A 486,460-nucleotide genomic window follows, 5' to 3' on the forward strand; every position below is an offset into this window, starting at 1 on the left:
TAAATACAACAATTTAGAGGAAATGGACGGGTTCCTGGAAAGACATAACAACCAACTTTGACTCAAGAAGACATAGACAACCTCAACAAACCAATCACAAGTAAAGAAATAGAATCAGTCATTCAAAAGCTTCCTAAAAAGAAAAGTCCAGGACCAGACGGCTTCACATGTGAATTCTATCAAACATTCCAGAAAGAATTAGTACCAACTCTCCTCAAACTCTTCAAAAAAATCGAAGCAGAGGGAAAACTACCTAATTCATTCTATGAAGCCAACATTACCCTCATACCAAAACCAGGCAAAGATATTACAAGAACAGAAAACTACAGGCCGATCTCTCTAATGAATATAGATGCAAAAATCCTCAATAAAATTCTAGCAAATCATATCCAACAACACATTAAAAGAATTATTCATCATGACCGAGTAGGATTCATCCCAGGTATGCAAGGATGGTTCAACATAAGAAAATCAATTAATGTAATACATCATATCAACAAATCAAAGCAGAAAAATCACATGATCATCTCAATTGATGCAGAGAAGGCATTTGACAAGATTCAACATCCTTTCCTGTTGAAAACACTTCAAAGGATAGGAATACAAGGGAACTTCCTTAAATGATAGAGGGAATATATGAAAAACCCACAGCTAATATCATCCTTAATGGGGAAAAATTGAAAACTTTCCCCCTAAGATCAGGAACAAGACAAGGATGTCCACTATCACCACTATTATTCAACATTGTGTTGGAGGTTCTAGCCAGAGCAATTAGACAAGAAAAAGAAATACAAGGCATCAAAATTGGAAAGGAAGAAGTAAAACTATCACTGTTTGCAGACGATATGATACTATACGTCGAAAACCCGGAAAAATCCACAACAAAACTACTAGAGCTAATAAATGAGTACAGCAAAGTAGCAGGTTACAAGATCAACATTCAAAAATCTGTAGCATTTCTATACATTAGCAATGAACAAGCGGAGGGGGAAATCAAGAAACGAATCCCATTTACAATTGCAACTAAAAGAATAAAATACCTAGGAATAAATTTAACCAAAGAGACAAAAAACCTATATAAAGAAAACTACAAAAAACTGCTAAAAGAAATCACAGAAGACCTAAACAGATGGAAGGGCATACCGTGTTCATGGATTGGAAGACTAAATATAGTTAAGATGTCAATCCTACCTAAATTGATTTACAGATTCAATGCAATACCAATCAAAATCCCAACAACTTATTTTTCAGAAATAGAAAAACCAATAATCAAATTTATCTGGAAGGGCAGGGTGCCCCGAATTGCTAAAAACATCTTGAGGAAAAAAAACGAAGCTGGAGGTCTCATGCTGCCTGACTTTAAGGCATATTATGAAGCCACAGTGGTCAAAACAGCATGATATTGGCATAAAGATAGATATATCGACCAATGGAATCGAATAGAGTGCTCAGATATAGACCCTCTCATCTATGGACATTTGATCTTTGATAAGGCAGTCAAGCCAACTCACCTGGGACAGAACAGTCTCTTCAATAAATGGTGCCTAGAGAACTGGATATCCATATGCAAAAGAATGAAAGAGGACCCATATCTCACACCCTACACAAAAGTTAACTCAAAATGGATCAAAGATCTAAACATTAGGTCTAAGACCATAAAACAGTTAGAGGAAAATGTAGGGAGATATCTTATGAATCTTACAATTGGAGGCGGTTTTATGGACCTTAAACCTAAAGCAAGAGCACTGAAGAAGGAAATAAATAAATGGGAGCTCCTCAAAATTAAACACTTTTGTGCATCAAAGAACTTCATCAAGAAAGTAGAAAGACAGCCTACACAAAGGGAATCAATATTTGGAAAAGACATATCAGATAAAGGTCTAGTATCCAGAATTTATAATGAGATTGTTCAACTCAACAACAAAAAGACAGCCAACCCAATTACAAAATGGGAAAAAGACTTGAATAGACACCTCTCAGAGGAAGAAATACAAATGGCCAAAAGACACATAAAGAGATGCTCAATGTCCCTGGCCATTAGAGAAATGCAAATCAAAACCACAATGAGATATCATCTCACACCCACCAGAATGGCCATTATCAACAAAACAGAAAATGACAAGTGCTGGAGAGGATGCGGTGAAAGAGGCACACTTATCCACTGTTGGTGGGAATGTCAAATGGTGCAACCACTGTGGAAGGCAGTTTGGCGGTTCCTCAAAAAGCTGAAAATAGAATTGCCATACGACCCAGCAATACCATTGCTGGGAATCTACTCAAAGGAATTAAGTGCAAAAACTCAAACGGACATTTGCACACCAATGTTTATAGCAGCGTTATTTACAATTGCAAAGAGATGGAAACAGCCAAAATGTCCATCAACAGACGAGTGGCTAAACAAACTTTGGTATATACATATGATGGAATGTTATGCTGCTTTAAGGCAGGATAAACTTATGAAGCATGTAATAACATGGATGGACCTAGAGAACATTATGTTGAATGAGTCTAGCTAAAAACTAAAAGACAAATACTGTATCATCCCAATGATGTGAATCGACACTCGAGAATAAACTTGGAATATGTCTTTGGTAACAGAGTTCAGCAGGAGTTAGAAACAGGGTAAGATAATGGGTAATTGGAGCTGATGGGATACAGACTGTACAATAGGACTAGATACAAAAACTCAAAAATGGACAGCACAATAATACCTAATTGTAAAGTAATCATGTTAAAACACTGAATGAAGCTGCATCCGAGCTATAGGTTTTTGTTTTGTTTTGTTTTGTTCTTAGTATTATTACTTTTATTTTTTTTCTCTATATTAACATTCTATATCTTTTTCGGTTATATTGCTAGTTCTTCTAAACCGATGCAAATGTACTAAGAAACGATGATCATGCATCTATGTGATGATGTTAAGAATTACTGATTGCATATGTAGAATGGTATGATTTCTAAAAAAAAAAAAATGGACAGCACAATACTACCTAATTGTAACGTAATTATGTTAAAACACTGAATCAAGCTGCATCTGAGCTATAGTTTTTTTTCTTATATATTTTTGTATTTTTTATTTTTATTTTTATTTTTTCTCTATATTATCATTTTATTTCTTTTTCTGTTGTCTTGCTATTTCTTTCTCTAAATCGATGCATATGTACTAAAAAATGATGATCATACATCTATGTGATGATATTAAGAATTACTGATTGCATATGTAGAATGGAATGATTTCTAAATGTTGTGTTAGTTAATTTCTTTTTAAATAATAAAAAAACATTTTAAAATTTGTTCATTTAGTCACTGTCATTATACACTCTAGGCATTCCTAGATTACAGTAGCCTTGATTTTTTTTAATTTCAAAACTTTTTGTATTAAAAAAAAATACAAGAAGCACAAACATTCCCAACACATACACTCAGCAATTCACAATATTGTCACATAGTTGCATATTCATCATAATGATCACTTCCCACCCATTTGCATCAGTTCAGAAAAAGACATAAAAAGTCAACAGAAAAATAAAACAAAAACAGAAAAAAAATTTTTACATACCATACCCCTTACCCCTTGCTTTCATTGATCACTAGCATTTCAAACTAAATTTAACATTTGTTCCCCCTATTTATTTTTATTCCATATATTTTACTCATCTGTTGACAAGGTAGATAAAAGGAGCATCAGACACAAGGTTTTCACAATCACACAGTCACACCGTGAAAGCTGTATCATTATACTATCATCATTAAGAAACATGGTTACTGGGACACAGCTCTACATTTTCAGGCAGTTACCTCCAGCCTCTCCATTACATCTTGAAAAACAAGATGATATCTACTTGATGCATAAGACTTAGGCTTAATTTTAAGTAGGCCTGACCTATCCCCTGTGGGGTTAAGTTTCATATGAACAAACCCCAAGACTGGGGGCTCAGCCTATAGCTTTGGTTGTCCACACTGCTTGTGAGAATATCAAGAATTCAACTTGGGGAAGTTGAGTTTTTCCCCGTTCTCACCATTCCCTGAAGGGGACTTTGCAAATACTCTTCCACTCACTGATCAAATCACTCTGAGATTCATCAGGGCATCGCCTGGACAAACCAACAAAATCTCATGCCCTATACAAAGTTCCATGTACTTAAGGTGTTCAATCAACTATCTACATAAGTTATATTAGGAGATGCACTAGTCAAAGTATAGATTTGTACCAAATAAACATTTTTTGCTTTAGTCTCACACATTAGTTGAAATTTTAAAATATTAAATACCATCTATTTTCAGCACACTGCAGTAATGACATTCTTTTGTTCTTCCTCATGCAAAAACATTTTTTAAATTTGTACATCTAGTCACTATCATTATACACTCTAGGCATTCCTAGATTACACCATCTCAATCTTTATCGTCTACCTTTCTTTGTGATTTCATTTATGCCCCAGCCCTCCTCCCTCTATCATTTTCATATGCAGCTTCATTCAGCGTTTTAACATAATTGTATTACAGTTAGGTAATATTGTGCTGTCCATTTCTGAGTTTTTATATTCAGTCCCGCTGCACAATCTGGACCTCTTCGGCTCTAATTACCCAATATCTTACCCTATTTCTATCTCCTGATGGTCTCTGTTACCAATGAAATTATCCAAGTTTATTCACTAATGCCAGTTCATATCAGTGAGACCATACAGTATTTGTCCTTTTGTTTCTGGCTAATCACACTCAGCATAATGTCCTTAAGGTCCATTCATGTTGCTACATATTTCATAACTTTATTCTGTCTTACAGCTGCGTAATATTCCATCTTATGTAAATGTCACAGTTTGTTTAGCCAACTGTCTGTTCATGGACATTTTGGCTGTTTCCATCTCTTGGTAATTGTTAATAACGCTGCTATAAACATTGGTGTGTAAATGTCCATTTGTGTCCTTAGCCTCATGTCCTTTGAGTAGAGGCAGCATATAGATGGGTCCTGTTTTTTAATCCCTTCTGCCAGACTATGTTTTTTGATTGGACAGTTTAATCCATTAACAGTCAGTGTTATTACTGCATGGGTAGTACTTTCTTCTACTATTTTGCCTTCTGGATTTTATATTTATATCTAATTTTCCTTCTTTTTACTTCTACTCAGTCTTCCTTTCTACACTCTTCTCCACACCTCTCTCTTCTGTCTTCGTATCTGTTCTAGTTTGCTAGTTGCCGGAATGCAACACACCAGAGACGGATTGGCTTTTAATAAAAGGGGATTTATTTTGTTGGTTCTTCAGAGGAAAGGCAGCTAACTTTCCACTGAGGTTCTTTCTTACATGGAAGGCACAGGATGGTCTCTGCTGGTCTTCTCTCCAGACCCCTGAGTTCCAACAACTTTCCCCGGGGTGACTTCTTTCTGCATCTCCAAAGGCCTGGGCTGAGCTGCAAGTGCTGAGATGAGGAATGCCGAGCTGCTTAGCAGTGCTACCTTGCGGTCTCTCATTTAAGCACCAGCCAATTAAGTCAAACGTCACTCATTACAGCAGACACGCCTCCTAGCCAACTGCAGATGTAATCAGCAACAGATGAGGTTCACGTACCATTGGCTTATGTCCGCAGCAACAAGACTAGGTATGCTCACCTGGCCAAGTTGACAACTGAATCTAACTAACACATATCCACCCCTTGTCAACTTGGCAACTTCAAGCATCACCTTACACAGATGTAAAAAAATTCTCTTGCTGTGGACCTGTGAATCTCAAAACAAGTCTGGTGCCAATAAGCAAAGGAGGATATTCACAGGATACAGATTTTCATTTCCATAGGGAGAAATTGGAAGAAACACAGATGTAAAACCTGCAGGGCAAGCGCCGTGGGATTTCAAAGTCTGAAAGTCATTCATCCTTCAGCTATAGAAAGTGGCAGTCCCACCCCTTCCAAGGGCCTATGCAGTGGCTGGCCTCTTTCCAAATCAACCTTGGGGAACATCAAGGAGACCACCTCTGGGCTCCACTCTCTCCAGGCATCAGGGCCACCCCTGGGCTCTCTGCCATTTCTGGGGCACACGCTTAACCCCTCCACATGGTGGCAACCAGGCTCTCCCAGTCCCCCAAGGAGCGTGCTATGCCTTTTCCAAGGCCCGAGGCTGCACAACTCTTCCAGTGCAATGAGAGGGGAGACTCATCCTCGCCCTTCAGTTTACCCTGAAGGTAATGTCCCCACTTATTGCAGCAGACACGCCTCCTAGACGACTGCAGATTTAATTAGCAACGGATGAGGTTCACGTACCATTGGCTTATGTCCACAGCAACAAGACTCTCCACGTACAGGGGTGGGGCCACTCTCCTGGCCGAGGTTTCTTGGCTTCAGACCTGAGTTCCCATGGTTTTACTCTGCAAACTCCAATTTTTCCCTTTTGTGTCCTCCTTTGCCAAGATTGGCAGTGGTTGCATTTACACCAACAGTCTCTTCAAGCCCTTCAGGACTTCTCCATCATTCTCTCCATGGTTCCTCCCAAATCTTCCCTTCAGTCATCCAAAAACTGTTCCAACATATCTGGTATTTGCAAACCGCAGCAGCACCCACTCTCCGGTACCAAATCTGTTCTAGTTTGCTAGCTGCCGGAATGCAACACACCAGAGACGGATTGGCTTCTATAAAAGGGGATTTATTTTTTTGGTTCTTCAGAGGAAAGGCAGCTAACTTTCCACTGAGGTTCTTTCTTACATGGAAGGCACAGGATGGTCTCTGCTGGTCTTCTCTCCAGGCCCCTGGGTTCCAATAACTTTCCCCGGGGTGACTTCTTTCTGCATCTCCAAAGGCCTGGGCTGAGCTGCAAGTGCTGAGATGAGGAATGCCGAGCTGCTTAGCAGTGCTACCTTGCGGTCTCTCATTTAAGCACCAGCCAATTAAGTCAAACGTCACTCATTGCAGCAAACACGCCTCCTAGTCGACTGCAGATGTAATTAGCAACAGATGAGGTTCACGTACCACTGGCTTATGTCCACAGCAACAAGACTAGGTATGCTCACCTGGCCAAGTTGACAACTGAATCTAACTAACACAGTATCTGTCTCTAGTGTTCCCTTTAGTATTTCTTGCAGAGCTGGTCTCTTGGTAACAAATTTTCTCAGTGATTTTTTGTCTGAAAATGTTTTAATTTCTCCCTCATTTTTGAAGGACAATTTTGCTGGATATAGAATTCTTGGTTGGCAGTTTTTTCTTTTAATAATTTAAATATAGTATCCCACTGTCTTCTCGCCTCCATGGTTTCTGCTGAGATCTGCGCATAGTCTTATTGGGCTTCCCTTGTATGTGATGGATTGCTTTTCTCTTGCTGCTTTCAAGATCCTCTCTCTTTGACCTCTGACATTCTGATTATTAAATGTCTTGGAGTATGTCTATTTGGATCTATTCTCTTTGGGGTACACTGCACTTCTTGGATCTGTAATTTTAAGTCTTTCATAAGAGTTGGGAAATTTTCAGTGATAATTTCCTCCATTAGTTTTTCCCCTCCTTTTCCATTCTCTTCTCCTTCTGGGACACCCACAACACATATATTCATGTGCTTCATATTGTCTTTCAATTCCCTGAGTCCCTGCTCATATTTTTCCTTTCTTTTCCCTATAGTTTGTTTCTTGTTGGATTTCAGATGTTCTGTCCTCCGGTTCAGAAATCCTATGTTCTGTCTCTTGAAATCTACCATTGTAGGTTTCCATTGTTTTTTTCATCTCCTACTGTGTCTTTCATTCCCATAAGTTCTGTGACTTGTTTTTTCAGACTTTCAGTTTCTTCTTTTTATTCTTTCCTTGCCTTCTTTATATCCTCCCTCAATCCACTGATTTGGTTTTTGATGAGGTTTTCCATGTCTGTTCGTACATTCTGAATTGTTTTAGCTCCTGTATGTCATTTGAATTGTTGGTTTGTTCCTTTGACTGGGCCATATCTTCAATTTTCCTCATGTGATTTCTTATTTTTTGCTGGTGTCTAGGCATTTAATTACTTTAATTAGTTTATTCTGAAGGTTGCTTTCACTTCTTTTATCTAGGGTTTTCTTGCTGGATGAATTTGTTGTCTATCTGTTCTTTGACATTCTGTTCAGCTTTATCTGAACCTTTAGCTTAGGTTTTGCTTAACAGAGGAGAATTTTTCAGTTCTTGTTTTCTTGTTTCTTGCCCTGCTTGTGTGGTGGTACCTTTCCCCACCCCACACTTAGGAGGGTCTGCTTAGATATTATAGACCCCAGCCAGATTTTCCCAGATCAAACTGGCCTCCTATCAGGAGGAAAGAGTCACCTGCGTCGGTTTTCCCTGAGCATGGGACCCAGCAGGTTGAAAGACTTTCCTGTGAAGTCTCTGGACTCTGTTTTTCTTATCCTGCCCAGTATGTGGCGCTTGTCTGACTGCAGGTCCCACCAGCATAAGATGATGCGGTACCTTTAACTTTGGCTGGGGGTTTGTTGGAGACAGAGGAGAGGTTGTAGGCTGGTTTTAATGGCTTCAAATTACCAAGCACTGGTGTCTGAATTCCTTGATGGAGGGTTCCACCTGGGTGGGCCTTCACCCCTCCCCTGGGGAAGGCACAAGCTCCAGATAAGCCCCCAAAAGAGCTCACTTCTGCCTATGCCTGGGGCAGTTGCGGCCTGAAAAGTCCTGCTGCTGTATCCAGAGGCAGTCAAGCCTTTGTAGATACACAGCCACAAAAACCTGTTTCCTTCTTTTTTTTCCCCCTTTCTCTGTCAGTCCTGCCCCCTTGGTGCCGGGGCAAAAATGAGCAACCTCCACTTTGATTGGGTTCACCTAAGCTGGGGGCCTATTTTCAGTAGTCAGAATTTGTTAATTAGTTCCACAATTGGCATTTGATTGTGCCCAGTCACTGCTGCTGGTAAAGTCCTTTCCTTTCCCCTCTGGGAAGCGGCCTGTGGGGGAGGGGCGCTGGCCACCACAGCTTTGGGAACTCACGGTTTTGGGGGGTGCTCGCAGCTGGTCCAGCTGGTCCAGACTGGGGTACGCTGTGTGTCCCATCACTATCGTGGCTCTGGGAGCTGTTCTGTACTGTTTCTGGTCATTTAGTAGTTGTTCTGGAGGATGAACTAAAATGTGCACGTTGTTAAGCCGCCATCTTGACCCGTAAGCTGTAGCTTTGATTTTTAAGATGACTGTGTAACCATATAGCTTTTACAATGTGACTGTGTGATTGTGAAAACCTTGTATCTGATGCTCCCTTTATCAGGGTGTGGACAAAATGAGGGCAAAAAAAGAAAAAAATAGGAGAGGGATAAGGGGTATAAAAAAAGGTAAACTGAAATACTAGTGGTCAGTGAGAGGGAGGGACAAGGGATATGGGATGCATGATTTTTCCTTTTTATTTCTTTTTCTGGAGAGAATGCAAATGTTCTACAAGTGATCATGGTGATGAATACACAACGATGTGATATTTTCAGCCATTGATTGTATACTTTATGGACTGTATGTGTGTGAAGGCATCTTAAAACAAAAACAAAAACCTGTGTCCCGCCATTTTTCTGAATTTATTAGTTCAAGTAGCTTTGTCTTAGATTTCTCAGGATTTCCCAAGTATAGGACCATGCCATCTGCAAATAAGGTCTTACTACTTCCTTTACACTTTGGATGCCTTTTATTTCTTTTTCTTGCCTGATTGCTCTAGCTGGAACTTCTAGCACAATGTTGAATAATAGTGGTGACAGTGGGCATCCTTGTCTCATTCCTGATCATTATTTGCTACAATATATAAAACAAAGCACATTTTACTAGATTGTTTTTCAGTTGCAGCTGTCCACTGGCATCCCAAATAAGAAATTTCCACGGACAAAAGCTGCAATTAAATTCACTTAGTGATTAGGTTAGGCTTAGTCTTTCCCTTTTTTCTTTTATTCCGCCCCCCCACCATGTAGATGCACCATATTATTAAAAATATTAAGTAACTGGGATTAATGCTTCAGATCAAGACATCATTTGAGTAATTTCAAGTGATGTACAGTTCTTCATATAAAAAAGATGTTTTGTGGTCAAAATCACTTCAAAAAGTAATTATATTCAAATAATCCAACATAATGCTTCACCAATTACAGAACCATGATTTTGACACATGGCAATTTATAAGTTAGGCAAATGTGAAGTGCTAAAAGATGTGAACAGCTGTTCTGTTTAAGTTTTAGAGTGCTGCAAAATTCAGGAAATGACTTCCTTTTATTCAGTTAAAATAACCAGCCCATGGTACAGCATTAATCACAAACTTTTAGAAGGATAAATCCAAGGAAGGTAATATCTTTACAAGTTATAAAACTTTGGCAAATCAATGTAAGACTCTTGATACAATAAAATCATGTTTTTTTGGAGTCATATATTACCCTAGTGATAATTTTCATTACCAAAATATCACTTAAGCATCAAATCTAAACAGTGTGGTATTTGATGGTGGATTTATATCCTTGGGTCTAAGATGAGTCTTTTATCAGGAGAATATAGAGCATGTTTTTAAATCCATTCTGCCAATCAGTATCTTTTATTTAATTGGCAAGTTTAGTCCCTTAATGTTCAAAATTATTACTGTAAAGGCAGTTCTTGAATCTACCATCTTATCCTTTAGTTTTTATTTCTAAGATCTGTATATTTCCCCCCTCTTTTTATCCTTTAAATTACCGTTACTGATACCCTTCAATTCTGTGTCTTCCTCCAGACCTCCCTTTAGTATTTCTTATAGGGTACGTCTCTGGTTAACAAATTCTGTTTGTTGTTTGTCTGTGGAAATTTTAATCTCTCCTTTACCACCTCTCCCACCCCCCATGGATGCCATATTTCATTGAAGATACACACAAACTACAAGAGTTAAAGTACACATTAAGTTGTGGAAGGAGAAAACTTTCCTTCTTTTAGAGAAGGGGAACAGGAAATTTGAGCAGAGGGTTTTAATTTTAATGACTTTCGGGAAAAGGGCCTGCCTTGAGGAAGTGAGGTACAAAGACGTGCATATTTAAAAGAAGAGAATTTCAGACTGAGGAACAACAAGCACAAAACCTCTGAGGAAATAAAAGGAGAGGAATATGGTTAGAGTAGAGAAAGTGAGTGGGGGAGGCATTAAAAAAAGAGGTCAGAGCCGTCGGTCTAGTCATGGAAGGTTTCACATGGAAGTGGGCAGAGCAGACTGTATTTGAATGTTTTATCTGGGTCCTGGAGCATCAATTACCTCTAAGTTCTTCGAGGTCTAAGGAGTTATCAGAAGTAGAGACAGTCATAGGGTCACTTGGGTCTCCAAAGTCTGAAGTAATAGTTCTTTACAATGCCAAGATCTGGCAGTTACCACCTCGATTGAGTGGTTGAAAGTAGTATCACTACCTGGCATGACACAGCACCTGATGTGATTGGAGAGGGACACCTTGGAGATCCTCTGAGTACGTCATCTTTTACTCTTGGTCTGTTCTGTTCAGATACAGTGACAAACAGATCCAGTAACCTCTCATTTTTGAAAGATAACTTTGCTGGATAAAGAACTCTTGGCTGGAAGTCTTTCTCTTTCAGAATCTTTAATGTATCATAATACTGCTTTCTCACCCCCACAGTGCCTGTTGAATAGTCTGAATTTAGTGTTTTATGGCTTCCTTTTATGTGGAGAATTGCTTTTCTCTTGCTGCTTTCAGGACTTTCTGCTTCTCTTCAGCATTTGAGAATTTGATTAGTGTGTCTCTTGGAGTGGGTCTATTTGGTTTTATTCTATTTGGGGCTTGTTGGGCTTCTTTGACTTGCATATTTGTCTTTTATAAGGGTTGGGAAGTTTTTCCCCATTATCTCCTCAAATAATCTTCCTAACCTTTTACCATTGTCTTCTTCTTCTGGGACACTGATAATTCTTTTACTTGTGTGCTTCAGGTTGTCCATCATTTCTCTGAGATCCAATCTCAATTTTTCCACGTTTTTCTTTTATTTTGTCATTGTTCTTTTATGTGTTCAAATTCAGTTGTCCTGTCCTTTAGTTTGCTTATTCCTTATTAAAAAAAATTTTTTTTTTATATCTTTGAAGCAGTTCTTGCAACAACTTATCTATATTTCTAGTGTTAATCAGTGGGACACATTGGCCTATACAATCCCTTTCAATCTTTTTTTTAATCCATGAAAACTGTATTTACATTAGAAAATATGTACAAAATGAAAGAAAACAGCAAATATCATCCATAATCTCATTTTTTTGTAGAGAACTGTGTAGCATTAAATTCACACCTTTCTGATATTTTTCCAAAATTGGGTCATGGTGCATGAGTAGTGTTGCAACTAGCTTTTTCTTTTCTTTTTTTTCTTGCATGGGCAGGCACTGGGAATTGTACCTGGGTCTCTGGCATGGCAGGTGAGAATTCTGCCTGCTGAGCCACCTGCTCTGCAACTAGCTTTCTTTTTTTTTTTTTTAAATTAATAAATTTATTTATTAAGCATAACAACATACAAACACAAACATTCTTATCATATGATCATTCCATTCTTGATATATAATCAATAACTCATAATATCTTGTTTCTTCAAAACTGCTGTTTTGTCTCTAGCATATTTTTAATTTAGTCTACAGTATCTTTTATCTGAGATTTTCTATTTTTCTTATTCCTTCAAATCTTCGTTACACTGTTCTAGTGTCTTCCTTTATGTCATTAGCCAACCCACTGAATTTATTTAGATTTGTATGAACGTCTTTGATTAGTTGTTTCCATTTCTGTGCCCCATCTGGTGTTTTAATTTGGTCATTTTGCTGGGCTATATCTGCCTCTATCTTCAGAAAATCTGATTTGTGATTTTCTGTTGGCTTTGAGGCATCTGCTTATTTTGATAAGGTTATTTTTAAAGTTGATTTCCCTTGCTTGTCTGAGATTTTGTATTTGCTTGGGTTTGTGTTGAAGGTCTCCTTTTGGTCTGGGTTTGTCAGTAGTTCCCTACCAAACCAAGGCCTGGACCTCATGGAGGAAATGCAACCCTACTTGAAGATCTGTTGAAATCTAAGCAGGCAGTTTACCAGACTGTACTTTCTGTATCTTCCCAGCAGATGGTGCTCTTGGGCCACTTATTCTACTCAGGCCCACCTCTCCCCTACTGTGGCAGCTGGCTGAGCAGGATGGAGACCTGGTGCAATTCCAGCTAAGGCTGCTGGTCTTGGTGTACACTGAAAGCCACCGACCTCAGGGCTGGGGGGTGGGCAATGTGCACCTCAGTGGAGAATCTGCTTGTGGGCCTAATGGTTCTGGTAGTCACCAGGTTCCTGCATAGAATGACTCTGCGCTGTGGGACTGAGTATTTCAACTGCTTCTGCCCTCACCCAACTTGAAAATGTCTTGCGGTACAGTGCAGCTCGGTTTACTTCCTCAGCCATGGCTCTCTGCCAGTGAATGCCTGAAGGCTCTGGGTCTCCGGGCAGATAGGGAAGTAGTAGTGGGACCAAATGAGTCTCTTTTGCTGGCCAACTGTTAGGCTCCAGTCTGCATCTACCCCTCCTCCCAAAGGAGGGTCTCTAGTCTCTGCCAAAATCCAGGTGTCCACAGTGGCCTGTCTCAGGGGTTGGGGGAAAGCACTGTATACTGGCAAGGTCTCTGTTCTCAGGTAAACCAAGTTTGCTGGCTTCCAGGTTTCCCAAGGGTGCTTCTGGCTGCAGAGCTGAGGGACGATCTCTCAAGCCAGTTCCAGAGGCTGGCAGGAGTGCCCTGTTTTTTTGGAACCTGCTCCTTCTTGCACACCTTTGCTTGCCCCAGGTGGAGGCACAACTGAGCACACTTACCCCATTCTCTGCATCTCAATTCCTCAGTTTTTTCATTCAGGATCTCCCTATATAGTGTAGGAGACCACTGGTCACTTGCATCCTGGAACTGCTGTGCTGATCATTTTTCTGTCTCTTCTCTAGTTGTTCAATGGAGCAGGGGTGAATTCAGTCTATCCTATTCTGCCATATTCCTGGAAGTCTTCCAACATTTATTCTTTTTTTAAAAATTTTTTATTAATTAAAAAAAATTTCAAGAAAGAAACACAAACATTCCCAACACATACACTCAGCAATTCACAATATCACCACATAGTTGCATATTCATCATTATGATAATTTCCCATAACATTTCCAACATTTATTCTTGATTAAAAAGAAAACTCTTCTAAAAAAAGAGTTGGAAATTTTTTTTTCTTAGAGTGTTGTCATGAAAAACAAATGAGCCAGGTCTTCAGTGCTTAACTGGAAGTCTGCTTCAGAATCGCCCCTGATCTTCAACTCTTTTCCTGCTTTGCTCCTTTCATCTGGGGCTAAGCAGTAACTCTTGAGTCCCAAGTCTGCAAGTAGGAACCTTGAAGCACACGTGAAGGAGCATGGGAGCAGTAAACAGGAATATCACAGAGAATATAATGGGAAAGGTAGCCTGGAAAATAACGAGGTGATCCTAGCATACCCAGAGCATGTTTCGAAGTTGCTGCATACATCGTCTTTTGGGGAAAGAGAGAGAAGGCAGATGCTACAAGGTAGGGAGGGATAACTTCTGTACCTGGATGTCACTGCTTAGATGATTTGGTGCATGGGGCTCTGTTTTCCCCCTGCAGTCGACTTTTTTTTTTTGGCAGGCACAGGGAATTGAACTTGGGTCTCTGGCATGGCAGGCGAGACTTTGGCCACTGAGCCACCATCGCACAGCCCACCCTGCAGTCAACTTTTTAAAAAGCACAGAAATGTGTCTGGAAGGAAGCACAAGAAACTGTCAACACTGTAGCTTTTCAGGAGGGGAACTGGGAGGTAGGGGATAGGATGGAAGAGAAACTTGCTTTTATGCCCTTTCGTATGTCTTAAATTTTGAACTGAGCAGATCATTACTCATTTATAAGCAAAAAATTAGTAAAATATAAAAGAAAATAAAACGCATATCTATAAAAGAAAGGACCTATGCACTACAAGAAGATTCACTGGAAAATACCCTCAGAGGTTAAGAGCAGTTATGTGGGTTGTGAACAATGGTGGGGCTTCTTTTCCCACCTAGAGGAAAGCTGGCCCTATGCCTAGGGAAACCAAAAACCAGTCTTGCAGATCAGGAGCAGGTGACTATCTGTGCTCAGAAGCTAATTGGAGGTATGAACAAAACATACCTGTCTTAAAATATCTCCCCATGTTGTCTGAAATTCCAGTCATTTGAGTCATTCCTTTGCCTGAAGAACAGCTTCTCTAAAGTCCTTCTGAAAACACCGGGGTGGTAGTGGGTGGTTTATCATATGAACTGAAATAGTTTGAGGGTGACACACTATAAGGAAGTTTTGATTGTGGGAAATATGTTTCTTGCTTTTGAGTTTTTTTCTGGATTTCCCTTAAAAACATATGCAGCCTTTCATTCATAGCACTTATTTTACTCATGATCTTGAAAATACAGAATATATATGTAACAGATTAAAAAACATTCATAATTTCACCAGGAGAGTTTCCTTCTAGTTCTCCCACTTACTATTAAAAACTACATATGTGTGTGTGTGTATATGTATGTTTTAGTTTGCTAGCTGCCAGAATGCAATATACCAGAAATGGTATATTAAAAAGAGGAATTTAATAAATTGCAAATTAACAGGTTTTAGGCCATGGAAATGTCCCAATTAAAGCAAGTCTGTAGAAATGTCCAATCTAAGGCATCCAGGGAAAGAAATCTTGATTCAATTAGGCCAATGAAGTAAAGGGTCTCTCTCAAGTGGAAAAGCACATGGTGAACACGGTCAGCGTTTCTCTCTCAGCTGGAAAGGCACATGGTGAACACAGCGTCATCTGCTTGCTTCCTCTCAAGATCCCTGGGAGGCGTTTCCCTTCATTTCAAAGTCACTGTCTCGTGGACTCTCTGCTTCGTGGTTCTGCGGCGTTCTGTGTTATGGCTTTCTTATGGCTCTGTCATTCTTCTCTGCTCCCTCTGAATCTCCCTTTTATAGGATTCCAGTAAAGTAATCAAGACCCACCTAGACACGTCTCCACCGAATCCAGCTTAACAACTCTTGATTGAACCGTATCTCCAGGGAGATGATCTAATTAAAGTTTCAAACATACAGTACTGAATAGGGATTAGAAGAAACGGCTGCCTTTACAGCAGGGGATTAGGATTTAAACATGGCTTTTCTAGGGTACATACACCCTTTCAAACCAACACAACATATATATATATATAAATGAAAAGATAAAATTGATATTTTATCTACCATTCTGTGTGCTTCTTAAAAAGCAGTTTGTTATATCCACATACAATCCATCTGAAGTATACAATCAATGGCTTTTAGAATAATCAGTTGTGCATTTATCACCACAACCAATTTTAGAACATTTTCTTTACTCCAAAAATGTGTGCTACCTTTTCACCTAAGATTATGAGCATTTTCTTGTCAGCAAATATCTTTGAAAATATGATTTGTAATGGCTACCTAATATTCCATTATATGAATGCACGTATTTATTTAACCAATCCTATATTGTAAGGCACTTCGATTGTTTCCAAATTTTTGCTAGGTTCAATTATGTTGTCATGAATTTGCCTTTCGTGTCTAGAAAATCCAGTTCAAATGGGCTTAAACCAAATAGGAATTACTGGAGAAAAAAGTTGAGAGCAAGGGCAATCTTCAGGCAAGTTTCCCTCAGGGTTCCTGCTCCAATTCCCAACAGTTCTCTAAATTTTACTTCTCTGCAGGTCCTAGGGCAATAAGCTTTCACATTCACATCCATGGGGTAAGGTGGAGAGAGGGCTCAGGTCCTTTGCTGTACTTTGACTAGGTCAATTTATGAAAGGGTAGTTATAGGTGGAAGGAAAACTGGGTTCTGATAGCTTTGGGCCTAGGCTTCCTAGGCACCCTGAACAGCTAAAATGTCAGGGTGTGGGTATGGGTGTGGGGTGGGATTTAGGCCTATCCCTTCTGGTTGTTGCACAATGGAGAACTGGAGAAGGGAATCTATGCTGAATAAGAGTGTCCTCTGCAGTTTACTGAAAACGCAGATCCTCAGGCCTCACCCCAGAATACTGAATCACAATCTGCTTTTTAACAAGAGCCCCAGGAGACTGTTTGCACATTAAAGTTCAAAAGTCTTGTTCTACAGTATCTTGATTATTCCTTGAAAACAGATCCTTGAAAGAATGTTTGGACCAAAGGGCACGGATATTTAAAAAATTCTTGATACATATAGTCACATTTTACATTCTCACCCTGGGATCCAGGTGTATGGGGCCTAAAACTTATACAATTTGGGGAGTCCCTCTTTAAGAAAAATACAAAATTTGTACATACAAAAGTGAATTTTCACAATGAAAAAAGGGAGACACAGACAAATCCTCAAATAACAAATACACAAAAATACTAGGTTGAAACATGAAACCACAATATTTGTAGGTAAAAAAATGGTCACATATGGTCAAAAAGCAGTTTCATGTGTTCAACCTATATTTTCTGTCTATTTGTGGCTGAATATTCTTTTTTGTGTGTGCAACTACTACTACAATTTTAGAATATTTCCATTACCCCAAAAAGAAGCCCAACCCCTTAGCCATTACCCCCCAATTCCTCCCTTTCTCCTCCCCACTTCAGCCCTAGGGAACCATTAATTTACTTTCTGTCTCCACAGATTTGCCTATTCTGGACATTTCATATAATGGAATCTTACTATGGCCTTTTGTGTCTGGCTTCATTAACTTAGCATAATGTTTTCAAGTTTCACCCTGGGGTTGTATAAGTACTTCATTTCTTTTTACTGCTGTGTAATATTCCAGTTATGAAAATACCATTTTGTTTAGCCACTCATCAGACAGTCAGGCTGTTCCTACTTTTTACCTGTTAAGAATAAGGCTGCTATGAACATTTGTGTACAAGACTTAGTGTGAATGTATGTTTTCATTTCTTTTGGGTAGAGATACCTAGGAGTGGTATTGCTATACCATATGGTGGTAACTCTATTTAACATTTTAAGGAACTACCAGACTATTTTCCTAAGTGACCACACCATTCAAAATTCTCAGCCATGAATGAGGGCTCCACGTTCTCCACAACCTCATCAATACTTGTTTTTATGTCTTTTTGATTATAGCCATCCCAGTGAGTGTGAAGGGCTACATTTTCTTTGATTGCCTTTTCAAACGATTTTGCAACATCATTTTCTGTAGAGAGAATGAGAAGAAAATGTCATCTTTAGTGCTTGATATACATTTTAAATTATTGAGCTGTGGAAAGTTTCCTATTGCTACCTCTGTAACCTCCTTGCAGATGCTTGTTTAGGTTTTGCTTGTTGATCTCACTAGGCATGGCCTCCATGGCAGCTCAGCGAGCCAGGCAGGTTTTGTTTGCTCTGGCCCTTGACCTGCCAGTCCTCATGGGACTCACTGGTCACGCAGCCTGGGTCACAGGGGAACAGTGCCTTGCTCTAACCTTAGGGTCAGTGATGGGATCTGGATGCTGGATGAAGGCCACCAAGGACATGCTGTCATTGAAGAAGAGTAACACAGTGCAAGGATCACTTCCTTTAAGGCTTAGAAGGGGGTTCCCCAGGCCAGAGCAATGCTCCATGACATCTGTAAAGGGGGCCCACACAAATGAGGAGTCCTAAAGCTTATACTACACAAGTTTCATAGAAAATCAGCCTGTGATTTTCACCCAGACTTGTGATAAAATCCATTTACTTGTACCTCTCCCAACTCTGACAACTGTCATAAAAACAAAAACAAACAAACAAAAAGATAAATATCTTAGACAATCTGAGAGATGCTGGAATCTCACTGTTATTATTTTGCATTTATTTGATGAGCTTGAATATTTTGAATATTTGAATATTTTGAATATTTGATGAGCTTGAATATTTTCCCAGTTGCATTTGAGTTTTTGTTTATTTTCTATCTAGTACCTGGCACATAGAAAATAAAAAAATCTTGATGAAATATTTTCCCCCATTTTCCTGTTGGGTATTAAGCTCAAGGTTAACAGCTGTCCACCAACATCTGTTCTCTTTTTCCATAATCACATGGCAGGTTCCTTTGTGGTTAGGTGGGTCCTTGTGTCTAAAGTTCTTTCTTATAGCAGCCAAAACACTGTGAGCCACTTACGAGTTTAAGCCTTAAGACAGGAGGCGAACTTCTTCCTTTCTAAAATTTATCTGCAATTCAGCATTGACCATGGAGATGGTGGAGAAACCAGATGGAAGGAATTTGTACAGATGGAAGGACTGTGTAGAACAGAGGGTTTATGGCCCAACCAGTGGACATGTGCAATCAGTTCTTGGGATGAGCAGCCTAGTTCCATAAAGATAAAGCATGGGGGACGAATCTGGGGTGATCAGGTTCAATGACACCAGCCATTGAGATTACCCATTTCATTTTTCTTGCTTTCACCAAACAATGCTTTGATGACTTACCACATTTGCTTACGTTGCCTTCAGAGAATGAGCATGCACCAATCTATCAGATACTCTCGACCTTCTGGCAGAGTAGTCCCTAGGTGTTTAAGTTAATCAATATATCATCTAGTTTTTTTTTTCTTTCATCTAGGTTTTTAAACATGAAAAAGACAGAATAAAATAAAATCAACAAACTATAGTGAACTGGTTTAGACTAGAACACACTTATGGAGAAGAACACTTTACTTACCCAGAACTCAGTCACAGGAACCCAACAGACGGCAGGAAGGAAGGTGAAGAATGAACTGAAGTTCAATTATTTTGTTCTTAAGAGTCCCCACAATTCTTCAAAGCTCTTTTCATTGGTTGGTGAAGTGGTTTCCAAGCCCTCAAGAATTTACAAAACTACAAGAGTGGAACGGCTGCCTTTTCCAAATCTATTGCAACATTTTTCAAATCTACTGGGCTGAGAGCAAACCCCAAAATGTTGAAGATGAGCTGCAGGGACAATCCAGTGGCTTGTCTCATCCCCTTCCCCACAGCATTCCCTTGGGCATTCCTAGGCAAGTGGTGAAGGTGCAAAGCACAGAGGTTCCTGGAGTCTTCCCAGGCCCTTTCACTTGGGAAATGGAAAAACAGCCCCTTCCTGCTCTTTGCTGATAGTTAGGAATAGCTATGGGGTGGGCCTCTGATTCAGGTAAGGGTTTGTGTGCTGGTGGTGATATAGAGGATGTTCTGAGTTATACCTGGGCAGTTCTTCCAGTGAGCTGCTCACTGGAGGGCATCAACTATGCTGGGAGAGCTTAGAAAATTCCCCATCATCATCTGCCCCTGCTTCCCTCTTTTCTTTAGAAACTACTACAGGCCAATCCCCAGTTGAAGTCAGACCTAGAAAGGCCACCCCAGCCCTAGGGGCCAGCCAAGTATTTATTCTTGAGCTTGAGGACAAAAAAAAAATACCAAGGGGTTAGAGAGTTGAGGTATCCTGCCCACCCCCACCCCCACCCAGCTGGTAGGTATTCACAGAAGCATATTTTCCCTGCATTTTTGGAAAGAAAGGATGAGCAAGGGTTTTCCTAGGAGGAAGGGAACATGAGCTGGGGAGATTCTCACTGAGAAATGCTTGTTTCTCTCACTCAAGGTACAAGGAATGATAAACCAGGTGGCCTGTGAAAACTGAAAGATTTGTTAATCTTTGTAACTCACCACACCAAGCACTTTTTTACTTGGTATCCCTATTAGGAGGAGAGCAAAACACCCCTTAGTATAAAGAAACAAGGCACTCATGTTTTGGCAGCAGCCAGAAGAGAACCAGTACAGTATATCCCCACAGCAGCCTGCAATAAGGGAGGGTAACTGAAGTAAGATGGGTGGTGGCAGCTTTAAAGAGGAAAGGGAAGCTAGCTAAGTCCCAGAACCTGCAGGAAGAGGACAGGGGCCTGATGATAAAGGGGGCACCCAGTTTCCTTAAGATCTCTTAACAATCAGAAAGTGGGCCTCAGGCATGTTATTCACCTTCTCCCCCTTTCCTTCCATCTTTACTTACACAAAGCCCTGCACTGGCATTTCCATTGCCCTGTCTTGGAGGTGTGCACTTCACACTTTCTGGGTGGCAAACAGGTGGGCTATTCCCACAACGGCTGAAATAGCCCCAACCTCCTGCCATCCCATAAGTCCTCTGGAACCTCCTCCCAGCTGGGGTTTCACCTGCAGGCAGATACCTGTCTGTTAGTTTGTAAGCTGCTGGAATGTGATATACCAGAATTGGTATATATGAACAGCTTTTATAAAGGGGAATTTAATACATTACAACTTTACAGTTCTAAGCCTATAAAATTGTTTAAACTAAGGCATCCAGAGAAAGATACCTTAATTCAAGGAAGGCCGATGGGTCAGGAACACCTCTATCAGCTGGGTAATCATGTGGTTGGCATCTGCTGGTCCCCTGCTCCTGGGCTCCATTGCTTTCAGCATCTGTTCCTGTGGAGTTCCTTACTTTGCTTCTTCAGGGCTGGCTTTCGTTTCTTGGCTTCCCTTGGCTCTCTCCAGGTTCTGGCTTGCTTAACATCTCATGGCAACATGTACTGGGCTCCAAGAATCTCCAAACATCCGTGTCTCTGTTCTCCCAGAACAGAGTTGGCACGTGTCAGCTCTGGGCTCTTTCGGCTCTGAGACTTCTGCTGTTACTGACTCTCTCCAAAAAGTTTACTCTTTTAAAGGATTCCAGTAAACTAATCAAGACCCATTTGGAATGGAGAAGTCACATCTCCATCTAATCAAAGGTCACACCCACAATTGGGTACGTCACATCTCTGTGGAGATAATCTAATAAAAAGATTCCAACTTACAATATTGAATCAGGATTAAAAGAAATGGCTGCTTGCACAAGACTGGATCAGGTTTAAAACATGGTCCTTCTGAGGTACGTAATACTTTCAAACTGGCACACTGTCTTAGCATTATTTGCTACCATATAGCAAGTGCACGGGCACATAGTTTCAAGACAGCTGGAGGCCCTGCTCTCTCTGTAATAGAACCTGTCCTTTTCATGTCTAAGTAGTTTGAAAGTACATTATGAAGATAACTGAATTAGGCTGTCTCCAAAATTGCAGGGTATCACCACTTGCTAGCAGCCTCAGAGAAGCATGGGAGAGTAGCCAGATTTCTCCCTGCCCCTGAAAAGGGCTTAGAATTTAGCTGAGAAAGCTGACTCTGAAGGGGTCTGGTAGTCATGACAAGGGATGCTACCCAAGAAAAGAGCAAGTCCCGGTAGCATAAGAGACGCTCCAGTGAATCCGAACAATCAAAGACAGGTTAAATTTCAGTGGAGGCCACACAGGACAGAGGGACAGCAGATCAGAGAGCTCCCATACCTAACATGCCTAACAGAGGTGTTAGCCAGGGAGGAGGACAGCAATGGAGAAAATAATGAACTGAAAGTTTTAAAATGAAACAAATTGAGAGAACACATATGGGACTGAGTTTCCTGGAAATGTCAGAATTTCATTCTCTGTCATCAGGTGAATTAAGTTGAATAAAAGAAAAAAATCTAGCCTTATTTCTTGCACAGGGCTTCCTGCCCAGGTTGGGGGTATACAAAGGTAAGAGTTCATTCTGACAGCTAAGGCATGGTTATTCCAGGTGAGGTCCAAGGACTAGCAGCAAGACCTTCACCTGGGAATCTGTTAGAAATTCAGTCTCAGGCTTCACCTTTTGAAACAGATTTTGCATTTTAATGAGATCCTGAGGTGATTCATACACATATTAAAGTTTGGGAAGCACTGCCTAAAGGGATGATTCAGAAGGTTTAAAACTTTTTCTTTTGTAGCAGTTAAATTTTCACACAAAATTGTTTTGTCTCTGGTGAAAGCAGAACTGCTCAGTTCAATCGGGGGTGGGGTGGGCTACACCCCTTTGCTTATCTCTCACAACAGCCGCTGAAGCACAGCTGAGGCTCTCTAAACCCCACAAAACAGGGAAAACCCCACCTCATCACTTAATATATAAAGGAACTATTTTTAGTGGCCAGGTGGTCTAGTATAATGGACATAGGGGGTGAGGATGTATGGACTGTATTTGAAAGTCATCAGCAAGTGAGGTTCTAATGGCATAATATACCTGTAGTCATCCAAGCAAGGATGGGCAAAACATCCCCAGCCCATTGCCCCTCCTACACAGTTCAGCCCTTCAGGACTAGACAAACCCCAGCAAGTTTAGAGGTGTTTCAACAAACCCTTAGGTAGGCAAACTGGGAGAGTAACCCCAGTGCAGATCCGAGACTTCCAAGGGTGCACATAAAGACCTACAACCTTAAAATCTATACTTACCCAGGGTTCCCTGGGTGTATAGGGACACACCTGGCTGTGTGTCAAGGTGACAAGGTGACCCTGGCTGAAGAGACTATCCTCACTGATCCAGTCCACAACTGCACTACAGGTCTGAAATTTTAGGTTTCTGGGGACTCTTTTAGCCAGGTGGGGGCTCCAGCTTTTCTTCTGTGTTAAGGAGCTTGCTCCTAAGGTCACAGGTAAGATCTGGGTGCTGTTACATGTGGGAAATAGGCAAGTTTTCTGAGAGGGGAAACAGGACATGAGCCATAATGTGGGGACTGTACTGAAGTTGTTAATGAGCTTGGAGCCTTCACTTTTTTGGGGAGGAGATGAAACTGAGTCTCCTGGCAGGCGAGAATTCTACCACTGAACTACACTTGCAACCCCTGGAGCCTTCACTTTTAAGATTCAGTTCCCATCCCTCTACCTTTTGGTCAGGACTTCAAGACTGTACACATTCCTCAATGTGAAATGTCAGCTGGGCTTTGTCAGGGATTGGATTTAAATGGATGAAAGGGAAATGTGCTAGCATGTTTAAGGACAGAGAAGAACGGAGGGCTGTGATCTAAAACTTAAATCATTTTCAGAAGAGGGCACTGCCTATCCACATCTCGGCTATGCTGTGTGATGGTCTTAGCATTGTCAGGTCCCCAGAGAAGCCACTAGATGCCTTGCTGAGATAAAAACTGGAGAGGTCCTGTCCATGTGGATTCTGCTGACCAGCAGCAACAGTGGTAATGACAACAGGGTATGGTTAAATGGGAATCTGGCTTGTACTGTGTGAGGCCTTGGTCAAGAAAAACAAGCATTGGCATATCTGATAGTGCTACTCTGAGATCAACAAAATGAAGAAAACGCCAATCCTTGTGACTGTGTCTGGGAGCTAGTACACTCTGACTAATGGGGTGCAGGGCAAGTCAAGGCCTAGGGGGTCACAGCCAGCACAGTAAGGAACAGCATGTGCTCTGATCAAAGGAGACACAAGAGCACATCAGTATTTTAGTTCAAGCAGAGACACACTGACTGCCATCCAGGATGGAACTAGTGCTTTCTTCCCAACTGATCAGAGAGCTAAGCTTTCAAAGCCTGAATGTCTCTGGAATCCTTCACCGTTTTCTTTCACGATTCTTGTAAGTACAGCTAACTTTGATAACAGTAAGACCCTGTCACAGTTCACTAGGATTTCACTTGGTCTAACTGATCTACAACTGCGCACAGGGCCTGCAAAGTGGCTAGTTTCTGGGATTTATATAAGCATATGTGCACACACATCACAGTTTTAGAGATTAGGACCATAAACTTCTTATTAACTGGAGAGTTTATACATTGCACACTGCCAGGATAATTTCTTACTTGCACTTTCTGGAGAAAGAAACCATCAATATTAAGATCACCACTCTGTAATTTTGCTTGATTGTGGATTAGGCCAAGGTGCCCACACCTAATTCCTGGAGTCCAAACCCAAGTCACAAAGATCCAATACTCTGAGGCCTTAGCCACAGCCTGCCAGGCACTTCATCAAGCTTCCTTTCTAATAGCTGGAGGCAAACTCCTAAATCCAATCAGGATCATTACTGAGAAACACCCATAGCCCATTCCCTGTCCCACTAGGCACTTGTCCTCTCCTATCACAAGAACAATGTTGGGGCTCCGCCTCCCCTTTATCCTGCTACATTCCCTTGTGAACCTTATTTTGCCCCAACAGGAAGCAGCTGCAAAGACCACAAACGCTCCAATTTACATAAAATTATCTCACTCCATTTTATTTAAGATTTTTTTCTCCAGTTAGTAAAAGAAAGATGTGTCTCTCTTTATACATATATACAAGTTCAGTTATAAAAATAGACAGCACATTCAAAGAGAAAAAAGGCTTGGCATTTTTCTGATTCCCTCTAAATAGCATCTGTACACAGGAGTCTGGGTTTGGGCAGGGGAATCTTACTGATTTAAATTAAACGATTCCCCTACAAACCCTACTCCAAGAAAATGTTTTAAAAATCATTCTATCTAAACTCAATTCCGCGATTTTCAGGTGTGCAAATTAGAGGCTGGCCCGCCCGGAAGCACCTACTCCATCGGGGACATCAGGCTGGGGGCAGGCAGAAACACCTCCCATGCAAAAACCATCCCTTTGCCTCTCCTAGAGGGCAGCAAGCTCAGGCTGGTGGGGCAGAGGCTGGGAGGGTCAGTGCTGAACTTGCCCTATCTCCATCTTCTCCACCTCACTCCTGCGGTCCCTTCCTTCCTCAGTGCAATACAGACAGTGCATACAGCCAAGCAGGGGGCTGAAGGGCAAGGGCTGGGGGGAGACTGTGCATTCAAGAAGGGCAAAGAGGAGCCTGCAAGAGGGGCTGTGAGGATGTCCTACTGAGATGGCTCCTGGTCTCTTTACTGGCTTCTGGATGTCCCCTGGGTGAGGACTGCTGCTACTGTTGCTGGTGGGACCTGAAGGTTCTCTGGTATGAACCATGCAGGACAGGGGAGAAAACGCTGGGAAATCATCTGCCTTTGGGTATGCTTCCTCTAGCATTCTATTATCCTTACATGCTACCACCTCACACTCACTGCTCTTTTCAATGATGATGCTCTGGCAAATGGGGTTTGGAGACCTGGGAAGATCCCCAGAGACAGGGGATGCCAGGTACACGATTTCCTCCCATCTTAGCCCTACAGGAAATCACAACCTCAAAAGATGTTTCCACCATAGAAGGCTCTTCACAGCACTTGCAGAGCCTTTGCAAAGGACACGCCAGAGTCAAAAGAGTGGAATGGGGATGGAGACAGTGTGCCTGAGCATCTAAAGAGGGTCTGTATCAGGCCCATTCCCAGTAAGAGGTTAAGACTTGGTTATAAAGTTCATTTGAGATATGGTGGGGCTGACTCCTCTCCCCAGGCCATCTTCCTTTAGACAACACCAGGGCACTTCTTTTGAGACACAGATGATAAAAGTGCTCACACCAACCACCTGTCCTTCCCTTGCTGCAACTGGTCATCTCCACCCTCTGACTTGGGATGTTAAGATGCTGCACTAGGCAAGCCATCCAAACACCACTTGCTGGCAAGGACTCTAGCCCTTGGTTTGGTTGAAGGAAGTGGGAGGGCCCAGGTGGTTACCGTCCTCCAGAAGGGTTGGTGCCTTTCCCCTGTTTTCGGACCAGGGAGTCTGTGGTTAAGCTGCTGGTCATATGGAGGCCCTTGGGAGTCCCGGGAACATTATTTCCTTTGCTCAAAGGGGAGCTCAAGGGAGAAGAGGCGCTTGAGGGTCCAAAGTCAGCAAGGCCAGCAGGCCGAACAAGGGATGTCTGTAGAGGACTGCTGGCGGAGATTCCTGTGGGCATGGGGAAAGAGACAAGAGTGTAAGCACCAGTTCTGTCTGAGCTGCTATGCAGCCTGTGGCCTTAGTTATTAGAGTGTGGAATGGAGAAGTGGTTTGGGATCACCTTCTTGCTGCTCCTTGTCAGTGCTACAAAGCCCTTCCAGGCACATACACTTGCTCTTCCTGTCTATTATCTTTTCAGTGAGAGGAATGGGTTTTTATGAGAACAACTGCATCCACCAAGCCCTAGCCACACTACCTCATCACATGGAATAAGATGTCATCTTGGAGCTCGAGGACCAAGAAGCTGGCACACAATCCATGGAAACCAAGGCTGTAACTTATAAGGCACTAAAGCATTTTACTTTCTACCAGTTGTGATTAGTTGCTTACTTCCACATTTCAGAAGATATTCAGAAAATATTCTCTATCCCCAATCAGTCTAGCCAGATAATACTCTCTAGCTTTTGCCTATATTAGTACAGTCCTTGTGTTGGACTTGACTGCCCTTGCTCTTCAAGTCCTGCTACTTCAAAGATCAAGTTTGATACCTGCCCTTTGGTAATGGCTCCCTGAGCAAAAGTTAACTCTCCTTTTCCCTAGTATGACCCAAACCCTTTTATATCTGTAACATGTTATCTAACATGATTCTTCATTTGTTTCTTGTGTACTGATTTTACTTCCCTAAAAAGAATTCTAAGTGCTTGGTAGGCTGACAGTCTCTATTCATCCACAGTGGAACTGTGGGAAATGTCTGAATCGCTCCTTTCTCATGTCGTCCATTCCAGTTAAAAAGCACTGTTCATTCCTCTTGCAACACTACCATTCTTTGCCTTTTTTACTCTCCTGCCCCCTCAGTACGGTTTTCATCAAAGATACTGATGATGATCCTGTTCTGCTATCCATGGGGGAGATCCTGCCATGGTAGACTTGACTACTGGTATGATTTTTGTTTTCCAAGGATGTGACAAGTTGTAAAAAGGTTAAGAAACACTATGCTAGGCTATTATACTTCATATCTGCTGAGTGAACAAATAAATGAATGGTGGGAATTCTGTAAGTGAAAGGGGAGATGAACTAACATTTGCTGAGCACTTACTGTGGGACAAGCATTTTCCATTAAAAAATGCATTTACTTCCTACAACAATCTCATGAACTATCAAGACCATGTTTAGAATGGGGAGAGAGGTTTGTAAAAGGGTGCTCTGACACCACTCTCAGAAATCCTGGATTCTACTGCTACAGTAATCTTTCACTTGTCATGTTCCCTTCTCTAATTTTTTTGTGATCCCCTGTCCTAAAGCCAAGGATTTTAGTTAGAGTAAAAGCTCCCTCCTGGGCGGGCCATGGTGGCTCAGCAGGCAAAATTCTTGCCTGCCATGCCGGACTCCTGGGTTCGATTCCTGGTGCCTGCCCATGTAAAAAAAAAGTTCTCTTCTGTCAGATCTCACCATATCTTTCCAAACTTGACTCTCACTGCTCCTTTTTGGCATAACCTCACTAACCTGCTTGGTGAGTCTCAACATGCTTTGGCCATTTCCAACTCTTTGTTGCCATCCTAAATCCTTCCTCAGCCTTCTCCTTCTTTCTGAATCATAGCCTGGTAGCCGTCTCATCCTCAGGTCCAGTGGTTCCTCCTTCTTTTGACCTACAACCACAATTAAGGTCTTTCCCTCTCTTTTCACTTATCTGCCTATTGCCTTGTATTGCTGCTAAACATATTCTATGAACAGCTACTACTTCCTACTTCTGTAATACTCTCAAAGGCAGGGTCCATGTGTTACACTCCTACACACACAAAAGGAGAAATGCTAACTATGTTAATGTGGATGACTAAAACGTGGGTCTCAGAGAAAAATCTATGAAGAAAAGAATCAGTTCTCAAAGCAGGGAAAATTCTAAATGTTTAAAGTATAGTTCAGAAACTGGACTCTTTCTTACCTCTTCCAATTCAAAGACAGCACTGTGCAAAGTCACAAAGGCAAGGAAAGAGTTAAGACTGTTCAATGTGATGAAGGAGAACCACAATTTGGCCTCTGGGAAGTAGGTTCCTAGCCCGGGGAGTCCTGGGGGTAGCTAACCCACTCTACCTGGCAGAACACTCAATAGTCTCCATATTGTCCCTGGCCAGAAAGGGCCCTGTACCACCCTGGGCCTCCACACCTTTAGACACGTTGTACCCGTATGCAGCATAGGCAGCTGCTGAGGCTGCTGCAGCCCCTGCTTTGGCTCCTGCCATTGCGGCAGCGCTGCCTGCTGTTGACTTCCGGCTGCGGCCTTTCCCTGCTCCTTTGGCTGTGCTTCCTGAACCTTTGGGGCGCCCTCGGCTTCGGGCTGAGTGACCACGTCCTGCAGCTGGCATTTCCTGAATGGAAATTCCTGTGGGAACAAATAGGCAAAGAGAAAAAATGATTCTCTTCAAATGTTACCATCATCTTGTCCTGATAGAAAAAGCTGGCTTTAGGGTGTTTGTTTCAGGACTATGACGGAAGCCTCTGCCTTCATTTAATAGCTGGGCCACTGAGTCACACAGAGTTAATAAGAACTCTAAAAAAACAAAAAAAATAGCTTACCTCTTCAAACTGCTTTTCATTCTACAGAGGGTTCCATTACTCCTGAATTTCTTTTTTATGTTGGATCATTACTAAATGAATCCCAGGGACTTCACCAGCAACCAGTGTGTTACTGGTATTGTTGAGTCAATTTTTACTCCAAAGTTTTAAACCTAGAGCTCCCAAGGATACAGGAGCAACACAGACCCCACATAATAAAGTGAAGAAAGGCCCAGAAAAGTTAACTTTAATCAAAAACTGGCAAAAGTAAGGGTGAAATTTGAAAGACAGACATGACTAGAAAATAAGTTTGTAATTTTTAATAAAATTCTTATTTTACTTTCCCTAAACTCTGTCTCCTTTTCACTTGACAGGGCTATTGAAAAAAATGACCCCTTAAGTTCTTTTTGTTCCTTCTATTCCACTCTTCTTTGAAGAAGATAATGCCATTATCCTAGAAGAAATTAGGACTTTATCTATCACCAAATCAATGCTTTTCTCAAGGTAGCAGGCCAGTCACATACTGTGTGAGACAGCAGCACCACTTACCGTTCACTGTGTCTGAGACCGACCCTGTTATGGAAGCAGGAGAGTTGGTGGCTCGGGACTGAGGGGCTGAGGAGGCTGGGTCATCCACAATGACCAGCATATCACTGCTGCTCTCATCAGGGGGAATGGAGCCAGTGTGCAGCTCACTGCTGATGGAAATCTAAAGGAGGAAGAATCTGAGATCACCACCAGCTCAGAGTGCCCATAGCAGCTTTAGGGGACTGCTGCCCAAGGTCCCTGCACCTGGGTGAGAACATGTTCCACAGGCCTTGCCACCAATTTCCTCTCCCGCCTGGCTTCACTGCTGAGGATTTGATTCAACAGAACAAGCAGTGACCAGAGAAGCCAGACTGACCTCATTTACTTTTCTCCTTGTGTGTCCCATGAACAACCCCCTTCTATAAGGTAGGAGGGTTCCAGGAGAAGGAAAAACTACCACACTGTGCCTCTGCTCCAAGGCCAGGACAAAGTTTCCACTGCTGCAAAGAAGTATCTAAAAGGAGCCTCACCTCACTGAAAGGGCTGGGCATGGCAGAGTCCACACTAATAAAGGAGTCGTCCCCATCAGCAGAGAGGTTGGAGTTATCAGCCGAGGGAACAAATGGGATTACCAGGTTCACACCCTCCTTTCTCCTTTTCCCATCCAACTCATCTTCTTTCTTCTTCTAGAAACATACAAATCGGGAAATATAAAAAAGCATAAGGATAGGCTTGAAGAGAAGAGTGGGTTTAGGGAAGAAAACAATGACAGAACCTTTATTCTTTACTTTGTAAACTTGTGTATTTCATTTTTCTACTGTGGTTTTAACTTGCACTTCCCTAATGGCTAATAACATTGAACATGTTTTCATATGCTTACTGGCCATCTGTATGTCTTCTCTGGAGAAATGTCAGTTCAAGTCCTTTGCCTATTTTTAAATTGGGTTGTCTTTTTGAATGTTGAGTTGGAGGAGTTCTTTATATATTCAGATATTAAATCCTTATCAGATATATGGTTTCCAAATATTTTCTCCCATTCTATAGGTTGCCTTTTCACTTTCTTGATAATGTCCTTTGATGCACAGAAGTTTTTTATTTTGATGAGGTCCAACTGTTTTTGTTTTTGTTTTTGGTATAAAGTCTAAGAATCTGTTGCCCAATATAAGGTCCTGAAGGAGTTCTGCCTTCTTTTAAAATATGTATAAGGAGAACAAAGGATTTCACCATAACTAAGGACTAAGGATTTTTTTTGGTTATTATTTTCTCAATTTACATGTAAACTCTTAAGGCTTGAATGATTGAGCTATATTAAACAGTTCTAGAAGGAAGTTCAGTAAGGTTCTATCACAAATCACAGAATTATGCTGAATCACACTTATCCACTGCAATAATTACATTTGGGTCTATACTCATGTTAGGGCTAATATGTATGTCTTTGTGCAGTTTATATCATCACTGTATTTAGCTGAAATTTCTAGACTTAGAGCAGGAATGACATCTAATAAACATTATAATATCCTATATGAAAAAGCCCTACAATATTGTAAACCCTTCATTATTCTATAAGAAAAAATCTCCTTCTTTTCTTCTCTGATACTGTTAAAACTATTTTTATTCTAAGTAGAGTAAGTGATTAGATAAAAGCTATTTGAAGGTGGAGTGAAGAAAGAGAACCTGGGGAAATGGGTAGAGATGGCAGTTCAGGCTAAGAAGGACTTGATTCTTTATTCCTAGGATTTCTCAGCTTTGTAAATTCAGTGAGTACCAGGGACATCCTTCAGGCTAGAAATGGTTCTGCTTAGCAGCAGGTCAAATCAAGGGTGGGGATTTGACAACAGGAAGCTCTGGAAAGTCTACTGGAAGATGATATAACATAGACAGGATCTTAGGCTGCTGGGCCAAAGGGACGTGAGGCCCTAATACAGGCCTAGATAAGGGAATAAGCTGACCTCCACTAAAAAGCAGAACAAGTTTTAACGTGTGGTCAGATAACATGCTTCAGGTGAACCAAACAGGCCAGGGAACTGGGTGATGGACAAGGGTAGGATTTGAGGGACCAGAGCTAATGGAGATGTCTGAAGTTTAAGTAGCTATCTTCTAGGGTCCAACCAAGGCTGGTGGAGATGATAAAGGCAGGACAACTGAAAAGTAAGTCAAACCCTGCAGAAAAATTGGAAAACTCTTCTAGTAGGTAGTACAATGGTACCAAACCAATAGCTCTTGGGCATAAGTCTGGGAACCTAGTATGAACGAATGGGTGGACTTCCCAAACAAGAAAAAGTCCTGAAGGCCCTGCTTCCAATTTAAATGTCAATAAAGACCAGGGATGATAATTACTGCTACAATATTTTAGAAGAAATGGCAAAATAAGGAGAAATGTAGGAAGGCTACTTCCTACTTTGCAGCTAGTCTGGTGGGCTCAAGCAGGACAAATCAGAAGGGAAATGAAAGACAGCTAACCCCCCTGGCATATATTGGAGAAAAAGAGATGAAAAGACTGGCCAAAAGTTTATTTTTCCAATGGCAGATGATCCTGAATTGTATTAGATTGGCTCTAATGAACTTTTAGGTCCTTTAAAAGATTCTGTGAAGTCTAATAATATAAAAGTAACACCCATCGTACCCATATTCATTTAGCTTTTACACTTTGTGGCAAGAACAGGTCTACCGGGGATACTTTTATCCTTATCAAACATCAGTCAGCACAGTCAGTGCTAATCACACATAGCTGGAGCTGGACCTCAACCAGTAACCAAGTGATGACAAGCTCTGCACTCCTCAGTCTTGACTGTAAGCCCTCCATCCCCCAGACCCTGTCTGTCACCCAAGAGGTACCTTCTCTGCGTATTTTTCCCGCTTGCGCTTGCGCTCTTTCACTCGATTGGTTTCTTCCTGTTGCCGTTTCTCTTCCTGCCGCAGTCTCACTACCAAGAAAATTTTAAAAGCTCATCTGAAATTAAGGTGGCCTTATCCTCTGATGTTTATGTTCCAAGGTACTACTTCTATCTGTTTCAGGCAGATAACTGATGGTTTTCTAACTTGGGGAAAGAACAGTGTCTTAGATTCTCTTTTTCAGCATAAACTATGACTCGGTTGAATTATTATGGGTGTTTCCTTGCCTTATCTTTTTTTTCCCAACCTTTTAATACCTCAGCACTGCACAGACCAAATGTGGTTGCACAGCTCTGAAAAGCTTTTGGAAGGTGGTGACAACAATAAAAACTATGAACTTATTTTCTAATGTGATACTGTGGAAAGTCCTCAGAACGTTCAAAAAATTAGACAGAAATACATAGGAGAAGGGTTTGTATGTTACAGCGGTGCTACTTCATCTTTTCTACAGACACGTTTCTATGGGCAGAACACAGTAAATGTAAAACTGCTGGGAGTCTAAGGATAGATATAGCCTTCCTGCTGCAAGCTAAACATTTATGAAAAGTTATATTTATTAAAAAAAACATGCAAATTTTGCCTTCTATTCCACAACACATCGTTGTTTGGGTTTAATATAAATTATTGTTAAAATGTTTCCCCCCAGTAATCCTTGGGATATAGCAAATACCCCTGCCTTTTTCAGATGTGTGGGGCTAAAGAAATATCTTTTACAAGGGAGAAGAAAGCATTGAGAGGGTAAGAATACGTACATTTCTTCTCCAACTCTTCATCATCTAGAAGAAGACTAACCACCTCTTTGGGTTTCAAGGTATCTGGTTTGAAGTTTCCACCTGAAATTACCATCCGCTGGATCTACACCAAAGCAAAACAAAATGTCACTTGACCTCCAAGGACCTATTCCCTTATGGTAAATATCCAGAAAGAAATGTACAATCTTTTCAGGTAAGGCCTCTGGCTTCTCCATTTCTTTCTTATTTGTGTGACTGGCACATTCAACAGAAAAGGACAATGAAAACTTCTGTAGAACTGCTAACAGCTAGAAGATCCAACGATAATGAATCAGGATGGAAACAAACAAAAAATAATCATTTTTTTGGAAATCAGCAAATTTGGCATACAATTCAGAGGCAGATCAAGTTGAGAAGACTAAGATGAGAGCTCAAATGTCATTCTCTTTCCACTTAATAAGTCAAACATGAGGGCCATTTCAAAGTTGTCAAAATTGCCACAAAACAACAGCCAAATCTAGGCTGTGGGTCATTCTGGTGGAAAGGAATAAAGAATGGCCAGGACATTTGAGACTACTATTGTACAGGATTCTATTTCAATTTTTATTCAGAAGAAATTCAAGCTCCTTCATGACCAATGCATGGCAAAAGAGCCTTAAACAGCCTTGTCAATATGGTTTGCGACTTTCTATTTTCTCCATAGTATAGAATCCCTTTGCCTTGTGTTTACCTCACTCTTTTCCTTGGCTCTTTGTAAAATGCGTTCTTCAATGGTACCTTTGCAGATGAGCCTGTACACGGTAACCTGCTTTGTCTGTCCCAAGCGGTGGGCCCTGTCCATTGCCTGTTGGTCCACAGTGGGGTTCCAGTCGCTGTCATAGAAAATCACCTGCACAGACAGCATGAAAATACAGCAAAGAATGAGGAACTCCCAAGGCAGGATCAGGAATCTTGGAAGCAGTCAGTTCACTCTGTTCATAATAGCTTGATGCCAGATTTCTTTCTATGATCTTAAGATGGATAAGATATCTACTCATAAGACATTCCTTTACTTGCCCTGGGCAAAAGAAAGTGTTCATTTAAAAAGGAGTGGCAGGGCGGGTCACGGTGGCTCAGCAGGCAGAGTTCTTGCCTGCCGGAGACCCAGGTTCGATTCCTGGTGCCTGTACATACCAATAAAAAAAAGAGAATGGCAGTAATATTAACAGTTAATGTTATGAACTATAATATGAACTGTGTATTTACTATTTGCCAGGCATCATCCTAAGTGCTTCATATGTAGTAACTCATTTAAACCTCATAACCACCATTTAGGTACTAAGATGTTTCCCATTTAACAGATGAGGAAACCGAGGCACAGAAGAATTAGAGAATTTATCCCAGATCACACAGCCTAAGTAAAAAGTGGTGGGCCAGGGAAGTAAGAAGAGGTGAAAGTCTTCTCCTTCACACAGGGCTTTCTGAGCTAAGTGATAGGTATGGCTTTTACTTGGCATTCTCGGAGAAATACTCCCATCATCAGGGTCATTTCCTCTCCCTTGAATTCCACAAAGCAAAGTTTACAAGGTTCCGTGGAAGCTACTTCCGGTTTGCTGAACAATAAACAAATAACAACAGCAACAACAAAAGGTAAACACCTCCTGCCCCCAAATGACCCTAAAACCAACAGACTCCGGGGTCCTCAAGGTTGCTAACCATCCTACAGTGAACCTACTGAAAGAAGCCCAGTTTAAAATGATCTTCATCTCTCATGCATTCTCTTCTGTAGTTAATCAAATCTCCCAAACCATCTAGAGCTTCTTCAGAAATAAGTTGTTTTTTTCTACCATCCCACTGTCAGTATCTTGCCCTCAGCCCTGCGTCTCACCCCTCATCCAGACACTATGTCAGACACCTATGTCTGGATCCTTAATGTTCTGTTACCCCAGCAAGCATCCTAAATTTCAGTCTCAATCTGTTTCTTCTTCAGTTACCCATGTGTACCACTGCAAACTAACCTTCCCTATGATAGACCATTTCATCTCTTTCTAGTTATGCTATAACATACCAAGTCAAATTTCCCTAAATAATTGGGCCCCACTTTAGTGAGCCAACTTCATTTCCTATTCTTTTTTAACACAAATACATCCCCTTTTTGTTAGGCAGGTCTCTTTAGTGTTCCTCACTTAACCCACATTTGTTTACACCTCTTTTTGCTCAAGCTGTTTCTCTGTCCTGGAATTCCTCAGCTTTTTTCTCTACTGATTCTTTAATGTTTGTATCAAGCCTCACCACTTTCAGGAAAGCCTCCTTGATTTCTCTTGCCTATATTGATTTCTCCCTTTCCTGAATTCCTATTAGAAATAATAAAAACCATGGTTAAAATTTGTTAAGCATTTGTCTGACACTAGTATGTATACATATCTTGCTGAATTCTTACACATAAAAAAACCTATTTCTTTCATCTTACAAACAAAAGAGAATGGTTTAAGAGATCAAAGTGAGTGCATGGGTTGGGGTTTGACCTAATGGCCTCTCTTCCACAAACTGCACTATTAATAATACCTTGCATTGCCTACCTTGGTCCAAGTTTCAACTTAATTACTGATCATTTTCTGTGGGTATCCAATTATTTCATGTGTATTATTTTTTAAATCCTCCCATTTAGTCTTATTTGAGGACAGATAATCTCCATCAGTGCAAAGTAAAATTTGGCAAATACCTCTTGACTGGAACTAGAATCTCTAAGGGGACTGATCAAAACTAGACAGAGCCTAAAATTGTAAACTGAAGATTTAATCTGTCTTTAAATTATTTCTTTATGATGGTTTTCCTATTGCTTAGTACCCCAGGGTACTCTGTTTCCCATTTAAAAACAGGCAATCCTTTCAGCCATTCTCTGCAGAATTCAGGTTTTGGGTGAAGATGGACATAAGACATAAACATTTTCAAATGCTCTTGCCTCTAATAAGAACAACCACTAGCTTTTTCTAATGGTGTTCCTTTTATCTGGCCTTTAGACAAGGTATAATCCCTGAATTTTTAACATGGGTTCGAATCATTGGAGAGAGAGTTGTAAATGCCTTCAAAACAACAACAACAACAACAAAACAAACAAGAAAGCTTGTTATTACTCCACAGTATCCACAGACCTAAGATTTGAAGTACACATTGATTGCTACATGTAGAGAAATTTAGCAAACCTGACTAAGAACATTTTTGGAGTTTTAACAGGACATGGAAAATTCTAGCAAAAAATTGTTTAAACTTTCAGGGAAAACAAAGGAAGGGAGGACAAAGTTAACTTAAGGAAGGAGACCTCCAGTTGGACTAGGAGGAACATTATTTGTCCAACATACCTAATACATACATATGTGGAAATTGGTTGATCTCATACCCAAAGACAGTACCTCAAGCTGTCCAAGCCTCAGGCAATGTTTCAGCATTAATTCATAATGGGGAGTCCTATAGTATGAATCATTTCATAGTTGTTTCCGTAACATTTACATTTTTTCATGGATGTCTCAGTGGCAACCCTGACTCAACCTGGGTTTTTTTAAGCTCATAAACAGTAAAAAGATTAAAACCTAAGGAGACAGGTTTGCAATTCTAATTTCAAAACAATAACAACAAAATGCAAAACAAATTTAGTAGCTACTTATTCTTTCATGGATTAAAAGAGGTAAGGAATTGGGGAGGAAAAGAAGATCAAATAGTATTCCATTTAGAATACATTTATCCAGGGAAAAAGAATATGAACTAATGTAAGTTAACAGATTAAAACCCAGATTCAAGAGTAAGAGAACTAAAAATCATGCTGGGTGTACATTTGCTATCTAATATGATGACAAAATGAGCACTGAGTCAGCCCTAACATGAACAGGGAAAGGCGCTGGGGAAGATAGTGCCTGTCACAGTGGGACAGAGATGATGCCTTTTTCAGTAATCTCATTTATGGAGCTCTGAAAGACATTCCAGAGACAGACAAATAACAATTAAAAGACTAGAACAAATGGCTTAACTGGGAAAGATTAAAGCAAGTCAATCCACAAGGCGTGGCCCAGCAATGAGTAAGGGGAAACGTATGAAGTTGTAAACACCAAGTTGGGAGGTATGGGAAAGGGGAGTGAGAGTTGAGATGGGGTGGAGAAGCCTGGCTATATAGGTCAATGACAGAGAGTTTCAGGGGACGAGGGAATGAGATGGAAAACAGGAAAATTTAGAAAGGAACAACCGGAAAAATTTGGACCAATACTTGGAAGGGGAGCTGTTTTCACCCCTAGAGAATAGGTGGAAGTTCAGTCCCTTGGGAGGGCTAAAAGCAGTCCCATGCTCTCTTTTGGGATATAGGATCACTCTTATTGCTAACTAAGGGACAAAAAGCTCTTCATTCTTTCTCTACATGTAAGTATTTAAAACAGGTCTAACAGAAACAAAAACAAATTGTACAGTTTACCTCAACCTTGCTAAACAAATTCAAATATAAAGCCATCCCTACTTCAGGAAGAATACACAAAGAAAAACACGGATAGGTAAGGGGTCATTAGTTTCCCTTAATCACATGCTGAAATCCTATCTTCCCTAACAGAGTGGGCCAGACAGCCTCCCAGTTTATGAATATATGCTTATATATGCAAATACCAACAAACTGTATTTTCATTAAGTCTATTCTGACATTTTTGGCTGACAAACTCTTCCTTGTCCATAAATGATTCAGGGGATCTCCCAAAGTTAAATAAATCTCAGGGCAAAGGAAAAATGCAAAGCTAGCAGTTAAGTCTATTGTTTTTCTAACACATACACAGAGCATAACATGAGTTCACATAAAGCATAATCTAGGAACACATTCTTTTCTTGCTGTCTAATTATTCTGGGGAATATACAAGGAACTCATAATTTACATGTAAATCTCCCAGCCCTTCCCTGCCAAATTAAATGTAAAATATTTTAGAATTCAGAACTTAGAATATTTATGGCATCTCTCTAGTTTCCAGGATGAAAAGGGAATTCCTAATTCTTTCTACTCTTCCAACTATCAGTTAGGCACTCTCTTTGGTTCTGAGTGGCTGCAGGAGTCCTTACCCCACAAATCAAACTGCAAACACTGGAAGCCTGATGCAGTTCTGCCCCTCATTCCCTGAATCTTAATTTTTTTTTTTTAATTTTAGCTACTTTTTTTTTAAATCTTGATTTTAAAAATTTATTTATTTATTTATTTATTTTACATGGGCAGGCACCAGGAATCGAACCCGGGTCCTCGGACTTGGCAGGCAAGCATTCTTACCTGCTGAGCCACCGTGGCCCGCCCTAAATCTTAATTTTTATGACCATGAATTGAAGTACTAGGAAGTATTGCTCAAGAAATAATAGTCCAAACCTGAGACAGGCAGGCTAAGAAGGGAAATGCATTTTAATCAAATGAATTTATGCTAAACATTGACAAGTAATTTCATCTAGCCTCCTGGCCTTAAATATTATTTATACCTGATGATTCCAAAATACATCTTTGGCCTCAGTCTTTTTTCTGCACTCTAGACTCTACTTGGGTGACTTTAGCTACTTAATGTCTGACAGGAATCTTGAACGTAACATACGGCAAACCAAACTCTTAGTCCGCCTCAAACATACTCCTCCCCCATCTTCCCTTCAGCAGTAATTGGCATCTCCATCATTCCAAATCTTTCCCGTTTCTTAGGTGAAACACCTGGGAGTCCTCCCTTGATGCCTCCTGCAGGCCCCAAATATCCAACTTAGCAGCAAACCCTGTCTGCTACCTTCAAAATACACATAGATTCCAATTATTTCCCACCACCTCCCCTGCTTCAAATCCACTATCATCTGTCTAACTCCTAATTGGTCTTCCTGTTTCTGCTTTTTTCCCCTAGTTTTTCCTCCCACAGAAGACAAAGGGACACATTTAAAATCATATAATACAGTACCCCTGGTCATTCTTTAACTCCTTATTTGCTATACTTTTCTTCATAGCATTCATGTTATTCATTAGTTTTTTGTTTTGTTTAACTCTATCTCCCTCATGTAGGACATAATTTCTAGTAACTCTTAGGAGAAGAAATGGAACTTCATTTTGTTGCACACTGAATTCCTAGTGCCTAAAACAGTGCCTAGCCCTTGGTGGATAACTCAGTAAACATTTGATGAATGAATGAATAAACTTTCCCAGGGAATAGAAATACCGATATGGGGCACCTCCTTCCATTTAAGAGGTGAAAGTCTAGTGTAAAGTAATTAATTATAATACAAAGTGATTAACTTGAGTAGAGGGAGGAATCAGAGAAGGAAGGTTATACCTCAACAGGCTTTGAAGAACAAATAGGAAGAGTGGAAGAGGAGGCTCATAGGAGGGTGTTCTATGGTGAAGGAAAGGTTCATGAGACACTATGATAATGGCATGTGTGTTCAGAGAACTATAAATTACTGGAACATAAATTCTGAAAGGGGAAAAAGGAAATGGTTTGGCAATTAGGGCCCAGTATGCCCTGTAAAAGAGCTTATGCTTATCTTGTAGGTGATGGAGAATACCTTTAGAATTTTAAGTAAGGGAGTAACATCTTTAATAAAGAAGGACACACAAACTAACAGTATAGTAGCATAGCAGTTAATGGATTTGGATTAACAGATATGGGGGCTGGGGTTAACTGGAGCCCAAAAGATCAGCTAGCAGAAAGTGATGATTCTTGTACTTGTATTGAGAATATGTCTAAATTGGGACTATATTAAATGCTCAAACAATAGAGAAAGAAGAGCAACAAGGAGAAAGCCAAGTTTATACTGATCTGGTACCAACTGAGTCACTATATTAGAGAACCCACAAGAATTCCACCTATAACCGACAGCCTTTCCATAAAATTACAGGGGGAAATGTTGTGCATGTTAAATACAGTCTATACCCACCTATGCCTCTAGAGGTCCTCAGGTCCTGGAGCCCTATCAGCCCTGGTTAACTGGCTAAAGAGTTTAAGATGCCGAGGAAGGTACAGCTGAGTTCTATAGCTGACATTCTACCTACTGATAGAGAATCTGTTTTTCATTCCTGAAGACAGGAAGTTCTACTGTACAGGAATTCAAACGGAGAAAGTGTAGATAAAGCCCAGAAGTGGAAACTGGAAAGCACGGGATCTATTCCCAGCTCTGTTGCCGTGAATCTACTCAAGCCTCTCTACCCCTGTACCACATTTTTCCATGCCCTTCTGACTTTGCATCCTCACACTTCTGGGGGTTTTGATGCTTTGTACTTCAGACAGGCGTTACAACAGTTACATAAAGCAACATGCCTTTTATAAAACAATTTCCCACTTTTGCATTTTTAAGTCTAAAGGTTAATGAAAGTATTAAATATATATATTTTTATTTGTTCCCCCATTATTCATTTTTATTCCATATGTTCTACTCATCTGTTGACAAGGTAGATAAAAGGAGCATCAGACACAAGGTTTTCACAATCACAGTCACATTGTGAAAGCTGTATCATTATTCAATCATTCTCAAGAAACATGGCTACTGGAACACAGCTCTACATTTTCAGGCAGTTCCCTCCAGCCTCTTCATTACATCTTTTTTTTAAAACTTTTTTTATTAATTAAAAAAATTAACAAACAAAACATTAAGAGATCATTCCATTCTACATATACAATCGGTAATTCTTAATATCATCGCATAGTTGCATATTCATCAATTCTTAGAACATTTGCATCAATTTAGAAAAAGAAATAAAAAGACAACAGAAAAAGAAATAAAACGATAACAGAGAAAAAAAAGATTATACATACCATACCCCTTACCCCTCGCTTTCATTTACCACTAGCATTTCAAACTAAATTTATTTTAACATTTGTTCCCCCTATTATTTATTTTTATTCCATATGTTCTACTCTTCTGCTGATATAGTAGCTAAAAGGAGCATCAGACACAAGGTTTTCACATTCGCAGAGTCTCATTGTGAAAGCTATATCATTGTTCAATCATCATCAAGAAACATGGCTACTGGAACACAGCTCTACATTTTCAGGCAGTTCCCTCCAGCCTCTCCACTACATCTTGAACAACAAGGTGATATCTACTTAATGCATAAGAATAACCTCCAGGATAACCTCTCAACTCTGTTTGGAATCTCTCAGCCATTGACACTTAGTCTCATTTCACTCTTCCCCCTTTGGTCGAGAAGATTCTCTCAATCCCTTGATGTTAATTCTCAGCTCATTCTAGGTTTTTTTCTCAGTCCCTTGATGCTGAGTCTCAGCCCATTCCAGGATCTCTGTCCCACGTTGCCAGGAAGGTCCACACCCCTGGGAGTCATGTCCCACGCAGAGAGGGGAAGGGTGGTGAGACTGCTCGTTGTGTTGGCTGGAGAGAGAGGCCACATCTGAGCAACAAAAGAGGCTCTCTTGGGGGTGACTCTTAGGCCTAAATTTAAGTAGACTTGACCTATACTTTGTGGGTTTAAGTTTCATGTGAACAAACCCCAAGCCTGGGGGCTCAGCCTATAGGGTTGGTTGTCCACACTGCTTGTGAGAATATCAAGAATTCAACTTGGGGAAGTTGAATTTCTCCCCACTCTCACCATTCCCCGAAGGGGGCTTGCAAATACTTTTCCATTCACTAATCAAATCACTCTGGGATTCATCGGGGCATCACTCTGGACAAACCAACAAAATCTCATATGCTACCTGAGATTCCAAGTACTTATGACATTCACTCAAACTACCTACATGAGTTATATTAGGAAATGCTCTAGTCAAAATATAAATTTTGTAACAAATAAACATTTTTTGCTTTAGTCTCACACATAAGGTGACATTTTAAAGTATTAATTATCATCTATTTTCAACACCCTGCAATAATGACATTCCTTTGTTCTTCCTCAGGCAAAAACATTTCTTAAATTTGTACATTGTACATTTCACTATTATTATACACTCTAGGCATTCCTAGATTATATCATCTTGATCTTTACCATCTATCTTTCTTTCTGATTTCATTTATGTCCCCAGTCCTCCTCCCTCTATCATTCTCACATGCAGGTTCATTCAGTGTTTTAACATAATTACATTACTGTTAGGTAGTATTGTGCTGTCCATATCTGAGATTTTATATTCAGTCCTGTTGCACAATCTGTATTCCTTCAGCTCCAGTCACCCAATATCTCACACTATTTCTATCTCCTGATGGTCTCTGTTACCAAGGAAATATTCTAAGTTTATTCACTAACGTCAGTTCATGTCAGTGAGACCATACAGTATTTGTCCTTTTGTTTCTGGCTAATCACACTCAGCATAATGTCCTTAAGGTACATTCATGTTGTTACATATTTCATAACTTTATTCTGTCTTACAGCTGCATAATATTCCATCTTATGTAAATGTCACAGTTTGTTTAGTCAACTGTCTGTTGATGGACATTTTGGCTGTTTCCATCACTTGGTAATTGTTAATAATGCTGCTATAAACATGTAAATGTCCATTTGTGTCCTTGGCCTCGTGACCTTTGAGTAGAGACAGCATATACATGGGTCCTGTTTTTTAAACCATTCTGCCAGACTATGTCTTTTGATCGGAGAGTTTAGTCCATTAACATTCAGTGTTATTACTGTATGGGTAGTACTTTCTTCTACTATTTTGCCTTTGGATTTTATATGTCATATCTAATTTTTCTTCCTTTTACCTTTACTCATAGTCTTCCTTTTTACACTCTTCTCCATACCTCTCTCTTCTGTCTTCGTATCTGTCTCTAGTGTTCCCTTTAGTATTTCTTGCAGAACTGGTCTCTTGGTCACAAATTCTCTCAGTGATATTTTGTCTGAAAATGTTTTCATTTCTCCCTCATTTTTGAAGGACAATTTTGCTGGATATAGAATCCTTGGTTGGCAGTTTTTCTCTTTTAATAATTTAAATATATTATCCCACTGTCTTCTCGCCTCCATGGTTTCTGCTGAGAGATCTGCGCATAGTCTTATTGGGGTTCCCTTGTATGTGATGGATTGCTTTTCTCTTGCTGCTTTCAAGATCCTCTCTTTCTCTTTGACCTCTGACATTCTGATTATTAAATGTCTTGGAGTATGTCTATTTGGATCTGTTCTCTTTGGGGTACACTGCACTTCTTGGATCTGTAATTTTAAGTCTTTCATAAGAGTTGGGAAATTTTCAGTGATAATTTCCTCCATTAGTTTTTCCCCTCCTTTTCCATTCTCTTCTCCTTCTGGGACACCTACAACACGTATATTCATGCGCTTCATATTGTTTTTCAATTCCCTGAGTCCCTGCTCATATTTCTCCATTTTTTTTCCCTATAGTTTCTGTTTCTTGTTGGATTTCAGATGTTCTGTCCTCTGGTTCATTAATCCTATGTTCTGCTTCTCGAAATCTACCATTGTAGGTTTCCACTGTTTTTTTCATCTCTTCTACTGTGTCTTTCATTCCCATAAGTTCTGTGATTTGTTTTTTCAGACTTTCAGTTTCTTCTTTTTGTTCTTTCCTTGCCTTTTTTATATCCTCCCTCAATTCAATGATTTCGTTTTTGATGAGGTTTTCCATGTCTGTTCGTATATTCTGAATTAGTTGTTTCAGCTCCTGTATGTCATTTGAATTGTTGGTTTGTTCCTTTGACTGGGCCATATCTTCAATTTTCCTCATGTGATTTGTTATTTTTTGCTGGCGTCTAGGCATTTAATTACCTTAATTAGTTTATTCTGGAGATTGCGTTCACTTCTTTTATCTAGGGTTTTCTTGCTGGATGAATTTGTTGTCTATCTGTTCTTTGACCTTCTGTTCAGCTTTATCTGAACCTTTAGCTTAGGTTTTGCTTAACAGAGGAGAATTTTTCAGTTCTTGTTTTCTTATTTCTTGTCCTGCTTGTGTGGTGGTACCTTTCCCCACCCCACACTTAGGAGGGTCTGCTTAGATATTATAGACCCCAGCCAGATTTTCCCAGACCAAACTGGCCTCCTATCAGGAGGAAAGAGTCACCTGCGTCGGTTTTCCCTGAGCATGGGACCCAGCAGGTTGAAAGACTTTCCTGTGAAGTCTCTGGACTCTGTTTTTCTTATCCTGCCCAGTATGTGGCGCTTGTCTGACTGCAGGTCCCACCAGCATAAGATGATGCGGTACCTTTAACTTTGGCTGGGGGTTTGTTGGAGACAGAGGAGAGGTTGTAGGCTGGTTTTAATGGCTTCAAATTACCAAGCACTGGTGTCTGAATTCCTTGATGGAGGGTTCCACCTGGGTGGGCCTTCACCCCTCCCCTGGGGAAGGCACAAGCTCCAGATAAGCCCCCAAAAGAGCTCACTTCTGCCTATGCCTGGGGCAGTTGCGGCCTGAAAAGTCCTGCTGCTGTATCCAGAGGCAGTCAAGCCTTTGTAGATACACAGCCACAAAAACCTGTTTCCTTCTTTTTTTTCCCCCTTTCTCTGTCAGTCCTGCCCCCTTGGTGCCGGGGCAAAAATGAGCAACCTCCACTTTGATTGGGTTCACCTAAGCGGGGGCCTATTTTCAGTAGTCAGAATTTGTTAATTAGTTCCACAATTGGCATTTGATTGTGCCCAGTCACTGCTGCTGGTAAAGTCCTTTCCTTTCCCCTCTGGGAAGCGGCCTGTGGGGGAGGGGCGCTGGCCACCACAGCTTTGGGAACTCACGGTTTTGGGGGGTGCTCGCAGCTGGTCCAGCTGGTCCAGACTGGGGTACGCTGTGTGTCCCATCACTACCGTGGCTCTGGGAGCTATTCTGTACTGTTTCTGGTCATTTAGTAGTTGTTCTGGAGGACGAACTAAAACGCGCACGTTGTTAAGCTGCCATCTTGACCCGGAAGCTCTCTTCATTACATCTTGAGTAACAAGGTGATATCTACTTAATGCATAAGAATAACCTCCAGGATAACCTCTCGACTCTGGAATCTCTCAGCCATTGACACTTGGTCTCATTTCACTCTTCCCCCTTTTGGTCGAGAAGTTTTTCTCAATCCCTCAATGCTGAGTCTCAGCTCATTCTAGGGTTTTTCTCAGTCCTTTGATGCTGAGTCTCAGCTCATTCTAGGATTTCTGTCCCACGTTGCCAGGAAGGTCCACACCCCTGGGAGTCATGTCTCATGTAGACGGGGGAGGGTGGTGAGTTTGCCTGTTGTGTTGACTGGAGAGAGAGGCCACATCTGAGCAACAAAAGAGGTTCTCTTGTGGGTGACTCTTAGGTCTAGTTTTAAGTAGGCTTGACCTATCCTTTGTGGGGTTAAGTTTTGTATGAACAAACCCCAAGACTGGAGGCTCAGCCTATAGCTTTGGCTGTCCACACTGCTTGTGAGAATATCAAGAATTTAACTTGAGGAAGTTAAATTTCTCCCTGTTCTCACCATTCCCCGAAGGGGACCTTTGCAAATACTTTCCCACTCACTGATCAAATCACTCTGGGATTCATCGCAGCATCACTCTGGACAAACCAACAAAATTTCACGTCCTACCCAAGGTTCCAAGTACTTATGGTGTTCAATCAAGCTATCCACATAAGTTATATTAGGAAATGCACTAGTCAAAATATAAATTTTGTACCAAATAAACATTTTTGTTTTAGTCTAACACATAAGTTGAAATTTTAAACTATTAATTACCATCTAAGTATTAAATATATTTTAATCATAGGAATAATTCTGGGGTTCAAAAGAGATGTTCTTTTCTTCTCCCTTTCAGAGGCTGAAATATTTCCCTGAGGAGACAGGATAACGAAAGGATAGATAATCTGTCAGAACGTCTTTTTTATTTTTATTTTTTAATTACCAATTTCATTGCTTTCCTACCACCTTTTGAAGTTAATGGTACAAAAATACGAGTTTTCCTATAACAGAATACTGCATAAGAGTAATGAAGCAATTCTTTTTTATCTGTTCAGTTATTACTCCTAAAACAAATCTGGTTGGGTTGACTGATTTTTTTTTTTTTTTTTTAGTTTGTTCACTGATGTACCTCAAGTGTCTAGAACAGTGCGCAGCACGTAGTAGGAATTCATTAAAAACTTGTGAAATGAACAGTATAAAACTTGTTCACAAAGAATGAAGGGAAAAGTCCAAAAGGATAGTTAAAATGCTCCAGCTAGTCAAAAGTGCAACCTAGTGTTTTAACATAACAGAAGGCAAAGAAATAAAAAGCCTGTGACACAAAGCAAAGAGCAATACAAACCAAAAGACATATACATATCCAGTGCATTATTGTGCTCTCATTACTTACCGTGTCTGCAGCAGTGAGATTGATACCCAGTCCTCCAGCTCGTGTGCTTAACAGGAACACAAAGATGTCATTCCTGGAGAAGAGGAAAGGACATGCTAAGAGAAAAAACTGAAAAGGAAAAATGGTACATGGCAAAAGAGAAAGATCTCTGAATACAGAACAAAGTCTTAGGGCAAGAAGGAATTTTGGTGACTATCTAGGCCTAATAGCTTCTTTGATATGCTAAACAAAAGGTGCTCCATTGTTAAATCCAATGATGATAGTATGACAGTCTTCTTCCAGTACACAGATAAACTTTTGCTAGTCCACTAGTATCTGACTCATAGGTAGTACAATAATAAACATGTAACAAATATTAACAGAAAAATGTTACCATGGAAGTAGAGACTGCTCCCTCTGTATGTGACTGTCAATATTTTTAGTAGTCAAACTATTCCTAGTTTATACAAAGGGGCCAAATGCACCAATATTTCATGGTGTTTCTCTCAAGAACCATGACTTCAACAGTGTAAGAACTAATGAAAAAAGTGCTTTATTTATTTATTTATTTTTTGGGGGTGGGGGAGTACATGGGCCAGGAATCGAACCAGGGTCTCCTGCATGGCAGGTAGGCATTCTACCATTGAAACACCTGTGTACCCTCTAAAGCACTCATTTTAAGATAAAGTGAGTCCCAGAAAAATGACCTCAGAGGAGTAAGACCCATGCCATGTTGTTAATGTATGAAACTGAATTTAGGATTAACCCACAAAGACAGGTTGGAATAGAAGTACTTTTTGACGGATGCCAATGGACCCTTACATAGAAAGGATTAGACATAGTTTTTCCAGTTTCTTTTTATATCCAAAAACCTTTGAAAGAAACCTAGAATTACAAATAAACCAGAAGGTACCAATTACACTCACTCAGGCAACAAATATTTACTGAATACCTTCTAGGAACAAGGTCCATGCTAGATTGACAAAGTAGGCTTTTGACTATATAATATTTATCTATGTACATACATATAAATAGGGACTCAGTTTTAAACTAGTTATTGCAGATATATATATATATATATATATATATATATATATATATATATATGTTCCTGCCACCCTGGATTATCTTTCAGAATATTTCTAAGAGGAGAGGACTGCACTATACTGGTGAACAAACTATGGAGTCCTCTAAATCAAGCTAATCCCTTCCTTCATGACAACTGTGAGGAAATCAACTAAGTAATTTAAATCAGTGTTATTTGTAAATCAGTTTGGTGGATCTGGAGCATTAAAATATAAATTTAGAAAAATAAAACAAATTATAAGATATCATAATGCATCACAGGTCATAAAGGTAAGCACTGTTTTGTGCTTATCTTTATTTTAGATATTGCATATAGGTAATAGGCCAAAATGTAAAATGAGTTTCATAAGATTTGAAATTAGAATAAGCAAATTCAGAGTCAGAATCTAGAATACAGGTTTACAAGGGATAGGTTGGGGATAGGGAATAGAAAGTTAAGGCTTAAAATGTGCAGGGTTTCTATTTGGAATGACAGAAATGTTTTGGTAATGGATGGTGGTGATGGTAGAACAACACTGTAAATGCAATTAACAGCACTTACCTATAAATCTGAATATGATTAAAAGGGGAAATGTTAGATTATATATATGGTAATAGAATAAAAAAAATCCATGGAACTATATAACACAAAAAGCAAACCCTAATAGTTAATAGTATACTTATGAAAATGTGCTATCATCAACTGTAACAAATGTTCCACACCAATGCAAGGTGTTAATAATAGGGTGGTATATAGGAATCCTATATTTTATGTATGATTGTTCTGTAAACCCACAACTTCCTTTATAAAGAAAAAAAAGAACAAAATTGTACTTTAACCAAGAAATTTATTTTGCTTATCCACATATTAAATTAATTTATCCTAATTCGAATGTTCTTTTCTTTTTTAAGAAACATAGCTCAATATTTCCAATATGAATGGAATTACCAAGACATTCAGGGTTCAAATTAAGCTGCTTAGTTTTCCTTCTGAGCGCAATTTTGATTTAATCTTATATCACTCTATAGAAATAAAAGTTTTTAAAAAAAGACTAGTGAGTTCCCTTAATAACTTGGAAGGTTAAACCTAAACTGCTCATTTTTAGAATCAATTATTAAAAAATAAAAAACTTTTAATAACACTGTGCTGGTTTGAAAGGAGGTATGCCCCCTAGAAAAGCCATGTTTTAATCAAAATCCCATTTCATAAAGGTAGAATAATCCGTATTCAATACTGTTATGTTTGAAACTGTAATCAGATCATCTCCCTGGATGATGTGATTCAGTCAACAGTGGTTGTTAAACTGGATTAGATGACGACACGTCTCCACTCATATGGGTGGGTCCTGATTGGTTTACCGGAGTCCTATAAAAGAGGATACATTTTGGAGGATGGGAGATTCAGAGAGAGCAGAGAATGCTACAGCACCCCGAAGCAGAGAGTCCACCAGCCAGCGACCTTTGCAGATGAAGAAGGAAAATGCCTCCCAGGGAGCTTCATGAAACTAGAAGCCAGGAGAGAAAGCTAGCAGATGATACTGTGCTTGCCACGTGCACTTCCAGCTGAGAGAGAAGCCCTGACTGTGTTCACCATGTGCCCTTCCACTTGAGAGAGAAACCCTGAACTGCATTGGCCTTCTTGAACCAAGGTATCTTTCCATGGATGCCTTAGATTGGACATTTCTATACACTTGTTTTAATTGGACATTTTCTCAGCCTTAGAACTGTAAACTAGCAACTCATTAAATTCCCTCTTTTAAAAGCCATTCTGTTTCTGGTATATCGTATTCTGGCAGCTAGCAAACTAGAACAAACACTTACCTTGAAACTGGGAGACAGCATCCGAAAATTGGACGGGTGAAAGAATGGGAAAGAGAGAAAATGCTTTAGAGATGCAAGAACTCTGAGAAAGATCCAATTCAGGAGGATGCCTATGCATTGACAGGACAGCATGGTACAATATGAAACGATGTTGTAGGGGAAAGAGCAGAAGAGTGAGAAAGAAGAAGATGGCAGAGAAGGGGAGGCAGGTGAGGCAAGTTTCACCCAGACTCTACTACTGACAGAAAGCTACAGTACTGACAGCCTAAGATGTTGACAATTTGAATAAAATCATTCCTGTAATTTCTACAGTGTAACCACATCCTAGCAAACAGTATCTGCTAAGAAATGGGACTCCATAAAACATCAGCATGCTCTCCCTTGATGCAATTCTTCCTTGGTAAAGTCACTTGATTGCTGAAGGTCTGCTTCCTGGACTTTAAAATGAGGATGTTGTGAATATTACCAAAGTGACTAAGTTGATGACACATCAAATGTGAATCTCAGTGAAAGAATTATTTTGAAATAAGCATCCTGGTTAATCACTAAGTTGGGTATGTCCCTGTAGAAATCTGTCTACTATTTGCATTCAATTAAATATAACTTTCCAAGAGGCAGGCATGGATAACAGAGCATGTCTGGAAGCCTTCTTTAAGTCATGATTCCAAAAGCTTTGTACTCACAGGAAAATTCTACTAGTTTATCCTTGAATTTTATCATGAAGTTTAGTATTTCATAATTTTACTTATTATATGATATTGCCCTTCATGATTAAACCATACAAAGCAAACCAAAAGCTGAAAGGCATTTCTTAGTTTTCACATGCATTTTTTCATAGACATGAAGTAAATGGAAGTTTGGTATCCAACAGAAAAAGATTTAATCACAATAAAGCATTAAATAAAAACTGACTGAGTTTTTCAGGACTGAACTAGTCTCTATAGATGGAGTTACCCAATGGCTAGGACTTTTTAGGTAATTCCTGAGGAAGCTCAGAGCCTGAGAACTGGAGGCTGGGGGTAGATGACAGGAAGGTAGCTGGGAAGTACAATATAAGAAAGGGTAGAGGCAGAAAAATGGGTCGTTTCCATAGTCTAGATAGCCAGAGTGCAGGTAAATCTTCAGATGTGGTAATCTCTTAAAAATAGGAGATTATGCAGGAAAAACAGGAGTGAAAGGAATCTAGGTAAGAAGAAATCAGTGGAAAAATTTAGATAGACAATGGTAGAAAATGCTTCTTTTGGAATATTAACTATGTGTTTAGAATATATAGTTTAAAACACCCTTTTGACGGTGATCTTCATCTTCTCCGAGGGAGATAGTATATGGTAAGTTTGGTTGCATTCTTGCAAATTAATTCCTGATAATTTTATCATACTGCAATGGAAAGTAAGTATTACAACAATCTTAGGTTGCTATGATGAAGGAAATTACTGCCTATTCTGGACCACACTGCTAGATTATTTATAAATAAAAACATCCAAATAAAATTGCTGAGAAGTTCCTTCCTACCTAATCTAGCACTGATAACATAAATTAGTGTTTTTGGGGCTCTGGCTAAAGAGGAGAAAACAGAATTTCAGAAGGCCACATGGTCATTCAGGTGCCCTCTAGGGGGCTGAAAAGGAATCTCAACTCAGGGACTCTGCTGGAATAGGTCTTAGAAACAAGGCTTCCTTCCCAGTGGCGTGTGAAGAGGACTGTGAAATTATGCAGCAAAGACATGCCTTGGTCTTAGTTTTCTTTAGTTAATGACCCATCAATATCTCTTTGTACCCAAATGCCCCTACAGTGCGAGACAGGTTGACTGAAGTCTTGGTGAATGACTGAAAAAGAACCAAAATGAGTTCTACAACACTCTTACGAAAGAAAAATCCACACGGCAGTCACTTTTCCTCATGTTTCAAAGGGTCACCCTGAGTGTTTAGGTGATGATGTGGTGGGATGGGAGATCCACTTGGTAAATATGAAAGATGAGGAAGAGAAGCAAAGACCAATGCACCACGGAGCACAGACCTTGTGAATGGCTTCTAGGATCACATACTGTCATATGTTCTGACTGCTGCCCAGCCAGGACATCCTGGCTGGTCTTTAGTCTCAGTCAGACTCTTTCCTGGAAGGAGCACTCACAAATAAATCCTGTATGAAGGGAATGTAAATGGCTTTTTATAGGAGTTTTGTTTACTCTGGCTGACCTTTTGAGCTGTAGGTCTTTCTAGTTAAAACTACAACTTTTCTTTTGATGTCTTTTCATTAATATTAAAAATATTTGGTAAACATGTTTTCCTGTTTTCAAAAACACCTGTTTTTTTTTCTCTATATTGGGCTACAGCAGCCACTCAAATTTGTAGGTTGGGAACTTCCTCCTCATCTGGAGGGGAAGTCTTCGGCTAGAATAGGCACAATTCAAATTCTATACAAAGAGAAGTGGGAGTGCCTAGTCAAAATCCCACTCTAAGCCTCTAGCTCTTAAAGTAGGCAGAGACCAGAAGGAGACTTTGTCTCTTTTTTATTTTGCCTAATATTAGACATAAGGCATTAAAATGATGGTTACTCAAATACTGATTCAATAAACTCACTGTTCTCTGAGCGGTTCTGATCTATAGGGTTTGAAAGCTCAAGTTATATTTCCAAGAAATAAGATATTTATTAAGTAGACCTAGTATAATTTTATGTTGAAAATACTCTTCTTTCAGAGCCAATTTCAAAATTATGTGCACAACTGGGATTGCTCAGATAATCCTGCTTCACATATGAAATAAGAGATTTTAGAGGAAGCAAATTGGATACATGTGTTGATTTTCCACTAAAAGGTCACTGTAAAATATACTGAGCTCTGTTTTTTATAGCCTAGTTTTCTGGGACAACAGCAAATGTACTAGGGAAAATAAACACAAACAGTAGTAGATGAAATACCTATTACTTAATGGTTTTTTTTCTAACATAAAACTCATGTTATCTTCATACCAATGTGACCATATCACAGATGTGCTGTCAGGACTGGAGAAAATACGGGCATCCTGGGTAAAACATACTCTGGAGATCTTGTAGTTTTGTCAAGTGGAACTCTTAGGAAGGCAGGGATGGAGTAGGAAAGGACATGGTAAAATATACCTCACTGGTTTCATAATCAAGAAAAGATGAAGATCGCCTTGTAAACTTTTTTTTTGCCAAAGCAATGTGGTGGTGTTAGGAGGCAAAGCTATACTCGTACATGTCTTAAATTATCAATTTAAGAATCTGCTTAATCTTCTGGTGAGAAGAGAGGTCAGGTTATCTACACAGCCGCTGCAAGTCTGGATGTAGGAAATTAGGGTCTTATTTTTCTCAAAAAGGTAATAAAATGAAATAGGTCCAAAGCAGATCTTCTCTATTGTCAGTCAAACAGTCACCTGGAACTCTAATATATTTTTAACTAGGAGTTTTTGGCTTAAGTGTTAAGTTTTTGGCACTGTTAAGTCAAAGAATAAGAATATATCTCCTTACGTGTCTACCATTTTATGTAAAGGATAGTACAATACCAAAAATCTCAATCAGAGGGCATTCTATGTTGAACTATTATTCTATATCTGAGCTAAACCAGACTTTAAACTGAAATAAAAAAAAAATAAAAAGGAGAAATAACAGCCACAACACCAAGAATCCCATATCCCACCCACATATGCCCCTCTTATTGACATTTACCTCTGGTATATTGCCTTTGTTAAATTTACTAGAAGAATATTAAATGTTATGGTAGCTACAGACTCTATTTTACATTGCATTGATTGTATTTTTTCATATACAGTTTCAGTCTATCTTTTTTCCTTCTGTGTCATACATGCTCCTAGCCTTCCTCTTTCGACCATACTCACACTCATCTGTGTTCAGTGTACTTACAATATTGTGCTACCATCAGATAGTACTGTGCTATCCATTTCTGGATCTTTACAAACAATCCTGCTGAACGTTTTGTACTCCTTCAGCATCAAATGCCCTATCTCTACCCTCTTTTCTGAGAACCTATGTTCTCAACTTTAACTCTCAAAGTTCGCTCATTAATGTTAGTTCATATTAGTGAGACCGTAGAGTATTTACCCATTTCTTTCTGGCTAATTTCACTCAACATAATGTCCTTAAGGTTCACCCACATTGTTGCATGCATTGTGACTTTATTCTGTCTTACCATTGTATAATAATATTTCATCCTATGTATATACCACAATTTATTTACCTCCTCCTCTGCTGATGGATAATTGGGTTGTTTCATCTCTTGGCAACTAAAAACACTGCTAAAAACATCGGTGTGTTTTTCATGTCCCTGCCTTCAGTTTCTCTGATTATATACCTAGTAATGCGATTGACATTCTATATTTAGCTTTCTGAAGAACGGCCAAACTGCCTTCCAGAGTAGTTGCACCATTCTACATTCCCACCAACAGTGGGATAAGTGTGAGTCTTTCGCCACATCCTTTCCAGCACTTGAAATTTTCTAATTTTTTTTTTTATTAATGGCCATTCTAGTAGCTGTGAGATAGCTCATTGTGGTTTTGATTTGCATTTCCCTAATAGTCAGTGAAGTTGAGCATCTTTTCATGTTTTTGAGACATTTGTATTTCCTCTTAATTAAAGCATCTGTCCATGTCTTTTCTCCATTTTTCAGTTGGGTTATTTGTCTTTTGTTGTTGAGTTGTAGGACAGATAAGTAAAAAAAAAAAAAAATTGGGACAAAAAAGAAATAATAAGAGGTATGGGATGTTTTAGGCATTCTTTTTTTTTGAGTAATGAAAATGTTAAAAATTGATTGTGGTGATGAATGCACAACTATATGATGATACTGTGAACCACTGATTGTACACTTTGGATGATTATATGGTATGTGAATATTTCTCAATAAAATTGCATTAAAAATTGAAATTAAAGAAATTAAAAAACTGTAACCTAAATATAAACAGCTATGTGCTTAATCTTCTTCCCAAGAATTTAAAGTTTAAATATTAATGGACGACATAAAGGCCAGAAATTCAAAACTGTTCTGATTTACAGAACATTTAGAGTAGTTCTGAAGGATCTACTCTATCCTTCAGCTCTCCAGGCCTAAAAAAGAAAAGACCTGTCACTAGCAGAAGAGAAGTAATCAGATTCTGCCTATTTTAATGAGAAATTGCAATTAGGATAATTATGGTTCTGTAAACTATCAGTACATCTAGCAGGCAGTATTTGAAATTTCACAGGCTCATTATCAGGTGGGAGAAGTACTGTAACTGAGAGCTGCCAGCTGAATAGACTGTATACTACTGCAAGGTGTCACACTGTAATGTGCTTCTGCAATGCTAGAAGGAAAGCAGAGTAAGGGGAAGGTATTTTTCTTTAAATTTATACAAAATGAAACAGATAAGCAAAAAGAAAATCAACTATAGGTGACACCTAGAAACAATCACTGTTAACATTTAGGAATCTAGTTTTAGGGACTTTTTTCTACATATATATTATCCACATAAGGAGAATCTTAGCTCCTACTCAGAAATCCTTTCCTTCATTGCCAGAGAATTAGGCACTGGTTTGGTACAAAAGTATATTTCAAACACAGATTATCAGAAATTTGCCTTTTCTCATAGACACACAGATCTGAATCACTGTAAGCAGCTTTAGATGCCTCTTAAAATGGCAGATATTATAGATTGCTTAACAATCTGAGATATGTTATCACACGTCTTTTACATTCACCATCTTGAGCACTAGAGGAAAAACAAAATGAGAACTTTCAGAATTCTCACTAAGGTTACCTGTTCTGAAAATCAGCAACCATGTCCCGCCTCTCTGAGATCTTGGATGAGCCATCAAGTCTCATGTAGGTATGCTTCCTATAAACCATATATTCCTGCCAATGAGAGTAAAAATATATAAGTCTGAATACAAATTACTGTATTCTAATTCTCATAAGCACCTACCCACCTTTTCCTTCATCTACATTGGGGCAAATTATTAAATCCGGAGTGAAGGGAAAGTGATCTCAAAACTACAGGAGTTTAATTTGTAAATAAGTCTGCTGCCAGTGTGTGAAAATCAAGGGTACCATAAAAATCCCAACCACCTCAATTTTAACCTGAAAACTAAATCCAAGCCCTGTGGATTTCTGGAGATTTCAGGAGAAAATAAAACTAAACAAAATTTCCAAACCAAAATGGCTTTTTAGTCACCAGCTAGATGTTTTTCACAGCTATGGAAATATCTAGTTTTCTTCCAGTAGATTAACATTTACCCTAATGTGTTTCATCCCAGCAAATCCTTGCTGACTAATGTCCCTGAATTTACAGCCTAAGTTTCCTTCTCCCATCAGGGCATGCATCACTGTTAAGGGAGGCCTAAGCACCAGAGAGTAAATCAGAAGAAAAGGTAACTTTCCATTGCAGAGAATGTTTTTGACATTATTGCATTGCAAGAGGAACTGCAACCTTTAAGAACAGGAGAAGAGACTTTAAGAGATATAATGGAAGAGGAACTCTCTGCATTTTCAGAAGTTGTAATTCTTCTCACAGATGATGTCCAATTGAGCATTGATCTTCTCTTTCTTATACCTCTGTTTACACAAAGTTCAAATGTAGAGGAACTATTATGAAAAGCTTAGCATAGCCCCTACTTAAAAGAAACCCCATGAAATAATTATTTTGGTCCTAAAATAACTTTTCCTATTGAAAAAGACATCATTTATACATTTGGGAAATGTTAGTTTTCTGTGGTCAATACCCTTTCTGTGGTGAATATTTCTTTTATTGCAATACTGTCATTTGCAGTTATTATTCCTAACTGGGCATTGCTGCAATTTGTTATGGCTGGTGCTGATGTGGCAGGTTATTCTTTAGAGCAAGTGGGTTCCAAGAATTTGGTACCTGAGGCTAATCTGGCTAATAAAGTAGACAACCTCAGTGAGGCACACAACTTTGTTGTGTTTATGTTTATGTCTTTGTCCCTATTTCTTTCTACTCAAAGTTATTCCTTAAGGGCTTTGATAATGAAAGAGGTAAGAAAATATTACCTCAATCAAAGTGAACTTCAAGTTCATGTTTTGTGGTATAGCACTCTATTGGGATTGGATTAATGGCTTAAGAGAAGGCATGTTTTGAAGAAGGAATTCAGGAAAGAAAGTGGAAAATGATAACGTGATGATCATCTTTAAGGCCTAGCTATACACGCACAGCTAATACAATCAGGGAATGTTGCCACCCAGAACCAGAACAACAAAATAACTAGACTATACTATAATGGTTTACAGAGATAAAGCTCACAGATCTGTATTCTTGCAAAAAAGATGGGCTTTCTGCACAGGCACTTGCTTGCCCTTTATTTTAAACATTAAAAAGAAAATTCTGCAATATAATGTACAAAAAAGCAATAAATTTCAAAATACACTGTAACAAGTAATTATAAAACAGTTTTCAGAGCTTGGTATGAATACAATTTCACAATTTTAGGTTTTTCTTTCTTGCTGTTCCAATACACTGGAGACTAAAAGAAATATCACTATAATGATTTAGCAGTCATACTCGTTTGTTAAATCCTATCTCCTCTGTTATACTCCTCCTTCGATCCTTCTCCCAATCTTTAGGGGTATTTGGGATGGGCCCATTCTAACTTTTTCATGTTGGAAAGGGGTGTCCATAATATGGGAGAGGGGGAGGGAACTAGTTGATGTTCCTGGAGAGGCTGGCCCCTCTGGCTTTCAGGACTTATCTAGCCTAGGAACCATCTGGAGACTGTAGGTTTCTGGAAAGTAATCTTAGTGCATGAAACATTTTTTAGAATCTTAGATAGAGCCCTAGGTGTTCATTAGGGTTGACGGGAATGGTTTTGGTTGGGGTTTGGCAAACTGTGGTAATTAGCATTATCTAGCTGAAGCTTGCCTAAGAGTAGTCTCCAGAATAGCCTTCAACTTTATTTGAACTCTCTTAGCCACTGATACCTTATTTTGTTATGTTTCTTTCTCTTTTTTGGTGAGGAAGGCATTGTGATTCCACAGTGCCAGGGAAGGCTCATTCTGGGGAGTCATGTCCCATGTTGCCAGGGAGACTTTCACCCCTGGATGTCATGTCCCACATAGAGGGGAGGATAATGATTTTCCTTGCAGAGTTGGGTTTAGAAGAGAAAAGCCACATCTGAGCAACAGAACAGGTTTTCTAGCAGTAACTCTTAGGCATAACTACTGAAATACTTAGCTTCTCTGCTAGAGAAATAAGCTTGTAAGAATAAGCCTCAAAATCAAGGGCTTAGCCTAATAATTTAGAAGTCTCCAATGTTTGAGAAGTATCAGAGGTTTCCCCTGTGGTAAAGTTTAATAGTCTCACATTTTTTCTCCAGTCTCTCAAGGAATTTTGCCAATACTTTTAAATTATCTGCCCAACATACTCTGTATCCAGGTATTACATTAAGCTACACAGAATTACAAGCCCTCATTCCTATTCTGGGCTCCATGTGTTCGGGTTGTTTTAATGAGATATACAGACAGGTTGAATTAGATTATGTGCTACAAAAAGTTTAGGTTTTGGACAAAATAAATTTATCTTCCTTTGGTTTCATACAGGGTCTCATACAGTAGGTGAAGTTCTGAAATACTATGTCATCCTTACCCTTGTATTCTGATTTACCTTAGTCCTGACCAGATCAGCTTTGTTCTTACCTCTAATTGAAGACTGATCTCTTTTTCAGTTTCTTTAAACTCTCTTGCTTTTTACACCCAAACTTCTAACCCTGTGAGAGCAGTGATGACTGAATCTTCTTGTAAACCTTGCTGTTCACATCATTTATATATCAAAGTCAGAACAAGCTAGGTATATTAATCCCGGCTGCAATCAAATCAACTCTGATTACAAAGAACCTATTAACCTATTAGTGAGGCAACAGAAGAAAATCTTTCCCATTTACTCTTTCTCCAAGCCTTAGCTCTCCCACCCAGGGAAGGAGTGGGATTTCAGAAGGCTTGGATAAGTTTAGATTCTATTTCAGTAAATAGCTTCAAAACAATATGTAGAATCAGCAGAATGGAAGAACCAGATAAAAGCTGAATAGAGGAATGTCTATATGCTCAGACCACATAAAAACACTTATAAAATAAAGACTGAGCTAAAGACAAAATTCAACATTTCTTTCATTCACAAATTCTGGTTATACTAAAGGTATTCTAGACATCTTGCTAACATTCCAAATTGTTTAGAAAAGTTACTTAATAATCAAACGCCATTTTGAAAAGAACCCCTACTTTCTTCCACAGTTAAAGAAATTGTGCCAACTTCCATTCTTAGTCAGCTTTTCCTATGACCCTAAAAACAATGATTTAGCATACAATTCAATTATGTTTTGTTAAAGTAAAAGAAAAAGTCTAACAAATGATTTGATTTTATCCCTAGCACTTTTGAAATTTTATTAAAAAAATTTAACTCTACACTTTCATCTCTATGCCAAAAGGTTTTCTAAGATCTACCTTAAAAGCCTTGCCTAAGTGTTTTTCCCAATGCCAGAGCTGAGACCTGGGTGATCAGAAACTATCTGCTGAGTTTTATAGTTATGTATCTTTTACAGACGGTACAACCATTCCCATTTATACTTTAATTCTTTATAATTTACTCTTGTGTTTGAAGAGTGCTGATGGATGATTACTTTTGACATTACTATGGTCTGTCATAATTGTGCCATATTTAGCATTCTTGTGCATAATGAGACAGAAAGACCAATACCCAGTCTCACATGGCAGCTGTAGAAATTAAGGGGGTCTATTACACAAAAAAGTCCATTTTTGGTATTTAGAAAAAGTTCAGAAGAGGATCCATTAATATGATTAAATTTCCTTGTAAAGCAAGCAGGATTCCTTTTGCTTCACTTGAAACAGGAAACAGAAAAGAAACCAAATGTAGACCTTCTTCCTCTCCTAGAGGTCAGAAAATCTATTATCCTATTTGAGCAAATATGAACATAAGTACTGTCAAGTAGACTCTTGTGGGCCTATTAAATACTAACCACAATAAAGTAAGCTCTAATACTGCTTAAACTAATAAAACAAAAACTACAACTTTTAAAATTTAGGAAGTCTTGAGACCTACACAATTTTAGTAGATATCATTTTAACTTACTGAAGAAACCAAAGGAGTTATGGACAAGATATACTCTTAGCATCTGAGTAGGGATTTCCAAGCAGGATTAAAAACACCCATGCCTGGACCCACCCCAGGAATTCTGATTTTGTATTCTGGGCTGGTTTTTTTTTTTGAACACGTCATTTTATTTATTCACAAGAATGTGGATTTTTGTGATCACTGTAAATGTTACAGCTTAAAATTTCATTTACAAAGTGATTGATTATTCAATTTATTTTCCTATACTGATTTTATAAGTGAACAATCTAGCTAAAACCATCTTATTAATTTGAATAATTTTTCGGTAGATCCTTTTGAATTTTCTATGTATAAAATCACATCATTTATTAACAATAATGAGAGTTCTGTCTCTATTGTGTCAATCTTTATGCCTTTTGTTTTTGTTTTTATTGGCTTATGAGATAGACTAGCTGGGTGGGCTGGTTTATTTTTAAAAAAGCTCCAAAGATGATTCTACTAGATACTTTATATCTGTAGTTGGTATAACCACTATGAAGGAAAGGAAAGGCAGGGTCTCCTTGGAACCTTGCTATTCATTATAGCCCTTAGATGAGTATCACTGTCAATGCTTGGGAGTTTGTTAGAAATACAGAATTAAGGACCATACCCCACACCTAGTGAATCAGAATTCGCAATTTAACACCATGTGTGATTTGTAAGCACATGTAAGTTTGAGAAACAGCACCATAGAACATATCCTTACAATATTTTTAAGGTACTGGAATACTTTCTTCAAGCAAAAATCTTATGTGGAACACTTCTAATAAATAAAAGAAATAAAAGCATTACAATACTGGTTGTGGGGCCAGAGCCCCACCTAATTAATCTCTACCTACACCCCGTATCTTCTACCTTATCCCATCAGTTTGAAAACCACTGTCTTAGAATACAAGTTGAGAAGACAGATAAGGTCTAGACCATATTCAAAAGTTTTGCCTTTTAAGCAATGCCATGCAAACAGAAATGTTTGCATAGTCTGAAATAGTTTCAGCAAATGCCCTCTCACTCTTTTAAAGTATACTAAATAAAACAAATGTAGCTACACCCAATGGTGTAATGCAAAGGGATTAGCTCAAGTTGAAGTTAAAGTGATGATGATGGCTAGCATTTATTGAACATTTACTAAGTGACAGTCACTGTTCTGCATATTTTTACCTGGTTTATCTTACCTAATTCTCACGAGAGCCTTTAAGGTAGGTGCTATTATCACCCCTATTTTCTAGATGTTAAGAAGTAAGTTCCCTAAAGTGACATATGAAGCAGATTGTAGAACTAGGGAAAACTCAAGGAAGTTGGTTCCAGAGCCCTTGGCCCTCTACTGCTTCCCAGATGCAAGAGAAGCTCACCAACTACTGGGGGATAGGAAACTCATTAATTTATTTTAAGGTTCTTAAAATATGCTACCCATAATCTCCATCTATCATCTTCATAAAGGATAACTAGATACTTAAAAAATTAAAGGCAAAAGATTATATATCTGCACCATCAAACTTCCATTCTAAGACTTCTTTTCTATTTCAAAGCAGACTTTTTTTTTTTTTTTAACATGGGCAGGTATCAGGAATCGAACCAGGGTCTCAGGCATGGCAGGTGAGAACTCTGCCTGCTGTGCCACCATGGTCCACCCTCAAAGCAGTCTTTTTTTTTTTAAAAAACTTTTTTTTTATTAATTAAAAAAAATTAACAAACAAAACATTTAGATATCATTCCATTCTACATATACAATCAGTAATTCTTAATATCATCACATAGTTGCATATTCATCATTTCTTAGTACATTTGCATCAATTTAGAAAAAAGAAATAAAAAGACAACATAAAAAGAAATAAAATGATAATAGAGAAAAAAAAGACTATACATACCATACCCCTTACTCCTCGCTTTCATTTACCACTAGCATTTCAAACTAAATTTATTTTAACATTTGTTCTCCCTATTATTTATTTTTATTCCATATGTTCTACTCTTCTGTTGATATAGTAGCTAAAAGGAGCATCAAACATAAGGTTTTCACATTCACAGAGTCTCATTGTGAAAGCTATATCATTGTTCAATCATCATTAAGAAACATGGCTACTGGAACTCAGCACTACATTTTCAGGCAATTCCCTCCATCCTCTCCACTACATCTTGAACAACAAGGTGATATCTATTTAATGCGTAAGAATAACCTCCAGGATAACCTCTCGACTCTGCAATCTCTCAGCCATTGACACTTTGTCTCATTTTACTCTTCCCCCTTTTGGTCGAGAAGTTTCTCTCAATCCCTTGATGTTAATTCTCAGCTCATTTAGGGTTTTTCTCAGTCCCTTGATGCTGAGTCTCAGCTCATTCCAGGATCTCTGTTCCATGTTGCCAGGAAGGTCCACACCCCTGGGAGTCATGTCCCATGCAGAGAGGGGGAGGGTGGTGAGACTGCTCGTCGTGTTGGCTGGAGAGAGGGGCCACATCTGAGCAACAAAAGAGGCTCTCTTGGGGGTGACTCTTAGGCCTAAATTTAAGTAGACTTGACCTATCCTTTGTGGGTTTAAGTTTCATGTGAACAAACCCCAAGCCTGGGGGCTCAGCCTATTGCTCAAAGCAGCCTTTTGATGTTCATTTTGACTTGATTTTATTTTGTTAAAACAATAAGGAGCAAGGACTCAGTACAATCCACACACCTGCAGACCTGATGTCATTTTATATTTTGGAAATGCCCCTTTCCATCTTTGGGGCATATCACTAGCAAAAAGTTAGGTTCTTCTCTATGTCTATTGTAATTGCTCTGTAGTCCTAGCAAATTGCACTCAAGAGTGAACTATGGCATCCATTTATCCCTTATCTAATACAAAACCTGTGGAGTAAGACACTAATCACAATACATCCACAGGCCAACCATTATCTGCCTTCAATCACTTGTGTAATTTCCTTTCCTCCAATACCCTCATATGCTCCAGTCACACCGGACTACTCCCCCCAAATTCTGGTACCTTCCCAACTCTGTGACTTTTTTACATCTGGCTTCTTTAGCCTGAAATCACCTTCTTTCTGATGGTTAAAATTCTATCTAAGTCTAATTCTGATGTCATTGTCTGTGCAAAGCCTTCCTCAAGTGACTCATTTAGAAATAAAGTTTTTTCTTCTTCCAATTCTGAACTCTGTTTATCATTTATTTTTTATTCTTGTTACTAATATCAGAGTTCATTTGACAGTTATTTGTGATTGTATATGTCTCCTTACCTACCCATTCTATAGTCAAACAGCATGCTTAACTGATATTTGCATCTGCTGAGCACAATGTCTTGCTCATAGTTGGTATGAAAAAAAAAAGAGTTGGATTTAAAGAGAAAATAGCATGAATGTAAGCTAAAAAACTTCCTTCTACCAATCTAAGACTTAATGTAAACCCCAGTTAACAGTGAATGAAAATTTGCTTCTCATTCCTTGGGACAGTTTTAGGATGCCCAACTTCCCAGTAAGTTTAGAATCATAGCTCCCAAAGGTAATTTGGAGTTCTAAGAGAAGCCAGCTTATAGATGATAGAATGTCTGTTCAAGATGAAGCCTTCCCCATGAGGTACTGTACTTGGATGGCCAACTGGGCAAGTTACACAACTCAGTGTCTAAAACGTCATCATTAACTATGGATTCTCTGAATTTCATTTAGCATTACACTATTTTTGTATACTGGTGTGATTTAAGATTTTTCTGGGTTTCAATACTCAACATTCACAACACATACAACACTAGACAGCTGAACCTTTCCAAACACCTTTGTATTGCATAGAAAATAGAGTGGCTTATTTTCTATTTGCAAAGTACAGACTCAGTTGCTTGATGCTACAGGAATGAATCCCCAAAGACCCAGAGACAATGAAAGCCATCTGTAGTGAGTTAAAAGCTCTATGTGACTACTAGAATACCAGGGGTGAAGGGGGTGGGGTCCCAACTGAGGAAATAACTTTGGGTAAGGGTAAAAATAGTGATGATATGAAACATTTTATCTGATATTCATCTGGCTAACACTATACCAACTGCACAGGGACGATGCCTATTTCTACAGTACCCCTAAAAGTCAAGACCCTATAGTTGATTCTGTAAATATAAGATAAACCCATAACATGACATTTAGTGATATACCTTATCCTCCCCTCTTTATAATGCTTGACTTCTGCCTGTGGCACACTAAAACTTCCTGGCTCTGGAAATAAGGCAGTTTTTCTTTATCCCCTATCTATAAGCACTATTCAGATAGCATGTGAAATTTTGAATACAGAAATTTTTTTGGAAGAAGATGTGATATATAAACAAGAAATTTAAATTAAAGTCAGATTCTTATTTACCCAAGAGAAGAAGGAGGCTATTAATCACTTAAGAAAATACTGAACAATTAAACTGCCCACAACTAGTGTTTCTCACAGAATGGAAACCTGGCTCATACAGAAATATGTGATTTTTTACTGTTTTCTAGTTCTTCTGAGTCCCCCCAAAGAGACAAACAAACAGAAAGCTGGGACTAATGTACAGAACAAAGAAAACAAAAAGGCTGCTGGATAAAAGAGCGATGTTGACATGCTCGAAAGCTACACAACAGAACTTAATGGCCCCGTGAGAGCTTTTAACTCCTGTTTTATTGGAAATTTTCTTTTCCTGACATACAGGGTACAAGATGTCAAAGGAAAATGAGAATCCTGGAGGAAAAACAACAACAACAACAACTCACAAAAACTCTGAGAATCAAGAAGCAAGGCAAAGGTCAAAGCATCTTTTAAAAGAAAAGATCAAGTGTACGTAACAGAAAGCATTTCTATAGAAGGGCCTTTCTATAACTGAGTTCATGCACCAGGACATGTTTTATAGTTGAAACATGGCTCTAATGAATGTTTACAATAAATGTTTCCTTTATGAAAATGACTAGAAAACTCACAGTACTTTTTGAAAGGTAAAGAAATAGAGATCTATATAATCCTGCACTATTCGAAGATTCACAATGGTTACATTTTTAATAAATATACCAGACATTTACTTAACATTGTGGGCACTGTAATTTTAAGCCCACAAAATAGATTTGGAGGACTAACATCCCGGAATACACAATGTGGTTCATTTGACTGACTACTACTAAAACAAACAAAAAAAGAGTGAGTTTTTAGGAAATTTAATGTTGCAGGAGAAATGGATAATATAGGACTAAGGAAACTAGATAACATTTCATTTCCCCCTCCCCTCAGTAATACATACAAACAGTTGCAAATCTTTTTGGCTTCAGTATCCTAGATGCCTTTTATACAGATGGCTAAGGAATGTCTATGGTTATGAAATACAGGTTTTGGATTTGTTTTTCCCTAATTAAGAATTCCCCATAGAGAGCAGAATCTATATTCAGATGCTTGTCTTATTTGAAAAGACTACCCATTAGATCTACCTCCCGAAATTAACTGCTAGATTAGTCAGATGGGAATTGACCCCAGTGGGTAGGATTTTCAGCATTTATCCTGAACAAAACTCCTTATCATACTTCGAATTACTTATTTTAGTAATATTTAATGAGTACCTAGAGATATATAATACATAGAACAAGGGACTTTAAAAAGTGATCTACATTGCCCTTTACCTGCCAGCACTAGCTTAATGTTTGGTTACTCACAGTTCCCCGTTACTTCCCTTTAATCAACTTTTAGGACTCTATAATATACTGATATGGTTTTGGAAAAACAGGATCATCATCTCCCCTACAAAATATTTAACATATTGCTTTTCCTGTCATTCTCAGCAGCTGCTGAGAAGTGAGAAGTGAGAAGATCACTGCTTCATCTCTGGTGTCTGACTGTTCAGGACAAAGCAAGTGCACTTTTATCTAAAAAGAGGCTCCAATGCAGGAATGTTACTTTTCTTATTTTGGCTGTTGGCATCATTCAGTTTGAACAAAACATTAGAAACGCAAGCGGTCCTTTTATTTTGAATTGTTGCTCTTAGGGCCTTTAATGTAGCCAGGATTTACATCAAACACGATGAATTAATCACCTTCCTTACTGTGCCTTATTGTCACATAAACATTTTTTCATCATTTAGAAATAGGTGACCTACTCATAACACAAACCAGATAGTTTGGCCTGTGAACAGCACCCAAAGGCCTAAACACTGCATGAAACCTAAGACTTCCTGATAAAACTGACCTCAAATAGCATTTGTTATGTCTCTTGCTAAGAGAAGTTGCCAGAGATAATTAAAAGGTGTCTGCCACTGAATTCAGACAATTCATTACAAAATTCAGCAAGCTGGCCTGTGGCTTGTAAAGAGCCTAAAACTGCTTCCTTATTGCTGTCAAAGCCTCATTCATTCTGCTCCAATGTGATCCCTATATCTTTATTCTTACATAGGGATGATTATGATCTAATTTTATTTATTACAAATCATTCTCTATTAGCAAGGTTGGAATATGAAGCCTTAAAAATATAAAACTTATGGATAACATGAGACTATTTATACATTCTTGAAATCTAGGTGCTAGGTGCTTTAGCCTCTTGACCAATGGCTTTCCAACTTTGTTGAACTACAGACTTTTACTCGGGTGGTTACTGATAATTTGTCCTCATTTTCACTCTCCTGTTTCTATGTTCATGACCTCCTCTTTTACAAATAATAAGCCACTTCTCAGATAACAAGAAAGTGGAGAGGGCTTCAATAAAGTAATTAAAGAAACAAAAGCTTCTTTGCACAACAAGACACAGCTGTATCTTTCACCACTAACCCAGAGGTTGTCAATCTTGGCTGCACTTAGAACCTCCTCTGGAGTTTTTAAACATCCTGATATTCAGATCTCATTTTCGATTAATCACATAGGAATCTCTGGGGATAGGACCAGGCATCAGTATTTTAAAAAAATTCTCTGAGTGATTGCAATATGTGATCACATTAAGAACTACTACACTAACTCAGATTGACTAGCTCTCCAGTTTTCACACAGAAAACCAATTCTAAATCTTGTTTTCCACAAAGAATTTCAGAGGAATTTCCAAGAAGATTCCTAGGCTCTGACCTACTTTAAAATTAGGAACTTCTTTCCCAGTAAAGGAAGAGAGTAAGAGGGTATTCTATTTCACTGGTATAGACAGAAGTCCTTTGCATATTCCAGTATCTTCCAGCAGCTGCTTCAGCTCCCTTTATAAACTATAAAATCACATACAGGGGTTTTGGGGTTCTCATTAAACAGGACTGACATTAGTTGTAGACATCTGATGCCTATTAAGTGTCAAGCTGTCCTAGGTTCCCAAGGTCTTTCTCTCCTACCTCCAGCAGGTCTATCATCCTGGTCATCTGGGAGTAGATAAGGACCCTATGTCCTTGGGACTTGAGCCGAGTCAGCAGGACATCAAGGGCATACAGCTTTCCACTGTCAGTGATGAGGCTCTCCTTGCCTGGGGAGAAGATAAAGGGGGTGGGTGGGGGAGAGAAGCATATTTAATGCAAGCAGCAAAATCACTGACTATAAAGTTGTATGCAGCCAACTTTGTATGCTACAACCAGTATGCTTGTCACCTACCACGAGAGCACGAAAGTGCTCTAGAGCAAAGTACTATTAAACCATAACTCCAGTATGCTCTGGGAAGAAATATCCTGAAAGAGGGAAGGTTCCCTCCCAACTGACAGCTCCTAATCAGGCATCTGCTGCTAAGGCATTTCAAAGCCTCCCTGTACTCTACATCCTTACCCAGGGAATAATACCAGGTATATGTTGCTATTTCACTCTAAGGGTGACATCAATATCATATATGCTGTAAATTACCTGAGAAATCTATTTATTCTGGTTTTGTGATTAAATAGTTTTCCTCTTGAAAGCAAGAGAATGTACAGAAACAAGGACTGTAATTGCCTGCCATTGGAGACATTGAAAACACCAAAAAATGCAACTGAACATACCCACCTCCATTCTTTTTTTTTTTAAACGAAAACACCTTCTCCTGGATGATTTCAAATTGACTGGTAAATGCCTATTCCAAGGAATCCATAAGGGCTTCTTTGGTTTTTCAAAAATAATGACTTTGGGTCTCTGAAATGAAGCTGCTTTCATTCACTAACCTGTGCCTTCTCCTTTCTCTTTCCATTTTTTTTTTTTCAAAGTATTTCAGCCAGAGATCTTTAAAGAACACTTACACACAGATTTTCATCTCCTCTCCATTCACTATCATTCAACTCCCATCATACTTCAGGAAGTAGAGTTTCCTGTTTGCAGACTGGGTTCATAAACACATCTTGAACAATTGCTGCCATTAAGAGGGGAAGAGATGAGGCTTAAGGGGCAGGGGGACTTTCAAGTATGTGTGGAAGTGGTGGTGGGACACAAAAAGGGATAGAGAGAGGATACAGATAACAACTAAAAGTAAAAAAGAAAATCATTAAGAAGGATACACTATCATCTTTAGTTTCTGTGTTTGAACTCATGGCTTTTGTTGAGAGCAATTCAAGAGTTCTCAATGGTCATTTCTCTGGTCTCACCACTATTTGCCAAGTGCACAATTATTATATAAACTGAACTAGAACGGATGTGCTGACAACACCATCACAAATCATCAGCCACTATGTTTTTGCTACAAAGCCATAGGTCTTGGATGTTTACTCCCTTGCAGCCTGATTTTTCCCACCTTAGGAATGCTGCCAGGCCACATCTCTCCCTTTACAACCCCCTCCTCCCTGATGCTGTGGCACACACCTTTGTTCAGCCTCTTTGTTTGGTCCTGTTTAGATTACTGAAATGCTCTTCTTTTTGTGGGTCTTGTTACCAACACAATCAAATGACTGCAGCTGGGACGGATAGACTGCTAAGCCCTCTGTCTGGCACCAGACTAGGGAGGCTGAATAAATACCAAGTCTGATCAGGCAGCAACAATTTCATAAAAGCTTCAAAGTTTTCTTCCTGTCACAATTCCCTTTTCCTTCAATTGGATTTCCTGGGGTTCTCCAATTTTGATAGCTCCAAAGAGCTTTCAACCAAGTTTAGACAATGAGTTTCTTACTTTTTAAATTAAAAGGACAGGAAAGTGAAAAAACAAACAAACAAACAAAAATACCCATATAATTTTTAGCCATTGAGTGAGAGTGAGCAAGCTAAGTTCATCAGATATCTGCAGCCTGTTTATCTTTCCTCTCGATTCAGACATAACTCCTTCAGCACAAATATTTAAGCATAAACAAACCTGTCTTGTGTGTGTGTGAATTTTGAGAAGCTTCAATTCATCTTACAATCATGATTCAATGGTTTTCATACCCTCTGGCCTCCCATATCCATTGTGCATCTAACCAGAATGAACATATGCTCAGGGTTAGGAAAATGTACAGATAAAGATAACTTATAAGGACTGAACTCTGATGTGTCTGAGGGAAACAAGAAGTGATAGCTGGTGCTGAATAATTATCATGTAGATGGTGAATGTACATGGACTTGACTTCCTTGGACTGCCCTTAGCCTAAAATTCCTGAAGGAAAGGCCTAAGGAGAAAGAGACTTCAGCAATAGTCTTAAAACACTTAAGCAAATAGATTTCTCTATACATGCTGTTGTCTTCTGGGCCTGGTATTTATTATCCAATTTTTTAAGACCTACCAAAGTTGCACTGGACAAGAGCACTACCTTGTGTTAAGCAGGGCACAGAACCAGGAAAAGCACAATTTCCTAGAGATCAGGCTGATTCTGCCATGTCAAACATGTGCCAAGCCCCTTTCTTAAAACCAAAGCTCAAAAAATGCTGAAATCAACAAACTTATCCCACTATGAGAAATAATCCATACAATATTATGGTATTTTTTACTTAGATACATCTTCTGACTGACCACAATGTAATATCCTGTTTAGAAACAAACAAAATAAAGTAGTCCAAAGCAGTAAAATTAGGATAACAGATTAAATAATATCTCCCTTTTCCAAGTTATTCAGGGAGGGGGATGGAGCTTTGAAGGGATTGTATACTATTTTCCTGGTGAAATCAATGTTAGATATTGCTTTTGGAAAAGTTCTATTAGCCATACACAGGATGGTGATGCCAGAAAGGGAGCTAATTAGAAATCATTAAAGAACTAAAGATGATTGACCTGATTAAAAGCAGTTGTAGGCGGGCCATGGTGGCTCAGCAGGCAGAGTTCTTGCCTGCCATGCCAGAGACCCAGGTTCGATTCCCGGTGCCTGCCCATGCAAAAAAAAAAAAAAAAAAAAATTAAAGCAGTCTCTTTCAAGGTGTTAAACGCAAAAGATTTTGGACAGTCTTTCCAGGAATATAATGGAAGCAACCCTTCCCAGGGAAACAGAAAATGTAAAAGTACAGAGCAAAGAGGGATAAACTAAGGGTTCCAGACCCCCACCTCATCTGAGCCAGTCTACAGAGCACAATGGGGTGAGTGAGGAGCTGGTTGGTTCTCACAGTAAACAGCCAGCGAGGCTGTAGCTTTTTATCGATGCTAAAAGAACTCAGACGCTTCCTGCTATTTAAACAAAGTCCATTTTTCTTTCAAAGAACAGGAAAAGCCACAAGAGATTCCCACAGCGCTAGCAATAAGCCAGCTAATCCTGTACTGGGAAATGAGGAGCAAAAATGAAGAAGTGAGAAAGAAGAAATAAGGTGCTATACTCGCTTCTTTCACTTCCTGTCTGGGCTTCTGTGGTTTCCATACCTGCTGGATTCTACCCTTATATTCCCACTAGAATTCAGGTCTGCTTTACACTTGGGTTTTCCCTTATTTTCAAACAAAACCTACTGCTTTTCTTGCGTTCTGGGTCAGCTTATGAGACCATATACAATATCGTTCTCACCTACCCAAAAAGGTATTTCCCAGTTCAAAATACTTCTACGGATATTAACAGGCTGACCCAAAGTTCCTCGACATTTCATAAAATTAACAATAAATGGAAAAATCAGGCCTTAAATACTGAGACATAGCAGAATCTCCCTTCTGAATGCTTAATGGAGCTCTTATTTACTTCTATCATGTGCCAATAAGATGAATATAATCTAGGTATCAGAGTTTGGACAACCAAAGCTAACAGTATAGTCCTAAGCTACGGGTCTTCAGTTTGTCAGCAATTGTAAGCAAAGAACATGAGCCTATCAACCATCTTTGTAAAGTCTCCTTAAAAAGTAGTCTCACCAAAAAAAAAAAAAAAAAGTAGTCTCACTAAAGCAAAGAGGAAAACCTAATTTTCTTTCAATCCTCGACCTTGACCCTAAAAGGTCTGGGAATCCGTTAGCATTCTGGCACAAAACATTGTTTTTCTTCTTGTTATCATTCAGATCTCTAGTGCTTCGTGCAGGACACTGTTTACGTTACTTAAACTAGGCTTTCTGTAGAATGACGCCACTCTCATTTATTGCACTGGCTATGAGACAAGACAACCATAACTTACTCAACCAGCTGAACCTTTCCTAAAAAGTTTACTTCTGGCCCTTGCATCGTGAGCTCAATAATGCCATCCTGACCAAAAGGGAGAAAAGAAGTGTAACAAATAAGGTATTAGTGGTTGAGAGAAGTCAAACAGAGTCTAGAGGCTACTCTGGAAGTCACTCTTAGGCAAGCTGCAATTAGTCATTGCTACCTATCACAGCTTGCCAACCCCCAACCAAAACCATTCCTACCAATGCTAAAGAACACCTAGGGGGGCGGGCCACGGTGGCTCAGCAGGCAAGAATGCTCGCCTGCCATGCCAGAGGACCCGGGTTCGATTCCTGGTGCCTGCCCATGTTAAAAAAAAAAAAAAGACACCTAGGGTGTTATATAAGATTCTACAATGCTTCCATGTACTAGGGTAACCTTCCAAAAACCTACAACCACCAGATGGGTGCCTGGATCAGATAAGTCCTGAAATGCAGAGGCCAGTCTCTCCAGAACATCAACTAGTTCCATGTCCCTATCCCATAATATCCACAGCCCCTTCCAACATGAAAAAGTTAGAATGGGCATAACCCAAATACTCCTAAAGAGTGGGAGAAAGATCAAAGGTGATGATGGAGTTATACAGAGAAGGTAGGGTTTAACAAATGAGTATGACTGCTGAATCATTATATTGATATTTCTTTAATCGCCAGTGTCTTAAAGCAGCTAGAAGTAAAAACCTAAAATTGCAGAATTGTAACCTATACCAAATTCAGAAATCTGTTCTATAACTAATTGTTGCTACGTGCTTTGAAATTAAAAAAAAAAAAAAAAAAAAAAGGCAATGCAGCAGTTTAGGAAATATTTTCATGTGCTAGATTAAAAAAAAGGAAACAAAATTGTGTGCATATTTTAATTTTATTTACATTAACATAGATCAAAAAAATAATTAAAAATTAAAGACATTAATCGTATTTATTAATTCTATTCAAGTTGTTGGCTTATAATTGATTTCTTCCTGTCTCCCAAATATTCTGTTACTACGTTAAATTTTTCAACAAGTTTTTAAAAATGCAAAAGAAAAAAATGGCATTCCTTTCTCAGCTGTAGGCTTTTCAAACAGTGTTTAAGCACAAATTTGGAACATACTTCTCTCTCTACCAAGTCACAAGTTACTTAAACATTCTTACCTATATGATACCAAGTGAGGAAAAAAAGGGAAGGACCAAAAGAGGAAATATACGCTGTAAGAACTTTGAATTCTAAATATCTGAAACCACTACATGAATATTTCATTGGTTCGCCCCTTGACAAAGCTGGGAACATATTCCAAGAAGATGGAGGACTTACCTGGAATCCTGATGAAAGACCAGCCATTTTGAGGTCTGATGCTCCACAGTCCTCCAGGTGGCTCTGGGAAGAAATGGGACCGTCGATTTAGCCAGTCTGCAGCCAATTCAGGGGTTCCATTCAACAAACACTGTTTGGCTGCCAGACTCCCTCCTTCCTTAAGCACTCGCCGCTCATATTCTGCACTTCGGTCATTGCAATAAGAATCCAACGGCACTGCGGTGACCTGCAGTGAAAGGAAGGTACACACACTCTTTCACATTTTTACATACATTAAGACTTTTGGGAAACTCATTCTGAAATCAGATTAGTATGGCTAATACTTGGGTCAGTGGTTTTAACTACACTGTCTGACAGTGAGCTTCCCCCAGGTTGTAAGTTAACCTCCTATAACATGAACTGACAAAAAACCAAAGCGAAGATCCAAAGAGAGCAGGAGTTTGCAGATAAACTAGGAAGTCAGGTTAGGAATAATTCTACCTATCGACCCTTCTGTCATCTATCCTCAACATTAGATATTGCTTTTGGAAAAGTTCTATTAGCCACAACAGGATGGTGATGAAGAAAGGAAGCTAATTAGAAATCATTATAGAACCAAACACAATTGGCCTGATGCTATTAAAGCTATTTTTAATGCTTTTATGGCAAAGCTCCCAAGTTGTCAACACTTTTTTCTCCTATTCCTTGCCCAGACTGATGAGTGACAAATCTAATGGTAAGAAAAGGAAGATAAGAGAACCTTCGTTTAAGGTCATAAACTTGGGGGTTGTGGTGGTAAGGACAAGGGAGCAATTGCCAGATAGCAGCAGATTGATTTCCTGGCCAGGGCAAAGACTGAATAAATTCTTATCTTGCCACAAGAACGCTAACAACACTCAAACATTGCCCGTTCCTACCCAGTGGAGTAGAATGTTTCTAAATTCTGCCAATTTAGAAACATAGGCTTTATTCTTCTTCAGCTATCTAGGTTTATCTCTACTCTAATAAGGAGCTGTGTATTTAGATGGCTGTGAATCATCTGATAAGATGACAAGGCTACCTTTTGTTACAATTTGGAGGCTGTGATTATCTGGCAAGCCCAGGTTGATAAAAAGGCTAAAAAGCCCATTATAAGCAGTAAATTGCTTAGAAGAACCTTGGAGCAAGACCAAGAGATGGGGAGAAAGTGGGTACAAGGAGTAAGGCCAGAAGTATGGGAGAGATCAGAACGAGAAACACTGCTGTACAATTCCTAGCCAGGTACTTCTATTATTTCTCAGAAGTTAGGCATATAGGAAAATCCTTACTGCCTGCTATTAATTTTTCTATTTTTATGCTGATCAATGTTTAGGGCAAGGGTTCTCAAGTTTCTGTTTGCACTAGAACCTCTTTTGGAGTTGGTAAAAAAAATGTAGATTTAGATACAGAAGGTGTGAGGAGCCAACAGATCTAGGTTTTAATAAGCACGCTGGGACCTTAAGCCACACCTTCAGAAATATTGCCTTAGGGTGTATAAACAGTCAGCTGTCTATGGAGACTCTGAGACTGCAGGCGCTTCTCAGGAACAGAGGATACCAAGACCAGAGAAACAGCATCATTTCAGCAATATCCAGAGAATAAACTCTGGTTGCAGGTGAAGTTAAATTGGATTTGCTAGGGAGTAGTGCCATCTGTGGCCCAGATGCAAAACTACAGAAGGTCATAGCAAACAGGGCCTATGGAGCTCTACAAACCAGCCAGGTATACCATAATCAGTCTACTCAGATAGTACTAGATTTCAGTAACTCATATCATCTTTATACCATCCAAAAGGAGTGTGCGCTATTGCTTCCAAGGTACTCATTTTCCCCACTGAAACTTGAGCATAGGCAAAAAAAAGAATGACATACAAAAGAGGTGGATAAAAATTGGGTCTCTTCCTGTTATGATTTGACCTGGCAATAACCCAGCAGATCTTAGGACAGAGCAGACACCTCATATCTGTGATGTGATTCCCCAAATCTCACAATCAGCAGCTATACATCCATAAAACTATTTTAAGAAATAGTGGTCTAGACTACAGAAGTATGGCTAGTTCTATATCTCAAATAGCATGTATGCTTTGATGAGACCCATACTAACCAATTTCACACTCAAAGATAACTGCTCTGATGTCTTATTTTCCTGGGTGAGAAAAGCAAAACTGGTATTGAAATTTTTCATACACATAAAGATTATGGACCCATACTTCTAAGATCAAAAAGTCAAAAAGCTAGAAATATAGCATGAGAAGTTAGGGGAGAACAGAAACACACAAAATGTTTTTCTTGCCTGTGATTCATTTCTAGGCACTCCTTGGTTTAAAAACAAAACAATTCTTTCCAGCTTTAAACTTTCACCTATTTTTCAATTTTCATTTTCCTGATATCCTTTCAAGTCCAGGGTTGAATACTGAGGGGTTTGCAAGGCTCAGTTCTTAGTGAAATATTTTTTAATGTTTTGATAAGCGTCTTTGGCCAAGAGCCATGGATCAAGATATATACAGAATCATAGAATGTCATGTAGTAAAGTACGTAAGCAGTGAACTCATGAGGCCCTAAAGGGGGCAAAAAGTCCATTTTACTTAGAATAAATCCTGTTTTCCAAGCCAACTCTGTCTTGGACTCTCCACCCACTCTGCTAACCACAAGTGGCCTTGCTTGGTGCTCAGAAGCAGGGGGAGATGAAGCATGACATACCATTATTCCCTCCCCACAAATGGAAATACATATTCCTTTTAGTACCTACCACATGAGCTAACCCGTTTTTTGCTTCATTAACCTTCTGCCTTATAGTACCTTAATGTGTTGGCCTCCTAAAGCATTTAGCGCGTCCTTCCTGACAACATGTGTATTCCTGCTCTAGCTCTAGGAAGCGTAACTGCTCCTAGCATTTCAGTTTTTTTTTTGCAAGATGAATTCCAAGGATCTTAGTTTACTAATCCTTCAGAGTTATTTCCTCAGCTAATGAGAAAACAGACCCTAAATTCCTTCCTTAGTCGTACAATTCTTCCTGAATTGACCTTAAGTTTTCATAACACGTGCCGGGGAAATCAATTTGTTTTTAAATTCAAGGCCAGGGTTGAGGCTTCAAAGGAAATCAGTTTTTTTTCTCTCTCACAGATGGGTTAGAAAATAAAATAATTAAGGCATTTCATGAAATGCTGCCTTATTCATATGACAGCCTGATCTGGAAGGTGAGAGCCTATGTATGTGTATTTGAAATATTCACAAACGTTAAAAACTTCCTCCTATCCTAATAACCATGGTGTAATAAACCTAATTTCCAGGTTTAGCAAATGCTCTGGGAAGAAACTCTACTAAAATCAATATGGGGGGCGGGGCTGAGACGAAAAGGAGCCCGTCAGACTCTTGCTCCTTTGTCTGCCATCCTACATTTGTGGCTATTAAAGTCTTTCTCAAACTACAATTCATTGTTCTTTAGGCAAATAGCACCAGTCATAATAATTTAGACTTATGGTTTCTCTGGAAACAATACTGATGCAGTATATTTGGGGTATATGCATAGTAAGTACGTTGGGAGAATAGGATTGCTCTTGAGAGTAGGTAGTTAGAGATTTTGGGAGGTTCACAATCTCTACATACAAAATCCAAATACTCTGGATACCCAATATAAACTAAACAAAGTTGACAGTGGAAAGAGGATCAATTTCATGCAGCATAGTATTAGCAGAAAGAATTCTAGGTAGATAGGTGTCAATGGGACTCAGTACCATCATGTCATTTCTATTCATCATCTCTTTTTGGATCCTCTGACACACTGTCCTTTGATCAACCTAATAAAGTGAGGATGCAAACTGATACACAATGATAGAAGATTATCACTAAGGAAGATTCAGAAAGTTCCTCCTACTTTGAAGAGAATTGTGAAAACAGCAGACTTGCTGGGATGAGTTGAGGAAACAAGAGAAAAACACAAAAGGGTAAGTAAAGGCTGAAGTAAAGTTGTCCCTGAGAACAAAAGGAAACTAACAAGGTGGGAAAACAGAATCTCCTGCTTTGTTTTAACAACAGTCTGGAGGTTATTCTGCCCCTCTCCCTTCATTCATTTCTTTGTGACACAAAAAAAGAGCTTTTGTTTGACTCTGACCAATGAGGACAGGGTAGAAAATGTAAACAAAATAAACAACCCCAGTGTGCCAAGGAGAGCTTTTGCAGAGATGACCTTGGCATTCACAGGAGTGCCCTGTTTCAATAAACAGAGTACTAGGAAAGATCAGATAGCTGGTCAAAATGGAAATCACAATATAAAGTTCTCTCAAATATGATTAAGATTGCTGAATGGTGAAAAAGATGCAACAGTCACTGTTCAGATGGAACACGCTTGGGAACTACAGTCTAGGCATGGCTACACAGGAAAACAAGAAAATGCCAGACTGAAAAGTTTCTTGATGCTGGAGTGTCATGTTTCCTTTTGTTATTTGGAGGCTGTACTGAGGCGATAAGGCCAGATCAAATCCCCCACCCCATCTGGCCCCCTCCTATGAGAAACCCTCAAAAACCTCAATGCAGGTGACAAACGGCTCCCTCTCCTTTTCAAACATTCAACTGCCCCTGACCCTGTTGTTGGGTGATAATCTATCTGACATATGGCTTATTTCCATTATAGTTCAGAGCCCCTGACTGAGAAAAACTACACAGGAGAGATGTGGTCAGGGAAGAAGCCCCTTTATCTACCACACAAGTATGCCTGAATCAAAAGGGCTGCCTTGGGAAGGCCAGAACAGTGAATGCTCTCCCTTTTTAAATGAGGATTTAAATGGTTCTTAAGTTCCAAATAACTTAAAAGAGCTCTGTTAAAGAAACAGATTCCTTGAAAATTGGTTAATTTCTTCAAATCACATCTATTTTGTCTCTTCCTTCATATGACACTTACTCGTGGACTGGCCACACACAAAAAAGATGGCAGCTCAGTGAGTAGGCAGCAACGAAGCGAGGAGGTAGCTGATCTCCGCTGATGGATAACCTGGTCTGAGTAGCCACTCACTGCTTTACAGTGGCTGCTGAAAACAAGAGACTGAAAACAAATTTTCATGTTAGTGCCACTGAAAATTATATTTGATGTAAACAAGTAACCACTAATTAGAACAAGTATATAATACAGCCAAGGATTATGATAATTTCAAATATGGTTTACCTATGCACTCGAAAACAAATGCCATTTCTATCTTACCCTTTTCTGGAAGAGATACTCTCAATTATAAAAACTCACAATAAAACCTTCATTAGACAAAATAGTGTGTGTACATGTATGTGTATGTGAGAAAATTAAGTTTATTTATATTATACTGCAGATGCAAACTCATATCTTAAGTTAAAAAAAACAATGACCAATAATATTTCCTTCTAAAGGTGTCTTTAAGGCAGACCTGTTTAGCATCACATGTGTATGCTAATATAGTAGAATACAGTTCTAGCAAGGTTATTAGTTGTTTTATTTATTTGGTCACATCAATACAAGTGATCAGAAACAAGAACCAATACCTCTTTAGTTCTTCTACCTGAAGACCACGTTAAAAATACATATTTTTCATTTCTATTTCTGTATCAAAACTATTTTTCAGCAGATTTCACAGATTATATTAAGTTTCAGTTTACAGCTATTAATATAAAAGATTTTAAGAATTTCTTAGTGGGATTACAGTGTTCTTTGTCAGAGATGCAAACACTCCTACTTCAGTACATTAAGTACTTTCCCTCTATTTATTCTGTTTCCTTTTCAAGTGTTTCCTAATTTACCTTTGGATCTTCATTTTCTTATTCTTTCACTCATTTAACTGGTTTCTCAGATAAGGCAGATTATCTCCATAAATAATATGTGGTTGAAGATGATACATAGGGTAGTCTAATTCATGCATTGTTATAAGGTCAGGTTAATAAACCATAAGCAATACCAATCTCTTAAAGATTTCTTTAAGAGAAAGTATTAGTACATATTCTTAGTACATATTCTTCTCCTCTACTCACATGAACCTTTTCTTTTTCCTTTTTTTTTAAATTAGAGACATTGTGGTTTATGAAACAATCATGAAAAAATGCTGGATTCCCAAACACAACCCCACCACAAAAACCCTGCATTGGTGTGGAACATTTGTGATAATTTATGATAGCACATTTTTATAACTGCACTATTAATTAAAGCCCATGATTTAACTTAGGATTCACTGTTTATATAGTGTAGCTCCACGAAAAATATTTTTTTCTGTGACCATATATACAAACATTTCCCCTTTTAATGATATTCAGATATATATTTCAGTCCTGTTACCTGCATTCACAATGTCAAGCAACTATCGCTACCATCCAGTACCAAAACATTTCCATCATTCAAAACAGGAACCATGAACATTTTAGGCCTTAATTTCCCATTCTCTATCCACCTCAGCTCTCCTGCACCCCCCATCCCCTGGTAACGTATACTCTAGATTTTGACCCTATGAGTTTATTCTAACTGCTTCAAAAAGGTGAGAACATACAAAACTTATCCTTTTGCGTCTGGCTTATTTTACTCAATGTGATATCTTCAAGGTTCATCCACGTTGTCTCATATATCAGATACTCTTTTTTTCTTAAACAGTTATTTATTAACATACCATATAATCCATCCAAAGTATACAATCAATAGCTCATCAATCAAGTGTACCATCAGTAGTCATGCATTTACTACCACAAGCAATTCTCATTGCTAAAACAAACAAATAAAAAAATCCCCAGAACCCTTATATCCTTCTATTCTTGATGCTTAGCCTGTTTTGGTTTATTAAACGCTGCCGGAATGCAATATATTAGAAATGGGTTGGCTTTTATAATAGGAATTTACTAAGTTGAAAGTTTATAGTTCTAAGGCTACAAAAATGTCCAAACAAAGGCATCCAGGGGAAGGTACCTTAACTCAAGAAAGGCCGGTGACAGAGGACCCGGGTTCGGTTCCCGGTACCTGCCCATGTAAAAAAAAAAGAAAGGCCGTTGAGCCTGGAACACCTCCGTCAGGTGGGAAGGCACATGGCTGGTATCTGCTGGAGTCTTTGGTGTTTTGTTTCAAACAGCTTTTCCAAGGGCATTTTCTTTTTTCATCTCCAAAGGTCTCTGGCTGTGTGAGCTCTAATGCTTTTTCCAAAATGGTCCCCTCTTAAAGGATTCCAGTAAGCATCCCCACCTTGAATGGGTGGAGACACATCTCCAGGGAAACCACATAATCAAAAGGTCCCACCCACAAATTGGGTAGGTCACTTCTCCATGAAAACAACTTAATCAAAACATCCCACCCAGCAATACTGAATCAGGGATAAAGGACATGGCTTTTCTGGGGTACACAAAAATTTCAAAGCAGCACAGTACCTGTGTTAAAACTGATGAAAGAATAATACAATGTTACTGTTAACTATAGTTTTTAGTTTGCATTAATTGTATTTTTCCCATATATCACCCTATTAACACCTTGTAACAGTGACGTACATTTGTTCTAGCCCATTCAAGAACTTTCTTATATTTGAACAATTAACTACATTAATTGTCTACCACAGGTTATGCTATGTTATACAGTCCCAGGATTTATCGTCTAGCTTTCTGTCTAGTGGCATACACAACCCTAGACTTCTGCTTTCAACCACATTCACATTCAGCACTGTTAATTACACTTACAGTATTACTCCACCATCACCTCCATCAATTTATGAACACTTACAATCAATCTTATTAAACAATCTATACACCTCAAGCATCATCTGCCCATTCTCTACCCTCTTTCTATATTCTGGTCACCTATATTCTAGATTTTAGCTTCAGCGTTTGTTCATTAAAGGTTAGTTCATATTAGTGAAATCATACAATACCTGCCCTTTTGTGCCTGGATTATTTCCCAAGACATGATGTCTTCAAGGTTCATCCATGTCTTTGCATGCATCAGGACTTCAACCCTTTTTTTAAACAGCTGAATAATATTCTATTTTACATATATACCACATTTTCTTTATCCATTCATTGGCTCATAGACACTAGAGTTGCTTTTATCTTTTGGCAACTGAATAATGCCGCTATGATCATCAGTGTGCAGATATCTGACTGGGTCCGTGCTTTCAACTCTTCTGGGTATGTATTTAGTAGTGGAATTGCCACATCATATGGTAGTGCTATATGTAGATTTCTGAGGAACTGCCAAACTGTGTTTCACAGTGGCTGCACCACTTTACTTTGCCACCATCAATGACGAGTGTCAGTATTTATCTATATCCTCTCCAATACCTGTAGTTTTCTATCTTTCATTTAATACCAGCCATTCTAGTGGGTGTGAAATGACATCTCATTGTGGTTTTGATTTGCATTTCCCTAATCATTAGTGGTGTTGAACATCTTTTCATGTCCTTTTTAGCCATTTACATTTCCTCTTTGAAGAAATGTCTACTCAAGTCTTTTGCCCATTTTTAAATTGGGTTGCTTTTGTTTTAATTGTTGAGCTGTAGGATTTTATTTTATATTTTGGATATTAAACCTGTATCAGATATGTGGTTTCCAAGTATTTTCTCCCATTGTGTAGGTTGGTGTTTTGCTTTCATGATAAAGTTCTTTCTTTGACACACAAAACTTTTTGATTTTGATGAGGTCCCATTTATATACTTTTTCTTTTGATGCTTGTGCTTTGGGTATACAGTCTAAGAAACCATTGGCTAACACAAGGCCCTGAAGATGCTTTCCTATGCTTTCTTCTAGGAGTTTGATAGTTTTAGCTCTTATATTAAAGTGATGCATTTTGAGTTGATTTTTGCATTTGGTTGAGGTAAGAGTCCTTTTTTTTGGAAATAGAGAACCAGTTTTCCCAGTGCCATTGGTTGAAAAACCTATTCTTTCCCAATTGAGCAGTTTCCGCCATCTTGTCAAAAAATCAGTTGGCCATAAATCTGAGGGTTGATTTCTAAGCTCCCCATTCTATCCCATGTCTGTTCTTCTGCCATTATCATGCTGTTTTGATTACTGTGGATTTGTAATAATTTAAGATTGGGGCGTGTGAGTTCTACAGTTTTCTTCTTTTTTATCAAGATGATTTTAGGTATTTGGGGCCCCTTACCCTCTACATCAATTTGATGATTGGATTTTCCATTTCTGTAAAGAAGGCTGTTGGAATTTTGATTGGGATTGCACCAAACCTATAAACTGCTTTGGGCAGTATTAACATTTTAATGATATTTGGTATTCCAATCCATGAACATGGGTGCTTCTAATTATTTAGGTCTTCTTTAATTTCTTTTAACAATGATTGTAATTTTCTGTATACAAGCCCTTTATATTCTTCATCAGATTTATTCCTAGATATTTGATTATTTTTAGTTGCTATTGTGAATGGAATTTTTTTCACTGATTTCCTCTTCTGATTGTTCATCGCTTGTTTATAAAAACATTACTAGTTCTTGGGTGTTGATCGTGTACTCTGCCACTCTGCTGAACACATTAGTTCTAGGAGCTTTGGTTGTGGATTTTTCAGGATTTTCTGTATTTGGGATCATATCTTCAAACAGGGAAAGTTACACTTCTTCCTTTTCAATTTCGATTCCTTTTATTTTTATTGCCAACTGCTCTGGCTAGAACTTTCAGAACAATGTTGGGTAACAATGGTGACCATAGGAATCCTTGTCCTGTTCCTGATCTGAGGGAAACCTTTCAGCCTTTCACCATTAAGCAGGATGTTAGCTGTGGGATTTTCATATATACCTTTTATCATGTTGAGGATGTTTCCTGCCATTCCTAGTGTTCTAAGTGTTTTGATCAAGAAAGAGTACCATACTTTGTCAAATGTTTTTCAAATTGAGATGATCGTGTGGTTTTCCCCTTCATTCTATTAATGTGGTATATTATATTAACTGATTTTCTTATGTTGAACCAACCTTGCATACCAGGGATAAATACCACTTGATTGGGTGTATATATATATTTTAATTTATCATTTTTTCTTAAAATTTATAAACTAAATGCATTCACCACCACAATCTATATGAGACTATTTCCATTTCTTCCACCAAGAGAGGAGAAAAGAAAAATAGAAGAAAAAGGAGAGACAATATAATGTGAATCCCATACCCATTATGATTACCCAGTTCAATTAAACCCACTAATCTTCTTAACGTTCTGTTGAATACAGTTTGTTATTTTTTGTTGTCGTTGAGGATTTTTGCATCTGTATTCATGAGATATTGGTCTGTACTTTTGGTCTGTAGTTTTCTTTTCTTGGGGTACCTTTATCTGGCTTTGGTATGAGAGGGAATGAGTTAGGGAGTGTTCCCTCTCTTCAATTTTTGGAAAGAGTTGGAGCAGAACTGGAGTTGTCTTCTTGGAATGTTTGGTAGAATTTCCCTGCAAAGCATGTGGTCCTGGGCTTTTCTTTTTTGAGACATTTTTGATGACTAATTCAATCTCTTTACTAGTAGGTGGTTTGTTGAGATCTTCTATTTCTTCTTGAGTCATTGTAGGTAGCTTGTGTGTTTCTAAGAATGTGTCCATTTCATCTATATTACCTAATTCACTGCCATACAAAGTTGTTCACAGTATCCTCCTATAGTTATTTTTATTTCTGCAGGCTTGGTAGAAAAGTACCCCTTTTCATTTGTGAGTTTTGCTATTTGTATCCCCTCTCTCTTTCTCTCTTTTTTTTTTTCAGTCACTCTAGATAGAGCTTTGTCAATTTTATTGATCTTTCCAAAGAACCAATTTTTGGTTTTGTGGATTCTATAATTTAAAAAAATTTCATTTATCTTTGCTCTAATTTTTGTTATTTCCATCATTCTGCTCACTTTGGGTTTAGTTTGCTCTTTTTCTCGTTTTCCCAATTTTGATGATAGGTCTCTGATTTGATGTCATTCTTCCTTTTTAACGTAAGCATTTAGAGTTACAAATTTTCCCCTCAGCATTACCTTTACTGCATCCCATAACATTCAGTATGTTGTATTTCCTTTTCATTCACTTCAAGATATTTCCTAATTTCATTTCTGATTCCTTCCTTAACCCACTGGTTGTTTAAGAGTAGGTTGTTTAATTTCCACATATTTGTGAGTTTTCCACTTCTCCTCTGTTACTGAGTTCTAGTTTCATTCTGTTGTGGTAAGAAAACACACGTTGTATGGTTTCAATATTTTTTAATTTATTGAGAATTGTTTGGGGAGTCAACATATGGTTTATCCTGTAGACCAACCCACGTGCACTCAAGAAGAAAGTGAATTCTGTTTTCATTGAGTACAATGTTCTATATGTCTGTTATGTCTAACTGATTAAGTGCATCATTTAAGTCATATACTTTTTTTTTTATTAATTAACGGAAAAAAAGAAATTAACTCAACATTTAGAAATCATACCATTCTACATATGCAATCAGTAATTCTTAACATCATCATATAGATGCATGATCATCGTTTCTTAGTACATTTGCATCGGTTTAGAAGAACTAGCAACACAACAGAAAAAGATATAGAATGTTAATATAGAGAAAAGAAATAAAAGTAATAATAATAGTAAAAACAAACAAACAAACAAACAAACAAACCTATAGCTCAGATGCAGCTTCATTCAATGTTTTAACATGATTACTTTACAATTAGGTATTATTGTGCTGTCCATTTTTGAGTTTTTGTACCTAGTCCTGTTGCACAGTCTGTATCCCTTCAGCTCCAATTACCCATTATCTTACCCTGTTTCTAACTCCTGCTGGACTCTGTTACCAATGACATATTCCAAGTTTATTCTCGAATGTCCGTTCACATCAGTGGGACCATACAGTATTTGTCCTTTAGTTTTTGGCTGGACTCACTCAGCATAATGTTCTCTAGGTCCATCCATGTTATTACATGCTTCATAAGTTTATCCTGTCTTAAAGCTGCATAATATTCCATCGTATGTATATACCACAGTTTGTTTAGCCATTCTTCTGTTGATGGACATTTTGGCTGTTTCCATCTCTTTGCAATTGTAAATAACGCTGCTACAAACATTGGTGTGTGCTGGATACTTTTAAACCAGGCCCCTCTTCAACCACACCTTACCTAGCAACCGATAGCGTCATCCTATCTTCCAATCACAGCGCCTTCTTTACTGGCCACCTTTTCTCAACCCTCTACCCGGCTACTAAACACCTCACGCACTTACCTCTCTCTCCCATTGGCTCTAACCACCCCCATCCTTCACATCTCTTCCGTCCAAAGCCATATTTAGACATAACATCTCCATCCACCAATCAGCTAAGCCCACGGCTACCCTTTCCTGAAATCATCACCCTCTCCACCGCTTCTATATAAGCAAATGTACTTCCCTTAATAAAGGTCCTTGTGCGCAGTTCTGTTAACTCCACTTGGTCCCGCGGTTTGATTTCCGTCCCGCGCGCGCGCGTCCTGCCCTGTCGAGCCCCCGGAGGCGTAGGCCAACGCTTCCCCTGACCGCTGGCCGCAGAAGACCCCCTATCGAGGAAGGCTTAGCAAACCTCCCTCCCCGCAGGTGTGCAAATGTCTGTTTGTGTCTTTGCCCTTAAGTCCTTTGAGTAGATACCCAGCAATGGTATTGCTGGGTCGTATGGCAATTCTATTTTCAGCTTTTTGAGGAACCGCCAAACTGCCTTCCACAGTGGTTGCACCATTTGACATTCCCACCAACAGTGGATAAGTGTGCCTCTTTTTCCGCATCCTCTCCAGCACTTGTCATTTTCTGTTTTGTTGATAATGGCCATTCTGGTGGGTGTGAGATGATATCTCATTGTGGTTTTGATTTGCATTTCTCTAATGGCCAGGGACATTGAGCATCTCTTCATGTGCCTTTTGGCCATTTGTATTTCCTCTTCTGAGAGGTGTCTGTTCAAGTCTTTTTCCCATTTTGTAATTGGGTTGGCTGTCTTTTTGTTGTTGAGTTGAACAATCTCTTTATAAATTCTGGATACTAGACCTTTATCTGATATGTCATTTCCAAATATTATCTCCCATTGTGTAAGCTGTCTTTCTACTTTCTTGATGAAGTTCTTTGATGCACAAAAGTGTTTAATTTTGAGGAGCTCCCATTTATTTATTTCCTTCTTCAGTGCTCTTGCTTTAGGTTTAAGGTCCATAAAACTGCCTCCAATTGTAAGTTTCATAAGATATCTCCCTACATTTTCCTCTAACTGTTTGATGGTGTTAGACCTAATGTTTAGATCTTTGATCCATTTTGAGTTAACTTTTGTATAAGGTGTGAGACATGGGTCTTCTTTCATTCTTTTGCATATGGATATCCAGTTCTCTAGGCACCATTTATTGAAGAGACTGTTCTGTCCCAGGTGAGTTGGCTTGACTGCCTTATCAAAGATCAAATGTCCATAGATGAGAGGGTCTATATCTGAGCACTCTATTCGACTCCACTGGTCGATATATCTATCTTTATGCCAATACCATGCTGTTTTGACCACTGTGGCTTCATAATATGCCTTAAAGTCAGGCAGTGCGAGACTTCCAGCTTCGTTTTTTTTCCTCAAGGTACTTTTAGCAATTCGGGGCACCCTGCCCCTCCAGATAAATTTGCTTATTGGTTTTTCTATTTCTGAAAAATAAGTTGTTGGGATTTTGATTGGTATTGCATTGAATCTGTAGATCAATTTAGGTAGGATTGACATCTTAACTATATTTAGTCTTCCAATCTATGAACACGGTATGCCCTTCCATCTGTTTAGGTCTTCTGTGATTTCTTTTAGCAGTTTTTTGTAGTTTTCTTTATATAGGTTTTTTTGTCTCTTTGGTTAAATTTATTCCTAGGTATTTTATTCTTTTAGTTGCAATTGTAAATGGGATTCGTTTCTTGATTTCCCCCTCAGCTTGTTCATTACTAGTGTATAGAAATGCTACAGATTTTTGAATGTTGATCTTGTAACCTGCTACTTCGCTGTACTCATTTATTAGCTCTAGTAGTTTTGTTGTGGATTTTTCCGGGTTTTCGACATATAGTATCATATCGTCTGCAAACAGTGATAGTTTTACTTCTTCCTTTCCAATTTTGATGCCTTGTATTTCTTTTTCTTGTCTAATTGCTCTGGCTAGAACCTCCAACACAATGTTGAATAACAGTGGTGATAATGGACATCCTTGTCTTGTTCCTGATCTTAGGGGGAAAGTTTTCAATTTTTCCCCATTGAGGATGATATTAGCTGTGGGTTTTTCATATATTCCCTCTATCATTTTAAGGAAGTTCCCTTGTATTCCTATCTTTTGAAGTGTTTTCAACAGGAAAGGATGTTGAATCTTGTCAAATGCCTTCTCTGCATCAATTGAGATGATCATGTGATTTTTCTGCTTTGATTTGTTGATATGGTGTATTACATTAATTGATTTTCTTATGTTGAACCATCCTTGCATACCTGGGATGAATCCTACTTGGTCATGATGTATAATTCTTTTAATGTGTTGTTGGATACGATTTGCTAGAATTTTATTGAGGATTTTTGCATCTATATTCATTACAGAGATTGGTCTGTAGTTTTCTTTTTTTGTAGTATCTTTGCCTGGTTTTGGTATGAGGGTGATGTTGGCTTCATAGAATGAATTAGGCCGTTTTCCTTCCACTTCGATTTTTTTGAAGAGTTTGAGGAGAGTTGGTACTAATTCTTTCTGGAATGTTTGATAGAATTCAGATGTGATGCCGTCTGGTCCTGGACTTTTCTTTTTAGGAAGCTTTTGAATGACTAATTCAATTTCTTTACTTGTGATTGGTTTGTTCAGGTCTTCTATTTCTTCTTGAGTCAAAGCTGGTTGTTCTTGTCTTTCCAGGAACCCGTCCATTTCATCTAAATTGTTGTATTTATTAGCGTAAAGTTGTTCATAGTATCCTGTTATTACCTCCTTTATTTCTGTGAGGTCAGTAGTTATGTCTCCTCTTCCATTTCTGATCTTATTTATTTGCATCCTCTCTCTTCTTCTTTTTGTCAATCTTGCTAAGGGCCCATCAATCTTATTGATTTTCTCATAGAACCAACTTCTGGTCTTACTGATTTTCTCTATTGTTTTCAATATCATTTATTTCTGCTCTAATCTTTGTTATTTCTTTCCTTTTGCTTGCTTTGGGATTAGTTTGCTGTTCTTTCTCCAGTTCTTCCAAGTGGACAGTTAATTCCTGCATTTTTGCCTTTTCTTCTTTTCTGATATAAGCATTTAGGGCAATAAATTTCCCTCTTAGCACTGCCTTTGCTGCATCCCATAAGTTTTGATATGTTGTGTTTTCATTTTCATTCGCCTCGAGGTATTTGCTAATTTCTCTTGCAATTTCTTCTTTGACCCACTCGTTGTTTAAGAGTGTGTTGTTGAGCCTCCATGTATTTGTGAATTTTCTGGCACTCTGCCTATTATTGATTTCCAACTTCATTCCTTTATGATCCGAGAAAGTGTTGTGCATGATTTCAATCTTTTTAAATTTGTTAAGACTTGCTTTGTGACCCAGCATATGGTCTATCTTTGAGAATGATCCATGAGCACTTGAGAAAAAGGTGTATCCTGCTGTTGTGGGATTTAATGTCCTATAAATGTCTGTTAAGTCGAGCTCATTTATAGTAATATTCAGATTCTCTATTTCTTTATTGATCCCCTGTCTAGATGTTCTGTCCATTGATGAGAGTGGGGAATTGAAGTCTCCAACTATTATGATATTTGTGTCTATTTCCCTTTTCAGTGTTTGCAGTGTATCCCTCACGTATTTTGGGGCATTCTGGTTCGGTGCGTAAATATTTATGATTGTTATGTCTTCTTGTTTAATTGTTCCTTTTATTAGTATATAGTGTCCTTCTTTGTCTCTTTTAACTGTTTTACATTTGAAGTCTAATTTGTTCGATATTAGTATAGCCACTCATGCTCTTTTCTGGTTGTTATTTGCATGAAATATCTTTTCCCAACCTTTCACTTTCAACCTATGTTTATCTTTGGGTCTAAGATGTGTTTCCTGTAGACAGCATATCGAAGGATCCTGTTTTTTAAATCATTCTGCCAGTCTATGTCTTTTGATTGGGGAATTCAGTCCATTAACATTTAGTGTTATTACTGTTTGGATAATATTTTCCTCTACCATTTTGCCTTTTGTATTATATATATCATATCTGATTTTCCTTCTTTCTACACTCTTCTCCATACCTCTCTCTTCTGTCTTTTCGGTTCTGACTCTAGTGCTCCCTTTAGTATTTCTTGCAGAGCTGGTCTCTTGGTCACAAATTCTCTCAGTGACTTTTTGTCTGAGAATGTTTTAATTTCTCCCTCATTTTTGAAGGATAATTTTGCTGGATATAGGAGTCTTGGTTGGCAGTTTTTCTCTTTTAGTAATTTAAATATATCATCCCACTGTCTTCTAGCTTCCATGGTTTCTGCTGAGAAATCTACACATAGTCTTATTGGGTTTCCCTTGTATGTGATGGATTGTTTTTCTCTTGCTGCTTTCAAGATCTTTCTCTTTGACCTCTGACATTCTAACTAGTAAGTGTCTTGGAGAACGCCTATTTGGGTCTATTCTCTTTGGGGTGCGCTGCACTTCTTGGATCTGTAATTTTAGGTCTTTCATAGGAGTTGGGAAATTTTCAGTGATAATTTCTTCCATTAGTTTTTCTCCTCCTTTTCCCTTCTCTTCTCCTTCTGGGACACCCACAACACGTATATTTGTGCGGTTCACATTGTCCTTGAGTTCCCTGATACGCTGTTCAAATTTTTCCATTCTTTTCCAGATAGTTTCTGTCATATACTTTTTTATTCATCTCCTAACTTGATGTTCTATCCATTATTGAGAGTGGTGCGTTAAAGTCTCCTACTATTAATATAGAACCATCAATTTCTCCCTTCGAATCTGTCAGTATTTGCTTCATAGATTTTGGTGGCTCTGATATTAGATGCATATATATTTATATTAGTCAAATCTTCCTGTTGATTTGTTAGATCTTCCTTTCTTGGAATATGATTCTCATTTTTGTCCCTTGTAACTCTTCTTGAAAAAGTTTATGCGGTTTTAGTATAACCATCTCAGTTCTCTTTTGGTTACTACTTGCACGATGCCTTTACGGTTTCTTGCAGAAGGTTCCCGGGTCATGGAGAGAGTTGGGAAAACGCTGGGTCACGCTTTTTTATTCATTCTGCCACTCTCTCTGCCTATTGACTGGAGGGTTTAATCCATATTTACTTTTAAAGTAATTACTGATAATATAGGACATTCTTCTGCCATTTTGCTATTTAGCCTTTTAAGTCTTATATACCTATTTTTGTCCTTTACTTCTGTTAATGCCTACTTCTATACTTATTTGCTTTTTTGTGTTGCACCATATTAAGTGCCTTCTTACTCCTATGAGAATATAGTTTTTATTTACTGTGGTTACTATGGGGTTTAAAAATTTAACAATTTAACATCTTAAATACATAATAATTACATTTGCTTTGGTACCAGCTTCAATAGCATGCATGCAAACTTTTCCTATACCCCTCAGTGCATCCCCCACTTTTTTGTACTTATTACCACTTATATCTTTGCATACTGTATGTCCAAAAATATAGATCTGTCAGTAGTTTTCAAAATTTTATTTTATTATACTCTCTTTTTTAAAATTTTCTTTTTAATCATTACTTTTTATGCACTTGCATTTTAGCAGCTGTAGGAAGTAAGAAGTGGCATTACACACCAAACAATACAGTACAATAGTACCGGCATGTATATTGACCCAAATGCTTACTTTGCTGGAAGTCTTTATTTCTTTATACCAGTTTGAAACACTGTCTAATGTCTTTCCCTTCAGTCTAAAGAATTCCCTTTAGCACTGCTCATACGGTAGGTCTAATGATGATTAGCCCTCTCCACTTATGCTTATCTGAGAATGTTTTAATCTCTCCCTCATTTTTTTAAACTTTTTTATTGTATAATATAACATATAAACAAAACAAAGAAATAAAAAATCAATAGTTTTCACAGCACTCCTCAACAAGATATTACTGGACAGATCCCAGAGTTTGTCATGGGCTACCACACATTCCTCTCAGATTTTTCCTTCTAGCTGCTCCAAAATATAGGAGGCTAGAAGGCTTAAATATTTTTTTATCACTACAATCGACTTTTTTCTTTCTTTTTTGTGAAAAATAACATATACAAAAAAGCAATACATTTCAAAGCACATCACCAAAATTAGCTGAAGAACACATTTCAGAGTTTGGCATAGGTTACAATTTCACAATTTTAGACTTTTACTTCTAGCTCCTCTAAGATACTGGAGACTAAAAGAGATATTAATTAAATGATTCAGTAATCATATTCATTTGTTAAAACCTATCTTCTCTGTATAACTTCACCATCACCTTTGATCTTTCTATCCCTCACTTTAAGGGTGTTTGGGCTATGGTCATTCTAATTTTTTCATGTTGGAAGGGTCTGTCACTAATATGGGGTAGAGAGATGGAACTGTCTGGTGTTCTGGAGAGGCTGTGACTTCAGGACTTAGCTGGTCCAGGGACCCTTCTGGAGTTTGTAGGTTTCTGGAAAGTTACACTAGTATGTGGAACACCTGTGGACTTTTGCATATTGCCCTAGGTGTTCTTGAAGATCGGTTGGAATGGTCTTAGTTGAGTATCTCTCATTTTTGAAAGACAGTCTCACCAGATATAAAATTCTTGGCTGGCAGTTGTCTTCCTTCAGCACTTTAAGTATTTAAATGCAGTGTGCCTCTTGCCTCCATGGTTTCTGATGAGAAATAGGCATGCAATCTAATCAGTACTCCTCTGTACGTACAACTTTGCTTTTCTCTTGCAACTTTCAGAACTCTCTCCTTGTTGTTTGCATTTGATAGTGTATACTTTTATTCATGCTTATCATGTTAGTGTACTCTGAGCTTCTTGGATGTGCATATTCATATATTTTGCTAAGTTTGGAAAGATCTCAGTCACTATTTTCTTTACCTATTCCTTCTGCCCCTTTATCCTTTCTTTCTGGGTCTCCAATAATGCATATATTGGTGTGCTTGGTGGTGTCCCATAGTCGTGTTAGGCAATTTTTGCTTTTAATATATATTGTTTTCTGCTCCTCAACCTTGTTGAGTGCCTTGTCTTCAAGTTCACTAATTCTTTCTTCTGCCAGCTCCAAACTTCTCTTGAAATCTGTATTAGTTAGGGTTCTCTAGAAAAACAGAATCAACAGGAAATATTCATAAATACAAAATTTATAAAAGCGTTTCACGTGACTGTAGTAATGCAGAGTCCAAAATTCGCAGGGCAGGGTGTAAAGCCGATGATTCCAATGGAGGGTCTGGACGAACTCCACAGGAGAGGCTCACCAGCCGAGACAGGAAGGGCCCGTCTCTTCTGAATCCTCCTTAAAAGGCTTCCAGTGATCAGATTAAGCATTACTCATTGCACAAGACATTTCCCTTTGGCTGATTACAAATGTAATCAGCTGTGGATGTAGCTGACAAGATCATGATTTAATTTTATGAAATGTCCTCATAGTAACAGACAGGCCAGCACTTGCCCAACCAGACAAACAGGTACTACCACTTGGCCAAGTTGACACATGAACTTAACCATGGCAAAACCCTCCTGGGCATATTTCATTGTAGTTATTGTGGTCTTCAACTCCAATAATTTCTATTTGGTTCCATTTTAAAATTTCTCTTTACTTAGATTCTCATATTGTTCATTCATCGTTTCCCTGATATCCCTTAGTTCTTTCTCTGTACTTTCCTTCATTTTTAAGATCTTTTTTTTTTCAAAGATTTTGTTTGGTGTGCCCACATTCTCACCTCTCCATTGTTGTTTTCTGTATTTTTATCTTCTTCCTTTGGATAAGCCATCATTTCCTGTTTGTTTCGTACTCTCTTGTTACATACTATAACTGTTTTAAAATGTTAATTGTGAGATTTACTCTCTGGGATGTCTCTTTCTTGGTTTTGTAACCATCTGGTGATAAAACAAGAGATTTTTTTTGAGCTTCAGCTCTCCTGTGAGGGAAGTCTGCCCAAGGCAAATGAAGTGTGCAGGCTTTTCCTTGTCTTTCTGGGCCGCTGTCTTGTCCTGGGCCTTGGCTTGTTAGTTGTTCTAGAGTTTCCCTGTTTACAGAACTTTGGTTTTCTCCTCTATTTCCCAGGAGACAGACCTCCTCCTGGGTATATGAAACTGACAGGCCTTTGTCCCAGACTGTTTTGTTCCTATAATGTTTTTTTATACACCTTCCGTTGTCTCAGCTGTTTTTGCTTAGAGGGCAAATTCTGGGAGAAGGATTACTCTGGACAGGGTTTTCCCCAAGTCAGTCTTTCCCAGCTGAATAAAGGCCAGAGACCCAAGAAGGGGACGCACACCGTTTCCAAAGTGCCCTGGGGTAGGGATCCAGAAGGCTCCAAAAGCTTGTGAGTTGGCTTCAGGTTCATAGTCTGAGAGAAGACATCACAAATGGCCTACCAGAACATATAGCATTATTTGCTAGAACTAATTAGCATCTTCTAAATAATGGTCAGGAACAAAATGAAAGGCTTTAATAGTTTTCTAGTACAGTTGGGTTTTGTTTTATAGTACAGAAGTCTTTATAATTCTTTATTACAATGCTGGGTCCATGTAACGTTGAAATGTTTCGCCATTTTCTGTAGTCTCTAACATTACTCAGAAGATTATTTTAACCTTCTGATAGAGTTTTTCAGCAACATTTGTGTTCTCACCTTTACGCTGGCTAGCATCTGCACTGAAGTTCATCTGCACTTTACATGGTTATGTCTATTATCATCTGAATGCTTAGTGTAAGGATCATAATGAAGACTATTAGGCCAAGCCTAATATCAATCTCACTGCTGATTCACAGATGAAGGTTAAAAAAACATAAAAAAATTTTTTTTTGTTTTCTTGAAAACATTTTTGTTTTCTTGAAATTCTATCTCTGATGTCAGTGACAGCAATTTCCTGCCCCATCTGGGGGATATGGAGAGATGAACTAGAGAAATAGTGCAGGGTTACAAGCTAGGACATCCCCTGAAACTCGGACCATTCCTGGGCAGATGGCTGAAGCAGCAGCAGTAATTGATCTAAAGAATTTTGGGAATTCTTCACTAACTTCTAAATAACAGTACTTAAATGATGTCTTTATCAGGAATATCTTCATGTCATTCTCATTCAGGGTATCCTGAAATGGCAAAATTCAGCAGAAGCCTGTTTTTTATTTTATCCCAAGAGAATAAGGTAAAAGATGCGAGAATGACCATTTCCTTCAATCAGTAATTCTACCTAATGATTCTATTCCCAGAGAAGCCATTTCCAAACTAGAACAAATTCATTTGTCTTATATGAGCTACACTAAAATGGTGCCATCATTGGAAGTCATTAAATCAAGGTGATTTGTAGTTTTCTGATTCTGGATTGAAAAAAAAAAACCCACCAGTTCAAATGCTCAAAATATTGCCTTTGCTTTAGCGAAATCCTGATTACCCCCAGAATATTTTGTTCAAAATGTACTTTTCTAGATTATTACCTCTTAACATTGGTTCCATCAAATATTCCTTAGTACAGGTAGTCTTGGGTATGACACTATCAAATTATTACCTTACATAATGATATGAACTGCTAATGTTGCTAGATACAGAAAAATTTAATGGTTGACACAGAAGAAAACAAAACAAAGGACATCTTAAACACCACTGTGTACGATGCTTTGGAGGTGGGTGGTGGTGGTAGGGATAAAACAGAATGTCACCCTATGGATGATGTGACTTGGTTATAATGTAGTCACAGCTTTTGCTACTCTGCTGTCCCTTTCTCATGCTGCTGAGCATCTTATTACCCTGTAGATATTGGCAATTGTGTGCATCTTTCTGTCAGTAGCACTACATGCACACAGTAGTAAAGTCAGCCTGTTGTAAAGAGTCTTTGGCACATGCAAAGATGAAAAGTGAAAATAAGTAGGCCAGGAAGATACGTTCTACAGCTGTACACTCTTTGCCACAGCAAAGCATACAAAACCCAAATACTTTCTCCTTTGATTTACTCATTTAACAAGGGTCATGCTTTCCTGACCAGGTCTTATTTAAAACAAAAAAGAGTATTTATGTTAACGCTACGTGTTTGTTACTTAGAAATTAATTTTCTGCAACTGTTCTTAAAGAACATATCAAATTTAGATAAAGAAAAAAGGTCTCATTTAAAATTTTACTGAGTAGTGGGTTATAGATCATGAATTCCATTTATAAAGCTATTTTAAATGACTAAATAAAAAGGGGTAAAATAAAATACAGAAAACCCAGAGTACAATGGCTTCCCAGATGTTTCCATAAGAGACACTGGCAGCCCTGACGATATCAGGAAATGATGATGGATAAAGATATTGCGGCTGAAAATTAACATTTAGCAGAAGAGTTTTTAAAAACTTCCTGTGCGCAAGATTCTTCAATAGCCAAAGTTCTCCAAGTATTTAATAAAGAAAGGTGTTTAAAACTTAAACACACATCACTTTTCACAAAGACAATTCTTTATGTTTAGATCCTTTTGTATATTTTAAATTGCAAAAATTTCTACAAGTTACTTGGCTCACTAGAGCAGTAAAGCATATAAAGCTCTCAACACTTTATATACTATGCCTGAAAAAACCCATTACTATGACAACTGTTTCACTGAGATGAAGAGACGGAATCAATACCAGTACTTTATTTCTGTCAAACATCATTTTGAGTATGATATTTCATTGGATATAGTTTTAAAAAGACCTCTGCCCCTGAAAAGATGACTAAATGACATATTTCATACAGGTTCTTGTTTTTGTCTTTATTATTTCTAGCAAAAAAAATTGTCTTTATTATTCCTAGCAAAAACAATATATGAGACATGTATCTCATATGTCTGAGACATGCATTCTCCTTAACCTTGGCAAAATAGTATAAGAAATGAGTTCTGGCCAGAGCATCATTGAGGTAGAGGGGTGACATAGTATGAATTTTTGAAAACTTTGAGCGAAATACATAACACTTTCTGAAATTTTCACAGCAGAGCAGAATGGGGCACAATGAAAATTAAGGGGAACATAGGAATCATCCTGACTTTTGTCTATAGGTATTATAAAGGAAGGACATACAAGAAAAGTATTCACACCAAGTAAGAGGTTTTAAAGGACCCTAAACTTTGACCCAAATACCCATAAGTGTCAACTGATCTGTGCTCTAAGCCTAATTTTTAGTCAATTCCTTGATGTACCATACCAAAAGCAATAATATGAGAATGGTACTTCTTTGAACTCTGTAACACAGAACTCACACTTAATATTCACCGCAAGTTGAGGGATTTTACAGATACAAGGAATGAAAAAAACCAAACTTCTTGCAGTGCAGATTTGTTCACATCCATGGAGTGGGGGCCAGGGAGGACAAAGAAAGGAGAGGATTAGGCTAGAACGCTCAATATAGCTCAGGTAGCATGTGACCTGAGATTGTTCACCAGGAACAAGAAGACAACATGTAACTAAGTCAACACTGCTAATCTGTCTTCTCAGAGAAGAACAAAGACTGCACCTTGATCTGATGACTGGAAGCTATATTTATGAGAAAGGCTGATGGAACAATACCAACTACTTTTTATAAAATGTAGAACATTATATAAATGTACAAACATATAGAATGAAGGATTTTCTGTGACAAAGCTGAATATGGAAAAATTAATTCAACGCTTATGTAGTTAGCTCCAAAGGAATTTGACTGTTGGGATTTTAGAAGAGAAAGAATCCTGAAACTCTTTTTTTCAGTTTTAGCATTTCCCTTTGTCTTCTTCTTTCACGTCTGTGTGCCTAAGAAAATAACCCCAAACTTTAGCTTTAAGTCTGATCTGGAGACTAAAAGTAACTTAGAGCAACTAGAAATAAAAACCTAAAATTGTGACATTATATATATAAAAAAAAAAAACAAACACATGAAATCTGGTTCAATTCACATATTCTATCATCCAAACCTTGAAACACAACGGGTGTTCACTTTGCATATTAATTAAAGCTACTCTACTTCCTAGTACCACAAAAGAAAGCAAAACAAAGAGCTGGAGAAATCTTGTCTTTTCTGTATTATGTTTATGAATAATCAAAATAACAATCAGAATTACACTGGCAAACCAAATGAAGATGCAAGATACAAAATAGAACAGAGATTCCAATGAAAAAATCTTGCTCACAAGGAGTTAGGGTTTGTTAGCAATGAATCACTCTTGAAGATGAAAGCCAGATTACACTATACTTAACGGCTTCCTCAGCAGATTATTGCTGAGTCTAATAAAACAGTGAGCAGACGAAGATGATTCTGAGAGCAGGGAAAGATTTCAAAATCCCTTCCAGTTTAAGAATGTCTATGGTGCCACAGTCAGAATCCATCTACTGCACAGGTCAAAATTTCAGATCAGGAAATATCCAAACCTTTAAAATGAAGTAGCTAATATAATGGTATCAGCCTGGCAATAAGGGACTGTGGTGGTTTTAAGGGAGGTTCATAAGTTCTTTGATACTTCTCCCTTCAAAAGGTGGAAACTAATTCCCCTCCCCTTGACTGTGGGTTTGATGTAGGGACTCCCAACCTAGGTCAAATGCATTGTAGATTCCTCCTTGCTTTTTCTCTTGAATCACTCCCTCTAGGGGAGGCCAGCTGCCACACCATAAGGACACTCAAGCAGCACCAGACAGGTTCACATAGTAAGGAACAAAGGCTTCCTGCCAACGGCCAGAGTGAACTTGCTAGGCATCTAAGTGAGCCATTTTGGAAGCCTTTAGATATCTGCAACCCTAGGGCAACTTCAAGAGATTTTCTGAGCCAGACCGCTAGCTAAGCTGTTCTGTAGTTTCTGATCAATCTAACTGAATAGATTACTTTTCATTGCTTTAAGTTTCTAGGTTTTGGGATAATTTGTTATATGGTAGTATATAAATATTACTGGGGTCAACATTCAGTTGGCCCCTTCTGCAATTACTCTCGAGGTTTGTATACATTTGCATTCTTTGGTTTTCTTTTTTTTTTTTAATTTTTTTATTAATCAAAAAAAAGAAAAGAAATTAACACAACATTTAGAAATCATTCCATTCTACAAATGCACTCAGTAATTCTTAGTATCATCACATAGATGTATGATCATCATTTCTTAGTACATTTGCATCGATTTAGGAAAAGAACTAGCAAAACAGCAGAAAAAGATATAGAATGTTAATATAGAGAAGAGAATTAAAATAATAATACTAATTATATATATATATATATATATAAAAGGAAAAAGAAAAAAAACAAAAACAAAAGATACAAACACACAAACAAAAAACCATATTTCAGGTGCAGCTTCATTCAGTGTTCCAACCTAGTTACATTACACTTAGGTATTATTGTGCTGTCCATTTTTGAGTTTTGTATCTAGTCCTGTTGCACAGTCTGTATCCCTTCAGCTCCAATTACCCATTATCTTACCCTGTTTCTAACTCCTGCTGGTCTCTGTTACCAATGATATATTCCAAGCTGATTCTCGAATGTCGGTTCACATCAGTGGGACCTTACAGTATTTGTCCTTTAGTTTTGGGCTAGACTCACTCAGCATAATGTTCTCTAGGTCCATCCATGTTATTACATGCTTCATAAGTTTAGTCTGTCTTAAAGCTGCATAATATTCCATCGTAGGTATACGCCACAGTTTGTTTAGCCACTCGTCTGTTGATGAACATTTTGGCTGTTTCCATCTCTTTGCAATTGTAGATAATGCTGCTATAAACACTGGTGTGCAAATGTCCGTCTGTGTCTTTGCCCTTAAGTCCCTTGAGTAGATACCTAGCAGTGGTATTGCTGGGTCGTAATCCATTCTGCCATTCTATGTCTTTTGATTGGGAAATTCAGTCCATTAACTTTTAGTATTATTACTGTTTGGATAATATTTTCCTCTACCATTTTGGCTTTTGTATTATATATATCATATCTGATTTTCCTTCTTTCTACACTTTACTCCATACCTCTCTCTTCTGTCTTTTCGTATCTGACTCTAGTGCTCCCTTTAGTATTTCTTGCAGAGCTGGTCTCTTGGTCACAAATTCTCTCAGTGACTTTTTGTCTATAAATGTTTTAATTTCTCCTTCATTTTTGAAGGACAATTTTGCTGGATATAGGAGTCTTGGTTGGCACTTTTTCTCTTTTAGTAATTTAAATATATCATCCCACTGTCTTCTAGCTTCCATGGTTTCTGCTGAGAAATCTACACATAGTCTTATTGGGTTTCCCTTGTATGTGACAGATTGTTTTTCTCTTGCTGCTTTCAAGATCCTCTCTTTCTCTTTGACCTCTGACATTCTAACTAGTAAGTGTCTTGGAGAATGCCTGTTTGGGTCTATTCTCTTTGGGGTGCGCTGCACTTCTTGGATCTGCAAATTTAGGTCTTTCATAAGAGTTGGGAAATTTTCAGTGATAATTTCTTCCATTAGTTTTTCTCCTCCTTTTCCCTTCTCTTCTCCTTCTGGGACACCCACAACACGTATATTTGTGCGCTTCATATTGTCATTCAGTTCCCTGATCCCCTGCTCAAGTTTTTCCATTCTTTTCCCTATAGTTTCTGTTTCTTTTTGGAATTCAGATGTTCCATCCTCCAGTTCACTAATTGTAGCTTCTGTCTCTTTAGATCTACCATTGTAGGTATCCATTGTTTTTTCCATTTTTTCTTCTTTGTCCTTCACTCCCATAAGTTCTGTGATTTGTTTTTTCAGATTTTCTATTTCTTCTTTTTGTTCAGCCCATGTCTTCTTCATGTCCTCCCTCAATTTATTGATTTGGTTTTTGAAGAGTTTTTCCATTTCTGTTCGTATATTCAGCATTAGTTGTCTCAGCTCCTGTATCTCATTTGAACTATTGGTTTGTTCCTTTGACTGGGCCATATCTTCAATTTTCCGAGCGTCATCCATTATTTTCTGCTGGTGTCTGGGCATTTGATCAGATTTCCCTGGGTGTGGGACCCAGCTGGTTGAAAGCTTTTTCTGTGAAATCTCTGGGCTCTGTTTTTCTTTTCCTGCCCAGTAGGTGGCGCTTGTGGCGCTCGTCTGTCTGCACGGCAGTCGGCCCGGGAAACCACGCGTGGAGGCGGGGGTTGCTGGCCACCGCGGCTTGGGAGAGTGCCGGTCCTAATTGCCCAGCTGGCCCGAAATGCCAAGCGTGACGGGAGGGTCCCGCTATCCAACGTTCCCAGTCAGACCGGGGAGCCACGTGCGTGGAGGGGACCCCAGTTGCCAGCCGCCCCGGCCGGGAAAACGCGCGCCCCTCGGGTATCTCACCGCAGCAGATTCTCCCTGCCTGTTCAGCTGTTTCAGAATGGGGTACGCTGTCTTTTTGGTCTCTGTCGTGACTCCGGGAGCTGTTTCGTATTGTTTCTGTTTCTTTAGTTGCTTTTCTGGAGGAGGAACTAAGACCCGCGCGTCTTACTAAGCCGCCATCTTCTCCGGAAGTCTCTTTGGTTTTCTTTACTCCCCAATGCCTCCGGTTCTTAGCTCAAAAGCAGATAAAAAATAACCTGTGTCTAATAAGACCAATGATTGATCAAACAAGTTAACTATTCTACCCACATTTCCTAATTTCCTGGGTGTTTCCAAAGAAAAATTGAGAACTCTTCACAGAATTCTATTTTAAATATTGAGTAACCCTATACTTGTTACACTTCATTATTATCCACTCTCTACCCCTCCTAACCAGAATCTTTTCCCCCATAAATTGCTGCAACTTGGCTTGAGAATTTTACTTGAGAGAAGCCTGAATGAAGAAGAAAGGGAATAACCTCTTCAGAAAACAAGAGGTCCTTCCCTGGGTTCTCCCATCTATTACTTTTCCTCTACTCAACTGAGTATTCTTTACTGTCCAGGTCCATGGTCTCCAAAATAAGGAAATTAATATATTAATTTATTAATAATTATATATATAATTTTAAACAAAAAGATATTGAGGAAACGGATTAAGAATAGAGGCACATAAAAAAATTGGGGGACCACTGATCTACATAGATCGCTGAAAAAGAGATGAGATTTTAAAAAGGTTTATATGCTGATTCTAAAATTTATGTGAAAATGTAAAGGGCTAACAAAACCAAGGCAAAATAGAAGAAAACAAAGTAAAGGATTTGTGTACTACCAGATTCCGAAATAATAATATAAATAAAATAAAAATATAAAGCTATGGATATTAAGATACAGTGGTACTGGCAAAAGGATAAATCAATGGAACAGAACAGAGTCCAAAAACAAATTCACATACACAGTTCACCTGTCTAATGACAAAAGTGATGCTGCAGTAAAGTGAGGATGGTCTTTTCAATAAATGGAGTGTGTGAAATGGGCATGTAAAAACAAAACAACGCCCAGAATCCTTCCCAGTTCTCCACCCTCTCTCTCTCTCTCTCCCCTTCTTTCCCAACCCGATTCCCACCCCCACCCCCACAATTCCTTAGAAGTCTGAATGTGAATAGTAAATCAAGAAAACTTTTGAAGAAAAACATGGGGGCTATTTTCATGATTTTAGTGTAGGAAAGATTTCTTCAACAGCACACAAAAAGTAATAACTATTCCTCAAAAGAAAGCATTAGAAAAAGCAAGCTACAGGGTTAAACATGTGCAAAACATAACCAATTTCTGGAATATATAAACACATACAATTCAAATGAGAAAAATAGCCCATAGAAACATAAGCAAAAGATGTGAATAAGCATTTCATAAAAGAGGTTATCCAAATGGCCAATAAGCATAAGAAAAGGTATTCATTATAATTACTCATGATATTGAGTAACTTAAAACCACAGTGAGACAACACTATATAAAGGACTAAAAAGAAGAGACACACAATAATCCACATTCTGGCAAGATATAGAGCAACTGAAATTTTCATAAACTGTTAATGAGAGTGAGAATTGGTATAACTACCTTAGAAAACTATCTGGGAGTATCTATTAAAGATGAACACATGCATATACTATGATCCAGCAATTTTACCCCTAGATATATACCCAACAAAATGAATATGAATGCTTACTAAAAGGAATGTACAGTAATGCCTGTAGTAGCACCATTTCTGATAACAAATACTGGAAACCACCCAAATATCTGCCTCTTGGTGGGGAAGGCCAATAGAAAGAAATATTGGATACAAAAGGTCTTGGGGAGAACAGCTCTGGTAAATTTTTGTGAAAAGTCACTTTATGTACATTCTTCATACCTTTTTGAATGTATGTTAATATCTCTATGATAACTAAGGATAACAACAATAAAAAAACTGACAATGTTAATATATGATACCTATTACTTCTGTCCCTCTATTTGGTCTGTCATCTACTAGAGAAAGAAAGCAAATGGATATAAGAAAATCATTTTTTCAGAATTCCGTCAGTCACTTCTTCAAATTATGATTTCAGATGGTTACTAATTAATTTCTTTAGATACTTTAAACAAAAACCTCTCTAATACTTAGAGTACTGGTTATCTTTTCCAAGTTTTCTTCCTACCCCTTCCAAGTCTTAAAGATGGACTCTACATTTATATGTAGGTCTTTTTCTAATCTTTCAAGACTTTTTGCTGTCCTTCATGAGTTTCTAATTCACCATAAAATAGCAAATATCCTTCAAGTAATCTTTTCAGAACATTTGCCTAAAATAGTAAGAATAGTCATCTCTGTTTTCTGTGAAAATAAAAACTGTTTTTCTCTGATTCCATAGTATTAGGATTGCTATTTAAGCAAAGGGACTTCCTCTAGGATTTGTAAATTGTATTAATAATGCCAGAAATACTTCGTAGACCCTAATAACAGGGAACAAGTCATTCCAGGAATGAAATGCCATAAATTACAAAGTACAGGCATGATGAATTTATCCCAAACAAAACATACTGAAAAAGAACCCAAGATGCTATATTTAAAATTAGTTGAAGAATTCAAACACTATAACGGTTAATTATTACATTTAAGTGTCAGAACGACTGTCTATATTTGATGGGTTGTCTTTATTTAAAAAAGGCAATTTTTGTCAACTATATATATATTTTTGTTCTCCAATTCATTTATTCCCACTTTAATCTCTGTTATTTCTCTTCTATTTGCTTTGGGGTTAGCTTGCTATTCTTTCTCTATTCCTCTAGGTGAAAAACAGTTAAGTCCTTGATTTTTGCTCTTTCTTCTTTTTTAATATAGGCATTTTGAGCAATAAATTTCCCTCTCAGCACTACCTTTGCTGCATCCCATAAGTTCTAACATGTTGTATTCTCATTTTCATTCATCTCCAGATAGTCATATTGATTTCCCTTGCAATTTTGTCTTTGACCCTCTGATTGTCTAAGAATGTGTTATTTAATCTCCATTTATCTGTGAAAGTTCTGGTTCTTTGGTGGTTCTTGATTTTCAGCTTCATTCCATTGTGGTCAGATAAAGTGCTTTTAATGATTTCAATCTTATTATATTTATTAAAACCTGTTTTATGCCCCAATATATGAGCTATCCTGGAGAACGTTACATGAACACTACAGAAGAATGTAGTGTTATTCTACATACATTAGAATAATAACAAATTATACCTGGTGTTTTGGGATGCAACAATCTCTATATGTCTGTTAGATCTAATTCATTTATCACATTGTTTAGGTTCTCTATTTCCTTACTGATTTTCTGTCTGCTTGTTCCATCTATTGAAGTCTCCCACTATTATTGTTGAAATATCTATTGTTCTTTTCAGTTTAGCCAATATTTGCCTTAAGTTCTTTGGAGCTACTTGATTGGGTGCATAAACATTTATGACACTTCTTGGTGAATTGTCCCTTTTAATAATACGTAGTGTCCCTCATGATGTCTTTGCATGTAAGTCTATTTTGTCTGATATTAGTATAGCTACTTCTTTCTTCGGTTACAGCTTGCATATGTGTCTTTTTCCACCCTTTCACTTTCAATCTATTTGCATCCTTGGGTCTAAGATGCATCTCTTGTAAACAAGATATAGATGGGTCGTATATTTAAACTCATTCTGCCAATCTGTATCTTTTAATTTGTGAGTTTAGTCATTAACATACAAAGTTATTACTGAAAAGTCTTGAATCTACCATCTTATCCTTCAGTTTTTATTTGTTAGATCTACGTATATTTTTTCCTTTCTCTCTTTTCACCCTTTAAATTACCCCGATAAATACTCTTCAATTCAGTGCCTTCCTCCAGACCTCTCTCCTGTCTTTTTTTTTCCAAACCCACAGAACTCCCTTTAGCATTTCTCTGTCTCTGAAAATTTTAATCTCTCCCTCACTTTTGAGGACAACTTGACTGGATAAAGAATTCTTGGCTAGAAATTTTTCTCTTCTAGAATCTTAAATATATTATACCACTGCCTTCTCGCCACTATGGTGCCTGTTGTATAGTCCCAACTTAGTCTTATATGCTTCTCTTCTATGTTGTGAATCACTTTTCTCTAGCTGCTTTCAGGATTTTCTGCTCCTCTTCCGCATTTGACAGTCTGGTTAAGTATGTGTCTCAGATTGGGTCTATTTGGATTTATTCTATTTGGAGTTTGTTGGGCCTCTTTGATTAGCATAATTATGTCCTTTATAAGGGTTAGAAAGTTTTCCCTAATTATCTCCTCAAATATCACCCTATCCCTTTACTATTCTCTTATCTTTCCTTCTGGGACACCAATAATTCTTATACTTATGTACTTCATGCTGTTCATCATTTCTGTGAGATCCAATTCAAATTTTTCCATCTTTTTTTTGCAATGTTCTTTTGCACGTTCAAATTCAGGTGTCCTGTCCTGTAGTTCACTTATTCTTTCTTCTGTGTCTTGAAATCCATTGCTGTGTACCTGTAGCCTATTTTTAATGTGTTTTACAGTATTTTTCATTTCCATAAGATCTGCTATTTCTCTATTTATTCTTTTTAATTCTTTTTTTATGCTCTTCTACTGTCTTCTTGATATCCTTTTATGTCTTTAGTCAACCCACTGAGCTTATTTAGGTTTGTATCAACATCTTTAATTAGTTTTACCAAATTCTGCATCTTCTCCAGTGTTTTGATCTGGTCATTTGGCTGGGCCATTATTTTCTTGCATCTTTATATCCTTGTGACTTTCTGCTGATTTTCTGCTGACTTCAAGACATTTGATTAACTTCATAATGTTATTTTGAAAAGTTGATCTCCCTTACTCATTTAAGGTTTAGTATATGCTTGGGTTTGCACTGAAGGTTTCCTTTTGCATTTGGTTTGTCAGTAATTTCCCGTCAAACCACATGTAGGAGGTGCAGCTCTAATTTAAGATCAGTGAAAAGGTAGGCAGAAAGGCAGTTTGCCAGACTGCACTTTCCACATCTTCCCAGCAGATGGTGTTCTTGGGCCACCACTTCCCCTCAGGCCCAACTTTTCCACTAAGACAGCAAGGTGGGCCAGGACCCAACCAGGTGCAAATCCAGTCAAGGTTGCAGGTCTTGGTGCATGCTGAAAGCCATCAACTCCAGGGTTGGGGGTTGCGCCATGTGATCTTAAGCAGAGAATCTACTTGATGGGTCTGGTGGGTGCCAGGCTCCTGCTTGGAATGACCTTGGGCTGTGGGATTGAGTATTTCAACTACCTCTGCCCACAGCCAGCCCAGGAGTGCCTGGCAGTGTGGTGCAGCTCACTACCTTATCCCTGCCCCTCTGCCCATGCATACCATGAATGTTCCGGGCCTCCATGGAGGAAAGACAGAAGCAGCGGGACCCTGGGAGCCTCTTTCTTACTAGCTAATTATCAGATCAGATCACCACTATGTTGTCCCTCCTTCCTAGGGGAGGGACCCCAGTTTCAGACAAAACAGACACCCACAGCAGCCTGCTTCAGGGGTGGGGAGTAGGTACTGTGTTCAGCAAGATGTCTGTGTGTAAGTATACTGTGTGCTGGCTTCTGGGATCCCCATGGGAGCTCCCAGTTGTGGAGTAAGAGGGAAGATCTCTCAAGGTGGTATGGAGATGGGAGTGCTAGAGCACATGGCTCCTCTGGCACCCACTCAGGTTTGCGCATTGCTGTCCGCCCCAGCTGTGGTCACAACTGGGTAGACTCACCCTATCCTCTCAATGATAATTTCACCGTATTTTTATCCAGGACCTCCTTATATAATGTAGAAGTCCCTCTCTAGTCACTTGTACCCTAGAACCACTATCTTGGTCATTTTTCTGTCACTTCTCTAGTTGTTCCATAGAGCAGGGATGAAACTTAGACTATCCTATTCTGCCATCTTCTATGAGCTAGTCTCTGTTCATCAAATCATGGTAACTGGGAGCTGTGCCTAATAGTTCAGCTTCTCTTCTTTATAAGAGCTGTTTTAGGTACTGGCAAGTCCAAACTCCACAGTGGAGGCCTCAAGCTGGGAAAGTCAATGAAGGTTTCGATGAATTCCCCAACCATATATTATTTTAAAGCTGCAAAGTTGTTGGATTAGAGTATGCTATGAAATTTGGAATCTGGTTTTGACATGTGGAGATTTGCTAACATTTTAAGTATCCTGAGTTTAAACCTTTGCTTTATACTCTTAATTGATGAACTTTGGAAATCTGTTCTGAAATTTCCTTCTACACTCTTATATAAAACAGACAACGCCTAGGTTGTCTAAAGAAAAAAATCTTAAAGTCCAGAGAAAACAATGTAAGAAACAACACGTAGGGTGACAGCTATATTCTAAGAAAGCTATTCTTGGTTGGTAGTGGGTAGTTCTGATTTTTTCAATCCTACTTATCTTTATTTATGCTATCTTTAAAAATCAGGGATATAACAAGCATGTACCAGAAAATATTAGGCAGAAATGGACGTTAGTCATTAACAACATATCAAGGCACCCTGCAATGGACACATGGATGGTTCTCTGATCAGCTTCTGGACTTCCCTTTCATATTCAGAAAGTGAGATTCTTTTTGAAATCCTCAAAGGACAGTTTTTTTCTTTTCTTATTATTGAGCCTATCTCCAGGGTCCAAAAAGTACATGGACCATCAGAAAAGCTTGAGAAACCAACCAGGAAAATACAAGAGAAGGAAGTCATATGGACTAACCAGTGTATAGGGAGCAAATATCACATTCAGCCAAAGAATGTCCTGAATTTAATAACAGTTAACTAGAAAACTAACAACCCATTAAATTTACCAGAGGATACAAGGAAAAAAAGAAGACACTGTCCAAGTTTCTAAACTTTTAATCTAGTTGAAGGGCTATACCGTACAGACTAATTATCACTCCTCTTCTCAAAACTCTCCAGAGTTACCTAGCTCATTGAGAATGAAAGCCAAACCCTTAAACAATAAGCTCCAAGGCCCCACCTGTTCTGGACTTATATCTATGGCCTCATTTCCTTGCACTCTTTCCCACACCTACTCTGTACTGGCCAATAATTTATGAAAAAAGTGTTCAACATAATTATTTTTCATGGACATGCAATATATAACAATGAGATCTTACTAGCAATTCATAAAAATTGCTAAAATTAAAAGGACTGACAATTTCAGGCATTGGAGAGGATGTAGAACAACTACAAATCTCACACATTATTGGAGGTAGTGTAAATCTGTAAAACTACATTGGAAAAATGTTTGGCAGCAGCTGCTACATCAAAATATAAACCTACTTGATAATCAAGTAAAATATTTCAGGATACAGACCCCAAAGAAATTAGTGCTTATATACACCAAAAGACATGTACAAGAATGTATAAAGCAGTTTCATTCAAAACAGCTCCAAACTGGAAACAACCATAAATGTCCACCAACTATAGAAGAGATAAATGGTTTATTCAGATAGTGAAATATTACATAGCAATAAAAAAGAATAAAATAGGCTATATGCAACATGGATGAATCTCTAAGACATAATACTGAGTAAAAGAAGCCAGACACAAAAGAATACATATTGGATAATTCCATTTACATGAAGTTCAAAAACAGATAAAAATAATCTATGATTACAGAAGTCAAGTGATTATCTCTATTTGTTTTGAAGTAGAGTGGGAAGGGGCCTGAAGGAAACTTCTGGGGTGCTGGAAATATCCCCTACCTTGGTCTAGATGACTATTACACAGGTGTATTCGTAGGTATAAATTCACAGAGCTGTACACTGAAGATCTGCGTACTTCACTATATATAAAGGATAACTCAATACACTGCACCCACTCCTCTGAGACCTTTTTGGCACCATCAGGTCATCATTTACTGTATTATTACATTTATAGATTCAAAGAAAAGGGAGAATTTATGCTAAATTAATTGCTTACCTTTAACAAAGGGCAGCTGCAAAGGTTGGGAAAGGAGAGTGGAAAATTAACCCCAAGAAGGAAATCCTTGTTTCTCAGATATCTCTGCTGGCTCTCCCCTTCTGGCTCTCCCCAGGAGCGTAGCTGATGGAGCCTGTAGGAGGCTTTCAGAGACAGGAAAAGAGCTAACCATCTGAAACAAACCACATCAGACATGCTTATTCAGTGCTCCATGGAGGTTTGAGGGTCGTTCATAGCAGCAAGGAACCTTCCAAGGGTTGTATCTCATTAATATATCTCTTTTGTGAATACTGAACATTTTGCAAACAGCTGATTCTTTCCTACTTTCAGATAAAGTCATATCATCATTTCATTCTGCAAATTCTATCTTGGCATGACTTTGTTTGCTACTATGAAAACTAAAATCCTCCGTAAAGCTCCACTCAGTATTATAAAATACTCAACTCTATCCAAAAACTCTATCATAAAAACATCCTCATATTAGGGAAAGAGCCTTTGCTAGAAGTTAATAGTTATATCAATACAACAATATGAAGTAATAAATATAGACAAGTTAAGGTCATTATGCCACAGAATAAGACTGTAGGATTAAGTTGCCCAGAACAACACTTAAGACAGGTTGTACCAAAATCACCACTAACTGATTGAAGTACCGGCCACCAATTGCCCTGCAGTTGCCAATGAAACAAAAGACATTAATTAGGAACTAGAGGACTCATGGTAACATATGGGAGAGGAACCCAAAATGTTTTTCTCTAAGGTTTATCACGATGCATCATAAAATTATTAAACGATCAAAACGAAATTTACTAATCTCTTATAAATAACAAATTTTGTTCTTAACAATAGAATAAGAGGCTCTCTAAAGCAATATACCATAATATTAAGTATTTAATTTCACAGTATTCAACAGTCATCCCTGTTTATTTCCAACTACTCTCTCATTAAACATGAGAAAACTTCTCACCTAGCCAAAAGTCCCTGAAGCATGAGGTTTGCCATTTCTGCTGGAGATACATCAATAAATCGAAGGAAAGAGAAACAGCTTTCTTCATTAACACCTACAACATCAAAGGACAAAGTTAATCCCAATAGCAAACCAAGCGATTACATTCAAAGCATGTTGAACTACTGTATTTTGACTCAGAAATCCAAAGACTTATTTATATTCTTAAGATTCCAACTTGATGGAAGTTAGGGTCATATATTTGTACTGCAATGACGTGATACAGAATATATGGGACACAGTGAAGCTGCTTCTTCAATTACCTTCAGGATTTCTGATTTCTTGGCTAACTGCCTTCTCTTTTTTTCACACCAGGACAAAGAAAAGGAAAGAAGAGAGGGGCAGAGGTGAAAGATCTTTGACCTTGACCTCAATGCTCAAAATTGAGTAGCTTCTTCTTCTTAGGCTAAGGAGGGAACTAAGTCCTTAGTTAAAATAAGAGTCCTTCAGTGACTTTGTCAAGTTTCCAGGGTAAGAAATACTTAAGAAGTTGCAGGTGTAAAATAAAGATGTGGAAGGTTAATGCAATTATTTTCTATTGATCCCCCTGCCCTTCCCCCCACCCCCCATTATAGTCCCAAACTGTAGCGCCTATAGATGAAGATGACTAACTTGTTTCAATCTTATTAAGACTTTATAAAGGCCTTGCACACTGGCATAACTAGTATAGTTCCAAGTCAGTCACTCAAAAACAAAGGTATGGTAAATCCTTCACCTATTTTCTTCCCTAAATATCAAGACACTTACCTTTTCTGCGGAAGAGAGACTGCTGGATATGGTCTGGTGCAAATGGAGAAAGAAGAACTCTTAACCACCTGCAAAGTAAACAAAGTAAACCAAAACCCAAATATATAAATATAAGGAAGTTAACTAGGCTGAAGTTTCCAAATCAAAGAGAATCTTTTAGATGTGAAACTGTTTCTACTTTTGTTGTCATATTACCAAACTAAAATTATGGCATAAATGTCAGAACGTCATAAGTACTTAATAAAGGTCTAAGGACATAATTTCAGCTCTGTTAAGTTACCATATGTGATATTAAACAAAAAACCATACAGCTCTGGCCCATTTCCCTGTTCATCTAGTTAAGTATCAGCCTGGTGCTATCACAGACAAAAACTTTAAAAATAAACCCAACAGACTTAGAGATACATAGAAGTTAGAGATGGGTGAATGGTTAGCTAATGAGGTTGAACTTAAATGTAAGGGAATAGACAGAAGTGAAGGCAGTTCTCTAGTGGGTCTATAAGTAATATCATCCTTCAATAAGTAATATTGAAGGTAAACATGATTGAAAGGGGTTGTATAGACCTACATGTCCCACTGCTTAACACTAGAAATAAAAGTAAGTTCTTGCAAGAACTACTTCAAAGGTATAATTTGTGTACAAAGAGTGTTTTAAATCCAGGATAAAGGGGGAAAACTGCTATTGCATGCTATAGGCTATGTCTGACAGGAAAACATTAGCAGTGACACAGCAACAGCAGGGTTAAATAATGGGAGGAGGGACAAGAGTTAAGGGGAGGTTTAAATTTCCTATTTGGTGAGTGTGTATTTACTAGTCATCTTTCTCTTGGGAACAATGAAATTCTCTAAAATTGAGAGTGTTGACAGACTGTTGACTTTGGACATTATACATGGTACCTAATGAATGAAGGTGGCTGAAGGATGGACTGACTGAGAATTAGATTGGTGAACAACAGTGTATACATATAATTAAATATTGTGCTACAAAAAGGAACAAAGTCGTAAGGCTTGCAACCATGTAAATGAACCTGTGAGACGTCTGGTGAGGCAAAAAAAGCAAAAACAAAAGAATAAGTATTGTATGGTTTCCTTTAGAAAATGCTTATAAGAAAATAGGGGCCTAGACTGTAAGCTCTTACAGCAGACCCATTTAGTCCGGTGTGGTAGTCATTATTTCTGGATTCTGAAAGTCTCTTTTATATATGTATAACCTGGTATAATAGAGATGAGAACGAAGCTGATCAGGTCGGGATTAAGTAATTTGGAATACAGGGGTAAGGAAGACATCTATATTTCAGAACTGCACCTACTCTTTGAGACCAAAGGAATAAAGGTTTATTTTGTCTGGAACCTAAATTTTTTTTAGCACATAATCTAACTCAACCTGGGTGGATAGTTCATTTGAACAACTGAAACACAGGGAGCGCAGAATAAGAATGAGGGCCTTTAATCCTGTATACCTTACTGTAATGCCAGATACATCCTAGAATACATTAAGCAGATAATCAAAAAGTATTGGCAAAGTCCCTTGAGGGATGGGAAAAAAACATATGGAACTACTAAACTTTACCACTGGGAAAATCCCTTATAGTGTGTCAAACATTAGGGACACCCACATTAAAAGGCCATACCCTTGATCTTGAGGCTTACTCTTATGAAGCTTATGCTTGTAGTAAAGAAGATTAGCCTACCTATAGGTATGTCTAAGGGTTACTTCTAGGGGACTTCTTTTGTTGCTCAGATGTGGCCTCACTCTCTCTAAGCCCAATGCTGCAAGTAAAATCACTGCCTCCCTCGACTACATGGGACATGACATCCAGAGGTGGAAGTCTCCCTGGTGGCGTAACCAGGGATGAGTCTGGCCCTCGTACCATGGTATCAACAACTCCATCCTGACCAAAACAGGGAAAAGGAGTATAACTAATAAACTTTAAATTGCTGAGAGAGTTCAAATAGTATGGAGAGGATACGCTGGAGGTCACTATTTCTCAAGCTTCAGTTAGACATTGCTACCTACCAAAACTTGTCAAACCCCAACCAGGACCTTTTCAGCCAATCTAAAAAACACCTAGGGCAATATGTAAGATTCTACAAAATTTCCATGCACTAGGGTAACTTTCCAGAAACCTACAACCTCCAGATGGGTCCTTGGACAAGTCCTGAAACCTAGAGGGGCCAGCCTCTCCAAAACATCAGCCAGGGAAAAAAAAAATCAGCTAGTTTCATCTCTCTACCCATATTACTGACAGCCCCTTACAACATAAAAAAAGTGAGAATGGCCATAGACCAAATACCCCTAAAGAATGGGATAGAAAGATCAAAGGTAATGGTGGAGTTATACAGAGAAGGTAGGGTTTAACAAACAAATATGACTGCTGAATCCTTCAATTGATATTTCTTTTAGTCTCCAGTATCTTAGAGCAGGTAGAAGTAGAAACCTAAAATTGTGGAATTGTAACCTGAAATCTGTTCTACAACTAACTGCTGTGCTATGCTTTGAAATTTATTGCTTTTTTGAATATATTTTTCACCAAAAAAGAAAAAAAAATTGATTGTGATAGTAAATTATTTATTCCTTCTAGCCTCCTATGTTCTGGAGTAGCTGAAAAATCTGGGATGATAGTACTGTGCCCATGGCAAACTTTGGGTTCTCTCCTGTAACCACTTGTTGAAGAGTGCTTTGAGAACTATTGCTTTTTTCTTTCTTTGCTTTATATATATGTTATATTATACAATTAAAAAGTTTAAAAAAAACCCACTTTGTCAAAAAAGGTGAAGAGGCAGCCAACTCAAAGGAAGAAAATACTTGAAAATCACACATTGGAACACAGTCTAATTAAAAAATAGTCTGATTAAAAGTAAAAAAATTAAAAAATAGTCTAATAAATAGACACAAGGAGAGTGCCAAGATGGCGGCTTAGCAAGGTGTGGGATTTAGTTTTGTCCTCCAGAGCAGCTACTAAATAGCCAGGAACAGTACAGAACAACTGTTGGGGCCATGTCAGTGACCAGACAAACAGCGTATACCAGTATGGACCACCTGGACTGGCTGTGAGCCCACCCAAAACCATGAGTTCCTCAAGCCGTGGCAACCAGTGCCCCTCCCACACAGGCTGCTTCCCAGAGGGGAAGGGACTTTACAAGCTGAGCACAACTAAGCTCCAATCGTGGAATTAATTCACAAATTCTAACTACTCAAAATAGGCCCCCAGCTCAGCTGAACCTCTAGTCAAAGTGGAGGTTGCTGATTTTTGCCCTGGCGCAAAGGGGGCAGGGCTGACAGAAAAAGAAAAAAGAAAAAAAGAAACAGTGTTTTCTTTTGATTGGATAGCACATAATACTTGAAAAGGCCTGGGCCCTGAAGAAAGGAGGGGGCACATAGGACCTGAAGACACACAAAGCAACATATCAACTTAAGCTCTTGATTGGCAAACCCGAGGAATGGGGGGGCCCTGTTCTGCAAAGGATTTTTCTCTTTCTTTTTTGTGGCTGTGTTTCTATGGCTTGACTGCCTTTGGATACAGCTGCAAGGCTTCTCAGGCTCCAACTGCCCCAGTCACAGGCAGAATTAAGCTTGTCTGAGAGCTTGTCTGAAGCCTGTGTCTTCCCCAGGAGAGGGGTGGTACCCAGGCTCAGGTGAATTTCCTCCCTCAAGGAATTCAGACACTAGGGTCTGGAAAAGTTAAATGATTAGAGCCAGCCTACAACCTCTCCTCTGTCTCAAACATGCTGCCAGCAGGGAGAGTCTGCTGAGCTTAAAGGTACCATATCACCTTAGGCTGGTAGGATCCGCAGGCAGAAAAGCACCACAGACTGGGCAGGATAGGAAAAACGCAGAGTCCAGAGGCTTCACAGGAAAGTCTTTCAATCTGCTGGGTCTCACCCTCAGGGAAAACTGATGCAGGTGACTCCTCCTGAGAGGAGGCCAGTTTGATCTAGGAAAATCTGGCTGGCGTCTATAACTAAGTAGACCCTTCTAAGTGGAGGGGAAAAGGCACTATACACGCAGGGCAAGAAACAAGAAAACAAGAACTGAAAAATTCTGATCTGTTAAACAAAACCTAAGCTACTGATCCAGAATAAGCTGAACTGAATGCCAAAGAACAGACAGACAAAAAAGTCAACCAGCAAGAAAATCCTAGGTAAAAGAAGTAAAAACAATCTCCAGAATAAATTAATTAAGGTAAATGCCTAGATGCCAGCAAAAAATAACTAATCACACTAGGAAAACCGAAGATATGGCCCAGTCAAAGGAACAAACCAACAATTCAAATGAGATACAGGAGTTGAAATAATTAATTCAGAATGTTCAAACAGACATGGAAAACCTCATCAAAATAAAATCAATGAATTGAGGGAGGATACAAAGAAAGCAAAGAATGAACAAAAAGAAAAACCTGAAAGTCTGAAAAACCAAATCACAGAACTTATGGGAATGAAAGGCACAGCAGAAGAGATGAAAAAAACAATGGAAACCTACAATGTCAGATTTCAAGAAGCAGAAGAGAAGATTAGTGAACTAGAGGACAGATCATCTGAAATCTGACAAAGCAAAAGAAAATATAGGGAAAAATATGAGCAAGGACGTAGGAAACTGACAACATGAAACGCATGAATATACGTGTTGGGGTTGTCCCAGGAGAAGAGAAGGGAAAAGGAGGAAAAAAACTAATGGAAGAAATTATCACTGAAAATTTCCAAACTTTTATGAAATACTTAAAAGTACAGATCCAAGAAATGCAGCATACATCAAACAGAACAGATCCAAACAGACATACTCCAAGACACTATTCAGAATGTCAGATGTCAAAGAGAAAGAGAGGCATTGAGAAGATGGTGGCTTAGTAAGAGGCGCGGATCTTGGTTTCTTCTCCAGGACAGCTACTAGGGGAGTAGAAACGATACAGAACAGCGCCCAAAGCCACAACAGAGATAAAAAAGACAGCGTACCCCATCCTGGAACAGCTGGCTGGCTGAGAGAAGCCGCTCGGGTGAGATCGCCGAGGCGCGCGGGCTTCACCGGGCGGGGCAGCAAGCGGCCGGACTAACTCCCTTCCCCCTTCCCGGGCCGGCTGGGAGAATTGGAGAGGCGGTCCCCTGAAACCACGGCGGCTGGTGCCCACACCATGCGCGGCCCCCCGGACCAACTGAGAGAATTGGATCGGAAATCCCCAGGCCACGGAGAACGGTGACGGGCGGGGGAGGCACCTTCCAAACCCGTGACTCCCTGGGAACATGCACTCTCCCGGGCGGGCCGCTGCCGCTGGCGCCCTCCCGCCACGCTTGACGCCCGGGCCGACTAGGAAATTCGGACGGGCGCTTTCCCGGGCTACGGCGGCCAGCAACCCTCCCTGCGTTCGGACCCCGGGCCGGCTAGAACTCTTCCAAGTCGCTTCGGCTAGCGAACCTCCCGGACGGCGAGAGTTTTCCAAAGTTAAAGGTCCCACAGCACCTTTTACTGGTGGGACCCGCAGTCAAACGTGTGCCACGAGCGCCACCTACTGGGCAGGATAAGAAAAACAGAACCCAGAGATTTCACAGAAAAATCTTCCAAACTTTTGGATCCAATACCCAGGGAAATCTGTCTAAATGCGCAGACGCCAACAGAAGATAACGGATCACGCTCAAATAATTGAAAATATGGCACAGTCAAAGGAACAAACCAATAGTTCAAATGAGATACAGGAGCTGAGACAACTAGTGCTGAATATACGAACAGAAATGGAAAACCTCTTCAAAAACGAAATCGATAAATTGAGGGAGGACATGAAGAAGACATGGGCTGAACATAAAGAAGAAATAGAAAAACTGAAAAAACAAATCACAGAACTTATGGAAGTGAAGGACAAAGCAGAAAAGATAGAAAAAACAATGGATACCTACAATGATAGATTCAAAGAGACAGAATATAGAATTAGTGATTTAGAGGATGGAACATCTGAATTCCAAAAACAAACAGAAACTATCGGGAAAAGAATGGAAAAATTTGAGCAGGGTATCAGGGAACTCAAGGACAATATGAACCGCACAAATATACGTGTTGTGGGTGTCCCAGAAAGAGAAGAGAAGGGAAAAGGAGGAGAAAAACTAATGGAAGAAATTTTCACTGAAAATTTCCCAACTCTTATGAAAGACCTAAAATTACAGATCCAAGAAGTGCAGCGCACCCCAAAGAGTTAGACCCAAATAGGCGTTCTCCAAGACACTTACTAGTTAGAATGTCAGAGGTGAAAGAGAAAGAGAGGATCTTGAAAGCAGCAAGAGAAAAACAATCCATCACATACAAGGGAAACCCAATAAGACTATGTGTAGATTTCTCAGCAGAAACCATGGAGGCTAGAAGACAGTGGGATGATATATTTAAATTACTAAAAGAGAAAAACTGCCAACCAAGACTCCTATATCCAGCAAAATTGTCCTTCAAAAATGAGGGAGAAATTAAAACATTCTCAGACAAAAAGTCACTGAGAGAATTTGTGACTAAGAGACCAGCTCTGCAAGAAATACTAAAGGGAGCACTAGAGTCAGAACCGAAAAGACAGAAGAGAGAGGTATGGAGAAGAGTGTAGAAAGAAGGAAAGTCAGATATGATATATATAATACAAAAGGCAAAATGGTAGAGGAAAATATTATCCAAACAGTAATAACACTAAAAGTTAATGGACTGAATTTCCCAATCAAAAGACACAGACTGGCAGAATGGATTAAAAAACAGGATCCTTCTATATGCTGTCTACAGGAAACACATCTTAGACCCAAAGATAAACATAGGTTGAAAGTGAAAGGTTGGGAAAAGATATTTCATGCAAATAACAACCAGAAAATAGCAGGAGTGGCTATACTAATATCGAACAAATTAGACTTCAAATGTAAAACAGTTAAAAGAGACAAAGAAGGACACTATATACTAATAAAAGGAACAATTAAACAAGAAGACATAACAATCATAAATATTTACGCACCGAACCAGAATGCCCCAAAATACGTGAGGGATACACTGCAAACACTGAAAAGGGAAATAGACACAAATATCATAATAGTTGGAGACTTCAATTCCCCACTCTCATCAATGGACAGAACATCTAGACAGAGGATCAATAAAGAAATAGAGAATCTGATTATTACTATAAATGAGCTCGACTTAACACACATTTATAGGACATTACATCCCACAACAGCAGGATACACCTTTTTCTCAAGTGCTCATGGATCATTCTCAAAGATAGACCATATGCTGGGTCACAAAGCAAGTCTTAACAAATTTAAAAAGATTGAAATCATACACAACACTTTCTCGGATCATAAAGGAATGAAGTTGGAAATCAATAATAGGCAGAATGCCAGAAAATTCACAAATACGTGGAGGCTCAACAACACACTCTTAAACAACGAGTGGGTCAAAGAAGAAATTGCAAGAAAAATTAGTAAATACCTCGAGGCAAATGAAAATGAAAACACAACATATCAAAACTTATGGGATGCAGCAAAGGCAGTGCTAAGAGGGAAATTTATTGCCCTAAATGCCTATATCAGAAAAGAAGAAAAGGCAAAAATGCAGGAATTAACTGTTCACTTGGAAGAACTGGAGAAAGAACAGCAAACGAATCCCAAAGCAAGCAAAAGGAAAGAAATAACAAAGATCAGAGCAGAAATAAATGAAATTGAAAACATGAAAACAATAGAGAAAATCATAAGACCAGAAGTTGGTTCTATAGGAAAATCAATAAGATTGATGGGCCCTTAGCAAGACTGACAAAAAGAAGAAGAGAGAGGATGCAAATAAATAAGATCAGAAATGGAAGAGGAGACATAACTACTGACCTCACAGAAATAAAGGAGGTAATAACAGGATACTATGAACAACTTTACGCTAATAAATACAACAATTTAGATGAAATGGACGGGTTCCTGGAAAGACATGAACAACCAACTTTGACTCAAGAAGACATAGATGGCCTCAACAAACCAATCACAAGTAAAGAAATTGAATTAGTCATTCAAAAGCTTCCTAAAAAGAAAAGTCCAGGACCAGATGGCTTCATATGTGAATTCTACCAAACGTTCCAGAAAGAATTAGTACCAATTCTCCTCAAACTCTTCAAAAAAATCGAAGCGGAGGGAAAACTACCTAATTCATTCTATGAAGCCAACATCACCCTCATACCAAAACCAGGCAAAGATATTACAAAAAAAAGAAAACTACAGACCAATCTCTCTAATGAATATAGATGCAAAAATCCTCAATAAAATTCTAGCAAATCGTATCCAACAACACATTAAAAGAATTATACATCATGACCAAGTAGGATTCATCCCAGGTATGCAAGGGTGGTTCAACATAAGAAAATCAATTAATGTAATACACCATATCAACAAATCAAAGCAGAAAACTCACATGATCATCTCAATTGATGCAGAGAAGGCATTTGACAAGATTCAACATCCTTTCCTGTTGAAAACACTTCAAAAGATAGGAATACAAGGGAACTTCCTTAAAATGATAGAGGGAATATATGAAAAACCCACAGCTAATATCATCCTCAATGGGGAAAAATTGAAAACTTTCCCCCTAAGATCAGGAACAAGACAAGGATGTACATTATCACCACTATTATTCAACATTGTGTTGGAGGTTCTAGCCAGAGCAATTAGACAAGAAAAAGAAATACAAGGCATCAAAATTGGAAAGGAAGAAGTAAAACTATCACTGTTTGCAGATGATATGATACTATACGTCGAAAACCCAGAAAAATCCACAACAAAACTACTAGAGCTAATAAATGAGTACAGCAAAGTAGCAGGTTACAAGATCAACATTCAAAAATGTGTAGCATTTCTATACACTAGAAATGAACAAGCGGGGGGGGGGGAATCAAGAAACGAATCCCATTTACAATTGCAGCTAAAAGAATAAAATACCTAGGAATAAATTTAACCAAAGAGACAAAAAACCTATATAAAGAAAACTACAAAAAACTGCTAAAAGAAATCACAGAAGACCTAAACAGATGGAAGGGCATACCGTGTTCATGGATTGGAAGACTAAATATAGTTAAGATGTCAATCCTACCTAAATTGATTTACAGATTCAATGCAATACCAATCAAAATCCCAACAACTTATTTTTCAGAAACAGAAAAACCAATAAGCAAATTTATCTGGAAGGGCAGGGTGCCCCGAATTGCTAAAAACATCTTGAGGAAAAAAAACGAAGCTGGAGGTCTAGCGATGCCGGACTTTAAGGCATATTATGAAGCCACAGTGGTCAAAACAGCATGGTATTGGCATAAAGATAGATATATCGACCAATGGAATCGAATAGAGTGCTCAGATATAGACCCTCTCATCTATGGACATTTGATCTTTGATAAGGCAGTCAAGCCAACTCACCTGGGACAGAACAGTCTCTTCAATAAATGGTGCCTAGAGAACTGGATATCCATATGCAAAAGAATGAAAGAAGACCCATCTCTCACACCCTATACAATAGTTAACTCAAAATGGATCAAAGATCTAAACATTAGGTCTAAGACCATAAAAGAGTTAGAGGAAAATGTTGGGAGATATCTTATGGATCTTACAACTGGAGGTGGTTTTATGGACCTTAAACCTAAAGCAAGAACACTGAAGAATGAAATAAATGGGAGCTCCTAAAAATTAAACACTTTTGTGCATCAAAGAACTTCATCAAGAAAGTAGAAAGACAGCCTACACAATGGGAGACAATATTTGGAAATGATATATCAGATAAAGGTCTAGTATCCAGAATTTATAAAGAGATTGTTCATCTCAACAACAAAAAGACAGCCAACCCAATTACAAAATGGGAAAAAGACTTGAACAGACACCTATCAGAAGAGGAAATACAAATGGCCAAAAGGCACATGAAGAGATGCTCAATGTCCCTGGCCATTAGAGAAATGCAAATCAAAACCACAATGAGATATCATCTCACACCCACCAGAATGGCCATTATCAACAAAACAGAAAATGACAAGTGCTGGAGAGGATGCGGAGAAAGAGGCACACTTATCCACTGTTGGTGGGAATGTCAAATGGTGCAACCACTGTGGAAGGCAGTTTGGCCGTTCCTCAAAAAGCTGACTATAGAATTGCCATACAACCCAGCAATACCATTGCTGGGAATCTACTCAAAGGACTTAAGGGCAAAGACACAAACGGACATTTGCACACCAATGTTTATAGCAGCGTTATTTACAATTGCAAAGAGATGGAAACAGCCGAAATCTCCATCAACAGAAGAGTGGCTAAACAAACTGTGGTATATACATACGATGGAATACTATGCAGCTTTAAGACAGGATAAACTTATGAAGCATGTAATAACATGGATGGACCTAGAGAACATTATGCTGAGTGAGTCTAGCTAAAAACTAAAGGACAAATACTGTATGGTCCCACTGATGTGAACAGACATTCGAGAATAAATTTGGAATATGTCCTTGATAACAGAGTCCAGCAGGAGGTAGAAACAGGGTAAGATAATGGACAATTGGAGTTGAAGGGATACAGACTGTGCAACAGGATTAGATACAAAAACTCAAAAATGGACAGCACAATAATACCTAATTGTAAAGTAATCTTGTTAAAACACTGAATGAAGCTGCATCTGAGCTATTGGTTTTTGTTTTGTTTTGTTTTGACTTTACTATTATTACTTTTATTTTTGTCTCTATATTAACATTCTATATCTTTTTCGGTTATGTTGCTAGTTCTTCTAAACCGATGCAAATGTACTAAGAAACGATGATCATGCATCTATGTGATGATGTTAAGAATTACTGATTGCATATGTAGAATGGTATGATTTGTAAATGTTGGGTTAATTTCTTTTTTTCCATTAATTAAAAAAAAAAAAAGAGAAGGGGTAATTGGAGCTGAAGGGATACAGACTGTACAACGGGACTGGATATAAAAACTCAGAAATGGACAGCACAATACTACCCAATTGTAATGCAATTATGTTAAAACACTGAATGAAGCTGCATGTGAGGTATAGGGTTTTTTTTTTTCTTTCTATTAATGTTTTAATTCTTATTCTGTTGTCTTTTTATTTGTTTTTCTAAATCGATGCAAATGTACTAAGAAGTGATGAATATGCAACTATGTGATGTTATTAAGAATTACTGATTGTACATGTAGAATGGAATGATTTCTAATTGTTTTGTTAATTCTTTTTTTAATTAATAAAAAAAAGTATAAAAAAAAAAAAGAGAAAGAGAGAATCTTGAAGGCAGCAAGAGAAAAACAATCCATCACATAAAAAGGAAGCCCATTAAGACTATACGGCGAGAAGACAGTGGGATGATATATCTAAGATACTAAACGAGAAAAACTACCAACGAAGAATTCTATAGCCAGCAAAACTGTCCTTCAAAAATGAGAAATTAAAACCTTTGCAGATAAAAATTCACTGAGAGAATCTGTGACCAAGAGACCAACTCTGCAAGAAATACTAAAGGGAGCATTAGAGACAGATATGAAAATACAGGAGAGAGAGGTGTGGAGAAGAGTGTAGAAATGAAGACTATCAGTAAGGGTAAAAAGAAAAATTAGATATGCCATATAAAATCCAAAAGGCAAAATCACAGAAGAAAGTACTACTGTACAGTAATAACACTAAATGTTAATGGATTAAACTCCCCAGTCAAAAGACACAGATTGGCAGAATGGATTAAAAAACAGGACCCATCTATGCACTGGCTACTTGAAACACATCTTAGGTCCAAGGATAAACATAGGTTGAAAGTGAAAGGTTGGGAAAAGGTATTTCATACAAATAGCAATCAGAAAAGAGCAGGAATACCTATACTAATATTTAATAAACTAGACTTCAAATGTAAAACAGTTAAAAGAGACAAAGAAGGACACTATGTATCAATGAAAGGAACAATTCAACAAGAAGACATTACAATCATAAATATTTATGCACCGTGCCAGAATGCTCCAAAATACATGAGGCAAACACTGAAAACAGAAACAGACACATCTACCATAATAGGTAGAGACTTCAATTCACCACGCTCATCAATGGACAGAACATTTAGGCAGAGGATCAATAAAGAAACTGAAAATTTGAATAATACAATAAATGAGCTAGACTTAAGAGACATTTATAGAACATTACACCCCACAACAGCAGGATACACCTTTTTCTCAAGTGCTCATGGATCATTCTCCAGGATAGACAATATGCTGGGTCACATAGCAAGTTTCAATACATTTAAAGAGATTGAAATCTTACAAAACACTTTCTCAGATCATAAAGGAATGAAGTTGGAAATCAAAAATAGGCAGAGTGCCAGAAAATTCACAAATATATTGAGGCTCAACAACACACTCTTAAACAACAGAGGGTCAAGGAAGAAATTACAAGAGACATCAGTAAATATCTTGAGGCAAATGAAAATGAAAACACACCATATCAAAATTTATGGAATGCAGCAAAGGCAGTGCTAAGAGGGAAATTTATTGTCCTAAATGCCTATATCAAAAAAGAAGAAAGAGCAAAAATTGAGGAATTAACTGTCAACTTGGAAGAACTCGAGAAAGAACAGCAAACTAACCCCAAACCAAGCAAAAGGAAAGAAATAATGAAGATTAGAGTACAAATAAATGAAAGTAAGAAAATGAAAACAACTGAGAAAACTGACAAAACCAGAAGTTGGTTCTATGAGAAAATCATTGATGGACCTTTAGAGAGGTTGACAAAAAAGAGAGAGGATGCAAATAAATAAAATCAGAAAAGGAAGAGGAGACATAACCAATGACTTCACAGAAATAAAGGAAGTAATGAGAGAATACTATGAACAACTTTATGCTAACAAACTCAACAATGTAGATAAAATGAACAACTTCCTAGAAAAGCATGAATAACCAACATTGACTGGAGAAGAAATAGATGACCTCAACAAACCAATCACAAGTAAAGAAACTGAGTAAGTCAGTAAGAAGCTCCCCCAAAAGAAAAGTCCAGGACCAGATAGCTTCACAGAATTCTTCCAAACATTCAAGAAAGAATTAGCAATTAAAAAATTGAAGAGGAGAGAAAGCTACCTAACTCATTCTACAAAGCCAATATCACCCTGTTACCAAAGCCAGACAAAGATAGTACAAAAAAAAGAGAAAACTACAGACCAATCCCTCTAATGAATATAGATGCAAAAATCCTCAACAAAATTCTAGCAAATTGAATCAAGCAGCATATTAAAAGAATTATATACCATGACCAAGTAGGATTCATCCCAGGTATGCAAGGATGGTTCAACATAAGAACCTATCAATTAATGTAATACACCATATCAACAAATCAAAGGAGAAAAACCACATGATCATCTCGACGGATGTAGAGAAGGCATTTGACAAAATTCAACATCCTTTCTTGTTGAAAACACTTCAAAGGATAGGAATAGAAGGGAACTTCCTCAACATGATAAAGGGAATACATGAAAAATCCACAGCTAACATCATTCTCAATGGCAAAAACTGAAAACTTTCCCCCTAAGATCAGGAACAAGACAAGGATGTCCACTATCACCATTGTTATTCAACACTGTGTTGGAAGTTATAGCCAGAACAATTAGAGGAGAAAAAGAAATACAGGTCAATAAAATTGGAAAGGAAGAAGTAAAACTCTCACTGTTCGCAGATGATATGGTACTATATGTCAAAAACCCTGAAAAATCCACAGTAAAACTACTAGAGCTAATAACGAGTACAGCAAAGTGTCATGTTACAACATCAACACTCAAAAATCTGTAGTGTTTCTATACACTAGTAATGAACAATCTGAGGGGGAAATCAAGAAAAAATTCCACGGCTCTGGCATCAGCTCCTCAGCATTGGACAAAAAAAAAAAAAAAAAAAAAAAGAAAAAATTCCATTTACAATTGCAACCAAAAGAATAAAATCTTTAGGAATAAACTTAACCAAAGAGATAAAAGACCTATACAAAGTAAACTATAAGAAATTGTTAAAAGAAATCACAGAAGACCTAACTAAATGGAAGGGGATACTGTATTCATGGATTGGAAGACTAAATATAGTTAAGATGTCAATTCTACCTAAATTGACTTACAGACTCAATGCAATACCAATTAAAATCCCCAAAACTTACTTTTCAGAAATAGAAAAACCAATAACCAAATGTATCTGGAAGGCAGGGTGCCCCAAATAGCTAAAATCATCCTGAGAAAGAAAAATGAAGTTGGAGGTCTCATGCTACCTGACTTTAAGGCGTATTACAAAGCAGCAGTGGTGAAAACAGCATGGTACTGGCATAAAGACAGATACACTGACCAATGGAATCAAATAGAGTGTTCAGATATAGACCCTCTTGTCTATGGACAACTGATCTTTTTAAGGCAGTCAAGTCAAGTCACCTGGGACAGAACAGTCTTCTTCAGTAAATGGTGCCTACACTACACGGGACATGACTCCCAGGGGTGTGGACCTTCCTGGCAACATGGGACAGAAATCCTAGAATGAGCTGGAACTCAGCATCAAGGGACTGAGAAAATCTTCTTGACCAAAAGGGGGAGGAGCAAAATGAGACAAAATAAAGTGTCAGTGGCTGAGAGGTTCCAAACAGAGTCGAGAGGTTATCCTGGAGGTTATTCTTATGCATTAAATAGATATCACCTTGTTAGCCAAGTTATAAAGGAGAGGCTGGAGGGAACTGCTGGAAAATGCAGAGCTGGAGCTGTGCTCTGGTGGCCATGTTTCTTGAAGATAACTGTATGATGATATGGCTGTCGTAGTGTGACTGTGTAGTTGTGAGAGCCTTGTGTCTGATGCTCCTTTTGTCTACCTTATCAATGGACAAGTAAAACGTATGGATTAAAAATAAACAGAGGGAACAAATGTTAAAATAAATTTAGTAGACTGACATGCTGGTGATGGGTGAAGGGGAGGGGTAAGGGGTATGGTATGTATGAATTTTTTTCTGTCTTCTTTTTGCTGCTTTTTCTGAATTGATGCAGATGTTCTAGAAAATGATCATGATGATGAATATACAACTACGTGATGGTAGTGTGAGTTATTGATTATATAAAAAGAACCGTATGATAAGAATGTGTTTGTATGTGGTTATGTATAAAAATAAAAAATAAATTAAAAAAGAAAGGGAGGGGTAAGCGGTATTGTATGTATGAATTTTTTCTTTTGTCTTTTTATTTCTTTTTCTGAAAGCAAATGTTCTAAGAAATGATCATGATGATGAATATGCAACTATGTGATGATATTGTGAATTACTGATTATATATGTAGAACGGAATGATCATATGTTAAGAATGTTTGTGTTTCTTTGTTATTGTATTTTTAAAAACATTTAAATTATAAAAAAAATAAAAATAAAAGTAAATGGTGCCTAGAGAACTGGATATCCACATGCAAAAGAATGAAAGAGGATCCATGTCTCACATCCTATACAAAAATTAACTCAAAATGGATCAAAGACTTAAACATTAGATCTAAGACCACAGAACTGTTAGAAGAAAATGCAGGGAAATATTTTATAAATCTAATAACAGGAGGCGGTTTCATAGATCTTACACTGACAGCACAAGCATCAAAGAAAGAAATAAATAATGGGAACTCCTCAAAATTAAACCCTTTTGTGCATCAAAGAACTTCATCAAGAAAGTAAAAAGACAGCCTACACAATGGGAGACAGTATTTGGAAACAACATATCAGATAAAGGTCTGGTATCCAGAATATATAAAGAGATTGTTCAATTCAACAACAAAAAAGACAGACAACCTAATTACAAAATAGGCAAAAGACTTGATCAGTCACTTCTCAGAAGAGGAAATACAGATGGCTAAAAGGCACATAAAAAGAAGCTCAACTTCCCTGGCTATTAGGGAAATGCAAATCAAATTCACAATGAGATATAATCTCACACCCACCAGAATGGCCATTATCAATAAAACCGAAAACAACAAGTGTTAGAGAAGATGTGGAGAAAGAGGCACACTTATCCATGGTTGGTGGGAATGTAAAATGGTACAACCGCTGTGGAAGGCAGTTTGGCGGGTCCTCAGGAAGTATAGAACTGCCATATGACCTGGCAATACCATTGCTAGATATCTACTCAGAGACATTTGCACACCAATGTTTATAGCAGAATTATTTACAATTGTAGAGAGATGGAAACAGCCAAAATGTCCATCAACAGACGACTGGCTAAACAAGCTATGGTATATACATATGATGGAATATTATGCAGCTGTAAGACAATTAAGTTTTGAAGTATATAACAACATGGATGGACCTTAAGGACATTATGCTGAGTGAGATTAGCCAAAAACAAAAGGACAAATACTGTATGGTCTCACTGATATGAACTGACATTAGTGAATGAACTTGGAGAATTTCAACTGGTAACAGAGATCAACAGGAGACAGAAATAGGGTAAGATATTGGGTAATTGGAGCTGAAGGGATACAGATTGTGCAGCAGGACTGAACATAAAAACTCAGAAATGGACAGCACAATACTACCTAATTGTAATACAATTATGTTAGAACACTGAATGAAGCTGAATGTGCGAATGATAGAGGGAGGAGGACTGGGGGCACAAACGAAATCAGGAAGAAGATAGATGAAAAAGACTGAGAGGGTATAATCTAGGGATGCCTAGAGTGCATAATGATAGTGATTAATGTACAAATTTAAAAATGTTTTTGTATAAGGAAGAAGAAAGGAATGTCAATACTGCAGGGTGTTGAAAATAGATGGTGATAAATATCTTAAAATTTTAACTTATGTGTGAGACTAAAGCAAAAAATGTTTATTTGGTACAAAATTTATATTTTGACTAGTGCAGTTCCTAATATGACTTATGTAGACAGCTTAACTGAACACCATAAGTATGTGGAACCTTGAATAGGGCATAAAACTTTGTAGGTTTGTCCAGGGTGATAAATCCCAGAGTGATTTGAACAGTGAATAAAACAGTATTTGCAAAGTCCCCTTGGGGGAATGGTAAGAAAGGGGGAAAATCCAACTTCCCCAAGTGGAAAATTCTTGATATTCTCACAAGCAGTGGGGTGAACCAAAGCAATAGCCTGAGCCCCCAATCCTGGGGTGTGTTCATATGAAACTTAACCCCACAAAGGATAGGCTAAGCCTACTTAAAATTAGGCCAAAGAGTCACCCCCAAGAGAACCTCTTTTGTTGCTCAGATGTGGCCTCTCCCAGCTAACACAACAAGCAAACTCACATACTCTCCCTCTCTATGTGGGACATGATTCCCAGGGCTGTGAACCTCCCTGGCAACATGGGACAGAAATCCTAGAATGAGCTGGAACTCAGCATCAAGGGATTGAGAAAACCTTCTTGACCAAAAGGGGGAAGAGCAAAATGAGACAAAATAAAGTGTCCATGGTTGAGAGATTTCAAACAGAGACAAAAGTTATCCTGGAGGTTATTCTTACGCATTAAATAGATATCACCTTGTTAGTTAAGATGTAATGGGGAGGCTGAAGGGAACTGCCTGAAAACGTAGAGCTGTGTTCCAGTAGCCATGTTTCTTGAAGATGATTGTATAATGATACAGGTTTTGCAATGTGAGTGTGACAACCTTCTGTCTGATGCTTCTTTTATCTATCTACCTTATCGACAGATGAGTAAAACATATGAAAAAAAATAATGGGGATCAAATGTTAAAATAAATTTAGTAGATTGAAATGCTAGTGATCAATGAAAGGGAGGGGGGTAAAGGGCTATGGTATGTACGAATTTTTTTCTGTTTTCTTTTTATTTCTTTTTCTGAATTGATGCAAATGTTCTAAGAAATGATCATGATGATGAATATACAACTATGTGATGATATTGTGAATTACTGAACATATATGTAGAACGGAATGATCATATGTTAAGAATGTTTGCATTTGTTGTTATCTTTAAAAAAATTAAAAATAAATAAATAAAAAATAAACTCAAGAAACGTATCTCAAATTTTAGTTTCTTTAGGCTAATAAGGACTATTATTTTGATGATACTATTTATATTGTTCCTCTACAGAAACAGCTTTCTAAATCCATGGCTCTCAAACGTGGGTTTGCAGAAAAATCTTCTAGTAATTTCTTACAAAATCTAGAACTCATCCTAACTCAAAGCTTCAGAACGGGCTCACAAATCATTTTTTCTGAATGGAAGTAGTCTCTAACATACTACGTTTTTTTTTTTTTTTTTACATGGGCAGGCACCGGGAATCGAACCCGGGTCCTCGGGCTTGGCAGGCAAGCATTCTTACCTGCTGAGCCACCGTGGCCTGCCCAACATACTACCTTTTAACATATTTTACTTTTACTGCTGACTCTGAAAAGACTATGGAGTATGCTACTTCAATTCTCCAAGAGTCTCAGAAGGTAAAAGTGATGAATTTGTCATCCAATTAGTTCTCCCATAAGTGCTAGTCCAAGCAAAAAATAAGCCACAAATGTCCTATACTCATGTACACACATTCAAATCCTTGATTATGCACTACAAACCAATTTCAGTGCTAGAGAAAAGACATCGGCTGCTCTCTCTTGGTGCAAGTACATACTTGAATACAGGTGTACATTTCTGATTTGGAAAGGCAAGAAAAGAAGATGGCAAATGGAAGTGCATCGAGCCTTTAAGGTTATCTAGTTAAGTCCTTGATCAAATTCCTACCACAAGATGCCTCATAAATAGTTGTTCACTCTTCAAATACATCATTTCTGGGGAACTAAAAAGCTCTCAACTAAATTTATGTACTAAGCCAGAAACCCCCAAACTACAAACACAATTTTAAGAGTAAACAAATATTTTTTTTTTGTTTTTTTTTAAAAACATGGGCAGGCACCAGGAATCGAACCCAGGTCTCTGGCATGGCAGGTGAGAATTCTGCCACTGAGTCACTGCTGCCCACCCAAGAGTAAACAGATATTAATATTTGCTTACCTGTCTCGTGAATGGTTGAAGACCCTGATCTGTCCATGACGGTATATAAACTTTGAAATCTGATATGGCTTTAGGGAAACATGAAATGGAGACCAAGTTTCTTGCCGTTCAAATAACTCTGGGTGATTACATACCTAAGAGGAAGAGAAATGGTAAGACAACATTGTCATGTGCAGATACCACTTTAAGCAATGACCGAGGACTCCAAATTATGAATGTTTACTTCTACGAATATATACATTTCCATTTTCATATTCTTTTAGCAGGATTGTTTTAAATAGTCCAATTACCATCACAATAAAAATGATATCCTTTATTTAGCATCAAGGCCTTTTTCTTGAAGTGGATTAATTAAGACAACTCCAAGGCAGTTGACCTAAACTCTTTTACCTTCCTAAACTGCATGACCAGATTCATGAGGCTGCTGGTGGTATTCTGTGCTTGCTGGGTAGAGCCCATAGAAGACTGCAATAGGTCCTCAATGGAAATTTTGTTCTTCAATGCCTGGTACAGCAGCTTCTGTCGACTAGTCAGTTGGCAGTACATTAGAATCTCAATCTAAAAAACCGTTAAGAACATTTATATTTAGAAAAATAGTTTGTGAGAAAATTCAGTATCAGTTTAAAATTGAAAACACATGCAAACTAGATTAGCATTGAGAAAACAACATACTTATGTGAACTCAATTTCTTTATCAACTTGTAATATGGACGATCATCCAAAAAAATGATCTTTCCTTGACCCTCTTATCACTCTACATGCTTTCCCTGGGCAACTTGCATCGTCAATAACACCAACTACTACTCATCTAAATGACTTGACAAAATTGACAGTATACCTCAGAGGACCTGTAGCAACTGCAAATGCAACACAGAAGCAAAAAAATTTTCTGTGCAATTCACTATATTTTAACAGCATTACCCCACACTCAGTTGCCCAAAGAAAAACTTTACCCAGCTCTGGTTTTTCTCTTCCTCACACCACATGTTCCAACCTTTCCTACATTTCTCAACTCAATATGGAGATTTACCTCTAACTACCATTTCTGTTCATTCCCACCTCCTTAATACAGGCACTCATCCTATTCTTGGCTTTTCCTGTCTATAGTCTCTCCTGGTTCTAATATACTTAGCACATAAATCTATAAAGTAATTCAACTACTGAAAAATCTTCAATGTACATTATCACCTGCAGTAAACTATTAAAACTTCTCCTGTAGGCATAGAAGACCTTCAATAATCTAATGCACCTTACTATCCCAGTCTCATTATCACTATCAATATGCTCTTCTATACATCTTAGCCATAACAGTGCGTATGCTGTTTGCCAAACATGTTACATACTTAAATGTTGCTCTATTATTGCTCATGCTACTCTCATTACCTAGCAACCCTTCCAACCATGTTAGTCTAGTGAATGCAAATTCATCAACCAGGATGTAGCTCATAGGCTTTGATGCCTTCCCTAAACAAATGCTCTCTCTAACAGAACTACTTCCTTTTCTATGTTTCCATTATATTTCACATAGATAATCATTACATCCTTTTCATACATTATTACAGTTGCTGGTTTGAAACTGTTATGTACCCCAGAAAAGCCATTTCCTTTGAATCCTAAATTAATCTTGTGGGGCAGTCATGTTCTTTTAATCCTGATCCAATTTTGTAGGGTGAGATCTTTTGATTAGGTTGTTTCCATGGTGATGTGACACCCCCAATTGTTTGTGTGACCTTTGGATTAGCTGAAGATGTGACTCTGCCCATTCAAGGTGGGTCTTAATTAGGTTACTGGAGTCTCACGGAGAAAGAAACCATTCAGAACTGACAGCGACACAAACATTTGGAGATCAAGACAGAAAAATCATGGGTGCTAAGCAAGAACTCATGGAACTCGTCAGAATCTGTAAAGAAGAAATCTCCTGCCCCAGGAGATGCTAACCTAAGAGATGAAATCCAGAGTTCTGCCTGTGGGCAGCTAAGTGAGGGCCCACAGACAATCTGAGAGGAAACCAATGGAATCAGAAGCTGGAAGCAATGGAACTGGGAACAAAGACCAGCAGACACAAGCCACATGCCTTCTCATGTGATAGACATCAGCCTTTCTTTAGAGCAAGGTATCTTGCTCTGGATACTTTAGTTTAGACATTTTTAAGCCCTTAGAACTGTAAACCTGTAACTTTATAAATCCCCCTTATAAAAGCCAAAAAAAAAAAAAATGCCCAAATGGAATCTGAAGGCTGTATTCTTTGTATACCAATGCCTAGCAGCTCAAGAAGCGTCCAATAAATGTTATTATTTTATAGTAGAGATTAGAAATACTAAATGCTTCAAGAACTTAAACTATGCTCAGTGGTTAAGAACCAAATGTCTTCTGACCACTTCCTTATTCACCACTAAATAACAGAAATTATAACTCTGCTACTGTTTTTAAAGAAATTTCTGATGATATAAAAGCCTCAATGATCCATTATTTTTACAGAGTTTTTCTTCTATCATGTAAACCTGTGTGACACTGGTACTATGGTTCTTACTTAAAAACCAGCCAGTTTCACACAATTAAAAAAAGGAATACAACAGAGAGTACTCTCTTTGAAGAAGATGTTTCATAATTTTCCAAAGAGTCACCAATTTCAAAGAAGATCCAGGCTTCTGGGAGTGATACAGGAGATCACACGGTATTATCATGAATCTGGGAAGATCTTTACCAGGTAAAATCTGTGGAAGATGGTGAAATCCCAAAGGACTGGGAAGTGGGAGAAAAAGAAGGACAATGGGAGAAGGAGTAACAGGATGCAATAAAAAACTTCAGAAACGTGGTAAGGGTCCCCAAAAATGATTACAACCTAAAGAACATTTAAATGTCTAAATCTAAGTCTCAGTTTGCAAAAATACAGGAGACAGAGGGACATATTAGACAACACCACAATGATGTAATCATTAAAATTCAATATGTGGAAAACTCTACCAAACAACAATTCAGTTTAACAAAGAATTACAAGGAAAAAAAAAAGGAGGGATTAAAAGATATTTAAAAGAGATATCATCCAAATGCTATGATGTGTGGACCCTGCTTATATACATGCTTGTATACTGATTTCTACAAAATCTTTAAAAAAAAGAGAGAGAAGCAGAGAGAAGGAAAGAGAGAAAGGGGCAGAAAGAGAGAAATACTCACAAAGACAAATGGGAATATCTGAGCATCAACTGGTTAGGTGATGATATAATGGAATCAATGAGATTTTTTAGTAGTAGTGATAATAGTTTGTGGTTTTTTTTTTAAAGACCAAATCTTTTAGAGAACATATGAAAATATTTAAAAATGAAATAACAAGACATCTGGGATTTGCTTCAGGATAATACAGAAGGATAAAGATGGCCTTCAGTTGATTATTGTTGAAGTTGAATGTTGGGTACAAGGGGATTCATTATCTATTATTCTCTTTACTTTTACAATATTTCAAATATTCCATACGGAAAATTATAAAATACTAAGAAAAAATATTATTTGTTTTGACTGTATGACTCATTTATATGACCTATTTATATTTAAAGGTCTCTCTCAATCAAACTAGCTTCCCTTCAAATAAACATATTCAGGGTTTTCATTTGTTCCTGTTTTTTCTCCTGATACTCTAAGTTGGTGCCTATTAAGATTTAAACTCATGAGGTCTTCTTTCCATACCTTGTCAGACAATTCATTTTCCACATCTTTCTTGATTCTCCTCAGCATAAATGGCTTCAGGATCATGTGTAAGCGAGACAGTTGATCTGAAATGCCAGGAGGTCCCCCCACAAATAATACATCTTATCATATTGATTTAACACAATCAACTAAAAAACAAACACCATGCTCATCTCTCACTAAACCTTTCAAATGCCTTTGGCTCAATGATTCTCTGAAAGAAGATTGCGATTTAATTTTTATTCCCAAGTAGGAAACCAAGGAATTCGAATTTTCTATATTGCCTAGGTAAAAGCCAAAAATTCTCTTTCAAAGAACAGATGTCAACAAATAAACAACTTGCAGCGTAAGAAATTGTTTAGGGATTTTTCTAATAGTAAGCAGATGTCACTTCATGTCTATGTAATGAACACCTCAAAGTCCTCATAAAATCAGGCAGATATTATTCAAAAAGGTCAAAAGTATAGATAAGGGGGCAGGCCATGGTGGCACAGCAGGCAGAGTTCTTGCCTGCCATGCCAGAGACCCAGGTTCAATTCCCGGTTCCTGCCCATGCAAAAAAAAAAAGTATAGATAAGGTTAAAAATGTTCACAATAGAAATAAATCCTAATATATATGAAAATAATAACAATGAGCTTTATAACATTTTCTGTTTTTTATCCCAGAAGAAAAGCACTGACCCATTCCACAAAGAATATTATTCTGATATGAATTTCAGGAACTACATGGAAAATGGGGACTCTGTAAGCCAAAATGTAGTGCTCTAGTAATTCTGCCTGTTCTGCCTTAATTAAATAATCAAGGCTACACTAGCATCACCTAAATCAGTATTTTTTTTTATTCTTTTACAACTTATACAAATCACATAATTATTTTATGAAAAGAAACTTTTTTCATTCCATGTATACTCAGAGAAAAATTCTTCAGACAGGATAATATACCATTATTTGGCTGCCTATGCTGAAAGGTAGGAAAAAAGTATGAAAGTTCGTAACAGTACTCACTCTCATCAATGGCAGATTTGTTTTCAGCATGGCTCTCAATGTCCTTGGAAAACCATTCATTAAATTCCTCATGTGAATCAAACAAAGTTGGCATAATGAAATGTAGCAGAGCCCAGAGCTGGAAACAAAAGAAAAATGGAACAGCTGTATGGCTACAAAAAGGCAGTGTGTGAGGATATATGAGGGTGTGAAGAGAGTGAGAGAAAGCACAGGTGTAAGTGTCTGTGCCTAGGTGCATGTTTATGTATGAGTGAGAGAGTGAATGAGTGCGTGGCATGTACCTCATCAACCAAGCTTAATTTTATTAAGCGCTACTTAGAAAAACACAGTTACTTTTCAATTAATTTCAAACTAAAAGTTTCCAAAGTCCTGCTCAGAATTTGCAGTGGGACAGTTTTAAAGATCATATTTTTTAAAAGTCCATTTCACAACTGAACTCAATCTGAGGTTACCTAATTTGCTACTAATAAATCTAGATCAGGGGTTGGCAACTTTCAGCCTATGAGGCCAAGTTTGGTCTACCACTTGCTTTTGTAAAAAAAAGTATTTTTGGAACACAGCTATGTTTATTCATTTACAAAGAGTTTATGGCTGTTTTCATATTATAAAGGCAAAGTTGAATAATTGAGACAATGATCATACAGCACACAAAGCCTAAAATATCTACTATCTGGGGTTCTTTATAGAAAAAAGTTTGCCGACTACTATTTAAGATGACCAATTACCTTTCCTAAAGAAAGAAAGCTGTTCTTAATGTTAAGAAATATTACCATTAGATGCTAGCATAAAAACATCTCTGAATTAGATGACTAGCCTTTCCTAATGTGTTTCCTATTTATTACATAAATTGAAAGGCTAACATGAAAACAGAACTGATGCCTAAAAGACCACTTAGGGCAAGCTTGGTTCAAAGCCTTCCTTTTATGTGGGTACTATAATTTGTACAGAGCGATAGCACTCCAGTTGGGCTTGGGTAAAGAATTCCAAGCTTTGCTGAAACTACTCTGTTTAATGTAGTCCTAAAACCCTGGGGCCTTGATTAGTGCCTACCTCTGCCATGGTGTTCTGAATGGGGGTTCCAGTTAGCAAAAGCCGATTCCGACACTGGAATTGCAAGAGGATCTTCCAACGAACACTGTGCAATAAAATGAATTATAAATTTCAAGTTAGCAGCAAATCTTTCTTTAATTAGCCAACTGAAACCCAGTATTTCTAAAAATGCTTTCCAAATAAATGACAATGATTCAGAATCAATTCATGAAGCACACAAAAATAAATCATTACTTATCCTGGCCATAAGGATGTCTTCCTTCAAAAGAGTACAATATGGAGTAATGGACTGCAAAGGAGGAAAGTTTCATGGAAAATGCTATCTTCTTGGTTAACATACACTTCTAAGAAATTCCTATGAACTAACCAAGTGCTAATAAAAATGCATCAAACCTGGGTTTTGTTTGTTTTTATAGCCAAATACTAATTTACAACTCAGTCTGTGACTCTACAGGTAAGACAGACTATTTTAAAAATATTTTATTAAAAAAATATAATCTCTAAGAAAAGGACTGAAGGTCTAATAACTACCCAAGGAATGGGACAACTCACATAAAATAGACAGAATCGTCAATCCACATAATTTAACATTCTACTTCCTACTTAGACCTCTGTCTAAGAAATAATCCCTCAAAGAAAGAACAGAGACCCCTTACTCTACAGCAATTTTCCTAGAAGGAAAAAAGAGCTGTCAAAATGTCATAATTACTGAGTACAGGAAGGCAGAAGCTGAGAAAATACTTGTATTCTAAGCATTAATATTTATGTCACTTGAAAAACACAAAAGGGAATTTTTGCCTATTGCTGAGGTACATAGCTCATGTAGAGACCATATCATGCTATGTTCTGAAACTGCCCTGATTTTTTTTTCACGTGTTCACAGCACCTTTATTTGCAACAGCCAAACATGAAAAACAACACAAATGTCCATCAACAGGTAAATGGATAGACAAGCTGCCACATACTCCTACCATGGTATGCTACTCAGCAATAAAATGCATAAGCTACCCATGTAACAACAACATGAATCAATCTGGTAAATGTTATGCTCATTGAAAACAGACAGTAAAGAGCACATATTTCATTTATATGAAACTCTAGAAAAGGTGATTCTGTAGTGAGAGAAAGCAAATCAGTGATTGCTTGGGGTTGGGGGAGGGAAGGAAATTAACTGGGAAGGGGCTCCAGGGGGCTTTTGGAGATGACGAATAATGAAACTGCCCTGATCTTAATGCACGTAAATTAATATATTTTGGGGGTAGGGGAAGGGGGATTCTTTTTTGGCCCCAGTCCATGGAATTTGGTTACTACTACTCTTTTTACCTGGAACTACTCTTGAGCGCCTGGGCCTCATCCAGTACCATGTACTGCCACTTTACCCGCTGGAAATACTTCACATCCTGCACCACCAGCTGGTAGCTGGTAATAACCACATGGAAGGGGGCATCCTGAGTGTAGAGGGTCTTCTGTAAATAAATGAGAGGAAGGGTGAAAAGAGACAACTGAAAATTATAATAAGGTAAAGAGATATGGGCTAAGGATCAAGAAATTTAAGATAGCTCTGTTTTCAAAGTAGTCACCTCAATCACAAACTATGTTAAAAATCAGTCTTTAGCTTATAAAGAAAAAAGTTCTTACTTAATCCTGGACTTCATGATCAGTGTCTAGAAATATATACTACATTAGAAGTTACTCAAATCAATTGGAGAAATGATTACATGTGTATATATTGTATACATATAGATACACATAAATGCAAACTTACCTGACTCCAGAACCTCCTGATGACTTTCCTATCATGAGGATTTCCCCAATATGGTAGCACCTGGGGAAAAAGTCCATATATATATTATTTTCTACCCAAAATCCTAAAAGTATCATCACAAACATGCTATTCAGATTTATTTATAAGAAGCTAATAAATGAATACAGAGGTTCCTCTTCTGTCAGTGGTAGACTAGATAGTCTGGCAATCCTCCTGCTGACCAGATTAAAACACATATGCACACCCCAACTATGTGAAGACATCTGAGCACTACTGAGTCAATGAAGAATTCTGCAGCAAAATCCAGGAAATAAAGGAATCCCAAAAAGGTAAGCCTGGAATTTGGTTTACTTTTTCCCATGAAACCATTTGTCTGTTCCAAAAGTTCTAACTGAGAGACTAAAAAATTGAGCAGGATTTTTTTTTTTAGAGATTTAAGGTCTTCAGAATAAAAACTGTACTTCAAAGAGAAGGGACTCTAGTAATCACCCATCCCCTGGCTTTAAATTGGCACTCAAGTAGTAGTAAAGGTAAAAAGCATTGACTTGCCTTTACAGGTACTTAACAACAACTTCAAATAATGTCAATTCCTGATCAGATTAGGGGATTTTGGGTTATTAGTTCCCCAGAGGGGGAAAAAATTACTAGTGACAGGCAAACAATATAACTTCTCTCTGGAACAAGAAAAGAGCATCCAGAGCTAACAAGTATATATTTAAGGCTGTACTTATACAACATCTTGAATGTAACAAAAACAACTAGACAGATGGCAAGACTGCACCACATGACTGAAAACCAACAGGAAGAACAGATTATAGAAACAAACCCACAGAGGATCCAGATAATGGAAAGATCAGAAACAGACTGGAAAAAAACAAACAAATTCTAATTTGTTAAGGGATTAAAAGAGAAGATTGAGAATTCCACTGGTGTACTAGAAACTATAAAAAGAATCAAAGGGGAATTTTAGAAACTAAAAATGTAATAATTAAAATTCAGAATTCAATAGATAGGTTTAATGACAGATTATTTGCAGCTGAAGAGAAAATTAATGAAGCAGATAACAGGTTGTAAAAAAATATCCAGACTACAGCATGGAGAAAAAAAGAATGAAAAATTTAGAAAAGCATTTAAAAGATACAAGAGATATGGTTAAAAAAAAAAAAGGCTAACATGTAGAGTTTAAAAGAAATGGAAAGAATGGAGGAGAAGCAATATTTGAAGAGCTAAAAGCTGAGACTTTTCAAAACCTACAAGACATTAAACTTTTTAAACAGACTCAAAAAGCAGCAATGATAAAGAGGAAGAAAATCACATCTAGGTACATCATAGGAAACTGCCGAAAACCAAACAGAAAATCTTAAAAGCCGTCAGAAAAAAGGCCTATCATTTTCTGTGTGGTTTTAATATATCCACATTTTTTTTCTTTAATACTACCCAGTTCAAGAGATGGACCTAATTCCCCTTCCCTCAACTGTGGGCTGGAATTTGGCAATGTGTTCAAACAAATAGAATAAAGTAGAATTAAAGTAACTTTAGAAACAGGGTTGTAAAAGGCACTAATATTCCTCCTCACATGCTGTCTCCTGGTTTGCCAACTGCCATGCTATAGGGACACTCAAGCAGGCTGTGGAGAGGTCCACAATCAAAGCTTCCTATCAACATCCACATGAATGAGCCATCTTGGAAGCAGATACTCCACCCTAGTCAAGCCTTCAGATGACTGCAGTCTCTGCCAGCATCCTGACTGCAACCTTAGAAGAGACTATGAACTAGAACCAGCCAACTAAGCCACTCCCTAACACCCAACCCACAGAAACTGTGACATAATGTTTGCTAGTTTTAGTCACTAAATTTTGGAGTAATGTGTCACGCAGCAATAGATCACTAATATACCTAACCAGGAAGGCAACAAGAGTGACATCTGATTAAAAGAAAAATAAAAAGGCCATGTTTATGGCCAAACATGGTAGAGAACATATTCAACAAACTGCCTTAGAATATTACCTTCAAAGTACTGAAAGAATAACCAAACCTAGAATTCTATACTCAGAAAAAATATCCTTTTAAAACGAAAGTGAGATAAAGACATTTCCTAACAAACAAAAATCTAGAAAATCCATTACTAATATAACCATATTAAAGGAAATACAAACAGCTGTTCTCTGGGCAAAGGGAAACCAATCTCAAGATGGAAGCCCAATTATGCAAGAAGGAATGAAGATCAAATGTCTTACGGAGTTTCAAATATTAAAAAATACAACAAAAAAAGAAGCATGTAAGTGTAGAGGAGGAATATTTAGTTAAAGCATACTAAGGTCCTTGTATTTTCTGGAAAGCAGTAACTGTGTTAATTCATATTACTTTTTAAAAACATAACATTGAAATCTCCAGGGTATTAAAGAATAATAAAAAAGATATAAACCTAACATGCTAAGGACAGGGGATAGAGTAATAAAACATAATCAATGCAAGGGTCAGCAATCTTTTTCTGTAAATGGCCAGATAGTAAATACATTAGGCTTTGCAAGCCATATGATCTCTGTCACCTCACAAATCAAGTTTGCATACAACTTTCCTGTTGTATGTGAATGCAGACATAAATAGGTAAACAAAAAAGTGTGAATGTGTTCCAATACATGTGAACTTGAATTTTATATTATGTGTCTTTTGATTTTTTTATCATTTAAAAATGTAAAAACAGTAGACTGCACAAAAACAAATGGTGGCAGGTGGGCCACAGTGGCTCAGCAGGCAGAATTCTTGCCTGCCATGCCAGAGACCTGGGTTCAATTCCTGGTGCCTGCCCATGCAAAAAAAAAAACAAAGAAAGAAACAAAGTAAAAGAAAAAGAAACGGTGGGTGGAATTGGTCTGAGGGTCAAAATTTGGCCAGTTTACCAATCCCTAAACTAGTGCATCAAAAGGAAGGATAGGGCGGGCCACAGTGGCTCAGCAGGTAGAGTTCTTGCCTGCTGTGCTGGAGACCCAGGTTTGATTCCCAGTGCCTGCCCATGCAAAAAAAAAAGGAAGTATAACACATAAATGAAAGCTCAGTTTCAGGTAGTCAAAGTAAAGGTGCTAATGACCTAAGTTGTACCACACTGCCATCTATTGGCTAGTGGAGGAACTACTGAACACTTAGGTGGCTTTGTGGAAATTTTTAACTGCTACATTTTTCAATTTCCTAATTGTTCAACATGTACTGAACATGAAATGAGAAAAAAAACCACTCACTCAACAACACACATACACACCACACAAAAAAGATGCTAATTCTCTATATTTATGGCCAAACATGGTAGAGAACACATTCAACAAACTGCCTTAGAAATATTCTCCTCAGCTGAAAATATGCTATGCACCTAATGTGCCCTGAAGATAGTTTGCAAACCTCCAAGCCATCCATAATGGTTGAGCCACAGCCATAAAGGAGGGATATCCCAGACATATTCCTATTTCTTATAAAACATAAGGGAAGAAAATATTTGCCTCCTATCTCCATCCTACCTTGTGCCCTTTAAAATACATGGAACCACAAATGTTAGGGAGACTCAAAATTATAAAGATAACATGTGTTACTATTTGACACGTAATCCCCATAAGTTCTCCTTACCATGCAACTTCATTATCACTCTCTCTCTTTAGGGATGGAACACAGATTTAACTTATTTCCCCTTTTTACTTGCAAACAATTTAATAAACCCCACACACTCTTTCCTACCTACAAGTTTCCATAACTAAACCACGGTTCAAATCTTGTCTATATCTTACCCAACTCGATGCAACATATTTCTTGCTGGGCACTTTCTACCTCACTTCTTTTCCTCCAAATAAAAAGTTAAATCAACTTTTACATTATCTAACTTAAATATTATAACCTGGATTGAGACTAAAGATCTGGCTTTGGAGAATCAAGAGAATGGACTATTAATGACTATGTTTGGGACATGGGGGAGGACAATGCCATAACTTAGATGATATTTGATCTGATTACATGATTTGCCAAAACCTATGTTAAACCAGCAAGGTAGATATTTTCTATTAGAGTAGTTTGACCAGGAGCAACAATTCAAGTGGCCCAATGAAGCAAATCTCTCAAATTAAACTTTGGAATTCCTACTTCTAACATATAAAGATGCAATATGTTCTCTTCTCCTCCCATCAATAATTTTTGTAGGGAATGTATGCAAGGTATTTTGAAAACAGCATAAGCAATGAAAATTATGAGCAGTGAATAAATGAGTAAGGCAGAAAAAGAAGAGTCGAAGTTTATTTTAAAGAACAGAATTTTTTGTTGGATTTATTGTACCTTAAATTTAGGAACAAATCTAGTAAACTCCTGGTGCCAATTGTTGAGTGTAGAAGCAGGTGATATTATTAAGAAAGGTCCCCAAATGTTTTCTCTCTGCAACAGAAAAATTGGGTCAGCCAACTACAGGAAAATTTTAATTCAAAATTTTAATTAGTAACAAGAATGTTTAAGATAGGAAACATATCTTAACAAAGGAAATGGTGCCTATCTCCCAAATCTGCAATCCAATAACCATATAAATGTTAATGATAATAACTCAGGCAAGGAAGTTACACACACCTTGAGGTAAAATACTAAGCAATTACTCCTTTCCCTGACCATTAATAGGTCTTAATTTCTATCACTGACAAGGAACTTTTGATATACTGTACGTGTTGTGTTCCCCTATACTAGATTATCTTAAAAATTTTACTATCATTTAATTGGTATTGAGCGTCTGCTCTTTTCAAAGCGCTCTTATATATATTTTCCTATTTAATTCTCACAAAATTACTACAAGAGTGATATTCCTCCCTTTTTACAGTAGAGGAAACTAAAGCTGAGAGAGTTAAAGAGAAGAAGTGAAGTGACTGGTCAATGGTTACTGCTAGTAAGAGTAGAGCAGTGAACACAGGTCTTCTGATCTAACTACAGTGCCCTTGCTACTACACTGTTGGTTCTCAAAGTGGGAGGAGAGGTTGTTCAAACAACACAGGTTCAAAAAAATGTCCTAGCCTTGTTAAAACCAAAGCACTGTACACTGTTCACGTTTGTATCAATACAGCAGGTCTTGAGGGCAAGAATCAAGTCCTATTGTCTTGGTACAGAGCCTAGCACAGTGATTTATAAGTGACTGACCTTGAATAAATAATTTGTTGAATGACTGAATAATAAAATAAGTATATATCAATGAATAAAGAGAGGAGTTGGAGAATATGTATCCACTCACCTCAGCCAGATGGGCTAGGAGGGCAATACTCTGTACTGTTTTACCAAGGCCCATTTCATCAGCAAGAATGCCATTAATACCCTGGGAAAAAATACAAAAATTAACACCATCTGCATTCCACTGCACAGTGTTCCACCCACAGCCAAAACGAACCAACCAAGATGACAAACTAGCTCAAATGAAAGTGACTAATGATACAGTAGCATAATTACTCATTGCTATACTGATTCCTTTACCAACTCCATAGCTACAACTGTGAGCTGTGACATATGGACCAAAAAGGCCAAGGCCAGTTCTTCAGCTAATCTAACCAAGTCATGAAAGGAAACGATTAAAAGTTTACCAAGACAAACTACATACATGATATAAATATTCTCCAATAAAATCTCCAGATTAGAAATTCAGAGACAAACTTTCTGCTTCTTGTCAAAGGACAAAGTTTTTTTTAAAGGACTGAAATCTAAAATATCTTGCATTCATTTTACAATTACATTGCGCCAATGACTTCAGGAAAACAAGCAAAAAAAAGAGTATAACATAGTTCTGAAATTCACCTGTTCATAGAGATTTGCCAACCAATTCATGCCTTTCAACTGATAGCCTTTCAGTTTGCCATTAAATATTGTAGGCTGTGGTATATCCTCACCAGCCCGGATAGATGGATTTGCCAGGCTGTAACTCTCCCCAAACCCAGTGCCAGACTTGTTTGCTGCCCGTAGGGCAGCTGCTCGGCTTTCTTTTGCATCTTCATCAAATGACCTTGTCTGGAAAAGTGAAAAAAATATTAGGAGAAAAGTGTAAGAGGAAAAAAATTTTAAATGCAAATAAAATTCCTACTCTCTGCTGAGAAAAATAATTGGAACAAAATTTCTGATAATATGATCTGATATTGTTACATAATGATATATGTTATATAAGAAACAATACATTAAAGTGTATTACTAATACAGTTCAAGTAATATAATTGTTAAGAACATATTTTGATGAGTATACATTAAGCCATATTTGAACATTCAATAAAGTATTTGTAAAACAACAATAAGTTTGTTTCACTGGCTGGGGTTGTTGGGAAGGGTTGTATTTGTCTCTATCTCTGACCTGAGCCCTGTCAAAGATATACAGTTTCATAAACTTCTATGCAATTTATTAAACTGTGTTTCCTCTACTTAATTCCACCTAACTGAAAAGTTTCTTTTCAACTGCATTAAACATCATTGTATCATGAATATCAGAGTGCAAGTATTATTACTAAAATGAGAAAAGGCAATAACTTAGCAGTTTTCTCAAGACATGATATGGCTTTCATAATAAGCAAGTGTTAATCAATCATGACAGAGTTCATACTGTATTATGCATGATTTTACTCAGGAGAACAAAAAACTAGGTAAACTGTCCTAGCTTCAATCAACATACTCCTAAAGTTTAGATATGTGAATGAATGCTTGCTCTCCACATTTCCTCAAGTATTCCATATCCTGTAAAGTAAATAAAGACACAACCTCCATCCTTAACCTACACTCACACACTTGTAAATACACTGATCAATGCTTTTAACTGAAGATGTGATTACAACTAAAGGAAAATCACCTGAGTGAAAGGTTGTGGCATGCTTTATGGGCCAATTACACTTTACTTTTCCTTCTTTAAGACTTACCCGAGCTTGGTGAATATGGTAAGCATTTTCAGCATTCTTCAGGGCCTGGGCCTTGAAATGGTTACTATCTGAAAAGGAAAACCTATGGATTATAACACCTCATCAACTGATCTTCAGAGAAGCAATTCACACTGACATGTGGATTCCTGATTCTCCTATTCTACTTAAACCTAGGCTTACTGTGAGTAGGGGAGGAGAAAGGCTCAAATTCTTTGGGTGAGGTAAGGAGCAGGCAGTCCAATGGAAGCATAGGGCTGCCATGGTCTCCAGTAATCAAAATCAGCTCACAAAAACTACCACAGGACTGAGCCCTACTGTATCCCAAGACCTGGGTCTCTTCCGTAGAGCAATGCCAACAGCCAGGAAAGGCGAGATAATGAGGATTCAAAGTTTTGATATATTTATCCTGGTGTAACTATTACAGCAGATGAAATACAGATGTATATTATTCCCAAGATACTCTGAAGCATTCCTAATTTTTTTTTAACTGCACACTTTAAAATTTGTCGAGATATATTCACATACCCCATTCAGTTTTTTTTTTTTGGCTGCATGGTCTAGAAATCGAATTTGGGTCTCCTGCATGGAAGGCGGACATTCTACCACTGAACCACCTGTGCACCCCTCTCCAAATTCTTTCTTTTTTCTTTTTTTGCATGAGCAGGCACCAGGAATTGAACCCGGTCTCCAGCATGGCAGGTGAGAATTCTGCCACTGAGCCACCATCACTGAGCCACCATCATACCACATCCCCTGCCCTATTAATTTTTATTCCTAATTCAACGTGCTCTTGCTGATACAGTCTGTGAAACTCTCCTCAAATATCACTCCAATTCTTCCCTTCCTTTGTGGCCACAAAAAAATACCAAAACTTTCTCATTCTTGCATCCCAAAACTCTTGTCATATGAGAGATGATTTTCTCTGCTGAGAAATATTCACTTAATTTTTCCAATTAATACCTTCTGTTTCTACTAGCAAATCAAAACATACAAAATATTCCCAAACTTGCAAGATCATACTCTTTCTCTTTTCAAATTTTCTAATAAATTTATTTTATATGCTTACTTTATATAAACACACACTTTCTCTATTCCAATACAGTAAGTCTCTCTTTTCTGATGAGTATTACTTATCGCTAGAGATCGAACTTTAAGAGTTAATAATATAGATAGCATTAGATATGAAAAAATGGAGGGTACCCATTTCCTCTAACTCCTGATTCAGGACTCACCATAATCCTCTTGGGTGATGTTAACTACCACCCCTCCACCAATATCAATTTGTCTTTGGGTAGAACTGTCTTCCAGTTTCCTTAGAATTTCCTCCTGGATCCCATCATGACCCATGTCTCTTTTACGACTCATGAAATGGGCATACAACTCTGTCTGGGTGATTAAGAAGTTCAGTTTTCGCTGTTGCCTCTTGGCCTAAAGGGGCAAAAAGTTAAAAGTGAAAAACAGTCAAATTATGAATTATATCCAAGACGTAGTTAACAGAATTTAACAAGCCTATCAATTGTTTGCATACCATCCATTCCTTTAAAAATTCCTTACCTCTAGAAAGGTAAAAATAACTGCCCAACTGTTTTTTTAAAACATTTTTTTATTGTGTAAAATAACATATATGCAAAAAAAAGCAATACATTTCAAAGAATATTGCAATAAGTAGTTATAAAACAGATTTCAGAGTTTGGTATGGGTTATAGTTTCACAATTTTAGGTTTTTCCTTCTAGCTGCTCCAAGATACTGGAGACTAAAAGAAATATCAATATAATGACTCGGCAGTCATACTCATTTATTAAATGCTATCTTCTCTGTTATAACTCCTCCTTCTTCTTTGATCCTTCTCCCAATCTTTAGGGGTATTTGGGCTGGGCCCATTCTAACTTTTTCATGTTGGGATAGGGGAATGGAACTTGATATTGGTGTTCTTGAAGAGGCTGTCCCCCCTGGGTTTCAGGACTTATCTGGCCTAGGAGCCATCTGGAGGTTGTAGGTTTATGTAGGATTATGGAAATAATCTTAGTGTGAAACTTTTCTAGAATCTCAGATCCCTGGTGTTCTTTAGTGTTAATAGGAATAGTTTTGGCAAACTGTAGTAATTAGCAACATCTAGCTGAAGCTTGCCTAAGAGTAGCCTCCTGAATAGCCTCTCAACTCTATCTGAACTCTTTTAGCCACTGATACCTTATTATATTTCTTTTCCCCATTTTGGTCAGTAAGGCATTGTCAACTCCATGGTGCTAGGGCTCAGGCTCATTCCTGGGAGTTATGTCCCATGTTGCCAGGGAGACTTTTACCCCTGGACGTCATGTCCCACATAAGATGGGGGCAGATGGTATTGATTTTCCTTGCTGAGTTGGGCTTAGAGAGAGAGAGGTCACATCTGGCTGCTCAGTTATTTTGTTATTATCTAAGTCAGTGGTACCGAAATAAGGTATATCCTTCATTTGAGTCTAATCACAGCCTATGTTTTATTCTCTTTTGCAATATAAAATCTTTTTTCCATTAGACTTCTGTATAAAATGCTTTTTTCTTTGCTACATAAGTTTTCTGTAAGGGCACTGAGACATCAACTAAATTCAAACACTGTTGTAAAATGAAAATGTGTCAAAAACTCTTCTTTATCTAGCTAACGTCGAAATTTGTGACTGACTAGGTGCTATAAATTATTCTGAAAGTCAAAGCAGGAGGAATCTTAGAATTAGAGGACAATCAAAAGAAGAAAACACTACCAATAAACAGCTTACAGCTCATTGTATAATTATAGCTATAAAATATGAATATAGATCAAATATACCTATACAAACTTTTTTAAATGTGGGAAAATTAAATTCAAAGTGACTCTGAAATAGTGAAGTAAGGAAAATAATCATTGGACCAATAAATAAAATCATCCTTTAAGATAAACAATAAAATGAGTAAACAAATAATTCAAAAGACTGAATTATACGAAATACAGCACATACTATAAATACCAGTTTAAAGAGTCATTATTTTGGATAATTATTTTATAATAAAATTCATTTGAAGAATATTTGATTTACTCTTCATCCACTTCCGAAAAGAAAGGGAAAAAAAAAGGAACACAGTAAAAAAGGACAAAAGTCCCAAATTGTACTTTAAAAAACAGTGTACTACAAAGCCATGAGAGCTGCAAGAACCACGAGAACCATGAGAGCCCACGCAGCCCGAGACCTTCGGAGATGAAGAAGGAAATGCCCCTGGGGGAGGTTTTTGAAACAAGAAGCCTGCAGAGAAAGCTAACAGACGTTGCCATGTTTGCCACATGTCTTTCCAGTTGAGAAAGAAACCCTGAACTTCATCGGCCTTCTTGAACCAAGAGACTTGTTCCACCATGTTCCAATGCCAGAGAAGCTCTGAAATACAGAGATACTGGAATCTTCAAGAATAACAACTGGTTTCATCATTTCATCCCTTTGTTCCTTAACAACAACACCCCTTTCTAGCCTTGAAGGAGTTAAAGAGTCGTGGCCCAGATATTCCTCAAGACTGAGAGAGAATTATCAAATGACAGAGAGGAATTGTAACTGAGAAATCAGGATGTAAGGGATGATTTTGATTACTGAATCATTACATAAATAGTCCTTTTTGCTTTCTGGCATATTGGAGTAGACAGAGGGAAACACCTGAAATCTCTGAATTATAATCCAGCTGCCCTGATCTCTAATAATGATTGTACAGCCCTTATCTTCTGCCTCTGTGACCAACTTTCATTTGTACCCAGTTATCCAGTTTTTCAACGTTAGAGTCTTGTAATTGTTAAAGACAGCCCCTAATGTTTATTAGTGAAGGGTTTTGGGTCAGCCTAGAACTAACCCACCCCAAATCTGAAGTTATCTTGATGACTGAGACTGGATCTAACCAAAGTGGGCCCACCTGACATGTGCAGTAACTTAGACTTAAACTACAAGTCACTTATACCTCATTCTGCCATTTGCTTTCATATATCCTGTGACTAAGCATGTAATCAATCTGTGCATGCTCAAAAATCAGATCACCTCTAATTACATCATCAGCTAGCCCACTTTTCTACCCCCATCCTCCCATTTCTAGCACCTACTTTGCTGTTTTAACTTGCAACCAGTACTGTTGCTAAATTTGATAACAGCTGATTTAGGATGCCTATATTGTTGAGGGAAGCAAGAGAAGATTTAGACAGCATGTGTTATTGAGGGAAGCAAGAGAAAAGGATAAGAGGATAAAACCATTGTGTTGTCTTTGGTACATCACTTGTAATGAATGGATGGGCCACTATGCTCATTATTTGAAATCTTGGCCATCTTTTCTCTAATAAAACTACCTGAATTACCATAGTTCCGGGAGACAGATTTGGGGTCACTAGGCCATCTGCTCTCCTACTATGCACCTAGTAATAAAATCTTTCTCTCTTTGAAAAAAAAAACAGCGTGCTAGATGAAATTATCTTCTCTATATACAGTTTTATAGCACTTGAACCAGATTCAGATTAGAAGAAAATTTAGTTTGACAGGAAAATGAGGGTTTATTTTTTTGGTGGATGTTCATGTTCCAAAACTAAACTACTATCAAGAAAACCTTTCTAAACTAAAACAATTAAATGAAAGAATAGAAGCTCCTTTCACCTTAAAGAAGTAACTACCACATGTTTAAATGAACCAAGTAAACTAAGGGAACAACAAAGATCCATCAAAACAGTTTTATTTCAAAAGTTCAGAGAGTCATATAAATTAACATAACCACAAAGGCAAACCCCATTAGTTAGCCATCAACATCTCATAAATCGAGATAACAAGCGAGGCTGCTTACAAACCTTCAAAATTGTAGCTAATTCTCAAAAGTCTCTCAACTCAGTGAGTAAGTATTCCCAACAGCATCAAACATTTACTATCTCAATAATACATTTATCTTGCAAATAAAAATGCAGGTTACCCAGAGGACTTAAGTGAACTGGGCAAAAATATCCTCCAAGGCATGATAAAAGAAGGGAAAATCAAGAGATCAAAAGAGGTCCAAAGCTCCACTATGACAGGAGTACTACCTATATCTGAAAGAAAACCCCTTTCAATTTTGATTCCCTTCTTTCTCCAAACCTCAGCTTTCCATCCATTCATTACAAGTGATGTACCAAAGACAACACAATGATTTTATCCTCTTATCCTCTTCTCTTGCTTCCCTCAATAACACATGCTGTCTAAATCTTCTCTTGCTTCCCTCAACAATATAGGCATCCTAAATCAGCTGTTATCAAATTTAGCAACAGTACTGGTTGCAAGTTAAAACAGCAAAGCAGGTGCTAGAAATGGAGGATGGGGGTAGAAAAGTGGGCTAGCTGACTGCTACTGTTCCTATTCAGCCCTAAATTTGGCACCCTGCCCTGATCTTCCAATAAACTCAAACTGTAGCCAGCACCCGGAACAAGGCCAAGATAAGCTGCTTTCTTTTTCTTCCTTTTTTCTCCCTTTAGGGACGTACAGAGAAATAAGGCTGCACAGAATAGGGGAAGTCAGCACACAAGAAGAGAGAAGGCTAAAGGAAAGATCTTACCAAAAGCACAAAAACAGAAATGGCTTACTGGACAACAGCCAATATTCTCAAAAAAAAGTATCCCTTACAAAAATCTTCAGATGGTTTCACTGGTTAGACTCAAAAATTTATCAACTGTAAAGTAGTCTCTTGATGTTTGCATCAACTGGGGTTTTCAAAAATTTATGCTTTTGCCCTACCTCCCGCATTTCCTCATCCAACTTCCGCTGTTCCAAAGCTTCCTTCTCCGCACGCTTGCGGTGCTCTTTCTCCACCTTCTCATACTTCTTCCAGTACAGAAGCATTTCCTTGGTGAGGCGGCGGGCACGAGGCAAGGTCTCCTTACAGTTCTTCTGGGCCTGTAAGGCAGCTCGACGTACCTCTTTCATGCACTGGTGGGCAAGCTGTAGAAGACAACAATGTTATCACAGCAGAGAAGGGTCCAATTAGGCGCCAGTTCTCCATGTGCTTCACTACAACAGTCCTCATTTTATTCCGTGCAAAAAAGTCCTATTGCCATGTCCTGCCCTCCCACCTCTGACTGATGCCACTGTATACTACTGTGACCCAGTCCCAAATACTCTGAACCAGTATCAGGGATGAGAAATCCCTAGACATACTGCCATAGATGATAAAAAAGGCTGAACTATATAATGACTAAGAAGAAACTGAGATGTGCTGGGAAGTTTGTTACATATGACAAAAATAATACCAGCCACTGCTTATTATATGCTATGTACCATTTCAAACTTGACATATAATAAACTAATTTATTGTTTACAAAAACACAGTAAGTTGGTATTATCATCACCCACATTTAAAAGAGGAGGGAAACTGGGATGTTGAGTGACTAACCCAAGGGAGCACAATTAGTAATGTTATCTCATCTGATCCTCACAACTCTCAAAGGAAACTGTATCACTTCTCCTGAAGGGAAGGCATTAATATCACCACATATTATATGAAAAGACTAAAAAGTTCAGGTAGATTTAGTGATCTTCCCAAGGAATGAAAGTGGGCTATGCCCTTATCCAAAAAGATTCAAATACCAGATGTCTAAAGAAGTATTTTATTTATGAAATAGACTGAGAAAATTTAGAAACACTAACAGGTACCCTTAGATTCATTACCAATAGGAACAACGGACAAGAGGAGTGAGAATGGATCCAAAGAACAAGAACATATTCCAGCAAAAGATAAAATAGAAAACATAAAACCACAATTTTACCTTTCGGCTATTGGTGAGAAAGAGGTTACGAGCTGAAGCCTTCTGCTTGTTGGCCTAAAATTTTTTAAAATAACATTTCATTTAGGATTCATTTTTTAAATATAATTATTAACATTGTCATTTATTCAATCACTAGAGGGCTAGAAAATAAAATGTCAAGTCAAGAATTTTCAAGATACATTGCTTCTAAAGGCCATTCTGACATACTGTCTTAGCACTACATATAAGGCTACTAAACATTAAGAATAAGTTAGTGCTGTGGCTGTCTTAAATGGAGTCTTGTGTATACTTCTGCAAAGAATTTAAATTATATACAAGGCTTGATATGGCCTAAGAAAACGTAACCATAAACCTAAACCCTAGCACTACCTTGATTCAAACATGCTGCTTTCCAAGGTCAATCTGCAAAAAAAGCTGAGCATGGCAACCAAAAACAGGAATCCTTAGGAGGAAGATGTGGCCTAGCTTTCCAGTTTGTGATTCTAGTCCCATCTCCAGTCACGGCAAATCTACTACCACTATTACTTAATTCCTGCCAGCAGTTAAGTCTCATCTCCAACCAAAAATCCCAAGGCAGACCTAATACAGGATGATTCAGCAGCTCCAAACCAGTCTTTAGTTTACTGTATCTTCCACCCAAGTTAAAAAAAAAAAAAGCAAAAAAAACCACCTCAATAAAAGTAACCTGACTTCCTGTGATGGTTTCTTTGACCTGAGAGAATATACAGAAGAAGCAGAGCTGTGTGCATCTCTAGCTGCTCCAGAGCCCTTGCCACTGATTCTGAAAAATGGATTAAAAGTGACACAGGGAAGGCCTGAAAGCCATTTTAAATATTATACACCAGTTCAGAGTGTCTGTTTAAGGGACTTTTAAGCTTTTTTTCAAAAACTTCATGTCACAAATTCTTCAGTAACTATTGCCACCTTAACTCTAAGAATCTCAAATGTTTCAATTGAAAAGTCATTCTTTATCATGGGAAGGCATCTTAACCTGCTACTATGCAGGTTTGCCCCTAACTTTCTCATCAAGATGATCATATATAAAAGAATTCTCCACAAATATTTATTCATTACTATTGAATAAAGAGTAAATTTACAATGGAGAAGCACCATGTTATCCATCATCAACACTGGACAGATAGATCATGCGTCTCCTGGTGTCATTTACCAAGAAGGAAACATCAGTCCTGTGGGAATCCTGTCTAAAATTCATAACCTAGAATCTAAACATGGGAGAACATCAGAGGTACACAAATTGAGAGATTCTACAAAATAACAGGCCAAAATCTGTTTCAGATTTAAGAGATATAACAACTAAAGGCCTAGAATGGATCTTGGATTGAATTGGGGAGAAAAAAGAAAATAAAGAGCTCAACTAGATCAACTGATAAAAATTGAATATAGACTATGGATCAGATAATAGCATTGTGTCAATGTTCTTAAAATTTGGGTAACTATACTGTTATTATATGTAAAGAATGTCCTTCTTAGGAAATACACACTGAAGTATTAGGAGTAAGATTACCATGATATCTCAAATCTTAAAATGACTAAGGAAAAAGAATGTGCAAACAAAACAAATGAGGCAAAATGTAATCAATTGATAAATACAAGTAAAGTAGCAGTTCTTTGCATTATTCCATATTTTTAAAAATATTCCATTTTCAACTAATTGTAGACTTACAGAAAAGTTGCAAAAATAGTAGCGTTCCAAATGCTAAAAATTTTATATAGCCACAGTACAATTATTAAGAAAAGAAATTACTATTGGTATAATATTAACTAAAACTATAGGTCTTATTCAAACATCAACAATTTTTCCACTAATATCGTTGTATTGTACTAGGATCTTATCCAGGATTCCACACTGCATTTAGCTGTTTTTCTCCTTAGTCCTGTCTAGACTAACATCTTAGTCTTTTCTTAACCATCCTTGACACTTTTGAAAACTACTTTCAGTGACTTTGTAGAACGTCCCTCAATTTGGATTTTTTTCCTAATGTTTTTCTCATAATTGGAATGAGGGTATACATTCTTGGCAAGAATACCACAGAAATTATGTTCTTTTCAGCATATCATACTAAGGAGTTCATGATGTTGAAATTTGAATTACTAGCGATGTTTAATTGCATAACTTGGTTAAGATGGTTTTGGCCAGTTTTTACTACTACAGTGCTAAGATGAGTCTTGGGATGGGTATTTTGAGTCTTGCCACCTACATTACTCTTGCCATCTACATTAGCATCTGTCAATGGATCTAGTCTGTAATAATCATTACTGTGGAGTATGCCTAAGGATGATTATTTCTTTGTTTCCTTCTACATTTCTTAATTGGACTTTTACTCTGAGGAAGAGCTGTTACTTCTATCTCATATATTTTTTGTTGTCATTGTTGTTAATTTTTTTAATTTAAGAACACAAACAATACATTTAGAACCACCAACAATGGATATCTTAATTAGCTTAAATAAAGTAACCACACAGTCATTGTAAAGCCTGTGTTTACACAGTAGGTTTCATAAATCAATTTAAAATATGGCAACAAGGGAAAAAAATCTACATACGCAGATAGCAAAGTTCTTAAATTCCAAGTGTTGAATACTAACTTAGATACCATTTGATCAGTTGTCAAAGCCATGAACCTTCTCAAAATATCAAGTAGAAAGCTCTTACAAATATCTGCATTGCTACAGTAATAACCTAGTAACTAAATATTTTCCTGATTTCAGGAAAATATGAAGATACAAATATTTTTACAATTAACATATTGAAATCTTAACCACCTAAAATGGATAGCTAAGTTAGCTTATCCATAGGCATATAAAAAAAAAAATCTAAGTAATCATTGTAAAAACAGTTTAAAATTAAAGGAAGGAAAAAAAACTATAAAACACAGATATCAGAGTTATTCGAATTCTAAAACTTAAACAGTATCTTAAACACCATTTGATTAACTATCGAAACTGTGTGTGTTCTCAAAACATCAAGTAAAAGGTATTACAAATATCAACTTTGCTATAGTAGTGAGCTATGTTACTAGATATTTTCAAATTTTTTACTTCAGGAATTTATTTTGTCTAATATTACTATAACAGCCTATGTTTTTTTTTTTTTTTTTTACCATTTTTTAGTTGTAAAATATGACACACATATAAAAAGAAAAGAAATAAAAAAAAGCAATAACTTTCAAAGCATACTTCAACAAACAGCCACAGAACAGTTCCCAGAATTTGTCATGGGCCACTGTTCTAGTTTTCTAGCTGCCGGAATGCAATACACCAGAGAAGGATTGGATTTCGATAAAAGGGGATTTATTTCATTAGCTCTTCTGAGGAAAGGCAGCTACTTTCAACTGAGGTTCTTTCTTACGTGGGAAGGCACAGGGTAATCTCTGCTGGCCTTCTCTCCAGGCCTCTGGGTTCCAACAATTTTCCCGGGGGTGATTCCTTTCTGTATCTTCAAAGGCCTGGGCTGAGCTGCAAGTGCTCAAATGATGCATGTTGAGCTGCTTGGACTGTGCTTACGTTAAGCTCTCTCATTTAAGCACCAGCCAATTAAATCAAACATCATTCATTGCAGCAGGCACGCCTCCTAGCCAACTGCAGATGTGATCAGCAACAGATGAGGTTCACACGCCATTGGCTCATGTCCACAGCAATAGATCTAGACACCTTCACCTGGCCAAGTTGACACCTAAACCTAACTACCACAGCCACCATGCCCTCAATTTAGATTTTTCCTTCCAGTTGCTACAAAACACTGGTAGCTTTATCAGAGTCATAATAATGGAATCATACATTATTATGTCTGACTTATTTCACTCAGTATTATGTCCTCAAGGTTCATCCATATTGTCATGTTTCAGGACATCATTTTGTCTAAATGCAGCATAATATTTCATTGTATGTATATACCACATTTTGTTTATTCAGTCGTCTGCTGATGGGCACCTGGATTGTTTGCATCTCTTGGCAATTGTGAATAATGCCACTATGAACATAGATGTGCAGGTAACTGTTCGGGTCACTGCCCTCAACTCTTCTGGGTATATACCGAGTACCGGTATTGCTGGGTCATAGGGCAACTTGATATTCAGTTTTCTGAGGAATTGTCAAACTGATTTCCATAGCAGCTGAACCATTTTACATTTCCACCAAGAGTGAATAAGTGCCCCAATTTCTCTGCATCCTCTTCAACATTTATAGTTTCCTGTTTAATAGCAGCCATTCTCATAGGTGTGAGGTGATAGCTCATCGTCTTAATTCGCATTTCCCTTACAGTCAATGAAGATAAGCAGTTCTTCATGTACTTTTTAACCATCTGTATTTGCTCTTCAGAAAAGTGCCTATTCATTTCCTCTGCCCATTTTATAATTTAGTTGGTTGTTCTTTTGCTGGTAAGCTGTATAAATTCTTTATGTACACAGGCTATCAAGCCTTTATCCAATACGTGGTTTCCGTCTATTTTCTCCCATTGAGTTGGCTGCCCTTCACCTTTTTAACAATGCCTTTGGGGCACAGAAGCTCTTGATCTTGAGTTCCCTGTCATGGTCAAGTTCATGTGTCAACTTGGCCAGGTGGTGGTACCCTTTTGTTTGGTTGGGCAAGTGCTAGCTTGTCTGTTGTTATGATGAGGACATTTCATAGAATTAAATCATGAACATGTTGGCTGCATTCGCAGCTGATTCCATTTGTAACCAGCCAAGGGGAGTGTCTCCCACAATAAGTGACATTTAATCTAATCAATGGAAGGTTTTTAAGGAGGATTCAGAAGAGACAGTCTTTCTTCCTGTTTTGGACTGCGAACCTCTCCTGTGGAGTTTGTCCAGACCCCATCCGAGTCGTGAGCTTCACAGACTGCCCTACGGATTTTGGACTTTACGTTCCCATGGTTACATGAGACACTTTCATAAATTTTATATTTACGGATATTTCCTGTTGATTCTGTTTCTATAGAGAACCCTAATACATTCCCATTTGTCTATGTTTTCTTTCACAGCTTGTGTTTTAGGTGTAAAATTTAAGAAGATCTATTACTAGATCTTGAAGATGTTTCCCTACATTTGTTTCAAGAAGTTTTATGGTATTGGCTCTTACATTTAGGTCTCTGATCCATTTTGAATTAATTTTTGTATAGGGTATAAGGTAGGGATCTTCTTTCATTCTTTTGGCTATTGAAATCCAGTTCTCCCAAGCCCATTTATTGAAAAGACTATTCTAACCCAATTTAGTGGATTTGGGGGCCATATCGAAGATCATAATAAATTTGGTGGTCAATCCCTGCACTCTGGATTCTATTCCACTGGTCAGTCCTTCTGTGTTTGTGGCAGTACCATGCTAGTTTGACCAGTGGCTTTACAACAAGCTTTAAAGTCAGGAAGTAATAGACCTCTCAGCTCACTCTAGATATGTAATTCTTCTGGTTGCTATTCTGAACGGATTTTTTCCCTTAGTTGTCACCCCAGATAAGTCATTGCCTGTGTATAGAAACATTACTGATTTTTGTACATTAATCTTATGTGCTACCACTTTGCTGAATTTATTACCTCAAGTAGTTTTACTGTATTTTCTCAGGATTTTCTAAGTATAGGATCATATCATCTGCAAATAATGAAAATTTTACTTCTTTCCTTCTTATCTGGATGCCTTTTATTTCTTTCTCCTTTCTAATCGCTCCAGCTAGTACTTTTAATACAATATTGAATAATAATGGTGACAATACAATGGGCATCCTTGTTTCATCCCTGATTTCAAGGGAATGCTTTCAATTTCTCACCATTAAGTATGAGGCTGACTTGTTTTTTGCTTTGTTTATTTTTTTGGCTTGGGCAGGCACCAGGAATCGAACACGGATCTCCAGCATGGCAGGCAAGAACTCTGCCTGCTGAGCCACTGTGGCCTGCGCTAAGAGTTTTTCATCTATGCGCCCTTTATGATGTTCGGGAAGTTTCCTTCGATGCCTAACTTTTGAAGTATTTTGATCAGGAAAGGATTCTGGATGTTGTTGAATGGTTTTTCAGCATTAATTGATATGATCATGTGATTTTTTTCCCCTTTCAATTTGTTAATGTATTATGTTGACAAATTTTCTTATGTTGACCCACCCTTGCATTTCTGGTATGAATCCCACTTGATCATGATGTGTAATTCTTCTAATGTGACGCTAGATACAGTTCGCTAGTACTTTGTTAAGGATTTTCACATCTATGTTCATTAGGGAGATAGGTCTGTTGTTTTCTTTTCTTGTATCATCTTTATCCGATTTTAATATTAGAGTGATGTTAGCTTCATAAAATGAGTTAGGTAGACTTCATGTATTTATTTATTCAATTATTTATTTATAAAGAATGGACTCATGAATATTTCTTTTATTCTATGGGTTAAAACCCATTATTATCATTTTATTGCTTAAATTGTTCCAGCTTTGGCCAGAAGGAGTGACTTCAGATTGGCTTCTGTGTTCTTGTGACAAGTCCACTATCTTTTCTCCAGCACTTTCTTACTTTCTGGTACCACAAGATGTTCCCAGTATACCCTCTATTTGCCCTGCCCAGTCATTTCGTGGAATCAAGCACTTCTCAAAGGAACCTTCCAGTTCCTTTTATTTTAGGATAAAAGGTGCTTAGAAATCAAGATCTGGGTGCTAGATATCCTCATTGCTATTGGGATATCACTGCTTCTAGGCCATGTCAGCCAACAGAGCTAGAAAATATATAAACATAACTAATCCAGGCATACATCCTCATCTATATTTCTGCACCTATGTAACTGTTTAGATATTAAGAACCATGTGCTTATACCAAGAGCTCTGATTATAATCCAACTCTACAGGCTTCATATTAGCTCTCCCATTTTCCTTACTTGTAACTTCTTTCTTTAATAGTAAGAAACTCTCCTCTCATTATCTATAATATATTTACTTATTCATTCAATCCTAGTGTACACATAGTTTCAAAACTGCTAACCTATTCCCCTGTGAGAAACATTTTTACTATATCATACACAGCATTTATGCTCAGTTCTTTTGGTCCTTGGCCTTACAATATCCAGTCAAGATACTGTTTTCCTTGGTTACTTAGGTCAGTTCTGTTCTTCCCCAGTGGGCTGAATACTGCCCCCTACAAAAGATATGTGCAAGTCCTAAACTCCAGCACCTGTGACTGCAACCTTTATTTTGAATTAGGATCTTCGCAGATTTAATTAGTTAAGATGAAGTCAAACTAGATTAGGATGGAATGTGGATACAGACATGCAAAGGAGATCTAATTTTATCTTTTTCCAAATTATCCTGGCACCATCTATTAACAAGTCCACTAGTCTATTCATGTACCAGTATCATATTGTTTTAATTGTAGATGTCTTAGAGCATGTTTTAATGTTGGGTGGGGCTTTTTCAGCATTTTCTTAGTTATTCTTGCATATGAAGTTTTTCTATATGAACTTCAGTATCAGCTTTTCTAATTCTAGAAAAGTGTATGTTGGTATTTCTATTAGGATTGCACTGAATTTGCAATGAGGCATTTAACTAAATAAAAGGCAAACTGGTGAGTACAAGTAAAGGGTATACAGACATTCCTTGAAACTTTGAAGTTTGAAATTATATTAAAATAAAATATTAGTAAAAACAAACTAAAATAATATTGAGAAATCACATACCATGTAATCATCGAAATTGTAAAACATTTTTGAAGGCCGTGCTATTGCAGGACTAATAAGATAGTTAAAAAACAAAACAAAACAAGACAAAAACAACTAAAAGAAAAAAGAATGCTTATACATGTTTTTTTTTAATCATCCATACTTTCTTTCAGTATCTGTAATTATTCAGCAATAATCAAATGTTTATAAATTCTCTAGAAAACTCTTTTTTAAAACAGTTAACTGGAGAGTATTAATCTTAATTCCAACAGATTAATTTCTATCTGTTAAAGTATCTAGTTCTCCCAGCTCCTCCTTAGATGGTGGGAAGGGAAACATTCTCCCTATCCACTCTAATGGAGAAAATCACTCACCTTTGGTAGTTCCTTTTTCACGATGCTGAGCCATACTTTCCTGCGACGAGCATTAAGCTGCTCGATGGATAAGTGCTTCTTCTTCGTGCCAGGGGGAGGTGCATCATGTGAGAATTTGGCAAAGACTTTGGTCTGGTGATGGAGGCGACGAGGGGATTCTTCAGAAGAAAGTTCTTCATCCCTTCGCCTTTTTTTCTTTACTTTTTTTAACTTGGCTGCAAAAGAAACAGTCTCTCAGAATGCTGCATTTTTTCACCTTTCACAAGACAACCTCATCAGTTTAGGAAAATTCAAAGTTCTTTCCTCATTTCATCTGAAACTGGCAATGTTTATCCCTTTATCTATTCAGGCCCATGAATATTCCAAGAGGGAGATCTCACTACCTTGGAAAACAACACTGGATACTCCCTCCCTCTGTTTACATGAAAGAGAAATACAGAACAAAACCTGAGAACTGAATTTTTTTTTTAAGCCAACATCAGGAAAGAGGTTTACAAAGTATCATGGGTTTAAGTAATGTCACAAGGAAGGACACTTATTTCTACTTGGTAGCAATGTAAGGTGGTTAAAGAGATTAACAGAGAAGGAAAAAAACATACTAACTTGTACGACCTAAAACTTGTGAACAAAAAACTAATTGGGGGGAGGGTGTGGAGGATAGGAAAACAGAGATAAAAAAGGAGAAAGAAGGGAAGAAGGATAAAAAGACCTTTTTTCAGCAGAGTTCAGAGCTTTAGGGAAATAAAATTGGCCTAGTTTAGATTGTTTAGAGTTTTCTCTTTCTAACTACTTCTAGATTACCAGTTACTTTGAGTTAAATAAAAGAGAAGGACTTTTCCTCATAAACATACACCAAATAGTACAGAGGATTAGAAGGAGGTGATCTATTCTCAATCACCTCAGACAGCAACACTTGTAATTTATCCCAAACTCTTCAAGTTTCCTTCATAATTCCCTATGTATAATCAACTTCCTTTCTTTCTTCCATGACGTCTTCAGAGTTGTACAAGAAGAAAAAAAGAACTAGCTGGTAAAATCTTTGGCTATGCAACCATTGTTATGGTTCTAATTCTAGAAAAGACCACAAACCATACTAAATAAGGTTGATACTTCAGATAACAAAGCAACTCCCCACAATATGGATTATGTTCAAAGTGCAAAAGCACATGTTGGCTACAAAAGTCCTGCAACAAAGCATGAATAAAAGTGGAAGACAGGTCAAATGCTCACCTTTAAGCTTCTTTTCCTCCTTGAATTTCTTTTTTTTCGGTCCAAGCAGGTGCCGCTGCTGCTCATAGAAAGGGTCATATGTGGACAGCAAACCTGCACTGTAGTATTGGTACTGCTGCAACTGAAGCAGGCAAAGGCAGTGATGCTTAGCCCTCACCAATGTTTTACAAAACAGCCATCAGGCAACATTTACCTTACTAGAAAAAGTTAAGCCAGAGAAAGTCCAAGCTCCTAAATACAGTATTCTCCCCACAACTAAACAAATAAGGATTTAGTACCAAAGTCAAATATCTCCTTTGCTTCCAAACAAAAAAGATTCAGCTGCTATACATACACGGTCAGCTGAAAAAGTTTAAGAAAAAATTTAAGAAAGGAATGTCCTTTATACTTATGAATTTCCACCAAAATGTTTACTTACTTATACAATTTATTGCAGAAAGGTCTCCTTTTGGAAATTAATCAACTAAAAAATAAACCACATTTCTATTACTTCAGATTTACTAAGGTTCCTATTGCCTGCTATTCTTTCAGTCAAATATTCGGTTAGAATGGTCACAGCCATCCCAGTTCTTCAATCCTTCAAGTTTTTTCTCTCTCTATCTCCTGCTAAGAGATTCTGCTAATACCATGAACAATGCCTAGGTTGCTAGAATTCTAAAAAAATGACTAACACATTTTTTTCCTTCTAGGAAATAGCAAATCCTTCCAAAAATTTCAGTTGACCCCCAAATCTCCCATTAATTTTGTCTCACTTATTACCAATAAATAAATGTGAATATAAATTGAGGTAATCCACTGTTGAATCTCTTTCCTGGACTATAATCAAATAAGCTGTTCAAGGACTGAAACTAGAACAAAGGAGTCATAGGGGGTACCTATTACATGGTCTTCTATCTAGGTCAAAATGAGCACTCATTGAGCTATATATTTAAGAATTTACAGACTTTCCTATATGTATGCTTTACTACATTAAAAAAATGAGCAAATATTTCAAGCACCAAGTGTCTTAGCACTAGACTTTAAGGTACAGCTCTTTAAGTCTGAATCAAAACAGTCCAGTAACTTTTTATCACTTCTACAGGTTTAAAAGCTTTAGTGTACACTGCAGAGCTTTTTGAACTAACTTTGGACCTTAACTAACTGCTGGAAAATTTTTAGTTCTTCAAATATGCCTCTGCTCAATATGTACAATGTACCACACTTCTAACAAAAATCAGAAAACTTCGGTAACAGCATTCAAACAGGTGTTACTTACAACAAAAATCATTCTAATATTAGTGCGTGAAGAAAGGGAATTTTCTCAAGACAGGAACACCTCCAAAGAGCAATTATATTTTAAAAACAATCACTGAACTACAAAATGGTACAGCTGCTTTGAAGAAGTCTTAGAGTTCTTCAAATAATTAGACACAGAGTTACCATATGGCCTGGTTATTCTACTCCTAGGTATATATATACTCAAGAAAAATGCAAATATACATCCACACAAAAATTTGTATGCAAATGTTGATGGCAGCATTATTCACAATAGCTGGAAAAGTAGAAACAACCTGAGTGTCTATCAACTAATGGATAAATTCAATGTGGTAAATCCATACGACAGAATATTACTCAGCAACAAAAAGAAATAAAACACATATATGCTATAACATAGGTGAGTCTTGAAAATATGTGCTAACTAAAAGAAGCCAGACTACAAAGGACCACATTATAGGATTCCAATGTCCAAAATGAGCAAATTTATAGAGACAGAATGTGGAATAGTGGTTGCCTAGGGCTGAGGGGATGGATGGAAAGGATGGGGATGGAGAGAATGGGAGGTGTACAGCTGAAAGGTACGGAGTTTATTTTTGGGGTGAAGAAAATGTAATGGAATCAGAAGACAGTTGCACTACTTATAAATATACTAAAAAAAACAATGAATTCTACACTTTTAAAAGGTTAAACTTTTTTGGTATGTGAATTAGATCTCAATAAAGCAATTACTAAAATTGCCACCAACACCACCTAAATATAGTGTCAAAAATGATGTATTTTAAATATATCTAAACCAGAGAGTGAATACCCAGCATGAAGGTCTGAGATTTCTTCTGACACTCTCACCTCCTTGTCTTTACTGTACTTATTCTGGTGAAGCTTCTTATATTTGTGCAGTCGCAACATGTTGTGAAGTTCTTCTCTGCTGAGATTGAGTTCTTCTTCTTCATCATCATTGTCTTCACTCTGAGAATCAGCCTCACTGGACTCATCACTTAGTAGAATGCTCTGAAAGAGGGAGGAAAAAGAACTGTAACTTCTGCCAGAAAAATAAATCCTGTTATAATCCAAGTATTTTTTTTCAGACCCTAAAACAACGACAAAAACAACTGAGAGTCAATCATTCCAATTTGTTATACTACTCTGTACCCAATCAACTGAGAAGCAAAATGATACCAACTAAACATAGTGAGCACAAATTATAGAACACTAAAAGGCAATGCTGTAAACAGCAACAAGTTTAGAATGCAGTAAGTACTTACACTAGACATAAGATACTTTAATTAAATGTCAAATTCCAAGGCAAAAAACACAACAACAAAAATCTATATAGTAAAACAACAGATAGAAAGCAAACACTGATGGTTAAAAATGTAGAAACAACCCAAATGTCTATCAACTGATGATTGGATAAACAAAATGTGGTATATCCATACAAAGAAATATTATTCAACTGTAAAAAAGAATGAAGTACAGAAAGATGCTACAACATGAATGAAACGTGACAACACTACACTAAGCAAAAGAAGCCAGAATACAAAGGGCCACATATTGTTTGAGTCTATTTATATGAAATGTACAGAATAGGCAAATCCACAGAGACAAAGCAGATTAGTGAAGCCAGGAGCTGGGGAAAAGAGAGACTGAGGAATGACTGTTAATGGATACAGGTCTTCTTTTTGGAATAATGAAAATTTTTTAGAATTAGGTAGTGGTGATGGTGGCATAACTTTGAGAATATACCAAACCACTGAATTGGACATTTTTAAGGGTGAATTTTATGGCATGTGAATTATATCTCAATATTTGTAGGGGAAAAAAAAGGCTAAGCATAAATCTCCATTCTGAGCAGCCCCAAAACTCACTGATATGAGGCAAATCAGACCTTTTACACATAAGCCTGTTTCAGGGTCTAGTGATAATGATCAAAGAGTACTTTGAGCTCTTTTCAGGAAAAGTATGAGACAGAGAAACTATTAGATTCAATAGAAGAAATGCTATCTTTAATTCAGTTTGCCCAATGGTAGTAACCTTGTAAGAGTATAGATGAGACTATACCATTCTTCTACTTGTAAACTCTCCAATCGCCTATCACTGTAATTAGAGTAAAATCCAAATTCCTTAATAAGGCTTACATGATCAGGCTCTCTAGCCTCCTCTTCTATCATTCCCTTCATTTACTGTGCTCTAACCATTCTAGCCTTTTTTGGCTCCCAAACATACAGAGCTTGCTTCCTTTCTCAGGACTTTTGCAGTTGGTTCCTAATCTTCAAACAACTCTCTCTCATCATTCAAAAATAAGTTGAAATGTTATCTTTTTAAAGAAGCCATTTGTATTTATTTGTTTACAGGTTTGCTGTTTGCTTCCTCTATCAGAATGTAAGATCCAAAGGGCGGGAATCTTGTCTATCTGTACACTGTTGTATCTCCACTACCTACAGTATCTGGCACATGACATATACTAAGTCGACAGTTGAATAAATGAACTATTCATGAACTGACAACAAGTAGACTAATATCCCTGATTACAATAAAAGACAGTGAAAGCAAAGATCTTATCTGATATTTTTGAGTATCCCCTACCCTACCCCAGTGCTTTCTACTCAATAAATGTCTGCGAAAATGACTCAGCTGAATCTTCCAGATTTTCTTCTTGTAACCTCGTTATAAAAAAAAAGGTCAGGATAGACTCACATCTAGAAAAGACTCACATCTGCAAGAATAAGTTGATAACTCCCTTCTGTTTAATTTTAGTAGGTTATTTCTATTATAAACATCTTCCTTATCTTACCTTTAGCCACTTTCTGCTTTTCTTCAACTTAGAGAAATTATATAAACTCCCTTTGTCAGATTTTGATTCTGTGTAAAGAAACATAAAAAAATAAAAAATAAAAGAGTGAAAAGATAATTGCCCCAAGAAAACCAACAGTCCAAAGAGGGATGTCATACCACACTGACCTGACTGAAGAACTCCATTCAGTGAGTATGTGCTCAACATTCCCGAGTTACTTGTTCCAGAAGTTTCACCAAGCAATGAATTTGGAGGTTCTTCCTTAACTTGTATTAAGGGATCCCCAGACTGAGACAATAAAGGATTACTGTCATCCAGTCCATCTTCACTGTCATCACTATAAATTGAAGAATGACAAGTCTACAATCACAGCTGAACCAGGAAAATATTATGATATAAGTTTAGCATTATTCTCATCCAGTCCATCTTCACTGTTTTCACTATAGATTGAAGAATGACAAGTCCACAATCACAGCTGACTCAGAAAAAGACTACAATTTAAGCTTAGCATTACGGTCATCCAGTCCATCCTCACTGTCATCACTGTAAATTGAAGAATGACAAGTCAACAATCACAGCTGACCCAGAAAAATATTACGATTTAAGTTTAGCAGAACTGGACACTAAAGAAGAAACTGATTCTCTGAATAAGTTGACTGAACTTTATTTGAAAAGAACAAAAAAGAAAACATTAAATACCATAAGTCATAAAATAATTTAACTCAAAAATTGATAGGAATAATGAGAATGCTTCAGAAACGTGCCAAAACATTATTTTGGGAAGAATTATAAGATGGGAGTTGCATACCTAGAAATATTCCTGTTGAAGATAGCTGACGTTTGTCGCAGGAAATGGTCCAGTCGGAGGGCCCTCTCCAGGTACTGAAGATAGAGGGGCTTTGCCAGCTCAGTGCAGCCGCCATCGTCCCCGGCACCCAACTCCGAGGCCATAGAACAAATCTGTCTTCATGCACAAAGGCTTCCGACTGCACAGCTGCAGGATTAGAGATAAGTAGAGAAAGATGAAATACTACTCATCCTCCCTTTCTCTTTCTCACTTGCTCTCATGAGGAGAAATCAGATCTTTCAGAACATAAGACACTGAGAAGATAGCAGGCTGTAGAAAGATCATGATAAAGTTCCCATCAGACACTGCTTAGTAGTATAAAGGCAGGAGTTAGAAGGATGGGAAAAATTTCAAAGAATGGAAACAGTCATGTTGCACTGAAAATTCATATCATGCTTTCTGTAAAATAGTATCTTACAATTTATACCCAGTTCCCCTTCCCCTGTAATGAATGATTACTCACAACCACGAATAAATGAACATACAAATCTATGACACAAGCTCACTGTTTTACAGTTCACAAAGGAAAGTACTATAGGAGAACTTGTGCTCACCTTCAAGTTCCCTTCTTCATTTTGTATTTACATTTGTACATGTGTGAGGTACTCTATTTACAAGGAATAGATATATTGGCAGACTATTTTACCATCCTTATGTCATGATGAATAAGATTAAGAAATGATTTAGAAAAGTAGAGCAAACAAAATAAAAACGAGGATGAGAAATAAGTACAGCCTGAGCATTCATTCTGCCAATTTATTTTGTTAAAGACATGTTACAATCAGAATGTCTTCAATAGAGTCGATACAATAACTTTCCCTCCAACTATCTTTCATATAACACCTTCTGCCTTATACCTGGTTATCCTGAAAGACTTAAGCAGCTAAGCCCGGATTAAATAATAAGATAACATAGGTAGAGCAATTAGCCCATTGTCTGACATAGTCAATAAATGATGATTATTTTTTTAAACTTTTCTTTTTTATCGTATAGTATAACATACATACAAAGCAAAGAAACAAAAAAGCAATAGTTTTTAAAGCACTCTTCAACAAGTAGTTACAGGACAGATCTCAGAGCCTGCCATGGACTACCATATGATCCTCTCATATTTTTCTTTCTAGCTACTGCAGACTAGAGAGCTTAAATATTTTTTTATCATCACAATAAAATTTTTTCCTTCTTTTCTTGTAAAAAATAACATATATACAAAAAAGCTATAAATTTCAAAGCACAGTACCACAATTAGTTGTAGAACATATTTCAGACTTTGACATGAGCTACAATTTCACAATTTTAGGGTTTTACTTCTAGCGTTCTAAGTTACTAGGGACTAAAAGGGATAACAATTTAATGATTCAGTATTCACATTCATTTGTTAAATCCTATCTTCTCTGTATAACTCCGCAATCACCTTTGATCTCTCTATCTCTCTCTTTAAGGGTGTTTGGGCCATGGCAATTCTAAACTTTTTATACAGGAAGAGTTTGTCACTATCTAATGTTCTGGAGAGGCTGGGCTAGGTTTCAGGACTTATCTGGACCAGGGATGGTGATTATTTTTTAAAAGGTCACAATCTAACAAAGTAATAAACTTTAAAAAGCTTTAAGGAGAAACCATATCTTTATTCTGAACCATTTTTATCTTCTTCCATTAAAGTTTCCCAATAATTCAATTCATCTCAGAAATCACCTTTGTAGAATATCACTATTGATGGCTGAAATTCATTCTCGTATACCTTTAAAACTAAATAGAGGTGTTACAAGCATGAACTGTATAACTTCACAAGAGGTATTATGGTATTAATTTTTCAAAGTATCCAATCATTTTTTATCACATAGTTGAATATTCATCATCATGATTTCTTAGAACATCTGCATCAATTCAGAAAAAGAAAACAAAAAAAAAACTCAACGCACACCCCTCTTACCCCTTACCCCTCTCTTTCATTGACCACTAGCATTACAATCTACTAAATTTATTTTAACATTTTTCCCCCTATTATTTATTTATTTTTAATCCTTATGGTTTACTCATCTGTCCATAAGGCAGATAAAAGAAGCATAAGACACAAGGTTTTCACAATCACACAGTCACACTGCGAAAACTGTATCATTATACAATCATCTTCAAGAAACATGGCTACTGGAACACAGCTCTACATTTTTAGGCAGTTCCCTCCAGCCTCTCCACTACATCTCGACTAACAAGGTGATGTCTATCTAATGCATAAGAATAACCTCCAGGATAACCTCTGGACTCTGGAATCTCTCAGCCATTGACACTTTCTTTTGTCTCATTTCACTCTTCCCCTTTTTGGTCGAGAAGATTTTCTCAATCCCCTGATGCTGAATCTCAGCTCATTCTAGGAGTTTTCTCAATCCCTTGATGCTAAGTCTCAGCTCATTCCAGGATTTCTGTCCCATGTTGCCAGGAAGGTCCACACTCCTGGGAGTCATGTCCCACGTAGACAGGGGGGAGGGTGGTGAGTTTGCTTGTTGTGTTGTTAGCCTATCCTTTGTGGGGTTAAGTTTCATATGAACAAACCCCAGGATTGGAGGCTCAGTCTATTGCTTTGGTTCTCCCCACTGCTTGTGAGAATAACAAGAATTCTCCACTTGGGGAAGTTGAATTATCCCCCTTTCTCATTTTTACCCCAAGGAGACTTTGCAAATACTTTTTTATTCACTGTTCAAATCACTCTGGGATTTATCATGGCATCACTCTGGACAAACCTACAAAATCTCATGCCCTATTCAAGGTTCCATGTACTCATGGTGTTCAATTAAGCTGTCCACATAAGTTATATTAGGAACTGCACTAGTCAAAATATAAATTTTGTACCAAATAAACATTTTTTGCTTTAGTCTCACACATAAGTTAAAGTTTTAAAATATTAATTACCATTTATTTTCAACACCCTACATTATTAACATTCCCTTGTTCTTCCTCATGCAAAACATTTTTAAATTTGTACATTTAGTCACAATCATTATACACTCTAGGCATTCCTAGATTATACCATCTCAGTCTTCATTGTATATCTTTCCTTCTGATTTCATTTGTGCCCTCAGGCCTCCTCCCTCTATCATTCTCACATTCAGCTTCATTCAGTGTTCTAACATAATTGTATTACAGTTAGGGTGTATCGTGCTATCCATTTCTGAATTTTTACAATGAGTCCCTGTTCTAGTTTGCTAGCTGCCAGAATGCAATGTACCAAAAAGGGCTTTTAAAAGGTGAATTTAATAAGTTGCTAGTTTACAGTTCTAAGGCCGAGAAAATGTCTACAGAAATGTAGGGAAAGACACCTTGATTCAAGAACCGATGAAGTTCAGGGTCTCTCTCTAAAGTGAGAAGGCACATGGTGAACACAGAGTTTCTCTCTCAGCTGGAAGGGCACATGGTGAACATGGTGTCATCTGCTAGCTTTCTCTCCTGGCTTCCAGTTTCATGAAGATCCCTGGGAGGCACTTTCCTACTTCATCTCTAAAGGTCACTGGCTTGTGGACTCTCGGCTTCGTGGTGCTGCAGCACTCTCTGCTCTCTCTGAATCTTCTTCATACTCCAAAATGTTTCCTCTTTTATAGGATTTCAGAAACCAATCAAGACCCACCCAAATGGGTGGAGACATGTCATCACCTAATCCATCTTAACAACCACTCTTGATTTGGTTACATCTCCAGGAGATGATCTAATTACATACAGTATTAAATAGGGATTATTCTGCCTTTATGAAATGGGATTTTGATTAAAGCATGGCTTTTCTAGGGGACATACATCCTTTCAAACCAGCACAATCCCAATGCACAATCTGTATCCCTTCAGTTCCAATTACCCAATATCTACCTTTTTTCTATTTCCTGAGTATCCAATTATTTTTGAATCACCTTTTAAGATCGGTGACCCCTCCATTCAGCCAAAATGCTCTGGTTAATTTGAAAGCTTAAAAGCTCCTACTCTAATAAATTATACTTTCATCTCCTACACTTGCCTTTTATTCTCTACAGAAAACTACAGAACCACAGTAACCTAATCTGCCAGTTGTCCAAATTCAGCAGAGCATTTGACATTTCTCAATAACCCTTGCATTTTACCCTCTCATCAATTCTTTGACATGCTCTCTAAAAAACAGAAGACTTCAAATATTTTCTTACCCAAAATCCTCAGCTTATTCCCCTTTACTCTGGGAAGGTTTAAGCAGCAAATCTTTCTCCATCGTCTTCCATTCCACCTGAATTCACTGGTTTTCTCCCTTATTCTTTACTATTTGAGTCAACAATACAATTTAAGTTACAACTTCTTTAACTCTTCAGTCAAGGTGATTCTGTATACTAGTGCAACAATATGATTACTTCATTTTGTCATCTAATGTGGGTCACATTGATGCATTCACATTCTAAAATATATATTATGTCATTATAAATTACTTTGTTTCTCCAATATATTTAGGGACTTTTTATTTAAAAAACAACTGTATATAGTATCTATACATTTCATTTCAGAATAGAAAAGAGAATATTAAAAATATTAGCAATAAAAAGGGAGAGTTGGGTCTGATAAGGCTGAAAACTACTTTTTCTCTGGTAAACCACAGTTTATCAGAATGGATGAAAGGAAATTGATACCAATTCTTACTTCTGGATACTCTCTCCATATCTCTGAAAACTTTTTAGACTATTCCTTCTTTACTTTCCAATTCAAAACTCCTTCTCTAATTTAAATGTGGGAGTACACTAAAGTTCTGCCATGCATCCTCACCTCTTACAAAATCCCATCTGCTACCAGGACATCAATTAACACTGCTATATGACTGACTCACTGGTTCCCACTTTTCAACGGATACAATTCACATTTCCAATTGAGGAGTCCACCCTTCTTGTATCAAAAGTAGAGGAACCATTAACATGAGTCGTCAGAGTAATTCTCCACTGATTGGCCTGTTCCACACTCTTAGCTCTGGCTCATTAATCCTAGTTATTCTGGAATTGGACTTTGATCATAGTTTGGGCTCCCCTGACTACAACTTGATGTCCATGGTAAAGTGTCTGTTTCCAAATCATTTACATGTATATCAGACTTCCTGACCCGTGTTAATGTATGATCTGGGCTGACTGCTTTGTACCATCTAGTTACCACTGTTCCTTTCTGGATGCTGCCCTGCCGATGACCTATGAACAATGCCTCTTTAAGATTTAGTCTTACCAAACTAAGGCAAAACCCTGTAAAGGCATTTTTAGATTATTCTCAGCTAAGACTATTCTCTTTCTTCTCTCAATTTCTAAAAACTGTCACAGAAATCATGGCACTTAGATATATCCTATTTACTTTATCCATGTACGCCTTATCTCCCTCACTAAAAACTACTTAAGGAAGGAGTCCATATCTCATGAATCTACCGGGTCCGGATATTTTACCAATGACTACAATTCATTTTCTTATGTTTGGTTTTAAACATGAGAACTAGAAAGCTAGTTCTAATGTTACATGCTACATAAAGACATTCTATACTCAATGCCCAGAGGCCTCTACCTCTGGGCATTCTGTGTTTAGGATGGGTAAACACAGAACTGGGGACAAAAGTGTAAATAAAACAAACCAAAAGATACAAAAGTCAGGTATATCATAAACATGAACAGAATGGGTTCAATCAGTGATTATCTACCCTTGCTGAACAAGGACAGCAGAATGTATGGATTATTTTTCAAGAAGTCTTCCATAAAACAGTTTCTCAGCCAAGTTAAGTCAAATATCGACTAGCTGAAGTCAAGGTTTTATTTCCAGGCAAGAAACTATAGTACACTTGCATCAATTGCCAATTCTTACCTGAGGATAGGATTCACATACTCTCATGAAAATGAAGAGCCTAACAAAGATATCTACCTGGAGAAAAAGCTATCCTATCTTCGGATGGAGGTGAGCAAACAAGACTGTTCAAATGGCAATCTCATGTAACAAATAGTTTTTAGTTGGGTTTGGGTTTTTACTTTTTTAAACAAGGAGAGATGGTTCTCTTAACAGCAACAAATAGTACAGAATATATAATGACCAGTAGGTAAAGTACTATAATTATAATGATGGCCTTTAAGTATATATCGTATAATCTACACATTCAGGATTTTCCAAACTTAACTCTTTATTTTCACTTCTGATTTCTTTTTACAGATGATGCTCTAAATGGATTTCATACTAATCATTTAGAAACACACTTCCTAAAGTTTGCTTCTCTGAATGCTAGCTCTGTATGATATTAATAAATGCCCATTAATATTAAAAATATTAATTAAATCACCAAAGTTTGGCCTAAGATAGAGAAAACCTTCTCAACCAAAAGGGGGAAGAGTGAAATGAGACAAAGTGTCAATGGCTGAGAGATTCCAAACACAGTTGAGAGGTTACTCTTATGCATTAAGTAGATACCACCTTGTTATCCAAGATGTAATGGAGAGGCTGGAGGGAACTGCCTGAAAATGTAGAGCTGTGTTCCAGTAGCCATGTTTCTATATTTTTTTATTAATTAAAAAAAATTAACAACAAACAAAAATATTAATATATCATTCCATTCTACATATACAATCAACAATTCTCAACATCATCACATAGTTGCATATTCATCATTTCTTAGAACATTTGCATGAAAGAAAAAAAAAAGATTATACATATCATACCCCTTACCCCTCGCTTTCATTTACCACTAGCATTTCAAACTAAATCTATTTTAACATTTGTTCCCCCTATTATTTATTTTTATTCCATATGTTCTACTTGTCTGTTGATTTGGTAGATAAAAGGAGCATCAGACACAAGGTTTTCACAATCACAGAGTCACATTGTGAAAGCTATATCATTGTTCAATCATCATCAAGAAACATGGCTACTGGAACACAGATCTACATTTTCAGGCAGTTTCCTCCAGCCTCTACACTACATCTTGAACAATAAGGTGATACCTACTTAATGCGTAAGAATAACCTCCAGGATAACCTCTCGACTCTGTTTGGAATCTCTCAGTCATTGACACTTTGTCTCATTTCACTCTTCCCCCTTTTGGTCGAGAAGGTTCTCTCAATCCCTTGATGTTAATTCTCAGCTCATTCTAGGGTTTTTCTCAATCCCTTGATGCTGAGTCTCAGCTCATTCCAGGATCTCTGTCCCACATTGCTAGGAAGGTCAACACCCCTGGGAGTCATGTCCCACGCAGAGAGGGGGAGGGCGGTGAGACTGCTCGTCATGTTGGCTGGAGAGAGAGGCCACATCTGAGCAACTAAAGAGGCTCTCTTGGGGGTGACTCTTAGGCCTAGATTTTAAGTAGACTCGACTTATCGTCTGTGGGGTTAAGTTTCATATGAACAAACCCCAAGACTGGGGGCTCAGCCTATAGCTTTGGTTGTCCACACTGCTTGTGAGAATATCAAGAATTCAACTTGGGGAAGCTGAATTTCTCCCTGTTCTCACCATTCCCCGAAGGGGGCTTTGCAAATACTTTTCCACTCACTGATGAAATCACTCTGGGATTCTTCGGGGCATCACTCTGGACAAACCAACAAAATCTCATGTCCTACTTGAGATTCCAAGTACTTATGATAGCCATGTTTCTTGATGAGGATTGTATAACGATAAAGCTTTCACAATGTGATTGGTTGATTGTGAAAACCTTGTGTCTGATGCTCCTTTTATCTACCTTGTCAACAGACGAGTAGAACATATGGAATAAAAATAAATAATAGGGGGAACAAATATTAAAATAAACTTAGTTTGAAATGCTAGTGATCAGTGAAAGGGAGGGGTAAGGGGTATGGTATGTATACATTTTTTTTCTGTTTTTGTTTTATTTCTTTTTCTAAATAGATGCAAATGCTCCAAGAAATGATTATGATGATGAATATGCAATTATGTGATAATATTGTGAATTACTGATTATATATGTAGAATGGAATGATCAAAATAGGAATGTTTGCATTTGCTTTGTGTTTTTTGGTATTAAAAATAAAAATTCTGCAAAGTTTAGCCTAAGAGTTTGTAGCGTTTTTGATATGCTAATGTACTCCTAGTCTCTGTCAATATCTCAGAGAAGAATAGTTTGGTAACAAATGATTTAAAGTCATTACTAAAGAGTTAAGAGTTTAATTTAAGAACTAACTCCTAATTTAGCAAGACTGATACAAAAAAGACTGAATAAACCTTTCTTGGGAAGAACTATAGCTTTAAAGCATTTAAGAAACTAAAGACAGTCTGTGGCAGTTTATGACTTAGACAAATGCCAAACATTAAAAGAACAGAATATCTGAGTTTCCCAAACTCTGTAGTCCACATTCATCATGATGGTTACACTGGTAACTAAGGAGAGCTAAGGCAAAGATAGCAGGAACAGGGTCAAATAAATGAACCCCATATACATACATATATATATATATATATATATATATATAGATATATTTTTTTTTTTTGGCAGGGGTGCATGGTGTGGTAATCGAACCCAGGTCTCCCACATATAAGGCGAGCATTCTATCACTGAATCACCCATACACTCCCCATAATATTTTAATAGATAAAGATAAGACTATAAAGGAGTACCAAGTTATTTTCACCTGAACACTGGAATAACACTTAATTCACCAAGCTATTTAGTTGAATTTAAATGCAGTGTAGAAAATGACATTTCCTTTAAGAAACTCTGTTTCACAGAGTGTGGTAAGGTTTGAACATAAATAACTACAATAAAAAGTTCACATGGGAAGTGACAAGAGATGTATAGATAAAGTGCCATAGGAGTTCAGGAAAAAATGATTACTTGGGTGTTAAATGTATTAAATGTTATACACGGAAATTATGACTCCTACTGACTGCACGTATTATCAAGGCCAAATAAATGAACTTCATAACTGATGCAGGTAAGATATGAACACTGGAGTAACATTAACACTCACCAGAGTAAGTTCAGGAGATGGTAGATCCTTCTATGTATCTATATCCAAAACATGAAAAGGAAACATCTGATCATTTTGATCATATTAAAGTTACTTTCAACTCCCTATAAAGAAAGCTCAGGCTCAGATGGCTCCACTAATGAATTCTACCAAGTGTCTAATGGAATTAATATCAATCTTTCACAAACTCTTCCAAAACTCACAATAGGAAAAAACATTTACCAACTCATTCCACAAAGTCAGTATTAACTTTTCCAAAACCAGGCAAAGATACAACAAGAAACCTAAAGGCCAATATTTCTTAAAATATAGGTACAGAAATTCTCAACAAAATATTAGCAAACCAAATCCAGCAACATATAAAAAGAATTATGCATGATCAAGAGGGTTTTATTCCAGGAGGGCGGGCCGCGGTGGCTCAGCGGGCAAGAGTGCTTGCCTGCCGTGCCGGAGGACCCCGGTTCGATTCCCGGCCCCAGCCCATGTAAAAAACAAACAAACAAACAAAATATAATAAAACAAGAAAATGTTTAAAAATGTTTCCCTTTCTTCCTCCCTTCCTTCCTTCTCTGTCTTTCCTTCCTTTCCTCCCTCTCTCTTAAAAAAAAAAAAAAAAAAAAAAAAGAGGGTTTTATTCCAGGAATGTAAAGGTTTAACAGCAAAAATCAGTCAAAGTAAGGCAACTCAAAAGGAGCTAGGCATAAGGTATGAAGAATAAAGAAAAGGTTAGCAGAGATAAAACAAATACTACGATTAACTCAATTGTGCTTTGAGAAATTTTTCTTATGCCTTAATTCAAAAAGGCAAGTGTGACAGAAATTATGTAGTCCCTTATATTGGCAGAGGAGCTCAATATGGTTTAACTTTGTATAGAAGTTAGGACCAACTATTGTAATATGAATTATTTCAGTTCACTATTTGAACTGAAGGAAGGGAGAAAATATGCGATTTTTATCTTTTTAAAAAAATGTGAAAGAGTCAATTTTAGAAATTTCATGGTAGTGAGATGTTTGGTATTTTTTTACATGTACAAACAGAAGACTAATAATCTACATTTATAACTAAATCATTGAAACAGAAAAATAATCCCATTGACTATTTCTCCTTATAATTTTTATCTTCCTTCTTGCCTTTTAGCCCTTCAGATTTGGCTTTAGGAACCAAAGTGATTCATTCTTGCTCCAACTTGAGTCTTATGCCGCCACCTTAGGTTACCCTATTTTTTTCCTACATTTTGCAAATAAGTTTCTGTATATGTTCTAATTTTAGGTATAGGTTTTTTTAAAAAATTTTTTATTCATTAGAAAAAAATTACAAGAAAGAAATGCAAACATCCTTAATATATGCTCATTCCATTCTACATATATAATCAGTAATTCACAGCATCATCACATAGTTGCATATTCATCATCATGATCATTTCTTAGAACATTTGCATCAATTCAGAAAAGAAATAAAAAGACAACAGAAAAATAAAACAAAAACAGAAAAAGAAAAAAAAATTTTACATACCATACCTCTTACACCTCCCTTTCATTGATTACTAGCATTTAAAACCAAATTTATTTTAACATTTGTTCCCCCTACTATTTACTTTTAATCTATATGTTCTATTCGTCTGTTGACATGGTAGATAAAAGGAGCATCAGACACAAGGTTTTCACAATCACACAGTCACGTTGTGAAAGCTGTATCATTATACAATCATCTTCAAGAACTATGGCTACTGGACAAAGCTCTACATTTTCAAGCAGTTCCCTCCAGCCTCTTCATTACATCTTGGATAACAAGGTGATAACCACTTAAAGCGTAAGAATAACCTCCAGGATAACCTCTCGACTCTATTTGGAATCTCTCAGCCATTGACACTTTGTCTCATTTCACTCTTCCCCCTTTTGGTCGAGAAGGTTTCTCAGTCCCCTGATGCTGGGTCTCAGCTCACTCTAGAGTTTTTCTCAATCCCTTGATGCTGAGTCTCAGATCATTCTAGGATTTCTGTCCCACATTGCCAGGAAGGTCCACACCCCTGGGAGTCATGTCCCACGTAGACAGGGGGAGAGTGGTGAGTTTCCTCTTGTATTGGCTGGAGAGAGAGGCCACATCTGAGCAATAAAAGAGGTTCTCTTGGGGGTGACTCTTAGGCCTAATTTTAAGTAGATTCGACTTATCCTTTGTGGGGTTAAGTTTCATGTGAACAAACCCCAAGACTGGGGGCTTAGCCTATAACTTTGGTTGTCCACACTGCTTGTGAGAATATCAAGAATTCAACTTGGAGGCAGGCCACGGTGGCTCAGCAGGTAAGAATGCTTACCTGCCAAGCCCGAGGACCTGGGTTCGATTCCCGGTGCCTGCCCATGTAAAAAAAAAAAAAAAAAAAGAATTCAACTTGGGGAGGTTGAATTTTTCCCCATTCTCACCATTCCCCAAAGGGGACTTTGCAAATACTCTTCCACTCACTGATCAAAACACTCTGGGATTCATCGGGCATCACTCTGGACAAACCAACAAAATCTCAAGTCCTATCCAAGGTTCCATGTACTTATGTTGTTCAACCAACTATCTACATAAGTTATATTAGGAGATGCACTAGTCAAAATATAAATTTTGTACCAAATAAACATTTTTTTGCTTTAGTCTCACACATAAGTTGAAATTTTAAAATATTAATTACCATCTATTTTCAGCACCCAGCAGTAATGACATTCCTTTGTTCTTCCTCATGCAAAAACATTTTAAAATTTGTACATTTAGTCATTATCATTATACACTCCAGGCATTCCTAGATTATATCATTGCAATGTTTATTGTCTTTCTTTGTGATTTCATTTATGCTCCCAGCCCTCCTCCCTGTATCGTTCTCACATTCAGCTTCATTCAGTGTTTTAATATAACTGTATTACAATTAGGTAGTGTTGCGCTGTCCATTTCTGAGTTTTTATATTCACTCCTGTTGCACAATCTGTATCCCGTCAGCTCAAATTACCCAATATCTTACCCTATTTCTATGTCCTGATGGTCTCTGTTACCAACGAAATATTCCAAGTTTATTCACTAATGTCAGTTCATATCAGTGAGACCATACAGTATTTGTCTTTTTGTTTTTGGCCAATCACACTTAGCATAATGTCCTTAAGGTCCATCCATGTTGTTACATACTTCATAACTTTATTCTGTCTTAAAGCTGCATATTATTCCATTGTATGTATATGCCACAGTTTGTTTAGCCACCCGTTCACTGATGGACATTTTGGCTGTTTCCATCTCTTCGTAATTGTAAATAATGCTGCTATAAACATTGGTGTGCAAATGTCCGTTTGTGTCCTTGTTCTCATGTCCTTTGAGTGGAGACAGCTTATAAATGGGTCTTGTTTTTTAATCCATTCTGCCAGTCTATGTCTTTTGATTGGGGAGTTTAATTCATTAACATTCAGTGTTATTATTGCATGGGTAGTACTTTCTTCTACTATTTTGCCTTTGGATTTTATAGGTCATATCTAATTTTCCTTCTTTTTACCTTTACTCATAGTCTTCCCTTCTACACTCTTCTCCACACCTCTCTCTTCTGTCTTTTCATATCTGTCTCTAGTGCTCCGTTTAGTACTTCTTGCAGAGCTTGTCTCTTGGTCATAAATTCTCTCAGTGATTTTTTTGTCTGAAAATGTTTTCATTTCTCCCTCATTTTTTTTTTAATTTTTTTATTAATCCAAAAAAAAGAAAAGAAATTAACACAACATTTAGAAATCATTCCATTCTACAAATGCACTCAGTAATTCTTAGTATCATCACATAGATGTATGATCATCATTTCTTAGTACATTTGCATCGATTTAGGAAAAGAACTAGCAAAACAGCAGAAAAAGATACAGAATGTTAATATAGAGAAGAGAATTAAAATAATAATACTACTTATATATATATATATATATAAAAAGGAAAAAGAAAAAAAACAAAAACAAAAGATACAAACACACAAACAAACAAACAAAAAACCCTATTTCAGGTGCAGCTTCATTCAGTGTTCCAACCTAGTTACATTACACTTAGGTATTATTGTGCTGTCCATTTTTGAGTTTTTGTATCTAGTCCTGTTGCACAGTCTGTATCCCTTCAGCTCCAATTACCCATTATCTTACCCTGTTTCTAACTCCTGCTGGTCTCTGTTACCAATGATATATTCCAAGCTGATTCTCGAATGTCGGTTCACATCAGTGGGACCTTACAGTATTTGTCCTTTAGTTTTGGGCTAGACTCACTCAGCATAATGTTCTCTAGGTCCATCCATGTTATTACATGCTTCATAAGTTTAGTCTGTCTTAAAGCTGCATAATATTCCATTGTAGGTATACGCCACAGTTTGTTTAGCCACTCGTCTGTTGATGGACATTTTGGCTGTTTCCATCTCTTTGCAATTGTAGATAATGCTGCTATAAACACTGGTGTGCAAATGTCCATCTGTGTCTTTGCCCTTAAGTCCCTTGAGTAGATACCTAGCAGTGGTATTGCTGGGTCGTAATCCATTCTGCCATTCTATGTCTTTTGATTGGGAAATTCAGTCCATTAACTTTTAGTATTATTACTGTTTGGATAATATTTTCCTCTACCATTTTGGCTTTTGTATTATATATATCATATCTGATTTTCCTTCTTTCTACACTTTACTCCATACCTCTCTCTTCTGTCTTTTCGTATCTGACTCTAGTGCTCCCTTTAGTATTTCTTGCAGAGCTGGTCTCTTGGTCACAAATTCTCTCAGTGACTTTTTGTCTATAAATGTTTTAATTTCTCCTTCATTTTTGAAGGACAATTTTGCTGGATATAGGAGTCTTGGTTGGCACTTTTTCTCTTTTAGTAATTTAAATATATCATCCCACTGTCTTCTAGCTTCCATGGTTTCTGCTGAGAAATCTACACATAGTCTTATTGGGTTTCCCTTGTATGTGACAGATTGTTTTTCTCTTGCTGCTTTCAAGATCCTCTCTTTCTCTTTGACCTCTGACATTCTAACTAGTAAGTGTCTTGGAGAACGCCTATTTGGGTCTATTCTCTTTGGGGTGCGCTGCACTTCTTGGATCTGCAAATTTAGGTCTTTCATAAGAGTTGGGAAATTTTCAGTGATAATTTCTTCCATTAGTTTTTCTCCTCCTTTTCCCTTCTCTTCTCCTTCTGGGACACCCACAACACGTATATTTGTGCGCTTCATATTGTCATTCAGTTCCCTGATCCCCTGCTCAAGTTTTTCCATTCTTTTCCCTATAGTTTCTGTTTCTTTTTGGAATTCAGATGTTCCATCCTCCAGTTCACTAATTGTAGCTTCTGTCTCTTTAGATCTACCATTGTAGGTATCCATTGTTTTTTCCATTTTTTCTTCTTTGTCCTTCACTCCCATAAGTTCTGTGATTTGTTTTTTCAGATTTTCTATTTCCTCTTTTTGTTCAGCCCATGTCTTCTTCATTTCCTCCCTCAATTTATTGATTTGGTTTTTGAAGAGTTTTTCCATTTCTGCTCGTATATTCAGCATTAGTTGTCTCAGCTCCTGTATCTCATTTGAACTATTGGTTTGTTCCTTTGACTGGGCCATATCTTCAATTTTCCGAGCGTCATCCATTATTTTCTGCTGGTGTCTGGGCATTTGATCAGATTTCCCTCGGTGTGGGACCCAGCTGGTTGAAAGCTTTTTCTGTGAAATCTCTGGGCTCTGTTTTTCTTTTCCTGCCCAGTAGGTGGCGCTCATGGCGCTCGTCTGTCTGCACGGCAGTCGGCCCGGGAAACCGCGCGTGGAGGCGGGGGTCGCTGGCCGCCGCGGCTTGGGAGAGTGCCGGTCCTAATTGCCCAGCTGGCCCGAAACGCCAAGCGTGACGGGAGGGCCCCGCTATCCAACGTTCCCAGTCAGACCGGGGAGCCACGTGCGTGGAGGGGACCCCAGTCGCCAGCCGCCCCGGCCGGGAAAACGTGCACCCCTCGGGTATCTCACCGCAGCAGATTCTCCCTGCCCATTCAGCTGTTCCAGAATGGGGTACGCTGTCTTTTTGGTCTCTGTCGTGACTCCGGGAGCTGTTTCGTATTGTTTCTGTTTCTTTAGTTGCTTTTCTGGAGGAGGAACTAAGACCCGCGCGTCTTACTAAGCCGCCATCTTCTCCGGAAGTCTCTCCCTCATTTTTGAAGGACAATTTTGCTGGATACAGAATTCTTGGTTGGCAGTTTTTCTCTTTTAATAATTTAAATATATCATCCCACTGTCTTCTCGCCTCCATGTTTCTGGTGAGAGAGCTACGTATACTCTTATTGGGCTTCCCTTGTATGTGATGGATTGCTTTTTTCTTGCTGCTTTCAAGATTCTCTCTTTCTCTTTGACCTCTGACATTCTGATTAGCAAATGCCTTGGAGTATGTCTATTTGGATCTATTCTCTTTGGGGTACCCTGCACTTCTTGGATCTGTAATTTTAAGTCTCTAATAGGAGTTGGGAAATTTTCAGTGATAATTTTCTCCCTTAATTTTTCTCCTCCTTTTCCCTTTTCTTCTCCTTCTGGGACACCCACAACACGTATATTCATGCGCTTCATATTGTCTTTCAGTTCTCTGAGTCCCTGCTCATATTTTTCCATTTTTTACCGTATATTTTCTTTTTCTTGCCGGATTTCAGATGTTCCATCCTCCAGTTCAGAAATCCTATGTTCTGTCTCTCGAAATCTACCATTGTAGGTTTCCACTGTTTTTTTCATCTCTTCTACTGTGTCTTTCATTCCCATAAGATTTGTTTTTTCAGACTTTCAATTTCTTCTTTTTGTTCATTCCTTGCCTTCTTTATATCCTCTCTCAATTCACTGATTTGGTTTTTCATGAGGTTTTCCATGTCTGTTCATATACTCTGAATTAAATGTTTCAGCTTCTTTATCTCACTTGAATTGTTGGTTTGTTCCTTTGACTGGGCCATATCTTCAATTTTCCTAGTGTGATTTGTTATTTTTTGCTGGTGTCTAGGCATTTAATTACCTTAATAAGTTTATTCAGGAGGTTGCTTTCACTTCTTTTACCTAGGGTTTTCTTGCTGGATGAATCTGTAGTCTATCTGTTCTTTGACATTCAATTCAGCTTTATCTGTACTTCTAGCTTAAGTTTTGTTTAACAGAGGAGAATTTTTCAGTTCTTGTTTCTTGCCCTGCTTGTATGGTGCCTTTTTCTCCCACACTTAGGAGCGTCTACTTAGGTATTATAGACCACCGCCGGATTTTCCCAGACCAAACTGGCCTCCTATCAGGAGGAAAGAGTCACCTGCGTCGGTTTTCCCTGAGGGTGAGACCCAGCAGGTTGAAAGACGACTTTCCTGTGAAGTCTCTGGACTCTGTTTTTCTTATCCTGCCCAGTATATGGTGCTTGTCTGCCTACAGGTCCCACCAGCAAAAGATGATGCGGTACCTTTAACTTTGGCTGGGGGCATGGTGGAGACAGAGGAGAGGTTGTAGGCTGGTTTTAATGGCTTCAAATTACCAAGCCCTGGTGTCTGAATTCCTTGAGAGAGGGATTCCACCTAAGTGGGGCTTCACCCTCCCCTGGGGAAGGCATAGGCTTCGACAAGCCCTCAAGCAAGCTTGTTTCTGCCTATGCTTGGGACAGTTGCAGCCTGAGGAGCCCTGCCACTGTATCCAAAGGCAGTCAAGCCTTTGTAGAAACACAGCCACAAAAACCTCTGTTTCCTTCTTTTTTTTTCCTTTTTCCGTCAGCCCTGACTTCTGGCCGTGGGGTAAAAATGAGCAACTTCCACTTTGACCATTTCACTTGAGCTGGGGGCCTATTTTTAGTAGTCAGAATTAGTTAATTAATCCCACAATTGGTGTTTGGTTGGGCTCAGTCCCTGCTGCTGGTAAAGTCTCTTTCCTTTCCCCTCTGGGAAGCAGCCTGTGGGGAAGGGGCGCCGGCTCCTGTGGCTCGGGGAATTCACGGTTCTGGGGGGGCTCGTAGCCGGTCCAGCTGGTCCAGATTGGGGTACGCTGTGTGTCCAGTCACTGACGTGGTCCCAGGAGCTGCTCTGTACTGTGTCTGGTTATTTAGTAGTTGTTCTGGAGGACGAAGAAGAGGTCCGAGCTCTCTAGCAATCTGCGAGCAACTTGAGGGCAAAAAGGCCCGAATCGGTTCCAGTTTTGTGCTCCCTGGCACCCAGGGCATCGTAGGCATCAATAAATGGACAAGTACAATTGTACGAGTACACTCAATTCTTCCACCAAATACCGGAGAGTCTGCCTGATTAGGGTGATTTCCAGTGCCCTGTAGAAGGCAGTGGAGTGCTGAAGAGCATGGTGCTTGGCCAGCCAGGGTCAACGAGCGAGAAGGGGCAGAGAGCTGAGGGCACAGAGTCCGGGTTGAGATCCACGGCCAGGCCGGGCCACTCCTTTTTTTTTTTTAATTAACCCTCCTTCTTCTCACCCAGAGGTAGATAATACAATAATTACTGAATTTTTGGAATTAAAAAATTAATTTTTCTTCTCCCCTCCTCCCCACAGGGAGTAAAATGTTTGGGAGTAGTGGAGACATAGTGAGAGAAATCAACTTGATGAACTCAAAAATAATTCAATGAGATTATATTCGTAAAGAGACAGAAATGTCAATTACATAAAGAAGCAATTTGTGAACAGTAAAACACAGAGATGTGCATACATTACCTTGCTCCTAACTGATTACCAACATCTTTCTGGCTACAAGAACTTAAATGAAAGTACTTATGTTAATGCATTCATGGATCATTTAATTTTTTTTCAAATAATGAGATAACATTTATGTAAAACACTGGAGAAAGGAAGATACAAAAAGTGAAATGTGTCTGATAATAGCAATACTTCTTTTATTTTAAAGATTATAAGAAAAAAAGGTCTGCAATCCTACAGTATTAATTATTAAAGTGTCCTCTCCTGTTCTTCTCTGCTCTATTCTTCTTGCTTTTGTTTTGAGAGGATATTGTCCCTTCTGACATGTCAAGAGCCATAAAAAGAGAAAAGTCTGTGGTTTGCTCCCATTATCCCCTCCTAATTTACTTCACATGTACCTGCCATCTGGCAATAGTACAAATCATGAGTAAAGATAATTTTGATGGTTGGGGTATAATTAAAGAACTAACAGGGCTTTATTTCCAATTTTTCCCATAATATCTGTATTACGATAAAGGTAAGCTTAGATAATGGTTGTTTCTATAAATAACATAAGGAAGTTTTCACAAAAATGAAGCAAATAATGAAACATATAATTACAGCATTTAGTCTTCATTTTCAATTTGAGTCTTGACTTCATTTTTCTCTGGATTATATTGGCCTTCCACAGCTATTACTAAATTACTCTGTAGAAACAAACTGCTTAATTTCTGATGGAATGTTACAACGCCTCTTGTGTTTCAGATTTGAATAGTCTTTGTAAACAGTTGTTTGGACGGAATACAATACAAAAAATGCTACCAATGAAGTAGAAAACACACTAGACTGTGAGCACCTGGCCACTCAAGAAGACAGTTCCATATATAAAGACCACACTCATTGAATATATTGCCAATGTCCCATTTTTATGCCTGTGACTCGACAAAGGGCACTTCATTCTGTAGAAGCAGTTTGGCTTTGAATTTGCAACTTTCTTTTTTTTTTTTTCAAGTGATGATAGCACATTTTTTTTTATTAATTAAAAAATAAATGAACTAACACAACATTTAGAAATCATTCCATTCTACATATGCAATCAGTAATTCTTCATATCATCACATAGATGTATGATCATCATTTCTTAGTACATTTGCATCAATTTAGGAAAAGAACTAGCAAAACAACAGAAAAAGATATAGAATGATAATATAGAGAAAAAAAACAATAAAAATAAAAATAGAAAAAATATATAAAAAAGAAAAAAAGGGAAAAAAAACCCCAAAAAACCCAAACAAACAAACAAACAACAAAAAAAACTATAGCTCAGATGCAGCTTCATTCAGTGTTTTAACATAATTACATAACAATTAGGTAGTACTGTGCTGTCCATTTTTGAGTTTTTGTATCTAGTCCTGTTGCACAGTCTGTATCCCTTCAGCTCCAATTACCCATTATCTTACCCTGTTTCTAACTCCTGATGGTCTCTGTTACCAATGACATATTCCAAGTTTATTCTCGAATGTCGGTTCACATCACTGGGACCATACAATATCTGTCCTTTAGTTTTTGGCTAGACTCACTCAGCATAATGTTCTCTAGGTCCATCCATGTTATTACATGCTTCATAAGTTTATCCTGTCTTAAAGCTGCATAATATTCCATCGTATGTATATACCACAGTTTGTTTAGGCACTCGTCTGTTGATGGACATTTTGGCTGTTTCCATCTCTTTGCAATTGTAAATAACGCTGCTATAAACATTGGTGTGCAAATGTCTGTTTGTGTCTTTGCCCTTAAGTCCTTTGAGTAGATGCCTAGCAATGGTATTGCTGGGTCGTATGGCAATTCTATACTCAGTTTTTTAGGAATCGCCAAACTACCTTTCACAGTGGTTGCACCATTTGACATTCCCACCAACAGTGGATAAGTGTGCCTCTTTCTCCACATCCTTTCCAGCACTTGTCATTTTCTGTTTTGTTGATAATGGCCATTCTGGTGAGTGTGAGATGATATCTCATTGTGGTTTTGATTTGCATTTCTCTAATGGCCAGGGACATTGAGCATCTCTTCATGTGCCTTTTGGCCATTTGTATTTCCTCTTCTGAGAGGTGTCTGTTCAAGTCTTTTTCCCATTTTGTAATTGGGTTGGTTGTCTTTTTGTTGCTGAGTTGGACAATCTCTTTTTAAATTCTGGATACTAGACCTTTATCTGATATGTCGTATCCAAATATTGTCTCCCATTGTGTAGGCTGTCTTTCTGCTTTCTTGATGAAGTTCTTTGATGCACAAAAGTGTTTAATTTTGAGGAGCTCCCATTTATTTATTTCTTTCTTCAGTGCTCTTGCTTTAGGTTTAAGGTCCATAAAATCGCCTCCAATTGTAAGTTTCATAAGATATCTCCCTACATTTTCCTCTAACTGTTTTATGGTCTTAGACCTAATGTTTAGATCTTTGATCCATTTTGAGTTAACTTTTGTATAGGGTGTGAGATACAGGTCTTCTTTCATTCTTTTGCATATGGATATCCAGTTCTCTAGGCACCATTTATTGAAGAGACTGTTCTGTCCCAGGTGAGTTGGCTTGACTGCCTTATCAAAGATCAAATGTCCACAGATGAGAGGGTCTATATCTGAGCACTCTATTCGATTCCATTGGTCGATATATCTATCTTTATGCCAATACCATGCTGTTTTGACCACTGTGGCTTCATAATATGCCTTAAAGTCCGGCATCGCTAGACCTCCAGCTTCGTTTTTTTTCCTCAAGATGTTTTTAGCAATTCGGGGCACCCTGCCCTTCCAGATAAATTTGCTTATTGGTTTTTCTATTTCTGAAAAATAAGTTGTTGGGATTTTGATTGGTATTGCATTGAATCTGTAAATCAATTTAGGTAGGATTGACATCTTAACTGTATTTAGTCTTCCAATCCATGAACACGGTATTCCCTTCCATCTATTTAGGACTTCTGTGATTTCTTTAAACAGTTTTTTGTAGTTTTCTTTGTATAGGTTTTTTGTCTCTTTAGTTAAATTTATTCCTAGGTATTTTATTCTTTTAGTTGCAAATGTAAACGGAATTTGTTTCTTGATTTCCCGCTCAGCTTGTTCCTTGCTAGTGTATAGAAATGCTACAGATTTTTGAATGTTGATCTTGTGACCTGCTACTTTGCTGTACTCATTTATTAGCTCTAGTAGTTTTGCTGCGGAGTTTTCAGGGTTTTCGACGTATAGTATCATGTCATCTGCAAACAGTGATAGTTTTACTTCTTCCTTTCCAATTTTGATGCCTTGTATTTCTTTTTCTTGTCTAATTGCTCTGGCTAGAACCTCCAACACAATGTTGAATAATAGTGGTGATAATGGACATCCTTGTCTTGTTCCTGATCTTAAGGGGAAAGTTTTCAATTTTTCCCCATTGAGGATGATATTAGCTGTGGGTTTTTCATATATTCCCTCTATCATTTTAAGGAAGTTCCCTTGTATTCCTATCTTTTGAAGTGTTTTCAACAGGAAAGGATGTTGAATCTTGTCAAATGCCTTCTCTGCATCAATTGAGATGATCATGTGAGTTTTCTGCTTTGATTTATTGATATGGTGTATTACATTAATTGATTTTCTTATGTTGAACCATCCTTGCATACCTGGGATGAATCCTACTTGGTCATGATGTATAATTTTTTTAATGTGTTGTTGGATACGATTTGCTAGAATTTTATTGAGGATTTTTGTATCTATATTCATTAGAGAGATTGGTCTGTAGTTTTCTTTTTTTGTAATATCTTTGCCTGGTTTTGGTATGAGGGTGATGTTGGCTTCATAGAATGAATTAGGTTTGTTGAGGTCATCTATTTCTTCTTGAGTCAAAGTTGGTTGTTCATGCCTTTCCAGGAACCTGTCCATTTCATCTAAATTGTTGTATTTATTAGCGTAAAGTTGTTCATAGTATCCTCTTATTACGTCCTTTATTTCTGTGAGGTCAGTGGTTATGTCTCCTCTTCCATTTCTGATCTTATTTATTTGCGTCCTCTCTCTTCTTCTTTTTGTCAATATTGCTAAGGGCCCATCAATCTTATTGATTTTCTCATAGAAGCAACTTCTGGTCTTATTGATTTTCTCTATTGTTTTCATGTTCTCAATTTCATTTATTTCTGCTCTAATCTTGGTTATTTCTTTCCTTTTGCTTGCTTTGGGGTTAGTTTGCTGTTCTTTCTCCAGTTCTTCCAAGTGGACAGTTAATTTCTGGATTTTTGCCTTTTCTTCTTTTCTGATATAGGCATTTAGGGCAATAAATTTCCCTCTCAGCACTGCCTTTGCTGCGTCCCATAGGTTTTGATATGTTGTGTTTTCGTTTTCATTCGCCTCGAGGTATTTACTAATTTCTCTTGCAATTTCTTCCTTGACCCACTGGTTGTTTAACAGTGTGTTGTTGAGCCTCCACGTGTTTGTGAATTTTCTGGCACTCCGCCTATTATTCATTTCCAACTTCATTCCTTTATGATCCGAGAAAGTGTTGTGCATGATTTCAACCTTTTTGAATTTGTTAAGGCTTGCTTTGTGACCCAGCATATGGTCTATCTTTGAGAATGATCCATGAGCACTTGAGAAAAAGGTATATCCTGCTGTTGTGGGATGTAATGTCCTATAAATGTCTGTTAAATCTAGCTCATTTATTGTAATATTCAGATTCTCTATTTCTTTATTGATCCTCTGTCTAGATGTTCAGTCCATTGATGAGAGTGGTGAATTGAAGTCTCCAACTATTATGGTATATGTGTCTATTTCCCTTTTCAGTGTTTGCAGTGTATTCCTCACGTATTTTGGTGCATTCTGGTTCGGTGCATAAATATTTATGATTGTTATGTCTTCTTGTTTAATTGTTCCTTTTATTAGTAGATAGTGTCCTTCTTTATCTCTGTTAACTGTTTTACATTTGAAGTCTAATTTGTTGGATATTAGTATAGCTACTCCTGCTCTTTTCTGGTTGTTATTTGCATGAAATATCTTTTCCCAACCTTTCACTTTCAACCTATGTTTATCTTTGGGTCTAAGATGTGTTTCCTGTAGACAGCATATAGAAGGATCCTGTTTTTTAATCCACTCTGCCAGTCTATGTCTTTTGATTGGGGAATTCAGTCCATTGACATTTAGTGTTATTACTTTTGGATAATATTTTCCTCTACCATTTTGCCTTTTGTATTATATATATCATATCTGATTTCCCTTCTTTCTACACTCTTCTCCATACCTCTCTCTTCTGTCTTTTCGTATCTGACTCTAGGGCTCCCTTTAGTGTTTCTTGCAGAGCTGGTCTCTTGGTCACAAATTCTTTCAGTGACTTTTTGTCTGAGAATGTTTTAATTTCTCCCTCATTTTTGAAGGATAATTTTGCTGGATATAGAAGTCTTGGTTGGCAGTTTTTCTCTTTTAGTAATTTAAATACATCATCCCACTGTCTTCTAGCTTCCATGGTTTCTGCTGAGAAATCTACACATAGTCTTATTGGGTTTCCCTTGTATGTGATGGATTGTTTTTCTCTTGCTGCTTTCAAGATCCTCTCTTTCTCTTTGACCTCTGACATTCTAACTAGTAAGTGTCTTGGAGAACGCCTATTTGGGTCTATTCTCTTTGGGGTGCGCTGCACTTCTTGGATTTGTAATTTTAGGTCTTTCATAAGAGTTGGGAAATTTTCAGTGATAATTTCTTCCATTAGTTTTCCTCCTCCTTTTCCCTTCTCTTCTCCTTCTGGGACACCCACAACACATATATTTGTGCGCTTCATATTATCATTCAGTTCCCTGATCCCCTGCTCAAATTTTTCCATTCTTTTCCCTATAGTTTCTGTTTCTTTTTGGAATTCAGATGTTCCTTGCTCCAGTTCACTAATTCTAGCCTCTGTCTCTTTAAATCTACCATTGTAGGTATCCATTGTTTTTTCCATCTTTTCTACTTTGTCCTTCAATCCCGTAAGTTCTGTGATTTGTTTTTTCAGACTTTCTATTTCTTCTTTTTGTTCAGCCCATGTCTTCTTCATGTCGTCCCTCAATTTATTGATTTGGTTTTTGAAGAGGTTTTCCATTTCTGTTCGTATATTCAGAATTAGTTGTCTCAGCTCCTGTATCTCATTTGAACTATTGGTTTGTTCCTTTGACTGAGTCATATCTTCAATTTTCCTGGCATGATCTGTTATTTTTTGCTGGCGTCTGCACATTTAATCAGATTTCCCTGGGTGTGGGACCCAGCAGGTTGAAAGATTTTCCTGTGAAATCTATGGGCTCTGTTTTTCTTATCCTGCCCAGTATGTGGTGCTCGTCTGTCTGCAGGTCCCACCAGTAAAAGATGCTGTGGTTCCTTTAACTTAGGAAGACTCTCGCTGTGGGGGAGGGTCGTCAGCCACAGTGGCTTGGGGGAGTGCCGCTTCAAATCTCCCAGCCGGCCCAGGAATCCGCGCATGGGGTGGGGGAGCCGGCCGGGGCGGCTTGAGGGGACCGCCTGTCCAAATCTCCCAGCCGGCCCAAGAATCCGCGCGTGGGGGGGGGCGCCGGCCAGGGCGGCTTGAGGGGACCGCCAGTAGTCCAAATCTCCCACGCCGGCCCGGGAAGGAGGGAGGGAGGGTCTCCGGCTGCCCGACGCCACGGCCCGGGGAAGTGCGCGCCCCTCGGGAATCTCACCGCAGCAGATTCTCCCCGCCGGTTCAGCTGTTCCAGAATGGTGTACGCTGTCATTTTGGTCTCTGTCATGGCTCCGGGAGCTGTTCTGTACCGTTTCTCTTTCTTTAGTAGCTGTTCTGGAGGAGGAACTAAGACCCGCGTGTCTTACTAAGCCGCCATCGTCTCTGGAAGTCTTTTTTTTTTTTTTTTTTTGATGGTTACCTTGCACATTCATTGCTGGCAATGGACTATGACTTTAGAACCTGACTCCTAGGTTAAGGGAGGTACAATGTGGTTTCTTTTTTACTTATATGGACAAACTAACCTATAGTAGAAATATACTTTAATTCTGAAATGTGTCATTTTTAAACAAAATAGTCTTAAAAGGAATATAGAACTGTGATCTATTAGTTTTAAATTAAAATGTTCTGTTCTTGTTAAAAATAACAATTACATGATATTCAAGATTCATGTTTTTAAATAATTGCCTTTTGACTTCACCTTTTGTCATTACCTTAGAATGGAAATTCTCATTTAAATCTAAAAGCTACCTTACTAGTCTTTTGTGTTATTAGGACAACATTACTAGAGTACTTATTTATCATATTTCAGATTCTCTGGTAGTCTTATTTTTATTTTAGCCATTCTATTGTGTACGTGTGGAATTTTCTTGTGGCTTTTATTTGTAAGTCCCTAAAGACTGATGAAGTAGAAAACCTCTTCATGTATTTATCAGTCCCCTGTACAACTTCCTTCGGGAAATATCTGTTCAAGTTTGTTCCCATCAAAAAAAAAAAAAGGTATTTCTTTTTATTACTGAGTGGGAAGAAATTTTTTATATAAACTGGATATAAGTCCTTTGTCAGATATATTTATTACTAATACATGTACATGGATTGGAAAATTCATCATTATTAAGATATCAATTCTTCCCTAACTCATCTATAGATTCAACACAATCCCAATCAAAATCCCAGCAGAATCTCAATCAAACTCCAAGGAGGGGTTTAGAAGAAACTGAAAAGCTGATTCTAACATTTATATGGAAATGCAAAGGACCTACAAGAACCAAAACAAGTCTGAAAAAGACAAACAAAATTGGAAAGTTTCACCTCTTTACTAAGACTCACTAAAAATTAGTTATCAAGATGGTATGGCATTGGCACAAGATAGACAAAGAGACCAATAGAACAGAATAGAGTTCAGAAAGAGATTCAAATTTACATGTTCAACTAATCCATGACAAAGTCACCAAAACATTCCAACAGGGAAGGGAAAGTTCAACAAATGGTGCTGAAACAACTGAAAATTCAGATGAGAGATAAAAAAAGAACCTTAGACTTCTGGGAAAATGGCAGAGTAGGATAGGCTGGATTCACCCCTGCTCCACAGAACTAGATGGTGGGTGGGAGTAAAAAACGACTGAGACTGCAGTCCCACGGTGGAAGAGTGATCAAAGAACGTCTCCTATATTTTATAGGAAAGATAGGTGGGGATACTAGGATAGGATGAGCACAGTGGGTCTGATCAGCCACGATCCCCACTAGGGGCAGATGGCAGCACGCAGGGAAGTGTGGATCCAAGGGAAATGGCTATCCCTCTATGCCAACCTGCCCCAGCTGATGTCTTGGGAAATTTTTCCACACAGCTCTGCCGCTGGCAGTACCCGTTGGGAGACAGGAGGCGTGCCTAGCCATCCATTGCAAAAGCTGCACCCCTGGGTGCAAGGAGTAGTCATCCGGTCAGGTACCACAAACATATGTCCCACGAACAGTGGGTCTGCTAGGTGCCAGGCGCTGCAATCAGCTGCTCCTCTAGGTGCTGCAACTGGCTCAGCTGCCCCATGCACTGCAGCCAGCTGCTGTAGTAGGGCAGGGGCGAGCCTGAGTGGAGGAGGTACCTCAGCATCATTACCTGCTGGTGACAAGGGGTAAGTTCGCAGTCATGCAAAAAAAAAAAAGTATTTTTTGTTAAATATTTCATTTTATTAATATATACTTTATATATTTATGTTTTTAATTTATTTTTTATTATTTTTATTTTTTCACCCTTCTGTGGGGCACCAGTCTGAGTTTATTCCCTATATATCGTGGGGTGGCACCATCTGACTTCAGGGCCTACTATTGCTGAGGTGTGGGTGTTTTTTTTAAAATATATTTTACATTTATATATACATTTTTTTGAGGGGTACATGTGCTGGGAGTCAAGCCTGGCTCTCCTACATGGTGGGTGCACATTATGCCACTCAACTACTCGTGCAACTCTGCCTAGCTTTTAATAGACCTTCATATAGAATTGCAACCTCTGCATGAGATTCAGGTCTTGGTTTCGTGGGAAATTACTAACAAACCAAGTAGGAAAATGGACTGTATTAGTTAGGATTCTTTAGAGAAATAGAATCAACAGGAAATATTTGTAAATGTAAAATTTATAAAAGTGTCTCATGTAACCACAGGAACATCGAGCCCAAAATCTGTAGGGCAGGCTGTGAAGCTGATGATTTTGATGGGGGGTCTGGATGAATTCCACAGGAGAGGCTTACCGGCCGAAGCAGGAAGAGAGCCTGTCTCTTCTGAATCCTACTTAAAGGCTTTCAGTGATTAGATTAAGCATTACTCATTGCAGAGGACAGTCCCCTTGCTAATTGCAAATGGAATCAGCTGTGGATGCAGCCAACGTGATCATGATTTAATTCTATGAAATGTCCTCATACAACAGACAGGTCAGCACTAGACAGACCAGATAAACAGGTACCACCACTTGGCTAAGTTGACACATAAACCTGTCCATGGCATGGATCTTCAATGCAAAACCAAGTAAATACAAGACTTTAGATGAGCAAAGGAAAGGAACTTAAAAATAACCTTATTAAGATAATCAAATGCCCCGAAAATAATAGAAAGGCACAAGGCAAGTGAAGAACCAGGCAGAAATGGCCAAGACAAACAACCAAATCAAAACAAAGAGGGAACACAGAATCCAGAACTACTCAAGGATATTTATAAAGAAATAAAGGATATGAGGAAGACACCAGAAGAGCATAAAAAAGAATTTGAAAAAATAAATAGAAAAATGGCAGATCTCAGAGATGAAAGATACAGACCAAATTAGAACTATATTAGAAACATATGATAGCAGATTTGAAGAAGCAGAAGAAAGAATAAGTGAGCTAGAAGACAGAAAAATTGGAAATACAGTGTACAAAATAACAAATGGCAAGAAAGATGGAAAAAACTGAAGTGGATCTTAGGGAAATGACGGACAACAAAAGGTGTACAAATATAGAATCACTGGTATGGCAGAAAGAGAAAAGTAAAGTGTTGGGGAGATTAGCTGATAACCTACCAACCCTTAAAAAAGACATAAATATACAAATCAAAGAGTCCCAACAAATTCAAAATAGAATAAATCCAAATAGTCCTACTCGAAGACACGTACTAATTAAACTGTCATATGCTGAAAAGTGGCAGATAGTCCTGAAAGCAGCACGAGAAAAGTGATCTGCAGCATACAAGGGAAAACACCTAATACTGAATTCAGACTACTCAAAAGGCCTCACGGAGGCGTAAATACAGTGATATGATGTATTTAAGATCCTGAATGAGAAAGGCTTCTAGCAAAGAATTATTTATCCAGCCAAGGTATTCTTCAAAAATGAGGAAGAGATTAAAATCTGAAAAGATGAAAAAAGACTTCCGGGTCAAGATGGTGGCTTAACAACATGCGCATTTTAGTTCATCCTCCAGAACAACTACTAAATAACAAGAAATGGTACAGAACAGCTCCTGGAGCCACGATAGTAACCACACACACAGAGTACCCCAATCTGGATCAGCTGGACCGGCTGCGAGCACCCCACAGAACGGCCAGTTCCCACAGCTATGGCGGCTAGCGCCCCTCCCCCACAGGCCGCTTCCCAGAGGGGAAAGGAAAGGACTTTACCAGCAGCAGGGACTGGGCACAATCAAATGCCAATTGTGGAACTAATTAACAAATTCTGACTACTAAAAATAGGCCCCCAGCTTAGGTGAACCTGATTAAAGCAGAGGTTGCTCATTTTTGCCATGGTGCCAAGGGGGCAGGACTGACAGAAAAAGGGGGGAAAAAAAAAGAAGGAAACAGAGGTTTTTGTGGCTGTGTATCTACAAAGGCTTGATTGCCTCTGGATACAGCAGCAGGACTTTTCAGGCCGCAACTGCCCCAGGCATAGGCAGAAGTGAGCTCTTTTGGGGGCTTATCTGGAGCTTGTGCCTTCCCCAGGGGAGGGGTGAAGCCCCACCCAGGTGGAATCCCTCCATCAAGGAATTCAGAAACCAGTGCTTGGTAATTTGAAGCCATTAAAACCAGTCTACAACCTCTCCTCTGTCTCCACCATGCCCCCAGCCAAAGTTAAAGGTACCGCATCATCTTATGATGGTGGGACCTGCAGTCAGACAAGCGCCACATACTGGGCAGGATAAGAAAAACAGAGTCCAGAGACTTCACAGGAAAGTCTTTCAACCTGATGGATCTCACCCTCAGGGAAAACTGATGCAGGTGACACTTTCCTTCTGATAGGAGGCCAGTCTGGTCTGGGAAAATCTGGCTGGGGTCTATAATATCTAAGTAGACTCTCCTAAGTGTGTGTGAGGGAAAGGCACCACATAAGCAGGAAACAAGAAAACAAGAACTGAAAAATTCTCTGTTAAACAAAACTTCAGCTAAAGGTTCAGATAAAGCTGAACAGAATGTCAACGAACAGACAGGCAACAAATTCATCCAGCAAGAAAACCCTGGATAAAGAAGTGAAAGCAACCTCCAGAATAAACTAATTAAGGTAATTAAATGCCTAGACACCAGCAAAAAATAAGAAATCACACTAGGAAAATTGAAGATATGGCCCAGTCAAAGGAACAAACCAACAATTCAAATGACATACAGGAGCTGAAACAATTAATTCAGAATGTACGAACAGACATAGAAAACCTCATCAAAAACAAAATCAATGAAGTGAGGGAGGATATAAAGAAGGCAAGGAAAGAACAAAAAGAAGAAACTGAAAGTCTGAAAAAACAAATCACAGAACTTATGGGAATGAAAGACAGAGTAGAAGAGATGAAAAAAACAATGGAAACCCACAATGGTAGATTTCGAGAGACAAAACATAGTATTTCTGAACTGGAGGACAGAACATCTGAAATCTGACAAGAAACAAAAACTATAGGAAAAAAAAAAAGGAAAAATATGAGCAGAGACTCAGGGAATTGAAAGACAATATGAAGCGCATGAATATACATGTTGTGGGTGTCCCAGAAGGAGAAGAGAAGGGAAAGGAGGAGAAAAACTATGGAAGAAATTATCACTGAAAATTTCCCAACTCTTATGAAAGACTTAAAATTACAGATCCAAGAAGCGCAGGGTACCTCAAAGAGAATAGATTCAAATAGACGTACCCCAAGACATTTGCTAATCAGAATGTCAGAGGTCAAAGAGAAAGAGAGGATCTTGAAAGCAGCAAGAGAAGAGCAATCCATCACATACAAGGGAAGCTCAATAAGACTATGCGCAGATCTCTCAGCAGAAACCATGGAGGCAAGAAGACAGTGGGATAATATATTTAAATTATTAAAAGAGAAAAACTGGGTGGGCCACGGTGGCTCAGTAGGTAAGAGTGCTTGCCTACCATGCCCGAGGACCCGGGTTCGATTCCTCGTGCCTGCCCATGTAAAAAAATTTTAAAAATTAAAAAAAAAAAAAGAGAAAAACTGCCACCAAGGATTCTATATTCAGCAAAACTGTCCTTCAAAAATGAGGGAGCAATTAAAACATTTTCAGACAAAAAAAATACTGAATTTGTGACCAAGAGACCAGCTCTGCAAGAAATACTAAACGGAACACTAGAGACAGATACGAAGACAGAAGAGAGAGGTGTGGAGAAGAGTGTAGAAAGGAAGACTATGAGTAAAGGTAAAAAGAAGGAAAATTAGATATGACATATAAAATCTAGAAGGAAAAATAGTAGAAGAAAGTACTACCCATGCAGTAATAACACTGAATGTTAATGGATTAAACTCTCCAATTGAAAGACATAACCTGGCAGAATGGATTAAAAAACAGGACCCATCCATATGCTCTCTACTCAAAGGACACGAGGCCAAGGACACAAATGGACATTTGCACACCAATGTTTATAGCAGCATTATTAACAATTACCAAGAGATGGAAACAGCCAAATTGTCCATCAACAGACAGTTGGCTAAACAAACTGTGACATTTACATAAGATGGAATATTATGCAGCTGTAAGAAAGAATAAAGTTATGCAGTATGTAACAACATGAATGGACCTTAAGGACATTATGCTGAGTGTGATTAGCCAGAAACAAAAGGACAAATACTGTAGGGTCTCACTGATATGAACTGACATTAGTGAATAAACCTGGAATATTTCCTTGGTAACAGAGACTATCAGGAGATAGAAATAGGGTAAGATATTGGGTAACTGGAGCTGAAGGGATACAGGTTGTGCTACAGGACTGAATATAAAAACTCAGAAATGGACAGCACAACACTACCTAACTGTAATACAATTATGTTAAAACACTGAATGAAGATGCATATGAGAATGATAGAGGGAGGAGGGCTGGGGCATAAATGAAATCACAAAGAAAGATAGATGATAAAGATTGATATGGTGTAATCTAGGAATGCCTAGAGTGTATAATGATAGTGACTAGATGTACAAATTTAAAAAATGTTTTTGCATGAGGAAGAACAAAAGAATGTCATTACTGCAGTGTGCTGAAAATAGATGGTACTTAATATTTTAAAATTTCAACTAATGTGTGAGACTAAAGCAAAAAATTTTTATTTGGTAAAAATCTATACTTTGACTAGTGCATCTCCTAATATAAATTATGTAGATAGTTAATTGAACACCTTAAGTACATGGAACTTTGTATAGGACATGAGATTTTGTTGGTTTGTCCAGAGTGATGCTTGATGAATCCCAGAGTGATTTGATCAGTGAGTGGAAAAGTATTTGCAAAGCCCCCTTCAGAGAATGGTGAGAACAGGGGAAAATTCAACCTCCCCAAGTTGAATTCTTGATATTCTCACAAGCAGTGTGGACAACCAAAGCTATAAGCTGAGCCCCCAGTCTTGGGGTTTGTTCATATGAAACTTAACCCCACAGGGGATAGGTCAAGCATACTTAAAATTAAGCCTAAGAGTCACCCACAAGAGAACCTCTTTTGTTGCTCAGATGTGGCCTCTCTCTCCAGCCAACACAGCAAGCAGACTCACTACCCTCCCCCTGTCTACGTGGGACATGACTCCCAGGGGTGTGGATCTTCCTGGCAACATGGGACAGAAATTCCAGAATGAGCTGAGATTCAGCATCAAGGGATTGAGAAAACCTTCTCGACCAAAAGGGGGAAGAGGGAAATGAGACAAAGTGTCAATGGCTGAGAGATTCCAAACAGAGTCGAGAGGTTATCCTGGAGGTTATTCTTATGCATCAAGTAGATATCATCTTGTTATTCAAGATGTAATGGAGAGGCTGGAGGGAACTGCCTGAAAATGTAGAGCTGTGTTCCAGTAGCCATGTTTCTTGAATATGATTGTATAATGATATAGCTTTCACGATGTGACTGTGTGACTGTGAAAACCCTGTGTCTGATGCTCCTTTTATCTACCTTGTAAACAGATGAGAGGAACATATGGAATAAAAATAAATAATAGAGGGAACAAATGTTAAAATAGATTTAGTTTGAAATGCTAGTGATCAATGAAAGGGATCAGTAAGGGGTATGGCCTGTAAAATTTTTTTTTTTCTGTTGTCTTTTTATTTCTTTTACTGAATTGATGGTAATGTTCTGGGAAATAATCATGATGATGAATATGCAACTATGTGATGATATTGTGAATTGCTGAGTGTATGTGTAGGGAATGTTTGTTTCTTGTAATTTTTTTTAATTAATAAAAAATTTAAAAATAAATTTAAATAAATAAATAAATAATAGGGGAACAAATGTTAAAATAAATTTATTAGATTAAAATGCTGGTGAGCAATGAAAGGGAGGGGTAAGGAGTATGGTATGTATGAATTTTTTTTCTGTTTTCTTCTGATTTCTTTTTCTGAATTGATGCAACTACTCTACGAAATGATCATTCTAATGAATATGCAATTATGTGATAAAAAAGAAATGTTCATATTGTATGTTGATTGGTTTTATTAATACAATCTTTTTTAAAAACTGGTGTAAAAAAAAAAAGATGAACGAAGATTAAGAGAACTAGTCAACAGGAGACCTCCTCTACAAGATAAAGAGAGTCCTGTCAGCTAAAAAAGAAAAAAAAAAGACAGGAGAGGTAGGTCTGGAAAGGGCAAAGAATTGAACAGATAAAGTAAATGAAAAAGAGATCAAGGCTCAACTGGAGTTTAAAACAAAGCCAATCTGGCTGGATCTAAAGTAAATCAGAATACAGGTTGAAAGATGATAGTGTATATGTACACTAGACCTTCACATACTATATGAGACCAAAGGCAGGAATGTCTATTATGTTTAAAACCTAAATTTTCAGTAACACATAATCTAAATCATCCTGTCTGGATAGCTCATTTAAATAACCCAAACTCCTGGAGTCCAGAACGGGAAAGAGGCCTTATAATTCTATATAGCTTAATTTAATATCAGGATACATGTCAGATTATTGCAGGCTGATAATTAAAAAGTACTGGTAAAGTTTCCCATTAAACTTTCCCACCTGGGAAACCCCAGATACTCTTTCAACCTTTGCGAACTCCCAAGAAAATAGGCTAAGCTCTTGATTTTGAGATGCTCAGATGTGGCATCCCTCTCTCTAAGCCCAGCTCTGTGATTCTCAGGAAAATCATTACCCTCCCCACTATGTAGGAAAATGTCATTCACGGGTGAAAATCTACCTGACAACATGGAGCATCACTTCTAGAGATGAGTCTGGCCCTGGCACCACTTGGATCAGCAACACTTTCTGGACCAAGAGGGTAAAAAGAAGTGTAACAAAATAAGACATCAGTGGCAAGAGAGCTCAAATAGAGTGAGGAGACTATTCTAGAGGCTGCTCTTATGCAAGCTTCAGTTAGTTAGTTCTAATTGCCATGATCTGCTAAACCCTAATCAACATCACTTCTGTTCACTCTTAAGAACAACTAGAGCTCCACCTCTGCAAGTGAAATTACTGCCCTCCCCCCTCCGTGGGACATGATATCCAGGGGTGAAAGTCTCATACCCAGGGATGAATCCAGACCTGGCACCCTGGGATCAACAACTTCATCCTGACCAAAAGGGGGAAAAAAGTATGATTAATGAAGTATCAGTGGAAGAGAGAGTTCAAATAGAGTCAAGAGGCTACACTGGAGGTTGTTCTTATGCAAGCTTCAGGTAGACTGTTCTAGTTTGCTAGCTGCAGGAATGCAATATACCAGAAACGGAATGGCTTTTAAAATGGGGAATTTAATGAGTTTCTAATTTACAGTTCTAAGGCCAAGAAAATGTCCTAATTAAAACAAGTCTATATAAATGTCCATTCAAAGGCATCCAAGGAAAGATACCTTGGTTCAAGAAGGCCGATGAAGTTCAGGGTTTCTCTCTCAAGTGAGAAGGCACATGGCGAACACAGTCAGGGCTTCTCTCTCGGCTGGAAGGGCACATGGCGAATACGGCATCACCTGCTAGTTTTCTCTCCTGGCTTCCGGTTTCATGAAGCTCCCCGGGAGGCGTTTTCCTTCTTCATCTCCAAAGGTTGCTGGCTGGTGGAACTCTCTGCTTTGTGGTGCTGCAGCATTCTCTGCTCTCTCTGAGTCTCTCATTCTCCAAAATATTTCCTCGTTTATAGGACTCCAATAAACCAATCAAGACCAACCCAAATGGGCGGAGACATGTCGTCCCTTAATCCAGTTTAACAACCATTCTTGACTAAATCACATCATCCAGGGAGATGATCTCATTATGGTTTCAAACATACAGTATTGAATAGAGATTATTCTACCTTTATGAAATGGGATTTATATTAAAACATGGCTTTTCTTAGGGGGGCATGCTTCCTTTCAAACCAGCACACAGACTTTGCTACCTATCATAACCTGCCAACCCCTAACCAGGACCATTCCAGCCAATTCTAAAGAACACCTAGGGCAATATATAAGATTCCACAAGGATTCCAGGCACTAGGGTAACTTTCCAGAAACCTACAACCTCCAGATGGGTCCCTGGTCCAGATAACTCCTGAAACCTAGCCCAGCCTCTCCAGAACATCAGATAGTTTCATCTCCCTACCCCATATTAGTGACAGAACCTTCCAATATGAAAAATTTAGAATTCATAGCCCAAACAATCCCAAAGAGAGGTATGGAAAGATCAAAGGTAGTGGTGGAATTATACATAGAAGATAGGACATAACAAATGAATATGAATGCTGAATCATTAAATTGATCTCTTTTAAAAAGTCTCCAGTATTTTAGAACAGCTAGAAGTAAAAACCTAAAATTGTGAAATTTCAATCCATGTCAAAGTCTGAGATGTTTTACAACTAATTGTGGTGCTGTGCTTTGAAATGTAAAGTTTTGTATATATGTTACTGTTCACAAAAAAAGAATGAAAAAAAAGTTGATTGTGATGATAAAAAAGTATTTAAGCCCTCTAGCCTTCTATATTCTGGAACAGCTAGAAGGGAAAATATGAGAGGATCATATGATAGCCCATGACAAATTCTGGGATGTATCCTGTAACCACTTTTTGAACAGTGCTCTAAAAACTATTGGTTTTTTATTTCTTTGCTTTGTATATATGTTCTACTATACAATAAAAAAAGTTAAAAAAAAAAAAAAAGTAAATTGCATTAGGGACAACCAAATCAATAGGCCAAGCCTTTGATCTTGAGGCTTACTCTGTGAAGATTACGTATGTAGCAGAGAAGATTAGCCTACCTTTAGGTATGCCTAAGAGTCATCTCCAAAGGACCTCTTTGGTTGCTCAGATGTGGCCTCACTCTCTCTAAACCCAACTGTTCAAGTGAAATCATTGCCCTTCCCTCACATGGGACGTGACATCCAGGGGTGAAAGTATCCCTGGTGGGATGGGAGATGATTTCAGGGATGAGTCTGGCCCCGGCACCATGGGATCAACAATGTCATCCTGACCAAAAGTGGGAAAAGAAGTGTAACAAATAAGGTATCAGTGGCTGAGAGTTCAAATAGAATCAAGAGCCTACTTTGGAGGTCACTCTTACACAGCTTCAGTTAGACACTGCTACCTATCACAGCTTGCCACATTCCAACCAAATCCATTCCTAAAGAACACCTAAATCCATTTCTAAAGAACACCTAGGGCATTATATATGATTCCACAAAGGTTCCATACACTAGGGTAACATTCCAGAAGCCTACAACCTCCAGACGGGTCCGTGGACCAGAGAGATGCTAAAATGCAGAGGGGCCAGCCTCTCCAGAACATCAACTAGTTTCATTCCCCTATCCCATATTATCAACAGCCCCTTCCAACATGAAAAAGATTAGAAGAGGCATAGGCCAATACCCCTAAAGAGTAGGAGAAAGATCAGAAGTGATGGTGGAGTTACACAAAGAAGGTAGGATTTAACAAATGAGTATGTCAGCTGAATCATTATATTGATATTTCTTTTAGGTTTCAGTGTCCTGGAGCAACTAGAAGGAAAAACCTGAAATTGTGGAACTACACCCCATTCCAAACTTTGAAATTTGTTTCTTAATTAATTGTTACAATGTACTTTGAAGTTTATTGCTTTTTCGTATATATATTATATTTCACAATAAAAAATATTAAAGAAAATCATTAACCATTTTTTGCTTGGTTTTTACTCTTTATCAATTTACAAGGGTATTAGAAAACCAGTTTGTAGAAGGTACTGCAAATAGTATGCAATAAAGCTAAGTGCCCCCCTTCACAACTCTACACGAAATAAAGGCATGAATTTCCTCTAGAACAAACGCCACAACATTACAGGGCTTCTCATGAAAGTCTGATGGGTTCCAAGACCCACCAGAATTACTCCAGAAGATCCTGATATACTTTCTCTTACCTATCAAAGATTACAATACACTTTGTAGACAGGGCCCTGAAACTTTTTGTGCTCCTCCAGAATCAGTCTAAGGTAGATAATAAGGCTCCAATGACATATTCTGCGGTGTTTAACCAGTACCCCTGACTGGTAAAATAAGCAACAGCATCCTCTCTACCTCCCCAATATTTTAGAGAAAGTCAACAACTTACTGCAAAAATAAAATGGGGAAACTAAATAATCCCCATTTCTCTTAGTCGGAAGAATAAAAATTATTGGATCTCTATCACTTTTATTCTTCTTTACTCTAGTTCTTTCAGCACTTCCTTATTATCTGTTGCTTAATAAGTAAGGAATCATACAGTACCAGTAGTTGGAAGTCATCTTCATACCAAAATATATTTCTTTGTTCATAATGTAAATGTTTGTATTAATGCATATAGTATAATAAAACTGCTTTTCTTTAGTTTCCTTTCTAAAATATACGAATTAAATTAGGCAATTAAAATGGATTAAGTTAACAAAGCATTAAAAATATGGAAAAATAATCCAAAATACCAAGAGAATAATTTTGTACAGTATAAATACTGGGAAAAAAAACTTAAATTCTCATGCTAAACATTTTTCCTCATAATCAATAAAATCTGCATCACTCCATTTAGTTGAAATAAAAGCTACCAGTGATAGTTCTTTAATTTTTTAACTCTAAACTATCAAAATATTTTTTAGCAATTCTGCAAAAACTATTTGGGGGAAAAAGTTGTTCATAAATATTTTAGAAAGAGATAACAGTAATCAGATTTGATAGGGCATGTTTCCTGTCTACCACAATTATACAATTAAAAAAGATAAAGTCAATGGCTCAGCAGAAAAACATTTGTTTTCAGTAAAATTTTTATAGTTAATCTTAACAATAAAAACAGCTTCCAAAGTCAGTCCCAGCTCAAAGTAAAAACTAGTGATGGTATGATGGAAGGAGGGACAGGGCAGAGGACTAAACAAGAAATAAGAGCCTACAGAGTGAGGGGGTTTACTGGGCTAGGTGCTTTAGTAACACTAGCTCATTTATTCTCACAACAATCCAATTTTTATTCCCCTATTAGACAAGTTAGATAAATTGCCCAAGCCAAAATTAGAATTCAGGCTTATTATAGGTGACTCCAGCCCCAATTCTTCATCACCACACTCTGCTATGGCATAACAAAAATAAAGGCACCTCATGACTAAGGTGACCATACATTCCAGTTGGTTTGCACAGGACAGTATCTTTTTATGTATGTCGTCGCAGCACAATTACTAACAGTACTCTCCCTCTACTTTCAAAAGCAACAAATTATTGGGTCATACAATCCATGGCAAAGAGGAGGTAAATAAATCACGAATACTCAATATTCCAGTTAAATCCCAACTTGCCATTCAGATAATTAAATATTTACTTGGTGGCTACTACGTGACAGATGCTGAACTAAACATGAGGATAAAAAGTACCAATCTAAGGAGCAGAGGTGGGCAGAGCCCCCTCTATATGGAGGCCAGATACAATCTGCTCAACAAAAGGGTTTGCTATATGAGCATGGAAATAGTCTAACAAAAACAAACTTAGCATTTAGTGAAAGCACAAAATTCCAAGGAAGTGGCAAAGGGAAAATATTTTAGCCTACCTCACAGGTACACTGTGAGAAATAAGAAAGTGCTTATCCACATTTTTCCTTCCTTACTTTTCTTTCTTAATGAAATCTGAATTTTATTCTTCAAAGTGAAATATGTTACCAAGGACAAAAAAAAAAAAATCAATTTTGCTTTCTTCTAGGAAAGAATCATTTCCACTTCCTAGAAGAAAATCTTCACCGAGATAGGGAAGAAAAATATCTTTGCAGGATAATAAAAGAAATAGCCTTACTAGCATAACTGCCCCAAGGGGGTTCTGTAGTACAGACCACAGATAGAACATTTAGTAAAAAATGATTAATCCCTGTTTATGAAGCGCTTAGGGTCTAAATATTGCAATCAGACTGTGCCAGAGGTCCCTAGGACTCGACTGTATTTCGTAGTTCTTCTGGTGAAAAGCACCCAACCTGAATTAATAAAAAGTAATCCAATCAAAAGTTTGAAAACACAGCTAAACCGCCCTCTCACTGAAGAACCAGTGATTTCAACAACTTTCACAGTTAGATCGATGAAAACACCTCTTTCAGGGAATGAAGTAGCTGAGAAAGATGTTTTTGAAGAACAGACAAATTAAAGGACTGAGTTCTAAGCCCCAGAAAACCGTGAGCAATTGAATTCATTCCTCATCAAAAGGAAGGTAACATTAACTTATTTGATAGTCACTTGTGAAAAACAGGGATTCTGCACAAAGTGCTGGGAAAATCTGATTATCAGTCTCCGTACAGTTAGCCCTCCATTATTATGACAGTGATACTGAAAGACACTGAGAATATAAAGAGACATCCTAAAACAGGTGATATTCCAAAATTCACTTTTTTTTTCGCATAGGCAGGCACGGGGAATCAATCCCGGATTTCTGGCATGGCAGGTGAGAATTCTGCCATTGAGCCACCACCGTACTGCCCCAAAATTCACTTTTAAACATAGTTTTCTTAACTAATCTCCTTCCTTATTTTCTGGCATTATAAAATAGTCCAGGTACACCTTATATATTTCCTACCCCAATCCTGGAACCAGTCATATTTCCAAGGAGCCCTGGTTCCTTTTTGTCATGGTTAGGGACAGGTGTCAACTTGGCTAAGTTGTGGTACCTGTTTATCTGATTGGGCAAGCGCTGACCTGTCTGTTGCAATGAGGACATTTCATAGGATTTGGTCATGAGCACGTCAGCTACATCCACAGCTGATTCCATTTGTAATCAGCCAAAGGGGAGTGTCTTCTGCAATTAGTGATGCTAAATGTAATCATGGGAAGCCTTTTAAGGAGGACTCAGAGGAGACAGGTTCCATTCCTGCTTTGGCTCACAGGTGAGCCTCTCCTGTGGATTTTAACTCTGCGTTCCTACGGTCACGTGAGATACTTTCATAAATTTTATATTTGCAAGTGTTCCCTGTTGATTCTGTTTCTCTAGAGAACCCTAACTAATACATCTTGGTACCAGGAGTGGTTCTTAAGGAACAGAATCTTAAAAATGGGTTTTTATGCATGGTTTTCTACTCTGACTGGACTCAGAGACACTAAGGACTCTGATTCCCGTAATCAGAATGACACTCCCAATCCATGGAGTGAGTTGGCAAAGTAGATAGTCAAAATATCATCATTCGATTCTCCTAATGCTTCGCTTGTATGAAGCCAGACTCTGGGGGATAATGTTTTTGACACCTTTACAGGGTTTTGTAGAAATAAGAGTTATAGAGATGTTGGTTGGTTGTTGTTAGATACACTGTCTACATTAAAGGGTGAAAGGGATGGGCTTAAGGCTTCAAACAAGAAGCTTAAGCACCGTCTGAAAGATGTAGATGTTTCTATGAGTATCCTGAAGGAAAATCTTATTTCCTGGAGCCGTAGACTTGAGATCTCTGAAAATCAGACTCAGAATCTTATTGTTAGAGTAGCAACTTTACAACGTAAACTGAAATCTCAGTCTTGCATGGTGTCTGCCGTTAAAGTGAGGGCATTGATTGGAAAGGAGTGGGACCCTGAAAAATGGGATGGTGACATATGGATTGATAATGATGTTGGGGGTGAGGTTGAAACCCTAGGTAGTGCTAAGTCTTCTCTAGATAACCCTGTTAATAGTTTGCCCTGTGGACATAGTCGCCCCACCTCCAGCCTGCCTTGAGGAATTGGCCACCCAACCTCCTCCTGAAGGGATTAGCCCTAGAGTTATTAATCCTGTTTCACCAGATGAAACTGCAAATGAAGGCCCTGAAGCAAATGGCTTGGAAGATATTTCTAATTCTTTTCATGACCCACCCCCACCACCCCTCATTTCTTCTAGACCTATAATTAGACTAAAGTCCCAACAGGCCCCTAAAGGTGAGGTACAAAGTATCACACATGAGGAGGTACGTTATACTCCAAAAGAACTGTGGGAGTTTTCCAATTTATATAGACAGAAATCAGGGGAATATGTGTGGCAATGGATTTTAAGAGTGTGGGATAATGGTGGGAGGAATATAAGGCTGGATCAGGCTGAATTTATTGATATGGGCCCACATCTGCTGCAGATAACTACTCTCCTTTTGAGAAATAGCTTTTGGCTTGCTACTGGGCCTTAGTAGAGACTGAACGCTTAACCATGGGCCACCAAGTTACCATGAGACCTGAGTTGCCTATCATGAGTTGGGTGTTGTCTGAACTACCAAGCCATGAAGTTGGGCGTGCACAGCAGTACTCTATTGTAAAATGGAAATGGTATATACGAGATAGAGCCAGAGCAGGTCCTGAAGGCACAAGTAAGTTACATGAAGAAGCATTCAATGTTATAGCTCGAGCAGTTAGAAAAGGTGTTAACAGCTTGTTTGGGTGGTTGGTTGAAACATGGATCAAAAGGTGGCCAACATTACCTGAGGTTGAAATGCCAGAACTGCCCTGGTATAATGTAGATGAGGGGATCCAGAGGCTTAGAGAGATTGGAATGTTAGAGTGGATTTATCATGCAAAGCCTGCTCTTACACCCCAGGAATGTCCAGAGGATGCACCTTTTATCAGAACAGTGAGAAATAAGTTGGTGAGACTAGCACCATCATCCCTCAAGAACTCTGTGGTTGCACTTCTCTGTAGGTCAGATATTACTGTAGGAACTGCTGTCACTGAGCTGGAATCCTTGAACACAATGGGGATGACAGGATCCCGAGTTGGCAGAAGCCAGGTGGCAGCACTTAATCACCAAAGACAGGGTAGACGTGGCTATTATAATAGACAACAAACTCAAAGGAGGCATCAAAATTATATGACACGCAGAGATTTGTGGCATTGGCCAGTAAATCATGGGGTGCCTAGAAATACAATAGAAGGGCAGTCTACTAAATTCTTGTTGGAGCTGTATAAACAAAAGAGTTCTAGGTCAAGGGAACAGAAGTCTAACCTGAATTACGAAAACACAGAGTCACGGCCCCTTAATCAATTTCCAGACTTGAAACAGTTTACAGACCCTGAGCCCCTTGAATGAAGAGGAGGCCAGGTCCCTATGGGGGAGAAACCTGTTAAACTGCCACAAATTTATACTGTTAATCTTCCTCTAAGTCTTCCCCAAGGAGACCGACGGCCTTTTACCAGGGTAACTGTGCATTGGGGAAAAGGAAATGATCAGATATTTCAGGGATTATTAGACACTGGTTCATAAGTGACATTAATTCCAGGGGACCCAAAATGTCACTCTAGACCACCAGTCAGAGTGGGGGCTTATGGAGGCCAGATGATCAATGGAGTTTTAGCTCAGGTCCATCTCACAGTGGGTCCAGTGGACCCCCAGACCCATACTGTAGTTATTTCCCCAGTTCCGGAATGTATAATTGACAAAAACATACTGAGCAACTGGCAGAATACCCACATCGGTTCTCTAACTCGTGCAATGAGGGCTATTATGGTGGGAAAGGCCAAGTGGAAGCCACTAGAACTGCCCCTACCAAGCAAAATAGTAAATCAGAGGCAATATCGTATTCCTGGAGGGATTGCAGAGATGACTGCCACTCTTAAGGACTTGAAAGATGCAGGGGTGGTGATTCCCACCACATCCCCGTTCAACTCTCCTATTTGGCCTGTGCAGAAAACAGATGGGTCTTGGAGAATGACAGTGGATTATCGTAAACTTAACCAGGTGGTAACTCCAATTGCAGCTACTGTTCCAGATGTAGTATCATTGCTTGAGCAAATCAATACATCCCCTGGTACCTGGTATGCAGCTATTGATCTGGCAAATGCTTTTTTCTCAATAGCTATTAGTAAGGACCACCAGAAACAGTTTGCTTTCAACTGGCAAGGTCAGCAATATACTTTCACTGTCCTACCTCAGGGGTATATCAACTCTCCAGCCCTATGTCATAATCTTGTTCGCAGAGACCTTGATCGTTTCTGCCTCCCACAAGACATCACACTGGTCCATTATATCGATGATATCATGTTGATTGGACCTAGTGAGCAAGAAGTAGCAACTACTCTAGATTTACTGGTAAGGCATTTGCGTGTCAGAGGATGGGAGATAAATCCAACAAAAATACAGGGGCCTTCCACCTCAGTAAAATTTCTAGGTGTCCAGTGGTGTGGGGCATGTCGAGATATCCCTTCTAAGGTGAAGGATAAGTTGCTGCATCTGGCCCCTCCCACAACCAAAAAAGAGGCACAACGCCTAGGTGGTCTGTTTGGATTTTAGCGACAACATATTCCTCATTTGGGTGTGCTACTCCGGCCCATTTATCGAGTGACTAGAAAAGCTGCTAATTTTGAGTGGGGACCTGAACAACAGGAGGCTCTGCGACAGGTCCAGGCTGCTGCACAAGCTGCTCTGCCACTTGGGCCGTATGATCCAGCAGATCCAATGGTGCTGGAAGTGTCAGTGGCAAATAGAGATGCTGTCTGGAGCCTTTGGCAGGCCCCTATAGGAGAATCACAACGCAGACCCTTAGGATTTTGGAGCAAAGCCTTACCATCTGCTGCAGATAACTACTCTCCTTTTGAGAAATAGCTTTTGGCTTGCTACTGGGCCTTAGTAGAGACTGAACGCTTAACCATGGGCCACCAAGTTACCATGAGACCTGAGTTGCCTATCATGAGTTGGGTGTTGTCTGACCCACCAAGCCATGAAGCTGGGCGTGCACAGCAGCACTCTATTGTAAAATGGAAATGGTATATACGAGATAGAGCCAGAGCAGGTCCTGAAGGCACAAGTAAGTTACATGAAGAAGTGGCACAAATGCCCATGGTTTCCACTCCTGCTGCCACATTACCTTCTCTTTCCCAGACCAGAGCTATGGCCTCTTGGGGAGTTCCTTACAGTGAATTGACTGAGGAAGAGAAAACTTGGGCCTGGTTTACAGATGGTTCAGCACGATATGCAGGTACCACCTGAAAGTGGACAGCTGCAGCATTACAACCCCTTTCTGGGGTGTCCTTGAAGGACAGTGGTGAGGGGAAATCCTCCCAGTGGGCAAAACTTCGAGCAGTGCACCTGGTTGTTCATTTTGCTTGGAAGGAAAACTGGCCAGAGGTGCGTTTGTATACTGACTCATGGGCTGTTGCTAATGGTTTGGCTGGATGGTCAGGGACTTGAAAAGACCATAATTGGAAAATTGGTGACAAAGAGGTCTGGGGAAGAAGTATGTGGATAGACCTTTCTGAGTGGGCTAAAAACATGAAGATATTTGTGTCCCATGTGAATGCACACCAGAGGGTGACTTCAGCAGAGGAAGATTTTAATAATCAAGTGGATAAGATGACCCGTTCTGTGGATACCAGTCAGCCTCTTTCCCCAGCAACTCCTGTGATTGCCCAATGGGCTCATGAACAAAGTGGTCATGGTGGTAGGGATGGAGGTTATGCATGGGCTCAGCAACATGGACTTCCACTCACCAAGGCTGACCTGGCTACAGCCATTGCTGAGTGCTCAATCTGCCAGCAGCAGAGACCCACACTCAGCCCCCAATATGGCACCATTCCCCGAGGTGACCAGCCAGCTACATGGTGGCAGGTTGATTACATTGGACCACTCCGTTCATGGAAGGGGCAGCGATTTGTTGTAACTGGAATAGACACATACTCTGGATATGGGTTTGCTTTCCCTGCATGCAATGCTTCTGCCAAAACTACCATCCGTGGGCTTACAGAATGCCTTATCTATCGTCATGGTATTCCACATAGAATTGCTTCAGATCAAGGAACACACTTCACAGCAAATGAAGTGCGGGAATGGGCACATGCTCATGGAATTCTCTGGTCTTACCATGTTCCCCATCATCCAGAAGCAGCTGGATTGATAGAACGGTGGAATGGCCTTTTGAAAACTCAATTACAGTGCCAACTAGGTGGCAAAAACTTGAAAGGCTAGGGTAGTGTTCTCCAGGAAGCTGTGTATGCTCTGAATCAGTGTCCGCTGTATGTTGCTATTTCTCCCATAGCCAGGATCCATGGGTCCAGGAACCAAGGGGTGGAAACGGTTGTGGTGCCACTCACTATTACCCCTAGTGATCCACTAGGAAAATTTCTGCTTCCTGTCCCTGCTACCCTGAGTTCTGCTGGTCTACAGGTTTTAGTTCCAAAACGGGGTGTGCTTCCTCCAGGAGAAACAACAGTGATACCACTGAACTGGAAGTGAAGATTGCCACCTGGTCACTTTGGGCTACTTATGCCTCTGGATCAACACACCAAGAAGGGGATTACATTATTGTCTGGGGTAATTGACCCTGACTATCAGAAGGAAGTAGGACTGCAACTACATAATGGAGGTAAAGAAGAGTTTTCTTGGAATATAGGAGATCCCCTGGGGCGTCTATTAGTACTACCATGCCCTGTGATTAAAATCAATGGAAAATTGCAACAACACAATCCAGGCAGGACTACTAATCGCTGTGAAACTTCAGGAATGAAGGTTTGGGTCACCCCACCAGGCAAAGAACCACGGCCAGCTGAAGTGCTTGCTGAGGGGAAAGGGAACATAGAATGGGTAGTGGAAGAAGGCAGTGATAAATATGAACTTCGACCACGTGATCAGTTACAGAAATGAGGACTGTAATACTGTTTTGTTCATGTTATACTATTTAAGTTGTAAGATATCAAGTTTAAGAACGAATGTTGCCCAAGGATTTGCACCCTATTCTGGAGAGATTTAATGTGTTTCCAGTTACATGCAGGACAGTTGAGGATTGTCAGGTAAAAGAAAAAAAATGTGTGCTTATTTGTTTTCATTTGGAAATTAAGTATGGTCGAAGGTGATATATATATATATAGGTGCCAAGTTGACAAGGGATGGACTGTCATGGTTAGGGACAGGTGTCAACTTGGCCAAGTTGTGATACCCGTTTATCTGATTGGGCAAGTGCTGGCCTGTCTGTTGCAATGAGGACATTTCATAGGATTAGGTCATGATCACGTCAGCTACATCCACAGCTGATTCCATTTGTAATCAGCCAAAGGGGAGTGTCTTCTGCAATTAGTGATGCTAAATGTAATCATGGGAAGCCTTTGAAGGAGGACTCAGAGGAGACAGGTTCCATTCCTGCTTTGGCTGGTGAGCCTCTCCTGTGGAGTTCATCCAGGCCATCCATCGGAGTCATCAGTTTCGCAGCCAGCCCTGTGGATTTTGGACTCTGCGTTCCTACGGTCACGTGAGATACTTTCATAAATTTTATATTTGCAAGTGTTCCCTGTTGATTCTGTTTCTCTAGAGAACCCTAACTAATACACTTTTATTGGAGAATGGTATTAGAAACCAAGATCTGGGCTCCTAGTGTTATTTCTTTTAACGCTCTCACCTGACAAAGTACAGAAATATATGCATGTATACTAACCCAAGTATTGCTACACATCTATAACTATTTCTACATGTAATCCTGTGTCTATATTAAGCTAAACATCAGTTTGTACTGATGTCTCCAACTCTAATTCATTACCACATGGATTATTCTAGTGTTTCCTCTTTGCGTATCTGTGAATTCCCACGCCAACAGTGAGAATCCTCAAACCATCCACCCTCTACTTAACCTTTCAATTCCAGTAAATGTATATAGCAGTATCAGAATTTTTCACCCATGGCACCATAGGAAACAATTTTTCAACTAAAGTACAATGCTTAGCACAGTGTCTTTTGCCTTTAGTCTTAGAGATTCCACTCACTTCCAAAGTTACTCAGGTCAGTGCTCCCCCCCGCCCAGCCTTTCCAAATAAGACTGTTTTATCCGTTATACAATTAAATTATCTTGTCACAATCTGCTTTCCTTCCTGGTATTCCCCAAACTCCTAAAAATTTTTTTAATTTGCATATATGAAGGTTCATTCTTGCTACAAGGTTCTATGAGTTTTGACAAATGCATAATGTCATGTATTCACCATTATAATATCACACAGAATAGTTTTAACAAGCAATACTTTAACTGAATTAAATGGTACTACCACCTCTATGGAAGAAGCATGGTAGGGTATAAAGAGACCCTGAGGTCAAGAGTTGTGAGTTAAAGTGACTGACAAGCCATAGATAGAACGTCAGGACTATCAGTTACCCTCTCAGGGTCTCAACTGTCTCACTGGAAAATGAGGGGATCCAACTGGATGCTGTGCTTGTATATCCCAGAAAACCCATGTCCTTTAATTCTCCTTCAATATTGTTGGGTGGAAGCATTCGATTGTTTTCATGGAGATGTGACCCACCCAACTGTGGGGGGTAACTTTTGATTAAATGATTTCCATGGAGATATGTCTCTATCCATTCAAGATAGGACTGCTTACTGGAGCCCTTTAAAAGGGAAAAGGGTTTAGAGCCTAGGTAGCCAGAGACCTTTGGAGATGAAAAAGAAAAACGCCCCCAAGGCAGCTTCATGAAACAAGAAGCCAGGAGAGAAAGCTAGCAGACAATGCCAGGTTCTCCATGTGCCTTTCCAGTTGAGAGAGAAACCCTGAATATCATCAGCCTTCAACCAAGGTTTCTTTCCCTGGATGACTTCAATTGGACATTTCTATAGCCTTGCCTTAATCTGCACATTTTCACAGCCTTAGAACTATAAACTTGTAACTTAATAAATTCCTCTTTTTAAAAGCCACTCTGCTTGTAGTATATTGCATTCTGGCAACTTTCAGGTTATAACAGACAATAATACATAGCATGTATTAAAAGCACTTCACACAGGTTATCGCATGTATTTCTAAAGCTCTATATAAAGTAGGTATTATTTTCATTATCTAAAAGATAAAATTAAGCCTTAATTAATTTTTAATTCCTCAAGTCAGGGAACTTGCACAGAAACATCTAGCCAAAGAATGGCAGAGCCATGACTTTAAAGGAGGCCAAACCTAGCCCACTGCCTATTTCTGTAAAGAAGCTAAGCATGACATTTACCTTTTTAAATGGTTGAGAAAAAGTAATAAAAATATTTCATAACACATGAAAGTTATATAAAATTAAAATTTCAGTGTCTACAAATAAATTCTTATTAAAACACAGCCCCATTCATTCATTTGCATATTGACTATGGTTGCTTTTGCTCGAGTGGCATAGTTGCAAAGGTAAAACAGACAAGGTGTGGTCTGCAAAGTCTAAAATGTTTGCTAGCTGATTCTTTACAGAAAACGTCTCCTGACCCCAGCATAGAACCTGGTCAGGCAGCTATTAATATTCAAAGAATGATTTCAAACTATTCTAACATTAGAATGAAATCCTATGCAGAAATATTTTAGAGTCTGAAAGTTTAATGTTGCAAAATACCACCTCTCTTTGTTAAACAGGAAGATATTTCTATTAGCATTTTCTGGTATTCATGATATATAAATATAAAAGTTAATGCAACACAGTTCCTGGAAGATAGCAGAATAGGACAGGTCAAGTTCAACTTTGCTCCAAGGAATGGCTCAAGAGAAGGGATGAGAAAGTGACTGGGTCAGAGATTCTAGGATGTAAGTAACCTGGGAGGGTCTTCTACACCAAATAGAGAAGCCCTGGCTGCAGAAGCTGAAGAATTGAGAAGCAGAGAACCAGAGACCATCAGCTAATGCAACCAGCCTAATGCGCCCCTTTGGAAACAGAAGACTGGAGCCTTCAGGAGTGCATGGATGGGGAGTGGGGACTAGGAAGTAAACCAAGCCATGTTCTGTGAACACGCTACCCTCACCTAAGCTGTCGCTATCTCTCAACTTCCCCTACACCCCACACATATGAACATGGCACCCTCCCCTCCCACTAGGTTCCAAGCACCCCACCCCCTACCCTGCCCACCGCATGTCCCCGTCCCACCCCCTACCCGCGCATCCACACCCCATGCACACGCATGCCTGCCCCAATCCAACCCACCTCATCCGCGTAAGCACACCCTGCCCCGCACCCTCCACAAGAGACCCCGCCTCTCCTAGCCTCCTGCAGGTGGTCCCCCACACACTGGCCACAAATACCCACCTTTATAGCCCCAACACACAAGACCCCAGCCCGTGCAGTCATGCAACCCCCCCACCCCCAACCTTCCGCACCTATACATCAGTATATACATCCTCCCAATCAGCGCATGTGCACATCCCTGCCGCATCCCCCAGCTCTGGGCAAGCATGGACCTGAGCATCTAGGCTATACCCGCCCCCAGCCCACGCAGGCGAAACCCTAGACTGCTGTCCCTGAGCTCTGTGTACACACACGCCAGGAATCTGCCCCACAGCCCCGTGCATGCACACAGCCACATCCTCCCCACCAGCACCCACACATCTGTACACCAACCTCTTGACCCCTGCACCCAGCCCCCTACCCCACACACGTGTGCACCCATGCCACAACTCCCAGCACAATCGCCCTGCTCCCAGACAGGTGTTTCCATGCTCATCTGTGCTACACAGCCCCCGCCCTGCACATCGTGGACTCCTGCCCCAACCCCACCCGCTCCAAGGCCCCACTCACCTGACATATACCTCTGACCCACATTCCATAACCCTCACCATCTGTGCCCTCCCCTACACACTTGCACATTCACATCTGGGGTCCCCCGAACCCAGCCTCCTGCGCAAGGATGCATCCGTGCCCTGCCCTCCCTGTGCTCTGACCTCTGTGCCACCTACTCCACACCCTAAAACCCATGACCCCCACGCTCCACGTGCCCACCCACATCCTGCCTGCGAACCAGCCACTGTGCATCTGCCTCCAGCTACACCTTACCTCTGTGTCCCCTATGCTGCACCCTGATCCTGTACTCCAAGGCCTGCCTTGAACTACACCTGTCCCCACAGGTCCGCGCCACCTCACCTCCACAACCCCATGCCCTACACCCCAGGCTCACAGGCACCAGCACAGCATGCCTGACCCATGCCTATACCTGCACTGCAACCTGTCACCGCACTGTTGTGCCCTGAATCCTGCTCCACATCCATCCTACAAATACAAAGCTTTAGACTACTGAAGGAAATCAAATTCCAAAATAACCTTATAAAGACATTTACCTGGTTTGACGGTAACAGAAGATCACTAAGCATTTCAAGATGTAGACAGATATAGCCGAGCCTAATTTTGAAAATAAAACCCCAGAGAAGACACAGATGTTGGAACAACTAATCAAAGATGTTCATATAATCCTACTATATAAAATCAGTGAGATGGCTAATTACATAAAGGAGATCAAGAAGACACTAGAAGAGCATAAAGAGGAATTTGAAAGAATAAACAGAAAAATAGTAGATACCACAGAGATTAAAGATGCAGCAGACCAAATGAAAAATATACCAGACACACACAACAGCAGCTCTGAAGAGGAAGAAGAAAGAATAAGCAATCTAGAGGACAGAGCAACTGATTTTGAATACACAAAAGAGCAAATGGAAAAAGACAGAAAAATTTGAATTGGATCTCAGAGAAATGATGAATAAAACAAAGCACACAAATATAAGAATCATGGGTATCCCAGAAGAAGAGAACAGTAACGGGCTTGGAAGATTAGCTAAGGATATAATGGGGGAAAACTTCTCAAACCTTATCAAGGATATAAATATGCAAATCAAAGAAACCCAAGGAACTTTAAATAGAATGAATGCAAACAGGTCTTCCCCAAGACACATACTAATCAGTTTGTCAAAAGTTGAAGAAAGGAGAAAATCCTGAAAGTGGCAAGAGAAAAACAACCTACTACATACCAGGGAAACCACATAAGACTGAATTTGGACTATTCAACTGGCAATATGGAAGAGAGAAAGCAGTGGTATATATATTTAAGATCCTAAGAGAAGGAAGACTTTCAGGCAAGAATTCTGTACCCAGCCAAACTGTCCTTCAAAACTGAAGGAGAAATTAAAGTTTGTTTTTTTTTTGAGAAATTAAAGTTTTAACAGAAAAAACAAATGCCGAAAGAAAGTGTCAACAAAAGATTGTCTCTACAAGAAATATAAAGCGAGCTCTGCCAGCCCAAAAAAAAAAAAAAAAAAAAAAAAAAGATAGGCGAGGGAGGTCTGGAGGAGGGCATAGAATCAAGGGGTACCAGTAAGGGTAACGTAAAGGATAAAAAATAGAAAGATGGAAGAGAATATATAGCTGACAAATAAAATCCAAAGGATAAGATAGTGGGTTCAAAAAACGCCTTTACAGTATATAATTTTGAATGTTAATGGACTAGATTTACCAATTAAAATATAGAGATTGGCACAACAGATTAAGAAATATAATCCAGTAATATGATGCTTACAAGAGACTCATCTAAGACACAAGGATACAAACAGACTGAAAGTGGAAGGATCAAAAAAGACATTCCATCCAAACTGTAACAAAAAGAAATCAGGAACAGCTATACTAATACCAGACAAAATAGACCTTAAATGTAAGGACATCATAAGAGACAAACAAGGACACTATATTATTAATAAAAGGGACAATTCACCAAAAGAAATAACAATGATAAATGCCTATGCTCCCAATCAAGGAGTGTTAAAGAACATGAGACAAACACTGGCAAAACTGAAGAAAGTGATACGCATTTCAACAATACCAGTAGGAGAGTTCAATACACCACTCTCCTCTATAGACAGAACAACCAGACTGATGATCAGCAAGGAAATAGAGAACTTAAACAATTTGATAAATGAATCAGACCTAACTTAAAACACCCAGGATATACATTCTTCTGTAGTGCTCAACGAACATTCTCCAGGATAGATCATATGCTGGGACACAAAACAGAACTTTATAAATTAAAAAACACTGAAGTTATTCAAAGCACTTTCTTTAATTACAATGGAATGAAGCTGGAAATCAACCACCACCAAAGAATTAAAACTTTAAAACAAAGATATGGTGATTAAATAACCCACTCTGGAACAACCAGTGGGTCAACAAAGAAACTGTTAGAGAAGTCGGTAACTATCTGGAGACAAATGAAAACGAGAATACAACATATCAGAACTTACAGGATGCAGCAAAGGCTGTGCTGAGAGGGAAATTTATTACCTTAAATGCAAATATTAAAAAAGAAGAAAAAACAAAAATTAAAAAAATAAAAAACAAAAATCAAGGACTTAACTGCCAATCTGAAAGAACTGCCAATCTGAGAAAAACAGCAAACTAATCCCAAAGAAAATAGAAAAATAGAAATAACAAAGATTAAAGCAGAGTTAAATGACTGGGAGAACAAAAGAACAATGGAAAGAATCAATAAAACCAAAAGTTGGTTCTTCAAGAAAATCAATAAAATCGATGGACCACGAGCAAGGCTCACAAAGAAGAAAAGAGAGAGGATGCAAATAAACAAAATCAGAAATGAGAGGAGGAGCGTTACCACAGACCCTGAAGAAATAAAAAAGTCGTAAGAGGATACTTTGAACAACCATACACCAACAAACTAGACAATCTAGATGAAATAGACAAATTCCTGGAAACACATGAACAGGATACACTGACTCAAGAAGAAATAGAAGATTTCAACAAATCATTCATAAGCAAAGAGATTCTATCGGTCATCAAAAATCACCCTACCAAAAAAAGCCCAGGGCCAGGTGGCTTCACGGGGGACTTCTTTTTGTTGTGTTTTGTTTTTTTTAGCTTAAACAATGAAAATTTATTGGCTCACAGTTTTAAGGCTGGAAGAAGTCCAAACTCAAAGGTCAATAAGGCAATGCTCTCTCCTCCCAAAATGTGGCATACTGGTGCTGGCTGTCAGCAACTCCTGGCTTCTTGGCTTTTCTATCACATGACAATGGTTATGGTGGCGTATTCTCCTTTCTGTTCCAGTTCTGTTGATTTCCAGCTTCTGGCTGCTCCCCATGGCTTCTCTTCTTCACAGGGGAATTTTATCAAACATTACAAAAATAACTAACACCAATTCTGCTCAAATGTTTCCAAAAAACTGAGGAAAATGGAACACTACCTAACTCATTTTATGAAGATAACATCACTTTCATACCCAAACTGTGCAAAGATGCTATAAGAAAGAAAAACTACAGGCCAAATCATCTAATGAACACAGATGCCTAAATTCTCAACAAAATACTAGCAAACCGACACATTAAAAGAATTATAAACCACAGCCAAGTGAGGTTTATACCAAGAATGCAAGGACGGTTCAACACAAGAAAATCAATTAATGTAATAGAGTACATTAACAAAACAAAAGCGAAAAATCATACAATCACTTTGATTGATGCTGAAAAAGCATTTAACAATATTCAACATCCTTTTCTGATAAAAACATTTCAAACAGTAAGAATCAAAGGTAAATTCCTCAATATGATAAACGGCATATATGAAAAACCCATAGCCAGCATCATACTCAATGGAGAGAAACTGAAAGCTTTCCCGCTGAGATCAGGAATGAGACAAGGATACCCTCTATCATCGCTATCATTCAACATTGTACTAGAAGTTCTAGCTAGAGCAAGGGAAAGAGAAATAATAGGCATCCAAATTGGAAAGGCAGAAGTAAAACTTTCATTATCTGCAGATAACATGATCCTATACTTGGAAAATCCTGAGAAATCTACAACAAAGTTACCTGAGCTAATTAGCAAGTTCAGCAAAGTGGTGGGATATAAAATTAATGTACAAAAATCATTAATGTGGACTTCCAGAGAAGATGGTGGCTTAGTAAGACGCGCGGGTCTTAGTTCCTTCTCCAGAACAGCTACTACAGAAGTAGAAGCAATACAGAACAGCTCCCGGAGCCATGACAGAGACCAAGAAGACAGCGTACCCCATTATGGAACGGCTGACTGGCTGGGAGAACCCGCTCCGGTGAGATTGCCGAGGGGTGTGGGCTTCCCTGGGCCGGGGTGACAGGCGGCCGGAGTCCCTCCCTCCCTCCTTCCCGGGCCGGCTGGGAGAATTGGACAGGTGGTCCCCTCAAGCCACGGTGGCTGGCGCCACCGCCCCCACGCACGGCCCCCCGGACCAGCTGGGAGAATTGGATCAGAGATCCCCAAGCCACGGAGAATGGCGACCGGGGTGCCTTCCAAACACGTGGCTTCCCAGTCTGGCTGGGAATGGTGGATAGACACTCCCCCAAGCCGCGGCAGCTGGCGCCTCCCGCCACGCTTGGCGCCCCAGGCCGGCTGGGAAATTTGGACAGGCGCTCGGAGGCCGGCGACCCTCCCCGCGCGCGGATCCTCGGGCCGGCTGGGAGATTCGGATTGGCACTCCCCCAAGCCACTTCGGCTGGCGACCCCCCCCCCCCCCCCGCTACAGCGAGAGTTTTCCAAAGTTAAAGGAGCCACAGCATCTTTTACTGGTGGGACCTGCAGACAGATGAGTGCCACAAGCGCCACCTACTGGGCAGGATAAGAAAAACAGAGCCCAGATATTTCACAGAAAAAACTTTCAACCTGTGGGGTCTTACACCCAGGGAAATCTGATTAAATGCCCAGACGCCAGCAGAAGATAACGGATCACGCTCAGAAAATTGAAAATATGGCCCAGTCAAAGGAACAAACCAATAGCTCAAATGAGATACAGGAGCTGAGACAACTAATTCTGAATATACGAACAGAAATGGAAAACCTCTTAAAAAATCAAATCGATAAATTGAGAGAGGACATGAAGAAGACATGGGCTGAACAAAAAGAAGAAATAGAAAAACTGAAAAAACAAATCACAGAACTTATGGGAGTGAAGGACAAAGTAGAAAAGCTGGAAAAAACAATGGATACCTACAATGGTAGATTTAAAGAGACAGAAGCTAGAATTAGTGAATTGGAGGATGGAACAAATGAATTTCAAAAAGAAACAGAAACTATAGGGAAAAGAATGGAAAAACTTGAGCAGGGGATCAGGGAACTGAATGACAATATGAAGCGCACAAATATATGTGTTGTGGGTGTCCCAGAAGGAGAAGAGAAGGGAAAAGGAGGAGAAAAACTAATGGAAGAAATTATCACTGAAAATTTCCCAACTCCTATGAAAGACCTAAAATTACAGATCCAAGAAGTGCAGCGCACCCCAAAGAGAATAGACCCAAATAGGCGTTCTCCAAGACACTTACTAGTTAGAATGTCAGAGGTCAAAGAGAAAGAGAGGATCTTGAAAGCAGCAAGAGAAAAACAATCCATCACATACAAGGGAAACCCAATAAGACTATGTGTAGATTTCTCAGCAGAAACCATGGAAGCTAGAAGACAGTGGGATGATGTATTTAAATTACTAAAAGAGAAAAACTGCCAACCAAGACTTCTATATCCAGCAAAATTATCCTTCAAAAATGAGGGAGAAATTAAAACATTCTCAGACAAAAAGTCACTGAAAGAATTTGTGACCAAGAGACCAGCTCTGCAAGAAACACAAAAGGGAGCACTAGAGTCAGATACGAGAAGACAGAAGAGAGAGGTATGGAGAAGAGTGTAGAAAGAAGGGAAATCAGATATGATATATATAATACAAAAGGCAAAATGGTAGAGGAAAATATTATCCAAACAGTAATAACACTAAATGTCAATGGACTGAATTCCCCAATCAAAAGACATAGACTGGCAGAGTGGATTAAAAAACAGGATCCTTCTATATGCTGTCTACAGGAAACACATCTTAGACCCAAAGATAAACATAGGTTGAAAGTGAAAGGTTGGGAAAAGATATTTCATGCAAATAACAACCAGAAAAGAGCAGGAGTAGCTATACTAATATCCAACAAATTAGACTTCAAATGTAAAACAGTTAACAGAGATAAAGAAGGACACTATCTACTAATAAAAGGAACAATTAAACAAGAAGACATAACAATCATAAATATTTATGCACCGAACCAGAATGCACCAAAATACGTGAGGAATACACTGCAAACACTGAAAAGGGAAATAGACACATATACCATAATAGTTGGAGACTTCAATTCCCCACTTTCATCAATGGACTGAACATCTAGACAGAGGATCAATAAAGAAATAGAGAATCTGAATATTACAATAAATGAGCTAGATTTAACAGACATTTATAGGACATTACATCCCACAACAGCAGGATATACCTTTTTCTCAAGTGCTCATGGATCATTCTCAAAGATAGACCATATGCTGAGTCACAAAGCAAGTCTTAACAAATTCAAAAAGATTGAAATCATGCACAACACTTTCTTGGATCATAAAGGAATGAAGTTGGAAATGAATAATAGGCAGAGTGCCAGAAAATTCACAAACACGTGGAGGCTCAACAACACACTGTTAAACAACCAGTGGGTCAAGGAAGAAATTGCAAGAGAAATTAGTAAATACCTCGAGGCGAATGAAAACGAAAACACAACATATCAAAACCTATGGGACGCAGCAAAGGCAGTGCTGAGAGGGAAATTTATTGCCCTAAATGCCTATATCAGAAAAGAAGAAAAGGCAAAAATCCAGAAATTAACTGTCCACTTGGAAGAACTGGAGAAAGAACAGCAAACTAACCCCAAAGCAAGCAAAAGGAAAGAAATAACCAAGATTAGAGCAGAAATAAATGAAATTGAGAACATGAAAACAATAGAGAAAATCAATAAGACCAGAAGTTGGTTCTATGAGAAAATCAATAAGATTGATGGGCCCTTAGCAATATTGACAAAAACAAGAAGAGAGAGGACGCAAATAAATAAGATCAGAAATGGAAGAGGAGACATAACCACTGACCTCACAGAAATAAAGGAGGTAATAAGAGGATACTATGAACAACTTTACGCTAATAAATACAACAATTTAGATGAAATGGACGGGTTCCTGGAAAGGCATGAACAACCAACTTTGACTCAAGAAGAAATAGATAACTTCAACAAACCAATCACAAGTAAAGAAATTGAATCAGTCATTCAAAAGCTTCCCAAAAAGAAAAGTCCAGGACCAGACGGCTTCACATGTGAATTCTACCAAACATTCCAGAAAGAATTAGTACCAACTCTCCTCAAACTCTTCAAAAAAATCGAAGTGGAGGGAAAGCTACCTAATTCATTCTATGAAGCCAACATCACCCTCATACCAAAACCAGGCAAAGGTACTACAAAAAAAGAAAACTACAGACCAATCTCTCTAATGAATATAGATGCAAAAATCCTCAATAAATTCTAGCAAATCGTATCCAACAACACATTAAAAGAATTATACATCATGACCAAGTAGGATTCATCCCAGGTATACAAGGATGGTTCAACATAAGAAAATCAATTAATGTAATACACCATATCAACAAATCAAAGCAGAAAAATCACATGATCATCTCAATTGATGCAGAGAAGGCATTTGACAAGATTCAACATCCTTTCCTGTTGAAAACACTTCAAAAGATAGGAATACAAGGGAACTTCCTTAAAATGATAGAGGGAATATATGAAAAACCCACAGCTAATATCATCCTCAGTGGGGAAAAATTGAAAACTTTCCTCCTAAGATCAGGAACAAGACAAGGATGTCCATTATCACCACTATTATTCAACATCGTGTTGGAGGTTCTAGCCAGAGCAATTAGACAAGAAAAAGAAATACAAGGCATCAAAATTGGAAAGGAAGAAGCAAAACTATCACTGTTTGCAGATGATATGATACTATACGTCGAAAACCCAGAATAATCCACAGCAAAACTACTAGAGCTAATAAATGAGTACAGCAAAGTAGCAGGTCACAAGATCAACATTCAAAAATCTGTAGCATTTCTATACACTAGCAAGGAACAAGCTGAGGGGGAAATCAAGAAACAAATTCCGTTTACAATTGCAACTAAAAGAATAAAATACCTAGGAATAAATTTAACTAAAGAGACAAAAAACCTATGCAAAGAAAACTACAAAAAACTGTTAAAAGAAATCACAGAAGACCTAAATAGATGGAAGGGCATACCGTGTTCATGGATTGGAAGACTAAATACAGTTAAGATGTCAATCCTACCTAAATTGATTTACAGATTCAATGCAATACCAATCAAAATCCCAACAACTTATTTTTCAGAAATAGAAAAACCAATAAGCAAATTTCTCTGGAAGGGCAGGGTGCCCCGAATTGCTAAAAACATCTTGAGGAAAAAAAACGAAGCTGGAGGTCTCACGCTTCCAGACTTTAAGGCATATTATGAAGCCACAGTGGTCAAAACAGCACGATATTGGCATAAAGATAGATATATCGACCAATGGAATCGAATAGAGTGCTCAGATATAGACCCTCTCATCTATGGACATTTGATCTTTGATAAGGCAGTCAAGCCAACTCACCTGGGACAGAACAGTCTCTTCAATAAATGGTGCCTAGAGTACTGGATATCCATATGCAAAAGAATGAAAGAAGACCCGTATCTCACACCCTATACAAAAATTAACTCAAAATGGATCAAAGATCTAAACATTAGGTCTAAGACCATAAAACAGTTAGAGGAAAATGTAGGGAGATATCTTATGAAACTTACAATTGGAGGCGATTTTATGGACCTTAAACCTAAAGCAAGAGCACTGAAGAAAGAAATAAATAAATGGGAGCTCCTCAAAATTAAACACTTTTGTGCATCAAAGAACTTCATCAAGAAAGCAGAAAGACAGCCTACACAATGGGAGACAATATTTGGATACGACATATCAGATAAAGGTCTAGTATCCAGAATTTATAAAGAGATTGTCCAACTCAACAACGAAAAGACAACCAACCCAATTACAAAATGGGAAAAAGACTTGAACAGACACCTCTCAGAAGAGGAAATACAAATGGCCAAAAGGCACATGAAGAGATGCTCAATGTCCCTGGCCATTAGAGAAACGCAAATCAAAACCACAATGAGATATCATCTCACACCCACCAGAATGGCCATTATCAACAAAACAGAAAATGACAAGTGCTGGAGAGGATGCGGAGAAAGAGGCACACTTATCCACTGTTGGTGGGAATGTCAAATGGTGCAACCACTGTGGAAGGCAGTTTGGCGGTTCCTCAAAAAGCTGAATATAGAATTGCCATACGACCCAGCAATACCATTGCTAGGTACCTACTCAAAGGACTTAAGGGCAAAGACACAAACGGACATTTGCACACCAATGTTTATAGCAGCATTATTTACAATTGCAAAGAGATGGAAACAGCCAAAATGTCCATCAACAGACGAGTGGCTAAACAAACTGTGGTATATACATATGATGGAATATTATGCAGTTTTAAGACAGGATAAACTTATGAAGCATGTAACAACATGGATGGACCTAGAGAACATTATGCTGAGTGAGTCTAGCCAAAAACTAAAGGACAAATACTGTATGGTCCCACTGATGTGAACCGACATTCGAGAATAAACTTGGAATATGTCATTGGTAACAGAGACCAACAGGACTTAGAAACAGGGTAAGATAATGGGTAATTGGAGCTGAAGGGATACAGACTGTGCAACAGGACTAGATACAAAAACTCAAAAATGGAGAGCACAATAATACCTAATTGTAAAGTAATCATGTTAAAACACTGAATGAAGCTGCACCTGAGCTACAGGTTTTTTGTTTGTCTGTTTGTTTGTTTGTGTCTTTTTTTTTACTATTATTATTATTTTTATTTTTTTCTCTATATTAACATTCTATATCTTTTTCTGTTGTTTTGCTAGTTCTTTTCCTAAATCGATGCAAATGTACTAAGAAATGATGATCATGCATCTATGTGATGTTAAGAATTACTGACTGCATATGTAGAATGGAATGATTTCTAAATGCGTTAATTTCTTTTTTCTTTAATTAATAAAAAAATCATTAATGTTTGTATATAAGCAATGACATAACTGAGGACTCAGTTAAGGAAAAAATTCCATTCAAAACAGCAACTAAAAGAATCAAGTATCTAGGAATGAACTTAACCAGGGACGTAAAGGAGTTGTACACAGAAAACTATATAACATGCTAAAACAAATCAAAGACAATCTAAATAGGTGGAAAGACATTCCCTGCTCATGGATAGGAAGGTTATAGTTAAGATGTCAATAGATATATACTGTTAATACATATTAAGTTAATATATATTATAGTTAAGATGTCAATCTACCCAAATTGATTTACAGATTCAATGCAGTACCAATCAAAATTCTAACAACCTAACTTTGAAGACTTGGAAAAGCTAGTTACCAAGTTCATCTGGAAGGGAATATATAAAAGCACCTTAAAAAAGAAGAACGAAGTGGGAAAACGAACACTTCTTGGTTTTAAAACTTATTATAAAGCCACAGTGGTCAAAATAGCATGGTATACTGGCACAAAGACAGAAGTATTGACCAATGCAACTGAATTGAGAGTGCAGAAATAGACTACCAAATCTACGGTCAAGTGATCTTTAACAAGGCACCCAAATCCACTGAACTGGGAGAAAATAATATTTTCAATAAATGGGCATGGTAGAACTGAAAATCAATAGTCAAAATAATGAAAGAGAACCCTTACCTTATACCCTATACAAGTGGATCAAATATTTAAATTTAAGAACCAGTACCTAAAAGTCCTTAGAAGAAAATGTAGGGAAAAAGCTTCAACACCTAGTAATAGGAGGTAGCTTCCTAAACTTTATACCCAAAGCACAAGCAACAAAAGAAAAAAGTAGATAAATGGGAACTCCTTAAAATTTAATGCTTTTGGACCTCACAAAACTTTGTCAAAAAGGTGAGGAGGCAGCCAACTCAATGGGAGAACATATTTGGAAATCACACATTGGATAAAGGATTGATATCCTGTACACATAAAGAAATCATACAACTCAACAACAAAAGAACAAACAAGCTAATTTTATTTTATTTTATTTTTATTTATTTATTTATTTATTTTAAACATGTGCAGGCACCAGGCATCAAATCCAGGTCTCCGGCATGGCAGGGGAGAACTCTTTCTGCTGAGCCACTGTGGCCTACCCAAACAACCTAATTTTAAATGGACTAAAGATATGAACAGGCATATGGTTAAAAAGCACATGAAGAGATGTTCATTTTCATTAGCTACAAGGGGAATGCAGATTAAGACTACAATGAAATACCACCTCACACCTATATGAATGGCTGCTATTAAACAAACAGGAAACTATAAATGTTGGAGAGGATGCAGAGAAAACTGAGATACTTATGTATTGCTGGTGGAAATGTATAATGCTACAGCTGCTATGGAAGACAGTTTGGCAGTTCCTTAGGAAACTAAATATAGAGTTGTCCTATGACCCAGAAATAGTACTACGTGTACTACATGGTATATACCCAGAAGAGCTGAAAGCAGTGATGCAAACAGACATTTGCACACTGATGTTCATAGCAGCATTATTTATAATTGCCAAAAGATGGAAACAATCCAAATGCCCATCAACAAGTGGATTAACAAAATGTGATACATACACACAATGGAATATTATGCAGCAGTAAGAAAAATGACGTGCTAAAGCACATAACAAGATGGATGAGCCTTAAGGACAAAATGCTGAATAAAATAAGCCAGACACAAAAGGATAGATACTGTACGACTCCACCCTTAACCACGGTAAAGGTAAAAATCAAAGGCTTATAATACAGAATATAGGGGACATAGAGGCACATAGAAGCTAAAGATGGTTGAACAGTTAGCTAATGAGGTTGAACTCCAATGTAAGGGAATAGATAGAAGTGAAACTGGTTCACTAGTGGGTCTATAAGTAATATTACCATATTGAAGGTGAACATGATTGAAAGGGCTTGTATAGACCATGTGTCCCACCAACTAACCTTTTAAATATAAACAAGTTCTTCTATGAACTAGTTCAAAAGTATGAATCTTGTACAAAAAATGTATAAGTTTGCAGTGTATGGGGAAAATTGCTATCGCATCCTATGTTGGTTTGAAAGGATTACATACCCCAGAAAAGTCATGTTTAATCCTGATCTAATCTTGCAGAGGCAACCTTTTCTTTTAATCCCTATTCAACAATGTGGGTTGGGCTCTTTTGATTAGATTATATCCATGGAAATGTGACATGTCCAACTGTGGGTATTAACTTTTTTTATCAGATAGAGCTGTGACCCCACCCATTCTTGGTGGGTCTTGATTAGTTTACTGGAATCCTTTAAAAGAGGAAGCATTTTATAAAAACTTCAGAGCCAAAGGAGAGCCAAGAGAACTATTACAGTCAGGCAGCCAGAGGACCTTGGAGATGAAGAAGGAAAACGCCCCTGGGGGACCGTCATAAAACAAAAAGCCAGGAGAGAAAGCAGACATCGCCATGTCTGCCATGTGCCCTTACAGTTCAGAGAGAAATCCTGAACGTCATTGGCCTTCTTGAACCAAGGTATCCTTCTCTGGATGTCTTAGGTTGGACATTTCTATAGTCTTGCTTTAATTTGGACATCTCCATAGCTTTAGAACTGTAAACTTGCAACTTATTAATGCACCATTTCTGGTGTAATGCATTCCAACAGCTAGCAAACTAGAACAGATTTTGGTGTCAAAAGTGGATTTCTGCTGCAGTTGGCAAATACCAAACATGTTGGAACAACTTTTTAAATGGTAAAGGGAAGATTTTGGAGAAGTTGTGAGGAGTTTAACAGAGAAGGTCTACAGTGCTCTGAAGTGACTGTTGGCAGAAATGTGGACTCCAAAGATACCTGTGATGAGGCTCTAGACAGAAATGAAGCATATTTTATTGCAAACAGGAAGGCAGGCGATCCTTGTTTTAAAATGGCAGATCATCTGGCAAAACTGACGTGTGGCTTTGGCTGGAAGGCAGATTTTCAAAGCCATGAAGTTGGATATTTAGCACAAGAGATTTCCAAATTAAATGTGGAAAGTGCAGCCTGGTTTCTCCTTGCAGCTTATAGTGAAGTGTGAAGGGAAAGAGATAAGCTGAGAACTGAACTTTTGTGTATAAAGGAAACAGAAATTGATGGCCTTGAAAATTCTGGGCTTCCAGGAAGGGAGACTCCACAGAATAGAGCCCCATGTGAGGATTTAACCAAATGTGGAACCAGTTGGTCATTTCAGAAAAATCCAGGATAGAAAATGGAGTTACCCAGGAAGGATTTGTGGAAACTCCTGTTGTCTGATATGCGTGATCCTTGCTTACTAAGTTGAAAGCCAACAAGAGTGCTGTGGGACATGTATAAACAGAACTGCTACGAGTCTCGACTCAGGGGGCTCAGAAAAGAGAAAAAATGAAGGTAAAATGTCTCCAGAGGCAGAACCATGGAGGCTGGGGTCTGAAATCAAGAAGCCTCAAGCCAGGAGAGTGGACCCACCCGAGCACATGGAGAGGGTAAGTTTGCCCTAAAGGTAGAGGATGGGCCTTCCACCTCATTGCAGTGGAAGAGCTGTGCTGCCTCAAGCCATGGAGAGGTTGGAACACATTTCTTTGGGATTGGGGAGAGCCTGGTTGCTACTACAAGGGGGGGTGAGCATGTGCCCAAGAGATGGCAGAGAGCCTGGGTGCAGCCCCAATACTGGAGAGGGAAGAGCCAAGAAAAAGGTGGTCTCCCCAATGTCCCCCAAGGTTACATTCGGAGAGATGCAGCCCTTGGAAAGGGTAGGACTGTGGCTTTCTAAAGCCCCAAAGATAAATGACTCTCAGACTCTGAAATCTAATGGAGTTTGCCCTGCAAGTTTCGAAACTGCTTGGGTCCCTTGACCCCTGTGTTCATTCCAATTTCTCCCCATGGCAATGGGAATACATATCCTACAACTGTCCCTTCTTTTTATGTTGGCAGCAAATAACTTGTTCTGAGTTTTACAGGTCCAGATCCAGGGGAGAATTTTGCCTTAGAACAAACCATGCCTGTAACTGACTTTGATGAGACTTTGTACTGGTTTGCTACTGAAATGGATTAAGGATTTCGGATATTGTGATGGAATGAAGGTATTTTGTATATGGAAAAAAACATGTCTTTTTTTAGGGCCCAGAAGGTGGAATGTGTTGGTTTGAAAGGATTATGTACCCTAGAAAAACCATGTTTTAATCTTGTCCCAATCTTGTTGGAGCAACCTTTTCTTTTAATCCTTATTCAGTAATGAAGGTTGAGATATTTTGATATTCCAACACGTCCAATTGTGGGTATTAATTTTTTGATTAGATGAAGATGTGACTCCACCCATTCCAGGTGGGTCTTGATTAGTTTACCGGAATACTTTAAAAGTGGAAGCATTTTATAAAAACTTCAGAGCCATGAGAACTACCAAAGCCCACATAGCCAGAGATCTTTGGAGATGAAGAAGGAAAGTGCCCCTGGGGGAGCAAGCTTCTTGAAACAAGAAGCCAGGAGAGAAAGCTAGCAGATGTTGCCATGTTCACCACATGCTTTTACAGTTGAGAGAAAAAACCTGAAAGTCATCAGCCTTCTTGAACCAAGGTATCCTTCCCTGGATGCCTTAGATTGGACATTTCTATAGTCTTGCTTTAATTTGAACATTTTCACAGCTTTCAAACTGTAAACTTGCAACTTATTAAATTTCCCTTTTTAAAAGCCATTCCATTTCTGGTATAATGCATTCTGGAAGTTAGCAAACTAGAACACATGCTATGGGATGTATTTAACAGGAAAACATCAACAGTTCCACAGTAACACTAGGGGTCAATAATGAAGGGAAGGATAAGAGTTAATGGGCGGTTTGGTTTCTCTAAAAAATAGTTATAAACAGGGGCCTAAATGGTAAGCTCTTATAATAGTCATATTTAGCCCGAGTGGTTATTATCACTTCTGGACTGTGAGGGGCTGTTTTATATATGTATAATCTCGTATTTAGAGTTAAGAATGAAGTTGATCAAATCGGGATTACAGTAATTCAAAATACAGGGGCAAGGAAGACATTGTCTGTATTTTATAACCTCATCTACTCTTTGAGACCAAAGTAGGAAAGATTTATTTTGTCCAGAACCTACATTTTCCGTGACACATAATCTAATTCAACCTGTCTGGACAGGTCATTTATATACTCCAAACACAGGGAAGCCCAGAGAAGGAATGAGAGTCTTTAATCCTGCATAGCTTAAGTCAATGCCTGGATATATCTCAGATTTTATTAAGCAGATAATCAAAAAGTATTGGCAAATTCCCTTGAGGGGAGAAAAAATTAATAACTATTAAACTTTACTATCAGGGAAACCCCTGATACTGTGTCAAACATTAGGGACATCCAAATCAATAGGCCAAGCCCTCAATCTTGAGGCTTGCTCTTGTGAAGCTTATGTAATGGAGAAACTTGGCTTAGTTATAGGTATGCCTGAGAGTTACTTCCAGAGAACCTCTTTTATTGCTCAGTTGTGGCCTCACTCTCTCTAAATCCAACTCTGCAAGTGAAATCTTTGCCCTCCCCACTAAGTGGGACATGACATCCAGGTGTGAATGTTTCCCTAGCAGCGTGGGAGATGACTTCCAGGGATGAGTCTGCCCTGGCCCAGTGGGATCAACAATGCCATCCTGACCAAAAGGGGGAAAAGAAGTGTACAAATAAGGTATCAATGGCTAAGAGAGTTTAAATAAAGTCAAGAGGCTACTGTGGCGGTCACTCTTATGTACGCTTCATTTGGACATTGCTACCTACTATAACTTGCCAACCCCCAACCAAAACCATTTCTGACAATCCTAAAGAACATCTAGGGTGTTATATAAGATTCCATGCACTAGCGTAACTTTCCAGAAACCTACAACCTCCAGATGAGTCCCTGGAACAAATTAGTCCTGAAATGCACAGGGGCCAGCATCTCCAGAACATCAACTAGTTCCATTCCCCATCCCATTTTATTGACAGCCACTTCTAACCTGAGAAAGTTAGAATGGACAGAGGCCAAACACCCCTAAAGAGTGGAAAAAAGATTAAAGGTGATGTTGGAGTTATATAAAGAAGGTTAACAAACAAGGACTCCTGAATCATTATACTGATATTTCTTTTAGTCTACAGTATCTTACAGCAGCAAAAGTAAAACTGTAAAACTGTGGAACTGTAACCCATACCAAACTCTGAAATTTGTTCTACAACTAATTGTTGTGATATGCTTTGAAATTTTTTGCTTTTTTGTATATATGTTATTTTCCACAAAAAAGAAAAAGAAATATTTCTTTTAGCCACCAGTGTTTTGGAGCAGCTAGAAGGAAAAATTTGAAATAGTGAAATGGTAACCCATAACAAACTCTAAAATCTGTAACTACTCATTGAAGTAACTTTGAAAATCACTGCTCTTTTTTTCTTTGTATATATATGTAACAATTAAAAAACATTTAAAAAACCTAATGCATCACAACTATTTCCTTTATAGATAAATTTTCCCTTGCTTTATCTAAAAATAGATTTGAGATTTCCCTATTCATAATAAAAAGGTTCTGATCTCAAAACTAGACATCAAAATAAATTGGTACTAAAAATAATAAAAAATAAAATGGTACTTATAATTGTTATGGCACTATGTGGGAGGTATTATTCTGGGCATTTGTAGTACTCACTCATTCTCACCATCATGCTCTATGAAGCAGGAACTATTATTATCTTCATTTAACAGATGAGGAAAATGAAGCTTATACAGCTATCCAGAGGCCATACAGTTAGTAAGAGGGAGAGCCAAAATTTGAGCACATATCATCTGGCTCTAGGATCTGGAGGGATTCTGCTCTACTACACTGCTCACTGCCTGCTTCTAAAGGCAGATTACGGTCTTTAAACAAATAACAAGAATTAGTCTCAATCCACTTTTTAAAAACAAACAAAACCTAAGTGCTGTTCATATCAGCACCTCAAGAGAAACATTTAGGTTTATATTTCTCTATAGTATTTAGAGTTTGCATTATTTTATGCTTACCTTTGCAAAGCCCCTCTATACTCTCCACACATACAGATACAAATGGGTTAATTCATCCCACCAAGTCTATCACAGTCCCTCGAACATGGCAGATACTCAACAAACAGTTGCTGAGGATTAAAAAGCATCCAACAGGTATTCAATAAATATTTACTGAGTGAATGAATGAGTGAAATAAAGAGCTTCATAAACCATCAGGTCCCAGGATTATTAAATGGTTTGTTGACTTGAAATGAATTAAGGTCTGATCACAAAAGTCACTGGTTTAGTAATCCTTAAATTGTGTCTGGTCTATTCTTGGGCTTCAACCACCTTCTGGACCAACACATTTCATAAACAAACCACTCATTATTCAAGATATGTCAAGCAATATTCATCTTTCAAGCTAGTTCTAATTTCCGAGGATTATCATTCATGCTTTTCCTAATGCAATACAATTTGATCATAGTCCATCCCAAACTTCATCATTTCATTCAGGAGAGAAATTTCTTTTCTATTTTCATGAGCACCTTACCATTGCCTTCAACACTTTAACTGCCATTTTCTGGAAACTTCCCTCTTGCTTAATCTGTTCTTTCTTGAGGTGCAATAGTTGAAACCCAATCAACAGTCTGAGAGTAGATATACTGCAGTTTTACAAAAATAATGTAGTCCATTTAAAAATTTTATTTCTCATAACCCTCCTGGTAATGACTAACATTTTATTGGCCTTTCTGGCAATCTATTTAGGCAACAAACTGATCACTTGGCCTAGCATCTCACTTTTTTTTTTTTTACCATACTGATACGCACTTGTCATTTTTTATTCATGCACATAGATATGAAAAATTTACCCTCAGCTTATCCTACTTAGCTAACTTCCTACTCAGAAAAGCTATCAGAGGCAAACCTGGAGGCGACTTTATTTGCTCCTTTACAAGAACTAACTTTAGTCCCAGTACCAGCCCCAAAAGGTGTACTTTTTCCTCTTTCAAAATCAAAGCTAAACATATTTCATAGGCTTTGGTATGTTTATTTCTTCATGTGCTGTTTTATAGTTAATATGTCATTTAATCTCAGATGTGTAAATTATCCCATTCTACAGAAAAAAAAAAAACTAAAAAAAGTTTAGTAACTTACGCAGTAAATGATACTGCTGAGATTCAAGCCCAAGACTTTTCAAGTCCAAAACGAGTGTCTTTCCACTATACTACCAGGTTTCTCCTTAGCTGAACTACTACTTGTTCTTCCTATAAGAAGTCAGGTCCCTGTTTGAGTCAATACTACTACTTCTTGTTTGCCCATATGATATAAGTAGCCATGTCCCCACCCCGGGGACAGGGGTTCTTAAACTAGGGTCCATGAACTTGGATGGAAAAAAATTTTATATCTTTATTTAGTAACCTGTAACTGAATTTAGTATTTCCTTCAATTCTGAAGACAGGCAATAACCTACAGTAGTATTAGCGGGACCACTACAAGTTTTTATTTAACTCAGTAATAAAAAGCAAATATGTATTTTAAATATAATTGTACTTTATAGATTTAAAAGTCATTTTTGGTGAAGAGGTTCATAAGCTTCACTAGATTGCCAAAGGAGTCCAGGACACACACACACAAATGTTAACAGCTCTGCTCTAGAGATCAACATATAGACTACAATTCTTGCAGTACACCCACATCACACAGTTTATGGATTTTCCTCTGGTTCTGTAGAAACATAGGTACAATTTAGTCCCTGTGATTAATTTATATCTAATTTGTCAATTACATTTTCTTTTATTATTGATCTCCTAGTTCTGATCTAACACAAAAGGAAAATTCCCTTACGAACTTCTCATCAAAGACACAAGTATTTTCTTTGCTACCAGCTTTTCAACCCCCAAGTAAACCTATTGTATCCTAATCAGCAAGTGAATCTAATGTTTCTATAACTGAATTTTGGACTTAATGTAGATAAATAATCTTACTGATAACTTTAGATTCCTTTGCAAAATATGTTTCAGGATATTTTGAGGAATGCAAAAGGGCTGCAGAAAGAGAATCCTATCACTTACTGGGTATGTGACTTCACTGGGTTTCAATTTTTTCATTCATAAAATGGGGATATCTACCACAAAGGGCTTTGTGAGGATTAAAAGAACATAAAAGTACCTAACATACTGACTGGCTCATAGAAGTGCTTAACAAAATCAGAGCTATGCCTTTTTCATTCTCTTCCAACATACTACAGTCTATCACATAAAATTCTTATAGTTGAGATTCAATTTTAAAACTTTTACCTCTTCTACTTACTGTATTACACAAAGTTTCCTATTAACCCTGTCCTATAGAAAGTTACCTATTAACCCTATTCCATTCTGAGCACTCTAAAATCCACTGCATCTCAGCATTTATGTCTTCTGTGAATTTCTGTGTTGATATGTTAAGTCCGCAAGCAGATTTTTATCTTCTTGTGTGCAGAAAAGGTACTTATTATTCCTCTCCTAACCCCATGTCTACAAAAGGAACTGGCAGACAAAACATGTTATGATCCCTTCCCTTGGTAATACTATCACAAACTTTCATTTAGTGAAATTATAAAACATTAATTTATGGTCTGTTGCTTAGCCTTAATCACATTCCCACTTTGTTCTAGTCAAAATGTTTCTATTAATCACATTTTTTTCTAATCACATTCATGGTCTTTACAGTCCTTTCCTAACAAAAGACAGAATTTTTTTTTTAAGTTATTGGATTCTTCTGAAACAAAACATAGCGGAAAATAATACACTAAAATAAAGGGATTTAATCCTTTAAAAAACACAATTCATTTTAGAATCAAGTAAGTATGCAACCTTTACCATATCATAATCTCAAATTGCTATGTTATAGGAAGAAGCTCTAAAATTACAAATATAAAACACAACTGGAATGGAATATTATTCAGTAATAAAAGGGAAAGCAGTACTAATACATGTTACAACATGGATGAACGTTGAAATTATCATGTTAAAGGAAAACAAATCCAGTCACAAAAGAACACATGTTGTATAGTTTTGTTTATGTAAAATGTCAAGAACGAGTAGAATTCAGAAAGACAGAAAGATTAGTGGTTGCCAGGTGTTAGGAGGGAATGCTCGTGAGTGATAACGAATACTGAGCTTCTTTATGGGGTGATGAAAATGTTTGGGGATTAGATGATGGTAGATGCCAATATACTAAGAAGAACCACTGAATTGTGCACTGGAAAGAGACGGATTTTATGATATGTGAACTATATCTCAATAAATTTGTTTTGTTGTTTTTAAAGTCACCACCTTTATGCTACAATAATAATTTCCTTGGGAAAGGATATACTGACAGTCACTCATTGGAAAACTAAGCTGTTTACCGGTGATGTCAGTGATGTCAACCTCCAACTTCCCTCTATCACTCCTACCTACAAGTTTCTGAACACAGACTAGCGACAGTGTGTGAATCGATGAGGAACATGGGGCACAGCTGGCTGTTAACCAGAATAGTGAGTGCCTTCTTAGGATCTATCACTCCTAAACTGTAGGGGGCTTCCACTCTTGGTGATTACGGAAGTAGCGGTTTTCATCAGCAAGCGCAAGAAGGAATGTCAAAATAGGATGACACTTGCCTAAACGCCCTGTAAAAGCCCCCAAACACCAGGAGGGGTGTCACCCGCACACTCTTAAGACTGTGCACATGTCAGCTTGCCCCGACCCAACAGTATCACCAATGAGCAGCGTGCCCCATTCACCAAGATCCCAACTTGCTCCCGATAAACTGGCACTTAACACACTATAAAGTCTTTGGATCTCACTTATTTAAAATGACAGGCATAACCCTCACCCGGTTTCTACTGGCGCCCAACCAGCCCCCGCCCTGCCCCAATCCACCCCCAAAGCCATACACGTGTTAGCTCGACACCGCCTCACCGGGTCCCACGTGCACCTGGTCTAACACACTACCCACGTGTGGGCGCCCCACGTTCCTCGAGTAGCTGAGATCACCGCGTGACCCCTGGCTCTCTAGAGGTATGAGAGAGGAAGGACGAGGCCCAGGTCTTTTGAGGTCCCAACCCTGCGGGGAGTGTCCACACCCATCCTCTCTACTAACCCCAACAAATCCAAGGGCCGGGGGCGACGGCCCCTTTAAGACGCGGCCCAGCCGTCGCCGGCAGAGAGGGGCGCAACCGGGGCTACACAAGCCCCCCCTACGTTCGCCCGCCCACTTCTAGTCACCTCACCTCGGGCTGCCGGGCCCCGCCGCCGCAGCGGCGGCGGAGGGGGGTGCGGGGTGCGGGCGGGGTCCGGAGGGGGGGGTCGCCCCGCCGATGGTGGAGCCGCGGCTCGCTCGCTGAGGCCGTGGGACGGTGACTGCGTTGGACGTAGACGCTCCTAGCTCGCTCCCTTGGCGGCTCCTGGGACCCCAAGATGGCGGCGGCGCTGAGGCGGCTGCGGGCGCTGGGCCGGCGGCGGCGGCGGCCACTTTCACTCACTGAGAGGAGCGGAGCAGGGACACGGGGAGCCATGGCGGGGGGGAGGAGAGGCGCCATAGCCAGGCCAGAACAATCGAGCCGCTACTCGGCTGGCTAACCCCCGCCCCGCCCACGCTCACCCCCTGCCGCCAGCCCGTGGCCGCCCGCAATGCCCTGGCTGTCCGCCTCGTGCAGCCCGCACCCCGCCGCTGCCGCCTGATGCCCCGCGCGGACGGGGGTTCTGGGGGAGACCCTGATCCATACTATCTGAGTGCAGATTGGTCGAGGCTGGGATTGGCGAAGATTGCCGAAAGGCTGCGGGGAGGAGGAGGAGGATGTCATCACTGGAGTGAGCAAGCAGATCTCGCGGTAGCAGATCTCGCGTAATTTCTCCAGTCCAGCAACCGCCAAAGAAAGGTTACTTTTCCCGGAAGTAACGTCAATCGAAACGGCCCGTAATGCTGGGAGTATTCGTTCCCAGAAGCAGGAGGTGGAAGGGTGCTTTTGATTCGTTTATTTGGGGCTGCCAAGCACAGATAAAACTATTTAAAGGGAAGGATAGGCTAGGAGCTGATATTCCCTAGTTCTGCTTCCTTTGTTGGTCGTAGGTTGATTGGCAGGTGCCTGGTGTTTAAGCAGTAGTTTGGAGATTTACTTTAGGCTCAGGGACCAAACCGTGATGCTCTGGCATCGTTAGGCAAGATTCCTGTGAGATGGCTTTAGGACTCAAGGATTTGAGAACATACTAATCAGTTATTTAAAATGTCACCCTGTTGTCACACACACCCAGTGAGTCTTTCTAAAAAGGGTTTTTTTTTTCAGTTATTTTTACTGAGATATTTTCATGCATCATACAGTCCATCTGAAGTACACAATCAGTGGCTCACAGTATCAACATCACATAGTTGTGTATTCATCACCATGATCATTTTTAGAACATTTGCATCACACCAGAAAAAGAAAGAGGAAAAAAGAAAATCCCCATACATCCCATACCCATTACCCCTCCCTCCCACTTTATCCAATTTTTTTATCCATTATCTGCCCACCCCACCTCCCATTATTCCTTTATTTTTTGTCCTTATTTTTTTTTTTTAACTCATCTGTCCATACCCTGGATAAAGGGAGCATCAGATACAAGGGTTTTACAATCCCAGGTCACACTGTTAATCTAAAAAGTTATACAATCGTCTTCAAGAATCAAGGCTACTGGGATACAGTTCAACAGTTTCAGGTATTTCTTTCTAACTATTCTAATATACTAAAAATCAAGAAGGGGCATCTATACAATGCATAAGAATAACCTCCAGAATAAACTCTCAACTCAATTTGAAATCTCTTAGCCACTGAAACTTTGTCTTCTTTCTCTCTTCCTCGTTTTGGTCAAGAAGGCTTTCTCAATCTTATGATGTCCTGTCAGGACTCATACCTGGGAGTTATGTCCCATATTGCCAAGGAGATTTACACCCCTGGAAGTCATGTCTCACATAGGTGTGAGGGCGGTGAGTTCACCTACCCAGCTGGTCTAGAGAGAGAGAGAGAGACCACATCTGAACAACAAAAGAGATTCTCTGGGGGTGACTCTTAAGCATAATTATAAGTAGGCTTAGCTTCTCCTCTGCAGGAATAAGTTTCATAGGGGCGAGCCCCACGATTAAATTGGTTGTCCCCAATGTTTGCGAGAATATCATGAATTCCCCAGAAGGAGAAGTTTAGTATTTCCTCCTTTCTCCCCAGACCCTCAAGTGGACTTTGCAGATACCTTCAGTAGTAAATGAAAGTAACTGAACAACCAGGATCTGTGGTGAGAAGTAACCTAGTGTAGAGGTTGGTTGTATATATGGACTGAAACTTCCCCAAAGTTAACTATTCTGTTATTTTCTGCTTTAATCCATTTCAGTCTGATCCTTACCTCTTAAGCAGAACAACATTTGCTAAGGTCATCAAGTAGCTTTCCTGTGCTAAATGCATTGGACTTTTTAAAAATTTTAAGGGCAAAAGTGCTACCTTTTTTGTAAGAATGAAACAGATATAAAAAGATAAACAGGTATTGTGCAAAAGAAATTCAAGAAGGTAAACCAGCAACTGAAGTGATCAATTTCCTATAGAGAGCCATGGGGGAAAATGTGGGGAAAAAAGGAAGGAATGGGAATAGTATAGCCGGGATGAATAGAGGAGTCACTTGGGCTTTATTTACACATTGTCCACAATAATTCAATATGCAATAGCTGATTTTATTATGGTAATGTTTAAAAGACATTAGCAAATAAAACATACAGTATATTATGCAATTATAATTTTGAAGAAACTGATCCAGTCAACTTTAGGAAATATGTTTTAGATAAATAAACAGAAACAATAACAACAATAACAATAAGGATATGTGTGCGTGTGGTGGTGGTGGTGGTGGTGGCAGAAGCCCAAAATGGAATTAAATATTAACAAATTAACTGTATGAGTAACAGACACACTGCAGGAAGTAGGGAAGAAAAGAACTAAGCTAAGGAAACTGAGGAAAGCAGTATCGTTAGTAGTTAATGTATGGCTGAAGGCCAAAAGAACTATATATAAATGGTGTGATCAACATAGTAAAAGTGGGTTAGCAATTTTGAAACTGTGTTAGTAGGACTGAAAAAATAAGTAAATAGATTATAGATAATGTGTTAAGTTTCTTATTGTTGAAGAAAGAAGTTTTAAGGAAGGAACAGGACAAGCTAAAATGAAATGTGTTGATGGATTGAAATTTGAGGTATCAGAATATGCTCATCATTTTTAATATGTGTACAGTAGATAGATACGGAAATAAGGTTGTATGCTTATACATAGATTAATATGCATACAAATATATCCTAGTTCTTTCCTCTGACAGTATTTGGAAGCAGTGAGGACACCTAGTGTCCAGATCTTGATTTCTAAACACCATTTTCCAATAAAAGGAACCAAGAGAACCTTGGAGAACTAATTGATTCAGGGTGGGACAGGGAAAATACAAGATGAATCTGAAACATCTTGTGGTTTCAGAAAGAAAGGAAGTGCTTAAAAAAAAAAAAAGAACATTGAGCTAACCTGGAAGAGCTCCTAGTGAAGATGCCTGGTAGACCCTAGCTTAACCAACAGATCAAAATTAGTCTCCAGTAGGATTCAGGAAATGTTCCAGACTAACGCAGACTAAAGAGATTGAATACTGAATAAAATAGGTGATCCATGATTTTTGTTTACCATAAAGAATATTATTGAGACAGTTGGCAAAATTTGAGTAAGATCTATAGATTAAATAATAGTAGTCTATGTTAATAATTTCCTGAATTTGGTCATTGTGCTTATGTAAGAAACACACAGAAGTATTTTGGGGCTAAGAAAATATTTAAATATATGAAAAATAGAGATAACAAGACAAGTGGCAAAATATTAACATTTGGGGAATCCAGGTGAAAAGTATATGGGAACTTTGCTAAAAGTTGCTATTAAATTTTTCACTAAGTCCAAAGTTCTGTTAAAATAAAAGTTATAGAGGTATCCTACTATATGCAATCTTTTGGGACTTACCTTTTTCACTTAATATTGGTAAGAGTCCTCACAACTGTTAGATAGCTCTGGAATTTTTTGTTTGTTTTAACTTTTTAAATTGTATACTATAATATATATACAAAACAAAGCAAGAAAAAAGCAATAGTTTTCAAAGCGCTCTTTAACAAGTAGTTATAGGACAGATCCCCAAGTTTGTCATGGGGTGTGATACCATCATCTCAGCTTTTTTCTTCTAGTTGCTCCAGAACATTGGAGATAGCATTGGAATTTGTACCTTTTTTTAAACAACTTTATTGAGATATAATTAACATACCATAAAATCCACCCATTTAAAGTATATAATTCAGTGGTTTTTACTATCTTCATAGACTGGTACAATCTTTCCCTACCTCATAGTCTAAAAAATATCCACCATTATTTTCTACTACTATTTTTTTTCACATTTTTGCCTTTAATCCTACTGGAATTAGGTTTTTTATATAGTGAAAGCTAAGTATCCAGTTTCATGCTTTTCCATATGGATACCGTATTTTCAAAATCTATTATCAAGCAGTCAGTCCTTTCTTTCCTACCACTCTGACATGCTACTTTAGTGTTTCCTAAAGTTCTTTACATGTGGTCTATTTCAGGACTCCATTGGTCAGTTTGTCCCACCCCCACCTTCTCATGCCAATACCAATTGTCTTAATTACTATAATTTCAAAATACGTTCTGAAACCTGGCAGGCAAGTCCCCCTCTTTGCCCTTCTTCAGAACTGTTCTGGCTATTTGTGGTCCTTTACTCTTACATTTAAATGTTAATATAGGAATAATAATAAAGGAATTTAAATGAAAAATATGGTTGGTATTTTGATTGTTTTTAATGTATAGGTTAATTTGGGGGAAAATAAACATTTTCATGATATTAAATCTTGTTCGTGATCATGGTATCTCCACATTTATTAGTTTTAGTTAGATCTTTTTACTACCTCTTTTTTTTCGCATGGGCAGGCACTGGGAATCAAACCTGGGTCTCTGGCATGGCAGGCAAGAATTCTGCCCTAAGCCACCATTACACCACCCTTTTTTACTTTTTTTTTTTTTTACTACCTCTTAATGAAATTTTTAACTTTTTTTTATTGTGAAATATATATACAAAAAAGCAATAAATTTCCAAGTACATTTTAACAAGTGGTTATCAGGCAGATTTTAAAGTTTGGCATGTGTTACAGTTTCACAATTTTTTGTTTTTTCTTCTAGCTGCACCAAGACACTGGAGACCACCATACCTCTTAATAACATTTTTTTTTCTAAACATGGGCTGACACTAGGAATCGAACCCGGGTCCCTGGCATAGCAGGCAAGAATTCTGCCACTGAGCCACCGTCGCACCACCCCCTCTTAATAACATTTTATAGTTTTTTCTGTAGAAATATTGGATCACGTTTGTAGACTAATTCCTCATTATTTGCTATTCTCAGATATTTTATATATTATAAATCTTTACATATAAGAGTTGTCTTCTCTTTCTATTGTTCTTGTTTCTTGTGCACCAACTTGAGTCTCATAGAAATATAACTCATATTTTGAGTCATAAGGTATGCATATCTTCAACTGAAAGTGCCTTATGAACAATGAAAACAACAACCTACTAATGAAAGTTATTAGTGAGCACTCAAATATTTAACAAAGGAAGTATCCCAATTGAAATGATGAAATGAATTTTATTACATGGTAGTTGTGGCAGCCGGAGTCATACTGAAGGAGAAGCATGTTCAGAATAAAGAATGGAATGTCCTGACAGTTTCAGAATGGTAGTCAGCAGGAGACTCAAGTCCTTTGAGAACAAAAGGGAGGCAATTGTCGGGGGATCTCTGAGGTAAAGAATTAGATTAGAGACACTTGTTACTAAGCATTTATTTTCTTGCTAGAAAGGCAACTTGGCAGGTTAACAAAAGTAGCAAGTAACATTAAGTTTAGATAGTATCTTCCATATCAAATTTCTCAACACAACATCTACAGGTAAGACATGCAGATTTGACTGATTGCTAGAAGAGATAAACAGAAAACACTTCACAAACATCTTGTACTAATGTTACATATTTATGTTTATATTTATCATGTCATATAATAACTGAAGATGATGGCATTAACATTTCCACTATACACGTGAGAAAACGGAAACTCAGAGATTAAGCCCAAGATCATAAATCAGTCATTGATAAAGCCAATACTTGACTCATGATCTCTGGATGCAAATTCTACATTGTTTCCACTGTATTCCAATGCATGAAAGAAAATCAGAACATCCTGGTGAAGAGCTCTGAAGGACTGTACAAGGATTTTTAACTCCTTTAGGCATGCTGGATTTTCTTCTTTCTTTTGTCATTGTCAATTTTAAACTTTTAACTTTTTTTTTTTTTTTTTTTTTTTTTTTTTTTAAAGGAAAGACAGAGAGAAGGAAGGAAGGATAGAAGGAAGGAAGGAAGGAAGAAAGGGAAACATCTTTAAACATTTTCTTGTTTTTTATTGTATTCTGTTTCTCCGTTTTTTTGTTACATGGGCTGGGGCCGGGAATCGAACCGAGGTCCTCCGGCATAGCAGGCAAGCACTTTGCCCGCTGAGCCACCGCGGCCCGCCCAATTTTAAACTTTTAACTTTTTAAAAAACTTTTCAAAAAACTTTTCTATTCTATAACATATATACAAAGCCAAGAAAGAAAAAGCAATAATTTTCAAAGCACACTTCAACAAGTAGTTACAGAAAAGATCCCAAAATTTGCCATGGGCTACTCTTCCATCATCTCAGATTTTTCCTTCAACCTGCTCCAGAACACTGAAAGCTAAAGGAACTTTTTTTTTTTTGTTTATCATCACAGCTTTTTTTTTTTTCCGTTTTGTGAAAAATAACATATATACAAAAAAGCAATAAATTTCAAAGCACATCACAACAATTAGTTGTAGGACAGATTTCAGAGTTTGGCATGGGTTACAATTCCACAATTTTAGGTTTTTACTTCTAGCTGCTCTAAGATACTTGAAACTAAAAGAAATATCAATATAATGATTCAGCAATCATACTCATTTGTTAAACCTTATCTTCTCTGTACAACTCCACCATCACCTTTGATGTTTCTCCCACTCTTTAGGGGTATTGGGGCCATGCCCATACTAATTTTTTTATGTTGGAAGGGGCTGTCAATAATATGGGATGGGGGTGGAACTAGTTGATGTTCTGGAGAGGCTGGCTCCTCTGCATTGCAGGACATACCTGGTCCAGGGACCCATCTGGAGGTTGTTTGTTTCTAGAAAGTTATCCTAGTGCATGAAACCTTTGCAGAATCTTATATAATGTCCTTGGTATTCTTTAGAATTGGCGGGAATGGTTTTGGTTGCAGTTTGGCAAGCTGTAATAGATAGCAATGTCTAACTGAAGCTTGCTTAAGAATGACCTCCAGAGTAGCCTCTCAACTCCATTTGCACTCTCTCAGCCACTGATACCCCTTTTGTTGTTACACTTCTTTTCCCCCTTTTCGTCAAGATGGCATTGTTGATCCCACAGTGCCAGAGCCATGTTCATTCCCAGGAGTCATTTCTCACACTGTCAGAGAGACTTTCACCCCTGGATGTCATTTCCCATGTAGGGGGAGGGCAATGATTCCATTTGCAGAGTTGGGTTTAGAGCGAGAGAGGTCACATCTGAGCAACAAAAGAGTTCCTCTGGAAGCAACTCTTAGGCATACCTATAGGTAGGCTAAGCTTCTCTGCTACGTACATAAGCTTCACAAGAGCAAACTTCAAGATCAAGGGCTTGACCTATTGGGCTTGCTGGATTTTCAAGAAAGTAGGTAGAGCAATCAAAGTACAAAGAAATTAGATATATTTAGTGATAATGACACCAGACCGTTTAATTTTGTGCTACAGTCAGAGCCTGTCAAGGAGGGAGATATAATAAAAATTAATTTATTTGAGTGTGTAAAATCTAACATGCTGAAATTATTATAATTTGACATGTTTTCCTTCTTTTCTCCATTTTACAGGGTCATTCTACAATAGAGAAGATGTGAAAGAAGCATTAGACTGATATGAAGATAGACATAAATATTTATTAAAAGAATAATTTTGAGTATTGCTGGTCCTAGTTTGCAAGCTGCCAGAATGCAATGTACCAGAAGCAGAATGGTTTTTATAAGGGGAAATTTATGAAGTTGCAAATTTACAGCTCTAAGGCTGTGAAAATGTTCAAATTAAAGCAAGTCTATAAAAATTTCCAAATTAAGGCACCAACAAGAGGCTTCTTCACTCAAGAAAGGCTGATGGCACACTTATCTACTGTTGGTGGGAATGTAAAATGGTACAACCACTATTGAAGGCAGTTTGGCGGTTCCTCAGGAAGCTAAGTATAGAATTTCCATATGATCCAGCAAAACCGTTGCTAGGTATCTGTTCAGGGAGCATGAGGGCAAGGACACAAATGGACATTTGCACACCAATGTTTGTAGCAGCATTATTTACAATTTGCCAAGAGATGAATACAGCCCAAATGTCCATCAAAGATGAGTGGCTAAACAAGCTGTGGTATATACATACAATGGAATATTACATAGCTGTAAGACAGAATAAAGTCCTGAAGCATGTAATAATGTAGATGGACCTCGAGGACATTATGCTCAGTGAAATTAGCCAGAAACAAAAAGACAAATACTGTATGGTCTCACTGAAATTAACTAACATTAATAAGGGAACTTGGAGAATTTCAATTAAGAACACAGGTTATCAGGAGATAGAAATAGGGTAGAGATTGTGTAATTGGTGCTAAAGGGATATAGATTGTACCCCAGGACTGATTGTAAAAATTCAGAAATGAATAGCACAAATACTACCTGATTGTAGCACAATAATGTAAGTACAGTGAATGAAGCTGAATGTGAGAATGATAGAGGAAGAAGGGCTGGGGGCACATATGAAACTGAAGGAAAGATAGATGACGAAGACTGAGATGGTATAATTTAGGAATACCTAGAGTGTACGATGATAGAGACTAAATGTACAAATTTTAAAATGTTTTTTTCATGAGGAAGAACAAAGGAATGTCAGTATTGCAGGGTGTTGAAAATAGATGGTCACTCATTTTAAAACTTCAATTTCTTCATGAGACTAAAGCAAGAAATTTTTATTTGGTGCAAAATTTACATCTTGACTATTGTAGTTCCTAATATAACTTATATGGACAGTTTAACTGAACACCATAAGTACGTGTAACCTTGAATAGGGAATGAGATTTTGTTGGTTTGTCTGGGTTAGTGTGATGCACTGATAAATCCCAGAGTGATTTGAATAGTGAATAAAGAAGTATTTGCAAAGTCCCCTTGGGGGAATGGGGAAAAGGGGGGGAAAAATTCAACTTCCCCATTTGGAGAATTCCTGATATTCTCCAAGCAGTGGGGACAACCCAATCAAAAGGCCAAGCCCTCAGTATTGGGGTTTGCCCCTGTGAAATCTATCCCTGCAAAGGGTAGGGTAAGCCTAAGAGTCACCCCCAGAGAATCTCTTTTTGTTGCTCAGATGTGGTCTTTTTCTCAGCTGTCACAGCAAGTGAAATCATTGTCCTCCCCACTCTGTAGGACATGACTCCCAGAAGTGTCAACCTCCCTGGCAACGTAAGACAGAAATCCTAGAATGAGCTGAGATTCAGCATCAAGGGATTGAGAAAACCTTTTCGACCAAAAGTGGGAAGAGAGAAATGAGACAAAGTATCAGTGGCTGAGAGATTTCAAACAGAGTCAAGAGGTTATCCTGGAGGTTATTCTTAGGCATTATACAGATATCCCCTTTTTAGTTTATGGTGTATTAGAGTGGCTAGAGGGAAATACCTGAAGCTGTAGAGCTGTGTGCCAGTAGCCATGTTTCTTGAAGGTGACTGTAAAATGATATGGCACTTAAAATGTGATGGTGTGATCGTGAAAACCTTGTGTCTTATGCTCCTTTTATCCAGGGTATGGACAGATGAGTAAAAAATATGGATAAGAAATAAATAATAGGGGAAACAAAGGTTAAAATAAAGTAGGTTGAAATACTAGTGGTCAACGAGGGAAAGGTAAGGGGTATGACATGTATGAGTTTTTCTTTTTTCTTTCTTTTGCTGGAAAGATGCAAATGTTAAAAAAAATGATCATGGTGTGAATACACAACTATGTGGTGATGATATTGTGAGCCACTGATTGTAAACACCATGTATACAATATTTGTATGTCAAGAATCTTTGTATGTTTGTTATTTACAAAAAAAATATCAAAAAAAGAAAAAAGAAAGGCCAATGAATTTCAGGGTTTCTCTCTCAACTGGAAAGGTACACGGTGGACATGACGACTTTTGCTAGCTTTCTCTCCAGGCTTCTTGTTTCATGAAGCTCCCCCGGGGATGTTTTCCTTCTTCATTTCCAAAGGTCTCTGGCTGCATGGGCTCATGTGGTTCTCATGGCTCTCAAGCTTTTTCCAAAATGTTTCCTCTTTTAAAGGATTCTGGAAAATTAATCAAGACCAACCTGGAATGGGTGGAGTCACATCTCCATCTATCAAAGGCTAATACCCACAACTAGGCGAGTCATCTCTGAGGAGATAATCCAATCAAGTTTCCAACCTGCAGTAGGGATTAAAAGAAATGGTTGCCTCCACAAGATGGATCAGGATTAAAACATGGCTTTACTAGAGTACATAATTTTTCAAACTGGCACATTGCTTAGGAAGAATAAAGAAAAATTCTTAGAGGTAAGACCAACAGATAGTTCTGATGCTGATAATATCTTGCACATGGTTGGAACTTATATATGTCTTATAAGGTAGCTACTGTTGCTACTTTGAAATGAAAAGAATTTGAAAAAAATATATGGGGTAGGGGAGTGGAATATTAGATATAAAGAGAAAACACAATGTGTAATGGTGCAGAGCCTTGGAAAAACAGTGTGATGGTTCTTCAAAAAGTTAAAGATAGGGTTGCTATTTGATCCAGCAATTCCACTTCTAGGTATATACCCAAGAGAAATGAAAACATAAGTATATTCCAAAATTTGTACACAAATGTTTATACCAGCAGTGTTCATAATTGCCAAAAGGTGGAAATTATCCAAATATCTATCAACTGATGAACAGGTAACAAAATGGGGTATGTCCATATAATGGAATATTATTCAGTCATAAAAAGGAATAAACTACTGATAACACTACAACATGGATGGCCCTAGAAAGTATTACGCTAAGTGAAAGAAACCAGTCCTACAAAAAAGACCATGATCTTCATATCATATGATTCCAGGTATATGAAATGTCCAGAAGAGGGAAATCTTATAAAGATAGAAAGTAGACTGGTGCTTTTTTAGGAAGGCAAGTAACAGGGAAAGCAAACCCCCCCTTCCAAGAGGACTGAACCTACGTATCTCTTGAAAGATTTGCTTGTTCCATTAAAGGCTGTGAGACATTCAGGCAGTTTTTAAGCATCTTATCACAGTCAAGTCTCAAAAGCCCTCTATAAGGCCCTTCCTTCACCCAGAGTGAGAGCAGAGCAGGCCCTGCCTCTCCTCAGGGAGACACTTTGTTCCTTTCAGTCAGCAATACACTTTCCATGGTACCCTTTGCCCTACCAGACTCCCTCTCCGGGATTGTAAAAACACGTCGGAACAGAGTTCACAGAGGGTGTGGCCATGAGCCAGGAGAAGGTGTTGTGTATGGTCCATCTATCTCCTGGGGTCTGCAGGTTCTCTGCTTCTTTTCTTCTGGACTCAACTCATATGTCTGAGGGAAAGTTAGTGAAAGGGAGTCAGTTTCAGTCCGTGAGAACCAGGTTTGCAGTATGAGGCCCAGGAAGACGCTGAACTCATGCTGGTAATGGACTATCCAGCAGACCAAGAGGTCGCTTCACCCTTGTTTCACACCTTGTTTTAGAACTTTACTCTCAAAATCTCAGATTTGTACTGATAGCTGAAGGCTGTTGAGTTAGAGCACAGCTAAACTAAATGTAAATATATTCAGGAAGAAATCCAGAAGCTGGTTGGAAACCATTATGATGAGAAACGTGTATCTGTATTTACACTGGAGTAGCTTTACGTGCGTCCAAGGAGCATCTGGTCCACGACTGGACGAACCGGAACAGTACGTCCTGAGATTGGAGAGGAGAATTCAGATATCCAAAAAGATACCTCAAAACATGGGAACCCAAAGTCTGTAAAAGCAAGCCAAATGGAAAAATAAAACCATAAACGTACTAGAAGAAAGCAAATGTTAATTTGTATAATATTGGAGAGAAGAGACCCTTTTAAGCTTGCCATGAAATCCAGAAGTCATAAAGGAAAAGGTTGATAAATATGATAACATAAACAATTAATATAACTCTAATGTAAAAATCACCATAAATCAAATTAAAAAGCTAAAATTTCTTTAATGTACAGAAATTATTCTTATACCAAATTAAAAATTAAAAGCCTAATAGGAAAAAGTGAAAAGGACAGAAAACATAATTCATTCATTTGTTCAATATGTATTTATTGAATACTTCATGTATACCAGGCATGCTTCTAAGTAAAGGAAATACAGCTTTGCAAACAGCAGTATCAACAATAAGGAAAAATAAATAAATATCAAAGATTAATAAACAATAAAGTTTCATTTATGAAAAAATAAATATAAATTGTTTAAAAATTGAAACACTATTTTCACTTACAATATTGGCAAAGATTAAGCTTAGAATAGGCAAGGCTGAGGGGAGATAGGCACCAATATATACTAATGAAGAATTCCTTTTCAGGGGACTTTCACTTATTTCTTTACGAACATCTGACTTAAGGATAAAAAAGCAAGTAAAGGGCGGTGCGACAGTGGCTCAGCAGGCAGAGTTCTCGCCTGCCATGCCGGAGACCCAGGTTTGATTCCTGGTGCCTGTTCATGAAAAAAAAACCAAGTAGATAAAAACACAAGGCTGAACTATATGCCATCTACTTTAAAGACTTATATAGGTTAAAAATAAAGGGTTGGAGAAAGATATACTATGCTAATACTAATCAAAAGAAAACTGGAGAATAGACAAATTCACCATTATAGTTGGAGCCTTCAGTCTCCCTCTCTAGTAACTGATAGGTCCAGCAGGCAGAAAGTCACTAATGATGAAGTAGAACTGAGCAGCACCATCAACCAACTAAATCTAATTGACATTTATAGAATACTTCATCTAACAACAGCAGAAGACACATCCTTCTAAGCTTACATGGACCATTGACCAAAACAGATCACATCCTAGGCCATAAAACGTACTTCAACAAATTTAAAAGAATAGAAATCACATAAAGTATGCTCTCGCATCACAATGGAATTAAACTATAAATCAGTCACAGGAAGACAATGAAAAAATCCAAAAATAATTGGAGATTAAAGAATACTCTCACTAAATAACACATGGACCAAAGAAGAAATACCAAGAAAAAGATTTTAAAATATGTTGTACGAAATAAAAATGAAACTGCGACATCAAAACTAGTGACTGATAGCAAAAGCAGTGCTCACAAAGAAATTTATAACACCAAATGCATATTTTAGAAATAAAGATCTAAAATCACTAAGCTTGCATGTTAGGAAACTTAAAAAAAGAAGAGCAAATTAAATTCAAAGTAGGCAAAAGAAAGGAAATAATAAAAATCGGGAAGAAATCAATGAAATTGAAAACTGGAAAACAATACAGAAAAACAATGAAACCAAAGTGGGTACTCTGAAAAGATCAATAAAATTGATAAACTTCTAGTCAGACTGAACAATATAAAAAAGAAGATACAAACTACTAATACTAAAAATGAAAGCGAGGGTGGGCCATGGTGGCTCAGCAGGCAGAACTCTTGCCTGCCATGCCAGAGACCCAGGTTCGATTTCCAGTGCCTACCCATGTGAAAAAAAAAAAGAGGGACTATCACTAGAGGTCCCGTGGCATTAAAAATTCAAAAAAGGAATATTATGAACAACTCTTTGTCCACAATTCACTAACTTTGAAGAAATGGACCGATATCTTGAAAGATGCAATCTACAAAAACCTGTAAAATAAGAAATAGATAATTTGAATAGATCTATGTCTATTAAAGAAGTCGACTCAATAATTAATAACCAGGAGATCAACACTCAAAAAAACCCAATCATGTGTCTATACACCAGGGACAATATGAAGAGTAAAACAATAAAATTCCATTTACAGTAGCAACTAAAATAATAAAATATCTAGGAATAAATTTAACCAAGGATATAAAAGACTTGTACAGGACAACTACAAATCATTGCTGAAAGAAATTAAAGGAAACATAAATAATTGGAAATATATCCCTGTGTTCATAGATTGTGCATTAGTCAGGGTTCTCTAGAGAAACGAAACCAAGAGGAAATATCTGTAAATATGAGATTTATAAGTGTCACACAACCATGGGGATGCATGAACCCAAAATCCGTAGGGCAGACTGCAAAGCTGGTAACACTGATGAATGGTCTCAACAAACTCCACAAGAGAGGTTCACTGGTAGAATAAAAAAGTGAAAATTCTCTCTTCTCTCTTAAAATTCTCCAACTTGGGAGAGCTCAAATAGTGGTGAGAGACTACTCTGGAGGTCACACCTATGCATGCTTCAGTTAGACGTTGCTACCAATCATGACTTGTCAAACCCCAACCAAAACTAGTCCTGCCAATCCTAAAGAACACCTAGGGCAATATATAAGATTCTACGACACTGCCATGCATTAGGGTAACTTTCCAGAAACCGGCAACCTCCAGATGGGTCCCTGCCCCAGATAAGTCCTGAAATACAGAAGGGGCATCCTCTCAAGAACATCAGCTAGTTCCATCCCCCTATCCCATTTTATCAACGGCCCATTCCAACATGAAAGTTAGAATGGGCATAGCCCAAATACCCCATAAGATTGGGAAAAAGATCAAAGGTGATAGTGGAGTTATACAGAGAGTGTACGATTTAACAAATAAGTATGACTGCTGAATCATTATATTGATATTTCTTTTATTCTCCAGTACCTTAGAGCAGCTAGAAGTAAAAACCAAAAATTGTGGAATTGTAACCCATACCAAACTCTGAAATCTACTCTACAACTAATTGTTGTGATGTGCTTTGAATTTTATTGCTTTTTTGTGTATATGTTATTTTGCACAAAAAGAAAAAAAGTCAACTGTGATAAATGCACTGCTATTTGATGACATTGTGAATCATTGTTTGAAAACTTTGTGAATGTGAATCTATAATATATATTAATAAAAATAAATAATATAAAAAAGAAAAATCTTCAATTGATTGGATCAAATCCAACTGATTGAATTACCTCATTTGTGGGAGACACACCCTTAGTTGACAGCACATATAATCAGCCACAGCTGCAATCAACTGTCTGATGATTTAATAAACCAGCCTTCTGGTTTATCAACCAGCCACTAAATATCCTTGCAGTGACAGGCCAGTGCTTGCCTGACCATCACCTGGCCAAGCTGACACCAGAACCTAACCATCATAGATTGTAAGACTTAATATCTTACATTTTTGCCTGCAGTGATTTATAGATTCAATGCAATTGCAATCAAAATTCCAAAAGCCTCTTCACAGAACTAGAAAAGCCAATCATCAAATTCATATAGAAGGGCAAAGGGCCCTAATAATCAAACCATCTTGAAAAAGAAAACAGAGTTGGAGGACTCACATTACTGATTTCAAAATCCTACCAAGCAAAAGATGATGTTATCCATATATTAGAACTTCAACTTCTGTGTGAGGCCAAAGGAAGAGATGTTTATTTGGTGCAAAATTTATATTTTGGGTTGTGCGTTACCTAATTTAAGTTGTATGGCCAATTTAGTTGAACACCATTTGTACATGGAATCTGGAATAGGGCATGAGATTTTGTTGGTTTGTCCAGGTTAGTGTGATGCCCCGATATATTCCAGAGTAATTTGGGCAGTGAATAAAGAAGTATTTGCAATGTCTCCTTGGGGGACTGGGGAGAAAGGAGGGAATATTCAACTTCCCCATTTGGAGAATTTCTGATATTCTTGCAAGTAGTGGGGACAAATCTATAGACCAAGACTTCAATCTTGGGGTTCGACCCTATGAAACTTATTCCTGCAAAGGATAGGCTAAGTCTACTTAAAATTAGGCTTAAGAGGGTGGTGTGATGATGGCTCAGTGGCAGAATTCTTACCTGCCATGCCGGAGACCCGGGGTCAATTCCCACTGCCTGCCCATGTTAAAAAAAAAAATTAGGCCTAAGAGTCACCCCCAGAGAATCTCTTTTGTTGCTCAGTTGTGGCCTCTCTCTGTAAGCCAATTGGGCAGGTGAACTCACTGCCCTCCACCACATCCGTATGTGGGAAATGACTCCCAGGGATGTAAATCTCCTGGCAATGTGGGACAGAACTCCTGGGATAAGCTGGGACCCAGCATCATGGGATTGGGGAAGCCCTCTTGAACAAAAGGGGGAAGAGAGAAATGAGACAAAATAAAGTTTCAGTGGCTGAGAGATTTCTAACAGAGTTGAAAGGTTATCCTAGAGGTTATTCTTATGTATTTTGTAGATATCTGTTTTTGGTTTAAGCTGTATTGGAGTGGCTGGAGGGAAGTACCTGAAACTGTTCAGCTGTGTTCCAGTATCCTTGATTCTTGAAGATGATTGTATAAAGATAAAACTTTTACAATGTGATTGTGTGATTGTGAAAACCTTGTGTCTGATGCTCCTTTTAATCAGAGTATGGGCAGATGAGTTTAAAAATACGGATAAAAAATAAATATATAATAGGAGGGATAAGTTGTAAAATAAATTGGGTAGATGGTAGTGGTAAATGAGAGAGAGGGGTATGGAGTATGGGATGTATGAATTTTTTATTTTTATTTCTTTTTCTGGAGTGTTGCAAATGTTCTAAAAAATGGTCATAGTAATGAATGTACAACTATTTGATGACATTATGAGCCATTCATTGATTGTACGCTGTGCACGGAATATATCTGTGTGAAGATTTGTTAATAAAGACATTTTAAAAACCTACCAAGCTATACTAATCAAAGTAGTGTGGAATTGGTGCAAGGAGAGATGTATGGACCAATGGAATAGAATTGAGAGTTCAGAAATAAACACACACATCTATGGCCAGCTGATTTTTGAAGAGGGTTCCAAGTCCACTCAATGGGAAAAGAATAATCTTTTCAACAGTGCTGGGAAAACCAGATATCTACATGCAGAAGAATGAAAGTGGATCCATATCTCACACCATATGCAAAAATCAACTCAAATGGATCAACAGCCTAAATATAAGAGCTAAATTATAAAAGTCTTGGAAGAAAAACTAGCAAAATATCTCCAGGACCTTATATTAGGCAATAGATTCTGAGACTTTACATCCAACTGCATGTAACAAAAGGAAAGATAAATTGATTTCATCAAGATTGCAAACTTTTGTGCATAAAAGGATATTGTCAAGAAAGTGAGAGACAATCTGCGGAATTGGAGAAAATATTTGGAAGCCATATATCTACAATATATAAAGAACTCTTAAAACTCAACAACAGAAAAAAATTTTAAGTGAGAAAAGGACCTTTAGCTTCCTGGCTGGTAAAACAAATACCATACGGTGTGTTAGCTTAAACAATGGGAATTTATTTGCTCACAGTTTTGAGGCTAAGAGAAGTCCAAAACTGAGGAATCAGCAAAGCAATCCCTTTCTTCCAGAAGAATGTGGCATTCTGGGGCTGGCTGCCAACAATCATTAGCTTTTTTGTCACATGGCAGTGTACATGGCAGCAGTGTCTTCTCCTTTCTCTTCTGGTTTCCTTTGAGTTTCAGCTTCTTTCTTCCTATAGTGTTTTTCTGTATCCAATTTCCTTTGCCTATAAAGACTTCAGCCATATTGGATAAAGTCTCACTACATTCACTTTGGACACACTTTAATATCATCTTCAAAGTCCCTATTTACAAAAGGGGTCACATCCACAAAACCCAGGAATTGATATCTGAGCATGCCTTTTGTTGGGGACATGATAAAATCCCCAACAGACTTCAATAGATATTTTGCAAAAGAAGATATACAAATGGTCAATAGGCTCATAAAAAGATTTTCTTTTCTTTTTTTATTAATTAAAATTTTTTTAAATACCAAAAAACACCAAACATATGCAAACATTCGTAGCTTTTGATCATTCCATTCTACATATATAATCAGTAATTCACAATATCATCATATGGTTGCATATTCATCATCATGATAATTTCTTGGAACATTTGCATCTATTAAGAAAAAGAGATAAAAAGAAAACAGAAAAAAATTCATACATACCATACCCCCACCCCTCCCCCTCACCGATCACTAGCATTTCACTCTAGATTTATTCTAACATTTGTTCCCCCTATTATTCATTTTATTCCATATGTTTTACTTGTCTGTTGATAAGGTAGATAAAAGGAACAACAGGCACAAGGTTTTCACAATCACACAGTCACATTGTGAAAGCTATATCATTATACAATCATCTTCAAGAAACATGGCTACTGGAACACAGCTCCACAGTTTCAGGCAGTTCCCTCTAGCCTCTCCATTACATCCTGACTAACAAGGTGATATCTATTTAATGGATAAGAATAACCTCCAGGATAACCTCTCAACTCTGTTTGGAATCTCTTAGCCATTGACACTTTATTTTGTCTCATTTCACTCTTCCCCCTTTTGGTCAGGAAGGTTTTCTCAATCCCTTGATGCTGAGTCTCAGCTCATTCTAGGGTTTTACTCAATCCCTTGATGCTGAGTTTCAGCTCATTCCAGGATTTCTGTCCCACATTGCCAGAAGGTCTACACCCCTGGGAGTCATGTCCCACGTAGACAGGGGGAGGGTGGTGAGTTTGCTTGTTGTGTTGGCTGGAGAGAGAGGCCACAACTGAGCATTGCTTTGCTGATTCCTCAGTTTTGGACTTCTCTTAGCCTCAAAACTGTGAGCAAATAAATTCCCATTGTTTAAGCTAACACACCGTATGGTATTTGTCTTACCAGCCAGGAAGCTAAAGGTCCTTTTCTCACTTAAAATTTTTTTCTGTTGTTGAGTTTTAAGAGTTCTTTATATATTGTAGATATATGGCTTCCAAATATTTTCTCCAGTTCTGCAGATGGTCTCTCACTTTCTTGACAATATCCTTTTATGCACAAAAGTTTGCAATCTTGATGAAATCAATTTATCTTTCCTTTTGTTACATGCAGTTGGATGTAAAGTCTCAGAATCTATTGCCTAATATAAGGTCCTGGAGATATATAAAAAACAAAAGAGGTTTTTTTGGGGGTGAATCTTTGGCCTAATTTTAAGTAGGCTTGAACTATCCTTTGTGGGGTTACTGTCATGAGTACAAACCTCAAGATTGGGGGCTTAGCCTATAGCTTTGATTGTCCACACTGCTTGTGAGAATATCAAGAATTCAACTTGGGGAAGTTGAATTTTCCCCCTTTCTCATCATTCCTTGAAGGGGACTTTGCAAATACTTTTTTATTCACTGTTCAAATCACTCTGGGGTTTATCACGGCATCACTCTGGACAAACCAACAAAATCTCATGCCCTACTCAAGGTTCCGAGTACTTATGGTGTTCAATTAAGCTGTCTACATAAGTTACATTACGAAATGCACTAGTCAAAATATAAATTTTGTACTAGGTAAACATTTTTTGCTTTCATTTTTAACATCAATAGGCACTAGGGTAATGCAAATCAAAACCACAATGAGAAGCACCTCACATAGACCAAATTTTCTCTTACGTAGACCAAATAATTTAATTCTATAATTAAGCAATAAATAGAATGGCTACTATTTAAAAATAATAATAACATGAAAAACAGGTGTTGGCAAGGATGCAGAGAAACAGGAAACTTTATATATTGTTGGTGGGAATGTAAAATGATGCAGCTGTTGTGGAAAACAGTTTGACAGTTCCTCAAAAATTTAAACATGGAATTACCATGTGACCTGGCAATCACACTTCTAGATACATACCCCAGAGAAGTGAAAGCAGGGACTCAGACACCAGTGTTCATAGCAGCATTAACATTTACAGAAGTATTATTCAATAGCTAAAAAATGGAAGCAATACAAATGTCCATGAATGGATGAACAAAATATGATATATGTATAGACAGATAGATAGATAGATATAGATATAGATAGACATACAATGGAATACTCAGCCATATAAAGGGATGAAGATCTGATACATACTGCAACATGGATGAATCATGAAGACATCATGATGAGTGAAATCAGGAAGACACAAAAGGACAAGTATTGTCTGATTTCACTTACATGAAATAACTAGAATATGCAGATTCATAAAGAAAGAAAATAGATGATAAGTTACCAGGGATGAGAGTTGAGGGGAATGGGAAGTTAATGTGTAATGGGTGCATAGTTTTGTTTGGAGTGATGGACACGTTTTGATAACAGATGGTAGTGTTGGTAGCACAACATTGTGAATATAATTAAAGCCATTGCATTGTTTGCTTGCAAAGTGTTACAATGGGAAATTTTATGTTGTACATGTTACCACAATAATTTTAAAAATAAAATGTTCCAAAGCAGATAACAGCAGGCCCAAATTGTTTCATTGGTGAATTCTACCAAATATTTATAGAAGAAATTATAACTATTTTCTACATTCTCTTCCAGGAAATAGAAGCAGAGAGAGCCCTTTTAACTCATTTTATGAGGCCAGCATTACCCTAATAACCAAAATCGGACAGAGATATTACAAGGATGAAAAATTACAGATGGATAATATCTCTTATGAACATAAATCCAAACATCTTGAACAATATATGAGCAAATCAAATCCAATAATGCATAAAAATAATTATACACCATGATCAAGTGGGATTGGTCTAAGTACGCAAGGCTAGTTCAACATTGAGAAACAATGTAATCTATCACGCAGGCTAAAGAAAAATTATTAAGATTGTGTTAGTTTTATAGGCTGCTCAAGCAAATACCATGAAATTGTATTTAAATAATGGGAATTCATCTGTTCACAGTTTTGAGGCCAAGAATATGTCCAAATCCAGGCATCATCTAGGCAATGCATTCTCCCCAAAGACTCTGATGTCCTAGGGCTGGCTGCCGATGATCCTTGGTTCCTCTGTCACATGGCAAAGCTTATGGTGGCATTTCCTGGACTTTTCTCTTCTGGGTTCCATTTCAGTTTCTTGCTTCCTGTGATTTTCTTTCTGTGTCTGAATTTCATTCTCTTTTAAAGGACTCCAGTGATAGGATTAAGATCCATCCTGATTGAGGTGGGACACAACTTAACTGAAGTAACCTCATCAAAAAGGTCCTACTTGGGATGGGTTTATACCCACAAGAATGGATTACATTTAAAAACATGTTTTTCCTGGGAACGAGAGGCACCCAGAAGCATCCGGCCAGGCCCACCCTCCACCTGCACCCATGCCTGCCGCTGGCTCTGAGGCATGGTGTGCCCCTGCCATTGCAGAAGCAGCCTGCAGTCTCCGGAACCCACAGGAGGTGCTTGGCACGCAAGCTTCTTGAGGAGCCCTAGTACCGGCAGACGGAGCACATCTTTCAATGCGGCTCCAGAAAGGAGGACCGCACCGGCACCAGCACCCACACCCAGTCCACGCTGGGCCTGCCCTTAGAGCCTGAGAAATGAATTTCCTCTGCTGACCACCAGCCATGTATTCTGGGTGTTTTGGAGGAGTAGCTGTGGCTTGTCAAGGGATCCACAAAGGCTAAAGACCTCCCTTCCAAGAGAGTGAAAATCTGGGACAGCAATGGATCCCACAACTTTCTGGGCAGGCTGGAATTCTCCATCAGAGAAGGAGACCTGGACCCAGTTTATGGCTTTCAGTGGAGGCATTTTGGGGCAGAATCCAAAGATATGAATTCAGATTATTCAGGCCAAGGAGTAGACCAGCTGCAAAAGGTGATAGACACAATCAAAACCAACCCTAAGAATAAAGAATCATCATGTGTACTTGGAATCCAAAAAGATCATCCTCTGCTGGCACTGCCACCATGCCATACCCTCTGCCAGTTCTACACAGCCAATGGGAAGCTCTTGTGCCAGCTGTTCCAGCAGTAGGGACACGAAGCTTGGGAATGCCTTTCATCAGTCCAGCATTGCTCTGCTCACCTACATGATTGCACACATCACAGGCCTGAAGCCAGGGACTTTGTACATACTTTGGAAATGCACATATTTACCTGCATCACATTGAGGCTCTGAAAATTCATCTCCAGCAAGAACCAAGACCTTTCCCCAAGGTCAGCATTCTTCAAAAAGTTGAACCAACTGACAACTTCAAAGCTGAAGACATTCAGATTGAAGGATACAATCCTCATCCGACTATTAAAATGGAAGTGGCTGCCTAAAGTTCTTTTAATGGAATTGCTTCAAAGGTATTGTCAGTCTTTAGGGGTTGGATGGCAGGTGAATTCTTTTTGCTATAAATGAAAAAGGAATTAGGTCAGAAATCTGTTGGTTATTTATTAGTTGTTATTCACTTTAAAATGCCTTCCTATTAAGGATGTTGCTACCGGTAAATATATTTGCTTAATTATAGAATTAAATTATTTGGTCTATGTAAGAGAAAAAAGAACATGTTTTTCTGGGGCACATACAGCTGTAAACCACCACAATGTTCATATCTGTAGATGCAGAAAAAATATTTGATAAAATCCAATATCCATTCATGATTTTTTTTAAAAAGAAAAACTTTCAGCAAACTAGGAGTAAAAGAAAACTTCCTCAACTTAATAAATAACATATATAAAAAACCTAAAGACAACATCATACTTAAAGGTGACAAACTAGATACTTTCTCCCCTAAGATCAGCCATAAGACAAGGATTTCCCTTCTCACACAGCTATTCAACATTGGACTGGAAGCATTCAGTAACACAATAAGACAAGAAAAGGAAATAAAAGCAATACAGATTGGGAATGAAGAGATAAAACTGACTTTGTTTATAATAAGTGATATGACTGCCTATGTAGAAAACCATAAAAAATCAACCAAAAGAAAACTCTTGGAAATGATTACAGCAAAGTTCCAAGATAGAAAGTTAATATACAAAATCAGTTGCTTTCAAAAGAAAAAATAGCTAAATGGGAACTTCTCAAAATCAAATGCTTCTGTACCTCAAAGGACTTTGTCAAAAAGGTGAAGAGGCAGCCAACTCAATGGGAGAAAATATTTGGAAAACATACATCAGACAAAAGTTTGGCATCCTGCATACATAAAGAAATCATACAACTCAACAACAAAAAAACAAACAACCCAATTATAAAATAGGCTAATGATATGAATAGGCATTTTTCTGAAGAGCAAACAAAGATGGCTAAAAAGCCATCTCATTTTCATGCTCATTTTCATTAGCTATAAGGTAAATGCAGATCAAGACTACAATGAGATACCACCTCACACCTATAAGAATGGCTGCTGTTAAATAAACAGGAAATTACAAATGTTGGAGAGGATGTGGAGAAATTGGGACACTCATACACTATTGGTGGGAATGTACAAGGGAGCAGTCACTATGGAAGACTGGCAGTTTCTTAGGAAACTAAATATTGAGTTGCCATATGACCTAGTTATAGTACTACCCAGAAGAGCTGAAAGCAGTGACACAAACAGATGTTTGCACACCAACGTTCATAGCAGCATTATTCACAATTGCCAAAAGATGGAAACAATCCAAGCGCCCATTAAAAGACGAGTGGCTTAAGAAAGTGTGGTATATACATGCAATGGAATATTGTGCAGCAGTAAGATGAAATGATGTCCTGAAGCACATAACAAGATGGATGAGCCTTGAGAACATAATGCTGAGTGAAATAAGCCAGACACAAGAGGATAGATACTGTGTAATTCTACTTTTATGACCATAGTAAAAGTAAAATTTTAGGCTTATAATACAGAATATGCAGGGCTTAGAGATACACAGAATCTAGAGATGGGTGAACAGTTAGCTAATGAGGTTGAACTCAAATGTAAGGGAATAGATAGAAGTGAAGGCAGTTCACTAGCAGGTCTATAAGTAATATTACCATGATTGAAAGTGAGTTTATAGACCTATGTGTCCCATTGATTAATACTACAAACATGAATAAATTCTTGCATGAACTATTTCAAAGGTATGATTCTTGTACCAAGAGTGTTTAAGTTCAGGGTATAGGTGGAAAACTGCTATTGCATTCCATGGACTATGTTTAACAGGAAAACATCAGCACCACAACAACAGCAGGGGTAAATAACGGGAGAAGGGACAAGAGTTAAAGGGTAGTTTAGATTTCCTATTTGGTGAGGGTGTGTTTATTGGTATCTTTCTCTTGGGAACAATGAAATCCTCTAAAATTGAGAGTGTTGTTGGACTAGAATTTGGACATTATACAATGATGCCCAATGAATGTAGGTAGCTGAAGGATGTACTAACTGAGAAGTAGATTGGTGAATGATGGTATATACATAGATTGAATACTGTGCTGCTACAAAAAGGAATGAAGTTTTGAAGCATACAACATTGTGAATGAATCTGTAGGACATGTGGCAAGGCAAAATGAGCCAGAAACAGAACTGCAATTATTATATGGTCTCCTTTATAAAGTGCTTATAAAAAAACAGGGGCCAAAAGTGGTCAAGATGGGGGCTTAACAATGTGTGCATTTTAGTTCATCCTCCAGAACAATTACTAAATAACCAGAAACAGTACAGAACAGCTCCTGGGGCCACATCAGTGACCAGACACACAGCGTACCCCAGTCTGGACCAGCTGGACCGGCTGCGAGCCTCCACAGAACCCAGGGAGAGTCCACCAAAGTTAAAGGTACCACATCATCTTACTCTGATGGGACCTGCAGGCAGACAAGTGCCACATACTGGGCAGGATAAGAAAAACAGAGTCCAGAGACTTCACAGGAAAGTCTTTCAACCTGCTGGGTCTCACCCTCAGGGAAAACCGATGCAGGTGATGCTTTCCTCCTGATAGGAGGCCAGTTTGGTCTGGGAAAATCCGGCTGGGGTCTATAATATCTAAGTAGACCCTCCTAAGGGTGGGGGAGGGGGGAAAGGTACCATACAAGCAGGGCAAGAAACAAGAACTGAAAAATTCTCTTCTGTTAAACAAAAATTAAGCTAGAGGTCCAGATAAAGCTAAACTGAATGTCAAAGAACAGATAGACAACAAATTCATCCAGTAAGAAAACCCTAGGTAAAAGAAGTGAGAGCAATCTCCAGAATAAACTAATTAAGGTAATTAAATGCCTAGACACCAGCAAAAAATAACAAATCACACTAGGAAAATTGAAGATATGGCCCAGTCAAAGGGACAAACCAACAATTCAAGTGAGATATAGGAGCTGAAACAATTAATTCAGAATATACGAACAGACATGGAAAACCTCATCAAAAACCAAATCAATGAATTGAGGGAGGATATAAAGAAGGCAAGGAATGAACAAAAAGAAGAAACTGAAAGTCTGAAAAAACAAATCACAGAACTTATGGGAATGAAAGGCAAGGTAGAAGAGATAAAAAAACAATGGAAACCTACAGTGGTAGATTTCAAGAGACAGAGGATAGGATTAGTGAACTGGAGGATGGAACATCTGAAATCCGGCAAGAAAAAGAAAATATAAGAAAAAGAAATGGAAAAATATGAGCAGGGACTCAGGTAATTGAATGACAATATGAAGCACACGAATATATGTGTTGTGGGTGTCCCAGAAGGAGAAGAGAGGGGAAAAGGAGGAGAAAAACTAATGGAGGAAATTATCACTGAAAATTTCCCAACTCTTATGAAAGACTTAAAATTACAGATCCAAGAAGTGCAGTGTACCCCAAAGAGAATAGCTCCAAATAGACATACTCCAAGACATTTACTAATCAGAATGTCAGCGGTCAAAGAGAAAGAGAAAATCTTGAAAGCAGCAAGAGAAAAGCAAACCATCACGGACAAGGGAAGCCCAATAAGACTATGCACAGATCTCTCAGGAGAAACCATGGAGGCGAGAAGACAGTGGGATGATATATTTAAATTATTAAAAGAGAAAAACTGCCAACCAAGAATTCTATATCCAGCAAAATTGTCCTTCAAAAATGAGGGAGAAATTAAAACATTTTCAGACAAAAAATCACTGAGAGAATTTGTGACCAAGAGACCAACTCTGCAAGAAATACTATAGGGAGCACTAGAGACAGATGCGAAGACAGAAGAGAGAGGTGTGGAGAAGAGTGTAGAAAGGAAGCCTATGAGTAAAGGTAAAAAGAAGGAAAGTTAGATATGACCTATAAAATCCAGAAGGCAAAATAGTAGAAGAAAGTACTACCCATGCAGTAATAACACTGAATGTTAATGGTTAAACTCTCCAATCAAAAGACATAGTCTGGCAGAATGGATTAAAAAACAGGACCCATCTATATGCCATCTCTACTCAAAGGACATGAGGGCAAGGACAAAAACGGACATTTACACACCAATGTTTATAGCAGCATTATTTACAATTACCAAGAGATGGAAACAGCCAAAATGTCCACCAACAGACGGTTGGCTAAACAAACTGTGGCATATACATACGATGGAATATTATGCAGCTGTAAGACAGAACAAAGTTATGAAGTATGTAACAACATGAATGAACCTTAAGGGCATTATACTGAGTGTGATTAGCCAGAAACAAAAGGACAAATACTGTAGGGTCTCACTGATATGAACTGACATTAGTGAATAAACTTGGAATATTTCCTTGGTAACAGAGACCATCAGGAGATAGAAATAGGGTAAGATATTGGGTAATTGGAGCTGAAGGGATGCAGGTTGTGCAACAGGACTGAATATAAAAACTCAGAAATGGACAGCACAATATTACCTAACTGTAATACAATTATGTTAAAACACTGAATGAAGCTGCATATGAGAATGATAGAGGGAGGAGGGCTGGGGCATAAATGAAATCACAAAGAAAGATGATAAAGATTGAGATGGTATAATCTAGGAATGCCTAGAGTGTATAATAATAATGACTAAATATACAAATTTTAAAAATGTTTTTGCATGAGGAAGAACAAAAGAATGTCATTAATGCAGTGTGCTGAAAATAGATGGTACTTAATATTTTAAAATTTCAACTTATATGTGAGACTAAAGCAAAAAATATTTATTTGGTACAAGTTTATACTTTGACTAGTGCATCTCCTAATATAACTTATGTAGATAGTTGGTTGACCACCTTAAGTACATGGTACTTTGTATAGCACATGAGATTTTGTTGGTTTGTCCAGGTGATGCCCTGATGAATCCCAGAGTCATTTGATCAGTGAGTGGAAAAGTATTTGCGAAGTCCCCTTCGGGGAATGGTGAGAACGGGGGAAAACTCAACTTCCCCAAGTTGAATTCTTGATATTCTCACAAGCAGTGTGGGCAACCAAAGTTATAGGCTGAGCCCCCAGTCTTGGGGTTTGTTCATATGAAACTTAGCCCCACAGGGGATAGGTCAAGTCTACTTAAAATTAGGCCTGGCTGCCCGGACGCGGAGCAAGAGGCTGAGAGAGTCGAGACGCTACCCGCTTCCATCCATCGTGCACACCCTGCCGAAGCCGCCGCCGCTATGGATGATGGGGAAGATCTGGTGTACCAGGCGAAGCTGGCGGAGCAGGCTGAGCGATACGATGAAATGGTGGAATCTATGAAGAAAGTAGCAGGGATGGATGTGGAGTTGACAGTTGAAGAAAGAAACCTCCTATCTGTTGCATATAAAAATGTGATTGGAGCCAGAAGAGCCTCCTGGAGAATAATCAGCAGCATTGAACAGAAAGAAGAAAACAAGGGAGGAGAAGACAAACTAAAAATGATTCGGGAATATCAGCAAATGGTTGAGACTGAACTAAAGTTAATCTGTTGTGACATACTGGATGTACTGGACAAACATCTCATTCCAGCAGCTAACACTGGCGAGTCCAAGGTTTTCTATTATAAAATGAAAGGGGACTACCACAGGTATCTGGCTGAATTTGCCACAGGAAATGACAGGAAGGAGGCTGCGGAGAACAGCCTAGTGGCTTATAAAGTTGCTAGTGATATTGCAATGACAGAACTTCCACCAACGCATCCAATTCGCTCAGGTCTTGCTCTCAATTTTTCTGTATTCCACTATGAAATTCTTAATTCCCCTGACCGTGCCTGCAGGTTGGCAAAAGCAGCTTTTGATGATGCAATTGCAGAACTGGATACCCTAAGTGAAGAAAGCTATAAGGACTCTACACTTATCATGCAGTTGTTACGTGATAATCTGACACTATGGACTTCAGACATGCAGGGTGATGGTGAAGAGCAGAATAAAGAAGCGCTGCAGGATGTGGAAGATGAAAATCAGTGAGACATAAAAGCCAACAAGAGAAACCATCTCTGACCACCCCACTCCTCCCCATTCCCACCCCTTGGAAATTCCCCATTGTCACTGAGAACCACCAAATCTGACTTTTACATTTGGTCTCAGAATTTAGGTTCCTGCCCTGGTTTTTGTTTTTGTTTTTATTTTTATTTTAGGTTTTTTTGTTTGTTTTTGTTTTTGTTTTTTTTTAAAAAAAAAGTTTTCAAAAGTTCTTAAAGGCAAGAGTGAATTTCTGTGGATTTTACTGGTCCCAGCTATTAGGTTCTTTAAGACACTAGCAGGACTACATAGAGGCTTTTTCAGCATTACTGTATTGTCTGTGTGGCAGATGTGGCAAGATCACCATTAGAAATGGAAATTACATTAGAAAGCCATTAGATTTCTAGGCGATGTGAGCATCTAAGAGAGATTAATCACACTGTAGAGACATATGTGGTGGTTACAGTTTTCCTTTTTCTAAATGTTTAAATCAAATTTTATACCAATGTTTGAAGTTAATTGGGTCTTAGTTTGATGGGCTAAAGGTTGTTTGGGAAACTTATAATGGTTTTGCTGTAAAAAGTGTTTCAAACTCTGCTGAAATGTTGCTGAAAAGTATGGTGCTGGTAACAGTTCAACAATCCGTGGTTACTCATTCTTGCCTACTTTTACTCACCCTCTGAAGCAGGTTAGCATTGAAGGTGGTATGGAAAAGCCTGCATGCGTGTTCAGTTCTTTGTTTCTTCTCCTTCCCTGTCTCCCTCCCCCTCCCTTGCCCCCTCCTTCGCTCGCTCAACCTCTTTTGTTCAGTATGTGTAACTTGAAGCTAATTTGTACTACTGGATATCTGACTGGAGCCACAGATACAGAATCTGTATTGTTCTTACTGAAACACAGCATGGAATTAACATTAAACTTAAATAAAACAAACCTAAATTTAAAATGCCAAAAAAAAAAAAAAATTAGGCCTAAGAGTCACCCCCAAGAGAACCTCTTTTATTGCTCAGATGTGGCCTCTCTCTCCAGCCAACACAGCAAGCAAACTCACCACCCTCCCCCTGTCTACGTGGGACATTACTCCCAGGGGTGTGGATCTTCCTGGCAACCTGCGACAGAAATCCCAGAATGAGCTGAGATTCAGCATCAAGGAATTGAGAAGAGTGAAATGAGACAAAGTGTCAATGGCTGAGAGATTCCAAACAGAGTCGAGAGGTTATCCTGGAGGTTATTCTTACGCATTAAGTAGATATCACCTTGTTATTCAGGATGTAATGGAGAGGCTGGAGGGATCTGCCTGAAAATGTAGAGCTGTGTTCCAGTAGCCATATTTCTTGATGATGATTGTATGATATAGCTTTCACAATGTGACTGTGTGATTGTGAAAACCTTGTGTCTGATGCTCCTTTTATCTACTTCGTCAACAGATGAGGAGAACATATGGAATAAAAATAAATAATGGGGGGAAATATTAAAATAAATTTAGTTTGAAATGCTAGTGATCAATGAAAGGGAGGGGTAAGGGGAATGGTATGCAAATTTTTTTGTTTTTGTTTTATTTTTCTGTTTTCTTTTTATTTCTTTTACTGAATTGATGCAAATGTTCTGAAAAATGATCATGATGATGAATATACAACTATGTGATGATATTGTGAATTGCTGAGTGTATGTGTTGGGAATATTTGTGTTTCTGTCTTGTAAATTTTTTAATTAATAAAAAAAAACAGGGGCCTAGATTGTGAGCTCTCATTGCAGTCACATTTAGTCCACAGTGGTAATAATTATTTCTGGACTTTGAGAGTCTCTTTTATATATGTAAAACCTGGTATTTAGAGGCAAGAATGAAGCCAATCAGGGGCTTAAGGTAATTCAGAACACAGGGGTAAGGAAGACATTGTCCATATTTTAGAACCTCACCTACTCTTTGAGACCAAAGAAAGAAAGGTTTATTTTGTCTGGAAACTAAATTTTCTGTAGCACATACTCTATTTCAACCTGTTTGTATAGCTTATTTAAACAATCAAAACACAGGGAGTCCAGAATAAGCAGGAAGTCCTTTAATTCTTCATAGCTTAATGTAATACCCAGATTGATCCTAGAATATGTTAAGCAGATAATAAAAAAGTATTGGCAAAGTCCCTTGAGGGTTGGGAAAAAAATATATGGACCTATTAAACTTTACCACAGGAAAACCCCTGATACTGTGTCAAACATTAGAGATACCCAAATCGATAGGTCAACTCTTCGATCTTGAAGCTTGCTGTTGTGAAGCTTATATATGTAGTGGAGAAGCTTAGCCTACTTGCAGGTATGCCTAAAAGTTACTTCTGGAGGACCTCTTTTGTTGCTCAGATGTGGCCTCACTTTCTCTAAGCCCAACTCTGCAAACAAAATCATTGGCCTCCCCACTATGTGGAACATGACATCCAGGAGTGAAAGCCTCCCTGGCGATGTGAGAGATTACCCCCAGGGATGAGTCCAGCCCTGGCACAATGGGATCAACAATGCCATCCTGCCCAAAAGAGGAAAAAGAAGTGTAACAAATAAGGTATCAGTGGCCAAGGGAGTTCATATAGAGTCGAAAGGCATCTCTGGAGGTCACTCTTATTCCAGTTTCAGTTAGACACTGCTATATTGTAACATACCAAATCCCAACCAAAACAATTCCAGCCAATCCTAAAGCACACCTAGGGCAATATATAAGATTCAACAAAGTTTCCATGCACTAGGGTAACTTTCCAAATACCTACAACCTCCAGATGGGTCCTTGGACAAGATAAGTCCTGAAACTTAGAGGGGCCAGCCTTTCCAGAGCATCAACTAGATCTATCTCCTTATCCCATATTGATCTATATGAGGAAAACTACAAAACTCTGATGAAAGAAATCAAAGAAAAGCTAAATAATTTTAGATATTCCATATTCAAGGATAGGATGACTCAATTTACTTAAAATATAAGTTATTCCCAACTTCATATATAGATTCAAAGCAATCTCAATCAAAATCCAGCAAGTTATTTTGTGAATATCAACAAATTGCTGTGAAATTTATAAGTAAAGGCAAAAGACTAGAATAGCCAATATAATACTGAAAAACAAAGTTGGATGATTGAACTATGTGATTTGAAGAATTTTTATAGAACTATAGTAATCAGGACAGTATTGTATTGGTGAAAGAATAAATAAATGGAACAGAATAGAGCCTAAAAAAATATTCTCACAAATATAGTCAACCGATATTTGACAATGGGGAAAAGGACAGCCCTTGAACAAATGGTGCTGGAACAACTGGACATCCACATGCACAAAAATGAATCTAAATATGGATCTTACATCTTTCATGAAAATCAACTCCAAATGGGTTATAGACCTAAATGTAAAACACAAAACTATATAACTTCTAGAAAATAACACAGGAAACCTAGAAAATCTAAGTGGCTGTTCTAGTTTGCTAGCCGCCTGAATGCAACACACCAGAGATAGATTGGCTGTTAATAAAAGGGGATTTATTTCGTTAGTTCTTCAGAGGAAAAGCAGCTAACTTTCAACTGAGGTTCTTTTTTACATGGGAAGGCACAGGGTGGTCTCTGCTGGCCTTTTCTCTAGGCCTCTGCGTTCCAGGGTGATTTCTTTCTGCATCTCCAAAGGCCTGGGCTGAGCTGTGACTGCTGAGATGAGGTATGCTGAGCTGCTTGGGCTGTGCTACGTTCAGCTCTCTCATTTAAGCACCAGCCAATTAATTCAAACATCATTCATTCAGCAGGCACGCCTCTTAGCTGACTGCAGATGTAATCAGGAACAGATGAAGTTCACATGCCATCGACTCCTGTCCACAGCAGTTTAACTAGGCATCTTCACCTGGCCAAGTTGACAAGTGAATCTAACTACCACAGTGGCATTGGGTTTGGTGATGATTTCTTGGCTACAACTATAAAAACATGACCCATAAAGGACTCCCTTAAAATTAAAAACTGCTCTGCAGAGGACACTGTGAAGAGAATGAAAAGAGAAGGCACAGATTGGATAAAATATTTGCAAAATATAACTCTTAAGAATATAACTCTTGGGCGGGCCACGGTGGCTCCGGGTTCGATTCCCGGTGCCTGCCCATGCCAAAAAAAAAAAAAGAATATAACTCTTAAAATTCAACTATAATACGAATGCCATATACCGGAAATGGAATGGCTTTAAAAATGGGAATTTATTAAGTTGCAAATTTACAATTCTAAGGCCATGAGAATGTCCAAACTAAAAGCAAGCCTATAAAAATGTCCAAATTAAGGCATTCTGGTAAAGATACCTTGGTTCAAGACAGCAAAGGATGTTTGGGATTTCTCTCTCAGCTGGAAAGGCACATAGTGACATCTACTAGCTTTATCTCCAGGCTTCTTAATGGTTTCCCCAGGGCTCTGTCTGTTCTGTTGGTTCTGTCAGTTCTGTTGGCTCTAAAGCTTTTTCCAAAAGAGCCCTTTCCCTCATAAAGGGCTTCAGTAAGCAGCTGCACCTTGAATGGGTGGAGACACATCTCCATGAAAAACATCTAATCAAAAGTTACCACCCACAATGGGTGGGTCATATCTCCATGTAAATAAAAAAAAGCTTCCATCCAGCAATATTTAAGGATGATTAAGGAACATGGCTTTTCTTTTGTTTTTTTAAAAAAATTTTTATTGTAAACCTTAATAAACAAACATTCTTGACATACACGGTGTACAATCAGTAGCTAACAATATCATTACATAGTTGTGTATTCATTACCATGATCATTTTTTTTTGAAATTTGCATCTCTCCAGCAAAAGTCATAGAAAAGAAAAAAGAAAAATTCATACATTCCATACCGCTTACCCCTCCTTCTCATTGATCACTAGTATTTCAATCTACTCAATTTATTTTAATCTTTGTTCCCCCTATTATTTATTTTCTAGCCATATTTTTACTCATCTGTCCACACTATAGATAAAAGGAGCATCAGATACAAGGTTTTCACAATCACACCATCACATTGTAAACGTTATATCATTATACAATCATCTTCAAGAGACATGGCTACTGGAACACAGCTCTACAGTTTCAGGTACTTCCCTCTAGCCACTCTAGTACACAATAAACTAAAAAGGGGGTATCTATATGATGCATAAGAATAACCTCCAGGATAACTTCTCAAAACAAGTTTGAGAACACTGAATTTTTTCAGGCAGCTATCTTGGGAAGCTAGATTTCTCCATTGGGAGACTGTGCCCAAAAATCTGAACAGGAAAAGATGGGTGAGATGGATGAGAACCTCTCTGAGCAATAAAAATTTCAACCATAAATTCATGATCATAGTACCCAAGATTGTAAGCTCTTTTCACATATTTTACAAAAACATTCCACATCAGGTGGGTTCGTAAACACGGTAATCCATGACAGCAACAAGTGACAAATAACTAATTGGATATAAAATACACACATTCACAACAGCCTAAAATTGTGATAAGTATTCAACAGGTAGTTTAAATTAAAAAGAAAAAGGAGAAACAAAATCACAAAAATAAAAACTGAGTCTTCCGGAGATATACTTTTGTTTGTTTAAAATCTCTCCACATTTTATTAAACTAAATACAGTATGACTTCCAAATAGTCTTTGGGTGTTGGCTGGTTCATTCTCAGGGACAGCACCAATGATTTATTTCATTCAGGTCTTGGTTACCATGCATCAGAAACTTCAATGAGCTTGGCAGAGCTGACGAAGAAACTTCCTGCCAGAGAAAGAAATTTCTTCGTTATTTAAAATTTCTTAGCCTTTTCTTTCCCTCTGAAAGGGATTCTGCACAGTAATCTGTCTACTCAAGCTCAGTGTCAGAAATCTCCCGACTCTGTTCTCCAATCCAGCTTCTACTTAACTGGAACTCAGATTTCTCTCTCCTAAAGTACTGATGCCCATAAACCTATTGAAGAGATAATAGTGATTCTGCAGAGACTAGGATATGCACTGAGTCTTTAACCACTTTCTCTCAGCTTCTTTCCAATGATCTTCTGTCCACTTTCTCTTGACCTGCTTCTTCTCATGTTTTTCCCACATTGTCAGCATGGGTCTGGATTTGATAGCTTTCTGCATATCTGCTGATATTGACAGCAATTTGTATTTGTTCAGGCTAGCCCAGAGAAAGAAACGACACTGAGTTCAGACTACTCAATTAACACCCTGGAGGCAAGAAGGCAATGGTATGATATATTCAAGATCTTGAAAGAGAAAGACTTCCAGCCAAGAATTCTGTACCCAGCTAAATTGTCCTTCAAAATTGAGGGAGAGATTAAAGTTTTCACAAACAAAGAAGTCCTGAAATAATTTGTCAATAAGAGACCAGTCCTACAAGAAATACTAAAGGGAGTTCTGCCAGCTGAAAAACAAAAAGACAGGAGAGGGAGGTATGAAGGAAGGCATATAATAAAAGCGTACCAGTAAGGGTAATTTAAAGAATACGAAGAGAAAGAGGGAAAAGAATATATAGAACTGACAAATAAAATTAAAAATAAAATGATGGAATCAAGAAATGCATTTTCAGTAATAACTTTGAATGTTAATGGACTAAACTTACCAATTAAAAGATACAGATTGGCAGAATGGATTAAGAAACATAATCCAGCTATATGCTGCTTACAAGAGACTCGTCTTAAGATACAAGGATACAAATAGATTGAAAGTGAAAGGATGGAAAAAGATTTTCCAATCAAGTTGTAACCAAAAGAAAGCAGGAGTAGCTATGCTAATATCAGACAAAATAGACTTTAAATGTAAAAACATCATAAGAGATAAAGAAGGACACTGTCATGGTCAGGTTCATGTGTCAACTTGGCCAAGTGGTGGTCCCTGTTTGTCTGGTTGGGCAAGTGCTCCCTGTCTGTTGCAATGAGGACATTTCATAGAATTAAATTATGATCACGTCTGCTGCATCCACAGCTGATTCCATTTGCAATCAGCCATGGGGAGTGTCTTCTGCAATGAGTGATGCTCAATCTAATCACTGGAAGCCTTTTAAGGAGGATTCAGAAGAGATAGGCTCTCTTCCTGCTTTGGCTGGCAAGCCTCTCCTGTGGAGTTTGTCCAGACACTCCATCAGAATCATTGGCTTCACAGCCTGCCCTGCCGATTTTGGACTCTGCATTCCCGTGGTCACGTGAGACACTTTTATAAATTTTCTATTTGCAAGTGTTCCCTGTTGATTCTATTTCTCTAGAGAACCCTAACTAATACAGACACTATACACTAATTAAAGGGTCAATTCATCAAGAAGATATATGCTCCTAATCAAGGAGCTCTGAAGTACATGAGACAGACATTGGCAGAACTGAGGGGAGCGATAGATGTTTCAACAAAAATAGTAGGAGACTTGAACACACCACTCTCCCCTATAGATAGAACAACCAGACAGAAGATCTACAGGGAAATAGAAAAATTAAATAACTTTATAAATGAATTAGACTTAAAAGACATATATAGGTCATTGCACCCCAAAGCACAAGGATATACATTCTTCTCTACTGCTAAAGGAACATTCTCCAGGATAGATCAAATGCTGGGGCACAAAACAGGTCTTTATAAATTTTAAAACATTGAAATTATTCAAAGCACTTTCTCTGATCACAATGGGATGAAGCTGGATCTCAATAACCACCAAAGAATGAGAACATTCACAAATACATGGAGATTAAATAACACATTCTTAAACAACCAGTAGGTCAAAGAAGAAATTGCTAGAGAAATCAGTAGCTATCTGGAGATGTATAAAAATGAGAATACAACTTACCAGAACTTATGGGATGTGGCAAAGGCTGTGCTGAGTGGGAAATTTATTACGCTAAACGCCTATATTAAAAAACAAGAAAGAGCAAAAATCGAGGACTTAACAGCACACCTGGAGGAACTTGAGAAAGAACAGCAAACTAACCCAAAAGCAAATAGAAGGAGAGAAATAACAAAGATTAAAGCAGATAAACGAATGGGAGAACAATAGGAAGAATCAATAAAATGAAAAGTTGGTTCTTTGAGAAAAATCAATAAAATTGACTGACAAAGAAAAAAGAGAGGATGCAAATAAACAAAATCAGAAATGAGAAGGGGTGTATTACCACAGACCCTGAAGAAATAAAAGAAATCATAAGAGGATACTATGAACAACTATACACCAATAAACTAGACAACTAAGATAAAATGGACAAATTCCTGGAAACACACAAACAAACTACACTGACTCAGGAAGAAATAGAAGATCTCAACAAACCAATCACAAGTAAAGAGATTCAATCACCCCTCAAAAATCTTCCTACAAAGAAAAGCCCAGGGCCAGATAGCTTCCTAGGGGAATTTTATCAAACATTCCATAAAGAATTAACATCAATCCTGCTCAAACATTTCCAAAAAATTGAGGAAAAAGGAACTCTACCTAACTCATGTTATGAAGCTAATATCACTTTCATACCAAAACTGGGTAAAGATTTACAGACCAATATCCCTAATGAACATAGATGCAAAATTCTCAATAAAATATTAGCAAATTGAATCTAATAGCACATTAAAGGAATTATACACCATGACCAAGTGAGGTTTATACCAGGAATGCAAGAATGGTTCAACATAAGAAAATCTATTAATGTAATATAGCACATTAACAAATCGAAAGGGAAAAATCACATGATCATCTTGATTGATGTTGAAAAAGCATTTGACAGAATTCAGCATGCTTTTCTAATAAAAACACTGCAAAAGATAGGAATAAAAGGGAATATATGAAAAACCAATAGCTAGCATCATCCTCAATGGAGACTGGTTGAAAGCGTTCCCCCTAAGATCAGGTAAAAGACAAGGATGCTGTGCTGGTTTGAAAGGATATATGCCCCCTAAGAAAAGCCATGTTTTAATATAAATCCCATTTCATAAGGGTAGAATAATCTCTATTCAATACTGTATGTTTGAAACTGTAATGAGATCATCTCCCTGGTTGATGTGATTTAGTCAAGAATGGTTGTTAAACTGGATTAGGGGATGACATGTCTCCACCCATTTGAGTGGGTCTTGATTAGTTTCTGAAGTCTTAGAGGAAATATTTTGGAGAATGAGAGATTCAGAGAGAGCAGAGAATGCTGCAGCACCACGAAGCAGAGAGTCCATTGGAGATGAAGAAGGAAAAAGCCTCCCGGGGAGCTTCATGAAACCAGAAGCCAGGAGAGGAAGCTAGCAGATGACGCTGTATTCACCATACGCCCTTCCAGCTGAGAGAGAAGCCCTGACTGTGTTCGCCATGTGCCTTCTCACTTGAGAGAGAAACCCTGAACTTCATCGGCCTTTTTGAACCAAGGTATCTTTCCCTGGATGCCTTTGATTGCACATTTCTATAGCCTTTGTTTTAATTGGGACATTTTCTCGGCCTTAGAACTGTAAACTAGCAACTTATTAAATTCCCCTTTTAAAAAGCCACTCCATTTCTGGTATATTGCATTCCAGCACCTAGCAAACTGGAACAGATGCCCACTGTCACCACTATTATTCAACATTGTGCTAGAAGTTCTAGCTAGAGCAATCAGGCAGGACAAAGAAATAAAAGGCATCCAAACTGGAAAGAAAGAAGTAAAACTCTCATTATTTGCAGATAATATGATACTATACTTGGAAGATCCTGAGAAATCTACTGCAAAGTTACTTGAGCTAATAAATAAATTCAGCAAGGTGGCGGGATATACAATTAATGTGCAAAAATCAGTAACATTTCTATACACAAGCAAGGCCCTAGCTGAGGAGTCAGTTAAGGAAAACATTCCATTCAAAATAGCAACTAAATCAAATACTTAGGAATGAACTTAACTTTACAGGACTTGTACACAGAAAACTACATAACATTGCTAAAAGAAATCAAAGGAGATCTAAATAGGTGGAAAGACAGTCCCTGCTTATGGACAGGAAGGCTAATATAGTTTAGATGTTAATTCTCCCCAAATTGATGTACAGATTCGACACAGTACCAATCAAAATTCCAACAATCTACTTTGAAGATTTGCAAACGCTAACTACCAAATTCATCTGGATGGGAAAGAGACCCCGAATAGCTCAAGGCATTCTAAAAAACAAGAATGAAGTGAGAGGATTAACACTCACTTTAAAACCTGTTATAAAGCCACAATGGTCAAAACAGCATGGTACTGGCACAAAGATAGAAGCACTGACCAATGGAGTCAAATCAAGAGTGCAGAAATAGACCACCAAATCTATGGTCAATTGATTTTTGACAAGGGCCCCAAATCCTCTGAACTGGAACAAAATAGTCTTTTCAATAATTGGGCAAAGAAGAACTGGATATCAATAGCCAAGAGAATGAAAGAGGACCCCTATCTTACACCCTATACAAAAGTTAATTCAAAATGGATCAAACACCTAAATATAAGAACTAGCACCATAAAGCTTCTAGAAGAAAATGTAGGAGAAACATCTTCAAGACCTAGTAATAGGAGGTAACTTCCTAAACTTTATACCCAAAGCCCAAGAAACAGAAGAAAAAAATAGATAAATGGGAACTCCTCAAAATCAAATGCTTCTGTACCTCAAAGGACTTCGTCAAAAAGGTGAAGAGGAAGCCAACTCAATGGTAGAAAATATTTGGAAATCACATACCAGGCAAAGGTTTGATTTCTTGTATATACAAAGAAATCATACAACTCAACAACAAAAGAACAAACAACTCAATTATAAAATGGGCTAAAGATTTGAATAGGCATTTTTCTGAAGAGCAAATACAGACGGCTAAAAAGCACATGAAGAGATGCTCATTTTCATTAGCTATAAGGGAAATGCAGATCAAGACTACAAGGAGATACCACCTCACACTTCTAAGAATTGCTGCTATTAAACAAACAGGAAACTATAAATGCTGGAGATGATGTGGAGAAACTGGGATACTTATGCACTGCTGGTGGGAATGTATAATGGTGCAGCCACTATGGAAGATTGTTTGGCGGTTCCTTAGGAAACTAAATATCGAGTTGCCCTATGACTCAGCAAAAGCACTACTTGGTATATACCCAGAAGAGCTGAAAGCAATGATGCAAACAGACATTTGCACACCACTGTTCATAGCAGCATTATTCACAATCGCCAAAAGATGGAAACAAACGAAATGCCCATCAAAAGATGAGTGGCTTAACAAAATGTGGTATATACACACGATGAATTATTATGCAGCAGTAAGACAAAATCTCCTGAAGCATGTGACAGATGGATGAGCCTTGAGGACATAATGCTGAGTGAAGTTGGCAAACACAAAAGGATAAATACCATATGATTCCACTTTTATGATCGGCATAAATGTATAATCAGAGGCTTATAATACAGAATATAGGGGATTTAGAGATACATAGACGCTAGAGATGGGTGAACCATTAGCTAATGAGGTTGAACTCCAATGTAAGGGAATAGATAAATGTGAAGGCAGTTCTCTAGTGAGTCCACAAGTAATATTACCATATTAAGATGAACAAGATTGAAAGGGGTTTTATAGACCTATGTGTCCTACTGATTAAAACTAGAAATACGAATTAGTTCTCAGAAGAATTACTTCAAAGATATGATTCTTGAATAAAGAGTGTTTAAGTCCAGGGTGTGGAGGGGAAAACTGCTATTGCATGCTATGAGCTGTGTCCATCACAGCTCATCAGCATTACCACAGCAACAGCAGAGGTAAATAATGGGGGGAGGGACAAGAGTTAAGAGGAGGTTTAGGTTTCCTATTTGGCAAGGGTGTGTTTATTGTTTTTTTTTCTCTTGGGAACAATGAAATTATCTAAAATTGAGAATGCTGATGGACTGTGGACTTTGGGCCCTCTACATGATTCCTGTTGAATGCAGGTGGCTGAAGGATGCCCTGATGGAGAAGTAGATTGGCGAACAATGGTGTATACTTATGAACGAAGGTTGTGCCGCTACAAAAAGGAACAAAGTCGTGAGGCATGCAACGATGTGAATGAATGCGTGGGACATTTGGGGAGACAAAATAAGCCAGAAACAAAAGAACAAGAATGATATGGTCACCTTTAGAAAATGCTTATAAGAAAACAGGGGCCTAGATTGTAAGCTTTTAGAGCAGACACATTAAGTCCAGAGTGGTGATTATTATTTCTGGATTTTGAGAGGCTGTTATATATATATACCTGTTTGGCTTCGTTCTTATCTCTAAGTATCAGGCTACTTGCCCGATACTTAGAGATAAGAATGAAGCCAAACAGGTTGGGGTTAACATAATTCAGAAATAGGGGTAAGGAAGACAGTGTCTATATTTTAGAACAACACATACTCTTTGAGACCAATGGAAGAAAGATTTATTTGGTCTGGAACTGAAATTTTCGGTTATAATCTAATTCATAACCTAATTCAACCTATCTGTGTAGCTCATTTGAACAATTGAAACACAGGAAGCACAAAATAAGAAGAGGTCCTTTAATCCTGTATAGATTATTGTAATGCCTGGATACATCCTAGAGTATATTAAGCAGATCATCCAAAAGTATTGTCAATAAATGTACAAATTAAAAAAATGTTTTTGTATGAGAAATAACAAAGGAATATCATTACTGCAGGGTGCTGAAAATAGATGGTAATTAATATTTTAAAATCTCAACTTATGTGTGAGACTAAAGCAAAAAATGTTTCTTTGGTACAAAATTTATATTTTGACTAGTGCATTTCCTAATGTAACTTATGTAGACAGCCTAATTGAATACCATAAGTACATGGAAACTTGAGTAGGACGTGAGCTTTTGTTGGTTTGTCCAGAATGATGCCCTGATAAATCCCAGAGTGATTTAGACAGTGAATAAAAAAGTATTTGCAAAGTTCCCTTTGGGAAATGGTGAGAATGGGGGAAAATTCAACTTCCCCAAGTTGAATTTTTGATATTCTCACAAGCAGTGTGGACAACCAAAGCTACAGGCTGAGCCCCCAGTCTTGGGGTTTGTTCATATGAAACTTAACCCCACAAAGGATAGGTCAATCCTACTTAAAATTAGGCCTAAGAGTCACCTCCAAGAGAACCTCTTGTTGCTCAGATGTGGTGTCTCTCTCCAGCCAACACAACAAGCAAACTCACTGCCCTCCCCCTGTCTATGTGGGACATGACTCCCAGAGGTTTGGACCTGCCTGGCAACATGGGACAGAAATCCTGGAATGAGCTGAGACTCAGCATCAAGGGATTGAGAAAACCTTCTCAACCAAAAGGGGGAAGAGTGAAATGGGACAAAGTGTCAATGGCTGAGAGATTCCAAACAGAGTCGAGAGGTTATCCTGGAGGTTATTCTTACGCATTAAGTAGATATCACCTTGTTACTCAGGATGTAATGGAGAGGCTGGAGGAAACTGCCTGAAAATGTAGAGCTGTGTTCCAGTAGCCATGTTTCTTGAAGATGATTGTATAATGATATAGCTTTCACAATGTGACTGTGTGGTTATGAAAACCTTGTGTCTGATGCTCCTTTTATCTACCTTGTCAACAGACGAGTAGAACATATGGAATAAAAATAAATAATAGGGGGAACAAGTGTTAAAATAAATTTAGTTTGAAATGCTAGTGATCAATGAAAGGGAGGGGTAAGGGGTATGGTATGTATACTTTTTTTTTCTGTTTTTGGTTTATTTCTTTTTCTGAATAGATACAAATGTTCCAAGAAATGATCGTGATGATGAATATGCAACTATGTGATGATATTGTGAATTACTGATTATATATGTAGAACAGAATGATCAAAATAGGATTGTTTGTGTTTGTTTGTTTTTTGGTATTTAACAAAATAAAATTAAAAAAAAAAAAGTATAGTCAAAGTCCCCAGAAGGATGGGAGTAAAATATGGAACTATTAAACCTTACCATCAGGTATTGTGTCAAACTTTAGGGACACCCAAATCAATAGGCCATGACCTTGATCAGGAGGCTTACTCCTGTGAAGTTTATGTAGGTAGCGGAGAAGCTTAGGCTACTTATAGGCCTGCGTAAGAGTTACTTCTGAGGACCTCTCTTGTGGCTCAGATGTGGCCTCAATCTCTCTAAGCCCAACTCTGCAAGTGAAATCATTGCCCTCCCCCCTATATGGGACATGACATCCAGGGGTGAAAGTCTCCCTGGTGACATGGGCGATGACTCCAAGAGATGAATCCAGACCTGGCACCGTGGAATCAACAATTCCATCCTGACCAAAAGGGAGAAAATAAGTATAATTAATAAAGTTTCAGTGGCAGAGAGAATTCAAATAAGAGTCGAAAGGCTACTCTGGACGTTGCTCTGATGCAAGCTTCAATTAGACCTTGCTACCTATCATAACCTGCGAACCCCCAACCAGGACCATTCCAGCCAATCCTAAAGAACCCTAGGGCAATACATAAGATTCCACAAGGATTCCATGCACTAGAGTAACTTTCCAGAAACCTACAACCTCCAGATGGGTCCCTGGTCCATACACATCCTGAATCCTAGACCAGCCTCACCAGAATATCAGATAGTTCCAACTCCTTACCCCATATTAGTGACAGACCCTTCCAATATGAAAAATTTAGAATTGCCATAGCTCAAACACCCCTAAAGAGAGGGATGGAAAGATCAAAGGTGATGGTGGAGTTATACAGAGAAGATAGGATTTAACAAATGAATATGAATGCCGAATCATTAAATTGATATCTCTTTTAGTCTCCAGTATTTTAGAGCAGCTTGAAGAAAATTTTTTAAAACGTGAAATTGTAACCCATGTCAAAGTCTGAAATATGTTCTACAACTAATTGTGGTACTGTGCTTTGAAATTTATAGCTTTTTTGTATATATGTTATTTTTCACAAGAAAAGAAGAAAAAAGTCGATTGTGATGTTAAAAAAATGTTTAAGCCCCTCTAGCCCCGCCCGTATATTCTGGAGCAGCTAGAAGGAAAAATGTGAGATGGTATAATAGTCCAAGACAAACTCTGGGATCTGTCCTATAACTACTTGTTGAAGAGTACTTTGAAAACAACTGCTTTTTTATTTCATTGCTTTGCATATACGTTATACTATACAATGAAAAAGTTAAAAGAAAAAGAAAAGAACTCATACGTCCTATACCTCTTACCCCTCCCTCACATTGACTGCCAGTATTTCAATCAACTCAATACTTATGCTTTGTCTCCCCCTATTGTTTATTTATTTTTGAATTTTTTTTTTTTACTCATCTGTCCATACCCTCTGGATTAAAGGAGCATCAGACACAAGGTTTTCACAATCATACCATCACATTGTAAAAGCTATATGGTTATACAATCATCTTCAAGAATCAAGGCTACTAGAACACAGTTCATTTCAGGTACTTCCCTATAGCTACTCTAATACATTATAAACTTAAAAAGGATATCTATATAACGCTTAAGAATAATCTTCAGGATAACCTCTAGAGTCTGAAATCTCTCAGCCACTGAAACTTTATCTAATTTCTTTTTCCCTTTTTTGGTCAAGAAGGCTTTCTCACTCCCATGAGGCCACGCTCCAGCTCATCCCTGGGAGTCAGGTCCCACATTGCCAGGGAGATTTACACTCCTGGGAGTCATATCCTACACAGTAGGGAGGACAATGAGTTCACCTGCCAACTTGGTTTAGAGAGAGAGGCCACATCTGAGCCACAAAAAAGGTTTCTGTGGATGACTCTGGCATAATTATTAGTAGGCTTAGCTTCTCCTTTGCAGGAATAAGCTTCATAGGGGCGAGCCCCAAGTTTGAGGGCTAGCCTAATGAACTGGTCGTCGCTACTACTTGCAAAAAGATCATGAATTACCCAGATGGGGAAGTTGAATATTTCCTCCTTTCTCCCCAGTCCCCCAATTACTGCCCCGATTACTGCCCCAATTACCTGTATAAACCAACAAGATTTGTCCTGTTCCATGTCATTATGCTGGTCAAGTAAACAGATCATACAAGTTAAATTAGATAATGTGCTAGCCAAAATATAAATTTTGCATCAAATAAACATCTCTCACTTTGGTCTAACACAGTAGTTGAAGTTTGAAAATATGGGCCATATCATCCTTTACCCAGTATTCAGACTTACCTTAGCTCTGTCCAGATCAGCTTCATTCATATCTCTAGGTGAAGTCTGATCACTTTTGCAGCTTTTTAAACAGTTGCTGAATGGGGTAATTCTAACTTTCATATCTTCAGTGCTCTAACTCGGAGCCTCAGGTGTCACATAAATAGCCAAAGTTTCAGGGAACCACCAAGTTATATACAGATACAGAATTTAGAAATATCAGTTACAGCTCCTAAATATGTGTGACTGCTGTCAGAGCTTAAATCTAGAAACTTTTACAATAGGCCCCAACCTGATAACCCATGCTCTCGACTACAACTCTCTGAATTTGTATATTATAGTTAGTCCACATGAATGAGGCATGATAATATTTGTCTTTTTGTTTCTGACATTTCATTCAACTTACTGTACTTAAAGTTCATTCACCTAGTTGCATGCCTCACAACTTCATTCCTTCTTGCAGTCGCTCAGTAGTCTGTTGTATGTATACACCAAGTTCCCCCTTCCATTCCCCAATTGTTATACCCTTAGGCCACCTCCATCCAATGTGAATCACTAATACTGAAAGGCATATCTTTTAACTGCTTTTCCAATTCCTCAAGAGATGTTTGTTAATGATATCCTTAAAAGGTTGTGTGCTGGCTATCAATTTAGTATTCAAGAGTTTGGGGAAGACACATGTTTTCATCTCCTTAAACTTACTGAAGTCTGCAGGTGGTCTTCAGCAGCATTGGTGAACTGTATACATGCCATCTGTGGAGACCCAGGGCCCAGGCTCCTCCTCCATATTGAGAGTAAGTTGCTGCACATAGCCACCTACGTGATGAGGACAGAAGTTAAAGGTCAACAGACCTCCGCAGGGTGGAAAGAATATACAGAAATGGTATTCTAGTTTGCCAGCTGCTGGAATGCAATATACCAGAAACAGACTAGCTTTTAAAAAGGGGAATTTAATAAGTTCCAAGTTTACAGCTCTAAGGCCAAGAAAATGTCCCAATGAAAGCAAGTCTATAGAAATGTCCGATCTAAGGCACCTAAGGAAAGATACTTTGATTCAAGAAGGCTGATGAAGTTCAGGGTTTCTGTCTCAAGCGGAAAGGCACATGGTGAACATGGCATCTGATAGCTTCCTCTCCAGGCCTCTTGCTTCATGAAGCTCCCCGGGAGGTATTTTCCTTCTTCATCTCCAAAGGTCGCTGGCTGGTGGACTCTGTGGTTCTCTCGTCCTTCTGTCCTGGTTCTGCAGCTCTCCCCTCATTCTCAAAAGGCACTCTCTCCAAAATGTCTCCTCTTTTATAGGATTCCAGTAAATTAATCAAGACCCATGAAGTATGGGTGGAGAAACATCTCCATTTAATCAAGTTTAATACCCACAATTGATTGAGTCACATCTCTGTGGGGATAACCTAATCAAGTTTCCAACCTATAGTACTGAATAGGGATTAGAAGTAATCATTGCTCCCACAAAACTGATTAGGATTAAAACACAGCTTTTCTAGGGTACATAAATCCTTTCAAAATGGCACAGATGATATCATAAACCACTTATCTTATAAAGCATTAAATTCCTCTCCCCTGATCATTTTTGATAACAAATCTCCAAACTCTTGTGTGATGAGACCCTGGTGACACTGTTTTCATATCCTGTGGAATGTCTTTGTCCTAAACATTTATAAACTGCCATTTGCACTCCTTCCTTTGTTGTGTCCTACTTCCAGTTTTTCCAGACAGCTGCCACTGGAGACCCTTTCCTGTTTGCAAGTCCTAAAAAAACTCATGTCCGACTCTATATGTACTCTGTTCTTTGGTCTTGGGGTTGTGCCAACCTGAGCCCTTTGAGATCTGGGTTGCAACCACATCCCATATTGTGTGCAATAAAAAGTTTTCCTGACTTAACAATGGTATGAATGACTCTAGAAAATCCCAAAGCAACATTCAGATCCTCCTTTTCAGTAGCAAATTTCTGCCACTCTTGTCTTTTGTGTTTTGTCTGCTTTGTTGGTAACTATACACTGCCCTTTCTTTTCAGTTTCTAAATCCTTAACATAAATACCTTTGGGATACTTCCAGCTCCAGGTCTGATAAGTTAACTTTCTTTGGAATCAAGCTTCCTATGGTCATCAATCTGACAAATTCCAGTCTGGGGCACTTGGTATTTATGTGTTCTACCATGGCTACATTTACTGAGAGTGGAACATCATGTTTACCTTCCTCTCCACTTGTATTAATTTGCATGACCTTTAACTTTTCTGGAGAACATTTTTTCTGCCATGAACTGTTTATGTTTTCTGCCAATTTCACAGAATCCACTGTTTCCAGCATGAAAAGATTGGGGATAGCCATCAATTTGTTGACATTTTATTTCTGTAGATGGCCAATGATGTGCCATTTGATTTCAGGGCAGGAAAACAGAAGTTTAGGATTTTAGGCTTTTTCTAGCAGTACCTGAACATAGTTCTCCCAAAAAGTGCACCAACCATGGTCATAAAGCTGGATCACCACGTCTGCAGGTTTGGGTTTGCTAACTGCTACTAGCCAAGGCTGAGTGGCTGGGAGATTTGGCAGCCACTGTGCCAAGGTCTGATGCAAGCATTCATTCATGCCCTGTCTGGGAGCTCGATGCCCAACTCGGCCAACCTGCTGCTGGCTTTCCACATCCCCCCAGGGAAGACGTCTCACTCTTCTTAAAACTGAAAATGCAACTTTAACAACGGTCCTATGATTTTCTGCATAAAATACAAAGTAGAACAAATTGTGGAGATTACCATGCAGTCTTGTAATATTATTTTAATTTCTGAGCAAAGCTACCCTGAAAAGAACAAATATAAAGAGACAATCTCCTCACCATCAGGGTGTAACTCCAGCTTCCTGACCCTAGGTCAGACTGATCATTATTATGATCAGTTACTTCAGATCATGGGAATCAACTCTGAGGGTTGGCATTTTTCCAGCCACCCTCTAGCAGGGAAATCTTAGAAAAACAGTTAAAGGGATACATTAACTTGGCAAGTGCTGAATCAAGAAAACACAGCTTCAGAAGCCATAGAAGAAGCTTTTGGCACTCTTGCTGGCCCATACTCCACCTCTGGCACAACTTGGGGTGGAGCCAGCTCACTCTCTCATTGTGAATCCCTACCCCTGTTCCAGATGGAGTGGAGTGGCCCCTGGGTTCCTATTGAGAAGCGCATGTTAGTTAGTGCAACTATCAGATGGAAGTCTCAGAGACTGAGGCATGGAAGTTATCACAGACTCACCCTCGCAGAGTTTGTCCTGAGGGCAGAGAAGCAGCCTGCAGAGAGCTGGGACAGCATGAGAAGCAATTAAGTTGAAGCAGCCTGGGCAAAGGACTACTGCATTAAGTTACTCAAGAGCACATATAGGAGGGGGAGACAGTCTATTTCAAAGGGAGTAGAGGGGCCATTCACTCTAAAACCTGTACATTGTAAACGGGGGATTTCTAAGGCCTCTAGCAAGAACAAGCCCAGGGAAAGAAGCAGGCTCCATGGCTCCATGCAGGCTCATGTAAAACAGAGAGGGTCCTACATTTCACATGTGTGTCAGGGATCTTGATAGAAGGGCCAAGCTTTGAAGGAGATTACCAGCTTAAGCAGGACCAATTTGCAAAAACAGTGAAAGGTGTTTTTAATTTTAGATTGTTTGTTCTGATTAGCTTCTGTCATTCAATAAAACCTAAGGGACAGATACAAACATAAGGGACAGATAACTCAAGGACTAAATTCCCTAGTTTATACTTTAAAATATTAAAATGTAAGTGTGCAACAAAAGTATACAAGGGAAGCAAAGAAACATAAAAAGGAACAAGATTAAAATTCAGAACTGATCAACAAAAAGAATGAGACTTTGGATATTTTAAAAAGATCCTCAATATGCTCAAAGTGCTAAAGGGAAACACAGAGAAAGAAATAAAGGATATAATGAAAATGATGAATAAGCAATATGGGAATCTCATTGAAAATTCTCAATAGGAAACAAACAAAAATACTGGACTTGAAGAACACAGTAATTGAAATGAAAAATTCTGTAGATGGTTTCAATAGCAGATTAGAGGTGGTAGAAGAAAGAATCAGTGATCTTGAAAACAGGACAATGGAAATGAGTCAGGCTAAGGAATAGACAGAAAAAATCATATGACAGATCTGTGTGACACTATTCTTACTGGACAAAGGCCATGGATTCTTTTGCCCAACATGCTCAATAACCAATTCCTGAGACACCAGGGTTTCAAAGAGAGAAAGAGTTTATTACTAGGCTTGTAGTCTAGCAGCCCAAAATCTATTTCTTTTCTCTTTACTAGAGAAAAGATGGGTAGGATTTAGGATAATATGTACAGAAGCCTCAGATGATCTAATTAGAGGCAATCTAATTATGGAGCATGCACAGATTGAGTACATGTTTAGTCACAGAATGTGTGTAGAATGAGGTATAGGTGACTTGTAGGTTAAAGTCTAAGTTCCTGCATATGTCAGATGGGCCTTTTTTTGGTTAGATCAAGTCTTAGCTACCAAAATTGCTTTGGATGTGGGGTGGGTTAGTTCTGGGGTGACTCAAGACCTTTCATTAATAAAAGTTAGGGGTTGTTTTTAATGAAAAAAGACTCTAAAGTTCAAAAACTAGATAACTGGGTACAAATAAAGGTTGGTCATACTGTTTTTAAAATCACAGGGGCAGAAAATAAGAGCTATACTATCATTATTAGAGATCAAGACAGCTGGATTACAATTCAGAGATTTGGAGACTTTCCTTTCATCTACTTCAATATGCCAGAAAGCAAAAAGGGATATCTATGTAATGATTCAGTAATCAAAATCATCCCTTAAATCCTGATTTCTTGGTTACACTGTCAAGTGTACTAATATACACATTATGGGAGCCCTAGAGGGAGAAGAAAGAGAGAACTGGGCAGAAGGAATACTAAAAGATATAATGACAGAACATTTCCAAAATTTAATAAAAGACATGTGTATGCACATTCAAGAATCCCAACAAACCCCAAACAGGATAAACTTGAAGGGAAACATGCCTTGACACAAAATAACCAAATATTCAGATGCCAAGGACAAGGACAGAGTTCTGAAAGTTGCAAGAGAAAGCAGCCAGTTATGCATAAGGAAATTCCAATAAGATTAAGGGATGATTTCTCATCAGAAACCATCAAGACAAAAAGGCATTGGTACAAAATAGTTAGAGTGCTGAAAGAAAACAATTGACAACTAAGAAATTTATATCTGGGCAGAATGTCTTTCAAAAACGAGGGAGATATAATGTTGACACCCTTTTTCAACATGAAGAAGCTAGAATGGTCATTATCCATATATCACTGAATATTGAATGAATGATCAAATGAGGGAGAGAGTTGTAACAGAGAAGTTAGGTTTTAACAAATAATTATGACCACTGAATCATTATACAGATATTTCTTTTTAGTTTCTAGTGTATTAGACAGCCAGAAGGAAATACCTGAAATTGGGATCTGTAACCCATGCTATTTTTGAAATTTGCTCTATAATTGTTTGTTAAACTGTACTTTGAAGTTTATCACTTTTCTATAAATATTGTTTATTTCACAAAAAAAATGTTTTTAAAAATGAGGGAGCAATTAAGACATTTCCAAGGAAACAAAAGCTCAGGAAATTTATTACCACTAAACCTGCTCTATAAGTGTGTTGGTTTGAAACTGTTATGTATCCCAGAAAAACCATGTTCTTTTAATTTAATTTTGTGGGGGCAGACTTATTGTGGGTGGAACATTTTGACTAAGTTGTTTCCATGGAGATGTGGCCCACCCAATTTAAGGTGGGTCCTAATCCACTTACTGGAGTCCTCTATGAAGAGAATAAAAAAGCAGAAAACATAGAGAGAGCTCAGAGCAAATACAGAGAGCAGAGAGATTACAGATACTTGGAGAAAGAAAATGCCCCAGCAGAAGCCAGGAAGACCCACAGGAGCTGAGAGAGCCATTTGAAATCAACCCAGGAGAGAAGGGCCACCAGATGTTGCCATATGCCTTCCCATAAGACAGAGGAAACCAGACACCATCATCCTTTCTTCAGTAAAGGTATCCTCTTGTTGCTTGTTGATGCTTTATTTGGACATCTCCATGGCCTTAGAATCGTAACTTGTAATTTAATAAATCCCCTTTGCAAAAGCCAGTCCATTTCAGCTGCTTTAGCAAACTGAAACAATAATCAATGTTAAAGGAGTTATTCAGACTGAAAAGAAAGGACACTAAACAGTGGATCAAAGTGGAATAAAGAAATAAAACAATATGGTGAGAATATGGATAATTACGAATGTCGGTACTATTGTATTTTTTATTGTATAACTCACTTCTTACTTCTAACAAGTGCTAAAATGCAAATGAATAAAATATAATGATTAATTTGTGGTTTTGGACACACTATGCAGAAATGATATCATTTGTAAAAAGCACAAAAAAGAGGTAGGGGAAGTAAGGGGCATAGGAAGATGTGTATGTGTATATTACTAAATATAAGTTTGTATAATAATAAAACATGATTGTTATAGATTTAGGATCTTAAATTTTAGTGCTTTAGTGGCCACAAAGAAATTATATGAAAAAAACTCTTGAACCAAGTAAGGTACTCAATATGTACAATATAAAAAAACAAATGAATATCAAATAAACATGAAAATAGGCATTATTTTCATGATGCTATATTATGATATATATATATGATATATCTATATGTATGTACGTATGATATATATATATGATACATTATGATGCTAGCTAGGAGTTTTTCATATATGCCCTTCATCATGTTGAGGAAGTTTCCTTCTATTCCTAGTGTTCTAAGTGTTTTGATCAATAAGCGGTGCTGAATTTTGTCAAATGCCATTTCTGCATCAGTTGAGTTGATCATGTGATTTTTTTCCTTCATTGTGTTACTGTGGTATACTACATTAATTGATTTTCTTATGTTGAATCATCCTTGCATACAGGGATAAATCCCACTTGACAATGGTGTATAATTCTTGTAATGTGCTGTTGGGTTCAGCTTGCTAGTATTTTGTTGATGATTTTTTCACATTCATATTCATAAGAGAAATTTGTCTAATTTTCTTTTCTTGTGGTATCATTATCTGGCTTTACTATGAGGGTGATGTTGGCCTCATAGAATGAATTAGGGAGTATTCAATTGTCTTCAATTTTTTGGAAGAGTTTGAACAGTATTGGCATTATTTTCTTTATGAAGTCATCTGTTCTTGGCTTTTCTTCATTGGGGGATTTTTAATTACTGGTTTAATTTCTTTATAGTAATTGATTTGTTGAAATCTTTTCTTTTGGAGTCATTGTAGGAAGTGTGTGCGTCTCTAGGAATTTGTCCATTTCATATAAGTCATCTCATTGGATGATGTACAATTGTTCAGATATATATAGTCCTTTCTACTTCAGTGGGGTTAGTAGTAGTGTCCCCTTTTTCATTTCTAATTTTAATTATTTGTGTCCTCTCTCCTCTCTCTTTTTTCTTCTTCAGTCTAACTAAATCCTTGTCAAATTTGTTGATTTTTTCAAGAATGAACTTGTGGTTTTGTTGATTGTTTTTTTAATTCTCTATTTATCATTGTGCTAATCTTTTAAATTTCCTTCCTTTGGCTCACTTTAGGGTTAAACTGTTTTCCTTTTTCTAGCTCTTCCAGTTTTGAAGTTAGGTCTCTGATTTGAAATCTTCCTTCTTTTTTAAAATCAACATTTAAAGCTATCGATTTCCCTCTCGGAGCACTGAGAGCTGCACTTCATTTATTTGCTATGTTGTGTTTCCACTTTCATTCACCACATGCTATTTCTTAATTTCCTTTGTGATTTCCTCCTTAACCCTTTGAGTGTTTAAGATGGCATTGTTTAATTTCCACACAGTTGTGACTTTTCCATTTCTAGCTTCAATATGTTGTGGCTGAAGAAGATACATTTTATGATTTCAATGTTTTCGAGTTTATTGAATCTTGTTTCATGACCTAAGATATGATCTATCTCAGAGAAAACACATGTGCACTTGAGAAGAATGTACATTCTGCTGTTGGGTGAAGTATTCTATACATGTCTGTTAGGTCTGATAGGCCTAACTGATTAGAGTATTGATCAAGTTTTCTATTCCCTTATTAATCTCCATCTAGATATTCTATCCATTATTGAAAATGGTGTAGTAAAGTCTCCCGCAATTAATGTAGAACTGTTTATTTCTCCCTTCAAATCTATCAGTATCTGCTTCATATATATTTTGGATCTGCTGTTAGGTGCATATATATTTATAATTGTCACATCTTCTTTTTGAATTGACCCTTTAATAACTAAATAATGACTGTTTTTAGCCATTGTAACAGTTTTTGACGTAAGATCTACTTTATCTGCTATTTGTATAGCTACCCCAGCTCAATTTTGGCTACTCCTTACATGGCCTGTTTTTTTCCATCCTTTCAATTTCAGCCTACTTATGTTTTTGAATTTAAGGTGAGTCTCTTGTAAACAGCATATAGTTGAGTCACACATTTTAATCCATTCTGCCAATCCTTGCCTTTTTACTTCAGAGTTTAATCCACCTACATTTAAATTCACTATTGATACTTCAGGACTTTCTTCTGCTATTTCGTTACTTAATTTTTTACATCATACCCTTTTGTCCCTTAATTCTTCCATTAACGTCTATTTTCTATTTGATTTTCGTTTTATATCACTTTAAGTCCCTTTTCATTTCTTTCTGGATATATTTTCCATAAATTTTCCTCGTGGTTGCCATGGGATTAAATTTTAACATCTTAAATATATGATAATCATATTTAATTTTATATCAACTTGACTTCAATAGCATACACATACACTGTTCTTATACCCCTCTGTCCCCCAGCTTTTTTTGTAGCTTCTTTTGTACTTTTTACCACTTAAATCTTTGTGCATTGTATGTCCAAAACCAAGATTTATCATTATTTTTATGCATTTGCATTTTAATACCTATAGGAAGCAAGAATTACATATCAAAAATACAACAGTACTGACGTTTATATTTATCCAAATGATTACCTTACCAGAAGTCTTTATTTCTTTATGCCTGCTAAAACTACCTTCTAGTGCCCTTTACTTTCAGTCTGAAGAACTCCTTTTGACAGTGCTTGTAAGGCAGATCTAGTGGTGACGGACTCCCTCAGCTTTTGTTTACTTGGGAATATCTTTCAGCACTTTTATGGCTACCTTGTCTCCATAGTCTCTGATGAGAAATTGGCAATATAATTGGGATTGCCTTGTGCATAACATGTTGCTTTTCTTTTACAGCTTTCAGAATTCTCTTCTTGTCTTTTGCATTCAACAGTTTGATCAGTATGTGATTGGGCATATCTTTCTCTTCAAATTTATCCTAGGCCCTCTGGGCTTTTTGGATGTGCATATTCACATCTTTTGCTATGTTTGGAAAGTTTCTGTCTTTATTTCTCTGAATATTCCTTCTGCCTATTTCTCACTTTCTTCTCCTTCTGGGACTCTCACAATGTGTATACTGATATGTTTTGTGGTGTCCCAAAGGTCTTGCAATATATTTTTGCTTTTTATCATTCTTTTTTCTCCTAAACCTGATTGATTTCAGTTGTCTTATCTTTGAGTTTGCTGATTCTTTCTTCTGTCAGCTCCAAATGCTCTTGAAACTCTCCTGGCAGTTTTAAGTTACTGTGGTTGCCAACTCCAGTAGTTCTATTTGCTTCTTTTAAAAAATTTCGATCTCTTTACTAAGATTCTCATTAATTGTTTTCCTGATATTTTTTAGTTGTTTCTTTGCATTTTCTTTCATCTCCTTAGGCATTATTGATGATCATTTTTTAAACATCTCTGTCTGGTATGATCACAGTCTAGTCTTCTTCATTGATGTTTTCTGGATTTTTCTCCTCTTTCTTTGGGTGGGCATCATTTCCTTTTCCTTTGTCTTGTTACCTTTTGTTGCACGCTGTACATTTTGATATTTTAAAATGTTAACTCTGAGATTTATTCCCCGAAATGTCTGTTTCTTGAGTTTGTAGCCAGCTGGTGACATGACAGAGATTTTCTTGAATGACAGGAGCTACCAAAACCAAGCAATCCTATGCCCAAAATACCTTTCACCATCTTTGCAAATTGACTTTGTGTAGGCTGATGCCATCCAACAGAGTTCAGCCCTACTATCAGGTAGATCAGCCCAAGGCAAATGCAAAATGCAGGATCCTTCCTGTCTTTTCTGAGCCTGTGTCTTGTCCTGGACTAGTGGGAAATGTGAGAGTAGTTCAGTGGTAGAATTCTTGCCTGCCATGTGGGAGACCTGGGTTTGAGTCCTGGCCCATGTACTTCCCAAAACAAACAAAGAAACCAACAAAAACAGATAAACAAACAAAAAATTCAACAAATGGTGCTGCAGTAACAGGATACTCACATGTAAAAAGAATGAAATGTGACCCCACCATACAGCATACAAAAATAAAATTATGCTGTGGCACTGTCTTGTACCTCCTGGAGAGGCAGGAGGGGCAACCTTCTAGATGGACTCTTCCTGGGAAGCTCTGCAAATTTGCAGCAGCTGGACTATGTTCCTCATTAATATCTGTTTGTCATATCATTTCACTGTGGTCGCAGGGACTCACTTCTGGAATTTTATCTAGAAAAAGCATCTGGATCCCAATATTTCACTGGCTTTGAGACAACTGGAAGAACCTGCTATTGAGTCTAGTGGGCCTGTAGGCAAGATGTCTCTGTCCTCAGAGATGTACCTCCAGGCTTTCAACTGTGATGATGTCCTCAAGGATCCCACACCCATGACTCCTCCATCAAACAATGGCAGAATCCCCTGGAAGCCAATGATTCCAGAACACAAGTATCAGCACTTTGCAGGGGAGGGAGGAGAGGCCAGTGTATCCTCCTCTGCTGTGACTCCATCACTGACCACTGGCAGTTTGGACAAGGTTCCAGTGGTGAAGGTTAAAGCTACCCATGTCATGTGAATTCTCTGATCACAAACTAGATCCAGGAGCGCACTCAGCATTTTGAGCAACAGGCAGGGCAGAGAGATGCTGGCTACACACCCCACAAGGGCCTTGCCACAGAGGACACCAAGTGCATTCAAATGGCAGAAGCACTCCACAAATTAAAGCTATAGAGTGGAGACATAAAATAAGACAAGCAGTGTGGACAACCAAAGCCATAGGCTGAGACCCCAGTCTTGGGGTTTGTTCATATGAAACTTAACACAAAGGATAGGTCAAGTCTACTTAAAATTTAGGCCTAAGAGTCACCCCCAAGAGAGCCTCTTTTGTTGCTCAGATGTGGCCTCTCTCTCCAGCCAACACAACAAGCAATCTCACCACCCTCCTCCTGTCTACATGGGACATGACTCCCAGGGGTGTGGATCTTCCTGGCAACGTGGGACAGAAATCCTAGAATGACCTGAGACTCAGCATCAAGTGATTGAGAAAAACCCTAGAATGAGCTGAGACTCAGCATCAAGGGATTGAGAAAACCTTCTCAACCAAAAGGGGGAAGAGTGAAATGAGACAAAGTGTCAATGGCTGAGAGATTCCACATCAGAGTCGAGTGGTTATCCTGGAGGTTATTCTTACACATTGAGTGGATATCACCTTGTTTTTCAAGATGTAATGGAGAGGCTGGAGGGAACTGCCTGAAAATGTAGAGCTGTGTTCCAGTAGCCATGTTTCTTGAAGATGATTGAATAATGATATAGCTGTGTGTGACTGTGTGATTATGAAAGCCTTGTGTCTGAGGCTCCTTTTATCTACCTTGTCAACAGATGAGTGGAACATATGGAGTAGGGATAAATAATAGGGGGAACAAATGTTAAAATAAATTTGGTTTGAAATGCTAGTAATCAGTGAAAGCGAGGAGTAAGGGGTATGTAGGTATAATCTTTTTTTTCTGTTTTCATTTTATTTCTTTTTCTATTGTCTTTTTATTTCTTTTTCTGGATGGATGCAAATGTTCTAAGAAATGATGAATATGCAACTAAGTGATGATATTGTGAATTACTGATTATATATATTAATGTTTTATTTGGTTTGTTAAATTTTTTAAAATTAATAAATAAATTAAAAAATACAATAAAATAAGAAAAGCAGTTATATCAACCCAGTCTACTCCCCTCACTCTTCTCCTAAGCAGAAACCCAGAGGTTGGTTCACTTCTGGTTCTTCCACAGCTTTACCTGGCACACATTTTCACATTATGGATTCCAGAAGTGGGGATGAGGGCAGAAACTCATGAGAAAAATGGAAGATTTTTGGACCATCCTTCCAGAAGTCTGATCAGGAGGTTTTCCCACCTAGGCTTATAGAGGAGCTAAGAAGCCTTCTCCAAAGGAAGTGATCCAAGTCCAGGCCACCCTCATGGCTTAGGGCCCAGCAGTCTTCAAGTCACCAAAGATGGACATGCCAGTGATGGAAGGAAAGAAACCATCAGCACAAACCCATAATCTCAAACACTGTGACTTGAATGTGCTCACAGCCACTGGGTTCTAGAGTTTCTATTCCAAGGACTCTGGATAGAGGGTGTCTTGCTCCCCACTCCCCTTTTTCACCTCAGCTCTGACATAGGAAAGGTATATATTTAAAACCCTTTAAAACTGAGATTAGAGCTGGAGACATAATTGACTTTTTTTTTTAATACAAAAAAACACCAAATAAACTCAAACATTCCTATTTTGATCATTCCGTTCTACATATATAATCAGTAATTCACAATATCATCACATAGTTGCATATGCATCATCATGATCATTTCTTAAAACATTTGCACAATTCAGAAAAAGAAACAAAAACAGAACAGAAAAAGAAATAAAATGAAAACAGAAAAAAATTATACATACCATACCCCTTACCTTTCCCTTTCATTGATCACTAGCATTTCAAACTAAATTTATTTTAATATTTGTTCCCCCTATTATTTATTTTTATTCCATATATTCTATTCATGTTGACAAGGTAGATAAAATGAGCATCAGACACAAGTTTTCACAATCACACAGTCACATTGTGAAAGCTATATCATCATACAATCATCATCAAGAAACATGGCTACTGGAGCACAGCTCTACGTTTTAACATTTACTCCCCCTATTATTTATTTTTATTCCATATGTTCCTCTCATCTGTTTACAAGGTAGATAAAAGGAGCATCAGACACAGGGTTTTCACAGTCACACAGTCACATCGTGAAAGCTATATCATTATACAATCATATTCAAGAAACATGGCTACTGGAACACAGCTCTACATTTTCAGGCAGTTCCCTCCAGCCTCTCCATTACATCCTGAATAACAAGGTGATATCTACTTAATGCATAAGAATAACCTCCAGGATAACCTCTCGACTCTGGAATCTCTCAGCCACTGACAGTTCATCTCATTTCACTCTTCCCCTTTTTGGTCAAGAAAGTTTTCTCATTCCCTTGATGCTGAGACTCAGCTCATTCTAGGGTTTTTCTCAACCTCTTGATGCTGAGTCTCAGGTCATTCTAGGATTTCTGTCCCATGTTGCCAGGAAGGTCCACACCCCTGGGAGTCATGTCCCACGTAGACAGGGGGAGGGTGGTGAGTTTGCTTGTTGTGTTGGCTGGAGAGAGAGGCCACATCTAAGCAGCAAAAGCGATTCTCTTGGAGGTGACTCTTAGGCCTAATTTTAAGTAGGCTTGATCTATCCTTTGTGGGGTTAAGTTTCATATGAACAAACCCCAAGACTGGGGGCTCAGCCTATAGCTTTGGTTGTCCACACTGCTTGTGAGAATATCAAGAATTCAACTTGGGGAGGTTGAATTTTTCTCATCATTCCCAGAAGGGGACTTTGCAAACACTTTTCTACTCACTGATCAGATCACTCTGGGATTCATCAGGCATCACTCTGGACAAACCAACAAAATCTCATGTCCTACCCAAGGTTCCATGTACTTATGGTGTTCAACCAAGCTATCTACATAAGTTATATTAGGAAATGCACTAGTCAAAATATAAATTTTGTACCAAATAAACATTTTTTGCTTTAGTCTCACACATAAGTTGGAATTTTAAAATAATAATTGACTTTTGAAAAATATTAGTGTGAGGCTTGTCTGTACTGTGCGGAAGAAGTCACTTTGTACAGCTTTAGTTTGAAGTTAGACTGATTAATCTCAGCAGTGATGTATAGGGGTCCTCATTACCTATTTTTGTATCACTTACCCTTGACAAGAACTTTAATTATTGTTTACTAGATAAATAAGATCTGTGATGTTCCAAAACCCAGGTTTCTTGATTCCTTCAACACTAGCAACAGGAGCACTGATAAATCATGGAATAGTGATGTTCACTGACAATCATTTAAATAACTCTGGCTTTCCTGATTCAGTCTGGTACTGTGCTCTGGCCTTGGTGCTGAGGGGGACCTAAGATCAGTTGGAGATCTTGGTATAGATAAAAGCCAAATCGGGCAGGAACCCTTCTTCCTATTGTTGAAACTGGACTCTCTGCCTTTTTTTAGAGAGCTAATGAATCCTTGTGTCCTGCAGCTAGTGCTTCCCCATGTAATACCTTTTGGGCTGGGGCGGTTGGAGGGATATTTCTCTTTCATGCGTCATACAGAGAACACTAGTTCTTGCGTATCCTGTCCTGCACTTTAAAGTGAGATTAATGTAACTCCAATTTGGTTGAAAACTTCCTAAAGGAAAAAATTCAGTGTACTGAATGGATATTTAAGCTTTTTTAAAGTCAAGAAGATGGTAACTACAGTTAGAGTCGTCTTGAGGCTTGTATGAAATTATTGTCATCCTATTTTGATTTTCTTATTCAGCCCAGGACTTGAAATCATTTTTTCTGGGGCATGGAGGAAGTTAAGGTTTTTCTATCCAAAAGAATTTTCCCCCCAAATGAGTCTTATACCTTTATATACATATATATCTTATTGAAGAGAGGAAAGAGGGAAACTGCCTTTTTATTATTCCCACTATCACATGTTCAGTCATTGTCTTGAGCCCTGTCTCAAATACCTGCTGTTTTATGTGTTGGATATTATCTTGTCTACATAAGGAGTTGACCTTTCCATAGAGAGATACTGGAGTCTAGGATGATCAGAAGAATTAATTTATTTGCATCTTCTGTAATGCTTGTTTTGACAACAAAAATTCTTATTACCTGTTCTAGTTTGCTAGCTGCTGGAATGTAATATACCAAAAATGGAATGGCTTTTAAAAAGGGGAATTTAGTAAGTTGCTAGTTTACAGTTCTAAGTCCAAGAAAATATCTCAATTAAAACAAGTCTATAGAAATGCCCAATCAAAGGTATCCAGGAACAGATACATTGGTTCAAGAAGACCGATGAAGTTCAGGGTTTCTCTCTCAGGTGAAAAGGCACATGGTGAACACAGTCACAGTTTCTCTCTTGGCTGGAAGAGCACATGGTGAGCATGGCGTGATCTGCTAGTTTTCTCTCCTCGCTTTCTATTTCATGAAGCTCCCCGAGAGGTGTTTTCCTTCTTCATCTCCAAAGCGCTGGCTGATGGACACTCTGCTTCGTGGTGCTGCAGCATTCTCTGCTCTGTCTGAATCTCCTGGCTTTCTCTGTTGTCATTCCCTTTTATAGGATTCCAGTAAACTAATCAAGACCCACCCAAATGGGTGGAGACACATTTCCCCCAATCCACCTTAACAACCACTCTTGATTGGGTTACATCTCCAGGGAGATGATCTAATTACAGATTCAAACATACAGTATTGAATAGTGATTACTCTGCCTTATGAAATGGGATTTAGATTAAAACATGGCTTTTCTAGGGTCCACATATCCTTTCAAACTAGCACACTACCTTCTCAAATGTAAAATAAAACATAATAATAATAATAATAATCCCTTAAAATCAGATTCTTTTTTTTTTTGCATGGGTAGGCACCAGGAATCGAACCTGGGTCTCCAGTATGGCAGGTGAGAATTCTGTAAAACTGATTTTTAAAATGGAATTACAAAGTCATAGAGTTTGGACATCTTTATATAACTTACTATTTGTTACTAAATTAATCTATATATTAGGCTGTCCCATTTTACTCCCTCTTTGACCCTCATTCTTCTTCTTAATTGAGATATAACTCACATATCATAAAACTTGCCTTTTGAAAGTATACAATTCAGTGGTTTATAGTATATTTAAAAAGTTGTGCAATCGTAACTGCTATCTAATTCTGGAATATTTTTATCACCCATAAAAGAAATCCATACCCATAGTCACTCTCTATTTTCCCCCTCCCCTAGCCTTTGGCAACCAGTGGTTGATTTTCTGTCTTATGGATTTGCCTATTTAGGATATTTCATATAAATGGAATCATACTATATGTGTTTTAATGTGACTGGCTTCTTTCACTTAGCATGATCTTTTAAAAGTTCATTCATATTGTAATATATATCAGTATCTCATTATCTCATTTCTTTTTTTTCCCCCTATATAAGAGAAGCTTGGGTTATCCATACATAAAACACAGGATTCCCATATACCACCTTATTGTTAACAACTTGCCTGGGTGTGGAACATCTGTTACAACTGATGAGAGCATATTTGCACAATATTACAAATATGTATATATTATGTAAATATGTATATATTAACTATAGTCCATGGTTTAACTTATGGCTCACTGTTTGTATAGTGTAGTTCCATGGATTTTAAAAAATTATTCTGTTATATATACAATCTAACATTTCCCCTTTTAATCATATTCAGATACGTATATATTTCAGTGCTGTTAACTGTACTTACAATGTTGCACTCCCATCACCACCTGCCATTACCAAAACATTACCACTATTCCAGATAGGAACTCTGTACATTTTAAGCCTTACCTTCCCACTTCCTATCCTTACTCCATACCCTGGTAATTTATATGCTGAATTCTGACTCTATGAGTTTGCTTATTCTATTTCAAATCAGTGAGACCATACAATTTTGTCCTTTCATGTCTGTTTTATTTCATTCAACTTGATATCTTCAAGGTTCACCCATGTTGTCACACATATCAGGACTTCATTCCTTTATATTCCCAAATAATATTTCATTTTATGTATACACCACATTTTGTTTATCCATTAATTAGTTGATGGACACTTGGGTTGCTCCCATCTTTTGCAATTATGAACAATGCTGCTATGAATACTGGTGTGCAAATATCTGTTTGAGTCCCTGCTTTCAATTCTTTTGGGTATATACCTAGTAGTGGGATTCCCAGGTCATATGGTATTTCTATAGTTAGCTTTCTGAGGAAATGCCAAACTGTTTTCCACAGTGAGTGCACCATTTTACATTGCACTCACTGAATGAGTGTTTGTATTACTCCACATCCTCTCCAACACTGGTTATTTTCTGCTATTTTAATAGCTGCCATTCTAATAGGTGTGAAATGGTATCTCACTATAGTTTTGATTTGCATTTCCCTGATGGCAAATGATGTCGAATATCTTTTCATGTGCTTTCTGGCCACTTGTATATCTTCTTTGGAGATATGTCTATTCAAGGCTTTTCCCCATTTTTATTGTTTGTCTTTTTGTTAGTAATTTGGAGGATTTCCATACATATTCTGGATATTAAACCTTTATCAGGAAAGTTTTATTTCTTTGTTTCCAATTTAGATGGCTTTTATTTCTTTTTCTTGCCTAATTGCTCTGGCAGGAACATCCAGTACAATGTTAAATGACAGTAGTGACAGTGAGCATCCTTGTGTTGTTCCTCTTCTTAGACAGAAAGCTTTCAGTCCTTCACCATTAAGTAGGATGTTAGCTCTGGGGTGTTCCTATATGCCCTTTATCATGTTGAGGAAGTTTCCCTCTATTTCTAATGTTCTAAGTATTTTGATCAAAGATAGGGATTGGATTTTGTTAAATACCTTTTCTCATTAATTGAGATATTATTTTTTTTTCATTGTGCTAATGTGGTGTATTATATTAATTGATTTTCTTATGTTGAATCACCCTTGCATACCAGTATAAATCTCACTCGATCTTGATGTACAGTTCTTGTAACGTGCTGTTGGATTCAGCTTGCTAGTATTTTGTTGAGGATTTTTTTGCATTCATATTCATAGGAGAAATTAGTCTGCAATTTTATTTTCTTGTGGTAACATTATCTTCTGCCATTTTGCTATTTAGCCTTTGTATTTTTTATACTATTTTGCCCCTCAAGTCTTCCATTAATGCCTATTTTTATGTTTGTTTGATTTTTGTGTGTGTTGTACCATATTGAAGGCCTTCTCTTTTTCTATCTGGATATATTTTTCATCTATTTTTCTTGTGGTTACCATGGGGTTAAAATTTAACATCTTAACATTAATTTAATTTAACATTAAATCTTAACATCTTATATATTAATCATATTGTTAACTTCCAAAGCATACACATATACTTTTCTGATACCCCTATGTCTCCCTACCTTTTTTTGTATTTGTTATAATTTATATCTGCATATGCATGTATGTCCAAAATCATAGATTTATTATTACTTTTTATCCATTTGTATTTTAGCACCAATAAGAAGTAAGAAATGGAGTTACACACCAAACAATACATCGCAATAACACTGACATTTATAATTATCCAAATGGTTACTATGATGGTTAGGTTCTGGTGTCAACTTGGCCAGGTGATAGTGCCCAGTTGTCTGGTCAGGCAAGCACTGGCCTGACCATTTCTGCAAGGATATTTCGTGGCTGGTTGATCATCAGTCAGTTGATTGCATCTGTGACTGATTACATCTGCGACCAACTAAGGTGTGCCTCCCACAATGAAATAATCCAATCATTTGAGGTTTTTTAAAGAAGAAGAGAGACTTCTTCACTGCTTCTTCAGCCAGTGAGCCTCTCCTGTGGAGTTCATCCAGACTTTTATCAGAGTCGCCAGTTTCACTGCCTGCCTTATGAATTTTGGACTCTTCCATTCCATGGTTGCATGAGACACCTTTATAAATCTCATATCTACAGATCTCTCCTGTTGGTTTTGTTTCTCTAGAGAACCCTGACTAACACAGTTACCTTACTGGAGATCTTTATTTCATTATGCCACTTTGATCCACTGTCCAGTGTCCTTTATTTTCAGTCTGAAGAACTTTCTTTAGCATTGCTTGTAGGCCAGATCTATTGGTGATGAACTCTCTCAGCATTTGTTTATCTGGGAATGTCTTAATTTCTCCCCCATTTCAGTCCTTTATTTTCAGTCTGAAGAACTTTCTTTAACATTGCTTGTAGGCCAGATCTATTGGTGATGAACTCTCTCAGCATTTGTTTATCTGGGAATGTCTTAATTTCTCCCCCATTTTTAAAAGAGAGTCTTGCCAGATATAAAATTTTTGGTTGGCAGTTGTTTTCTTTCAGTACTTTAAGTATATCAACACAATCTTGAATAACAACGGTGATAGTGGACATCCTTGTCTTGTTCCTGATCTTAGGGGGAAAGTTTTCAATGTTTCCCATTGAGGATGATGTTAGCTGTGGGTTTTTCATATATTTCCTTTATCATGTTAAGGAAGTTCCCTTCTATTCCTATCCTTTGAAGTGTTTTAAACAAGAAAGGATGTTCCTAGATACTGTACAGTGTTCTTCTGGCCCCTGGAATTTAAACATAGTTGTTTCAGACAGTTCCTACATATTTAATGGTTGTCTGGTAGAAGGACTGAGTCCTGAAACTCCCTATTCTTCCATCTTCCCACAATCCCCACCCCCTCATTCTTTTTTATGGTTGAATGACATTCTATTGTGTAGTGTGTTAGTTTCCTGAGCTGCTCAAGCAAATACCATGAAATGTATTGGGTTAAATGATGAGATTTATTTGTTCATGGTTTTGAGGCTAAAAGGGAGGTTATCTTCAAGGTGATACTTTCATCCTGAAGACTGGTATTCTGGGGCTGGTTGCTGGTGAACCTTCATCCCTGGCTCTTCTGTCTCATGGCAAGACACATGGCAATCTCTCCAGGCTTCTCCACCCTCTTGCCAGTCTGCTGAATTTCAGCTTGTGACTGCTCCTTCCGGCTTTCTCTTTCTCTCTCTGAATTTCATTTTGCTTATAAAGGTCTCCAGTAATAGGATTAAAATCCATCAAAAGGTCCTACTTACAATGGTTCACACCTACAAGAAGGTATTAAGTTTAAGAACATGTTTTTCTCGGGTACATACAGCTTCAAACCATCACATGAGGATGTACCACATTTTGTATATCCACTCACCTACTGGATGAACATTTGGGTGGTTTCTGCTTGTAAGCTATTATGAATAATGTAGCTATGCCATTCATGTACATATGAATTCCATTTTCTCGGATGCATACTTACAAATGGAATTGCTGGGTTATATGGTGATTAAATGTTTAACTTACTGAGGAATTGTGAAGCTATTTTTCTAAAGTGGCCACACCATTTCAAGTTTTCTAAAGCGGCCACACCATTTGAAATTCCCATTGATCCTCATTCTTAAGTGTAGTCACCAATCCATGGGTAGAGATAAGAATCAGCAGAAGCTGATATTCACTTTTCCTTTATTCAACAAACATTTACGGAGCACTTTCTATGTGAAACACATTGCCGTAAACTGGAGTTATAAAGACAAATAAGAAATAGCCCTTACCTCCAAAGAGCAAAGGCAGAAATCTTAATCATGACGCATAATGAAATAAGAGCTATAATATTGGTATAATCAAAGGAGCACAGAAAACAGAGCAATTTATTCAGTCTATAAGATAATATTTGAGCTGCATCATGCAGGATAAGAAGGAATTTGCCAAACATAAATGGGAGAGTGGCATTCTTGGACGAGGGAACAATATATGCAGTGGTAGAATTAAATCATGGGTTATCCTTAGGGAAAGAAGAAAAGTTAAGGAAGATACAATATGTGTTGATCAAAGGTAATGGAAGGAAATGAGATAGGAAAATAAGGTAAGGATAGCCTTAAAACATTCTTAATTACTCTGCTAAGAACTGTACTTTATTTTAAGGTAGCAGGAAGCTATTGCAGATTTTTAAGCAGAGGAACACCATGATGAGATTTGTACTTAAGAACTGGAATCCCAGCTGCAGTAAAGTGTAGTCAGAGAAGAATGTTACTGTGATAACACTGGAAAAAAAATAAGCTGGAACTAAGAATAATGCAAATGGAAGAGATAGTTTATGAAAAAGAACTGAAAAAAACAGGAGAAGAAAATATGTAACAGGAAGAGAGATCTAGGCTCTGTTTGAGCATGAGGTTAATTTCATATATAATAAGAATTACTCCTTCTTGTGATCTGGCTCCCAATATTATAGATCTGATATATATCTTTACACAGTATATTTATTTTGTTAACGTATATACTGTCAAAAAAATATGCCTGGTCTCAGCCTAACAGTTTTTAAATCTCACAGGTAATATACTCTCTATTATTCTTGAATTTGGTGGTTAATTAGTATAAATGGAAGCTTTTAAAAATCAGATTCCTAGGTTCCATGTCCTGGATTAGGATCTATGGAAATGTCCAGTAATCGGTATTTTAGAAAGCTCTATCGGTGATTCCAAAGTAAGTAGCCTATGGACTGTTCTAACCAATAATAGTAGCCAGTGACACAAATACCAAAATGTAAAATACTTTTGTTAACTTACCATCCTTTGAAAACCTGGTCTAAAATGATGGCTTTCATATAAGGATAAATGTTTTATTAAAAAAAATAGAGGTAGGCCATGGTGACTCAGCAGGCAGAGTTCTCGCCTGCCATGACAGAGACCCGGGTTTGATTCCAGTGCCTGCTCATGCGAAAAAAAAAAAAAAAAAAGAGTTGAGAGGCTACTCTGGAGGTCACTCTTAGGCTTGCCATTGCTACCTATCACAGCTTGCCAAACCCCAATCAAAACCATTTCTTTCAATCTTATAAAACACCTAGAGCTTTACTTCTTTCTTTCCAATTTTAACGCCTTGTATTTCTTTTCTTGTCTAATTGCTCTGGTTAGAACTTCCAACACAATGTTGAATAACAATGGTGATAGTGGACATCCTTGTCTTGTTCCAGGAAAGTTTTCAATGTTTCCCATTGAGGATGATGTTAGCTGTGGGTTTTTCATGTATTTCCTTTATCATGTTAAGGAAGTTCCCTTCTATTGCTATCCTTTGAAGTGTTTTCAACAAGAAAGGATGTTGAATTCTGTCAAATGCCTTTTCTGAATCAATCGAGATGATCACGTAGTTTTTCTGCTTTGATTTGTTGATATGGTGTATTACATTAATTGATTTTCTTATGTTGAACTATCCTTGCATACCTGGGATGAATCCTACTTTGTCATGTGTATAATTGTTTTAAAATGGTGCTGGATTTGATTTGCAAGAATTTTGTTGAGCTTTGGTATGATGGTGATGTTGGCTTCACAGAATGAATTAGGTAGCCTTCCCTCCTCTTCAATTTTTTTGCAGAGTTTGAGCAGGATTGGTACTAATTCTTTTGTGAATGTTTGATAGAATTTACATGTGAAGCCATCTGGTCCTGGACTTTTATTTTTGAGGAGCTTCTTAATGACTAATTCAATTCTTTACTTGTGATTGGTTTGTTGAGGTCATCTATTTCTTCTTGAGTCAATGCTGGTTGTTCATGCCTTTCTAGGAAGTTGTCCATTTCATCTACATTGTTGTATTTATTAGCATAAAGTTGTCCATAGTACCCTCTGCATGAGCATTGAAGAAAGAAAGAAATGAGAACTCCTCAGAATTAAACACTTTTGTGCATCAAAGAACTTTGTCAAGAAAGTAAAGAAAGACACATAATGGGAGTCAATATTTGGAAACAATATATCAGATAAGGGTCTAGTCTCCAGAATATATAAAGAGATTGTTCAACTCAACAACAAAAAAGACAAACAACCCAATTAGAAAATGGGCAAAAGACATGAACAGACACTTCTCAGAAGAGGAAACACAAATGGCCAAAAGGCACATGAAAAGATGCTCAACTTCCTTGGCTATTAGGGAAATGCATATTATCTATAGCCCTTTCTAACATGAAAAAGTTAGAATAGGCATAGGCCAAATACCCCTATGGAGCAGAAAAAAAATCAAAGGTGATGGTGGAGTTGTACAGAGAAGGTAGGGTTTAACAAATGAGTATGATCGCAGAGCCATTGCACTGATATTTCTTTTAGACTCCAGTATCTTTTTTTTTTTTTTCCTTTTTTTGCATGGGCAGGCACCGGGAATCAAACCCAGGTCTCCAGCATGGCAGGCAAGAGCTCTGGCTGCTGAGCCACCATGGCCCACCCCAGACTCCAGTATCTTAAAGCAGCTAGAGGTGAAAACCTAAAATTGTCAAATTGTAACCCATATCAAACTCTGAAATCTGTTCTACAGCTAATTGTCATGACATGCTTTGAAATTTATTGCTTTTTTGTATGTTATTTTTCGCAAAAGAGAAACAAAAAGTCAATTGTGATGATAAAAAAAAATATTTATTCCTTCAAGCCTCCAATGTTCTGCAACAGTTAGAAGGAAAAATTTGAGGTGATGGTATGGTAGCCCATGACAAACTCCGGTATCTGTCCTGTAACTAACTACTTGTTGAAGAGTGCTTGAAAATTATTGCTTTTTTCTTTCTTTGTTTTGTATATATGTTATATTATACAACAAATTAAAAAAAAATTGTTAGCCGTGCTAAGGTTCCCATTTAGAAGCCTCCCAGAGATCCCTAGGAAACATCCTGCCTTTTCCTCCCAACAAATGTAACATGGTCACTATCAAGGGTAACAATTATAAAACTTAATGTACACTTGGATTACTTGAAGAACTTGTTAAAAGGCAAATTCTGATTTACTAGGTCTGGAATAGTACCTGATATTTTGCATATTTAACAAGCTCCTAGGTAATGCTCCTGCTCCTGGTCCATGGATCGCTCTGTGAGTAACAAGGCTCATGAGCAGTGCTGTCTAGTAGAACTTTCTGTGATGTACTGTCCAGTGTGGTAGCTACCAGCCATGATACCAGACAAAAGCAGTGGGTTCTCTGCCTGATGCACACAACAGTCAGTCTATGACACCAGGGTTTCCAAGAAAGAAGGAATTTAATGCTAGGCATAAGGCAGGAGATCAGATGGCTTATTGGCCCTCAAATCTAAGGAGTTCCAAGGTTTTTATGGATTCAAACAAGGGGGAGATGGAGTTGTTAACATTTCAATAGTAAGTACAAGCAAGGCTGAGACTACACTAGAATAACCATTACAATTGTAACTGTAAATAGGGCTGAGACTAGGTTAAAATAAACATTGCAATATTAACTGTAAACAGGGCTGAGAATAGGCTATAATAACCGTTATAATAGTAAGTATACACAAGGCTGAAACCAGGTTAGACTGACCATTATAATAGTAAGTATAAGCAAGGGTGAGACTAGTTGAGTTTCAGTAATTTTAGGTACTAAAACTTCTACCTACTCTACCGTATAGAAAGAAAAATATCTATATAATGATTCAATAATCATAATCATTAGTTAATTCTTGATTTCTTGGCTAGAGCCACATATAGCTACTGAGTCTTCGAAATGTGGCTATTGCTACATAGGAATTAATTTTTATAATGTTAATGAATTTAAATATAAATAGCCACATGTAGCTGTGGCTACCATACTAGACAGCCCAACACTAGAACATCTTTAGGTCCTCCAGCCTATTTTATGACTTGAATAACTTTTCTGAGATGTCTTAATTCTTAATTAATTAAATTTATTCTTTTCCCATTTCTAGATTTCTAATCATTCCCTAATGGCCTTATGGAAAGGCTATAGGTAGAGATGTTAAATAGAGTATCTTACAGAGTGGCAAATTAGGCTGTGATTCCTCAGTCCAGCTTTCCTTCCACCATCAATTTTATATCAAAGAAACTGAGAGAAATAATAAAGCCAAAAGTCAGTTCTTTAAAAAGACAAAAACTTTGACAAACTTCAGACAACACTGATCAAGAACAAAGAGATAAGGCATCAGTAACCAATATTGGGAATTTAAAACGGGACAACATTAGAGATACTGCAAAATTAAAAAGATAATAAGATACATAAATAACAATATGCCAATATGGGGGTCCAGGGTCCAGGATTCCCCCTTCGTATTGAGAATATCCCCCTCTATATTGAAAGCAGGTCATTGCAGGTAGCCACCTACATGACCAGGATAGACATTAAATGTCAACAGACCTCCTCAGGGAGGAACAAATGTACAAATGGTGTCATTAACAAGGCACTGAAACACTTGCCCCTTGATCACTGTTGATAACAAACCTCCAAATCCCTGTGTTAACAGACCCTGCTAAAACTCTGTTCTCACAACCTTGTCCTAAACTATTATAAGCCCTTGCACTCCTCCTCCTTTATGGAGCACTAACTCATCTTCCATGGCTGGTTGCCACCATGGATGATCTTATCCTGTCCAAAAGTCCTAAAAATTTACGCCAGGCATATTCTTTGGTCTTAGAAATGAGGTGAGTTGTAACAGCCATTAAGTTTGAAAATATGTTGTTAGAAAGATATAATTTATCAGAACTTACTCCAAAAGAAATAATAAACTTCCAGAATACTAAAATTATTAAAGAAACTTAATTAGTAATAAAAAATCTTTTCACAAATAAAACCTCAAGGCCAAGTTGACTTTACCAGCAAGTTCTAGCAAACATTCAAATAATAATTCCATCATAAACTTTCAGGTCACAGAACTTTCCAATACATTTTATGAAGTTACTATAACCTTTTTCACAAAACATAACGAGAAGAGAAAGAAAAATCATAGGTCACTCTCACAATAAGCATAGAGTAGTAAACAGAATCAGGTAATATTAAATGTGATACTGGACAAAAGTGGCGAGTTCTCTGCCCAATGTGCTCAGATGACCAATTCCTGAAACACTGGGGTTTCAAAGAGAGAATGAATTTATTGCTAGGTGCAAAGCAGGAGATTAGATGGCCTATTGGCCACAAAATCTGTTTCCCCAATCTTCAGTAATTTTGATAATTTTATAATATCAAAAGATGGGCAGGTATTAGGATAACGAGCACAATGGCTATGATAGGTTCAGGTGTCAACTTAGTCAGGTGATGGTGCCCAGTTGTTCTGTTGCTGTGGTGTTAAATCATAGCATGTGAAATTCATAAATGGGTGATTAAATCTGTGGTTGGCTAGGGGAAGTGCCTTCTGCAATGAGTGACTTTTAATTTAATCAGCTGGAAATTGAAGAGGAGAAATCGGAAGAAAGAGAAGCAGCTCAGTTCAGCACAGCAAAGCTCAGCTCAGCTCAGTGCTCAGAGCTGACATAAGCCCAGATGTTTGGAGATGCAGATAGGAAACACATTGGGGAAAACCACTTGAACCCAGAAGCCAGAAGAGCAGGCCAGCAGACATCACTGTGTGTCTTCTCATGTGACAGAACTCAGATGAAAGCCAGCTGCCTTTCTTCTGAGGAACTTAAATTTGTAACTAAGTAAATGTCCTTGATAAAAGCCAATCCATTCTTGGTGTATTACATTCTGGCAGCCTTAGCAAACTAAAACAGGTTTTGGTGCCGGGAGTGGGGTGCTGCTGCATTTGCAAATACCAAACATGTTAGAACAGCTTTTTAAATGAATAAGGGGAGGATTCCGGAAGAATTGTGAGAAGTTTGATAAAGAAAGCCAAGATTGCTTTGAAGAGACTGGTGGTAAAAAGATGCATTCTAAAGATACTTCTGTTGAAGCTTTAGAAATGAGGAATGTGTCATTGGAAATTGGAAGGAAGGTGACCCTTGTTTTAAGGTGGTAAAGAATTTGGCAAAATTGAATCTTTATGCTGAAGGAAGGGAGAATTTGAATGTAATGATCTGGGATACCTGATTGAGGAGATTTCCAAATAAATATTAAAATACAACCTGGTTTCTCCTTGCAGCTTATAATAAAATGTGACAGGAAATGGATAAGATGAGAACTGAAATTTTGGGTACAAAGAAATCAGAAATTGATGAACTGGAAAATTCTGGGCTCACTAAACTCTGGGTGAGACCCCAGAGAATACTGCCCCATGTGAGGATTTAACCAAACAAGGAACCAGTCAATCATTATAGGACAAGCCAGAATTGGAGATAGAGTTATCCAGAAAGGATTTGTATAAAGTCCTATTGTCTGATGGCTTTAGTCCCTGTATGCTGAATGCCAAGTCAACAATTTTTATTTTGTGAGACCTGTATAAATGAAACAACTGCCAATCTGGACTAAATGGGACAGAAAAGGGATAGATTAAAGGAAAAATTAACCTCAGAGACAGAACTACAGCAGGTAAGGTCTGAAGCCAAGAAACTATGGGCCAGAAGACCAGATCCACCCATGTATGTGGAGGGAGTGAGTTTGCCCAGAGGCAGAGGGTAGAAGAATTTTGGTGGCCCCAGGTCTTGGAGAGGGTAGAGCACATTCCCTGGGAATGGGGGAAGCCTGGCTGCCACCCTATTGTTCTGACAGGGCTGAGTGTGTGCTCCATAACAGAGAATCTAGGTGCCATCCAGATGCTTGAGGAGGGGCCAAGAAAAAAGTGTTCTCCACAATACCTCCAAAATTTGCAACCCTCATCCCAGTGTTTGAAGAGATCAGGACCACTGAATGGGCTCTTGGAAAGGGTGGGACTGATGCTTTCTAAAGCTCTAAGTGTGAATGACTCTCAGACTTTGAAATTTAATGGAATTTGCCCTGCAGGTTTTTGGAATTATTTAGGTTTGGTGACCCATTTTTTAAAACATTTTTATTGTGAAATATAGCACATATACAAAAAAGAAAAGAAAAGAAAAAGCAATAATTTTCAAAGTACACTCCAGCAAGCAGCTACAGAAGAGATTTCATAGTTTGGTATGTGTTACAGTAGCTGGTTTGAAACTGTTATGTACCCCAGAACAGCCATGTTCTTTTTCCTAATCCAATCTTGGGGAGAGGACCTATTGCTTAAGGTGGGACCTTGTGAATAAGTTGTTTCCATGAAGATGTGACCCACCCAATTGTCAGTGGGACCTTTGATTAGGTTGTTTTCATGGAGAAGTATCTCCACCCATTCAAGGTGGGTCTTAATCTGCTTACTGAAGTCTTTTAAGAGGGAACAATTTTGGAAAAAGCTGAGAACTGACACCGACAGAGACATGTGGATATGGATATGCAGAAAGAAAATTCCCTTCAGGAAACTTTGAAACCAGAAGCCAAAGGACCAGCAGACACCAGCCACTTGCTTTCCCAACTGACAGAGGTGTTCTTAGGTGTTTTCCCTGCATGAAGTAGATCACTTTCCTCATGCTGTCTTCAGGGCTTTCTGCTTCTCTTCAACAGTCTGATTAGTATGTGTCTTGGAGTAGGCTTATTTGGGTTTATTCTATTTGGCATTCATTGGGCCTTTTTGATTTGCATATTTATGTCTTTTATATGGTTTGGGAAGTTTTGTCTGATATCTTCAACTTACCTTCCCAGCCCTTCACTCGTCTTCTTCTTCCAGGACACCAATGATTTTATATTTGAGTGCCTTTTGTTTTGTTGTCCATCATTTCCCTGAGGTCCTATACCATTTTTCCATCTGTCTTGCCATTCGTTCTTTTGTGGACTCTAGTTCAATTGTTCTGTCTCTTAGCTCACTTATTTTTCCTTCTGCTTCTTTGAAAGCTATCATGTGTCTCTAGCATATTTCTAATTTTGTCTACAGTATCTTTCATCTCTGTGAGATCTGCTATTTTTCTATTTCATTTTTCAAATTCTTTACAGTCTTCTAGTGTCTTCTTGATATCCTTTATTTTTTTAAATAAATATCCTTGAATATTTGTTTCATATTCTGTGACCCTGCTGGTGTTTTGATTTGGTCATTTAACTGGTCCATTTCTGCCTGGATCTTCACATGCTTCGTGATTTTCTGTTGTATCTGGGGCAGTTTGATTATCTTAATAAGGTTATTTTGCAAGTTGGTTTCCTTCACCCATCTAAAATTTTGTATTTCCCTGGGTTTGCATTGAAGGTCCCCCTTTGCACTTGGTTTGTCAGTAATTCCCCACCTAATCAATGCCCAGATCTCATATAGGGGTGCAGTTCTACTTGAGGGCCTATTAAAAGCTTGGCAGAGGGTGCATGGATGGTTCAGTGGTAGAATGCTCATCTTTCATGCAGGAGACCCAGGTTCAATTCCTGGACCATGCAGGACCCCCCTGAAAAAAAAATGCTTGGCAGAGGTGCAAGGGTAGTTAAATGGCAGATGCCAGCTTCCACATGACCAGGGCTTGACTCCTGGCTCATATATACACGCACGCAAACACACAGAAAAACACATCAGCAATAGTAGTACCTGAAGTCAGAAGCAGTCACCCCAAGATTACTGGGAATGAACTCAAACTGGTGCACACAGAAGAGAAAGAGAGAAAAAAAGAAATAAAGATAAAAATTAAAAACTAGGCAGGTAGGGAGTTTGCTAGCCTGCACTTGTTGCTTCTTCCCAGCTAATGGTGATCTTGAGCTACCTCCTCACCTCAGGCCCACTCTTTCCCAACCAAAGCAGCTGGCTGTGTAAGACAGCGTGTGTAACGGGGAGCAGCTAATCACAACTGCCATTCACAGAGCCTGACAGTATGGCTATTTGCAGTGCGTGACAAAGCAACCAATCCCAACACCCAGTGGGCGTGGCTTTTCGTGGAGAGTGTCTAGGCATGCCTCTGTGCTCCCCCAGTGGTGCTGGCTGTGGAGCCACGTGGGAGGTCTCCCCAGCTAGCTGCTTAGGGCAGGTTGGATTGGAGGGACAGTCCATTACCTTGGATCTGTATTTCCTCACATGCCGCTGCCACCGCAGGTGGTGGCATGACTGAATAGACTCACCCTGCTCTCCCCATCCTGATCCCTACTTCTCTCTACTAGGACCTCCCCACAAAATGCTGAAGATCCTCTTCAATCACTCACCCCTCAGGACTGCAGTCCCAGTCATTTTTCCTCTTCTCTCTCTTTTTACCCCACAGAGCAGGGGTGAAATCAGCCTACCCTACTCCACCATCCTCCCCAGTCTTGCCTGTTTCCCTTCCAGTTTCTCCCTATGGCAATGGATTTTTTATCCTATGGCTGTTCCTTGTTTGTATATTAGAAGCATGATTTGCTCTAAACTCACAGGTCCACAGCCACAGGAGAATTTTGCTTTAAGATTGACTATGTCCAAGGGATTGAGAAAACCTTCTTGACCAAAAGGGGGAAGAGAGGAAAGAGACAAAATAAAGTGTCAGTGGCTGAGAGATTTTAAACAGAGTCAAGAGGTTATCTATATAATTCTTACACATTATATGGATATCTGCTTTTTAGTTTATGGTGTATTAGAGTGGCTAGAGGGAAATACCTGAAACTGTAGAGCTGTATTCCAGTAGCCATGTTTCTTAAAGATGATTGTATAATAATATAGCTTTTATAATGTGACTGTGTGATTGTGAAAACCTTGTGTCTGATGCTCCTTTTATCTACGGTATGGACAGATGAGTAAAAATAAGGATAAGAAATAAAAAATAGGGGTAACAAAGGTTAAAATAAATTGAGTAGATTGAAATACAAGTGGTCAGTGAAAGGGAGGGGCAAGGGGTATGGCATGCATGAGGATTTTTGCTGGAGAGATGCAAATGTTCAAAAAAAATTATCATGGTGATGAATTCATGACTATGTGATGATACTGTGAGCCACTGATTGTAACCATGTCAAGAATGTTTGTATATAAAGAGTGTATGTTTATTCTTTGTTTACAATAAAAATAAAAAAAGATTGAACATGCCTGTAACTGACTTTCATGAGATTTTGTACTATTTTTAAGTTGGTATGTATTTGTATTGTAACTGAAGTGATTTAAGGCTTTTGTGATATTGTGATAAAATGAATGTATTTTGTATATGGAAAGAATTAGTGCATTGTATGCAGGACAAATGAGATTGTTAGGCAAAAAATATGTCTGCTATATTGTTTTCTATAAGTAAGGTTTAAGATGATTTGTATAGTTCAGAGTTGACAAGGGGTGAACACTGTGATAGGTAGGTTCAGGTATCAACTGGGCCAGATGATGGTGCCCTGTTTTATTGTTGCTGTGGACTTAAATCAAAGTATGTGAATTTCATCCATGGCTGATTACATCTGCAGTCATCTAAGGGGAGTGCCTTCCACAATAAATGACATTTAATTTAATTAGCCACAGGCTTAAAAGGAGAACTCAGAAGAGAGAGAAGCAGTGCAGCGCAGCCCAGCTCAGCTCAGCTCAGCTCAGTGCTTAGAGCTAACATAGACCCAACATTTGGAGATGCCAAGAGGAAACACCCTGGGGAAATCCATTTGAAACCAGAAGCTGGTAGAGAAGGCCAGCAGATGTCACTGTGTGCCTTCCCACTTGACAGAGGAACTTGGATGAATCCCAGCTTCTGTTTCTCCCAGGAACTGTAAATTTTTAACTAAATAAATTCCTCATAAAAGCCAATCCATATCTGGTGTATTGCATTTCGGCAGCTTTAGCAAACTAAAACAATGGCTCTGGATGATGTAATTAGAGATGATCTAATTATTGAACATGAGCAGACTGATAACATGCCTAGTCACAGAACATATGCAAGAAAATGGTGGCCTGAATATGATGATGGGCATGATTTTAGGTAGGTCACGTATAGGTTAAAGTCTAAACTACTTCACATGTCAGCTGGGCCCATTTTGGTTAGATCCAGTTTCAGTTAAGAGGGCATCTTTGGAATCGGGGTGGGTTACTTCTGGATTAACCTAAGGCCCATCACTAATAAACATTAGGGGCTGTCTTTAGTGATCATAAGACTCTAAAGTAAACAAATAAGCAAAAAAGAAAAACAACCAGATAAAATGGTAAAATGAAAATCAGTCCAAAGCTTTTACGATTACAAAGGCAGAAGATAAAGGCTATGAGATCATTATCGGAGATTAAGGCAGCTGGATTCTGGTTCAGATATTTCAGGTATTTCCTCTGTCTACTCTAATATAGGGGAAAGTAAAAAAGGAATATCTATATAATGATTCAGTAATCATAATCATCCTTTAAATCCTAACTTCTCGGTTAGGGTTTAGTTTGGGGATCCAAGGTTGGTTTCTCAAAATTTAAATGTTAACTTAAGCCTCAATACAATAAAGAAGAAAAATCATCATACCAAGAGATGAAGAAGTATTTGATAAAATTAAATATCCTTTAATGATTAAAAAAACTCTTAGCATACTAGGAAGAAAAGGACTATCTAATAGGAGAAATGTCAAATAAAGAAGCAAAAAACTATAGGAAACAGCATATTTAATGGTGAAAAACTGAACACTTTCCTTTTGCAATCAGGAACAAGACAAAAATGTCCACTACCTCTACTTTTTTTCCACATAATATTGGAGGGCTTAGTCAGCAAGTACACAAGAAAAAAAAGCAATAGTTGTATAGCTAAAAAAGGAAAAATGTGTCATATTAGTCATAAATTGTATTATTGTATATTCAGAAAATACTATTGAATCTACCAACTAATTATTAAAATTACTAGTTTGACAAAGCTGGATATAAAATTAATACATAAAAATTGATGCTCAAAGGTGGAAGCAACCCAGGTGACTATAAATGGATGACTGCATAAACAAAATGTAGCATATATATACAATGGAATATTATTCAGTTGCTAAAATGAATGAAGTTCTGATATATGTGACAACATGGATGAACCTTGAGGACATCAGGCTGAGAAAAATAAGCCAGACATAAAAGGACATATATACGATCTCACTTATACGAAATAACTAGAATATACAAATTCATAGAGACAGAAATTAGAATACAGTTTACTAGGAGCAGGGGTAGGGATGTGGAATGGGTAATTATTGCATGAATTGCACACAGTGTTTAGGTTGATGGAAAAGTTAAGTAATGGATGGTGGCGAAGGTAGTACAACATAATGAATGTAATTAATTCCACTGAATTGTATATTGTTCATGATTAAAATGGGAAATTTTATGTTGTAAAAGTGCTACCTGAATAAAATTTTTAAAAACCATAAATCACTTGGATTTATTTATACCAGCAACAAACGAAATGTGACAAAATATGCTATTAAAAATAACATCAAACTGAATGCCACGTGGTTTCCTAGATTAGATCCTGGAACAGAAAAAGGATATTAGTGGGAAAACTGGTGAAATCCAAATAAAGTCTGTATTTTAATTAATATTAATTTACCAATATTAATTTCTTAGCTTTGTTAGATGCACCAAGATTTTGTAAAATGTTGATGTTAGGGAAACTTGAGTAAGAACTATGCAGACAACTGTACCAATTTTATAGCTTTTCTGTAATTCAAAAATTCATTCAAAATAAAAAGTTAAAAAATATATATAAAATAGCATGATTTTATGTTAGTAAAAGTTCAAAAGCAGGCAAAACTACTTTGTTGGGGAATTCATAATAGATGGTAACACTATAAAGAAAAGCCAGGACATGATTGCCATAAAAGTCAGAGTAATGGTTATCTCTGGGAGTGGAAGGAGGAAGGGAGTTGTATGGAAAAATGATACAAGGTGAGATTCTAATATCCTGGCAATGTTCTATTCCTTTTTTTTTTTTACATGGGCAGGCACGGGGAATCGAACCCGGGTCCTCTGGCATGGCAGGCAAGCATTCTTGCCTGCTGAACCACCGTGGCCCATGTTCTATTTCTTGAACTGGGTGTTCACTTTATATTTTTTATTTAAACGGTACCTTTTTAGTTTTTTAAACTTTTATGTAAATTTCACAATTAAAAATTTTTTTAAAAATTCCCTGTTATTGCTCATTTGTTCCTCTAAGTCTTCCTGGAAAGTTCTGTTACCACACTCACCTGGAAATTACTACAAATTAGTTTCGTAATTGAGATTTCGTAAGATGCTAGATCAAAATGCTTTACTGATAGCCCAGTCTAGAATATCTACAACTTTTCTGCTCTTGTTCCTGGAATTCTTAATCCAAAAACTCCCCAGAAAACCACTTACGCCGATCTGGCAAGGTCCACTATTTATAATCCATTACTGCAGTTCATTAGTCAGAATTCCTTCATTCTCTAGAGGCTTCCACATTTTTTTTTCTTTTTAAATATCTATTCCATTATTTTATTAAATGTTGAGATCATAGTTGCATGATGGTGATTTCCAGAAACATTTTTTGAAATTCATGCTTTGTTTCCTCATTCTTTCCTAATTCCTACTGCTCAGCACCTGCTGTGTATATGAAGCTATACGAAAAGAAAAATGACACACTGTTGAGATTTCAGAAAAATAACAATAAATGGAATACTGAACTTAGGTCATGTAATGAGAAGCACTACTGTTGAACGATGCTTTGATATCTTTCTTTCTATGTAAAACATTAGCAGTGTATCATATATTACTAATGGTCACATTTCATCATGAATGGGCATATTATTTTTCTCTTTCTGAAAGGAGTTTTCAATATGCATTCAACTTTTCGGTCATCTGCCTGATTTTAATTTCCTAATTCCTCCTTGGTTGCGTTTCTTCTAATCCTCTGTCTAGGATATCAATCAAAAGACCACATCCTTTCCTACACTTAAAATAACTCACTAATATACTTTTCCCCCAAATATCAATATTGTAAGTTGTTCTCACCAAATTCAAACTGCACCAACTGCACCTTTGAAAACAGGGTTTCTCTTATATCTTCACAGATAATACAACATAAATACATACAATATAATTTCTTCTCTCTGGGAGAAACCAAAGATATTGTGGTAAGCACTATATGTGCCTACTTATGACATATATCTCCTTCAGAAATTATGTGGCATACTCCCGTATAAGTCAGGATCTAACCAGGAAAAAGGAATAAACTCTACTTGAAACAGAGGAAATTTAATGCAGGAAATTAATTACACAGGTCATGGAGGACATGAGAAACCAACAATGTATGATGAAGCAGTTCAGGGATTATCAACAGCAGGAAGACTCCACTATCCCTAAACTGGAAGAACAAAGAGAAGAAGGGGTGTTTCTGGGGCTCAGCATGCAGGATCACCCTGCAGAAGCTGAAGCCATTACAGTCCTGGTTGGCTGATAACAGAGCCATGGAGGAGATGAAGCGAGGGCAGATACTATCCAGGGCAGAGAGAAGAAAGGAGAAAGACATTACTTCTCTCTCCCTCTAATCTCTTGCCAGTGCTTTCAATTAGCCAAACACAGCTAAAGCAGAAGAAAGAGGGGAAGGGCAAGAAATGGAGAGAATAGGGAGAAAAGAAGATTCATTCAGAGGAGTTACAAAACTTGCACCTAAATAATCAAAGGGTTATAACCTGGGGAAGAACAATTAAGCAGACCATCTTTTAAAAAAAGGGACATTATGCCTTGTGAAGTGATCTTGGGATCTATAATTATGTAAATATTGTTGAAACATTAAAAATAGAATGTTTTTGTACACATTCTATATGATGTCATTAAAAGCCATAGAAAAATATCAATGGTAGAAGCTAGATAATGACTATGTGGGTGTTCTCTGTAAAGCTTTTTTTTTTTTCCTTTGCTGTATGTTTGAAATCTTCCTTAATAAAATGTTAGGGAAAAAAGGCTACTGAACAGAAAAACAAAAAGTATTGGCAAAGTCCCTTGAGGGATGGGAGAAAAATTATGGAACTATTAAACTTTACCACCAGGGAAACCTCAGATATTGTGTCAAACATTAGGGACACCCAAATCAACAGGCCAAGACCTTGATCTTGAGGCTTGCTCTTGTGAAGCTTATGTATGTAGTGCAGAAGCTTAGCCTACCTATAGGTATGCCAAAGAGACACCTCCAGACCTCTTTCGTTGCTCAGATGTGGCTTCTCTCTCTCTAAGCCCAACTCTGCAAGTGAAACCATTGTCCTCCCCGCTATGTGGGATATGAAAACCAGGTATGAAAGACTCCCTGGAGGCATGGGAGATGACTCTCAGGGATGTCCCTGGCTCTGGTACTATGGGATCAACAATGCCATCCTGACCAAAAGGGGGAAAAGAAGTGTAACAAATAAGGTATCAGTGTCTGAGAGAGTTCAAATAGAGTCGAGAGGCTACACTGGAGATCACGTTTATACATGCTTCAGTTAGACACTGCTACCTATCATAACTTGCCAACCCCCAATCAAAACCGTTCCTGTTAATTCTAAAGAATACCTAGGGCATTATAATAAGATTCTACAAAGGTTCCATGCACTAGCATAACCTTCCAGAAACCTACAACCTCCAGATTGGTCCCTGGACTAGATAAGACCTGAAATGCAGAGAGGCTATCCTTTCCAGAACTAGTTCCTTCCTCCTATCCCATAATATTGACAGCCCCTTCCAACATGAAAAAGTTAGAATGGGCATAGCCCAAATACCCCTAAAGAGTAGGAGAAAGATCAAAGGCGATAGTGGAGTTATACAAAGAAGGTTGGGTATAACAAATGAGTAGGAGCGCTGAATCATTATATTGATATTTCTTTTAGTCTCCAGTACCTTACAGTAACTAGAAATAAAAACCTAAAATTGTGGAATTGCAACCCATACCAAATTCTGAAATCTGTTCTACAACTAATAGTTGTTATGTACTTTGAAATTTATTGCTTTTTTTGGGGGGGGGGCTGGGGCTGTGAGGCTGCCAGCATTCTGGGGGCTCACGGTCCAAGAGCACTCAGTGTAGACAGTGCCTCTTCCTCTCTGCCACCCATGACACAGCTGGGACACAGCAGCCACAGCTGCAATGCCTGCAGGGGCAGGGAATTTATTGCTTTTATGTATAAATGTTATTTAAAGAGAAGGAGGAGCATAACAGAGAAGATAGAATTTAATAAATGAGTATGAATCATTATATTGATATTTCTGTTGGGATCCAATGTCTTGGAGCAACCAGAAGAAAAAAATGAAAAATCGTATAACTGTAACCCATACAAAACTTTAAAATCTGACTATAACTGTTAAAATGTACTTGGAAACTGATTGCTTTTTTGTATATATATTTCAGAATTAAAAAAAAAAAAGCATTTAAAAAAAGGCTACTGAAGGCAGCAAGATGTGAGATCCATGAAGTGGGCTCATCTGTTCCCAGGTGTGTTAACTGGTCATTACTGGGTAACAATTTATCCCAAAACTTACAGTTTAAAGCAAAAAAAAAAAAAAATTACCTCACAGTTTTAGGGTCAGGGATCAAAGAGCAGTTTAGTTGTGTGGTTCTGGTTCAGGGTCTCTCATGAAGTTTCAATCAAGCTGTTAGCTGGGGTGGCAGTCATCTGAAAGCTTGACTGGGGAGTATCCACTTTTAAACTCACTGATTTGGTTGCTGGCAGAACACAGTCCCTCACAGACTTGTGGTTCATGTTCTCAGTTCTTTGCCAGGTGACCTCAGTATTCTCACGACATGGCAGGTGATTTCCCCCAGAGCAAGTGATCCAAGAGCGAGAGCACACCCAAGAAACAAGACAGTAAAAAAACTTTCAGTAAAAATAGAAATACGTGCTAAGATTCTGGGGAGATGGCAGTAGTGGTGGGGGTGGCAAAGATCTTTTTAGATCTTTCCAAATCCCCATGTAAAACAGAATAACTAGATAGCAAACTCAAAACTCCTGTACAATATGTATGACAAAACTAGGTGACAAAGTGTCCCATAAACTTGAACTTATAAGCAGGTGGAGACAAAACTACCCAGAACTAGATATCCACGCAGGGGGGAAGAAAAATGGAAGGGGTAGCAATGGGAAATCAGACAGACCTAACAAAAAACCCAAAATAGTAAACAGATATTTGCTAAAAGATGCGAAGGGTCAATTTGAGAACAACGGTTGAAACTGAGAAGGTTTTTAATGATTGCATTAGAAGGGTCCACAGCTTCTTTACACAGCTTCGAAGAGCCAAATTTTTATGAACTCTGGAAAATGACCAACCATGACTGCCTTCCAGAATAGGGTTCCAGAATGAGGATAAACTTCTTGGAATGAAATAAAAATTCAGGGGTGTGCAATGGTGGCACAGTGGCAGAGTTCTTGCATGCCACACCGGAGACCTGGGTTCAATTCCCGGTGCCTGCCCATGTCAAAAAAAAAAAATTTCAGTAGGGCAGGAGCAACAATGAAGTTGGAAAGAGATGCTTCAGATAAAAGTGAGGGAAGGAAACAGAATCAGGAAATCTTAGGAAGCAAATGCCATAGTTTTTTGTTTTTGTTTTTAATTTATTTATTAATTAAAAAATAAAGAAACAACATACATAATCAGTAATTCACAATATCATCACTTAGTTGCATATTCATAATTTCTTAGAACATTTGTATTAATTCAGAAAAAGAAATAAAATGAACACAGGAAAGAAAAAAAAAAAAGATTATACCTACGATACCCCTTACCCCTCACTTGCATTGATCACTAGCATTTCAAACTAAATTTATTTTAGCATTTGTTCCCCCTATTATTTATTTTTATTCCATATGTTCTATTCGTCTGTTGACAAGGTAGATAAAAGGAGCATCAGACACAAGGTTTTCACAATCACACAGTCACACTGTGACAGCTGTATCATTATTCAATCATCCTCAAGAAACATGGCTACTGGAACACAGCTCTACATTTTCAGGCAGTTCCCTCCAGCCTCTCCATTACATCTTGAATAACAAGATGATATCTACTTGATGCATAAGAATAACCTCCAGGATAACCTCTCGACTCTGTTTGGAATCTCTCAGCCATTGACACTTTGTCTCATTTCCCTCTTCCCCCTTTTGGTCGAGAAGGTTTTCTCAATCCCTTGATGCTGAGTCTCCGCTCATTCCAAGATCTCTGTCCCACGTTGCCAGGAAGGTCCACATCCCTGGGAGTCATGTCCCAAGTAGAGAGGGGTAGGGTAGTGAGACTATTCGCTGTGTTGAAACTGCCATAGTTTTAACACTACACAAAATCAACAAAACAGGGAGCCGTTTGAAGTTAGAAAATTAATTGAACGTGCCTCTTTCCAAAATTTTTAAGAAAATTAATTTTACATAAATATGAGCAAGGGAAAAGTGCACAGATCAAATCCCGTACATATTTACTATAAGAAAAAAGATTTAGGAGCAGAAAAACATCTAAATGAAAGCATGCCTGAGTGACATGTCAAAAAACAAGATCAACACTCCAAAAAGCATTAAGAAAATTATACAAGATATGAAAGAACATAAATCAGAATTAGAAATATTCAGAAGTGTTGTGACAGAATCCACTAAGGAATTAGAAATACAATAGAAAAAAATCATTTTAGAAATAAGGACTAAACTAGAAGGAACACAAAGGAAAAAAACACAAGAAATGATGTATTAAAAGAAAATGAATTGGAGGAACATTTTTCAAAAAAAAGGAAATGAAAAAAATAAAAAGATTCAAAGAGACAAATATTGAAGACAGGCAAAGAATTTCAAAAACGTAGTTTATAAGAGTCCCAAAGAAAAGAAACAAAGCAAGGGAAGAGAACAAATATTAAAAATAAATTTCACAATATCCTTCCTTAAATTTAAATACAAACTACCTATTTTGAGGCCCTGATCAAGATAGCAGGGTGAGAAACTTCAGGGCTCCATCCCCCGACAGATGCTTTAAAAAAAACCAAGAACTGGTAGAAACAAAGCTTTCACAAAGCTCCAGAAAACAGGAGTGCAGTAATAGGAAGAGTGTGGAATCAAGATAATGGTCATTTAAAAGTCGTGAGATCTTGGGGACCCTAGCTGGTCCCTCCCACATTTCCGTTACTGATTCCAAACACAGCTGTCCTGCTCTCCCAGTATGGATCCCTGGTCCCTATTCGAGAGAGAGCAGAGTAACCCTTGTGCACATCCAGGGAGCATGTCTGTCTAACCCAATCTGTCTGGTAGTAGTCTGAGGACTCACTGTCTCAGAACTGCATACGGAAGGCAGTTCACAGCATTCTCCTGCAGAACACCCTGGGAGAGTAGTTAACTGATCACCTTGGGATTGCTGGCAATAGGTCATATAGTGCAGTGCCCAGGAACTTGAGGAAACTGTCTCCTAGGGAAGAAAGCCATTTGTATCTGAGTGTAAATAGAGGAATTCCTAGGGCCAAACACATGCCCAAATCCAGAAGCATGCCCAGAAAGGATCAGGGAAACCCCTACACTTTGGCCTGGAGCTATTCTCTAAAATCACTGCATACATAAGCCCTGAAGGAGAACACTTGCATAGATCAATCTATAAAGACAGGGAAAGGTGTTCTCCTCTTCCTCCTCCTCCTCCTCCTCCTCCTCCTTTTTTGTTAGCTCCTGCCATTCAAGAGAAGCTCTGCCATAATACTAGCTTGATACAAGCTTAAGGAACATACACTTCAGACTCCAAATGCATGCAATAATACATTAAAATAACAAAATGTCCAGGTTTCAGACCAAAAGGAGAGATGTTTATTTGGTGCAAGATTTATATTTTGGTTTTCTCATTACTTAATTTAACTTGTATGGTCAGTTTAGTTGAACACCATAAGTACATGGAATCTTGAATAGGGCATAAGATCTTGTTGGTTTGCCCTGATTAGTGTGATGCCCTGATATATCCCAGAGTAATTTGGGCAGTGAATAAAAAAGTATTTGTGCGGGCCACAGTGGCTCAGCAGGCAGAGTTTTGGCCTGCCATGCTGGAGATCGGGGTTTGATTCCCAGTGCCTGTCCAGGCAAAGAAAGAAAAAAAAGAACATAGTTTTTTTAAAAAATAAAAAAAAAGTACTTGGAAAGTCCCCTTGTGGGACTGGCAAGAAATGTTCAACTCCCCCATTTGGAGAATTCCTGATACTCTCACAAGCAGTGGGGACAACCTATTCAATAGGCTGAGCCTTGGATCTTGGGGTTTGCCTCTATGAAACTTATTTCTGCCAAGGAGAAGCTGTGCCTACGTAAAATTATAACTAAGAGTCACCCCCCGAGAATTTATTTTGTTGCTCAGATGCAGCCACTCTCTCTAAGCCAATTCAGCACGTGAACTTACTGCCCTCCCCGCTATGTGGTACATGACTCCTAGGGGTGTAAATCTCACTGGCAACATGAGAGAGAACTCCTGGGAAGAGCCAGGATCAGGCATCATGGGAACGAGAAAGCCTTCTTGACCAAAAAGGGGAAGAGAGAAATAAGATAAAATAAAATTTCAGTGGCTGAGAGATTTCAAACCAAGTCAAGAAGTTATCCTGGAGGTTATTCTTATGCATTATATAGATAGCCCTCTTTAGTTTATGGTGTATTGGAGTGGCTGAAGGGAAGTACCTGAAACTGGTGAGCTGTGTTCTAGTAGCCTTGATTCTTTTATATTTTATTTTTTTATTGACAAAACTTAACATACAAATATACAAACATTCTTAACATACAAACATTCCATACATGGCATACAATCAATGGGTTACAATATCATCACATAGTTGTGCATTCATCACCATGATCATTTTTTAGAACATTTGCATCTCACCAGAAAAAGAAATAGAAAAGAAAAAACTCATACATACCATACCCCTTACCCCTCTCTCTCTTTGATGGTAGTATTTCCATCTACTCAATTTATTTGAACCTTTGTCCCCCCTATTATTTGTTTATTTTTTTATCCATATTTTTTAGTCATCTGTCTATACCCTGGATAAAAAGGACCATCAGACACACTGTAAAAGCTATGTCATTATACAATCATCTTCAAAAAACAAGAGTAGATATGAGTATTTATAACTACTTTTTACTTCCTACCAGATTTAAAAGGCAAATGCACAAAATTCATGATAAATCAATGGTTTTAGACTCATAATGTATAAATATGTACTTTGTGAAAAGAACTATATCAAGGCAGGGGAAGGAGGGGCGTAAGACCATACTTTACTGTATGTTATTGAAGTTAAATTGGTGTCAAAACAAACAAGATTGTTATAGATTTAGGATGTTAAAATAAACACCAGGGTAACATCAAAGAAAATATCAGAGAATATGCAAACTCATAGAGATAGCAGTAGAGTACAGGCTACCAGTGGTCGGAAAGAGGGGCAATGGGAAGTTAATGCAAAATGCGCATAGGCATTCTGTTTGGGGTGAGGGAATGTTTTTGTCATGGATAGTGGTGAGGGCACTGCCACATTGTGAATGTGTTTAATCCCACTGAATGGTATGCTTGGGAGGGGTTGGGATGAGAAGATTTATGTTGTATATGTTTCCACATTTAAAAGAAAAAAGAAAGAATAAGCAGCAAAAGAGAAATGACAAATGCAATAATGATACCAAATGGAATCTAAGAATGGAGAAGAAAAGGCTCAAAAGGACATTACTGGGAAATAAAAAAAAATTGGAATGTAGAATGCAAGCTTTATATCAATGTTAAATTTCTTGGACTTGATACCTGCACTTTAGGTGATTACGTAAGTGAATGTTCTTGTTCCCAGGAAATGTACATGGAAGTATTATGTGTTCAAGGGTATGATGTGTGCAACCTTTTCTCAAAAGTTCAAAAGATAGATAGCTATATGACTGACATATATAGAAATGTTGCAAAATGTTAAAATTGGTGGATCTGAGCATCTGCAGGGTGGTGGTGGCATGTTGGAAATCTCTGTATGGGGTTTGTACATTCTTGCAAATGTCCTGAAAGTTTGAAATTATTTCAAAATAAAAATATTTTTTTAAAAACTACGAATTGAAAGAGTATACTGTGTAATCTGAAAACAGTGATCCAGAATGACCAATACTAAAACATAATCTAATAAAAGTTTTTTTGCCTTTAAAGAAAACTTAAAAAATCCTTTGGGCATCTAGGTAAGAAGACTATACAGCTTATAAATTTAGGGGAAAAATTGATTATATCTGACTTTTACAGCAACATTTTGTGCCAAAAAAAATGGAAATTTTTAAGATACTCAGGGAGAGAATACATGTATCAAGGATTTTATATCCAGCAAAATGGACTTTAAATGTAAAGGACACAGATAAATTGTTTTCATCATGCAAGAACTCAGGAAACATTGTTCCCATGAAGCTCTCTTAATCAATCTATCAGAGGAAGAGCTTCAAACAATTAAAATGTCTAGAAAATCACTGATATAAAAACTTGTCAGAAATATTAGTATGCAAAAGCTACATAATCTGGCAATGTAGATATACAATCATTTAAATATGGGGACAACATATGTAGAAGAAAATTCTTTAGCTGTTTTCAGTAATCATAATTGGTGGTGGTAGTGATACAAGTATGATTATGAGATATCTGTATGTGTAAAGTGGATAAGCTAAATGAGTTTTTATAGGACATCTAGTTCTAACATCCTCTATGGCCTTAAGAACCAGATTTCTTGCTGTGTAAGAGATGTGCAATATAAAAGTAATTAAGTTAAAAAACACCACAGTTCTGAATTTGAATGAGAAATATCAGTATGGACTCATAAAGCGTTTTCTCTTTTTTTCCTTGCTTTGTCCACTGAAAAGGCCTATGAACAACGACCAATCTAGTAGCAATGCATATCTCTAGAGTTTAGATTATGATTTTAAAATGCCATTTCCCATAAAAAGAAACCAGAGTTTCTTGGAAAAATGACTGATTCTAATTCTGGGGCAGGAAATTAGCAGGATGATACTAGATCATCTTTACATGTCAGATAGTGAGAAAACTATTAAGATTACTAGGGTTATGTTAAAGGACTCAGAAGCCCCCCATGGGTCAAAGATGGGACAATGTGAATTTCAATCAGGATAAGGATTGCAGTGGATTGAAACCTATTCAGTATGTTTAAATCCATGAGTTAACAGTGATAATGACCAAAAAAACCAACTAATTGGCCACCTCTGAGAATGACATGAAATAATTCAGTAATTTGGAAAATGAATAAATAAAAAGAATCAAGCATTTAACTTGCTTTTCTTACATGAATTATTCCTCTGACTTTCTAAATAGTAGGTAAGTGGAGGCATCTCTTTATAAAATTAATCTAGCTAATAAATGAAAATAAAATAATAGAATATCACGATTGTGCAACCCCCATTGAACTAAAAGGATCTAAGCATTGAACCGAAGTGGCTACTAACATAAAAAGAAAGCAAAAACTAGACATTGTGTGCATCCTGATGAAAGAATACACAACCACCTATTAGTATTCCCAAAACAATTGAACATAAATTGTATCAAGTCTCTGGGTTCACAGGTGCACAGGTAGTTCAGTGGTTAGAATGCTTGTCTGTCATGTGGGAGATCCAGGTTCGATTCCTGAACCATGCACCCCCCAAAATAAATAAAGTCTCTGGGTTCAGCTGCCAATTTGCAGGAAATACAGAGGACAAGAGAATATGCTGAACTGTACTACGAGCATATACAATCTAGAATATGGAAAATTCTACAATTCAAAAGATGCTGGTTTATTTGATAGTTAAATTTTAAGGAAAAGAAAGCAATAGAAGGGAAATGTGTAGGTTGAGAGGCTGAAAAGACACATCAGGTTTAAAAATAGATAAAACTAAACCATATAATGTCTAGGGATATAAACTATATATCCTTGCACTGCCCACCCCATCCCCTCAAAAGATTCAACAAATGGTGCTGCAATAATGGGATAGCCACATGGGAAAAAAAACAAAATGTGACCCCCATCATACATAATACAAAAAAAAGTTAAACATACAATTATTATATGACCCAGTAATTCCACTCCTAGGTATATACTTGAGAAATGAAAACATGTCCACGCAAAATCTCGTATACAAATGCTCATAGCAGCATTATTCCTAAAAGCCAAAAAAGTGGAAACAACTAAAATGCCCATCAATTGATGAATGGATAACTAAAATGTTTTATGTCCACATACCACATGTAATATTATTCAAAAGTAAAAAGAAATGGAGCATATATGCCACAACATGGAAGACCCTTGAAAACATGCCAAGTGGAAAAAAGCCAGTGGCAAATGGCTATATTGTCTTTAATCCCATTTGTATTAACTGTCTGGACTGGTGACTGCTGAGGGTTATGTGGCAGGGTAGGTGGGAATGGAGGATTATTGACAGTTGATGCATTTGGCGTTTTTTTTAGTAGAGACAAAATGTTCTAAAATTAGATTGTGGTGATAGTTGTACAGCCTTGTGGATATACTAAAAAAAAGGAATTGCACACTTTAAATGGGTGAATTGTATGGTATGTGAATTACCAAAGCTATTAAAAATAAATTGTGGTTGATATATTTACAATGGCTATTCATTAAAACACAAGTGTATTACCTTTTGGATTATATGATACTATTCTCATTTTCTTCTTATTTGTCTGCTCCTTCTTGGTCTCTTGGTGTATTTCTTTCTCTTTACTCTCTCTTTAAAATGTGATTTTTCCCATTCCTTTTCTCTCGTACTCTGTACTCAACCCCTGGAAAATATCATACCTGTTTATGATTTCAACAACCATTTATACTCTGAATACTCCCAAATTTCTCTAGCTCAGATCCTTCTCTTGAATTCTGTTTCTACATATATCCAACTGCCTAATAAACATATCCATTTATAAATTCCAAATGTATCTTAAATAAGATGAGTCTAAAATTCAACGGACTTTGTAATCATCACTCCTCAAACTGCCCTCTTAATGTATTCTCTTATAAATAGCATCAACTTCCAAAGAGATGGCCAAACCAAAAATCTGGGACTCAGTTAAGACTCCTCTCTTTCCTATACCACCCATATTCAGTTATTAATTTGGTTCATTATACTTCTTTAATATCTTTAATATCTGTTTCCTCCTCTCCATTCTACCAACTTCTGTATCACTCACTCTATAGGTCTCAGCTAAATTAAAGCAATACCATCTCCCACTTGAATCAATGAAAGAGTTTTTATACTAGTCACCTTGATAGCATTCTCATGCCTTTCAAATTCGTCGTCCAAATTAAGCCAGGCTAATCTAAAATCTACATTTCTGATCATTTCAGTTTCCTGTTCATAATTCTTCAATGGTTTCCTGTTGCCTATAGGATAAAATCTAAACTCTTCAACAAAGCATATATAGGTTTCAATGATTAATTCAACTGCAGTTCCCACTTCGTTTGTTGGTGCTTTTAAATTTGGGGGGGGGGAATTGCATTTCCCTTACGTGGGCAGTATTGATAGGACAGTAAATCAAAGTATCCCAGATGGTTGGGTCCATAATATAAGACCAGTCAGACTCCCTTCCTAAGGATTTTGAATCCTGAGTCAAATTATGCAGGGTTGGAAAACATTTATTGGCACTCACTCACTCTGATAGTTGAGTAGTTTCTGCTGCCTAGAATACTGCAGCTGCCCTCCATCCTATTTCCAAACCTAGTTCTCCAACTTTCCCTTCCATTCTGTGAACCATTCATCTTCCCAATAAATTCCTTCTTTGCTTACATTAGCCAGAGTCAGTCCTTTTGTTTATAAACAAAAAATGTAACAGACACATTCCCTATTTTCTCAGTCTTACTTTCCCCATCACACCCTATATGTTTTTCCCTCTTATTTCCCCTTATTAGAGTCCTTCTTATAGTTCACTAATGCAACCTTCCTTCACCTAAGAAGCTGATTGATGTGTCTCCGTTGTAGGACAACTGCTATCTTCTCTCTAAATTTACTCTTATTTTCCTCCCAAAGCACCGTTTACACCTTGAACATAGCTATTGTTTCAATTATAATTTTTGTACATGTGTTTCATAGACTCTAAAAGTAGCAACTGTGCCTTTATCTATGACTCCCCAACCTCATGCCTGGCTCAAAAGATGTTTGCTAATGAATGCATAAGTAAAGCCTACTGTGTGAGACCCTACAGTAAGGCAGCTTCACAGTCACAGTTCAGAGTTCTCTAATTTTAAAGGCAAGAGTAAGTGCTACTTTGGGACATGTAATAAGTAACATTTTCATATATATTTTACTTATTTAAGTCCACCTTCTCAGAAAGAAGGGTCGAGGAAGAGCTTCCTTTCCTCTCCTTCAAGATTTTGCCATTCCACTGGCTTCTTAAGCAAACTATGTATGGGCTTGTGACAAGTTACACAATAATGAAGAGGACTTCTTTCCCTCATTTCCTTCATTCCTGGAATTTGCCACTTTGGCTCTTCCTCAGGAATGTTTTCATTAGAATTCATTTTCATTATAAGGTCCTTATTCAAAACACTCAGCAGTTGGACATCAGGTGGCTTTCAAGTTATAAACAATGATAGACTTTGGAGAATTTGAGAACCCCAGAATGTGGAAATGTCTCATACAAATCCGAAAGGTATTGTTGCAGTACGCAAGACCAGCAACATTAGGCTTATGTTATTGGCCCTTCTGGTTTACATCACAGTTAAATGCCTTTCAATCAATTGTTCCACATCCACCAGTTTACATTATAACTCATTGGGGGAAAAGAAGAAAAAATGAAAAAAGTATTAAAAAGTGGATGCCTCTGAGAAACAGGATTGAGGCTGGTAAAGGATGAGGCAAGGGGACAATGATTTTCATTATAAGCCCTTTTGTACTATTCATTTTATAACAATGTGCATGTAGTTCTGATTCTCTTTTAAATTTTTAAAAATGTTTATCTGATTATAACAGAACACGTTTGTTTCTTCCCTTCATTGGCATCATTTAACAAAATGCTGCTACCCTAATAATTATCTCCCATACATCCACTAGGCCAGTGGCTTTCAAATGTTTTTCTAATACATTATATTGAGGCATAATTTACATTTAATAAAATATACCTATTTTAAGTATACAGTTATTGGTGTAATCACTACCACAATCAAGATATAGAATATTTACAACCCTTGAAAATAAAATTCCCTCGTGCTCCTTTGCAGTTCAGTCCCTAACTCATGTTCTGTCCCTAGCTGCAGGCAAAGACTAATCTGCTTTCTGACACAATAGATTATTTTTGCTTTTATTAGAATTTCATATAACAGAATCAAACAGTATGCAATTTTCTGTGACTGGCTTCTATAACTCAGTGAAAAATTTTTGCCATCTGTCCATATTGTTATATGTATCATAGCTTGTTTCTTTTCATTGGCAATTAATAGTCCATTGTATGGACATTACACAATTTATTTATCTGTTGGAAACTTGGTAGATAAATTTACTGGTTTTCACTTTGGGGCTATTAAGAATAAAGCCATTGTAAACGTTTGTGTACAAGTCTTTTGGAATAAATCCCTAGGAGTAGATTGTGGGGAAATAACTTGATAAGAAATTGCCAAAATGTTTTATAAAGTGATTGTGCATGTTACTGTTGCAGTTGCTTTATATCCTGCAACACTTCATCATGCCAGTCGTTTTAATTTTTCAAAAATCAACTTTTTTTGAGGCATATATACCCAGAATTTGAATTGCTATGTCATATGTTAAGTGCATACTGAACTTTTTTTTAATTAATAAAAAAAACTAACACAACATTTAGAAAGCATTCCATTCTACATATGCAATCAGCATACTGAACTTTTAATAGTCAATTATTTTTCCAAAGTGCTTGTACCATTTTACATCCCTACCAACAGTGTAAGAGAGATATTGTTGCTCTACAGCCTCACTTACATTTGGTGGTGTATACTTTTAGCTACAGTAGACAGTATGTAGTGGTGTCTCATTGTGGTTTTAACTTACATTCTTTGATAAGGAAGAATGCTGAATATCTTTTCATGTACTTACTGACCATTCTTATATCTTCTTTTATGAAGTGTCTGTTCAAATCTTTTGCCTGTTTTTAAATTGGGATGTCTTATCAAATGATAAGGTTTCTTTATATATATATATATATATATATATATATATATATATATATACACTGCATATAAGTCCTTTGTCCGAAATTAGGTATTGTAAATATTTTTTTTCCCAGTCTGTAGCTTGTCTTTTCATTGTCTTAGAAATGTCTTTCAAGGAACAAAATTTTGAATTTTGACGAGGTCCAACTTATAATTTTTTCCTATGATTTGTGCTTTTTGTATCCTAAGAACTTTTTTGTTTATCCCTGAAAAATCTTTGTAGTTTTAGGATTTACATTTTGGTCTATAATGGATGTTAAGTTTTTTGAATGGCAAGAGGTAAGGGTTGGTGTTCTAATTTGCTAGCTGCCGGAATATAATATACCAGTAACCGAAAGGCTTTTAAAAGGCGGAGTTTATTAAGTTGCAAGTCTGCAGTTCTAAGCTCATGAAAATGTCCCAGCTAAAGCAAGGCTATAGAAATATCCAATATAAGTAGGCCGATGACATTCAGGATTTCTCTCTTAACTGGAAAGGCACATGGCAAACATGACAGTGCCTGCTAGCTTTTTCTCCAGGCTTCCTGTTTCATGAAACTCCCCTGGGGGCGTTTTCCTTCTTCATCTCCAAATATCTCTGGCTGCATGGGCTCTGTCGCTCTTTCCAAAATGGTTCCCTCTTAAAGCATTCTAGTAAGCAACTCCACCTTGAATGGGTGGAGACACACCTCCATGGAAATCATCTAATCAAAAGTTACCACTCACAATTGGGTGGATCACATTTCCATGGGTAATTTAAAAACTCCCACCCAGCAACACTGAAAGAGGATTAAAGGACATGGTTTTTCTGGGGTCTACAAATTCAAACCAGCACAGTTGGTTCTGTTAACTTTTTTTTGGGGGGGGGGTGTTTGTTCTTTAGTTTTCCATATGAATATCTACTTATTCTAGAACCTTTTGTTGAAAAGATAGTTCTTTCCCCTATTGAATTACCATGGCATCTTTGTCAAAAATCAACTGAATTTATATGTGTAAGTCTATTTCTGGCCCAATATTCTTCCCCAATTGCCTCATGAGTACCCTACACCAATATCAGACTGCCTTAATTATGGTTGCTTTATGGTAAAATCTTGAAATCAGGTAGTAAATATCCTCTAACTTTATTCCTTCTTTTCTAAATGTCTTTGGCTAATCTAAGCTGCTTGCATTTCTGTACAAATTTTGGAATCATCTTTCAATTTTTACAAAAAAAGCCTTCTTAAATATTGATTGGGATTGCTATGAATCTACACATCACTTTGGAGAGAACCACTATTTTAACAATTTTGTGTCTTCCATGATTTATTTTTCCATTTATTTAGGTTTTTTTTTATACTTTTCAGCAGTTTTATAGTTTTCAATACACAGGTGTTACATATATTTTGTTAAATTTATCCCTAAGCACTTCATGTTTTTGGACAATAATGTAAATATGTATTGTTTTTTAAATTTCAATTTCTGATTGTCATTGCTAGTAAATAGAAATATAGTTGATTTTCGTATTTTTACCTTGTATTCTATGCCTTGCTAAATTCACTTATGGACTCTAGTAGCTTTTTGGTATGTTCCTTAGGATTTTTTATGTGCATAATCATGTCATCTGTAAATATATAATTTTATTTTTTTTCCTTTTCTTTCCAATCCATATGCCTATTGTTTCTTTTTCTTGCCTTACTGCACCAGCTGACACCTACAGTACAATGTTGAATAGAAGCAATGAGAGCAGATATCATTTCCTTGTTTTCAAAGTTATGGAGAAAACAATCAGTCTTTCACTATTTTAAGTGTGATGTTAGTCATAGGTTTTTTAAAAAAGACCTTTATTAGAGGAAGACCCCTTCTAATCCTAATTCGCTGAGAGTTTTTATCAAGAAAAGATGTTCAATTTTGTCAATTCTTAAAATATATAGCTATTGACATAATTATATGGACTTTCTTCTTTATTCTGTTAAGATGAATCACATCTTCATGTTAAACCAAACATGCATTCCTGTGGCAAACTCCACTTGGTCATGGTATATTATATTTTTTGGCATGCAATATTTTGTTAAGGATATTTGTATCTATGCTCATCAGGAATACTGATCTGTAGTTTTCTTGTAAGTTAATTTGTTTTGTTTTGTTTTGGTATCAGGTTAATGCTGGCCTCAAAAATTAGCTGGAAAGTGTCCTTTCTTTTTTTTTTATTTCCTGAAAGGATTGGCATTGCCTCCTTTAATGTTTGCTAGAATTTACCAGTGAAGCTATCTGGATACAAAGATTTTAATTATGAGTTTTAAAAATTGATTTAAGGCTATTCAGGTTTTCTATTTCTTCTCGTATCAGTTTTGGTAATTTGTGTTTTTAAATAAATTTGTCCATTCATCTAAGTTGTTCAATTTGTGGGCATAAAATTGTACATATTCCCTCATTATCCTTTTAATGCCTGTAGGATCTGTAATGATATCCTGTCTTTCATTCCTGATATTGGTAATATGTGACTTCCTTTTTGTCTGGGTCAGGCTGCCAGAAGTTTATCAATTTTATTGATCTTTTCAAAGAACCAGTTTTTTTGTTTCATTGATTTCTCTGTCCACTATTAAATTTTATTAATTTCCACTCATCATTATTTCTTTCATCTTTCTACTTACCTCAAGTTTATTTTTCTAGCTACTTGGGCAGATGCTTGATCACTGGTTTTAGACCTTTTACTTTTCTTATATAAAGTTTTAAAGCTATAAATTTCCCTCTATGAATATCCTTAGGTGCAACTAATAGTAAAAGCACACATAACCTGGGCATACAACTGAAAAAAAAGTTTCACAAAGCAATACTTTCCCTTACTATGAGCAATACATTCTGATATTTTCTATTTTATTCCACTGTTTAAGAAATACTGTTATGTCTGACTTCACTGAAATAAAACCTAGACTTTTTCTTTTTTGCAATCACTTATATAAAGATTGGATTGCTGATTATCCCTGGATACTATCTGACAGCTCTTCCTCATCAAAGAGATCATTTAAATTGCAGAATCATAGGCTCAAATCTTAAGAGTTTATGTAATAAAATGTTTTAAATTTTGTGTTAGAGTCAGCCTAGGAATTTAGCTGATAAGACTGATTTCGTGTAACAATAAATATCATATCCTTGATGTGAGCTCTAAATATGTTTCAAAGATATTTTTATCATGAGTTCATTGCACTTTTTTGGTTTAGGATTTCTGTGATTAAAATATCTTATCCACAATATTGTCCTTACTTAGACTTTAGGAATATTAATCAAAATTCAAATGTTCCTTATATTTATGTTCTCATTAATCTTTCAAGATCCAACTCAAGCAAGTTATAAAAAATGACAGGAGCCCTTTCAGATATATGGATAATAATATCAGAATTCTGAAAGTTAAAAGTATATCATTGCTGGGCAAACAGTGGCTCAGTGGCAGAATTCTTGTTTGCCATGCCAGAGACCCGGGTTTGATTTCCAGAGCCTGCCTATGACAAAAAAAAAAGGAAAAGAAAAGTATACCATTGCTCTCAAGAAAAAAAAATCTAATGCTCTCAATGGTTCATCATTACTACAAAAATTGAAGGTGGCAATACAATTGGTTAACTCTTTTGGAAAGCAACTTAACAAAAGCTGTAAACTTACATTATTTGGACTGCTAGTTCTATTTCTGAAATTTTATTCTAAAAAAATTATCCAGAACATGGAAAAGAGCTTTAGGCATGAAATAAACAATTGGAAACAATCCAAGTACACCAAAATGCAGGTAAATAGACCACACTGCATCCACTTAATGAAATATTATGCAGTCATTAAAAATCTTTACAAAGCATTGTATAAAAGTAAAGAAAAGGATTCATAAAGCAGGATGCATTTATGCATATATATATATATATATATATATATATACAATTACAGATATGTAGGGGAGTAGAAACCTACACATAGAGACTGGAATTAACAAAAGTGAAAGCTTTTACTGTTGCATCACAGAAATAAGAATAATTTTTTCCTATTTCCCTATTCTTCTCAAATTCTATTTAATAGCGCATTAAATTTTAAATGAAATAGCTAATAAAAATATTGGGCTGTAGGATTATAAAAACTGAAAATACGTTTTTAAAAAGGACAAACATAATTACATTATCATTCCATCTATGTTTTGTGTGTATATATATATATGTAATACCTATGTATGTATGTATGTATAATACATACATATATTTATACACACAAACATATACAGAGAGAGAGAGCAAGATAATAGAAAGAAAAGTTCCGAAATGTTAGGAAGGGCTGTTCAATAATGAGATGGTGGCTCAGTTGTTTTGCTTTGTTTCAGTAAGGTATTTATTTATGTTACTCTTATACTAAATAAAGTTTACCTCGCTAATCCATAAGGAATCAATTGTCCCCAAGTTTGCCCCAGGTCTCATCTCAGCTTGCTGCTGGGACTTGCCTTGTGTCAAATCAATGAGAGGACAACAGGGCATTAAAATTCTATTGCATCATGCTAGGGTTTAAGCAGCCCACAGCCAGATAATAGAAGGCAAAGTTTCTGCAGTGACTTTTCATAATAGAGTTGAAACAACACTGAACAGCGCAGGAAGCCAAGAAACTGGTTCTATTCTCAGTGCTGCAGTTTTCTTCAGGGAAGTAATTTAACCTCATTTTCTATATCCAAAACTATATATATATAGTTATATATATATATATATATAGTTATATATATATATAGTTATATATATATATATATAGTTATATATATATAGTTATAGTTATATATAAATAAATATATATTCAGCAGTAATATAATGGTCTACAAGAAGATAAATCAGTTCTAGAAATTGTACAGAAATTCACATCCTTTCCAGTGTAAACCTAGATTAATCACATTCTGGGCTCAACCTGAAGATGTATTTACCAAAGATAAACCAGAAATCATGTTGGCCCCAAGTGACTTTCTAAATGAAGGACAAGGCAAATGAGACAAGGCAGCCGTAAGGTTGAGCCAATTGCTTGCTGTTAGGTCTGACTCAATCTTAGCTCAGACTAGATCTGGCCTCTGGCATTTGGAAGAATACAGCAATTCTTTCAGTGGCACTCATAATAGAATTGGCTGGTGCAGATAAGGATATTCCTAATCTTAGACTTCCCTAAATTTCCCTGAAATGCAATAAGTAATAGCATCCTGCAACATTTCAAATTACAGATTACTAAATGGACTGAAGACCTAGAAACCCACATTTTTTCAACTTATTCCTACCCTGACCCAATCAAGAAAAATCAGATCATGTAATGCCAAAAGAGATTTATTAGTTATTTTAGACAAAAGAATGTTAACAGCTTGCAGGTATTCAATATAAAAAGGCTTAGGATATATGGGTGGTTCAGTCGTAGAATGCTCGCTTTATATGCGGGAGACCAGGCTTCAAACCCCAGACCAGGCGCCAAAAAAAAAAGAAAGCCTTAGAATAAGCTGCCTTCTGTTGGCCCTAAGAAAGTATACCAACTTGAAGCAAAAGGCACAAACTCAAGTTTAGATAACAGACTTACTAAAAAGAAGCCCAAGATTTCTACTTTGTTAGAAAAACGTACAAAATCTTCTAAAAGTAAGAGGGAAAAAAACCTGGGATATTGGTATCTGTAATAACGAACTACTGTCTGTCAATGATACAAGACAGTAAAAAATTTCAAAATGAAAGTCAATATTTTAAAAAGAAAAAAGAATTGGTAAATTGTCAGGTATCATTTTCTTTTAACTTATAGCACAGTTGCTAGGAGTTTACCAAATCCTTTCAAACCAATCTAAAAGGAAAAAAAAATTAATAAGCATAGATTCTTCCAGATACTAAACTCAAGATATCTACCTTCTTCAAATTGGCTAATTTATGAGAAAGAATTCACACTGGCCACTGAGAACATTTCTGTACAGTGACATAATCAGAAATTCTACTTCCTCCATTATTTAACTTATTCATTCTCATCCTAACCCAAATACCAGGAATATAGGAGTAGGGAAAATGACAAGAGAATTCCTACCAGAGGATATAATTTTTCCAAAAGTCTATGAATGAGACATAACCAAACTTAGGTGAGCAACTTAAGCAATGAGTTATAAGCTTCCAAATGGAAGGCCCTGAGAGCAGGGGAATGGAGCCACTTTTATGGCTGCAAGAACAAATTGTTTTTCTAAGGCAGATTTAGAGAAGAATTTATCCAGGGATCAATCTTCTCCAAAGCTGGACAGGGTGGAAGTGTGGAAAGCACAGCTTTTCTTAAAGGATGAAAGGTGTCACTTGGAGACACTCTGGTTTCCTGAAGAAGAGAAGGAGACACTGAAACATCTTGTTTTGTGCATTTTAAATCTTCCTTACTTTCGACTTCCAATAATTGTTCTATCTCTTCTTTCAAAGAACAACTTGTCTGAAACTCATGTTTGGATACCCTAATATCTTCTTTTTGAGTAATTCTCTGATCCTCTGCCCTCTTTAACTCAGGGCAAATGAGTTTTTTACTGGAATCTTCACTAACCTCTGCTTCTTTTATAGGAGGTTTTGTTTTAGTTTCTTTACTCTTAGATTCTTCTTTCAGCAAACTCACTTCCTCATGAGATTTATGAAATACAAAACTAGGAGTTTTTTCTATCCTAGGATTTTCACAAAGCAAGAAACCTCTTACTTCTTCTTCTTTCTCTGCTGTCTCTGTCACTGATTTCTTTGGAGGTAGCACTGTCCTTATTAGGAGACCTTTTGCATTCACCCTGTATTCTTTCACAGCTTTCTCTCTGCGTTGCTTCTGGAAATCCTTGAGTTGAAACAGCTCTTCTGGAAGCTCCATACATGTAGGCTACGAAAAGAAAATGAACACAAAGTCTACTATAACTAAACTTCTTAATATGGTACTTAAAAATCACTTTGAATATATTATTTGGAAATAGAGTATCTATTGAAATGTGTTCATATAGCACCCCCTAGTGCCTTTAATTACATTAGTACTATTTTTCCAGTAACAAATATTTTGAAAAGGCAATACATCTACATAGTTGTGTGTGTGTGTACATGTGTATGCATAAAGTGAAAGCGAAAAATAAGTCTTTCCAATCTGGTCCCAGCTGCCTTAGTAGGTACATGCCTAGAGATAGTCTATGATAGGTATATCATATGTGTATGTATACGTATGTGTAAATATATACTTTGTTCACAATATTTTTTAAAAACTTTTTATTGTAGTAATATATATATAACTCATAATGTTCTCTTCCACCATTTTACTACCTTCAGGTAAGTGTACAATTCAGTGGTATTAATTAAAATCACAATACTGTGCTACCATCATCAACTTTCATTACTCCAATCTTTTCATCACTTCAAACAGAAACTGTGCTCATAAAACAATAACTGCCCCTTCCCTCCATACCCCAGCCTCCAGTAACCTGAAATCTACTATCTGTCTCTATGAAATTTGCTTATTCTAGGTATTTCACATAAGAGAGATAGTGGAATATTTGTCTTTTTGTATCTGGCTTATTTCACTCAATGTGATCTCTTCAATGTTCATCCATGTTGCAGCATGTATCAAAACTTCATTCTTTTTATAAGTGAATAATATTCTTCTGTGTGCACATAACACATTTTGTTTCTTCGTTCATCTGTTCATAGATACTTGGGTTGCTTCCACCTTTGACAAATGTGTATAATGTTACTAAGTTCGAGGCCGTACTTTCAGATCTTTTAGGGATATACCAAGAACTGGGATTGCCAGGTATATGGTAATTCTGTGTTCAACTTTTTGAGGAATAGCTAAACTGATTTCCACAATAGCTGCACTATTTTACAATGCCACCGAAAGTAAGGGTTCCAATTTCTCCAAATCTTTGCTATCACTGGTTATTTTCTGATTTTTTAATATTATTAATATATTATTTTAATATATTCTTTTCCATACTTTGGTCAGGAAGGCATTGTCGATCCCACAGTACCAGGGCGAGGTTCATCCCTGGGAGTAATATCCCACATTGCCAGGGAGACTTTCACTTGTGAATGTCATGTCTCACGTAGTGGGGATGATAAAGATTTTACTTGCAGAGTTGGTCTCAGAGAGAGGCCACATCTATGCTACAAACGAGGTCCTCTGGAAGTATCTCTTAGGCATAAACTATACATAGATTTAGCTTCTCTGCTAGTAAATAAGCTTCACAAGAGCAAGCCTCAAGATCAAGGGCTTGGTCAATTGACTCGCAAGTCCCTAATGATTGATACTGTATTAGGGGCTTCCTGGTGATAAAGTTTAATAGTTCCATATTTTTTTCCCCATCCCTCAAGGGACTTTGCCAATACTTTAAAATTATCTGCTCAATATATTCTGGGATATATCTGGGCATTACATTAAGCTGTTCCATGTTATATTTGTAGCCAGTCACCTTAATTGTATTAGTCAGGGTTTTCTAGACAAATAGAACCAGTAGGCAATATCTGTATATACAAGATTTATAAAGGTGTCTCAGACAACGATGGGAATTGAAGAGTCCAAAATCCATAGGGCAAGGTGTGAAGCTGGCAGCTGTGATGAGAGATCTCGACAAAACTCCACAGGAGAGGCTCACTGGCTGAAGAAGCATTGAGAAAGTCTCTATTTTTCCTTAAAAGCCTCCAATTGATTGGATTATCATGTCTGTGGGAGACATGCCTGTTGTAGTTTGCTAGCTGCTGGAATGCAATATACCAGAAATGGAATGGCTTTTAAAAAAGGGAATTTAATGAGTTGCTAGTTAACAGTTCTAAGGCCGAGAAAAATGTCCCAATTAAAACAAGTCTATAGAAATGTCCAATCTATGGCATCCAGGGAAAGATACCTTGGTTCAAGAAGGCCGATCAAGTTCAGGGTTTCTCTCTCAAGTGAGACCGCACATGGCGAACACAGTCAGGGCTTCTCTCTCGGCTGGAAGGGCACATGGAGAATATGGCATCATCTGCTAACTTCTTCTCCTGGCTTCCGGTTTCATGAAGTTCCCTGGGAGACGTTTTCCTTCTTCATCTCCAAAGGTTCCTGGCTGGTGGATTCTCTGCTTCATAGTGTTGCTCTCTCTGAATCTCTTTCTTCAAAACATTTCCCCTTTTATAGGACTCCAATAAACCAATCAAGACCCACCCAAATGGGTGGAAACATGTCGTCCCTTAATCCAGTTTAACAACCACTCTTGACTAAATCACATCATCCAGGGAGATGATCTGATTACAGTTTCAAACATACAGTATTGAATAGAGATTATTCTACCTTTATGAAATGGGATTTATATTAAAACATGACTTTTCTTAGGGGGCATACTCCCTTTCAAACCAGCACAATGCCCTTAGCTGATCACAGATGTAATCACCCACAGCTGCAATCACCTAACTGATGATTTTTTTAAAAAACTTTTTTTTATTGTATAATATGTATACAAAGCAAAGAAAGAAAAAAAGCAATAATTTTCAAAGCACTCTTTAACAAGTAGTTACAGTACAGATTCCAGAGTTTCATGGGCTACCATACCATCACCTCAGATTTTTCCTTTTAGCTGCTCCAGAACACTGGAGACTAGGGTTTTTGAGCTGTGCCCATTCTAACTTTTTCATGTTAGATAATGTCAATAACATGGGGTAGGGAGATGGAATTATCTGATGTTCTGGAGAGGCTGGCCTCTCTAGGTTTCAGAACTTATCAGGTCCAGGGACCCACCTTAAGGTTGTAGGTTTTCTGGAAAGTTACCCTAGTGTATGGAACCTTTATAGAATCTTATATATTGCCCTAGGTATTCTTTAGGATTGGCTGGAATGGTTTTGGTTGGGGGTTAGCAAGTTATGATAGGTAGCAATGTCTAACTGAAGCTTGCATAAGAGTTACCTCCAGAGCAGCCTGTTGACTCTATTTGAACTCTTTCAGCCACTGATACCTTATTTGTTACACTTCTTCTCCCCTCTTTGGTCAGGATGGCATTGTTGATTCGACAGTGCCAGGGCCAGGCTCATCTCTGGGAGTCATCTCTCATGCCACCAGGGAGACCCTCACCCCTGGATCTGAGTGATGAAATACCTTGCAGCAATGGTCAGAACAGTGCTTGTCTGACCAGAAAACTGGGCATCATCACTTGGCCAAGTTGACACCAGAACCTAAACATCGCAGTTCACCCCTTGTCAACTTGTCAGCTCTACACATCACATTGAAACATGCTTAATTTCCAAATACAGCACAATAAGAGACATACGTTTTGCCTAACAATATTCAACTGTCCTGCATACACCTGGAAATGTATTACATCTCTCCAGAATAGGGTACAAGTCCTTAGGTAACATTCCCTCTTACACTTCATATTCTGTAACTTAAATACTATAACATGAACAATACAACTTATAACATATGATAAGAGGAAAACAAGATATTTGCTTAAATAGAAATAAAAACATAACGAAACAGGGCAGAAATATTCATACCATCACAGTCCTCATTTCTTTAACTGGTCATATGGCTATAGTTCATATGTATCACTACTCTCTTCCATTACCCATTCCATGTTCCCTTTGCCCTCAGCAAGCACTTCAGCTGGCCATGCTTCTTTGCCAGGTGGGATGACACAAAGCTTCATTCCTGAAATTTCTGGGCCATTCATACTCCTGCCTGGATTCGGTTGTTGCAGTTTTCCATCTACTTTAATCACTAGGGCATGGTAGTACTAATAGACGCTCTAGGAGATCTCCTGTATTCAGGAAAACTTTTCTTTACCACCACTGTGTATCTGCAGTCCTATTTCTCCTTGATAGTCAAGATAAATCACTCCAGACAGTACAGTAATCACCTTCTGTACCAGTTAATTTAATGGCATGAGAAGCCAAAGTGGCCAGGTAGCAGTCTTAACTTCTGGTTCAATGGAATCATTGTTGCTTCTCCCAGCAAGAGTACTCCTCCTCTTGGAACTAAGACCTGTACACCACCAGCAGAGCTTAAGGTTTCAGGGACAGGAAGCAGAAATTTTTCCAGTGGGTCACTAGGGGTGATAGTGAGTGGTGCCACTCCCATTTCTATCCCTTGATTCCTGGACCCATGAATCCTTGCCATGGGAGAAACAGTACCACAGAGTGGACACTGATTCAGAGCATATACAGCCTCCTGGAGAACACTGCCCCAGCCCTGCAAGGTATGGCTACCTAGTTGGTACCATAAGTGGGTCTTCAAAAGGCCATTCTATGTACTTCCCAAAAGAAACCAACAAAAACAAACAAAAAATTTCAACAAATGGTGCTGCAATAACAGGATACTCATATAGAAAAAGAATGAAATGGAACTCTGCCATACAGTATACAAAAAAAAAAAAAAGCCCATTCCCACACTTCATTTGCCGTGAAGTAGGTTCCTTGTTCAGAAGCAATGCTGCATGGAATACCATAATGGTGGATAAGGCATTCCATAAGTCCATGGATAGTAGCTTTTATGGAAGCATTGAGGGTAGGGAATGCATGGAAGCATTGAGGGTAGGGAAGGGACTCCATATTCGGAGTACTTTAATTTGTAAGCTGCCAGACTGCAATATATCAGAAATGGAACAGCTTTTAAAAAGAGAATTTTTATCAAGCTGCAAGTCTACAGTTCTAAGCCCATGAAAATGTCCAAATTAAGGCATCCAAAGAAAGTATTTTAACTCCAAAGAAAAGACCGGTGATATTTGGGGTTTCTCTCTCAGATGGGAAGGTATATGGAAATGTCTACTAGCTTCCTCTCCTCATTTCATAAGGCTTCTCACGGTGGTGTTTTCCTTCTGCATCTCCAAAGGTCTCTGGCTGTGTGGGCTCTGTTGGCACTTTCCAAAATGGTTTCCTCTTAAAGGGCTCCAGTAAGCAAACCCATCTTGAATAGGTGGAGAAAAATCTGCATGGAAACCATCTAATCAAAAGTTACCACCCACATGGGGTGTTCACATTTCTATGGAAACAATAAAAAAGATTCCATACAGCAATACTGAATGAGGATTAAAGAGCATGGCTTTTCTGGGGTACACAACAGCTTCAAACCAGCACACAGAGTATGTGTCTATTCCACTTAGAACAAATTTCTGCCCCTTTCATTATGGAAGTGGTCCAATGTAATCAACCTGCCACCAGATAACAGGCTGATCACCTTGGGGAATGGTACCATATTGGGGACTGAGTGTGAGTCTCGGCGGCTGGCAGACTGGCACTAAGCAGTGACCATAGCCAGGTTGACCTTGGTGAGTGGAAGTCCATGTAGTTGAGCCCATGCGTAACCTCCATCCCTACCACCATGCCCACTTTGTCCATGAGTCTATCCTCTTTTGAGAATGACTTTCATCTGCAAGCCAAGTCATCTTGTCCACTTGATTATTAAAACCTTCCTCTGCTGAAATCACCCTCTGGTGAGCATTCACTTGAGACACAAATATTGTCAAGTTCTTTGCCCACTCAGAAAGTTCTATCCACATACCTCTTCCTCATCTCTTTGTCACCAATTTTTCCAATCATGCTCCTTCCAAGTCCCTGATCATCCATCCATCCAAACCATTAGTAACAGCCCATGAGTCAGTATACAAATGCACCTCTTGCCAGTTCTCCTTCCAAGCAAAATGAACAATCAGGTGTACTGCTCAAAATTATGCCCACTGGGAGGATTTCCCCTCACCGTCCTTTAAGGTCACCCCAGAATGGGATGGTAGTGCTGTAGTTGTACACTTCTGGGTGGGACCTGCATATTGTGCAGAACCATCTGTAAATCAGGCCTGAATTTTCTTTTCCTCAGTCAACTGACTGTAACGAACTCCCCAAGAAGCCAAAGCTCTGGTCTGGGAAACAGAAGGTAATGTGGCAGGAGTGGAGGCCATGGGCATTTGGGCCACTTCCTCAGGTAACTCGCTGTGCCTTCAGGAGCTGCTCAAGCCCTATCTCTAATATACCATTTCCATTTTATGATGGAGTGTTACTGTGACACCCAACTTTATGGCCTGCTGAGTCAGACAACATCCAGCTCATGAGAGGCAACTCAGGTCTCATGATAACTTGGGGACCCAGGGTTAAGCGTTCAGTCTCTACTAAGGCTCAGTAGCAGGCCAAAACTGTTTCTCAAAAGGAGAGCAGTTATCTGCAGTGGACGGTAAGGCTTTATTCCAAAATCCTACGAGTCTGCGTTGGATTCTCCTGTATATAGGCCTGTCAAATGCTCCAGACAGCATCATTATTTGCCACCGACACTTCCAGCACCATTGGACCTACTTGATCATATGGCCCAAGTGGCAGAGCATCTCGCACAGCAGCCTGGACCTGTTGAAGAGCCTCCGCTTTTTCTGGTCCCCACTCAAAGCTAGCAGCTTTTCTAGTCATTCAGTAAATGGGCTGGAGTAGCACACCCAAATGAGGAATATGTTGTCTCCAAAATCCAAAGATGCTAACTAGGCATTGTGCCTCTTTCTTGGTGTAGGAGGGGCCAGATGAAATAGCTTATCCTTCACTTTAGAAGGAATGTCTCAACATGCCCCAAACCACTGGACACCTAGAAATTTCACTGAGGTAGAAGGCCCCTATATTTTTGTTGGATTTATCTCCCATCCCCTGACCCGCAAATATCTTACCAATAAGTCTAGAGTATTTGCTACTTCTTGCTCATTATGTCCAATCAGTATGATATCATTAATATAACGAACCAGTGTGATGTCTTGTGGGAAGGAAAAACAACTTCTCCCTGTGGACAAGATTGTGACATAGAGCTAGAGAGTTGATATATCTCTGAGGCAGGACAGTGAAGGTATACTGCTGGCCCTGCCAGCTGAAAGTAAATTGTTTCTGGTGGTCTTTACTGATAGTTATTGAGAAAAAAGGATTTGCCAGATCAAGAGCTGCATACCAGGTACCAGGCAATGTACCTGTAGATTTGCTCAAGCAAGATACCACATCTGGAACAGCAGCTGCAATTTGAGTCACCACCTGGTTAAGTTTACAATAATCCACTGTCATCCTCCAAGTTCCATCTGTTTTCTGCACAGGACAAACAGGGGTGGGAATCACCACCCCTGCATTCTTCAAGTTCTTCACTGTGGCGCTAATCTCTGCAGTCCCTGCATTCCACAAGAATATGGTATTACTTCTGATTCACTATTTTATTAGGCAGGGGCAGTTCTAGTAGCTTCCACTTGGCCTTTCCTACCATAATAGCCCTCACACCAAGAGTCAGAGAATGATTGTGGGGATTCAACCAGTTGTTGAGAGTGTCTGTTCCAATTATGCATTCTGGAACTCAGGAAATGCCCACATAATGGGTCCAGGGACCCACTGGACCCACTGTGAGATGGACCTGAGCTAAAACTCAATCAATCACCTAACCTCTGTAAGTCCTTACTCTGATTGCTGGACCAGAGTGACGTTTTGGGTCTCCTGGAATTAGTGTCACTTCTGAGGCAATGTCTACTAATCCCTGAAATATATGATCATTTCCTTTACCCAAGTGCACAGCCACCTTGGTAAAAGGCCATAGGTCTCCTTGGAGAAGACAGGATGAAAGATTAACAGTGTAAATTTTGGGAGTGTAAAAGGGTCCATCCCCAAGGGTACCCGGCCCTCTCCTCATTTAAGGGGTTCTGGGTCTGTAAACTGTCTAAAGTCTGTGAATTAATTATGCAGCCATGATTCAGTTCTTGTAATTCAAGTTAGATGTTTGTTCACTTCACTTAAATTCTTCTGCTTATACAGCTCAAACAAGAACTTAGTAAATCACCCATCTACTTTACTTCTAAGTACCCCATGATCTACTAGCCAATGTCACAGGTCTCTGAGTGTCACATTATTTTGACTGGTTCTGTGAGGCTGCTGTCCATTATGGTGGCCACGCCTACCTGTCTATGATGATTAACTTTCACCTTACGGCTTCTGCTAACTTGGAATCCGATCATCCCCATCGTGTTAAGGATTCCAGCTCAGTGACAGCAGTTTCCACAGCAATATCTGACCTACAGAGAAGTGTGGTGACAGAGCTCTTCAGGGATGACGGAGCTAGTCTCACAAATTTATTTATCAAGGTTCTGGTGAAAGATGTGTCCTCTGGACACTCCTGGGGTGTGTGAGCAGGTCTTCCATGATAAATCCACTCTAACATTCCCATCTCTCTAAGCCTCTGGATCCCCTCATCTACATTATATCAGGGCAGTTCTGGCATTTTGACCTCAGGTGACGTTGGCCACCTTTGGATCCATGTTTCAGCCAACCATCCAAACAAACTGTTAATGCCCTTTCTAACCCCTCAATCTACAACATCGAATGCAGAATCTCTGCTTAGTGGGCTCATATCAAATTCAACTTGATCCAACCTTGTATTTCTTCACCACTATCCCACACTCTTAATATTCATCCCCACACATATTCCCCTGATTTCTGTCTATATAGATTAGAAAACTCAAGCAGTTCTTTTACAGTATAGTGTACCTCCTTATAGATCACACTCTGTACCTCACCTTTTGGGGCCTGTTGGGACTTTAGTCCCAACAGTGGTGTATAAGTATCGGTTCCGATTTCCAGGGCATTCCATTGCAGTTTCATCTGGTGAAATCGGATTAGTCATTCCAGACAGAGGAGTGAGGGCTGTTTCCCCAGGGAAGGTGATTATAGGGTTAGAAGGCAGTAAAGAGGTGGAGTTATACCTACCTCTGTGCCTCCAAGCCTGTCTGCAGATCCTTCTCGATAGGTATTTAAGTACCCATCCACCAGGGTGGTTAGGTCAGACATCATCTCATCAAGGAGTACCAAGCGAAGGGGCAGCAGATAGGTAGCTTCCAGGGCCAAAATTTTCAGCAAAGTAGGTGAAAGAGGTCGTTTGAACCATACTTCTGGATTTTCCTAGAGACACCAAAACAATTTTCTCTGAATGGTAAGCAACACTTTAAACAAGATAACTTGTTCATCCAAGTGTTGCTTAATTTTAAACAGTCATTTTCTTCAATTATTACCATCTATTTTCTTACAAGCCTTCTGGGAACACACACCCATATATACACATGCATACACACATACACACTGAGTATGTATGTGTGTTATGAGAGAGAGAGAGCAAGAGTGTGAAAGAGAGTGAAAGTGAGAGAAAGAGATCAGGATTCTCATTCAAAGTTGGAGACAGCAGACTTGATTAAATAACTAATATAATTGTGACCTAAGTATTCATACAAGGCTATTAGAATTAGAATCTCTTAGTAACAAAAGAAAATCTTCTACTATACTTTTAAAAATTATTTTATTATGGGAACATATGTTTATAAACACAGAATTTCCCATTTTGACCATTTTAAGTTTACAATCCAGTGGCATTAATTATAATCATAATGTTGTTCTACCATCACCATCATTTGGCAACAAAACCCTTTCATTATTGCAAACAGAAATCCCATATCCAACGAGCAATAGCTCTCATTGACCCTTAGTAACCTCTAGTCTACTTTCTTTCTCAATGAATTTGCTTCTCCTAGATATTTCATTTAAGTGGAATAATGCAATACTGCCCTTGTATGTTTGGCTTATTTTATTCAACATGATGTCGTCAAGGTTCATCCATGTTGTCAGAACACATATCAGATGTATCATGTATCAAAACTTTATTACTATTATGGCTGAATAATATTCCATTGTGTGTATATGTCACGTTTATCTATTCATTTGTTGCTGGGTGCTTGGGCTGTTTCCATTTTTTGGCTACTGTGATTAAACACTGCTGTGAATAATGGGGTATAAGTATCAGTTCCGATTTCCAGTTTCTTCTACCTGACTTTGGGAAAAGCAATTGGGATCTATCCCTTTGGGTTCTATTCCTTTAATCCAGTCATGAAAATTCCCTTTGACCCAGTTTGAAAATTTATTTCAGAGTATTGTTTAATTGATAACCAAAAAGTGTGCATTTTTACTTTTTTAAAAAATTTATTTATTAATTAAAAAAATTTAACAAACTAAATAAAACACCAACATATATAATCAGCAATTCACAATATCATCAGTTGCATATTCATCATTTCTTAAAACATTTGCATCAATTCAGAAAAAGAAATAAAAAGACAATAGAAAAATAAATAAAATGAAAACAGAAAAGAAAAAAAAGATTTTACCTACCATACCCCTTACCCCTCGCTTTCATTGATCACTAGCATTTCAAACTAAATTTATTTTACCATTTGTCCCCCTATTATTTATTTTTATTCCATATGTTCTACTCCTTTGTTGACAAGGTAGATAAAAGGAGCATCAGACACAAGGTTTTCACAATCACACAGTCACATTATGAAAGCTATATCATTATTCAATCGTCCTCAAGAAACATGGCTACTGGAACATAGCTCTACATTTTCAGGCAGTTCCCTCCAGTCTCTCCATTACATCTTGAATAACAAGGTGATATCCACTCAATGTGTAAGAATAACCTCCAGGATAACCTCTCGACTCTGTTTGGAATCTCTCAGACATTGACACTTTGTCTCATGTCACTCTTACCCCTTTTGGTTGAGAAGGTTTTCTCAATCTCTTGATGCTAAGTCTCAGCTCATTCTAGGGTTTTTCTCAATCCCTTGATGCTGAGTCTCAGCTCATTCTAGGACTTCTGTCCCACGTTGCCAGGAAGGTCCACACCCCTGGGAGTCATGTCCCACGTAGACAGGAGGAGAATGGTGAGACTGCTTGTTGTGTTGGCTGGAGAGAGAGGCCACATCTGAGCAACAAAAGAGGCTCTCTTGGGGGTGACTCTTAGGCCTAAACTTTAAGTAGGCTTGACCTATTCTTTGTGGGGTTAAGTTTCATATGAACAAACCCCAAGACTGGGGGCTCAGCCTATAGCTTTGGTTGCCCACACTGCTTGTGAGAATACCAAGAATTCAACTTGGGGAAGGTGAATTTCTCCCCATTCTCACCTTTCCCCGAAGTGGGCTTTGCAAATACTTTTCCACTCACTGATCAAATCACTCTGGGACTCATCGGGGCATTACTCTGGACAAACCAACAAAATCTCATGTCCTACCTGAGATTCCAAGTAGTTATGGTGTTCAATCAAACTACCTACATAAGTTATATTAGGAAATGCACTAGTCAAAATATAAATTTTGTACCACATTAACATTTTTTTGCTTTAGTCTCACACATAAGGTGACATTTTAAAATATTAATTACCATCTTATTTTCAGCACCCTGCAATAATGACATTCCTTTGTTCTTCCTCATGCAAAAGCATTTTTAAAATTTGTACATTTAGTCACTATTATTATACACTCTAGGCATTCCTAGACTATACCATCTCAGTCTTTATCATCTATCTTTCTTTCTGATTTCATTTATGTCCCCAGCCCTCTTCCCTCTCTCATTCTCACATGCAGCTTCATTCAGTGCTTTAACATAATTATATTACAGTTAGGGAGTATTGTGCTGTTCATTTCTGAGTTTTTGTATTCAGTCCTGTTGCACAGTCTGTATCCCTTCAACTCCAATTACCTAATATCTTACCCTACTTCTATCTGCTGATGGTCTCTGTTATCAATGAAATGTTCCAAGTTTATTCACTAATGTCAGTTCATATCAGTGAGACCATACAATATTTGTCCTTTTGTTTTTGGCTAGTCTCACTCAGCATAATGTTCTCAAGGTCTATCCATGCTGTTACATACTTCATAAGTTTATTCTCTCTTAAAGCTGCATAATACTCCATCATATGTATATACCACAGTTTGTTTAGCCACTCATCTGTTGATGGACATTTTGGCTGTTTCCATCTCTTTGCAATTACAAATAATACTGCTATAAACATTGGTGTGCAAGTGTCCATTTGTGTCTTTATCCTTAAGTCCTCTGAGTAGACACCTAGCAGTGGTATTGCTGGGTCATATGGCAATTCTATATTCAGCTTTTTGAGGAACTGCCAAACTGCCTTCCACAGTGGTTGCACCATTTGACATTCCCACCAACAGTGGATAAGTGTGCCTCTTTCTCCACATCCTCTCCAGCACTTGTCATTTTCTGTTTTGTTGATAATGGCCATTCTGGTGGGTGTGAGATGATATCTCATTGTGGTTTTGATTTGCATTTCTCTAATGGCCAGGGACGTTGAGCATCTCTTCATGTGCCTTTTGGCCATTTGTATTTCCTCTTCTGAGAAGTGTCTGTTCAAGTCTTTTTCCCATTTTGTAATTGGATTGGCTGTCTTTTTGTTGTTGAGTTGAACAATCTCTTTATAAATTCTGGATACTAGACCTTTATCTGATATGTCATTTCCAAATATTGTCTCCCATTGTGTAGGCTGTCTTTTTACTTTCTTGATGAAGTTCTTTGATGCGCAAAAGTGTTTAATTTTGAGGAGTCCCCATTTATTAATTTATTTCTTCAGTGCTCTTGCTTTGGGTGTAAGGTCTATAAAACTGCCTCCAGTTATAAGATTTATAAGATATTTTCCTACATTTTACTCTGTTATGGTCTTAGACCTAATGTTTAAATCTTTGATCCATTTTGAGTTAACTTTTGTATAGGGTGTGAGATATGGGTCCTGTTTCATTCCTTTGCATATGGATATCCAGTTCTCTAGGTACCATTTATTGAAGAGACTGTTCTGTCCCAGGTGAGTTGGCTTGACCGCCTTATCAAAGATCAAATGTCCATAGATGAGAGGGTCTACATCTGAACACTCTATTCGATTCCATTGGTCAATATATCTATCTTCATGCCAGTACCATGCTGTTTTGACCACTGTAGTTTCATAATATGCCTTAAAGTCAGGCAGCGTAAGACCTCCAGCTTTGTTTTTTTCCCTCAAGATACTTTTAGCAATTCGGGGTACCCTGCCCTTCCAGATAAATTTGCTTATTGGTTTTTCTATTTCTGAAAAGTAAGTTGTTGGGATTTTGATTGGTATTGCATTGAATCTGTAAATCAATTTAGGTAGAATTGACATCTTAACTATATTTAGTCTTCCAACCCATGAACACGGTATGCCCTTCCATCTATTTAGGTCTTCTGTGATTTCTTTTAGCAATTTCTTGTAGTTTTCTTTGTATTGGTCTTTTGTCTCTTTAGTTAAATTTACTCCTAAGTATTTTATTCTTTTGGTTGCAGTTGTAAATGGAATTCATTTCTTGATCTCTCCTCAGTTTGTTCATTACTAGTGTATAGAAACACTACAGATTTTTGAATGTTGATCTTGTAACCTGCCACTTTGCTGTACTCGTTTATTAGCTCTAGTATTTTGTTGTGGATTTTTCAGGGTTTTCGACATACAGTATCATATCATCTGCAAACAGTGATAGCTTTACTTCCTCCTTCCAATTTTGATGCCTTGTATTTCTTTTTCTTGTCTAATTGCTCTGGCTAGAACTTCCAACACAATGTTGAATAGCAGTGGTGATAGTGGACATTCTTGTCTTGTTCCTGATCTTAGGGGGAAAGTTTTCTGTTTTTCCCCATTGAGGATGATATTAGCTATGGGTTTTTCATATATTCTCTCTATCATTTTAAGGAAGTTCCCTTGTATTCCTATCCTTTGAAGTGTTTTCAACAGGAAAGGATGTTGAATTTTGGCAAATGCCTTCTCTGCATCAATCGAGATGATCGTGTAATTTTTCTGCTTTGATTTGTTGATATGGTGTATTACATTAATCGATTTTCTTATGTTGAACCATTCTTGCACAGTTGGGATGAATCCTACTTGGTCATGATGTACAATTCTTTTAATGTGTTGCTGGATTCAATTTGCTAGAATTTTTGTTGAGGATTTTTGCATCTATATTCATTAGAGAGATTGGTCTGTAGTTTTCTTTTTTTGTAATATCTTTGTCTAGCTTTGGTATGAGGGTGATGCTGGCTTCATGGAATGAATTAGGTAGCTTTCCCTCCTCTTCAATTTTTTTTGAAGAGTTTGAGCAGGATTGGTACTAATTCTTTCTGGAATGTTTGGTAGAATTCACATGTGAAGCCATCTGGTCCTGGACTTTTCTTTTTGGAAAGCTTTTTAATGACTGATTCGATTTCTTTATTTGTGATTGCTTTGTTGAGGTCTATTTCTTCTCGAGTCAAAGTTGGTTGTTCATGCCTTTCTAGGAAGTTGTCCATTTCATCTACATTGTTGTATTTATTAGCATAAAGTTGCTCATAGTATCCTGTTATTACCTCCTTTATTTCTGTGAGGTCAGTCATTATGGCTCCTCTTCCATTTCTGATCTTATTTATTTGCGTCCTCTCTCTTCTTCTTTTTGTCAATCTTGTGAAGGGCCCATCAATCTTATTGAGTTTCTCATAGAACGAACTTCTGGTCTTATTGATTTCTCTATTGTTTTCATGTTCTCAATTTCATTTATTTCTGCTCTAATCTTTGTTATTTCTTTCCTTTTGCTTGCTTTGGGGTTAGTTTGCTGTTCTTTCTCCAGTTCTTCCAAGTGGACAGTTAATTCCCGAATTTTTGCCTTTTCTTCTTTTTTGATATAGGCATTTAGGGCAATAAATTTCCCTCTTAGCACTGCCTTTGCTGTGTCCCATAAGTTTTGATATGTTGTGTTTTCATTTTTATTTGCCTTGAGATATTTACTGATTTCTCTTGTAATTTCTTCCTTGACCCACTGGTTGTTTAAGAGTGTGTTTTTGAGCCTCCACATATTTGTGAATTTTCTGGCACTCTGCCTATTATTGATTTCCAACTTCATTCCTTTTTTTTTTCCCCTTCCTCTTTTACTTCATTCCTTTATGATCTGAGAAACTGTTGTGTATAATTTCAATCTTTTTAAACTTATTGAGACTTGCTTTGTGACCCAGCATATGGTCTATCTTTGGAGAATGATCCATGAGCATTTGAGAAAAAGGTGTATCCTGCTGTTGTGGGATGTAATGTCCTATAAATGTCTGTTAAGTCTAGCTCATTTATTGTAATATTCAAATTCTCTGTTTCTTTATTGATCCTCTGTCTAGATGTTCTGTCCATTGATGAGACTGGGGAATTGAAGTCTCCAACTATTATGGTGGATGTGTCTATTTCTCCTTTCACTGCTCACAGTGTTTGCCACATGTATTTTGGAGCATTCTGGTTCGGTGCACAAATATTTATGATTGTTATGTCTTCATGCTGAATTGTTCCTTTTATTAGTACATAGTATCCTTCTTTGTCTCTTTTAACTGTTTTGCATTTGAAGTCTAATTTGTTGGATATTAGTATACCTACTCCTGCTCTTTTCTGGTTGTTATTTGCATGAAATATCTTTTCGCAACCTTTCACTTTCAAACTATGGTTATCTTTGAGTCTAAGATGTATTTCCTGTAGACAGCATATAGAAGGATCCTGTTTTTTAATCCATTCTGCCAGTCTATATCTTTTGATTGGGGAGTTCAATCCATTAACATTTAGTGTTATTACTGTATGGGTAGTACTTTCATCTACCATTTTGCCTTTTGGATTTTATATGTCATATCTAATTTTACTTCTTTCTACACTCTTCTCCACAACTCTTTCTTTTGTGTTTTCGTATCTGTCTTCAGTGCTCCCTTTAGTATTTCTTGAAGAGCTGGTCTCTTGGTCACAAATTCTCTCAGTGATTTTTTGTCTGAAAATGTTTTAATTTCTTCCTCATATTTGAAGGACAATTTTGCTGGATATAGAATTCTTGGTTGGCAGTTTTTCTCTTTTAATAATTTGAATAAATCATCCCACTGTCTTCCCGCCTCCATGGTTTCTGCTGAGAGATCTACACATAGTCTTATTGGGTTTCCATTGTATGTGACGGATTGCTTTTCTCTTGCTGCTTTCAAGATCCTCTCTTTCTCTTTGACCTCTGACATTCTGATTAGTAAGTGTCTTAGAGTACGTCTATTTGGATCTCTTCTCTTTGGGGTATGCTGCACTCTTGGATCTGTAATTTTAAGTCTTTCATAAGAGTTGGGAAATTTTCAGTGATAATTTCTTCCATTAGTTTTTCTCCTTCTCTTCCCTCCTCTTCTCCTTCCGGGACACCCACAACACGTATATTTGTGTGCTTCATATTATCATTCAATTCCCTGAGTCCCTGTTTATATTTTTCCTTTTTTTCCCTATAGTTTCTGTTTCTTGTCAGATTTCAGATGTTCCATCCTCCAGTTCACTAATCCTATCCTCTGTCTCTCGAAATCTACCATTGTAGGTTTCCACTGCTTTTTTCATCTCTTCTACTGTGCCTTTCATTCCCATGAGTTCTGAGTTCTGTGATTTGTCTTTTCGGACTTTCCATTTCTTCTTTTTGTTCATTCTTTGCCTTCTTCATATCCTCCCTCATTTCATTGATTTGGTTTTTGATGAGGTTTTCCATGTCTGTTCGTATATTCTGTATTAATTGTTTCAGCTCCTGTATCTCATTTGAATTGTTGGTTTGTTCCTTTGACTGGGCCATATCTTCAATTTTCCTGGTGTGATTCGTCATTTTTTGCTGGCATCGAGACATTTAGTTACCTTAATTAGTTTATTCTGGAGATTTCTTTCCCATCTCTTACCTAGGGTTTTCTTGCTGGATGAATTTGTTGCCTGTCTGTTCTTTGACATTCAGTTCAGCTTTTTCTGGACCTCTAGCTTAAGTTTTGTTTAACAGAGGAGAATTTTTTGGTTCTTGTTTTCTTGTTTCTTGCCCTGCTTGTATGGTGCCTTTTCCCCCCACCCTTAGGAGGGTCTATGTAGGTATTACAGACTCCAGCTGGGTTTTTCTGGACTAAACTGGCCTCCTATCAGGGGGAAGGAGTCACCTGCGTCAGTTTTCCCTGAGGGTGAGACCCAGCAGGTTAAAAGACTTTCCTGTGAAGTCTCTGGGCTCTGTTTTTCTTATCCTGCCCAGTATGTGGCACTTGCCTGCCTGTGGGTCCCAACAGCATAAAATGATGTGGCACCTTTAACTTTGGCAGACTCTCCGTGCTTTGGGCATGGTGGAGACAGAGGAGAGGTTGTAGGCTGGTTTTAATGGCTTCAAGTTACCAAGCCCTGGGGTCTGAATTCCTTGAGGGAGGGATTCCACCTGAGTTGGGCTTCACCCCTCCCCTGGGGAAGGCATAGCCTCGAGACAAGCCCTGTCTGAAAGGAGCTTGTTACTGCCTATGCCTGGGGCAGTTGCAGCCTGAAAAGTTCTGCCGCTGAATCCAGAGGAAGTCAAGCCTTTGTAGACACGCAGCCACAAAAACCTCTGTTTCTTTCCTTTTTTCTTTTTCCGTTAGCCCAATGGGCGACCTCTGCTTTGACCAGGTTCACCTGAGCAGGGGGCCTATTTTCAGTAGTCAGAATTTGTTAATTAATGCCACAATTGGTGTTTGGTTGGACTCAGCCCCTGTTGCTGTTAAAGTCTCTTTCCTTTCCCTCTGGGAAGCAGCCTGTGGGGGAGGGGCGCTGGCCAGGGCGGCTTGCGGAACTCATGGTTCTGGGGAGGCTCGTAGCTGGTCCAGGTGGTCCAGACTTGGGTACGCTGTGTGTCCGGTCACTGACGTGGCTCCAGGAGTTGTTCTGTACTGTTTCTGGTTATTTAGTAGTTGTTCTGGAGGATGAACTAAAATGAGCACGTTGCTAAGCCACCATCATGGATTTTGGCTTTTATATACTTGACATCACAAGCAAACTATTCCCAATTGGAATTACTAAGATTTTGTCAATGTTCATATTCTTACATCGCAGCTGACCATTTCTATAGTAGGCTGATAATCCTGCTCAAAAAATACTTGAAAAAAGTGACATAATATGGGGATATCCTTTAACACTCACCCAAATCAGTTTTTGTCTCTCTTCTAGAAAGGAGATACATTTAGGGGCTACTTTAAGGTGTCTGACTAAACTCTCCTGCAAAGTACTGATGCAGTTTGGAAGAAAGCCACCTGTTTCCATGGAAAATTGAAGGACATCTGCAACCTGTGATATTAAAAAAGACAAAGCAGACCATAAAATTTACACAGAGAACTATTATGACAGAAGTAGCAGAATTAGATACAAAAAAATGTTTTTAAATACCGTTTTTCCCAAGTATCCACATGACAGGCAACTGCCATCATGGAATTTTTAAAGTTATTCAGTCAACTTCTTAGTCTTAAAAATTAAAAAAAAAAAAAAAAAAGGAAAAAGATCACCCATAATATGTTCTGCCTTTGTTTTCCACTTTTTCTATTTGTCTGCCTTATGATTATTTATTGTTTATTCTTTGGTGCCTTTGGGGAGTGGTAAAGGAAGATAAACTTTAAAAATTACTTTTATTACCATTTAGCAACTCTGGTAAAGTTTTGCTAAAGAAAGTCAATAAAATTAAGAATTTTATTTAATTACTATTTATTGTTATTTATCTTAGGGGTCATTAAGAATGGCTCCCTAAGATACCATGTCCCAATCCCTGGAACCTATGAATGTTAATTTATATGGCAAAAGCAACTTTGTACATGCAAATAAGATAAGAATTTCGGGATGGGGAGATTGTAATCATATGTGTATATGTAATCATAAGTGTCCTTCCTTATTTAAGAGGGAAACAGAGGGAGATTTTACAACAGTCAGAGAAAGAGATTTGATGATGGAAGCAGAGATTGGAGTTTTGAAGATGTGAGCCAAGGAATATAGACAAACACTAGAAGCTGAAAAAGGCAAAAAAAATTTTCTCCTTAGAGCTTCTAGAAGAACCCAGCACTGTCAACACCCTGATTATATCCAATGAAATTGATTTCAGATTCCTGACCTCCAGAACTGTGAGAAAATAAATTTATGCTGTTTTAAGTTACTACATTTTTTTGTTATTTGTTACAGCAGCAATAGGAAACTAATATATGGTATTAAAGGAAAGCAAATTGGTAAAATTCTGAATTCTTGCCTCTTGAACCGTGGAGATCTGAAAAGAAATTGCAGAAAGATACACCGAAGTCCTCATTAGACAATACATAATGGGGTCTATACTGGTTTGAAAGTATAATGTATCCCAGAAAAGCCATGTTTTAATCCTGATTCAATCCTGTGGAGGCAGTCATTTCTTTTAATCCTAGTTCAACACTATAGGTGGAATCTTTTGATTAGATTATCTCCACAGAGATGTCACAGACCCAACTGTGGGCATGACCTTTTGATTAGATGGAGATGTGACTCCACCCATTCCAGGTGGGTCTTCATTAGTTTATTGGAGCACTTTAAAAGAGGAAATATTTTGGAGAGAGTTCAGGACTGACAGAGCCCAGAGCTGATATAGATGCTGATATTTGAAGAATAGAGACACAGATGTTTGGAGATGCTTAGAGCCCAGGAATCATCACCATGAGATGTTAAGGAAGCCAAAACCTGGAGAAAGCCAAGGGAAGCCAAAAGATGAAGGCCAGCTCTGGAGAAGCAAAGTGAGGAACTCCCACAAGAAAAGAGGCTGGAAGCAACTGAGCCCAGAGCAAAGGACCAGCAGATTCCAGCCACATGACTTCCCAGATGACAAAGGTGTTTCTGACCCATCGACCTTCTTTAAATTAAGGTATCTTTCACTGGATGCCTTAGTTTGGACATTTTTATAGGACTGCAAACTTGTAACTTATTAAATTCCCCCTTTTTAAAAGCTTTTCCAGTTCTGGCAGTTTGCAAACTAGAACAGGGTCTAATCAAGAAGTCTCATGGACTCGAGAGAATGATGAAAAATTTTCCTGCATTTCAAAATAAGTATAGAAGCAATCCCTATATAGTGAATGATCCTGAAAGAAAGCCCCAAAGAAATATGTCACCAAGAGAACTGGCATAAAATCCATTATGAGTAGACACATAAGGAGAAAAATTGACACATACATAGTAATATAAAATTGAACTTTTAGGAATTGCTGCTGAAAAATAATTAGCCAACTCATTAATCCCTCTCCAAAGTCTCTAGTCTTGTATTCAGTATCACTCTTACATTGGGATAAACCTAGAAGACTAAGAAGAACTTCAAGAAAACACAATGTAAACTATAGTTTCACTGCTTTCACAGTCAAACCAGAAACCTGAACCATTCCTAACAGCTGATATGACTAGGAATTTCTCATTTCTCTAGGGTCTTTTAGATGGGAAATGACTGGTGCAAAAATAACATAATTCAGGCTATTTGGGGCCAAAAGAAGTTTTTTTGGCAAATCCAGGACAACCTTCATCCTTGAGCTAGATGGCAATCAACTTTAATTGATGCATGTATGGTTAAGGGCTGAGAAGATGTGATTATTCACCTCACAGCAAGTCTCCCAGTCAGACTTCTGAATAGTACTAGTTTCTGAATGCTATGGAATATGGCCATTGCTTCTTATTTGACAAACTCTGCAACAAAATGAGGAAAAAATAACCACAAATAATTCTAAGTAACTTTTCTGAAGTAATTTCACAGTTCACCAAATGTTCACATATTGTGTAAACATCTTGCATGAGAAGTGGGCAGGAAAAGGCACATAAAAAAAGACTTCTGAGTTTTTATCAGATGAGGCCGATTTTCTACGAGTTATGTACACTGGTTTTTTTTCCTTTTTTTTTTAAACTAGAGAAGTTACAGCTTAACAGATAAATCATGCATAAAATATAGAGGTCTCATGTACCAACCTATTATTAACACCTTGCATTAGTGGATACATTTATTACAATTAGTAAAATAACATTTTTGTAATTGTACTATTAACTATCATTTATAATAGGGTTCACTGTGTTGTACAGTTCTGTGTTTTTTTCTTAATTTTTATTCTAGTAACATATATACAACCTAAAATTTCCCCCTTTAACCACATTCACATATATAATTCAGTGCTGTTAATTATATTCACAATGTTGTGCTACCATAACCATGTTCCATTACCAAAACTTTACAATCAACCCAAATAGATACTCTGTACAATTTAAGCATTAACTCCTCATTCCTATATGTACACTGATTTAAAGCTAGTGTTCCCCTGCACATACCTGTGTGTCAAAGACATTATTCAGCAAAACCCCATACTGATGAGAGAGGCAATCAGAAAGCCAACGACAATCATGAATAACCTAAGGAATCAGAAGATGGAGACAGAGTAATTAGGATCTGGTTGCTAATCTCGTCCACAGAGGAATCAATTTACACACTTACCTTCAAAATTCTCTTATCTTCTAACATCATCTGAAGTCCATTGTTGAAAGCACGACTTCCCAGAAGGAAAATGTCAAATAAGTAAACACGACTATTTGTGGCCACCTACGATAAACCATCCAGACAAACACGCTATAGAATAAGGAAGAACTGGGGAAAGGGATCTGAGGATCAAGAATAAAGGACACGCAATAAAATATTTGGCATCCTCACTTTTAAAGTAACGAATAGACACCAACGATTCTTAGGGGAAACAGGTTTAAATTTATCCTAAGTAAAAAAAACCCCACGATCACTGTGATATTCAAAAATAAATAAAGAGATGAGCTGGTGATTTAGCCCTTTGTTTCTTATAGTCCTCAATTTACCAGTCTCAAGTATGGCATTCTAATATTACTGCAGGTATCATAAGTTTAAGGGAAATGACTAGCATCTCATTGTTATTAACATGAAGTACTCTTTTTCTAAGTTTCATAATATGCTTGACAGCATTAGGTATGACAAAATTATTCACAAGACCCCTGTCCTCTAGCAGTTTGAGATAGGAAACAAATATACTGGTACAAATAGTAAGATGTCAGATATTTAACACTGCTTGATAGATCAATTTTATACAATTATAAGAAATCTAGATCATTTCTAATCATTAGAGCAGCACAGCTGGATGACTGAGTCAGACAGCAAAGACAAAAAAAACCCAAAACACCCAATTGGGTCTAGAGAGCCAGCCGTGTGACAGTCTGATGTCTTCTTTATTGTTTTGGAATGGAACTGTTGTCACAGTTGAAACTGCAGGCCTAACTGGCACCTGTTCTCAGAAATTTCCTGTTTTTTTGTTAGTTTTCCTAACCTCTTTAATCATAAAAATTGAATACAAATGATAAAAGTTTGGAAAATAATTCACCAGTAGACTATAGACTCCAAGAGGAAAGAGATTATATCAGATTCACCACCATATATGCAACCATTAAAACAGGATATGGGGGGGTGCAACGGTAGTTCAGTGGTAGAATTTTTGCCTGCCATGACGGAGACCTGGGTTCGATTTCCAGCCCATGAACTTCCCCCCAAAACAAACAAACAAAAAATTCAACTAATGGTGCTGCAATAACAGGCTACTCACATGGAAAAAGAATGAAATGTGACCCCCGCCATACAGCATACAAAAAAAAAAACAACACAGGATGTGGCATATAGATAGCTGTTAAACATTTGTTTAGTGAATGAATGCATGCCATACAACTCTCCCTCCCATTTTTTTCACATGCAAAAATGTATGTAACTCTAATAATGTGTATTCAATTCTATTTTCTGCCTTTTACACTCATAAATTTTCAAACATTTTTATATACTCCAAGTACCAATTTTGAGCAGATGTATAATATCTATCAAGTATGCTATGATATCTCCTATCGTTAAGTGGTTACTGATTTTTCACCATTACTAATAATGCCATGATGAACAGGTTCTTCCGTGCTTTTTTTTTTCATATTTCAAAATATTTAGGATAGATTCATAGAAGTGGCTCCAAGAAGTGGGCCAAAGGTTATAAACAACTTAATGATTCAAAAAATATTTGCTGTCTTTATCTTAAAACATATTATTGTAACTGAAAATATTTTACTGCAGGTGAGGACTAAATACTTAAATAACTTAAAGTTAAGGAGAAAGTAATTTCCTCTAAATGCGTCTTACGTATAACAAGTCAGAAATAGTTTTTCTTAGCTGGTGCCAGAATTCCATTTGAAGAAAGAACGATGTTTTGTGTTTGAATGTTTTGATTCATTTGTATATTCACTCATTCACTTCCTCTATTATCTACTGAGTGCCTCCTAACTGCTAATATAGACTGTACCTCTGGTAAAATTAAAAAAACAAAACAAAACCTGTCTTCACAGTGGTTAGTCTAGTTAGCAGAGATAGACAATAAATAATAATAAAATGAAAGGTTACAAAGGACACAAACCACTTGTAGAGAGCAGTCAGGCAAGGCCTCATTCAGAGGCAAAGGTTGGTACCTATGCCGGTTTGAAAGTGTTGTACACCCCAGAAAACCAATGACCTTTAATCCTGATTCCATACTGTAGGGTGGGAACCCTTCTGATTAGATTATCTCCATGAAGATGTGATATGTCTGACTGTCAGTGTGACCTTGATTAGATGGAGATGAGCTCCACCCATTCAAAGTGGGTCTTGATTAGTTGACTAGAGTTCTCTAAAAGGGGAAACATTTTATAGAAACTTAAGAGCAGAGCAGATGCATAAACATGAAGAACAGCTGCTTCAGAGCCAACATAGGACCCAGATATTTGGAGATGCAAGGCCCAGCAGACGTCACTATGTACTTTCCCATGAGATACTAAGCAAGCCGGAACCCAGGGTTGTGTTCTAGAGGAGCTAAGTTAAGGCCCACAGATGCTTAGAGAGGAAACTACTGACATCAGAAGCTTGAAGTAACAGAATAGGGAACCAGCCACAGTCCTTCCCAGCTGACAGAGGTGTTCTGGACAGTGTCAGCCTTTATTGAGTGAAGGCAACCTCTTAGTGATACCTTAATTTGGACTTTCTCATGGCCTTAGAACTGTAAACCAGCAACTTAATAAATTATCCTTTTAAAGGTCATTCCATTTCTGGTATATTGCTTTCTGGCAACATTAGTAAACCAATACATTACCTGAAGCCTAGAGGATGCCAGCCAGATAATAATTGCATGAAGAGCACTGGAAGAGTTAAGGAAGAAATACTCTGAACAAAGGGGACAGCATGTCCTACTGGATAAGCCCTAAACATATGTTTAGAATAGAAGGGTCAAAGATGGTCCTTAGGAGTTAAGATTTCAGAACAGGACTGAGACTAGAGCTCTCTCCTCAGGCCTGGGAAGCTGCCTTACTTTCCTCAGCCTACCTGAGGTCAAAGTCCCAATGAATAAGGATTGTGGAATGGAGAAGAAGCAAGTTTCCCACCTCTAGTAAGTAAACTCTCCAAAACAAGCCTAGACTGATTTTGAGATAATGGGGCAAAAAGCTGTTTCTGCCCTCTTCTCATTTCAAAAGCATGCCCAAACAAACAGGAACAGACTCTGTTTTGCACAATACTACAATATATGTTTAACACTCAACCACAATATTCAAAGGGAGAGTACAGAGGAATGGTGACTGACTACACAGAAAGGAGGAAATGCCTGTAATAAGAAATACGGACAGAAATGAAGCTGATGGAGGAGTAGAGGGATGGAGGGATAAAGGGATGGAGGGATGGAGGAAGGGAGGTTGGGTGGTTTAGGAATCAAAAGTGCCAGATACTAAGAAAGGTAAGGAGATGAAAACAGGAGATAGGCTGAAGGTACATATTAAAAGAAGTTAAACCCCAAATTATTACCACCTATACCTCTCCCCTCCCAAAAACGACATATGCTTTATATAAATTCAACCAGTAAGACTCTGGAGTTCAGAATACAAGACAATGAGGAGGGAAGTGGTGGACTGAAAAGTGAAATGTATTGTGAGTCTCTAGACCTCTTATTTTGCAGCTTCCATTCTTGAGGGTATCAGCTCATATAGGAACTGGATGGAGGATGAAGGGCTCCAGGGATGATGGCTTTAAAACAAAATGCAATACAAGCTAGCATGATAGATTTAAGCATACAGGAATGCTGAAAGATGTGGAAGGGTTCACTCACAGGTACAAAGGAAACAAAGGCAATAAAATGAAGCAATTATTCATTCTATGAAAAACAAACTGGGTTCAAAAAAGGAACCAAACTACTTGCTCAGCATACAGCAGTAGTAACACAGTCATAATAACATATAGCCTGAATACTATCTTAACCATAAATTGTAATGTAACTAAATTGGGAGAAGCCAGGGAGGTAAGGGTGCTATAAAGGAGAAAAACATTTATTAACCATATGTGCTGGTCTGAAAGGATTTATGTACCCTAGAAAAGCCATGTTTTAATCCTAATCAATCTTGTGAGAGCAACGGTTTCTTCTAATCCCTATTCAGTACTATAGGATGGAAACTTGATTAGGTCATCTCCACGGAGATGTTAATCAATTGTAGGTATTAAACTTGATTAAATGGAGACATGTCTCCACCCATTCTATGTGGGTCTTGATTAGTTTACTGTAACCCTATAAAAGAGGAGACATTTCATACTAGTGATCAATGAAAGGGAGTGGTAAAAGGTATAGAAAAAAATAGGGGGAACGAAGGTTAAAATATATTGGGTAAAAAAATATATACATATATTGGGTAGATGGAAATACTAGTGGTCAATGAGAGGGAGGGGTAAGGGGTAATGTATTATGAGTTTTTTCTTTATTCTTTTTCTGGAGTGATGCCAATGTTAAAAAAAATGATCATGGTGATAAATATACAACTATGTGATGATATTGTGAGCCACTGATTGTATACCATGTATGGAATGTATGTATGTTAAGAATGTTCGTGTCTGTATGTTGTTTGGCTTGTCAATTAAAAAATGATAATAAAATAAAAAATAAAAAAATAAAAAATTAGGCCTAAGAGTCACCCCCAAGAAAGCCTCTTTTGTTGCTCCTAAGAGTCAACCCCAAGAGAACGTCTTTGGATGTGGCCTCTCTCTCCAGCCAACACAACAAGCAAACTCACCACCCTCCCCCTGTCTACGTGGGACATGACTCCCAGGGGTGTGGACCTTCCTGGCAACATGGGACAGAAATCCTAGAATGAGCTGAGACTCAGCATCAAGGGATTGAGAAAACTTTCTCGACCAAAGGGGGAAGAGGGAAATGAGACAAAGTGTCAATGGCTCAGAGATTCCAAACAGAGTCGAGAGGTTATCCTGGAGGTATTCTTAAGCATTAAGTAGATATCAAATCGTTATTCAAGATGTAATAGAGAGGCTGGAGGGAACTGCCAGAAAATGTAGAGCTGTGTTCCAGTAGCCATGTTTCTTGATGATGACTGAATAATTATATAGCTTTCACAATGTGACCGTGTGATTGTGAAAACCGTGTGTCTGATGCCCCTTTTATCTACCTTGTCAACAGACGAGTAGAACATATGGAATAAAAATAAATAATAGGGTGAACAAATGTTAAAATAAATTTAGCTTGAAATGCTAAATTTCAATGAAAGCGAGGGGTAAGGGGTATGGTATGTATGATCTTTTTTTTCTGTTTCGTTTTATTTCTTTTTCTGTTTTGACTTTTTATTTCTTTTTCTGAATTGATGCAAATGTTCTAAGAAATGATGAATATGCAACTATGTGATGATATTGTGAATTAATGACTATATATGTAGAACGGAATGCTCATATGTTACTCTTTTTGTTTGTTAAATTTTTTTAATAAATAAATCAAAAAATAAAAAAAAAAAAGAGGAGACATTTCAGAGAGAGTTTCTTTTGAGAATGAGGAGAGAACCGCAGAACCATGACAAAATGACAGGAGAACAACAGAGCAGAGTCATGATGAAGCAGAGAGGGCACTTGGCCAGAGACCTGTGGAGATGAAGAAGGAAAATGCCTCCTCGGGAGCTTCATGAAACAAGTCTGAGGAGAAAGCTGCAAACGTTGCTATGTTCACCATGTGACTTCCCGGTCGAGAGAGAAACCCTGAACTTCATTAGCCTTTCTTGAGTGAAGGTAACTTCTTCTTGGTGCCTTAATTTGGACATTTTAATAGATTTGTTTTAATTGGGATATTTTCATGGGCTTAGAACGGTAAAGTAGCAACTTATTAAATTCCCCATTTTAAAAGCCACTCCATTTCTGATATATATTGCATTCTGGCAGCTAGCAAACTAGAACAGATTTTGGCGTCGAGAGTGGGGTGTTGCTGCAGTTTGCAAACATATTAGAATGGCTTTTTAAATGTATAAAGGGAAGATTCTGGAAGAGTTGTGAGGAGCTTGATAGAGAAGCCCACAATCTTTTGAAGAGACTATTGATAGAAATGTGGACTCCAAAGATACCTCTCATGAGGTTCTAAACATAAATGAGGCACATGTTACTGCAAACTGGAAGAAAGGTGTGCTGGTTTGAAAGGATGTATGTCCCCTAGAAAAGCCATGTTTTAATCAAAATCCCATTTTGTAAAAGCAGAATAATCCCTATTCAATACTGTATGTTTGAAACTATAATCAGAGCATTTCCCTGGAGATGTTATTATATCAAGAGTGGTTGTTAAGATGGATTAGGTAACAACATGCCTCTACCCATTTGGGTGGGTCTTGATAAGTTTCTGGAGTCCTATAAAAGAAGAAACATTTTGGAGAATGAAGGAGATTCAGAGAGAGCAGAACAGAACTACACAGGGATGAGAAGGAGAGTCTACCAGCCAGCGACCTTTGGAAAAGAAGAAGGAAAATGTCTCCCAGGGAGCTTCATGAAATAGGAAGCCAGGAGAAGAAGCTAGCAATTGATGCCGTGTTCACCACGCGCCCTTCCAGATGAGAGAGGAACCCTAACTGTGCTCACCACGTGCCTTCTCACTTGAGAGAGAAACCCTGAACTTCATTTGCCTTCTTGAACCAAGGTATCTTTCTCTGGATGCCTTAGAGTGGACATTCCTATAGATTTGTTTTAATTAGGATATTTTCTTGGCCTTGGAACTGTAAACTAGCAACTCATTAAATTCCCCTTTTTAAAAGCCATTCCATTTCTGGTATATCGCATTTCAGCAGCTAGCAAACTAGAACAAAAGGCAATCCTTGTTTTTTTTTTCACTCTCACAATTTTATTATCAGTAATTGATGTTGACAATATTAACTCAAAAGCTAGGATTCAATTTTGTTTATAAACCTTATACATTGACTTCTTAAAAAAAAAAATACCACCACAGAAACAATAAAATCCCAAACAAATGAACAAACAAAAGACTGACTATATATATTTAAGAACATTTTGAGGTTGTTTTTTGCTTTGATTAAAACTGCTATGCTCAACTTTCGGGTCAAGATGACAGGTTAACAGCGTGCGCATTTTAGTTTGTCCTCCAGAACAACTACTAAATAACCAGAAACAGTACAGAACAGCTCCTGGGGCCACGTCAGTGACCAGACACACAGCATACCCCAGTCTGGACCAGCTGGACCAGCTGCGAGCACCCCCCAGAACCGTGAGTTTCCAAAGCTATGGTGGCCAGCACTCCCTTCCCCACAGGCCGCTTCCCAGAGGGGAAAGGAAAGGACTTTACCAGCAGCAGGGACTGGGGACAATCAAACGCCAATTATGGAACTAATTAACAAATTCTGACTACTAAAAATAGGCCCCCAGCTTAGGTGAACCTGATCAAAGCAGAGGTTGCTCATTTTTGCCCCAGTGCCAAGGGGGCAGGACTGACAGAAAAAGGGGGGAAAAAAAAGAAGGAAACAGAGGATTTTGTGACTGTGTATCTACAAAGGCTTGACTGCCTCTGGATACAGTAGCAGGACTTTTCAGGTTGCAACTGCCCCAGGCATAGGCAGAAGTGAGCTCTTTGGGGGGCTTATCTGGAGCTTGTGCCTTCCCCAGGGGAGGGGTGAAGCCCAAGTCAGGTGGAATCCCTCCATCAAGGAATTCAGACACCAGGGCTTGGTAATTTGAAGCCATTAAAACCAGCCTACAACCTCTCCTCTGTCTCCATCACGCCCCTATCAGGGAGAGTCTGCCAAAGTTAAAGGTACCTCATCATCTTACGCTGGTGGGACCTGCAGTCAGACAAGAGCCACATACTGGGCAGGATAAGAAAAACAGAGTCCAGAGACTTCACAGGAAAGTCTTTCAACCTGCTGGGTTTCACCCTCAGGGAAAACCGACGCAGGTGACTCTTTCCTCCTGATAGGAGGCCAGTTTGGTCTGGGAAAATCTGGCTGGGGTCTATAATATCTAAGTAGACCCTCCTAAGTGTGTGTGGGGGAAAGGCACCACACAAGCAGGGCAAGAAACAAGAAAACAATAACTGAAAAATTCTCCTCTGTTAAACAAAACTTAAGCTAAAGGTCCAGATAAAGCTGAACGGAATGTCAAAGAACAGATAGACAACAAATTCACCCAGCAAGAAAACCCTAGATAAAAGAAGTGAAAGCAATCTCCAGAATAAACTAATTAAGGTAATTAAATGCCTAGACACCAGCAAAAAATAACAAATCACACTAGGAAAACTGAAGATGTGGCCCAGTCAAAGGAACAAACCAACAATTCAAATGACATACAGGAGCTGAAACAATTAATTCAGAATGTATGAACAGACATGAAAAACCAAATCAATGAATTGAGGGAGGATATAAAAAAGGCAAGGAAAGAACAAAAAGAAGAAACTGAAAGTCTGAAAAAATAAATCACAGAACTTATGGGAATGAAAGACACAGTAGAAGAGATGAAAAAAACAATGGAAACCCACAATGGTAGATTTCGAGAGACAGAACATAGGATTTCAAAATTGGAGGACGGAACATCTGAAATCTGACAAGAAACAGAAACCATAGGAAAAAAAATGGGAAAATATGAGCAGGGACTCAGGGAATTGAAAGACAATATGAAGCGCATGAATATATGTGTTGTGGGTGTCCCAGAAGGAGAAGAGAAGGGAAAAGGAGGAGAAAAACTAATGGAGGAAATTATCACTGAAAATTTCCCAACTCTTATGAAAGACTTAAAATTACAGATCCAAGAAGTGCAGCATACCCCAAAGAGAATAGATCCAAATAGACATACTCCAAGACATTTAATAATCAGAATATCAGAGGTCAAAGAAAAAGAGAGGATCTTGAAAGCAGCAAGAGAAAAGCAATCCATCACATACAAGGGAAGCCCAATAAGACTATGCGCAGATCTCTCAGGAGAAACCATGGAGGCGAGAAGACATTGGGATAATATATTTAAATTATTAAAAGAGAAAAATTGCCCACCAAGAATTCTATATCCAGCAAAACTGTCCTTCAAAAATGAGGAAGAAATTAAAACATTTTCAGACAAAAAATCACTGAGAGAATTTGTGACCAAGAGACCAGCTCTGCAAGAAATACTAAAGGGACACTAGAGACAGATACGAAAACAGAAGAGAGAGGTGTGGAGAAGAGTGTAAAAAGGAAGACTATGAGTAAAGGTAAAAAGAAGGAAAATTAGATATGACATATAAAATCCAGAAGGCAAAATAGTAGAATAAAGTACTACCCATGCAGTAATAACACTGAATGTTAATGGATTAAACTCTCCAATCAAAAGACATAGTCTGGCAGAATGGATTAAAAAACAGGACCCATCTATATGCTGTCCCTACTCAAAGGACACGAGGCCAAGGACACAAATGGACATTTACACACCAATGTTTATAGCAGCATTATTAACAATTACCAAGTGATGGAAACAGCCAAAATGTCCATCAACAGAGAGTTGACTAAACAAACTGTGACATTTACATAAGATGGAATATTATGCAGCTGTAAGACAGAATAAAGTTAAGAAGTATGTAACAACATGGATGGACCTTAAGGGCATTATGCTGAGTGTGATTAGCCAGAAACGAAAGGACAAATACTGTATGGTCTCACTGATATGAACTGACATTAGTGAATAAACTTGGAATATTTCCTTGGTAACAGAGACCATCAGGAGATAGAAATAGGGTGAGATATTGGGTAATTGGAGCTGAAGGGATACAGACTGTGCAACAGGACTGAATATAAAAACTCAGAAATGGACAGCACAATAGTAACTAACTGTAATGTAATTATGTTAAAACACTGAATGAAGCTGCATGTGAGAATGATAGAGGGAGGAGGGCTGGGGACATAAATGAAATCAGAAAGAAAGATAGATGGTAAAGGCCGAGATGGTATAATCTAGGAATGCCTAGAGTGTATAATAATAGTGAAATGTACAATGTACAAATTTTAAAAATGTTTTTCATGAGGAAGAACAAAGGAATGCCATTATTGCAGGGTGCTGAAAATAGATGGTAATTAATACTTTAAAATGTCACCTTATGTGTGAGACTAAAGCAAAAAATGTTTGTTACAAAATTTATATTTTGACTAGAGCATTTCCTAATATAACTCATGTAGATAGTTTGATTTAATGTCATAAGCACTTGGAATCTCAGGCAGGACATGAGATTCTGTTAGTTTGTCCAGAGTAATGCCCCAATGAATCCCAGAGTGATTTGATCAGTGACTGGAAAAGTATTTGCAAGCCCCCTTCGGGGAATGGTGAGAGTCAGGAGAAATTCAACTTCCCCAAGTTGAATTCTTGATATTCTCACAAGCAGTGTGGACAACCAAAGCTATAGGCTGAGTCCCCAGTCTTGGGGTTTGTTCATATGAAACTTAACCCCACAAAGGATAGGTCAAGCCTACTTAAAATTAGGCCTAACTTCTCCCTCCAGCCAACATAACGAGCAGTCTCACCACCCTCCCCCTCTCTGCATGGGACATGACTCCCAGGGGTGTGGACCTTCTTGGCAACGTGGGACAGAGATCCTGGAACGAGCTGAGACTCAGCATCAAGGGACTGAGAAAAACCCTAGAATGAGCTGAGAATTAACATCAAGGGATTGAGAGAACCTTTTCGACCAAAGGGGGAAGAGTGAAATGAGACTAAGCATCAATGGCTGAGAGATTTCAAACAGAGTTTTGAATGTTGATCTTGTAACCTGCCACTTTTCTGTACTCATTTATTAGCTCTAGTAGTTTTGCTGTGGATTTTTCAGGGTTTTCGACGTATAGTATCATATCATCTGTAAACAGTAATAGTTTTACTTCTTCCTTTCCAATTTTGATGCCTTGTATTTCTTTTTCTTGTCTAATTGCTCTGGCTAGAACTTCCAACACGATGTTGAATAACAGTGGTGATAGTGGACATCCTTATCTTGTTCCTGATCTTAGGGGGAAAGTTTTCCGTTTTTCCCCCTTGAGGATGATATTAGCTGTGGGTTTTCCATATATTCCCTCTATCATTTTAAGGAAGTTCCCTCGTATTCCTATCCTTTGAAGTGTTTTCAACAGGAAAGGATGTTGAATCTTGTCAAATGCCTTCTCTGCATCAATTGAGATGATCATGTGATTTTTCTGCTTTGATTTGTTGATATGGTGTATTACATTAATTGATTTTCTTATGTTGAACCATCCTTGCATACCTGGGATGAATCCTACTTGGTCATGATGTATAATTCTTTTAATGTGTTGCTGGATTCGATTTGCTAGAATTTTGTTGAGGATTTTTGCATCTATATTCATTAGAGAGATTGGTCTGCAGTTTTCTTTTTTTGTAATATCTTTGCCTGGTTTTGGTATGAGGGTGATGTTGGCTTCACAGAATGATTAGGTAGCCTTCCCTCCTCTTCAATTTTTTTGAAGAGTTTGAGCAGGGTTGGTACTAATTCTTTCTGGAATGTTTGGTAGAATTCACATGTGAAGCCGTCTGGTCCTGGACTTTTTTTTTTAGGAAGCTTTTGAATGACTGATTCAATTTCTTTACTTGTGATTGGTTTGTTGAGGTCATCTATGTCTTCTTGAGTCAAAGTTGGTTGTTCATGCCTCTCTAGGAACTTGTCCATTTCATCTACATTGTTGTATTTATTAGCATAAAGTTATTCATAATATCCTGTTATTACCTCCTTTATTTCTGTGAGGTCAGTGGTTATGTCTCCTCTTCCATTTCTGATCTTATTTATTTGCGTCCTCTCTCTTCTTCTTTTTGTCAATCTTGCTAAGGGCCCATCAATCTTATTGAGTTTCTCATAGAACGAACTTCTGGTCTTATTGATTTCTCTATTGTTTTCATGTTCTCAATTTCATTTATTTCTGCTCTAATCTTTGTTATTTCTTTCCTTTTGCTTGCTTTGGGGTTAGTTTGCTGTTCTTTCTCCAGTTCTTCCAAGTGGACAGTTAATTCCCGAATTTTTGCCCTTTCTTCTTTTTTGATATAGGCATTTAGGGCAATAAATTTCCCTCTTAGCACTGCCTTTGCTGCGTCCCATAAGTTTTGATATGTTGTGTTTTCATTTTCATTCACCTCAAGGTATTTGCTAATTTCTCTTGTAAATTCTTCCTTGACACACTGGTTGTTTAAGAATGTATTGTTGAGCCTCCACGTATTTGTGAATTTTCTGGCACTCTGCCTATTATTGATTTCCAACTTCATTCCTTTATGATCTGAGAAAGTGTTGTGTATGATTTCAATCTTTTAAAATTTGTTGAGACTTGCTTTGAGACCCAACATATGGTCTATCTTTGAGAATGATCCATGAGCACTTGAGAAAAAGGTGTGTCCTGCTGTTGCGGGGTGTAATGTCCTATAAATGTCTGTTAAGTCTAGCTCATTTATTGTAATATTCAAATTCTCTGTTTCTTTATTGATCCTCTGTCTAGATGTTCTGTCCATTGATGAGAGTGGGGAATTGAAGTCTCCAACTATTATGGTGGATGTGTCTATTTCTCCTTTCAGTATTTGCAGTGTATGCCTCACGTATTTTGGGGCATTCTGCTTCGGTGCATAAATATTTATGATTGTTATGTCTTCTTGTTTAATTGTTCCTTTTATTAGTAGATAGTATCCTTCTTTGTCTCTTTTAACTGTTTTACATTTGAAGTCTAATTTGTTGGATATTAGTATAGCTACTCCTGCTCTTTTCTGGTTGTTATTTGCATGAAATATCTTTTCCCAACCTTTCACTTTCAACCTATGTTTATCTTTGGGTCTAAGATGTGTTTCCTGTAGACAGCATATAGAAGGATCCTGTTTTTAAATCCATTCTGCCAATCTATGTCTTTTGATTGGGGAGTTCAATCCATTAACATTTAGTGTTATTACTGTTTGGGTAGTACTTTCCTCTACCATTTTGCCTTTTGTATTTTATATATCATATCTAATTTTCCTTCTTTCTACACTCTTCTCCATACCTCTCTCTTCTGTCTTTTCGTATCTGTCTCTAGTGCTCCCTTTAGTATTTCTTACAGAGCTGGTCTCTTGGTCACAAATTCTCTCAGTGACTTTTTGTCTGAAAATGTTTTAATTTCTCCCTCATTTTTGAAGGACAATTTTTCTGGATATAGAATTCTTGGTTGACAGTTTTTCTCTTTTAGTAATTTAAATATATCATCCCACTGTCTTCTTGCCTCCATGGTTTCTGCTGAAGAATCTACACATAGTCTTATTAGGTTTCCCTTGTATGTGATGGATTGCTTTTCTCTTGCTGCTTTCAAGATCCTCTCTTTCTCTTTGACCTCTGACATTCTAACTAGTAAGTGTCTTGGAGAACGTCTATTTGGATCTATTCTCTTTGGGGTGTGCTGCACTTCTTGAATCTGTAATTTTAGGTCTTTTATAAGAGTTGGGAAATTTTCAGTGATAATTTCTTCCGTTAGTTTTTCTCCTCCTTTTCCTTTCTCTTTTCCTTCTGGGACACCCACAACACGTATATTTGTGCGCTTCATATTATCATTCAATTCCCTGAGCCCCTGCTCATATTTTTCCATTATTTTCCCTATAGTTTCTGTTTCTTTTTGGATTTCAGATGTTCCATCCTCCAGTTCACTAATCCTAACCTCTGTCTCTTGAAATCTACCACAGTAGGTTTCCATTATTTTTTCATCTCTTCTACTGTATCTTTCATTCCCATAAGTTCTGTGATTTGTTTTTTCAGACTTTCCATTTCTTCTTTTTGTTCATTCCTTGCCTTCTTCATGTCCTCCCTCAATTCACTGATTTGGTTGTTGATGAGGTTTTCCATTTCTGTTCATATATTCAGAATTAGTTGTCTCAACTCCTGTATCTCATTTGAACTATTGGTTTGTTCCTTTGACTGGGCCATATCTTCAATTTTTCTGGTGTGATTTGTTATTTTTTGCTGGCGTCTGGACATTTAATTACCTCAATTAGTTTATTCTGGAGATTGCTTTCACTTATCTTACCTAGGGTTTTCTTGCTAGATGAGTTTGTTGTCTATCTGTTCATTGACCTTCAGTTCAGCTTTTTCTGGGCCTCTAGCTTAAGTTTTGTTTAACAGAGGGTAATTTTTCAGTTGTTGTTTTCTTGTTCCTTGTCCTGCTTGTAAGGTGCTTTTTCCCTCCCGACCCTTAGGGGGGTCTACATAGGTATTACAGACTCCAGTCAGGTTTTCCCGGACTAAGCTGGCCTCCTTTTGGGGGGAAAGAATCACCTGTGTCAGTTTTCCCTGAGTGTGAGACCCAGCAGGTTGAAAGACTTTCCTGTGAAATCTCTGGGCTCTGTTTTTCTTATCCTGCCCAGTATGTGGTGCTTGTCTGTCTGTGGGTCACACCAGCAAAAGATGTTGTGGCTCCTTTAACTTTGGAAGTCTCTCCCTGCTGGGGGCGTGATGGAGACAGAGGAAAGGTTGTAGGCTGGTTTAATGGCTTCAAATTACAAAGCCCTGGGATCTGAATTCCTTGAGAGAGGGATTCCACTTGAGTTGCGTTTCACCCCTCCCGTGAGGAAAGTTCAGGCGGGAGACAGCCCTGAAAGCAGCCTGTTTCTGCGTATGCTTGGGGCAGTTGCAGCCTGTGTAATCCCACTGCTGAATCCAGAGGCAACCAAGCCTCCGTAGAAACAGTCACAGAAGGCTCCATTTCTTCCCCTTTCCTCTTTTTCGGTTAGCCCATTAGGCGACCTCCGCCTTGACCAGTTTCGCCTGAGCTGGGGGCCTAATTTTAGTAGTCAGAATTTGTTTATTAATGCCACTATTGGTGTTTGGTTGGACTCAGTCTCTGCTACTGTTAGAGTTTCTTTTCTTTCCCTCCGGGAAGCCGCCTGTGGGGGAGGGGCGCCGGGCACCGGCCGCCGCGGCTTGGGGAACTGTGCATGGCTTGGGGAACTCACTGTTCCGGAGACTCGCAGCCGGTCCAGCTGGTCCACACTGAGGTATGCTGTGTGTCCGGTCACTATCATGGCTCCGGGAGCTGTTCTGTACTGTTTCTGGTTATTTAGTAGTTGCTCTGGAGGACGAACTAAAACGCGCGCACATTACTAAGCTGCCATCTTGGCCCCCTCTGCATTCTCTTTCTTGAAGGACTTTGAAGTTCACAGTATATAGGCAATATTGAGGTGTGGCAAAGAAAAGAAAAAGCCATGGTTGGTATGGAAAAAGCACTCTCTTTGGAAAAATGAAAGAGCTTTGGTTTACAATAATTTGTAATATTTGAAATCTGGAAGTATTCCTCTATGTAATTTAATGTCAGAGGACAAGGGATGGACCATTTTTAAATTATTACCATGAGAGCAAAGAACACCATAAAGGAAAATAATAAACTACTTGTGTAGCCAAGAAAGCTTATTTTGGGAAGAAGTGCAACAGGGAACATAACACCAACACAAATGACTATCAGCAGTTTGTCCATCAAGATACCAAGACCCACTGTTGTCTCCAGTTAAAAATTCTGAAATAGCAGCAGGAAGCTCTGTTTTAATAATAGAAGATAAGATGACATAGCTCCAATATTCTGAATTATTATGGTGCCTGCCACCACTAACTGTCTGAATATACATACTAAGCAGAAAATGGACTGAGTAAGAAGCCAGGAGAGCAATCAGCAGCAGCAGCAAGAAAGTTGCTTAGCAACGGGCTCAACTCTCCCGCCTCCGCTTCTTCTGGCTGCTGGGCAGTGATGCACCAGCCCGGTTCAGCACTGATGCTTCCCCAGGGTACCTCCATACTGCTGGTTGCCGAATGCCAAGTTCATCTGCAGTACACTAGCTGGGACCTCACATAGTTTGCCCAAATCCTTGTTTTATAATGGCAGATAATCGGGAAAAGTTGACAAATGGCTTTGGCTGAAAGACAGATTTTAAAATATGAACTTGGATATTTAGCAGAAGAGATTTCCCAATTAAATGTGGAAAGTACAACCTGGTTTCTCCTCACAGCTTATAGTGAAATGTGACAGGAAAGAGATAAGCTGAGAACTGAACTCATGGGTGCAATGAAATTGGTGTTCTGGAAAACTCTGGCTTTTCAGGAAGGGAGACCCCAGAGAATAGTGCCCCATGAGAGAATTTAACCAAATGTGGAACTAGTCAGCCATTTGAGAAAAAGCCAGGATTGGAAATGGAGTTATCCAGGAAAGATTTGTGGAAACTACTGCTGTCTGATGGGTACAATCCTTGCTTGCTACATAGAAAGCCAACAAGAGTGCTGTGGGACCCATAAAAAGAACTGCTGCCAGTCTCAACTGGGGGGCTCAGAAAAGGAACAACGTGAAGGTAAGATAATTTCAGAGGCAAAACCATGGAGGCTAGAGTCTGAAGTCAAGAAGCACATGGAGATAGTGAGTTTGCCCCAGAGGCAGAGGATGTGCCCTCCACATCCTTGCAGTGGAGGAGTGCTGCTGCCTCAGGCCTTGGAGAGGGTGGTGTACATTCCTTGGGGATTAGGGAAAGCCTGGCTGCCACCACATGGAGAGGTTGAGTATATGCCCCCGAGATGGTAGAGAGCCCGGGTGCAGCCCCAATGCTTGGAGAGGATGGAGTCGAAGCAAAGGTAATCTCCCCAATATCCCCCAAGGTTGCATTCAGAGGGAAGTGGGCCTCAGCATAGGCTCTTGGAAAGGGTGGGGCAGCTGCTTTCTAAAGCCCCAAAGACAAATGACTCTCAGACTTTGAAATCTAATGGACTTTGCCCTGCATGTTTTCGAAACTGCTTGGGTCTCATAGCCCCTGTGTTCCTTCCAATTCCTCCCTATGGAATGGGTATATGTATCCTATGATTGTTCCTCCTTTATATGTTGGCAGCAAATAACTTATTTTGAGTTTTATAGGTCCAGAGCCAGCAGAGAAAATTTTGCTTTAGGACTGCCCATGCCTGTAGCTGACTTTGATGAGACTTTGTACTGGTTTTAACCTTTTATTACATTTGTATTGTTATTGAAATGGCTTAAGGATTTCTGATATTGTGATGGAATCAGTGTATTGTGTATATAGGGAAATATGTCTTTTTTAGAGTTCAGAGGGTGGAATGTGCTGGTTTGAAAAGATTTATGTACCCTAGAAAAGCCATGTTTTAATCCTAATCAATCCTTTCAATCTTGTGAGAGCAATGGTTTCTTCTAATCCCTATTCGGTACCATAAATTGGAAGCCTGATTAGGACATCTCCATGGAGATGTTACTCAATCAATTGTGTCTATTAAACTTTATTAGATGGAGACATGTCACCACTCATTCTACATGGGTCTTGATTAGTTTACTGTAACCCTATAAAAGAGGAGACATTTCAGAGAGAGTTTCTTTTGAGAATGAGGAGAGAGCTGCAGAACCACGACAGAATGACAGGAGAACAACAGAGCAGAGTCACAACAAGGCAGACTGCTGGCACATGCCATCAGAAACCTTTGGAGATGAAGAAGGAAAATGCCTCCCGGGGAACTTCATGAAACAAGAAGCCTGAAGAAAAGATGGCACACATCGCTATGTTCACCATGTGCCTTCCCAGTTGAGAGAGAAACCCTGAACTTCATCAGCCTTTCTTGAGGAAAGGTAAATTCTTCTCGGTGCCTTAATTTGGACATTTTAATAGATTTGCTTTACTTGGGACATTTTCACGGTCTTAGAACTGTAAACCAGCAACTTATTAAATTCCCCATTTTAAAACCACTCCATTTCTGGTATATTGCATTCTGGGAGCAAGAAAACTAGAACACCATAATAAAAGTTAATAGATAATTTATAAAAACAGATGAATCAAGAGAGAGAAATATGCTTATTATTAGAAATAAGAAAAATACCATAAACAACATGTCAACGTGTCTCCCCCATGCATACAAACATGTATACCCCAAGGAATTGAAAACAGAGCTAAGACTTGTACACCAAAGTTCATAGCACCATTACTCACAATACCTGAAAGATGGAAACAACCCAAATATCCATTAACTGAATGGATAAATAAAATGTGTTATATACATGTAATGGAATATTTTTCAGCCATAAAGAGTAATGAAGTTCTGATATATCAGAATGGATGTATTATGCTTTGGATGAACTTGAAAACATTATGCCTGGTGAAATAAGCCTGACACAAAATAATAAATATTGTATGATTCTGTTTACATAAAATATCTAGAAAAAGCAACCTCGAATAGACAGAAAGTAGAATCGAGGCGCCCAAGGGCTAGGGGCAGGGAGGAATGTGTAGTTGCTGATTAATGGGTAAGAGTTTCCATATGGGGTTTTGGTTTTGGATGGTGGTGATGACAGCATAATATTGAGAATGTAATTAATGCCACTGAACTGTACACTTAAAAATGGTTAAAATGGCAGACTTCTGGGAAGATGGCTGACTAGAGTATCTCCAGATTAGCCTTGTTCCACGGAAAAGTTAGAGGAGGGACAGAAGGGTGACTGAGGCAGCAATTTGGGAGTGCAGCTGACCTGGGAAAGCCTTCTGTACAACATGTGGCAACCCTGGTTGCAGAAGCCGAGGAACTGAGAGGCAGAAAGCTGGAGCCTGGTACGTAGGTACAGAGCCACGGAGCCCATGGGAGTGCATGGACGGGAACATAGGACTGGGAAGTAAGCCAGGTCCCATTCCAAGCCAGGTCCCATTCCTTGGGCATGCTACCCACACCAGCCCAGCCCTGTTACCAGCGACTCACCCCACACCCCATGCACGTGAACCCCTCATCACCTGGTCCCATTTCCCATGCTCCAGGTGCCCCCACCCCACCAGCCCCCAGTGCACATACCTGCCCCACACCCCCACCCAAGCACAGCACAACTCACCTCTCTTGCATCACTCCTGAGCACTACCTCCCCCTCTCTGTTCCCTGCAGGCTATTGACAACGCATAAATGTTATGGGCACTAACCTCCATACCTAGGCTATCCCTGGCTCCCGCCCATAGTGTTGCACACCTCACCCTGCCCTCGCCTAAGCTCTGTGAATCCGTTTATGACAATCAGAGGCCCACGCATGCGAATCACATCATTCAGCTCTGGGAACCGCACTTTACAGCAGGCCTAGAACCATGCATGTGCACAGCCCTCAGCCTCACTTCCCAGCTCTGAGAAAGTGCTGATCTGCGCAGCTGGGTCACATCTGCCCCCAATCCATGAAGGTGTAACTCTGACCTGCTGCCACAGCTATACACATGCGCACAAAGGGCCCCATGCCTTAGACCAGCGCGTACCAGGTTTACGGCCCCCAAACCAGTGCACCCGCACAGCTAACATCCTCCCTGGCTGTTGCGCACCCATGTTCACAAGCATCAGAGTAATATCCCCAATCTGCACCCATATGTGCCCTGAAACAAATCACCTTACTAAGTGCTCCACCCATGCCCTGTTCCCTGCTGTACAATCATCCCACAAACACAAGGCCTTAGACTACTGAAAGAAATCAACTCCCAAAGTAAATCAATCAACATAATTATATGCCACGAAGAATCAGAAGATCACTAAGCATATCACAATGCAGACAGATATAGCCCTACCTAATGACCAAATTAAAACACCAGAGAAGACACAGACATTGGAACAACTAATCAAAGATATTCATGCAACTCTACTTAATAAAATAAGTGGGATAGCAAATGATATAAAGGAAATAAAGAAGATAGTAGAAGAGCACAAAGAGGAATTTCAAAGAATAAATAGAAAAATAGCGGAAATAACAGAGATTAAAGACTCTGTTGATCACCTAAAAATATACTAGAGGCACACGACACCAGATTTGAAGAGATAAAAGAAAGAATAAGTGATATAGAGGACAGGATAATTGACTTCAAAGACTCAAAACAGCAAGTGACAAAAAAGATGGAAAAAACTGAATTGGATCTCAGGGAAATGATAGACAAAACAAAGCGCACAAATATAAGAATCATTGGTGTCCCAGAAGGAGAAGAGAGAACTAAAGGGTTAGGAGAGTAATTGAGGATATTATGGGGGAAAACTTCCCAACCCTCATAAAGGACATAAATATACACGTCAAAGAAGCCCAAAGAACTCCAAACAGAATAAATCCAAATAGGCCTTCCCCAAGGCACATACTAATCAGTCTGTCAAATGTTGAAGAGAAGCAGAAAATCCTGAAAGTGGCAACAGAAAAGCAATCTACTACATACAAGGGAAATCAAATAAGACTGAATTCAGACTACTCAACTAGCATCCTGGAGGCGAGGAGGCAGTGGTATAATATATTCAAGATTCTGAAAGAGAAAGACTTTCAGTCAAGAATTCTGCACCCAGCCAAACTGTCCTCCAAAGTTGAGGGAGAGATTAAAGTTTTCACAGACAAAGAAGTCCTGAAAGAATCTGTCAACAAGAAACTAGACCTGTAAGAAATACCAAAAGGAGTTCTGCCAGCTGAAAAAAAAAAAGACAGGAGAGAAAGGTCTGGAGGAGGGCACAGAACTGAAGAGTACTACTAAGGATAATTTAAATAATACAAAGAGAAAGAGGGAAAAGAATATATAGATCTGACAAATAAATAAAAAAGATAAAATGGTGGAATTAAGAAACACTTTTTCAGTAATAACTTTGAATGTTAAGGGACTAAATTTACCAGTTAAAAGATGGCAGAATGGAATAAGAAACATAATCTAGCTATATGCTGCTTACAAGAGACTCATCTTAGACACAAGGAAACAAACAGACTGAAAGTGAAAGGATGGAAAAAGATTTTCCATGCATGTTGTAATCAAAACACAGTTGGAGTAGCTATACTAATATTGGACAAAACAGACTTTAAATGTAAGGCATCATAAGAGACAAAGAAGGCTGCTACAAAAAGGAATGATGTCATGAGACATGCAACGATGTGAATGAACATGTGGGGCATTTGGTGAGACAAAATAAGCCAGAAACAAAAAAACAAAAATGGTATGGTCACCTTTAGAAAATGCTTATAAGAAAATAGGGGCCTAGATTGTAAGCTTTTTAGAGCAGACACATTAAGTCTGGAGTGGTGATTAATATTTCTGGATTTTGAGAGGCTGTTTTATATATATAACCTGATATTTAGAGATAAGAACAAAGCCGAACAGGTTGGGGTTGAAGTAATTCAGAGCATAGGGGTAAAGAATACAGTGTCTATACTTTAGAATCACACATACTCTTTGAGACCAATGGAAGAAAGGCTTATTTGATCTGGAACTGAAATTTTCTGTTGTGCATAATCTAATTCAGCCTATTTGTATAGCTCATTTGAACAAGTGAAAACACAGGAAGCCCAGAATAAGAAAGAGGTCTGTGCTGGTTTGAAAGGATGTATGGACCCTAGAAAAGCCATGTTTTAATAAAAATCCCATTTCATAATGGCAGCATAATCCCTATTCAATACCGTCTGTAATTAGATAATCTCCCTGGAGATGTGATTTAATCAAGAGTGGTTGTTAAAATGGATTAGGTGACAACATGTCTCCACCCATTTGGGTGGGTCTTGATTATTTTCTAGAGTCCTATGAAAGAGGAAACATTTTGGAGAATGGGAGATTCAGAGAGAGCAGAGCAGAACGACATAGCCACGAGAAGCAGAGTCCACCAGCCAGTGACCTTTAGAGATGAAGAAGGAAAATGCCTCCTGGGGAGTTTCACGAAACAGGAAGCCAACAGAAGAAGCTAGCAGATGATGCTGTGTTTGCCATGTGCCCTTCCAGATGAGAGAGGAGCCCTGACCATGTTCACTATGTGCCTTTTCAGATGAGAGAGAAACTCTGAACTTCATCGGCCTTCTTGAACCAAGGTAGCTTTCCATTGATGCCTTAGATTGGACATCTCTCAGCCTTAGAACTGTTAACTAGTAACTTATTACATTACCCTTTTTAAAAGCCATTCTGCTTCTGGTATATTGCATTTCGGCAGATAGAAAACTAGAATAAGGTCCTTTAATCCTATACAGATTATCATAAGGCCTAGAAACATCCTAGAAGCAGATAATCAAAAAGTACTGTCAAAGTCCCCAGAGGGAGGGGAGAAAGAATATGGAACTATTAAACTTTACCATCAGGGAATCCCTTGATACTGTGTCATACTTTAGGGATACCCAAATCAACAGGCCATGCCCTCAATCATGAGGCTTACTCTTGTGAAACTTATGTAGGTAGTGGAGAAGCTTAGGCTACCCATAGGGATGTATAAGAGTTACTTCTGGAGGACCTCTGTTGTTGCTCAGATGTGGCCTCAGTCTCTCTAAGCCCAACTCTGCAAGTGAAATTATTGTCCTTCCTCCTACGTGGGACATGATATCCAGTGGTGAAAGTCTCCTTGACAACATGAGAGAGGACTACCAGGGATGAATGCAGACCTGGCACCATGGGATCAACAATTCCATCCTGACCAAAAGGGGGAAAAGAAGTATAATTAATAAAGTATCAAGGGCAGAGAGTTCAAATAGAGTAGAGAGGTTACTCTGGAGGTTGCCCTTATGCAAGCTTCAGGTAGACCTTGATACCTATCATAACCTGCCAACCCCCAGCCAGGATAATACCAGCCAATCCTAAATAATACCTAGGTATATAATACCTAGGGCAATATATAAGATTCCACAAAGGCTCCAGGCACTACAGTAACTTTCCAGAAACCTATAACCTCTAGATGGGTCCCTGGTCCAGATAAATCCTGAAACCTAGCCCAGAGCATCAGATAGTTCCATCTCCCTAGCCCACATTAGTGACAGATCCTTTCAATATCAAATATTTAGAATTGCCATAGCTCAAACAACCCCAAAGAGAGTACGAAAAGACCAAGGGTGATGGTGGAATTATACATGAATATGAATGCTGAATCATTAAACTGATATCTTAGTTTCCAGTATTTTAGAGCTGCTAGAAGCAAAAAACTAAAATTGTGAAACTGTAACCCATGTCAAAGTCTGAAATATGTTCTACAACTAATTGTGGCACAGTGCTCTGAAATTTATAGCTTTTTTGTATATATGTTATTGTTCACCAAAAAAAGAAGGAAAAAAAAAAGGTCGACTGTAATGATAAAAAAGCACTTAAGCCCTCTAGCCTCCTATATCCTGGAGTAGCTAGAAGGAAAAATATGAAAGGATTGTATAGTAGCCCATGAGAAATTCTGGGATCTATTCTGTTACCACTTTTGAAGAAGAGTGATTTGAAAACTATTTCTTTTTTATTTCTTTGCTTTGTATATATGTTAGACTATACAATAAAAAGTTTAAAAAAAAAGTTAGAATAGGCATAGCCCAAATACCCCTACAGAGTGTGAGAAAGATCAGAGGTGATGGTGCAGTTATACAGAGAAAGCTGGGTTTAACAAATGAGTGCTGAATCATTTTACTGATATTTCTTTTAGCTTCTAGTACTTTTGAGCAATTAGAAATAAAAACCTAATATTGAGGAATTGTAACTCATACCAAACTGTGAAATCTGTTCTACAACTATTTGTTGTAATGTACTTTGAAATGTATTGCTTTTAGATACACAGGTTATTTAAAGAGAAGGAGTATAACAGAGAAGATAAGATTTAACAAATGAATATGACTGCTGAATCAATATATTGACATTTCTGTTGGTCTCCAGTGTTTTGGAGGTGCTAGAAGGAAAAATCTGAAATTGCCGAACAGTAACCCATACCAAATTGTGAAATCTGTTCCATAACTACTTGTTAAATGTACGTTGAAATTCATTTCTTTTTTGTCCATATTTCACAATAAAAAATGTTTAAAAAAATGGTTAAAATGGCAATATGTGATGTATGTTACCACAACAAAAAGAAAGTGCTTGCCTCTGAAGGCAGGTGGAATGGGGCTGTTTTTATTTTCCTTATAAGCCATTTATCATTTTTTTTTTTTTGCTTTTAATTCATAGTCCATGCGACACTTTGATTTAAAAAATTAAATACACAGGTCCAAGGACCTGGTCGAAAGAAATGTGCCCATTAATTTGCTTCCAGTCACAAAGAGGACAGCTATAATCAGCTGACCCCCTCTGGTACCTGGAAGACTAATGCAGGGCATATTAGGAAATAATTTAGAGCTTTCCATACCTGCATTACCAAGAAGTCCATCCTTTTGTTGCGGTAGAGAGCAGTTTGGGTTTCTTTTAAATAATTTGCATTTGAACTGCTAAATCAAATCTACTCACCTAAATGCTAAGGTTTACCTAGCAAGTGCATGAAGCAAAAGAGAGGCTAATAGGGCTAGGAAACCTCTATTTATTTCCAGTAGGGAAGGCAAATATCCCAGAGAGCAGCCTGCCAAACCTAATACATATTCACAGTCAGTGAGTGGTAGCTGGTCCTAATCTAAAGGGTAGAAGGCACTGGTTGGGACTTCAGCCTACTCTCTTGGCTACTCTTAAATACTGATGTTACTGGGTTTGATCCAAAGGTGGCTACCCATCTCCTAGTTACTCAAGGCTCACTATAAACTTCTTTTGATACAATGAGACTCTCTTCTGACATCTCACAGGTCCAGGTAAACTAAAGTGACATGACAGAAACCTACCCCAGAAAGAAGCATAAGCAGCTTTTCATATATCCAAAATGATGAAAAAGAGCTGGGAAACAAGAGGTCAAGCAGAGCCTGTGGGACTGCAATGATGATGATCAAAGTGAATCTACAAGGAGACAAAGGCTCTTTCCTTTTGAAAAGAATAAATACAGATTGGAAGAATAAAAGACATTCCAAGCAAGTTACAGAACAGTGACCTTGGAGTGATAAAAAGAAGATAAAAATATATCTTCCAGTGACTCTATAATTATTTCAAAATTTTAGAAAACTATCTCTTACCTGAAGCCAACACAATTTCCCATGACGACACACATTAGCTCCTTCTGCTGCCACACTCAGAACACTCTGCTTCTTGATGTGGAGCATCTGGTAAGAAAAGGAGAAAATGTCCAGAGAATAAATGTTGGAACTATAACATCATGAATGGCACAAATAAAATAGGCAGTGTTCTAGTTTGCTAGGTGCCAGAATGCAACACACCAGAGATGGATTGGCTTTTAATAAAAGAGGATTTATTTAGTTAATGTATAGCTCTTCAGAGGAAAGGTGGCTAACTTTCAACTGAGGCTCTTTCTTAACATGGGAAGGCACAGGGTGATTTCTGCTGGCCTTCTCTCCAGGTGTTTGGGTTCCAACAACTTTCCCAGGGGTGACTTCTTTCAGCATTTCCAAAGGCCCTGGCTGAGCTGCGAGTGCTGAGATGAGGTATGCTGAGCTGCTTGGACTGTGCTACGTTGAGCTCTCTCTTAATTTAAGCACCAGCAATTAAATTAAACATCATTCATTGCAGCAGGCATGCCTCCTAGCCTACTGCAGATGTAATCAGCAACAGATGAGGTTCACATGCCATTGTCTCATGTCCACAGCAATAGAATTATGCACCTTCACCTAGCCAAGTTGACACCTGAATCTAACTATCACAGGCAGCAAAAAACAAGGCAGATCATAGTTTTTCAGTTCTAAAATCCAAGAGTCGATTCACATACAGGCATAAATCACCACTGAACATTTCTGATCTCTTTTTAGTTTTAGTAAAAGTATTCCACAACTGGAAAACAACTCACCTATACTCTGCATGCAAATGAGAGTTGAAAACTCAAGATACTTTGGTTATCAATGAGGCTACTGAAAAGAATTCTAGTCTCTATGACCATATTCCTCATGCAAAGGCAGCGCTTTAATACAGGACACTCTCATACCTGAAAAGAGCACACCTGGTGGCTGAGTCTCATAGTTACTACTGTTCAGAATGATAGAAATAAGGAATTAACAGGTTCCTTAAAGACTTAGATTCAATAAATTACTCAAAACTGAAATAGTAGTATTCCAGGAAAACACTCTTGCCCTTTGATCAACTATAATCTTATCTCCCCAAAATTATATAATTCTATAATCCTTAATCCACAATCTATCAAAATATCAACCTTGCACATACAGGTAGGTAAATTACTCAAGCATAGAAGGGCACGGTAACTTATGCTAGGCACGATATCTTTCTTTAGAGAGGATAAAGTGTCCTACATTCTGAGCAACTCTCATCAATGATGAGAAAAGGGGACTGTGTTAGTTGGATTCAGTTGTCAACTTGGCCAGGTGAGCATACCTAGTTTTGTTGCTGCGGATTTAAGCCAATAGTACGTGAACCTCATCTGTTGCTAATTACATCTGCAGTCAGCTAGGAGGCATGTCTGCTGCAATGAGTGACATTTGACTTAATTGGCTGGTGCTTAAATGAGAGAATGCAACGTAGCACAGCCTAAGCAGCTCGGCATTCCTCATCTCAACTCAGCCCAGGCCTTTGGAGATGCAGAAAGAAGTCACCCCGGGGCAAGTTGTTGGAACCCAGGGGCCTGGAGAGAAGACCAGCAGAGACCATCCCGTGCCTTCCACGTAAGAAAGAACCTCAATGGAAAGTTAGCTGCCTTTCCTCTGAAGAACTAACAAAATAAATTCCCTTTTATTAAAAGCCAATCTGTCTCTGGTGTGTTGCATTCCGGCAGCTAGCAAACTAGAACAGGGACTTGAATTTCAGTTCCATCCTCAATCAATAATAAGAAGCTGAGAATTGAAAACAAAAGGTATATCTCACTATTGATTAAGAACTTCCAACTACTTCAAATTTCTAAAGCAAAAATTCTTACCCTATTTCTATCATATACCCTTTTAAAAATCTGTTAATATATAAAGAACTATTACAATTCAATAATAAAAAGACAAATTACCCAACTTAAAAATGGGAAAAGGATCTGAATAGACACTTCTCCAAAGAAGATACATTAACGACCAAAAAGCACATGAAAAGATGCTCAACATGATCAGCCATCAGAGAAATGCAAATCGAAACCACAATTGTATAACCAGTCGGGTAACTATAACCAAAAAGGCAGATATTAACAAGCATTGTTGACGATGTAGCAAAATTGGATCCATTATTATACACTACTGATAGCAATGGAAGAGGTGTAAAACATTCTGTAAGTTCCTCAAATGGTTAAACATAGAGTTCCCATAGGACCCAGCAATTCTACTCTAGGTACATACCCACTAGAAATGAAAACATATGTCCACCTAAAAACTTGTACACAATTATTCCTAGCAGCATTGTTCATAATAGCCAAAAAAGGGGGAAACAAAGCATTATTCATAATAGCCAAAAAAGGGGGAAACAACTCAAATGTCTAACTGATGAATGGATAAATAAAATGCTGTATATCCATATAATGGAATATTTAGCCATGAAAAGGAATGGAGTATTGATACATGCTATAACATGGCTGTACCCTGAAAACGTAAAACTAAGTGAAAAAAGCCAGACACAAAAGAACAAATATTGCATGATTCCATATATAGGAAATGTTTAGAATAGATAAATACATACAGACAAAAAGTAGATAAGTGGTTGTCTAGGGCTAGGGTGGCGGAACTGAAGACTGGGGTGTGATGACTACGGGGTGTGGAGCTTCTTTTGAGGGGGTAATAAAAATGTTCTAAAATTGTGTAATGGATGCACAACTCTTTGAATATATTAAAAGCCAATGAACCGTAAACTTTAAATGGGTAAATCGAATGGTATGCAAATTACATCTCAATAAAGCTCTTTTTAAAAAAGACTCTAGGGTGACATCATCAATATGATGTAAGACAGCTACTGAACATCTCTCCCCAGAGATTCAGCAAAATAAAAATACTATTCTTACTCATTCAGAACTCTAGAAGAAGGTAAAGACTGAAGAAGGGTCCCACAAATGCTGAATCAAAGACAGAAAAATATCAGGTAGGAAACTTCCATCCCTGACCAGCCAATCCTCTTCCCTCCCTCTCACTCAGTCCCACACAGCTTTGAAAGTGCCCAGAGGCACCTCCTACTGTGGACACAGCACTGAGAGAGCTCACCACCTATATCTAAACACAGAAACCCAAGTCCACATGGACCCATGACAGACTCAAGCTGCTGGGAAGGGCAAAATACAAAAGCGTAGCAAATAAGAGCTTCCAAATGGAGGATTAGGGAGGGAATTACAAAATCTTCCCCCAAAGCAGCAACTGGGCAGGCAGAAACTGTCTCAATCAACTGTTTGGTGAACCAGGGGAAGGGGGAGGACATTTTGCAGCCCAGGTCACTGAGGGATGAAGAATCTGAGAAAATTGACAGAGACTGTAATTCCAGCTGGAGATCCTGGTGCCCATCCTCTACCCTCTAGGGAAAAAGCAGGAGGGTGGCCTGATTCTTGCCTGGGGAATGAGTGCAGACTGGGGTGACTGTGGGGGTCCTCCACTGTAAGTAAAGAGGGGGACAAAGCCCACATTGAGCCAGATTTTGGCTGGTGTAGTGAGGGCACAGGAACCCCACGGTTTCAACTATGCCTCATGAGACTCTGTGGGGCTCCAGGAGGTAAACGGTTTCTGAGGATGGTTAACTAACCAAAGAGCACCATTTGCTGAGCAGGCCGGAAAATGCAGGGGGAAACTGCAGGGCTTTTCTGAGTCTATCCAGAACCTATCCAACTCCCACTGGAGCTGGTCTACACCCCATGCATGGGTACTTGGTCCTGCTTTGGCTAAGAAATACTGATAACCCAACTGTCAAAGCAGTACACTAATACAAGCCAAGCAACAACTAAAGCCAGGACAAGAGAGAGAAGTCAACATTCAAAATAGACCCAGTAAAATAATCAGATAACTGCAAAAAATCACACAGCACACTAAAACTCAAGAAGAAATGGCTCAAAGGAACCAATTAAAAAGTCAGAGGAGACACAAAATCTAAAATAACTAATCATAGAAGTTAAAACAAATCTTCTGAATCAAGAAAACTGAAGGAAAATGTGTTAAAGAGATAAAGGATATTAAGAAGACACTAGAAGAGAATAAAGAAGAATTTGAAAGAATACCTAGAAAAATAAAGACATAATGGAAATAAAAGACACTGTAGATGAAATTTAAAATACACTGGAGACACAACAGCAGATTTGAAGAGGCAGAAGAACCACTGAGCTAGAAGACAGAGAAACCGAATTCAAACTGACAAAAAAAACAAATGGAGAAAATTTAGCAGGGTCTCGGGAAAATAACTGACAACACTAAGCACTCAAATATACGCATCATGGGTGTTCCAGAAGGAGAACAGAAGAGAAAGGGGTCAGGAAGAATATTGGAAGAAATAATAGTGGAAATTTATAAAAGACATAAATATACAAATTCAAAAAGCCCAAGATACTCCAAATAGAATAAATCTGAATAGACTCACTCTAAAACACATACTTATCAGGTTGTCAAATGCTAAAGGAAAGGAGAAAATTCTGAAATCAGCAAGAGAAAAGCAATTCACCACAAACAAGGGACAGCATATAAACTAAATGCTGGTTTCTCATCAGACACCATGGAGGCAAAAAAGCATTGGTACGATATATTTAAGACACTGAAAGAGAAAATTGCCAGTCAAGAATTCTCTATTCAGCAAAGCTGTCCTTCAAAAATGAGGGAGAGTTTAAAATATTCACAGATAAACAGAAGCTGAGAGAGTCTGTGAATAAGAAATCAGCCCTATAAGAACTAACAAAGGGGGTTCTACAGGCTGAAAAGAAGAGGAGGGGAGGGAGAGAGAGAGAGATGGAGTGGGGTACAGAATTGTATTAGTAAGGGCAATTAAAAGGATAAAAAGAGAAAATTAAAAAAAAAGATCTAATAAATAAAAATCAAAAAATAAGACAGAAGTAAGAACTGCCTTTACAGTAATAACTTTGACTGTTAAATGGATTAAACTCCCCAAGCAAAAGACACAGATTGGCAGAATGGATTAAAAAACAGGATCCATCTATATTATGTTCACAAGAGACTCATTTTAGATCCAAAGACACAAATAGGTTGAAAGCGAAAGGATGGAAAAAGATATTCCATATAAGCAGTAAACAAAAAACAAACAACAAAAAAGTTGGGGTAGCTATACTAATATCAGACAAAATAAACTTTAAATGCAAAAACGTTATGAGATAAAGAAAGAACTATATATTAATAAAAGGGACAGTTCACCAAGAAGAAATAATCATGAATATTTATGCTCCTAAGCGAAGTGGGCCAAAGTACATGAGGTAAACACTGGCAAAACTGAAAGGAGTGATAGACAACTCTACCACAATAGTGGGAGACTTCAACACAACACTCTCTCCAATAAACAGAACATTTGAACAGAGGATCAATAAAGAAACAGAGAAACTAAATAGTATGATAAATGAACTAGACTTAACAGACATGTATAGGACATTGCACCCCCAAACAAAAGCTGGATATACATTCTTTTCAAGTGCTCACGGAACATTCTCCAGGATAGACTATATGTTGGGACACAAAACAGAACTTAGTACATTTTAAAGATTGAAATTATATAAAGTATTTTCTCTGATCATAATGAAATAAAGCGAGAAACAATAATAAATGGAGAACTGGAAAATACACAAAAATATGGAGGTGAAACAGCACACTCTCAAACAATCAGTGAGTGAAAGGAAAAAAATGCAAGAGAAATCAGTAAATATCTTGAGACAAGAACACAATGCATCAAAACTTATGGGATGCTGTGAAGGCAGTGCTGAGAGGGAAATTTATAGCCCTAAACACCTACATTAAAAAGGAAGAAGGAGATAAAACCAACAGCCCAGTTGAACAACTGAAGAAAGTGGAGAAATAATGGAAAACTAATCCTAAAGCAAGCAGAAGGAAAAAATAACAAATATTAGAGCAGAAATTAATGAACTGGAGAATAAAAAACTGTAGAGAAAATCAATAAAACCAAAAGTTGGTTTTTTGAGAAGATCAACAAAATCGACAAACCCTTAGTGAGACTAACAAAGACAAAAACAGAGAAGCTGCAAATAAATAAAATCAGAAATGAGGTGGGGGAGGGCATTACCATGGGCCCCAAAGAAATAAGAAAGGTCATAAGAGGTTACTATGAACAATTATCTGCCAACAAACTAGACAATTTAGATGAAATGGACAACTTCCTAGAAAAACATGAACAAACAACACTGACTTGAGAAGAAATAGAAAACCTCAACAAACCAAACACAGGTAAAGAGATTTGAATCTCATCAAAAACTTAACACCAACAAAAAAAAGCCAAGGACCAGATGGGTTCACAGGTGAATTTTACCATGCATTCCAAGAAGAACTAATACCATTCTTATTCAAATCCTTCCAAAAAAATTGAAAAAGAGGGAACACTACCTAGGTCATCCTGTGAAGCCAACAACACCCTACTACCAAAGCCAGATAAAAATAATAAAAGAGGGCGAGCCACGGTGGCTCAGCAGGCAAGCATGCTTGCCTGCCATGCCAGAGGACCCGGGTTCGATTCCCGGTGCCTGCCCATGTACAAATAAAAACAAATAAAAAATTAAAAAAAAAATACTAAAAGAAAAGAAAACTTCAGACCAATCTCCCTACTGAATATAGATGAAAAAATTCTCAAGAAAATACTTGCAAATCGAATTCAACAGATTAAAATAATTATACACCATGAACAAGTGGGTTTCATATCAGGTATGCAAGTATGGTTCAACACAAGAAAACCAAATAATGTAATACATTACATCAACAAATCAAAAGGGAAGAAACACATGATCATTTTGATTGATGCAGAAAAGGCATTTGACAAAACTCAGCATACTTTCATGATAAAAACATTACAAAAGGTAAGAATCAAAGCAAACTTCTTCAACATGATAAAGGGCATAGGTGAAAACCCACAAGTAACATCATACTCAAAGGTGAGAGACTGAAAGCTTTCCTTCTAAGACTGGGAACAAGACAAGGATGCCCACTGCCACCATTGCTATTCAACACTGTGCTGGAAGTTCCAGCTAGAGCAATCAGGCAAAAAAAAAAAAGAAATAAAAGGCATCCAAACTGGAAAGGAAGGAGTAAAACTGCCATTATTTGGAGAAGACATGATCCTATATTTTGCAATCCTGAAAACAACAATAAAGCCACTTAAGCTAACAAACAAGTTCAGCAAAGTGGCAGCTTACAAGAACATGCAAAAATCAATGGTTTTCTTTAGTAATGAGCTATCCCAGGAGGTAATCAAGAAAAAAATCCATTTACAATAGCAATTAAAAGAATCTAATATCTAGGAATAAACTTAACCAAGGATGTAAACAACTTACATATATAACATTGCTAAAAAAAAATCGAAGAAGACATAAATAAATGGAAAGACATTCTGTCTTCCAGATTGGAAGGCTAAATGTCATTAAGATGTCAATTCAATCCAAATTGATGTACAGAGTCAATGCAAAACCAATCAAAATTTCAATTGGCTACTTTGCAGAAATGGAAAAGCCAATTATCAATTTTATTTAGAAGGGTAAGGGGTCTTGAATAGCAAAAAATATCTTGAAAAAGAAGAATGAAGTGGGAGGTATCACGTTTCTTGATGTTAAAGCATGTTATAAAGCCACAGTGGTCAAAACATGGTACTGACATAAAGAAAGACATACTGATCAATGGAACCGAATTGAGAGTTCAGAGATAGACCTTCAGGTCTATGGTCTATTTTTTTCTCCATTTTAATCACTAAAAAACATATATTTTTATTGAGATATCTTCAAACACATTCATTCTATCCAAAGTATATAATCAGTGGCTCATAATTTCATCACATAGTTGTGGATTCATTACCCTGATCATTTTTAGAACATTTGTATCACTCCAGAAAAAGAAAAAAGAAAAACTCATACATTCCATACCCTTTACCCCTCCCTCTCATTGCCCACTAGTATTTCAATCTACCCGATGTTTTTCCTGATATCCTTCACATAGTATTTATTTATTTATTGTCCTTTTATACTCATCTGTCCATAGCCTGGATAAAAGGGAGCATACGACACGGATTTCACAATCATACAGTCATATTGTAAAATCTATATAGTTATACAATCATCTTCAAGAATCAAGGCTACTGGAATACAGTTCAATAGTTTCAGGTACTTCCCTCTAGCCACTCCAATACACCATAAACTAAGAAGAGATATCTGTGTAATGCATAAGAATAGAATAACCTTCAAGACAACCTTTCAACTCTCACTGAAATCTCTCGGCCACTGAAATTATATTTTGTCTCATTTCTCTCTTCCCCCTTTTGTTCAAGAAGGCTTTCTCAATCTCATGATGCTGGTCCCAGCTCTTCCCCTGGAGTTCTGTCCCATGTCGCCAGGGAGATTTACACCTCTGGGAGTCATGCACACGTAGTGGGGGAGGGCAGTGAGTTCATCTGCAGAGTTGGCTTAGAGAGAGAGGCCATACCTAAACAACAAAGAAATTCTCTGGGGGTGACTCTTAGGCATAATTATAAATAGGTTTAGCTTCTCCTTTGCAGTTTCATAGGGCCAAACATCGAGATTGAGGGCTCAGCCTATTGAATTGGTAGTCTCCCCTGCTTGTGAGAATATAAGGAATTCCCCAGATGGGGAGATTTAATATTTCCTTCTTTCTCCCCAGTCCCACAGGGGACTTTGCAAATATTTTTTTATTCTCTGCCCAAATTACTTTGGGATGTATCAGGGCAGTATACTAATCTGTACATACCAACAAGATCTCCTGCTTTATTCAAGGTTCCACATAATGATGATGTTCAAATAAACTGACCATACACGTTAAATTAGATAATGCAGTACCCAAAATATAATTTTGCACCAAATAAACATCTCTTCCTTTGGTCTCACACAGAAGTTGAAGTTTTAAAATATGGATCATATCATCCTTTGCCCTGTATTCTGATTTACCTTTGTCCTATCCAGCTCAGCTTTATGCATATCTCTAGAAGAAGTCTGATCATTTTTTCAACTTTTTTTTTAACAGTTGCTGATTGGAGTAATGTTACTCTCATAGCTTCAGAGTTCTAACTCTGAGTCTTAGGTGTCACATAATTACCCAAGGTTTCGTGGAACATATGGTCAATTAATTTTTTTTTTTTTTTTTTTTTTTTAGAGAGGGAGGAAAGGAAGGAAAGACAGAGAAGGAAGGAAGGATGGAAGGAAGGAAGGGAGGAAGAAAGGGAAACATTTTTAAACATTTTCTTGTTTTATTATATTTTGTTTGTTTGTTTGTTTTTTACATGGGCTGGGGCCGGGAATCGAACCGGGGTCCTCCGGCACGGCAGGCAAGCACTCTTGCCCGCTGAGCCACCGCGGCCCGCCAGGTCAATTAATTTTTGATAAGACTCTGAAGCTACTCAACCAGGACTGAACAGTCTCTTCCATAAATGGTATTTGAAGAACTGGCTATCCATCATCAAAAGAATGAAAGAGTACCCCTATCTCATACTCTAAACAAAAATTAACTCGAAATGGATCAAAGGCCTAAATATAAGACCAGTACCATAAAACTAGAAGAAAAGATAGGGAAACATCTTTAAAATTTAGTGATAGGTGGTAGTTTCTTAGACTTTACATCCAAAGTACAAGCAATGAAAGAAAAAATAGATAAATGGGACTTCCTCAAAATCAAATACTTCAGTGCTTCAAAGGACTTTGTCAAAAAGGTGAAAAGGCAGCTGACTCAATGGGAGAAAATAGTTGGAAACCACATCTAATAAGGGTTTGATATCCAGGAGATCAAAGAAATCCTAAAACTCAATGATAAAAAGATGAACCACCCAATTTTAAAAGAGGCAAAAGACTTGAATAGACATTTTTCTAAAGAGGAAATACAGATGGCTAAAAAACACATGAAAAGATGCTCCGCTTCATGAGCTATGAGACAAATGCAAATCAAAACCATAATGAGATATCATCTCACATCTAACAGAATGGCTGCTGTTAAACAAACAGGAAACTATTAGTGATGGAGAGGATGTGGAGAAATAGGAACATTTGTTCATCACTGGTGGGAATGTAAAATGGTATAGCCACTATGGAAGACAGTTTGGCAGTTCCTCAGGAAGCTAAGTATAGAGTTGCCTTATGACCAGGAAATCCTGCTATTCCAGATATACCCAGAAAATCTGAAAGCAGGGACATGAACAGACACTTGCACATCATGTTCATAGGGGAATTATTCACAATTGCCAAAAGAGGAAAAAACCCAAGTGTCCATTGTTAGATGAAAGGATAAACAAAATATGAAATATACCTACAATGGAATATTATTCAGCAGCAAGGAAAAATGAAGTTCTGAAGCATATAAAAACATGGATGAACCTTGAGGGCATTATTTTAAGTGAAATAAGTCAGACACAAAAGGACAACTATTGCATGAGCTCACGAATATGAACTACTATGTAAACTTATAGACATAAAATGTAGAATATAGGTTACCAGGATATAAGAATGAGGCTAAAGAATGGGGAACAGTTCATATGAAACTTAATCCCACAAAGGTAGGTCAAGCCCACATAAAATTAGGCCTAAGAGTCACCTCCAAGAGAACCTCTTTTGTTGCTCAGATGTGGCCTCTCTCTCCGGCCAACACAACAAGCAAACTCACCACCCTCCCCCTGTCTGTGTGGTACATGACTCCCAGGGGTGTGGACATTCCTGGCAACATGGGACAGAAATCCTAGAATGAGCTGAGACTCAGCATCAAGGGATTGAGAAAACCTTCTTGACCAAAAGGGGGAAGAGGGAAATGAGACAAAGTGTCAATGGCTGAGAGATTCCAAACAGAGTTGAGAGGTTATTCTGGAGGTTATTTTTATGCATTAAGTAGATATTACTTTGTTATTCAAGATGTAATGGAGAGGCTGGAGGGAACTGCCTGAAAATGTAGAGCTGTGTTCCAGTAGCCATGTTTCTTGAAGATGATTGTATAATGATATAGCTTTCACAATGTGACTGTGTGATTGTGAGAACCTTGTGCCTGATGCTCCTTTTATCTACTTTGTCAACAGACGAGTGGAATATATGGAATAAAAATAAATAATAGGGGGAACAAATGTTAAAATAAATTTAGTTTGAAATGCTAGTGATCAATGAAAGGGAGGGGTAAGGGGTATGGTATGTATAAATATTTTTTCTGTTTTCGTTTTATTTCTTTTTCTGAATAGATGCAAATGTTCCAAGAAATGATCATGATGATGCATATGCAACTATACAGTGTGATATTGTAAATTACTGATTATATATGTAGAACGGAATGATCAAAATAGGAATGTTTGTGTTTGGTGTTTTTTTTGGTATTTAAAAATATAAAATAAAATAATTCAAGAAAAAAAGAATGGGGAGCAGTTGATCAAAATGTGCAGAATATGTAATGAGGAAATGGACAGAGGTGATGATAGCATGTTATTGTGAGAATAATTAACAGTGCTGAATGATGTGTAAATGTGGTGGAAAGGGGAAGTTTAGAGTCATATATGTCACCAGAAAGAAAAGTTGGAGGTTAAAACACGGGAATGTAGAACACAGTGAATTTTGTGGTAGACGATGCCTGTGATTAATTGCACAAATATAAAAAATTTTTTCATGAATCAGAACAAATGTACAAAACTATGGCAAGGAGGTATTAATAGAGGGTTATTTAGGGAAAAATGTACCTATTGGAAACTATGGACTCTAATTAACAGTAATATTTTAGTACTCTTTCATCAACAGTAACAAATGTAACACACCAATACTATGGCTCAAAAATAAAGGGGCAAGGGATATGGGAGAATTTGGTTTTTGTAATTTTTATTTTTTTTCTGGGAAAATGAAAATGTTCTAAAATTAATATTGGGGATGTATGCATAACTATGTGAGCCAGTATCATCATACTCTGGATGGGCTGTATGGTATGTGAATATATCTCAGTAAAATAGCATTAAAAAATAATCTAATAAAAAAGAGAGAGAGGGAAAAAGAAGAATCTTTCGAATGAAAGTTAAGGCCCCCTCTCTCTAGAATAAAGTATCTATGTACACACAAGTATAAGCTTGCATCCAAACAGGAAGTTCAATAATTCTCATGAAATCCATAATGAACCCTTTCCTAGGCAGAATAATAGTCACTGCCACTTCTAAAGTAATAGAAGAATTGCTTAAAGTATCCAGAGTTGTGCTTTTAAAATGCAAGTCAAATACTTTCTGATTCAGCTGAAAAATTACCAATAGCTTTTCCATTTCAATCAAGTCAATTTCAAAATCCTTACAATGTCTAGAAAGCCTACATCTACTTCCTGCTTCCTTTCATCTCCTGGGTCTCTTCTTCAATGTGGTTCTGCCACATAGATTTCCTTACTGTTTCTCCACCCTAGTCAAGTGCACCATAGGACCTTTGCAACTTGCTTATTCCAACCTTCCTTAATTTCTTCATCTCTGCCACGTACAGATCTCTGGTCCAAAGTCATCTCCTCAGAGGTGACTCACCATCTCTCTATTCACCTTTCATGCTTAATTTTTTCATAGCTCCTTTCCTCAGCCTACATACAATTATTTGTTTATTGTCTGGCATTAGAATATGAACTCGAGGGTAGGAACTTTGTCTTGGTGAGTGTTTTCCCTCTGAGCAACAGTGCCTGATACATAGCAGGCACTCAAATATTAGTTCAATTAGTTAATATTAGTTCAAAAATCTTAAAATAAGAGAGAAAATTTTAAGACACAGGCATGATACTGACATAAAGATAACACTGGGAATGACTAAGGGAAATAAATACTTACTGCAGCACCAAACTTCTGCTGGAACTGATCGATGACTGTATATGTCACTTCCTCTTCTTCTGTAGGGAGAAGAATGGCATTAGATATACTTATCTTTCTTGGCAATAGAGTAGCCTTCCTGCTAATTTTGGCCACACTCATAAACACCTACACTATTGCAACTCAAATGTCTAATACTATCTGATTTTCACGTGCGTCAGTACATCATACAATGAACTCAATATCCTCTTTGCTAACTGAGAATAAACAAAAGCCCCATCAATGATCATGTTATAACATAAGCTATTCAGTCCTTTTCTATGATAATCCAGTAATGTTTCCCCCCTCACAGGTTTATGCCCTAGATATTTCAAGATTTGTACTTCTTTTTTTAGTTAAAATTTTAACTTTTTTTGTGAAATATATTATTGTGAAATATTATTGTGAAATATAACATATTTTAAAAAAGAAATAAATTTCAAAGTACACTTTAACAAGTAGTTATAGAACAGGTTTTAAGGTTTGACATGGGTTATAATTGTACAATTTCAGGTTTTTCCTTCTAGCTCCTCCAAGACACTGGAGGCTTACAGAATATCAATATAATGATTTCAGCAATCACATTCATTTGTTTAATCTTACGCTTTCTGTTGTAATTCCTCCTCCTAATACCCCTAAAGACTGGGATGTTTCTCCCAATCTTTAGGGGTATTAGGGCTATGCCCATTCTAACTTTTTCATGTTGAAAAGGGGTGTTGACAATTAAAAGGATAAGGGGATGGAACTAGTCAATGTTCTTGGAGAGGCTGGCCCCTCTGGGTTTCAGTACTTACTCGGCCTACATTTTAGGTTTCAGGCAAGTAAACTTTAGTAAAATCTCAGATAGAGCCCTGGTGTTCTTTAGGGTTAACATGAATAATGTTGGCTGGGGTTTGACAAACCATGACAATTAGCAATATCCAGCTGAAACTGGTGTAGAAGAGTCTCCAAAATAGCCTCTTGATTCTATTTGAAGTCTCTTAGCTACTGATACCTTATTTTGTTATATTTCTTTTTGCCCTTTTGGTCATGAAGGCATTGACAAGACATGCACTTTTTTTTCTCCTCGTTTGATTTTTTTTCAAGACATTTAATTTTTTTCTTCATTTATTTATTAAACATACGAACATACAAACACAAACATTCTTATCATATGATCATTCCATTCTACATATACAATCAGTAACTCACAATATATCACATAACTGTATCCTTCATCATCATGATCATTTATTATAACATTTGCATCAATTCAGAAAAAGAAATAAAAAGAAAACAGAAAAAAATTCATATATACCATACCCCTTACCTCTCCCTTTCATTGATCACTACCATTTCAATCTACTAAATTTTAACATTTGTTCCTCCTATTATTTATTTTTAATCCATATGTTTTACTCATCTGTCAATAAGGTAGATAAAAGGAGCATCAGACACAAGGTTTTCACAATCACGCAAGGACGTGTACTTTTTTTTTAAACCTTCTTTTATTGCTTAACTTTTTTTTTCTTTTTTTTTTATTAATTAACGGAAAAAAAGAAATTAACCCAACATTTAGAAATCATACCATTCTACATATGCAATCAGTAATTCTTAACATCATCACATAGATGCATGATCATCGTTTCTTAGTACATTTGCATCGGTTTAGAAGAACTAGCAACGCAACAGAAAAAGATATAGAATGTTAATATAGAGAAAAAAATAAAAGTAATAATAGTAAAAAAACAAACAAACAAACAAAAAAACCTATAGCTCAGATGCAGCTTCATTCAGTGTTTTAACATGATTACTTTACAATTAGATATTATTGTGCTGTCCATTTTTGAGTTTTTGTATCTAGTCCTGTTGCACAGTCTGTATCCCTTCAGCTCCAATTACCCATTATCTTACCCTGTTTCTAACTCCTGCTGGACTCTGTTACCAATGATATATTCCAAGTTTATTCTCGAATGTCGATTCACATCACTGGGACCATACAGTATTTGTCTTTTAGTTTTGGCTAGACTCACACAGCATAATGTTCTCTAGGTCCATCCATGTTATTACATGCTTCATAAGTTTATCCTGTCTTAAAGTTGCATAATATTCCATTATATGTATATACCACAGTTTGTTTAGCCACTCGTCTGTTGATGGACATTTTGGCTGTTTCCATCTCTTTGCAATTGTAAATAACGCTGCTATAAACATTGGTGTGCAAATGTCCGTTTGAGTTTTTGCCCTTAATTCCTTTGAGTAGATTCCCAGCAATGGTATTGCTGGGTCGTATGGCAATTCTATATTCAGCTTTTTGAGGAACCGCCAAACTGCCTTCCACAGTGGTTGCACCATTTGACATTCCCACCAACAGTGGATAAGTGTGCCTCTTTCACCGCATCCTCTCCAGCACTTGTCATTTTCTGTCTTGTTGATAATGGCCATTCTGGTGAGTGTGAGATGATATCTCATTGTGGTTTTGATTTGCATTTCTCTAACGGCCAGGGACATTGAGCATCTCTTCATGTGCCTTTTGGCCATTTGTATTTCCTCTTCTGAGAGGTGTCTGTTCAAGTCTTTTTCCCATTTTGTAATTGGGTTGGCTGTCTTTCTGTTGTTGAGTTGAACAATCTCTTTATAAATTCTGGATACTAGACCTTTATCTGATATGTCATTTCCAATTATTGTCTCCCATTGTGAAGGCTGTCTTTCTACTTTCTTGATGAAGTTCTTTGATGCACAAAAGTGTTTAATTTTGAGGAGTTCCCATTTATTTATTTCCTTCTTCAGTGCTCTTGCTTTAGGTTTAAGGTCCATAAAACCGCCTCCAATTGTAAGATTCATAAGATATCTCCTTACATTTTCCTCTAACTGTTTTATGGTCTTAGACCTAATGTTTAGATCTTTGATCCACTTTGAGTTAACTTTTGTATAGGGTGTGAGATACGGGTCCTCTTTCATTCTTTTGCATATGGATATCCAGTTCTCTAGGCACCATTTATTGAAGAGACTGTTCTGTCCCAGGTGAGTTGGCTTGACTGCCTTATCAAAGATCAAATGTCCATAGATGAGAGGGTCTATATCTGAGCACTCTATTCGATTCCATTGGTCGATATATCTATCTTTATGCCAATACCATGCTGTTTTGACCACTGTGGCTTCATAATATGCCTTAAAGTCAGGCAGCGCAAGACCTCCAGCTTCGTTTTTTTCCCTCAAGATGTTTTTAGCAATTCGGGGCACCCTGCCCTTCCAGATAAATTTGCTTATTGGTTTTTCTATTTCTGAAAAATAAGTTGTTGGGATTTTGATTGGTATTGCATTGAATCTGTAAATCAATTTAGGTAGGATTGACATCTTAACTATATTTAGTCTTCCAATCCATGAACACGGTATGCCCTTCCATCTATTTAGGTCTTCTGTGATTTCTTTTAACAGTTTTTTGTAGTTTTCTTTATATATGTTTTTTGTCTCTTTAGTTAAATTTATTCCTAGGTATTTCATTCTTTTAGTTGCAATTGTAAATGGGATTCGTTTCTTGATTTCCCCCTCAGCTTGTTCATTACTAGTGTATAGAAATGCTACAGATTTTTGAATGTTGATCTTGTAACCTGCTACTTTGCTGTACTCATTTATTAGCTCTAGTAGTTTTGTTGTGGATTTTTCTGGGTTTTCAACGTATAGTATCATATCGTCTGCAAACAGTGATAGTTTTACTTCTTCCTTTCCAATTTTGATGCCTTGTATTTCTTTTTCTTGTCTAATTGCTCTGGCTAGAACCTCCAACACAATGTTGAATAATAGTGGTGATAGTGGACATCCTTGTCTTGTTCCTGATCTTAGGGGGAAAGTTTTCAATTTTTCCCCATTGAGGATGATATTAGCTGTGGGTTTTTCATATATTCCCTCTATCATTTTAAGGAAGTTCCCTTGTATTCCTATCTTTTGAAGTGTTTTCAACAGGAAAGGGTGTTGAATATTGTCAAATGCCTACTCTGCATCAAATGAGATGATCATGTGATTTTTCTGCTTTGATTTGTTGATATGGTGTATTACATTAATTGATTTTCTTATGTTGAACCATCCTTGCATACCTGGGATGAATCCTACTTGGTCATGATGTATAATTCTTTTAATGTGTTGTTGGATACGATTTGCTAGAATTTTATTGAGGATTTTTGCATTTATATTCATTAGAGAGATTGGCCTGTAGTTTTCTTTTTTTGTAATATCTTTGCCTGGTTTTGGTATGAGGGTGATGTTGGCTTCATAGAATGAATTAGGTAGTTTTCCTTCCACTTCGATTTTTTTGAAGAGTTTGAGGAGAGTTGGTACTAATTCTTTCTGGAATGTTTGATAGAATTCAGATGTGAAGCCGTCTGGTCCTGGACTTTTCTTTTTAGGAAGCTTTTGAATGACTAATTCAATTTCTTTACTTGTGATTGGTTTGTTGAGGTCATCTATTTCTTCTTGAGTCAAAGTTGGTTGTTCATGTCTTTCCAGGAACTCGTCCATTTCCTCTAAATTGTTGTATTTATTAGCGTAAAGTTGTTCATAGTATCCTCTTATTACCTCCTTTATTTCTGTGAGGTCAGTAGTTATGTCTCCTCTTCCATTTCTGATCTTATTTATTTGCATCCTCTCTCTTCTTCTTTTTGTTAATCTTGCTAAGGGCCCATCAATCTTATTGATTTTCTCATAGAACCAACTTCTGGTCTTATCGATTTTCTCTATTGTTTTCATGTTTTCAATTTCATTTATTTCTCCGCTAATCTTTGTTATTTCTTTCCTTTTGCTTGCTTTGGGGTTATTTGCTGTTTTTTCTCCAGTTCTTCCAAGTGGACAGTTAATTCCTGCATTTTTGCCTTTTCTTCTTTTCTGATATAGGCATTTAGGGCAATAAATTTCCCTCTTAGCACTGCCTTTGCTGCGTCCCATAAGTTTTGATATGTTGTGTTTTCATTTTCATTCGCCTCAAGGTATTTGCTAATTTCTCTTGCAATTTCTTCTTTGACCCACTCGTTGTTTAAGAGTGTGTTGTTGAGCCTCCATCTATTTGTGAATTTTCTGGCACTCGGCCCATTATTGATTTCCAACTTCATTCCTTTATGATTCCAGAAAGTGTTGTGTATGATTTCAATCTTTTTAAATTTGTTAAGACTTGCTTTGTGACCCAGCATATGGTCTATCTTTGAGAATGATCCATGAGCACTTGAGAAAAAGGTGTATCCTGCTGTTGTGGGATGTAATGTCCTATAAATGTCTGTTAAGTCCAGCTCATTTATAGTAATATTCAGATTCTCTGTTTCTTTATTGATCCTCTGTCTAGATGTTCTGTCCATTGATGAGAGTGGGGAATTGAAGTCTCCAACTATTATGGTATATGAGTCTATTTCCTTTTTCAGTGTTTGCAGTGTATTCCTCACGTATTTTGGGGCATTCTGGTTCCGTGCATAAATATTTATTTTTGTTATGTCTTCTTGTTTAATTGTTCCTTTTATTAGTATATAGTGTCCTTCTTTGTCTCTTTTAACTGTTTTACATTTGAAATCTAATTTGTTGGATATTAGTATAGCTACTCCTGCTCTTTTCTGGTTGTTATTTGCATGAAATATCTTTTCCCAACCTTTCACTTTCAACCTATGTTTATCTTTGGGTCTAAGATGTGTTTCCTGTAGACAGCATATAGAAGGATCCTGTTTTTTAATCCATTCTGCCAATCTATGTCTTTTGATTGGGGAATTCAGTTCATTAACATTTAGTGTTATTACTGTTTGGATATTTTCCTCTACCATTTTGCCTTTTGTATTATATATATCATATCTGATTTTCCTTCTTTCTACACTCTTCTCCATACCTCTCTCTTCTGTCTTTTTGATTCTGACTCTAGTGCTCCCTTTAGTATTTCTTGCAGAGCTGGTCTCTTGGTCACAAATTCTCTCAGTGACTTTTTGTCTGAGAATGTTTTAATTTCTCCCTCATTTTTGAAGGACAATTTTGCTGGATATAGGAGTCTTGGTTGGCAGTTTTTCTCTTTTAGTAATTTAAATATATCATCCCACTGTCTTCTAGCTTCCATGGTTTCTGCTGAGAAATCTACACATAGTCTTATTGGGTTTCCCTTGTATGTGATGGATTGTTTTTCTCTTGCTGCTTTTTAGATCCTCTCTTTCTCTTTGACCTCTGACATTCTAACTAGTAAGTGTCTTGGAGAACGCCTATTTGGGTCTATTCTCTTTGGGGTGCGCTGCACTTCTTGGATCTGTAATTTTAGGTCTTTCATAAAAGTTGGGAAATTTTCAGTGAAAATTTCTTCCATTAGTTTTTCTCCTCCTTTTCCCTTCTCTTCTCCTTCTGGGACACCCACAACATGTATATTTGTGCGCTTCATATTGTCCTTGAGTTCCCTGATACCCTGTTCAAATTTTTCCATTCTTTTCCCGATAGTTTCTGTTTCTTTTTGGAATTCAGATGTTCCATCCTCCAAATCACTAATTCTATCTTCTGTCTCTTTAAATCTATCATTGTAGGTATCCATTGTTTTTTCCATCTTTTCTACTTTGTCCTTCACTTCCATAAGTTCTGTGATTTGTTTTTTCAGTTTTTCTGTTTCTTCTTTTTGTTCAGCCCATGTCTTCTTCATGTCCTCCCTCAATTTATCGATTTCGTTTTTGAAGAGGTTTTCCATTTCTGTTCGTATATTCAGCATTAGTTGTCTCAGCTCCTGTATCTCATTTGAACTATTGGTTTGTTCCTTTGACTGGGCCATATTCTCAATCTTCTGAGCGTGGACCGTTATCTTCTGCTGGTGTCTGGGCATTTAGTCACTTTTCCCTGGGTGTCGGACCCAACAGATTATAAGATTTTTCTGTGAAATCTCTGGGTTCTGTTTTTCTTATCCTTCCCAGTAGGTGGCGCTCGTGGCACACGTTTGTCTCACGTGTTTGGAAGGGATCCCCCCGGTCACCGTTCTCTGCGGCCTGGGGATTTCCGATCCAATTCTCTCAGTTGTTCCGGGGGCCCGCGCGTGGTGGGGGCGTCAGCCGCTGCGGCTTGAGGGGACCCTGTGGCTCCTGTTATTAATGCCCCTATTGGTGTTTGGTTGGACCCAGTCCCTGCCACTGTCGGAAATTCCCTCCTCTCCCTGGAGGGGTGCTGGTCGCCGGCCGCCACGGCCTGGGGAACTTGCCACCGGACCAGGAAGCCGCCCGCGGGGGAGGGGCGCCGGTTGCCGGCCACCGTGGCTTGGGTAGCCCTCTGATCTGAGACTCATAGCCGGTCCAGGAAGCCGCCTGCAAAAGAGGGGCGCCAGCCACCGCGGCTTGGGAAACTTGCCTCTCCGAGACTCTCAGCCGGCCTGGGAAGGAGGGAGGGAGGTACTCCGGCCGCCAGCTGCCGCTGCTCGGGGAATCGCGAGCCGCTCGGGGATCTCACCGCAGCAGAGTCTCGTAGTCAGTCTAGCCAGTCCAGACTGGGGTACGTTGTGTGTCCATTCCCTGCCGTGGCCCCGGGAGCTGTTTTGCACTGTTTCTGTTCACCTAGTAGTTGCTCTGGAGGAGGAACTAAGACGCGCGTATCTTACTAAGCTGCCATCTTGGCCAGGACGTGCACTTTTTAAAAACATATTCATAATAAAAAATAGTAATAGTTTAAAATAAATTAAGCCTGGAGATGGGCCAAAAACTGCACTTTTGGAATTCTCTGGGTCCTGACAGTTAACAGTTTTTAAAATTATGTAGTTTTTTAAAAAAATAGAGGTATAATATAACATATAGTTCCTCCTCATCTCCCAACCTCTAAAACTTTGACGTACCACAGGACAGTCCTTGTACCTCTCTTTTCTATCCATTCATATTCTCTTGTTCTCATCCGGTCTTGAGGATTCATATGTTATCTAGAAGCTGAATTTTGGATTTTTATCTCTACCTCAAACCTCTCTTCTGATCTCCAGACTTATATTCAAACTTAAATTTGACTAAAATTGAACTCCTGATCACCTCCCTAAAACATTTTCTACTCATAGTTTTTCCATTTCAGTTTAATGGCAACTCCATACTTCAGCAGTTCAGACTAAAAGTCTTGATGTCATCCTTGATTCCTGTCTTTCTCCCATACCCCCATCTAATCTGTCAGAATATCCTGTTGGTTTCACCCTCAACATATATCCAGAATTCTACTATTTACCAACCTTACTGCCACCACCAGGGTCTAAGCTACCATACCCACTTGCTTTAAATTATTTCAATAGCCTCCTACCTGGTATCCCTGTCCCTACCTTTGCCATCCTTTCAGTATCTATACAGCATCCAAAGGGCTGATCTTGTTAAAACAGAAGTCAGATCATGTCACTCCTTTTCTCAAAACCCTCCAATGTGAAATTGACGTCTTTTTAAAAATATTATTTTTAATATTATAAAAATATGAAATATGCAGGGAAAAGTAGGACAAGAGATATGCAAGACTTATACGCTTGAGAACTACAAAACACTGCCAAGACTAATTAAAGATTTAAGTAAATGGAGAGCTATAGCAGGTACATGGATCAAAATGCTTACTATTGTTAAGATGTCAATATTTCCCAAATGGATCTGTAGAATCAATGCAACCCCAATAAAAATTTCAGCGTTTCTTTTTCGCTTGTTTTTTTTTTTTTCATAGAAATTGACAATGATTCTAAAATTCCTAAGGAAATGCAAAAGACCCAATATAGCCAAAACAACTTTGAAAAGAACAAAGTTGAAGTGCTAACACTACCTGATTCTAAGATTTATCATAAAGCAACAATAATTAAAATAGTCTGGCATTAGTATAAAAAAAGATAATCATCAATGGATAGAACAGAGTTCTGAAATAAACCTACCCATATATACATACTACTGATTTTTGACAAAGGTAGAAAGGCAACTGAGTGGAGAAAGTATAGTCTTTTTAACAAATGGTGCTAAAACTTTTAGATAGCCATATGCTAAAAAAAAAAAATAGGAACTTTTACCACTTTTCACAACATATTCAAAAATTAATTCAAAATGGATCATGTGGCAAATACGCACATGAAAAGATGCTCAAAAAAAGATGCTCAAAAAAATTAGGAGAATGCAAATTAAAATTACAAGGTACCGTGACATAATTATTAAATGGTTAAAATTAAAGACTGTCCATGCCAACTACTGGCAAGCTTGTGGAGCAAATGGGAATTCTCATCACTATCTGGTAGGCATGTAAAGTAGTACAGACATCCTAAAAAACAGTTTAACAGTTTCTTAAAAGGTTAAATATCTAGTTATTGTTTGACCCTGCCCTTCCACTCCTAAGTATTTATCCAAAACAACAGAAGCATAATATCTACACAAAGACTTGACACAAATGTTATAGCAACTTTATTTTGGAACCCCAAAGTAGAAACAAACAAAATGTCCATCACCAGGTGAATGCATATGCAAATGATTGCATGGTTGTACAGTAAGATATCACTTGGCAATTAAAAAAATGAGCTATTGATATACACAACAGCATGGATGAATCTCAAAATAAAAACGCTAAGTGGGAAAAAAAAAGACCAAAAAAACAAAGTACACACCATATGATTCCATTTATTTATAATTTTAGAAAATGCAAACAAATCTATAGTTACAGCAGAACTGAGAGTAACACGTTCAATATCTGGATTATGGTGATTTCATGATATGCCAAAGCTTATCAAATACAACACTGTATATAAGATACAATTTATTATATATCAATTATATTGAATAAAGTTGTTAAAAATGAAAAAAATGGATCATGGACATAAATGTAAAATGTAGAACCATGAAACTTCCAGAAGAAAACATAGGAGAATAACTTTGTAACATTGAGATAGGCAAAGATTTCTGAAATCTAACATCAAAAGCAGAAAGCATAAAATTTAAAAGTAGATAAAATAGACTTCATCAAAAATTTAAAGGTCTGCTTATTGAAAGGTATTTTAAGAGAATGAAAAGACAAGCCACAGAATGGGAGAAAATATTTGCAGAGCATATATCTACCAAAGGATGTATATCCAGAACACATAAAGAACTTCCAAAACTGAATAAGAGAACAAACAATCCCGCCCAAAAAGGGGGGGAAGGGCAAAAGATTTGGACATTTCATCAAAGATATGCAGATGAAAAACAAGCCTATGAAAAGATACTCAACATCCCTTAAGAAAAATGCAAATTAAAACCACAAGGATTTACCACTATGCACTCACAAAGCCCCAAACCCTTCATAGATCTACACAAGTTGTCCATAATCTGCCTTACCACTTACTGCTCTGATCTTTTCTCCTACTATTTCTCACCCTGCTCCAGTTACACTGATCTCCTTGCTTAGTCCTTCAAGATTCTAGTATCAAATCCCAGATTGATTTGAACTGTGTATAAAAAAGTATTTGCAAAGTCCCCTTGGGGGAATGGTGAGAAGGGGGGAAAATTCAACTTTCCCAAGTGAGGAATTCTTGATATCCTCACAAGCATTGGGGGCAACCAAAGCAATAGGCTGAGCCCTCAATCTTGGGGCTTGTTCATATGAAACTTAACCCCACAAAGGATAGGCTAAGCCTACTTAAAATTAGGCCTAACGGTCACCCTCAGAGAACCACCTTTGCTACTCAGATGTGGCCTCTCTTTCTCTCAGCCAACACGACAAGCAAACTCACTGCCCTCCCCTTCTCTGTGTGGGACATGAATCCCAGGGGTGTAGACCTTCCTGGAACATGGGACAGAAATCCTAGAATGAGCTGGAACTCAGCATCAAGGGATTGAGAAAACCTTCTCGACCAAAAGAGACAAAGTGTCAGTGGCTGAGAGACTCCAAACAGTCGAGAGGTTATCCTGGAGGTTATTCTTATGCATTTTATAGATACCACCTTTTTAGTTAAGGTGTAATGGAGAGGTTGGGGGGAACTGCCTGAAAATGTAGATCTGTGTTCCAGTAGCCATGTTTCTTGAAGATGATTATATAATGATAGCGCTTTTGCAATGTGACTGCGTGATTGTGAAAACCTTGTGTCTGATGCTCCTTTTATCTACCTTATTGACAGATGAGTAAAACATATGGATTAAAAATAAATAAATAATAGGAGGAACAAATGTTAAAATAAATTTAGTAGATTGAAATGCTAGTGATCAATGAAAGGGAGGGGAAAGGGGTATGGTAAGTATGAATTTTTTTGTTTTATTTTTATTTTTTTTCTGAATTGATGCAAATGTTAAGAAATGATCATAATAGTGAATATACAACTATGAGATATTGTGAGTTATTGATTATATATCAAGAATGGAATGATCATATGGTAAGAATGTTTGTGTTTGTATGTTGTTATGTTTAATAAATACATAGATAGACAGGTAAATAAAAAGATTCTGGTATCAGATCCTTTGTATTTGTCCTTTTTTTTTTGCCTAAAACACCCTTCCCTCAGATATCCATACAGCTCAATCCCTCATCTCTTCAGGCTTTTACTCAAATGTCACCACTTCAGTTAGGTCTGTCCTGGATACCCTAAAATTGAAAAACCACCCTCCCTACATGATTCTTCTCTTTCGTTTTTTTTCTCCTTAACATTTTAAACCAGCATACTGTATATTTTATTTATCTTATCTAGTATCTATCACTTGTACAAGAGTACAAAAAGGACAGGGATTTTTTCTCTTTGTTGATCACATCTTTATCCCCAATACCTGGCACATGGTATGCACTCAAATGCTGAATAAACAAGTGAATCATAATAGTTTATCTTAATTCAGAGCCTAGAAGCAATGACCCTGCTAAGCATTCCATATAGAATCTTGATTCAAGGTTTACCAACTCTGAAGAGTTCTGAAACACAATAGAGTTGCCATACTAACCGGATGGGTTATACTTGAAGTCATTCAGCGGAGAGATGGTAGGTGCCTCAAGTGCTGGAGAAGCAGGCTTATTATGTACATTTAGATCATCGTCTTTCATTTTATCCATCCTGGTTCCTTCTGTTTCCAGGCTATCCTTACAAAAAAACAACATTCAGGTGAACTTGTTCTTTGTTACTAATGTTACACACAGATTTTGCCAAACATCCAATGGTAGGGACTGTGGGCATTTGTCCACTGCTCTAATTGACCTGAGGATACTATTTAAAGATGGAAGAAACATCCATCTATTCTACTCATTTCTACTTCGTTGGGCCATTTTAGGAATTTAACAGCAAGTGGATTAGAGTTAAGGCTTTCTACCCTATAGTGCACACTTGGGAAACATCATAAATAAGAAAATTATACCATCATACCTAACAGAAGATGCCTTTTCTTTCATTGCACCTTGCTCCACTTCATCTAGTAGTTCCACTGTAAAATAAACAAATGGCTTCCAACTGAATTTCCAATCTGAAAGCAATTAACCACTCCCTTGCCCTGCACATCCAGTTTAAGTATATACCACAAATAGTAATTTTGGAAACTACCTCTAGACATTCACAGAGTCCTTCTTTGGCCATCAATAGAGAATAAGAACAGAAAAGACTATCAAAAGTACTTAAGACTCCAAATACTGTGTACCTACACAGCTTCCTTGATCATTCAGCTGGATTAGGAACCCCTCAGAGTCCCCTTGACCTATTCTGAAAGCCTTTGTGTTCATTCAGGTTGGTTCTAGAGATATTTTTTCTTTCCCATTTTTTCCCAATCTTAATCACCTTCCCTCAGATCATGTATTGCCTTGGGCATTCTTCTTAAATCATTCATAGGTCTCTCCCTTCCACTGTCACTAGCTAGAGCATTAATAGTTTGGTGGCATGAAACATAATGAGAGCTGAACTGGAAACCCGAAAGGAATTATGAGAGAAATATCATTCCCCTGAGATTCTGACATCATTTATTTTTAAGCTAAGAGCCCAGGGAATGTCAGGAAATAGTGTATTCATTGATGCTAAGGTACACATTTTAAACAGCTCTGAAATTGAATGTGATGTACAATAAATGTGGATGACATTTTAACTGGCAGCTACTTTTTTTCATAAATTACAAAAAGTAATAGACCTTCTCATAATTAATGTCATTTTTAGATTCAACAAAGTATATTTAGGTACTTTTCAGGAAAATGTCTTTCAGAGGGTCACTGTTTCAAATGTCTATATTCCCTGCTTTATCCAGAAGTGCTGAGTCTGAGGCAGAGATTAATGCTGATTAGCCAATTATTATTCTTTATGTTCATAACTTTTATTTAAGGTGTTCTTCAGGGAGCCCTCTCTATGGCTTATGGGGTGCCAGGGCAAAGAAGGGAGGGCCATTCTTTGAGTTTGAAAATTAAGAACAAAGGCCAAATCCAGGGAAAGAATTTAGAAAGAGGTATTGCTTCTCTTTACAAACCCATCCACAGCTTACCTTTGTTCTAGCACAGAGCTCTGCTCTACTGCAAAAGCTAATAACTAAAACACAATAAAAAGTCCCCACTGATTTCACCACCACAACTGCCATCATAAAAGGTGTTCAAGGAAGAAAGTGCATTTAAAGCAACATACTCAGTAGAAAAGCTAGTTGGTGCACAGTAGGACCTGTCTAACCTGAAGTAGCTCTGCTTGGCATTCATTGGAAGATGAGATTTTCATCTTCTCCTAAATTCTAGTTTTCCCACCAAACAAAGTAACCTTTCAGGTGGCTGTAATTTCTCATTTACACTACTTTCTTTTCCTCATACCTGCCCCAGTGTTTAAGAGATGCACAGCTTTATCTGGTTCCAAGAGATCTCCCCCTTTTTTCCTATACTGATCTTCATTTCTCTTTGGAAGGCTTTCTGCTTTGGGGTTCTTTTTTTTTTTTTTCCAGTAAAGTATTTTTAAATTCAACCTAAAATAGTTTAAATTTGATTTCTCAGACAAATGGCATCTCCAATTTCAAACACTATAATAGAAAAGTATTGAATGTGCATGTTTCCAATAAAGGATACTGCTTCATACTTTGGGTATCTACCATTTTTCCCCAAAAGACTAATTCCAAATAAATATATTATCACTGCACTGAAGTACCCAGGATGAATTTCCTGGCTTAGAAAGTTGCCCTTGTGTTACCATAACACACTGAGAATCTTTAGTCTTCCGACTATTCATATTATTTCAAAACCAAGAAAATTTAGGCTTTTAGCACACACACTCCATTAGAAAAGGGTTTGTTTCCCTGAAAACATCATTCATTAAATGAGGCAGAGCTGAGGGCACCTCTGCATTGATAAAGCAGATGGATATCTCACTCGTTTCTGAAGTTACCTATTTAATGGGGAAGTACTGATGTCAGCATGGAGAGAAAGTCCAGGTACATGACTCAGCTTATAATTTAATTCTCCATAGTCTTAATATTAAACCCTAGAAGATCACTAATAACCCCTGAGACAGCAGAAAGGATGACTACTAGTGTGATACTGTAGATTCAGGGATTCATTGTCAGCCGGTAAAGTCTAAATGGTGTACCCAGCTCTTTCAACAACTTGGTGAACAACAACAGCTTTTACACATTGTTTACTAGAGTGAACTGTTCTTTCTTATTTGGCTTTTTTTCCATCTTAAGATATAAGTTACTTATAAGATATAAGTAAGCAATACCGAAACATTGCTATATTTCTTGTTGGTTTCAGACTCCAGTGAGGCCAGATGCATTAAGATAAAGCAGTAAAGCTGTTTCCCAGATCAAAAACTCCCAGTTATAAGCATCATTAAGAAAAGTTTTATGTCATTGGAGAACCTGGGCACAACAAATGAAAGCAATCGAAAGTGTTAGTAAGAAGACCAAAAACACAACCACATCAGCTGAACATTGTGACCCCTTCTCTTTAGATAGGAACACAGTGATAACCATATCTTAATGTTCTCCACCTTTTTAAGTCTGAAATGAGGTATTTCATATTTCCTTGCTTTCCTGGCAGAAGTAATGTGGCTGAAAAGTTTCGCAAATAGAAATGTCCGTTTATATGTTCTCTCTGCCACATGCATCATAAAAAAAAAAACATCAAAGTAAGACACAATCATTCAGGAAAATTAATTATAAACAAAATAATGACAGGTGTAACAGGTGGTGTTCCACAAAAGAGAGTCAAGATCTCCTTGGCTGAAATGGACTTCAGTTATTCAAGATTCTCCTCATGGAAAAGTCAATATAAAAAAAGGAAAAAATATTAATCCAATGGTGACAACACTTTCCAGCATCTGATACCCTACACTCTGCTGACATGCATTAACTCTACTCATGATGATACCACTTATTTCCAATACTGACATATCCATCTTTCTGCATTCATTCACCTCCCATATTATTGCACTAATTCGATTAGAGGCAGGACTTGAGTTCTGAAGTCAAAATAAATGATTCTGCTGAAAAACATCCTCTTTGCGGTCATGTTTGGTCCCTGAGTGAAGGGTATTTACATGAACCCCTTCATTGTCACTGGTGACAGACAACCAGCACTTGGGGCCATTCAGCAGTTCGTCCCATATGTTCAGTCTTTCAGTCATGGCAGGTGCTTTCTGTGTCTCTTCTTGCATGTTGAGGTTTCAAGAGTCACCAATCATGCCACACCATGCAAGCACCCCAGAGGCCAGGCCCTCTCGCTTCCCACCCCCAGTCCTATGGGGCATCTGGATCATCTTGCTGGCCGGGCGACAATCACAAAGGCAGTGGATCGGTTGACTTCTGGATGGTATGGGACCCTGGGATGCTTCAGTTCGACTGTCTGTCAGTTTGCCAGGCTCCAATTTTGGTTTGCCTTGGCGTGCCCTGGGTTCACCAAGGGGCTCAATGCACCAGATGCACCAGGCATGAAGCCCTGGCTGAAGGCTGCTGATTCCAATTCTGATTCAGCCAGACTATCTGAATCCCACACAATAAAAGACCACTTTGGAGTGTTTTTCTTTACCTGAGAGTTTGGATGCTTTGAAAGTATTGATTTTGTTCTTAATTTCACAACCATTGTCACCTGAGGCCCCGTCCACACTTCTACACAATAATATCATCTGCATCCATGCTTCACCATCTTCCTCACTTGACAGATCTGAAATCCCATTACCCAAACACCTAAAAGCCTCCCTATGGCACTTTTCTCCAACCGAAAATTTTGTTTTCTCTCGTTTGCCATTTTTGACCTCTGATTTGACATTGTCTCTTCTTAATCATAGGATGCAGACAACTTGATTCATTTTCAATTTCAGTCCCTTTGTCAGATATTACTTTTACTCTTTTAGTCCTGTTGCCAAAGACAGTCCCCCAAAAACCACCAATAAAGGGTATAGATTCCAAAGTTTCTACTCCTCTGACTTATCACAGGAGTTATTATTCCATTTTCTTAGGTCCCATCACCATTTACAGTTTTTCATAATTTTCTTCTCTCCAATTTCCACTGTTTCCTGAGGGTTTTGTTATTTAAGTAGACACAATTCGGCTGTAGACAGTTCCCATAAGTAGCATAAGGCACAAGGGTCCAGGTACTTCACTTATATTCACAATAGACATCATAAAATAAAATATGATTGCTATAACTAGCATGAAGCAAAGCAAAAGCAGTCAAACGAAGATTCTTTGAGAGGTAACCTGAATCCACCATTTGCTGAACAATGGAAAAAATACAACGCAAACAAGCCCCTTCCGAATTAGAGATGTCCATGGAATTTCAGGTTTGGCTTTGGCAAATGTTGAGTCTCTGATTAAGTCAACGTCAGTCATGCCTGGCTTTATGTGACCCATCTTTTTTGGTTTGTTTTTGAAGCCCTTAATATGAGTATGTTCGATGGACTTTTCCCATATCTATTAATCATATGTTCCAATCTTCTTTACCATGATACAGCATCTCTCTCGTTTGAAGCCATCTGTGTCTCAAGCCAGGGAGTGGGATTTCACTGGTGCCCGCAGCCCCTAAGACGCTAGCCAGGACCTCCTTCCTTAGTGGCCTCAGCCTAGTGTCGGGGTTGGGGGCGAGGTGGAGGACCCTGCAGTCAGCATCTTCCCTGGAAAGCAAAGATGCTGGTGGGACCGTTACCACTGAGACAGCGAGCAAGCCCAGCTCCTAGAGGGCAGTCTGTTGCCACAGAAACTGCACCCTCCAAAGCCTGACCACTGGGCTGACTAAAAAATAAGCAAAAAAAAGAAGTAGGGAAAGAGGTCTAAAAAGTGAGAAGGTTCTTGGCTAGGCTGCTAGTGCCTATGACCTGCTTTGGGGTTCTTGAAAGTAAGATCAGTTCTGCTCCCAAACTACTTCTTTTATCCTATTTGGCTTGCCTGAAACAAACACTCATCAGATAAGCTTCTATATCTACTCTTCTAGGCAAACAATTAGACCTAGCCTTGTTATGGCTTAAGACGGTAGAAACAAAGAAAAACAGGATTGTTTCTTTCCCTGTTTAAAATGCTTCTGTAGACTCCTAGTAAACCTTTCATGGGATTCCTATCACCAATGAGGATGGCTGTACACATTCCCTTTTCTGCAAGTACAAAATCCAAAAAGTTCTGAAAGTAAAAATAATTTTGTAACTCTTTTGGTGGTAAAACTTGCTCTGGCACGCTATTTATAGTTTTATTTTATTCTACTTAGTATGATTATCTACCCATTTCTCTGTAAAAATATGTATTTTACTACACAGTGCCTCCCAAACCCTCTTGAGTTGCTGTGCAATATGAACAGTATATATCCTGTTACATTTTCTAAAAATCCACAATACTTCTGGATTCTGAAAATGTGGCTTCAAGGTTTCAGATAAGAAACTGTAAATGGATTGAGAACCTGTAGTGTTAAACTTGCTTGCCAAGCACAAACAAACCATTCCTAATCAAATGTCTAACTGTGTACTGGCAGAGACTTTCCTAATGAGCCCCAGCAGACCTCACATTGTAAAACAGAAATGATCAGAATTCTGTACAAATATTATGCCCATAGTGTATCCATTAAAACAGTAAAAGGAGGGTTAATTCTCAAATACCAACTTTAAGAGCTGATAAATGCAACACTAAAGGCAAGCTAACATCTCGTTTTATTTCAAATCTTGGATGAGACAGAGAAGGTAGCTTACTACTATTGCAAAGCTAACAGTAGCATTCAGGGAACATGACGTTCTCACCATTTACAATCTCATGCCCAAAAAACATCTTCACTCCTGGGACACTTCGGCCAGTCTCTACATTCTTCACTGTGATAGAAAAGTATTCCTTCGATTAATAAAAAAATAACATTTCCCTAAAACCATAATAAAATATGATGCTCATTTCTGAGCTTTATAAAATCCTTAAATTATTTCCCCAATAATGAAGGAATGAAGAGTCAATAATAAATTACAAAGTACAGACTTGAAACAAATGATATAAAAGAACAGAGGAAACCACAGAATGGCCCAAGAGAAACTAAGCAGGCAGCAGTACACTGAATTTAAACTTTTCCCAAGAATATTCTAAAGCCTGATGATTACCTTTTTTTTTTTCTGTTTTTACTTATTTTGGGGTGCATGTAATTACAGAAAAAAAATTATGGCAGGTAACCATTTTTTTAGCCCATACCTTGTTTTGTTAGAAAATATTAATTATTAGGGACAACAATCCAATTCCTGGACCAAATACACAGTTTTCTGTGAGAATGTAAGGGAATTAGAAGAAGTTTAGACAACATGTCCAACTTACTGTAATTTTTCTAAATGGATGTACTGATAGCAGCCGTCTATCACAACTGTCACGGCACCATTCATCAATCCAAAACAATTTGAGTTCCACCCTTACTATTCTATTGAAAATTTACCTACTGATATTAAAGGCTACCAACTGACTGTCAAATGCAAAACAAAAACAAAAACATTTTGCAGTCTTATTTTATCCAACTCCCATGCAAACTTTGACAACATTGTTCTTTCCTTCCTTCTTTGGTTTACATGGCATTTCCTGTTTAATTCTTTTCCTATTAATTACCCAGAGCTACCTACTATGTTGTACACCTACTCCATGCTAGACATTGTGCTAATTATTTCCTTACATATTCTCCAGTAACCTAATGAGATAGGCATTTTATTATTCCCATTTAATGGAAGAATCTCAGGCTCAGAATGATTAGATAATTTGCTCAAGATCCACTTCTTTTAATGCCCATTTTCGTAACCACTGTTATACTAACCTGATGTGCTCTTTCTGGTCTTAGCTGTTTTTACCACTGTCTGCCCCTTACAGATTGCTGTTCCCCAGGGTTATATCTTATCTACTTTTCCCTTCTTCTTGAATGATCACATTCATTTCCTTTTTTGTGCTGATACCCATTACTTTTCAACTGGGATTGTTTCTTTGAGCTCCACTCACATTTTCAACTGACATAGACAAACACTCTAAAATTTTCAAAACTGAAATTATCCTCTTCCACCAACCAACAAACCTGCTCCTCTTCCCACTTCTATCAGTTAATGGCAGTATTATGCAACTAATCTACTTAGTCATAAATGTAAGAGTCATTTTCTTTTGTTCTTTACTTATCATGTAATTTACTACTAGGTTATTTATCCCATTTCATAAATATTACTAGAATCTGTTTTCTCTTCTTCATTACTTGCCATGCCTTAGTTCAGATCCTCATCATTTTCCCTTGATTGCTTCACTTTATTGTCTGAATAGTTCCCTGTCTATTCCTCCTGCCTCTAGTTATTCTCTACTTTACTCTTGTCCTCACACTGCTGTCATAATGATGTTACTCCCACTTTGTCCAAATAAGTCACAGAATTAGTAAGCTAATATAAAAAAAGATGTTCAACATCTTTAGGAATATTTTTTAAACACATCAAAATGATGTATCATTTTTTACCTATATAACTAGAAAAAATTAAGGAAAGATAAGGATACAGGGCAAGGAGTGGGGATGGGGCAGGGGCAGTAAATGGGGAGTTAATGCTTAATTTTTACCTACTAAAGTTTTAAATAACATGAGAAAATGTGTGCTATAGTTCTAACTAAAAAATATCTATATATGATATACACAATTTACGTCAACTATATAAAATTTGTATAACTAAAAACTAAAGAGAAATACAACAGAATATTTTGTCTGAACTGAATATTTAGTGGAATAATCATGTGGCACTTACTGATTGTTGCACACTCAATGCCATTTATTCAGGCTGGCCAAGTGCCCAGTCTTCCTTGCAGTTAGCAGTAGTCAGAACATCTCTTAAGTGACTGACTCAGCTGGGAGGAACATGCTTTTGTCCCCTTCCTTTCCTCTTCTTCCTGTCTATAACTCTACCAGCTATCATATGACCTCGAGTTTTGAAGCCATGTGCTAAGGATGGTGGAGCAGAAAGATGAAGAAAACTGATTCTCAAAGACTTTGGCAAGAGTCTCAGTAGCCATGTGCTTCCTGCCTTCTTTTATATGAGAGAATAAACTCTTAAATTGTTTAAGACACTGTAGGCAGGTCTCTGTTTCCAGCTGAGCATAGTTGCTAACTGACACAGCACTAAAACTTTTAGGCAACTAACTGAAAATTACTATGACTCCCATTTAAAAATCTTTCAGATTGTTCCTCATTGCTTCCAGAATAGAGTCCAAATACTATGATATTAGGTCCTTCGAGTCTGTCCATGCTTACTTCTCTAGCTTTTTCTCTCACAATACACTCATATTGAATTTACTTAAGGCTTTCTGGGTACAACATGTTTTCGTGTACTCTGTACATGCTGCTGCTTCTGCTTAAATCAATGGTCCTCAAAGTGTGGTCCTGAGCACAGCATCACCTGGGAACTTGTAAGAAATGCAAATTATTGGGTCTCATTCCAAACCTACTCTGGGAGTAGGGTCCAGCAAGGTGTTTTAACAAATCTTCCAGGTGATTCTGATGCACAGATAGCTTGAGAACCAATAGTTTTAAACAACCTTCCCCTCTTTTCCCATCCAGTTAACTCTTACTCACCCAGATGCATGTTTGTCATTAATTCCTCCTTTAGGAAAGCTTCCATAAAGCCCTAACCCAAGCACTACCAGTCCTAAATTAACTGTATCTTTGTTTTTTCAGAGCACCTTGCGTGTCCTTCTATCAGGGAGGATATCACACTAGATTATACTTCTCTACCCTCTTATCAGTCTCCTTACTACATTTTTCTGAGGACAAGGACCATGTTATCACTGAATTCCTGGTACCTAGCCCAGTGCCGGAGACATAAAGCAATCAATAAATGATTAACTTAATTTATGTTGCAAAAGCTGTTACAGTCCTAACCTAGCCCACAAAAGTCTTTTTAACTCCTAATACAGTTTGACAATAAAACTAATCTCTCAAATGCCATTTAACATGTTTCAATTGTGAACTTTTCACCATGCCAGGAAAACACCCACCCTGCAAGTCAATATTCTAACTGAATAAAAATTTCAAATATGGAACATTTCCCCTTTTATGTTGTTAAAAGTATAAAAGTGGTCACAAACCATCATACATACCATGTTGGTCTATTAGGGAAAACAGGATTCTAACCTTCCTCCCACCCTTTCCCTAAAAGATAAATAATGCTTCCCTTCTAGTTGTTCATGGAGCCCAAAGTCATCATCCAACCGCAGTCTCGTTAATCTCTTAAAAGAAAACTGGGGGGGGGGGGAGCCGGAAAATAGATTATGAGAAATAGAATGAGACCTTTCTTCAGGACAACGATCTTGTTAGGGTCCACGTGCTGGAGAACGCCTTCAAAGATGCCACAAACTAACGTGAGTTTCACCCTTCTCCACAAAATCTGACTGAGGAAATGGTAGTCACTGCTGGGATCCATACTATTTGATTCCAAAAAGTAGTCTTCAAATAATTTTCTTCCAAACACTTGAAAATTAAAGAAATCTATGATTTTAAAGATTTTCGGAGGATATAGTTATTTTCCCTTTCCCCATACCTGTAAGGGACAAGAAAAACATGAGTGTAATTCAGTTTTGTTAATCTTTTTTAGAATAATAATGAAAAAAGGGATCATTGCAAGCACCAATGCCAATCAATACACTGGCAACTGAAAATGGTAAGGCAGGCTTGTCTTGTCTATAAAATGGGGATAATACCATCTTTCCTTCTTTAGCTAGATGGAAGGCGCAGAACATTAAGGCATATATATATTTTGTTAACCCAAACCAAAAGAACAAATGAAAAAAACTAACATTAGCAAAATGTTTGCTGGCACACGATGCAATAAACTGTTTACTCAATGCTAGGTCCTAACCTCTTATGGACCAATAACATTTCCAGAGTTTGATATTGCTACCAACCAAACCCCAAGTGACTGAGAACTATCATAACTTATGCATTACCAGTCGGGCTACCATGATGTCATTGCAAAGGTCATTTTACTCCACTGTGGCCACATCTCAGGGACTGGGCTGCTGCAGTATCACCAACCAGTCATGAGCAGCCCAACAGATAAAACTGCCACATGCATTAATTTGACAGTTTTGTAAAAATGATGTATGCTTATCATAAAGAATTATAACAATGCAGAAATGTACAAAGAACTCTACCTCCTAGAATTAACTATCATTTGTAATAGATAAATTTACATTCTTTAAGGTAAAGCCATAATTTAAAAGACGGATCTTTTTTTCTAAAAACGATCTTTTAAACCTTTTTTTTTTTTTTTCCATTTTTTTCACATGAGCAGGTACCGGGAATCAAACCCGGGGCCTCTGGCATCACAGGCAAGCATTCCTGCCTATTAAGCCACCATGGCCCACCCTAAAAACGATCTTTTAGAACAATCCTGTTATTTGGATGTCCTAGTATTTAGAACCCCATAAATGCTTTTCTATAATGATTTACATTTAAAAGCTGTTTGCCTTTGCCACACTAGGAAAAGTCAACCAGTAAATGTGGCAATTTAATTACAGAATACTGATGAAATAACTAGGGCCTAATTCAACAAGGAAGAAGGTGAGAACTTACATAGCATTTTTTTTGGCCAGATAACCTATATTTTCGTATATTTTAAGGTCTATCAAGTGCTTTTACAAATATTATTTTACTTGATCCTGACAACCACCATTATCTAATGTACAGATGAGGAAACATAAGCTTAGAGATTTAGAATACTTGCCCAAAGACGTGCATCAAGAAGGTAATGAACTCTAAACTAAAAACAGGCCTCTCTAGTGAACGGTATGTGTGTAGACTGTGTATTAGAAAGAATAAAACAAGTTACTAGTGGATCTGAGAAAATCATTCTTCATTTCTGTCAATCCAACAGGCAGAAGAGAAATTTTTAAGAAATAAGAAGGGACAAAAATTAATAGGAAAAGTTAATTTATACTTCCAAGATATACCTAAGAAAGGTTTGCAAAATGCTTGGAAAATAAGGAAATTAAAGAAGAGTTAAAATCAACTAGAAAGAAAAAAAGTCAAAGAAAGCTTTGAACGAAGACAGTTGCAAAAGTTAAGGTCAGGAAGAGAAAGGTAAGGTCACGATCAAGAGCAGGCTTCAGGGCAAACTCAGAAAAGGTACATTCATGCCGCGGACATCAAGATTTTTCTACCATATTCCTATTCACAACCTAAAAAGAATCTCTTGTGGCTTCTATAGGAACATATTCAAAATGCCACTCTGTATATGAAGACATACATCGCCAGGCCAGGCAAGTGCCAAGAGTGGATCAATCCAACCCTGGCCTTCAGGGAACACGTGCGGGGAGAAGGGAGGGAGGAGTCTCAGGCTAAGCTGCGAAAGCCGTAGGAAAAGTTTAAAACCCATTTACTTAGAATAAATTTGGGGCAGCTTGCTAAGATACTGAGTTCTCAGTATATTTAGGTACTAAAGGAGCAGTGGTCAGAATTTGGTTCTTTCACATCTCAAATGGATTCTGAACAAAGTAACACTGAAAGCGTTGGGACGGGGCTGGCAGGCAGTTGAAGACAGAAAAATGTGCTTCACCTGCGGTGTACTAATTTAAGCAATGATTTCAAACTTTTTCGTTAAGACAAAGAATACGTCATAAAAAAAAGAAAGCAAAGCTCTTCGTTTTTAAAACAAAATAAGAAACTTCAAATAAATGGCGGGCCATACGCTAGGAATCTCCACCGCCGCTAGGGTTTTTCCCCCTCGATGGAAGTTTGAGAAATCCGACCCTAATTTCAGTCAAACGGTGAGTCGCTCCAGCTTAGTTTAGAACTGAAAGAGAGAAGAAAAAAAAAAAAAAAAGAGGAACTGTTGTTAAGGAAGAAATCTCGGCAGCTCCAAGCCAGCCTGTGACAGTTACCAAATGATCTTCCTGAAGGCAACTGGCCTGGATGTACACTTAAACCGCAGCGCGCAGCCCTCAGGGCTTGGCGTCCAGACACGACTGTTTCCGCGGAGCCAATGGGCGTCCAGTCCCGAGACAGGTCCTCGAGCGCCCCCTACCGCCGGGAGGAGAGAGGGAAAATGCAGAGGCGCAACTCCCGGCATGCAGTTCCCAGGAGACACACCCTAGGATTCCCCTACGGGTTTTTCCTACTTTTCATGTCTTTCTCCGCAATCCCCATCACATAATGGGTGGGAGTCCTAGTGTTAGAGTCCCGTAAGAAAGGGGCTGGGCTACTCTCCTTGCTGCCGGTTAGTCTGTCGCAAAACGGAGGGTCTATGGCGTTGCCTTTTTAATTGAGGTCGCTAGCGACAGGTGGCGTTGCCCCTTTAAGGCCGGTGGCAGCTGCGGTTCCGGGGGCGGGGACCGACCTCAACCGGACCTAGGCCGGCGCCGGGCTGATTCATTCGGGGTTGGGGCTGCGAGCATACACGTCGGCTCGTACGAAGCACTCAGCCTAGCTCCTGATTGGCTCGTCCCAGGGTCGCCCTCCCCCGCGCGCCACCCCTGGATTTCCTCCGGGTCCGCAATAGAAACACTGCCCTCTCCCTTTTTGACCCCTATCTAGCTCTTCTTCCCTTCCTGCGTTCCCTCCAGTCACCGTCGCTTCAGGCGCCGCAGCTCCTGTCGGAGCTCCCGGCTCCGGGATGGGGTCTCGGGCCTCTACGTTACTGCGGGACGAAGAGCTTGAAGAGATCAAGAAGGAGACCGGCTGTGAGTTCGGTTCGGGGGTTGGGAACCGGCTGAGATCCGGACCGAGGGTGGCGGTCTCTAAGCTGGGGTGCCGGTGAGATTACGGGGGTCTGGGGCGGCCTCCAAGACTGGAACACCGGAGACTCGGAGGGCTGGAGGATCTGTCCTTCAGCTGCAACTCCCCTATGGGGCTCTGGCTCTTGAAGAACTGTCCTTCCCCTCATAGGGGAAATCTAATCGATTGCCCTAGAGCACAGACACCCTTCTTTTCTCCCCACGAACGCCCATGAGAGCCCCAGAACGTCTTTCCTTTTTATCCGTCTTCACACCAGCCTTCCTTATTAAGAGGGATCCCAAACAGGAGGTAAATCCTGAGAAGCACATTCAGGAACTCTAGATGGATCCTATAGAAGATATAATCCATTCTTGTGACGTTTCTGAGCAGGGATCTAAAACCACTGACAACGGTGGGAAATCACAAGCAGGTTCTTCCGTAGAGTAATGGAGTTTGAAAGACATAGCATGATGACGGGAGACCTTTCAAGTGTCAGGGTTCTGAGAGCAGAAGACTTCTTTCAATCAGAACTTTTGGAGAAAAAGCGCGGATGCTGTGACCACCAGTTTTTTATTTACACTGAGGGTGGTTGCTGTCCCAGTTTCAGAAATATTGATTTCTATTCTGCGGGTTTATTTTATGCAATTGCTATTGATATTGGGTGTGTTCCAAAAATCTGTGTCAGTTTGTCTTGGGAGCTAAGTACTGGAAGCTAATTTTTTACCGTCCGGTCTCTTTCTCATTAGCCTGAAAAAAGGGGCAACAAGACTTTGGGAATTAAGAATCTCTGTCAAACACCATCGTACAATTTGAAAGCCCTTGATAATGCATACAGTGTTTTTTCAGGAACTCTTGAATTTTAAATGAATTACGAATTATGGAGGCATCTGAGCGCTGTCTCTTGATCCCTGTTTTAATAATGGGGTGACCTGTAACTCAGTGGCCCATATGCAGATAGTGCTAGGGGATGCAGGGGAGACTTCTTTGTTACTCAGACACTGGTGGCCAGGGATTCATTAAATGTTATCCTGTGCTTTCTGACAAGTTCAGCTTTCCGAAATCTTCAAATTGGAATGGATGTTAGCTACCCCACACTTTGTCAAAAGAGGCTAAAAAGAAGTTTAGCCTCTTTTTAAAAGAACTTTACTGATGACAAGCTCATCACCTACCACTTTTCACAATTTTGGATAAATAATAGGCAGTTAGCTGTTTATAATTTGCAGTATTTGTTTGGCCACTTGACCCTATGTTCATTTTATGACTGACTTTAGGAGTAGAAATTTAGGCAGATCGGATTCAGCAAGCATTTTAATATACTTTGTGGCCATGACCTTTGGCCGCTCTTATAAATTAAACTTTTTTAGGTCTACAGTGACTCTAGAATTAAAATATTCATGCTTAAAGTAAAGAGTCACATAATGTGGAAGTATAAACCATAGTGAGGTTGATGGGAGCTCTTCTTGCCTCAGAATGAATGAATACAATTCTGACTCATTTCCATTTGACCAAATGAAAGGGTCTGGATTGCTATAGGATTCACAATTATTTTACCCATGTAACTTGTACTTTGTGGAAGGGCTGTTTTCCCAGTTACCAAAGAATGATGAACGCATGAGGGAGATTCTCAAGCCCAACTAGTGCAAATTATGTATTGAGCCGGAAAACCTAGTCAGGTATTTATTGATTTTTTGCAGCCTCTGGACTCAGTACTATGCTAGGTACACAGAATAGATGATGGCAAAAGATGCCCACAACCTGGTTGTAGAGATGAGCCCAGGAAAATGATGAGCATGGCTATATAAGATTATGTGAAGTTGTTTGGTGTCCACTTTCAAAACTCAGGGAAGAGAAAATCCCTAGGGGCTGGCCTTGTGGACAGGAATTGGGCCTTGATGCGTGGATGAGTGGATCAGATTTGGGTAAATTAACCTAAGGTATTTTTGGGTAGCTTCCAGGAGCTGTCCCCTTTACACTGTTAAAAATCATTCTTTGGCCCTTGTAGTTGAGCCATCAGTTTGTCCAGTTAGTAGTGCCTATCAGGGAGTTGTTTGTTTGTTTGTTTGTTTTTTAACTTGGGCAGGCACCGGGAATTGAACCCGGGTCCTCTGGCATCGCAGGCAAGCATTCTTGCCTGCTGAGCCACTGTGGCCTGCCCAGTGAGTTGTTTTTTTAAAGCAATTTTTGTATAATGTGAAAGCTTTAGAAGAGCAAATACCTAGGGGGTAGGGTAGAGAGGTGGAATTTGTCCTGATTTCCTCTGCTTCTTATGCCATTAAGAAGATATGGGGAACACCATAGTACATGGAACCTTGAGTAGGGCATGAGATTTGTAGGTTTGTCCAGGATAATGTCCCGATAAATCCCAGAGTTATTTGAATAATGAATAAAAAAGTATTTGCAAAGTCCCCATGGAGGAATGGTAAGAGAGGGGAAAAATTCAACTTCCCCAAGTGAAGAAATCTTGATATTCTCACAAGCAGTGGGAACAAACAAAGCAATAGGTTAAGCCCCTAATCTTGGGGTTTGTTCATATCAAACTTAACCCTGCAAAGGATAGGCTAAGCCTACTTAAAATTAGGCCTAAGAGTCACCCCCAAGAGAACCTGTTTTGTTGCTCAGATGTGGCCTCTCTCTCTCAGCCAGTGCAACAAGCAAACTCACTGCCCTCCCCCTGTCTACATGGGACATGACTCCCAGGGGTGTGGACCTTCCTGGCAACGTGGGAAGAGAAATCCTAGAATGAGCTGGGACTCGGCATCAAGGAAATGAGTAAACCTTCTCGACTGAAAGGGGGAAGAGCAAGAAGAGACAGAATAAAGTGTCAGTGGCTGAGAGATTCCAGAGTCGAGGTTATCCTGGAGGTTATTCTTACGCATTATATAAATATCACCTTTTTAGTTAAGATGTAATGGAGAGGCTGGAGGAAACTGCCTGAAAATGTAGAGCTGTGTTCCAGTAGACATGTTTCTTGAAGATGATTGCATAATGATATAGCTTTCACAATGTGACTGGTGATTGTGAAAAAAAAAAGAAGATACCGGGAACCATCAATCAAGGACACTTTAAGAACAAGTATAAGACATTTCACTACTCCCTTTGCCACTAAGAAAATGTAGCATAATTGAGGAAAACTGATTTTATATTCAATATGAAAGCTTTGCATCAGAATTTATATTTAAACATATTTTTCATAAGTCTAAATTGGTTAGAATTCATATATCAATAGTTTAGCCAGTAATTGAAATTGAAACAGTAAGTGTCTGGAAAAGTAAGAATTGCCCGTGAACCTCAGTTTCATCATCTGTAAAATGGAAGTTATTATAGTATTGACTTTAAGGGTTGTTATGAGGATTAAATTATATAAATTATGTAAACTGCTTAGAATAGTGTCTGTTATGTAATAAGTTCCATGTAAGTGTTAGCTGTCATTATTTTGGACTATACATGGCAATCGTTTTACTGGGCAAATGCTATCTGTATGTGCCAGTTATAAATAACTATCTATGGGGGAGGATGACTGCATTTTAATACTTTTCCTGTATTTGAGTTATTTCAAGAAAATAAACTTTTAAAGGAGTAGCAATCCTGATGTTTCAGACTGTTTAAGAGACAATTCGTGTTGGCATAAAACATGTGCTACATTTTCTTTGTTCTGCTAACTTCTTTTATATTCCTACATTTCCACAAATTAAAGCTCATTTGAATAAAAAATGTAATTAGGGGATAAGTCTCAAATGCCTTCAGAATTTCTGAAATCTCTACCATCAGCTAACTTAACTGTAGCAATATTCAGGATGTGCATTAACTTAAACAACCCCCTCCCCTATTTTATTTATTTATTTTAAATTGAGCTGAAATTCACATAACAAAATTAATTGTTTTAAGGTAAAAAAAATTCAGTGGCATTTGGTACATATACACCTTTATTTTCTTAACTAGCCACTTGATCTATGAGAAATGATTCATGCCAATTGACTAGCAATGAATGCAGATGAATTTATTTTTAGTTTCTACCTTCTGGCGTGTGTCATGTGGTATGGGAGGAAGTTGAACAAGTTTGGAAAGTAAGTTGTACAGGCTGGTGAGGTTTGTTTGAAAAGGCATAGTGATGATAGAACTTCTGTTGGTTTCTCTGTGGTTCAACAGAGAGCACAGGCCGGATATAGGCAATTTCTTGAGAGCAATTCCCTGGGCTAAAATATAAAAAGTTCAACTTCAGGCTGATACTGCTTCAAAATATAAGACCCTCGCCCTGGCCCTCATCTGCCATGGTGCCTGGATTATACTGCTGAGGTCTGTCTCTATCAAAATGCAAATACACAGTTTAACCTAACACCTTTAGCTGGTTTCTGGTTAAATGATTTATAAAGCTCTGTACTTTTCTAGTTTTAGCCCTAAATTTTATCCTCATTCATTGCCGGCAAGGGGTAAGAAACAACCACTTGTCATATTACAGAACAGGGCTCTAAGGGAGTGAGAATCTTTGGGCATTTTTTTTTTCCTTTGGCAGGGGAAGGTGGTCAGAACGTCGAGTATTTTGGAGGTTTACTCACTTAGAAGATAATTGACCCCAGCAGCAGATGTAAAGATATAAGCTAAGTTTGCTCCTTTTAAAGGGAGGGAAAAAAAGACAAAATGTTATAGTACAAAATAGTGATTAGTGCACTACAAGAAGCAAACGTTCTTATGAAAGAGACAGAACAGATGATTTAGGTTCTAATGAAAAGGCAGATTTACCGTGATCTGGATTTATCAGGTTCAAGAGTGTAGATTTTCCTCCCCAACATTTTATGACCAAAAAACATCAAATATGCAGAAAAGTTAAAGAATAGTTTATGTACACCCATATACCTTCCACCTTAATTCATCAGTTAACATTCTACTGTATTTGCATTAACTATTTATATATCTGTTTTGATGAAATACTTGAAAGTCACAGATATTGTGACTCTTCACCACTATATACTTCTGCAGCCATCTCCTGAGAATAGTGATTTTTCCTATATACCCACAATACTGTTATCACAACTAAGAAAATTGATAATTCTATAATATCATCTACCATTTAGTCCATATTCAAATTTCCTTAATTTTTAGTGGGTAGGTTTTTCTTCTTTTTTCTTTTTAATATCTTTCAAGTCCCTTTTGATCTATAGGTGCCTTTAGACAGTGAGTGAGCTCTTGAAGACATTGGGTCCTCTTGTGGGGGGAAGCAGGAGAAATGTTGGTGTGTGATGTTCAGGAGAAACGGTTAGTGGTGCAGGCTTCAACTTCTCAATCTTTAATCTATAGCCACCTTTGACAGCATCTGTGTGCTTTACCTAGGTTAGCAATCTAGTCTTCTGCATTAAGATTTAAGATAAGGCAAGGGCAAAGTAACTTTTTTCTTACTCCCTTTTGTTTTTGTTTCTTCCCTTTGTCATATCTCTTGGTGCTTGGCACGTTTCTGGAATGCCATGCTTTGTGCAGGAGGTAGTGATGATAGAAAGGTTTGTAGTCAGAAAGACTTACAGGGTCTTTTAAATAATTTTCAGTGATATAATAATTTGCCCATCAATGGAGAAATATGTCCATGTGCACAGGTTTTTTCTGAAAGTAATTGTCAAATCCTGAGACTTCCTTTGGGTTACTAATAATAGTGCAGATTTTGGGCACCTCTCTTACTAGCTTAGTGCTTTCTGGTGCAAATAGTTTACTGGAAACATGTCCTGCCTTCATTTGCTGTTATCGCAATAACTTCCTAATGATGGATTATGTAGCTCCTTTGTAGGTAGATTTGGGTGTTCTGAGCTCTACTCCAGAGGAGTTGATTTATTTTCTTTGTCACCTGTGGATTTAGCACCTAAATCAAAGCTTCCTCACTTGCTTACTCCCCTTTTTTTGTTTGTTTTGTTAACAAAGCTCTTTGTAACAATATCATCTTAATATTAGTTCTGGAATTTAAATAGGTTCAGATATGACCATGTCGAGTAATGTTAAAAATTGACATTTGGATGTATATTTTTCCATTGATTTCCAGATAGCCAGTTTGTTTCATTAGAGGTGGTTTAGGTTTACAGAAAAATCATGCATAAAATACAAAGTTCCCACATAATACCCTATTATTAACAGGTCACCAGATATCCAATGTTGTCCTGGAAGTAGTTGTTTTATGGTGGTTTTAGCTACTTATTTGCATATTTATATTATGCAACATTGACAAATATGAACTCAAACAGACTTAAACTGAGCCTTTTTTCTGAAATATGGGGCATAATGCCCTGTCAGTATTTAACTAAGGAATTTGAAAATTCGTACTATAAGAGATTTCAGTGCCCATATATTGTAGATGATGATCTAGATTATAAAAATGTCTGATGGTCATCTTTTAATTGAAGGTGATGATCACGTTCCTTCCAATTTTAAAATTCTATTAAGTATTGTCTATACTTGTTTGTGAATATACATAGGGAGTTTCTAGAAGGATTCACAAGAAACTGATAGTAATTTTTGCCTGTAGCAATGGTGACTGGGGATGTGGGATTAGGAAAAACTGTCATTATATTTTCTTCTGTACTGTTTGCATTTTTACCATGTGCATTGACTTTCTCAACTAAAAAAAAAACTAGTATAAAAATGTAATTTGAATGTTTTCCTTTTTTAAAGAAAGAAAAATATATAATACTCTGAATGCTAAAAAACAGATCCACTGGACTAGATATTATGCACGTTAAAAATAATTGTGAAGACTACAAAACAGTATAGGAAAACCATTAATTAATAAGTGAAAATGAGCTATTACAATGTTGTAAAATATACCTACAAATGAATTATAATGGATGGTATATGAAGAAATGAAAATAGCTCTCTTGGGATTGTGAGCAAATTTTGTTTTTTCAAAAAGTCATTTGGAAAATTTAGTAATCCTTTAACTGATCTTAACAAATGGGAACTTTCCCTTTTGTTAAACTAAAGGGAACTTTAGTACAGGAGAAATCTTTGAGGATAGAGGCCAGAGCAAGAGTAAACTGGTCAGGTTTTTAAAGACAGTTATGACTGGTGGAATGAGGAGAAAAACAGAAATTAATTAGCGCAGCAGTAAAACTGTACCTTCAGGCTCATAATGTAAGGATGATGGTGCTAATAGCTAACCTGGTGCTTGCAGTGTTCCACAGACTCTGCCAAGCACTTTCCTTGGCAAAGTAGCTGCCCCACTACCCCATTCACTTATCCCTATCTGGAAAGCGATGGTGCCACAAATGGAATCAGAGTCAACCTGACCCTCACTAGAGTGTTCTCTTTACACTGAGCTCTTCACACCTGCCCAGCTGGCAAAATAATCCATATTGCTTCCTTAGTGGCTGGACCCTGCTAGCTATGACTTGGATGGGAATGAGAGCACCTTCTCTGCCCTTTGATTTCAGAGGCTATTACAGAACAGAGCCGGGCTTAGAGAATGAAACCTAACGCTAAAGAATTCACAGCCACACCGACCTTGTCCTTTTCTCCCAGCTTCTGTGCCACTTGCTTCTCTGCTTCTGTTTGCCCCTGTTTACTTTGTTCTATTGTTCCTAAGAGTACCACTAATTTTTTGTTTCATGAACTGAAAGAGGTAGGCAATTATCAGAACTACTTCAGCCACTGCACTAAATCCCTGAAGGCACAGCCTAAAGACAAAGTCCACCCTCACCACACCCTTTTTGGCTGTTGTCTTTTCTCCTTTGATAACTCTTTGTTTTTCCTTCTACTTCCAGTCTCCTAAAGACTAAACTGTTTCCCAGAAATTCCTTTTTGCATTTTCAAACTTTTATAGTACCTTCATCTAATTCCTTCTTTTAATTGTCAACTTGTGTCTGAGTTTATGTAGTTAATCCAAAACAATTTGCAAAATAGCTTTCTTGTAGATGTCATCTGACAATAACATGGCCATTTTACAGATTGCCTAATTTGCTTGCGTGGAGCCAGTTTCTTTACTGGGAGCTAAGTAGGGCTCATGCACTCACAGCAAAGAGGCTGACCCAAGGCCACAGTAATCTTTTACCCCAAAACCAGTAAAACCTCAGGGAAAAGATAAAACCTCTACTGCTTGGGATAGAAGTAAACCAGGTTTTAAAAATAGAGTATGTTTGGCTTGCCCCAATCTTTGATTCAGCCCAATTTACCTACCCAACAGTGCCAGTCTGAGACACCAAACTGATTAATAGGTATGTATTTTCAATCAAAGCATGCATTTTCTTAGCCTCCAAGTCAGGGTATTGACATATGAGAGTTTCACAGTTTCCTTTTAAACTAAATTTGCTATGTTTTGTTAAATTTTAACCACCTGACATTTAACACATAGTCTAGACCTCGTTCAAAGAGTCAGTTTTGATGGCTCTTGACTTAGTTTATTTTGTTTATTTTCTGACTCCTTTCAGTTTTTAAACTGTTTGCTTTGACACTGGAGATGACAGTCCAAAAAAACATTGCTCCATTTTGCTTACTTTAAAGTATTGTAGTGGGCTGGGACCGAAATTGCACCTGGCTAATGAATGGCCGTGCTGGGATTCAGTTTGAGGGAGGGCTGCTTCCCCAACCTGGACTAATTTTGTGTTCTTTAGTTTCCCACAGTCAGATTACTCGCCTCTACAGCCGGTTCACCAGTCTGGACAAAGGAGAGAATGGAACTCTCAGGTAGGCAGTACCTTTATTTTCTGTGCAGAAACAAGAAACTGTCAATGTCTGAATAGCCTTTATCCCAACGGCAGACACGATAGGCATCTAACATGCGGAGGACAGGGACTGTTTCTTCACTGGTGTTGAGAATCAGTGATCCACAAGGGATTTAATTAAACAGAACAGTGATATTAAAATTGTCATTAGGTTCTTCTCTCTGCTTTTCCTCCAACTCCCTTTAGTTTGGATGGCCATTGTTCTGCTCTTAGGAACTTTTCAAGAGTTTTAGCTCATTCTGCTTGCAGTTTTCCATGACCTTTTACCAAGTACATTGGCTCTTATGAGTTTGATTTATAGCAATCCTGGCAGTCTACAACTGTTTTGTCCTCTCTTCTCTCATTTGCCCACCTGTTTTAGATATCTGGGCTGCTCGTGAAATGGGTTGGGTTAAACAGTGGGAATTTAATTGCTCATGGTTTGGGGGCTGGAAAAAAGTCCAAATCAAGGCATCATCAAGGTGATGCTTTTTCCCTAAAGACTGTGGCTTTCTGGGGCTAGCTGATGGTGACCCTTGGTCCTTTGCTTGTCAGATGGCAAGACATATGGTCGCCTCTTCTGGCCTCTCCTATCTCTTCTGGGTTCCATTTATTTCAGCTTCTTTCTGTTTCTTCTGTGATTTTCTCTCCCTATATCTGAACTGCTTATAAAAGTCTCCAGTAAGAGGATTAAGATCCATCCTGGTAGAGGTAGACCACACTTTAATCCTTAACTGAAGTAACCTCATCAAAAAATTCCTACTTACTGCAGTTTCCTACCCACAGGAATGAATTAGATTTTGGGGGTTCATATAGCATCAAACCGCCATACCACCAACCCGCAACCCTTGAGTACAATACTTCATGTATATTAGATTAAATTTTCAATATTTGAATCTTTAGTAGTGTTTCCCTATTGACAGCTCTTTTGCCACCCAAGGACCAGTTGATAAAATATAGAGACATTTTTAATTTTTAAGACCAGAGGATGCTACTGGCATCTGGTGGGTAGAGACCAGGGATGCTACTAAACATCCTCTAATGCACAGGACAGCCCCTTGTAATAGAATTATCCTGCCCTAAATGCCTACAGAGCTGAGTTTGAAAAGTTTTGTTCTAGAGTAAGTATATGATCTCAGAGTTATGCAATGTTTTATCATTTCATATTTCTAATTATTTTGTCATAGTTAAATAGAACATCTCCTTACCTCTTACTCACCTCCCATAGCAACCTTTTTGTTTTTGTTGCTCCTGAACTTTGTTTGTCTGGCACATGATGAAGCTGTTTTGCCTTTCTGGTGACTAGCATGAGGCAGTTTAAGTCTTCTTTTGGAAGCTTTTGGGCATAGATATGGGATGTAGCATAATGGGGAAGGAGTACAGTTTCTAAGCCCTTGGACATAATCCTTAGAACAGCTAGAGATGCTGGTAAATCCAGAGGGCAGTGTTTGTTTAGGACAAATATCCGCCATCAGGAGAATCTGAGGCTGACCAAAGTCATGCTGCACAGCCATCAGAGTCAATGACTAAGGGATGCCTGTTTGTGCCAGGACCATGCTAGGTGTTTTTAAGACCTTTTGAGTTTGCACTTGAAAAAAATCAGACTAGAAATCTTGAATTTTGTTTTCCTTCAGCTTCATTGTTTTCTTAATTTTTTTTTGATTAGTATTTCTTTAATTATGAGAGAGTATACTTCATATATTTATTGGCTATCTGTATCTCTGAATTTTCATGTCTTCTGCTCATTTTAATTGGTATTCCTTGTTTATTTTGACATTAAAGACTCATTGAAAAAATAATAGGAAATTAGAATTTCTGCTTATGTATACATACACACATATATGTGCACACATAATATTTTTCAGATATGTCACATGTTGTCCGTGGGAGTTGTCCCACATCTCACTGAATGGGTGTGTCCTAGGCCAAGCTTAGGCACTGAGTGGGGGCAGCTGGCAGGAAGCGTGATTTTGGTGGAAACACAGAGATGGATTCCAGGGACAGAAACAGGGATCAGTAGTCAATTACACTCTCTCCAGCTGGAGAACTCAGCCATTCATTTCCATAGCCACCAGAGTCTACCCCTTGCACCATAAAGTTCTGCTTCTCCGTGAAGATTTGAGAGGCTGCTCCTCCACGGTTCCTGTGAGACTCACTTCCTTTAGCCTGTGGTACCTCTCTGCCATCCTTCGTGTGTCTTCAGTGGTTTCTACAAAACTCCTGAAAAATTCCCACTTAATTTCTTATGCCAAATACACTATATTGAAACTGCAATGAGAAAAATTGCAATGTGGAAGGGATAACTGTAGTGTACAATCTCTCCCTTGTCAAGTTCAGCAGCCAAATATGACGTAATTTCATCTTAGTTATCCTAGCAACCAGGAAAAGAGCTAGGAAAAGTTCCTGAGGGAGATATCTGTTGCCTTCTGTGAACAAAGCCTCAGCAGTGTTGTCTAGCACAGGAAAGTGCTAGCTCTTTCCTGGTGTACTACTTTTTCAAGCTCTGAGGATACTAGGGAAAGGCTGTACTACTTTTTCAAGCTCTGAGGATACTAGGGGATCTGTAGCGCCAATATCTAACAGAAACCCAAATGTTCCCATCTGATGATTCAGGTTGAAAGGACTTCTGTCAAGGGCCCTGAACTTAGCATAACATACCTGTTTTAAATGAGCATTCAGGTGCCTCCAGAGTGCAGTAATTCTATCTGCTGTGCAGTTTCATCTGCCCAGCTACTCATAATATAAGAGATTCTTTTAAGCCACCAAACAGGCCCCTGATTCTAACACTTGGCTTTTAGTGGTCCTGTATCTTATTATCTTCTGTAGGATAGCAATACCACTTAGCACTAACCAGGTACCTCTGCAGCCTTTATTAACATTGTTCCCACCATATATCTCAAATGCCTGAATTATCACAGGAAAGGGCATTCCCCTGCACTGTTATGTTTTTTCTAGGATATCACTGTTGAAATATTTAGCAGTTTGGTCACAGACATGCAGCAGGGACAATCTGTTCAGCATGACACCCTCTTTGCCCACTGCTGGTTACCAAGTTGTGCCAAACCCTCAGTTTACCATAATTTCTTGGATCCTCTCATAACCACTTGTTATTTTAGGCCCATTGAGAAAGAAAAACCAAGATGAGAGTAGATGTGCAGCAGATTTACTGGGGGAGGGAACAGGAGAAGAGGAGGGCGCCTTCATATCATGACACATGCAGAAAGAGGTAAGGAAGTTAGGAGGATTGGGTAGCAGGAGACACATTTTACAACACAGTTCTAAGAAAGATTGATCAAGGCCAATGGGTAGTTCTTGATCAATGGCAAATGTAGGAGTCATCTCAGACCTTGCAAATGAGCTTACTTGAGAACTTTGGCCTTGTAGTCATTGGCTAAAAGCTGCCCACTAAAAGTGTCCTCAGCACAAAGGCAGTGGTGGATCCATTGGACAGATGATAAGCACAGTCAGTTATGCTCCCTGCAGCTAGAGATCTGAAGAGTGACTTTCCAAAGTGATGACTGCCACATCTGTTATTCTACTCTACTACAGCCTTTTGGAGATCACTTGATATGGGAAATTATGCTGCATTCAGTGTGTCCAGGCAAAGGAGACTAATGGTCAGCTTGAAACTATTTTCTCATCAGTATGCCAGAGCCCTTAGATTTTACCCCTGCTCAGCCTGCTGGCTACTCTGGCTTGTATCCCTCACGCTTCACTCTCCTTTCTTAATTTTTTAATAATTAATATTAATTATTTTTAAATAACATTATATTAATAAATCCTTTGATTAAGTCTTCAAAAGTTCAGACTTGTCCTGAGCCTTTTTCTTCTTTGTAGAGGGTAGGTGATTTGTTTATAGGCCAAGCCCTTGATCTTCAGGCTTACTCTTGTGAAGCTTATGTGTGCAGCAGAGACGCTTAGCATACCTATAGGTATGCTGAAGAGTTACTTCTGGAGGACATCTTTTGTTGCTCAAATGTGGCCTCACTCCCTCTAAGTCCAACTTTGCCAATGAAATTATTGCCCTCTCCCCTACATGGGGTATGACATCAGGGGTGAAATTCTCCCTGGCAGTGTTGGAGATGACACCCAGGGATGAGTCCAACCCTGAAACCATGGGATCAACAATGCCATCCTGATCTAAAGGGGGAAAAGAAGTGTAAAAAATAAGATATCAATGGTTGAGAGAGTTCAAATAGAGTCGAGAGGCTACTCTGGAGGCCACTCTTATGCAAGCTTCAGTTAGACACTGCTACCTATCATACTTGCCAAACCCCAAGCAAAACCATTCCAGTCAATCCTAAAGAGTACCTAGGGCAATATATAAGATTCTACAAAGGTTCCTAGTATTAGGGTAATTTTCCAGAAACCTACAACCTCCAGATGGGTCCCTGGACCAGATAAGTCCTGAAATACAGAGGGGCCAGCCTCTCAAGAACATCGGTTAGTTCCATCCCCATATCCCATATTATTGACAGTCCCTCCCAACATGAAAAAGTTAGAATGGGCATAGCCCAAATACCTCTCAAGAGTGGAACAGGAAGATCAAAGGTGATGGTGAAATTATACAGAGAAGGTAGGGTTTAGCAAACACTACCAAACAAATCCTTATATACAAATAAATCATTATATTCATTGAATAATACTGAATCATTATATTGATATTTCTTTTAGTCTCCAGTATCTTAGAGCAGCTAGAAGTAATAAACATAAAATTTTAGAAATGTAACCCATACCAAACTCTGAAATCTATTCTACAACTAATTGTTGCACTCTGCTTTTAAATTTATTGCTTTTTTGCAATATGTTATTTTTCACAAAAAGGGAAAAAAAGTCGATTGTGATGATAAAAAAATATTTATTCCTTCTAGCCTCCAACGTTCTAGAGCAGCTAGAAGGAAAAATCTGAGATGATGGTATGGTAGCCCATGACAAACTCTAGGATCTGTCCTGTAACTAGTTGTTGAAGAGTGCTTTAAAAACTATTGCTTTTTTCTTTATTTGCTTTGTATGTTATATCATACAATAAAAAAGTTTAAAGAAAAAGTGGGTGACCTGTAATTGTGTGCATATGTGTGTTTAATTTTCACTGTTTGCTGGAGAACCATTTGTTGAAAGAGCTTTTTCTCCTTGAAAAAGGTAAAAAAAACTTTCTACATCTCAGCTGATGTCACCTGCTCCTTAAAAATCTAGGTAAGATTAGCTCAACCCCTAAAACCCCATTTCAAATTATTTGGAAAGTCAGTGAACTAACTCGTTCATTTGGTAGGTATTTATTGAGTACCTTTAATGGTCTCTCAGTGCTGGTTTTACAGATTCTTGGTGGGAGAGTTGAAGGCAGAAAATGATGAAGTAATTTTTTATTTCATGGTCACTGAATCTAACTAATCTTTTGTACTTAGCTCTGCAGAGCTCTCATTCTTATACCTGTTTCTGTATCTCCATCATGGTGTGGATTAAAATGTAGGAGAAGCCCCAAGCCACCTTGTAAATAAGAAGAAATTGTACTATTGTGCCACATACTATACATCCTCCCACCCTCCATCTCCTCTTCTGCTCTCTCCAGCCTTAGAGATAACCTGGTGAACTCTAAATTTTTCAGTAGTGCTGAACATTTAAGCTCATAGTAAACTCAGCTCCAGGCTGTCTTGACCATTAGAACCCATCAGGGTGCTCAGCAGAATACAAGTTGCCCCTCATCTTTTGTTACCTGGGGTAGGCTGTGCCTTCTCAAAAAGGTATTTGTGCTTATTAGAAGAAACATTTTCCCTTCTACACTTTTTTTTCACTTTTCTCTTCCAAGGTGCTCCATGTCTGAGGCCTGAAGCCAAATTCTGCTGAGTAAAAGGTGTGCTATAGTGTTCCTTTGTAGTGATCGGTCCCCATGGGAACATAAAGCAGAAACTTCAGAAAGCTTTGATTATAATGAAGCCTCGAGCATATCAAAGAATATTTTATATAGCACTAGTTCCTTGATCTGTTCATAGATGTTGTGTTTAAAAAAAAGAAAGGAAGAAAAAATTACTAAGTAATTTGCAAAAAGCTCAGTAACAAGGTTAAACAGACTTCTTACAGAATTTCACGGCATCTTTAGTATGCTCAGGTGAATTGTGAATCTCTAAGAGGAGGGTTTTATAAACTGTATTTGCCAAAATGATTTTCTATTTGCTAATAGAATGCCATTCACATTGGATCATCTTTTCAAACTGGTATTTCTTAGAATATAAGTATATCAGTAACCTCACAAATAATCGTTTGTTTCAGATGCCATTATTTTTTATGAAATATTTCTGCTACTTAAATTGGTCTTTCTGTAAAAGAGCTGGGTCCTGTAGATGGTCCTTTGTAGGTCAGGTATAGATGAGAGCCTGGTCACATCTGAACGCAAAGATGGTTTCATTTGTTCAAATGCCCTCTGTGGTGTTAGAAGTCAGGATAATGATTAACTTTGGGGGAAGGCAGCAGGTAGAAACAAAGGGAACATAAATGGGATTTCTGGATGCTAGTATTAAAGTAATCCGTTTCTTTTTCTTTTTCTTTTTTTTAATTGTGTGCAAGTGTTCATAGAAGCATTATTTACAATGGGCAAAAGGTGGAAACAGCCCAAATATACATCAATAGATGAACTGATAAACAAAATGTGGAATTTACATACACTGGAATATTATTCAGCCATTAAAAGGAATGCAGTTTGATATATGATATAACATGGATGAACCCTGAAAACACTATATTGAGCAGGACAGACCCAAAGGACAAAATAATGTGTGATTCCACGTAAATGAAGTATCTAAAGTCAGCAAATCATTAAAATAGAAAGTAGATTAGAGGTTACTAGGTTCTGGGGTGGGTGGAGGGAGGTGGAATGGGAAATTATTGTTTAGTAGAATAGAGTTTCTGTTTGGGATGATGTAAAAGTTTTGGTAATAGATGGTGAGGATAGTAGTACAACACTGAATATAATTAATACTTGTGAATTGTACACTTAAAAATGGTTAAATAGCAGATTTTGTTTTACTTATCACAATAAAAAAAATTGAAAGATCACAAATTTAATTTTTTTGGTGTACAACTGTAAAATCAACTTACATTCAATATCACATTGTCTTGTATGGTTCTCTGATTTTATTCATTCATTCATTTATATAATCCATTTCTTGATCTGTGCATTGGCTGCACTTGTCATTTGGTGAAAATTCATCATGTTCAATGCTTGTGATTTGTTTACTTTTCTCTGTACGTAAACTTTGATAAAAGTTTACTTTAAAAATACTATGCGTCGAGCAATTTTAATGTTGTGTCTTTGTCAGATAATGCTCTTTCTCAGATATTGTGGTGATGAAAATCCTGGACATTAGATCACAAAGGTTAAGGTGACTAACCTTATAGCATGGGCCACTTAGTCTATGAGGAAGTTATTACTGGGAAGTTTTAATTGGCTATGTTGTTTCATGTCATTTAAAAAGAGATTATCTGTAAATTTTAAGATTGTGTCCTGAATGGTAACCATTTATTTGCTCAAACAGTGAGTTGAAATCAGACCTTTTTTGAGGTTCATTTTCTTGTTGGATTTTACCCAGAGGACAGATGATTTCCTAGACAAGCTCTTGCTTTGTAGACAGTGGTATCAGTCATTCCAGAATGGAGTTTTACAGATAAGAAGCATGACACCTATGTAGTTCTCATTCTTTTTCTAGATAGTTTTTTCTCTTTCTCCTCCTTTCTTTCTCTCTCTGAAAGCTTCAAATATCTCCTCTTGATGTTCTGAAATTTTACAAAGATGTATGTGTATGGTTTTTTCATTAATCTTGCTCAGTGTTAGGCATATCTTTTCAGTTAAAATGGGTCTTTTAACTGGGACATTTTCTTCTGTTATTTCTTCGATTATCTCCTCCCCTTTGCATTCTTTATATGTTCTTTATGGCATTTGTGTTGATTGACTGTTGGATCATGTGACTTAACTTTTCTCACATGTTCTGGCTCTTTGACTTTTTTGCTTTGCTTTCTGGGAGATGTACTTGAGTTTATGTTTTGATCCTTTTGGATGAACTTTTTTAGTCTACAATCACATTTTTTTTTTTTTTTTTTTTTTATTAACGGAAGGAAAAAAAAGAAATTAACACAACATTTAGAAATCATACCATTCTACATATGCACTCAGTAATTCTTAACATCATCACATAGATGCATGATCATTGTTTCTTAGTACATTTGCATCAGTTTAGAGGAACTAGCAACACAACAGAAAAAGATATAAAATATTAATATAAAGAAAAGAAATAAAAGTAGTAGTAATAGTAAAAAACAACAACAACAAACAAACCAACAAGCAAACAAAAACAAAAAAAAACCCTATAGCTCAGATGCAGCTTCATTCAGTATTTTAACATGATTACTTTACAATTAGGTATTATTGTGCTGTCCATTTTTGAGTTTTTGTATCTAGTCCTGTTGCACAATCTGTATCCCTTCAGCTTCAATTACCCATTGTCTTACCCTGTTTCTAACTCCTGCTGAACTCTGTTACCAATGACATATTTCAAGTTTATTCTCGAATGTCCGTTCACAACAGTGGGACCATACAGTATTTGTCCTTTAGTTTTTGGCTGGATTCACTCAGCATAATATTCTCTAGGTCCATCCATGTTATTACATGGTTCACAAGTTTATCTTGTCTTAAAGCTGCATAATATTCCATCGTATGTATATACCACAGTTTGTTTAGCCACTCTTCTGTTGATGGAGATTTTGGCTGTTTCCATCTCTTTGCAATTGTAAATAACGCTGCTATAAACATTGGTGTGCAAATGTCCGTTTGTGTCTTTGCCCTTAAGTCCTTTGAGTAGATACCTAGCAATGGTATTGCTGGGTCGTATGGCAATTCTATATTCAGCTTTTTGAGGAACCGCCAAACTGCCTTCCACAGTGGTTGCACCCTTTGACATTCCCACCAACAGTGAATAAGTGTGCCTCTTTCTCCGCATCCTCTCCAGCACTTGTCATTTTCTGTTTTGTTGATAATGGCCATTCTGGTGGGTGTGAGATGATATCTCATTGTGGTTTTGATTTGCATTTCTCTAATGGCCAGGGACATTGAGCATCTCTTCATGTGCCTCTTGGCCATCCGTATTTCTTCTTCTGGTAGGTGTCTGTTTAAGTCTTTTTCCCATTTTGTAATTGGGTTGGCTGTCTTTTATTGAGAATTTTTGCATCTGTATTCATTAGAGAGATTGGTCTGTAGTTTTCTTTTTTTGTAATATCTTTGCCTGGTTTTGGTATGAGGGTGATGTTGGCTTCATAGAATGAATTAGGTAGTTTTCCCTCCACTTCGATTATGTTGAAGAGTTTGAGGAGAGTAGGTACTAATTCTTTCTGGAATGTTTGATAGAATTCACATGTGAAGCCGTCTGGTCCTGGACTTTTCTTTTTAGGGAGGTTTTGAATAACTAATTCAATCTCTTTACTTGTGATTGGTTTGTTGAGGTCGTCTATTTCTTCTTGAGTCAAAGTTGGTTGTTCCTGTCTTTCCAGGAACCTGTCCATTTCTTCTAAATTGTTGTATTTATTAGCGTAAAGTTGTTCATAGTATCCTGTTATTACCTCCTTTATTTCTGTGAGGTCAGTAGTTATGTCTCCTCTTTCATTTCTAATCTTATTTATTTGCATCCTCTCTCTTCTTCTTTTTGTCAATCTTGCTAAGGGCCCATCAATCTTGTTGATTTTCTCATAGAACCAACTTCTGGTCTTATTGATTTTCTCTATTGTTTTCATGTTTTCAATTTCATTTATTTCTGCTCTAATCTTTGTTATTTCTTTCCTTTTGCTTGCTTTGGGATTAGTTTGCTGTTCTTTCTCCAGTTCTTCCATACAATCACATTTTTAATTTCCAAGAACCTTTCTTGTTTTCTGACCTCTGGGATATCATAGGAGCCTTTTTTTGTTTTACAGGTACAAAAATTTATCAGATATTCATAGGATTATTTATTAGAGTTTTCAGGATTCTCTTTGTTCCCTGAATTATATCTCTGTTTCTCTTGATCCTTCTCTTTTGTGCTGTTAATTTTATTAAAATGTCCGGTGACCGATGATAGTCCATTTATATTTATGGGAGAGACTGGGTGGATTATTGTAGAAAGTTGACATGGGTTCGTTTGTAGTTGGTTTCCCAAGTCTCTTTCCATATGGGAGGGGGTCTTCAAGATCTATGTAACAAGAGCAGGTCCAGTTAGGTTGATAGAACTCACTTTAGGGTATATAGTCAAGGAGCAAGAAGACAGATTTGCAACCCTCTTCCCCAAATAGGGGAGCTGTATTCTGGGGCACTGACCTCCCCACTTATTTGGAACCTGACCCAGGTAGAACTTTTAGTTTCTTTCTGTAGCAGCTCTCTGTTTTTATTCTGGGGGCAAATAGTTTTATATTCTTGGGATGGGTCCTGGCAGCACTGAGTAACTGACCTCTCCTTTAAACAGTCCTTTAATTAATTCTCCTGAACACCATTTCCATACCTGGCAGTTCTGAGTTTGGTGTCTCTCTGAGAATCTACAGAGCAAAATGTCTCTCAGCTTTATTGCAGCCTTCTCCTGGGCCCTCTGCTCTGTTATATTTGTCACTACACCGATACCTGCTTTCTGACTTCCAGAATTTGTCAGAATCCCTTAACTACTAGTATATTCTTCCCACCCTGGTTGCTTGTATCATGGATATATTCCCATGTGTACGTTTTTTGCTGACATTTGAGTGGGTTTTAGAGAATGAGAGGTAAACATGTATATGTTGTCAACATCCTTAACCAAGTGTCAGAATACAGCTTTGCAAAAAAGCTGGGTCTGGCCCTACCATGCAAAAATGAACTTAAAACAGTTAGCATAGACTGGCTTTGGCACTTATTGACACTTTTTGTGAAAAAATTCTATCAAAACAACAAAAGCAAAGCTACCTAAGTTTAATGTAAATTTCACTTAAATGCTTTAGATAATGATTATTGTCAGTCAGTGTTGATTAATATATTGTACCATATGACTTACTGCCATTCTATACTTAAATATGGAAAGCTTCATTTCTTAGTTGATTGTGTATTCCAGTGGGTATGTCCTATTAGATTTTAAATCTCTTCATAATAAGTCATCTAAAGCATCAACTTCTGTGTGTTTGAAATATAAGCACTTACCAGTGTGGTTGAACACCACCACCACCGCCCCCGCCACCAAGAGAAGGGACTTGTAGAATGAAGAATATCGATTGTAGCGCAGTAGGATGGCACTTCTGGTTTGTAAAGCTCTTTCAAACTCTCGTTTCTCAGAGCATCCTGTGCCCTTGATTGTCTGGAAAACCTCTCCTCATTGGGAATTTCTTGGCCACAAAAAATGCCGTAGTTCAGTTCTCATACTTGCCTCCTACCAGTAATAATGTCTTTTCTCAAAAAATCTTTGAGGAAGATTTTCCTAGGTATATTATGAAGTTGAATATAATGTCTGTATGTTTTTTATGAGTACATTCAAATCTCCATTTCAAACAAATCTTGCACTTGTAGTGTATGAGCCACTTGGGAGTATTTATTCTTTGCTGTTAGATGTGCCTTGATGGACAAGTTTCAGAAGCTAAGTTTTGGGAAGTTGCCCAAATGAATCCCATACTACTATAAAACAACTAATAATAATAAACTTTGCGTATTGTTTAACATTTTATAAATAATTTTTTATAGTCTTATTTTAATTTTGACCCTGTTCCCCTTGGTCTGATGGCTAAAACTGCATTGTATATGCAATCTAAATTCTGAGAGTAAATAGTATCAAAGGGTTTAAGTCTTTTTGATGTTAGAATCCAATACTGGATCGCTTATGGAACCTGAAGGAGTTCAAGCTAGGTTGTGCACTCACCACTTAATACTAGACCTGATATTTAAACTGTGCCTTTTCTCATCTAAAATTACTTAAGCTTGTTAGACATTAAACTGAGGTATGTGGCCATGCAATTCAAATAAGCCTTGGTTCTCATTTAAAAGGCATAGTAATTATCTTTCTTAACTTCTGTCAAACAAGAGGAGCTACATTTTGGAGGTAATGGACTTTGTTATATAGAACAAATTATGTAATAAAAGCTTTGTACAAGTTTGTTGAATTAATCAGGAGCTCAGTAATTTCCTTTACCTTTTATTGTTTTAAGCAATCCTATTATCTTATGAATGACTTCTAGTTCATTCATTTGATGAAAAAATTATTACCCAAAGTGATCAGAGCTTTGTGCTTAGTCCATGAGGTCAGTGTTTATCTGATGAACTTGCTGAATTAATTAAGCACTGTGTAAATGTTAAACCACAAGAGGAACAGAGTGTGATAGAGTCCTGGATAAAATAGGGACATTTCATGATCTTCTGTCTTCATTAACATTTGATATGAAGGAAGTAGGAGAATGTGTTTTATCTCTTCTGTTAGTAAACTTCTTGAAGGCCAGAATCAGATTTATTCAAGTTTATATTCCTTTTTTTAAACTGTTTTTTTAGACATAATTTCAAACTTAATGAAAAGTTACAAGAATAGTACAAAGAACTCTCATTTATCTGATACGCAGATTCACCAGTTGTTAACATTTTGCCACATTTGCTTGGTCATTTTCTCTCAGTCTGTGTGTGTGTAATTTTTTTCTAAACTTATTTCAGTCATGTCTATCATGACCCATTACCCCTAAATAGTTCAGCATATATTTCCTAATAACAAGGACATACTTTAATATCAAAATCAAGAAATTTTATATTTGATACAGCATGATTCATCTAATACACAGTCCATATTTCTAATTTCATCTATTGGCCCGATAATATCCTTTATAGGACATTTTTTTTCTAATCCAGGATCCAATCCAGAATCATGCATTCAGTTTAGTTACATGTCCCTTTAGTCCCCTTTAATCTGGAACAATTGCTCTGCCTTTTTTTGCCTCAGTGACATGAATATTTTTCAAGAGCCCAGCCCAAACATGTTAGACAGCTTTATATTATTGGTACAGAACATCAACCAAAGAAGTTTTAAAAATTTTTTTTTACTGAGTGTATTTTGGGAGAGCACTTCCCTTTCAAAAAAGTTTAATATGGGAAAGAAATGTAGTTTGTTAGAAAAAGAACATGTGCTTTGAATTTACAGACCTAGATTTTAGTTCCAGTTTGGTCACTTACTAGCTGTGTGGCACATGGCAAATTACTTTATCTCATTTACTCTTGGTTTCCTGAGCTGTAAAAGGTATAGATAATACATTGGCATTAAGAAATGAGATAATGTATTTAAACAGAGTTAGAGCAGTACATGATGTATGGCAGTGAATGGTAACTGTTAATAATATTCACTTCCACATAATCTCCCAGTTATGTGGGAATCACTGCTGTTGCTGTGTTCGAGGGTCAAATACTTCTAAGCTCTAGTTTGTAGAAGGCAGTGGCAAAGATGCCAGAGTTAGAGCAAGAAAGTATTGAAATCAGTTGGTCGCCACATTTTGGTCTTTCCTTGGAAATAATTTTGCCTAAGAATTGCTTGCATTTTACAGCTACTGTAATTACTCTTACCAGGGATATTTGGGGCGCCTGAATTTTTACCCCCAATTTTTTCTATGTACTGTTTGATACTGTCCAATTGCGGTACACTCTCCAAACTTTATAACTAAGTACAAAATGGTAATGTTCAAAAAATCATTTACAGGGACAGCTTAGTATTTGCTTGTTAGTCAGTTTATTGACGTAACCTGTGTGCTGAATTCCCTGGAATGTGGCATGGTCAAATCTGGCTCTTTCACTCCTGAGTTGGTACAAGAAACACTTGGCAGCTATTAAAGTGCTATTCTTTGCAGTTATTTGGTGTAATTTGGCACAGAAATAAATTCTAGGAGGTAGCATTCTTGCTAGGTTGTACCTATTTCAGACTGAAGGATTTCATGCTAAGGGCCAGTAGTGATAACTCAGGGTGATTCTCTCCTTGACTTGGCAGCCGGGAAGATTTTCAGCGGATTCCAGAACTTGCCATCAACCCATTGGGGGACCGGATCATCAATGCCTTCTTTCCAGAGGGGTGAGTCTCTGCAGTGTTAGGTTTCCTTCCTGGAGCCATTTCAGCCTGAATTAATTGCTAATATGGAATAATTTTATTGGTTGGTTCATCAAAGACCCTCATCCTCTCTGATTATCTTTGGCATCCCTGACTTTGTCATTGTCAGAATTCATTCTACCCACTTCCCTTTTTCAAACCTTAAAAAGCATTATCAGCTCAACTTCAAGGTTCTGTCTTTTATCTCTGTTTATCTTTCATATAAAACTAGACTCTTTGAAAACTTTTATAATAATAATTTCAAACATTCAGAAAAGTTGCAAAAATAAGAATAATACCAAAAAATGCCTATATATCTTTTACCCTGATGCATCTATTATTAAATTGTTATCATTGTACTTCTTTCTTTTTAATCACTTATGCATTCTCTCTCTGTGTGTCAGACAATGAAAATACGATGCAAGTTAAATATAAATTTTCTAATAGCCACCCTAAAAATAACAACAAACACATTAAATTAACTTTGAAAATACATATTTTATTTAATCCAGTATATAAAAAAATACTATCATTTAGGTATGTAATTGATATTAAACTGTTACTAATGAGATATTTTACATTATTTTTCATATTAAGTCTTTGCTATCCAGTGTGTATTTTTTTTCAAATTGAGGTACAAGTGGTAGAATTCTTGCCTGCTGAGCAGGAGACCTGCGTTCAATTTCCGGCCCATGTACTACCTCTCCCTCCCCAAAAAACCCAACAAATGGTGCTGCAATAATGGAATAATCACATGGAGAAAGAATGAAATGTGACCCCCCACCCCACATAGCATACAGAAATATATATATTTTTTATTGACAAATCTTCACAGACATACAGTCCATTCATGGTGGCTCACAATATCATCTCACAGTTGTGTATTCATCGCCATGATCCTTTTTAGAATATTTGCATCACCCTAGAAAAATAAATTAAAAAAAAAAAACCTCATACATCCCATACCCCTTACCCCTTACCCCTCCCTTTCATTGACCACTCGTATTTCAATCTATCCAATTTATTTTTATTTTTTTTTCTGGCTTTTATAAAGGAGAATTTAATAAAGTTGCAAGTTTATAGGTTTAAGCCTATGGAAATGTCCAAATTAAGGCACCAAGAGGTTACCTTCACTCAAGAAAGACCAATGGGTCTGTCAGCTGGGAAGTCATGTGGCCGGCATCTGCTGGTCCCTTGCCCCTGGGCTCCGTTGCTTTCAGTCTCTGTCCATGTGGAGGTTCTTCACTTTGCTTCTTTGGGGCTGCTTTTCATCTCTTGGCTTCCCTTGACCCTCTCCACATTCTGGCTTGCTTAACATGTCATGGTGATATCTGCTATGCTCCAGGCATCTCCAAACATCCGTGTGTCTATGTTCTAAGTGTTGACATCTGTGTCAGCTCTGCTCTGAAGTTTCTGTCAACTCTCTCTCTGTTGGCTCTGTTGCTTCAGTAGGCTCTGAGGTTTCTGTCATTTCTGACTCTCTCCATACCCAATTTACTTTACTCCTTATCCCTCCTATTATTTATTAATTTTTTATCCATATTATTTTACTCATCTCTCCATACCCTGGACAAAAGGAGCATCAGACACAAAGTTTTCACAATCACACAGTCACATTATAAAAGCTATATTGTTTATAGTCATCTTCAAGAATCAAGGCTACTGGAACACAGCTCACCAGTTTCAGATGCTTCCCTCTAGCCACTCTAATACACCATAAATTAAAAAGGGATATCCATATAATACATGAGAATAGAATAACCTCCAAGATAACCTCTTGACTCTGTTTGAAATCTCTCAGCCACTGAAACTTTATTTTGTCTCATTTTTCTCTTCCCCGTTTTGGTCAAGAAGCCTTTCTCAATCCCATGATTCTGGGTCCTGGCTCATCCTAGGAGCTTTATCCCACATTGCCAGGGAGATTTACACCTCTGGGAATCATGTTCCACATAGTGGGGGAGAGCCATGAGTTCACCTGCTGAGTTAGGTTAGGGAGAGAGGCCACATCTGAGCAATAAAAGAGGTTCTCTGGGAGTCACTCTTAGGTATAATTGTAAGTAGGCTTAGCTTCTCCTTTCCAGGAATAAGTTTCATAGGGGCGAAACCCAACATCAAGGGCTCAGTCTGTTGATTTGGTTGTTCCTACTGCTTGCGAGAATATCAAGAATTCTCAGATGGGGAAGTTGAATATTTCCTCCTTTGTCCCCAGTACCCCAAGGGGACTTTGCAAATACTTCTTTATTCACTGCCCAAATTACTGTGGGATATATTGGGGCATCATACTAATCTGGACAAACCAGCAAGGTCTCACTCCATATTCAACATTTCATGTACTTATAGTATTCAACTAAAGTGACCATTCAAGTTGTATTAGCTAGGTTTCTCTAGAGAAACAGAATCAGCAGGAGACATCTGTAAATATAAAATTTATGAAAGTGTCTCACGTAACCATGGGGGTGTAGAGTTCAAGGTCTGTACAGAAGACCATTAGCTGACAGCTCCAATGAAGGTCCTCAACAAACTCTCAGGAGAGGCTGGTTGGGCAGCCATGGAGATGTAAGAATCCAAGAGCTATAGGGTAAGCCACTAGCTGGCAGCTCCAGTAAAGGTCCTCAACATACTCTCAAGAGAGGCAGCCTGGCTGAAGCAGGAACAGTGATTATCTGTTCTGAATCCTTAAAAGCCAGGTGATTAAATTAAGCATCGCTCATTTTAGAAGACACTCCCTTTAGCTGATGGCAAATGCAAATACAATCAGCTGTGTATGCAACCAATGTGGTCATGATTTAAGTCCATGAAATGTCCTCATAGCAACATATGGGCCAGCATTTAACTGACCAAACAACCTGGCCAAGTTGACACATGAACCCAACCATGACACAAGTTAAATTAGGTAATGCACTACCCAAAATATAAATTTTGCACCAAATAAACATCTCTCCCTGTGGTCTCACATAGAAGTTGAAGTTTTAAAATATGAACCATATCATCCTTTACCCTGTATTCTGATCTACCTTAGTCCTATCCAGATCAACTTCCTTCATATCTGCAGCAGAAGTCTGATCCCTTTTTCAACCTTTTAAATAGTTCCTCTATGGGTACTGCTTGACTTTCGTAGTTTCAAAGCTCTAACTCTGAGTCTTAGCTATTACATAAATACCTGGGAATGACCAAGTTATATACAAACAATTCAGTATTTCAGAATTTAGAAATAACAGTTACAACTCGTAAATATATGTGACTGCTATAAGAACTTACAATCTAGAACCCTTTACGATAGGCCCCAACCTGATAACCCCTGCTCTCAACTTCAATTCACCAAGTTTTTATATTATAGTGAGTCCATATGAGTGAGGCATGATAATATTTGTCTTTTTGTTTATCATATTTCATTCAACATACAGTCCTTAAGATTCCTTCATCTAGTTGCATGCTGTTCTAGTTTCCTAGCTGCCAGAATGCAATATACCAGAAATGGATGGCTTTTAAAAGGGGGAATTTAATAGTTTACGGTTCTAAGGCTGAGAAAATGTCCAATTAAAGCAAGTCTATAGAAATGTCCAATCTGAGGTGTCCAGGGAAAGATACTTTGGTTCAAGAAGGCCAGTGAAATTCAGGGTTTCTCTTTCAGGTGGAAAGGTACATGGCAAAGACAGTCAGGGTTTCTCTCTCAGCTGGAAGGACACATGGCAACCATGCATCATCTGCTAGCTTCCTCTCCAGGTCCCTGGGAGGCATTTTCGTTCTTCAAGTCTCTGGCTGGTGGATTCTCTGCTTCATGGTTCTGCGGCATTCTCTGCTCTCTCAGAATCTCATGGCTTTCTTTCTTGTTCTCTAACTTTTTCCAAATTTTTAAAGGATTCTGGTAAAACCAATCAAGACCCACCTGGAATGTGTGGAGACACATCTCCACCTAATCAGGTTTAATACCCTCATTGATTGAGTCACATCTCCATGGAGACAATCTAATTAAAGTTTCCAACATACAGCACTGAATAGGGATTAGAAGAAACAGCTGCTTTTACAAAATAGGACTGTAATTAAAACATGGCTTTTCTAGGATACATACATCCTTTCAAACCTGCACACATACCTCACGACTTCATTTCTTCTTGCAGCCACGCAGTAGTCTTTTGTTTGTATACACACAGTTCCCCCTTCCTTCCCTCAGTGGTTGTACCTTAGGCCACCTCTATCCGTTGTGAATCATGAACACTGCCGCCATAAACAGCGGTATGCAGATGTCCATTCGTGTTCCCACACTCAGTTCCTCCAGGTATACACTGAGCAATGGGATTGCAGGATCATATGTCAACCCCTTCCGTAGCCTCCTGTGGAACCATCACACTGCCCTCCAAGGGACTACATCTCTCAGTTTCCTTATCAACAGTGAATAGGTACATCTCTTTCTCTGCATTTTCTCTAACACTTGTTTCTCTGTGCATTTTTAAGCAATTTTATTCACACATCATACATCCAACCTAAGTAAATAGGCATGCCTTTGCTACCATAATCTATATGAAGATACTTCCTTTTCTTCCACAAACAGTCTATACCCCTTTTCCATGCCCCCTGCCTGTTGGCATTTAGTTTTGGCATAATGCCTTTGTTATATTCAGTGGAAGCATAGACCCTAGCCTGCTTGTCTAATGTGTATTTTACACAGACAGCACATACCAGTTCAGACTATTTTTAAAGCACTCAGTAGCCACATATGACTAGTGGACTGTACAGAGCTCTCACTATAGAGAGAAAGATAGATAGACATACTTACATAATTGTTTTCTGTGTGTATACATACGTACATACATACACACATGTATAGATTTAAATAAATACACACACACACACACATATATATATAGATTTTCACATAATTGTTTTCCTGGGCATTTGAGGATAAGTTGCATAATCATGGCTCTTTACCTGTAAATACTTCAGTGCATATTTGCCAAGAATAGGTAATATTCTTTTTCATATCCTTAGTACAGTTATCACCTTCAGTAAATTTAACATCAATATAATAATTGTGTTTAATTTATTATTCTGTTTTATTACTGTATTATCTTATTTATTCCTTTTTTTTGTCAGTTTATCCAGTAATGTATGGAATAGTAATTTTTTTTTACCTCCAATACAGGATTCTTAGTTGTCTTGTCTTTTTAGCCTCCTTTAATCTGGAACATTTCCATAGCCTTTTTTTTTTTCTTCTACAACTTTGACATTTTTTTAAGAATATACCACACACACACTTTTAAAAATAGAATACTCCTTAATTTGGGTTTGTCTGATATGAAACTAGGGATTAATATGCCTAACTCCCTAACACACTAACTTCCTTATGTAAAAGTGCTGAGTATTTATTGATTTGATTAGGTACTTTTTCATGAGTAAAGCTTATCATATAATCTTGTTTTAAATAATCTCCTAAACAATCTCTTCCTGGTTCCGTATGAATTGTCTATTATGTGACACAAAGGGCTTAAGATTAAAAAGTTATATGGGTGCCAGTTTGTTATATGGGTGCCAGTTCTTAATGAGACTAAGTGTCATCGAGAACAGTATCAAATAAAATGTCTGGAGAGAAAATTTTAAAACTCTGAATTGAGAGCAATGGAATTAGCAAGGTGTGAAGAAGTTGGGCACGCAGTAAATATGAGTGATATAAAGTCATAGGGGAAAGACTAGTAGCCAATTAAGACAGGAGTTTAAGACAAGAATCGAATCAATCTGAGTGCTCCTATTTTCAGATTTATGTTGATGATACCCTCCCTCTTTTCCCCCTTTCTCTCTTTCTCTGTTCTGTTTGCTTCAGGTGTTTTTTCCTTCTTTTTGTTCCTACGGAACATTGAAACGTGTCCAGAGATAACTTTCAGTTATGCTTTGTACCTAAACCTTTTGCAATGAAAGGTAAACCCACTAGTGTCACTTTGCCAACTTTTTTCAGGGTTCCTTAGTCTCCCTTGTTTACATGAAGAAGCTGCTTGTGAAAAGCTGTTTGTTAAGGGTAAGCCATGTTTGCTCTGGCTGCATTGTTACCTGCCATTTTATCCACTGATCTACTGCTAAGGAAACCAGGTGGGGTAAATATGAGGAAGCAGAGAACTATGCTGGGCTAGACTGCTAAACTCTTAACAAAGCCGCGCCTTTGCTTGCTTCTTGATATCATCAGATTCAGATACTTGGCTTCTGGGTTTTTGTTGCTTCTCTAGGCTTATGCAGGTGGAATTTTTTTCTTAAGCATGAAATTTGAAAGAGGACTTGGCATTTAATCCTCTTTTACTTAAAGACATTATGCCAGTTATATATGTATTCATTAACCTGTTTGTTCTGACATGACTCAAATCTTATTCTGCATTACTTGATTCCTCATATCCTACTTGCCTTTTTGATCAGATATTGCTCCATTAGCAATATTGCTACCTTAAATAACTAAAGGTCACTCTTTTGAGTACAGTGGACTCATAAACTGGCCTTTAAACACTACCTTTAGAAGATTTCTGATCTCTCTGTTACCGGTACTTCAGAGACCGCACGTAACACATACATTCAGTGGGGCATACAAGGCCTGAGATTTATTTCTAGGTAGCCACAATAACCAGGTAACCTGTTGTTTCCATCACTGCCTTAAATAAATAACTAATTATGTCTCTTAGTACATTCTTTTTATATTAAAGAACAAGATTTTTCTTTTTTTTCCTTATAATTTCATTGAAAGGTATATTCTTTAGACCAAACATAATGGTAATTTTTTAGCTTACCTCTCTGCCAACTCAAAATTAATGTCAAAATATTGAAATGCATCAGCCATTTGGGAAAACTGAAAGATTATCCACACAGTTTACAAAAGTTTGGTATAACTTTTTAGGTATTACTGTAGTTCTTTGATTTATTTTTCAGTGTATATTTATCCATAACATGATGTCAAAAGTAAATCTGAATTGGCTACAGCTATTGTGGATGGACTCAAGCTACACATTTGCACTGTGAGTGACTGGTTACAACGGTGACTTTAATACTGTAGACCTTACATGCCCTGACTTACATGGAAAATACTAGACATTACTTATTCTGAGGGTGCCTCCTTACTTGAGACTTTACTTTGGCACAGTAGGGCATTACTGAAAGTATATTCTTTCCTTTGAACTAAATTCTAAACTAGGGAATGGCAATATTATGAAAACAGTCCTTAGTAAAAACTTCTAGAGTGTTAAATTTCACCAAAATTTGCTTTGGTCAGGTAAAGCAAGTTTTTGGAGTGATAATGTAGTTTGTTACAAGAGAAACTAACTTTGATGGGATTAAACTGAGGCAGTAGATTCTATATAAAAATGGATATAAACATCACCTGTGTTCTAGAAAAAAATATTAACAACTTAATGAATATGCCAAGCTAACAGGTCTGTATTTTTGTCGTATATAAAACACCCTCAAATTTAAGTGTAATTGCCATGTAGTAGTAAATCCACATTTCTGGATTATCCATCACTTGGCATTATGACTACCAAAAAAAACATTTATACTGCCTAAAATGGTAATCTTTTATGCCTAAAAAGTACGCATGAAAGTCGGTTTTGGATGTACACCTCACAATTTAAAAAGCACATTTAAAATGATTTAAGTATAATATCACTTTCAATACCACCTAAATACTCTGTTTGACCCACTATAGAAATTTGGATCAATGTTAGAAATGATATAACAATTTATCTTTCAAGGCTAGTCATTAGTTTCATATGTATGCTGTTAGCCGATTTGTAGGCTTCACGGATGAATTCAAATCTAAACATAATTCTACTATGGGATAATATTAAGCAGGCAGTTTTCTCAAGTCTGAAAACATCATTGTTAATCTAGTTGTGATGTTTTGAGACTTCATAGCTTAAATCCTATGTAACACTATTGAATCCATAGCTCAGGGTTGTGGGAAAAGACTTCAGAGAAGAGATATTGTTGCTGTAATAATCTAATTACAGAACCATTTCAAGAATTGTTGGGAAGTGGGTGATTCTCTAGTGACTATGCTTCAATTGTGCCCATACAGTATGCCCAGAAACAATCCATTTCAACTTCTGAACATTTGGTTTGGAACACTTGCTTGATGAATATTCAGCTAAACACTTGGATACAAGCTCTTGCCAGAAGAGCAAATCTCTGCCATTTATCTTGAAATGTTTCTGAAGACATTCTATTCCTTCTGTTAATTCTCTGCACTTCTGTGCTTGGATCTCTAATGCAATGATAGATAATGCTAAAACAGAAGGCTTTGCTTTAGAAAATATGATCCTGCAGTGGCATGCCTTAACTGAGCTTCTTGTCTTTCAAAATAAGGCTAATTCTCCTAAGGCTAATTCTCCTTCCACATGACATGTTCTCTTGAATGAATGAATAAAAGACTTGCAGAAATTGAAAGGAAATAGTAACTTTGACTTTCCAACATACCTTTTCCAATACAATCTTTTCCATTCTCATCCAGTCTGAAACTTTTGGCCTATACTGGCTTATACGGATCAAATCATTTGTCAATGGGACATTCCTTTCCTCTTCAGTTGATTTTATGGCCTAATAAAAGCAGCTCGGTTAGCACACCCAAGGTGCTTTGACTGTACCTTCATTATCTGTCCAGTAAATTCACAGCTAGAGAAAATGCCTCTGTATCAAAGCCAAAGAACTGAGTTAAACTAAGATCTTTTACTTCACTTTTACTTTAGCCTTGTAGTCATTCCAAGGCCATCATGTACAGACTCAAGTCATAGACCTTTGGCTGACATCTAGACTCTTATTCCAAAAAAGGCATTCAGCTGGTGTAGCAGTTTCTGAGCATCATTGGTCAGGACCTCTATCATCTTGATGGCAATAGTGGCTTCTCAGTGGTAATCACCCTCTCCCGGTCTCTTTGCATCTCACTCCGTGACATCAGATGCAAGAGGCCTATGAGCCGTAGGGACTCATAGTCAAGAGGGGAGAGGTCTAGGGAGGAAGAGCCATCCTGGGCAGAGGTCTCTGCAGCACCGCCCAGACAAACCTACCCTCTGCCAGGGTCAGCCAGAGCCCATTCTTTGTTTTGAGAATTCTTTGTTTTAGGGTTACTGATTAGCCTATGCCATGATAAAAAATGTTTCCTCTGATCTTTTTTTTTTAACTCAACATTCCATTTAATAGTTTTCAAATATACGTATACATATATATAGGATTATGTAAATATGTAGCTATACACATACACACATATATGCACATGAATCATCAGCTTCAAAAAGTGGAGTGCAATGGAAAATAGCTTTAAAACAATGTCAAAAATATCTTAATCTAATTTTTTTTCCTCATGCAAAAACACTTTTTAATTTGTGCGTTTAGTCACTATCATTGTACATGCTAGGCATTCCTAGCTTGTACCATCTCAGTCTTCTGATCTTAAGTACCAAGAAAACTTTATACACAAAGGTGTTTTTCAGACATATCATAAATAATCATCATTATTTATGATCATGAAAAATGAGAAAAAAATCGAATTATCCAATATAAGTGATCTAATTATCCATATTCAATTAAGAGGGAATAATAAAATTATGAAATCGCCATACAATTGATTATTATGTAGACATTTAAGATATTCTGAAGCATTTATAATGGTTGAAGAAATGCTTAAAAGTAGAAAAAAGCATTATACAAAATTGCATATGTAGTAAGTTCACAATTATAAAAAAAAATTACTGGAAAAATATATTCATACAACAAGGATTGTAATTGATTGGATAACTTTAGGTGGGTTTTTTTTTCAAAATTTTCAATAATGTTTATAATTTTTATAACAATTTATTTAAAAGCAGCTTTTCTGTACTATACCTTCACTTTAAAATATCACTCAATGTACATCACTGCAGGGGAGACACGGATGGAGGCTGAGGAGTTAGTGGGTTGAAAGGACTTACTTCTTGTTCCTTACTGAGTCAGAAGCAGTGAGTTCAATTACTGGCTTTCTTAATAATGAAGCCCTGGAGCTACTTCAGATCCTTTTTGGGAAAAGATATCTAAGTAAGTTAAGTAGGTAACTGACACCGGTAAATCCTTTTATTTCTCTAAGTCTGTTTAATCATCTGTAAAGTGGCAATAATAACGCCGTCCTTACAAGGTTGGGGTGAGGTTTAAAGGGGGATTTTCATGAGCCCTAGAGTACCTTGCAAATGTAAAGAGACCTAGTTAAGAGGACTTTCAGGCTACTGTAATTAAAGCTGTTGCCAATATATTGAATTCATAAGAAATAATCACCCTGATTGATATGATATTTTCTTTCTTATATTTCCAAATCAGAGAGGACCAGGTAAACTTCCGTGGATTCATGAGAACTTTGGCTCATTTCCGACCCATTGAGGATAATGAAAAAAGCAAAGATGTGAATGGACCAGAACCACTAAACAGCCGGAGCAACAAACTGCACTGTAAGGAGACACAGTCTTCAGGCTTAAAATATTTACTTTTCATTTCTGATAAATCATTTATTTACTCATTTGTTCACTGAATAAGCATTATGGTAGCAAGTGGTTAAGACCTCAAGTCCTGGAGTCAGACCACCACTTATTGACCATGTGTCTTTGGGAAAGTTATTTAAAGTCTTTGGACTTTGGTTTCCTCATCTGTAAAATGGGGTACCTTAGGATTAAATGGGTTAATATGTGTCAAATGCTTCAAACAGTGCCTGGCATATACTATACTAAGTACTCAGTAAATGTTAGCTGCTATTATTGTCATTATAGTTCAGTGAACGCTTGCAGTGTGCCATGTATTGTGTGGTAAGTGCTAAAGCTATGGCAGTGAACAAGACCCAGTCCCCACTTGTAAGGAATGATGGCAATCCTCAGCCCCCATTAGTGTTTGATAAACTCTAGATGTGACTTAAGTAAGGGTGGACAGCTGGATCAGTGCCAAATTTGATTTTTGTCCCCATGCCCTTTGCTTCCTTTCCTTGGATACTTGTTATATTTCCCTTCTGTCCTACTTGGTTCATGTGTGGTATTGCCTAAGCTCTTACAACACTCCTCTAGAAATATGAAATTGAATTTCATTTTTGATTCAGAGCAAACTGAAACTGTATTAAACTGATTGAGCCCAAACTTCTCATACAGAGGTGCACTGTGGTATACAGAGAGGTATTTGAAGGCACAGAATAAATGTGGCCCACCAAGTTTTTTCTTGATAATTTAGAGAAAAATAAAATTTAAAAATATAAATCAATATTTAAATAAATACAGATATAGAATATAATATAAACTTTGCATATTTTTGAAAAATATTACATGAGACTTAAACTTTTAGTTTGTTGCCCCTGGGCTGTACGCCAGATCTCCCTAGATATAGGGCTCTGTGTTCATACTTCTCCATTGAGTCTTCAAGTGAAGAGTTTAAGAAGTACTGAAATAAGTATTGTTATATAAGACGGGAAATTTTTGAGCCAAAATACTAGAATAATGCTCATCCTCACAAAATCATGTACATTGATTAAGAACAGAAAACTCGAGTATAGGTGGAGCTAAAATATAAAATAGAATTGTCTTCAAATTTATTTATAGTGAATTCCAATTTCTTTTTTTCAAGATGACTGTTTGAGGCAAAACCTTGTGTCTTAAGTTTTGATAAAAGTTTTAGCACATCTACATATTTGTCTGATTCTAGCATTACTTTGTTAGAAACTTACTGTCCAATGCTGTTGGTCCAAGGGTTGATCAATAATTGAAAAAGTTGGGTACAGCATAGAATCCTAGAAAATTATACCTGCTTTAACATTTTATTTTACCCTAAAATATTTAAAAATGCATTCACTTGTCAGTCTTTTGATGTAGGGTCAAGGGTGTTTTAGTTTTGGCTTTTCGTTTTGTTTTGTTTTAGTATAGAACCGCTGGTGGGAGTTCTGTGTCTTTCTTGGATAAAGTACATCCATAATGTATGTCTAAGGTTTCTAGTTGCAGTTTTTTTTAAGTGGAAAGAGAACTTAAAGATACTTGTAAAGCATTCTGAGAACAGAATCCTTCTTAGGTGTTTCATTTTGTCTGTTACAGTTAACTTCCCCACCTACATTTGTGGGGTTTTTTTTCCCAGTGATTTATTAAAAAGTGCAAATAGCATAAACAGTTTTTAGGACAGTTGGCATGCCTGACTCTTGGTAAACATGCAGTACAGTGGGTGAGAGTGGACACTCTAGAGCAGCACTTTAGCTGCAAGTGTTCAGAGCGCAGCCACATCAGTTGGAATAATTTGCAGGTGATAAAAAGCATCTGTGAATACAATGAGTTGGTTAAGCAGAAGACAATGAAAAGATACTCTGCTCTATGTGAAACTATGTTGCTTTTCTAATCCCAACATTTGAAGAGCTTTAAGGGTCATCACGTCCTACCTACACAAAACTATTACCTACATTCCCTCTACTACATGAGTTTTACCTTTTTTGAACCATGAACTCCTTTAGCAGTCTGGTGAATCCTGTCAAACCCCATCTCAGAATAATATTCTTCAATTCATAAAATAAAATATGTAGAATTATAAAGAAAACTAATTATATTGAAACAGTTAACAAAGTATTAAAAGAGCTTTGTGACACAGAAATATCCATTCTTTAATATACATTTAAAAAAAGACGTAGCTTGGGTCAGAGAACTATCATAATTTTGAAATGGTGAGAGCACACATCATAAATTGATAAATTTCTCTTAGTGATAAATTGAGATATCTGCCACAAATGTAATGTGAAATGAAAATATCCGATTCCTTCTGGTGTCAGAATCACAGGTACTACTATTACTGCTGTGGCTTGTTGACTATATTCACAAATGAAGGAAATGCCAAATTTTAACAGAGGTTGTGAGAAAAAGATATGTTTTCCTTCCCACATTCACAGACTCCTTTGTCTGTGGACCCTGGGTTAAGAAGCTGTGTTCTACAAAGTCCTTACCTATTCTTGAACACTTCTAGGGACAGGGAATTTATTACCTTTTCTGAGGTAGTCCTATTCAAGTGTGAACATCTCTTTAAAAAAAAAAAATTCTCCTTTCTGTTGAATTGAAATATCTCCCTGATCTTTATTATGTAAATTATTTTCTACATGACAGGCTTCCGTATATTTGAAGATAGATCTTTAACCCATGATGTATTAGTTTATTAAGCTACCAGAATGCAATATAACAGAAATGGAATGGTCTTTAAAAAAGAAATTTAGTAAGTTACAAGTTTATAGTTCTAATGTTGAGAAAACGTCCAAACTAAGGCACCAACAAAAAGCTGAAAGAGGGCAGGCCACAGTGGCTCAGCAGGCAGAGTTCTCTCTTGCCTGCCATGTCAGAGACCCAGGTTCAATTCCCGGTGCCTGCCCATGCAAAAAAAATAAAAATGAAAATCTGAAAGAGTCCTGTAACATGTCATTTCTGATTTGATATAGATTCATACATTTTGGGTATTCCTAGCTGTTGTTCCTTTGTAATAGCAAAATATCTAGAAAGATGTTATCAACTACCTTCCTGAAATTATTTTATACCAACAAATACAATGGAAGAAATATGCAAAGGAAAGTATTGAGTTTACCAATTGCTATCTCCAATGTAATGATGTAGTGTTTTTTCTTTTTTCTTTTGAAACAGAGAGACTCACAGGAAGTTGTAAAAAAAAAAAAAATACAGGAATGCCCCATATAGCCTTCACCCAGCCTCCCCAGTGGTAACATCTTGCATAACTATTGTATACTACCCAAACCAGGAAATTGACATTGGTACAGTCCACAGAATGTACTCACATTTCACTAGTTTTGCAAGCATCATTTGTCATTTGTGTATGTGTGTGTGTGTGTGTGTAGTTCTGTACAGTCATCACCCATGCAGTTTCATGTAGCTGTCACTATGTTCAAACTACAAAACTGTTCCATCACCACAGGTCTCCTTTGCACTACTTCTTTATAGCCACAGCCCTGGCTTTAGCCTCTGAAAACTACTAATCTGTTCTCCACCTCTCTAATTTTGTTATTTCAAGAATATTATGTAAATGAAATCATAAGGTATATAACCTTCTAAAATTGGCTTTTTTCATTCAGCATGATTCTCTTGAGATCCATCCAGATCATTGTGTGTCTTAATACTTGATTCTGTTTTATTGCTGATTGGTGGTGTGGATGTACCACAATTTGTTTACTTAACCATTTACCCATTGAAGGAGTCTGGTTGTTTCCAGTTTGGGCTGTTATGAATAGAACTGCTATAAACGTTCATGTATAGATTTTTATGTGACTGTAGGTTTTCATTTCTGTGGGATAAATGCTAGAATATAATTTCTGGGTTGTATGTTAAGTACATGCTTACTTTTAAAAGAAACTGCTAAAATCTAAATAGAGAGACATGCATGTTTGCGGATTGGAAGACTCAACATAGAAAAGATGGTAGTTCTCCCTAAATTGATATATAGGTTTAACCCTGTTAAAATTTCAGCAAGACTTTTTGTAGATTTAGACCAGATTATTCTAAAATTTATGTCTTAGTTTCCCAACTGCTAAAACAAATACCAAATAATAGGTAGGCTTTACAACAAGTATTTATTGGTTCGTAGTTTTGAGGCTAGAAGTCCAAAATTGAGGCATAAAGAAGGAAATGGTTTCTCCTTGAAGACTATAGCTTTCTGGGGCTAGCTGCAGCAGTCCTTGAGGTTCTTTGGCTTTTCTATCACATGATGATATCTTCCTTCTCTACCAGGTTCTATTGACTTCTGACTTCTAGCTTTTCATGCTTCTCCTTCTGTGTCCAATTTCCTTTGTTTACAGGTACTTTAGCCATATTGGATTTAGGCCCACCTTCCTTCAGTTTGGGCACATGTTTTTTGAGGGGATACTTATATGATGCATAAGAATAACCTCCAGGATAACCTCTCGACTCTGTTTGAAATTTCTCAGCCACTGACACTTTATTTTGTCTCATTTCTTTCTTCTCCCTTTCAGTCAAGAAGGTTTTCTCAATCCCTTGATCCTAAGTCCCAGCTCATTCTAGGATTTCTGTCCCATGTTGCCAGGGAGGTTTACATCCCTAGAAGTCATGTCCCAGGTAGAGAGGGGTAGGGCAGTAAGTTTGCTTGCTGTGTTAGCTGAGAGAGAGATAGGCCACATCTGAGCAACAAAAGAGGTTGTGCTGGTTTGAAAGGATGTATGTCCCCTAGACAAGCCATGTTTTAATCTATATCCCATTTCATAAAGGCAGAATAATCCCTATTCAATACTGTTTATTTAAAACTGTAATCAGATCATCTCCCTAGAGATGTGATTTAATCAAGACTGGTTGTTAAACTGGATTCAGTGATGACATGTCTCCAACCATTTGGGTGGGTATTGGTAAGTTTCTGGTGTCCTATAAAAGAGGAAACATTTTGAAGAATGAAGGAGTTTCTGAGAGAGCAGAGAATGCTGCAGCACCATGAAGCAGAGAGTCCATCAGTCAACGCTTTAGAGATGAAGAAGGAAAACACCTCCTGGGTTGCTTCATGAAACAGGAAGCCAGGAGAGAAAGCTAGCAGATGACGCTGTGCTCGCCATGTGCCCTTCCAGCTGAGGGAGAAACTGTGACTGTGTTCACCATGTGCCTTCTCGGATGAGAAAGAAACCCTGAACTTCACTGGCCTTCTTGAACAAAGGTGTCTTTCCCTGGATGCCTTTGATTGGATATTTCTATAGACTTGCTTTAATTGGGACATTATCTCGGCCTTAGAACTGTAAACTAGCAACTTATTAAATTCCCCTTTTTAAAAAGCCATTCCGTTTCTGGTATATTGTATTCAGGCAGCTAGCAAACTAGAACAGAGGTTCTCTGGGGTTGACTCTTTGGCCTAATTTTAAGTAGGCTTAGTCTATCCTTTGCAGAGATAAGTTTCATATGAACAAATCCCAAGATTGAGGGCTTGGTCTATTCATTTGGTTCTCCCCACTGCTTATGGGAACATTAGGGATTCTCCAAATGGGGAAGTTGAATTTTCCCCCTTTCTCACCATTCCCCCAAGGGGACTTTGCAAATACTTTTTTATTTACTGTTCAGATCACTCTAGGATTTATTGGGGCATCACTCTGTACAAACCTACAAAATCTCATGCCCTATTCAAGGTTCCATGTACTTATGGTGTTCAATTAAACTGTCCATATACGTTACATTAGGAAATGCACTAGTCAAAATAAGATTTTGGGCACATCTTAACTAATAACATCTTCAAAGGTTCTGTTTACAAATGGGTCCACACCCGCTGGACCAGGTGTTGGGATCTGAACTTGCTTTGGGTGGGGGGCATGCTTCAGTTGTCAGCAATTTATATTGATAGACAAAGGAACTAAAAGAGCTAAAACAATTTTGAAAAATAAGAATAAAGTGAGAGAAATGTCTGCTCAAATGCAAGACTTTTTATATATCTATAGTAATCAAGACTGTGTGGTATTGGCAGAGGGATAGACATATGGATCAGTGGGACCTATGGTGGCTTGAAGCTGTGTGTATCCCAGAAAAATGTGTTCTTAATTCCAATCCATTTCTGTGGGTATGAACCCATTTTAAGTAAACCCTGTGGATGAGTTTACTTCAGTTAAGGTGTGGTCCAGCCCAATCAGGATGTGTCTTAATCCTATTACTGGAGTCCTTTATAAGCGGAGTGAAATTTAAACAGTGAGAGAAAGCCACAGAGGGAGCTGCCAGAAGCTGAGCATCAGTGGAACCCAGAAGAGAAAGGAGAGACCAGGAGGCACTGCCACATGCCATTGCAATGTGAACAAACTGAGGACCAAGGATTGCCATCAGCCAGCCCCAGAACGTCACAGCCTTCAGGGAGAAAGCATCACTTTGATGATACCTTGATTTGGACTTTTTCCAAGCCTCAAACATTGGGGGAATAAATTCCCATTGTTAAACCTGACAGTATTTCACAATATTTGCTTGAGCAGCATAGTAAACTAACACAGGACAAAATAGAGAACCCAGAAATATACACACACAAATATACCCTGCTGGTTTTTGACAAAAGGTGTGATAGCAATTCCATAGAAGACAGATAGTCTTTTCAATAAGTTGGATTTGACATCCATAGGAAAACAATGAACCTCAATCTAAGTCTCACACATTATAAAAAATTAATTCAAAGTGGGTGATGGGTGATAGGCTTAAAATGTGAAGCGTGAAACTATAAACTTTTAGCAAACAACATGGGTGGAAATCTTTGGAATCTAGGGCCAGGCAAATGATCCTTAGACACCAAAAGCACGATTCACAAAAGGATAAATTTGATCTTGTCAAAATTTAAAATATTCACTCTGAAAAAGACCCTGTTGAGAGGAGAAAAAGGTAAGATACAGAATGGAATAAAATATTTGCAGACCATATATCTGACAAAAGATGTATATCTAAAATATATTTTTATAAACTCTGGAAACTCAACAGTGGAAAAGCAAACAGTCCAATTAGAAAATAGGCAAAAGACATGAAGAGACATTTCACCAAAGAAGATAGACAGATGGCATATAAACACATGAGAAGATATTCGGTGGCTAATGATCTTGAAAATATTTTCATATGTGCACATGCCATCAACAGATAGCCTTTATGGAAATACAAATTAAAACCACATTGAGGCAACAGTGCCCACATGTCCTAATAAATTTTTACCTGCTTAAAAAGAAATGCCACAATGAGCTGTCACTACATATCTATCAGAAAAATAATAACTCCAAATGCTGACATAAATACAGAAAAACTGGATCACTTATACATTGTTGGGGAATGTAAAATGGTACAGCCACTCTGGGAAAGTTTCTTAAAAAACTGAACATGCAACTACCATACTACCAGCAGTTGTGCTCCTGGGCATTTATCCCAAAGAAATGAAGACTTATGCTCACACAAAACCTGTATTTACATAAGTCTTTTTATAGCAACTTTACTCATAATAGCCAAAAAAGTTGGAACAACCCAGATGTTCTTCATCAAGTGGATGTTCTAAACAAGCTATAGTGCATCCATACTGCGGAATCCTGCTCAGCAATAAAAAAGAATAAGCTAATGATATATGCAACAAGCTAGATGAATTGTGAGAGAAATATATCCAAGTGAAAAAGGCCAGTCCTGAAAGGCTACATACTGAATGATTTCATTTACATAACATTTTTAAAACTACAAAATTAAAGAAATGGAGAACAAATTAGTAGTTGCCAGGGATTAAGGAGGGAGTGGTGGAGCAGGAAGAAAGTGGGTGTGACTATAAAAAGGCAACATGATGGATCCATGTGGTAATGGAATTGTTCTGAATTGTAAACTGTATCAATGTCAATATCTTGGTTATGATATTGAACTGTAGTTTTGCAAGATGTTACCATTGGGGGAAACTGGATTTTTCTGTGTTCTTCCATCCTTTTTTAGAAAAACAGACTTTAAAATATGTATATACTTTCAAACTTACAGGAGAGTCATAAAAATAACACAAACTATACCCACTGTGAATTAATTTTTTATCATGTTTGAGACTTAGGTTGAGGTTCATTGTTTTCCTATGGATGTCGAATCTAACTTGTTGAAAAGGCTATCTTTCCTCCATGGAATTACTGTCACACCTCTGTCAAAAATCATCAGGGCCTATTTGTGTGTGTGTATTTCTGGGTTCTCTGTTTGTCCTGTTTTAGTTTTTCTAGGCTGCTCAACATACCCTCCAAGTTCCCCACCAATTTTAACATTTTGCCACATTTGCTTTATCATCCCAGCTGTTTATCATTCTATCATTCCATCTATCTATCCTATTCATCCATCTGTGTTTCTGTCTGTCAATCTATTTGCCAGTCCATTTTCTGATCATTTGAGGGTACATGATATACATCATGCACCTTGAATACTTAATAGTGCCATGTACATTTTCTAAGAACAAGGATATTCACTTTTATGACCACTTAAAGTACAGTTACCATGTTCAAGAAATTTAACATTGAAATAAAGCTTAGGGTCCATATTCCAATTTCTTCATGTGTCCCAATGATGTCCTTTTGAGTCTTTTCACCCCCCTTGCTATATCCCATTCTTGATAATGTATTGTATTAATTATAATTGTCTCTTTAGTTGCTCTTTTTTTAATTTAATTGTGGAAAGATATATGCAATGTAAATTTTCCCATCTCAACCACTCACTAGCATACCATTCCATAGGATTAATCACATTCACAATGTTATAATACTTTCACCACCTTCTATTACTAAAACTTTCCCATCTCCCCATATAGAAACCCTATACCCTTTATGTACTAACTCCCTGCTCCCTCCACCCTGTACCCCTAGCTCCCTGCCCTCTAATTTCTCTCTCTTTGAGCTTGCATATTCTGATATTTCCTCTGTAGTTAACATGTGGCTTAATACTAACATCCTAAATCTATAACAATCTTGTTTGCTTTGATACCAACTTAACTTCAATAGTATACACAATCTGTGTCCCCTATACCTCTCTGTCCCCTCCCACCATGTAGTTCTTGTCCCAGATTACATGTATTATACATTATGTGCAGATCCACTGATTTATCATTACATTTTATGGATTTGCCTTTCAGATCCTGTGGGGGAAAAGTGGAGTTAAAAACCAAAAATAGAATAGTATTGGCATTTATTTTTATCCATGCCTTCACCTTCACTGGAGATATTTATTTCTTCATGTAGTTTCAATCTGTTATCTATTGTCCTTTCCTTTCAACCTGCAGAACTCTCTTTGGCATCTCTTATAGGTGATGAACTTCCTTACCTTTTGCTTCTCTGGGAATGTCTTAATCTCTCCCTCATTTTTGAAAGTCAGTTTGCTGGATAACTTGGTCGACAACTTCTTGCTTACTGCACTTTAAATATGTCATCCCACTGCCTTCTTGCCTCCCTAGTTTTCTATAAGAAATTCGTACCTTATCTTATGAAGGTTCCCCTGCATGTGACATGTTGTTTTTCTCTTGTACCTTTAGAACTCTCTTTTTTATCTTGGCAGTTGACAGTTTGATTAAAATATGCCATAGCATAGTTCTGTTTTGGTTTATCCTGTTTGGAGTTTGTTGAACGTCTTAGATATGTATATTCATATTTTTCATTAAATTTGGGAAGTTCTCAGCCACTGTTTCTTTGAATATTCTCTCTGCCCCTCTCTCTTTCTTCTCCTTCTGGGACTTGAATAATGCATATATTGTTATCCTTGATGATATACCACAGGTTCTGGCTCTATTCACTTTTCTTCATTCTTTTCCTCTTTCTGCTACTCAGATTAAATGATTTCAGTTACCTTACTTTCATGTTCACTCATTCTTTCTTCTGCTAGTTTCAGTCTTCTATTGAACCTCATTAGGAAATTTTAGATTTTTGTTACTGTGGTCTTCAGATCTTTTTGGTCCCTTTTCATAGCTTCCATCTCTCTTTTGATATTCTGGTTGTGTTCATCTATTGTTGTCCTGATTTTTTTCCCTTTAGTTCTTTGTTCATGTTTTCCTTTCACTCTTTGACCATATTTAGGATCATTTAAAAAAACTGTTATATTTTCCAGGTCCTGTCCTCATTGAAGGTTTCTAATGCCTTAATCTTCTTTTCTGGGACCATTACTTCCTCTTTCTTTGTTTTATAACCATTTGTCGAAATCTGGGCATTTTGAAATTTTAATGTCTTATTGATGGAATTTGGACTCTGAGCCATTTGTTCCTTAAGCTTGAATCTATCTAGTATTATGACAGAGCTTTCTTTAAATGCCAGAAGCTAACAACAACAACAAAAGGACAAAAACAATTCTCTCCTAGTCTTTGCAGATGGATGTATATGAGTGCTCTCCTTCAGGACTTATCCATACAGAGAGTTTAGAGAATAGCTCCAGGTCAAAGTTTAGGGGCTTCCTTGATGCCTTGTATGCATAAGTCTTACCTTGGACATGTGCATGTGAACTAAGGAATTCCCCCTATTTACATGGTTCTGAATGTCTCCTCTTCTCAAGGAAACAGTTTCTCCATGATCCTGGGCCTAGCACTATATGTCCCATATGAGCAGTCCCTTGCTCCATACAGGCACTTGACTACTTTCCAACAGAATTCTGTAGGGCAGCTTTGGGAACAGCCTTCTACTCACAGGACAAGTTCCAGGACAGTAAATCCCTCAGGTCACCACCATACGGACTGGGACAGACATACATGCTCCCAGTATGCACATGGGGGTTACTCTTCTTCCTTTGGAACAGGGACCAGAGATATGCACTGGGAACACATATTAACTCCATGCTGAACCAGGTAGGGGTGGATGAGGGGCCAGCCAGGGTGGCCACCAGATCCTACCACTTTTAAGTAGTCTTTTTCTTTATTTTACTCTTGCCTGTTAATACTGCCTTTGGGATTTACAACCTGTGAGAAATCTGGAACAAGGTGCCTCCAAGTCTGGGGTAATAGATGGAAGCCTATTCACATCTGGGTGCATACTTTACATGTTGCTCTCCTGTGAGAGCAAAACTCAAATACACAGCTTGTTTACAGTTTTTAAGGTTACAATTAAAATGCTAATGCTACAATTTCCCCCTTAAAACAATATCTATTTGCAGTCTTTCATTCTGGCTGCTTTCTGCTGAACTGGGGTGATGTAGTTAGGCCGATTGTCTGGTGAAATTTCTGACTCATAACTTGCAGATATTGTCGATTTTCCTCAGGGGAAAATGGATCACCCTTGGCAGGAGTTCTGGAAGACAAAATGGGTTTCATACATGTTTGAGTTATAATTCAAGTACATAGAGACTAGAGGCATTTAACTAGAACAAGAATAGATATAATAAGCAGAAAGATTACAAGCCTGGTTGACCCTATTCCTGAAGGTAGCTGACTGAATAGGTCAAAGAAGTTAAAATTATTAACCGGAAATAGCCTGAACCTGATCATTTAGGTAATCTAGGGCCATTGTGTTTTGTAGTACTGCTTTGCACATTAAAGCTGTTTCTGCATTTATGATAGTTACTATTGTATCTGTCATTTAATGTCTGGGCAATAGAGGTGTTTAATGTATCTACCTTGGCAATTACATTTTCAAATCTTAAAAATGGAAAAAAAACTATGGCTACATTCTCATACCAATGAGAAGAGATCAAGTCCATCAAGCTTGTAATAGGCATAAATAGCTGCCATATAAAGAAGCTTACTATGAATTGTTCCTTGAGTTTGAGGTAACCCTAGAGTGCATTGTCCTGTCTAGGTGGGAGCTGGGTCCATAAATTAGATCAACAGATCCATTGGGTTCCATTAGATGCAACCCAGTGTATTCCAGGACTCAGATTCCAGTCAGTTCCATTCCAATCATTTGCTAATAAAGTGATAGTTTGTTTACAGTTTTCAGAGTAGATGTCCTGGCTGGGTTTACTATCCAGTGACTAGAATTGACTCTAATGATGTCATTGGTGCTGAACACACTGTATTTCTCCTGCATCTCAATTCTTAATGACTTGAGAGTCCAGTCTACCACAGCAAACTAGAGACACTAGAGATAGGTAGCTGGCTACAAATCCAGCAGTTATAGACTGGTTCATCAAAGAAGCATATGCATGGGCTCACTCCAAAAAGAGATTACTCTCTTGGAAAAATAGAAAGCAAGAAATACCATAACCCATCTGACTAGGAAGATTTCTTGTTCTAGAGGTTTACAAGTATACTTATGTTCTGGATCATTAGGAGGACTTACTTTCCCTGTGATTTTCCAGCTGATAGGGTTTCTCTGTTCTGAAACAGTTGTAGCTTGACTGCTCTGCTGAATTCAGGGCTTTATTTATTCCCTACAGCGTAAGTGAAGAATGAGTAACATGTAACACTAAATAAGGCCCAACCATTTTGGATTTATTTGAGCCTGGGGATGCTGGTCCTTCCAAGTGCAGAGCCAGATCCAATCTCCAGGCTGGCAGTGGTGTAAGGGGATATCAGTGGGAAACATAAAATGACTAGAGGCATAATTATTAATCTTAGTCAAAGTATTACCTTAAGATTTTACATAGTGAATTGTAGCTAACTCTGATGCATGTTACCTGCATATTCAACTTTTAGGACTAGCCTTCCAAAGGTCATTTTATAAGGGCTCAAGTTTAACCCACTTTGTGATACTACTCTTATACTCAGCAGAGCAACAGGTGAAGATTTATCCTATTTTAAATGTGTTCCTAAGCAGATTTTGGTCAGGCTGTCTTAGTTTGATTCATGCGTTATTTTTCTTGTGGAGTGTGGCTTTTAAGCAGAATGTAGGTGCCAGTTGATGCTTAAGAGTCCTAAAACATCTTTAACAATCTTTGCCTTGAAAGCTGATCCACTGTTCTTTGAACAGAATGCAGAAGTCCAAAAGTTACTCCTAGACAACTAGGAATAACTTCTTTAAATAAAGATTGTACAGCTTCTTGTGCCTTTTTAGTCTGACAAAGAAAAAAAAGCCTCTGCCCATCCAGTAATGGTGCCCATAAATATTAGCAAAGACCTGAAGTTTCCAGAAACTTGGGCATATATCATTCTGCAACAAGCTAGATGAATTGTGGACCGGTTTGCCATTCCTCCTCACTGTCTCACCTTCTTTGTTATCTGTGGATACATGTCCTTTGCAATGGACAGTGGCTAATTCTTTGAGATGCATTACTATATCTAACAATTCTAAAATTAGATCTAAATACTTTATATCTTTGTGGGCTATAATTAACAGACCGTGCTCTTTCCAAATTGATCTGTGAGCATGCAAAATGACAAAAGCATATCTCAAATCAGTGTAATGGACTGTCTGTCCTCCACTCAACTATAGGGCCCTTAGAAGGGCATCTAGCCCTACCCTTTCCGCCAGTGTTCACAGGAGAAGAGGCTTTGCCTCCAATGTCTTTGTGAGGGAGATTACTGAATATATCCTACCCTCTCTTTACCCTGGTCCATGTAGTACTACCATCAGTGAATATTTCTAGGTCTGTGTCTGCTAGTGGCCCATCTGTTAGTACTGGTCTGCTTGAATAGACTTCATCCAACAGCTGAACACAATCCTGTTTTGGGCAAGTCCATTTGGGCTTTTTTTTAATTTCTGGGAGAAAAGGGTAGCAGGACTGAGCTTATCTTTAGGCTTTAGGATGACATTCAGATTGTCCAGCCTGATAGTGTCTCATCTTTCCCATTGTGAGCCATTGTCCCTCTGTTCTAAAACAGTAAGGACATAAAAGGGCCTAAGAATATGGGTTGGGGAGCCTGAAATAAACTTTTCAGCTTCTTGAAGGAGTTCACAAGGTGCTACTACTGAAAGCCATCCTGCAAGCCACTATGTCAAGCTGTTTTAACAGATGAGCTACTGGTAGTATACTTCCCCTAAAATGTTGCACAAGCTCTCCTAAGGCAATGCTCTGTTTTTCATGGACAAATGGATCAAATTCTTTCATGAAGTCAGGAAGCCCATGCTAGAGCAGGTAGTAATTTGCCCATTAAACTTTGAAAGGTAAACGTGTATTCTAGTTTGCTAGCTGCTGGAATGTAATATACCAGAAGCAGAATGGCTTTTAAAAAGGGGAATTTAATAAGTTGCTAGTTTACAGTTCTAAGACTGAGAAAATGTCCCAGTTAAAACAAGGCTATAGAAATGTCCAATCAAAGGCATCCATCCAGGGAAGGATACCTTGGTTCAAAAGAAGGCCGATGAAGTTCAGGGCTTCTCTCTCAGCTGGAAGGGCACATGGCAAACACAGCATCATCTGCTAGCTTTCTCTCCTGGCTTCCGGTTTCATGAAGCTCCCCAGGAGGTGTTTCTTCATCTCTAAAGGTTGATGGTTTGTGGACTCGCTGCTGTGTGGTGCTGCAGCATTCCCCACTCTCTCCGAATCTCTTTCATTCTCCAAAATGTTTCCTCTTTTATCAGACTCCAGAAATTTATCAAGACCCACGAGACATGTCGTCACCTAATCCAGTTTAACAGCCACTCTTGATTAAATCACATCTCCAGGGAGATGGTCTGATTACAGTTTTAAACATACAGTATTGAATAGGGATTATTCTGCCTTTATGAAATGGGATTTAGATTAAAACATGGCTTGTCTAGGGGACATACATCCTTTCAAATCAGCACAACATGCATTCCTGTATCCATTCTCAAGGATCCTTTTCATTTTTCTTCAACCCCAGATATAAGGGTTTGGCTATTAATAAAAAATTAAGTGTCCACAGTTGACAGTATCAGCTATACCTAAGAATCCTCTGTGTTCCTTTTTGTTCTTTCACGTAGCTACCCACCAATAGGGCCTCTTTTCTAATAGGCAGCAGAACTCTTTGTCTTTAAAAGTCTTTAATATTAATCCTAGGTATTTGACATGGGTCCTGTAATCTGAGCTTTTTCTTATGTACTTTATATCCTTTCTCAGCTAACCTGTTTAAAAGTTTCTTGTGAAGCTTTACTCCCTGAAGAGCTCTGGACATGGCTTACCTGAAAAGAACTGGGACATTTTTAAAACCTTGAGACCACACAGTCCAGCAATATTGCTGTTTTACTCCTATGTCAGGTTCCTCCCATTCAAATGCAAAGTGTTTTTGTGAGTTTTTATTTAATGGGATGCAATGAAAGTCATCCTTTAAATCTAAAACATGAAGCAAGTATATGCAGCAGAAATATTGATGAGGCGACCTTACAAATTAGGTACTATTGGATGTACTCTTTTCACTATTTGATTTATAGCTGTTAAGTATTGGACAAATCTATAATCTTGAGTCCTTGCTTTTTGCAATAGTAAAATAGAAGTGTTAAAGTCTGATTGACAGGGTCTTATAAGACCCTATTCTAGAAATTTTTTTAATTAGCGGCAAGATGCCCTCTCTGTCTTCTCATCTAAGTATATATTGCTTTAAATGTGGTGGAATGATATCGGCTACAATCTTACCATGACTTCCTGTGCACAGGTGTTAATGGACAAAAGCTGTGGATTCTTTTGCCCCTGCTCAGTAACCAGTTTCTGAGACACCAGGGTTTCAAAGAGACAAAGTTTATCACTAGATACATAGTAGGAGAGCAGATGGCCTAGTAGCCCAAAATCTGTCTTCCCAAACTGCAGTAATTCTGATAGTTTTATTAGAGAAAACAATGGGTAGAGTTTAGGATAAAGAGCACAGTGACCCCAGATGATGTAATTAGAAGTAATCTTGTTGAGCATACGCAGATTACATGTTTAGTCACAGAACATATGTGAGAAACTGGTGGAATGAGGTATAGGTGACTTGTAAGTTTCAAGTCAGGCAGGCCCACTTTGGTTACTTTCAGTCTTGGTTATCAAGATAATTTTGGACTTGGGGTGGGTTAGTTCTGGACTGACCCAAGACCCTTTATTAATGTCTGTCTTTAGTGATTACAAGACTCTAAAGTTGAATAACTGGATAACTGGGTACAAATGAAGGTTAGTCACAAGGTTTTTGTAATCACAGGGACAGAAGATAAAGGCTATACAATCATTATCAGATATCAAGGCAGCTGGATTACCGTTTAGATATTTCATGTATTTCCCTCTACCTACTTCAATATACCAGAAAGCAAAAAGGAATATCTATATAATTCAGCAATAAAAATCATCCCTTAAATCCTGATTTCTCAGTTACACACGCGTGGATTGCTGGAACTTGTAAGTTAATTTCACCAAGTGAGAGAGAGGCTTGCAAATCAATTTGTTAAGTCTATTAGATCTTCGCCACAGCACTGCAGCAGCTGTGGGAAGAATCAGTCATTAGCAACTCTAATCAGTCATTAGCCCACAACAGGGACTGATTCCTTTGAAGTACAATTAAGTTTCTGGTTTTAAACTGAATAAGTTGAGCTCATATCCACTAGTAAATTTACAAATTTCTTACCTCTACTTGAAGTGAGTCCTGAGGTTCCGAGGGGGACGATTCTCCTAGGCACTGTCCCTTGAGGTTGCTATTTTCATCCCTTGCTAGCTGTGGGAGTTGGGCTGCTGGGTGGGATGTCCTAGTTCTTCCCTTCCTGGTGGGATTTCTTGACATTCCCTTTTCCAGTGCCCTTCCCCTTTACAGTTAGCACACTGTTGGGAACTTAATGGTCTTGGGGCCCCCGGGGGTCTTACCCTTTTTGATCTTTGTGATGCATTTTCATCATGTTTTCCCTGTCTTGGAACCTGTAAAATTCTTGTAGCTAAAATTCTTGCTCAGCATTCTCCTAGATTAGCTTGGAGGTTTGCGAGGTAAATGACATGCTATTTTTGTTGTTTTTTGTGGGCATATTCCAGATTATAAAAACTTTAAAGGCACCTTCTACAAGCTCAAATATTGGTTTAACTAATCCTCCTAGCTTTTCCAGTTTTTTGACAAATGTTGGGCACTTTGGCAAATAAAGGATTTACACTGCACTGGCTTATTGGATCTCAGGGCTTTTATTAGAAATTCTGACAGGTCTTCATCTGGCTTTTATACTTTACTCAAGTTATGTTTGTTTAAGTACCCTATTACAGAGGCCCATGATAGGGCAAGCTGTTTTTTCCCCCCATTTTTTTTAATTGTGAAAAATAACATGCATATAAAAAAGCAATAAATTTCAAAGCACACCACAACAATTAATTACAGAACAAATTTCAGAGTTTGGCATGGATTTCAGTTCCACAATTTTAGGTTTTTTCCTTCTAGCTGCTCTAAGACACTAGAGACTAAAATATATAGCAATGTGATGATTCAGCAGTCATACTCATTTGTTAAATCCTGTGTGCTCTATTGTAACTCCTCCTTCTCCTCTGATCTTTCTCCCAATCTTTAGGTGTACTTGGGCTATGCCCGCTCTAACTTTTGCGTGTTGGCAGGGGCTATAGTTAATATGAGAGGGGGGCATGATACTAGTTGATGTTCTGGAGAGGCTGGCCCCTCTGGGCTTCAGGACTTTTCTGGCCTAGGAGCCCATCCTGTAGGTTGTAGGTTTCTGGAAGGTAATCATAGTACATGGAAACTGCAGAACCTCAGATAGAGCCCTAGGTATTCTTTACAGTTGGCAGGAAGGGTTTGGGGTGGGGGGTGTCAAACCATGAGAAATAGCAATATTTGGCTGAGGCATGCATAATTGTAGCATCCAGAGTAGCCTTTAAAGCTTATTTGAACTCTCTCAGCCACTAATACCTTATTTGTTCCAATTCTTTTCCCCATTTTGGTCGGCATTGTCAATCCCATGGTGCCAGAGCCAGGCTCATCCCTGAGAGTCATATCCCACATTGCCAGGGAGACCTTCACCCTGGATGTCATGTCCCATGTAAGGGGGAGGGTCATGATTTTACTTGCACAGTTGGGCTTAGAGAGACAAAGTGCAAGCTTTTCAATTTTCCAATTTTGTCCTATCGGCTGGTTGATTTGGGTTCCAATGGGGTCTACTGTGGAATGACTAAAGATGTGTACAGAATTTCCTGGATTATTATTGCTTAAAGAATCTGCATGATCATGAGTCTCTTCAATTACAATTCTCCTTTCTTCTGAGGTTAATGGCATGTTTAATAAAGTTTGTTTATCAACCCAATTAGGATTATGAGTTGCAAAAATTGAGTCCAACAAGTTTTCCATTTTCCTGGGAACCCAGCTGTGCTGTTTTGAATCTGTTGTGGACCCCAGAAAAGCCATGTCCTTTAATCCTCATTCAATATTGCTGGCTGGGAGCTTTTTTATTGTTCCCATGGAGATGTGGCCTACCCAATTGTAGGTGGTAACTTTTGGTTAGATGGTTTCCATAGAAATGCGTCTCCACCCATTCAAGGTGGGGTTTCTTACTAGAGCCCTTTAAAAGGAAACCATTTGGAAAAAGCTTTAGAGCCCACATAGTCACAGACCTTTGGAGATGAAGAAGGAACGCCCCTGGGGAAGTTTCATGAAACAAGAAGCCTAGAGAGAAAGCTAGCAGACTTTGCCATGAGCTTTCCAGTTGAGAGAGAAACCCCCAACTTTATTGGCATTTCTTGAGTGAAGGTAAACCTCTTGTTGGTGCATTAATTTGGATATTTTCATGGCATTAGAACTGTGAACTTGAAACTTAATAAATTCCCCTTTTTTAAAGTCATTACATTTCTGGTATATCACATTCCAGCAGCTTGCAAACTAGAACATCAGCTTTTCCAGTTGTATGAATCTGAGGTGGAGAAAGGGGTATGCACATATATACATCCCCTAAGTTGGCTCTGGTCATCTGTTTTCAGTCAGCATTTGTCAAAGAGGGAACTGTCCCTGATTTTGCCTTCAAGAGGTAAAGGCACCTTGCCTAAAAGTTATATTACTCTGGATATATGAGGTAGAAAGGCCATTTCAGGGGAGTTCAAAGGCATCAGGGCCTCTTCCTCAGCTCTCCAACTAGGAAGTGAATGGGAAGAAACAAGAGGAAGCACAGACTGACGAGAGAGGCAGGGAAAGTGCAGGACCTGCAAGTATCTGCACAGGGGTTTCAGCTGTCACTTTCCTGGTTGGGAACCCAGGCATACCCAACTTGGAGCTTAGAAGTCTCAGCCCCCACTCTCCCAGCCAGGGACGCAGGAGTATAAGGCCTAGGAATCCCAGCCACTGTCTCTTCAGCCTGAAGTTCAGAAGCCTCAGCCAACATTTTCTTCACTGGGGGTTGGGGCTGTCAGCCAGCACTTTCATACCTTGGGGGCTAGGACTCTATCTCCTCCTGAGCTCTCAAGGAGAGGCCAAGAGCTTGGCTGGTAGATAAAATGCCATGCCCAGAACATTCTCTCCTCAGCTTCTTATTCTGAGCTAGAGCCATAAAACATTGTACATATGGAATTTCATCCCATTTGCCCATTCGCTTACAAAATAAATCTAGCTGTAAGATAGCGTTATATTTTAACAATCCCTGACTTGGCCAGTTTTGGCCATCCTCTAATTCATTCTGAGGCCATATTACTTCACATAAACGTTTCATGCTTTTCTTTGTCATGGACTCATACTCAAATTGCTTCTAGTTCTTAATAATGCAGTCTGAAAGATCATCTTTCTTATTTTTCTTAGATTTTCCACTCATAATGTTTCCCATTTTAAAAATATTATTCAGGTGACTTTTAAGACAAAACACAAACTGAGAATCAAAAACCAAGAACCTAATCCAAAGCGTAGGCAGTAAGTTTTAGTGATACCTGCTTATGCCAGGGGCTGGTCCTTATCCATACCAAACAAGTTTCCAAGTGCAATGTCACACTTAGAGCTTTGGCAGGGACTAATGTGCCAATGAGCACCCAAGTCAAATAGGACCCATACACATGTACATTCACACACCAGACCTGTTTCCCTCTGCAGCCAGCTACCCTTGGAATCTAAGATGCCCAGAGCAAGAAACTCTCAGTCTAGCTCTCAGAGAAAAAACAATTTCTCCAGCAGCCAGAGTCAAGACTCCTGAGTATCTTACCTCGGGAGTCCAGGAACCCACTGAGCAGCATGTTCAGAGGTCAGGCCCCATACTGGGTACCAAATTGAAGATGAGGAACCTCTCACACCCCCAAAATCTGGGCTTGTCGCTTAACACAGTTTAGTGCACAGACACACCAAATGGGCTGTGGAGGGAAAGGTTTATTTATGCTGAAGGGAGGGAAGGAGAAACTTCCCAAATCTGCCTCCCTGTAGTGACAAGTTAGAGACAAAGAAAGATAATCATCTTGGGTAACAAGGGTCTGGAGAACTTCATCAATTCCTTAACTCAATTATTTACTACTGCCTTTAGGATTTACATCTTCTGAGATACCTAGGGCATGGCGCCCCCAAGTCTGGGGTGATAAATGAAGCCAGTTTATGTCTTAGTGCATTCTTTACATATTGCTGTTCTGTGAGACCAAAATTCAGATATACAGCTTGCTTACAGTTTTTAAAGTTACATTTAAAATGATAACACTACAATCTGACACTATTAGAAGGACACTTTAAGAAAAGCTTCTTTAGATAACTGAATAACAGATGAGTTGAGGATTAGAAATGACAGAGTAACTGGTTTTAATCTCCCAGTATTTTTAGAAATATGAACTGAAAGCTTAGAAATAAATTAAAAAGAAGTTGGTAAATTGAATTGAACCTCTTTTCACCCCTACTTTATAGACCTTTGGATTAAGAAGAGGAAATATATATATTTTTCTTGCTTTGTAATTCCATGGCTGGATCCAGATATTTTCTGCAGTACATGCAGTGATTAGTCTTTTCCTTATCTTTCATTACATTTCTAAATTGCTATAGTCTCAGTATATTAAGTCACACTGACCCTAAAGAAAATCTTTCAAAGAACACTACTGGATTTGTTAGTTATTTGTGACTCAAAGGAAGGAGGCCTTCAGCTGACTCAGCTGGCTTAAACAATAAGAAAATATATTATTTCCCTTTACAAGTCAGATGAGGCGGGCATCTTGTGTTCTCAAGCAGTTGGTTCTTTTTGTTGTTCTGTTCTACCATCCTTAGATCTGCTTCATCGTAAGGCATGGCCTCTCATGGTCACATGGTGGATTCCAGTGATAGCAACTGGAGCTGCGTGCTTTCTTGTTCACATCCAGCAAGAAAAAGTGACATTGATTGATTGAGAAACACTTCTCCCAAGTGTGGAATATAAATCTTTCCCTTCACTTTGATAGGTCAGTTTAAGTCAGGAGAGTGCCAAGGGCTAAGGGAATTGGGCTCCTCAGGATCCCTTCCTGAAGCTGTGGTTGGCATTTTGTTAAGGAGGAACCTTGAAATGAGATAGAGTAATAATGAAGGGCTGTGCGCAGAATGCCTTTGCTCTGTAGCTAACTTTTATAGGAAGCTAAAAATAAATTAGAATTGTGTTGTTGTGTGTATATATATATAAGATCATTGAAACTGAAGCTACTCTGTGAGTGAAGAAAAGGTTAGGGGAGCAGGAGCTGGGTCCAGATTTTTATTTCTGACTATGGATTGCTTCTTTAAAAATTTTCCATGGGCTGAAACAGCAGAGTGGTACCTCTTATAAACTGAAAGCAGTTAAACATTGTATAAACATTTGCCACTGAATAACATTTACCTTCCATTTATGTATGTATTACTTAAAAATGTGTGCTTAACGATAAATGGAACCAAATTTGTTTATGATCCTTATCCTTTCCAGTATAGTCTCTTCAGGAGCTTTGAGAGCACACCTTGTCTATTTGTTTTTTATGCTACGGAGAGAGGATGTCAAGTGTAACCAGCAAGGCAGAACTGTATCCATGTAGGCAGAGACCCAAGCATATGTAGTATTACTGCTCTGTTTTCCTCTTCATTCCTCTCCTCTTTGGATCAGTGACTCTACACAGCCTTCTGTGTAAAGGCTGTGGGTTATCTTAGAGTGCTCCAGGACAAGGTAATTAAGGGGGTGGTCTACGAGTTTCCCTTTCATCTATGGATCAGGATACTGATACATTCCCCAATCAGTTCCAGGTTCTAAGTTTTTAAGTATTTTATTACACATAATGCTGTGGGAAGTAAGGAGTCTGTATGAAGATATTTTAGTAGCATGTTGAGTAATATTGGTGAAATGGAGCTTGGGAAAGTAGCCAAGAACAAACAGTGATTAAAAGGTTTGACTGAGAGTTTTCATTGGGTCTTTTATTCATTAAACAACTGTTTGAGCACCTAGTATATGCCAGGCACTATTTTAGACCCAGGTTACAGTGATGAATAAATCAGAAAAGTTCATTCACTTCATAGAACTTATGATAGTGTAGCGCGAAAACCAGGAATGAGGCCGCAGGCCTCCAGGAACGTTCTGCGAAGTTAGAACAGGCTGAGACTAAGGATCCGCAGTTTCGGGAAGCAGGTTTTATTTGCTATGGCCATAGGGCTCAGAGAGTAGCCTCTGAAAGTCTGAGCCCCGAACAAAAGGCAACCTTAGCTTTTACAGACTCTTTGACATGTTAAAGACAAAGTAAACAATTGGCTGATTTAAGTTGAGAATGGCCCAGAGCTGAACCATTGAGGGGCCCCCACCCCAGGAATGTCTTCTTTTGCCTACATGCATCTTCACCAGTTTCTGAAGGCTGGGGGAGGGGGTTTCTATACCAGGAAATGTGCCTTATCTCGCTTGCCTGCAAGGAGAGGGGGTTTGGGGATTTTCCACTGAGAGCACAGCTGAACTAACAAGAGGGGAAGGCCTGCCTGCTACAATAGAATGGAAAAGACATCACCATGAAGAAGAAAACAAGACTTATGATGGTAGTAAGTTCTGTGAAGGAAATGACCAAGGCGAGTTGAGAATGTGCTAGTATTGGATGTCCCCACTTCAGAGTGGTCAGTGAAAACTGCTCTGAGGTGAAATTTGAATGAGCCAACTGGAGAGAGTTCTAGGCAGAGGGAACAACTAGTGTAAAGGGTCTTGGGTAGAAATGAGTATTCAGCATGTTCAGAGAGTGAAGAAGTTCACTGTGACTGAAGCTTATTAAGAAAGGAAAGAGTGATAAGGAGAGGAGGGTAAAAAGGTGATAGAAAGTAACTGACATTGAGTGCTTACTGTGTGCCATTCTCTGTTCAAACTGCCTTTTGTGAACTCATTCAGTCTTCACACCCTATGAAGTAGGCTCTATTATTTTCATTTTACAAGTGAAGGCATCTGAGACACAGAGAAGTTAAGCAACTTGCTCATATTCACAAAGCCAGTAAATGTCAGAGCCAGAGTCTGATTCCAGAACCTGTAGCCCTAGCCACTATAAGAAGAACAATTATTGCCCCATCATCCGTGTCAGGCACTCTCAGGAGAGACTCAAAGCTGGAGGTACCCATTTGGGAATCATCTGCATTAGATGGCATTTAAAACCATGAAACTGGAGATGCAAGAATATGGCTCAGGAGACAGGAGTCTTCAAGTTGTAGGGCCAAGAATGGGGGGAAAGTATAGAAGAGAAGAGTGAACAAAACAGAAAGGAAAGGATGGAAGGATTTGCGAAAGTGCTCTAATGACCTGTCATTTCTGCATTTGACCATTATCTTGGGACAAAATGTTTCTGCTGGTTCAGGGCCAGAGACAATTGACAGGAATGTCTCATTTAGGTAAATAACTACCATGGCTGCAAGGTTTCTTCTAAAAGGTCCTCAACAGTGATCTCTCTGGTTATCTCTCCATTGGGTTTCAAGGATTAGCAATTCAGCTAATCTGGCTAAATACTTTGGCTACAGGGGTGTAAGTGTTTATTCCATTTACCTGATTATAAAATTCAGAAACATATCTGTGGGCTATATAGCAAACAGATTTCAATCTCATAATCATCCTAAAGATTGCTTAGCAGGTAACACATTTATGATATTTTAGAAGCCTAACAGTATATATAGAAGTATAGTGTGTTTGCATGTAGCATATGTATAGTTTTATTTTGGGAGTGTTAAACGTGTATTCCTTTAGGAATACAAATGATCCTTGTCTCATTTTCCTTGGAATCCAAGTCCCCTAAATATATAAATTCTCAAATTTTGGAAAGAACTAAACAAATTAAAGAGAAGAGACAAATATCAGAAAACATCTCTCCCAGCTACTACCCCCTCCCCTCTCCACTCCAGAATTCTGATATGTACCTTACAAACACTAAATTAGAGTTTCCTAAAATTTTTACTTCAGTTTTTAATGGACACACCCTCTTTATTTTTGAAGGGGTGGGGAGATATTTAAACTTTCAGAAATTCATCCATGTTCTCATGCCTTTGGATATAGTAATAGTTCTACCTATAATCCACACGTCTTCAGATTCCTGTTCAAAATATTATTTCCCCTCTGGGATTTTTCCCATCTCTACCGAAAGGTCATATATACCATATGCTTTGTTCCCATAGCATTTTGGATATATTACAACACTAAGAATGTGTGAAAATTAGTGGTTTGAATTGTTCTTCTCTACTATATAGTAAGTTCCTAGAGGACAGGGATTAAAGCTTTGTATCCTAATAACTCTAGGACTGTAGATTTTGTCTTTATACTATTGCCAGCACTCTATTGGAAACCTAAAATCAAGACCTGGCATATTTGAAGTGATTCAAAGCCTCAGAATCACATTAACTTCAGTTATAAAATACAAGGTAGTCAGTCACTTCGGTGTGAAGACTTCTCACAGCATCTATAAAACCATCCAGTGTTCTCACACTATTCATTGTTAGCCCATCAGCAATGCAGCATTACCTGAATTATGTTTACTCTTCTGAATTCTCTCAGATATCCTGGTTACTAGAAGAGGTATTTGTTTTTAAAGGGAGAGAAACATGGTAAGGCCAGAAAACCATCACATTCTTGATGTTTTTATTTGAAACTGAAGTTCTCTCTACATTTAGCATTCCCAAGTGGTACAGAAATACTTAGAAATCAGCTCAGATTTACCAGAAATTGTATACCTAGAACAATATTTTATGTAGTTAGCCAGCATTGCCTGTATGGCTTCTATTATTGGTGCCCGTAAGTGATGTTGGTGGAATTGATGGGCTGTGTGAGATGACCCAACCTACAGAACCACTTAGGGTTTTTTTTTTTTTGCAGTTTGTTTTTATTTTGTTTTAATATTCTAGGGCAAGAGAAAGGACAGTCAGCTTTCTCTTTTCATGAAGTTATTATTTTGTGGAAGAGTGACCATATTTTATCCAATCTAAGATAGTCATCAATTATAATATGTATCTTAATCTCCTAAGTGGTAAAATCTCTTTAGAAACCCTATAAGTAATGGCAATTGCTCTTGGAAAATCTATTAATTAGCTGTTAATTTTCTGTCTGATTTCCCTTACATGTATAGTTCCTTGAGGAGTAAAACATTACTGAATTTCCACTGACTTCTTGTTTTTCCCACTAGTTGCTTTTCGACTATATGATTTGGATAAAGATGACAAGATCTCCCGGGATGAGCTGCTACAGGTACGTGGGTGAGCTTACATACATGTGGATAACTTATATTTGAGCCCTGCCTGCTTATTCTCGTGGACAGGAATTGTCCTTTCCTTCACTAAGCATTTAATACCTGCTGTGTATAGAGTCCTGTCCTAGATATAAGGCAGTGCAGATGACTAGGAGAAACTTGAAGTGGCTCATTGAGTTCTCACAGAAGCTGTCTCTCTGATTTCAAAGTTAGTTGAGTGTCTTTTAGTTTCTGACTCACAGTTAAAATATGCAAGAAGGTTTAGATGAAAGTTCAGTTATTGTCTAATCAGCTTGTTGTCAACCTGATGACACTTAGGTAAAGTTGCTGTTTATTCTCTCCTTGAGCATCACATAAGGGTCAAGGAACTGCTGCGGTACTAGTGTACACTAAGCTTATGCTTAGCATCCTTTGTTGCTCCTGGTCAACAACACTAGTGGCCTCCTAATAGCAGTTTCATCTTATTAACATCACCCTTCTTTTCCTCCCATTTCTTTCCCCTTTTAGAAGTTTGGGAAAGGAGAAATTTTCCTTTTCTTTCTTTCCTTCTTTCTCTCTCTCTTCTCTTTCTTTCTCTCTCTCTCTCTTTCTTTCTATTTCAAAAGGTATTTACAAGTCCAGAAGACCCAGAAGGTTAGCATATCAAGGAATTTCCATGTAGAGATTTCTCCATTTCAAGATGTACCTAAAATAAAGGTTCCCATCCATTCTGAAGTAACTCTGAACTCTTTCTGTATCTTGAGAAGTCTTCCAAGTTGAAAATTGCTCAGGCCAGGTTAAGACCCACCCAAAGTATTCTTATCTGAACAGAAAACAGCCTGCAGGTCATTGTTTTAATGTCCTTTGCTTTTGAATTGGGAATATCTTTCTCTAGTGAGATGAGTTTGTTTTACTGACAGTTGCTATGTGTGGGCCTTTGAATTCTGGAGAGAAAAAGTAGAGACAGTCATTTCTATAGTTGCCTTGTTTTCATTCTCTGGTTCAGATCTTGCTGCCAGAAAGAATTTTTTGAGAGGAAGTTTAATTTATTTTCTATTATTTGGATAAAGAAAGACTGGTTAAGAGTAGAGACCATATGGCCAGAGTGTCAGTCAGTACCACTAGAGTATTTCTGGAACCTGGAATGACTTTAGGATGTATATTCTCGTGTACTGTTAATGTGCCACACGGCTAGTTTTATCTTAGCAAGCAGGAGATAAAACCATTTCACCAAAGTGAAATAACAAAGTTCACCTTTCCAGGCACTGCCATTTCTAAACATTTAGTAATTTGAAATTCTTAGCTATACAGTGAATATTAAAAAGTTCATGGTGAGGTTATACTAAAGAAAGACTGGGTGTTCATGTTTCCTACTCTGATTCTTGTAAAAAAATCCTGGTTGAACTTTTTGGAGTGATGGATTTGTTCATTATCTTCATTGTGATGATGGTTTCACAGATATGTGCATGGGACAAAATTTATTAGATTGTACATTTTAAATATATACAGGTTATTGTATATGAATTAAGCTTCTATGCTGGTTTAAAGCTATTATGTACCTAGAAAAGCCATGTTTTAGTCCTGATCCAATCTTGTAGGGGCAGCCATTTCTTTTAATCCTGATTCGGTATTGTAAGGCAGAAACTTTTGATTAGATTATCTCCACAGAGATGTGGTGCATCCAATTATGAGTGTGACCTTTTGATTAGATGGAGATGTGACTCCACCCATTTAAGGTGGGACTTGATTAGTTTGCTGGAGTCCTTTAAAGGGGAAACATTTTGGAGAACCTCAGTTATAGACATAGACACAGATGTTTGGAAGAGCTGATGTAGATAGACATTTGGATATCGAGACAGAAATAGCCCAGTTGCTAAGAAAGGACTCACAGAAATAGCCAGAACCTGAAGAGAAGAAATCTCAGGCCTTAGCAGCTGCTGAGCTAAGAGATGAAACCCAGAGTTTTGTCCCAGAGCAGCTAAGTGAATGCCCACAGACGCTTAGAGAAGAAACCACTGGCATCAGAAGCAGGAAGCAACAGAACCAGGAACAAGGACCAGCAGACACCAGCCGTGTGTCTTCCCAGCAGACAGAGGTGTTCTGGACAGTATCAGCTTTTCTTGAGTGAAGGTAACCTCTTGTTGGTGCCTTAATTTGAACATTTTTACAGACTTAGAACTGTATACTTGCAACTTATTAAATTCTCTTTTGAAAAACTATTCCACTTCTGGTATATTGCTTTCAGCAACATTAGCAAACTAATAACTGGAATATCATGCAGGAGTAAGAAGACATGAGGTCCTGAAGCATATGACAACATGGATGAACCTTGAGGACATAATGCTAAGGGAAATAAGTTGGACACAAAAGAATAGATACTATATGACTTCACTAATATGAGCCCCCTAGAAAATGTAAACTCAGACTCTTAAAAGGTAGAATGTAGGGGACCTAAAGATAGAAGCCAGAGAAGAGGGAGCAGTTACCTAATATGTATAGACTTGTTAACAAGGTTGATCTTAAATGTATGGGAATGGATAGAGGTGATGTTAATACATTAGTGGGATTATAAGTAATAGTTCCAAATTGAAGATAAATAAGATTGAAAAGCGTTGTTTAAAGTCATGTATCCCACTGCTTAGCACTACATATATAAATAAGTTATTGCATGAACTACTTCAAAAATATAACACTTGTACAAAACATTTATTGAGTGGTATATGGGAAAAATACCTATTGCATGCTATGGACTATATTTAGCAGGAATACATCACTAGTACCACAGTAATACTATTTAAATAATTGGGGGGGTGGTAAGAGTTACGGGGTGTTTTGGGTTTTCTCTTTGGTGGGGGTATGTCTATGTGTTACTTTTCTCTTTGGAGCAATGAAAATTATCTAAAAATTGAGAGTCATAATGATTGTACAACAAAGTGAGGATACTGTGAGACATTGATTATTTGGTATAGAATATATGCTATGTGAATATATAATCAACAAAATCTGCAGATTCAAAATAAATAAACAGAAAAAAAAATCTCTTTCATGAAATTGCAGAAGGATGTAAAAGAGTGGAAGAAAGAAGAACTGGTGAGCAGTTAGGCCAAAGGGCCTTTCCTTCTTATGAAAAAGCTGACTTTTCAGCTGACTATAGCAATGTGAGACATCAGATACGCCTATTGTGCTCTAGACATATTATCTTTTCATATTATCTCAGAGTCGCATCATTAAAATCACTGATTTTGTTTAAGGTAGCAATTTTCAAAGCATATTCATACCCCAAAAATACTAATAGGTTAGGAAGGAAGGTTTCTCAGTTAAGTTTGGGAAACATTTGCTGAAACACTGTTAACTTCTCTTTTCTATAATTCTCACAGTCCTTTAAATCTGCTTGTTATTTTTCTTAAAAGGGTATTTAGTGTATAGTGCTTCTATGTTCCTTGGGCCATACTTTAGGAATGCTAGGTTAATGTACTGCATCAGAGAAGACTATGTTCAGATAGGGTTCAAGAAAGCCCTCCCAAAGTGACAAACAAATAAGGGAACTAGATTGTCTCATGCAATAAGAAGGATGGGAATAGATTGTCTAGAGCTGATAAAATACCTACATTATGTCCGGAGCCAAAGTCTTCTTTTATATTACTGTTCTGGCATCCATAGCACCTATGATTTTCACCTTACAGTCCCAATATATTTGCTTTACCATTAGGCATCATATCTGCATTCTGAGCAGGAAGAATGGGAAAGGGCAAAGTGCAAAGGGCTCTCCCCTTGGGAGGCTTTGCCTTGTTATCCAATGCCCTCACCAGAGATTTCTCCTCATGCCATTGTTTAAAATGGCCTATATGAGAAGATAGGGGTTTCATCTCTCTGGCTTTTATATTTGAGGACATCAAAGGATTGGGGAGGGGATAAATCTACTGAACAGAGACAGGATAATCTCTTCAATAAATGGTACTGGGTGAACTGGATATCTTTTGGATAAAGAATGAAAGAGGACCCCTACCTCATTAATTATATAGAATTAACTCAAAATGGATCGAAGACCTCCCACCTCATTCAAGGTGGGTTTTAGTCCTTTTACTGGAGTCCTTTATAAGAAGAAAAACACATGCAGAAGTAAGAGATGAAATTAAGAAAAGCACACAGAAAAAGCCCCAGAGATGTTGAGAGAAAAACCCTAGAGAAGCTAAGAGAGGCCTTACAGAGCAGAAAGAGAGAGACCACTGAAGCCAGAAGCCAAAACAATGAAACCTGGGAGAGAAGGACAAGCAGATGCCATATGCCTTCCCAAGTGACAGAGTTGTCCTGGATGCCAGCAGCCTGTTTTCAGAGTTCAAGAATCGTCCTGTTGATGCCTTGAGTTGCACATTTTCATGGCCTAAGAACTATATAAATTGTAAATTAATAAATCTGCATTGTAAAAGCCACATGAAAAAGGATCAGAGTCCTAAATATAAGAGCCAGTACCATAAAACTCCTAGAAGAAAATATAGGAAAACATCTTCAAGAGTTAATGATAGGAGGTAGCTTCTTAGACCTTTCACCCAAAGCACAAGCAATGGAAGAAAAAATAGATGAATGAGAACTCCTCAAAATTGAACACTTCTGTATTTCAAAAGACTTTGTCAAAATGGTGAAAAGGCAGCCAACTCAATGGGAGAGAATATTTGGTTAACCATATATCTGATAAGGGTTTGATATCCAATATATATAAAGAAATCCTACAACTCAACAATAAAGGGACAAACAACACAATTATAAAATGGGCAAAAGATATAAATAGACATTTCTCAAAGAGGAAGTATAAATGGCTAAAAAGCATATGAGAAGATGTTTGTCTTCATTAGCTATTAGGGAAATGTAAATCAAAACTATAATGACATATTTCACACCTATAAGAATGGCCGCTATTAAACAAATAAGAAACCACAAACTACAGGATGTGGAAAAATAGAAACACTTTTCACTGCTGGTGGCAATGTAAAATGGTATAGCCTCTGTGGAAGACAGTTTGGCGATTCCTCAGAAAACTAAGTATTGAAATGCCCAGTTTCACTACTCAGTATATATCCAGAACATCTGAAAGCAGTGACATGAACAGACATTTGCACACTGATGTTCATAGCAGCATTGTTCACAATTGCCAAAAGATAGAAATAATCCAAATGCTCATCAATAGATCAATGCATAAACAAAATGCAGTACGTATTTTTGAGGGAATATTATGCAGCTGTAAGAAGAAATGAGGTCCTAAGGCATGTGACAACATAGATAAATCTTGAAGATATTATGTTGAGTGAAATAAGTCAGACACAAAAGGACAGATATTGTACTAACAAACTAACTAGAATATGTAAGAGTCTTAAAATGTAGAATAAAAGATACCTAGAGATAGAAGCTAGAGAAGGAAGAGTGGTTACCTAATATGTTCAGGAATGTATAATGAGGTTGAATTTAAAAGATTTGGAAATAGATTTGGGGTGAGGGTAGCTCATTATTGAGAATTTAAGTAATAGTGCTGTATTATAGGTAAATTTGTTTGAAAGGGGTTGTTTAGAGTCATGTATGTCTCTAATTACAAATTCAAATAAGTTCTTGCATGAACTAGTACAAATGTACAACACTAGCACAAAGAGTTAATAATAGAGTGGTATGTGGGGGAAAATTCCTATTGCAAGCTATAGACTATAGTTAACAGTAACACCTTAAAATTCTTTCATCAATAGTAACTGGTGTACCACACCAATACTAGGGGTCAGTAATAAGGGGAGATAAGAGATATGGGGTGTTTTGGGTTTTCTTTTGTTGTGTGTATCTGATAATTTTCTTTTGGGAGCAATGAAAATGGTCTAAAATTGGGTGTGATGATCACACAACTAGGTGATGACACTGTGAGATATTGTATACTTTGGATGGAGTATATGATATGCGATTATATTTCAACAAAATCTACAAAAAAAGAAAAGGGGGGTTCCCCTGACCCCAAGTCCCCTGTAACTGCTGACTCTTGGTCCTGCAGGTGCTACGCATGATGGTGGGAGTGAATATCTCAGATGAGCAGCTGGGCAGCATTGCAGACAGGACCATTCAGGAGGCCGATCAGGATGGGGACAGCGCCATATCTTTCACAGAATTTGTTAAGGTCAGGCAGTCACCTATTTGTTTGGAAAGGGTAAATTCTACTGCACAGGAGGGAGGGTGAGAAAAACATGCAGATAAGAGCGGGGGGACAACATCTCCTGTTGTGACCTTCCTAATTGTAATTGGATTTTTTCCCCAGGTTTTGGAGAAGGTGGACGTAGAACAGAAAATGAGCATTCGATTTCTTCACTAAAGGACTGAGACCAAAATCTTCCTTGCTGTCTAGTATTTAAGAACTGGAACTTGAGAGTCCTCCTGTCCACCAGCCCCATCTCCACCCCAGTCTCCCCCTTCTCCCAAAATACTACTGCTGTTGCATGACAACCCCAGATATGTTCTGTCAACACAAACCTGCCTTTGGTGTAAACAGGGCATTACAGAATGGTACACCCAGTCTATTTCTTTTCAGTATCCATTCACTGGTTCTCCTTTTATAAATATTATCTTCCCCTGTTCTACTGCTGAATGCCACATGCCCATTCAGTGTGAGAAAGTGCAAGAGGGAATCATGCCAAGAACCAGCCAGCCAAGGTCTTCACTGGATGTAGACTGTAGCCATGCTGCCTTCCCTCCAGCTAGGCTTCAGCATGCTCCTTCAACTTTTTAATATGCCCTTTGCTTCCTATTTCTCTGTCACCCAACATGCCAATCACTTTATCTTTCAATCTCTTTCTTTTTATTAAGTCTCAAAATCCCCCTTTGCTCTACTTGGTTATACCAAGCTATGCCTATTAAATGTATTTCCAACTTGGCAGGATAGTTCAATGATCTGGCAGTTTTTATCTACCTTCATTCATAAATGGGTCTCTGGAATGTTGCCTTTCCAGGAGCTTTTCGGTAACCAACACTCCTCTCAGAAGAATATGACTCTCTTGGTCCCCTGTGCACTGCTCTGTCATTAAAGAGCTGCTAGATGGAGATGTTCTTGAAAGGTGGTGGCCCTGGTGAGAGGTATAGAGCCGAATCTTTTAGGTGGCTTGCCTTGGTCACTCTACCTCTGACCTCTGATTCTCAACATATGTTCTTATGTGGTTACTCTTGTTAGTGCAGTGTTGGCTCTTCAGAAAATAGCCATATGCCTAGAGATTTGCTTAGTTTGGGGACACCTTCACCACCAAAATGGCTGCTGTGACAATATGCTTGGGGAATTTCTCATGGCTTGATCAAGGAGGCTGGACAAACTGTAAAGCATCCTATAGTCACACCTCCACAGCATGGTTTATGCCTCAGTGTTACATGCACTGGAATGTTTCTCACTTCACTTTTCCAAGTAGAAAGATTAGTGTTATGAAAGTGCCTAACCTATCCGAGTCCAAGAGATTTAAATATTGTTCTTGGTGTCTTCAAGTTTTGCACAAAATTCTCTATGAATTATCCTTGGCAAATGATTATACTGGAAGCCATAGTCAGCTCTACTGCAGGTCCAAAGCATTGAATGTATTGTAACATTAGCTACCTGGTTATGTTGGCTTCCTAGCTCCTTTTGTAGACCCCCCCTGCTAATCCCTTAGAACAAGGGGTCTGCCATTGGTGGCACAATCTGAGAGGCATTATAGGCCTTTGAGCAAGGCAGAGCAATTTCTCTGCCAAAGTCAGCTAAGTTTAAACCTCACTGAATCAAACTGTTGCCATCTTAACATCTATCCATGAGTCCGTTCATATATCTGGCCTTGGCTAACTTCCTCTGACTTGTTGCTTGCTTCGTTGCTTGCTTCCTCTCTTCCTCACTTGCTCCCTTGCTTTGGAAGGTTATCCAAGAGGTGCAAACAATTTTTTAGGAAGGAAATTACTCAAGAATACCTCTGCAAAGGGATAGGGAAGAAGGTAGGGAACAGCAGAGTGGCCAAGCTGGACAGCTCAAGTATAAATGAATGATGAATTATTTATGAAGTATCAGTCTGACTTGGTGATCAAGTGATGTAATATAGGAATTATATAAAAGAGGAGAATTGTCTGATACTGATCTGTTAGAGAGGTACTTAAGAGGCTCCTTGACTTGCATATTTAAAGTTCCTAAGATTATGGCTTTCCCCCCTTTTTGGCTGTATAGCAAACTTTTAATCCACAGTTGTGCCTTATTGTTCCATTAAAATTGTATTCTTCGATCCATCAATAAATACTATGGTTAAAATAAATAACTTCTTGGCTTTGTCCATGTTTTAATAAGAATTTTAAGTAACTCAATCCCCTTCTTCAAGTTTAATATCACAGTTTCCCTCTTATGTCTATGCTATGAAATACAGGTCTACTCTGCTACTACATGGAGGTACTCCATGGGGGGCGTTATGGACAACACTCTCTGCCTCTGGGCATAGGCTCAGTTCTTTCCCATTCATTCCAGGTAAGTTCAATATTTTCTCATCTTGATTCCCTGGCTCCTTCAATAACGGAAAAGCCTAAAAATGGTGTGTCTGTCTATTGTTTTTTATTTAGTTTTCTAACCACTTATGTATGGCCTCAGTGACATATTATATTCACCTTTTACATGGCCTTTTATGACTCCAAACTTAAGTGACTGCTTAATCTGTAGAGTACGAGCGTCTCTTATTTTAACATTTAGTGGCATGCCACAGGACTCAAAACAGTAATAGCTGGAATCAATCATCTGAGTTCTAACATGATATCCTCATCTCCTTTTCCCATCGTTCTGCTCAAAAATCCATTCCAAATGACTTATAAGGGGCTTCAGCTTTGTTTCACTTTGTGTCTAATTTTAGGATTTGGAGAAAGTGAAAAATAGATGGAATGATTATGCAGTCACTTTTGGAAGACCATTAATGTACTGATCATGGCTGGACACGGGTATACCAGTTTATGACTAAAATAAAACTTAGTCAAGGAGTTCCAGGAAGATGGTGGAATAGGATAGGTTGAGTTCACCCCTGCTCCAAGGAACAGCTAGAGAAGTGACAGAAAAATGACTGGGACAGTAATTCCAGGATATAAGTGGACTGAGAGGAACTTCTGCACCACATAGGGAGGCAAAAGCTGAACAAGTGAGATGCAGAGAACTGGAGATCATCCAGCTAGTGCAAACAGCCTAATGCGCCCCTTTCCAAACGGTATCCAGGAGACTTCAGGAGTGCACACACTGAAAGGGAGATGGGCACTAGGAAGTAAGCCAAACTGCATTCCTTGAAAGTGCTAAACTACTTGCTATCCATGACCCACAACTTCCCCAACACTGCATGCACCTGAACCCCACCAATTGCCTCCCACACGGCACTCCAAGCAGCACACCCAGACCCCCACCACCATGCATCCCTGCACCATGCCCGCATGCACTCCTTCCCCAGCCCAACCCACTTCTCCTGTGCAGGTACACAGTCTCGACCCACCCTCCCAAGACCCGTGCACCCATGTCAAGCCCCTGGACCCCTACCTCCCCCTCCCTGCCCGTGCAGGCGCTCAACATCATACCCAGACTATAATACAGTCTACCCTACCCACCCACCCTCCCTCAGCTCTGTGCATGTGCACAGCCATGTTCTGCCAGCCCTGGCACCCATGCGTCTGTGCCCCAATCCCTCAACCCCTGCACCCCACCCCTGACCTCATGCACATGAGTACCCTGACCACCCCAGCTCTGGGCAAGTGCTGACCTGCATATCCAGGTCACACCTGCCCCCAGCGCATGCAAGCACAACCCCAGCCCATTGGCCCTGAGCTCTGTGCACACACACAGCAGGGCCTGGCCCCCAAGACCTGTTCACACCAGGGCCCTGCCCCCCAGATCTGTGTATGTGCACAGCCACATCTTCCTGCTGGGCACCCACGGATCCATGCACCAACCTCTTGACCCCTGAACCCCACCACCCTACCCCATGCATGTGTATGCCCTTGATCCACCCCCCCAGCACAAGCCCCCTGCTCACACATCTGGCAGGTGTTTATGTGCACATCTGTGCCCTACCCCTCCCTGCACACTTGTGCATCTGTACCCTAGCCCTCCTGGACCCCTCATCCTATGCAAGGACACACCTGTGCCCTGCCCTCCATACCCCATACCCCACACCCTGATACCTATGACCCCAAAGCTCCACATACCCACCCACATCCTACTTGTACACCAAGCCCTGTGCATCTGCATAGCCCCTACCATCTGCTTCCCAGTGGGCCCTGACTTTCTGTCCCACAAGCCAACACCCCGCTCCTGCACTCCAAGGCCTGCCTGAGTTGCACTCCACCTCCATGGCCTCCCCCACACCTCCACAACCCTACACCCCATACCCCAAGTTCACAGGCACCAGCATAGCATCTCTGACCTGTGCCTATACCTGTGCCACTGCACTGTTGTGCTCTACCCAGTGCCCCACATCCTGCTCGATACCCGTCCTACAAATACAAAGCTTTAGATTACTTAAGGAAATCAACTTCCAAAGTAACCCTATCAAGATATTTACAAGCCTCAGTGGCAACAGAAGATCACAAATCATATGAAGATGCAGAGAGATATAGCCTAGCCTAATGATCAAAAAAAAAAAAAAAAAAACCAGAGGAGATATAGAATTTGGAACAACTAATTAATGTTCATATAACTCTGCTCAATTAAATTAATGGGTTGGCTAATGACAAAAGGAGATCAAGAATATACTAGAAAGGGATAGGAGCCAAGATGATGGCTTAGTGAGGTGTGGGATTTAGTTCCTCCTCCACAGCAGTTAGTAAAGAACCAGGAACAGTACAGAACAACTACTGGGACCACATCAGTGACCAGACAAACAGCATACCC

General features: G+C 38.1%; 3 protein-coding genes, 1 non-coding gene and 6 pseudogenes across 17 annotated transcripts; 4 read left to right on the top strand and 6 right to left on the bottom strand.

Moving 5' to 3' along the window:
* Window positions 1-24,895: 24,895 nt before the first annotated feature.
* On the bottom strand, window positions 24,896-233,557 carry INO80 (INO80 complex ATPase subunit). Of its 4 annotated transcripts, XM_077127477.1 has the most exons (37): window positions 233,502-233,557; window positions 163,211-163,396; window positions 162,570-162,739; window positions 162,403-162,470; window positions 160,458-160,619; window positions 158,355-158,475; window positions 157,125-157,339; window positions 149,114-149,167; window positions 148,086-148,289; window positions 143,591-143,786; window positions 142,359-142,426; window positions 141,259-141,468; window positions 140,705-140,785; window positions 139,774-139,869; window positions 135,463-135,522; window positions 135,021-135,163; window positions 133,698-133,782; window positions 132,648-132,765; window positions 131,643-131,728; window positions 128,352-128,519; window positions 127,962-128,095; window positions 109,007-109,074; window positions 108,221-108,314; window positions 107,254-107,425; window positions 76,939-77,079; window positions 72,046-72,271; window positions 66,629-66,756; window positions 55,002-55,096; window positions 46,372-46,444; window positions 33,904-34,062; window positions 33,195-33,297; window positions 32,386-32,474; window positions 30,081-30,236; window positions 29,572-29,731; window positions 28,634-28,849; window positions 27,976-28,118; window positions 26,269-26,481 (listed from the first exon to the last, which is right to left on the bottom strand). In XM_077127477.1, the coding sequence occupies exons 2-37, from the start codon at window positions 163,351-163,353 to the stop codon at window positions 26,392-26,394; spliced, it is 4,695 nt and encodes a 1,564-aa protein (XP_076983592.1). In that variant the 5' UTR covers window positions 163,354-163,396; window positions 233,502-233,557; the 3' UTR covers window positions 26,269-26,391. The 4 variants fall into 4 exon arrangements, with proteins under 4 accessions (XP_076983593.1, XP_076983592.1, XP_076983590.1 ...); XM_077127478.1 differs by lacking the exon at window positions 27,976-28,118 and having other exon boundaries at window positions 24,896-26,481; XM_077127475.1 differs by having other exon boundaries at window positions 26,369-28,118.
* Window positions 233,558-254,719: 21,162 nt separating this feature from the next.
* Window positions 254,720-255,701, top strand: LOC143655119 (thymidylate synthase pseudogene; annotated as a pseudogene).
* A 5,118-nt stretch (window positions 255,702-260,819) lies between these two features.
* Window positions 260,820-261,846, top strand: LOC143655940 (14-3-3 protein epsilon pseudogene; annotated as a pseudogene).
* A 5,374-nt stretch (window positions 261,847-267,220) lies between these two features.
* EXD1 (exonuclease 3'-5' domain containing 1) lies at window positions 267,221-416,745 on the bottom strand. Of its 10 annotated transcripts, none has more exons than XM_077127499.1 (13): window positions 416,018-416,743; window positions 413,620-413,869; window positions 410,090-410,158; window positions 404,288-404,345; window positions 403,872-404,002; window positions 392,005-392,063; window positions 379,149-379,235; window positions 354,484-354,588; window positions 354,321-354,401; window positions 351,159-351,302; window positions 342,098-342,289; window positions 278,413-278,526; window positions 267,221-267,394 (listed from the first exon to the last, which is right to left on the bottom strand). In XM_077127499.1, exons 2-13 carry the CDS (start codon window positions 413,750-413,752, stop codon window positions 267,302-267,304), a joined length of 1,266 nt encoding a protein of 421 aa, XP_076983614.1. In that variant the 5' UTR covers window positions 413,753-413,869; window positions 416,018-416,743; the 3' UTR covers window positions 267,221-267,301. The 10 variants fall into 10 exon arrangements, with proteins under 10 accessions (XP_076983614.1, XP_076983606.1, XP_076983608.1 ...); XM_077127491.1 differs by lacking the exons at window positions 267,221-267,394; window positions 278,413-278,526 and adding an exon at window positions 331,718-333,272 and having other exon boundaries at window positions 416,018-416,349; window positions 416,448-416,742; XM_077127493.1 differs by lacking the exons at window positions 267,221-267,394; window positions 278,413-278,526 and adding an exon at window positions 331,718-333,272 and having other exon boundaries at window positions 416,018-416,122; window positions 416,211-416,742.
* Window positions 279,751-281,025, bottom strand: LOC143656497 (pyridoxal phosphate homeostasis protein pseudogene; annotated as a pseudogene).
* LOC143655121 (putative monooxygenase p33MONOX) lies at window positions 288,394-290,303 on the top strand (annotated as a pseudogene).
* LOC143656662 (small nucleolar RNA SNORA17) lies at window positions 314,332-314,462 on the bottom strand. The gene has a single exon (XR_013162567.1). It is a non-coding gene; the product is annotated as a small nucleolar RNA SNORA17 (small nucleolar RNA).
* LOC143656498 (protein PHTF1 pseudogene) lies at window positions 404,358-409,103 on the bottom strand (annotated as a pseudogene).
* Window positions 416,703-483,873, top strand: CHP1 (calcineurin like EF-hand protein 1). Of its 2 annotated transcripts, XM_077127509.1 has the most exons (7): window positions 416,707-417,008; window positions 425,622-425,694; window positions 439,685-439,765; window positions 450,089-450,216; window positions 475,543-475,604; window positions 481,607-481,729; window positions 481,868-483,873. In XM_077127509.1, exons 1-7 carry the CDS (start codon window positions 416,942-416,944, stop codon window positions 481,919-481,921), a joined length of 588 nt encoding a protein of 195 aa, XP_076983624.1. In that variant the 5' UTR covers window positions 416,707-416,941; the 3' UTR covers window positions 481,922-483,873. The 2 variants fall into 2 exon arrangements, with proteins under 2 accessions (XP_076983625.1, XP_076983624.1); XM_077127510.1 differs by lacking the exon at window positions 439,685-439,765 and having other exon boundaries at window positions 416,703-417,008.
* LOC143655946 (cyclin-G1 pseudogene) lies at window positions 447,439-448,626 on the bottom strand (annotated as a pseudogene).
* Window positions 483,874-486,460: the final 2,587 nt, after the last annotated feature.

This window comes from Tamandua tetradactyla, chromosome 14 (genome assembly GCF_023851605.1).
Source record: "Tamandua tetradactyla isolate mTamTet1 chromosome 14, mTamTet1.pri, whole genome shotgun sequence".
Classification (NCBI taxonomy): Eukaryota; Metazoa; Chordata; class Mammalia; order Pilosa; family Myrmecophagidae; genus Tamandua; species Tamandua tetradactyla.

What these genes read in the sequence shown, in the direction of transcription:
- EXD1 (XM_077127491.1), bottom strand. Translation starts at nt 413,752, where the DNA reads ATGGATCCCAGCAGTGACTACCATTTCCTCAGTCAGATTTTGTGGAGA. An exon ending in GATCGTTGTCCTGAAGAAAG is followed by an intron (nt 410,159 to 413,619) that starts GTCTCATTCTAT and finishes TTTCTATCACAG; the next exon opens with TGAAGAATGTAGAGACTGGC. An exon ending in AGAGACAAAAACTGATTTGG is followed by an intron (nt 342,290 to 351,158) that starts GTGAGTGTTAAA and finishes TGGTGTCTCTAG; the next exon opens with GAAAATCCAGAAGTATGGTT.
- CHP1 (XM_077127509.1), top strand. Translation starts at nt 416,942, where the DNA reads ATGGGGTCTCGGGCCTCTACGTTACTGCGGGACGAAGAGCTTGAAGAG. An exon ending in GATCAAGAAGGAGACCGGCT is followed by an intron (nt 417,009 to 425,621) that starts GTGAGTTCGGTT and finishes TGTGTTCTTTAG; the next exon opens with TTTCCCACAGTCAGATTACT. An exon ending in CTTTCACAGAATTTGTTAAG is followed by an intron (nt 481,730 to 481,867) that starts GTCAGGCAGTCA and finishes TTTTTTCCCCAG; the next exon opens with GTTTTGGAGAAGGTGGACGT.
- INO80 (XM_077127475.1), bottom strand. Translation starts at nt 163,353, where the DNA reads ATGGCCTCGGAGTTGGGTGCCGGGGACGATGGCGGCTGCACTGAGCTG. An exon ending in TTCAGAACACCATGGCAGAG is followed by an intron (nt 132,766 to 133,697) that starts GTAGGCACTAAT and finishes TTTTGTTTCCAG; the next exon opens with CTCTGGGCTCTGCTACATTT. An exon ending in TGCCCAGCCCTTTCAGTGAG is followed by an intron (nt 29,732 to 30,080) that starts GTGAGGCTCCTT and finishes TTCCTCCTTTAG; the next exon opens with ATTTCCATCAGCAGTGAGCT.